Source organism: Argiope bruennichi, chromosome X2 (genome assembly GCF_947563725.1).
Source record: "Argiope bruennichi chromosome X2, qqArgBrue1.1, whole genome shotgun sequence".
Classification (NCBI taxonomy): domain Eukaryota; kingdom Metazoa; phylum Arthropoda; class Arachnida; order Araneae; family Araneidae; genus Argiope; species Argiope bruennichi.
Genome location: NC_079163.1, coordinates 75,538,865 through 76,062,211, shown reverse-complemented (window position 1 = coordinate 76,062,211; position 523,347 = coordinate 75,538,865). Strand labels below are relative to the sequence as shown.

The following is a 523,347-nucleotide window of genomic DNA, read 5'->3' as shown; positions in this document are numbered from 1 at the left end:
AAAAAAAAGATAGAGAATGAAACTTTGAATAAAAATCATATTTACTGAGATTATTTCGGAAACCAGGTGTAGTTTGGCATTTTTGTATTCGTACCATTTCCTCTCATATAGAGAAATATATATATTTACGAAGAATGTTTTGTAACTTATTTTACGATGATAACTCAATTTTTTTCTTACATGAAGCGCCTTTTAATAAAATATCAATTGTTAAAAAAGTATTTATTCATTTAAATATTTGATTATTAATTTTTTTAACTGCATTTCTTTCTTAAATATTTCTTAAAGCCGGAATAAGCAAAATTAGTTTCGGTTCATCTTTTATCTCAAAATTCAACAATAAAAGTATCTAGTCGTATACAACATTATTGAGGAAACAAAATAATTTTTTTAAAAAGTAAATTATTTTGTTTACTCAATAAGACAAGCGAGACATATTATTTTTGAAATAATATATATTGCATGTAGTTTTTAAAGCAAATTATAAATAACAAATTTTAAGGGTGAATTCAAGCACAAAGAAACATATTTTTTATAATATAGCATGGGGTCGCAAACGCATAATGTAGCCCTTACAACGAGTTCTTATTAGTTAATTAAATAAAAAAAAAAACGATACTGCATGCAAAATATACAACATAGGTTTGGTGGAATACCAAATCACCGCAGCAAAACAACACAGTTACATAAATAAATTCATAAAATGTCGTATACAACATGACAGAAATAATGGTAAATAGCCAGCAGTACTACCAATAGTACTTCGGTGACCTGGTGGTAAGGTCTCGGCTTCGGAACCGGAGGGTTTCAGGTTCGTGACCCGATTCCACCTAAGAACCGTCGTGTAAGGGGGTCAGTTGCACGTTAAATCCGTCATGACCAAACGTCCTCCCGCTGGTGTGAAGAGGAGGGTGCCAGCTCAGGTGTCGTCCTCGTCATCTGACCGCGGTTCAAAATTACGAGGTCCGTCCCAAAATAGCCTTAGTGTTGCTTCAAACGGGACGTTAATATAACCAAACCAAACTACCAATAGACCTTTCGAATATTAAAACTAAATATCCAAATCATTTACCAAACGAAGCTATAGATGCTCCGTATGTTGTTATTCATATACAAGGGACTTTTTAAAACTTCAATGGGTCCTAAAAAATTCAACAATGTCGAAACATTTACATTCCTAAATCTCCATTTTAACATGCTGGTTAGTCAGTACTTTGCCTGAGTTTCCAGCATCCTTTGTTTCTTTCGAACTATGTTTTGATCTATGATCAACTTGTTACTACAGACTTGCATCTCTGTACCCTTTCAACGAGAGCGCTCCTTAGAGCCGACTGAGTTTCATTTATTCTCTGAATTGAAGGATTGATTAGGAAATCAAAGTTACCAGACTCATGATGAGCGTCAAGGAAACGTTGAGAATCATCTCACATCACTGAGGCAACGCTCTTCGAAGAGGGTATCACAAGTCTGATATGATGAAAATGCCAAGAAATTTCACTGCGATTATTTCGAAAAGTAAACATGTTTGTGCATAACTTTTGGTAATAAACTCATTTTATTTTTTACCATTGTTTTTTTAATGTTCCATTTGAACTAGGGGTTAAAACGGCCCTCGTATGTCGGTTGTTGTGTTATTGCTATTTTATATTTTAATATGCTACTTTAACTATTCCCCTTTGCATTTGCAGTTCTATGTTCTATTGTAAATGACTCTTTCTGCTTGTCTGATCTACATTTATAGCTTTTCGAAGTCTTTTTGCATCATGCAGTATAAGCATTACAAATATTTTTTTGTTATTAAAATAATTGTGATTTTAAATGGTTCCTCAGTCACTTTTGCTTTCTTGATAACAATTACAATTTAAACCTACATTTTATGAACTGTAAAAAATGAATAAACAGTGGATTTCAAAAATCTGACGCATACTTACTTGTGAACTATACCAATAATTTCGATACTGTCTATAATCATTTAGGCAGGGAATATATTTGAGAGCAAAATGTATATTGATATATATTGCTCTCGAAATAAAAAAAAATGCTGTTGCTCTCGAAACAATAATTTTATGACAGAACTTCTGTCAAAATTTTGTCTTTCTGTGCGGTTACGCTATTTACCCATAGACACAGTTCCTTGCACCCAGGGGTTCAGATGCCATTTTTACAGAAGAAATACTTTGTTGCAGTAAATTCGAAATGTCAACCAGTCCACAGAATTGGAAACAGTGTTTCGGCGGAATGCTCACAAAATAACGATTTTGAATTCCACCGGGAAATGATTGGGACAGGTTTACATTCTTTCTGGAGCTTTTACTAATTACAAATGATAGCTCCTGAATAGACAAAATCACTTCAAATTACTATAGATGATATTATTCTGGGCACGAATCAACACTTTTGGACACATATTCCCAGTAGTGCCCATCACATTCCACAATGAAGGATATCCTCCAGAGAGCAATCTTACCATCCAAAATTTTCGTTTTTGCTTACCTCTATAATGTATTTATATTTTGATCATCTTCATGTAATTTCCCCTACGAATGGCTTTATTTAGAAGTGGAAAATATCTTTTTGTATTTTCAATTTAAACTATAATAAATATACTCTATTTTAATTTTTTTTTCACTTAGCTTAGTAATTTTTGTATATGAGTGAAAAATATTAAAATATTTTATGTGTTTTGAAATGTAGATGACAATATCATAATATTAAGACAAACAGTTGATAATGTAACAATATATAAACATATCGGCCAATATATATATATATATATATATATATATATATTGATTTTATACAAAGGAAACCCGACCCCAAAATTAAATCAAATAATGGTGTTATAAATTAAATTGGTTTTTTGCCTATCAAATTTTATGATTAAGATACATATTTTAAATTTAAATAGGAATTTTAAAATGATTTGAATTTCTGTTTTAATTGCAAAGGTAAAGAAGATATTGACTTAGAACGTAAGCATGTTCCTACTTTTGTTCGTTGCTTTATTATTATGCAAGTACTTTGAGTTTCTGATAAACTCAAATGATGCCTTACAGGCTTAATTCGAAGCGTAGTCCTCTTATTTCCATGTTAGTTTTTTTTTATAACAATGAAAATATAAATAAAAAAGGCGAATGACTAAGTTTGATTAACGTAACGTTGAATCACAGCATTCAACATGAGGATTGTTCCAATGGACAAGTGAGGAAAATATCAAAGCCATAGCTTGAACGCATTTAAACCGCTTTTGAATAAGAGCCTCGCCGTTTGACCCTTAAGAAATTTTGCCAATTTTTTCTTAAGCTCATTTCATATTAAGTTCAAATCTAATTTTTGGACGCAGTGTATAACTTATTGAACAATTATTGAGATTTATTAGCTTGATTAACTGAAAAATTAACCGTAATTGTTTGAGATTTATTAGCTTGAAATGCCTTTATATGGAAGGTACTATAAAAATGATGACAGCGATAGTACAAGTAATTAAAGAAATACAGTGAAACAAATACTGAGTGCAAGTAACTCTTTCATTCAATAGTCATCAATGTAATTTCTTCAAGTTAATAGAAACATGTTATTCCCTGAAATAAGGTAAATATCTCTTATAAGAATTAGAGACAATGTTTCGCAATTGATCTCAGGAATAGAACATGTTTCTTTCAATAGCGTGTATTTATAGTACTGCCAAATCGTAATCTATTTCAGTTTTCTCCATTCATTCATTCTTGCAATTTCTAAAGAAGACATGTAATTTTCTGGACATGAGAGTATAACTTTAGACAAATGTTACAGATTTTATTAGGAAGTTTGTCATGTACTGGTACTTTTTAAGACGTACTTTTTCATAATCAGCATTTTTAGAACTTTGTTAACTGAGTAACTTTTTATAATTTAACTTTTATAATTAAGTTTTTATAATTTTTTCTTTAATATTGAATTTTTAATCCACTTTATTGTCTAGTTAAACTGTTAATGATTGCACCATAGTTAAAATATACTAGATTTAACTTAGGGACCAAGGTGAATGCGTATGTGAAATGTGCACATATATGTTTACCGTGATATTTATTTGCTCATAGCACTATCAATTGTTTAAAGAATATGCAGTATTTTAATATGAGCAAAAATATAGACTTATTGTTTTGCTTCCCTCTTAAATACAGAAGCGAGAAAAATTTCTTCTTTACAATGATAAAATTTATTTCAATGTCGAGATTTTGAATTCAAGTGATTCATACTTTTATTTAATTCATACACAGGTAACCTATTATACATGTTTGTGCCAAATAGTATCTCAAAAATATTTCTCATTTGCCACGACAAAACCTGCATTTTAATATTTCGAGATTTTAAATCTACACAAGAAATTGCCAACTCGGTTTCTCTTACTCATCTGCCCTCCAAATTGTATCTTTTATGTGTTCATGTTCATATTACATGAAATAATTTTTCATTTATAAGGGTAAGGGTAAGGGTAAACGTGATTTAAAAATTATTGACTCACGCTTATTTATTTGCATTCTGAATAGCCAGTAATTGCAATTTTATAAGCATAAGTGAGATAGGTCTCTCCGAAACTTTCTCGTATAACATCTAATAAATGTACTCATTAACAGCCTGCCATTGACAAAAGATAGTTAAGAAAAAGCATATTAGCTTGTGATCTTTGACGATTTTTTTCGCTGGTAATCACTGGAATACTATTATTACACAAGCCTCAGAATACCGAAAGTGTATTTTCAATTTCTTTCGACCAAGTGAAGTCAAAATTTAACACAGAACTACAATTTTATTTACAAAATCACATTCCAAATTTCTTATTTTTAATTCTTTGCATTTTTGAGTTAACGGCATTTATTTTATATGCTCGAGAAAATACAAATCTATAAACAGTCAAACCCCTTTGACGGTTTCAAATTTATTAGGTACATGCTCTTTAGATAAAGAGCAGATACCTAACCTCTTAGCAGGTAGTTAGCAGATAGCTACCTCTTCGTTTTGTAGCTATCATATTAACTTATATTCAGACAGCATGAAAGGATTTAGTTAAAAATTTTACAGAAATCTGCTATTTGGTGTAAACATCATATACCAAATTTCATCTTCGGTAAATTTTATTATTTACAAATTATGTTTCAATGATGCGGTTGGAATATTATGTAGGATCTTCCGCTTGGGCCCTTTAGACTCTCCACTTTTTCTTTTAATGCCTGCTCTCCCCCTTTTTTTGTTCCAGGGGAGGCCTGAAACGAGGAGATTCGTCAAAAACTTGACTTCAAATTTTTTGACAATTACCGCACTTTCTCTTTGCATACTTCGTGTACGAGAAAGTAAAAAGGTAAGATAAGATTTTTAACAAAAGTGAATGTTAAGTTCCAGATATTCCTGTTTTCTAATCCGATTCTTTTTCACAAATTTCATTCAGTATTTTTTTTTAACTGTAACCGACCTTTTTGAAATTTCAAAATGTAATGAAGCTTAAGAATGGGTTTGCAGAATAAAATTCACATTTTCCCGAAACTTGAATTTTCCTCATGAGTTTCCTTCACTAGAAATACAGGAGTACTTTATATGTCAAAGGGAGCTCATTGCAAACCTGTAGATCGCCTAAGAAAGACTTTTAAAGTCTGTTTCTCTCACGGAAAAAATAAAGGAGCGGAATCTTTGATAAATGCGAAGAGTCGGGTTACGTGACTTGAATTTTTTTCCTTTTTTTCAATGCTCAGAAAAGAAAGATAAACCAACAGGAAGGATTCGAGAAATAACTGCAACAGTTCTAAGAAGAAATGCGAAAATATGAACTCCTTGGAATACTGCCGAGTTAAAAAGAGGGAAGATCCTTCTCAATAGTAAAATAAATGATGCTTAACTAGATGCTAACAACCTGTCAGCATATATTTAGCGTACAAGTGACTTGAAGAATTTTCTGCATTTATCAACAACGGAAGTAAATTAATAACTTTGTAAGACTTTTATGTGGATCTTTTTTTCCATGAAATTATTTATAAGCTTCTGAGAATTCATTGTAGAACAAGCAACATTTATTTATTTTTTGGTAACATTGAATGGAAGTCATTGAGTATGTCATCTTTTTGCGCTGAATGTTTATCAACAACTCTTAATGAATAATAACTCTACTTAATAATCTGACGTTCTTCCCCAATCAGATGGGACTCATTTGAAACGATTTATTTTATTTTTGAATAATTTCAGTAGTACCTAAATAAGAAATATACTAGATATTCATCTGGATTAAGTTTCATTCAAGGAAAAAAAGGAACAATTTTTAGTGATCGGTTTAATTTTTTAATAGTTTCAGTTACATATAAATAATAAATATCTGAAATAGTAGTTTAATAAAATAAAAAAAATCGCACATGCATTATCTGTAGGATAGCGCAGTTTAGTAACCAAAGCTCTCTATTTACAACAGCATACATATAGATGCACTAAAAGTTACGAGAGATTTAAAAGACATAAAGGGAGGATTTCATATTTCCTTCTTTCTGTATAACAACGTTTGACTCCAAGTCAGCTAATGGCGTATTTCTCAGAACAAAATCTTGTCGCAATTTTGACGCAGGCGTAATAACAGCCTGTAACAACTCTCCGAGTAAAAAAGGAACTATTGGTGAAAGTGGAAGAAAATAAGAAGTGAATTCCAAATTAAAATATTCATAGGATTTATTGTACACTTTGAAAAAAATATTTAATCAGATGAAATGCAAATAAAAATTCAAAAGAATTACTCTGAAGAATTGAAGAATTGAATTACAAGAACAGAAATAATTTTTGTGTATCTGTTATCGTTAAAGTTCGATAACCGTTTATTTGAACTAATGTGCGGACAATTTAAGTTATTTGTATAGTATAAAATTACTTATAAAAATAAGAATTTTTTGACTTTACATTATTGTGAGAACAAACGTATACCTAATTTTCCAAGTGCACGAATGCTTGTTTCTTTTTTGTCCTTATTTAGAGCAAGTCTTTTCTATGCATCTCAAGGTCTAATTTTTGTAATTTTAACTGCCCATCGTTGAACTACAACAGTATCACGTGAAAATCATGCGCCTAAAATAAATACTTACTCTTCTATATTTCTGTACCCCCTTTTTCAACGTATTTATATGTTCTTTACGATTTCCCATTCCCCATGGCTCATCATAGCATCGGTCCTGAGAGGACGCTTTGCAGATTATTTGAAAGGATTTTTCAAAGAACTTCGCTAAAAGATGAATATTTTGGATAATAATGAAGAAAAAAGCGATGATGTAAATATAACCTTTTCCTGTTTATTTATAGAAAGTACATTTCAAAAACCGCCAGGATTGTGCTTCTGCTTTGTGGTAAGGACACCTCAAAGAGTTTTTTTTTATTCCTTTCTCGGTTAAAACTTCATTATGACTGATGAACTATGTATATTCTTTACTAAATGCTGACTTCATTCTTTATTTGCTTTATTGGAATTTCGCTTACAGCTTAATTGTCCTTTAAAAGTTAATTACTTTTTCTACCCATATCATGTTTTCCAAAATCCTTGAAAATACGTTATTTCTCCAACAAAGAAGGTAAAGTATCCAATGAAATTCTGAAAATGTCGTTATTCGTCATTCTCCTCTGTTAGTGTGCCAAAGTGTGTCTGAAACAAATAGGACGAAACAAATTTAAAATCGCTTTGAATATCTATAAAAAAAGAAATCAATAGAGGAGATCGAATAAAGTTGATTAGCAGGGTGAGATAAAAAATGACTTACTTTAAGTTCATATTACTCTACTGCTCTTAACTTCATTTACTAACAATAATGCAAGCACTTAGGATTGCTAGACGCAGTAAAGTTATTGCTATCATTGCGAGGTTTGTTAGATGATGCTCGTGTATTTTGGCTGACGTGTTGTAATTTTCAACGCTTTAGAAGATATGCTAGTTCCAAAGGAAACAAATAAGGCACAACAAAAATACTTAAAGCAGCAAAGGTTGGAGACACAAGGCAGAAAAAAAAAAACTTTTATTAAAAAAATTGAAATTTGTTACCTGATACTTCTTAAGAAAGTACAGTACAGTTCCTGGATGTTGTGAGATCTATTTTGTCCCTTCATCAAGAATCTAGCATTGGAAAAGCTATACATGGTGGCGCAAGAAATACTCAAGCTTAGGAGGAAATTTTGTGTTTAGTTTTTGATTATAAAAAATCCACTTGTTTTAAATTATTTTAATTTACTATGGGTTTGATTTAAGCATCAATAGCTCCTTCATGGCGCACTGTTCTAGAAAATGTATTGAACAGTGTTAATTATTATATTGTTTTATATTTTCTAAGAATAAAAATGTATTCAATTTTCATCAGAATTGTCATCGTACTCCGAGGTCAGATCATCTTACAGTGCCGGGGCAATATGGCATTTTTGCATTATTTTATTGAAAATTGCAAAGTAATATTGATTACAATAAAATTAAAATTTATCCAACTAAGTAAAATATAAGAAAAGGCCAAGGTCATTCAAAAGAAAAAAAATACACGGAAAGAAAACAAACTTACCTTAAAGCTAGAATTTATTAAAAATAGTTAACATCGTCAGCTTGACCTGGTTGATTCTAGGTAATTACTTGACATGTTTGATATAATTTTAATCTATTTTCAAGCAATTCTTTGTTCAATTCATTTTGTAATGTAAATTTCGAAATTTAAGATATTTAGGTTGAAATTTTGAAATTTTTTTTTAATAATTTTTTTTTATATTTTGAAATATTTGAATATTTTAAAATCATTAGTATCCCTATACAAATTTTATTTGGTTCTAATCTTGTTATTACGTGTAGAATATTTTTTGTTTGTGAAATTAAAGGTTTTAAAGAAATTAATATGAATAATACAAATAAAGAGAATTCTGATGATTTAAATAAAGGGTAGTTTGGAAATTCCATTTATTTAATCTTTTTTGGTTCTTATTGTTCCATGGATGTTAGCTCACTCTTAAAACATTCTAATTATAAATGCCAAAAATTAATTTGGATGAAATTTGGAAATTTATGAATATCTCCAGCTTCTTAAATAATGATGGCTTAACTTAGTATGAAAGTTCTTACGAAAAAGTTAAAAATTGGATTGAATTCACTAAAGATATTGCAATAGCAGCATCAGGCTTTTTCATCAGAAACTTAAAATGATAGAGAAGATACTGTTCGTTACTTTTATGAAAAACTAAATTTAAGCAGACAAGAATTTTCAATACCAATAATATTAAAAGGATTAACCAATAATTTACCTATTAATTTCAAACTATTTCTTTATTTAAAACTTCCGAATAATCTCATAGAAGGGTTAATAGCAGCAACAAAACTGATAAAAATACAAAAACCTAAAAACAAAAATATACAACATTTACGCCCTATCAGAAACAACATATTCAGTTATTTATTGGCACTGGTATCCTGGTAATTTCAGACCAAATTAATTTATATAGGTTAATCATCCAGACAAAATTTCAAGCTTTATCCTTAAACGTACATACGATTACCTAAGCATGCATGCGATTATCGACTAATTCTACCTTACGATTCGTACATTTAATCGCTCTCACCTCATCTTCTTCCGATGTGGGCTCACCAAAAAAAAAGTCAATTTGACAATTGTTGAAAGTATCCGGATACTGTAAAATAAATCACTACCATGTAGTCTAAATACTAAGTCAATAATTTTAATCTACCTCATCATTTTATAGTAATATATCACCTAAAAACGGCAAATGCCCAAGACATAATTGTTATATTTTACTCACTTCCTGACCTAAATGTTGGAATTTTTTATATTTTTGTAATACCGATGGCACTGTTTTAATATTTTCAGAAATAATTATCATTTATTCCTAAATTTAATTAAATTTTAATTCTATATCTGTGACCCTACCTCCTAGTGAGTTTGAGAAGCAATCAATATCAAAATGAAAAAAAAAATGATTTAAAAAAATATGTCTTTTAGTATAGTTATAAAAGAATATTTTAAAACTTTTCTTGTTTAATTTTAAATTGAAGGAAATATTTATCCCGTTTTTCAGAATTTAAGTTTTGGTCAGTCTTGAACATACTAGTTTCACGAAAGCTGGTAATCTTCGATATATCTATATCTTTTCGCATACGTCAGATATATATAACTAATCATTATTTTTAGAAAACAGTTTAAATGCTTTTAGAATCACAGCCCCCCATCACTTCAATGCATATGAAAAATTTATATAAAAATAGATACATTTTTACAGCTGAGTTTACCATCCTTTCTTAAATAATGAGATTATAATCTTACATAAGAAGCATCCACTACTTCAGTAATCATGCGCTAATTAAAACTACATATAAGTTCCGAAATCTAAGACGCAAAGATAAAACAAATGAACCATTTCCTCTTTTTCAGGAAACAAGAAACTTATCTGAAAAGTACAGAATATGACTTCCTACAATGGCAGCGAAAATAAAGTACTAATATTATTAATAATGATAGATAATGAAAACAAATAAACAAGCAGTAAACGCTACAAGTCTTTTATCGCATTTTGTATGTATGTCAGGGATGAAGAAAATCCAAAATTTTCATTCAAACTCCGTTTCAGCATGAATTACTGTAATTATACGTGTATGAAAATTACTTTAATATAAACAATTGACATGTTGCAGTAAGTAACATGCATTAATTTTTGTTTGAAGTGAAAATGCTTTTTCCGTTTTAAATGTGTTGTCATTCGCAATTGCGTACAACTCCATTGCGTATATTTTCGAGAGTAAACAGGAGGTGACGTCGCGGAAAATAATGATATGTTTACTATGTGATTATGACGTCATATAAATAAACCATATGCAATGTGGATGACACTTCCGTTAACTTTTTTCATGTATTTATATTTGTGCATTTTTTATCCTCCACATTACAAACGAAATATTCTTTTTCGTAGTTTTTCGTAACACATTGTTTACAAATTACATCGGATCCTATAATGCAAATTAACTGACAATAACAGTGAAATTTTTCACACTGACATACTACTGCATTTGAGTATTTTATTTTTTATAAATTTATGCAATGTATATTTAAGAACTCACAAAACATGAATTATTTTTTACTATTTGCTTGCTGCATAATTAATGGGAGAATGAAACCGACAATTTATATTCAATATATTATTTTTAGGATGGCAATTTAATATACAGCTGTGTATACAGAGCAAAATATTACCAAAATAAATAAATTTTTCGATCAAAAGCAGTATTCAATAAAATAAAACTCAATAAAAAATTACGAACTAATAATACATAGTAATCTTCTTCTGTGAACTTTTCTTTTTAGGTACAACGAAAAGCGTTCTCCTTCAAAATAATGTGAATATTTAAAATAATTAGCCATTAATTTTATGAAGTCATATTCTAATATTATGCATAGTACGGTGAATGGTGTTAGAGCTTTCAATATGTTACATCATCGCTTTGATATTAATTTATCATTTGTTACGTCTTACTTTATATTATTTCTAATATCATCTTTGCTATAAGAAGCTCAGAATTTAAACACTTAATGGAAATGATTAACGGAAAAATATGAAATATCTTGATTATTTATATTTTTGTTGATAGTATAATAGATGTTTAGAAAAACCTCTATTCTATCAGTTGGATGTGTTAAACTTTTGAGAACACATTTAAAAAAATATTTATCGAAAAAAATCGCAAATTTCCGATAAAATTAAAAACTTAAGGTTGCCTGATATTTGGAAAGAGATATTTTATCGATTTAGAGAAATGAAAATAATTCTAAAGTTAAGAATCAAATTATTTCATCGTTCAACAAGATTCATTTTAGCGTGAACTTTATTTGAAGCATATATACAAACATACTTTTCCCTCTTTATTTAAAAAATACTTAAGTATCTAATTTGGCAAAATTTAGCATTAAAGAAAATTCTTTTTTTATTTGCACATTTAGGACATTTCTTTAAAATAGATATTTTTTAAATTTAACTTAATCTGAAGCTTTTATAAACTCATTAGAATTGTATCTTACCATTTAAACGATACATACGAGCGCCAACGAATGCGTTGTGACCGTTTAAATATCTTTAGATAGAAAATGCATTTTAAAGTGAGGTGGAAATTCAACACCTTCCTTCTAATGATGGTAACTTTTCTTCCTCCGAACTGAGATACATTACGAGCTTCAGCCTGCCCATTACCTCCAGTTTTAGAAAAGGCAACATTTCTGTTGAAATTTATGAATCTCGAAGAGCCCCCGCTTGTGAGAAGTCTGAGCTGAGTGAAAACAAATCCATTTGGTATCTACGAAAAGTAGATGCTATCAAATGCTAAAATAGAGGGTAATGGCGTTCTCTTTGGAATGGGATTGTTTACTACAAAACGGCTTAGAAAGCAATACTCTGGAGATTTCTGGCGTAGTATCTTAGAACTGCAGTGTTTTCTTTTCATAATACACAAGAACTTGAGAAGTTATGCATTAAATACCACAAATTGGACGAGTATATATATATATCCAATCAAAAGTGAGAAATATTTTGAAAAGGAAACAAAACGAAATAGTTTCGGAATCGCAACTAAAAAATATTCCTTATTCAAACTAAAACCAAAAAATGAACAGGAAAAACATCATAGTAATCATAGTATTTAGTATATATATATATATATATATATATATATATATATATATATATATATATATATATATATATATATATATATATATATATATATATATATATATATATATATATATATATATATATATATATATATATATATATATATGTATGTGCGTGTGTGTGTGTGTGTGTGTGTGTGATGATATTTTATACTCTAAATTTAACCAAATTAATTTCCAAAATTAATTAAATCTCATTCCACGGATGAAGCTGTGTAAAAATTACTGCGCAATCAGTCTATGCATCAAATGAAAGTGATCTCTTCGATGCCCTTTCAAGGTGTCAAAGGTCAAAACGTGTATTGAATTGGCGCGTGGCCGGAAATCCCATGTTATATAAGGCCAGTGATCATTTGTTTCTCCCTTCCTTACTTCTGCTTTTGTGCCGCGCTACGCCTTCTTGTAAATAATCATGCCTGCCACCCGGAAGAGAATAAAACGAAATTAAAAATACGTCTCGTCTATGTCTTCAAACCTGCATTCTGCTTCAACCAAAATAATGTTACATATTATTTACTCAACAAAATTACTAAATTAGAAATAAAGTATGAAATTATTAAATAAAATAACAATATTGTTATGATTTCAACCAAATTAAGCTAAATCGAACCAAATTAAAAATCGGATATTTTTTATCAAATTCTTCAAAAACTTACATCCTAGCTTGCATCATATCATAGCTAGCGCATAAAAACATCTGCATTACATCATAGCTAGCATCCCTTTTTATTGAAAGATCTTTTAAAAATTAGTTTGATTTGAATGTTCTTAAAAGGGTTAAAAGGAATACACACACAAAAAAATCCTTTTAGTATAAATTAATACCACCTTCAGATCATAAACGGAATGAAACAAAACCCATTATTATTTACAATTTGTTTAGATTGTCGCAATTAAATTGCTAATTATTACATCAGTTCTATATTATTTATATAATAAATATTGATGTGCATTTAATATACTATCCACAGAAATGCAGAAAACAGTTATGTTTTGCACATTACTTAGCTATTCTGCAAATTTCCTTGCTAATTTGTGCATTTTTTTTGTGTAACAATAACGTGTTTATGCGCTTAAAATAATAGATGAACAATACAATAATATTAAATACATCTAATTCAAAAATGTGCGCTATTTTATTAGTCAAATTTACGTTTTAATAGACAATGAATTTTGGAAAAAGAAGCAGCTAACTGATGTACTTGGAACGATTTGTCATATGTATATGTGCAAGTTATCTTAGTAAAGATTTGAAAATTCTTCTTTTGCAGATGGTTTCACATTTTAATAAAATAAATCTCGTAATATGCAGATTAATCATGTTTCGATTACAGGATTAATTAAGAAACATGGAGTAAAACAATAAATAATAACTTTTCTGCATTAAAAATATTCCAATTCCATTTTTTTAAAAAGGATGAGTCTTAAAAGACGCCATGATAGAAATCCCTACTTTCATGAAAGTGTTAGTAGTTAGGTGAAGAACTAACTTCCTTTAGAACGAAAATTAAAGGGAGTTCGATTTTGTAGCGAAAATTCTGTTGGTTAAAAGTTAGTGTCGAGATTTTCGCTTTGAGGATTTAGAGGAAACGTATCAAAGCAATTATAAAATGCTGATTTTTCTAAAAGTCCATTTTTTTTTACTTCTTCTTTTTTCCTTTCTTTTCTTTTCTTCATTGTAGTATGTCAACAGAAGTAGCAAATAGCAGCTAAATTTTCATTTTCGACTTCAAGCGCAATTCATTATTTGCTCTTAAAGATTAATGTTCTTAATATTTATTTTCTTTAAAGGTAAAATAAAACTATGCCTACAACTATTGAATAAAATACCTATTAATAGATAAAGGTTTTCTCTGGTGTCCTGAAAAAAATTACTTTGGTATTAATATTCATTGATTCACTCTGATTTCTTTGAAGAATTACTGTGATAAATTCTAAATTGAGAAAGATTTTCGAAATAGCAGCAATAGGTTGTAATTTTCATATAATATTCTGTTTAAATTAAACAGAAGACAAAGTTGTCATTTTTAAACATTAAACAAATTTCCTTATATATATATATATATATATATATATATATATATATATATATATATATATATATATATATATATATATATATATATATATATATATATATATATATATATATATATATATATTAATCTAAAGGGACGTCAGTTTATAAAACTTACTTTACGATATAACCGATAACTATGGAGATAACTCCAATTCCCATAGCAATCTTGAATTAAAGCAAAATAAGCTAAATTTGGCTTTAGTTTTGAAGCCAATCTATTAATCTGAAGTATTTTCGTAAATATTATTTTCTTTAGATTGTCCCTCAAAATCCCTCAATCCCTGAGAGATGAAGAAGTCAAGAAAAACTAGTTGGATAATATTATTTTGATATATGAGTATTGGGCTTAACTCCTCAAATAAAGTTTCATCCAAAATAAAGTATCCGTCAATCATTCTCAAGTTTCTCCAGAAGCAATTTTTTCTAAAATAAGTTTTCCAGAATAACTAAATAGATTTTCAAAAATATGCGTATATCTATCTAAAGTCTTAGCAACAATTTTTAAAAGAATTTTTTTTGAGGTGTTGAAATGGGAAAATTTTAACACGTTTTTGACCTTATTTCCACGTTATTGACCTTTCTTATTTCATGGTTATTCTGTAGGTATAAAGTTTTATCCATGAATATATAATTACTGCTGAAAACCTTATATTAATATCGCATTATTAATTCAAGATGTTCATCATTATTAAAGAGACCATAAATTATAATTAGACTTACAATAGCAAGGTGTCATCAACACATCGGTTACTGTAAATAATAAAGAGTTACACAATTACATTTTTTACTTGGATCTCAGAGCAAAAAAATGTCAGTAAGTAAAATGTTTTTCTTACAACATATATAAGAACAAAAAATTTCATTTTTCTGTCTGTAAAATTTTCTGAGATCTTAAGAGATAAATTTAATGCTTTAGACCTTTTTTCGCGGCCGAAGAGAGACACATTTTCGTAATTTTAAAACTTCGTTTCATTCCATCCTGGGAGGCACAATTTATGTACAAGCAAGAAGCGACGAGGTACGTCAATCTATCAATCTACCGCAGAACACAAGAGCAAAAAGAGAAAAGAGTGAACGAAATACTTATTGCCATGATTATATATTGTGAGATTCTGATAGGGATTTCTTTACACGTGTCGATTTAGATAAGAGAATTATAGGGATACTTTAAAAGAATTTGTTTAGATCGACAAATTTTTATCCCTTCACTGGGAGCCTGAGAACCGCAGAGTTAAGCATTTTTACAGAGCTTCTGTAGTATTAATTAAACAAAAAAGATGGAATTGGATCAGGAAATAAGAGAACATATTAGAATGAAGTTAATACGGGCTAAATTACGATAAAAATTAGGAAATTAATTAGGATTTAATTTAGATTTAGAGATATCATTACACACACACACACACACGCACGCACGCACAAACATATCACAAAAGACTATTATTAAACGGGCGGAATCGTAGATTTGCATGAATATTTATTTATTAATTTTCATTAAATCAAATGGTCAAATAATATATTAATTGAAGTGCGGAAAAACATTCTTCAAAATGAACAATTATATAAAGAACACAATGAACTATACAATGAACACCTATTAAAAAAACACCTATTTAAAGCTGTATTCGTCGAACAGTACTTGCATACACAAACTTCAGTTCACCTCTTGTGACATCAGAACAGACTTCTTGCATTTGTATGCAAAGATCTACTACGTGTACAGGAGACTTGTCATACACAGAAGAATGTATGGAATTCCATAAATAAACGATGACGGCCATCAAATCAGCCGACAGAGGAATTTCAACAGGCCCTTGTTAACAAATACAGTATCCAGCCATCATCTTACAACAGACGCATGGTTAGTACCATCTAGGTGCATCTGTAGATGCACTGTCAAAGGCAAAACAATTGAGAAGATAATACTACTCAAAACTACTGATTATATCAATCATCATTTACCGTATTGTTTTACAAAATAGGCTAACCAAAGTGTTTCAAAAATGCCACACAACACATTTATAGATAATTATTACTTCTTTTATGACAAATGGATTTTTTAGTTTGAAAGATGATCGTCTTGGCGATTGATGTTTCAATGTGGAATAAAGAGGTGTTCGTCTGTCAAAATTACATTTCTGCTAAAAGAAAGACTTAATTCCACCTGAAATGAAGCCCATTTGTAAACTCTAGACGCTGATAATGATATGATTGTAGCTATCCATGAATATTAAATTGATGCCCCGTAGTTATCTTGAAGTATATCCGGTGCTATCAATTTTGAAATAAGGAGTTCTGAAGTGTCTGTTCGTGCCTTAGCGCGAGGATAATTTGTAAAATAAATAAGCCAAAATATCAGTTTCTGTATCACTTGGATAAAGCCTTATTCGCAAAGATGGAAGTAAGAATCTTATAATTTGCAATCGCTAAACAGTTTCTGGAAAGATGCTAAAAATTTAGAAAAAGACGTTTGTTTTTTCTGTGACTTGGTCAAAACATTATTATTGCATATAATATAAATCATCAATATATCAAAATAATTCTCGTTACTGATATATGTCATTTTTTTAAAAGCTTAATAACGCTTACACAACTGCATACAAAGAATTTTTTTTTATTTTTCGGTATTCCATTGCTTTTCTGAGATATTTTAAAAGTCCAGTTTCTCAAATTTCTATATACTGAATATTTGAATCAAAATTAGAATAGCGTAATTGTGAGCATCTAAATTTGTGGTAAACTCCTCTAAATTTAAAAATAAATATATATCTACGTATTTCGTAGATAGAAGCATGAAACTGTATGTTCATAGATTCATAGATGAATGTAAGGAAAAAAAAAAGCTCAGATGAATGTGAGAAAAACAAAAAACAGATGAATGTAAGAAAATTAGAATGTCATAATTGTGTCCATCTAAATTTGTGGTAAACTCCTCTAAATTTAAAAATAAATATATATCTGCGTATTTTGTGGATAGAAGCATGAAACTGTATGTTCATAGATGAATGTAAGGAAAAAAAAGCTCAGATGAATCTGAGAAAAACAAAAAACAGATGAATGTAAGAAAATTAGAATGTCATAATTGTGTCCATCTAAATTTGTGGTAAACTCCTCTAAATTTAAAAATAAATATATATCTGCGTATTTTGTAGATAGAAGCATGAAACTGTATGTTCATAGATTGAATGTAAGGGGAAAAAAACTCAGATGAATCTGAGAAAAACAAACAAACAAACAAATAACAAAAAAAAAAAAAAAAACACCGATGAATGTAAGAAAAACAATATAAAACAAAAAACATTTTACTAAGACACTTTTCCGCTGAGGGAGAAGCATCAAAATGTAATTTTTTAAAAACTTGTTGTAATCACTTTTCACAGAAGCCAAAATGATTTTATACGATTGTCCATATCATACAGGAAACTGTAATTGGGAATATATATAATTGCAGATTTTAAGGAAATAAATTCTTGTTCCAATTTTTTGTAGGGGACAAGCGTCTATGGTTTTTTTCCTACTACATCCAGCGATTTGAGCATTTATAGTCTGTCAACATGTTATTTTTATATCGCATCATCACTTTATGGAATTACAACGTTGCATAATTATATGTATTTCAAAAACTTCGTTGTCATTTTTTGTAAATATTGAAATCTAAATCAAGGTTTTAAAATAGAATTAGAGGACTATTACAAAATGCTTTATAAAAAATTATAAAGAAATTCGCAAGTAGAATGAATTATATTTAACGGAAAGCATTTTTCTTTCAATTTATGGTGAATAAAAAGCGTTTTTAATTGGATAATGTGCTATGGTGAAAAACAATGGTGAAAATGGTTCTATGGTGAAAAACAATTTTATTAAGTACTCTTTGAACAAAAATAGCATTTTTTTTATATCTTATTAGTATTGAGAAGATATTTGAAACACGAATAAAGTGCAAAATAGTCCTATTTAGAGAATGGATCTATTTTGAAATTGAAAATATGTGTGTACTAAAATAAATCTGACGAAGAATAAAAAAAAATACAGAAAATATAGAAGAAGGATGAAAATACAGAAGATAAAATATAGTAACATAGAAGAAAATATAGAAAATATTTATATAGAAGTTTTCATTTCTTAATATATGTGATTAATAAATATCAGAACAGATTTATAAAAATATTGCCGATATTTTCACAAATATTTTGAAGCACAATTATGAATAGAATGTTTTCCAAAATACTATTTATCTTCTAGTTAATATGTACTTAAAAGAATTCATAGAATTAAAAAAACAACAATTTTGAATTTTAATTTAATAATTCAAATTTTAAATTATGTAATAAAAATTTGATTAAATTTGGAATTCTATGAAATGAAAGCAAAATGGTTTAGTAAGCGAAGCATAGATTTTTCGATACAATTGATTCAGCATGATTAAAAATATTACACTTTATATTTTATTGATTTTGCTAATTATTTTAACCTAATGTGAACTCAAATCAACTATAAAATTTATTTTCAGCTGAATTTATATTGATTCTGCTTATTGTTGATTAAAAAAAAATACCGGCACTGACGTTCCATTTCTAACAAATAATGATGATAGGTAAATGAGGAGAAATAATGAAAAGATTTGTAATAATATCAATGATTTTTTTCGAGTTAAAATTGCGATAGTACTGTTTCTCCATTTAGTTTATGAAAATTACCAATTAGGAAACTTTTAAATTTGTGTTCTCCAATGTTGACTTCTTAAGATCAACCGAATTAAAAATACGAATGATTGAATTATTCCACACTAATCCTAATACAAAGAGTCTTATTCTTAAAAGAAATGCATACGAAGTTTGCGATTCCAATGTTTACATCTTGAATCAAAGATTTAAAGCCAAAATTTTGATATTTCCAATAAAGGAATTAGATTTAGAAATTAGACATAGATAATTTAATTCTCCATGGTGAAAAACAATTTTATTAAGTACCCTTTGAACAAAAATAGCATTTTTTAAATGTTATTAATACTAAGAAGATATTTGAAACACGAATAACGCTTAAAATAATTTTCTTGAGAGAATGGCACCAATTTTGAAATTGAAAATATGCGTGTACCAAAATAAACCTGATAAAAAATACTGAAAATATAGAAGAAGGATAGAAAATATAGAAGAAAAAATATAGAAATATAGAAAATATTTATATAGAAGTTTTTAATTCTTAATATAGACATTTAATAAATATCAGAAAAGGATTATAAAAATATTGTCGATGCTTTCACAAATATTTTGAATATCAATTATTTCTTTATCAAGTTAAATTTGAGATAATACTGTTTCTCCATTTAGTTTATGAAAATTACTAATTAGGAAGTTTTTAAATTTGTGTTCTCCATTCTTGACTTCTTAAGATCAATCAAATTAAAAACATGAACAATTAAATTAGTCTACACAAATCCCAATATAAAGATTCTTATTCTTAAAAAATTGCATACGAAGTTTGAGATTCCAGTGTTTACATCATGAATCAATGATTTAAAGCCAAAATTTTGGTATTTCCAATAAAGGGATTATTTAAGAGATATTAAAGTAGAAGTCTCAAACTATTTTCTTCCCGTTTTCCAAATAAAGTAGGAAAAACGAACATAATTCAATTTTGTTACTTTCCATTTCATTCCAGGTACGCAGAAGGACACCAAAGGAAGAAGCAGTTGTCGCAGAAACTCGTGATTGAGTACCGTATTTTAAAAGTTTTACGCCTATTTTTTTTTTTTTTTTCATCAGAAAAATATAGATCCTGAAAAAAAATTCCTGGACGCTCCTCTAATCGGTCTGCACAATGTTCTTTAAAAAGTTTCTCTTCTTCTAGGAAAAAAAAATCCATTCAGGGAGACTTGTCACAACTGTGCCGAAAATGCCAAAACTATTTCCCACTCTTGTGGCTGGAAAAGCTTACTGCACATGCGTAAAGGATGGTGACAAGCATCTGTGATAGCATCTTCCTAGCGGAGCACGAGGAGTCGGAAAGTTGCAGCATCGAGAAGCGGTCACGAGTTATCTTGCTTCTTTGTCGATACATTGGCTTCTAAACGGAGGTAAGATTTTTATGCTGCCAATTCATTGGATGATGCAAAATCTATGTGAATTGATTTTCTTGCTGTAAAAAATTAATTCTATATGCATTATACAAAAATGCAACATGAATAATTTTTTCAAACTTATTGTAAATGTGTGGTAAATTGAGTTTGATTCAAAAATAGATTCATTTTACTATTAATACTGCATCTATGTCAATTTAATTATACTAGATGAATGAAAAAGATTTTTTTTTGAAAATGAGAATAGTATGTTCCTGCAAGATGATTGAAATTCAATATTTCTGAGAAGTTTATGTTTTCAAGTGTTGGAAAAATTTATTTTAATGTTTTAAATTGGAAAATAAGAATCAGAGTTTTTCATCTGTATGATTTCCATGTTGAATGGGAGATAGAATTGTATTTCCGAAGACTTCCTGATATTATTTGCTTAGTTATTTATATTTTTGCTAACTGTTCATCACTAATTATTAATTTAAAAATTTAAAATATTGATATTCAAACTGAGGAAATGTTATATTGCACATCCATACTGATATATTGCGTAATTGATATTAGCATTTTTATGATGGTATGTTTAAAGTGAAAAATGGCAATATTTTTCTTTAGGCCAACTTATAATGAATCTAAAAGATGAATTTTTCGTTATATATTATTGCAGACTTTATTGTAGTTTAAATTGTAATTATTGCTTATTTTAATTTTTTACTTTAATTATTTGAAACGGTTAGTGTTGGTTGTTACTTCATTTTTATGCGGTTGTGTTTTGCGGTGTTAATTTATTTATTTGATGTAAGACCAGATAAAATAATTTTTGTACTTCTGCTGTACATTTAGCTATTTTTATTTAGTAAACCAAACATTTGTTAAATGATTACTTAGCATATATATTTAATTTTACTAATTATTTGAAAAACTGAAAAATGCAGACACCTTATATATGCCATTAAAATACAAATATTTCATTTTATGATGTGGAATCTGCGATTTTTTATAGCGCAATTTTAGGTTAAATCTTGAAATGCAATTTCAAGTTATTTGTAAAATTATTTAAGAAATCACTCAGAAATAGTAAATTCATTTTACACCTTGCAAAAGTTTCCTCCTTTTATTTGGAATTAGAAATATAATGGAAAACTTTTAATTATTTTTGAACGAATTTCATAATGCTTTCTTGATATACATATAGTACAACGTTGATATACATATCGTATATTGTATGTGACTTGTCAAAATTATTCTATGAAAAATACGTTGAAAATACGTGAAATTATTCAATGGAAAATACGTTGTAATTCGAAAGGGAGATTTCTAGTAAGAATTACCAAACAATTTTCTAAGAAATGTTTTTCAATAACTAGTTTGTACGTATTATAAATTGTATCAAATATTGCCTATTTTAAAGGTTTTGAATTAGATATCTAAATCAATGAAGTACTTATCAGTTTGGATCTAAAATATTCATTACTTATAGAAACTATAGATTTTACATATTTTTTTAGCATTTGATAAATAATTTTAAGATTTTTTCTTTATATTCTGCTAATTACCAGCTTAAGTATGACTGCATTTATGCAAATTACTTAAAGACCAAAAGATTTAATGACATTTATCGAATACAAACTGGTCTTTTATCATACAAAATCATTTTGTTATGAGTTTTTCTGTTGGTCAATCTCGCTTCATTTCCAAGTTTGAATTATGATTTGAAGTAGGAAAATGAATTGAGAATTTGACTTTCTATTAGTAAAACTATTTCAAAAGTTCAACGTCCAAATATAAATTGTATACCATCGGAATAAATGTTAACTAATGATCCTGAATTTCATTCGATTTGCTTTACGTTGAAAAGGAGAATTATCATTTTCACTTATAATACGAAACTGTATTAAAAATTGAAATAGATTCATATTCAATAAATTAAAAAATGGTTAAAAACTCACTTGGGATAATAGGTAAATTAAATAAAGGAATAACCTTATATTAAATTGTTTTGACTTGGATATGTGCTATTTTCATTAGTGTAATCTTTACCGATTTATTTCTTTATTCTTTGTCAAATCTTTGTTTATTTTCCGCCGAATTTGAAGTTACTTTAATCTTTCAAAAAAATTTGATATCTGAATTAACGAAGAATTTATCAGATTGGCTCTGAATACCCATTATTTATAGAAACTGTAATATTAACAGTAATCTATTGCCAACTATTCGACAAATGTATGTAATGCTTAATATTTTTTACTTAGTTTTTCTGCATTTTATTTTTTACTAAACCTTTGCATACTGATATTTTCAAATAACTTCTTTCACCTTATTCTTATGAATATTCAGTAATGTCAGCACAAATAAAATTATTGTTTACTCAATGATAAAGGATTAATCATTAATTTAATAATAATGATAACTTATTAATAATGTTTAGCAAATGCAGATTGATACGTTTAAATAATTAAAAACGAAATAGATAAACTCGAATAAAAATATGTAATCAATTTTTATTTGTTAACATATTAAAAGAACGAATCTCCAGAAAAATACTTTTCACTTTGTCATAGTTATAGATTTTACGCTAGCTGAATTGATGCCTTTTTGCCTTTCTCCCAAATAGTAAAATTGATTTCTAAAATGAGTGTCTCCCTGTTATAAAATTTTTAGGGGGAGTGAGGCTTTAGAATGCAGAAGTTTAAAATTGTTTTTCAAACTGAGATACATATTTTTTTTTCAGCATCGACTTTTAAATAATAAGCATGTAAGTATTTTTAAAGGAAGATAAATATTTAAAACGGTTCTGTAAGCGAAACATGAAATTTAGAAGATTTATTCACTTGTTGAGATATAATTATTATTATTGAAACGTTACTCATTTTTTATTCAAAATTATTATTTTAAAATAAAGTACAAAATAATTAAAGCTTTATAATTTGTATTTTATGATTTAAAGAAATACTTGAAATTTAAGCTTATTAAAATAATATTCAAATTTTACATCTTTGAGCGTATAATTTTGAGAAATACTTTTAGCGGGATAGAAATTTTATGAAGTCTGACGAAAACCATATAATTATGATTTATATACTTTAAGGATATTGATCTCATTAAATTTATGATAATGATGGGATGAGTAGGTCATGTAATTCTCAAGTTAACTTGGTGAACTATTAAAAGAATCTTTTTTGCAAACCTTTTGGGTAAGAGTCCTAAAGAAAGGCATAAAATTCGACAGATTGACTATGATGGCAGGAATTTCAATATTATTAAATTAATTAATGGAGGAATTGTCGCTGATAACAGGTGAAGATGGTCAAGAATAATCTCATCAAGAAGACCAGCATCCACTCTAAGTAGTCGACCGGTTACTGATGACTGTGAAATGAAATTTAAACATAATTTAAAAAATAACGAGTTTAATATTTGATACATTAACAAATTTTGTTTCTGAACTGGTCAGACAACGAAACGGAGCATAAAACTAAGAATATTTGAAAGTAGCCGACTTTGGCCAGTTCGCCAATTTTAATGCGCATTAAAATTTTAATAATTAAATATTTTATGTAAATCCTATTTTAATAGCTTCTTCATCAAAATATTTTAAAGCTTCAAATTTTGATAGTCATATAATTCATTCATAATATTACAATGAGTCATAACGTAATATATATCTTTCTAATTTTCTGTTAGCTCCTGTAGAATTTATGCTTTAAATTAAAGTAGAAATGGTTAAATTGCAATTAATATAAGAACATCTTTTTACTGAAACGAAGTATATTTTTAATATGAGTACTGAAAATAGAGTCGCTGAGTTTTTCAACCTTATGGGCACTAAAGAATATCTTTCTTAATTTTTGTAATATCTCAAGAAGTTTTCGACAAAATGTTCTCAGATTCATCATGAACAGATCAATTAATTAACAATGTTTAGTTTTAAATACATGAAACTCTAAGAAAACAAACAGAATCGTTTGAAATAATCGGTCGGAAACATGTTAAGCCTTCAAAACCAAGTCCTTATCCGTTGAAAATAGAGTTGTAAACAATCAGAACACAATGCACATGCGTGAATTTTCAACACCAACTATGGTAACGCAAATGCGTGAATTTTCTACGCCAGTTGGGGTTGCGCAGATTAGAAATTTTTAATTTCCTTTATTCTATTTTATTTTAATTCAAAAGTACTTCAGAATAAATCTGAAAGATCTATTAATTAACAATGTTTAATTTTAAATGCATGAAACTTTAAGAAAATAAACAGAATCGTTTGAAATAATCGGTCGTAAATATGTTAATCCTATCCTCGTTAGCGTGGGGAAAAAAAACTGAAGCCTTACTCATTTGGCGGTGGAGAAATGAAAAGAATTTTTGACTGGAAAGTTAGTTTTTAATTAATAATTAAAATTCTAATTAAAAATTCAAAAAAAGGGACCCCAGGTGCACATTTCCGACCTCCAAGGTATGCATGTGCCAAATTTAGTATCTGTAGGTCGAACGATCTGGCCTGTAGAGCGCCAACACACACACACACACACACACACACACACACACACACACACACACACACACACACACACACACACACACACACACACACACACACACACGCACGCACACACACACACACGCACACACACACACACACACACACACACACACACACACACACACACACACACACACACACACACACACACACACACACACACACACACACATTGAGCTTTATATAAGTATAGATATAGAAGTAGTGAATGGGTTAAGCATAATTCATTGGAGTCTTTTTATGCAACTTATTTAAAAACTACCTTTTGTATATTACCCCTCCAATACTGAAACCTCACACTATAAAAGTGCGATATCTTGGTTAGAGATCTTCAAAATTTCCAATTGAAAATTTATGGAGGTAGTTTTATAATAAGCAGGCGGTTTTTGAAAAGAGTAGTGTAGCATTCATGGTGTTTCCATAAGAGTATAAGGTAAAAAGAAAATGACGAGTGTCACAAAAATGCAGCAGACTGTCGTTAAGAGTCCATCAGAGTTTACTTTGGTTTTATGAGTGAGGTTTCAACATTGCCGGTTTTGTGGTCTATTTTGTCTACTAGGACACATTTCGGATGAAATCGTGAACTTTATTATTGGAGGAAAATGTGCTTTTATACACTTTAACGAGTCTGCCTATGTGAAAATAGTTATTTTTAGATGGGCATTTTACAATTTCTGTTATTGTTGTAAATAAAAAGGAAATTTCATCTTTAATCGTAATGTTACTAGCGACTTTAGAAATAATTTTGTTAGAACTAATATTTTCATTGAAAAAAATTTAAATGTCATTAATTAATTTTTTAGCTAATTTACACCATGAAAACTTTATATATATAAAAGTTTTAATAATAAATATGTGAAACTTTGCAACAATTCAATTCAATATCTCATTTCTATTAACATATAAAGACTAAATTTCATATACTATGGGATGCAATTTAGGAAATACTTACAAAAATGCGTATCTTTCTATGTAATCCAATTACATAATTTTTGTCGTGCATTAAGTCGATGAGAATGGAGATACCCTGAAACTTAATTCATTTGAAAGTTTAATTTTTTTGACACGCTGAAGTACATATGCATGTTTAGTGTTTTTATATAATTATTTAAAAAAAAACATCTTTTGATTTAGTTTAGACTTATAAACGTCCCGTTTTAAATCTTTATGAGAGGCAGACCTCAGAATTTAGAATGCGGCCAAAGGACATGAAAAACATCTGAGCTGTTTCAAACAGCAGCAGGAGGGTGTGTGTGTGTGTTAATCCTTGATAGATTTGGTTTTCATCAGGCCGTATAGACGGAGGATATTCTGTTCAATTGAGTCTCAAAACCACGACATATAAATCAGGAAAATGATGCTCTTCCGTTAGGCTAAAAGTCACCATCGGACAAAAATTTCGGAGATATAAATTAAATTATTTTTTTTTCTCGCTCACTGAATCATTGTTGATATTAAATGAATCAGAAAGGAAAATCTAATAATGCAAAATTATCTTTTTCCTGCAGAAATTTCTTCTCTAATGAAGTTCAGATACATGTTAACTATCATAGTGCTATCAATAAAAAGAATTAAAATAGAATTTACATTCGAAATTGCGTAAAAAAAGTACAAGCTCCCAAATTAACGCTCCTTTTATGAAAATTTCTAAAATAAATTTTGAAATGTATACAATGTAATGATTTTGTATAGCACATGAAAAAATGCATTCAATTTCAATAACACTAAAGAGTGAAAAACACCTCAAGAAATCGTTAGGTTGAATGCTGATGAAGATAGTTTTATTGCCATAATTCATATATAGAAGGATATGTAAATTTTTATAAAGCCAACATGCAGGCTTTGACAAATGTAACTTATTTTGTTTGAGTTTAGTGACTCAAAATAAGTTTTTGAAAAGTGTTTTCTTCAAAAGTAAACAATATTAAACTTTTGTTGGTCTGCATTTTCGGCTAATAACGCACCGAGTATAACGAATAAAGAGCAGAATAAAATTTGGTTCATGTGAGATATAACAGATTAAAATTTCTGTCATAAATAACGCACCGAGTATAACAAATAAAGAGCAGTATAAAATTTGGTTCATGTGAAATATAACCGATTAATATTGCTGGCATAAATAACGCACCGAGTATAACAAATAAAGAGCAGTATAAAATTTGGTTCATGTGAGATATAACAGATTAATATTGCTGGCATAAATAACGCACCGAGTATAACGATTAAAGAGCAGTATAAAATTTGGTTCAAGTGAGATATAACAGATTAATATTCCTGGCATAAATCGTGTCACAGTATGACACATCAAGCCTGAAATATTTTGCGTTTTTTGCCTCATTGCCCTGCCTCTTCTAAATTTTCAGGCGAATTTTTTATTGTAGTAAAATAATTTAAGTATAAAAAACTGTAAGCAAAAGAGTTTTCATATAAATTTTCAGACCAGAACATTTAGGTGCAAATTGTGTAAAAATTGTTTGCTTGTTAGAAGTAAAACAATAATATTATTTCAAATTATAAATACATTTATTAAAAACAGATTTTAAAAGTACGCTTTTATTAGCTGCTACAATATAATTTTTTTTTATTTTCATAATTTTCTACTTATTAGTCTAAGTGATCATTATAAAAATAATAGAAATTTGAAATCATTTTTTTCAGAAGTTCACCAACAGGTAACATCGTATATGGAATCAAGATTTAATGAAATTTATCGATTAATTGATATTTAGGCTTAATATATGAAAATTCTAATGTAGTGTATTTTAATAGGCAACATACAAGCGCACAAATTTTTAAAACTCTTACGCACCAATAAATGGGTGAAAATTAAGGACAAAATTCTCTCTTTACAGGCACGAAACAATTCAAATTTAGTAAGTTTAAGAAAAAATAATTTCTTATTTCTATCTTTCTTACATTCAAGCTTAGCTTGGATTTTTTCATTGTTTTTCTTTACCATTCCTTTTGTTTTACAAATGTTATTTTTATTTGCACCATGAGTAATATAATATACATTGATAAAATTTTAATTTTAACGTCACAAAAGTATCCACCTTTGATTAATATTAAAAGACACCAGTGAAAAGCAAATAGAAGTTCTTATACTTCTTTATCGCCTACTGTTTTTCTTTATTTGTAGAAAGTATTCGTCTGAAACCGCTACCACTGTAATATGCATTCTTTTCGCTCGCAGAAATGGAAAGTTATTAAAAATGTAAGCATATGAATTAATTTCCGTTTTTATAGCAAGGTGTTCAAAACAGCAAAAGAAGATTTGAACCGAGGCTGAGCGCGTGTTATTGCTCTTTAAGAGCAATATTTTGTTTCTCTTGCATTTCATTTAACTCTTTTTGTCGAGTGGATGCTCTGAGGAACTTATTCTAATCTGAATTCTGTGGTTTAATAGGATCACCAACTGTGACGCTAATTTCGGTATTCCTTCCATATTTTCTTTTTTTAATCTGGCATAAGTGCAACGATAAAATATTTTACAACCTAAAGATAGATTATAAAATAAAGGACGCTTCTTTCCTAGAATAAACTGAGTTTCGCTGTCGGGAAAATTATTAATTCAAGATACGATCCTACAGAAAATACAACATTTGTGTTAGATGCATCACGAATGAAGTTTTTTGTTCCCCTATGATTTTTTTAATAACACCGCATTTATTTAACTGTGAATATGACTTACCTAAAAATTTCATTCTTTCTTTCTTATTCTTGAGATGATTTAAATAATTATGTTATACTATGATAAGTGTGAAATTGAAAGAAGAAAACAGTAATCAGTTTAACGAAAGACAGTTAAACTATATAAATTTTTACAGTTAGGCAAAAGTTATTCGGACATTTTTTTATGTTCAACAATAACAAACTGGTTTACAAGGAATAAAATTTTGTTATTCTTAATTAATTAGAAATAATTTTCGCAATTTTTATTATTAACTCACATCTATTATGCATCAAATGCTTATTTGCGGTTAATATACTTCGAGAAGGAATAAAAAGTAAACACTGATATTTCATTTACAAAATGTTTTATTTCAAACATCTTACCGACTTATAATATAAAGTAAATTTTCTAATTTAGAATATATTCAAGTAGAATTTAACAATTTATAAGCATTGAATTAAAATAAATTACAGCAAAAAATAATTCAATTGAAACAGAAGTGCGATCAATGTCAAAAAATTAAACAGAGAAAATCAACAACAAAATAAATTGGAAACAAAGTAGCAATTAATATTTCCTCTGCTTTTCGTTGGGTTCTATCTCAGCTTTTTTTCTTCTGTGCATATACTTTTTTTTCGATTAAGATTTTTTTTTTATCATTCTTCCATGCCACCTTTTTTCGACTTTTCCTTTTTCTAATGGTTCTCAGCTTGTTCATTACCAAAATATATCCACCCCCCCCCCCTCGAGAAAAATATTAAATGGAGTTAAGGTCAAAGGACAATGGAGAATGATTCCAAGTCTTAGGCCCTCGATATAGTAAGCATTCATCCACAATTTTTTTTATGTTTGTTTGGGATTGGTATCATGCTGGAAGTACCAACTTTGTGATTATCCCAATTTTTCAGTGCTAGGGGCAACATTTTCTTTCAGGGTAGTAAGTTAAATAACCCATTTTATTCATCGTATACTCGACAAATACTAGAAGATTTTTGGTATCAGCTGTTGCCATATGCTTCCATGATCTTCATAGCAGAACCACTCCTATGTTTAACTTCCTATTTCTGACTAAAATAGTTTTTCGATTCCATATTTTATTCCTGCTCTTTTGGTGAGATAAATTACATTTTTCATTTTGAAATAAAATATTATTTCAAAAATTTAAATCCTTATTTTAATATTATCATGTAAGTTACAGACGCTCGTTCTTGTTTGCGTAAGATACGAATGGTTTCCTACTTAGAATCCTACCACATAATCTTTGTTCGTTAAGAGTCCTTCCGCTTTGATAATTCCACTTTGCATTTTTCCTGATGCTTACGAGATGTTTTACGACAGTTTTACAGTATTTACAATTGAATTTTACTCTGATCTCTTGTACTATATTTCTCACTTCTGTACCAGTAAATCATTTTGATCTTCAGTTACTCTGAAATTTCTGTATCTGTTTGTACTTGGTGTATTGCAAAAGGGTTTTCATGGCCTTACAATTGCTTCTTTGAACAGTTTCTTTTATTTTAATGACTTTCGATTTTCTTTCGAATTACTTTTCTCATTTGTACCAATGTTTGTTTCCTGATAGCAAATTTTTTCACCCCCCTCCCAGAATTCCAGAAATTAACCCAAGAGCAAAGTGTTCATTCAGAATTCAACATATTTTAAGATTATGTAGGGAAAATGGATGATATATGAAAAAAAATTACTGACCAGTATTTATTTTTTTAACGGGTAAAACTTTGAATGCATTTTTCAATTAGTGAATTATTTCTTCTTGAAGTTACAACTCTAGTATTTGCAAAATGCCATAATCTTTATTAATGATTATATTAACGATTCCTTAATCATTAATAAAACGTTTACTTTATGTTACATGTCAGTAAAACATTTGAAATAAAATACTTCACATATGAAAAGTTGTCGTTTACATTTTTTTGTTTGTCATAGTAATTTTTAATTTTGTAAGAATATACTTAAGTTACTGGAAATAAACAAATATATTATTGTATGTTTTTTTTTAAATTATAAAGAACTTGACTTCGTAGCAATCTTATTTACTTTGTATGTTTAAATTTGTTATTTTTCTTTCAATTAAAAAATACTGACTGGATATTCCCAAATAATTTTCTTCCAAGATTAATTCATATGTAACTATTTCATTTGTATACTGGTGAGGAAACAATGTTGCGCATTTCTGGTTTGCGGCTGGGGAACGCCGAGCCAGTGATAAGACCGCGGGACTGCAGATCACATATTCGAGCCTGATTCTGGTGAAGTTTGCCGTGTATGTCGACTCTCATTCGGATCTAGGGCCAGTAGGCTTAATAAAATCGCTGCGTATTTTTGCTGCCATCAAAATTTTTAATTTCCGCAAACGTGTTAATAAAACTGAATTAATCATAAAAATTGTCTTATGAATCTTATTCAAGAACGTACACAAATTTTCTTATTATATTGTTGAACTTAAAAACAATGCGACTTTAAAAGCTATTTCTATTTTAATAAAGTAAAATAAGGTCTGAACGTCTTTTCGAATCTGCTTATTTTAAATTAGACTTATATAACTTATATTTAAGCAAAGTATTTGGAATAGTTTTAATGGTTTTGAATTTTTAGCTTTTTTTCTGACACAAAATTGCTATAAATATCAAAACGAACATTAGTTATAAATTCCTTGCATTTATGGAATGCAAAATATCTTTTAAAATAATTTATTATGGCCTGAATTTTTAGTCACGTATCCGATTTGCTTTCTTACTTCATTATTCATGCATATAAAGCTTTAACCATATCATAATAAACTTCTTACCATAAATTACATTATTTTCACATATTCGAAAGGTTTTATAAAAAATTATTTTATCAACAAAAGAAAATTAAGTCAAAACCCATTTGTAACTTATAATAAAAAGTCATTGTAAATAATTACCAAAATAGTAGCTTTGTATTAAATAGCAGTTATTCTCAAAATACGATAACAACTTATCGATTTTATCGAATTTCAGCGTTCTTGTTTTTTTCTTTTCTTCTCACCATTAAATTAAAATAGTTCTTTTATATTTTGAATTCATTTTATGAGTTTAAACATTAACTATGTTCATATGCTATAATATACCTAAGAATTGCTAATGTGTTAAGGTTAATATCTAGCTGTGGAATATTTTTAATTTGTAAAAATATATTGAGTTTTAGTTAGATTTAAAAGATACATTTTTTAAATAATGTTTTGCCTTACACAGGAAGAAACATCATTTAGGAAATAAAAAAATTACAAGAACTGAAAAATAAAGAATTTGCTATTTACTCAGCAATGCATATTTATGTTAAAAATTCCATTTCCTTAAATCTAAACTAATATTTGATTTTGATTTTCAACAAAAAGAAGTCAATTTAAAGAAACAGATATAATTTATTGAAGTATGAAAGAGAAAAAAAAGATTACACGGTATCAAATAATTTAACTCAGAGTGCTGAAATGTAGAAATAACAAAGAAATGAGAGTAAAGCACAGATAAAAAGTTAGTAAATTAGGTGCAATAGGTTAGGTTCAATTTCAAAACTTCAGAAACCATGCAAAGGATAATCCAAAAAATTTAATGGAGTGACTGATGTTTAGATAATGATGGTCAATTATTTTATCACTTGCAGAAAGCGGATTGATTTTAAGTTCGGCCGAATGTTTCGCAGTCGTATTGTTGTCGTGCTGGTCTTGCCATCGAGTTCGGAGAATGCAGTTGAATCTCCGTTCTAAATAATCAATATATACCCTATATGATAGCAAGATTTACAATGAATTAATTTATCATTTAACAAACGTGAGTGCCGCAAACAAATTTTTTTGGGCGGAATGATAATTTTGGTGCCGTCCTTTTCATTTCGAATTTAAGGGAACTGATCTCAAAATCCTTCGTGTTATCGCACAATGGAATGGTATTTTTATAAATCCCATTAAAAGCTTCTAAAACCTCTTTTGGGGCTTTTAATAATCGTGATGTATTAAAATAATTAACGATATAATAAAAGACGTAAACACACACGAGGAGCACCGGATAATTTTTATTGTAGTTTGAATTCTTTCAGGATTAAAAAATTAGGTTAAGCAGTTTACTCCTTAAATATTCTGTACAACATCATTTTGGATGAACATTCATCAAGCAACTTTAAAAAGCATTGCAGAAATAGAGCATTATCAGAAAGCGTCAGATATCAAGATAATAACAATGTTAGCAAATTTTTTATCAATTTATAACTGTACTAAGTTGTACTATAAACTTATTAAACAAATTTTTCTTAAAGTATATTTGAACAAATTGATAGAACGCTCTAATACGATCATTCACTTCAAAAGACTCCGCATTGATAAAGTAACACGACCCTGTTCACAAAAACAACTTATTAATGAAAAGTGTTCATTAATTAAAGTCTGCGATTAATTTAATCTCAGGAAACTCCAGAAATTACATATGAGCCGTAGCTTTTTTTTTCTTCAAAAATGTGATTTATACAGACAGCTGCGCTACATAGAGGTTGATAGACGCTACATATCAAAATTAAATAGAATTCATATCTGTTGTTAGAAAAACTTGTAATTAATTATACAAATTTTTAAGTCAATAGAATTTGAAAAATAATGCATATGAATGAAAAAAAAATTAATATGTATTAAAATTTTTTTTTAACTGAAGCGGATAGTAAAAACTGCATTGCATATCAAAGTTTATGAACATTTCTTTAAATACAGATTGAAATTTTATAAAGTAATGTATTCAAATTATTTAATTAATTTTTAAATTTTAATCAGTGAACTTTATTACTTAATTATTTCAAGTATTAAATATTTTTTTAAAAAAATTGTTTCCTGTAAATGATTATGTCGCCAAAATCCCTTAGTATAATAAAATTTATATTTTTCTAGTAATCAAAGATTTAATTTGGCAGCTCAATTTTGATTTCAGATTTTCAAAAAAGTTTTAGAATTGGCAGATTTCAACAGATCAAACCACGAGAATTTGATTTAACATTAAAAAATTTTTGGAATGGAGAAATTGGTGAAGAAATATTCTAATTTTTACAATAATTAACTTCAATGATTTTTGAAAGCAGGAATGGAAAAATGAATATTATTTTAATCCTTTACACTCGAAAAATTAATAAAATGAATTGTTATACACATGTGAATTAGTATATTAATATTAATAAATAGGGAACTGAAAAATATGGTTATTCATTTTTTCAATTCCTGGACAATATTCTGAGGTTTTTTACTATTAAGCATTTTTTATAATAATCGTTACCTAAGAAGATGCATCACGCAGTATGGTCAGTTTGACTTGATATACAAATGGATAAATTACATTTGGTTTTTCTCCCTCATTCAGCTTTCAAAAGAGTATTAATAAATAGATAAAGATTTGTTCAGCTGGTTAGATTTGCCTAGCTATTCTTGATATGAATAATACATTGGATTCGACATCAAGGATCATTAATCTGAAATTTGGTGACAAATCTTGAGTCTTCAGGATTTCTGTTCACATTTCAGAATAAAATGACTTTCAATTTTGAGTTGTTTAAAATATAAGTGGAAGAACACGAGTATAAATTAAAACCTGAAATACATCAAAGCTCATTTTTAGGATACTAAATAATAATATAATTATCGAAGTGATCCAGATAATTGAAAAAAAAAATGTGCACCCTTCTTCAAATTCCTGTATATACTAAAATAAGTTTCAGTAAAATAATTTTGAAACATTTTTGATTTAATCTATTGTACAGAAACTATTATCTATATAATTGTTTTTTAAATGCACTAAAATTTATTTTTTAACAGGAATATTCGACATCTTGTGCTTTGCATAGTTAATAAAATAAATTTGTTGAAAAGAGATTACGAAACGTGCTAACGAAAATTTTGTACAATATATCCAATTGTAGCAGAATAAAAACTTGGAAACTACTGCTTCAAGAAGAATTGTTTTCTCAAAAAACATCTCAAAGCAAATTACAAACCTGAGAAACTAATGACTTATGTAAATAAGTTAATTGTTTAAATCGCTTGTAAGAAAACAAAATAACCTGAATGTTAAAGTACATTGGAACTTTTGCAGTAGAAATTTCTGCCAAATATAACTATTTAATAAAATGGCGGAAGCGAAATTTGTAATTTCAGAGTTACAAGAGAACAGGAACATAAAAATTAAAATGAATTAGTAGTGTAGAGTACAGTAATTATTTAAATTTCAAATGTACGCTTGCATAATTTGTATTAACAAAATTAGAAAGTACTTAAGGTTAAGATTTAATTTAAACACCCTTGCTATACTATGGCCTGTCTTCTGAAATTTTTAAATTCTCCATCATTAAAAAAAAATTTCGAAGTAAAAGACTTCAAAGGAAATTTTTGTTTTATTAATTCTAAATGACACACGGAATCATTTGAAGCACATTTTTTCGATTATCAGAGCAATTACAGAACAGTATTCAGTACAAACAGCACTGAAACAGTATTTTAGAAATCTTAATTTATTTTAGTACTGCTTAATGTGTATCATTTCAAATTTCTGTTATTATAAATTCAAATTCCTTTAGTGTAACATATTTACTTTGTAAACTATATTTGAAAGAAACAAATCGTCTAATTAAGGAACCGAAACTTTAGGAAGATACCTTTTAAATTAAAAAAAGGCATCATCCGCCGCCTATAACAATTTGTCTCTTTTTGAATAATATAATTAAGAATATTACTAAATTATTAATTGTATCCCACCAATTACATAATAAGTAAGTAAAAACATCTAATAAGTAAGTAAAAACGAACGAAGAACATATTAGTCTCTAACTGAGTCCTACAATGGTTAACCTCAACCTATTTGCCCATTTTAATATCTGATACGAAATACAACGTATAACTGAATTAATATTTGCCCTAATTTAGGTGCCAAGACAAACTGCATATCTTTTACGTGACATTCCTCTTACTAGAATAAACTCTGCTTGAGCTTAAGCCTACTCCTACCCTGATTATTTTGCTCCAAAAGGAAATGTCGCATTGGCAAACGTTTACACACTATCATCAGGGACTTGTTCTGTTAGTGAAGTGATATCTTCTTTCGTGTAGGCAGCTGTAGCGTGGATTTGTCTCTCTTATGCCTATAACTTTTTCTGTTCTCTGGTTTTTTACATGTAAAACTTTTATTCACTTCTTCAGTTCCCTAAGTAGGATTCAATCAAGATCAGGTTTAAATTCTTTCACAAGTTTTTATAAGCCTAATGGATGTGGGAAAGAGAAATATTTGACATATTTTTCGAAGGTTTGGTCTATCAGATGACTATAACTACAGGCATTGATAAAATTTATTTTATGAATTGACGCATTTATTCATGTATTAATAAAAATTACAAAAGTTCATGTATTAATAAAAATTACAAAAGTTCTTGCTCAAGTATTTATAAATAACTCAATAAGGTACTTAAGCATTCATAAATTAGATTCATACAGTTAGAAATTAGCAGTTATTTCTATATTGATAAATTTTGAGTTATAAACAGCTGAAGTACTAGAGAGTTCATTAATGAAAATTGATTTCCAAGTTAAATTATAAACCAGTGAAATATTTACTCTGAATTTTTGCATTAAATATCGCAACAAATATGATGTCTCTTTTTCTTTGTGATTTTAATAATGATTCATAATCTTTCAAAAAATAATAAATCAAAATACATATATTTTGATTGAAAGATATAAAACAATTAGGAAAAGAATAAAATTTAACCATTATTTGTTCTGTAACACCAATTCTATTTAATATAAAATCTAGAGAAGAGAATTTTACTATATTTTAGAAGAATAATATCTCGGATTTTATCTTCAGATCTTACAACACGTCTCATAAAAGCAATGTAGAAATATTTTAAAGTTCATAATAAAATATGCGTCTTGTCCACACTTACTTTGTTAGGGAAATCACCTTCTGCTTTATCTACAAAAAAGCACGAATCGCTATTCTTCAAATAACGATTTACTACTGGCTGATATGGATGCGCTACTTAAAACCGTGAACCACTTTATCACATATCAAGCATTGAGAAAAAGATACAAAACTTTATATAATGGGTGAACATAAAATAAAAATCAAAAGAGCCTGAAGTTTGATCGATGAGATCTGTTGCAGGCGGAAAAAAAAGAAAATCAATGGATGCTGTTATAAAGAAATTACATTATCTATACATTTTGGCTTTTGTTTCAGAAATTCTGTAAAATGGAATTACTGTTGGAAGAGTTCCACTCAAAGAAGCATAAACTAAATATGTTTCTTTATGTGTATTTGTTAATGCATATGATAGGCGTTAGAGTTCAATAAAATATTTCCATTTACTTGGGGGATATTCGTTTCGATATTTGTTTGGAGTATTTCACTTCTCGATATTCATCGGCATCTTGTTTTTTCAAAAATCTGATAAATGTATTCTTTTTCTATATCGGATTGCAACTGCTGATTTCTTTATTGAACAAGAGATCAATATGGAAGCATTCATTAATTGAACTTTATTTTTTACTCAGAAATAGGTTTTGTGTATTCTTATAATTGTACACATTATTTAATAAATATACTTGAGTAACTTCTTTAATACAATTTTGAATTGAGCCACTTTCAATGAGTATATATGGAAAAGATATATTCAAATAAATTTTTAAATAATCTTGCCCAATAGTATTTGTTATATATTAAAATTTTTAGCGCTTTTTACCATAACTATGTTTTGCTTTAAGGATTTTAATTACGATATTTAAATCACTAAAGAATGTTTCTCTAATTAATTTTGTATAATTTCCTTCAAAAATTAATTTAAAATGCCTATGGGATTTTATATACAACTTTAATTTTAACGCTATATAAAGCGATATTGTATTCAACAGTTTTCAATAATTGTTTCAATTGATGTAAGAAAAGTAGGAAAAAGGTTTAAAAGTTTAAACTTGAAATACAATTATGATAATTAACTAAATAAATAATTTGATTATCTAATTAAAATTTCTATATTAAAGCAGTTTTCTATTTCAAGTCAAGAATGTAAAAAGTAAATTTTAAATATATCATTAAATTTTTCAAAAGTTATTGTTATAAAGTATGAAAAGGAAAGATATAAAATTGCTTCTTAGTGTACAGTAAAATTAATGTTTACTTAAGTGTTTCAGCTTTTAATTTTAAATGCTTCTTTTTTTATGAATTTGCATTTCTAATAATTTATAATCGCATGATAATAATCTTATAACACTCAGATAATGGAATTGTATATTTCTTAATCAAATTTCTTCTATATCAGTACCAAATTCGAGCAAAATTAAAGAAAAATACACTAATCCAAAGCAGAGCTAAAAACTGTATAAATTAATTGATAACTAATGTTAAAACAAATTTTAATCCAAAATAATCTGAAAAAAATTAATTCACTTCAAGAAATGAGAGAATTATTTCATGCTTCAAAACTTTAATGTTTTAAAGTCTCTAAGGAATGATACATTAATCCGAAATATGTGCTCTGTAGTTTTTAAACAAATCTGAAAGCTAAGCAATAAAATAAATTTGGAATTTGTTTGAAAAAAGTACCTAATAATCTCCCCCAAAATTACCAGAAAACCACAAAATGCATAAAAATGCAGTAAGAAACGTTCCTATAAAATGCATTAGTTTTCACTCAAACATTTACATACACAAATTACATGAATCGGTAATACGAACCAGTCTTTTGATACATCTACAGTTCACTTTCCAGAAGACGAATAATATTTTATCAGTCATGAAAAAAGAATTTATTCGCCTTCTGGTTTAAGGAATAACAGCTTATGTTACGTTTAATCGTTAATCACATTAATCCTGTCTTCAACCAGTTGTTCCTCGTTACTTAGTCGCAAAAGTCTTCCCGTTATTTTTATCTTTTTTTTTAAAAAAGTAATTTAACAGAGGTCAGTTCAAATGACAACTTGAATTTGACTCAAATTTCCCGATTTCTTTATCAAACGTTCGTTAGTGGTTTACTGGAATTTGTTATCTTTCAAATGCCTTCTAAAATAATTTATTGCCAAGTATTGATCACTCGATTAAATGTGATCCAGTTCATTAATACTTTTGAATTAACGTATTTTGTGACAAATTTGAATTAGATATCTAGGTAATTTTATGGAAATTTCAATGTATTTGATAAAAACTATTTAATTGAGTAACTATGAGCAGAAGGAATTTTGCGGTTTTTTATTGCTTATTCCGCCTTGTATTGAATTCCAATTCAAACCAAGTTCAAAACATCGAGGCGAAAGAGATGCAGTAGCTTCTGAGGGTAAAGACCCAGGGTCACCCGAGGGCCGAAGTCGAACTTTTAGTTCATATGAAGATGACAGACACACTCGCAAGCACAACTTCTTTTTACAAGGGGGCTCATTCACACACCTCACAGATAGAACACACGATAAGGAACAACCATGCCTGAACTAAGACTCGAAACCTTGACGCCCATATCACGGGGAAGTAAAAAGTACAAGTGATAATGTGTATTATACGTCAGCGAAGTTTTCCCTGAAATCAGCACCATTTTTTTATACATTAATTTTTAAGGAATGAAAGATGTGATTGTATCTTCATTAAATTTATTCACCTTATATTTGTGAAAAAAATTGATATTCTATTTTGATATTTTCAATTCTGATTTGTTGTTGTTATGCATGAATCTTTCGTATTATGTAGGAATGGGGCATTTTATTATATTTTTTTAAATATATATGTTTTGCTCTCTGGAAATTTAGTCTTTAATTTCAAAAGATAACTTAACACTGCTCAAACTTAAATCCCACATACTAGTTAAAATGTAAGTTGATTAAAAAAATTCTAACCGATTTCCGATCGATCTTATTTTTGTCATTCCCCAAAAAACATAAAAAGAAAAAAAATTATTGGATCGGAAAAGGAAATTTTGTGGCAAAAAAATTTATTCTGATGACTCTGTTCTCTCTTGGGACATTATTTCACAAATTTATTCAGCCCGAATTGAACTTTCCTTTTACTATAGCTTAGTATCTCTTCTTTTATTCATCACACCTTTTGAATTCCGTCTCTGTTTACTTCTTTTGTACATTTTTCTTTACCTTCGGGTTGAATTTGCCATCATTTGTGCATTCGTCAAAAAAAAAAAAGTTTTCTTCGATACAAATGTAAGAATAAAAGCTTCCAGGTATTAAAAAACATTTCTAAAGAGGAAAAACATTCTTAAGTATATTGAATTATCAGTTGTTGAACGGAATATGCGATTACTGATTCTTCAGATCCACGTTGGACAATTTTTACTGCATTTTAATAAATTTAAATTTGATCCTAACATTGCTTTCGAACAAAGGTTTTTTCAGGAAAATAGAACAAATTGTAAAAGAGTTCTGACGTCGGATTTTATGAGTTCATATGTATAAATGTGGATTTTTTTAAAATTACTCAAGAGTTGGAAACTAAAAATTCGCTAATATGATAAACTTCAAAGAGTTTATGTACATAGTAAAGAAAGCATTTTCGCTAAAGGAATGAATGTATCAAATTAACCTAAAAATTCTTTAAATCTTAGAATTGAGAAAATGTTATTTGAGAATGAGTTCATTTTATTTGAGCAGATATTTATTGAAAACGAATTTATTTTTGAATCTGTGTTTAATTTTAAGGATATTTGCATTGTTTAAATATATTGTAATCCATTTTAATTAAAATTGTACACTTGATAAAAAAATGAATTGAATTCGATATTCAAAGTACTTCAGAATGAAGCCTAATTGTGTTTTATGTAATATAACTGGATTTTATAATAATACACAACACATATGTTAATTAATTTTTCAAAAGTGTGGGGCAGTTGCATCTTAAATTTTGATATGGGAAGGTATTTCTAATCAAATTTTTATTAGATTCTCTGCGTCATTTCTAATGTTCATGACATAATTCTTGGAAATACGAGCGATTGAATATAGAATATTTTAACGCAAATCGTAATTTTGAAAGTTTTTAAAGTTTTGATAAGTTTGAAAATGTTTGATACAAAATAAAAATTGGTAAGAATCAACAATTACTTTCTAGTGACAAAATAATATACTTTTCTTCAATTCTGTACTTTTGAATGCTAATTGCTACAATTCCTGGTTATTTTGTGAAATACATTGACGAGTGGATATTTTTTGCATTGTAATATGATTCTGTTGTATTCTAAGTTATAATACAACAACAGTATAATGATTAAAAATTAAAGCGCATTCATTTTGTGCATTTATTACACAAGATATAAATTTCGCATATTTTGGCTGGACTAAATTCCTGTTTATGTATAGGGTGATTATAATTAAAGTGCCCTTTTCAAAATGCTGTAAAAGAAGTAAAAAAAAAACACTGATCAGAATGACTTCAAATTTTAACTGATTATAATTAAAGAAGAGTGGAAACGGGATGGCATATGAAAAAAAGTTCCAAAGTGTATCAATAAATGGAACTTAAGTTGCACACTATGCAAAATAAAAGACATCCATACGCACGACGCATAGCATTTGTTCTAAAAACACGGATACACGGCGTTTTCCTCATATTTCATCTAAGAAGCTTGTCATGAGTCTCTCACTGAAGGATCGTGCTCTGCTTGTGAAGCATTTTCAAAAAAACAGCGACTGTACGCTAGAAGCTTTAAAGAAACTGATTAAAGGGTATGAAAAAAGACCATGGTCCGATGACTGACAAGGGTCTGAAGAAAATGTTTAAGAAGTTCGAAGAGACATGCTCTGTTGAAATGAAATTTGGCAAAGGGAGGAAATCAATTGCTTCGATGTCAGTAATAGATGTGGCCACACAATTACAGGAAGGGACGAGCAGTTGAGTGCAAACCTGCAGTACACGGATAATTGTAATTTTGACAAGCCTGTGAGCACTGTCCATAAAATTTTACACAATATCCTGCATTGATATCCATAGAAAATTACCCTTGTTCAGGAGTTGCTTCCTGCTTACCTGCCAGTAAGACACTCTTTTGCTCTAAAATTTTGTGCTCGCATGGAAGTAGACAATGAATGGTCATAGAACAATTTTTATACCATTTCTATCCTCAAGGCTTTGTCAGTACACAAAATTTCAGGATATGAACAACGAAAAATCCATTTGCTCATGCACCAGTACCGTTTCATTCTGCAAAGATAACAGTTTGGAGCGGGTTGATGGCATCGTTTATTGTAAGGCCATTTTTTCCCTCGAGGAGATTGGTCCTGTGGGTTCTGTCATCTGTGCAGTCAACGTTAAACACTATGAGATTATTTTGCGCAAAGAGGTCATTCCATCACATCAACAGGGTGATAAGTTCGGATAGAATCATTTTCATGAAAGATTGCACCACTCTGACACTGAAAAGCCAGTGATGCAATTGCTCAAGAGGTATTTCGGAAATGATAGAATTATCATTCTTCATTTTTCAACAGTCTGGCCTTCGAGATGACCTGGCTCAATTCTTGTGATTTCTGGCTGTGGGTTTATCTTAGAAAAAATGTGTTCAGTGACCTGATTGCAAATTTTGTTAATTGATGGCACGTATTATACAACATATTCACAAAATGACTCCTGAGACACTCCGGTCTGTATTTATCGGTTTCAGCTAATGGCGGAAAATGGTGGACAGCATACTTACATGTCTTACTTACATACTCAGGTCTAGAGATAATTCTTTGCTGCATGGCTCTTTTCTTTTTCAATTCATATTCAAAGTTCATTGCAATTTTTTTATGTGGTTTTTGGCCTAAGGACAATTACAAACCGTATCATTATGTGATTTTTATGATGTTCTTGGCTTAATTACAGTTATAAACCGATTTTTGGTCTTTCCACTAAGAATGCTACAACTGTTGAATGACTCGGAACTTTTTTTACGTCAAAAAATAGAAACAATCATGCATATTCAACAGAATAGTTGGTTTAATTTGCAACTCATACCAAAACCCTCGTATTTCTATTCAAAATATCACTAGTAGCCGAATCCACTTTCGTTATGCCACTTTCAACGCTATCTATGGATACAATTTGGAACTTTTTTCTAGTGCTATACTGTTTCCCTCTTCTTCAAATATATTTAGTTCAAATTTGAAGTTATTCGACCAGTGTTTCTCTTTTTTAGAGCATTTTAAAAGTGAGATAGAATTATAATCATCCTGTATATACAAGGCTAAGAAGAGCAGTTTATTGTTAAAGAGACATCAACAAAAATGCAGTTAAAATAAAACGCCATTGTCACAACCATCTTTATAGAAATAGAAATGATTTTCCCGTTCTTTTCCAAATAGGATTAGAAAACGTAAAACAAAAATATACGTTGTCAGTTGATAGTTAAAGTAAGAAGTTATATGTAAAAATTTTTAGAGATTTTTTTTTTTATAGTTTTTAACATGCATAAATAGAGATAAAAAACTGAATATTTCGACAGTAACAGATAAAATTGTTCTCTCGCTGTTTTGTTTGAAATACTTTAAATAAGTGGTATCTATATTTATAACCAGAAAATAAAGTTAGAATAGGTTGATGAAAAATTTATGTTTTTCTAGAAAATATTCAGAAACATAACATTTTATGAAACATAAACTCGATTTTGTAGAAGGTTTTCAATATTAACATTTTGATTCATTTTATATTTCCTAAAAGCAATTCCTCAATTCCCGACGCTTCCCGTTTGTAGAATTTTAAATTCGATTCATATTTATGAAATATATCACATTTGTTGAAGACTACTAACATATTTATGCATGAATAGTAAATATTTTTCTATAAGGAGGATAAAACTGCGAGATATATTACATTCTAAGAGTTTGCTTCTTCTCTTTAGAAAAAAATGTGAGGCTAAAAATCACAATTTTATTCGAATCAAAAAGCGACAACTTGGAAGATTAAATTCTTCCTTACACTTTGTGCGCTCTCTGACTGTCACATATTCTTTTAACAACAAGAAGGAAAATGATTAGTAACCAATGTCTAGACATCGACTTATACATCGTAGTTTGAAAGACAGTACCTTTAGGCTACTAAAAGGAAAACTGAAAAACACAAGCAAACTATGTCAAAATTTTTAAAAGGTTTAAAAATTTTGTGAATTCATATGAAGAAAAGTGTATGAATTCACATAAAGATGTGATAAATTAGATAAATTAAAGTCTGAATAAGATGGCAATAGAATTAAAGATACAATCATAAAAAAGAACTGTATTTTCACTCGAATGAAGAAAAGCATTCCGTAGATACTTTATAATGTTAGAAGTATGTGGATATTTTCAGATTAACGCATTTTTTGAATTACTTCAAAAAGACTTACGAAATGCCCTTGAACTTCCGTCTTATGAAAAATATGGTTGAACTCATAATTTTCAATGAAGATTTTGTCACGAGGACCATTAGAAAACCGATTAGAAATTGATAAAGAATGAAAAGAGCTTTGGGTGCTCATCATTTTTTGAAATAATTTTAATTAATTTACTAATTGTTAATAAATTAATAGCTTATAATTTATTTTACATTTATCTATTATATTTTTGAAGTGAAGTTATTTGTAAAGGAACTTTAATCGAATAATTTACTGTGAATAGCATCGTGCATCTGTAAGAAATTGTGGATTCATTTCTTGACGAGAAAATGATCCAATGAAAAAAAATTAATAATTTCAATAAAGGAAATGACTTTTAATATTAAATTAAATGTGTTAATTACTCTTCTTATCTAGCTCGATGGCATGTTACTTCAATGCTTGTTATTGATATAATTTTTTCTGTAATGTGATGGTGACCTCCACTTTTGAGGTCCCATTTATTTCGTTGCGAAATGGACAGATAAGAAATATGAAGTCAATCTGTATCATATGTTATATCTGAGATAATTCAGATATGCCTTGTAAAATTATATATTATTAGCTTTCTGCATAAAAATCAATATTGTTTGAAAAAATATTAGAGATACTATATCAAAAAAAAAAAAAAAAAAAAAAAAATTAGTGCATGGCAGCTCAAAGCTCTAGTCATATATATTCGAAAAAGTTAATTATTTTTAAATTAAAAGGTCCAGTTAATGCCTTTTACTTATTAAAAGCGCAAATCTACATCATCATGTATGCATAAAATTTCTGAGAAAACATTCGAAGTATTTAGTTATATTATTATGGTGTTAAGCATGAAGGAGTCATAAATGTGAAACTATTCAGTTTAAAACTATCCAAATTTTAAGGCTTTCTTCTTAAAAAAATTTTCCATGTCATCAGATCTCTTATTAGTTAATGGAAGATTTACCTTCATAAATAAGAAAATAATAAAAGAAAGTTCTGAAATTAAAATGAGAAAGAAATTTTTATATCTTTGATAAAGTTTGTTTTCAATGTCATTTCGGATCTTATTGAGACGAAAGTGAGTATTTATACAAGAAAAATAATTATAGGAGAACCGTTTACTTCCACATCTTGGGAATGCTGAAAAATCGTAAGACCATAAATGATATAAGATGAATTCACTAATGGTTCCCTCTTGCTCATCAGTACCTGTCATGAGCAGATTTGAGAAGCAATTCAATATTATTTCCGTTGCCCTGAAATGCCGCTCCATGCGGTATATAAGGGAGACATTTCCATTTAATATTTAAAAAAAATTATGCTTAATTCCATGAAACAAACAGAACGACATTAAATAAATAAATAAATAAAATAGAATTACAATTTTTAGATATAGTGAATGGAGTTAATTAGACAGTCAAAAATATCATGAAATATTCATATCATTTTCTCTCAAATTCTCTACCAGACGGAATCACTGGAAAATTTAATAAAGTTAATCGATTAATTGATGAATGAGTTCGAAAAATATTAAAAAACTGTGTTGTAACCGAGAACCTAAAACTGCACAAAATTTCACAACCATGACAGCACCAGTAAATTAAAATTGATTGAAAACGTAAAATAAAATAAGATAAACAAAGTGTGTAAAATACAAATTACTGTGAAAATTCATTAAGACGGAATATGTCTTTTCTGATTGAAAAAGTGCGCAACAAGCGTATTTCGTCTTTTGCAGTTGTTTTAGTTTTTATATTATATTGAAATAAACTTTCTCCTTTTAAACAATCCTGTTCGTAACTGTTGTGCATTTGAATTGCATTATCTATTTTCATCTTTTATAAATTTTAATGCTAAGGAATTTAATCAACCGCTTCAGATCCTTCAAGCTTTTATTTATGAGGCTATAAATTATAAGCTGTTCAGATAATTTAATTATTATCAATAAAACTAATTATATTCAGAGGATGGCATAGTCTCAGTCTTTTTGAGTTGAAGTATAATACCAAAATTTAAAATAATGCAACTATGTTGTTAACGTTACTCTTCAAAAATTTGGACATTAATTTCCCCATCAACTTTTATTTGATATGATTCGTAATCCTCCTTACTTTGAGATGAATTTTTATGGATTCATTTCAGTATTTTCAAGTCTCAAGAGACAAAAGAGATATACCGTTGCTTTCATTTATTTAAACATTTATTTTTTAAAATTATTTTTATTACTGTAAATTTCTTTTAATAGCTGTTGAAAGTAGTTTTTATTGTATTTTTACTGTGCGAATTTATTTAGTTTTCCAGTTAATAAATAATACTTCAATTTGTTTAAAAGCAAATAAATAAATTGCAGTTTGGATCAAATCATTTCACGCTTTGCTTGGGAAAATAAGCACAACAAATGCATTTTTAATGACAGTATTAATAATATTCATTCTTTAACCTTGAATATCCTAAATAAAACGAAGTATACCAACGATTTATGTAGAAAAAAGCTACTATAATAATACATACATATAATCTCTTGATGATGATGATGTCGTGTTCGCGTTACAACGGAAAAAGGGGTGCAGTAGCACAACCACCGTTATATCGGTGGTTGTGGCAGTAGCTTCTGAGGGTAAAGACCCCTGAGCACCCGAAGGCAGAAGTCTGATTTCTTGCCCATACGAAGATGACACTTACACGCTATCTTGAATCTAAGAGTTCCCATATAAAAATATGGGGGCTCTTTCACACACCTGGTCGATAGAACACAGGGTAAAGAACAACCACACCCGAACCCGGGACGCCCAGATCACGGGGAAGACGTGCTATAATTATTGGATACAAAAAAAAAATCCCTTATAATATATATGTTATTAATAATTTCTTGAAAAATGGAGATATGCTTTTCGAACATCCTGCGTAGTTTTAGACGAATTAAAATTTCGAGTGTTCTGTATCTCACAGACAAATGCAAAGTATGCATCGAACATGCAAAATGCAAACAATTTTCTTAGATTATCATTGAAATTGTGTTTCTAAAGGTTTCTATTTTTTATTACATATTAATAATAATGGTAGTTTTTGTTTTTAATATCTATTAAAAAATAAAGCGAAAAAAATCTGAATATATTTGATTTTCGAAAGCAATTAAAAAATATAAGGCTCTTAGTGATCTGTCTATATTTTGAAAAATGCCTTTTGGAAGAACGATAGGATTTAACTTTTCTATTTCGTCATTATCTTTTAGTGTAATAAGATAATATTATTTAAGCTTTATTTCTACGGATGGAATTATTCTTCCTATGGAATATATTTTTTCTTTTATATATTGTGCTGTTAAATTTTAATCACACACAATTTTCTCACAATTCACAAATTCTGTTCATTTCTAGATGTAATGAAATTTCCAAATTTTCACTTTTTTGCTTAATTGGAAAATTTCTATAGGATTAATTACTTTTCCGATGCTTCTTATTACTTTTTCTGTGAAATATTTAAGAAAAGGAAACAAAATCTGTTAATCTGGAATTTATTAAAATTTTGAAAACATTCCAAGCCTCAAAGTACAATACAACTTCCTTCTCCAACATGATTTAAATTCTCTAAACACACTCTAAACTAGAGAATTACAGAACTGATACAACATGAATTAAACAACGTTTGTTTCAGTAAACTCTAGCTAAATACGGCAAATCAGATGATAAATATAAATCCGAACTTCCTTAAATTATTATTGTAATGCAGTTCCTGATGTAATAAATAAGTCGCATTTATTGATTTGCGCTTAAATTTGAAATTGAAACCATTGATGAATAAGACTCGTTACTGAAATCTGTTCATAAAGTCCAGAGAGCATTTATGCTCCCAGAAACAGTTACCGATTTTCCAATTTATCGAAATGGAGAAACAAGGCAAATGGAGCGTGACTCAGTGAATAATTCGTTCAATTAGAGAAGTCGTTATACATTCTCTTGATGTGAAATAATCATAAATTTAAGACTAATACGTAAAAATGGTGTTTAAAAGTATACATTCATATTATTTTAAACAGAACCCTTTTTACTCACTCATGTAAGAAGTATTTAAAAAGAAAGTATTATAATCAGAAAATTCGGCCTCTAGATTGTGATGAATTTCTTCTTTTATTACCTTTTGTGAATTATGTCCAGTGGCCGTAAATCCTTTGTGAATTATATTCAGCGCCGGATTTCTGATTAGGCGGACTAACGTGCAGACGAAGCCCGCTAGGGTGAGAGGGGACCGACAGATACGTTGTTTCCCTAATTCTCAAAGAAAAAAAAAGTTTGTAAAAAATACGAACTCTATAAATTATAAATTGTTAAGATAATATTAACATTTTATCCAGATCCGGAATTGATCAGATTCCTTTATGTTTCATTACGTTCCGTTAGTTATTACTGAATATGCATAAGCATGAAGCCTCTACAGTAACATTGAGCAAAAATGTGGATACTGGGCAGCCTTCTTTCATGATAGATAAATAAAAACGAATTCCTTTTTACAAAGTTAACAAAATAAAAAGACTAATCTAAAATGAATCTTTAGCCTGTTAAAAATGTGTTGAAATGTGAAATTAAATTTGACCACTTTATTAAAATACGGGCCTCAACATGTAAACTGCTTAGACCTCTAAATACCTAAATCTGCCGCCTATAATGTCTTTTGGTCGCTGAAAAGGATAGCTTAAAAACATAGCGAGGCAGGCAAATGGTATTTGTAACGTGGTTTTATCTCTGGAACCGTGAAATTCATGAAATTCGCGAATTGATTGAGTGTTTATCAGAACTTTTATTACTGAGTATTTGGTAGGGGCAAGTCAAAAGAGCAATACGCTGATGAGTAAATTTTAAGATACGATCTTAACAACAACCCATTTTTCCTAATATTGTCTGATGTTTTGTTAAAATGGCTTCACGTTCAAAACTGATTTTACTTAAGCCTTTTTCGCGATTTATGTTGTGAGTTATGTCTGGAGAATATACCTTATGAATCTTTATTCTTTAAATCTATTTATGCTGTGAGAATCTTTTTTTTTCTTTTCTTTCTTTGATTCATACATTTGAAGTTAGAGATTAACTAATAACGGATTATTTTTCTAAAACGTTACAGGAAATTCCTGTGTCCTCTCGCTTGCGTCATGGACATTAGCTTTAGTTCGAATGAACTTACGATAGACAGAAACGATTTTATTTAAATTGTATATAACGCTTTTTGACCAAGAAAAACAAATTTGATTGAAGCCAGTTGATGCGAACACTACTTTCACACTGCATAATTTTGTTTGCATAGTTTGCGTTATGTTATTGTTGTTTACCGTTTCAAAGACAACAGGTATTCTAAAGAAGCATTTATTTATGAATGTTCATTAATACATCGAAAATTTTAGTTTGAATATAATTCTATATAAAAGAATTGTATTTTATTTTGAAGGCGTGTTTATCCTTACTCAAGATTGTTTAGGCACCTTTAGAATCTAGATTTGGATGGACCTAACTTATAATATGAGCTTTATGGTAGGAAGGTTCAAATTTTGACACTTTGGTTTCTGTTTAAAATTCGTTCTGAGCGTGAATATAAAGAGTGTGTTAAATATGTAGAGAATTAGATGATGTTAGGAAGGAGTACCAGCTGTGGTATTGTAACTATCGCTTGGATGCGATTCTAAAATATGAAATTCAACTTCAGTTGCCACATTAAACTCTGAGAATATTGATTTTTTTAAATAAATAATTATAATATTTAAGAAACAATTAGAAACTATCGTGAATATGATCGTGTTGTATTTAATAAAAATTGATATGTGCAGTTTTAAACAGCAGTAACATTTATCGTTAAAAGATAAATTATTGTCATTTCATTTTTCTGGAATTTTTTTTTTCACTTTTTTGAGATTGATAGAAACATGTGGATACGGTTGTTTGTTGCTTTCTATATATTGTTAATTTTAATTGTCATTGACTACAATTGATATTTCACTTGACGCCTCGGTTGTTGCAAATATTATCATCACTACAATCTAGATCAATATGTTTTTAATAGTTGCTTCAAATATTTAGAAATATTGGATGGTTAAAATTGGCTGATGACTGTGTTTTCGAAGAAAATATCATCCATAATGATTAATTAATTTAGAACTTCCCGATGTGAAGAAAGTGTTTTGGGACGTGATCAGATGACGAGAAAGATATTAGGCCAATAACCTTTTTTCAAATGCCCTCTCACACTACAGTTTGATCTTGACAACTTTAACATGTTCCTCACATGCATAATTACGGACTTACGTTTCTCTGTTACTACAGCCGTAGCTCAACAATTAGGCTGCAGTGATTTTCAGTTGTAAACAAATAATGAAATAATTCAAGAAAGAAAACATTTTGGTTTAATTAAAGATTATTTTTAAAAGTACCCTTTTACTAATGTTCTAAACCGCATTTTTTTATTTTAGTTATTTTCTCCTTTTTATATTAATGACAGATTTCTGATATTCATTACAGCGGACGCCACTAGTTTAGAAAAGGAATTTAATTTAAATTTAGATTAATAAATAATTAATTTCGCTAAATATTAAAAAAGTGTACTATCACTTTTGCCATCATTATAGTAAATGCCATTGTTAGGAACAAGAAAATAGATCAAATTGGATAAAATGGTAATTCAGGTTCGATAAGTTCAATAAAAAAAACGCATTTTTATTAATATAAGAAATCATAGAATTAAAAAAATCCTTTATCTTCTATTCATCAATTTTTAATTATGTAGCAGAAATTATAAATAATAAAGAATTTTGCGATCACTTTTTTCTAAAATTTTGAACTAGATAATGTTACTGGTAAAAAAAAAAATCAAATATTCATAAATTTAATCAGTTACTTGATAATTACATTCTGAAAAGATTAAAATAATGTATTGTCATTAAGAATATGTGAATGTACAAAATTTCAGCACATCGGAAAAATTTATTACAAAATTCCGTCTTTACAAACATGAAGTGTATTATAATAGAAGTGTTATATATGAATAATTTTAACTTGTCCTACTTTCTATACAAAGTAGACGGTTTCGTTAAAATATTATTTTTCATGATAATTTACATTTATCCCTATTATTCTTCACATTCTTTGCCTTTTGCTTCAGCTTCTATAAAATATTGGAGTAATATTAATCATTTTCATCGCAAGTTCGCTTCCAAAATAAACCATAAGTTTTTTTTACTCCCAAGATTAATAAAACTATCCATATTCCAGAATGTGAAAAATTCTAGATTTGAAAAGTCTGCACTTATTAAAAACTGTCCGCCTGAAAAACAACATTGAAGTTTTATTTCCTCCTTTCCTTAGATTTTTTTTTTATTTTAGTTCCAAAAAAATCGAATGTTTTTATTTCATTGCTGTTTGAAACTTGGGTGCAAAACCCGCTGGGATAATATTAATATAAAAACTTCAGGGAATCAAAATATTAAATTTAATTTCGTGGGTCTTTTATTAAAACTTCGATAATCAAATTATGTCTTTAGAGGTTAGTTGACATATGCAATATTTCGATATCATTTTTTTGCTCTTTTAATAAATTAATGAATATTTTTTCAAAGAAAAATAATTTTATGAATATAAAAGGTGTAGCTATTTTAAATTAAAATTTTCATTATTTTTTTGTTGATGGATCACCATGTTTTTTTTTTCTGAAACAGAGAATGAATTGTAAGAGAATCCATTGCATTCATGCTATGAATATTAAATATTTATTCATGTTTGATAGGGTACAAAGAGAACAAGTTCTTTTTATAATCATTCATATAAATAATATAAGATACGCAAAAAAAATTTGCTGATACAATAATATTATTTATTCGTTAATTATTTTGTAGTAAGAATAACGAAACTAGTTCATTTTCTGATACGAATAAAATAATAGAATCCTTTTGTAGCAAACCAGTATTGCTAGTTATAATTTGAAATGTTCTATTAAAAACCATTGTCAAAGACATTTAATTAGTTGGAAAAAGAAAAATGAATACATTTTTAATGAATTTAAGCTTGATTCATAATATTCTTAAACTATTTACAAATTGGGTAAAATCTCAGTAATGAAGAATTAGGTAGATCATAGCTAACACATTTACATACATACTACATACCAAATACATTTTTCATGAAATTAAACTTGATTCATAATGTTCTTAAACTATTTACAAATTGGGTAAAATCTCAGTAATGAAGAATTAGGTAGATCATAGCTAACACATTTACATACATACTACATACCAAATACATTTTTCATGAAATTAAACTTGATTCATAATATTCTTAAACTATTTACAAATTGGGTAAAATCTCAGTAATGAAGAATTAGGTAGATCATAGCTAATACATTTACATGCATACTACATACCAAATACATTTTTCATGAAATTAAACTTGATTCATAATGTTCTTAAACTATTTACAAATTGGGTAAAATCTCAGTAATGAAGAATTAGGTAGATCATAGCTAATACATTTACATGCATACTACATACCAAATACATTTTTCATGAAATTAAACTTGATTCATAATGTTCTTAAACTATTTACAAATTGGGTAAAATCTCAGTAATGAAGAATTAGGTAGATCATAGCTAATACATTTACATGCATACTACATACCAAATACATTTTTCATGAAATTAAACTTGATTCATAATATTCTTAAACTATTTACAAATTGGGTAAAATCTCAGTAATGAAGAATTAGGTAGATCATAGCTAATACATTTACATACATACTACATACCAAATACATTTTTCATGAAATTAAACTTGATTCATAATGTTCTTAAACTATTTACAAATTGGGTAAAATCTCAGTAATGAAGAATTAGGTAGATCATAGCTAACACATTTACATACATACTACATACCAAATACATTTTTCATGAAATTAAACTTGATTCATAATATTCTTAAACTATTTACAAATTGGGTAAAATCTCAGTAATGAAGAATTAGGTAGATCATAGCTAATACATTTACATGCATACTACATACCAAATACATTTTTCATGAAATTAAACTTGATTCATAATGTTCTTAAACTATTTACAAATTGGGTAAAATCTCAGTAATGAAGAATTAGGTAGATCATAGCTAATACATTTACATGCATACTACATACCAAATACATTTTTCATGAAATTAAACTTGATTCATAATGTTCTTAAACTATTTACAAATTGGGTAAAATCTCAGTAATGAAGAATTAGGTAGATCATAGCTAATACATTTACATGCATACTACATACCAAATACATTTTTCATGAAATTAAACTTGATTCATAATATTCTTAAACTATTTACAAATTGGGTAAAATCTCAGTAATGAAGAATTAGGTAGATCATAGCTAATACATTTACATGCATACTACATACCAAATACATTTTTCATGAAATTAAACTTGATTCATAATATTCTTAAACTATTTACAAATTGGGTAAAATCTCAGTAATGAAGAATTAGGTAGATCATAGCTAATACATTTACATGCATACTACATACCAAATACATTTTTCATGAAATTAAACTTGATTCATAATATTCTTAAACTATTTACAAATTGGGTAAAATCTCAGTAATGAAGAATTAGGTAGATCATAGCTAACACATTTACATACATACTACATACCAAATACATTTTTCATGAAATTAAACTTGATTCATAATGTTCTTAAACTATTTACAAATTGGGTAAAATCTCAGTAATGAAGAATTAGGTAGATCATAGCTAATACATTTACATGCATACTACATACCAAATACATTTTTCATGAAATTAAACTTGATTCATAATGTTCTTAAACTATTTACAAATTGGGTAAAATCTCAGTAATGAAGAATTAGGTAGATCATAGCTAATACATTTACATGCATACTACATACCAAATACATTTTTCATGAAATTAAACTTGATTCATAATATTCTTAAACTATTTACAAATTGGGTAAAATCTCAGTAATGAAGAATTAGGTAGATCATAGCTAATACATTTACATGCATACTACATACCAAATACATTTTTCATGAAATTAAACTTGATTCATAATGTTCTTAAACTATTTACAAATTGGGTAAAATCTCAGTAATGAAGAATTAGGTAGATCATAGCTAACACATTTACATACATACTACATACCAAATACATTTTTCATGAAATTAAACTTGATTCATAATGTTCTTAAACTATTTACAAATTGGGTAAAATCTCAGTAATGAAGAATTAGGTAGATCATAGCTAATACATTTACATGCATACTACATACCAAATACATTTTTCATGAAATTAAACTTGATTCATAATGTTCTTAAACTATTTACAAATTGGGTAAAATCTCAGTAATGGAAAATTAGGTAGATCATAGCTAAACCAGTTTATTTTATTTTATTTATTTACTTTTTTTTGCTTTTGATTTTTACAGTTTTTTATATAAAGTATACAAAGAGCAAGTATTCTAATCGTCAATCGTTTTTTTTATTTAATTTGTTAAATGGAAAATTTCCTATTTGTTTATCTACGAGTAAGTAATTACAAGAACCTAGAAACAAATCAAACAGGATAGATGAATTCGGTATGTAGTCTTGATAATGTTAAATTATAAAATTCAAAGATACTCGATTTTTTAGAATATTACAAACACAAAACTTGTGGTTTCAAGATAGCATTTGAGAAAAACCAAGTAGAAAAGCTGCTAATGGATTAAAGTTTAAGTAATAAATTTCAAAAATTGCCAATTTTTTCTAAGCAAAAATTTTAATTGCACAATTCTATTAAAAATCCTACAAACAAAAAGAATAATAGTAATGAATCAAGATATTGAAATTAAAATTCATATAATTATCCTTTGTCTCAGAAAGAAAAAATAGTGCCACCTACCAAAAAAATTATTAAGTTTTTGTGATTTATTCTCTAATTAGATGAATAAAGTGTCTTCATTTTACAGAGTGTGAACAAAATTTTTCATTTTTATGCTCTCTTATTCAACTCGATTTATTTAATGTTTATAAAGAAGGCATTTTTCAATTGAATTTTCACACATTTCAAAACGTGCTAAAGTTTTAAAATTTGTACTCTAGATATCAATAAACTTTTTCAATATTTTCAGAACTTTTTGTATTATAATAATATAATTTAATTCAGTTAATATAAACATTTTTATTTATTCATTTCATTCGATAAATTTTGTTTCTATGCAGATAATAACATTTGAAAGAGAATTTAGGAAAAAAAAATGATTTCTTTATTTCGTAATATATACAGTATTGAATTATATATTAAACACTAACAAGAAGAAAATAATTAAAATAAAAATAATTAATTTTTAGTACAGCTTTTAAAAACTCTTTTATCAATAACCAAAACAGTTTTTTAAAAACTCTTTTTATTAATACTTTAAGTAAATGAGACATAAATAAAAACAAAACATGACATTTTTTAGAATTAAAAAATTTTGACCGTTATATTTCATATATAAACAACCAAAGCTGTTTGAAAATTAGCAATATTTTTAAGCTTCAATAATTTATTAGGAAAAAAAATCATTTCTAGTTAAGAATTGAAAGTTATTTAAGCCGCAAAATTTTTTGTCAAGCATTTAAAAGTTATTTTAAATTATGTGTTAAATATTTATACAAAAAAGAAAATGTGCTCAAAGAAAGCAAACGTGTCTAAAAATTTATTGATTTTTGAAACACATTCGAATTTAATTAATTATTTTCACTTGTGTCATAATTCATCTTTGCAGCACTTTCTGCTTTTTTAAGATGAATTTTGAATAGTTTCATAATCAGTCAATAAATTAATTTACTCACTGCGTTTAAGGAGAAACAAAAGATAATTACTTAAAACATATGTTGTAACTATACTAATAAGTTCCTGAAATAAATAATTTTATTTAAATTATCTCTGCTGCTGTTAAAAGATAAAAAAAATGAACTTAAAAGTTAAAATTTGGCATTGTTTAGTAAAATTCAAAGTATCATAATAGTATAAAATGGAAATGATTTTTGATATTTTGCATACATCCAAATTGGCCAATAATCTGTAGTTATTTCTTCATGAGATAAATACATGTGAATAGTATTTTCACTGTTTACGAAAAATAAATTGACGTATCTTCTGTTAACGTGTGATCAAATTTAAAAGTATCAGAAAAAAAAGTCTAGGAAATAACCTGACAAAGGATTTGATTTTTTAGATATGATTTACCCCTTAACAAATTGGAATAATGTGCTTTCTTTTGAAAATGAATTTGGAGATGTTTGCTCTTTTCATTTCTCTTCGTTTTCTTTTTATTGAAACACTGACCAGCCTTAAATCATGTATCCTAAACTTAAATATATATAGCTTAAAGCAGAAAATGCAGTCCTTAAACGCAGAAAATGCAGTCCTTAAACGCAGAAAATGCAGTCGTTTTCCTCTACATTTTATTCTCCATGTTTAGCTTCTAAAATTTCCCGCGTCATAAGGATCCCGACTGCGGAACAGGAAAATCGCAAGCTAAAGGCCTGATCCCGCCAAAGATCCGGCGTGATCCTTAAATATGGATCAGACATCCTGTCACTGCAGCGACGTGGAAATTTGGTGAGATTCATGGGTGGACTGATCATGATGTATATTTGCGATGTTCCCTTTTAATAAATTAAAGATGGGAATCTAATCTGACTAATCTGAATTAAATTATGTCTAGATTGTCGGAATCGCATTTAACTTAGGAAACAGACGATACTTTGTAAAAATATTTTCTGATCAGAATTCAAAAGATCAATGCACGATTCACATAGTAAATAATTTGAATTATTGGTTGGTTAATAAAAAAGGCTGCATTTCACCCAAATATTAAGAACAACATTTAACTTTCCGTAAGAGGCGCAGCTGGAAATTGTTATTTATTAAAAAAAATACTAACACCGAATTAAATGAAAGTAAATATCTGTGCATTTATCACAAGTAAAATGCAAGCGTTCGGAAATATTGATGGAACTACTTTCCCGAACCTTGTGACAAGGCGGAGCGTTAAGTGATAGCAAACCTGAATTACTTTAAAGCTGATAAATTATCCGTTTGTATGAATACTTAGAAGGAGGGGTCAAAATTAATCACCCTAACTGCAGCTGTGCTATTGTTAATGACTCTTTTTTAACGACTCATATCCTAAATGAGTGCTGCATTAAGTAATGCAAACCGTATTGAGCAAACAATTCCTTCCGGAGGCAGAATATTTTGAGTCAAAAGAACAAATATTTTCCCCATAATTTCTTTCTTGTTGATTTTGCATTTATCACACGTTTCCGGATAAAAAATTTAATTGCTTTGAGAAAGCTAATATAAAAGTTTTCCATTAAAAATCAAGCTCTTTAGTCTAATTATGCTTCTTAAAGTTAGGGTGATAATATTTAAGTTCATCATTAGTTTCACTATTTGAATTAAGGCTATCATTATGCAGTGTTACTCCTATTTAAAATAATAATTTTTTTAAAAATATTCTTTATTATACATCTTAAGCTAAATTAACTATAAATGAGATGCATGTTTGACATCTTGTAACACAAATGAAAGCTATTATAATTTTATTATTCATGCATAAAATCAGACTTAACATTCTTCGAAAGAAATACAGAGAAAAAAATTGTGTTTATCTAATGTTAGTTGATGGGCTAAATTTTCAAAATACGATATATTATAAATTTGAGATCAGCAAAGGAGTTGAAAAAATGAAAAACTCAACTAGTATGAAGATAGATGAAAAATTTTATCTCTTTTAAATTTAAGATCAAAATATAAATACTAAGGATCTTCATTTAAAAACAAATTAAGCACATTTTTAAACACTTTTTTATTAGTGTTCCAAAAAGTATTATTATTTTATTTCTATTCTAAATTATATTTCATCATTACAAATATTTTACAATCTTGAAATAATTTTTTTCTAAAATTCGTTAGCAGATGACACCACAAGTAAAGAATCAAATTTTAATCTATTTAATCCAACGATTTATAGTTGAGTTCTGAAAATATTAACTCGGTATATTGCCATTCAGAATATGCTACTTAGCAGCGTTATAAAACGTACATTGAAAATTGAATGAAACAGTGAGTGTTTGCAAAATCTAAAATAGTGATATGATCTTTGAAATTGTCCCAGATATACTTTTCGAAATTTTAGGAATTTGACTGATATGAACCTGCTAGCCAAGAATTATGTAATCTAAGTGAAGTACATCATAAACCACAATGCGAAAATTCTTATAAAAAATAATAATATCTGTGCAGCAATTTTATTTCTTCATTATTACCTGATGGTAGAATGTGATGTATGCTCTGGTGCACGACGAATCTTCAATTTATGAGTCTCATGCTGGAGTGGTGGAGATATTTACATGTTAGTGTGGCACTAAAGTTTCATACTTATCATCTGGTTTGGTCACCTTATTGGCAATCAATATACTCTCAGTACTCTATGAAGGATAAAATCATTCTGGAGGACTTTATAGAAAAATCAGCGGACTTTAATAAACAACAACAAAAAAAAAAAGATCATTTTTTTCATCAGAAAACTGGAAATCTTCATAGAAAATCGGGTTTAGGCCAAATTTGAATTTTTAAATTGGTGCTAATAAAAAGTTAAACTTACTATCTTCTCTTGAAATCAAATAGAAATTTTTGCCTTACCTTAACTTGATAATTCACTGATTTAGCAGATGAATGTACATACTGCGGAAAAAAAAAAGATATTTTTTAAATTAAATAATAAGCCTGGATAATATTCAATATTTTTACGTTTCTTTTCTTTTTTTTTGTGTTCCTTTTTTTAGCTACAAAAAAAACACATAAAGAGGTTTTATGTTTTTATTTTTTATTTTCTTATATTCGTAAAAGTTTTAACGCTATTAATTACTTAATGCAAACGGAAGGCTAAAATATATTCTCTTAATAAACAGTGATTTAATTAGTATCCCTTTGTGACTGACTCATTTGCGAACTTCTAAAAACCCTTTTGGAGGCATATAACTATATTTATTTCCACAGATAGTAAAAAATGTACTGAAAAACACATTTTTCAGGAATCTTCTTTATAATAATTCATAAACTTTTCTTGACCTTATAATTCTGTAGTTTATACCAGGAAAAACTATTATGTTTTAATAAAAATGTCTTTCTTTAACTTAAAAATATTGTAAAATTTGTGTATCAGTTTCTAATTGTCGCCCTTCTTTTCAACCGTATGTCAATTTAAAGACAGTATTTTTAAGTTTTTTGAAAAAAATCACCACGCTGTAAGATGTCTGAAACACACTACTTATTTACAGCTGCGTAAAATATTTCGTTAAAACGACATTTCTTGAAAAAAAGACGTTATAAATGGTTAATTGTCCAATAAGGAATCACTGTTTTATTCATTTTTTTTGTTTATATAGGTATATTTACTTATTAAGAATAGGTCAACCATTTTCTATAAATAGTGTAGATATTTTAGGCAGGGAAATCTATATTTTAGTTAAATGAAACATTGTTAAATATTTGATATTTTAGCAAAATAAAATATAACATATGTTCCGCTTTTAAAAAAATGCGAAACAATTATGTTATATGAAAATAAATATTATCAGATATATTCGAAATTAAACAATTCAATCTTTTATGAAGGTCTCTTTTGTGAGTTAATAGATTATAGTAATTACCATATGAAAATTTTCTATTATGAAAATACCGCATCATGCAGGAGTTATATTTTCCAAACTGAAAACTGAAGGTATTAATTAAGAAATCTCAGATCATATGATCATTGAAACCACCATAATTAGTTTTTAATTCTTACCTAAATATTCCAGACGTATTGAAAAATTTATTTCATTTTATTTTATCCTGAAAAACAAAGCAAAAGCAAAATTAAAAATATGTGATAAAAATCAAAGTGCAGCAAAAAATCTTTAAGCTTAAAATAATTACAGCAGCAGCGTCGGATTACTGAGCAATATCGAAAGCATAAGTGAAATAGCGAAATTGAATGGCTATATTTTGTATAACAAGTTATTGATAAAATCTTCTCCCCGTCATTTAGGAAAATATTGCTATAAGCCTAAATGGGCAATTGCTTATCCCTGATCATAAATCACGCTTCAAATCATTACAGAAGTGCTTTTTTCCATCGCCGCCTCGACTAATTGGGCAATTTATAATTTATACACTTGATGGATAACAAATTGGCACCGCTTCTTCGTTAATTGAAAGGAAAGGAAAGGCTGCTAGTTTTACTTTAAAAATGAATCTTTTTTGCTTCTATTTTCAAATATTTGCTTTTATTTCTGTTCTAAACTCTTAATTTGTTCTTTTATAGCTTTTCTCCATTGCAAGGCTTTGCTTGCCTTTATTCATTTAACTGAAATGAAGTCAATGTATGTAACATCATAGTTATATGGGAGACTAACCGAGATTGCTATCTTATCTTAACAATGACTTTTTCCTTTCACAACGGATTCCAAACTTAAATTCTCCCATCCATTTTCATGCATCTCACACGAACATGAATGGAATTCTTAGAAGGATCTATGTAGTAAGACAATCTTTATATAGGTGGCTAGTTGTACTAAGCTATGTATTAGAAAAAAGATTTTTGGAGACAAATTATTTACTAAGATGATATTTTTGCTCAGTTAAGCATAGGCCTTTTCTTACCCCATATTCATGGTCTATAAAAATAATACTTTACAAGCTTCCTTCACAGACTCTTACATAAAATTCCTATATATTCGTACTCATAATTGGATACCTATATACATCATCAAAAATGTATAAATGATTGCCAGCTGAATAGCATGTCTGAACATATAAGTAACATTCCCTAAAAACAATTCATTTTGCTTATTATATTGCTATTAATTCTGCATTTTACGTACATGTCTGTTTTCTTTCCAACAATTAATTTTAATAAAAATGATAAAAGTCATATATCAGTTCTCTTTAAGTTTGGATCTACAGGTATTTAAGAAAGAAATGTACAGTATTATTAGTAGCATTTCCGACTAGGCATCTTCCTAGTGGTTCGCTGAGCTCAGGGAGCCACAGGCATGTCGATTAAAAAAATGTCATTAACGTAGTTGTCTATTAAATATATTTTTCAGTAAGCATGAGTGCTCTCTCCAAAATTCTCTAATAAAAATTTACCATCTAATAAATTAGATTATTAAATTATTTTATTTAGATTTAAGATTTACTCTCGTACTTTCTTTATTCATTTTTCTCCATGTATAAAGTTATGTATCAAGGACTTTTATTTTGAAACCAAAATTCACACGAATGCTCAATTTTTATTCCCACATGTGAAAGTTATTTGCTTTGTAATATATTAAAGAAAACTATTACTTGTGTAGTATTTAATATAATATTTAAGAAATATAGTTAAGAAAATTAAGCTGAAAGACATTCCCTTGTGGATTTCGAGCAATGTGCTTCGCTACCCGAACTCGGAATTCGTCGGGAGAGGAAAGATTCTCCATTTATGTTTACAATGGCGTTATGCATAATAAATTAGTAGAACCATATGGTCTACCTAATCGCTTGAACAGCGATGCTTGTGCCTTGCTGGAACTTCTCTCGCATGTTTCTCCAACTGAACTTTGATTCATTCACAATGAAACACTTCAGTAGGGAAGGTTAGAAATTACCTAGATGCTACGTGCCACCCACATTGAATCGGATAGGGTGGACCAGTTCCTTCGGCATTACTTTCAGCAAATTTGGCGTGCATGTATTTCTTCTTCTAGAAGCAAGCATATCAAAAACGTAATCTATTAAAATTTCACAAAGAAGATTTGGTGGCCAAATTGTCAGTTGCTGATGAAAATATGCGCGATGTGCCTGATATTTTTACTAAAGCACGCCAATCCATGCTTCGTCACTATGAATATTGTAATAGATTTGGTGATCGATAATACGAATATCTATTGCAGAACTATTGCAATGCTTGTCTCTTTGGATTTATCTGTTTTTCTAATATGTCGACCACATCTTTCTTAAGTTCCAGCATTCTCCTACATACACCTTATTTGCCATAAATTCAACTTATTTCGAGCCCCTTTACTTTCTTTTGCATTTATGTTAGATATTTTAGCGACAACATGTATAAGTTCATCCATTAAGTCGTTTAGTTTTTCATTTATGGTATCTTATCGATAAAGGACAGTTCAAAATTTTATATTTAAGAACAGAAATAAATGACTAATTCTTTTAACATCTTCAAATTTCTTTCGCAGAGAGTATTAGATGTTTATCAATTTAAATTTTGATATAAGAAGTGATGGGTTTTTTTCTCATTACATTCTATAAAAATATTTTTGGTGTTTTATGAGCGTCTGCTGTATAAGCAAATGATAAGAAAAGAAATGCGGCTCGGGTTTTATTGCCTTTAAATGTTGAATTATATGTGAGGGATTTCATAAAAGGAAATTTGGTCTATTTAATAAATAAAATAATCTGTTTTCTGCACTTATGAATAGAAATAAAATAGTTATAAAAAATTCGTCTTGAAATATTTATGAGAAATACATATATAAAATAGTTTATATCTTTAATACAGGAAGCCCAGAATTTCGAGATAAAGGTAGATTTGTAGCAAGTGTTATAAGGATTTATAGACTACGAGTTCCATTTACATCTTTAATAAGTCCACGGACACATTCCTAGGAAAAATGACTCCCTTTATCTTCAGGTTTTGTCACTAAATGAACTGAATCGCTTAACAAGTAAAGTCTCCAGAAAGTCATTTTCTTTCCCTTTCTTGTCACTTCGAAGAACTGCGTATTGTTTTTTTTCTTCAGAATGCTCTTAGGATAAAAAGTATAATAATAGGTACTAAATTCTCGTTTCATATCTTTCTTTTAGGATGCAAATTTATGACTTGCAAGAAGAATTTTTGATTTTCCATTTATGCTTCATTTTTATTTTTCTGACGACTTTAAAAAAAAAATCTATATTTTTGAACGTTTATATCCAAATTGCACGATGGATGAAAGGTTAACAAAAAAATCATTCAGGAATTTTATGCTTCACCTCTCCTAATTAACCCGTTAATCGATCATTGGTTTGCGATAAATTTTTCTGCTGATTTAGTTAATTAATACTGAAGATTCATAAAGCAAAGAAAAAATGTATTATTTCCTGTAATATTTATTTATATAGAACAGTAATAGTATGTATTTGTTGCTAGTTTTTATATTGAGAGTAGTTTTTGACATTCGTTCTTATGTTTCGTTATATTATCATTTTTATTTTAATAAAAATTCAGAAGAAAAAAAACTATATATTTCAGAAAGATATTGTGAGTACATTAGTCAGCATCTCTTTCTAGAAAGCATTCATAAATGTGTAACAATTCATTCCTCTTGCTTTCGATTTCCTTTTTCGTTTCATTATCGATTCTCATGAATTTCCCATACTAGGTAGTTGCTGCTGTATTTTCGTCCAATATTGATGCAATATTTTTATTAAATTACGCAATATAGTTGAAATATTGTATATCTTCGTGTTTCTTGAAATCTTCTTTAGCAACGCATAGAGGGACGTTTCATAGGAAAAAGTGGATAAAATTAAAATGTTTGAAAAAGTTTTAAGATGCTCATTTATACTAATAATATAGTATTTAATAGCATTTAAAAAGTTGTTATATCCTACTTTAACGGAATCTTTGCATTTGCATTCTAAAATTGTTGCAAGTCAGAAATGGATTCTTGAGAGTATTTGTATGACCACAGACTTTTCAAAACAATTATTTCAAAGTGTGTAATGGAGTTTAAAAACGCAATTTCACTTCATTTTTCTTTCATGGGTTTTACTCTTGGAAAAAACGGGAGCAACATTTAACATCTAAACATTTTTTTGCCCTTTTTTTTAGTAATATTTTGTTAAACTGTGAGGATATTGAAACTTGTAAGAAAATTTTTATATGTACTTTTAATTTTTAGAAATAATAAGGATTTAACTGCACTTTTAAAGTCTTCCTACTTACCATTTTTGTATCGACAGAAATATTAAATCATTGAAAATGCGGATCAGAGGATATCTTTATCGGGATCCCGGAAATTTACTTTTTTTTTTTTTTTTTTTGCTCTTTTATTTATAGTGGTTGAAAGTAATGAACAGATATTTGTACTATTTGATTTGCTTAAATTATTTTTATATTCTAATTCGGCGGAAATATTTGAACAAGAAAATTGCACAGAGTTATTACCTCATTAGGAACTGTCAAATGGCATAACAAATGAAATCCCTGCTAAAGAGCAGAGAAAAGCAATTGCAAACCAAGGACAAGAGTGAAATGCATAAAGCTGTTTGGAGTTATTTGACTTGGAGTTAGAGTGTATGCATTAAAATGTAATACAGCTAAATGAATGTAGATACCATGCCGATTATAAAAACTCCATATGGCAAAATCCAGTACCATTATTACCAACATTTTGTAGAACTATTAGAATTCGTTTTACGCATCAAACTGTTGATGTTACTACAGGGGTGTTTGTGCTCCGGGGAAACCCCGGAATTCCGGGGATTTTGAACTTCGATCCCCGGAATTTCCGGGGATCGTCGTTCAAAAGGAAGTAGGAATAATAATGAATTATTTATTTTGATCTGGGTAATTTTGTTTGCTTTGAAAGCAGAAAACGCAAGGTCAGTGTGTGTGGTGAAAACTTTTCCTTTCTTTCTCCAAAGGCAGTGATAATGCGTGAAAAGGGGGAAAAAACTTCTTTTTTGTTCTTTCCTTATTGCGAGTTATGACTCATTCCCCCGGTTCTCGGACATTCTCTTCTGGATTCTTTTCGGCAAGTAGGCGCGGCAGAAAAAAAAGGGGGAGACTTCGTTCGACCAGATGTGCGATAACGTGACTCTGGGTTCAAAGGTCTTATCTCTACTGGCGTGGCGCCAATAAGTAGAGAAGGGGGATTTTTCGCCGTATTAGCTATTTGTCATTGATCGCTTCGCAACTTTTTTTTCTCCGCTGTGTAAAATTTTCGTTTCATTTATTAATGCACGTGTAAATTTTTCGTTTCGCTTATTGAAATATTTTTTTATTTATGTACGCAAGAGAATTTCATTTAGAAATTTCAGCATATGAAACAGAAATTACCCCTTAAAAATTCATATCTAATTAGTTTTACAGCATTAGATCCAGAGCTAAGAGGTAAAACCAGTACAATATTAGCTTTTGAAAAATTATCATCTTTTATGTCCCATATTTTTAGTGATAATGAAAAGTCAAAAGTAGAAGCTGAAATAAGGTTATACCAGAGTGATATTGATATCACCAAAGAAATGCTCTACACATCTGATGAAAGTGGAAATCAAGTCAAGTGTACAATTGATAAATATTGGTCTAAAGTTTTTAATTTAAAAGATGATTTCACAAATGATTATAAGTATCCTACATTGGCTAAATTGGTCAAAGCCTGCCTTAGCTGCTTCCATGGCCCATTAGTGGAAAGTGCATTCAACTTAATGGATACACTTGTCACTGACTATAGAACCTCTCTTAAGATTGATTCCCTAGATGCAGTGCAGACTATTAAATATGATTTAATGGCTTCTAAAGAAACCTCATGTGAAAAATATGGCTCAAAAAATCCAATGACTGATCCAATTCACAAAGATCTCTTATTGAATATGAACAGAAGTTGGAAAACATATCAAGAGGACTTAAAAACATGTATTTCAGATGAGTCACCTATAAAAGTCTCTGAAAAACCTTTTACATTAGCAGAAAAGCAAACTGCTTCTACCTCTGCATGTGCAGTTCTCGAGGAAATTTCTTCAACTGTAAATGAGGAAAATAAAAGTCAACCTTCCTGCAATTATGAAGTTCACCACAAAAGAAAGACAAGCCCACAAACATCAGAAAATAAAAAAAAGCAGCAGAAATTAGATAATTTTTTTTAAAAGAATTAATTCAGGTAATTTAAAATATTTGCATAAAATGTAGTAGTTTATATGTTTGAAAATTTATGGTTATTAATTTTGCAAAAAAAGTAATTCATTGAACTTTTATAATTAGGTCATTCAATACTTCATAATTGTAATTTTTCATTTCTCCCCCCCCTCCTTCTCGAAACTCCAAAATGCCGGTAGTAAGTCCGTAAAAGTTTCAGGGGATTTTTTGGGGTCCCACAAACACCCCTGTTACTAGCTAAGAAATAATGTGTATAAAGAATCGAGAGATACACCTGAAAAATAATGATAATAATGATTGAAATTTCCGAACAGAACATGGATTTTTATTAATTCTGATTGTCGCTAATGTGTGCAATGTTGCAGAAATAATATGTCAGAAATCAGATGTTACATCTTCAGCATCACTTTAAAATTTTTTACTTCCTTCAAACTGAAAGAGGTATAAATCTTAAAACCTTACCCTCTTGTCTCTGGTTTGTTATAATCGCATTTATAAATTCGATTTTTTGGAGAATACCTGTATTTAACATATTTATTATCAATATATAATTGGCAAATACGAATGCACAAGTGCAGAAGGTGAAGGAAGATTAATTACTAAAAAGAAAATACATGGTAAATTAAGAATCAATGGGATATTTAGTGGACATACTAGACTTGTCTTTGGAAATATCAATGGTGGCCATTACTTGAGCAAGTTTTTCAAGGATCCAAAAGTGGCATCCAACATTACGAATCCAAATGGCATACAGGAATATAATTTATCACCAATAACAGATGATAAGTTTAAATCCATCTAGGAAATCATATCCTGAAATTATGGAATAGATGTAATAAAATTTTAATTTAAATTTATTGACATAATAGAATAATATGAAAATGGAGACTTAGTACCTAACGCCATCAGTCATATATAAAATATTAGCACATGGGGGATATTTCACATGATCTTTACTTTTTGCATAACTAGCAAATAGATTTAGCAGAAGTCAAATATAAGCATTTTCATCTGCATAAAAACAAACTATGAACGAAAAGTTTAGAGATAGTTTTGCAATATGAATATAATAAATAGGTGGTGATTGAAATTTAGTGATTTAAATAAGCCAAATAATTACACGGAGTGAAGACTCTTCAAAAAAACTCAGTGGAGAAGAAAGTAAAAGCACCAAGAAAAAGTATTGAGAAATAAACTCATAAGGAAAGTTGATAACCTGATAAAGCTATAAAAAAAAGTGGTTTTCTATACCCTAATTTTGATTTACACCATTGATTATTTAAATTTAATGTGTACACTTATTATTTACAATTTTTAATAGTCATAAACAACTATAATCGAGTTAAAATTTGTATATGTAAACACTTACACAAGTTCTAAACAAAAAAGATCACCAGAAAATAGTTTTGTTCATTTTTTTTCATGCAAATACTCACAGTGAGACAAATGGAAATAAGGTACAGTTTTTCCACATTAACCAATGTCGGATTTTCTCGGTTTTGTTCTGTTCATTGTCGGAATATGTTTTCATATTCTAAACATAAAAATATATCTCGAATGTGTTCGTTGGGATTCGTTTGCCGACCACCCATCGTATCACTCGCTAAAGATGACGTAATGAATATATTAAAAGAAATATTTTCTTAAACTTCTTGGAGCAGTAACTGAATGCCCACATATTCAAAATAACGTTCCCATGATGAAGGAAGGTAACTTTCTGCCAGTATTTACAATGATTGCGTATATCCTCTTGCAAGATGCTGATGTTATTCTTGAATACTTTCTTTTGTAAAACGCGTTACTATTTAGAAAATGAATGGAAACTGTTATCTGTTGTTAGGTTTTAGATGGATCTTAAGTGAAGTAGAATGGAAAGAATCATAACATTTCTTAAAATTATCTTGTTAGCACTGTATCAAAAGAAATCTGTTTTTTGGTTTGAGTTTGTACTCCATTTGAATACTAATATGCATGTTATAACATATATGGGTTTTGAATTCATTTTTGCTTCTTTCAGTAAACATATTCTCACACTAAACGTACTGTGGAACAGAAAGGCATTCAAAAGGAAGGATTTTAGTTACAGGATTTTTTCTAACTATTGAATATCTTTTATATTGAATATCTTGAAACAGTTAATTTAGAGGATTGCATAACAGTGAGAGTTCGTAGAGTCATAACTGCATAGGCGTCATTGAATCATATTAACAATGAATTCTAGATCCGAATAGTTTTTAAATAAGAGAAAGGTTAAGTTTGATGAATTTGGCTGAGTTGCTTAACAATGAGAAATCATAATGAGTCGAATTTATGAGTCGAATCATAATTTAATGAGTCGAAGAGCATGAAGCTAATTAAGGAACTTTCATTCTGTTCATGAAAATGAAATTGAAAGTGATGTGTTAACGTTATGAGACAAAATGTTAGTAAGACAAAATATTTCGAAATCCTTTCTCTTGTTTAAACTAGTTTTATCTAGCTCTTCTCTAGTTTGGTTAACAATAAATAATATAATTTTAAAATATTCCTAATTTTCAACAATAACAACAAGAACAAAAACAACAACATGTGCATTTAAAAAACTTCTTTTTCATTTAAACAGCTTTGTTTAAGTTTCATAGTTTTACATGAAAATACAAAAGACTCTCTGTGGCTATCCGTCTCTCATGTTTATAGATTTTCTTTCTTTACACTTTCGAGCAGAATAAATCTTGCACTTTTTAATCTTTCCTTTGATGCCTTTTGTACTGTTCCAAATATGATTTGTATTAATTCAACACATATGAAAAAATACAGTGCAAATTAACTTAAAGCTTGTTTCTCATTTAATAAAGAGTTGATGTTTCAATTGTCCAAATAATACCTCCACGAAACACTTATGACATAACAGCTTTTGAAAAATATCTGATACAATTGGAGATTTTCTTTTTAATGTAGCATGATTAAATAGTAGTTTAAATCTTTACTAAAATTGTGGAAAAATTGATTTATACAACTTAGCACCCAAATCTGTAGTAAAATGAACTAACAAAGCAATTGGAAGTAATAGATTCGACGCCATGTGCTAGATATCTAAATATACTACGTCAGCGCATTTTTAACATCTAACAAACTTTAAATGATGGACTATATTAAAACTTCAGTATAATTTAATTCCATGAAATATTTTAGTTGGATACGTTCTGATACAATTTCTTAAACATTTTATCGAGACTTCTTAAATCAGTTGATACAATATAAATACATTCATTGCTTATATATAAGAAAACCAATAAATATTAAGAAAAACTACATTTGATTGTAATACGTGTCAAATCAATAAGTTATTTATTAATTACGATCAGCATCTGTTTAAGTTATAAACTTTGTACTTGATAGCCTATATAAACGCATTCTCACTTTGTATATATCCGCCAATATCTAAATAACTCTCTCTCATTACACTTGACCCTACATTGCTGTCGAGTTTCATCACCTAAGACAATACCGGGAGCAATGAGCAGGATATCTGAAGCGCAATTAATGTGTAGTTATGTGTTCAAAATGCGTTACCAGGCAGTTGAGATACTCATTTCATATCATAACATTGCTACCCAAAGCTCTTAGATTCCGTTCTTAGCCATCTATTGATCTCTTGGGTTTCACGACATGCTATTATCGTTTTTTGGTGGTTCTTATTATGTCTTAGATTCGGTTACGATGTTATTTGCAGTTAGGTGGTGCAGTGACCGAGCAAAAGCGCAAAAATCTTTTATCTTATCTTTCGAAGTACACAATTTATTCATTAGGGAACGAATGGTAAGAAATTTCAAGAATAATATTTGTTGTTCAATTAACTAATGTGAATTCTTGAGGAATTAATAAAACAGAAATTAGAAAATTCCAATTACTTTCATAAAGACGTTTTCCATAATTTTATTTATTATTAATTTACTCATGAAACTTAAAGATTAATTTATTGTCTATTCCGTTTCAATATTAATCTCTTAAACAGAATTTGTCAAAATGGCCAGGCGTTTCTTTAGGGTGAGTTAACATTTATTAAAAATTTCTTCCTATTATGTCTAAGTAATGGAGTTTAACCGCTTTAGAATTACATTACTTAAAATTAGATGTTCTACCTTAGTTGCTCAGAAACCATAAAATTAGAGAAAAAGGGTATTTGTCTTGTTATTACTTCCAACTAAAAAAATACTTAACCTTCCCTCATTTAATCTATTTTCTTTACATTATTATTTTGTCGCTCATTTTATTTATTAAATCATAGATAAATTTAACTAAAATAAAAAAAATGTTTAAAATTAGAAAGCAGATGCCATGATAATATAATATAACAGTGGATGCCATGCTCAAATCACGAAACGGTGGTATTTACAAATATGAGGGAGATCCATTACTAAATGATTAACAAAGGAAGCCAGGATTATTTTCAATTGGATTAGACTTCACAAAACTTTTTTTTGAATCAGCATATGTTGTCACTGAAAACAATTAAAACTATTTTAATATTTATTTATCTTTTCTAAATGCGATTGAGGAATTAATTACATAATACAAACTAAATCGAACACTGCATGAAAAATGTTGCTGATTTCGCAACAAAAGGAGCTAAGAATCTCACTTGGGGGGGGGGTTAATCACGCATATTCAAAAACTTGAACGCGACTAAAATTTTAAATCTAACAACTCCTGAGGTAAAATATAAGAAAACGAATAAATAATAGTAGATGATAAAGTAAGACATCGTAATGAGAATTAATTGACTATAGATAAAGTTATAAGAATGTGTATGGTGAGTAAACAAACTTGCATTTAAAAGAATATCAGAAATAAAAAAAAATTAAGAGTTGAAACTTTGAAAGGAAGCCAAAATATAAAAGTTAAGATTTGCAGTAAGTATGAAACAAACATAAGTAACAAAATTGAGTATTGCAATCAGACGGGAAGCAGATATTATATTTTTAATAGAGTTTTACGCAGGTCATAAACTTAAAATATTTTTTTAAAATTTTGCTACCCGACGTGTGCGTATTAAACGAAACTGTGAAATAATAAAGAATGAAGAAAATTGCGTATGTTTTTTAGCGCAAAAGTTATCCTTTTATTTAATATCCTAAGTTTATGATTAATACCAAATCTCTTCTATAAATACAATGTAAAAAACAAGCTATAACGTAGCACCGATTTTTTTTTCATTTTCGCGATAATATGTATTCAGGCATATGTGAAGCATTATTTATTAAACAAGAAAAACTAAAAAAACTGAAGATCAATAATTTGAAAAAGCAAATTTTTATTAACGAAAAATAATAAACATATTTATTGCTTACGTCTACATTTGTATTCGTTAAATTGATATGAGAATTTTATGTTATGGAAATATATATAAATTTTTCTAGAAAACGATTAACCACTCTGTAAAGAGCTCCCAAGGCTAATAAGCGACGAGTTTCATCTCCATTAACTTACATTTTAGCGGTTCAATTTTAATGAAAAGCCATCCAAACCAAATTTCCAAGAACAATAAAATACTTGATTAAATTTAAAAGAACGACAGGCATTATAAAACTATATTTCAATAGAAGGCATTTATGGCTTCAAATATCATTGTTTCTCTATATGAATTCTACAACCTGATTCATAACAGGAATTGCAGAAATATACTTATAGTTCTGAGTGTATAACTATCAATAACATTTTTTACAGGGATAATTGTCTTTTCCTTTCTTTTATGCCAATCTTTAAGAATTGTGATACTTGATATATAAATTTGTTTCCTAAAATTTTCCTATCCTTTTATGAACTTTAAAAGTATTATTTTAACATTGTTGCATTTCAATGATTTGCACCCCGATAAAACTTGATTTATAAATTTCTTTTTGAAGAGGCAGTTACTTTTAAGTCATCGCATCAACCATATTATAATCAAACTTTAACCGGTATTTTGCTATAAAATTTCATTGTCGGAATAAACCTTCCGGAGATAGTATCGCTTATTCTTCATTTTTATTTTGTTATTGTGGATATGGATCCAGGGAGTTAACATATTTATTACTTATTCTTCAAATATATTAAATGTCTGCTGATTTAAAAGATATATTATAAATGAGCGGTTTGATATACGTTTTTAGATACGAGTGCTTTTTTCTTATGGGAATGATAAACAGTGATCGATAACTGAGAGAATGGGTTTTCTGTATGAAAAAAAGCATGTAATTCATCCCAAATAACCTTTTAGCTTTGATATAAAACTTCAGTTGGATTTTTGAATGAAAGCAGATGTTAATAAGAGCAGATTTTTTTTCATACACTTAAACTATAGTAACCAGTTATAGTTTCGGTCATTTTGTAGCCGGGATTTAAGTTTTTAGACTCACTTTAAATGAGCATTTTTTTAATTGAATGAAGTAAAGTATTTCCGTTTCATTCATAATATTTTTAAGTTAACAAATTGAGAATTATGGTTATAAGAAGATACATACCATTACACTAACTTACAACTCTAGTAAGAATATTTTATAGAGAGCTTATATCTAATATCTTTCTCTCGAATACTTTTCGCTGATCAAATAAGTTGCATTAAGGATTTTATATATACACCTTAAAAATAGACAATAATAAAAAGGGCAGGGAATCAGGATGACTTCTGAAGCGTAAAACGTGGATGGAATCTTGGTATAAGAGTATATATCTGATGCTTCTGTTTAAAAAATAATAATATATTATGCTTCATACCATTGTACATTTAAGAAAAACTTCCAAACTTTTAAAAATGCTTTGTTTTATACCATAGCATATTTAAGTAAAACTTTTCAACTCTTTAAAGTTGCTCAACTCTTATGTATTTTCCCTTTCTAAACTAACTCTTCTTGTAGAATAAAAGCCAATGTGATTTTTTTTGTCCTGATTACAGTATAAAATTGCATTGCTGAATTGTATAATCCCTAAATTTTTCTCCATATATAAATATAATCACTAATTTAGCACGTGATAATTAAATCAATCAATAATTTAAAAGAATTTATTTTAGAATTTTCAGTATTCAGGAGAAAAGTTGTAAAGAACTGTATACCTCTTTTCGCTGAGAGAAAACTTCAAAACTGTACCAATTTCTACCTCTGCGCGCAAGAAATAGTGTAGCGCTTCCGTTCCGCTTCCCAACTTGTGAAGGAAAAATGCTACCAAACAAAATAATACGAATTCCTGCCGCTGCGCAAGAGCAGTAACAAAGCGCATTCATTCCCCTCCGTCGTTTGGGAAAGAAAGAAGGTGATATCCCAATTACAGCAACTCTTTATTTTTCAGAGATGGTAAAAACGAACTTCAAATATTTTGGTAGTATCGAAGTTTTTTTCGCGAGTCTGAAATTTGAAAATAATTTTAAAAAATGAAAGATAATTATTCAGAAATAAAAATTAATGAAAAGTATTGCACAATTAAATTTTTTTTCTTAAATATATACGAACGTAACATTCCTACATCTGTATTTACTTAAAGTTGAGAGAATCCTAATAAACGAGAGTGAAGAATGTAACAAAAATAAAGCATTTATGTAAAGTTTTATTTGTAATTAAAATTAATTAAAGATCAGTTACCTTTTGGTTAAAACTTACCTACATCAAATGATCTTGCGACAATTTCTCACTGTCTGATAATTAAGTTTTTAACAATTAATTAGAATGGGCAACATTTAAGTTAAGTTTACTTGATGGGCAACATTAAGTAAAACATTTCTGAGCAATGTACGAATTCCTGCTTCGTACGAGCAATGTACGAATTTACAGCATGGTTACAACACACGAATCACCTCTGGTTCTAATATTTATTTCGGGTGGATTTGAATTTAATGGGATATTTGAAATGAATGAAGTGATGGTCGTATATAAAATACTGACTTCAATGTAAAATTTTTACTCAGCAACACCATTAAAAAGTTTCATCTAAGTGCAAATCACAACAATAATGAAACCTCCTGACAAGAAGCAATGATATTTGTTGCCGAATTAATAGTTGCGTATCTTGCCCATCTCTTCTTTATTTCCGAATGAGCTCAAATGAAAGTTGTGAGAAAGACAATGCTATGTAGCATGACTGGTGACATAATAATTTTAGAACAATAATGAAACCTCCTGACAAGAAGCAATGATATTTGTTGCCGAATTAATAGTTGCGTATCTTGCCCATCTCTTCTTTATTTCTGAATGAGCTCAAATGAAAGTTGTGAGAAAGACAATGCTATGCAGCATGACTGGTGACATAATAATTTTAGAACAATAATGAAACCTTATGACAAGAAGCAATGATATTTGTTGCCGAATTAATAGTTGCGTATCTTGCCCATCTCTTCTTTATTTCCGAATGAGCTCAAATGAAAGTTGTGAGAAAGACAATGCTATGCAGCATGACTGGTGACATAATAATTTTAGAACAATAATGAAACCTCCTGACAAGAAGCAATGATATTTGTTGCCGAATTAATAGTTGCGTATCTTGCCCATCTCTTCTTTATTTCTGAATGAGCTCAAATGAAAGTTGTGAGAAAGACAATGCTATGCAGCATGACTGGTGACATAATAATTTTAGAACAATAATGAAACCTCCTGACAAGAAGCAATGATATTTGTTGCCGAATTAATAGTTGCGTATCTTGCCCATCTCTTCTTTATTTCTGAATGAGCTCAAATGAAAGTTGTGAGAAAGACAATGCTATGCAGCATGACTGGTGACATAATAATTTTAGAACAATAATGAAACCTCCTGACAAGAAGCAATGATATTTGTTGCCGAATTAATAGTTGCGTATCTTGCCCATCTCTTCTTTATTTCTGAATGAGCTCAAATGAAAGTTGTGAGAAAGACAATGCTATGCAGCATGACTGGTGACATAATAATTTTAGAACAATAATGAAACCTCCTGACAAGAAGCAATGATATTTGTTGCCGAATTAATAGTTGCGTATCTTGCCCATCTCTTCTTTATTTCTGAATGAGCTCTAATGAAAGTTGTGAGTAAGACAATGCTATGCAGCATGACTGGTGGCATAATGATTTTAGATCAATAATGAAACCTCCTGAGAAGAAGCAATGATATTTGTTGCCGAATTAATGTTGCGTATCTTGCCCATCTCTTCTTTATTTCTGAATGAGCTCAAATGAAAGTTGTGAGAAAGACAATGCTATGTATCATGACTGGTGACATAATAATTTTAAAACAATAATGAAACCTCCTAAGAAGAAGCAATGATATTTGTTGCCGAATTAATGTTGCGTATCTTGCCCATCTCTTCTTTATTTCTGAATGAGCTCAAATGAAAGTTGTGAGAAAGACAATGCTATGTAGCCTGAATGGGTGATATAATAATTTTAGAGCCATTATGATCGGTATATATAGATCAGTATATTTTAGAACCAGCGAAGGTGTTATTTCCTTCGACATTCTTATAAACGTACATGTTATGGTATTATATACATATACGGAAAGAAGACAAAACAGCTTTTATTTATTTGAGAAGTTGGGGCTTTTAACTTGCAGAATATGAAGAATGAAATTTCAAAATATTCTTCTTATTTCTTTTTTTTAGGATAAGGAAAAAATGTTTTTTTCCCTTCTTTTCAGATCAGTGAAAGATAATACCTCAGATCTTATTTGATCGACAGAGCATGTACCTATTCTTTTTGCCATTATTTTCAAAAAGCTTCGTTACCTAAGGAGTGATACAATTGGATAGAAGAATAATACTATATTGGGGTGATTAGAGATAAGAAGATTAGTTCCTCTGAGGGAATAAGATCCTAACGTTGTAGATATCTATCTACAGAATATCTATATCAACTTTATGTTATAAAATATCAGTTGATATAATATCTTCACCAGCCTTAAGGAAAAGCATAATTTTATCATAGAGGAAAGCTTATTTGTTTTATTATACATAATGCCTTTTCCTTAAGTATATCACGGATACTCTTCAAGCAAAATGCTTACACGCTGGTACAACTACTTTAATAGTAAATAATTAGAATATCACACACCTCTTAGAACTAATTCTCTCATCATCTGATTATTCCTTCCTTTTCCTATCCTATTCGAATACTTTTTGTGTGGTGGTTAATTTGATTCACAATAAGATAAAACAAGAACAATGGAACAACAAAAACAGTTACTCAGAGAAATATTGAAATGAACATATACTTATAAACAATGATGGTTAATCCATTTGGGCCGGAGAGCTGCATCACCCCATGAAATTATTTTTGGAAGTTAAATTTTCGCGGATATTTCTTTTATCGGATTTGCTTACTTTTCCATTCTGATACTTCAATGTTAGTATACTTACTTTTTCAATTTGAGAGTTCGATTATCAAAGAAAAATAATAATAATAAATTTTAAAAAAAAACGCAAAAATCGGATTTAAAGAATTAACAAGCAAGAAAGACACAAGATGGGGTTATTCATCGTGCAACTTATATATGACCACTATTCACGCAACTGATTGATTATCTAAACATCTAAATGCTGCACCACACCTCTTTTTCCAGAGTTCATGTGGCTCCAATCTGATTTGGTATTGCTGTAGAAGGACTTTATTAAAATGAAAAATATTACATTGCATTCAATTGCACAGAATCATATAAATGAAAAAAAAAAACAGGAGTTTATAGATAAAATTAACAACAATGAAGAAAGGGATAATGTCTTAAGTAAAGAAAATTGCATGAAACTATTGAAAATTGAATAAAAAAAATGAATGATTTGAAGATTAAAAGAAATTCTTTCTGTCTTTGAAATTAGGGCCAATGGAGTTGCAGAAAGACCAATCTTGTCTTGAAGAGCGATCACCTGATTCTTTTTTCCCCTCTCTTTTCTTTCTGCAAATTCTTTTCTTTCTTTTTTTCATTCTTCATTTCAATTTCCATTTCGTTTTTTTTCTTTTTTCTATTTCATTCTGTTTATGATTTCCAATTTCGGTTCTTGTTGCTTACATACTTGCTCTATTGAATATTCATTTGATTTTTTAGAAGTTATTCTTCTTAAAATGAGGTATATAGGTTAATTTTCTAAAATGTTATTCAAGTGAAAATACTTATGAGTGATCTGCAGTTATTAATCACTACGTGTGAGAGATGGATGCTGCAGATCACTTATTGCATATCCTATTTATACTCATTTTTGGACTATTATTAGCATCTGATGATCAAGCAGACTGGGTGAAGATATTTGAAATGCAAAAATTAATAGGTATATTAGAAATTAAAACTTTTATGCTATTTATGGATAAAGCCGCTTTCTTTTAAAAATTTCAATTACTGGATAAATATTTTTTGAAGCACTGTTAACTTCTAAGCTGACGAGCTGCCACTGTTTATGTATCATAATTATTTGCCAAAATCACGGCTTTGAAATACTATATGAGTTTTGCTACTGGTTAAGCGTAAATTGGGAAACAATGTTTGATGCGTCACATATATCTGAAAATGGATACGATGCTACCATTTTTTACCGCCCTATTATATAATTTTCATCAGTTTGGGAACAAGTGCCTCAACAGGCAAAACTATTTGGGAAGTGCACTCTAAATATTACGAAGAAATATTACCTTAGATAACCGTGATCTCAAGCAACTCAGTCGAAAATGGCTTAAGATCTCTGATATGCCACTTAAACTTTTAACATTCTGGTACATGATATTTAAATGGAGAAAATGAGTTGTGTCAATTTACAAAGCCATTTAATATAGACTGCTCTCTAGCACAGGAACTCTGAGAGGACCGTTAGTATATAATGATGATTACAAGAGATAAATTGCCTCAGTAGCCAAACAGCGCAGAAATTAAGTGATTCGTAGACGAATAGTATGACAGCTATAGTCTAAGTGGTTGTCAAGTGCTAGTGACTTATTAGCATATTCATCTTACGTATCATCAGTGTTACACTACATTGAAAGCCCAGGCTCGAAGCATAACAGGGATAGTCTCAATTCTTTGACTGGAGGCAATGTGTTAGAAAACAACGCAACAGTTAATTTCTTAAATTAATTTTTGAATTCTTCATTCAATAATTCCATTATTTTGTTTCATTTTTTCAAAAAGAATTAGCTAACTATTTCCTAAAATATTTCAACTACGATTTCACTTAAAATTATGAAAGTATTGTCATTGTTTCTGAACATCCACACTTTAACCAATTTTTTGATTCTGCAAGGATTAAGATAATGAAAATACTCTTAAATGCTAATAGATTCTTCGACAGCTATAGTCAAAATGTAGCAAGAAATACAAAATGCGACTTCTGTGACAAATAATAAGAAATAAATTATTCCTAAGGCAGGATTACCTAAGTTCTCTGAATTTTAAGAAGCCATGATCTCAAAGCAAGGTCATGAAAATGGTGGTTTCAATCAGTCTCTTCCACGTAAGAAAGTAAAAATAATTCATTGAATTAATTGATTTAAAACAGTCACTAAATATATACATAGACTTATTTAATTAAATTTCTTTTCGCTTATCAATAATTAATACTTCATTTTTCCAATTTTCTTTCCACACTTTTTGCTCGAAATTCCTCAGTTTAAAAAGCACTGACCTCAAGTAGAGTCGTTAAAACAAAGGAAGTTTTTAACATATTCTTCCAAGTGCTAAAGGAAAAATAATTCAACGTGCATTATAGTTTTAAGCATTTCTCTCTATATTGCAAATAAATTAACTTTCTCTTTAAGTATGTGTGACTAGTTCAGGATGATTTTTTTTTGAAAAACGTTTAAATATAGTTACACTTTTTAATATTTGCATAAAAAGATTGAAAAAACATCTATGAAAACAAATGATACCAGTTAAGTGGTAAATTTAAAAAAAAATTGAAAAAACTTTTTCATTGGCTGAAAAGAGGTATAAAGCAAAAATATTCTAGCTCAGAGGTTTATCAAATGACTTGCTTAAAATTTTGTATATAACTTAAAAATATATTATCTAGTTCCTGAACTAAAAAATAAGCTATATTTCTAACAATTATTTAAATAATGGGGTTCGATAGATAAATAATACGAAATTTTAAATTTTTTTCGCATTGTGAACCACTAAAACAACTATAAAATATTTCTAAACAAATAGGTTACTTATTCTCTAGTTCAGAAACTGCAGAACATATTAAGAAATTATTATATCAAATTTGAATAAAAAATATATATTAGATTTTAATTTATGAAGTTTTTCGTAAGAAAATTCTCTCAAAAGATTAGAATTTGAAAAAGTAGCATCGAAAGATGTAAAATAGCATTAAAACGTATGTTAATGCAAATATATAAATCAGCATAACTTCCCAAAAAATGGACTGAGAAACAAAATTCTAGCGGTTTTATAAAGAAGCTTGTTCAAACATTCAGAATGTTGAATAAAAAAAATTCACAGTTTCGCAAAAAATCGACTTTTCAACGTAGTTACCTACTTTAATACTCCTTAATTTAACTTGGCTTGTGAAATGTCTGAAAAATTGATTGGAATTTTGCAATCAATTTTTCACTCACTCCCTGATGCTCTAGAGTTTTGTCTAGGACAATACATTATTTTAATATTTTCATACATTAATTATTAGTTAATCGAAAAACTTTAATAAATTTTTAATCTTTACACGTGGCAACACTTGGTAATGAATTTGAGAAAAAAATAATTTCTAGATTCCTTTCTTAAAAAAAATGCTGAATTATAAATAAGGACTAAAAAACTGAAAATAATTAAAATGAAAGTTATTTTTAGTATCCTCTTCAAAGTGTATTTCAAAAATTATTTTTGTCAAATTAATTGTTTATTATTGATTGATTTTTTCAATTACTATATGATTTGCTTTTCGATTTACGAAAAAATTTGAAGTTCTCTTATAATTTTTCGTTCATATATGAACCCGCGGTATCTGATAAAGGAGCTACATTTTAAATCAATGATTTTCAGCCCTTCTTCTTCAAATAATCTTCACGAATTTTTTGTTTGAAAGAATTCAGCTGTACATCAAAAATCTTCCAGCTGCCATTTTGCCTAAATTACCTCTTTACAGAAGTTGAATCGATAGCTGAAGAGAACAATGAAAAGGAACCGGGGAAAGAACATTGCGTCTCAACTTCACTCGGTACAAATCGACTTCCCATCTTAAACCAAGGCTATTAATGTCACTATCAATGCTACTTCCGACGACAGCAGAAAACAATTTACTGTTAGACTAGTGTCAACAAAGTTGTAACTGACATCAAGAATATTATGGGCCACTCGGAATGTTGGCACTTTTTTTTTCAATGCCGGAAGCTCTGTGAAAAGTGATAAAAGCAAGAATTGGGTTTGTCAATTTGATTTTATCAAGTGGGAAAGTAAGGCTTAGTTAATCCAATAAACGAAAGGTTTTCTGTGTTAGCAGTTACGGCTCATTCTTACGTTTCTTCTCTAATTCGGATTATTTATTGCTTTACAAATATTGAATTGGGTTTTTTCATTATTTCTTCAAGGGGCAAAATCTATATATACATTTTTTTTTGTTTCAAAAAAACTTCACGCTGTTTGAATAAAGTAAATCGATGAATTATTTATTATTTCTTTGGCTCGTTAAATGCTTATATGCGGCGAACCGGATTTTTTTCTTTCTTTTTGAATGATTATTTTTAACTAAGAACTGAATTATCAAAATTTTTGTGGATTTTTTTGGCCCATGGGTCCTTATTTATTGTTGCTATATCTGAAAGAGCTTGTTTTGTAGTCTAAACATTTTTCTCATTAGATTTTGTTTATTAAATGAATCAAAAAAAGACTATTGGAGGATTTTTATTGTTAATCTCTCAGTTTTAGCTTTGAAAATTTTTTTTAAATGAACATCGTATTAGAATTTTTAGTTTGCTGTTTTGGAGGGAAAAAAATTATATTTGATTTTTAGTTTGCGAAATAATAACAAAGAAACGTCGTGCCCTTTGTTCATTCGTTTTCTACATTAATATTTTTAAATTAAAAAGAGCTGTGCGTTGAATTGGTTTTTGGGAAAACAAATCCCATTTCGTTTATTTATTTATTACTAATCACCTTTGGCAACCATTATGCTGTAACTTGGCTTAATGTCTTAAACTAATACCTAAAGATACATAATTACTATTTTAAGAGCCATATACCGTTCTGTTTACATTGCTATGCATTTTTCTAATTATATATCACTGTCTATCGGTATCATATCCAATTATATACCAGGAAACAACAGAAGGGGTAAAAAATCGGCTCACTATAAAAATTGTAAGCTGTTATTTGATTATAAAGTTAAATCTTTATTGTAAGTACAACAAAATTTTAAAAAAATTATTAAAAGCGTGTCTTATACAGAAATCTATTCAACATAGGGAAAAAAAAGAAGAAGGAAAAAAGGTCTTCTTACTTTGAATATCAACAATGGAAAAAAAATCAATATGAAATATTAGGGGGAACAATGAAAACGATTTGAGTTTCGCTTCAACAATGTAATATAATGTTGTAAAAGGCACATAAATATTTTTTTAAAAATTAATTAAAAACTGAAAAAAATTATACGGCAAAAAATTGATATCATTATAAAGATAACGTTTTCGAATTTTAAGATGTAAAAATTGTTTTTGTGCTTCAACATTTTCAAAAATTAGCATGAAAAAGTCCAAATTTAGCTTAAGTTTTCATTGATTAAAATTTGAAATAATTGCTCCTAGGTATTTTTTAATAAATAAATTTCAGAATTAAAAATAACAAATAAAGAATAAAATAGAAAGTAAAGACAGAAGACTGCCAATTTCCCATTCTTCAAAGATAACGAGTTCAAAAGAAAGCAGACTATTTATAAAATTTATTTCTACACGGAAACTATAATGCATAAATAAGACTTAGATCCTCACATCTCGGCAAGTTAAGCGACTAAAATGTTTAGTTACGGTCATGTAAACAGAGGTGCGAATCTCTTGGATGATTTCCTTCAAAATATTCATTAATGGTTTGATATTTTTTAATATTTTATTAAGGAATTCTAAAGGATTGTTTTCACTCTTGAATTTCGAAAAAGGCAAATATGTAATATTACCACTCATGTATAAATATTTTTTTTCTTTTACCTTGTTTATTTATATAGTGCAAGAGATGGGCTGCGGTAACCTGGTGGTAAGGTCTCGGTTTTTCGCAGGGTTGCAGGTTCAAGACCCGATTCCACCGAAGAATAGTCGTGTAAGCGGATATGGTGCACGTTAAATCAGCCGGCACCAAACTTCCTCCATCTGGTGTTATGCGGAAGTTTGGTGAAGGAGTTTCCAGCTCAGGTGCCGTCCTCATCATCTGACCGCGATTCAAAATTAAGGCGTCCATCCCAAAATAGCCTTAGTGTTGCTTTGAAAAACGGGACTAGTGCAAACTAAACTAGTGCAAGAGTTTTCAAACCCAAGAATCATTTTTGCTTGTAAATATTATATTTAAATTTACCTCACTATTTTAAGTTTAATGGCTACAAACTTTATTAGGTTTTTCAACTGACAAGTATAGTAAAAAATATGTTACTGTAAACCAAAGAGATTTTATCAATACTTCTTTAATCGACTTTTATTTTTCGGCCTAGTTTTCATCGTCTAGTCGTTTCCTTCAAATTAATATTTAACCTCATCATTTTATGATAATTAATAATACCTTATAACGCTATTTTGGGAAAACTCGTTTACAGGCCTGATACAAAGTTAATATTTGCATTTGATGAACTAACATGTATTTTAATTAGTGTATAGACAGAAAATTATGATCCAATGAAAATGATCCATCATAAAGATAACGCAAGTTTCAATTAATGTAAATTCCCCGCAGCATTTATGTTAATTTTATTTTATCACAATAACAAATGAGACAAATCTAATTTAAAACATTTTCAATTTAAAATCTCGCCTGTCGTATCTTTTCTCAGTTATTTGTGAAAAAATATTTTTTCTTTAGACCCAGATACCGCTGTTGAGGTGGAAGAAAAATTTGAAATCCTTTTTAGTTAACAGTTAAATAACTGAAATATATAAATATTGCTCAGATTTTTTAAAAACCCTTATAATGCTTTATAATGTTTATTTACTTCTTTTCTTTTCGCCACAGAATATCTCCCAACTTGGAATCTCTAGGATTCCCTGTCGGTTGAATGAATATGCGTGAACAGATTTATTAAAAAGAAAAAAAAAATTTAAGTTTACATACGGCACACAAAAAAATAGCTATATATGATACAAGAATGATAAAAGGTCTGTTCGGTAGGGAGTTGAGGTATTTTGATGAAGCTAATATTTCTTGGAGAAGGGCTTGATTGAGGAACGAGATAAAAATTTATTCAGGATTTGGGTCTGGGGAAATCAATTCTTCGCTGTCTTGCAGGAACCACACAAAATTTCTAATTTTGATTTTGGTTATCTTTGTTGCATTTGTTCATAAATTATTTACAAGTAGTTATTTGACAATGCCAACTAATGGTTACTAAAATTCCCTTTTACTTAAATTAGCTAATTATAATCTTCTCATTTTTTTAAAGTTAACCTTTAACATGGGCTAACTTTATTTGAAGTAAACTTTACTTTAAACTGGGCTAACTTTATTTTAAACTGAAGACTAAATTTTAACCACCATTTATAAAAAATTGATTCCAATAAAGAATACTTTTGAAACGAAAAGAATTACTATTTAATGTAATGTTAAAACAATGTCGTTTGCCAAATTTAATGAAGTAACTGAAGTGCTATGTCTATGTTTCTTGAGGCAAAAGAATTTATTACTTTAGTCTTATATTCGGTGACATATATAATATTTTCAAGTAAAGTTATAGCAGCTTCATCCACCCAATATTATGGAATAATTTAAAGGCGATTTCTACTTTCTGGAACAAGAGAGTTATGCATCTTTATTCTTTATATAATAATGCAAGAGGAAAAACCACCTATGCATTGATATAATTGATTATTTTCTTTGTTATTTGTAATTTTTGATTTAGAAATTTACAGTTCTGTTGAAAAAAAAATGAAGATTTTTATTCAAGCTTTACAAAAAAAAAAAAAAAAAAAAAAAAAAAACTATGCCCGACTTCCAAATGGTTCTTTCACAACAAATGTACTTTATAAAGAATGAGGTCTATCCTTCTCAACATCAAGTCTACAAATCCAATGTATGTTTGTCTAAATAGAAGACCATCTTTGTAAAAAAAGAAGGGTTGAATGCGACAGAATTTATCTTAAGTATTGGGCTGTTTTGAAACTGATGTTAAAAAGATCTGAATGTCCTACAATTCAGAAATGCTGTTCATTCAAAGATGCGATTCTATTCAATTTCATAAAAGGCTATTTTTTTGTTAACTTGAAACAGGATATTTGAAATATATTTGGAGATAGTACATTTATATCATTGGTTTTCTTGCAATTATAGAATATTATTTATCGCTAACGATGCAAAATTATCAAAACAATTAATCATACATAATTCAAAATTTTCTGATAATTACAATGAGGCTATAAATATGAAATAAAATTTAACATCATTACAAATTAAAAAATTTTTTTCCTTCTCTTCTTAATAAAATTTGTTATTTTTACAAAACAGTACGATTCAATTTTTTTAAATGCAGATTATATATAACCTTCTTTGATTCAAATTATTATTTGTTCATAATAAATTGACTAAAAATTTGCAAATATTTTATATTTAATTTTTTTATTGATTATTATAGATTTATTATTTTCTTATTTAATAAAAAAAATCATTCGTTATTCACTGCAATTTAAAATTTAAATCTTGTTGCTATCAAACATTATCCCTCCCAAATTAAAAGCGATTATACTTAGAATCCCATATTACTTCGAGGATGTCTAATAACATCACAGACCCAGAAAGGGTTAAGTAATTAATTGCAAATAATTTGTATTTGAATATTTAAAAGAAATATGTTAAATGTATGAAATATTCATAAACTTTTGTATTGAGTGAAGTACAATAATTTACATTTTGAATATTCTTAAAGAGAGAAGATAACTATATTTAGCAATTGTTGAGTATTTGAAATATTATTTATTCTTTAATGCATGTGTTATCGAAGCTTTTCCATTTGCAATCTCATTTCAAATAAAAGTTTCACAAGTCTATTTTCTTTTGAAAATTTCTTCACGGCCCCATTAATGTTAAATAAATAGAAAATCTTAATTATTACAGCAAATACATTTTAAAACACTTTTTTGGAAATTCTTTGTGATATACCTGAAATAAATATGATCATCTTATATAATTTTTAATTTATATACTGGAAAAAAAACTGAAAATAAAAATGTGTTCTAAGATTAAGAGTTTGTTCCATTATCGTTCTCTGAGATCCCCTAATATATTCGTTTCAAAGTTTCAAACGCTCTTTCTTTAATATCAAAAAGCAATGATAAGCGAATACTATATCAAACCTCATAAGATTTTTTTTTTTCAAATTTTAAGAGAAAAAAAATAATGATATCACCGTTAACAAAATAATAAAGCGAGTTTCGAAGTTTGAGTATCTGCATTAAAATATATTGTTGTTTCAAATGGCACTTGCCATGAAGAAGCTCGCTGACTAAATCAGCGATTTTAAGCCGAGAGTGCCTCTCTTGTTTCTTTAACAGCACCAATTAGGGCCAAGAGTACAACTTAGCTACTCATGCATCACATTAGCTTGCACATCCCCTTTTCTAAGGGGGGCACATTCACACATAGAACAGGTAAAGAACAACCACGCCCTAACCGGGGCTCGAACTCAGGACGCTCAGTTCACGGGGAAGACACGCTACCCCTATGTCAGGACACCAGCGCATTAAAATATAAACTATAAAACCAAATAAGAACATCTTATGTAATTTAATAAGAGTTAAGAGTCCAAATAACTGAAATTCATTTTTTGAAATATAAGGAAATTTCAGGTCTGAGATGAAAGCTCAAACAATGTACATTTCATTCATTTGAATTCGATAGAAAAACGAAATATCATTTTAATGCAGCGTTTCAAGTAAAACTCTATAACCTATTTCATTTGCACATAAAACAAAAGAATTTTGTATTTTCAGTTGTAATTCAGGAAGTAGAAAGGTATTAGTTCTCGGGATATATTGACTTTCATTATGAACTCGGACGCAGATATTAAAGAGTCATTCATCATTTGAGTGACAGAGACAGCTAAATTTAATCGTGAGTTAAAGATGTTTCAGAATGTTAAGTTCTGGTGAGTATATATCTATAAATCTTATCATAAGTGAAAGGACGTTCATCAATGTCCATATTTGACGGATATAACTTCAATATCCATCAAGTTCAACATCAATGAAAAGTTGTAAAATGAAGCATTTCACCAATATACTTATCGCTAACTTTGCTGAAACATTCAACCCTTCTATAACGCTGAAATTCCTATCAACCCATAATAAACGAAACCAAAATTTATAGCTAAATCAAGTACTACACGCGTATTTCAGTACCTGGCCAACGGATATCACAAAATACATTCCCAACCAAACTTTATTTGATGCTATAATTTTTCTCTGTTTTACTCAAATCAGACTAAGCGATATCAAAATTTTAAGCTCAAACAAAATAGTGTGAAAAAAGAGATGATTTCACATCAATAACTGCTAAATTTGTTAAGGCGTTATTTTAAGACAGTGTTTATAAAATGCTCTCTTATAGCAGAGCTGTTTTTTTTGCGCTCTGTTATCAGAAGGTATTGTAGCAGATTTAGCGTGCTGAGTTAAGTTTTTGATTCATTTCATTGAATGAAATGTGGAGGGAAAAAATTCATTTAATAGTTTAATTAATATCGTGTTATTTCAAACCTGACGTATTACTCACATTTTGTTCCAAAAAAAAGTTTACAGTTTAGTTTAGTTATATTAACGTCCCGTTTGAAGCAACACTGGGGCTATTTTGGGACGGACCTCGTAATTTTGAACCGCGGTCAGATGACGAGGACGACACCTGAGCTGGCACCCCCCTCTCCACACCACACCAGCGGGAGGACGTTTGGTTAGGACGGATTTAACATGCAGCAGACCCCCTTACACGACGGTTCTTCGGTAGAATCGGGTCTCGAACCTGAAACCCTCCGGTTTCGAAGCCGATACCTTACCACCAGGCCACCGCGGCCCTCAAAAAAATTTACATCTAAAAATTTCGAACCCTTAATAAACAATCTGGTAACAAAATAAAATTGAAAATGACGTAATATTAAGAGTGGAGTAAATGTAAATATAGTATAAAATTTTACATTTGCTCTATCATTTAACTTCTATGTTTGATAAAATCTTTCTTTGCTTATAGTCTATACATTTGATATTCATGCATTAAAAACAGTTTCAAAAAGCTAAAGGACGAAGTTGAATTTTAGAATGTATTTTGACAGGTTAGATATTTTAAATTTCACTTCGGTTTGAAGTATTTCGAAAGTACTTGAGGAACACTCTGAAACACCCGAAGATCAAATTTATAAAGTCAACATCTGCTGCAGTAATGTAAGATACATTAGAAATCCTCCGGGTTCGGAATACAGCTGTGACCATTTTGGTCAGTTGTCGTTTGACGCAATAGAAGTCCTATTTTAAAAGCAAATATTATTTGAAAGTTGCGTTGCATTGCACATTTAAACTTACTGTTTCCATTCTTATAAGATATATTTTCGAGAAAAAAGAACTTAAATAAAAGCAGAATATTTGAATTAGAAATATATTTCAGAAAATAAATCTGTTTTGCAAATATTAAAGATATTCTTTTTGAAAACCAGATTTCAGTTCAAGGAAATACTGAATTATTCTGCTATTAAAAATCGAGATTATTTAGCCAATGAGTTTTAAGAAACATAAAATTTTTAAATAATTGAAAATGGGGAATAAACAAAAGACATTATATTACATAAGTGTTGTCGAATTTGTTTTCTTCCCTTTCCTTTAAAAAGCTAAATTTTTCAGAATTTTGGAATGTTATAGAATTTATAATAAGTCTTCCAGGAAAAATATCTGCTCATATTAACTAAATATTGTTATAACGTCATTGAATCAAAATCATCCCCCTCCAAAAAAAAAAAAAAAAAAAAAAACAATTGTTATGATTAGCCAGCTTGTTAGCTCAGATAAATGACTTTTTAGACTGTTAAACGATTAATATGGAATGCATTTTTTAAAAATTTAAGCTTGTTATTTGATACGATTGATAAGTATTAATTTAATTGAATCAATCAGATACAATTACTGTGGGTGCAAATTAAAAATTGTGTATTCTACATAGAATAAAATAAAAGCGGAAGTGAAAATCCTTTTCTGGAGTTATTAATGCCTATATAAAACAATTTTTTTTATCTTAATTTTAACTTTGGTAAAAACATGCGATTGATTGTTTCGATGCAATAGTTTTAATTTCATTATAATTTTAGAACATTATTACAGATTGCGTGTTAAATTAAACTTAAAAAGTATTAAAAATACAGAAAAAATAAAATTATACAGAAATAAAATTGATATCATTAATTAGATAATATTTTAAAATAAGACAAAAAACATTTTTGTGGGATAATAGTTTTGGAAGGTATAATCATCTACTTCCATAGGTATGTCATAGCGTTTAACTATCTATCGACGGTTAAGCCTATTTTAGCAAACGATAAAACTTTCTATTTAAAGCCTGTTTCTTGCTTTCTTTTTCATCTTCTTTCCACTGATTGAATGGAATTTTTGATGACATGGAGAGCCCTTTCCAGAGAATTTCTAATATATATATATATTATCTCAGGGATTAAAGGATATTGAAATGATATAATAATGAGACTGAATTGTGGAAAATCATATTAGATGGCATTAATTTCTAAAAATGATACGATAAAGATATCAAATTTTGTTACATGAAATTTTTTTGTCAAATATTTATTAGATATTCGAGGTTTCGTACATTAAAATAATGAAATGACCTTTTAATTTTTAAAAACATCATTTAGAAAGCTTTAACTTCAGTTTAACTTATTCTTGAAAAATATAATAAAATAAAACAATTTAAATGGTAACATAAGTGTTGTTAATAAAATTCAGTGCATATAAATATTTCCAAATACTCAGCGTTCTGTTTATAACTGAAAAAACTAATTAATATAATTTAAATCTAATGGTAACTAAGCGACATGCTAAATCATTTTATACTGAAGTCCCAAAAACGAAACCGCATTTTGAATAATTGATAAATAAACAACCGATTACACATATTTATGTTTCATCGTAAATATTATTTTATAAAAATATGGAATTTTTTTAGTCATTGAAAGTGGAGTTGTTTTTTGTTATTGCTCAAGTGTCGATTATAAAATTGACCAATGGATTAGCAAACGACTTTGATCATAGCATGTATCATTTGGGCTATTGTTTTTCAACAAATGATCTCAAATAATTGATTACTAGTGATCTTGAGCTATAAATTTTATCTTCTATTCATTTTAGTGAGATTTGATGTTTAAAGGGATATTTCTTAGATATGATATATAGGGTTCAGTATTCCTTTGGAAAGAGTAGTTTAATACTATTTCTTTATGAAAATGGAAACTAAGTGTATCAGTTGCTTAGAATTAAACATTTGATATAGCTGTCAAGATTTTGCATTTGTGTTCTTAATTTGAGAGAAGAAATTTTGAGGCCAGCTAGTAGTCAAAAAGTTAAACATTTTTATGTCACCCTGCATTAGTCATGGAAACAAATACTGTTAATTTTAAAAATGACAATTCAGTTTCCTTTCCATAATTTGGTATTGGAACGAAAGACGTAAACTTTTTCATTGAATCTCAGCTAAAATTAAGAAAAACGATTGCCTGAACAATGTTCAAACTACAAACAGCATTAAAACAAATTCATGCAATTCATCTTTAAAAAATATCTTTATAAAGATACATGTTTTTAACTCTTTCATTTATTCTACACTTTTTTATACGAACGCGTTTCTAATAATGCTCTTCTTTACATTACGAAAAGCTTTTGTTGTCAAAAGAGCAGCGAAAAATAAAAACGGAAATGCATTAACCATAAGTAAACGCAACAGCAATTCAAACAGACTTTTCTAGCATCAAAATTCCGTGATTAATACGAAAAGAAATAAATAAAAAAAAATCCTAGAAACTGAACAGCGACTGTTCGCACGAATAAAACAAAGTTAATGTAGAGGAAAGAAATAGAAATGGAATGTGTTTATGGAGCAGTAGGTGCTTATATTTATGGTAAAAAAGACTTGATCAAACGCTTGAATTATTTGCACAATATTTCACTCCTTAAGATATCATTCAACTAACAGGGGGAAAAAATTTGTCAAAACAAAAAAGTAGCTGACTGCCTTGCAATGTTAAATAGCCCTACGCTGTGTGTGACTAAGTGAAATGTTTAACCCCATAAATAAAGTGAATACTTAATCTTCAATAACTTTGTATGGATATTAAATGCTTCATCATTTTTGCACATTAAAGAGAAAAATGAGAAGGTTCATTTCGCTTTTTCTCGTGTTTGATCTATTGCAAGTAGGATTCAATTTTCTTGATCAATGGGCTCAACGGATAAATTTACATACAGACTACGTATAAATGTAAATGAGAAAACATGAGCTATATTTCATGCTTGTCTTTGTCTAAACAACAATATATTTACATTAGTCGTAGTGCTATAAGTTATTTTATTTTAATGTTTATCAACGCTGAACAAAGGTTAAGCTACAATAAACGTTAAAAACATAAAGTGCAAAATTATTTTAGGGTGTCCCATAAGTTTTTTTTTTCCTATTTCTAACATGAAATGATTGCATAATATTTACTGTTCAAGATATTATTTATTTTGTTATAAAAGAACCCTTTTTCTCTATTACCTTCTTCCATCTCTCAGGAAGTCTCATTATGTCTTCTTTCCAAAATTGTCGTGTTTTGGACAAGAAATAATCCTCGAGGTGCGCTATTATTTCGCTGATGGATTTAAAGCGCTTATCGCGAAGATAATTTTTTAAGGACAGAAAGAAATAATAATCAGATGGAGCGAAATCTGGAGAGTATGCAGGATGCGGTAAAACATCCCAATCAAACTGTAAGAGCTTTTCTCTTGCGACTAATGCAATATGTGGTCTCTCGTTTTCATGATGAAATACAACGTCTCGTCGGTTCATTAATTCTGGCCATTTTTTTTTCTGTGGCAGCTCTCAGTTGATGACAGTATATCGTAAAATTTATTGTTTCACCTTGAGGAAGGAACTCGTAGAAAATGACGCCTTTCCAATCCCACTAAATGAACAAAATATTTTTTTTTTTTTTTTTTTTTTTTTTTTACATTTTCATATCAAATCCAAAGTTTCGTGCCTCTTTAAAAAGCGCGATGTGAAAGAAACTTTTGTTACACCCTAATATAATAACATCATTGAAAATTTGAAAATTATTTTTTTAGAAAATATTGAAATCCTTAACCTTTTTTTTTATTATTTTTAAATTACTTTTGGAATATTTTATGCTACCATGTGTGTGCCAACTGCATCAATTTATCAATATTCTCAGTTTTAAAAGCCAAGCATTGAGGGATTTTTAAAACTTGCCTCTGTTAAATCGTTTTGACCAAAATTTAGAATAAAATAAACTTTCATTCAGTTTATAATCAATATTTTTTTCTTCTTTTCAATATGCGTTGATTACTACAAACATAGTTTTTCTTAATAGGTGTTCCTGTGACAGAAGTCATCAACTTATTCAAAAGAAAGTGAATTCTGAACATTGAATTAAAAGAAAATAGGCAAGTTCTTTTCTGACTACACTTCTTTTATTTTTAAAAATCTTCATAATTCGACTTTTTTATTCTCCTGTATTAATAAAGCAAATGTTGCGAATTTACTATTTCTATATTTGATTGTTTATGCTTTCATATTAAGTATATAAAGAATTTTACAAAGGTAAGTTGTTTTTTAAAAATTCCTCAGTATAGGATGCAGCCATATTATAACCTGGTCATTAGGTGAGTAACTACAGTTAAATATATCTCTTTTTGAAATGAAAGTTTCTTTAGTGATGAAGAATGTCTTTCGAAGTACAAAAGTTTCAGGTATCTTAAATATTTCTTTTTGTCTTATTTTTTATTCTTTTATTAAAGTATTTCTGTGCACTTACTAAGAGTTAGAGAGAGCCTATATTAAATCTTCTAAAAAATTAATAAATATTTTTTTTAAGTGCTGAATTGTACCTTTTAGCATTGATCAAAATCGATTGTTTTTCAATATTCATTTTTCTCGAGGACTAAATAGATATATTTTGCTATATGTTTCATCATATAAATTGAGGTTTGTGTTATATTTTGGGAATAAATTTTTTACTTTTAAGCAATAAATTCAGTATTTCAATAAGGCAAAGCTTTTTGAATGACTTTTTCTGCCTTTTCATCTCAAGTTTAATTGAAATTTTTCAATTACCTTGTAAATTGGCACAGTATGGTCACATTTGGCTCTTGCAAAGAAATCAAATTCATCGTGTCATGTGTGATCTTGTTGCAGCGTGTTAATAAGCATTGCACATAGCAGTAAAAACAGTCACTAATAGTTAATAACTGCTTTTCACTCAGTTATTTGCCCATTCCCATTAAAACCATTTATCCCTTTCTTATGATAAACGTCCCTCGGGGGGATAGGCACCTCGTAATTGAGAATGAGAAGCTTCCGGCATGATGGTTGGTTCTCCCCATTCTTGAGGATCCACGAAAAGGTGGGGGTCTAGCTCCTTTTATCGATGATGGGACTTATTTCCTTAGGGAAAGGTTGTACCGTGGCCAGTGATGGCCCTTAGGACTACACTATAGTTTCCGCCAGTGTTTCTGTTGCGGCGGTCTGGTCATTCAGATTTTTCCGTGTGCCTTCTGGCGGGTCGGAGTAGTCAATTTGTGATTTCTTATGATAAACATGAAAAGCACAAGTATATAAATATTTTTTTCTTATAGGGATAAATATAGATTCAAACTTAAACATTTGTATGCGATATCTCAATGCATCAGTAAGATTTATTTTCCTTAAAAAAATCTCGAGAATGAAATTGATATGTATATTTTCAGATAATAATCAGATAATTTTAGAAAATTTGTTATTCGCTTAAAAATGTAATACTATCAAGTCATGGTCACATGACAATTTAACTTCACATGTCGCCTCACGTCACGTCGTTTTCCTTTGTCTTTCCTTTTTAGCTTTAATTTTTCACATTCTTTCTCTTCTTACAATATGTTCATTGGATTTGTTTCAATGATATGTAAGAGATTTGAAAGCGGACACTACATTTTTTTTTTATCAAAAAAGTTTTACTTTAAAAATAGGAAACCTAAAGCAAGCAAATATCACGCCAGTAATTTAACAGAAATATAAATTTGGTAGATTATATAAGAATTTTTTACATACTATTATTGAATTTGACATATTTATGTTAATAGAGATGAAATTTTGTTATAAACTTCTCGCTAATTTTCTAATGAGATTAAGTTCTGAAATGTTTTTAACTTCTCTGCTCAATTGGCTCAATTTTAAAATTTTCAGAACTTAATCGTCAGTTAATTCAGTAGTATAGTTAAACCTTGATACAATATGTGGAACACCACTTGTAATTGAATTTCAGAAGACATTCATATAAGTATTTCATAGTATTTATAATAATAAATTAGAAATTTAAGACTGAGCAGTAGAAAAATTTTAAAATAAAAATAATGTCTTTTCTTTAATAGACTAATAAAAATGTCTTTTTAATAAGTTTAATTAGTTTAATTAACTTATACCTTTTTGATTGGTATTCAGAATTGCTGTTGTGCTATAAAAATGTTCAAAGACTTATACCTTCATAGAGGGAGCACATTCTTTAATATTTGATCAAATATTGTGATAATGGTTTCTTTATTCACTGATGATGTAAGCAAATGATATCTTTAGTTTTTCCACATTGATTTCCAAAGTTGTTAAATGTGAACATCAGTACTTTATGTTTCTCATAAATTTCTTTAAAATGCTTTTTTCATGGTAATTTTATTTATCATTCATATCTTCCTATTCAATGCAGAAGAACAAATACGTCAATAGATTTTTAGATAAAAGAAAGAATTGCTTCGTTTTCAAATTCAGGTTTTTCTAGTGTTTTCTGAATGGCTTTCAAATGAATGGTATTTAATGTATTTCGTTAAATATCTTTCCATAGAATAAAATAAAAGCTTGATATTTTTTCTTTAGTAATTAAAACTATTTTTGACTCTAATTATCAAAATGATAAATGATTTTTTAAAATAAAAGGAAAATTTTATCATTTAGATACATAGAGATTTTTCTTTGTAAAAGTTTTAGTATAGTTTTAATAGTTTTAGCATTTAATAGTTTCTGTTTTGTGGGATTGTGAGTAGCACGTTAGTCTATCTGCAAAACAGTGTATACTATTAAAAAAAATCCTTCTTTATAATAAATGTTGACTGTAATTAATGCTGAAACAAGTTTGAAAATATTATAAAAAGTTTTTTCTCAATTTTTTTACGAATATAAATAAAATTTTAGTTAAATGCTCCTAAATTTAATGTTCAATGGATATATAAATAAATATCTAAAACGTTTCTTTTTATATGAATCACAAAAGAAATATCATTCACTTAAATTACTTTACTGAGACCGATCCTTGTGGTTTCGAATCATGGAAAGGAAAAAAAAATCAATACCTTATTATTTATGCTTTCATATATCCATAACTAACCCAAAGCGCAGCAATTCTAAGATATCAGTGAATTTTCCGTAGATTCGAAATTCGAATTTTATGGTTTAAAACGGGAACAAACAATTTACATTTTTATTTGCAATCTATATGGCCTTCAAGATCCGGAGTCTGAAAGTGAATTTAGTGTCCTTAAATAAATCTTTTTCCACTTCTGTGTGACATGGAACGATTTACCTCTGCTAATACGGTACAAATTTACGAGATTCTTTTAAAAATAAATCCTTATCCCAAAACAATAATCAATTACCAAGTTTTGATATCACAGGATTGTAGGTACAAAACTCGATTCCACAGAAAACCCACCTTCGAAAAGGCTTGGTGCTCGTTAAAGCTGCCGTTATGGGTTAAACGTCTTCATATTTGAGTGGAAGAATTAAAATTGAAGTATCGGCTTATGACTCATCGTTGTCATCTTACGCGGTTTCAAACTGTGTTTCAAAATAATCCGTGTATTACTTCAAACTGGATAGTAAATATAACGAAACTAAATTAGTTTAAACCAGTTTAAAATGGTATTTTGGATGTCTGGTGATTGAGTCTAGGATTTGGTTTTGTCGGATTTCAATTAAGAATTGCCGTGAAATTAGACTTGGTTCACGTTAGATCAAACATCTTCACAATGGTATGGTGCGGAAGAATTGGAAGTGAGGTATTGGTTAAAATGTCTTCTCATCATCTGATATAATTCTAAAATACGGGATCCGTTTAAAAAACAGCCGTCTTTTTGTTATGAAACAAGATCTTAATCAATAATCAGTCAATCAATTTTAAATAACCATTAATAATTCGATTATTAATTAAAACTCTTTGAAATGATTAACTGATAAAAAAGGGTTTTTCAAATAATTTATCACAAATTGAACAACAGAAAAGCGATCTCTCTTCAATTTTGAAAAATCCTTTGATGCCGTCCTGTTGGCATCGCAGCAGGAATATTGAACTGGTGTTTTCATGTCAAAATTCTTTGCCGTGGTTTTGTTACTCTTTCGTATTTTTTATATGTATGTTTAGAAGATTTGTGGCCGATTCTCTGAAAGCCATAAATTTAGTCCAGCCATGACAATAGTAGAATGAAGTTGATTTATAATTTTTCCCTGAGCGCCATTTTTATCCGAGGAAAGATTACGACTTTTTCTTCCTCTAACCGGCATGCTACAGATATCAACTCTTTGAGCTTTTACGGAAGCTATAACTCTAGACGGAAGCAAGATTTTAGCCAAGAGATATTCTAAAATCTGCCGTCCCATGTTGTTTCTGTTATTAATCACAGCTGAAATTTAATTTTTCATAGTTGCAGATTACAGGAATGTATGGTCTTTTTTGGGGGAACATAAAAAGAATAAACGATTAATGTTATGTCAAAATAAACTCAAGTGAATTATGCTTTGGAAAAACTTTCAAATAAAGGAATTTATACTTTAAAAACTTATGTAGAAAGATTGGATTAAAATTTTGAAATGGACAATTTTCTAGGAGAAACACTATTGTTCTTACGAATGCCAAAATAGAAATACAAGTTGTTTTTTTTTAATTGCGTCTCATCAATAAATTTTATGGATGTGCTTAGTCTATAGAATAATTTTGCAAATTCTACTTAATTTTACTCTTTAAACATGAAACAAAATTTCGACAAAATCTAAAAGTATATTTTTGCACAGCTTTTCCATTTGTAATCCATCCATTCCTTTTCCATTTTCCATACCTTATTGTAATAATAGAAACAAAAAATATTAAATCTAAAGGAAACATTTTGGGATTCAATTAAACTTATTAAAAAGTATTCAGAAATAATTAATAATTTAGCAATAAAATTTAATTTTACTACTGTATTAAATAAATGAATAATATAGAATTAAAGAAATTAATTTTTTTTTCATAATCTTTTGCTAATTGCATTTTGAAATTAATTTTAAGGTACCTCGCTTTAATTATTTTTGCTTAAGAAATTTACACGAATTTCTTTGAAAAGATTATTAACCTTCATTGAAATTTGAACATAAACGAATTTACAACGATGTTCTTAAAGCTATTTCTGAATATAATTTGCAATTTTCTGCATGCACAGTTTTTCAATCATAGATGGCAAAATGATATATCACTTTAGATTTTTAACAGCTGCGAATACCTTTTTAAAAATCTTTGAATTTCAAGTTTATGCAATTAAAAATTTTAAAAAATCTATAAAGGAGTTTTAAACCTATTTTGTGTCATATTTTATTGTACCCTACTTTCATACATTCTCTTCATACTGCATACATTTCAGAATTAAGTATGATTATTTCACTACCCAACGTAAAGGTAAAAATAATTTTGGTGACTTACTTATTTAATATTTTAAATGAAGACAAAAAATTCAAAGAAGTAAACTTTTGAATGCGATATAAAAAATAAATATAAAATATTTACTGTTTAAACTCACTCAAATGACTGACAAAATAAGTAACGTGTTCTAAGACTACCCAATTAAATCATGTGGAAATATAGCAATAACTTGCAGCGTTTTCAGTTACGTTGCTTATGAAATTTGCTGTAAATGTATCTCAGATTAATTAGAAAAATTATTTCTCTAATTAGAAAAATTATTTCATTTTTTGAGTATTAATTACAGATTCTCACTGCACTATTAGCATAATATATTGTATTATTCCATGCCGTTATCCGATATTCCGAATACCGGGCGATATTGTGAAGATATTTATACATTTTGTACTAACAGAGCAAGAAAATAATTCTGATGAATGGTCAGTGGAAATTTAGTTCAATTTTTAATTCCACGTTCAGCAGATAGAGATTTTAAAAATACCGATCTTCCAGTCTATTTATGAATTATTAAGACAAAGCATGTTATTTCATGGGAAAAAAAGAGTGCAAATGTTACTTGATAATAGTTGCGGTATATGCACTCGATTTGCATTTTTAATTCATTTATAATTATAGATTTTTATAAAAACCAGTTTTTAATCTATTTGTCGATTTGAATAAAATATATTTAATTTTACTACAAGAAACAAAGTAAATATCATTTCTCATGTTTCGTGAAAGCTTTGCAAAATCTGAAGTCCCAAATTCAATGAACGGTCAAAGAAAACTCAATTTCGCTTTTATTTCCATAGATATTATTAAGAAGACAAATCTTAAACTCCATTTGCCGATTTTAACTGTAAAAATATTTTATTTCATCGAAATGTCAGTCTGAAAGCAGACACATTACAACGCACAAATCTTTTTAAAAATACCAAGCTTGCACTTGATTTGATGATAATAAAATCAGAATTACTTTATTTCGTAGAATGAATCACAAATGCCAATCCGCAACCCAAAAAATTATTTTATGCTTCGTCGAAGATTTGCAGATTCTCACCGATGTAGCAAATTCGAAGATAATTCCGACCAATCTCAGTACGAGGAAACAATACTTCCTTCTAGAGCAAAAATTGACCTGCAATCTAGTTCCACGATGGGAAAGTGTGGTCTCTTCAATCAATATATCAGAGAACGCTTTCTTAGGAATGATTAAATCTCTCCGGAAGCAATTTTGTTTGGGACATTCTCTTGGTGCGACACTCGGAAAAAATATTCTTTCAGAAAGCTGGAACTTTGTTATCGACGATTCAAATTACTAGTTGGGTTTGCTTTCTGGGTAATGTTTCTTTAACGCTACAGAAGTAATTATAGCGCTGACAGCAAATGATCACAGTTCGTGGTTTGTACTTGTTAGAATTTTTTTTGTTGTGTAGTAGTTTCTTTTGATAGCTGTTTTAAAGGAAATTGTCTGTTCTCTTAAGAACGACGTAAAAACTATGGTGGTAGTTTTTTTTATATATAAAATAGAAGAACAGTTATTTATATAGTAAAATTTCTAAGATAAATTACTGCTAGCGTGCGTTTCTAAGAGCTTTATTTATCTATCTTGCAGTTGAAATAAAACTTACCCAATCCTAGATGACAAGAATTCAAAAGCTCATCCTTAAAATTACTAAAATATTCGATTTCTATGTAAGCTACGTTATACCAAATTTTTGTTGTTGTACCATTTTTATAAATACATAGGAAGTATAAATATTATCACTTTCCCTCAAAAAATTAATGTCAGAACAAAATGCTATTAATTTACTGAAAAAATATTTCATTTTTCAACATAGAATACAGTTTCTGGTTGCAAGGAAAACTATTTTCAGTAGCTTTTTAGACTATTTTTCTTTTTTACTATTTGAAACATTTTTGTAATAAGCATTGCGTCAGTAATGCCTTGAGTTATGAGCATCACTACAGCTATTTATATTATCATAAAGCTTTTTTTTTATTTCTGTGCGTTTATATCATATTACAAAAACGAATGGTTAAAGATCGATGTTTTTGTTTTCAACACACATATAAATATTTTAATTAATTTTACTTACAAAACATGTGTTGATAAAGTCACCTCCATTAAAAATGTCATCACTTTAAATTGAAAAGATTATTTTGAAGGTCTCAACCATTTTTCTGTTTGTTTTTATCTTTTATGGCTTGAAACCTGACCATGAAACAACAGCAGCAACCACAATGGAACTGTTTGTTTCAAAAATGTTTCATGGGTCGAAGAATAGAGAATTCTCTAAAATTGGATCAATTGAATGCACTGCCAAATAACTATCCAGTCAATAAATTAAAAAAAAATATTAATGTTTGTAAGATTTAATTATGAATGTCCTTTATAAAAAAATCAGACAGATATAAATTAGTAAATTTCTTTTTTCTTTTAGGAAATTATAGTAAAGATTTCCTTGAAAACTATTTCGCGTAAAGTGGCAGCGGACATACAAATAATTTCAATATATATTCAACCTAAAACCTCCCACTAGACGATCATTGTAGCATCGAACGTTTTTGTCCATTTAGTGTAAAGTATCATCGATGGCTTCGTACTGTGAATAAAAAATTCCGAATTCTTATTCCTATACCTACTACCCTTCAATTTTCCTTTACAGATGATAAATAGATTCAGGATTCCACCTGTATATACTTCTAACCTCTATTTCGTGATTTTTTTTCCTCAGAAAATTGGGAATATTTTACACATCATGTTCTCTCCACATGAACATATGACAATTATCTGTCTCCAAAGATAATTTTGACTCTTCTGTGAGGAAGCCACTCTGTGTTACATTAAATGTTATCATTAACGATTCAGTTTTTTTCCGCTTTTCAGTACTTTACGGTTTAAGGGAATGCAAACAAAAGATGCATAAAAAGTGGTACTGATGACGGCTGCTTCGTACAGCTTATATTAACTAACCTTGTAATCTAACCTCAAGAAATTCTTTTTCCAGAAAAATGACATTTTTTATTCTGCGTGGAAAGGATATAATAGCCTGGGTCGTGAAATATTGATGACCTTGATCTTGTATTCAACGAAAATCTCCGGTAGTTCAGAACCGGTTCCAAATTTGACAAATTACATTTTAAGGCACACCAAAGACACTTACCATTTGTATTTATGACCCTATTAGCACAAAACACAAAACAATATTATTATAATATCACTCGATATTGTCCAGCATTTCCACCATGGAACAGCATTTGTATTTATGACCCTATTAGTACAAAACACAAAACAATATTATTATAATATCACTCGATATTGTCCAGCATTTCCACCATCGAACAGCATCGTGAAGATATCATAAATATCTTCCGTTTCTAGAGGATGCACCACTTTCCATTTGGCCGGTATTCTCTCTGGTGCAGCTTGGCAGTGATACAGTGCTAAAAATTATTCTGTAAAAAATATTCCAAAACATTTAAAGCTACAGAAGGCAAACAACAAAGCATGTTATTCACAGTTTACTGGGTTTTTCTTAAAATTCTATAAGTTACTTATTTTGACGTCATTGATATTGTTTGAAAACAATCATTCTCCCTTTTTTTAAAAATAACTGAAGAACTCCACACGAATTCAGTGAATTTTAAATAGATTTCACAAATTAAATGAGAATTATGTTTCGAAAACAGGCCGATCTTTTAATTATGTTAGTAATACACTTCGAAAGCATTCGTGAAAATATTACCTTTTCAAAACTTATCTATAGCTAATATTGTCTGTATAATTAATACCGTTTTCTTAATATTTGAATTAAGTAACTATTAAATTGAGCAACAAAATTTTATTCGTATTCAAATGAGATTAATTAGTTTTAGCTGCAGTGAAACACGATGCGCGAAAAGATCGAGACTTGTAAGATTCAATCAGGTGTTTATTATGTAAATGAATACTGCTTTCATCTTTGTACTGTAAAGGTGAAAATAAGTGGCAATTCCAAAAAAAACTCCTGTCTTACTTTCAAAAGATTCTGTTTTCTTCCTTTCCCATTCCTTCCTTTTCTTTAAACAATAAAACGCATTGTCGCGATGCTTCCTATTTAGTGCATTACTTTGGAAAGCAGAAGAGTCTACATTGTTTCGCTTCAATGCTTGTTTTAGTCACATGACTATGCAAGTGTGAATTCATTGGACTATTGTTAAAGATGCGTTCTAGCAACTCTTTCATTATCGTTGCAGATTTCGAAGAAAACTCTGGAAAATTCGCTGAATCTAAAGAGACAAAAAGAAAAAAAATGTAAGAACACTATAATCATGGATACATATATATACACACACTTCACTAATAGGGAAGAAGTTTATTAGCTCAATCGCAATGGTTGTGGTTGCATTAGATCCGGTTGCTGGCGGTTTTGCTTCAAGTAAAATAAAATTCTGGCTCAGTTTCCATGAAAGTATTCATGGAAAACAAACCAATTCTACATACTGAAGATTAGACAGACTTCTACTTCAAGCGCTTCGCTTCCTAGGTGCTCCGAATCATTTAGATAAATTGAAAATCCCACACTGATTATGAATCATGGATGAGTTATGATTCATGAGATTAGCTATTTATTTCAAAACAGGCAGAATTTGATACACGCACAGTTTCTTCCATTTTAAAAAAAATGTATGAGTCGTTTCTTTCTATATTTGTAAGAAAAGTTAAAAATGAAACTACTTGATGACATATCTATAAATGATTTGTTCAAAAGAAAAGAGACAATTTAAAAAAAATTATAATTTTGATTTGATTGAACGTAATGTGTAATTTATTTTAAATTTAAACTACTACTTTCCGAACCAAAAGTGGCAACCAGTCTCTTATAGTAATTTTTTAAAGTTGCCTTACTATTTTGGCAAACGGCGACAGATATAAAAAAGCATATACTGGTGGTATATTCTATTTTTTGCTCTGATGTTACTCATCTACCAGGCATGACATCTGCCTTTTGGCTGATATTGCGAAATTTTTGTCGTAATGTAATGTCTTCCCTTCTTTTATATCTTTATTTCTTTCCACCTTTCAAAATTCTCTTCATTCATGTTATGTAATTTCGCGTCCTAATTTTATTGCAAGCTTCTTTGATAATGTAATTGAAATGTATTTTTCAGTTAAATTATGAAAGAAGTCATGTATTTTTCATATATCATATTTTAGTGAAATTGTAGTACGTTTCATATCTTGCTTAGGAATTTTTCATGCGTTAAATTAGAATCATTTGTATGTCTCATTTTGTGTGACTAAGTAGAATATCTCACTTTAATTTCTGCATCAATAAAGGGTATTTGAATCTTAATGAGAAATTATGGTTTCTTATTATACTATTTTTAAGAGTTCGCTGATTTATTAAAGGAATGCGGTGGATTCATAGATTAGAAGAAACCAATAGTTCAGCTCAATTTAATCTTTTTAATCACATTTATTTCGAATATTAATCTTTTTTTCTTTTCTTTTTTTTTGAGCGAAAATTTTTTGATCAAAATTCTCGGTTCTGGAATTAAAAATGAAAGCTAGAACCAATTACACAATTTTCTAAGATTATAACTCAATGTTGATACTTCAAGTTCTTGGTGATTATCTAAATTTCTTGATTTCTCTCTGTTCATTTTCAAGAAATCCAAAACATGATAATGATAAATTCGTAATATTGTTATGAAGTATGCCAATGTTCATATATTATTTGAGATCTAAAAGAAAACTTTGCGATTTATAACAATATGTTATTTTGTGTTCCATAGAAAACCTATATAACTAACATTGAATCAAACTGTTTTAGAAATCTGTTTAATTTTGATCTATATGTTACCATTTATTGCTAAAAACCTTTTCCTAATTTTAATTTAATTAATGCTTCCATTTATTGCTAAAACATTTCGTAAACTTTTAAGTATCTTGTCAGTAAATATTTAGCCGTTAAAAGCGTCATATTTCATTTTAAACTTGCTCAATTTCAATGCAATTTACTAGAAATTTTTATTTTTTTTATGAAACTATGGTATAACTTTTTTATTAAACTAAAAGTCAAAGCACATTACTAATGCATAAGTGATATTACAAAAAATGGTATAAAAGTATTTTAAATATATTCAATATTTACATTAATATATTTGAAAAATCGATTTTCTTCATCCTAAGCCAAGCAAATTATTAAATGCTCTTTTTCTGATACTTTCCCTTTTTGAAAGAGTTTTCACTTAATTAAGATAAGCTTAAAAATATTTTTTTTTAAATCTGCTTCTTTTTAAATGCATTCGCTTGTTTTTTCTCTTTTGATAAGAAGCTCTTTGCGAGTAATTAATGTATTTTTTTTTACGCTGTTTACAAAACGACACATTAAATTAACAAACTCAAATGTAAAGTGAATATTAAAACATTTCACATAAATATTCATGTTAATTTTTCATACGAAAAGCAAACAGAAAAAATTAATCTCTGAAAAATATTCTTTTTTTTTATCTTAAATTAATTCCGAATAAGAGCTGTGTTCATAGAACTAATGGCACTTTAATACTTAAAAAATGCTGTTAAAATGTCCGAAAATGTGTTTTTCAATTTCATAAATTTTTAAGGAGAAAGCTGTAAACTGAAAAAATTTTATGGAAAAAACCGTTTTATAATACCGACAAAAAAAAAAATCTAAATTTGAGAAAGAATTATTTTTATTTTTTTCTCAAGTAATCTTTAAATTAAGTTGGTTGGTTGATTTTGGTTTAACGGCGCAAGAGCTAAAGATGACCATACTGTGCCCATCATATAATTTAAACAGAAACTGTATTTTAAATCGGGCTAAAGCATATAATCAGAACAAATTAATTCCTCTCATTGTATTTGAATATATAAGACATGCCAGTTGTTCTCAACATATGTCAGCTTAGAAAGATTAGTTTATATGAAAAAAGCCCTTTCCAAACATTAATTTAGTGGAAAATATGTTTCAACCCATAAATAAAAATTTGTCTCCCTCCCTCCTTTTTCATTTTATTCATAACTAAGTTTGGCTTTATGTTGCAATTCTTATAGGGCAGAGTTGCAAAATAAAGCCCCTCCCTATAGAATACTCATGAAGTAACAAGTGCAAATTTTGAAAAATTCTTAAAACATTTTTACTGAGGAGAAATTTCGGATAAAATGAATTTCCTCTTTTATCTTTCCTTGTCAATGGCCATTTCTACTTATTTAGCAGAGGAAATTTCTGTTCATATATTAGATTCCTTCTGCTTGTTAAAAATATAAAGTCCAAATATTATTTAAATAAATATAAAATTTCCACATCAGTATTCTTAATCATCATTGAATAATATTGTAACTGTGAATAAATTTACATTAATTGAAACACTTTTATTAACATTTTTTAAATTTTCATCATGTCATTAAACATAAAATATTTTCTTTGTCGTTTAAATTACAGATGACGAAACTGCAAATTTTTCGATGTACGGAGAAAAAAGCCTTCTCCTCGAATCCCTCTAACACATTGATGGTTGTTAACAGCTGGATGGAGACCAAAGCCATCAAAATAGTTCGATTCCTCTTGTGACTGTATAGCGTTAACAAATAAAACTTTGGGCTCCGTTAAGTGAAAATACGTGATTGTAACGTCGCTTCGCTTTTTCTTTTTGGGCGCTATAAAAAGATAATACTTTAACACTTTTGTAGCGACTTACCCGGTTTATTTCTTTTCAGAATGTGTTTTCCAGCAATGATGAAATAAATTTCAAGCAAATCGAGACACTTTTTTTGAGTTCTTTCTCAGTGAATGAATAATTCGAAATTCTACATTATCTATCAGCGTCAGCAGAAAATTGTTTATATTTCCGCGTATAACTCAAGAACACTTAATACAATTCTTTTCAAACTTAAAAATACGTTTTGCATAATGTTTGGAAGTGAATCTATTGATTTTGGAGGTTACGAACCGTGCTTTCTTTTCTTTATTGCCTTACAAGCGAATATTTTTCCAAGAAAAGGAGAACAGTTAAAGTTGTTTATATTTTAAACTGATACGTACAGTACATTGTTTTCGAGTTTCGGGTTTTTGGTAATAAAATAAGATGAAATGGCGACGGATTTGTTTTTAAAAGGCTTTAATTATTAAATGCTGAAGAAATATCAAATAAATTTTATTCTTTTAATTTTTTTTTTATTTTTATATTAAATGATACAGAAAAAGAATTCTTCAAAGCATAATGATTTAACTGTGTGGAGATGGCTCTAAGTATATTCGGTTTTGTGTGTCTAACCAAGTCGACGAGTTAAGGGTTCATCATAAAATGGTAATGTAATATCTTCTGTATGTCAAAGCGTACGAAGCTGTGAATAGTACCTGAGGTAGAAGTTTGATTTAGCTTCTCTATATGGGAGTAGGTTGCCCTCCTGGAGAAATTTCAGGAGAAACTGGACCACATTTACTGCCCGTTAAAAGAAAACTGTCGCTATTTCGAAAGTAGCTAAAGATCGATCTATTAAAATTTGAAAAAATCCTGATTAAGGGCATTATTTTGAGAATAGAATCCATAATTTTATTTTATATAATTCCAATCTCTATATATTGTCTTTTGTTTTCTTTTCTATAGTATTCTTTCACAGCGTATTAAAATTTTTAAAAAATAAATTGGTTCAGTTTTATGTCCGTGAAATCCAGAATTTCTTAAATTACGAGAATATGGTTTTATCAGAAAAATAACAAACTATTGTTGATTAAAACGGCATATGTTTATTTTCACAAACACTATTAAATAATGGAAAATATTTGTTTAAATTTGAGGGAAAAAAACTTACTCAACCCAATATGTTTTAATTGACTTTTTTTTAAATCGAAATCGTCATATTATTTTCAATGAATACGAGAGTTACTTTTCGACTTTTATAGTTATAGGATCTAACATTAAAGACATAATGATTTAGACTTAAGTTATTATGCAATTGATTTAGAACTGACCCCATGTAAGTGTAGCCCAAAATTAGAATACCTTAAATTTAAATTTTTGAAATGACTTTCAGAATCTTTATATAAAAAGAAGTTGGAATGAATTGTTTTATAGTTTTAGATAGATTTTCAATAAAAATGATAATTGAACTATAATTTGAGAGTATCGAAATGTTTTAAAGCGATAAATATTTAAAACTCAAAACTTCCTTATTATTTAAATAACCCTCAAACTGAATAACAACTTCATAAGCGATTTAATTTATGCGTAGAACTAAAGTATGTATGCAAGATCGGTGTTTAATTTTGTTTAAAACTCATAATCAAGTACCATTTGCTTAAGTGTCTAGTAGCACTTCTAGATGGTTCTAAACTTATTCAATTCTTTTTCTTCTATAATCACTAAACATACATTTCACTTTTGATGCCATTTATCTGTTCTAACTTTGCAGTTTTTGTACTATTTATCTGTTTTAGCTTTTAAATCTTAAAATCTTTCGAATTTCCGGAGAAACAGATAATAATATGCTGTTAACAATTTATGAAATTCAAGCATTATATTAAATAACCTTGGTAAAAAATATCTCTTAAATATTTCATATAAACTTTTGATATGCCCTGATTAAGTTAGTGGGCTGTACTTGGAAGAAAAGGTTTTTGGATAAACAAGATATTTAAATACAGTTTATTATGTCATTTCAATTTATGTTTTGGCGACAAATAGTCAAGAACTATTTTTCTTCTACACCAAATTTACGAATACACTACTTGTATTTCTTTTATTATAAAAAGTATATCTGTCTAAAAAAAAAAAAAAAAAAAAAAAAGGGCGCGAGGCTTAAAAAAGCTTGTTTACATTGAACAGAACAATCGCAATATGCAAATATATAATATAACATTTTTAAAAAATGTGTAATAAATTGAAATAAAAGATTATTCATCTTTTTTCGAAGCATTCTACAGAATACCTGAATTTCATATTTTCTTGGTAACGTATACAATTTCAAAATCCTTATGTTATAGTAATCAAAAATATATACAATTATTGTGGCAATAAAGCTTGTTCTACGTTGTTAATCTATAGATACTATTCTACGCTATAAGAAGCAAAATGTTATTTAATCGAGAAGCAAAAATTCCTCTTTATATTTTTAATCAAAAAGTCAGGGTAAAGCTTAATCTAATTTGTGCAATGTATATAATAAATGTTTTAACTCATTATCATTCTTATGACGAATTTAAAATAGCTAAATGTCTAAAAGGGTTAGTGGTATGAGGAAAATGTGAAAGAAAAACGGATTCAAAGACATTCCTTACGGTCATCTATGGATCGTTTAATTGCTTTTCTCATGTGACGGACGAGCTCATATAAATTCCTCTCACAGAAGTTGCTCTCAAGAGACATCATTCATTGATGGGATAAAGTTTCATACCAGGAAAAACTCAACATTAATATGCTTTAACGATGCTTTTATTCACGAATTGCTGAAAGAAAAAAGTAATGAATGGTTTAAGGTTAGCAAACTGGTGCTTTTGAATTTTGATGCTATTAGAAGTTCGTATATGGTTCTATTTAAATGCACATAAATTTTTCTTATAACGGTTTTAATACGTTACGCGTTGTATGATTTGTATCATTGGAATCATGCTACATGAGATTTTTTTTTCTCATGCAAAGTTTGTTTGCAGAAAGTGTGAAGATTTTCCATTTGATGTCGCCCAAACAGTCTCCCCCACTTCAAATTCATTGATAGTCAAGAAAATCTATTGTTAATTATTAGAAAATAAGAAATGAAAATAATTATTCTACAAATGTAATTGGCATATTTTATGTACGGATAATTTACCAAACTATTTTTGCTTTCTCTAATATGAAGTATACGGACTTATTGTAATCGTCAGAAAATTCTACATTGACATCTTAATGAAACTGCAAGTTTTAGAACGTCCGTGTCTGGAATTATGTCTGATTATTCTGTGAAAATGATAAATCAAAAACACTATAAGTTAATCAGATGAAATTTGGTATGTAAATGTTTACATCAAAGTTGTAGATTTTTGTCAAATTTTGGGAAAATTCTTTGACAGGAAGTGTCTCTGTCCATTTGGCTCGCCACTTGGATATTATCTGGATAATTAAATATACGCACCTTGGTGGATAATTGAATTATTTCCTTCTAAACAGCAATCTAAGCATCAGAGTTATTTTTAATACAAATGCTATACAGAATTCTCTTAAATAAAGAATAGCTTAGTAATATTTCCAGTGTAACAGGATTTAATTCTGCATTAATTACATTAAATTCACGTAACTTCTGTATTTTCATTTCAAATTAAAAATGATACTCAAAACATTGAGTTTTGGATAAAAAATTTATGATTTTGATCAGGCTAATTCAATAATCAGTACGAAACATCACTAAAGCAGTCGTTATTTCCTAAATTATTTAATAAGGACAATAAGCGAATGGAAATCAAAACTGCATCCATATCCTTATTTATAGGATTCTGAACATGAAAGGGTTATTTTCTCTGACTGTCGCTAAAGCTTCTCATTTTAATTGCGATTTACTTCCGTGACTCAAACCTTAGAACCTGGATGGAAAGACCTTTTCAACAATCGTGTTTGAATAACCGCGTGGATTTCGTCTTGAATGGATGTACTGCATTATTCTCAAGACGAATAGCAAGACATAAATATGTTAACTTCATTAATTGTAGTAAAGGGTCGTCCTCACGTGCTGAGTTAGCAGAAGTCACGAACAAGGAATTTTAGCTTAGTCAGACTCAGTGAAATGTGGGAAGTCTTTTATGATATTGTTCGAGTTTTATGAATGCTGTTTAGGCAAAAATAAAGAAGTGGGGGGAAGAAAATAGTAATAGTAACCATCGTAGTAATTTATTCGTATCTAATACATCATTCCATAGCTACATCATTTGAATAGTATTTGCTACACTATTCAAATGATGTAGCTATGGAGAATAAATTACTACGATGGTTGCACAAATTTCAAAAAATGAATCGAATTCATTCTAAAGCTTCTTGCTTCGTTTCATTTCCCCTAGTGACTGATAAACATAAATGTAACACTCTTTGTTAAAATATGCCACCTCATCTTACTTTTAGATGATTTCACAGTATTGTTGTTATTTATGGCACTTTACAAGCCCGCTGACAGATCTGTCAGCGATTTAAACCGAGCGAGCGTCTCTTGTTTTTGCAGTAGCGCCAATTAGGGCCACGAGTACGACTTAGCTACTTCGCTTGCACAACCCCTTTTTATAGGGGTGTACATTCACACACCTTATAGATAGATTATAGAAAAGGAACAACTATGCACGAACCTCGACTCGAACCCGTGATGCCCAGATCATGGGGAAGACGCGCTACCCCTATGCCAGAACTCGTGTATTTCGCCCTCTAATAACGATATATAAAAAATGGAATTGGTTGCATTCTAGATACTTTCGCAAATTTTGTCACCATGGAAACATAAGTAGTTGTAAATAAGTTCGCTACCTGGAGCAACATTCACTGCTATTTTTTCATGAATGGAATTTTCTCTTGTGTTCCGTATGAATCTCCTTCCATGAATTAATATTCGAAACAGATAGAAGAAGAAATTTGCTGTAAAAAGTTGAGCCTATTGTCCCGATAATAATATCAAAATTTGAAAAAGTCCGCCTTTGTCTTAATATACATATTACAATGAAATTATTAAAAAGTAATCATATATTCAAGTAAAAACGTAGTACGTTAGTTTCACAAAATAAAAAAATAGGATTAATCAAATAGTTTTCATAAAAATAATTAGAAATGAAATAATTATAAATCGAAATGTGTAATATATATCTTTGTCGCATAAGAGCTATTAAAGTGTACCATATAATATTGAAATTCTTGATATATATTTTTTTTTAACTTGAAAGCATTTTTTTTCTGAATGTAAGGGATGGGAATTGAAAACATATCGCAATGCGTACAAACAGAATCTACTTTAATGTTTCTTTAAATAATAGGTGTTTTATATACTATTTCCATTACTTGCAGTTTCTAATTTCACCCCGTCAAAAGAAAAGTACTTCCCTATTTCATAAAGCATGAAATATAATCTGACAAAATTTAATATATTTAATCTTTGATTTACTAGGCTTTCCAAATGATCGATTTTGATTTCGCACAATTGAAATGGAATTCCGTTTAACATGATCAGATACATACAAGCATTATACTGCTTATTCATTTGGATTAAGAATATGGTCTCTAATTTTTTTTAAAAAATATTATTGATGGTTTTTAAAAATTTCAAAACGCATGTTCGTTTACATTACAATTGATATAGTATTTTCAGAAAACCAAAATTCCTTGTAAATCGAAGTCTGGGTGTAATATTCTTTTAAAATTAATTAATTTCTGTAACAACTGACAATATTTTTACGAAAAAGAAATGCTGTGATATTTTGGAATAGGAAAATCAAGTGATAAATCAAACAAGCAGAATTAAACTCTTGCTCTCTATCAATTTAATGTTCAATTCCGGAACATCTAGCTTACTTAGTCTTTAGAAAGAGCTTTAAAGAGCAATCTTGTTCTAGTCATGAATCAAATAACTATGAAACACAAATGATTTATTAATGCACCACTTAGCTTCTAAATATCTGGACTGTACAACTTACGTTCAACATTTCCAAGTCATATAATAAATTAAGACGCATAATATTTTATTTAATTAGCACAAATTAATCACAATCTAGAGAAGATGATCTCAAACAAACAACCTTTAAAACCGAATATATTCTAAAACCTTTTAACTATGTTCTCTCGCTCACTTTTAAAACACTTAAGAAACTTAAAAGCAGAACCTATCACTACTACAATTAGAGGACACACCTCAGACGAAACAAGTTCGTTAATCAACGTTAAGTTATAGACTAGCCGTCACTTAATTACTATTTACAAGAGAACTAATCTTGCTTGACAAATGAATAGCGTGAATTGAGTTGAAATCCATTTTGGGTACCTGGAGTTATTAAGTTGTAGTCTTTTGGGGTGGACGTGCCAAATTGATGATGTTACCATCTGCATGATTTAGTGCAAAAGTAGTCATTAGCAGCAGATATCAGCAGACGACTGGCAGATGGCATAATGACATCATGCTAGTGACGTCACATGGAAGCTTAATGAGCAAATATCGCACGGCTGATTCCGTAAAATATTTTGTAGGGACCATTTTTCTTTTGTCCGGTACTTTTTTAGGGAAAAAAAATTATCATTCTTTCGGGACGATAAAATTATTTTTTTTAAATTAGCTTTTTTATTTATTGATGTTTATCTTTATATTAGCCTTTTATAAATAAAAACCTCATGAGATCAGCTATACCAACTATTTCAATTTTTTTAATCAGAAATTTAGTCTATATACATTTTAGACCTTTAAAATTTATGAGTAATTTTTCTTTGCTGTTGCTTAATGAGAAAAATTGTTCTTCAAAGAACATTTAGTTTCAATCTTAGTAAAAAATAATTACTGCTGAATTTCGAAATTATTTAAATAATTTAATATATGGAAAAAAATTGATGTCTCTTATTACTATAATAAATATTTCAATTCATAAATATAGCAATTGACAATTCTAAAATTGCCGACTTGTAATTTTATTTTTATCTTTTACGGACTTAGTTTGCTTTTTAGAAATATTTTTTGAGCCGTCTAGCTGTGAATTAATCTAAAATAGGCAGAAAAGTAACCACATTTTCGACACTAGTAGGCGGAATTTGCTGCCGTGCTCTACATATAAGAATGCCTTGTTACCCATTTGTCGCAAATTTCTGCATCAATTTTTGTAGTGCCAATTGAAGAGACCAATTGGATCTCTTCTTATCTATTTAATATAATAGAATTCTTTTACAGCTCAAAGAAGTTCGGCTCGGTCTTGTAGAACAATTTTAACGGTAACGCTTTTTCTTGTGACGTAGGCATGATGTAAAGAGAAGCAACTAAAACTCTTGCAGAATTCCCCTTCTTTTTGTCCAAAGAATAATGCCAAGAGGCATGCGCTGTAACGTCAGTGATATTTCACCTTTTTGGTATATGCAAATAAATACCATTTGTGTTATAGCACCATCTATAGATGAATTTTCGTATAAAAATTTGTTTATTTAATAAATGTCAGGTGCATCATTTGAATTATCTGTAGAGTAAATTTTGTCTTATTTGGACCAGCAGAATGCTTGCCAGACCCTCTGAAGCATATTTCTTGCTTACCCTGCATTTTGAATGCCTTTTTTTCCCGACGGATTGAGACAAAATTTGACTTAGAACGACAGTTATAGTCATAAGATCACATATCAAATTTTATCTCTTTAAATCATTGCGTTTTCATGCAGAAGAAAGTACACGCAACAAATTATCAACACTTTGAAAGATTTTGTCCAAAATTCGACAAGAACCTACATTTTCGATTTAAACCTATGTAGTAAATTTTATTGCTTGCGCTATTTACGTTATGTTGTGTAGAGTTCGCTTGTACATGGGCAGCATGATAGACGAGCTTTCTCCTGATGGATTTCGTTCAAAATTGGATAGAAATTTACTATTTTGAAATAAAGTCCATATACTAAATTTCATTTTTCTAACTCAAGGCGTTTTTGAATTATCGGATTCACAGACAGGCCGACATAATACCAAAAATCTGCTTTTGTGACTCGTAGAGGTCAAAAACATAGAAATTCGTCAAAATCTCGAATGCGAATTTTTTTAACGAATATAATGCTTTTTTTTTTTTGTATATTGCATATACGAGAAAGTAGAAGAATCTGAAATTTTTCTTTTAAGTATTATTTTTTAATATATGCTTTTTGATACGAATTTTAATCCTACATTGTGCAACATTATTTATTATCCCACTTTATAAAATTAGTTTTGAATAATTTAACAAAAAATATGTTTATTAAATTCACAGCATGTATAAGGAAAAATTTTAATAAATAATAAGTAATAAAAAATTGCAGGTTTTGAATCCATTTATTTTATTTAAAAATGGAAATTAAAGAATAAATTCTAAATTACTTTCCGTATATTATTTTCATTTGTTTATGTGCATCCATAGAATTGAGGTTAAAAAAATAAAACGGAAAATCGCTCAATAGAAAGTCATTTAAAATAAATAATAATAAATAAACGTACACGTAGGAATGAATGTATTTCAAAAAATCTTTTTCAAGCATGAGAGCTTACACAGATCCACAAGTAATCTTTCAACAGATCCAGCACAGTAATCCTAATATTTTAAAGTTAATTTTGGACAAACCTGTTGAAAAGTCTAAAACCGACCTTTATTAGTCCCTCCTAGAGGTTGCGTGCAATTTAAGTAATACCGTAAATGACAATACTATTGCGGTATTATATTAGCCCGGTACATATATATGGTAAAAATAATTCATAAAAAAGAATCTGGCTTTTCTGTCCGCAGAAATTCTAATTAAAATTAATAAATTTACAAATTACAGCAAAACCTCAATTATACTGGCCTGTATAAATCGAATCTCTTATAACTGAACCTAACTATGCGCGTGTGTATGTGTTTTTAATTTTTGGTGAAATCAATTAATTTTTTAAGAAAATGCTTTCGAAATTGGCATTACAGCGGATAATCAGGATGCGAAAGCTTGTAAACGATCGTTCTGGGGAAGTGATCTTTCATATCTCAAAAAGTTATTTGGCGAGAAAAATACAAACCCAATTTCATTTTTAAAGCATTTCAAAGATGATATAAGAAAATTGCATATATTTTCATGAACAGTGGTACTAGAAATTTATCAAGAAGTGTTATGTGAGAGAACAGGATAAAAATATTCTTTTAAAAACATTCTTAATTGCTAGCGAAATGCGAAGGAAACGACTAAGATTAACTACATTCATGAATCCATTAATAAAAGAGTCATAAAATTTTAATATGTGGTAATAAGTTCGAAATCAAATTTTATTGATTTCAGATAAATAATTTTCGAAAGCATTGTCTAAATTAAGCAAGCTATGATTTAAAATTTATTATAGAATTTTTGATTATCCGAGGTGATAATGACCCCCATTATCTCGAATATTCGAGGTTCTACCATGCTGGTTTTGCAGAACGACCTATGGTTTCACTAGAAGAGAAGGTAAACAAATTTCTTTAAATTTTTTTCCTTCCACTTCAATATAGCTTTTTAATGTCATATATATTTTTTTCTTCTTTGGCCAGCAGTCGTAAATTTTGGTTGAGTCATTTGATCGATGTTTTTCCCCATGAGTCAATAGTTATTCTGCTGAATTAGAAATTTTTAATTAAATTCTATTTCTAAATGAATAAAACACGAGATGCGTTCAAACTTTCTAATCAATTCATTCTTTTCTTATTATGCTTGCAAAATTTTAAGAAAATTTAAACTGTACAAGTATGCGTAATTGAGTATTTTGGCTGTACTATTCTCAAAAATCAGGTTCGAGCAGAAGCGGAAGAACATGAATGTCTTTTTCAAAGCTTTGGTCTGGAACCTACGGCAAAATACTTTTGTAATTAGGCAAAAGATTTGATATGATCTAACTACCTTTCATCAGTATATATTTAACAAGATAAACTATCTTAATAGATTTTACGTTATACTCAATTTTATTTTCATACCTATTAATGGAAAAAAGGAATTTTTGATAAAGAATGAGATGTACGAGCTTACGTTGACCCTTGATAAAATTGTTATAAAAGGATATTGTTCCAGATTTGGATTCGAAAATCCCCCCATCCCTTTTTAAGTCTAAATAGATTTAAAAAATAGCAACGTAAATACAAATTTTGATTTTTGGAGTAATTGTACATTTTCTCCTCGTAAATAAACATTGCCATTATTTGTACAATAGCTACAAAATTACATTGAAATAAATCCGACCAACTATTTTTAAATTATCCAGTTCATCAAGAAAGGAGAAACGCAATATGACTTTACAAAACTTTTAAACTTGTTTCCACTTTTAAGATGCTAAAAGTACATCTTCTCTTTCTCACTCATTTGTTAAGACACTGTTACTAATGTCCCTTGAAAAATCGCTCAACTGTGACAAACCACGGAATACACATTAATGAAGGGACATTCCCTTCTCCTTTGTATGTGTGGGTCGCTGATTGCTTACAAGTGTCAACTCCTGAAAAGGTCTCAAAAGACATTTGAATTGGTCGTAAAGTATCTCGCAAAGAGACAGCAGGCAATGAATGCAAATTGGGTACGAACTCTATAAATATGCATACCGCATTAAATGAATTTGCTTCTAATCTTCTGAAGCTGAAATGTAACAGACTTATAAATTCGAGTCAAAACATTTTAGTGAAGTATATTTTTATAGCTGATTTTTTTAAATAGTCCCAAATTATTAAATATGGAAATAGTAATGTTTTTGATTGTTCATCGTTGTCTCTTTCCCGGTTTTTTTCTTTATTTAATGGTGAATTTGAATTTAACAGCTTGGAAAAACTATTTAATCTACATTAAGGAATTAGTATAAATTCGAATAGAACCAATTGTTTAAATAATATCTAAAAGAATTTCTTCTTTGCACCATGACGTGAAAGCAACCCAAGATGTCTTTTTTTTATTGAAGCGAAGTAATTTTAGAAGCTGTTTTATGACTATAACTGCATTTATTTTTGATAGAATACAAATTCTTTTTATTTACAAATAAGCACAAGCAAAATTGCAAAAAATACAATTTCTAACGCTATGTAAATGAAGCATTTCTTACGCTTTTATTAATAACTAAAAATAAATATATTTCGGAATTTTTACAACAATTAAACTTAGAGGTAAACTTGTCAATTTAAAAAACCAATTAGAATTTTAACAGAAAAATGAAAAAAAATTAGTACCAATCTTTAGATTAGTGTTGCAAGTTTTAGGTGGTTATACAGGTGGTTATCAAAATAATGGAAACAACTATGAATAAAAATGACATTTTTGAATGCGTTTCGTCAGGATTAAAATATAATAATAGCCACCAGTATTTTTATAAATTGCAATGTATATATTCTGGTAGTATGTGTTAGCTCAATTAAAGTTCTGTAATTCTTGGATTTTTTTTAAAGCTTAAAAGTGGGACCTCTCAGATTTTCAAAAAAGCCAAATTGTAGGAGCCCGTCTAGCTGGAGCAAGTGTGACCGAAACATCCCAAATTTAGGAGTTTCTAGAGGTACGGTGTCTAAAGTCATGACAACATACACACAGCGCGGCAAAACAAGCTCCAAGTGGACGGAAAGAGAAGTTCAGTGAAAGAGACCGTAGGATATTGAAGCGGGCAGTAATGTCTAAAAAGCGAACATCTGCAGCAAAAGTTACCGCAGAGCTCAATACCCATCTGGATTCTCCAGTGTCAGAGAATCCACCTTCATAAACAGAACATTTATGGCAAAGCAGTAATTCCCAAGCCACTTGTCACAGATGGAAAACGTTAATAGCGTTAACAAACGTTAATGGCAAACGTTGTCTACAATGGTGTTACAAATCCATAAGTGAAAGAAAGTACTATGGTTTGACAAATCGTGCTCACACTTTTCTTTACAACAGGACGGGTGCACATTTGGAGGACACCTGTACAAGCGTATGTTCGTGATTGTCTCCTTCCAACTGCAAAAGCATGGAGGTGGATCTGTCATGATATGGGCAGCTATGACGCGGTTTTCTGCTGAACCAATCGTAACCCTGAAAGGAAGGATCACTGGGGAGAAGTATAGAGAAATTTTAGCTGACCAGATCTATCCTATGATGCAAACTTTGTTTCCTGCAAGAGATGGAATTTTCCAGGATGACAATGCGGAAATGTCCATGCAGCGAGATTTGTCCAATCATGGTTTGATGAACTCGAGGGTGAGGTTAAAAATCTGCCTTGGCCCGCACAGTCACCCGACCTTAATATAATTGAACCATTATGGTCTATTTTAGATCGTTCATTACGGAATCGATATCCTCCACCGGCATCTCTCCCAGAACTTTCACAATATCTTCAGGAAGAATGGTACAGTATTCATCTAAACAATAGACAACACTTCAACACTTGTATGAATCGATTCTAAGGCGAATCCAAACTATAATACATGCCAAAGGCAGTCTGACACCATACTAATAAAGGATTATTTATAAATCTAAAATGTTTCCATTATTTTGATAACCACCTGTACAATGCTCCGATCTTCAAGGTTCCCATTCTTTTGTTTTTGTTTCTCTCGTTCCAGTATTCAATTAATATTTCCATGGTTTACTTCTTTAGTAATGACAAAGGATTTTTTTATACACTCTTATATTTACGCCAATAAACAATGTTTACTAAATCCATATTCATAGAAAATAGTTCAGGTACTCCTCCCTTAGTCAATAATTAAAATGGAAAAAAACGTTATTTCCTTTCTAATATAAATTTCTTTATTGTGAAATAAAAATAATACAACATTCAAATTTTAATCCAAAATACTGTTGCATTAGCATTTGAGTTTTTAAAAAGACTTAGAATCGACCGTTGAAGTATTTGACTTTATAAATGGGAAAGAAAGAAATACTTGCGTGGTAAACAAAATACGAGTGTACGAAGTTTCTCGTCTTAGCCATGCAACTGGCCTCATTGAAAAATAAGAAGTCATGGAATCCAAGTTTCACAAATATTTGACCGAAACTTCTGAAAAGTAAAAGACAAATATTCTTATTTTTATGACATTATGACAAAAAAAAAAAATAATAATACAATTAAACTGTCGGCGTCATGGCATCGGGGTAGCGCGTCTTCACCGTGATCTGGGGGTCCTCGGTTCGGGTATGGTTGCTCTTCAGCTGTTCTAGCTGTGAGATGCGTGAATATGCCCCCTTGTAAAAGGGGGCTGTGCAAGCGAATGTGATGCGTGAGTAGCTAAGACGTGCGCTTGGCCCTAGTTGGCGCTACTAAAACAAGAGACGCTCTCTTTGCTTAAAATCACTGACCTTGTCAGCGAGCTTCTCCATGGTAAATGCCATTATAAAAAACAGTAATTAAACTGTCAAGTGAAAATCTAAAACTGGTTTGAGATTGCCTGTCAGTAACCTTCAAAGAAAAAATATCAAAATACGAGGTTTTTATTTCATTCAGTTAGAAATAATGAACTACATATTTCTGCGCCGTAAATCACTTAGATACCAAATAATGATTCGAATCTTCAATATCCAAGCATAACCTAGTCTTATCGATCTTGCTCCCTGTAAAAATGATTGTTTGGTCTGACCTATATAACAGTATTGTGCAACTTTCATAAAAATTTACCCCTCTTTTTTATGTGCAGAAATATTTAACAAATGATGATATTCAGGAAACTGATTGTGTCAATAATAAATCGTAAAATTTAAAGTTTTAAATCTGAAGTGAAATAATTTTTACTAATTTTAAATTTTTAAAAGGCAAATTTCTTTTTCCAGTTTTCTCTAGAAAAAGAAAAGCCGAGAAAGTTGTAATCTTTGAATCTTATAAAACTATTCAAACTAATTTAGTATTTAAAATGTAAAGCACTAAATTATTCTCATGTTCGGAAGCACATTTTAGTGGTAGTAACTACAGATAATTATGAAAAGAAATAAGTAAAATTCAAAATTACTATTATTTACATGAAAATTATTCTTAAAATTATCAATGAGAATAACGTTTCACCCAAAGTGGAAAAGTTGGTATCAAAGAAAAGATACTATCAAGCAGAAAATATGCATCTTAAAATTAAGCTTGTTGCCTTTCAGCATAGAATATTCAAAATCTTTCAAAATTAAGATATTTTTGATGCATTTAAACTTAAACGTAGCCTAAGTAAGAACGTTTTCCTAAGAATTAGCTTTTTGGTGGAAATTTCGAATTCTAGAATGATCTCATGATTATTTTATATAGCACCGAAAATTATGTACGTGTAAACACTAATTTATAAAATGCTTATTATTTAACCTTTATAGATTTTTGAGGTCATAACTAAAATCCAATCAGATATTTGTATTTCTACGTAATGCAATAATACTCCATATTAATTGCATTGAATTTAAAGGAATATTCATAGAAGGTAGTTTCATCAAACTTTATATATGCAAGTTTAATTGACTTCTTATTATCGGTGACATATAGAGTTTATTATTATTTACAATTCATTTTCAGCAATAAGAGTGTTTTTAAACATTTATTTAACATGATATGTTTCATATTTGTAAAAATGGAATTTTGTTATCAATTCTTTCCTCAGTTCTTGGTGTACTGGAAATTCGAAATTTCGTACATTTGCGTAATATTTTCAGAGTTCAATTATTAGTCTACCGACTTATACAATTCAATTTTAGTTTCATACCCGAAGTCATATCTGGTTGTAATTATTTTTAAAATATTATTTCAGGATACCACAATATTTATATTGAATTATAAATTAAGAACAAAATAAAAATAATCTGTTTAAAAAAAACTGCTAACAGTACATTTATAAAAAATAATTCTAAAAATATTTTAAAAGTAATTTAGTATTTAAATCTGTCATACATAAAAACAATGCTAATTTATTTCGTTTGAGAAATGAAACAAAACGATTCTAATAAAGAGACATTCCGAGAACATTAACCTACAGATAGTAAACTGATATTACTTTATATACAGTTCAATCTATTTTTTATTTTTTCTTCTTAAGAATATTTTCAATATTCATATTGAATTATAAATTAAAAACAATATAAAAGTAATTTAAGTTTCAAAAAAATATTAACGGTGTATTTATAAAAAAAACTCTAAAAATATTTTAAATAAACTTATTATTTAAATGCGTCATATATAAAAACAATGCTAATTTTTTTCATTTGAGAAATGAAACAAAACGGTTCCAATAACGGGACATTCCGAGAACATTAATCTACGGATAAACTGACATTACTTTATATATAGTTCAAACTAACTTTTATTTTTTCTTCTTAATAGTCTTTATTAACGAAGAGTTCGGTTAATTTTTTCCTCTAAATGGAGAAGATAAAGAAAATCGTATCCCGGAATGAAATAGAACTATTCCACTAACGACCACTTCGCAGATATCAACCTAAATATAGTGAACTGATATTTCTCTATATATAATTTAACAAAGCCCGATTTTAGGGCTTTTTTTTTGTCACTTCTTTAGACTCTAGAAGAGAAAACATGAAGGAAAACTCCCTTGAAATATCTCCTTAAGAAGGAATAACTGATCGTTCTTGATATCAAGAAGCGGACGATTGCAAGATAAATTTGAAAAATGATTCCTAAAGCAACTTCTTACGTCGCTGGTGACAGTAAATGGATGATTTTCAATAAAAAAAAGAGGGGAATTTCTGGAGGTTACAAAAAAAGCATTGTATAAAAATGAATTATGTTTCGACTTATTTAAAAAAATGTGATATGATTCATGAGTCTGTGTAAAAGCGCAGGAAGTGTTCGGTGTCGAGTGAAATGTAACGTGCTTCACAGTTCAAAATGCCATTATTAAAAATTCACAGAATTTCGATTAGTTAAATAGTTTGTTCCACATTTGATTTATATAAAACGCATCGGTCAGCTTCTATGTATAGAATAAAGTATGAATTCTTGAAAAACAGCAACATTTTTATTCTTTCATAAGATTTGATTGATGTTTTGGGTTTGAAAAATTATAATAAATTTTCTGCAATCGATTAATAATTTGTAGGGATATAAATTTCTTAAAATTTTTCATCAGAGTTGATTAATGAATTTTAGAAAACTTCACGTAGGTATTTATTTACATAATCGACAGTTTAACAAAATTATGAAAACCAAGGATATTTTCAAATTCTCAATCTGAAGTTTATTATTCTGCAACATTTAGTGTTTTTGGAAAGATTGAGAAATATTTTAATTGTAACCCAAACTACATTTAAAATTACTTAAAATTTCTGCATTTTTTTCATTGCAGTTTTACATTTTCTATATGATATCAAGAAAATTCCCAAAATATTCTGGATGAAGTCGACTGGAAACAAGAAATGCATTATAGTTCTGGGATTTTGTACAAGCATCTAATATCTCTGTGACATTTTCATGGTCAAACGAGTATCTTATGCAACTAACTCATGATAACTTTAAGATTTTAAGATGGGTTTATAGTTTCTTTTAATTCTAATTCTTATATATTATTTGTAACTCCTAATATCTGAATAATAAATAGTAGAATTTTCAAACTGCAAAATATGCAAAAATTTCAGTATATTATGAAATAATATGCTGAAACAAATATATTTTGTAATACATGCTGATACATTTTTTCAACTATATAACATAATAATTGAAAAAATTTCAAGGATTATTGTTGGAATTGTATGGTAAATAAATAGTTGCGTCAAACTCCTTAAAATTAAAACGCTTTCAAATGAAAAATGAATGAAAATTATTTCGGAAAGTATCACAATTCACAAAAATATTATTATTTTTGTTACTGAATCTGAAGAATACAGCAGTGTGAAATCAACATCACAGATCAAAGAATCTCCAAAAAAAGACCAAGGATGATGCGATCTTAGTATCATGAAGCTAACAAATCAGTTGATTTTAAATTAAAATATAACAAATTATTTTATTCCGACAAAAAATAGTTGAAACAAAATAGCTGCATTTAATAATATTTTGAATTCGATTTTTTTTATTTTAGAAATTAATTATCGTATTCATTCACGAATAAAGTTACTTTGTAAAACTGTTTATTCTGATCATCTTTCAGAATCTACAAGGTTTCTAATTCATCAGTGCATGTCATGTCTATGTATAACGTCAAAAGGAAAAATTCAGAGAAAATAATTACATTAGCATTCTTAACTCCAACATTAACAAAATAAATATTCCTCTTTTGACTTTATTCCTGGTTTCATCAGATTTTATCTTATGAGGAAGCTCTATCATAAATCATAGAATAAAGAATAAAGCGTTAATATGTTTTATTCATTTTGTTTCATGAGTGCACATATACGAATCTTATCCCTTTTTTCATTAAATAAGTGAATCACTTCAAGTGAAAAAATTTATTGCTACTCATTAATAACTTTGATAGAACTAAAAAAATAAAAGGTTTTTTTTTTTTTTTTTTTTTTGCGAATAATAAGTTGAATACAATTTGAAGAAAAGTTCATTTTGTCTAAACTGAATAATATTTATAACTGAAGCGACAAGCATTTAAATGAGTTAGGAAAGTTCCGAATTTAGATATTTGGGATTAAAAAGCCCTTCGACATTCTCAGTTTTAAATCAAGTACCCCTATTGCCTTCTCTCTACTTTTAAGTCTGTGGTTTTCATTTAAAGTTTTTTAAATGCTATACAGGAATCAAATGCTATACAGAAGGAAATTAGTAACTCAGAATTTTAATGTGCTAATTTTAATTAAGATATCTTAATGTATCTTTGAAGCATTTTTCTGTTAGACTATATTATTATTTTCGTAACAAATTTGTCTCATGTATTCTTTATACTAATATTTCATAGTTCTTAATCATAACTAAATGTGCTTTATGTGTAACTACTGTAATAAATCCATAAAATTTCGTTGCTTCTAACGACTTGTAATAAATCCACAAAATTTGTCTGCATCTCTGTGCTTGCATTAGTCTTTACATAAATTTTAAAAGATGTCAGACGCAATAACTATACATTATTTATTATAATTACCTAAACGGCAATGGTATATATCGATTGAAATCAGAACCTTAGAGCTCTAGAGTATTCGTTTTAATTTAAAAAGGTTAAACTAACATTTTTAATCGGAATATGTTTTATTATAACATATCTGAACTATGCGCTCTTTCTTGCTAATATTTCATAGTTATTTGTGAAAAATGAATATACCCTATGCACGACAACTAGCATTACAAGAATAAAAGGGAGTTATGTAGTTCCCTTACATACATTTATGTAGTTCCCTTACATAAATTTGACAGCAATTTCAATGGCCTCAGCAAGTGCAATCCTTTCTTAAGTCCTGAGGGATATAGAATGTCGCATATTCTTCTAGCAAAAAATCAAGTACTGCATTCCTTTCCATTCATCTTAAAGACTAAGAAATGAAATTAAAGTAATGAAATAGAGAGAGGGTCACTTAATTCCTAGGGGAGTTACTTCATCAAATGATAGAACCTTTTTTCGAAGAATACAAAAATTTAGTAGGGGTAGAACTAATCTCATTTATCATTTTCAAACAGTTTATGGAGGAAAAAAAACACACCCACTCGATTTAAAAGTCTAATAAAGCCCTATGATCGAATCAATTTTAAAAACTCGGAAATTTTACTCTCGTTGAATGTTTGCCTGTAGCTGCCTATATTTTTTCATGTATTCGGTCAAAAAAATAGAGAAATAATAGGAATCTGAATTATTCAAGTGTCAAAGCAAAAATCGATTGTATGTTGTATGTTTTAAGCTAAGAGACAACTATCAAGCGAAGGGAGTCATATTTCATTTTTGGCAAAATATTTTCGCGTTCGAGTTCTTCTGAGACAAGAAATATTGATTCATCTCCGAAGAACTGAGTGCTTTAAAACTGCATTATCGGACCTTTGTATGAGTAAGAATTTAATAAAGGGTTTTCGACTCAGTCTGGTATAAACCATTGGCTGAACAAATTTGTTTTAAGATAAAGTAGGAAAGAAATATATGGAGTTACAATGTGTACAAAAGTCTCAGCCCTCTATAAGTTTCTCAGAAACTTTTTTAGTTTTTATTTACTCTTTTTATTCTTCCACTTATTTGACCTCTTATGGAAAGCTCTAAGTACTTTATCTGGATGCATCTTAGTGGAATCATGCGCGAATACTTTTATTTGCTTTTATCTCTAGATTTACAGACGGTCCGATAAGGATTTCTTAACTAAATAAAAGTGTATATGATAATGGTATATTTAGTTAATGCATGTAAAATAAAGATGCATTACAAAGCATATTTTTCCCAAATAATAACTTCTATGAATCTTATTGAAAAGTCCACGCTTTAAGATTCTAATCTCTGAAATGATTTTTGAGACAAATTTGGGAAAGCCATAAAAATATCCAAAACTCGTCAAGTAATACTACGAAATCTAATTATTACTTAATACAAGAATTTATACTCTTGCTTATTTTTTCTCCTGGTTTTAAAAACGATACAATAGAAATTTGAATCTTGCTGCAGCTTGAGTAAGAACACTATATATCTCGCTTCTTTATTTCTCATGTATTTCCTTAATACATGAGAAATAAAAAAGTGTTACAAAGTATATTTTCCATAGAAAGTTTTTACTAAATATCGAAAGTTCTATGAATCGTTCTTGAAAAGACTCGCCATATGTTTCTGATCTCTGAATTGATGCTTTAAGGAAAATAAAGGAAATACATAGAAATAATTCAATAGTATCCGTAAAATATTTAGTTGATACTACAGAAATCTATTTATTCATTAATTCAAGTGTTCATCTGCATTATCATCACTTTCGTCAAGAGAATTTGAACAATTGCCTTAAGACGAGTTAGGAAAAACATATTTAGAATTACAGCGTATGTAGGAGTCAGAATTCTGCAACTTTCTCAGAAAAGTTTTAGTTTATTTTTATGTACTCTTTTTCAGTTATTTGACTTTTTATGGATATAACTAAACACTTTATCTTAGATACATCTTAGTAAAATGATACGTTAATAATTTTGTTTTTATTTTTATATCTAGATTTTTAAAAAATGATCCGTTAAGAATTTGAAGTTTGGTTCGCTTAAGTGAAAGGAAAAGAGGTCTCTCTATGGCACATTTGCTAAATAGAACTAAAAAATTATACACTGTAAAGTATGCTTTTATACGCAATATATAAGTCTATCCAAAGACATCTATAAATTACATTTAAAATATCACACTTTAAGTATCTGGCATTTGAATTTAAGCTTTAAGATAAATAGGACAAATTATTAGAAGTAGAAATGAAATACTTTGGAAATTATTCCAAAGCCTCTAGCTGTTACAAAAAAACTTACTTGCCATTTAATACAAGACTTCATCTGCATATCATTTCTCTGCATAAGCAAATTTGCAATCAATGCCTTTCTTAATAACAAGTTCAAGAAAAATCGAAGAACTTCATAAAAAGATTTAAAAGACTTCAGAGAATATTAGAGAAGTTATTTTTTTACTTAAAACGAGTGAAATATAGGTAGTTTTTAATACAGTGTGCTTTTAGAAAATTGATGCAGTTGAATATTAAAATTCGTGTTAATTACATTAAAAAAAACACTATACGTTTCTGATTTCTGATGAAATGATACTTTAAGACAAATAGAAGAGTGAAAGAAAAGTTTAAAAGCCTTTAGAAGAGTCCCCAGATTATATTACAGAATCAATCAAACAAATTTATATCAATCAATCAAATATCATTTTTTTAATATTTTCTTTTAAACAAAGAATATCATGTCAACAACTTGTTGAAAAGAACTGTTTCGTGTTAGAAAGTTTAATTTTGAAATTTTACTTTCGGTTTTCAAAAGTCAGAATGAAATTATAATGGTTTTTTTTCAAAAAAATCTTCTTTGCATACATTTGGATAATAGAAGGCTTGTTAATTCAAAATTTTACGCTTTATTATTATTTTGCGTGATCGAAAACTAATATTTATTACCCCTTCTTCACTATTTTTAACGAAAAATCCTATGACGGATTTAAAGAAAAATTAGTAATGCTGAAATCGCAGTATCACATTGAAATCATAGTGAAAATTTTATATACAGTATTTTTTATCAACTAGATAGACTTTTAAGAAAAATCTTGTCCAAATTATGTTTTTATAGGCGAAGAAAGGTTTTAATATGTGTTCATGTTTGATTATTACACTATAAAAATATAAGAAATCACACATGCTAAAACATGAAATACAAATGAGGACTTGATTATTTTAAACTCATTTTTGATATTAATGGACAGATTGAAGGTCTTTTGATTACAATAGTATTTTCTTGGCTATCTCTCTTAAAACCCAGTTTCATCTCGAATGTCTTGAACATTCAAAATTTGACAAGTTACTTACAACCTCAATCCATAACTAAATAATCTAATTCTAGCCCAGAATTGCAAACCAGTGTAGAGATTTCTACTGGAATATGAAATCAATTATCAGTCTAAACTACCCATAATGAAATGTGATCTATGTCGTGTAATGAAACTCTCAATGCAATGCATTACATTTAAATTCGTGTAATTTGAAATTAAATTCGTGGTTTAGAATATTTTGAATGAAGTGAAAATCCATCCGCATCTATTATCGTAAATATCAACTACTGAATATAGGTGGTTCTACAAATATACGAATAATACGAAATATAATATATGAAACAACTTAAAACATTGAAAGAACGAAATACAGTTATATGCAAGTATCAATAATGCGGAATCCAGAAAGCAATTGCAATTGCAATTGCTTAGATTTCGTTAAAGTGGAATAAAATTAAAAATTATCCGACGAAACAAATAATTTCGTTTTCATAAGGGAAAAATAAGGGATTTGTTAAGATTTACTAAAATTGTAAAGAATTGCCCTCGTAGCAAAATATTATCGAATTGAATATTCAATTTATTTTACGAATCCATCCTTTTTTTTTATTTAAACTTTCTTGCTGACTTCACAAAATCTTCCATTTATTCGATGAGCCAGACGAAAAAGCGAGATTTAGTGCTTTCTTTTAAATGAGTTATCTGAATCTGATCAGCTAGTTGAGCAGTTCCTTTGAAAAGTAGAGGAAACATCCTGTTTATTGAGAATCAACAAATTATTTGTAATAATTCAATTAAGTACTTTATTTCCTCTTAATTGTTATTTCTATAGCCCCAAAAGGTATTGTGAGTGTTTAAATCTGCTCTAGTTAAAATATTATAGCCTTGAAGTACTGAAAGGATTTCTAACAGTTCTTACAGAATTATAGCTATATCTTGATTTGGGAATAAATAAACAGATAATATTGTAATTTGTTATTTCTTCATTTATATTTTGATTGACATTTTGTTAGATTTTAGGGAAAAGAGCGAGGGATTCACTGAAAAAGAGGAGAGTATCCGAGTTTTTAATTTTTTTATTCAATGAACTAAATGTAGTCAAGGATTGAGCAATATTAACTTGATTTCCAGCTTTTATACCTCGTGAGTAACGATGAATTGTGGAACGGGAGCTGGCTACAGGGAATGTAGTTGGAATATTTTTGCTTTGGCATTGCCAAAATTGATTTGCAAAATTTTCTTCCTTGATTTTAAGTTGATTAATTCCTTGTTACGTTGAATTCCTTGATTTTAAGAAATAGCTGAGATAACACTTTAAAAATAACCTGGTTTAATAAGAAAATTTGCCTTTACATTGTTTTGTTCTCTTGTTATGAAGCAACTTCTTGTTTTAAACAGAAACAGGTCACTGGCTTTATGTATAAAGCTTCGTGTACATCAAAAAACTGATTTTGACGCATGTATGCAGATTTCTTGTTTTGTGCGACATTTACTGGTGTGATGTGTCAAACCACAAGATATAAATAAATTAATTTAAAATCTTTCGTTTCATGATCAAACGCTTTGCAGTTGTTTCATTTTTTTAATATAATAGAATTTCGTTATTGTGAGCAGTTTTCAGTTGATAGGTATTTTTTTTATGTTTAAGTTGATAAAATATCTTGCTTGGCATTTCTAGCATCCAATAGGATATATTGGGATATTTCCTTCTCATCTTGAATCTCTTTTTTTTTTCTTCCAAGCTCTGGATGACTTTTTAAATCCATTTGTAAATCCCCATTAGGAAGATCATTTGGTCTGTTGTATAAGATTATATTCGTATGCTATTTATTTGATTTTGTTTTGTATGTTCAAGCTGAGTTTTCCTTGCTATTGATTTTTCCAATAGTTGCTGAATGTCGTTTTCTTTATTGCTATTACACAATTTAACTAATTTCGTGTATTGAATTTTCTTTACTGCTTTGATTTTTAATTTTTTTTTTTTTTTTTTTTTTTTACTTTGAGCTCGCTCTTAAGAATATCTCCTGTCGGTTTTTAAAATTCTTCTTTTAGAAATCGTTGTAGAATGGTCCGATGTCCGGTTTTTTATGTTTTATTTTAACCATAATTGCATCTACATATGTTTATTCGCTCACAGTAAGTGATTCCTTTTAAAATGCTCATTCTGTTAGTGAGGTCATGGTTTATGTTTTAGTTTGGAAAAAATATATAGGAGGGATTTGATCATGGTGTTAAAATTATCTTCTCTAAGGTCCAGAATATTAATCCTAATTTTAATGGCTCTATTATGAAATCTATATGCTATGAAACCATTTCGTCTCATAGAAAAAAAACCCTACCGGGGCAGTCTTTCCTCGCCCTTTCCACCTGCTGTATTCATCATGAATCATAAAGATAATTATATAATAATTAGAGCGAAAATGTCTTGAGTTCAGTATAGATAGTTCATCATCTGAGTTCTGTATCTGCAGATAGGGGCAATGTAGAAAAAACTAAATTGAAATTATTGAATAATTGGCAATAAAGAAAAAAAATTACGATGAGTTGTGAATTTACTCAAATAGTATTGCCAGTGTTTGTGTAACAGAAGTCTTCATTAATTTCAACTAAAAACCCCGAGTGGCACCTCGAAATGTGGATGAGATGCTTCCGGCCTGGTGGTTGGATCTCACCACCCTGGAGGGTACACTAATAGGTGGGGGATCTGACTCCTCCCATCGATGACGGGACGTACTTCCTTCGGGGAGGGTTATACCGTGGCTGGTGACGGCCCTTAGGACTCAACCACAGTTCCCGCCAATGTTGTTGTTGCGGCGGTCCGGTCATTCAGTTTTTATGGTTTATGGTTTTATGGTTTAAATCCGTAAATTTTGGCCTTTTTTATTCTCTACCTAACTAATCCGAGGTCATTTTGATATAGTTACATAATTGAATGTTATGACATTCATGCAAGGCCTAAAAGAAAGCCCTGTAAGATATTGGCCTCGTATTTCTTATTATTTACTCATCAATATCATTCGAAATGCTGCCTTATCAAGTTAGCAGGTTATTATACTGCAATAACAAATATGAACTGCAATTTTTTGGTATTCCACAAAGTCAAGCTCGATATTTTTTATACATGCATTATATCTAAGCTAGAGCCAATCTTTATAATACTAAGTACTCGTTCGTAGCAGTGTGCAAAGTCCGAGCTTTGTTCCTACTTCCAAAGCTCAGCAGTACGACAAACGGAGAAGTTTTGATTTCCAACACGCTGAAAAGCGTGTCAACACATGCCTAAACAGCATTGATTCAATTTATGAATTTTTTATGGAAATGTATGTAGATATCTTTAATTATTGTAACCTTTTATTTAGTTTTAAAAAATGGAATTTTTCGTAAGCACATAATTTTATGAACAAAAAAAACAAACAAACAAAACCGCTGTAATTTAAACAACACTGCCAGTTTAATGTGAGGGGAAAGGGTGCTAACTTCCATAAACGTAAATAAAATTAAATTCGATATTTTGAATAATAATTGTAAAAATAAACGTAAATTCTATATTATGAGTGAAGTGTGATAAGAATCTTTACAGAATATTAAGAGCAGAGAATGCTTAGAAAATAGGTAAAATTTCATAGAAATGTTATTTGTTTGAACTGCAGTGAAAATGCTTCACAGCAGAAATGCTGAAGTGAAATGAAAAGAAGGAGATTTAAATGGCGATGACTGATTATTTCTTAAATAAATCCGTTGCAGCTATTTCATAATTGTTACCCGCTCCACGCCTTTGAAAAATGGAAATCAACCTATTTGGAAAATATTTTTTAAGACTATATTCAATCTAAAACAATATGTCAACTAACAAACACATTAATCTTAGTATAAGCCCTAATTATAGTAAATGCTTTTACAATTGTGAACTTATATAACATTCAGAAAGTATTAGTGTATTATTTATAATACACTAATACTTGCTGAATGTTAAGATAAGTTTAAGGATAAAAGAAGTTTTAATTTCTGTCCGATTTACTATCAAATATTTACAGAATGGTTTTTTTTTTGTATCTATATTTACTCAGACTTATAATCTCCTTCATAAAATTTTGGAACACTTGACACGTTCTCGGAGAAGTCTGTAAACATAGCCCGGAAAATTATGGGACATAGTTTTCAGTTTCCATGGTGTTACTAAGTAACAATTACGTTGCAGTAATTTTAGACGACAATGTATACTCGTGCGCTTGATAACTTTTGTAACAGCAGGGACGCTAACTGAGAATTAATATCTATTTCATGCTAAAAGAAGTTTAAATTTCTGGCTACTTCAGTTTCAAATATTTTTTATGTTTTAGTTACAGTGCAGTTACAGTCCACACTTATGACCGTCTTCATTAAATTTTGGAAATCTTTACTTGTTCTCGAAGAAGTGTTTCAACATAATCCGGAAATTTATCAGTCGTGTTGCTACAGCCTTCTTTAACTCGATGACATAACGGCCTGGAAGATATAATTTTCAGCCTACATGCTGTTTCATTGAGAGAGTAACCTCAATTACTCGGAACCCAACCGAAACAAATGTAAATCGCACTCCAGATAATCTATAGCAGCACTAATTAAGCCGAGAAGAGCCCAGTGACATGCAATTAGTCCCGACTAAAAGAGTACTTTCAGAATCTGGAATTGTCATTCTGGAAACTTCCTTACGGGGTAAACTGAAATGGAGACGGTAGAGAAAGTAAGTGGATATTTCTCAAAATCATAAAGGGTGACATCAATTCCGTCTGTGAATAATTCGTTGGAAGACGAAAAGAAATATAACTTTATGCATATTCCACGCACAAATAAAAGAAGAAAGATGTGCTCATCATCATGAATTGTGATGCTTCTGAAAGATTATATCAGAATAAATTGTTAATTGCAAAAAAGTGTTTTTGTTAATTAAAGCAAGCAGGCTTTCGACTTGTATTTTCCATCAAATGAAATATTTTGTTGTAGGACTGAAGATGTCAAGTTAATAAAGCTACTGGATCCGTTTCCTCAAAACTTTTGCATAATTCTAATAATAATTTCACATTTTAATTACATAATTAACACGGTTTGAATTTCATTGAATAGAATAGAATCATTTTTTATATATAAAACTTTACTAAATGAAATATATTTTATGGCATATATATTCATTGGCGTAGATGAAATATACTTTATAATGATTAATCTCTATATTAACTAATAAATAGTTGTTAATTTAAGAAAGAGTCATGTCTTACAAAAGATTTTATATCAAAATCATGTATGTATAATAAAATATGTATGCAATTTTTTATATTCATTCATTCATTTTGTATTATAATTTATTTATTACCCTTTTTTTATTTGTATGTCTCGCATAAATTTGAAAAAGTATGCACAGATTAAATATATTTCTGTGTGTTAAATTAACACAAAGATTTCAAATTATGTTTAGTTTTTACTTCCTTGTCAGAACTTAATTTTAACCATTGAAAGGATGCTTAAATAAAGAATAAACCGAAAATCTTAACGCTATTTACTACTTTATATTGATTAAAATGTTATAACAATCTTAAAAATATAAAATCAATTTTTTAAATCTTCTAGATTTAGAATTACTTTATTGCGAAAAATTCTACATGATTCTCATAAAATCGTTCTATCGCAGAAAAGTACTTTTATATTAATTTATGACCAAAAATTTATCTAGATCTTAAATTCGCTTATTCCGAAATTTTTAAGCTGCAATTATTATTTAAGATAATGAAACGTATTTTCAAGAACCAATCGGATATAAAAACGAAATAATTTATTTAATAATTAAATATGTGAAAGAAGATTTTATTACTTTTCTTATTAACTTTACAGCTCACAAAGTTTTTCATTGATCCATTCTGAAAATTTGTACTCTCCTATTGAAAGTATCTTGTACTAAAAAACACATAATATGGTTTCTTGATCAAACTAGTGTTCCATCAATTAACAGTATTCGAGACGAAATCGACAATTTTAGGGAAAGTTTACAGATGTTTTGAATCCTTCAGTATAACACTTTTAGGGTACAATACAAGAATTAGTATTTACGTTATTAAATTAAATATTTGTAATAGTTTAGACTGTACATATGACGGCATCAAATATTAAAGATATGTAAATTAATGTCGAAAATAGTTTATAATACCTTATATTTTTATCATGCTTATCATAAAATCGTTCTGAAATATCCTTCGAAGCATAAGTTTTACAGAGTTAAAGGTTTATTTTTTTAAGATTCTGTTGTTAAAAATAACTGACCATGCAAAAAAAGTATTTATACTTACAGTATTTTTATTTATCAAAGCGTTTATTTTGCTTTGCTGAAAATTATCTTTTATAGACAAAGAATAATATATTGTTTTATAAGTCATCCGTTTTTAAATTCGAATGTGTTCGACTTTCTTCAGAAGTTTTTGTTTTTTCCAGGTATAGAATCCATATGCATTACACCAAATATTAATGTTTATTCAATTTAATAACTTTTAAACATTCATTAGATTTTAACAATATTCTACATTTTATCAATAAGCGTTAGCTAAACTTCTTAATTGGCATATGCATTTTGGTTTTTATACAATAGCTTTATATTAAAAGGTTTTGTATTTTAAATCTTGCAAACGAAATCTCATTTAATTAATTAATTATATTTAATTAAGAATGCTTTTTTAAAACTATTTGACGAAAACTTAGAATTTTTATCCTAACATTTAAGAACATAATATTTTATGAATATTAATATAATAATGTTGTAATAAAAATAAAATATACACTAGTCTTATCAATCAATATTTATAATTACTTTTTTCATTCTTTCTTTAATAAAGGAAGTATCTAATAACTTATGGAATGAGATCATTAAAATGTTCAAAACTAATCAAATGTCTGAGTTCTTTCATTGTTAGATTTCACTTGGAAATCCCTGCGCTCATTTTTAGATTTTTCAAAAGCACTATTATTGACTAGAAACACTTTTTTATTTCCAAACATGAGTTCAGAAATTTCTTTCGAAGTCTTATTAACGTCAAGGCATTTTCACAAACGATAAGCGAAAAGAAATATTAAAGTATCAAAACATTTATATCTTTGAACGAATTACAATGTTTGAAGTCTCTAAATATAAAAATAAAATTTGAAGCATATGAGGAAATATTGCGCCAACTGTGTCTATTATAAAATCGCAAGACAGATCGCTTACTTTCATCTCTTTATAATATACTTGGCACCGTACCTTATTAATCAGATTATTTTTGCTTCTTACGCCATTTACAAAAAAAGTATTTTTTTTTTTCAAAAAAGAAACATGTTTTTTCTTATGGGCTATCTAAAAAAATAAACATTTTTTTTTTTTTTTTGCTTTTAACTTTTACCATTTCTCTTAATATATAAATAATGTGGTTTAACAATGTAAATCCTAGATCAACGTTTCTGTTTACTACTATAAAAACAGAAATTTTTGTCGTTACACACTTTTATTTAACTTCATGTATTTCGTATTTTTAAAGATGAAATTTTGGAATCGTATTTTATTCAATTTCACATGTGCTAGAGTTTTGAAATTTTGTACACTTATGTATTTCAGTACAAGTTTCAATATTTTTAAAGATTTATTATATACTAATAGATTAATTCAATTTAATTTTGATTCCGTGTAACTTGCATCACCAGGTTCTGAATTAGAGAAAGATTGTTCCAAGATTCAGTAATATTAATAATAACACATTAGTCCTAGATTTTTTTTAAGTACAAGCCATTCATAGTAATTATCCTTTTCCATGCTGTGAAAGTATCATTAATAATTCAATAACTATATTACTACTAAAAGAAATGAATAAAATACAGAAAATATCTTGGATTTGGTAATCATTTGTCGATGCGTTGACTAAATATAAACGATAAAAACATAAAATATTTCCTACCTCAAAAGAACTAGCTCATTCCAGTCTATACAAAAAAAAGCCTTTAATCGTATTTTTCAAAAAACAAATATTTCTTAGAGAAAAACTCACAAAATAGATTGCTATTAGATAAAACAAGAACATATAGAAAAATACTTTTCTCGTCTTGCAGCTCAAACAGAAGAATATTTTTCAACCATTAAAGAATAAATATGTATCCTGTTTTCTCGTATCGGTTCTTCATCTGGTCCTCACTGACATAAAGAATCCATTAACACTTTTTTATAGTGAAAACTTGATCCTATTTGGCCAACAAATACTGAAAATTGGATTACTCTCTGTAGAATTACTACTAAGATAAAGAATGTTAAGATTTAAAAGAACACACTGACCATGAACGTTACAGAATAAAGCAAAATGTATTGAAGGAACATAATGTCCAATTAAGGTAAAACATCAGTAAAATAAAATTTAAAAAAACGGGCAGTTATCGAACAGAACCAAATGAAATTAAGTTTATCTCAGAAGCATGGAAACCGTCTACACATTGTTTTTTATCAACATACTAATTTTTAAAGGAAGAGATATGATTCAAAATTTTGGATTCTATTCTTGCATTTCCCCAATGGCTACTTATGATAGTATTTAACCTCCGCTTTATATTACTCTTGGATAAAATTGTTTAGTTTTTTTCTTGATTCTATAATTATAAACTCTTTATTTTATAGAGTTTATGATAGTATAAACTGTAGTATAATAGTTATAAACTCTTTATTCTGTAGTATAATAGTTTATAAGAGTTATAAACTTTTTATTCTGTAGTATAATAGTTTATAATAGTTATAAACTCTTTATTTTATAGAGTCCTTGTAAAGAGTCCTTATTTGGACAATTTCTTTGACTATGTCCGTCATCTTTCTGAAGAAAAACGACTCTTTTTTTAAAAGTGGGAAATTATCGGAATTTCAATATGCGCTCACTATACAGGGCTGGGAAACTTGAACTGATTATACTAGACACTAACATAAATAATAAAACTTTAGTCATATTTATTTCGATTTAAATTATCCCGTTATTTGTCTATACTCAGATTGCTAAGATACAACTTTTTTATAATTCCCCTCTAAAATATAGGAAGTATACTGCTGAATGTCAGGAAATCTTAAAATATCACTTATAATGCCATAAATAATATTTCCGTAAATAATAGTCTTGACTTAAAATTATCGCCAAGAAAAATATTAAAGTTACTCGACTGTGAATAAAAATATACAAATCCGCGTTTATGATGACTTCGAAGAATTTTCTTTGTTAACTTTCAGATGGACGACAGATGTATTATTCTGTTTCATTTCTGCAACTGTTTTTTTTTTTTGTTCAAGTATGTATCATTATTTTTCTCTTTTTTCGTTATATGTGACAGAGCATATAAATCCTGCATAAGTACCGTTTTTCAAGTAAAATTGGCATTCTTTTTCTGAAATGTTGTATATGTTTGTAAGCTCATATTCTCTAAACTTTCAATCTTACAGTGAACTTTCAAGGTTTTGAAGAATAAGAATATAAAAGGATTGCAATAAAGAGGGATGTATCAATCAATCGAAATGAAAATAAATCAATCGAAATCAAATATTCTGCTAGTGGAATTCATTGATTTCTTTGATGAAAAAGCGAATCCAAATATAATTTTGCATCTCGTAAAACATTATGTTCAATTTTTAAATTAATGAGTGATAAAATGAGTAGAGAAACAAATTCGGTTTCTAAAGACTGAACTTTTTTTTGAAATCTAAATGTCAATAAATTTTATTCTTCGCTTACTGAGCAGTCCATGTTTTTTTACGCTATGGTAATTCTATTTTAACTCATTACCTTTAAGAAAAAAACAATGCTAAGGAGCGTGAAATAACTAAAACATTTTCGAAGTTTTCTAAGAAAACGCTTAAAGTAAGAAGTAAAATTTAGTTCAAAGAAACGCGTTGATTAGGAATTTCTTTCTGTCTTATGGTCAATAAGTTTCTTTTTACGGACCATGGCTGGATAGAGACAGAATTAAAAACTTTTTATTCTTTACATGAATTCACAAGAAAATTTAATTCAAGCTTTTCACCCAAGGTCTTATTTTAATTAGAAAAAGAACTTCTTTAATCCTGATTTATAAAATAACTTCATTAAAGAAAAATGCCTTAAAGAATGAAACGAATCAAAGCGTGATGTATGTTCTCGCTAAGTTTAATTTTGAATCTCTCAAGGGAAGGCACAGAATTATTTTAACAAGTTAGAGAGATTTTTTTAGATTCATTTTTATTTAACATCTTTTGTTTCATGTTTGTAAAGATGGAATACTGTAAAAAAATGTATTATTAATTTCTTTTTGAACTAGGCACTTGAAACTGTCTGTACTCTTATATTTTCGATGAAAATACACTTATATACATACTGCCAGACCTTAATTATCAGTTAATCGATTAATTGAATTTAATTTTGGCTTCATAACAAGTGACAGCATCTGGTTGTGAATTTTGTAAAAAAATTGAATTGCAAGATTCCGTACTATTTATAATGATGAATTATAAATGAATAATTAAAATGTAAATGATAAAAAAATCCATATTTTCTTGAGTATTAATAAAAGTGTGATCTTAATAAATATAAAGAATTTATTACTGTATTAAAAATGAAGTTTTTTTTTAATCAAAACATTGGTAGTTAAAACACACACGCGCAAGAAAACGTGCGGCTCAGATAGAAAATCTTTAATTAAATTGAAATCGTAATAATACTTATATTTCAATTTTTATTTACTGAATATTTAGAATTTTTTGCTTCTTATTATTCACCTTGGCCTTAAAACCTTTTCCGACTGTTTTCTATGCCTCACACTTTTTGAGATTTTTGAGATTTTTACCTTGAGCTCCAGAATTTTTATTGAAAAATATTTTTTTTTCTTTTTCATATACCGATGAAAGTATTTTTTAAATGTTTATTTTCTAGCTTTTAGTCTTCACATATTACGACTTTCATTGTGGTTTAAAAAAGATGTAAAACATCTAGACCTTAACCGAGAATCGAACATTGTCACCTTAACACTGTATCATGGTAGGGAAAACGTCAATTCAAATCAGCCATCTTTTTCTTTTTCCTTTTTTTTTTTTTTTTTTTTTAGTGTGTGTAATTAGAAATCAAATTAATATTATATTTAAACTTTCAATGAATATTCAAGGATATCTTTTTCGTTATTTAATTACGTTTTACTTTTTTTGTAATATTACATGACTTTTGATTAAAAAATATAATTTCCTACTTTTTATGACACCAAAATATCATTGTTTAAAACCTTTTTATTTTTATTGGTTTCTACTTTTTTTTGTTGACATAAAAGGTTTTTAACATTATTTAAAACCTTTTTTATTTTTATTGGTTTCTACTTTTTTTTTTTTTTTTTTTTTTTTTTTGTCTATAATATATTTCGTGACTTATGGTTGCAAATATTATGATACCTCAAAATTAATATTTCTCAAACTCATTTGTAGATGGCGCCAGCTCTGGAGAATCAATTTTTTCAGATAAATTGATATATTTAATGTAAATTATTGTCAAATATGTCGATCTATTTTCCTCTAAAATCATTAAAATATTCTATTATTATCATAAACCAAAAACTTAACAAAATTTCAGAACCTTTATACTTGAGGAAGTGATTGATTACAAAATATCACATTTACAATAGTAAAGCATGCGGAGTTAAATAAAAATATTCAAATAATGCGCTCAATATCTAATTATTTTCTTTAAAACGAGATGGTATTTGATTAATTGAATGGCTGCCGGTGCTTTAAACTATTCATAAGATTGAATGGTAATGAAACTAAAAGGTGAATCTACTAAACTGGAAACAAAAGCAGTAAACGTAGAATGTGTTAACATTAATTGTTTGGATGAAACAGTGTAAAGATAATAGCTATTGAAAGATGACAAAATTGTTTCTCAGCACAGAATCATCAAAGTTGTTCTCTCAAGGTTTGGAAGGCGTAAGCTGCAAAATCAAATTACCTTTATGAAACCATAGTCAAGTATTCAAGACAAGTAAATGGAACTTCTGCTTAACGAAAGTTCAATTTCGTAGTTTGTGTCAAAGATAATTTTGATTGTGGAATTATGGCTCACAAAATGTTCTGTCTTTAACAATTTAATAAATTTGTGCTTAATTTCTTGTTCAATGCAATTAAAGTTCGTTCGTATATATAAATAATATTTTAAAATATAATTTAATCCTAATTAATTTGCAAAGTTATATCTTAATTTAGCCCATATTAAATTCATTCTAAAATGATTTCTTATTTCCTGATCCCATTCCACTTTTTCTATTTAATTATTGCAACAAAAACTCTGTCAAAAGGCTTACGTCATCGGCTCCCAAGCTCCGAGTAAAGGGATAAAAAAAATGTCAAGCCTACCATATTCTTTTAAAAGATCCCTATAATTCCCTTACCTGTGTCGACACGTGTAGAGAAATCCCTTTTAAAATCTGACAGTATATAAGCACTAGGAAAAATATTTCCTCTCTCTTTTTTACGCTCTTCTGCTCTGGTATCGCTAGTGAATGGATGCTATCACTAGCGATATGGATCAGCACTTATTGTACATAAATCACGTTTCCCGGGATGGAATAAAACGAAGTTAAAATTAAATTCAAAGTGTTTTCTCTGTCTTCGGCCACGATTCTGCTTAAAAAAATAATGTTTATATATATATATATATATATATATATATATATATATATATATGTGTGTGTGTGTGTGTGTGTGTGTGTGTGTGTGTGTGTGTGTGTGTGTGTGTGTGTGTGTGTGTGTGTGTGTGTGTGTGTATTATGGAGTCCATTCACGTGATGTCATAGTTACAAAGCAAATGCAGTTGCGCGTCTCATCTAGTATTTAACTGCTTATTATCTTATCCTGTGCTGTGACATCAAATCCTTTTATCTCTTGTGGTAAGTATGTGGTGTTCCCGAATTAAATTTGCACGACGAATTTGGCGTGTCACGTGAGCAGGAGTTGATTCTTTGCTTTATTATTGACTATCAAATCACGGACAATCACAAATTTCAAAGGCTGTTGAATAAATTCCACTGAATCCCACAACGCATTTAATTCAGCCAATCTTTAAAAGAAAAAAAAATCACTTCGTTCTGCATGTGCGTATGTGAATGCATAACTGAAGATGTTTTTATATACTCATGCAGGAGTTTATGCATTACTCATGCATTACCAAAAAGGTTTGTAAGAGGAAATATCATCAAAAAAGAAGCAGAAGAAAATTGAATAGTAGAGAGAACTTTACTGTTCAATTCATCTCAATTCATTCATAATCAAAACTATTCTCGAGATGCTAATAAATCAATCAAATGTGATTTATCTGTACTAGTTGTAAAAATTTCAAAGTTTTAAAAAGAGATTTCTTTTAACACTTATTTCCTGATAAAGTTATTGTTACTTGCTATTGATAAAAATTTCAGACACTTTCCTACCTTTTATTAATACAAATATTCTCGGTGAATCTTTCTATTTTTTTATATGTTAAGAGGTATATAACAGTTAAAATATACAAATTGTGTTGAAAGAGGTGTGTGGCAATGTTCATAATTAAAGTTCCTTATTCAGAGCTGCCTACAGATATAAAAATGGATGAGATGGAAGAAACTTTAAATGAAGAAAAAAAATTAGTTTTCAATATGGCCATAAAATGTACATAGCCTTGAAATCCAGCGAGATATATTCATTTTTTTCAACCTGCCGTAGAGTCTGTTATAAAATCTACAAACATTTATGGAAAAATTGGTTTCACTGTACTAGCCGTTTACAAAGGTCATGAGTTTTAAAATCCGCTCTTTTCTAATTAATTTTTTTGTTTCAAAATGCGGATTGTACTCTATAATAATTCCATATTGTGAGGAGGCTTTGAGTATACTCGACAACTGATAAATCCCACCGAAAAATGATAATTATATTTAATGAATTAATTTCTTCTTCTTTTCATCCTGGAAGAAAAGAAAATTAGGTTTTGCAGATCTGGTAGAGACGATTGCTTAAAAATAGGAGAACAGAGCTTTAAACTTTCAGATCAGTAAACATCAATGTCCGCAACAAGTTCTCCAAGACTGTTTTAATACATCAAGTTGGAAAAAATTTGCATGCGAAATACTGTTCTTTTCGGTAATTCTTCCTTTGGTGGTCAGATCTGAAATTATCTTCTGCACACTGAATTCTTTTCCCATTCTTTTATTAAGTTATTCACAAGATTTCAGTTTTCTGACAAATAATTACGGCTGTTGCAGCTCAAAACAGAGGAACTTTAATAAAGGATCTCATGAATTTCACTGAATTGGAACTATTTTCCTTTTACGCTTAAAAAATATATATAAAAAAATTTCACATCATTATTTAGGCAAATATATGAAAGCGGGCTTTGTTATCTAGAAAAAAATACGTAATTTCAAAAGATGGGAAAGGAGAAAATCGAAAGTAGGGTTTTATTTTTAGACATATAGTTTTTTTAAGCATTATATCCTATTTCAATTATACTCTTTGTATTTTTATTTCATTTTTACATGATAAAAATAGTTCTATATACTAAATTCGTGGTTTTTAAAATTCTTTTTGGATGGAAGTGATCGCGCCAACCATTAAATCCTCTGTTATTTAATGGTTAGCATATATCAATTATTATTCATTAACACAGGCAATCATATTCTGCAATTAGTAGTATGTTTTAGCACTAATATTTCCATAAAAATCACAAAGGCAAGTTGAAATTTCTTATGATGTGTTCCAAGAAAAAAAGACTGGAACTTGTTCCTGCTGTTTCTATCAACTGAGGGTAAAGTAATAAGGACTTTACTAACTGCTACCAGATTAAATGTAATCAAGGTGATAAGGGAAAGCAGTTAACCTAGATACATAATAATATGGTCATTTATTTAGATGAATTGATTCTATTATTAAGTTGGATAGAGACGTGTCTAATTATTTATTAGGAGATCGGCATTTTTCCTGGAACTAGATTTTCTTTGCTGATCATACCATAAACATGATGGTGAGCGATGGTTTCTTCTCTATCTCTAAATTGCGTTTCCTGTACTGTGAAGCATTTTCACGAAAGCGACAGAATTTTTTTAATGAAATTTAATTTCGCTATTCATTTGTTATGATTTATGAATTTATTCTTTAAAAGACAGAAAGAAAATTTTATTCCAAACAATATAAAGTTGATATGGTTGTGAAAACAGAAATGATTATTATTCTGATAGTACCAGGAAAATGGAATACGAACAGCTCATCATGTAAATAAAGGAAAACTGAATAAAAAATAATTGGTTCAAATATAAAATTCTGGTGAAGTTAGATTCACATTTCTAACAGAAAAAACAACGGAATAGTAATAGAAATGGTTAAAAAAAAGATTCGAACTGAATTTTTCTATACTGTTTAATATGTTCAGCTTTGTACATTTCTCTGCTGTGTTATTTACAATTCTTCATCTTCATTTGAAGCAAAATGTTTAAATCGATTGATATTAAATTTTTTAACATAAAACTAAGATCATTATTTGTTGCCGTTGCATTAATATTAGATATAATTGTAATCAACAATGTTTGGATGCAAAATCCGGAACAATTTCAGTTCAAGCTGCCAACTCACAACTTCTTTAAGTGCAATTCTTGCAAATAATATTACATTCATGAAACTCATTGATTATTTGAAATCATTATTTGATATACGTTTAATCATATCATTTCTTGTGGCATGAAAGATTAATGTCTTCATTAAAAATAAATGCAACATAGCAATTACAGATACCAGAACATATCTCTTATCCATATGTCTCCCTTTTTAAATGGTAAAAAAATTCTATTAACTATACATTGAATAGATACTGCAATCGTGCTTACGTGTCATAAAAAGATAAAACGAAAGAAAAAAATGTAATAAAGCGAGTCTGCGGAAAAGCAAGAATAAACATTTCTAATTAATAACAGCGAAAGAAAGTCGTCATTAATTTTATGTCGTATGAGACCAAACAAGCTGTTAATTTATAAATAATGAGTTTGCAAGAGAGGTACGCAAAAATGTAAGACTGGTTTATCTGCTCTTTCGCTTCGCTTATTATTAATTGAAAGAACATTTTCGAATTCTGAGAAATCTAAAAAATAATAATTTCCATTTACGAATGTACTAATATCCTCATTTTTTCTTGATATACACATATGTATTGAAGAACTGAAACATGACATCATTAAATTCATCATACCGTCATCTTGCATTTTCTTTTACTTTTGAAAATGCGCATTTTTCTTTTCTAAAGTGCATTGGTAGCTTCGGTTAGCGATAATATTCTTTTCAGAAGAATTTTATTGAGTCCGTGTTTAATTTAGATAATGCTGTGCATCGTTTTCAAAACAAACTTTTTTTAATAATTTTATTTCAAACTTTTTGAAATGCATAACTCATAATTTCAAAATCATGCAGGCCACGTATTTATGAGAAAATCCTAATGATGTCATTTTATAGCTTCATTTCTTTTTTAGCTCTTTGTTTCTGTATTTCAAATGACTACAAAAGAAGAATGTATTTAAAATTTTATTTGTTTTTAATTTTGGATTTTTGGTTTAAAGCCTTCTTTTCGGCAATATACTTATAATATTCGTTTTCAGGTGTTAACCATTTTTACTCCGTTTCATATCTTAAAGTTATTCAATATGATTACCACAAAGGCATCATTTGAGGGATCTATGAAATCTATCCAACATATCTTTTAAATAAATGCTTGTAGAAATAAGTAAATACTATATATTTAACTAATTTGATGACATAATTACCTATGTCTAATGTTTCCAAATCAAGCTAACAAATATTTGTTAAAGTCAGACATGTCAGTGTTTCTGGAGGGGGTCTTCAAACTGAAATTCTCACTCAATTTTTATAAAGCATGCAACTGGGTAACGTGCATGTAATTGCAGGTACTAATTATTATCCGAAATATACAATAACTGGCATCTAAATATTATAATTGTTAGTTACACAATAGTAATTAAAACTGTGAAATTATGGCATTTAGATTTAGTTATAAAATTTCCGAAATACATATCCTTTTAGACTAATATGTACACATATATATAAACTTTATGCACATGTTAGGATATACATATAATTTTTACATAAGACTTGTATCCATCGAATAAGTCTTTTATTCAATGGATGTAAATGACATATCAACCAAAGAGACATTTTTACCGCGATAGTAGTTTTTTCAGTGATCTCAACGGAATTTGTTGTTTTAACAATCATCCGTGCAAGAACATTATTGGTTAACCCATTTGTTGTTGATATCTAACACGTATATATGGGTATGCACTATCGTTCAAGCGTCCAGATGCGGTTTTGATGAAATTTCATAAGCGTGGATTCCGAAAAAAATACTGCGATCTCCCATTTTGTGTTGAATGCGGGTGAGTCGTTGAAATGCATACAAACAAATAGATCGATAGACTTGAAATTGGATTCTCATGTTTCAACTCATTAAATCAAAAATATTGTAAATTTCCTTTAATAAGTCCCTCATGAGGATAAATACCTCTAATCTAACTCTATCATAGAATGGGAAGCATATTAAATATATGCAATAAACAGACCAAGTGACATGATATTTGCTTCAATTAGTCAGACTAAGAGATTAATAGAGTTAAATCTTTTTTATCGAATCCTTTACGATGATCACTATTAGTAATTCATATTTGGATGTTTGTTCAGAAAGGCTAAAGTAATTTTAATAAATAATATGTATATTTTTAATTCCCCAATTAAAAATACTGTAATGAAGAGTAAGTTTTAACTCATCTCTGTCTACGTTGAATGTAAATGAGTCATTGATAGGCATTTAACAAATACACCAATTGAAAGACGTAATGCAGCCTATTTATTATATAATCAAATGAAAGAAAATTATTATGCTTCTAATTTGTGAAATGAATTTGATCAATATTCCATCAACAAAATAATATTGCTAAACATTCTTTATATGAAATTGTTTCATTTTCCGTCTTGCCACAATATTATGATCAGGAAACTGCAGATTAATATGAAATATTCTGCTAATTTCTTATAAAAATACTCTAAATAGGCAGTTCTGTCGAAACGTAAATTAGATCACAAAAACATGTAAAAAATACTATAAACCGTCAAATCAAAATATTAAAATGTACATTAACAAAAGGAATGCTATTTATAAAAAAAGATAAATACTAACTAACACAAAAGAGTATTTTAGTGTTGATTCCTAAAAATTCTAAAATTCATTAGCAAGAGGTGTGAAAAATCCTAACACCGGCAGTTAATTTTCGAATATAAACTAATTGAAACCCCCACAACAAACAGGCAAAACATCGATGTAACTCTACTGTCACTTGGATCTTTCCTCGTAATTTACGAACTCGTCGCCATGCAACACATTTCTGATGAATAAGAAAGTTTCACATTTGTTTCGGTGGCATCGCATATAATTTTAACCGCAAACTAATCAAGCAACAGTTACTAAAACAATGATGTTCAAACTTCAATAAACTTCAAGCAAACTTCGAACTTCAAAGGTCTGGAGACAATTGACTTGGTCCACTTTTCTTGTTAACCAATTCAGAAAATTTAATTCTCTGTCCCTTAGTTTTAAAGCTTTAATTAACGTTATTGTTTCTGAAAGTAATGAACTTATATTTGGAGTGGATTTCTAAAGTGGTAATTGTTTATTCTAGAGTACTCTCCTGTGAATATGATTAGGCAAAGAACTTTAAAATTGTACGCTTTGAATGTTTGATGTAATAATACTCCTTTATTTTCCCTTAATTACAGTGTCTAATATATTCTAAAGCCTATTCAATGAAGCTGTAATATTTAGCATCTAACAGAGTAATTTAATTTCCAAACGACAGTAATTTTATTCTATAACAATGTAGCTAATATCTAATTTATAGGTTGCTGAATACTTTGGCTAATTAGGAAATAGAATAGAGTACAAAGGTTTAAATTGAATATCCAACCCCTTATTTGATTCTCATTTATCTACTCATTCTATCTAATTGCAATATATTTTTATCAGGCTAAAGTGCACTTTAATGTAGATTTTTGAAATAAAGCTTAGAAAGATTCCAATAGGAATTTTCATTGAAAGCGATGCAGTAAATCATTTATTTTTATGAAGAACTTTAGCAATTTCATCATTAAATAAGTTACAAAAATTAGAAAAAAATCCAGGAAGTCTGTTTTTTTTAATAAACAATGATAGTAAATGAATTTAACTACCTCCAGGTACCCTTAATTGCTTTATTATATAAAAGTTATACAACAAAGACGAAACCATTTGTATTTGAGAAAAAAATTGAATGTGAATTAGATGTAATTAACATGCTGTCTTCTGTGTATTAAGTTTCTTTAAAAACCTGTTTAGTGAATTCCTACTAAAATGTCTAGCTTTTCACATTGCAATTGATAATGAGCTCTTGTTATTATTTATTAGCAATCTAAGGTAACAAAGCTACGCATTTATTTGCAATCTAAGATAACAAAGTTACCTTAGATTGCTAATAAATGCAGTTTTTTGTTTACAATATTGTTATTTAATGATAATGCATCAAAACTAAAACTTCATGAAAATCATTTTTTAATTTCACATATCAAGTTCCAAAAAATTGATGAGAAATACTTCAATGCTGTATTAGAATTTAAGTATATGAAATACTTATATTACGAGCAAATAATACAGTATTTGATTAAAAAAATGATTCTTTGTGCTACTTTATTTCATTGTAGATACTTCATCTAAATGCTGTTTTAAATATCTGTTACAGATTAAAATTCTAATGACAAAACGCCAAAATATTTCAGGGACTAAATTTTAATTTATTGTTTTAAAATGCAACTAAAATAGTACCGAGTGTTAACACAAATGTTTCGCTTCAATCATTGTTAAGTAAAGATTCCAATCAAATATCATTGCAAGCGTAACCCTATTATGCCATTTATGAGTGTTCTTGAGAACTATGTTGGGAGCTTATTGATACATCTAAGAATATACTCAAATATTGATTTAAAACTAAAAGTCGTTAAAAACACAAAGTTTTTAATCAGTTGACACTAGTAACGTTGAGAGAATTTAAACATCATAAATTCATTTTTTTTCTTTCATAGGTACAAAAGACCTAAAAACTTAAGGAGAAAATGACTACACCGATGATTTTTGAGCCAGAAAACTCATCGTATTCCTTCGATGCGATTGACAGTTATGAGGAAATAGTAAGTGTCAATGCATCAACCTCAATCAATACCAGAGAGTTCGGAGCGTGGCATCTCATTTTACCATACAGCATCATTTTTATACTTGCTGTCACTGGAAATGTCCTGGTCATACTCACTCTTTTAGTAAATAAAAGAATGAGAACTGTGACTAATGTATTCCTGTTCAACCTGGCCATAAGTGATTTTTTACTTGGAGTGTTCTGCATGCCGTTTACATTAACCGGAGTTCTGTACAGAGAGTTCTTGTTCGGAAGCGCTTTGTGCAAATTAATTCCCTACTTTCAAGGTTAGTAAAATAATGAGTTACTATACCATACATTCTGTGATACATTTTATATTTTTTTAAATATTTTTAATGTGCCATTTCATTATTTAAGTGTAAATCTATAAATTAAATTGTCAGTAAATGGATTTAATTAGTTATCTGAATGTGACATTTCGAAGCTGCTAAAATAGAGTTCGAATTTTGAATCGCGATAAAGACATTAACTTTGAATATAAATTTTTGATTCCTGAAATGAAAAATTAAAAAAACATTGATACTGAAAGTTACAGAAAATTTTCAGCAAATTTATGCTTTCTAATTGTTAAATTTAATATAGTTTTTTGATACAAATTAAAATACGCTCTAAACTCTATTGGTAATTTTTCTTCTGGCCTAAATTTCATCAACTGAACTTTTTAAGTTTTATAGATTTATTAACTGTTTATCAGTCATATTTATTTATTGCTTTTTACAGAAATTGATAAAATAGTTTCAAATTTCTAAAAGTAATCAAATTTATAAACAAAGTTTTTAGAAAATTATACTAAAATTAGCTGCGATGAAATTATTTTCAATTAAAACGCTCATATATATATATATATATATATATATATATATATATATATATATATATATATATATATATATATATATATATATATATATATATATATATAATTTATTTTAATATTATCGAATTTTATATTTTGTAAAAAATTACTTCTAACTCATTTTTGAAAAAAAAAAAAAAAGATGGAGATTTAAATTATTTCTATCATATATTACAATTTGTTGTTAGTTACATTAAATAAGATATAGTTTAATCTCAAGATTAGTCAGATATATAATCTCAAAGATCTAATTCTTCGAAATGATTATATCGCATTTTTTCTAACTCATCACTGACTAAAAAATTGCATTTATAACCAAACTAGTCAGTCCATTATCAAATTTTTTCTTACTTTACTCTTCTGAGTTATATACGATTGAATAGTTATCAACAACTAAGATGTTATATAGCTTTCGATGTCAAAAGTCATTATTTTTGCTTTTTTGGATTTGGGGGTAATTTCCTCCCTTTTTTTGCACTTTGTCTCTATCCATTAGTCTGAACGTTTATTTTCCACTTTTTGGCATCGAAACTTTTTTTTCCTCTTACACTTGCGTTAATGACCCTTTTATTTATGACCTTTACCCTGTAATTCCTTATATTTTATGGTGACTTTTTCTTTGCAGCGGTTAGTGTCAGCGTCAGTGCTTGGACTTTAGTCTCAATGTCAGTAGAGCGATACTTCGCAATATGCCACCCGTTAAAATCAAGGAAATGGCAGACATTGTCGCATGCATACAAAATGATTGCCTTGGTTTGGATTGGCTCGTTATTGTTTATGCTACCTATTCTTATTCTAAGCACACTTCAAGAAATAAAAGGAACAAGTAAGTCAGTAGCATTTTTTTTCTACTTAACACAGCATGATTATATATTTGTAAATAGAAAATCAGATTCTATAAATAAAATATAAATAAAGCAGAAAATTTATTTAAAAATAAATATGTAATATCTATGAAAAAACAGCACATGGTTCAAATATCCATAAGTGAGTGATTGTGACAATTATTGTGTTTACATTGTGAGATCTCAAATAATTTTAAGCCTTGTTTGAAATCAGTACAATTTTAAATTTTTCACACAAAATATATGAATTAAAATTAAAAAATAAAAACTTATTTTTGAAAAATATAGGACGTATTTCCGTCAAAATTCGGCCAAGAGAAAGACGTAAAAAATGTGTACTTATTCCTTTCCTGACACATATTACTTATCCTTATTTTTTTAGCAAACTTCAGACGGAATTGTACATATAAATTCAATTTCGACTATGCTGAATATGTGTTTCGGAAAAGAAAGTCCACACTAGTAAGTTTAAAGATGGACATTTCTGTCAACAAGACTTGGGAATCTAAATATAAGAAATCTTGCACTTTAAATTACAATTTTTGTAAATAGCAATATAGAAAAGAGTCCTGAAAGTCAAATAAGTTCCCCAAATCTCCTGTCTGCAATATTTTTTTTTTGTTTAAATGTTTTCTAATTTAGAATTTAATGCTCACTTACCCTTCATCTTGTTGTTTACTTTGAGTGAGTAACACGAGTGATGCAACTAAGGTTGATAATTTAAAACTTGCTCTGTACTTTCAGAGTTTAATCTTCTTTCATTTCTATCTTTACCTGGACAACAGGAACTAGCGTAATATTTGATAAATGTCAGAAAAGTTCTGTTTACGTACTTAATTAATTAATATTTTAATTCTATATGTTCCTAAATAAATTTATATTTTAATTCTGTATGTGAAAAAATTTATTTCTACTTTAATTTTGTATCTGTTCTTAATTTATTTATAATTTAAATCTGCTTGTGTCCAACATTTATTTGAAATATATTTTTCAGCACTATTTTGAGTCTCTAACATAAGGACTTAATCTTTTCAGGCACTCGACCATTTTTCGAGCTGCACAATTCTCAGCTCCAAACCTGGTAAATAAATGTGAAAAATGAAATTATCATAAATGAATAGAAATTAAAAATAAAATAATCAATATCTAAATTTTAATTAAATATTTAAGTTTAGAAAATATTTTTAATCATTTCTACTCTGAATTATCGAGATGTCACACACGCACAAGGAGACAATATGAAAGCTTTCAAGACCCCAATGTTGTTATATGCGATCCAAGAGAGTCTCGATTCAGAAGTCTAATTTCAGGATATCTAATTAGACAAAAATTGTTTTTACATTAATAGAAATTCAAAAGTTGTCTTTTTAATAACATCAATTTAACAGTCGATACCATTTACTTTAACTTTGAATTTTTTTTAAAAATATTTTTTGCATTATTTTCAAATTAATTGTTCATTGTTGCAATAAAATTCAAACTATTTTCATTGATTCGTCAAATATTTAATTTTACAATTTATTCCACTGTTGAGCTAAAGGAGAAAAATTCTGTCTATTAGCTGCGCAATTTAGACGAAGAATAAGAACAGTTTTACTGCTGCTAGAATCCAAAGTTACTTGAGAGCAGTGGAAATATATCATTCAGATCTATGAATAAATTCCTTTAATTAAAATTAGAAGAATAATCGATTATAATTCCTGAATTATATTTACAGATTTTTAATAAAGTAATTAAAAGAAGGAAACATAATTACGATATATAGTTTATCTTTCTTCTTCTATTATCATCTTGTTTCTTTTGAATCATTAATCGTAGTACTTCATGAAACACAAGCCAAGATAAATTATTTGTAAAAACTATTCATACTTCCCCTTTCCTCGTCTTCAAAAGCAAGCAATCATCCCCTATCAAAAATGTATTTGTTTCTTCAAATAAATGCTTAATTGTTTCAATCATCTCAAACGCTGATATTAAAACTTCCGAAGGAATTTCAAAATTCAATTCAAAAGTAATTCGGTTTACAGACTAACAGTATTTTCAGGAAAAAAAAATGGTTGAAACATTTATTAACCACTTCTTAATAAGTTGCATCATCGCAGAAAAATTTAAAAACCTAATTATGATACATACTTTGTTTTTAATTTTATATTATCTAATTGTATCAGATGAATTTTACGATTACCTTCTCCAATGGAAGCACAGCCCAAGATAAATTATTTTGCAAAAACTACTCATGTCCGTTCTAATTTTTCTTGAAAATTAGAACGGAATATGAGTAGGGGGGAGGGAAGCAACCAATCATCAGTTCTTAAAAATCAGTTTGTTTCTGTAAGGAAATAAAAGTATAACGGCTTCATTCATCATAGTCTTTGATATTAAAACTGCCAAAGGAATTTTACAAATTTTTGTTCAAACGCAATCCTTTATGAGAAGAACATTTCATTAACAATCTTATTTTTTAATAAATTTTGAGATGAGACGTTCTTTTTAATCCAGAAGGTTTTTTATTTGCTTTTAGTACAGCTTAATTCTGGGGGATATTATCAATTTACTTGTTAGACAGATAAAAAAAAAACAGTATTTATCTCTAAAAACATCTATGAAATTAATTAGCTGGTTCCAGCAACCCGAGATATTATTTAATAAGCTAATTATTTCCTTATTAAGCTTATGATACTTTTAAGAGACTATTTATGGAACAAATTTTTTTACCTATAGTTATTAAGTAAAATTTATTTTTCGTCTATTTGATTCTTTGCTACCAATAGCTGACACTCATTCGATATTTAATTGACTAGCGCAAGTTAGTAAAATATTTAATGGAGCAGCTCATTGATAATGTAGACATTAAATATATAGTCTTGCAGTAATTTAGTAATCGAATAAGATGGAACATTAATTACAAAGAACGTGTAATTTGCACTTGCAATTTATATTGGAAAAAAAAAACATTAAAAAATTTTTTTACTGATTTTTTGTTTTTAAAATATATTAGATTAAATCGCAAATGATTTCGGATTTTTAAGTTTAAATCATAATCATATAACCTGAATTAGGAAGCATTTTATTCAACAATACATGTATCATGCTGTTAATGATCTGCCATTTACATTTTAAATCTTCCATTCTTCCAAAGTGTTTCAGTTTTTTGCTGAAAAATTGCTCATAACTTTGTCTTTCCTAAAACTAAAACATTTTCCTATTAAAAAAATTTGTCAGAATTATAAATTGAATGGATTAAGTTGAAGGATGACCATATATGATTTTAATTTTTTTTAGGTAAACAAAAGTGCAGAGAAAGCTGGCCAAGTTTAACAGCGGAAAAAAGCTTCACTATCTTCTTGGATATTTTTCTCCTTATCCTTCCTCTCGTACTTATGAGCGTCACTTATTCTCTTATTATAAGAACTCTGTGGCAAGCTATGGTAATATCAACAGAAGAATCTGAAAACTCAAGTAAGGGCTTCTATCTTTGGAAAAATATCTTTTAATCAAAGTTGATAATGATCTGGATATTCAGTTCCATTTTTAAAACTAATATTACAAGATGACTCTAAAGTTTTGAAAATCAATGTATTTTTAAATTTCATTAAGCCTCGAATATGCAATCAATCAACTCATATTAATATATTACTTTAAATTATCATTCAATCCATTAAAATTTTTTTGCATGGCAAGAAAAAAATTGATTCTATTCGTAAATATACTTTTTTAAAAATTCAGAATTCAAATAATGTATTAGTTAAAAATAATGTGCTTCCTTCAAAGCTAAAAAATAAATCGAGATTAGCCAAATGATCTTTGAAAAAATCATGTATAAATGATATCTATTGCAATATTATCTATCCTATCATAACTTTATTCAGATTAGATCTTATTATTTTAGGAATAAATTATCCTCTTAATCTGTAAATCCACTTAATCTGTAAATCGAGATTAGCCAAATGATCTTTGAAAAAATCATGCTTAAATGATATTTATTTCAATATTTTTTAACCTATCATAACTTTATTCAGATTAGATCTTATTATTTTAGGAATAGATTATCCTCTTAATCTGTAAATACTCTTAATCTGTAAATCGAGATTAGCCAAATGATCTTTGAAAAAATCATGCTTAAATGATATTTATTTCAATATTTTTTAACCTTTATTCAGATTAGATCTTATTATTTTAGGAATAGATTATCCTCTTAATCTGTAAAAAGAAGCTCTTTTTCTTTAAAAGACACCTACTATAGTCCCACTGACGGTAAAATATTAATGTATCATGACAAAAACTGTCCAAGTGCTCTTAAAATCTTTCAGATTCCTAGACAATCAAGAACTGACTATTTAATCATTTAGTGCAGCGCTATTCCAAATAAATTAAATATAGCTTCTTTAATAAAAAGAATTTTTTTATGTCACTGTACATTTCATGACTTAAGATTGAAGATCAACTAAAGTAAGAATATATTTTTAAATGTATCTAACTAGATACGCTATTTGTAACTTTGAAATATTTATCTTTTGTATTATCGTTTCAAAATATATAACAGAGACCAAAATTTTAAGTTTGGTCTTGTGATTAAAAGAATGTCATGATATTTGAAGAACATTTTTATAAACCTGTTTTGCTATACAGGAGAGACACAAAAATGAATTACGCTTCATAAATTGCTGACAGACTGATTTTTAATTTGTCAAACTTGGATAATGTTTGGATAAATATAGTTAAACTGAAATTGATGACATAGGGAAATTATATGATGAAACATTCATTGCTATATTTTAAAGTTAAATCATTTTTTGGAATGATTAATAATTTCTTCTGAACATTTCAATCAACTTTATTTCAAGAGTCAGTATTTCTTGTATCATTTTCGACGAGCTGTATCTTTTATAGCTTCATTTATATGTAAGAATGTTTCTCTACAGACTATCTTCGACATAATAAGTCTCGTCTTTATTGCTTCGATTATAGTTATAATCTTTCTCAAAGGATATTTTTTTTTTCTTTGAAAGTGTTCTTAATAAGAATCTATTCTAATAATTCTCCTCACAATTACTCTATAGAAAATCACCAGGACATCCATGGTACTCTTGAGGGATCTGGAGGTATATTTAGTGAATTAGATTTTTATTTCGATACATTAATTTTTCAGAAAGGAATTCTGAACTTCCCGTGTGTGGCATTTTGAATAAATTGTTATCTATTTAAGATGAAAGATTAAGTTTTAGATCTGAGAGAATGATTTATCCATTTCATTGCATTTTCAACAGCAGCAATGGGAGTTCATCGAATCTTTTTAAATGCAGTTTGTGTTACTTTACTCAAATTACTGATTTTTTATTGATATCTCAAAAACAACAGAAAGAACTTCGTTTAGTGAAAATTTCTCTAACTTCAGGTAAGCACTTGTAAATGAGTCGTGTAGGTTGTTTCCTGATTTTCATGGACTTATCACTCAGAAAATTTTCTCCTGTCTTAGCAAAATAATAATAATAATAATAAACATAATTTTTATTCTATAATTAATAATTTACATGCTGATTCACGTAAAAGACTTCAGTCAGAGGATAGAACCCATAGATTTCATGCTCCTCAGAAAGGCCACGCCGTATCTTTACCCACCAGTTCGCTAATCGACTAATGCGAGTAATGAATCTTAAGTATCATTTTACTTTTCCGTGTGAAATAAAGTCTGATTATTGCACACTTCCTTTAAATTTCCCGAAACGTTTGTAATCGAGTCACTGTCGTTTTGCAAAATCTCATAATAGGTATTAATGTACAGGGTAATTCAAAATGAGTATAGCGATTACAAACGGCTATAACTATTTAATGAAAAAGAATTTATCGATAAGATTAACACAGAATGTAGACGGAACTTCAAAACTTCTTTACGCAAAGCGCAGGTATAGTGAAGCAGAAGCTTGCGCATGAGCGAGTTGAAACTTCGCAACAAGAAACCTGCTCATTGCGAGAGTCTCATTAGTGAAAATGGCGAGTCCGAATTTGACACCCTGCGATTTTTATCTAAGGGGTTATGTGAAAGACAGGGTGTATGTGATTCCCATGCCCGAAACAATTGAAGAACTCAAAACACGCATTTGTAATGCGCTTGCGTCGGTGACTGCAGACATGCTTTAGAATGTATGACGTGAAATGAACTACCACCTAGATATTGACTGTGTGACCAAGAGAAGTCACATAGAACATCTATGACGTATGTATACAAAATTTTGAAGTTCCGTCTACATTCTGGGTTAATCTCATCGATAAATTCTTTTTTATTAAATAGTTATAGCCGTTTGTAATCACTATATTCATTTTGAATTGCCCTGTATTTTAAAAAAAAGCTAATATAACTGACAATCAATAGTTAGTATTTTAAAACCACGTTTGCCTCACATGTAAAGAAATTCTGTAAGTTTCACACATACACACAAACACGCGCACACACACACATTATACCAATTAAATCATTCATTTTATCAATAAATTTTTAATTGATTAACAATAATAAAAGAATATATTAGCCCTAATTTCCAATTTATAATGATTTCTCATTGAATTAATCTATGAATCTATAAATTCCAACAAATGAATTCTCATTGACTTTCCTATAACAACACTTCGAAAGTCCTTATTTCAAGCACGATCTTACCTCGAATCGATAATTAATAATCGATGATTTCCTTGACGTGTCTTTGCGGTTTTTGTTTTGTTATAGTTCAGAAGATGAAATCTATATAACTGATATCAAATTCAGTGCACGAAAAAGAAGCCTAGAATTTCTAATGATAACAGATATTCGAGAAACGTTTGATCAGTTTCTCAATAATTTAGGCAATGTTTTATTAAGTTTCCAATATTTATGCAATCAGTATGTAGGTAACTCAATGAATTCCTTTTAACGCTCTATGGAGTTTACTATTTATCAGAATACTAAAATGAACCCTTTTTATTTCTTTATTGACCTTTTGGACTGAAAAATAGCTTTTATTTATCGTTTCGATTATTTAGTTAAGGATTCTGTGGAGTTTTCAATCAATGCATTTAAAATAATCAATAAATATTTGTAGTTTCTCGAATAAGAAAAAAAATACAGTAATTTTTTCAAAAAAATTAGAAAAATTTTCTCGATTTTTATTTTTTTGATTTCAAGAAAACTATCTCTGTCCATTTATCGGTATTTAAGCATAATTACTTAAAAACACAATAAGATGGAAAACAATTGCAGGAGGTCTTTATACCAAAATTGTAAAATTCTATAAAATTTTATGCAAAATCCAACAAAGAACGTAAAATGTCTATATATCTATCTGTTTGTCGAAGTGAATGCGAACACCTTTAACTCAGAAATGTAGCGAAGTAGATCGATGGAATTTGTCATGCAGTTTAATTACGAGAATCGTAAATATGCATCAAATTTCGAAACAAATTGATCTTCAAGTTCTTTGTCGATACGTTTATTCGTGTGTACATCAATGAGAACTCTTAAAAACAGAATAAGCTAGGCACATGAAGTTTAGATTAGGAAAGAAAGATTTTTCAATGCAGCAAAATTATAGATCATTATCAAATTTCGTACTAGATCGTCATCGGGACGGCGCACTGTTCCAAAATACATACTCAGTTCTCTTCACTCCACCCTCTAAACACGAAACGTAACATACTATAGAGGTGTACAAAAAAGTCGAGGGAAGAATATTCCTCCTAGTATAATATATTTTTCTTGAATAATGAGTTTATGGTACAAAAATACTTCGAAGATGAAAAATATATGCCTGTTAAATACAAATAGGAAAGGGTGCATTCGTGTTCTTCATTACCAATTAGCTGCAATTCTTTTAAAATATTTTATTTGTCTGATTTCAGGGATTTAATTTATTTTTCAAAGCAGAATGCAATCTTATCCCTAGAACTCATCTTTCATTTAAAACCTAATTAAACCCTATATATTTTTCAACTTAGCTGGAGAATCTGCCTATAACACAAATATAACACTTTGTGTTGTGTGTGTGTATATATATTTACTTGACGTTTTTTAACTTCTGGGGAAAATCTCAGTTTAAAGATTAATATCTATTGTAAAATAACTTTTATAGCTTATTTTATCTTTTTATTTTTCAATTTTGTAATTTTGCTCACACTCCAAGTAAAGGAAAGTTCTGAATTTAGCTCGTAAATAATACAGTGAAAGAGTGTGATCAAGATGCTCCATGAAATATTTGAAATAACTAGAGTAAAATCCTTTCTGATCTTTGTTTCATTAAATAAAATAAAAAATAGCATTGCCTTTTACTATTTCCTTCGCCTGTAAAGATTACAGCTCTAACAGACAAAACAGAATGATAGTCTTTTTAAAAATATCCATCCACTTTAAAGAACCTATAAAATAGTTTATTTCAATCTCATTTTCAACTTTTAAAAATTAAAAAAGAATAGGCATTTACTTTGGATTTAGGAATGAATAAATATTTAATAATGCTAATCTACTAAGTCTATTACATTCTTCAAGTCCCTAATTCGTATAGAATTCTTCGAAATGTCCCTAAAAATCAACAATCAAATCATATCTCTGCCTATATTCAATTCATCATATTCGATTCCTTAAAAGAGAAAAAAATTATGTGGCCATTATTTTAATCCTGTTTTAATACCATGAAGACAAAACAATCATTTTTTAATTCAATTAACATTCTATCAATTGTAAAGAATAAGTAAATTTTCAAAATTTTGAGATTTATTGCAAAAGATAATAAATAATCTCTATACTACTAATAATAAAACTGATAGTATTGAATGTACATCATATTTTTTATATAAATTTAAAAGTTTATTTGCAGTAACTCGCTAAATAAATGTCATTATACTGATTTTATACAATGCCTTTAATCGTGCGTAGTGCCAATCATAATGTAAATGTATGTACCAGATCAATTATTGGAGAAAAAATCCTTCATTCAGAAGGATTTTTTTAATTTAATGTTCATATTAAAACTATTTAATGTTTTAAATTTAGTTCATTTTTAAGATCCGTTCAATTATTTCTGATAATATTTCAAAACAACAAGATTTTCTCCATTTAGAATAATGATAAGGAAAATAATATTTTATTTGTATTACTTACCCTGAATGGAATTTCTCCTCTTTACATATGAAATAATGAAGAAAGGGAATAACATTCAGCTAAATGTCAGCAATTTTTTTTATTTATTTTTCTTATAAAACTATTTATTTTTTAAAATTTAGTTCATGTTTAAGATACTTCCAACTATGTCTAATAATATTTTTAAACAACAATTTTATTTAGATATCTTAATATTATCAGAAATAATTGGAAGTATCTTAAACATGAATTAAATTTAAAAAATTATTTCTTCGATTTGAATTGTGATAAGGAAAGTAATATTTTATTTGTATTATTTATCTTGAATTGAATTTCTCTTCTTCACATATGAAATAATAAAGAAAGGAAAGAACTTTCAGTTAAATAATATCTTTCATTATTCTTATGGAAATTAGGCAGAAATTTTCATCTAGGAGAATTCTGAAAGCAAATTGTCGATCAATTATTATAAATCGAAATGACTTGCTATCTGAAAGTCAAAAAGTGTGAGAAAGGTTTTATGAACAAAGAAAGAGGATTTCCTTCGTTTGGAAAGATAAACTAAAGAAAAAGGTTAAAAACTGCAGCTCTGTTGAGGCTTGTCATATTATTCGTGCAGCTAGGTCGATGTCAGATAATTAAAAGTTACGGTAATTGAATTTTCAGAGCCGTGGATAAAAACCTAAGCTCGTGTGATTGATAAGTTTAAACAAAATTGTTTTTATCATTGAATTGTGAGAAAAAATGTATTTTAAATGTTCGTATAAATCTAATTTATCGCATGTGACAGTGAATAAAACCAAATTTAAGTAAAGCTTTAGTTAATGTCCTTCGCATTTTTCAGGAAGTGTCTCATCATATATTTATAATTATATTATATTCTAGAAATTATTAAATAAAACGGTGAGAATAGGCTTTCTTTTTACGAACTATAAACTGCGCGAATGGAGCAGTTCATAACTTATAATTAATATTTTCAAGAGTGTTGAATGTTTTTTAAAACTGAGTTTTTGAAGATTTTCGAATGTAAAGGTCGAGAGAAAATTTCTCAAATGATTGTTAAATAATAAGGTAAACCTTTTGAAAATGATCAATTATTAATTTAAATAACATGGATTAAACTAGACATTTAAACCATGAATATAAAATTACGCATCAGAAATTCAACTGAAATTAAACAGAAGCAATATTCAGACGAACCAGATGGTCGGCAAAACCGATTGAAGTGCAATAAAAAGGCTAAATTATAATTTTGGATATGTTTATTATTTATTATTATCATAAACAACCCATTAAATATAATTTTAAAAGACTGTTGCAAAAGTGCATTCGTATAAGAGACTATTAATGCAGAAATAATTAATCTACATAAATATTGAAAAAAATTTGGTTTTGAGGCCCTTAAGTAAGCTTAAAGGATCTTATTATCTTACTAAAACGTTTGGAATTAGTAATAACTAAGTTTTAAATAGTATAACTGCAATTATATATATGAAAAACTTTATATCAAAGAATGCTGTAATTTGTCTGTACTATAATTCTGAAGCATTATTCAAAATTTAAATATAGTTCAAGGCATGAATAAATTGCTGGAAATGTCGAAAATTCAGGCTCATCTGGTTAAAAAATTATTGATCAAACATCTTAAACAAGATTAATAAATTAATTATTTACATACCACATTTGCACCCACACTCATTGTGTTGTAATTGCTTTTTTCACACATGTATAGTAAGTATTTAACTCAACAGCTGCAAAAGACATTCAGTCTAGAATTCTTTTTAAATTTTTATTCTCACAGAGAGAAAGAGATTTATCCTTTTTGATAAACATTAACAAAATGTAAATACAATATTAACTTTCGAAACTATCCTAATCATATTTCTAAACACAGCTTTTCCCTTGGCAGTCAGAAAACAACCAAATCAAAAGCATATCTCCGAAACAAATAACCGGGACAAAGTCCTATTTTACTTCTTTCTTTCAAAGATAAACTCGGAAAATAGTTGGAACATCATACATGTACTGCTTTTCCAACTTTTATTCACTCTCTTGGGATTTCTTTCATCTATCAGGTAAGTTTTTTTTTCTTGTCAACACACAAACTCGTTTAGTTCAACACGAAAGAATTTCTTATAAGAAGAAATCTTTAGCATTCGCCAAGGAACAATGCAACACCCTTTCTAGAAACTAAAAATTGAACCAAAGTTTTCTAATCCCTTATTAAAATCCTCAAAGCGAAAGCAATTTTTTTAATACTGGTTAAGTTTCATATTCTTTCAATTTAATCATATGGTTTTGCATGTAATGGCGTTTATTTCAACAAAATTTGAGAGCACAAAGGAAATATTAATCCCAAAGCATATTTTGTAAAATAAATCTTTCTTTTTTTTATGTTGAAAGATTATATATTTCCATTAAGCAATTCTTTGATAAAAGACAAAGATTTCTGAACATTCTAGTAACCAGGGGATCTAAATGAGGAAAAGTAGATTGGACAAAATCCGGAAAATAAATAAATAAATATTAATTCAGAAAAAGGCAATAGTTAATTATGAAAAATCAGTAAAAAGGAAAATTAAAGAAGCATATGTGCTATACTTTAACATACTTTAGTTTTTTTTTTAGTTTCTCCTTTAGTTTGATTCATTCTCATCTGCCACTTTGAATGACCACATTCTATGCATGGTAATTCCAAAACTAACAGATCCTAATATTTTTTAATCTTATCAATTTTTATTAAAAAATAATTAACTGATAAGATAAATATTGATAATCCAGGTAATTAAAGTGCAACTCGGAATATATTTTAAATCCAGAACAATTCTGGATTGAGCTTGATAAAATAATTTGTCAGGAATTGCAAGGACCAAAACCTTTCCATGAAAATACGCATAATTAGTTTCTCATGAAATATTTAAGTATACAAAGATGTGGTTATCATTTGACCACCAGTCAAATTCATTGGTGATGTATCATTATAAAGAAAACTAATCAATTCCGCGACAGTGAAACGTAGAGATAGTTGTTTTTACATCGAGTCTATGTCAATGCCTGTTACTCTCTGGGTAGATTGTGTCGATCTGATCAAATAAATAAATACATCGAATGCAACAACAAACGTGGTAAGTATCAACTAGGCAATGATGTAAATTTATTCTCTGCGACATAAAATAAATGCAAAATCAGCATTTATAACATTATGTGCTTCTTTTATAGGCAATAAATATCAAATTATTTATAATGGGGCTTTTTTTCTCACTTGATCCAGCATATCTGGCTTTCATGAGTCAAAACTTTGTGATAAAGGTAAAATCAAGTATCATCTGTTAATCAATTACATTCGAGCTCCTAGGTAAAATATGAAGTAAAATTAGCTCCTGTAAATGTTGAAGAGAGGTCATCTGCTTGAGGGCTTTCTTAGGAAACTGCTCCATTCAATATTTCGCTTGGAGGAAGAACACAGAAGCCTAAAATCTTTCTTTTGCTTTATGCTCTACTGCCATGCTGTGCTTTAATTTACTAGTGGGCATCTTTCAGTTACTCACAGATTATGTGTCTGTGATTATTTCAAACCATACACATTCTAAAAATGAATTATCAGGTAACTACTTAAATTAAAACATAAAGAAGTCTTTCCACTTCGGAGTAGAGCGAGCATCTGTACTTCCTACTCTTTTCAGATTCTACTTTCTGTAACTTTAACTATCCAACGTTAAGCTGAAATGTCACGTGAAAAACTCGTATCTTAAATAAATGCTTGCTCAGTTATATTTAGCTAAAATTCTCTTCTCAAATCTATGTAAACTCTAATTACTTTCCCAAGACTTCTTTTTTGCTTTTTGCATCATTAGAAGGATCATGTTGGTCGAATCACTGGACATGGTTCGAACAGACAGCTTTTAAAAACTGATAAAAATTAACCTTTTGCTTAATAATGAAAAATAATGAATATGCGTTAAAAGCAACTCCTCTTTTATTCATTTACCAAAAGAACATAAAAGATTCAGAGTTGAGAGATTAAAATATGCTCGTAGTGCGTCATTACCTATCAGATATTCTTTTGTTCATACATAGTAATTGTTTGAAAAAATCTCAGCAAAATCCACCTTGTTCTCTTCAAACTACGATATCGTACTTATAATTAAACGCCGTCGTTAGAACTTAACGACAATATTTTTGGCTAAACGGCAATATTTTGTAAAAATCTCAGCAGAATCCACCTTGTTCTCTTCAAACTACTATATCGTACTTTAATCATGATTAAACGCCGTTGTAAGAGCTAAACGGCAATATTTTGGGCTAAACTGCAATATTATATATAAGTCTCAGAAGAATCCATCTTGTTCTCTTCAAACTACGACATCTATCTTTAATCATGATTAAACGCCGTTTTTAGAGCTAAACGGCAATATATTAGCTCATGTGTAGAAAGGCTGAAAAATGCTATTCGGTCGATGGCAAGTATTTGTCCCGACAGGACAACAACATGCTGGCTGTATTGTATTTTTTTTCCTTACTGAGCCATGCGTTTGTAGAATTTGGCGGGGGTTTTTTGCGTGAGAAAATTGATTACTTATCATAGATTAATTCCGACATGTTTTTTCTCTTTGTTCTTTTTGATGCAAGGTTGTGTTTTTTTAAATTTTATTTGCCATTTTTTTTCTACAGTTTTCCAAATTTAGGTATGCTGACCTTTTTTTATTTTACTATGTTTCTTTGAGTAAATATCCATCATTTTAATACGATACTCAGTGAAAAAGGAAATTCAGAGATGCCCAAACGGCAATTTATAGCCAAGCATGGAATGCCTGAATCTATCTTATGGAATTGTGGCAAACATAAATCAGTCCCTTTCTGCGCAAGCGCTGCCTACTGGCCATCTTATAAATGGCCGAGTGTAAACCCGGCATTAATCTCCTCCTATCTGATACAAAATCTTATAATTTGATATATGTGCGACTCATCTTCCAAATCAATTAATTCCATTAAACAGAAAGTTGAGAAAAGTGATAAGATAATACATTTTTTTAAAAAAATATTTCTTTTAAATTATTAATTCAAATAAACATTCTAGAACGCATAATTGCAGATTTACCTTTTATTTAATGGATTACAAAATATATAATTTAGTATATCTTTGGAATTATCATTATTATTATTAAAATTTTATCGTGGCTGAAGGAGTTATTCGATTTCTCAAGTAAAAAAAGTGATAACTTCAAATTCAATATTTCATAAGATTCATAATTTACCGCACCCAAATAGTTATTCTTAATTCTCATTCACCTTAATCTAACGTTTTAACCTTTCATTTTTTAAAATGATTGTAACTAAAACTAAAATAATTGTTCAATAATTCACAAGTTTACATCTGCAGCAGTTAGATTGTAAGTGACTAATTCTTTCTTACTCATTGTGATGAGATATCATTAAAAATTTTACCCATCTTCAAGATCTTCAATTCTTACAAATACTGCGCCACAGATTGAAATGAAATACATGCTGCTGCGTGCGTTCGTGGATTTATATAATAGTATGGAGTTAAATAAATTGAGTTTTGGAATAAAAAATATTTTTTGATTGGCAATAATTTTTTCATTAAGTGATCTTTATTCTTATAGATAGAGATATGTACTATGGATATAAAAAATTAGTAATACATCAAGTGTTTTAATACTAAAATGTAAAAAAGTGCTATTCTATTTGGCTTGTAAATGGCTCATATTGCAGTCAATAAAACCATTCATATGATTGTCATACCCAGAGTAATAAATATTCTAAATCTTTTTACTGCACTACATGGCTTTTTCTAATTATAAAACAAGCAATTTCACAAAATAATTTATAAAGCATTTTAAAATCAAGACCTAGAGCTATCAAATGCTTTTTTAATTAACACTCCGTAGTTTTTGTTTCGTTTTAATCAAATACAATTAACGTCCACTTTTAAATTAATGGAGCAACTGAAAAATCCAAATAATGCAAAAAATACTAAAAAAAAATGATGTTATAAACTTCATTCCTTAGAACTCGGTAAAACTTGGAGGAATCATTATAAAGTGATGAAATCTTTTTTTTAGGCGTAGCTCTCAACTCGGGAAAAAAGTTCTTTATTTATTAACGATAGGAAACGTTACTCGCAGCACTAAGTAAGAAGAAGAGTGGTGTTGACACAGCTTTTTTACAGAGATCCTTATGGCCTCTTTAGAATGAAAGAGCCAATAATAAAAAGAGCAAAACCTTTAAGTTAAAAAGGAATAGAAAGTGCGAAAAAAAAAAACTAAAAAACAAAGACAGCATTTCTGAGTGAAAAAAAAAAAAAACGTTTTGCGAGAAACTTAATGAAAGAATTTTAGTGATGTTGAAAATAAGCTATTATTACTACTCAAAATCAAGAAGACTTTTTTAATCAAGAATTTAAAAAGTTTCTTATATTTCATCACCTTATTTTATGAATAAAACATGATGATTAATATTTAACATGGTAACTTCATCTCAATAAAAATAGTTAGCAGCTAAGATTTAGTGAAAAACTCATTTCCTTGTGAAATACAAATATTGTATACCATTATCTGCTATAATATTTATAAGATGAATGCAGGAAAGTTAAACGAAAACTTGGATATTAGCAAAGTAAATTTTAAAAAAAATGAGAGAAACATAAGAAAGTGAAATTAAGAATTTTCTTGTGTCTAGACGGAAGTTATTTTTCCACCTTCATTTTTAAAGAAAGTTTGATCTTTTTTTTCGAAATTTGCAATACAAAAGGGATAAGTAGAGTGGAAGTTTTTTTTCCTCGCCACACTTTATATGCCACTTTTATCTTTCCGAATTCGGAGAAAATCTTATTAGCAGTAATTATGAACAGAGCTGAGTCGATGTATCACCAATTCTGGATTTCGTACCAATTTCATCTTCTTTCATAAGTTTTCAGAACTAATCGCATTGATAAGTTTTGAATCGTATCGATACGATAGAAGTAATTTCATACTCGAATTTCCGGGTGCTAGACAATGTATGTATAATTCAGGCACACCAATTTTACCATTTTTTTTTTCCAAAACGAAATCCAAATGAATTTCAGTTTCCTGCCATTGTACGTAATTTAATTATGAATTTATCAACATCAAAGAAAATAAAGGAAATTCATGCTCTAAAGATTAGATTTTCAAATCTTAATTTAGATTCAATTTTAAGGCAAATGTTTTGTTTGAATAGTTTAGTATTAATTTATGATTAGAAATTTAAAAAAAAGACTTTTTTTCAAAAAAAAATATTTGTTCCACATTGCTGTATTAGATGGCCAGTGAAACTCAATTGTTATTTTAGTTAATATATAAAATTTCATTTTCCATAAACTTTTTATAGAAACGCAAAATTATTGCTAATCTACTGAAAATATCAGAATGATGATGAATATAAAGAATATTCATCATCATTCATAAGTATTTAAGTATTTATTATTAGTTTATGTGCCGGCGTCTTGGCATAGGGGTAGCACGTCTTTCAAGTGATCTGGGTTCGAGCCCCGGTTCGGACTTGTTTGTTCGTCATCTGTTCTATGTGTGAATGTGCCCCTCCTGTAAAAAAAAAAAAGGTTGTGTAAGCGAATGTGATGCGTGAGTAGCTAAGACGTGCTGTTGGCGCTACAAACAATAAGAAACGCTCCCTTGGTTTAAAATCGTTGACTTCGTCAGCGAGCACTTGTCCATGGCAAGTGCCATTAGAAACAACGACAATTATTTTATGTTATACTTCTACAACTGTAATTTATTATTTTTTTATTTCCACGTTTCTAAATAAAATAAATTCTTAACACTTTGAAATTAGTTTACTTCATTTGTCAATTCAAAGGGAATTCCTTAAGCACGTTTGTCAAGGTTTTATTTTAACAAAGAAAAAAATTCTAAGTCTCCAGAATTTCAAACCTCTTATCAGATATTAATAGTTTTATAATTCTTATTCTGCTTGGTAAACAACTAATAATTTTTCTCTTTATCTTAAAGACAGCAGTTTTTTAATAAATATAATTTTAAATTGAAATAACTTTTTTTTTCTAGATGCTCATTATAAGAGCATTATTCGGCGATAAATTGATTTGATTTGTTGTATTAACGTCCATTTTCGAAGTAATCAGCAAACTATTTTTGGAAAAGATCTCATATTATTGAACCATGGCCATGCAATACGATAACAACTGAGCTGGCACAATATGGCGCCCTCTTTCTAATTTCTCCACTAAATTTAAAAACATTTGATTCACCACTCCAGAATCCACAACATTTCATGCTCCTGATAAATTCTCTTATAATAGGATCTCCAAATCATGATCCTCCAACCCCCGAAATCGAGACATAGTCAACCAGATCTTTGATGTTCCACTTGAATATTTATATGACAAAACGACTTTATTTTCATCCATGCTCTTTGTTACATGATTTTCATCTACGGAATGATGTGAGACAGTAATTAAATACGGAATTAAATATCAGAATAATCCAATAAAGCATTCTGATCACTTCAAGAAACATTGGGTAGTATATTTCCTTTCTAAAAAGTTTCTACAATTGACAGTAATTTAAACTCAAAATAAAACCAATGATTTTTTTAGACACTAACATGTTCGAACTTGAAAGGAAGAAACAATCTTATTTCAGTTCAGTTCCTCATCTTGAATTTTACTGAAATTTTCAGATGAAAACATTTTTGATGTTGTTTAAAACGACAAGCGATAGTGAAACTTACATTCACTCATTTGCAGTCATGTTAGAATGCCATACTAGCAAAAAAAGTATAAATTCTTGTCAGCTAAGTTAGCATTTAATGCATTACAAATGGAAAGTATATCTTTAAGTAAGTATCAAATGATTCTGTACTATAAATGGAAGGACCTAGATTTTATTTATGTCATCATAAGCTAAAGATGTGGTTGAATATTTGGAAGCTGGTGTTCTTTTACATACAGAGTGGCCATAAAATAACCTTCCCTGTTTGGTGGCATCTGAGGCTGAAACGAATGAACGAAATGAAACCACATTTCATATATAGACTGTGGAAGGCATGAGAAGAATAAATCCGCAGAAAAAAAATTAGTACTAAAAGTTACCGATAAAAGAAATATTGGCGTTGCTGTCACGTGTGAACGAGGAAATTTGCATTGTATATGGGATGGATTATGTAATATTCTAAGCGCCTGACTATGGCAGGGACATACGGGGCAGTTGCCCCGGCCCCCACATCAGAGGGAGTCCCCCAAATCGAATAGAAAGTTTATTTTGCGTTTCCTTCCTTAATGAACTCTTTTTAAACAAAATATCTGTAAAATCCGTCAGTTTTATCTTAGCTTCTTTTCTAATCTATCGTATGAACACAAAAAAATCTATATTTTATAGATTATTCTATATTTTATAGATTTATTATGAAAATGTATATTTCGTAAATATAGAGGGGGGCCCCAAAGAAGTTTTTTCTATTTCAATGTAAATGACAATCCATCATAGTCAATAATGTATATATTAAACAGCAAACTGGTTAAATTTAATATTTTGCCATCAAAATTTTCTGTTTGCCACCTCACTTCAATGATAAGAATATTTTACTGATTGATTTTAAAATAGTTTTCAATCGGAAGATATGGCATTAAAACTTATCACTATATTTTAGCAAAGCATTTGAAGAACTTTCTTCTCTATTGCATTTCGTTTCATTTCTTTAAGTAGTGATCTTGCATTGTATTTTAAAAGTTAAAATGCTTTTTTAGATCAAATTACTAAATGGATCTTTAAAAAGGTTTAATATAAAATCATTTGATTCAGACCAAACATGTGACATTTCTATATCCAATAATTGAAAGTTAGTTAACATGATTTTTGTTTCAAGTGAGCTACTTCTTTTCCAGGACATAAAGTTCGCTACTGTTGGAATACATCACCTAACCTTAACCGGCACAATGCTTCTTCTACTGCTTCAACCTTTACCTCTACCATAACATCTGCCACCTCCGGAACGATGTCTATGTCTGGAGCACCTGCTATTCGCAAAAACAACAGCGAGCGTGGAATTATTCAGAAAAAACGCATTATCCAGATGTTGTTTGTTGTTGTTCTGGAATTTTTTATATGCTGGAGTCCATTGTACGCCATCAACACAATATCTCTGTTCGATCCAAATATTGTATATACAAATATTGGATATAGCGGCATATCCTTCTTTCAGCTGTTAGCATATACTTCATCCTGCTGTAATCCAGTTACGTACTGTTTCATGAACAGCCGATTTAGAGAAAGCTTTTTCAAACTTTTCCCTTGTGGTTGCCGAAAAAGGAGATAGATTCTTATTGATTTATTAATAAATGAAGAGTGAATTTCCAAATCGTTTAGACTTCAATTAAGTATCAAACAGCAAGTGCTTTCTTTTAAGAAACCAAATATGCTTAAAGGTGCGCTTGCATATTCTGTTACTAAAAATGATTTTTAAAAAGGACATGTTCATAGTTTTCTTTATTCTTTTATTTCATTAAAATATTCAAGAAGATATTTGAAAGTCTTTTTTTTTTTTTTTTTTTTTTTTTTTAACTTTTGAAAACAATTAATGCAAAAATAGACATTTTTCCTCTTTTCTTGAAAAGTGAAATCTTTTTTTTCTTCCTCACGCATACTCGGAAAGGAAAATATTTCATTCAATAAACAAGAAAAGCAATTAAAGTCATAATTTTGTTTTAAGACATCAGTTTAGAAAATGTCTCAAGCTTGTTCTTTTTAAAATCTTATTATTTTTTTTGAAGCCAATTTCTATTCCTTCATAGCAAATTTTAGCAAATGAATATTATTTAGAAATACAATTATGCATAATGTCCTATTTATACGAGTAAAGAGCAGGGACATGGTGAAGAGGAAATATAGGATCAAGAGGTAAGAGTCGGCTTTTTGGAATGCTTTTAATTCACGTTCATTGATAATTAGTAGTTTTTTCCTGGTCCTTAGATTTTCTATTGAAATAATGTTGAAACATTATCTATAATTCGAAAATAATTTGATGACTACCCTATAAAAATTGAAAGTTGCATTTATTTTTATTTATTTATTTATTTTTTTTTTTTTGGCTATTTAAACACATTCTCGCCTTGTGTCTTCAATGGACGTTTGAGAAAATTTTTTTTTATCATTTTCTTGGATGATCGTAAACAACTTTGTAAATAGAAGGAAATTACTAGTATATTTTGACATTAAAATAAAATATTGTAAATTGGTGAGGAGTGTCGTCATGCAATTAGCTAGAACAAAAATTGGAAATCAATTTTTGAGAAATTTCAAAATATAATTTACACTTCTGCTTAATTTAGTTTTTATATTAAATTAGTTTTCATATTCATATTAGAATCTAAGCAGAGAACTTTGTTGCTCTTTTTCGAATAAAACATTTTAAATAACTATATCAATAATTAGGATTCGTCTTAATAATCGTAGTAACGGGCATGTAAATCTGAAAAATCATTTTTTAATTTTATTGTATTTGGGAAAAAGTTCTAAAATTTTCATACTCCATGGAACTATTTTGCATAACCATACTCCCGTAAAAGTTTTATTATCTGTATCTATATTGAATGCATTGAAATTAAATGCATGTATGAATGTATACTCTTAATGATGTAGAAATTAAAATACTATAATTAGAAAAATGTAATTTAGATTTTACAAATTTCCACCTATTCTAAAGGTTTTGCCGTATCTGGCAAAGATAAATATTTATTTAACTAAATATGTAAAATGAATTGTGAAATGTCAGTCAAATTTTTTTCAGGGGAATTAGAGTATTTAATAATATAATGTATGCTTCTAAATTCAAGTGAAAAGGGCTTTAATTTTGTAGATATTTCAAAAATAGCATTTAAATTAAGAAATTTTCTACCTTTATCTTTTAAAACCTTTCTTTTCATTCCGGTATAATCTTTATCTTCAGCAATTTGTGAAGATAATTTAATGTACTGAAGCTGCTTTTAATCATATTCGAACAAACATGAGCGCTGAACACTTGCTTTATCATTTATTTATTTATTTATTTATTTTTTTTTTTTGAAAGGCGTAACAATAGATTTGGCATTCTCGATATTGTTAAGTTATGGTCTCAGTTGAAGCCTTGTGGACTAAAAATGTAGATCAAAAATTTTTTTATTAAGAAAAACTCTAATTATCATCTATTTATAATCATTTATTCATAAAAAATTTATTCATTCTATATTTTATTATCAACTTCATTCATGAAACTCGTTTTATTTTTACATTATTTATTTTTCTGAGTACTATTCAAGCCTTTCGTCTGCCCATTCTTTCATTTCTCTCCAAGATCTGATATGGCATACAGTACAGCAAAAAACTCATGCAATCAATACTATTTTAAGATTTTCAAAAATAAATAATCGAAAATTACATTATATTTCACAGAAGAGGCACATTTATATATTAAATACCATCAAAAATATTTTTAGTTGGCAAAGTTCGTAATAGTGTTGGCATTTTTAATATCTTAGCCCGCCTCTCTGAAATGTGACACTTGCATGTCCCTGGCAAGAAATACTATTTTTTTTTTCTATTATCAACTGATTGACCATGACTTTCCATCACAAAGGAACACGGAAATGATGACTATTTCTGAAGAAGAGTGCATAATGAATCAACAAAAGTTGTATTTAATAATGTTGAAGTAAAATAATATGCATTTCTGGTAGGATTTTTAGGGAGAGCCAATACATATAATGTGAAATGGATGTAAAAACCCATAACTATCTCCAATATATAGAATAGTCGTACATAAATATCAGAAGTTACGACAACTTGCATACATCAAGATTGTTGTTGAGTACAGAAAGATGAATTGACATTTACTAGAGGACATTATAAAAACTGAACGGAATTTGAATGTCAGAATGTTAAAAAATATGTATATATCTATTCTGTAGTTGAGAAAACTGTTTTTTCTCTTCCCCGTGGTAGAAGGAGTTGATGCATTTTTCTTTGTACTTTGCCTTTTTGTAACTCCCTAAAATAATCAACATCATTCAATAAGAATTGCATTATTGACTTTTCGTCTGTTGAAAACTATTCTGAAATCTAAAAAAAAATCCAATTATCGATTTAAGTAAAAATATTAAAGAATCCTATTTATTTAATATCACTGTTTAGTGAAAGGAAAGGAACTTTCAGCATAATACAGGGTGTTTATTTAGTCCCGGACCCATTTTGATGTTTAATAACTCATAAAATAATAAAGAAAGATTAAAATTAATAACATAAATGGTTAAATAGACTCAAAAAGTTTCATGACCCTTGTCAATGAACTTCCACGTGTGCCCCCTTCGTCGCACGGAGAATATCAAGTCGATAGTCAATTTCCCGCCAGGTAGCATCTTCTATCCTCCTTAGCATATCTGTTGCAAAGGCCATCCTCCTAGGCCTATCGTTCGGTTCCAAAACTTGAACAATTTGAACTTTGTATGCACGCAGTCTTAATTTTTTCTTAATAACCTTGCACACCGTCGAATTTGGCATATCCAATTCTGTTGCCGCTGATCTCACAGATATTCTAGGATTGTGTAAAAATGTCTCTTTGACACGCTCAACATCAAAATCACTTGTGTAAGGACGTCCGGAACGTTTCTTATCTGCGATACTTCAAATTTCTAGAAAATTCTTTTTCCACCGCAAGATGCTGTTTTTGGATGGAGGATCTTTTTGGTATATTCCTCTGAAATTTCTCTGTGCTTGCACTATCGATTTCGTTTCTATGAACCACCATAAAATCTGTGCTTTCTCTTGTGGTGTATGCATTCTCCTTAATATCCGCTCGAATAAAACATCACATACAAAAGTACTACATAGAACAAACACATCAAAAGTAAACATAACATTGCAATAGTTGCCAAAAACAAAAGAGAAAAATGCAATTAATAAACAGACGATATTTAGAAAAGTACAGATATTTAGACTGGAAAATGAAATTATCTGAAGTTAACCACACGTGCAGACGACATTTACCAAAGTAAAAATATTCAAACCTGAAAAGGAAAATATACGAGTTATTCCATCAATAAATGCCATAAGTTTGTTTATATCTTCATTATTTTATGAGTTATTAAGCATCAAAATAGGTCCGTAACTTTATAAACACCCTGTATAATAATAATAAAAAATAAGTGCGAGTAGTTTACAGTATATCACAATTTCAATAGATAATTTGTAAATTATTTAAGATTTTTTAAAAATTTAGTAAAAAAAATGAAAATTTACTACAATTTTAATTAAAAAAATAGAAGTATATCCATATTATAAAATAAAAAATAACAGAAAACTTACTTATTCCAAATAACTAAATGGAATAAAATATGTAATCGGCATTTTTGCAGTTTAAGTCAGCAATGAATGGCCCATAGCATAATGAAAGTTCATCCACCACTTTTCATAGAGCAAGCAAACAATAAAACATATCAAGTATTCTTTGATCAAAATAAATGTTTTAGCTTTATTAAAAAAAAGCCAAGCACTTGTGCGTATTTCGATGTTCTAGTCATGTGAAAGAAACGTTGCTCGATGTATTAATATCACTAGAGAAAAACTGTTTTATAAATTCTACATATAAATGTAAATGCTGTAAGAATATGAATTGAACTGTGTATTTCATGAGTTAGAATGTATAGTCGTGAAATATGTGCTTTTTTTTTTTTTTTTTTTTTTTTTTTGCTATAGTCGTTTGTTTATTTACGTAAAAAAAGTATTCACTGCGTTTTTTTTTCTCTTGTTAAAATTTTAGAATAGCAAAATAATTTTTTGTAACATTTTTTGTGCACATTTTTGTCCATTTCATAGATATAGAGAACTGTATATTTTGTAAGATAGATGTAACTGTATATTTTGTACGATAGATAAGAATTGTTTTAATGATTTCTCATAATTTTGAGCTTTATAATATATATGTTGCCGGTTTTTCAATGTTTTTAGTCTAATGCTGTTCTTGAAAATAGCTTTGCTCTGCTTTTGAAGCTGAAAAGTATCCACCAATAAGATTTTTGCATACTTTTCATTGATGTCACTATATATATGTATGTATGTACCTAAATGTCTGCAAAATAAAAGAATTGTTGTTTCATGATTCATGCGGCTTTGTGAATTTTTTTAAAAATTATACACAGAATATTTTTCAATTTTAAAACAAAGATGGAACTTAACAGGTTTACAGTTTCAGTACACCCATTTAAGGAATAGCCTTCAATTTTTAAATTTATCTTCATGCACATTACACATATATAGCATTATTAATTTCAGGGCATTCCAGAAGCCTGGAGCAACTTCAAAAAGTCGTAAAACTGCAAAGTCGTAAAAGAAAGATGATGAATGGTGTCATTTTCCGAGAACTGATGAAAATGAAACTTTTTTCCTTGTGAAATCAGAATTTTTTGGAAACATAGTGTACAGTTTAAAACACCAGATAATTCAACAATTAGTGAAGCGATGTGATACGCAGTATATGACAAGGAGGACAACAACAGCTTGCAAATTTTTATTGTGTCTTCTTCCATTCAGAAACACAAGGAACCCCATTATTTAAGTGTAGTAAACAACATTTCTGTTTCTTATATTTGGTGATACTATCAGATACAATGCTTAATGCGGAGAAAAAGGATGGTTCATCGTATGGAAGTTAACCTTGAATGAAGGACGACCCACTGAATATTTGTAAGAAGTACCTCCTTCGAGTGTTTTATTTTCTGTATTGCATCTCTCTGGGAACTGCAAAATCTTCTAGTAATTTAAATTGCAAGCTATGCTATCAATAAATACTGATTCTGTGATAAAAACTTAGCATTATTCCAATCCTTTTTGTGAAAACGGCGTCTTTCGAACCTCATTCCTTTTGGTATTGTTGATTTGTAAAGTTGTTTCGATTTTTTCAATCGTTCTATACTTTTAAAGTGCAGATTTGCTAAGAAAGTAAAAGCTGTAGAATCATTTCATGTGCACATTATATATAAAATGCGCCACTGCTAATTCTTTAAGATTTATAAGCATACTTTGCAGAAAAATAGAGGTTGTATCGGTTCATCAAAACGTAATTTGCAATTTCCTTACATACCCAACTACATTTACCACGAAATTTTGACGTTAAATGGATTTGCTCCATTGAGCTTACATTCTGAAGCTACAATATTGCTTGTTAAAAATAAACGTCTATCGATTATTATTACACAAAAAATTTTTGCGAAGAATGGACGCGTTTCAGTCACCTCTCATCACACATTTAATTTTCACAGCATATAGCCTTCTCAGCATGAAAACAGTGAATTGTTTAACTATCACACATAAGCACTTAAACAGCATTTATAATCGAAAATAAATATTTGCTTGTAATAGAAAAGAGTTGAAAGCCAACATGATTGGGTAAACGTAGAGTAAATTAATCAATCTATGCTGTTAAAATGGTGACACAGAAGATGGAACACAAAATGACTCATCACTTAAATCAAAGTAATATTAACTTTCAAGTTAAAGATAAATATTAAGCTTTAAGATTTATGGAGTTATAAGGAAAAATTTTCTCTTTGTCTGAGTATTTATTTAATGAATAATATTGTCTTTATAAAATTCAAAAGATTGTAAAATATGTGTTAAATGGCTTTTAAATAAAATAGCCAGTACAGTAAACCAGATGTTATAGAAAGACATAAACAGCACTCTAAATTAATCGAACTATTTGCTGATCCAATTATCACATTCCAAGTTTTTATATTTTTTCCCAATGTTTTTTTTCCAGCACATATACAGAAGCATAAACATTAAATTGAATTGTAATTTTCAATAATTTTTATTTGCCTTTGAAAATCGGCATACACACAGACCAACAAAACACAGCAGCAAACACTAACTGTCTCTACATTTAAGCCCATTTCAGCATACATTAATCTTTAAAGTTTAAATACTGATCACTGATATAACAGCTATTTTGTAGCAAAAATATAATAGGAAGAAAGATAAAGACACACATCATGCATTTATAAACGCTGATATATAGGTTTATAATATAAAAATTCACTCATAACATTTCAATTTATCAAGCCCATATTGTAACAACTTACATACCATTATTGTATATTAGACTATTAATATATTATTATTTTCTGCACATAAATATTAAACGAAATAAACTCCATATAACTATTCAATTTCAATCAATTGTAAAATATTAATCAAGTTTTATTTAATGTCTATCAACCGATTGATTAAAAAATAAATAACAGGTAATAATAAATTTCTTTAAACAAAATTGAAAAAAATTAATATAAAATTAGGTGTTTTTTTAAAGTTAGTTCAGAAAGTTTTTTTTTTTTTTTTTTTAAAGTACAGAGTGTCCCAAAAAGTGAGAGAAGTGTTTATTTCTTTGACTATTGCAATTAGATAGATGCTTTGATTTACAGAATTTCATCAACTAAGGTACCCAAATGTGTGAAAATATTTAAGTTTCTGCAGAGTAGGATATAAAAAGCTAGAAAAATCAACTTTTTATATGACTCCCATAGTGAAAAAAATTATTGAGATCTTACATTCATCTACAAGGACATAAAGTGTCATATTTCTTTTTGTAAAATTTAAGGAGATATTAAAAAGGCAAATTTATTGATTTTGCCTTGTTTTTCATACTTCTGACCAGTGTTTTATTAAGACCTTTGTTGTAATTTTCGCCCTAGTGTTGCTTTAAAATGGGACGTTAATATAATATATTATTGTAATTTTCAGGCATAACACATCACGCAATATTATTAAAAGGAAAGAATCAGAAGTCATGTATTAACTTTCGTTAAGCTTCGAAAAATGGTCAGATAATATAATAATTGAAATACTTAAAATCTTGTGCAAAATGAACATCTGTTCAAAGTTACATTCTTTTAATAATACATACTCATATGCAATGGAGTTTTTGAAATCATCTGCAATGATTTCAAAACGCACATGATCAAAACGCACATGATAAGACGCACATGATCAAAACCAAATCATCACGTAGTTCAAACATAAAGCCAATAAAAATTTATTTGCAATATATCGATCACCATTCAGTGTACTTTTGTACAAAATGGAACCAACCAAAGAATTTCTAAAAATGCCATACCACACATTTACATAAAATTGCCACTGATGATGAATCTGCTGTATTAGTCCAAGGACTCTACAAAGACTGCACGGAATGCGTACAGTTATACGTTGAAATATTCAATATACTCTAGATTTTGGAATGTTGAGTTCATGACCGGCTTTTCGCATATGAGAATTGACTAAGAAAAAAAGCCAAAATTTACATTTCTGCACCACAGATATAATGCCTCATCCTCACAGTTTCTCTTCGCCAAACTTAGGATCTTGTAATTTGTAATCCCTAAATCTTTGTTTAAAAAAACTTTCTAGAAGCGTTCCGGGAATTCAGAAAAAGACGTTTGTTTTCTTCTACACCTAGACCAGCATTAAGATTGTATACAGTATATCCGAACATTCCCTGCTAATAAAATATGTCATTCTTTTAGAAAACTTACAAGTGCGAGCAAAAAAAAAAAAAAAAAAAAATTCTTTCTTCGTTATTTCAGCACTTTTTTATCTTTAACGTTCAATTTCTCAAGTTTCTCTTGCCTTCTTTATAATGTTGATATCGCAACAGTCGACCAATCAAAGTGAGCAACATTATGCGTGATTAACAAATTTCTTTACACTCATGACGATTGGATGACGTACTACTAGACAAATATTTACATACAACAGTTTTCTGTACTGAATGAATTTGCATTTTTGAAATAAAAGTTTTCATTTAAATTTATCTCTTTAAAAATAAGCTTATCTCCTCAAATTTTATAGATAGAAATGAGAAATTTTGTGAGATCATAAATAGTATAAGAGAAACATTTTGGCGACACTTTTGCTGTTTCTGTCATACATATTCGTTAATTTCTCACAGCTTGACACGTTGTTATGGATATAAGGATGTTTCATTTGTTCGAAAAGTTCTTTGCATTTCTTATCTTGGTTTCAGCGATTGACTTGTGCTTAGTTTTAGGTTCAGTTAAACCAATACGCTGAAGCAAATGAAAACTTGACAAAAAGATAGAATCTTGAAATAAAACAGAAATTTAAAAAATAGTGATCGAATAATTCAAAAGAAATGCTAATTTTAATGTTTTTAAATTTAAAAAAATTAATAACAATTGAAAAAATATTATGCCAAAATGAAACTGATTTCTTTGAAAAAAAAAAATTTTTTTTCTGACTTTTCAGATGGTATTAAAATATTTTTTGTAAGATTACTTGCTCCGAATGTATGCAAAGTAAAGGAAATATTTCAATTAATTTCTAATTAATTGAAAATTTAATTAACCTTTGCACTTTGAAAAGTTGGCAGCATTCTTTCTCTTGTATTAACGAATAACTGTGCGAAATTTGGTTGAAATCGACTCATTTGTTTAGGAGGATATATGAAACTTACAAACACACATGCATATTTACATACATATAAACATACATACATGTATACTTACAAACGTATACACATACATGCATATATGAATATATACATTACCACAATGATTTTTTTTATATTAAAATATGAGCTCAAGTGAAAATTGTCCTTTAGTGCAACTTCTTGCCCGCTTGATACTTGATTGATTTTTATATATAAAAAAGCCTTAACGTTAAATAAATCATCTGATACTTACTTGGACACTGGCAGTTATATTAGAAGAGAAATTAAACCTATAAGTGAGAAAAAAACTATTTTTAAATACAGTGCACAAATAAAATAAGTGTATAAACCCTTAGCACTGGGCTCCATCATGCTTCTCACAATGAATTACCATTAGCAGTGGACTAGGAAAAAAATAAAACTTATATTAATATGACTTGCAACATATAATTTACACACAGATAATGGATGGAAAAAAACCTTAGACATCAAAATTGTAACCAAAACTTTTATTTTAACATCATTGTTTTAAGGAACCAAAAATATCTTCAGCTTAATAACCTAAAATTAAAAAAAAAAAACAATTTATTTAAAGGAAATGATTGTCTGTGATATCCTCAAATTGATTGTTTCGGATAATTTTACAATTTATAAAGCACCATGCTAATCAGTAAGCAGAAGCCCAAGGAATCTGCGCTATCACTTTAATCAAGGTGGCACTGAAATAAGAAAATATTGACCTTGACAGAGCAAAGAAGGAAATGGCACGAAAACCAAATATTAGTACGTTATTTCATTTTTTAAGGTAAATCATTTTCATTTACAAAAAAAAAAAAAAAAAAAAAAAAAGAGCGACAAAAACAGAACGATTTTAAGGACGTATTTTTCCCTTGGTATCCCATTAGAAATCATACAAAGCTGAAATGAAAGACGAAAATTATTATTTTGTGTTTAGAAATCCAATTTTTCATGAATATAACACAAAATATAAACTTATAAATAGATGTTTCAAGAAGATGGGGTAAAAGTAGATATCACAAATAAGCAATCAAATTTATATGATATTGTGAGACTCTTCTCCGAAACTAAGTTAGTTTAACTAAGGAATGTGAATTTTGAGAGTGTTAATATTTATTCTGATCCATACCTATAACTAAAGAGAATGATGCTCTTATAAAGAAGCTAAATATGAATCTGTTGATGTTCTGAACGATTAATAAATTTCTGTATCAATAAATATTGAGTTAAAATATATAACTGACATATTGTGCATTCCGTTACAGACGGTCAAAAGAAAAATCACTTTTCCTGCTGCCTTGTCATAAGAATCATGCAGCGAACCGTACTGCCTTTCTGGACGTCAACAGAAACTCATTTCTCTAACACTGCTCATCAAGCGCCATCTATATGACATTTCTCAAACTAATACTCTTTCGTTCAATAAAATGAATCTGCTTCTATTTCTTCAAAAATAAAAAAGTTACAAAAAACACAGAATTATATTCGAAGCTAAAAATTAACAAAAGTACAGCAGATTTTCAACATCACTAAATAATTTAGAAAAATGATTAAATTTCAATATCGTATTTTAATTGACGAATCGTTCTAAATCCTTTCATTAACAAAAATTAATTTAAAGTATTTTAAAAGAAATTAAATATAATTTTCATAGATAATGACAGGGAGCAAAAAAAGGAGGTGATATGTGTTGAAAAATTATTAGGAAATTATAAAAATTTTGGTTTTCAGATTTTAACAGCCAATTGTTAAAATCAGGGAATCTCTTACGCGCACACGTATACAAAAATGCGCTTAAAATTTTTGTTACCAACATAAGTTGTCATAAGAAAACGGTTGAATAACACAGAATATGCATATAAAACAGAAATAAATGAAAAATAGTTACAGGGATGCAAATAGAATTTGTTCGCAGCTTTTTCCACATATATATTTATATTTTCTTACTGTATATTTATAATATCGAAAAGAGTAGGCGAAAGTTTCAAACCATTATTTTTTTTTAACTATTATCAGCCACTATTTTTTTTATTTAAAAAAATACTCGAATCAAATATAAAACCAAACATTTAGGTGCTTTTGAAACATCACCAAGTCAGATGTTTTAAAATCCCCCTTTAATTTTTCTTCCTATTTACCATATAGAGATATAAAATTTAAAAACCCATAACATTTCGTTTTTGACAAAAATACATCACTAAGATGTGTCTTATCTACTCCCTTATAGTGCACTTTTGATATGGCTATAAAAATATGACACTGTTATGAGTCGCTTTGGCACAAAACTAAATTTTTCCACTGTCATAGCACGATATTTAAGGACCGGTTCTTTTTACTCAGATACATCACTACGCTAAATCTTAGCTACTCCCTTTTGATAAGGCTATAAAAATATGACACTGTTATCAGTCAGTTTGTTACAAAACTAAATTTTTCCATGCCATTGTACGATATTTAAAGACCGGAGTAAATTGTTACACCAGGTAATTTGTTATATTTGAATTTTAAATTAATCGCCAAAAAGAAAATTATTTTTTTTTCAAATTTATTTTTTCTTTCCGTCTCTTGATTGTGAAAGACGGCTATTAAATATGGGATGAAGTTAAGACTCATTCGTGTGGCTGTCTTGCAAATCACTGGAATGCCTACAATCAGTAGCAGTGAAACAGAGATTGAGGTTGTATACCTGAGAGTAATTTTTATTTTAAACTTTAATTCGTAATTTGAGACGAAATCCCCGGAAATGTGTAACTTTTTACGACAAGAAAACATAGATTTCAGGTAAATGATATTATATTTAAAATAAGATATACTCAGACAATGCTCCATCTCGAAAATCAAGTATTTCTGCACCTATATATATGTTGTTGCACATGCCTCATCAGTAAAAAGGCAAAAGATAACATGAAAAAAAAAAAAAGATCAAAACTCAATATAAAATAACTAATTAAATACCATTTTTGAAAAAAATTCAATCACACTGCAAGAATTACCAAATCGTTAAATTTTGATTACTCTAAATCTGTAAGGAAAGATAAATCTTTAAAAGGTTAACTTCGGTATTAGGTTACCAAATACTTATAATTACTTATAATACGGTATATCAAGTTATCAATAGACAAATTTGTATAATTTTACTCAATTCTTAAATTATTGATTCCAAAACCTATTCGTACAAATATTTAAGACTGAGCAGGTGGGAATTTCATTCGTTTAACCCTTTTTTCCTTAAATTCTTTTATCATTATTATTATTTCAGTTTTATTCCTTCTGAAAATTCAGATTGGGATTCGAAAATATTTGTATATAATAATGTATACTGTAAGTAATTTATTCTTAAGATTTTCCGTCAAATTTTTACTAGTATCAGTAAAATAATATATTTAAGGAAATGAGAATGATTTTTTGAAAAAGAAATTTATATAGATTGTAAAACAAAATTAATTTGATTTTTAATGTATTAAATTAATTACTAATCAATTTATAAATAAAGACTCTTACATTTTGAGAATAAAAAATTAAAACATCTAGATCATTGTTCCATCGAAAAATTAGGCGAAAACTTAAAATCCTTTTCATCACTCGATGTTGGCACGTTACTAATTCAAAATACTAAAGATAATAATAATGAATTGATAATTATTTTTCACTATCAAAACCGCATTGCGTGGTCATTCGTTAAAAAATTTTGTGGTTTTAGAAATTATTAAGAAATAACAGCTTTAAACATTGGTGGTGAAATAGTTTACCATAGACATGTAGAATTGATGAATTTGGTGATATGTTTCAAGGGATTTTAGAAAAGGTTAGTAAAAATAATTAACAAAATCATATCAGGTTCACAACATTTTTTTTTTTAAATTCTCTTTTGAATATATTCTATTAATTGATTGGAAATCAGAACTAAGTTTATGCTCTTTGGTGTTCCTGTCTTATTAAAAATCATTATCGAAAAATAATGTATTTTTAATGATATGTAAATAAGTAAATTTTTAATTATGTTAGCCGAAAATTATAAAATCACCCATTTCGTATTTAGTTTTTTCAGATGAGAATACAGAAATGGAAGATGCATTCAAGATTCTTTAATGCTAGTAATGCTTTATTGTATTAACATCCCGTTTAGAAACTTTCCGAGGCTATTAATTTTGAGTCTTGATCAGATGATCAAGGCGACACCCGAGCCGGTACCCACATGTCCAGTCTTCCACTCCACACTAGTGAAAGAAACGTTTGACTCACAACAGTTCTAATTGAATGCTCACAACAGTTGTAATTGAATGAATGTTGATTTGAATGCTTTCTTAAAAATTAGTCGAATTACTTTACCTATAAATTTCAGTACAATAATTAATCATTTATAAACACATCATACAATAATTAATCATTTCATCACACATATAAAAATGTGAAGTAACCGAAAATATGGAATTGGTTGAAAAAGTAAAAAATATATATATATTTTTTTAATAAAGGGAAACCAGTGATAGAAAATTTTTGATATATAAACTATTCAATGTTTAAAGAAACATAGCTATAATTACTGTATTTGATATCATTAATTAATCAAATAAATTTGTGTTTTCCCCACTGTCAAGGACAATTATGCAGTTCATAACAAAGAAACCAGAAAAGCAATTTCATCTAAATTTTAAAAAAAGACGAAAGAGTCAACATTGTGAAATATTTGTAGATAATTTTTATACAATATTTACATTAAATATTTTTAATTGTTTGACTTTGTTACATCAAAATAACAGGCAAATAATACATTTTCAAACAATGACACATGAAATTATTTGTAAATGCAGAGTATAGGCTGTTAGAAATTAAAAGAAAATTTTTCGGACAAACAAGAATGAAATTTTATTCATTCGCATTGAGACTCTTCAATTTGAATACACAACAATGACAATTTCGATTCCCTCCGAACAAAACCAAAACTAAACGTTTTTTCGCCATTGTTTTCAAAATGAATGTAAAAATTAAGCATTGTTCTTGTTTCTTTTTAATTGTCTGTATAGTAAGTACTCCATTCAGTTATAAAAGTTACTGTAATTTTAATTAATGTTTCAATTATTAAAATACATTTATATATGAATATATATTAATTTTCATTTGCTAAACAACGAGATTTTTTTTTTTTTTTTTTTTTTGCTTAGATGAAAATTACGATCACATGACAAACGGAACCATGGTTCGTTTACCTATTCTTTGTTTTATGCTGTATTGTGATGTCAAATTCTTTCTCATTCTGCAAGAAATGGATTCAAAAACAGTGGCATTCTTAATAAGTCTCTCTTGAATATAATTCGATCTCAGTCCTCTCCTAAGAAGCTTCCTTGTTTCGTACCCTTGTGAGTACTGTAAGTAAAAGTAGAATCATATGAAGATACAAGCAATTGAATAAAGCTGTATTTTCAAGTACTGTTAAAAAAAAAAAGATGAAAATATAGAATATGCTTATAAATAGAAAGAGAAAGATGAAATCGAAATTTTTGTACATACATCTATCGGAAATTAATAGTAAAAATGGAAACAGCGCTTATCCCCCCCCCCTTTCCATATGTTTTAAGCACTATTCTTCAATTTGCTTTGGATTTTTATTTGAATTTTCACAATCTTTTTTATTTTTGTATTTTCACTGTTTTATTTTTATATCGTTAATGTATCACTATGTATGATGTATATATATATATATATATATATCTTCGTTGCCGAAGAAAGAGAAGACACTTTGAATCCATCCCGGGACGCATAATTTATGTACAAGAAAGAAGCGATGAGCTACGTCAGTCCACAGCGCGACACAGGAGCAAAAGTGCGAAAGAGACAGAAATATTTTTTTCCGGTGGTATGAACTATGGACTATATACTATGAAATTCTAATAGGGATTTCTTTACACATGTCGATTTAGGTAAGGGAATTATAAGTATCTTTTAAAAGAATTTGTTTAGCTTGACAGATTTTTATCCCTGCACTCAGAACGTGTGAAAGTGCTGATTAAAGTAGTTTTACAAAGCTCGTGTAGCATTAATTAAATAAAAAAGGTGGAATCGGATCAGGAAAAAGAGAATATTTTAAAATTAGTTAATATGGATTAAATTAAGATAAAAATTAGGAAATTAATTAAGATTTAATTTAGATTTAGATATATCATTTCATATATATATACACAAAAATTTTAAACTATATTTTATTTAGAAAGAGATTTGAGATCATGAAAAAAAAATACATAAAAAGCAAATCGAAAGTAGAAAAAGGTTAAAGATCTTCGTAACACAAAAATTAAACGTAAAATTCAGGCAGTTCAGCTATTTTAGAATGTTTTAATCCTGGAAAACTAAGAACTTCGAACGCTAGAATCCCAAACTAATATGTTCTCTCAACTTCCAACCCGGCAAGAACTTTATTTCTGGAAGTGGTGTAGGGTTGGCTATGCTTCGTGATAGGTCAACAGAGCATGAAAAAAGGACTGGGACGTAAGATGGTTATCAAGAGATCTTCTGAAGCCTAAGATTACGTGAGGTGGAAAGTGAGAAGTGGATTGAAAAGAGCCCCCTGATTACTCCTACAAGAGCCTCGAAGTTGGAAGATTTTTTTTTCAATCTCAAATAGCGATTTCTAGCCCACAAGATAGTTTGAAAACTTCGAAACAAGTCAAGTTTTGTAGCTGACTTAATCCAATCAAGTGATCTCTCGTGACTAACAATGATTTGGTAGGAAAGTTTGTATTTTTAAAAACGGAAAAGGAAGCAGTACCTGTCGTTTTCTTTCTTACTTTCTCCCCCCCCCCTTTTTTTTCTATTTGTAAAAAAAAGTAATTATAAGCTTAATCTTCTACCGTTCACTCTGTACTGGTCTGACACATTTCACGGTAATTTTATGTAGCAATGTAATTTTTATTTGCAACACTACTGTTTTATTTTGCCATATTTCATTTTCTTTCATTCATTTAGCAACGATTAGTTTAAGAAAGTTTCATTTTGCGTAATTTGATAAATGGTTAATAAAATTATTTCCTTATTCTAGTTTCGATTTGAAAAGGAAAAGTTTCCAATAAATAAAGTAATTCCTGTTTAATTTGAATATTAAGTTCTAAATTAAATTCTTGATTATTTTTCTTATATTCTTTAACTTTGATATATACACAGCTTTTGAATATCGTAAATACAGATAAATTGCAAATTAAGACATATATTTAGAAGCTTTTAAGAGAAGTCATGTTTTTAATTCAAAATGAGGTTTTCTGCTAGATCTCAACGACTGGCGATTTTATCTTCAATGCATTATTTATGCAAGTGATTTACAAAAAAAAAAAAAAAAAAAAAAAAAAAAAAAAACTTAGATAAATAAATTTTTTTAATGTCCTTAAAAAATTATAAAACTATAAAAGATTTCAATTTTAGCTAAATTCTCCTTATGAATTTTATTATATTCTTTCACAAATGACTTCACATTACAAATTTACATTTAAAAGTTGTATCATTTAAATTATAAGAGAATCTGTTCCAAAATGATTGAAGCGTTAAAGAAAATGTGAATTATTATTATTATTATTATTACTTCAGTAACAATTAATTAATAAAAATGAGTTTTCATCCCACAAATCTTCTGATTACCAACATTATTACAAACTTTTTTTTCAATTAATAATTACCGGCATCATTTATAATAACAAACATTTATTTACTTTTTCAGCAATATAACTTAGCTTTTCTTTCTGCAATTCCTTTGAAACAGAATTTCAGGTGAAGTAATTCCTAGTAACTTCAACAAGTTTAATTAATGGTCTAATAAATTCCTAATTTTAAACATTACACATTCAAAACTCTTTTATAATGAAATTTTTATTGCTTTCATGATATCACAAGAAGAAAACTAGGATTAATTTATAAGTATTTATAATATCGCTACTTAAAAGAAAACGTTAAGAGTAATTGGGGATTGAATTTCTTTTATTTGTGATGGCCATGATAAAATTTTCTGGCTTATTAAAGTGATAATAATTTGGAAAAATTACAGTAGAAATGTTACAGCAATGAGAATTATAATCCTGTTTTTCATAGTTCTTTATTTCAAAAAAAAATTATTTTTTTTTGAGGAATTTTTATAATTTAAATTAGCCGTTGGGAAATGGCAAAGTGTAAATAAAGTCTTATAATAAAGGAGGAGAACTCGTAGAAAAGTATAAAAAGAATAAATTAGTAATAGTGTGAATAATAGCTTTTCAACTTCTGCATTAACATAAAAATAAGTTTCTGGTTTTTTTTTTTTTTTTTTTTTTTCATATTTCATTCATTTTGTTTATGAGTATCTGCATTTTTCCAACACCAACGCAAAGTAGAAGCCATAATAACGTTGACAAAGTAATTATTTTCTAATTTAAAAACTTATAAGTATACATTAAATTTAGAATTATTCATGCAAATATTTTGCATTTAGAATTAGTTTTGCGCTTTAATTAAAATTCTGTTTAAAATTCAGCAACTAGCTAAATTTATTTAAAATATCGGTTCAAATATTAACAACAGCAGAAAAAAAATCAATAATATAAATTTTAATTTTGCTTGAATTCTATAAAAATGCATTTTATTCAAAATTCGCATGAAGAAAGTCGGCTTTTCAAATTTCAAAGTACAGACAATTAATTCGCCATTTTTTCGTTTTCAAATGCCATTGTTATTCTATTTGGCCATTTTTTTCCGTATGAATTGTCTTTTACGTTCTGTTATGTCATGTATAGTTTTGAGGGATTTATGAAGGTTTTCTTTTTTATGTTTTAACTTTGCTTTATGTTTGTATTTTTCCCCATTAGTGATTTTGATTTTGCATCTCTGTCTATCAGACATATGTATTTGCATTTGAATTCATCTCTTTTTAGGCGCTTTCTTTGTCATGAGCATTCAATAATCATCAAGAACATGAATCTTTCTAGGTGAAGGTGTATGCAGATGTGTTTTGTTTCACAAATGCTTATCAATGAGTTTTACTATAAGCAGAAACATTTTAAATGTCATAACGAATCTAGTTTGTTATCCTTAGAGATAAGACCATCTCGAGCAAGAATTCTGAGTCTTTCATCTTAAAGTTTTCAATTTTCGGTATCAGCTAATTATACTTCGTTACTGTACAATTGAGTGAAACCAGATGAAAGTACCCATAGTCCTACAGATATTCAGATTAATTTTCTTTAAATTGAAAGAAATGCAGAATTGCATTTTTTACGAGTTATTTATCAACAAAGAATAATAGAAAATTAAAACTTTTATCTCTAAAGAAATTAAAATTTGTTCAGTCTATGTTTCTGTTATTATTTTTCTTTACCCACTTTCATACATAAAATATTAAATACATATCGTAATATTACTTTGAGCTCCAAAATCAAAAATCTAAGGACTATTTTCGAATTGTTTGATTTGAAACAGTCGATAAAGATATTGGAAAGAAACCTCATAATTTTATACGAAACTAAAACGATACAGCAAAATCTTAAACTTTCATTCCTATCATCAAATATTCTGGATTAATTTTTTACAAGAAAATTCAAACATCTAAATTACTGTACGGCAAGGAAATATTGATGAACAGTGCTATTTGCAACAAAATTTAACTTTAAATTGAGCAGAAGAAACGGATTGTTTTTATTCAATGTGTTATTGCTTAACATCTTGTAATAAGAGACGCTTATTTTGATGTGATGATAATGATCTTTAGAAATAATCAGTTATCGGCTGGGGCAACATATGGTTAGAAGGACTTCTTCAGATTGCTTCTCCCGATCTTAATTATTATTTTTCTCTTCGCTATGGCTGATCATTCTCCTAATAATTAAAGGAGTTTTACAAATTTTAATCAAAAGTAAAATTTTTGGATGAATGTTTCTTCAAATGGGCTACTTCATGTTATTTTTAATTCTTACTTAATATTGTGAGTCAAAAAGAATCTGTCAACATATGTAGAATAACATGAAACACGTGCAATATTAGTTGTTACACCTGCGGCTCCATTAGCGTTTTTTGGTTCTATATGTATTATAGAAAAAAGAACATGTATTTTTTTCTTTAAACAATTTCTTCTTACTTTGAGTCCCTTAAGAGATTTTATGATCATCCATCCTAATAAATAACTTGTAATTAATTAATGTACTAAAAGTTTGAGATAGACGACATTTTTAGTCGTACTTTTTGTTGCATATATGCAGTGGTGGATATCCGGCTAGGTAGCTGTCTATTCCAGTAACCCGAGGATCCTAGGCAAGCCAAATAAATAGTAAAAAATAAAAATGCTACGAATTATAAAATATTAAGACTTATTATGCTTTTATATCTAATAATTAAAATCATTAAAATATACACTTAACATTATTAGATAACTAAAGGAAGGAAAATTAATTATTGATAATATATTGGAGTATTAATAATTCATTCAAATGGTTATGCTATATTTTGCTTGACAAGAAATGATTTTAATGATGATTTTGATGAATGATGATGATGATGATTTTCAATATTATATTTGTTTGAAATACAGCATTTATTAATAATTTTCACCAATTATTAAACATATTTATTTATTTGCAAGTAAGGAAATCGATAATTAATAATTATGGTTCATTTATCAAGAATTTTATTTCTTTAATTATTTTTATTTGTATTATATTAAACAATTAAATATTTGAAAATAAATATTTTCATATAAAATAAAAAATTAAATTAAAATAACTAATTAACATGCTCATTAAATTTATCGAATTGTAAAAATAAATCGACCAGTTTATTAAATCAAAGGCCACATATTGTACACTGCCTAGAACTGCAAAATGCCTGAACCTTCAATGTATATACGTGAAAACTGCTTAAATTTATCACTTTAGAACACGTAACACATAAATGGCCGTGAGAGAAGATATATGTTTCTAGAAATAACTTTAAGATATCTCCTTTAGTTTTTCTAATTGCTACTTTGAAAACAAAACGAATTAGAAATTGAAGGCGTTAAAATTAGAAAAGCGTGTCACTTTAGATAAGAGGAATGAAGAGAATGTAAACGTTCTCACATTTAGAATTATTGTAAGGTAAGTCATCTGAATTATATTAGGCATAAAGCATAATTTTTTGAGTCATTATAAAATTTGGGAGGATCTAAATTACTGAATAGAATGGTGGGTGAATGAAATTTTACATACTATGTAGATGATGGTATTCCAGGTAAAATCAAAAATTCTACACGATAATAAACGTTTTACTCTTCCTCCATTATATTATAAACAGATTTATATGCTGTAGAATTTCGTGAATGCTCTTTAAGGATAGTTTCTCATTTATTTTATGAACATTTTCATTCCTTAGATCTAAAATTGAGCCTTCACATAAGCACTGATGATCCTTATGTTTGTTTTTAAAGGTTTGGGCAGGCATTATCCATTAATTCTATCTAACAGGATACCGACAGACAAAGAGTGAATTGGACCATGGCTAAGCCCAAACAAAGCGGATGTTTTCGGAAGTTTTCAAAAAGGATCGGACTTGATTATGGGTATGGCATATTAGCTGTTAAGATTTTCCTTTGACTGTATTGCTGAGGCTCTCAGGAACGCATTGAAATTCATCTGACGATGTTTTCTTTCAAACGACAGAATTTGACGAAATTCGCCTGACAATAGAACAGCAGGTACTCCCATAATTTTGACATCATTATCGGCAATAGTTATATCAAAAATTTTAAGCACCTTTTGTTAAGTATCACATATATATCCCAGCGTTAAGCGTCTTCCTGCTGGGGTTGTGGGAACGTTTGGAGGGGGGATGACAACTCAGGTGCCTTCCTCGTCATCTGACTGCGGTTCAAAATTACGAGGTCCGTCTCAAAATAGTCCTAATGTTACTTTAAAACTGGGCGTTAATATAACTAAACTAAACCCAATGATAAGCTTTTAAATTTTTATAACAATTGTTTTATCAGACTGTTTGCTTATATTACATACAGAATTCTCAATTGCAGCTAAATTTAGATATAAATGTAACATTGACTCGCTAACACTGACTTTATATAAGACACAAAAAAAATATTTTCGAAGAAGGATGCAACATGCACTCACCGGTATGGCAACATGCATATAAATAAACATATTTTTGCTTGTGTTTATATCTATGTGAAAATATTTTTTTAGTTTGATTCAGATTAAACGATATACATTCATGATCCTACTATTTTAGAAGTGTCGATATCTAAGGGTTCTTTATTTTTAATATGTAATCAAATATTTACATTGATTTGATCAAATAATTATATTGAATTTTTAGCTTTCATGACGTGACAGTAATATTAATAGATAAAAAGGCTGCATTCTAGATACCACGAAGTTAAAAAGCGGTTAAAAGTCTGTAGTTCGAAAATGTAAAGTTAAAAGAAAGCTAAAATGAATGCACGTTTTACAAAAGTGACAGTCTTTTTGTTTTGTTTTTTTGAAGTCTGTGTGATAAAAAATATATAATAATGCAATGCAAATTGACAAATTTTTAAAGAGAAATAAAATCTTACTCAATAATCTTGAACAAATATATTTTAAATCTCCTTTTATTTTCAACCTCCAAGAAAAAAGAAAAATAACCACATAAATAGCAAATTACGTTTAATTAATAATACTTTAAATAATTAATGACAATGTTTAAAGAAAAATTACCGCGCTCCCATATTAAAAGGGCTTATACTAGAAATAAAAGCAGAAGAGAAAACGTCCAAAGAAAGTAGCTCTAACATAGGCAAAGAGCGCTAGTGATAGATGTGATTAAACAGCAAAATAGTTCCAGTATCTCAACAAAAAATTATTATAAATTACAGTTAAATTAATTTCGAAAACTGATTAAAGAATACAGAAATACTTATACAGAAATACTTATACAGAAATGGAATTGATTCAGTAAAAAGGTATGTTTTTAAAAAATTTTAAAATGGTGTAAAATAATTTTTGTAATAGGAAAAATTCCGAAATTATGGTGTAAAAATGATAATTTTTATTAACTGTTTCATCCTCTTTAGGGGAAATAACAACTTTTTAATAAATAATTAATGATTCATGTTATTAAAAAAAAACTTGTCACTTCCAGCAAAGAAAGTTTACTGATTACTGAAATCGAAGGCAGAATCCCATCAAGAAATTTTTTTTCAAGACATGAATAATGTTTATATGTTGAATTGTAAATTTCCTTAAATTCAATTGAAAAGGGGCTTCAATTTTGAAGATACTTTAAAGCAGCATTTAAATTACGAAATGTTTTGCTTTCAATTTTCAAAATTGTTCGCATCATTCCAACATCACCTTTATATTCAGAATTTTCTTACAAGATGGAAATCCTGAAGATGATTTTCAACCATATTCAAATGAACACAAAAAATAAATAAATAAATAACATTTGTAAGAATTAATGTTGTTCTTTTGTTTAAGTGACATTTGCGAAGTTATAGACAAGTGATCGCAATTAAGTTCAGTAAAATAAAGTTGTATACCAAAATTTGTTTTAAGGAAAACTCCATCAGATCTATTATTATTCATAAAAATAAGTTGTAGCTTGATAGAAATTTTCGCCTTTATTATCATTAAATGAATTTTTATGTGTGATCAATGGATCCTAAATCACCGTACCTAATTACCGTACCTGTGTAATATTTATGGAAATTTATTATATTAACCTGAAACAAAAGTTTTCAACATTTTTTTATTAACATTCTAAATTATATAGGGTGTTTACTTTAATCGTGCTCCATTACTTAATTCCTAAGGCAATAGGGAAGGTATACAGTTCCAACTTAAATTTTTTTAAAAGAATTATACTTTATATTGTTACAATCAATAAATGAACTTCAGAAAAAAATGACGAAATTTGAATTCTCATAATAATATTTGGATCATATGATTACAGCTACTTGTCATATTTAATAAAATATTCTTGGTATGTTAACATTTTAAGTAAAAAATGTTCCACTGAACTTTGACGAAAACAGAGTTATGAAGTTTTGAATTTAATTGTTTCAGATTCATGAAAAGCCACCTAAAGGAAATGTAATAAGTCATTGGTCTATTCCTTAAGGAAGTCGATGAAATTGTTTAAAACTGTATAATATATAATGACTCTGTCAGTTCTGTTTGAAAATGTATGATATTTTTTTTGTTTGTTTGTTGAAAATGTTTGTGTGTCAAGAATATTTTAATTGGTATAATTAATAGGATTAGGAGAATGCATAAAAATTCAGATTTTATAATTTTTGACTGCAACAATATAAAATGCAATTCCTTAAGTCATAAATAGCGTTTTTAAAATTAAAAGTACATTCAGTTTAGAAAGTAACTATTCAACCATGATTAGAGCGATCATCTTGAATGCTGAATGAGAGTATTAAAATGTGTTTCATAAATTAAAATAGTAATTACATTGAAGTATATTACAGTATATTTGGTTGCGATTTTTTTGTTGTAATGATTTTTCTATTATTCTTGAAATACTAGTTAGAAAATAAATGCTAATAGTGCAAACAGTATTATAAAATACTTTGGTTACTTTAAAACTATTATCCTTTGTTAGAGAATTGGTGAATGATAATAAGTAATCATCCGCTTTTTAGCTTTGCTTTTAACTAAGCATCAACAGCAATATTTCAATTTACATTTTATTGATCAAAAATTCCAATCAAAATAAAAAGAGTAAAAAGGTATAACATGAAATCAGAAAACTAAAGATTTGAGGGATGGAAGGAAACACATAAAGTTAATTATTTTCGGAATATGCAGTATGTTCAGTTAAGAATCATAACACATTCTTCAGCAATACAGTTTACTAAGAAAGCAAATTTAGCTTTAGAAGCAACGCAAAGACTGTTTGGGGACGGACAGCTAAATTTTGAATAATAGTTAGTCTATTAGAACGATAATTGAGACAATATTCCCTCTTCCGCGTGACACTAGAAGAAGGACATTTGACTCCGAATGATTTAATATACACCTAACTCATTAACACGGATAATTTTTCGATGGAATCAGGTTTCGAACTTGAAATCCTCTAGACTCAAAGCAGAGACCTTACTGATTGGAACTACGGGGTTAGTAAGAAAGCAAGTTAAAGCATAAAAAAGTGTTAAAGAATTGGAAAAAACTGTATATAGATTTTTCAAAACTTTTACTATATACTACTAATTCTATATTGATATTAAAATAATCTCAGTGCAATAACAATCATGAATGTAGCATAATGATCATAAAATAGTAATATTTTATATTGTTATAACGGTGTGATAAATTTAAAATGGTTTAATGGTTGAAATTCTAAAGGATTCAAATTCCTCCATAAAATTTGTATCTTCTATTAATAAAAGACATTAACCAAAATATATGCTATTTTAACATTACTAGATGGGTGTTTTCTAATATCAGCTAGCAGATAGCAGTAGAACTTCTTATATAGGGAATGATTTTTATGACAAACTACATGATAACCGATTGTAGCTTCTTAAATAAGAAACAAATCAAGAAAAGAATAAAATAAGAAAAGATAATTTTCACATAATGAAATCTGCATTTCTTTTTATTTATGTAAACAAATGCTTGTAAATTAGAATTTTGTTACACTTCTATTTTAAACTATTACAGTAGCATCTAAATTTTCACAGTGCTATTATCTGAACCAAGAATCATAATCTATGAATAACTGTCCCCCTGCACATTATATATATATATATATATATATATATATATATATATATATATATATATATAAATTTGAAGAATGATAATTTATAACCTTTTTGAAATAGCAATTGAAGCAAAACTGTGAAGTGATTTTCACACTTCAAATTGCCTCGCGTTCTACAACATAACAGCAAATCATATAAATCGTCATTTTGTTTTTCAGAATAAAACTGATTTAATAAATCATTAAAATAATTGAAAATTATACGAAATAATTAAAAGACATTAAATGTTCCGAAAACTATGCTTCACTATTTCCTTAAATATTAAATGAAAACTCCATAACAGAATGTAATTATGTACTACAAAATTAACTCAAATTACTTTTATATTTAAAGCGAGGAAGATTTTGTAGATAGTATTATAGTATACTTGTAGATTATTATACACTTGTCAGTGTTTTCTATTGACTCTTTTAAGCCTTATGGTGTATTTCCTTAATAGCTTATATTAAATAATTTAATGCATGGTGATTCAATTTTTGAACCACTTAATGAAGAACGTATATTTTTTAAACATGAAGGTTTATTCTGTGAACAGCATTATAAAAGTCTTATACATATTTCAGATATTTACCAAAAGAACTATCTTTCGCACGATATCTTGAAAGATCCACAAGATTTGCTGACTGCAGTACAAAATGAGTGCAAAATGTACTGAGTTCTCCAAGTGCTTTTAAGCTTAAGGAGAGCAAAAAATTGCCTTCAAGTAATTTATTCTAAAGAATAATTGCAAATCATATTTTAATACATTTGAAAAATAATCTTTTATTAAAATAAAACAAGTTGGAATTACCTATTACTCTTATAACTCATTGTTCTAATTGTTATTTCTTATTTATTTAAATCCAAATTATTAGATTTGCTTTAAAGAATTCAAAATTGTCATATTAATGGATGAAACTTTCATCAATTTGATATTATTAGAAAGATTTCATATTATTTATTAAAATTCTAGAAAGCATGGTGGAACTAAATTATGTACCACCCCTTAAAAAATGTAATAAAAGTGCTTGTCTAAATTTTAAATATAATTACATTAAAGAATATTTTTGAGTATAAAAATAATTTTTCCAATGAATATAATATAAATTTTTTAATCTGTTCGCAACAAGAGAATTATTTTTTGCATGAATTCTTATGCCTGAAAAAGTTAACATTTAATTGAAAAATGCAGCCAAATTCTAATATGTATGAAAGGGAAACTGAAAAACTTAATTTGAAGCTAAATATATTAACTTACATATTTAAAGCTCGAAAAATACTAAGCAAACGTATTTTTTTAGAAAATAAATTCAAAATCTACATTATCTACAATATTACCAAGAAATCAAACATGTTCAACAATAGAGTAGTAAAAAACAGGATATTCAGTTAAAGAGACTAAAACATGGAAAAATAATATACTGAAAACATTTTGAAAAGTTTTGCGCACATCTTTGCAATGAATATAAATCATAATTAAAGATCATTTATTTCATTTTTCAAAATATCATCTTAAAAGTTCAACGATTATAATTAAGTAAAAAAACTTTTCATCCTTTTTATATCTTAATGTTTCAGTATTTAAGATTCTATTATGAAAAGAGACCTTCTAATGTTAAAAGTTTAGAAATAAAATAATGAAATCATCAAACAGAATGAATATTTTACTATACAAAACACTATTGAAAAGGAGGTATATCACTATTGTGTAGGAGGTATATCGTCACTTTAAATAATAGCCTACAATAATTCAAAGCTCATGTTCATGCATAAGATAGTTAAGATAAATATGAAAAGAAAACTGTACATGTATATTATTTAACATAAATAGAAAATACAACAAGAGTATAAGAAGCACAGCTTCAATTTTTATGCACAAATACAACTCAAAGTAAAAGGAAAGAAGCTTTAAGGAAAAGACAAAACAGAAGGTATTAACTGAAGTAAATATTCATTTGTCTTATTTAATCCCATAACTGCACCCAAAATGACTTCAGTGACTAAGGATAAAATAAAAAAAGAATCTTAAAACTTGAAGTTGGTGGGCTCAAAACCATTTTGATCCAAGTAAACATTTAGTGAAAATTATAAATATTTCAGATACTTTTAAATATACAGTAAAAGTAATATAGACCACATTTTAAGTGTACCAGATCGATATTTAAAACAAAAATGTCACAGAAGAAATAAAGGGATCTCGGAAAAAAAATAAGTAATTAGTAGTTAATAAGTAATAAGAAAAAATAAGTAAGAGGAGAAAATAAGTAATTTTTATGATTTTTTTTTTTTTGTATAATTGTCTGTGTTTTTTTCTTTGGAGTTAAGAAATATGAAGTGTAAATTGTAAGAATTTTAAAAAAATAAAAAACATCACACATATACTTAAAGATGGAATCAATGAATGAAAATGAATTAATTTCTATGGTTAATTGTTTTAATTTATGTTAAAATTCTTTACTTCCATGTAGAATAATAAGAATTTTCAATAGTAAGCTGTGATCCATCCTGCTGTGAATGTTAAAATTTTGAATATATTCTCATGAACAAAAGGACTAAAAGTAATGGAAAAAAAAATTATCATTTGCTCATACTTCCAACATAAGCGAATTACATTTTGCATTTGTAGGATCACATACTTCTTTAGCAATGGCGTAGTGCAAATGATTTAACAAAATAGATAAAAGTCTTCAAGCTGAATATCTCAAATCTTTGAAGCCGGTGTTTTAAGTCAATAGTTATATTTGCTATATTTCGTATTGCTTCCCACAAAAATTTTTAATATCAATTTATTAAAAAACAATTAGGGTAAATGACCACAAACATATATAGCTTAATTAAAAAAATTTCTAATAAAAAAAAATCAGAGATATGTAACATAATTCTTTCTAATAGCAAATTCTTCCTAATAGCATCGACTATTGGGACTATACCGGACAGATTAATGGATATAAAACGCCCAAATTTGACTGAGATACTACACAGAGTGGTGATTTTTACTGCTGAATGATTTCACTGAAATTTTCACTAGGCTTTAATAAATTAAAAATAAGTTAAAAGTTTTATATTTTTGGTAACATCTAAAAGAATCAATATACGTAAACGAATTTTTCACCATTTAAAAATTACTTTTCCAATGACATTAATTTAATAAATAAACAATTTTCTCTAACAAAATTTTAAAAAATATTATGTGAAATAAATATCCTTTATAAGAATAAAGAATATTATATATATATATATATATATATATATATATATATATATATATATATATATATATATATATATATATATAACTAAATCATTTTTTCTCACTAATAATTTGCTATTTCGCTTGTTAGAAACTAACATACTATTAATTTTTGCAAGTATTGACTGAAAAGGCAAAATTTCATTGAAATTTTGCTGGTTTTGAGTGGGGTAGAAACTATAGTGAAGCATGCATTTTGAGCACTTAAACAATATGATTCATATTTGATGAATTTTCTGCTGTTTCTTACTCTTCTTAATCTATAGAAATGTTTCATCACAGTTTGAGATAGATTTTTTTTACAATGTTATTGTTATGAATTACTTTTCTTTTCTTTTCTGTTGTTCTTCTTATTATATCCATAAGTAAAATCCATCTAATTTATGAACTGAATGAAAAAAAAATTAAAATTAAAATGTCTATCCATTTATTCTTCGAAGGGATCCTCTTTAAAGTGAAGAACTTGCTTTAGAATTTTATTTAATTAATTTTTCATTTTGTTCACTTTTTGTTGTAATGAAAAATTTTCAAAGTTGATCGAGTTACAACTCTATATGCTCAACAGCAATGAAGAAATGAAAATTTTTGCATAGTATAACAGCAGTTTAATAATTATAAAATTATATAACCAATGAAAAATAAGAGTTCAGATGCACTATATAAATGGAATAAAATATATTTTGATCAATATAAGTATAAACGTATTGTTATATATGTAAAACTAGTGTATTGCTGTTTATTATATAAAATTATTCATTGAAATGTTTCAAGATATAAAAACATACACATGTGACCTGTTATAAAATATAATAACATAGACATGCACTGTACAAATATTTTAATATAAACTGAAATATTTAGTCACACCACAATAAAAACCATCTGTAAAATTAAATTTATATAAATGTGTAAAATTGATGTAAATGTGTAAAATTGAAATAACATCATGCATTGGTTTTCAAAAAAAAATCATTTGACAGGAAAGGCAAAATGATTAAAAATATGTGAATTATAAAAATTACCTTTTCCATAGCAAAAAAAAAATTTCCTGTGTCGGATTAAATTAATTCTTTCATTCATGAGCATTCTTCGATCTTATTTCAGTTGTTTTCCTCTTGAAGACACAGCTATAATAATGGGGAAAAATTGAGGTCAAAATAGAGATTAATCTCCAAGTTAAAGGAAACTAAAAAAAAAAAAAAAATACTAAAATTAATATATTACATGTTGCCTATTTTTTCACTTTAAAATTGTTAAAAACTGTTTATAATCCGTTGCATCAAACAAAAAAATAGTTATTTTCCTACTTCACATCATCTCCACATTCAGTTATAAATTGAAAATATCTAATAATGTGTATACATATCCGTTATCTCAGAATTATTAATGCATAAAATATATCGGCTTCATAGCACAGAAATACAGCACAATAGAGTCTATGAAATACTTTTTTGTTATATTCTTGGTTAAATCAAAGAACAATGCAAACAATTTTATTATTGCATGCAGTACGAAATTTACACATTGTTTAAAATGCTTAGTAATTTACTCGATGAAAAATAAAAACTTCAAGAAAGCACAGAAGTCTTTCTTCTGAAATAAAAAAATATCTGTTGCAGTTATAATAAATTAATCAAAGTATATAATTAATTTTTTATGTCTATAATCTTAAACATGAATAGCAATTTCTCATAATGCTTTAAAATTAGAATTTTTAATTAGTTCCTGAATGCATTTTTATTGTATTGAATGTTGTTAAATACAAATATTTTCTTCCAAGTTAATACTTCCAATTATTTGTAGGTAAGTTTGATAACAACATATGTGAATCCTTTTGAGATATTAAAAGTTAACGCAATTAATCAATTCAATATTCCTTTAAATTAATTCTGTTAACACTTTCATTGTTTTCAGTAACAAACTGTAGTAAATCAATTAAGTATACAACCTTTAAAAGGCTACAGATCCTATGAACAATGTAGAATGCGCCTGAATAAGCCACAGCGATGGAATTGCTATCAGATATTGGCTACGTATTAGTTATAATATTCACTTTTATAAGAAATGAAAAAATGTTTTTTTAAATGTCTAATAAAGATTTATAAGCCTTTATGACAATAAAAAAAATTGCTTTAGAACACAAATGGTTCAAATATGCAATTCAGATTAGAATATGAGGTAATTCAGATAATAATTTTTCTAATGAAGTCGAACATAATTAAGAAACAAAATAAATTTTAAAAAAATCTTTGGTTTTTTTAATAGTAGTTAAAATTACTTGCACATGAAGACGCATAAGTTTAATACTTGACAAAAGACAAATATATTTCGCTTTTTTTAATAAATAAAATCGAAACAAAGGAATACAGTATTTTCCAATATTAATAATTATAATGTGAAATACAAAAACATTTCTGAAACTTAAGTTTATTTTATTCCAACCAATTAGTGCAGTCGAATTATAGCTTGTTATATCATTCAATCTTCTTTGGTATGATTAACAAGATAGATTACTCAAGGATTTAAAAAAATCATCAAAGCAGCCCTACATTAGCCGCATACATACAAAACTTTTTAGAAGTGTTATATTTTGAGAGTCCTATAATTTTTTATTCTCAAGCTAGTTATAAAACATTTGTATGTTTGCTAAGCGCTTTAATATCATAAAATCAAAAGAAAAACCGAATTCAGAAGACTGATAAATATTCATTTCTGCTTTTATACAACGGATTTTACAGTAATTAATGGTTTTAAAATGTTAACATATTTTTCTTCTTAAATTTACGAAAATCTTGTAATTAAATTTTGCTATTCACGAAAAATTTGAATAACCATTTCAAATAAATTCATCGAAAATACTTTTGTAATTAACATAAATGTAATTTGATATGATAGATTTAGAATCACAAACATTGCAGAAGAGCAATTATAAATTAAATATATTAAAACATTGAAATCTAATACTAAATGTTATTAAATGATATTTAAAAATAAGCTTCATTTGCCGAAATCGAATAATGAAATAAGAAACAGAAGTGTGAGACAGTTTTTGAGCACATTCTGACTATTACTGAAAAATTTTGTGAAGTAGTAACTTGTACAAATGGTGGTTTTGGAGCAACTTCAATGAATACACATATGTATGTAAAACAAGAATTTATTCATATTCTTTCAAAAATAACTATGTTAAAAGACTTATTTTACAAATCTAAATATAAAATTTCATCTAAATTTAACAAGATATTAACATATATTGAAAACTGTGTTAAAACGGCAAAAAACTATATTACAAAGTGTTAACTCGCATTTTTCCCATTTTAAGCAACGTACAAAAGCAAAGTAAAATCTTCTGATGATAAATAAATACAAACAATATAGCTTCATTTAAAATTATTTTACATGATTTGTTGATGAGAAATGAAAGACTGGGAAGCAATTCCTGTCTATAACATATTTCAATCTAGAAATAGACATGAATTTTACAAGTTATACTGCTTTGAATGTTAACATATACAGTGATATATTTTACAAAAGGAATGACTTTTCTACATGCCTTCAAAGAAAACACATTGTCAATGGAACATTGTAAATTACATGCTGTTTTTCATGTGAACATGATTCTTTGGTACACAGCTCTGAATCCCACAAAATCAGGATTCATTTAAAACCAGGTCAGCTACCAACGAAAAATGGTCGGATGGATATCTATATGATGGCACTCTACCTTCACCAATATCTTCAGCAGTAGGAAGATGCAAAACACTTTCTACATCAAAAGAATTAGGAGTGTAAAATATATAATCAAGAGTTTGACAATATTCACCATCTTCTCTAATTTTCCAAGTAGTATAAGGAGGTTCAGATATTTTATTACTCAAATATCTGTATGCACTATCCAAAGGATAAGTATCATCTTTAGTTAATGCATGATAGACAGGTTCACATGGATTGGCATTGAAATCCCCAGTTACAATGACAGGCCTGTTGCCACTATAAGACTTTATGAAATCCATTAGATCTTTGCCTTGCTCTCGGCGCATTGTAGCCAAAAGATGACCTTGACGAGCCTTTAAATGTGTAGTAGCAACCCAAAAAATATTGTTATCATTTCTTCGTCTAAAAAAATAAAAATATTCGTTAGTATGAACTGGTAATTTTTTATTCTATTATTAGTGGTACATAAAATTTAAAATATATTAATATAAAAATGTTATTTCATCATGCTATACTTTAAAACTTTGATTTCACAAATATATAGGTATATTGTAGCATGATATTTGTTTGTTTAAAGAAAATTACATTTAATACCATATTCTAGACTTATATACAGAAATAGACATATTGGTTCATAGAACTCATTTTCAGCCTCATTATAATTTGTTGATTTCAAATGAAAAAGAAGTAAATATACTTTAAAAGCTATTAAAATAATTATTTTTATAGTATGGATAACATTTTTAGATATATGAAATTTTCAACAAGAAATTCATTAGAGAGAGAAAGAAATATAAGAAACAGTTTTCGAGACATCACAAACGGTATTAGTATTTCTCTAAAATTAAGAATTCTCTTATGTTAAAATCTATATTAAACTTTTATTGATATGTGAAACCATCCAGTTGATACGGCTAATTTTTTATACATTCTATCAAAGTGGTTAGCAAATTATTGTTAATCAGACAAAAAAAAAAAAAAAAAAATCGGAGATCCAAAATTTGATTTAAAATTCTTATAAAACAAGTTGCATTTTAAACAGCAACAAATGCACAGAAAATAATCTCAGTAATAAAAAGAAATTTTCAAAATATGCAATTACTAATATATACATATCTTAATATATTCAAAAAGTCGAAGAATTTAAAATTAGAATTTTTGTTTATGAATATTTTCCTAAAATAATGCCATTGAAATATTTTATGCATCAAATTTTAGTTCATGAAGAACATATATTCTGTACTTAAATAATACTGTCCTAATTTTGTACTAAAACAGAATATCAAAATACCATCTCTGTCCTAAACAATTCTAATTACAGTTTCTATAATCAAAATATTTTTTAAAAAATATAAATATAAAATCTTGGCATAATTGCTTTGATATTCTAAGTATTTTGTGAGTCAATGCAAAAAGATATCAAGTGACAGTAACTAATGTGGAAAAACTTGTTTCACAAATAAAATTATGGAGTAACTTTACCAGAAACTGCGTTAAATAAAATAAAAATGAAAAAGAAATCATATTGTGAAATAAACTTTATATGAATATCACCAATCTGCAATACAATAAGTACTGAAAAACAAAGATATTTTTAGAGCATACATCTAAATAAAACATCACATCTTCTTGATAAAATCGGAAGCACTCAAATGATTATTTATTAAAAATAAATGTTTGGAAAATCTAAGTTTGCGTTTTGCAAAAAACCTAATAAATATAAGGGCACATAGATGGAAAAAAAGAGGGGAACCCTAGTGTAGATAATTTCACATTTACTGAAATGCACTTAGCTTCCTTATGCAAATTAATACGATATAAGATTGGATTTAGCATAATGAGGTCATTACTGTCAAATAATGGATGATTTTACTTATTGGTAAATTATAATATATGCATTACTTTTAATATTAATACAATGTATGCAATAGTAATTACGTCAGTATCAAACTACTCTTATATTTACATGCATTGACATTTGCATAGAAAGGGAAGTTAAGACAAACAGTGTCGCATATATTTATACATAATGTTATCTCCCGTTTTTCTTTTAATACAAAAGTTATCTCCAGTATTGAATTTAAAATATAAATATAGTTTATTGTTATTTAAATACATAAGTATAAGATTGTCGAACTATGTAAGGCTAAGAACTTACAATAAATATAAGAAAACTATAATAAGAACTTATAATAAACATTTTCATTTAATTTCAAAATAGTTTATTTAACTTGTAGCTTTTATTGTAGTATATTCAATTATTAAGCTAATTCATTGCCAATGTTGGTCCGTATTTCGAAATTTACGTTATACCTATTATGATGATAGTAAAAATTCCATACGCTAGCGTGGAAATGAATGTTAGCTGATCACACCACATGATGCTCAAGCGCATCACTGGCAGCAAATATACACATTCAATCTCTGAATAATAAAATGTAATAAGCAAATCTAATTAAAACTGAAGATGTAAATATATGCTAATAATTAAGTTATATCCCATTCAATGCAATATATTTGACAAATAAAAATATTCATAAAGCAAATAAATAAAATAATTCTGAATCATGAAGCAGCAGGAAATATATATCAAATTGAAAGTTTTACAGCTAAAAGTAAATGAACAAGATTATTATATGCATTTAAAACTGTTGTTATAGCAATATTTGTTATAATTAACAACGAATATAATAAATAGAATATTGAATAATAAAATTATCAATAACTTATGTAAATTTGCTAATAAAGCTGAGAAAATGTATACCTCAGTTTGCAAAGAATAGCAACTTGATTCGATTGATAACCCCACACTTCTAGAGATCTTGTCTTTGTATCTAAAAGGTCGAATTTTGCTTCATTGATGAATATAGCGCATCCATCCGGTCCATTATTTTCAGCAATGTAGAAGCAAGGCGAATCTGGTTTGGGGAAAAACACTCCTCGGAAGCCTAATGGTCCAAGGGTACTTTTGAAAAACTGGTAATGATCGACTTCTTGAAAGCAAAGAATATCTGGACGAGTAGAAACCATTTCTTCAAGCAAACGCCATCTCCGAGTACCCCATGATAAAGCATCCAGTGGACAAGCAACAAATTTGTCGCTGTTAATGGCAAGAGCTGAAAAAAGATTTTTTTACGTTAAATAAAGGAATGCTGAAGATAATTCTAAAATTGCAAGTCCAACGTTCTTAATATACATTACTGTCTTGCATATATCACTACTGTCCATTTTTTTTATAACTTACAATAAATTAAAATAGTTAATTAAGCTATTTTTATAAACACTTTTTTTAAATGTAAAATGTATTATACACAATATTTGTATATGGTGCATAAAAAACATTTATTCATGCATTAAAAATAAGATATTAATACAGAGAACCGTACCATTATTTACGTCATAGTAAATAAATTTAAACCTATAAGTAATAATATGAAAAGTAGTTCGTCCTGTCGCGAAACTTGACATACTTTATGACAGAAGTCTAATTTTTCGATGATAAACAAGTGTAAGCTAACTGTGAATTCAATACTGAATCATGAGTTAAGTTAATGACGACTTACAAGTGAATATTCAGATTTTAAGGAAAAGGCCATCAACAAGTAGAACAGACGGTGATTTATAAAAAATGCCTTGTGTATGAGATAATTTTTAAATGAAGTCTCAATTTTTATGAAAAGGAAGAAAGGCAATGCGAAATTTCTCTCTGAGAGTTAATAGTAAAAATATACAGCAGCATATCAGAATATCTTTTTAAAGGTGTTCATATACAAAAAGGTAGTAAAATTTATTTTTAAATCTTTTACATGCGAAATGTAGTAATGCAAAATTTAAACAAAAAAATTACTGTCTCACCTTACAAATTTATTTAACCTCTTCATCTGATGACATATTCTAGTGGAAACATTGTTTTGGACATTTACTGTTATTTCAATCCGAATAAAAACGTAAATGGCATTTAAGATACTTTTTGAAATCACTTGAGATGTTTCTTTAATTAATAGCTATTTCAAAAAAATTACCAAATTTAAATATCAAAAATTCTGTAATGCGAAACGTCAGTCATACATATCATTATAGGGAAGGGATTAATAATATTAACTTTCAAAGAAATAAGCGATGTATATTTGATATAATACGCAAACGAATGCCGATTTATAGCGGAAAAAAAATTTTAAGCAACCATAATCATTTGATTTCTCTACTGAACATAAAATCATGAGCATAAAGTTCAAGATATATGCAATAGGCTCCTAATAAAATACTCAGGAGAAAAATTTTAGGGAAAGAACTTTGTTTTAAGATGAAAAACAATGTAAAAGTAAGTCAAGCATTTATAACTGCGGTGCTATTGACACTTAAGGTAAGTTCAAAATAATTACGAAAGTTATCTTAATGCAACGAAAGAAATAATTAAGTTCTTATACTCAATGAAACGGAAAATATTCATTAGTATATTCAAACAAAAAATATAATCTGCTTTATTACAGCAAGAATATACTTGTTCCATTTCTTCAAATTAATAGAATTGACTCAACTTTCATGTTGCCTAAAACTTGATTATTATTATCACTGAAAAACCTTAAATGATTATTAAATTGATGACCAAGAATATACACATTTATATAATTCTTAACAAAGATGATTCCAATAACTGCTGCCTTTCATATTTCTTTCCTCATCTATGACCATGTTGCAGATGTTTAGGATATTTATACTCTAATAACCACTAAATAACTAATCTGAATACAAAATTGTATAAATAATTGACATTTTGTACCTTACACAACTGTAATGTCAGTTCTCTCCATCATACAAGACTCTACTCTAAGGAGTTGAATAAATTAAAACTAACAAACAACAACATAAATTAAGTTCAACAATTAGCTTAGCTTAGTTATATTAATGTCCGGTTTTAAAGCAACACTATGGCTATTTTTGAATGGACCTCGTAATTTTGAACCATGGTCAAATGACGAGGACGACACCTGAGCTTTCACCCCCTCTCTAACTTCCACACCACACCAGCGAGAGGACATTTGGCCTAGACGGATTTAACGTGCACCAGACCTACTTACACGACGGTTCTTCGGTGGAATCGGGTCTCGAACCTCAAACCCTCCGGTTCCGAAGCCGAGACCTTACCACCAGACCACCGCGGCCCTTTCGACAATAAGACGTATCTGTATATAATTTGAGAACATGATTTCCAACTGAATCCTGAAATAATAAAAGCAAAATGTGAGAGATCTTTGTTCCATTTTTAAAAATGTTTTTTATAATATTTGAACTCAAAAATGTTTAGGCTTTTGATATTTTTAAACTCTACAAAAAACTAAAATAATATATTCACGTTCACATTTTTTCAAATGAATGACATGCGTTTTGCTTCGGATTCGAGACCCAGATAAGTCGATATTTCGGATAGATTGGTATACTAATTAGTGAAGACTGATTTTTAAGGCCTGTTATATTAACAAACGAAACTACAAAAACATGGTAGTTAACGAATACAAAAGTCGTTAATATTCTTCTTTAACATGTGTGTACGATATTATACATATGGATAGTGATTTCATTGAAAGTAGTTCCTTCCTAAAGTAATTCCTTTAAATTTATTGGAGCCAAATTCTTTGGTAATATATGTGTTAAAGCGTTTTAAAAAATTATGTTTTCTCTATTTAGTCAAAAATACTTACACTACTGATTAGCATGGACTTTTTCTACGCCGCTCAGGATCTAAAAGCCGTATTTTAATTGCCTTTAAACTGCTGCGCAAGCAATATATGTCATTCAAGCAAGCAATTCTTTTATTTTAGTTTCACTTTATTTTCGAAACAGAGTAAATCCCATGTAAGCTGTTAAAGAATATCAACTTCCTCTTTCGTTCTCTTGCTGTTTGAGATTTTCATCGGTGAAATTAGGCCTACACATTTCTTTCAAATGACCATGCCTTGGATTCACTAAATATTATTTGGTCTTAAATCTAGAAAGAAACTATGTTTCAAATTGAAAATAAATTTATGTGGGGTTTTAATAACGAATGCACTTTCTTCACGAGTGTACATCACAACATCGTTTTCTTTTGTTACTTCTATATTGAAATGAAAGAAAGAGTAGTTTTCTATAAAGAAATGAAAGAAAGCAGTTTTCTAGGCGAGTTAGTTAGCAAAAATTAAAACTGAAAAAATCTCACAAATAGAAATACGTTAAAATATTTAAAGCAATGCTCCTAACTTATTTACACTTTTTCTACTTTCATGATTTCATTTTTTAAAGAAAAAACTGATCGTATAACAAAAGTATAACATATTCAACAAAATCCGAGCTACAAATGAAATTTCCCAAAGCGTTATAAGAATTAAAAAATACAATGTTAACAGGGCTTTTATTTTCCGTTTCTCGTAATAGGAAAAAGAGAAAAAATTTATTATCTTCAAAAGGGATGCTGAGAAATTTCCATGTTTTAGACTTTGAATCCAAAAGATACATGCCTCAAATGTCTGTGTATGAACACAATAACTCAAAAAGGCAACGTACTAGATGAATGAAATTAGGTATCTAGTCTTTATACTAAACTTGTAGATTTCTTACAAATTGTTGACAAAATAAATTTGGGGGAAGCCTGTTTTTTCTTCTGTGGTTGCATGAGAACACAAATACTCAGAAACAAAATGAGCTAATGTAATTTTTCACATAGCTATATATTCAGCATAGAAAATACATGTCAAATGTTGGATCGAATTCATTAAAGGGTAAACAGTCTATCAATCTGCATACTTGCACATATGTGAAGACGATAAATTGAAAGAACAACGATTCAGATAAATAAAATTTGGTGGGCGGTTTTTTTCGCCACAATTTTGGATATATATCAAGTTTTACGACAAATAAGTATAAAAGAAGTCGTCGGAAATGCATGCTCAGTTTTCTTCATTACTAGCCGCCTTTGGCGACCAGCCGGTTCGCCAATCTTAATGTTCGTTAAAATTTTAATAATTAAATATTTTATGCAATTCCTACTTTAATTGCTTTTTCATCAAAATATTTTATAACTTCAAATTTTGATTGTCATATGATTCATTCATAATATTATAAAGGCCTTCAGTCATAACGTAATATGTATCTCTCTCATTTTCTGTTAGCACCCGTAGAATTTATGCTTTAAATTAAAGTGGAAAGAATTTATCTTCAATTAATATAATAATATTTTTTACTGAAACAAAGCATTTTCTTATAATCTGATTACTGAAAATAGAGTCACTCAGCGTTTAAACTTTATGGGCACTAAAGAATATCTTTTTAAATTTATGTAATATCTCAAGAGTTGGTCAACAAAATTTTCTTAGATTCATTATGAGCAGATCGATTAATTAACAATGCTTAAATTTAAATGCATCAAACACTAAGAAAATAAAACGAATCGTTTAAAATAAACGGTTGAAAACAGGTTTTAAAAAAACTACTTAAAAAACGATGTACTTAAAACTATAAGCATATACAAAAAATATATAAATAACATAAATACAATTTACTTACAAAAGCATGCAACTAACCCAAAAATAATTTAAATCATCCAACGTTGTCATGGCAACAATCAGAACAGAATGCGCATGCGTGAATTTTCTTCGCCGGTTACGTAACACAAATACGTGATTTTTTCTACGCCAGTTGGGGTAACGCTATGCGGATTAGAAATTTTTAATTTCCTTTATTCTGTTTTATTTTAATTCAAAAGTACTTCAGAATGAATCTGAAAGATTGATTCATTAACAATGTTTAATTTTAAATGCATCAAACATTAAGAAAATAAACAGAACCGATTGAAATAATCCGCCGAAAAATTTTAACCCTAGCCTCATTACTGTTGGGAGAAAAAATAACTGAAGCCTTTCTCGTTTGGCGCTGGAGATAATGGAAGATTTTTTTGGCGGAAAAGTTGGCGGTGGGGAAAATGGAAGATTTTTTTGGCGGGAAAGTTAGTTTTTAACTAATAATTAAAATTCTAATTAAAATTTCAAAAAAAGGGACCCCAGGTGCACATTCCCGACCTCTAAGGTATACATGTACCAAATTTGATAGCTGTATGTCAAATGACCTGGCCTGTAGAGCGCCAACACACACACACACACACACACACACACACACACACATTGAGCTTTATTATAAGTATAGATATAGATATAGATATACCATATTTTATAATTACGAGAAAGACGAGAGGGAGACATTGTGTTTGCGTACGTGCGTGCGTGTATGTTCTCTCCTCCCTCTTTTTCAGTTTAGTTCGATTCGACTCAAAATTTATTTGTTATAGAAAACGAAGAAGACACATAAATTAAAGAAATTTTACTGCATTTTACTGCTTTGATGTATTTTTGATAATTGTTATTACAAAGTTAAATTTTTCAGGTACTGATAAAATTAAAGGATATATTTTTTTTTAAATGGATCAAAACGGAACATTCTATAGTGCATAACAAAATAAAAGAATTTCATTAATTTGTGGGTTTGGAATTAAAAACTACTGGCGGCAGAGGCTGCATAATGTTGATCGTAATGGGGGGGGGGTGTAAAGGAAACACGAACATAGAGATCAATTCATATTTGAAGAAATTGATCAACATTCTAAAGCTTTATGCTTTTACAAGTTAATTACCTTATGTCAAGAGAGAACACTCCACTAGTTTTTCAATGCTTTACATTAAACCGATTACTGCTATAACTAATTACTCTAAGAACTTTAGTGAACAAACGAAGTGAAAAGCTAATTATTCATCTTTTGATGAGAAGCTAAACATTTCCTAAGATTTCTAATGGAATCGCTAGGAATGACGTTACAAGTTGAATATATCTGCGAGTATAATCAATCTAACATTGGATTACACTTTGCTTTATACTGTGCAGTGTATCATGCCCTTTTTCCTCCTGTGAAAAAAAAAAAAACTGATTCTGAAATTTGACGTATATCACGTGAAAATCAGTTAGCTTCATCAGAGTGTGGGAAGATACAATCAATTTTATTAATCACTAGCTAGTACTCGGAGCGTTGCTGCCGCAGAAGAAATAATTTTGGAAATTTGAAATAGCTATCTTGTTTAATTAAGAATGATATTTATTTTCTTGTCGACAATGAATACATTCATTGAAATTGAATGATATACAAAGGAAAAGTATAAATAATAATAATTTTTTTTTTTTACTTTAGATATAATAATTGTACTATGGCTATAACCTTCGAGCAAGTGCAAGCATTAAGTTGGGAAAGTTTTATCGCAATCGGATGAACGGTACGGCAGCGCATTAAATAATAACAAACAAACATTCATCTTTATATACTAGATTATAAGTTCAGGAAATAAAGGTCAAACTCTCTTTTTTTTTAGAATTTTTTTTTTTTTTTTTACTAGTTTGAAAGAGTTAATCTTGAACAAATATTCGTACAAGACGGGAATCATATTAACAACCTTTATCCGAGTTTTATTTTCCTTCTGAAACATAAAAAATACTGCTTAAGCCAAACGAAACTCACAACTAAAATAAAAAACAGCATCTTTTATTTAAGTTTTCTGGACGGTTTCCCATCAAAATCAAAAAGATGTTTACGATTAAATATATTTTAAGAGTTAATAACTGAAAGAATACTCTTTCGCACAGTTTCTGAAAAAAATTATCATAAAAATTTAAGCAGAACCACTTTATTAAAACGATGAAATTTATCTCTCAGCATGTGCATTTTACAAAAGAAATAAAAGGGATTTCAACAACACGCTGAAAAACGTGAATGAAAACGAAGCGTATCATTTCAACGACACGCTTCGTGATGTGAAAATTATTACTCTCATCAATATATTCAATAAAGTGACAAACAAATGCATGTATTTTGCATTTTGAAAATATTTTGATTTTAAAAATTCCTCTCTCCATGTGATTCACGTGCGATTTGAAACCCATCCAACTGCGACACAATAATAAGTCATGCACCGAACAATAGTTCCGTCTGAAAAGAATTAGGAAAGGCTCAGAAATAAAATAACATTTGAAAAGGTTTTTTTTTTTTTTAATAAAAAAAACAATTTGGATAATTATCATTTAAAGAGCAGCTTATATTAAAACACTAACAAAGATATTTACTCAATTAAAACTTTTCAAATAGAAGCTAAGCTTTCATTTAAGAAAAAGAAGTGTATAGGTAAGTTGTTAGAAGCCATAAGGGAGAAACAAATTAAATTCACAAAATGCATACTCCAAGATTATTTGTTCTTTATGGAACCTGAATAAGGCAAAAATATTAATCTAGTGCATAAAAGTAATAAAAAATTAAACACTAAGCGCAGCGACACTTACGCTCCAGTAATAATAATAATAAAAAGAATATGACTGTTTGATCTAGAGCAATCATATCTAGCTTCTATATATTTTGAGGTTGGGAACGATTTTTTTAAAAATTTTAATTCATTAAAAATTATATGAAAATTTTGAGTTTTCCCTCGATAACTTCCATAAATATTACAACACAAAAATGGTTTTTAATCGCCTTAAAATTTACAAATTATCTTTTCAATGACACTCATTTTCCTACTGTTTAATTTTCTATTTTTAAATAATTAAAAAATATTTTAATCAATTGTTACAATGATATATTCCACTGTTAAAATAAAGCTCAAATCGTTTTCATTATTGCTCTTATTATTTCATGCTGGTATTTTTCCTTTATTATGATCAAGATATGAAGATTTGATTTATTTTTCGATGTTGAGTAAGTTTCATTATAGAGCATTCTTTTAATTACATTTTTTCAAATTTTTTGTACTTTCAATTAAGATTTAATTTCAGAATCGAGCAATGATGAACATTTTTCAAAGTCCTCCCATTTTTCAACACTGCTGATTTTTCTACGATATAATTGAATGTATACAAATACAGACAGAAAATTAGGGAAATGCATAGCATAACGAATAGAAAGTGTAAAATAATATGAGTTATATGCTTTTCAGAATTTGTAGTTTAAAAATATTTTGTCAAGTAAGCTATTAAGATCAAGTAACTCAAAATTTTTAACAATAATTAATGTCAGCGAATCAAATGGTCACCAAAGGCGGCTAGTGACATGACATGTGAAATTAGGTAACAAACATGAAACATGTGAAATTAGGTAAAAGTGTTTTAAAAGATAATACTAAGCTTGTTAGATAAAAAGACATATAAAATGTTTGAGAAAATTGTCAACAAAAATAAAAATATTTCCATATACATACATCAAACATTCGTCCTTACCTTGTGACAAAATGTTCCACTGCATAACTCTTATCTTCATCTCGTCGATTTTGTAATCATTTTTCGATGAATATTTTACTTTTTGAAAATTCCGGGATATCTTCGGTGGAAGACCAGACAATTCTTCTTCGCATCTTATTCGTAGATCATCCCAGGTAAAAGAAGTAGGCAGAATTAAATCATTGTCAGCAGTGTCATCGTTAAGTATCTTTGGAGCAGAAGTAAAACTGCCCATCCTAAAAAACAAGACATGGTTAAAAACTTCATTATTAATAAAGAAAAAGATCAAATTTACATAAACAAATGCGTCTATTTCTCGATATTGACAAGGTAATAAAAATCTAGCCATTATCAATTATATATATCAACATTACAAACGCCTTACATATATCAAGATACCAAAAAGTATTATCTAAAGGAAGCGAAATATAATTACGTCATAAGTTATCAATGATGCGATATTTAATAATCAGTCACTTACTTAGTCAGTTGATTTTCAACCATAGAAATGTGACCACACCGGTAGAAACGAGATTGTGTGTGAAACTATAATTGTTTTAAAATTTTATTTTATTTGGATACATTTTACTAAAATAAATATAAGAAATGTGACAAGCAACAGCTGTTGTCATCAAACCATGCGTCATGAATTTAGGAGCAAATAAAATTTCAGATCTATTTTAATGAATGAAAAGATGCATCACTAACTTTTGCAATCGTCAATAATGGCTCATACAATCAAGTTCGAAATGACTAATTTTCAGAAAACAAATTATTTCACAAGATGATTCGTCGCAAGCAAAGTAAATGATGAGTTTCGTTTGGTGGGCTATTACTCAATCAAATAAGGATGCAAAACAACAATTACATGCCAAAGAAGAAAATAAAGAATGTCGTATTCCCGAAAAAATGAAACAATAGACATGATCATTATTGTACCTTTTTTTTTTATCTCTTTATTTTGAACTACAATAAAAGATTGTGTTCAATTTAAAAAGATTCACTTTCGATTATTTCGGAACGGATCTCAAATTTATTCAACGGCAGGTGATATCTCCAAATTTTCATGCACATTGAGATCCGAAGAAATTTAACGCAGATTTTCAGCTGAATCGGGTTTAGGACTTTTGGATCTTCGGTTTTCAACCAAATGGATTACGATTTTTGAGCTAATAATTGTAAGAAAGTCTTGAAACAACAACAAAAAAATTTCCTGTTCCTTTTTCCTAAACATGAGAGATAATCTAGTTTTCTTTACATAGTAATTTTCCATGTAGGCATATTACTTTTCTAAAAATGAACAACACTTTCTTACATTTCGCTTTTGATATTACTGTCGAATTAAATACGCTTTACTCTCTAAGGCTTAATTCCAGCTAAAGTTTTTATTTGTCAGTAGGAAATAATTTAGATAGACTTCTTATTTAAAATTATCTAGATTAATCAATCAAAATCAGTCATTCATATCCCGAAGCAAGTGAGGGTAAACAATGACATCTTATTAATGATTAAAATCAGATTACTTCGAAGGCCCACCTGAGTCATGAAGAGCTAATTACAAAAAATTTCAATTATAGACTGAAAACTTTTATAATTAATTTGACTTGAACCATTGGTTATTGGTATCAGGTAACAGAAAAGTAATTAGGATGATTTAAAAAAAAACAGTTGAAAGTTTTTTTTTATCGGAAATTATTTTACGAATTAAAATTTATATATTAGTGAGATACAACGCACTTTATAATCCCACGAATTTATCAGCTAAATCGAATGACAGGTTAATGACTTTTGAATTTAAATTACTCATTTAGGAGCTAAATATTAAAATTTTATCATTAAAATTAAAATATGTCATGCAAATTTCACTTTAATTCAACTAATTTAGAATAATAATAATTAAACCTTACATATTTTACTTTTCCCAAAAATAAAATTAAAAAAAAAAACTGATTCAGTTATCCAACTTATGATTTTCAATCATGTTTTTTATACACAGTAAACATATAAAATATTTAGCCAAGAATTACACTTAATAAAGTTCACATAACCTAGATTATTCTTTTGAATATAAATCTTCATTGTATAATCAAGATTCGAAAATTGCAACGTCTGAGAAATATAGATTATGTATAAATTTTTAGAAACCACCAAATGCTCATCCTGTATCCACTCAGAAAATTGTCCATGAGATCGCGTGCATAGTAGCAAGATCGACAGTTTGAAAAATAAGCGTAGCCACAAAAAGAAGAAGAAAAAAATAAAAAAATCAGCCAGCATACATACAAAGGAAAGATGCCTTTGAAAAAAAGGCAAGTGGCAACCTGTTTTTCTTGAAGTTGTATGGAATATTTAGAACTGAAAGAGAAAGGATAATGAAAGGGATAAAAAAGACCTTTAGTAAATAGCTTTATTTATTGGGTTATTGGTTGTGTCGAGTTCAATGTCGATGACCGTTTATTTTGACATGTTAATGCCGCCACACCCAATTTTCCCACGATAAAATCCTCAGATGCCCTTGAATTACTGAAAAGTCCTAAATGTGGTTCGTTTATAGCGATAAAGATAATTTCAACGATAGCTGCAATTAATTCATTGTTATAACAAGATCACGTGCTCCCCTATGGATAAAACAATAGAAAAATGCTATTTTTTCTTATCTTTCTCTTAACTTGGTGTTATCCTTATGAGAAATAAAGAACTTTTAAATCTGATTTAATCTGCCATGACCAAAGAAAGGATATTCTGTAATCCAGACACGTAAATAATGTATTTACCAAAATTGTTTTGTTCCTTTTAAAAATTACAAATTTAATTGAGCCTGTTTCTGACAGAATACTGTATAAAAAAAATATCTCCAGTCGATTGATGGTTTAAAATTATGAAAGCGAAGCAATTATAAAATGAGTTTACACACTTAATGTTAGAAAACCATTTGCTTTGCAATTCTTGAAAATTAAGGAACTAGCATCTACGATTCGATAATTAAGCAAACTCATATCTAAATAATTGATTACTCTACTTTAAAACGCAACATATAATATAAACAAAAACTGTTAAAAGCTTTGTTGCTTTATTCCAAATTTTTTTCAGCGTAACCATGTAGATATCATAAAATGCATGTGAAGATTTGCAGCAGAAATTCACAATTGTTTACGAGATCAAGCAAAATATTTAATATTCCATTGGCTATTCCGTTCCCCTTCCATTTTTGAAAAAAACTTTCACTTTCTATATTTTGAAAAATATCTTCAGCTAGTAAATAGTCAAAACCCTGATTCTCTATTAAAGAGATTCGAGATCAAATTATAATCAAAATAATTTCCCACCGAATAGTTAAAGAAACGAAAGTACTCGATTGCAAGATCATTACACTAAATGAGATCATGTCTTCCATTTTTCATGCAACCTGTAAATTTACACGCTTTAAATTTTCCACTGCACGCAGAAGTTTTATTTGTATTCAGACGTTCAATTACGCATGCACGATATGACGAGTAGCAAACGCGTACATGCCAGATAATTATTTCACATAAATCGGTTTTGAAACAATTCAACATAAGATATTAAAAATTCAACTCTAATCTTTTCAAAACAAATAAGTATGGTTGATACATCTATTTATCCTAAAATGGCATTTTTTTTAACGCACACCGAGTAGTCATATTTTAAAGAGATAGCAGTGACACTGATTTCATTTTTATAACAACAAATTTTTGTTACTGCAATGATCGATATCGATTTCTTTTTCAAGAATTCTTTGCAGCAAATACCAATTTAATCTCAGAAAATTCCTCCATTTGTTGCTTTATTGCACTAAATTTTGGAATTAAAAATCGTTCTGAAAACATGACAATTGCTTCATGCTTGTTGCTTATTAGTATGTTTTTCAGATTTATAATAGAAAACAAAAATAAATGTGAAAATTACAAAATAAAAAAAGCATACCAAAAAAATGTACCAAAATAAAACAGTAGTCACGCTCTTTTAGCACCATGCCACAGAATTAGTTTATTTTGTAATTTTTTTAAATATTCATTTTTACTATGTATACCCAATTTACCCTAAAAATGAATCTACCAGTGCACAAATAAATTTTAGAAATTTACATTAATTTAGTAATTTTAAATATAATCCATAAATTGAAGCCAACTATTTTATTGAATACTATTCGAGGATCAAAATGAAACAAGCATTTCAAAATTATGATAGAAACTTAACAGAAATATTCAGAAATATTACTATATGTATCCAATTACAGCGGAACAAACAATGATCTCGCTGTTTCAAATTGAAAATTCTAGAACATTCTTCGACTACCTTCAACGCACTAATGTATGAAATCGGAAGAAATATACTCCACCCACAATAACAGTTTTAATAAAGATCATGAATAAATTTCGCTGAGTCATCTAGTTCTAGTTTTCTAAGAGCACTAGATTACCTTCACCGTAAAAATAACGACAAAAGGTCGTTTGTTATTCAGATGAATCAGAGAAACGGTCAATCATATAGTATTCAAGGCCAGATGTCTCAATCAAGAAAAGAATTACCAGTTAGATATCAGGGAACCCCAAAATTTTGATATCAATATAAAAACATTACTTTATCTTTGTAATTTTAACAAAGAGGAGAAAGTACAATTTTTTTAAAAGCGTCATTTTTACTTATTTTAAAAATTAATTTTGGGAAAAATAAACTCGTGTTACAATTTTAGTTTTGAGCATATGCATATATTCCCATTGTTGGGAGTTTAATTTTTTTTTAAATTTAAATCAGTTAAACCAATAACTGAAATCTTCCTCGACTAACAGAGGAATTAAGATAAAAGGGACCAACAAGGATTTATATTCATTCAATTAAGTGGTTTTCTCTGTCGTTATAAAAAGAAAGACATTTATAGATATTTCCCTCGCAATGAGAACACAAGCTGCATCGTTTAAGAAGCTGAATGCTCTTACATATTTTTCTTTAATTTATAAACCAGCGATATCTCGGTTTCGTGTAGGTTAAAATTCAAATGCTACCTTGTAAGTCATAATAATTAGAAATAGAACAAGATTTTAAATAAAATTAAAAAAAACATCCCATATTGTACTCAATTCTTTACAAGTCCATTTGTACTTATTTTTCTATTGCGAATAAGAAAATAATGTACGCAATTTTTAAATGAGGTTTTTTTTTATTATTTATTTAAAGATTTTAGTATCTCCCCACTTATTGTTTGTAATAGAAGAAGAAAAAGCAATGTTTGATTTTGAGAACAACTTTTTTTTAAACATTATTCATGAGATATTTTAAAAGTCAGAATGAAATAACTCTTAAAATATGTACAATGAATTGATAGAAGAAAGCCTCCACTTTAGAAATTTTTTCTTGAAAAACACTTCAACAATGACTCATGTTACTATAATAAAAATAAGAATGAAAAAATTATTTTGTTCTTATAAACTTACAAGCATTTAAAGGAGATAAACGTTTAAAAACTACATTTTATTTTTCAAATACATTCGGGTTATTACCCTCTTTACCTACAAACCTATGTTATATCATCAGGACTGTAGAACACAGAAAAATAGCGCATCTTTGCGGTTGGTTTTGTGCCGGTTACTCCGAAAATGAGACAATCGACCCGCCCAGGAAGTTTTTCCAATCAGATTACAAACCCACGAATGATATAAACTCTACTTCAACGTTTTATCAAATGACAATTTAAATCATCATTTAACTGCAGGCGAATCCTATATAAGCCTATCACAGTAACTACAGTTGAGGTGTACCTCAAGAATCTGAATGAAAATTAACTATCATGAGACGAGAAAAAGTTTTAATCACACTTTGAGAAAACTATTTCAACGTGAATGTCCAGAACCTTATCTTTGCCGGAGGATATGAGTACCTTGGCAAAGTAGTGTGTCAAACACACTCACCCCGCAGACTTCCGGGGTGAATTGAAGTCATCGTCTATCACTTTTCTTCCTACACTAACTGGGAGACAATTCAAACCTGAAACGTAAAAAAGGCCGCAGAGGAAACTGAACCATCCAAGGACTAATTTCGAGCTTATGAGTAAAAATCGAAATGACTCAACTTCAATAAGAAACTAGAATTTTAGTATTTTATAAGTTATTCGATTGACCAAAAATTGAATGAATGAACATAGATTTCTTAAATAATGTACAAGACTGTAGCAAAAAATCATGATCAAGGCCAGTATTTTATATCGTATTAAGTTAATTATTTATATTTTTTCTATAGTTCATAGTAAATTTCCTCAAAATCTATGATAACTGATTTTCAGGAGCGAAAGTTGCCACTCTGATGATTTATAAAAATGAGAGGAAAAATTTTCCTTAAAATGATTTCAAAGACAATGAATTAGAACTTGAAATTAGCAATTATAAAATAAATGTGAAAACTTAGACCTTTTATTTTAACTGTTATTTTTAAATTTGATTAGCTTTGGAATATAATGTCATATTAAAGAGTTAATTTATATACATCGAAAAAAATTGAATTTGTTCTGCTTTTTTTACAAATGATTTGTTACTTTTAATCTCGTATTCAAACGGATACCAAAAACAAAATATTTTTCTACCCATATTTAAAAAAAGTAAAAATGCACATAACAATTGAATATTTGGTGTTGACCTATCTGTACCAATACAATGTGTGCTGAAGAGGAAAGTAATCGCAATTTTTGACCCGAGTATCCTTTGTTCGAAATAATGACTGCAACAAGATAATATGGAAATCAATATTCCTATGCCTCAACGATTAAACATTTTCTTGAGTTCGCATACAATTCATAAAAACATATGAATTGTTAATATTTTTATGTATTTTTTACAATAAATTTTATATTTGTACCAAATGTGAAACATTATAAAGATCTCTGAATATACAATGAAAAAGCGCGAAATGGGGTTTTTTTAACGAACAATGCGAGTTCTCTAAAGCAATGCCATCTTTAGGATAGAATATTTGAGTGAAAAATCTCTAAACTAATATTCTCATACATCAGGCTGAAAATTCATACAGATTACACTTTTTTTTTTTTTTTTTTTTTACGTTTCTAGGTAACTAGGCATAAATACAGCACTTATAAGATATATCAAAAGCCTTTGAAAAAAATATTTGAATGAAAAAAAAAAAGACAGAAAGCAAGAAACAATCAAGTTTGCGACGTTTATTCTAGATCTGACTTCGCATAGAAAGTTAAGCAGAGAAAATATTTTGTGTACCGAGAAAATAATGGTTTAAAATTTCGAGTTGAAAAATCTGCAATACAATTCGATAAACAGCAGGAAATATGATGCTTCTAGCACGTGTCGTAGTAATTTAAATTTAAAATGGCATATTAAACCAATTGCACTGCTTTCTAAGTCAGCATAGCGATGAAAGGAATGAAGATGAAAAACCTGTGAAAAGATAGTCCTGCATAAAAGGCATGTTTGATGTCCTGGCGAATATTTATTGCAAGTTTTGGAGACATTAAGAAAAAAAGAAAAAAGCAGCTATCGTACTTGAATACAAAGAGATAAAATCATCAGCTGACTAATCACATTTATTTTTGGATAAACTATCTTAATTTTAAAAAGTTCAATGTCGTTTCTAAATCGTGCTTTCAAATCTTCGTTCAGACTAATTTCTGCGATCACGATCATCTTCAAAAGGTCAGGCCGTCTTTGAAGTTTTAAAAAGGGATATTGCAACATTCTATTTAAAATGCAAGCAAAAAATAATTCAATATAATTTGTATGTCAAATGTAACTTAAGATGATCGTGTGCTGTATTTCTGTGTCCAAGTAAGTGAATGTTTCACTGCTCACAGGCCAAGGTTGGCAAAATTGCGCCATCTAATGTACACTTGAATATCCCCTATGTCAAATAAAGAAAACGATAGCCAATTTCTTTCACCTGTATCATTTCCGTTGCTTAAAGAGAGGAGAAGATAATTTTCCCATGCATTTTCTACAATACGAATTAAAATAAAAACATGTACGTTGATTTAGCAAAGTTCATTAAGTGCACAAAAACACTCCCCAAAATCCACCAATAGCTAATCAAACTTAGTGAGACGGTTCAAACAAAACCTTACAAGTACAATAAAGTACGAATCATACTTTATTACCTTAAACGCAAACGGCAGATATTAGCTGAGGGAATAGAAATGAAATTAACTGTACAAACTTTAAAAAGTAATAAAATTTGTAAAAGTGGATAAAACATTAAATTTATTGCCATTTACTATTAATGTAGCACATTAAGTCTAAATAAAACTAACACATGTTTAAAGTAAACGTACAATTTAAACTCAATGTAGAGGAATATATAAATACCATATTTCTTTCGATACGCATGTATGTGTACACATTTCATTGCTCCCTCTAAAATATTCTACTTGGTTAATTTTATTGAGTTTATCCTTTACGGTATATATAATTCATTTCTCTGGCGAAAATCAACGTATATATTTTTAGAACACAACCTTAAAATTTCATCAGTCTTACTCTCAAACCAAATGAAAGGCAAGTCGAAAAAGAAAAACTAAATTACACAGGGTAAAACAGTGATAAGTTAACGCATTGAAAAGTACACTTACACGTAAGACACTTGCATTATATTAAGGGCAATATAATCTTCACTTTCTTTACAGAAGAGAGACATATCCAGTAGACTAATAGCAGAACTTGAAGAAATAAAGGAAACTTACGCAGCTGGCCTCATTTTTTTTTGACGGAGTTTGAGCGAGAGCCAAAACGTGGTTTGGATGTTCTGTAGCGCGACTTAAGAAGAGTGATAGACGAAAAATTCGAAGAAAGGAAATTACTATCACGCAACGAAATGGTATAGATTGATTTTATATACCACAATTGTATCGGAATCTTTTACGTCGGGGAAAGTTGGTAATACACTGTTGCCCGCAATGGTTGCATTATCATGTGGTCAAAGCACGGAAATGTAAGTAATGTTTTTTCCCAATTATCACGCAGTTCTTTGTTTAAGTTTCTGTTCAATGATCTCTACGAAATAAGATGATTGCATTTTACTAAGACGCAAAGAATTACGAAAATCATCTTTTTCTTCTCAACTAAAAACAATTATAAACCTGTGAATATCAAACTCACTAATAATTTTTTAGAAATTAAATATTACCGTTCAAAATTTTCATATTGCTATGAGTTCTAACAGAGCTCGGAAGAAAAAAAAAAACTTATAAATTGTCATTACAGATATCTTTGATTCGTAATTGATATTTTTTTTGTGTGTGCAATAAATAATTTTTAAAAACAGAAAGAGCGTTATTACTAAATAAGTATTTAATTTCGAAATTTAAAGAATAGATAATTAAGAAAAAGTAAAATTTAAGCAATCCATTTTTATTGTTAAACTCGGATTCCAGAAGAAGAAAAATGCACAGAAATATTTGCTTCATTATCTAAAAATTATTGATATCTGTAACTATGACATTTTTATCGACTGCTCGTTTTATTTCTATGAATGACTATAGTCGTCGTTATTTTTTATTTCCGTTACATATTTAATTTTTACGAAATTTATAACTCATCCAAAACCTAAAATTATACTATTATTGAAATCTGTTTCAATAATTAGTATTTCTTTTCTGTGTTAAAAAACGCTATCCTTCTCCAATTATAGCATGCTAACATGATGACCGATCTATTCACTTGACGATGCGTCATACTACTTACGATGACGAGCTATTTTTAACCGTGACAAACCTTACGCTTGAACTTGGGATTCCACACATTTTTCCAGTTTTCAAATCTAGCACGAACTTCACGATATTTATGCTACAATAAATTTAAACTACCTCGTCCTCAATACACTTTTAAAATAACAAAACCAAAACTAATAAATAAACTACAACAAAAACAAATAATTTTTAAAATATTTTACAAATAGTGGAATTTATTACAATGTTGTCTTGAAAAATTGAAATTCGTGTTACTTTTGCGAATTATAATTGCAAAAATATTAAATCAGAAATTATCAACATCTTTCGGAAGAAAGCTATAGATTACTAGCTATGCATCTTAAATGTACAACGATTAGACGCCTACCGTTTTAAACCATTTCGTTCTTCTCGGAAATGAAATCAAATTTAAGACATTTTGTAACTTCATTATAGATTTTTTTTAAATTAATTCAACGCAGAGCGATTTTTTTAAAAATAATTCAACAAAATTAATTAGTTATATAAATATAGAATTCAGAAAAAATAATAAAAATTTTAATTTATTAATAGAATATTAGTAAAAATTAGTAAAATATTAGCTATTTAAATTTATTTCAATAAATCTTTTTTTCCAAGTAAAAAAGCAAATAAATTTATTAATAATTTATTAAATTACTCAAAATTAATTATAAAAAAAAGAAAAATGGTACCGACGGAAATATAAATAATTTCGTAAACTAAGATTAAAATTACACCAATGCCAATAATTTCCAACTTACGTCCTTAGAAAGTATGAAAACATAAAAAAAATAATAATAATTAAAAAAAATTAAGATAATCTATTTTTACTTATTTTCTGAATGGTATGAGGAGCTTTAAAAATGTTTTGGAATTATTCCGATTTTAAAAAATTTCATTGGAAAAGAGAAAGAATTAAAAATTCAATGGTAAGAATGAGAGATTATAAGCGATGTGGAAACTGGATTGCATTTGTGAAAATGGCGAAAAGCATTGATCTACGAAAATAATACCCATTAATTTGTAATATTTTAATTTATTAATCTGAAATAATCATTATATCAATTTTCTCTTACAATCCAAAATATTTCTTGGCTATCGAAATTTTCCCATTTCAGTTAGAATATATATAAAGTGATAAACACAAAAAATAACGATATAAATAAAATAACGATAAAATACAAATTCGAAAACAATTTTTAATACATTCCTTTTTTTTTAATGTTTTCCAAGGTATCTAATACAGTTTACTATTTTAAGCGTTTTTTCTTTAAAAGGTTAAAAAATAATTTGCAAACGAAAATCTTCCCATCTGCAATGACTTTCAGTATGTAATTACACAAGAATTTAAAGGAAATTTCAATTCCGTCACCTTGTAGAACAAAGCTGGATACACCCGCTTGTCTAAATGCTTACGCCAAAACGGCATATTATGACTCACTAATGTGACACAACACTTTGTCATCATTACGGTACTCAAGATAGGACTTTCCGTTACGTAAATAAGCAACATTGTTTATAGGCGTGATACTCATTGTCGTAAGCTTTGTCACTCTCTATATTGACATATGAGCTCAGCCTTAAATTTCATTCATTAACAATTGCTTTCACCTGAAAAAGGAATAAATACTAGAAAGGAATGATTTTTTTTTATTTGTGAATTTTCGTCAAAGAAATGCATATTAAAACGTTCAGAACTTTTATAAAAACAAATACACACACAAAACTGATAACAGGTTATTTATGAAAAAGTGTTATTTAATTTTTATTTACTGTCAATAAATTCTTACTTTCCTGGACTTTTTAAAAAATACTTTTACTCCTTTCCAGACATTATTTTGATTTATAAAATGCCTGGGAAGTAAGAATTTATGTTGTATGTCTTCATAATTTAATTGTTATTCATATTTTATATATTTTACTATAAATTTACTTTTTTAGAAAATTAAAAACCGTATATTTCTATCTTAAAAATTCGTAAAGAAAATACTTTCCTATTAAGTATAGAGTTTATTTTTTCAGAATAAGGAAATTCGAATTTATGTTATTAACAAATAAACTAAAAATTTATTCAAGTAGTGTCTATTTTTTAGTTGGCAGGGACAAGATACGATGGGTAATCATCAGAATTATTAAGAGGCTATAAAATGAAAAACAATCCAAGAACAAATTCTGCCTGATCATAGGTACATTCTTCAGGCGATCGTCAGAATTTTCGTTAGATGAACATCTAACTTTTAAAACTATTTTAAGAAACTAAAATTACAAATATCATGATTATATTTTAATTGCTGTTATGGTCATTCATATATTAACTGAAAATAAATCGTTTTGCACCACTACCAACGAAAATTTGTAGAAATCGAAAGCAAATGATATATTAATAGACTAAATAATGTCAATTGCAATTCAGAATAATTTGGAATTACATACCATTGTACATTTTGAATATAATCATAACTAACACATTCGGGAGTTTATATTATTCTCATGACATTAAAAGAAATTTAAATTACAAATTCAGCTCAAAACGTTATTTATTTTTAAAGATGTGTGGCTACAATTTGTGCAGTACGATGCCACCATTGTTAGTATAATGTACATAAATGAAAAATAAAATCTACAATTTAATTTCTGTTTTTGTTTAGTTTTGAAATGTGTCCAATAACTGAACTTGTATCAAACAGTTCTTGTTTAAGTGATACATAAAATAAGATGTCAGATGTAAGACTTTGCAGAACAAGACGTTTAAAATGAAAATATGCTGCTTAAACTCAAGACGTGTAAAATGCAGACACTTTCAATTCTTTATCATCATATCTAAAAAATCAGATTAGTTCAAACAGTGAACTCAAAACTATATATACAGCTGTATTTGGTTTTGGTCTTTTATTTTAAGAAGCAATCCCTGTAAAAATAACTTCAAAGAAGACAACTTCAAATCCAAGGTTGAAATAAATGATGCTATGAGACCCTACAGCTGTTTGGCGGTGTTTTTAGAATGAAGGAAATGTCATTAACCTATACTATACATAACAGTGATGGAAAAGAATTTTTAAAAACACTTTGAAAAACCCCAATATTGAACAAAAATATTTCATAAAAATTTTCTAGACTAGGTGGTTGATATAGATATTAAAATAAAAGAAATAGGCCTTAATTTAAATCACACCTGGAAGCAATATTAAATGAAAACCACAACATTAAATTATATTAGTTGTTATTTGAAACTTTTTGAGGTACAATCGAGTTTGACATTGGACTTTTAACCCTCATGCGATCATGAGCCTTGACAAATTTCGCATGTCTCATTTTAAGAAAAACCTCCATCAGCTGCTATTGAATTTACTTAGTTTGAATTATCTGTAATCAACTAATATATACAAAGGTACTGAAAAGAAATTAGAATTTCCTATTAATTGTTCAAAGCACTTAAACAATTTTCTATAATAAATATAATATAAGAATAGTGGTGAAAACAAATGGGCAAAATAATAATAACAATAAAACAAAAGAGCACAACTGGTTGACACAATGAAGCAGAATAAATCCAAAAAGCGGAATTGCAAGAATAAACGAATGATGCTTGATTCTAAAAATAGATAAATGATACTCAAATATTTCTAAAGGAATGGGAGTCAAAGAGAAACGGACACTATAAAAACAAAATACAGTATGCATATACAGCATGAACGGATGAAAAAAATGTAACAGCCAAAAGAAAGTAAACACTAATTTTTCATATATGAAACATTTTGGAACAAATATAATATTGATTTGAAACGTTAAATAAAATTGAGTGAATTAAGTAATTGTTAATAAAGTGATCAATTCCTTGTCAATATTAAGATACGCATAATTATAAAAAGAAATAATTTATGTAATCAAAAAATATGTCCACTTTTACGTACCAGAAAATGTAAACATTTTAAAGTTTTTTTTTTTTTTTTTTCATTTTGCAGACATACTACTTATCTCTTATAGAATAGAGAAATAAATTAATTTCTAAATAAATTTATTTTATTTCTGCGATAAATTCTGGAATTTTCAGGAAAAATTGTAAAAAAAAATCTACCGTGGGGAAACAAATATCAACAGAAATGAAAGAAATACTAAATAAATTTAACAGGAAAAGAAAACCATTATGTGAAATAAGAGAAATTGTTCAAGTATGCCATTGCACGATCAAGAAAACCATTCACAAATATCCAAACAAATTGTAGATTTTCAGAGAACAGAAAAACCAAGACAACATAATGTTGCAGAAATGAGAATTATAGAACGAGAGGTCAAAGCCAACGCTGTAAAAACGTCGCAAAACATCTTACAAACATCAGGAAAGACAAATAAGGTATCTGAGGATATTGCGGCCACTTGGAGTCTCAAAGTTAATTTAAATTTTTATTAAAGAAGGAATATACTATCTTGAGAAGAAAGCTAAGAAAATACCGCACTAGTGCGGCAAGCGGAATTAGTTCAATAACCTTTCTGAGGATGAAGAAATCTATATTTGCTGGTCTTTCTGAGTAGTCGTCCTTATTTCAATTCGCAAATTTACTGCTCTTTATTCGGACAATTATCGAATTAAAGAAATTTTATATACTATTGAATCTAATAGAATTTTTAATGTCCTTTGATAGTAAGTGATGAATTTTCTAGGAATATTCATGGTTTTTACATGAATCAAAAGAGATTTCATAAACCAAACTAGAAAAAAATACCATCATTAGTAGTTACAATACCAGCATTCCTTCAAAATGCAAGAAATATTTAATTTAATTACTTATTCTGCCTTACATTGAAGTGTTTTTAAGGATGGTTTGAAAATTGTTGACCGTTTAAATTTTTGGCAGCATTTAAGAGAATTAACGATTTTTTGAAAATTTTTATTTGCGTTTGATTTATTTCAAATAAAAATAAATAAGTTCTCTCTCTAAAAATAACAAAAGTGTTTTTTAATCTTCTTTTTTTTCTCGTTTAAATGAAATAAAACTTAGCAAAAATGAATTTATTGAGAAAAATAGGAAAGTAACCGAATAACCATAAAAAAAAGATGTTATCCTAAATTTTAGATTTGAAAAACTAAAATCAAAATTTCAAACAAAAATCCTATTAAAAATTAAAGAAGATAAATAGCACTAATAACAATGCGCTTTTATTTATTTCTTCTCAATATTGTCTCAACCATCACGATTTTAATTGAGTATAAAATGGGCGCATTACCCTCGAGTGCCTTAAAACTAGAATTCTCAATGTATATTGATTGCATGGTAGGAATTAAGAGTAAAAAACTACTCACGGTGAATGCAAACCAGAAAAAGTGTCTGTAATTTGACAGAAAATACTTTAACAAGGATTTTAAATTTTTATAAAAACATTTTATTACATGAAAAAAAAATATTTAAATTTTTTAGCACAAGGAAGCAAGCAAAAGTATGGAGTTTAAAGAATGAAGAATTTAGCGATAAACGTGGTTGTGTCTCTGCTCTAGTTTGGGAGCGCATAGCAGTAGTAGGAGTCAGAAGTTTGGTATTTATCGAATCTATGATGAACAAATCGGGTTCTTATTTTGAAAGAAAATGTTGCCTTCAGTATTAAGAAATTAAGATTGTCATGTTTTTGGATTTTCCATAATGGTAATGGGCTACTATATCAGGCACCTAAGACTTTGGGCCAGCCTTCACAATCCTCAGATCTTAAATGCATTTAATATTTATGGAAATATTTTGATAAGGCAGTACACCAAATAACTACTTAGTTTTTTTGGGTTTTTTTTTCAGCTCTTCTTTAGTCTATGATCGAAGAATGGCAAAAAGTCTCGTCTGAATTAACAAAAAAATATCGATATAATCTATACGAATAGAAGATTAATGGCAATGATAAAATCCAAATGAAGGCACATGAAATGCTAAATCATAATTTCTCCATTATTTTTATCAATTTAATCTGTTTATTTTTATTATTATTATTATTATTTTGCACATGGAATAGCTGTACTAACTTATTGACGCATGAATTGATGATTCTGTTTAGAACCGTTTCTAATGGTATTTTGTCTCAATCAAATGTTTATAGTTTGTCAAATTCTAATTGAATAAAATCGTCTGTACACTTATTTTATATTATCAGTAAATCATATATTTGAAATAAAAACTTTTGATAAGAGAAAAATGGGTGTCTACTTTTTTTTTTTTTTTTTCATTACATATGCCACACATAAAAAAGTAAATTCAAAACATTTCTAACGAGTTCAAACACATATAATAAGTGATCATGCCCAAAATAATTCCTCAATGTACCTATTAAATAACCGAACATTTCAATGAAAATGTAAATGAGTTTTATAGCTAAAAGCATCATTTGAACATTACAGGATCAATCAATATTCGACTTGTTTAATTCGACAAAACGATAGAAGTTTATGACTAGTAAATGTTATTCCAACAAAACTATTCCGAATGGCAGACCAAAATTTCTTAAATTTAATATCTTAAACAAAACATCTTATCTCCTTATCTCTGAAACATCTTAATTTGGAAGGAATGGAACTCCTATAAATTTGACTGGTGATGAGAAAATAAAATTCGATTATTAATAGAACTTCTAGGTTATTATAAGAATCTAAAATTAAATGTTTGACAATATTAAAGCCATCTTAATTTTAAACAGTTTTTCGGAAATCACAAAACATCTATTAAATGAAAAAAAAAAAAAATCTATAATCCTCTGATTTTTATCTTAATATTTCAGATGTTACTAATGCCTTTTTATTTTCTTACATGGATTTGTTATCGTAATAAGTATTTCCATTAGAAAAAGGGGACACCAAAATTACTCTGGGACAAAAAGGAATTGAGAATGAAATATAATAATAGGAATGCATGAGTAAAAGAAACTCATTTTGATCACCAGCCTCGCGTTGCCCACGCATAATTCTAATAATATAATAGCTCGGGCTCATCAGAAGTTCAACACTGACTGCCATTATCTTTTCATTTTAAAAGTTGTCAGAAGATAATGAGTTTGGATACAATTAGGGAATAAAGTCGGAAGGTATGGCCTTTACATTTAAACACAAGAAAACGTTTCTAAATTAAATTAGCCATAATCAAAGCAATAAAAATTTAATGGGCTACAATCAGATTGAACTAATGATCAAGTGAAAAAAAAACATCACGTGCAAGACTCTTTAGAGATGGATTATCATGGAACAAAACATTTGAAGAGACTTGATAAGATTAGCAAAAATATGACCATGTCAACAGAACGGCTGGATCGCTTTAGATGAACTGACCAATATCAGACTACTTAATCTTCTCATTCACAGAAATGTATCACCATCATGCTCTAAAAATAACGACTTAATGCTTAATTAAGAAACTAAACAAACAGGACGAGCCAAGCCCTTTCATCTACGATTTATACTTTTAATTGCCGTATTTCCTTTTTAAAAAAGTGGCACGGTTTCCGAGGCATAAACTCGGATGTCTGTTTGAAGTCGAAAAAGACTTGAATAACAGGAAAGAGCAACGAAGTCGAGTTACAAATCTCATCTATATGGGCTATTTATGCACAGGTTTCTGAGAAATTACCATAATTTTTGAATCTAAAATCCCATATTAGATTTAAAGCAATTAATTTTTTATCTGAGATGCGTAAAAAAAAAAAAAGACACGATTCTTCAATTTATTGCCAGTGCTCTTCTAACGATAAATGTTGATACGTTCGCTAGATTTATTGCTGTTATGTTTATTATTAGTTCTACAATAAGGATACGCTATAAACAATGCATTTAAAATCCAAAAAAGTAATAAATCATGATTTAATTCATTTATATTTCTTAAATATAGATAATAATCACTTTACCTTAATTTAATACTCTTTCGGGTCGGTTTTATTATTTCCTCAAATTTCCCAAACTCCTTGTACTATTAAATAACTGGCCTTTTTTAAAAATTTTATTTGGCAAGAATATCTTTTAAGGATTTGGGTCTCTTTTTCACAAAATAAAAATGTCCATTTTCACATAAGTAAAAGGTTAAAAAAATTTCAACATCTTAGTGTCTTTTTTTTTTTTTTTAATTATCATTAATATTATCAGGGGATCCGTTCGGGCTCGAATGTTAAAGCTTGCTCATTCTAACCATGCAATTTTCATTCCACCATATTATACCCTATAAAATAAGGAAAAAACTTGAACTTGACCTATCTCATTTCTTATTCCAATTTTTCTGTAAAGATCATTAAAAAAAATCCCGAATTCTCAACAATGAAAGTTAAGACAAATTACTCCTATGTTTAGGGATTTCTAAACCATTTGCATATCAGTATTTTTTAGATATTTAATACATCTGATTATAATCAAAGCATAGTTTTTATAATGTACGAGTACGAGAAAAACTTTAATATACTTTAACTGTACTCCATGGGGAACAAAATCAAATAAGAAATTTCATTAAAGATCAAATGTAAAAAGATAGGTTACCACTATATAAAACTCTCAAATTAGTTTTTAAAATATCTAAATACAACATTGTACACCTTTTCTGTGTGTTTAAAATAATTATATACACTGGAAAACACGAGAGAAGAATTCTACGAATACAAAACTATTTTACAACTAAAACACTTCCATGGAATAGATAAGTTTCTGAAAAATCTGAAAAACGCTGTTGAGCTAACGCATTTTGTATACTTTCTACTCATTTGTTAAGAAACTTTCGACCAAGGCCAAAAGAAATATTTATTTCTAAAATATTATTTTATTTTAGTATTTCACTAAGCGAAACCAACGAAAAATTTCACTTTATCAACAACACTAGTTAAAGTAAAAAATTTTAACTATAAGTACGCATTCAAAATTTTTTTACACTAATACGTATTATAGGAATATTTTTATTTCTCAGCAAAAAAAATGAACTTTCATCTCATTAAATTACAAGCACGGACTTTAAAAAAATATTAAATAAATAAACATTTAAAAGTCTAAGTTTCAATCGACAAAATCCCAACTACATTTCGCTGCAAACAATAGAAAAAGAAAAGCTTTCACTAAAAAATATTAATGAGGTGGTTTTTTCCCCCCCCTTTAATGAGAACTTAGACAATCAGATGCTGCAATCGCATAAAATCCCTTGAAAGCATGAAATGTTGCATTAATATGCATAACTTTTGTCACCGGATTTTTGTGTCCCCTTGCGCACAAAGAGTTTTAAAAAAAATGAAAAAAGCAATTATTGATCTAAATATGATTCTCTGCATTTTTTTAACATTTTATTTATTTTATTAATAAATTTATTTAAGAAAAGATGATATTATATAATGACCAAATTTGGTTCATTTTTTTTTTTTTGCAATATTTTAGATCCTACAGAGTAAGAGCAGTAAAATCATAATCACATTTTTAAATTTATTTTATATTCGCAGGATGAGTACGAATAGTTAAAATTAGCACAGCAAGCAAAAGGTAAACTTTTAAAAAAAATTATTATGATATCTTCGTTAATTACATGCAATTTTAATCCATCGTCGAAATTTTCCGACATCTATTTACGGCACATTTGTAATACCTATAATTCTCGCTCATTTTATTAGATCTTCCAGATTTTTCGCAGTGAAGAATAATTATGAAAATTATTTATAAAGTCATTTCTTCGTGTGCTTCTAGAGTTCCGAGTTTAAATATATTTCTTGGAATGGTGGGGGAGGGGGTACGAGACTGAAAAATTGTTCCACTTCGGAGGCAAATTATTTGAAAACTTTGCAAATAGGATCATCTCTTTATTATTTTTTTTCTTATTATTATTAACGTTTCGTAATTTTCTTCAGATTAAAATGCGCTGCTTTAGCGCAAAAAAATAGTCACACAGAATAACTGATTTTAATGCAAAAGCTAAAGTTTAGAATTACTGTTTTCATTTTACTGACATTTTTAAAAATTACTGCCTTGTGCTGGTTTACTATAACTAAAAAAAAAAAAAAATCAAATAATCTTTCTATATGTACCTAAACAAAAATAATATTGTGGGCAGTTAATGCACATATTTCAAGACAATATATATTACATTATTGGTTAATATCAGCGAAATATGTGACAATTTTTTTTATCGTCCTGAAGCTTATAAAAATTTGATAAACTGAGTTCCGAAAAATTTCAAAGTTCTTAGATCTTTCAATAAAGATAACGTAGGAAAAGATGAAACATGAGCAAACATGGATTTACGCTCTCTGTGATTCTATCGAAATGTGTAATCACACTTCAAAGTGTTAACATTTTACACTAATGTATTTTATTATTTTCATCCTGTTCAGAGACAGCATGCCAAACTGGCAAAGCTAACTGCGGTCCAGCAAAATGAATCAAAACGAATTCACGTGAATTTACACATCTACATGCCCCTTTTCATGAACGTCACTGAAAGGTTAAACACCGGTAAACAATGAAAAGAAAATCGAATAAAAAATATACATACCTGACAAGATACTGCAACAGTGCTTTTCGGGAAGTCATCTCTAAATTAGAGACAGAAAGATCTGCAGATGGTGATTCCTCCATTTCTTTTAGGAGCGATAAAAATATTTAGTACGGAAAAAAAATTAATAAAAAAAAGCGGCAATGACACCGAAGTGTCAGACAACTAAAATCGAAAACTGCTTTTTCCTTCCCAGCAAGTTTTTTTTTTCTTTCCCTTCTCTCTTTTTCTCCGTTTGGCAGAACGTACAAAGATATCTTTTGAGTAGGGCAAAACCGTACCGATTTATAAATAGTCTTATCCCTATATCAAAAAAAAAGTAACTTGTGTTTTGAAATCTGTGTTTTGAAAAACAAACCGACGAAGACACTTTTTCGCCAGTGAGTTTTCACTGTTCGCTACACATTAACTAGTGAAAAGTATTTAACTTTCCCATGCTTAGCTGTTTTATTTGGTGAAGTGGAAGAGGAGTTGACCAATCGGATAGCTTCATTTGGTTTCGGTGATGGATTTCTCTGCCAATGAGGTTTCAAGGTTTTCAAAACAAGGCGCGGTTGATTTATAAAAAGTGCAGAAATGGAACTGAAGAAAAACAAAGCGATTTCCTTCCATTAACCACAAAGGAATATTCTCCACTCCCCCGCCTCTTTTTAAATATTTTTTTTTCACATTGATATACAAAATTAAATACACTTTTTTTTTTTGAGATACAAACAACGATAGCAACAACAACAGCGAAAAAAAGAAACTACTTGTTAAATTATCAGTCGTTCATCCTATCACCCAGTTCAGCAATTAAAAAAAAATCTATGTTTACAATGTAGGCACATTTTTCACATTATTCTAACAAGAAAAATAATTCCTTTCGCACAGACTTGGGAGGGGAAAAAAAACCATTATACATATCGTCTTAACACTTCACTGAAAAAAATAAATCAACACGTGAGCATTTAATCTCGTTTTTTTAGGGAAGGTTAAAATGAAGTCAAGGATAGGCTAAAGTGGAGTTATAACTTATTTTTAGGAGCTATTTCAGAGAAGACCGCCTAATTACTTTTATTAGAACTTCAAATGAGCGCGTGTTGTTTGTTTATGTTTCAGCTGGAACAATCATACGTAGGAAATACACAAAATATAGCGTTTCCGGTTTGTTTTTGTGAGGGGAAGGAATTTAATATTGTTTTAAATCAATTAATTAAAATTCCCGTTTGAACCTACACCGGAGGTATTTTTTTTTTTTTAAAGATTCTTGTTATTTTAAAGTGTGGACAGGTGAAATGAGTGACGCCCGAGTCGGTATTCCAATCTCCGAACTCTACACACCACCAATGTGAGGATATTTGGCTCCAGAGAATATCATTTAACCTGCACCAAGTCCCGGTGAAGTTGGGTATTAAACTCCCAATCCTCCAATCGCAAAACCGAGTTATAACAACAAGATCAATGCATTCCCACTTTCATATTTAAAAAATCAATATATGTATATTTAACATTACTTGATATTACGTGTCAAAAGTATTGTAAAACTTCCGAAATTTATAGAGAAATGAAGTAAATAGCGAAGACATAATAGCATTACATCCGTAAATAGCGTTGATTAGTTAATTTTTGTGACATTGTTATTAGCCCAATTTTAATTAATCAGCCTGATAAAATGGAATATCTTCATACAAAATCACATATTGAGTATCTTCATATACTGATTCCTTCAAATAAAGAAATGACATTTTTTCCTTAAAAATTATAAAAGAAACTTGAGTAATTTGATTATATTACACTGGAGTTATTCTGCTACAAATATTACATCTAGAAAAAGAAAATCATGCAACAAAAAACTTTTTTTAAGTTATTTTGTATGCTTTGTCATCACTATTTCTCATGTTTTATGAAAACACATAACTTTAATCAAAGATCTATCTTCGAAAAAGATGAGAGCTAATAAAAGAGATATAGAAAAAATGTATAGAAATAAAGCAAAACTCGTGACGATGCAATCATTAGATACGAAGAAATCAACAAAGTGGATTTTTAAACATCAAGAATAGATAGGTCAGGACATAATAAAACCTGGATTTTTTTTAAAATTTTGAGAGTTTTTAAAACATTTTTTTTAAATGCAGGATTTTATTCGACGAATTAATTCTTCCAATTATTCTGAATCATAATTTTTGCAAGAAAACTATAAAATATTGAAGATTATCTACAAAAAAAATCATTTATGGGCGATATTATAAAAAAATAATGAAAATATACTGAACAGATTATAAAAACAATATATGCAAGCATAAATTTGAGCTTGCGAAAATTTATCTTCGTATCACCTGAAAAAATATTTTCAACCTAACTTAATCAATTCTCATCTGAACTGAAACCTATTCAGTGTTTCTCAATCCAATCTTGCGCAAAATATTCAGCTGAGGGCCCTGAAAGAATGAACAGGAAGAAGAAGATAAAAGAAACAGGAACTGTTAAAAACCGTCTAAGACTTTCAAAAGGCACAGAACTGAGAGCTCTACAAAGTATTTCGTAGACCATAGAGAGATATCAATCAGTAATTACTTTCCTAAAAATATCTTGTAATTCTTTTGTTGCACCAGCCTCTCTGAAAATGAACGCGCCGGTGCAATAAACTTAAGCCGATAAATGATAAAGTCATTATTGGTAGGAATGAAAAATAGACTCGGACAGTTTGCCACAACTGATTCTGATTTAATTCGCCTTCCACCCCTAAAAATCTTGCAATAGTAAAAACTACGGATAAAGATGTATGTATCCATCAATAAGACTGATGAATTGATTCATTAAAGTAACTTATAACCGCTTTATAAGAAGAAAGGTCAAAGCCTTGAATGAAATCAATTCATATGACGTTATTTTCAAATGACAAATATAACTGGAAATATAAATTAACTTGAAACTATTTTACTAGTACCATCCCCTTTGTGGGAGGGCATCACCATTACGCACATGGGAGACTGCCAGATAAAAAAGCAAGCTCTCGTTTTCCTAGTGGGCATAACAGTGTTGTAGGGTCAAATTAACTCAGATAAAAGGATGTGTCTCCAATGGGAGGAGTTGGGCCGTGGAGGTGAATATGGATGTTCCAGTTGTGACTCTTAGGTTTCTAACCTCAGTTCCTCGTCTCCAGCTATCGCCATCATTCAATTACCCCAGATGCTTTGGCAGGGCAGGAGTAACAGGCATTATTATTCACTGCTGCGACGTCTCGTATTTTTCCTGCGCAATAGATATCAGCATTAAATGATGCGGCGAAACTTAACATCCATCAAGTCAGCATAATATCGACTCCATTAATTTTACACCATTTGAATAATGGTTTCGTTGCATGTGCGCCATTAATATTTATAAGACTTCAGTTTTCAGGATGAAGTGCTATGGAAATTTATGAATGAAATTATGATTTTCTCCAATAGAGCTTTTTCTTTTCAGGAATAACGCAATAGTAGAAATCGCATCATCTTTCAAATAGATTTGACGAGTCCGTAAAGTATGTCAAGCGCCTTGTTAACATCGAAATCCTTTACAGCATAACTTTTATAGTATAAGATCAGAGTCGGATGTTAAAAATTAAAATCTATTTTTACATTGTTAGAATAGCAACTTTGTACCGTATACATCAATTATTATCAACCGCACACTACTCCATTAGTAGCAATTATACTATTCCATTAATATATTTATTTCTAGTTAGAGATAATCATGCATTCGCTTTGTACGTTATTATAAATTTAAGATATTGCTTATGAGAATGATACTTCGCAATTTAAATCCTTGTTAGATGCAATTTAAGTCCTATATTTAAGAATGTTTTTCTGAAAACACATTTTTAAAAATATTTTTAACAAATGCTGTTGATACTACCAGCCTTAATTTTCTATTAATTAAAAATTCAGGTATGACTGAACTGAAAGATTTTTTTTTTATTTCTTAAGCGTAAATGCAATACTTTTTATGTTTTAGTGATATTAATTTATGTAAATTTACTATTTATTAACTGCATTAATTTAAGTAAATTTGAACGCTCTAAATTTAATTTAACGCTTAACATGAAGTGATTTTAAGAAAACAGAATATAATGAAGCATTTTAAGCTAAATTGGATATTTTCGAAACAAAATAAGTTCACATTTTGTAGATTACATTTCTTTCGGGTCAAATGAAAAACAAAAAGGGGGAGGGAATGTTAGGAATTGAATGACAACTCAAGATGATTGAAAAGAACACGAATTGGAGATCGAAGAAATTTAGATAACAAGATATGGGGTAAAGCGAGACAAAGGCCTTGTTCGTCCTCTTTTAGCATCCGATTAACACGGAAAGTTGCACTGCCTTTCTCCATTCAGGCGCCAATGTGGATTTATTCTTGTTAGGTCGACAAACTAACCAGGAAACATTTTCAAGGTATGCGTATGCATTCAGTCCACTAATAGGATTGGCAATTAAACGCCTTCCAAAATGAAATAAGCATTGCATTTTAAAGTGAAAAATGAAATGCAATCGCAACAAAGATTTCGGTAAAGGTGCACATTTTTTACTGCCTAAACGAACTCCTACGATAGCTGTCGTTGCGCAATGAGTTACAGTTCATTGGTACTATTTCTATAATTAGTTTTAAACTATTTTAACTCTAACCTGATTTAAACTAATCACAGAAGCGAATAAATCATAGGTAAATTGCTCCACATCTATATTACGTAAACATAGCACAGTTGAATAGGTTTATGGTAAATACTTCAGTAACGATCATTTACTATTACAAAGAAGCCATAAGAAATGAAAAGAAAAATGAAATGGATCCAGTGGCGGATTTAAGAATTGTATTCTTAAGTAGTGCGCATTAAGAGACCCCTATTTTAATAAGCTGTTACATTTATTTTCAAATTACAGTTCTTTAACTTAATCAAAATTTAATAATTTCTTTTAGGCTAATTTTTAATGCACATGTTTTATATTCATTTATTAAGATTCACGATTGCTCGCTCATGATTGCTCACGATTGCAAAACACATAAAATTTATAATTCTGTAAAAAAAAAAAAAAAGTGAATGCAATGAAACAAACAGCAACCTGACAAATTGTACTAGTCAAAGTGCGAATGTTTTCTTAGTATTTTATAATTCATAGAATTCACATTTTTTTTTAACAAATTTATTTGCAACCAGGCTAATGATATTTTTAATGGGCCTCTCTGAGTCCACCCAATCAGTCCTGTGGTCCTAAGCTGCAGACCTGTATGCCTGGAGGGAATAGACTTGAATGGATCTCAAGACTGCGTTTAATATTATAGAATTAGATATTAAAATCAATTAAAGAATGCACAGAAGAGATATATTAAAAATATTCTATAATCAAACAAATTCTACAAATACTTGCTTTTTAAGCAAACCTTTTAAAATGAAAAAAAAAATCGCAAAGGTTCATAAACTATTATTCGATTTTATGTAGCATATTTTATACACCCTACACTTTAAATCAATAACGATGATGAAGCAGACATTTGATTAGTGATATAAACAAGGAAAACATCGTATATTTGATAAGTGATATAAATTATACATAAAAAAAAACTTCCTTGTCGAAATATGAAATATTATATATTATTAAAACGGAAGATATTAAAATTAATATATTAAATAACACAATTCTTAAAATGAGGAGAAAATGCTGTTGGTTAAATTGTGAAATGTATTTTTCATATAAATAAAGTCACCTAATTTATTCGCCATCTGTTATGTTTAAACAAACAATTTAATCTGTTTAGTTAGGCTGACATCCATTTATACCCTACATAGATCTATTTTGGGATGGATCTTGTAATTTTTAATAGTGCTCAGATGACAAAGTGACACCCGAGCCAGTTATTTCCTTTCCCAACTTCTGAACCATGTTTGCTGATGGATTTAATGTGCATCATCCCTGCTAACACGTAATATCTTCGATGGAATCTAGTCTCAATATTAAAACTTCAGCTTTTAAAGCCGACTTGGTACAACATAAGAAACAATACATGCATAACCATATATTACGTCAGCAATAGAGCAACTTGTCTAATATTACGTCAGCAACTCGCCATTTATCCGTATTGCCAGATATATTAATTTTTTTTTTCTTTAAAAGGTGACATTTCTGTGCTAAAAATAAATAAGACAAAATTCAGGAATTCATAAAACAGTCAAATATTAATCCTTCAAATTTATCAATAAATATTTTCATTTCACTACGTTATGCTCTTTTTAAAAAACAGAATGATTTTGTTTTAACATGGAATTTTGATAACTACGACGAAGTTGGTCAGGACGATGTTTATCCATGAAAAGTTAATTGATACTTAAACATTATCATGAGGAGATAAGATATTTTGCTAAAATTCCAGATTTAGCTTAAGATGAAGTCTTTGGCCCTCTGGACTAGGACAGTGAAGGTCAAGACAAGATAACCAAACACGCAAGATAGAAACGATAATTGAATAAGTGGACAAAGTGAGGACATGGTGACTCTACAACGGATGAGATGATTTATTAAGAGAAATTTAACTTCCATTGCATAACATGTAAATGGGCGAATTCGTATTCACATTCAATTTGTCTTCACGATTCTTGTTTGTCATCGAATTTTCAAGAATAATTCAGTCAAATTCGTCCATAATAAATTCGACTTAGAAGTCCTTCAGCCACTTACTATTAAAATATTTACCTCAAAAATTCTTTATGAGAAAATAATATTAGATACTATGTTTCATCATCGCATTAGCTTTTGCTAGCATTTGTATTTTAGTACATTTTTTTTCTTAAGGTTAGTTTAAAAATGCAGTGTGTGGTTCATTTTAAATAATTGAGTTAATGTAAATTACTGTTAGTCGTTGCCAAGATTTTAAATTGACGCAATTTCCAAAAAAAAAAAAAAAAAAAAAAAAATCGAAAATAATTTGATGAAAAAAATAGTTAAGATGTATATGCAAATGTCGTGTTTTCGATTATATTAATGAATCCGCAGCAAAAAACGTTTTGGAATATTTTTTTTATTTAGTTGGTATTTTGTGAGAAATTAATCGCAATAAGATATTTTAAATATGAATAAGGAAGAAATGCGTTAAAAAGTTTGTTCATATTTAATGCAATGAAAGCAATGAAAACAACTTCTGCAATCAACATCAATAAAAATCAAAAAGCACGTGTAAAACCATGCTTTAAGACAAACTTTCTTATAGTAAAAGAATTCGCCATGAAAAGAACTTTCGATTTGAATGAAAGAAAGATGTAACACCTCTCTCCTCCTATTCTTTCTTTCTTCAATGGAAACCAAAGACTGAAATTTCTCAATTCTAACTCTTCCTCGTACCAGCGGACAGATATCGTTCATTTTACAAAACATTGACACGTATCTATACATTTTTTCTTTTCTGTTTAAAACAATAATTCTTCTAGATTAATTAATCAGATGTTTCCAAGTTAATCACGAGCAGAAACACGTTTCATTTCAAGCATACATAAGTTTAATACACGAGTCTTCGGGAAAAACATTTGAGCGAAATAATACTGTAACGATTCTATATTTCTGTCACGATTGTGGCAATCGTGGCAGAGTCTTTAGAGATCAACTGATAAACGGTTTTGAGTTATTAACAAAAATATCATTTTTTTAAAAAATAACTTGTTTTTTTTAATTAAAAAATGTAATATGTTGATAACTTTATGAACTGAATTATTAAAAATCAGTTTTCAAAAGACACAAATGTCAATGATACAAATACGATATTCCGTTTATATAGAGAAATTAAAGAAGTAATTTACAATACGAGTATTGGTAGAAAGAATGCGTGGCAACATAAACCAGGTTTGTAATAAAAGATTGTTTCTTTTGATACTAATTAAAGTATTAAAGGAATTGAAAACTGAGAAAGAGGATTATTCCCATTTCTATAAAATAAATGATTCTTTGAACCAATTTATAGAACTACTTATTGCAAAAAGCTCTTTTTAAATCAAAACAAATATTGCTTTCAAATCATCAACCTTTACTAGTTTATGAAATAAACGGGGAACGTATTTTAAATAGCAAAAAGTTATACGGATTGAAATACTTAAACAACAACAGACAAAGAAAAGGAAAACTTGAAATCTTTGAAAGAAATTATACAAACTTCTTCCAACTAGGAACATGAATTAAATTTATCTTTTAATATCATGTTTAGTTTTGAATCGTAACATAATTTAATGTTGTAATTATAATAGTGGAATCCATTATAGTTATAATCCAGATTAGTTATTCATGTTTCACACTTTTCCTCGTACATGAAGAACTGAAAGCATTATTATCGATAAAAAATTTGCCCTTCAGATTTTGATGAATCGCCATTTTTTTTTTTTTTTTTTTTTTAAGCCTTGAGCAAAAAAGTGAACATGGTATTTAAAAAATACAAAGAGCTAAACAGAACGAATTTCTCACATAATTTCATCACCAGAATTGTAGACACGTATTATATTTTCAATCAAATCCGTCAAAGGGTGAGCTCGATCCTCGCATATGTGAACGCGATAATTAAGAAACGCAGCAAGTTAGGTAAATGAAATTTAGCATGTGGTCTTGAATTCAAAGTTGGAAGCTGTCAGATTGTAGACTCAATCGGGCAAATAGAAGAGATTTCAAATGCACGTGATTCTCTTCATTGTACTATGAAGCCCGATAATAAACACCCCATATTGTGTAGGCGGATGAGAAAGTTAAAGGTAGAACTTCATATTCTCTCAAAATTGTTTTCAGGTTTTCACACACTGAGCTAAGATATCAAATACTTCATCATGAAATACTCTAATTCATAAGTTAATGATGCGATAATGTATCCATAAATTAAAAATACATTAACTGCAGCTATTACTGTTATTTATATCTTTATTTCAATGTAATAAACAGAAGATTAGAAGAGCCTTTACAGATGCTTAAAGATGGTTGAAAGATATGAGAAATTAAGCATTTCAGTTAAAGAATATTACATTTAATAATGTAAGAGATTATTAATCATTCTGGTACTTTCTCAATTCAATAATAATAATTGTGTAGCTGCAATTAATACGCCATTTTAAATCAAAAACTGAAACTTTGTTGGAGATATAAATTAGAGATATAAATTCCGGTTTTATTTTTAAGTAGTAAGGCTTCGATTCATTTTTTTAAAGAAGGAATAACTTCAAGTCTCATTCATAAAATTGTTTAAACAGAGAAAGATTTTTCAATTTTGCAATCTGAAGATCATCAGTTCAAAACATTATCTGTTATATACGTGCGTCTAATGTCAAACTATATCATGACTAACTGCTGGATCATAGGCCATCTGCGGCATCAAACGATAGTTATATAATAAATATGAGCTCAAATGACACACAAAAAATAAATGGCACAAGTTTAAAATCTTATAAGTCACCTTGTAGAGGGGAAGACGCAATCACAACGCAGCACAGCGCAAATAGCGAGTTCATTAGATGACGCGCGCAATTATGTTTATCATGTAACAAACGTCTAATTACTGAGATTTCTCTCGGTAGCCCTCCCATAGCTTAAAAATGTCGATTAATGACAAACAAAAAATACCTCAAATTTCATTTCTGTGGGCCAAGTACGCAGCGCGCTTAGTGATATGGAAATAACCGCGAATTTACGAATGCGTATGATGTTCACGAATTGCAATGCTTACCAACGAAGCAATAATGAGCTTTAGTGAAAGTATATAAAAAAAATGACATTGATTATAATTAAAAAAAAGATTAACAGAGCAAAGTAATGTTTATGATGACAACGTCAGACCCCATATCAGAGCTCTCTCAGAACCCCTCTGAGCCTAACCGAGGCTCGTATTCTCTAATGTCCTTCCCAAAACCCCAAGTCTGACGCAATAAGGAAGGCTTCCTTTGGTTAGCATACCTCAATAGACATACGTCAGGATGAAATGCGTTTTATCTGTGAGTAAGAAGCTCAAATTCTTATAAGGAAATGTTTTGAGTCACTAACCATTTAAGGTATTTCCTTCATTATTTCAACACGTTTTAATGAAGAATAATTTAAGATATTACAACTCATTTTAAATTATTTGGAGGGGTAGTCCTAAATAGAGGTGGAAGTACTAACGGAGGAGGGAAAATGTCTACTCTGATAAACTGGTTAAAAATCCAGCGGGGGTGGTCTGCCCGAAACTTTCTCACAAGCTCTCCAATTAAGGCTCTATTCTTCTGCTCCCCGCATAAAATTATGGACCTTGAATAAGGTCGCAAATACTTTACATGATATTAGAGAGCAATAATAATGAAATATAGATTTTTGGTGTGAAATTATAAAGTAATATTATCTAACATTATAAAGTAAGTTATCTAACATTTTTACCGAATCTATCGCACGAATGTGTATTTTGGACATTTTTTTTTCCGACCGAAAGAAACCAAAATTTAACATTGAACTACAGCAATAGTCACAAGACAGCATACCGCATTTCATTGATTTAAGTCCTTCCGTTTAAGAGTGATTACGTTTACAGCATGCAAAAGTACAGGCCGACAATGGGTCAACAATTTGACAAATTTGGTTCAAGATTTGATAAAAATTAACATTTTAAATGCTAAACTAGTGAACCAAATTTTATCTACTAAGTTCTTTGCATTTTAGAGCTATCAAGTTCGATTGCAATTGAATAATCATATAAACACACTTCCTGTGAATGGATTTCGTTCAAAATTTGATAAAAATCTACAAATTGAGTCATTAAGTCCATTTACCAAACTTAATCCATCTAGTACAAAGCGTTTTTGAATTATTATGTTGACAGACTGACATAATGTCAAAAGTATGTTTCTTGAACTCAGGAAGATCTGAAGCGTGCAGATTCCTCAAACTCTCAAGTTCGAATTTTTTTGACGATTATAATATTTCTTCTATACTTTGCATGCGAGAAATTAAGATACAGCAAACTAACCTAGCATATGGCGAATGTTGCAGCAACAGAAATATTTTCGTTAATATCTATAAAAAATAAATTTCATTAAAACTTCATTCAACAATTTTTAAGAATAAAATCTACTCAAAGAGGCAACCGAAAGACAACTGCACAATTTCTATGTATATAAAAGTAAGATAAAAAAAAAATATGAAAACGTGGTAAAGATTTCAGATTTGCAGCCATGTCCTTCACTTAAGCGTTATTCTCTTAAAGAATTTGCAATATTTTCAGAAAACCTAATATATCCTTACACTTATACAGATAAAATGAAGATGTGATAACAACATCATTCTGGCCATGACGAGCCCAGTATGACATGTCTGCATACTGCGAATGTTGTAACCAAAAGCGAAGTTGTCGCTTTCGAGATTTGAGAAGGCCATTATTGGAAGACATTGACATTGTAACAGCTTGTGTTCCCAAGAAATAGAATATGAAATTGTCTCAGTTCACGTGCGACAATGAAGAAATACTTAGTCTGTAGTAGTTTCAATTACTTGAGAATTCTATCTTAAACCCTATCCCTTCTATATCGTCAAGCGTCTAAGTTGCCTAATAGAGTTGATTGATGTTCTGCGAAACGCCAATTTCAGTTTGGAATGCATCGCACTTCTTGTCAATGGAAAAAGAACTTAATGTCCAAGACAATGTGAAATTAGATGTTAGACATAGTTATTTTGTTAAATGTGTGTCATATCAGTTAATTGATACATGACAAATCAAGTGCATTGAAAAACAATATGGTCAGTTTATTATTTTTCCTTTGGTATATTTTTTTTAAATCTTTCGCAAAAGAAATTTTTTAGCAACATATAACCGCATAAATACGTCCTTTCGTGTCTTTGTTTTCCTATCTAATGTCATGCTGATTCTATGCATGTCACCAATTTCTCAGACAAGGAATTACTATAAAAAATAAAGCTCTTTTGCATTGCCCTAAGCCAATAGAAAATCTTTTTCATATTTAAAATTTTCTTCAAATCGTTCATCATCAAGTTAAGTAAACACGAAACACTAAACGATTATTTTATTTCCAAAAATAATTTATCACACGATCAAAAAATAAAAGAAATATTAAACGTTCATTTATTTTAACTAGATTTAATCACGGAAATTGAACTTCGATAAATCAAATAAATGATATTTTTATCAGGCATAAACTAACAAATTATTTGCTGATGATGCATCCTTAAAAAGCAATCAGGAAAAATAAGTTAAAAAATATTTTATCTAAGATAATGAAAGTGACATATGGTAGGGGTCAACGCGTCTCGAACACTATTAAAATAAGGCCACAGCTATCCTCGGAACGCTAAGTGACCTTTAAAAGAAAAATAAACTTAGCAAGAAAGAATTAGGTGACCATGGCGACCAATAGAATTGCGGGAGAATCTTGCTTTTGTTTGAAACATCGAACAGGGAAAACCAATTGCAATCAAAATTCAACCATTTTCCCTTCTTGGATTTCATCTTTGAGCTTGTTTAAGTGTGAGTATGTAGTAGATATGATATGTTTATAGAATCGTAAATGCTGACCACAAAGAAGAGATCGAAAGTTTTTCCAAGAAGTGCAATCGGACCTTACACTATAATTATAGAAATGAAATTCTTGCTACAAGGTAACCAATGCACATTAATTAAGACTTCGCGATTTTCGAGTGCTGTTGACATATTTACAAAATATAGTTTCAGATAGAACCTAAGTACTTAGAATCATTGTTTATACTTTTCGGATGCGGTAATAATGGTTCATCAAATGCAACGAATCAATACTTATCATTAAATATAAATCATTTTTCTTTTGCGACAGAAAAATGATATTACTTTGCCAAGGTGATATTTTTATTGCAAAGATAGCAATAATTCAACGTTTACATTCCAGCATTTTGACTTACAATAAGAAACGCAATAGAAAATTTTTGGATCAGAAGTGTTTATTATCTTTTATTGTTTTCATTGAGTTCTATTAAATGCAATAATAAAGAAATGATTGACTTTCATCAGATAAATTCTTCAATGATTAAGTTAAGAAAGAATACAACTTATATTTATTATGACTTTGCTGCTTTTGGATATCTGCCACAGAAATATCGAGAAAACAATTAATACATTAAATGTTTTTATAGCAAAAATTTCTTACAAGGATAAGCATTACTTTATTTAGAAACCCTTTGCTGCTAATTTTGATATTCTGTTTTACATTAGGAATAATATAAGCGTACAAGATATATTGTTAGCCTGTGAAAATTATTTAGAGCAATATTTAATACAGCCATTCTAATTTTTAATCATCGCTGAAGGAAAACTGCAACAGAAAAAATTGTAATCACATCATTAAAGAACAAATAAAAGAAAGACGAATATAAAAAGTACAATATGAGAAAAAAAATACTTAAATTCGTTTTTGATACGTCACATCAAATAAGATATTAAAAATTTAAATAAATTTAAATTCTGCATTATTCGGATTTCAGTATGAAGGAGCAAAATTTCATGCACTTAAAGATTAATTTTTTTCCGGAAATATCATTCTCTTCATTAATAATTATTTTAAAAATTCAGTAACAAATATTTTATGAATAACGCTGAACCCGTAGTGTAAAAAATGATGAATAGTAAAATATATCCCTTAAACACATTTTTTTTTCACATTTTTTATGATGTAAATAATTTAATTTGAAATATATAAATCTGTAAATAAATCTTTACTATTCTTTTATTTATTTTTGCCGTCAATTTCAGGTCAGTGATATTTCCGTCTTTACAATAATAATTCCACCAATAGTCATACCTAAAACGATAGCCATTTATCTCAAAGCAAGAAGTAAAGAAAAATCATCAAAAACCAAACACCAGGGTCAATGCCGTTATGCTTAGAAGTCAAAGTATGAAAGCTTATCGAGTCGAATGGATAAGTGTAAAAAAGGAAGCACTTTTTTACACTTTTTAGACTCATGAAGCATTTTTGTTAATGTTAATTAGGTTCGCAAAATAAAAACTAATCATATCTGAAATTACGAATTTATAGCTTTACTATGAGCTTATTACTATAGACACAAGTACTGAATTATTTTAAATCGAATTTTTAAAAATTTAACATTAGAAAAGAATTGTTCAAAATCAGTTCATTTGCGATAATAATAGCTTAAAGCAATAACGGATAAGGATTATAGTTGAATTTTAGCAAGATATTTTCTCTCATTCCGCCTTATAAACTACCTTCACGATCATCAATATACCAGATAATATTATATACCTTTTAATTGAATCAGTTTAGTTCCATTGCAAAAACAGCTTTTTTGAAGTAATTCGAGGGGTACTTTGGAATGAACCAAGTAATTGTGGTCTGATGGCGAAGATAATATCTGAGTTGGCTTCTCCCTCTGCAAAATTTCGCGACAGGTGAACGGTGGACCTACGACATCAGATTTACTGTGCCTATCAAGTCGATGTTTGGCGGAATTGGGTTGCGAACCTACGCTCATCCAATCTCGCAGTCGTGACATTACCATTATGCTACTCGGCTCCCTTGACTAACGTATGGACTCTCAAAAATATAATGCTGTTAGATAACTCAGAAATAGTTTTATAGATGAAGACTAATATGCAAGAAATAGTTTAATTTAGCTGTATTAACGTCCCGATTTAAAGCAACACTAGGGCTATTTTGGGGCGGACCTCGTCATTTTGAACCGCGGTCAGATGACGAGGACGACACCCGAATGGCACCCCCCTCTCCAAACTTCCATAGGACACCAGCGGGAGGATGTTTGGCCGTGACGGATTTAACATGCACCAGACCCACTTACACGACGGTTCTTCGGGGGAATCGGGTCTCGAACCTGAAACCCTCCGGTTCTGAAGCGGAGACCTAACCACCAAGCTAGCGCGGCCTACACAAGTAACAGGAACATCTGCACTGTGCTTATTGCTTTAATTTTAATCATTAAGAAAATGAGAATATATTACTAATTATGAGATGGCAAGAATTTAAAAGAATTTCTTTTTATAATTGATATTATATGTTTAAAAAAAACCCTTTCAAAAATACATTCGCTCATTCATGTGACTTTACGAAGAGAAGATAGCTGTAGATACTTCGTAAATAATCACCTTTTAGGTTATACCACCAAGAGAAGACAGAGTTCTGTTTCGAACACTAGGTCGTAGTATTCACATAAATAATGGCATAATTTTTTTTTAAATCGTTTTTCGCAACTCGACGTTTTGAGTTTATAACCTTATAGTGTATTTTTCTTATTTTAGAGACAAATTGTTTTAATTCTCTAACTTTACACTCTAAAATATTTGGAAAAATAAATAGTGAAAAAACAAAACGAGAAAATTAAAAGGTCATGGTGATTTAATTTACAAAGATTCTTCTTATAGAAAAAAAAAAAGTTTTTCAGCCCACAGAATGATGATTTAAGAACATCCAACGAAACAACACAGAAGGCCTTTGGTAATTTTAGTTGTCTAATGAAATTAAAAAATTCAAGGTTTGAAACCTTTTCAATCAGACATCAAATTATAACCTAGTTATAAAGAAACTGTCAAAATGTAATTATTAACATTTTCAATATCGAAATTTTTCTCAATACAGACATTAATTTTCTCTCTCTCTTTTTAGATTTATTTACTACAAACGTAAATTCTTTCTATTTCCGACAGCTAAAAATTAGAAAGGTATGTTAAAATTCTTTGAGTGGTTGCCACTACATTCAAATTAGCAATTTCGTAATTCCATTGCATTAAAATATAAGAAGCAAATAGTTGGTATTATGCCTTTTTTCCCCATACTTTAAACTTTCTTTTAGGTTTAGAAAGGATAACCTCAAAAAGAACATTCCAGATCTGATGCAATGTCTTATAAAAGCAAAGTTCTTTTTCTAATATCTTTAAATACAAATTCTAACTGCGTTAAACTATTCAAAGTAGCAGAATTTCGAAACAGCACAATAGAATACAAAAATTCAGTTGTATTATTTTCAAGCATTTTTTATTCTAATTCGCAAACTGTTCGAAAGAGCAATATTTTATTTGCTACTTACAATAAATACTTTATTTGCTACAACAATAATAATGGGACTATGATACTGATCTAATTATGATAGTATATTTCATTTACAGAAAACAAATATTCAAAAATTGTATTGCGAAGCGAGAAAACTCAATATTTATACTCCTTTACAAATAAGAGAAATTGCATTCTGTAACAAAAAATTGGCAAGGACGGCAAAATTAGAAAAGAAAAAAAAATCATATTATTATTCATATTAAAATTCAATTATTCATAATGTATATACAGCAAATTTAAATATTAGTAATGCGAAACAAAATTGTATTATATGAGTAATTCTATAAAAGAATTCTAACCTTGTCCTTGCATAATATTATTATAAACAGAAAAACAACATTAGAAAAACCTCGAGAAGAATCTGTAAATTCTCACAATCATTATAAAGCGCTTTCCTAATCCTTCGTTGTGTACGACAGAAATGCAATGCAAGCTTCCACCTGACGAAATATCTGAACGTCCCTCGCAGTAGAAATCTGAACTACGCTGTACCAAATATGCGTGGGCTTGCATTTCTAAAGGGCAAACAACGAAGTAGAAAGAGAGGTATTAAAGAAAAGTATGAAGAGACCAATATCCCCTGTGATTAGGTTCTCCATTTCAATAAATAAAACATTAATTTCATAAAAAGTTAAATTTACCTAGGGACAACATTGCCTCAGTCTTAACTTATTCTACCTCAAGTAACCTCTAGAAAAATAAAAATTGAGGTGAAAAGGTTACACATGATTCATTTCATTGAACATAAAAGGATTTGCTCATTCCTATAGTCATAATGCACACTGAATAAGTTACTCCCAGTAAAAATGTAAAACGCCTTTTACAAAATATCCCTGAATAACTACGTAAACTTTAAAAACACACACACATAGTTGAAGCTGCTTCCAAAATATTTGGAAAAATATTCATTTCAAAAAACACATAATGACGCACTTTAATATTAAAGCAAAAATCTTAATGCATTCAACATCAAAGAAAAATGAAATTCAGGGAAATAAGTTTATAAGTTCTCCATTACACTATATTCACCAAGGTAAAGACCTTTGGCAAAAAAAAAAAAAAAAAGTGACTTTGCATAAATCTTATTTATTGTAAGGTGAATTAAAAAATTCTATCATTTTTTTATGTTCAGGAGTGCATATTATTTGGTACATGAACTATTCATGTAAGCGATAGTATTATAAAACAATGAAATGACAAACATTTAGAAATCACTTAATGATTTTGTTTTAGAGTCGGTCTGTTAATTTTCTGACTTTTATCAAAATTGAACAAAGAATACTTTGAAGAAAATTTTAATTTTTGGATGAGGTCAGTCCAGAAAATTGAAAAGAAGATTCCGAAACTTAAGCAATGTCGTACCAAAGTAACTATTATTATTTAATATTTCTAAAGACAAATACTAATACAACAATCTTCTTAAAATACAAACTGCATTTTACATTTCCACCTCCAACATACAGTTCATTCGGTTAAACTGGCAATACAAATCTGTTACGGATATTTGAAATAATAAAATGTAATTAATCGCATTCACTTAAACAATTTCAAAATTCATGTAACCATTAAGCCCATTTAAATCGTAGCCGATTTGAGGGATAGTTTAATTGTTTGCAGTTTAATATATCGGTTTATTCTAAATGTTGAAAAAACAGCCCCCTTGGATATACAATTTTTTTCCAAAAGATATGGGGTTTGCCTTGCACAAAAATTTTATAGCTCATTATTTCAATTAAAACTTGGTATCTCCAACATCAAAAAGTAATGGATTAAGATATACATTTCCCACCATACAGCGAAGGTAAAATAATCCTTGTCGAGATTTTCTTTTATTATTATAATAATCATCAGTTCAGTTATTCAAATTTTTTAAGAAATTCGTCAGCGTGGGCACAAACATTTTTTTCTCTAAAAAATTATATTTAATAAAAAAAATTACATGTAAATAACACGATATTTATATACATAATTACACTTTTTAAAAACTTAAATCAGTCCGAAAACTTTAAGTTGAGTCTCACCTTATGAGGCGTGAATCAAATTAGGATGACTTTAAAGCACTATGTTTCATAAAAACTGCAGGGCACATTTTTAAAATTAAAAACGAATTTCAGTCTGTTCTACATACGGTATAGTGGATGATTTTGTGCTCTATAAACATATCCAATTCTCAATGGCAAATCTAGATACATACTATTGGTTTATAAATAAAAGATATTTGAAGCACATTTCAAATTTTTACTCTAATTTTGTTTAATAACCTCATTTTTACTATTCTTAAATAGAAGAAATAAAGAACTGTTAATTACAGGTGAATATTTAGAAGCAATGAGCACTTAATTGTAAATGGATACTCAGAATCAAAGAAAATATATTAAAACAGATACCTTCTGCTATAAGATACAGCATAGCATAGCGAGCATATATGAGTAGATTATTTATGAATTATACATAACTTAGCAAGAAGATTCGTTTCAACTGACGCTTAGAACTTGTAATCGCCATCTGTCAGACATATCAGAATTACATTAGCCATTTAGATGTCAAAGTTTTAAGTTGTCGAACAATGAACTAAATAACTATCCCTCTAAATTGCTTTCCCATGTAACAGTCTTGTTTATCTTTGCAGTTTCTTATTGTAATGCCTTATATTGCCAAAATGAAATCTTTATGAACATATATACCACATTTATATACAATCTTGGGATGTTCTATGTCGCGTGGCGATGATGAAGAGTTACTAAGTGCAGCAATTTAAACATTTTAGAATACTGATAAATACGAAAGTATTTAATATCATTAGATGAAGTGAGGACAGATTTGATCACACGTTCATTATACAGTTATCAAGATAGGAGCTACTCATTCTAGAAAGCTATGTTGAACTGCTGTTTTCAATGTCGAGAAAAAAGAGGTTAGACTAATGCCATTAGATATAAGCTTATCCACATTTTAAACTGTTGACAAGAATAGTATATGAAGTGCTGAGCAGTTTTATGATTTAACGTCACGAAATAAAATGCTTAAACCAGAAATTGTAGAAATGAATAAAGTTTCGTTTCAATTGTTCCAATTAAAACTATTTTACTGATTAAAATAGAATGTAAACTGTATCTTTTCATAACACTAAAAATAAATTGATCAGTTAAAATAAAATAAACACATGAGAGTTGTAGAGTTAATATAGGTACATTCCACTTTACAACTAGATGCTGTAAATTTAAGGATAGACTTCGTAATATTTAACAATGCTCAATGATGCGACCTGTTCTTCAAACTGTTACGCCACACCAACCTAAGGATGTTTGACCTATGCTTAGGCGTAGTTTAAGAGCTTCCGACGCTCTAGCGCCACGTCATCGCAGTTCTAGGTGATGTGTGTTAACACATCTTCAGATAAGACTTGAGACGTTTTGTTCTCCAAAGCATGAAATCTCCAATCATTAAGATGCAAAATAAACCAAAATTATACCTCGCACACATCTAAGTCACCAAAAAAAAAAAAATCCTTCGAGTTAATATGTCAAGTTTATGATTATTTAATTGGCACTAACATAACAAATTATAATTAAAGCGGATGAAATTTCGAATCACATGTCGGGAATCCAACTTGCTTGCTAAACGTAAAACAGAAAACCCGCCTCAAAATAAAAGACATTTTCAAATAAATTGCAAGCAATTTATATCTAATTAAAAAAGAATATGTAATTTTTTGTCTTGTTTATTCTTTCATAATTTGACCTAACCGTCATTACGCTGCAAATCATTCATTTAGAATTTTTAAATCCCTGCTATTAAGGGTCCTCTTCGTTTTTTTTTTAAAAAATAAAATAGCATTTTAGATTCAAAAATTTGAAAAGTCGCTCATTGGAACGGTATTGAACTCTTAATTGATCCAGATTTCTTTTACTTTAAATGCTATTTCATAATGAGAAAGAGATAAATGTCAGAAATCTTTTGGAATATGAAACAAGACGCCAATTCTCCACTTTTCAATAAAATAATTAAAATTCTGTGTTAAGGTCAAAAAAAATAATTCACTATTATTTTACTAGAAACAGTTAAAAATAATTTTTTTAAAACACTCTAAGCGGCCCAATAATTTTTTTTTTTTTTTTTGCCTTGATATTTTGATCTCAAGCTGCTACTCCATACTTAATTATCAGAAAATGTACAAATATGTAAGATTTTCTTCAAATTTTAAAGACTTGATCAAGCAGGAAATAAAGGGGTTAAAAAAACGGCCTACTCTCTTTAAAAGTCCCTTCGCCGAACAGAACATACTATATGAAAACAGCTCAGAGATTTAATATTGTAGCACTTTTTATACATACAGATTCATTAATTATGATCAACAAATTTTATTCTAACCCGCCATTTTCAAATGAAATGTAATCTGTGAGTAAATTAATTTCATTATATTTTATCAATATAAAAAGATTCATTTTATACTTTTCTTTGAATAATTTTTTCAATGAATTGAATTTGAATAATTCTTTCCATGCATAAGACAAGAATGCAAAAAATTTATCTCTAGACTAAAACTGCTCCCTCAATTGATTATCCAGTTGACATGGTTATAAAACCCAAGAAGTTAACAAATCCTGAAAAATCAATTCTAATTAGTACATTCAAGATATGAATAATTTTGACGCGGCAATGAAATATTGAACGAGAAAATGAAATATTCCTGAATTATCACACGAGATTTAAAGCAGTTAATTCCCTAAAATAACAATTGAGTTTTAAGGGTCGATAGTTATTTTATAACTAGATATGTATTAATTCAAAATTAATTAATAAACACTACAAGGGTGAAAAAATAGATAGTGTTAACTAACATTTTATAATGTCTTATGTAAATTGTCTATTTTCACATTACATTCATTCATCAATATATCAGTTTTAAACAAGATGAATTGTCAGTAAAAAAAATATAGTTTGAAGTTTTGTTTATTGCAAAAGTATAAACTAAAACTAATCCAGAGTTTACAATAAGAATCTGACGAAGAGATAAATAAATCTGACATGATATGCAATTGATGCAAAATTTATTTTCGAAAATAGGAGGTCCATATCCAGTACAGTCAATCTTTAAATATTGAAATATCGTATTTATAAAAAACCATTCGGTTTATTACTCTAAAAATATATTTTCTAGAATTTTTACGACTGAGTTACACAAACATTTAACAGTATTTTATTGTACCTTCGTCTAAACAAAAGAACACAAATAAAAAAAAATACAAAATAGCCTTTTAATATAAAAACTGATTCTTAATAAATCATTTTACAAAAATTCAGGAGTCGTTACATATAGAATTAATTGGTTTTGTTTCAGTTATTTGATAGCAAAAAACTAATAAGTCTTTGAGCAAAAGTAGGCTGAATTCGAACTTAAAACGTTTGGAGTTATAAATGCATTTAAAGAAATCCCTCCACTAGTAAAGATATTTGTTTTAACTATAGTGCATTTTTTAAATAACTTACATGAGATATACTGGCATTAGAAAAGAAATTACTTCTTGTAACGTTCTCCAATTCACAAGAACATTAATAAAGCCAGAAAAGATATCGGTGAAGAAAAATGCAAAGTATTTGTTTACTGTCATATGTTCCATCTAAGAATCTATTGACGTCAAAGAAAACGTTTACAACACACGAAAGCTGCTCCTTTTTTACACAACTCTTTTGAAAATATCTGAAACTACTAATACCAACGATAGATGGCGCCACAATTCACATAACAATTCCGAACCTTCTTCGAGGAAGGGAAAGATGATGAAATCATTTATAATTACTTGGCGAGGGAATATAACGGTAATTCCATTAATATTTAAATTTTAGCAAACGAATTTTAAATATAAATGAATAAATATAAATGTATATACATTAAAAACCAATTATTTTTAAACTAGATTGTTACTGCACTTTAATAGTTTTTCAATAGTTAACACATTATTTACATTGCTACTGGTTCTTTTTACAATCCTTACAAAGAGCGAAAACAAAAAAGATCTAATGAAGATAATCTTACCATTTTAAAAATTGCTTCAGTTTACTCGGCAATTTCATATGCATATTGGGCTTTGGCAGACTACGTACAATAAAATTCCGGCCTACAATTTTTGACACCATTCTTACGTCATATCAACTTGATTCACAACTCTTTACGCCTCGGTGAGAAGTTATGGTGAAAGTTGTTCCTGCATAATAAAAAGGACATCACATCACAGAATACCATGACAACGGCACAATCGAATTCCCGCGTTATCTGTTGTTAGGGTGAAAAGAAGAAACAGGTTAACGAACTGGTTTTGCATTCGAAATTTTCTGGAAATCGTTCGGTTGAATTTTCGAACTCGCCCCCTGCTCGGAAACTGGTGGGATCGTCCCATTACGATGAGTTTTAGAATGATAGGGGGGAGGGGGTAACTTGACATTCGCTGTGGAATTACTCAGAGGTAAACGAACACTTGGAAGAAAAGCTCACAAAGAAAAATTCACATATTGAATTTAATGTGCAATTTAATTAATCGAGGACCAAAAGTAAAAGAATTAACAAAATAAAAATAAATCAATTTTTCTGCAAAATCTTGGGACAATTTATTTTATATCGTATGAGCTCACTAAATTTCTTTTTAGAAGTAATTTATATTTAAAATAAACAATTAAATATGAGGATGAAAAAGGAGAAAATTTGATCAATTGCATTACACAGAACTTCACTGAATTCATAGCATAATTTGTTTATCGCATGATTGAAAAATAAGTAAAGCGTATCTTTTCATTAAAAAAAATATATAAAAAGTTTCATAAACATTTTTCATTACTTTTTTTTTAACATTATCAACACAAAGATTAATAACGTGTTTACTTGATACAGGAGAAAAATTTTACTGAAGTTTGATCGCTGTAAGTCAAAAGTGACATCTGCTTAAGGAAATATTTCGTATAAAAGATTTCATATTAATTTGGAAGAAAATAAATAAACAATAGAGCATTTATATTAAACATTGTTGAACATTTAGTGAAATCAATAAAAACAATATTCGAAAAGAAAAACCCTCAAACAACAACAACAAATCCAACTTCCTGGTCATTCACTCTAAATGCCCTCGAAATATCCCTCCCAACTACCTTGGCATAAAAAAGGAATAATCACCCTACCCCCAAACATCAAAGATATAAACGCTGCTAAAAAATAATTTTGCTCTTATAAATATAGTTTATCACTTCCCCTCCCACTTTCATTTGTTGACCTTCTATCTGATAAGAAGTTGCCAACAAAAACTAAAAGTGAAATCAAAGAACCTCCTGCGGGTACGGATCTTAGCAAAGGGTAGACCGACAAGTAGCTATTTTACGGAAATAAATGGTGCAGTGTATACATAAACATGAACTTTGACTATCTGAGTATTTCAAGAGAGAAGGAAATTCTAATCGCCTTCTGAATTTTTAACCTCTAAAACTGTTTATTAAATGTTGCTTTTGACTTCCGCTATCCATCTTTTTAATGATTAAAAATGCAATATTTTTGCTTGGTTAGCTTTGACAGACGGAAAAGGTAAAGTGAAATATCCACAATCTGTAAAAGGATGCAATTGTTTCACTAACAGATTTTAAAAAGATTTGCAGTTAAAATTGCTCATTTGTAAAAGGTCAAAAGCCTGTAACTTTGAAGAATTAGCCTTGTCCTACTAATTCAAGAATAACGTAGGTCAGATTTCATTTCTCTACTGAGTTAAAATTATTTCTGTTTTCAAACAGCAAGCGTGTGATCGTAAACAAAACTTACTATCTGCGGTGAGATGCCACGAATAACAAGATAAATGATGTTCCACACACCAAAGAACACGTCACAACATGAGGTTTTTTCCCGATGAAATTAAAATCGCGATTTAAAATATATTAATATTTATAAAATTGTAGCCATAAAGTATCTAAAATTCAGTCGTAAATATATAGTCTGAAGGTGTTTAAAATTAATAGCATATAAAACAAATCTAGTTTTTTTTAAAACATCATTTTCTAGAATTAAAAATACTAAGGAAAACCAAAACATACCCCAAAACCTTTCCTCCAAACATTTTGCGTTTTTTTGTTTGTTTGTTTTTTTCGTTTTAAGCAAATATTTTCTTTTTAGGTTGCACAAGGTTAGTTTGAATTAAATTTCAAAATTCTGAGATGTAATTAATTCAGTTTAATTAATATCCTTTTATGAACTAACAAAAGGGCTATTTTGGGATTGACCTCGTAAATCTAAACCACGAGCAGATGACAAAGAGCAGGCACCTCCTCTCCAAACTTCCGCACCACACTAACGGACTGGACGAGTACCAAGCCCACTTACGCGGCGGCTCTTCGAAAGAATAAGGTTTTGGACCTGGAAACCTCTGATCTTGAAGTCGAGAACCAGCCACAAAGATACTCTAATCCATGACTAGATAACCTTGATCGATACTTAAACTGGCACCTCATTTTCCAACAAATTTGACTCACTTGACAAATGGCAGAATTTTCAACGTATACCAGGTTTAAATACATGGTGGATCGTCGACAGTATCGGATCTCAAACCCGCTGTTTTCGATATATATATTTCACACTTACTGTCGAATGTGAGAGAAAAATAATTCAAAGCATGTAGGTTGCATGATTTTTTTTTATATACAAATTATGGAAGCATATTTTAAAAAAAGGACAGCATTTTGTTCAAAGAAATTATACGGCACTCAACTAATCATATTTAAAGTTTTAAGAAACAATAAGAAAACTCCAAAAACAATAGGATTATTCAATTTTATTATAAGATTAGATTATTTTATCAAAAATTACAAGCTTTAAGAAGTATAGAAAGAAAATCTTAGAAAAGAATTGATTATCAAAAATATACGTGGGTGAAATTCAAAAATACTCCCCCTCTATTTGCATCATTATCTGATGCGTAAACTCAATTCCTGTTTTGGCATCAAACAACTAGGAGAGTTTTTCCCCTCTTTTTCCCCCTTTTATTTTAAAGCGATTGGCTTATCGGTACGTAAATAAAGCTAAGCATGATTAAAAATTAGTAATGCGACTGTAAACTTCAAATTTTATTTACTTTATTTTATGCTAAACTGTAACAAAAGTCAATGAACTGAAGTCTGCAGTATTTATTATGTTAGGTTTATACTGACATATTGTATTCTACCCTGGATGAGTTGGAATGATTGCTAATATTTTCTTTCAGAATTTTTTAATTTTGTATTGGGATTTTTGCATTTGAACTCTAAAGAGTGCAACTTGAAAGTAAACTTTCTCTTATACGAAATTTAAAGAAAGTATTGCAATCGTTAAAAAATCGGGACAAGAAATTTTTACAAATCTCCACGTTTTAGACTTCCCTCAGTTCGATAAATACATTTTTGGCATTAAGTCCTCTGTCTGTGAACACAACTCAACGCTTTGAGCTAGGTGGATGAAATTTGGTACATGGACTAACGAAGTCCGTTTGTCCGATTTCAAGTGAACTTAATATCCCCAAAACACAAAGAGCTAGGCAGATAGAATTTGCAACTCGGGTTTAAGATCCAAAATATAGATTCTAATCAAATTTTGAACCAAATCTGTCGATGGATTGACCGTCTGTCGGTCTATACGTTCACATGCATGTAAATGTAATAACTCATAAATACAAAGACTCAAATCAATGAAATTCAGTAAGCTGTCTTGTGACTACTACTGTAGTTTTTCGCCAGTTTTGGTTTCTTTCGGTTGGGAAAAAAAAAGCGTATAAAATGCACTTTTACTCGGTTAATTGAACAAAATTGCTAGATTCACGACAAAGATCTATATTTCGTGATTATTGTCCGCTAGTGTCGCGGCTTCACCCAAGGTTCAGAATTTTATATGGGGGAAAGAGAATGATACCTTAATTAGGGACAATGCGAGACATTTTTGGGGTGACCACCTCTCACCAGTTTCTATTAGCGAATGAGCATATGTTTTGATCAGTTTTTAATGATTGGATTTGATTTGAGTGTTTGTGAAGATTTTTTAGTTTATAGAATTCCAGACTTTTATTGTTTACTTTTAATGTTGTTATATATTTACCTCTAAAGTGTGCTACAAATTATATATATTTTTTATTGTTTAAATACTCTGCCAATGTGCAAGAGAATTTCTAAAACAATTTTCGTTAGTTTATCTGAACAATCAAATCCGAGATATTATTAGCAGGATAACAGTCCGTCTAGACGGGGACATCTTCTAGTTCGAAAATATTCGTCGAGAAAAATTGAGAAATAAAAGAGTCAGAAGAACAAACAGCTTCCAAAAATACTTCTTGACAGAAAGATATAAAAATAGAATTTGTTGTTACGACAGTATTTTTAAAAGTGGTTTACGAACGAAAAGAAGATGACTGGCATTTAGAGAAAAATATGTTTATTGCAGTGCAGATTTCAGCATATAGAATTAGTGAAATTGAAAAAAAAAAAAAAAAAAATTAATTCCTCTGTTTGAAAAAAGCCGTTTTGTTTTCTAATGCACTTTGTGATCCAAAAGTTATGGAAAACCTTTCCAACTGCCTCCCATACGAGTGAGTATCAGACAAAAAGAAAACCTTTAAAAAAACTAAGAAGAAAATTAGTACCACAGGTTTCTGAAAAGCAGAAAAATACTACATTCTGTCTCAAAAGTTTATAGATTATAGTAAAACATATGTTTTAGTAAAATGGAAAGACATACAAACACTAATCATATGTATGTTTGTTCAAACCATATGCGATTTGTATTCATTGAAATATTTAGAAAAAATAATAATTTATATTTCAATTAAATGGCAAAATGGAAATATGTGTTCCCAAATGTTAATAGAATATGTGGCATTTCAGCAAAAGGTGCTCAATACAATATTCTTGATAGTTTAAAGTCTTTCCGTTCTTCAGTATGATATTGCTTACACGTTTTTGTAAGGTTTGTAATATTTATTTCTAGTTCCAAGTTGTACCAAGCACTTTCAATGGCTATCTTCAAAGCATTCACTGAATAAAATGCCCTCAATTCTCCCATACTACCCGAAGGTTACTCAAGAACAGTAACATTTTTCGAATTTAAATAATGTTTCATAGCATTAAAGGTATGTATAGGAAAAAATACCATGCTGATATTCCCCATATATTTACTGCAAATGGCATAAGATAATGGTATAAGATCTTGGCATGGATTTGTTCTGTAGGCATAACTTCTGTAAATAATTGATTATATTGGGATCGTGGAAAACTAATGCAATGAAACTTGAATATAATGTAGTCAAATAAGCAAAAATTAAAATTATACTGAATATTAAATAAATTATTGCAGCTAATATTTTATTTAGAAAAATTCGTAAAGGAAGCATTTATTTAAGAAATAAGTATTCCTATAATAAGTTTCAAGTAAAGACATTCTTTTCAGATTACAAAGGCAGCATACTGTAACCCATCGTTCCAAATTAAATGCATAGATTTTACAGCTGCTTTTCATTGGCGAAGAAACTAACTTAAATGCAACATTGTTAGACTCGCAAAATTTAGAAAATAATTAAAATCTGTAATGAATATAATCTGTAAATGAATAACTCGGGAAGCGAAAGGAAATCTTTTCCTTTTTTGATAAATATTAAATGGAGTCATCAGAAAATTCTTCAAAATGGCGAACTTGACTGTTTAACGTTAAACAACGTTTTCAATCGTTCTTATTCGAGGCTTTCAAAATTCTGCAAAACTTTACTCCATCTTCAAAAATTATACGTTGCTATAAAAGAAGAATTTTTTCTGCGTTTGGTGGAGGAAAGATTTTGAAAATCACGTCCGGGTCAACAATGTGGATGCTGTCTATAATATTTAATTCAATGATGGCGTAAAAAAAAATAACATCTTTATTTAAATGAAACATTAAGAAGTTTTTGATAGTTAATGGAATAATACATATAAATCTCGGAAGATAAAAAAAATACAATTGCAGTTACTCGTGCATCGAATGTTTAATCCGGTTGCACGAGCACGCAGCTTAAACTGCGACGTCGTCCTGATGAAAGCAGGACCACCACAAATCTAAAACTAGCAGAAGTGCATCGTCCAGAATGGTAGGTAGAAAAATAAAGCATTTTAAAGCACTGCTTTTATTAACAAACTATAAGGCACACAATATTTTTTTTATCAAAAATATGGAAGTTAAAATCAAATCATAAAAGAGCTGATAAAAATAAAATAAATCGGAATGTTAATAATTTATATTTTTATCTCGATTAATTGTTTAAAATCTGTAGAGCAAATGCCTAAAGTGAATATTGCATGTTAGGGGCAGAATGATCAGATTTGGCTTTGCCACAATACCAATTCAAGCAGTCCTTCTTGCATATCACATTTACTGTGGCTACATTTGTTTAAGGTATACCATTTAAAGTTCCTAGTATTTTGATTATTTTTGTCTTGACCTCCAGAATTTTTATAACAGCATTCCATTTGCAAATACTCTAATTAATGCATTTTTAATAAAATTTGCAACTAATTTTTTAATCAGTAATATTTTTCATGGTTCTTTCTAATAATTACGAGAAAATCTTGTAGTCAATCTTTCATCAAATTCGCAGCCAAGGGGTATCTCTTATATCGAATCGAAATTGCTGAAAACATTAAAATATTGTGCTGTCATCGGAAGCCTACATCTGTATAAAATTTCAGAACGATATCCTATTAGGAAATGAACTAAAAAACAATTATAAAGTTTCATCTTTACAAACATGAAAGACATTCAGTTAACCGAAGCATCCTATGAATACTTAGTAGCTCAAATGTACTTTGGCGATCACAACTGATATTCCGATCAAAGGGCTATTCAAAATCATGTATAAAATACATAACGGAATCGGAAAAGTGTTCTGCAAAAATTTGCGTGTGTGTATCCAACCATTATATGAATGTGCTCATAAGGCTGAAAATTGATAGCTAAGGCTTTTTGGAGTGTTCGTAATTTTCTACAAGAGTTTCTTTTATATTATTCAAAAATAACTAAAACGCCAGCCATTAACTGTACATTCGATTTAGGGGGTGGAAGGATTTTGAGAAAAATAAAAACTGATTTAATGCTGCATTTATTTTTTATTCATTTCATAAGGCAGCAATTTGATGGGAGAAAAAATGAACTCATTGTATTGCATTTGTTTTCTATTTTTCATTTTTTTTTTTTTTTTTTTGCACAGAATAATTTCAAGCGACAACAAAACATGATTATAACTTTTCCCATATGTGTCACCGTTATGTCAGAGCTTGGCACATTTAATAACAGCGCAAAAAAAGAAGAAAAAAAAAATGAAAATTTTTTCTACCAAAATAATTTTAACACTAAGATTTTTTTTGTGTGTGTGTGAATTCGACTATTTCTCATCTCACATACGATTACAGATTTTTGAAAACTATTATAAGACAGATTTTCAGTTATTCAGTCGATAAATTGAGAAACGGCATTAGCATACATTGTAGAAAAAAAATTTACATTTAAAACAACGGAGCTCAATTATTTATTGCACACGATTTTTCATAATTGTAAAATACCTTCATGAAACTTTTCAAAAAGTTAAACTGAGTTTTAAAAATAAAAATGATATCAAAGTATTCAACGTGTAGTTGCTATGTACCTGAGATCCAACCATTAATATCCAAATCCGTGAGTTAGAAGAAGCATTTCTTCTTTTAGCTTTTCTGCAGCGTTTTAACCCCATCCATTTGTTCAAATTGAATACGCAATAACTTAAAAGGCAGAAGACACAAATACATTCAGAGCTTCTTAATATAGCATCTTTATCTGTCTGTATATTCTTTGTGCCAAACCAGCAGTTTGAATGTCAAGGTTATACTCTGATATTTTTGAAGGTATCTTTTGACATTTTAATAGACTTGTTGTCTGGAAAAGTTAGAAAAAAAAAAAACTCAATTCTATTGTGATCTTGCAGCTTTATATTTTCTGTAAGTATACATGATGTTAAAAAAAAACTTTAGAGGACACTGTGCAAGAATTGTATTTCGAAAAGTTTCAAATAATAAAAATGTAAAATACAATAAAAAACTTGCACTTTAATATAGGAAAATTAAAATGCCATCTATAAGTTTTTCTGAAAATATGGACTTAGCAAAAAGCTTTTATATGAGTAAATAATATTTTCTTCTATTTCACATAGCTCTTGCTTCGTCCAAAAGACTGTGAGAAAATAACGAAAGGTTAGGAAAATTATAGCCTTGTTTATTTATTTATTACTTAATTCATGCAAGGTACGGTAGTTTTCTCAAATAGTAATATCGACTATGAAAATATACATCCCAGTATATGAGCAAATTAGAAATCTTTAGCTTACTGGAGTTGATATCCATTTTTTATAAATATAATTTCACCATTCAGTTTTCAGAAGTTGTTTCTAATTAGTACTCATGCAATTGCTTAGATGGAAGTGAAGCTAGCTGCTTCAACTGTACCTTGCAATTTTCATTCAAATCTCATTTTTATGCCTGAAAATTATGGAATAGTTTGAAACAACAATTTTGTTATTAAATAAATGCAGTTATAGTAGAGAGAATGTTTAAAAATATTTATTAGAAAATCAATGGGGACTGAAAAAGACTGAAGTAAATCAGATTAATTCCAGGTTTTGTGATAATCTTAAATAAAAGAATTAAAGCCATGAATAAAAGTCATGCTCAGGAGTCTGAAGACTGAAAACCACAAGCAACGCCGTTATCCGTTCAAAGAACAAGAATTACTGGAGAAAGCAATGGCGAAACTAGAACGTAAAAGAGATAAGCTGAAGAACCTTGACCCAAACATCCTTATTCCGTCCGCTGTTGCATAACTTAACTACAAGTTACAAAACTCTATTACATCAAACTCTTTCGTCAAGGATTTTCGCAGCAAAACTTTTTAGTAGATATTTTTAAAAATTCCTTTGGACTTCGCTATTTGATCCTGCGACTTAAACGAATGCTAATATATTCGGCTTAACCTTATTTATTAATAGAAAGCAAAATACTTGAATTTTATCAATCTTTATTAAGCGATTAAAAAGAAAAGCTTTGGACAGCTGAGTATTTACTTTTTTTAATTGTGACTTTTCCCACTCCATGAAGTGATATTTCTTTAATTCTCAAATAATTTGTTTAATATAGTTGATTTGCGAAAGTCTTCGAAGCTCAGAAAGTCAAATAATTAGGATTCTTGAATGCAAATATTAAGAAAAACTGATTAAGACATCTCAAAATGTTTCATAAATTGTTTGAGACATCTCAAAATATTTCATAAACTGCTTGAATTATAAAACATGCAATATTCCCATGAAATGTAGAAACATTTCAAAGAAAGTTTCAGACATCAAAGCCAAAGTTCTTTTTGTATTAGTGTTGAAATATTTTTTCGAATGAAGAAAAATTAATTCATAACTTTTAGAAGATGTTTGAGATGCTTTCAAGCCGCGACTAATTCAGAATTATTACATAAGAAAACGAAGTGTACCTGAAAGTATCAAAAGTAATCTGAAGTGCCAAAAAATAGAACGCTAAGATTCCGGTTTTTGTTTTTCTACTAACGAAATAGGAAGATCCACCACCCCCAAAAAAGGTGCTTTCTACAACTTTTTATGAGGTTTGGGAAAGCTAGGTTTGTGCGACTCAAAAATAGTTATTTTATCTTAGATCATAAAAAATCACTATCATATAAAAGACTAATCAGATGCATATATGCATAATTGATCTATGCTCGATATAATTATGAATGCATTTCTTTTGTTCCATTTTTAATAATTTGGTACAAATTACAAACAATTGAAGAATAAAATTAAATATTGCACGTAAGCACTGTGTTAGAGTCAATCAAAAAATAACATTTTTAGTAAATAGACATAGTAAAAAAATAGCATATTTTTTATGGATATTTTTTCAAACAGAATGGCGAATATCTGAACTGATTTGATTGTTTTATTGTCCAAACTGAGCGTGGGTAACTGATTGCGGGAAACTGAGTAACGGATTTGTTCAGGGATAATTGAATTTACCATATAAAAATTCGCATTTACATTCAGAAGTAAATTTGTCAATATAAAATTAAGTCCTTCCTAAGTTGCTATTAAAAAAAATATTGCTAAAACAAAATGCAAGAATGATTTTATGGAAAATATGTATATATGAATTCTCGTTAAAAGAATTATTTAAAAAAATTAGGCTTTAAAGCACACTTTTTTTTATTTCGGTTTTCTAATAATAACAAGAAAAAAACTAAATTTCTTTATATTTTATCAGCAAAAATGATATCTTTATACTCACGTCAAGGAACAGTTCATTATTTTGGATTGGTGCATGTGTTTGCGATTAGCTAAACTGACTCCAATATGATTTTTTTGAACAAACAAACAAAAAAAATGACTGCATTTTTTTTTTTTGTAAGCATTCTTTAAAGAAATATTACATAATTTTGCAGAAAGCTTTTCATTAACCCTAACGGCAGTGTCACAGATTTAATAACTGATAACATATGAAATACACTCAGGACTTTAAAACTAGTAAATATATATATACAGGACGCGTAATTTTAATTAAGATCACAAAAATAACACACACAGAAATTAATTTTTTTAAAAGTCGAATTCAAATTTTTCAATGAACATGTTTCTTGTCGTTTAAAGGAAGAAGAAGGGGAAAATCCTTTCGACAAGCTGGAAGGTAGGTTCTATTTGTACTGAAATGAAAGAAAAACAAAATTTTGCCCACCACCCTTCGTTATTACGGCCTATAATTTGAGTTGGAGTGATGAGGATGAAAATGGGTGTTAGGAATCCAAATAATATGAGTTTCCAAACAGTTGTCGCACTAAGACATTAGAAAATTTAAAATACATTGAACCTATAATCCGCAACTTCGTTATGTTATAATGTTTCATCTGCCTTTATATTATTTTCTAAAAATTGGATATAAATCATAGCAACAATAACATGAACACAAAAATGTATTTAACACGGACACAACGCTTGTATAACTTTAACAAAATATTAAAAAGTACTGTAATAAAATATATTTAAAAATATTTTAATAATTAGAGCATTATAAAATTGCAGAAAAAATACAAAAATAGAATACAATTACAGAAAAAATTTAACGGTAATAAAATTATTACAGAAAAGTTCATTTCTTTTGAGTTTTACAGTGCTAAATAAAAGATTTGCAAATAATATGCTCCGAAATTATTGCGAAAAATATTATAATTTCGGTTTGTTTTTAATTAACATTTTAATAAGAATTACGAAAAACTCTTTGTCTTCATTAACTACCTCAAAAATAATTACGTGCCAAATATGATAGATGTAAGCTCAGCAACTTTTCCTGTAGAGCGTTTTGAATTATTTTAGCAGCATGCAGATCGCATAATGACGCATCATGCTATCTAGAGAACAGTATTCAGCTTATAAACATTATGATGTTAAAATAGTCGTAATTGTGCTTGAAAATCACTTTTCAGCTCCTAATTTCTAAGCCTCTGCAGCTATCGAAAAACGTTCAGAACAACAGTTATTAACAGATAGTATTCCTACAAGGAATCTACCCTAAGATATTCCACTTAGACGACGAACTGTTTGTACGACACAATTTCCACTTTGTGACAACGTGGCGCAGAGATATCTGTTGACATTTTCCATGTTGCAGCGATAACAGTTTGTTGAACTTTGCGAATCCCAAAGAATGAGATCTAGTCAATATTTGCGGAATAAAATGTGATCACGTGGGTATTGTTTACTTTCTGTTTTTAGGGGAAGGGAGAAATAATTATGTTTGTCTTTGATGTTTCACAGCTCAAAAACCATTTCTGGTCCTTTTCTCGGTATTAATTGAAAAACATTTTCTTCGAAAGGGCTACGCAAACATCAAACGCAAAGAATAATTTTGCGAATAACATTTTCCAATCATCGCTACGAGCAAATATGTAAGCTTCCGCGAATAATATTTCATCATTGTTCTTTTTACTGACAGCATATACCCTACATGTGTTGACAATTCAGTAAAACTATCTGAGGCATTTCTACACGCATAAAATGGCCCGGGTTTCGGAGAAATGTTGATATTAAAAATTAGTGCATTTCAAACTTGTATTTCAACAATATTCGTTCAGTTGTTATAATAAAACAGGATAAATGATGTCAGTGCTGGCATGCTTATCTCTTTAAAAAAAACAACTTAATACATATTTAAAAAATATATTTCATAATTAGATTAAATTTTAAAAAGATTTTTCCTACCTTTCATCACTTATGGAGAAGAAATTCAGAATGAAAAAAAGCAGAAAAAAAAAATCAGAAAAGCATTGTTTCAAGAACTTGTTATCCAAACAATAATAATTTAATCTTAAAAATAGGGCCGTTTTTAGCAGGTTAAATGTAAAATCGCATTAACTGACATACATACTAGATAATACAGATTTTAATCAGCGGTTTATTCGATTAATCAATATTATTATTTTATCAAACCTTTATCTCTTTTTTCAAAACAAACAGTTCTATGAAATGAATGGGAACATCAAAAGCTTCCTTATCCATATTTTCTTCAAAGGATATATAATTTATACATATATGCAATCCCAATTTCTTCAATGGATACTGATTATGTAATAAATATATTATAAAACTTTCTTGCCATGTTTTATTCTTGTCATTTTACAGGGACAAAGATTGAGTGACATATGTTTTATGACAGGTAGTTATACATTTACTGTGAACAGCACAGAAAAACTAAGCAACTTCCAGCAGCCAAACGAAAATTGTGTTTCATTTCGAAAGCTTTCTTATCTATATTTTCTTCAACGGATATATAATTAATATAGATAAGTAATCCAATTTTTTTTCAATGGTTTAGTTTTAGTTTAATTTAGTTATATTAACGTCCCGTTGTAAAGCAACACTAGGGCTATTTTGGGACGGACCTGGTAATTTTGAACCGCGGTCAGATGACGAGGACGACACCTGAGCTTGCACCCCCTCTCCACGCCACACCACACCAGCGGGAGGACGTTTGGCATGACGGATTTAACGTGCAACAGACCCTCTTACACGACGGTTCTTCGGTGAAATCGGGTCTCGAACCTGAAACCTTACCGCTCACAAGCCGAGACCTTACCACCAGGCCATGGGCGTCCCATTTTTTTCAATGGATACTGATTATTATAAAACTTTCTGGGCCATATTTTATTTTTGTCATTTTACAGGGACAAAAATTGAGTGACATGTTTTATGACAGGTAGTTAAACAATTATTACGAATAGCATAGAAAAACTAAGCAACTTCTAGCAGACATAAATAATACAAAACTTGTGTGAAGATTGAGAAATAATTTTACTTCTAACTGAATGTGTTCCTATCATTTAAAAAGAAGTTCCAGTTTTTGTAATAAGTATCTCAATTGAATTCCAAAGTTTTAACACATTTCTAGTTTTCGATTTCATAAATATTCACAAATTAATCGGAATGGAATCTTGCAACTGATTCTAGTATTCATGATATTTTACGAATGAAATATGAACATGTTCTTCATGTTATGAAATATTTTCTACAGTATTCATTTTATTTGACTATAGCAGAAAAATATGACTTACAGAAAGGAAAACTAAAGGAACAGAATCAAGTAAGTAACAGTAAACACAATACACATTGGAATGTGTTTTAAGCCGAGGAAATGAATTTATGAGGGAAAATGACTTTATACACCCTCCATTATCTTGAAAATTGTTAACAAACGACAGGATATTATGAAATTAATTAATGGAAAATCTAACACACGAAATAATGAATAGAAATGTGGAAGAATTCTAAAATGAAAAACAGCGAGGATATTTTGAATATAGCATAAACTGGAAAAATAATTCCAAACCGTATTAAACTTTAACCAAAATGTTAAATGACATGAATACAGTATAAGCAAGTATATAGGGTTAGAATTTAATTATCTCTGCTTACAGCCCTGAAAAAATAAATTTAATTAAAACAGCCTTTCAAAACAAATTTTTATTAGTGCACTAAACAACAGATTCTTTTATTTTTGTTGCAAATATTTTCTACTTTTTAATTGTGAAGTCTACTGCTTTTAAACTCAACACGAAGTGGTACAACTGTTACGAAATCCAAATTTAATTTAATTAAAGATTAAATGATAATTAAGCGCCGTAATGTATCAAAACAATCTATTCTCGTCTAGGATAAACAAATGTTTAACATTTTCAACCTCTAGAAATATATATAAACCAGAAACAGGAACATTTGGTAAAATTGGCCATTTTCTTCCTTAAAAAAATTAACCTTATATATATTAAGTAAGTACGGCCGGCGTCCTGGCATAGGAGTAGCGCGTCTTCCCCGTGACCTGAGCGTCCTGGGTTCGAGTCCCGGTTCGGGCATGGTTGTTCTTCCTGTTCTATCTGTGAGAGGTGTGAATGTGCCCCCCTGTAAAGAGGGGTTGTGCAAGCGAATGTGATGCGTGAGTAGCTAAGACGTACTCTTGGCCCTAGTTGGCGCTACTAAAACAAGAGACGCTCCCTTGGCTTAAAATCACTGACTTCGTCAGCGAGATTGCACTTGGCAAGTGCCATTATAAACAACAACAACAACAAGTAAGTACATTTGAGAATTTATTACAATTATTTATATTTCTCCTACAATATTTACTGTGACAATTATAATACTTATTCTTACAATTTGATAATAATGCGCATCATAATATTTTAATAATCAAATGGCAATGATTGAGTTAATTTTATACAAGAAAATGTTCGCCTACCTTCCCTATCGTTCATTTAACGGGGAAAAAAAAAAAAAAAAGCACCTTTCTCCCCTTAAGTTCTGAAATGCTTACGAAATAGAATTCTTACGTGCTATGGACAGACAATGCAGTGCTCAAAAGCATATCTCAGTTTATCAGTGCTCAAAAAAGATATACAATAGTACTAGCCGCTTGACGCTTATTTGAATGCAATAAAACAAAAATCAAACGATTTTCTAACAATATTGCAAGAAGAAATAAAGCAAATTCAAACAAATTAAAATTTAATAATATTTTTGATAATAATACATAGGTATATTGGATTTTAAGAGCTTTTTTTCAATATCGTATATGTTCACAAAAACCTGTGTACCTAATAACTAAGCAGAAAAGCATAATTCCTAGCAGTTGCTTGAAATTTCAATAATTCTAGTGAGGAGAATAAGACAGCTGTGATACTAAAGAGTTTCACCTGCCGTCATGAAACATTTCATCATCTATCAAGGATTTCGTTAATCCCGACAGGCAAATCAAGAAAAACAACTCACAGAATGACTGCTATACACGTGATTTTCACGAACTCTGAATTACAAATGTGCCTTGTTTCAACCTTGGCGTTACGTCAAGGTTCAGACAATCACGTGAAATACCACGCTTGAACAAACCAATAAGAATCGTTCCGTCAAGCTAAAATCTGCGAAAATAAATTTTACTATGTCTTGAAATGCATATCATATATGTAAGGAAATAGGCGTGGAAGAAATCACTAATACTTGCATTATTTAAAATATTTCTTTAAATATTTAGTATTTCATGTTAAAATTATTATTTTTTTACTCATATTAACTCAACGTCCTTTTAATTCTTATATCTCTAATCAATTGTATTTAATATTACAATTACGCAACAAAATGGGAAACGATGATGGGTTAGTTTCTATTCAATTCAAGATTTTCAAATGGCACGTATTATCTAGAGATCGAAAAGTTGTGCTTTTATGTGAAGCAGCTTTAGTATCCGTAATTCCATAGTTGAAGCTATAAGAACGTTTCTAATAAGTCCCATTAGCAAATTCTTCTTCGATCATTGAAGAACTTTGGCGTATATTAATTTTGATTTCTGGGCGTAAGGGCATAATCTTTTATTATTATTATTACTACTTGCTAAAATTCTCAATTAATACATTTAAAAAATACTAAAGAATTTTATAGTGAAAGGAATTAAATGAATTATAAATGACCATCTTGAATAAATAATTTTACAAAAATAATTATCTTATAATTGATAAGGCACGATAACGAAGTCAAATAAAAGGATGATCATACAGTTTATTTTTATTGTGTCCAACCAGGTTTCTGGGAGTAATTTAACAGTTCTATAAAAATACTTATACAACAGTACAAGCATTTATATTCTTGTATTTATAACAATCAAAGTCAAAAACATCACCCGACAAGAAACATATACCAAAAATGGTTTATTTGATAGCCCTTACTATTCATCATGGATTTTTTTTAAACTTCATTTTTCCGTAAGCATTTTTTTTTAATCAAAACTTGATAAAAAACATATTCAAGAATGGTATCTACTTCATTACATTTGAGAATTCACTCTTGCGTCTTTCATGAGGCATCAAAACATATCATTTATATATGTGTGTAAGAAATTCGAATTATTAGCGCTTTTGTAAAATTAAATTTTTTCTAAATACCTAAATTAAAATTTAGAAAAAGACTTCAATTTGTGATTTCTCGGGCATTGGTGTTTTACCCAGTCTTTCAAGGTCTAATAGCTGTAATTTTAACAGTTTTAAACGGTTGCACAAAAAATCTTCAGTTTTAGTTCCAGTTTCACTAACAAAACGGAGATTTTTCGTCAGAGCTTTTAAAGATTGAAATCTTTTTTTTTCCGGTCTTTTTTATGCAGTGAAATCTGCACTTCGGGTTTCTCTCAAATGGCCATGGCTCAGATAAACTAAAAATAATACCTGAAGTGTACATTTATCTTTAATCCTATAAGCGACTATGTTTCGAAAAATCGTTTCCCCTCCCTTAAAATTACAGCACAACATAATTATCCTATGTTTCATATTACATAAATATACAGTGTAATCGGTAAAGACCTTTAAATTCAAAGCAGCGTCTCGTATATCCAGGGTAATAAAGTGTACCTACAGTGAAATGACTATGCTGAATTTATTGAGACAAGTTAGGCGCTCCTAGCGTCAAAATAAGGAAGTTGCAAAAAATAACTCAAAAAATAAAAGAGATTGGCCAAAACGTCCAGTCAAAAAAGCGTACACTACCTTATGATAAAAACACAGGAAAAAGTTTCATGGAATTATCTGTAAAATTGGCAGATATATTTACGATTAAAATTAAGAACTTCTTTCGACTTGAAAAAAGGGCTCGCCCAAAAATTGAAAAATGCATTCTCCGAGTGCGAATTCTATTAATTATAATTTAAGGACTATAATTTCAATTTATTTTGAATCATTAAAACTATTATTATACAAATGAAATTATTTATGCTATATTAGGATATTAATTATTCATTTAAATGGATACGTTACATTCTACTTGGCAGGTCTTGTAAAAAAATAATGTTGTACTAATTCGAAGTTTATTGTTTCGTTATAATTTATCATACTAATTAAAAAAATTATTTGTAAACTAAGAAATCATTAAATAATTGCGGTTAATCTTTCAAATTTTTTATTATTATTATTTTAGCTCTTTTTTTGCAAAGTACAGATATTAAAACGATAAATACATAGAAACATATTTTCACAAAATTACTGAAAGAGCAGATTATATAAAGTTAAAAACATGTTGAGATGTGAAACTAAATTGACCAGTTATTAAAAGAGAAACCTCATAATATACAATTCCGAAGCAGCAAATGCACGAATATAGACTGTATTTGCAATTCAGTGTTCAGTATCGTCTTTCGATGCAAAATAAAATAAAAAACACCATCACGAATTTCAAATTTGAATTCTATATTATTTTCATGCTTTCACATTTTCCCGGCTATAAATTATATTAAATTAGTTGCGAGCACATTTAATTATTACATTAGTATATACTATAAACTGAATACTTGATCGAAAATAATAATTCTATTCATACTAAAACTGTTAGTGGTAACATTTGATATAGTAAAGTTCTCACTTTGCTTTTCTTATATCAATTAACCCAATTTTTTAATTATAAGTTACCAATTACTTATTCTGAGTATTTCCATTTAATATATTATCATTTACTAACAAAAATATACAAAGTTATGTTATGCTTTATGGAACAACAGCTATATTTTACAATGCTGTGCCAACACGAGTAGGCTTTGCCTCAATATGTATCATCACTAACGACACGTGGCAAAACAGTGTTTTTGTCCATTTAGCTAATTTTAGGTCATTTCGTCTTTTTTATTCACGGAACTTTGAAATTTTACTGTTCATTATTCCTCTTTCTAAAGTCTTTCTTGGATACTGATAACACCAAAAAACAGAAAGAAGGTTTACAAACACTGCATCAGATATCACGTTGGCAATAATGATATCATATTTGCTGACCAAAGTACGTTAACCTTCAAAAGCTGAGTTCGCATTGCTTAATTTTATCTCTTCTATATAAAGTAACAAAATTTGCTTTAAAATTAGAATGAACCGACTTCCAAAACCACGCTTCATTTCAGAGAAAAATTTCGCGCCATTCAAAGGGCCAACATATTTAAGACTTCGAATGGATATTTTGACAGTGAATTCGAAATATGAGACATATGGTTTCTGAAAAACAAGTTGTAGAACATATGGTTTTAATTACAACAAATGAAGGAGCAGATGTGTAATATCGCAATAGACAGCATTGTCAGCTTAATTTGCAAATCCATCTTCGAAACCAGTTAATTATTTGATTAATTAACATATTAAGTGTCGGAAAATAGAGGATAATATCAATTGCTATAACCCTTAATAAAGAAATTGAAACTGTTCTTGATGAATGGTATTTTGAACTCGTTGCAACTCAGGATTTATTTCAAGATGTTCTTATCCTTCTGCTTGATGAGAAAATGAGTTAAAGTCAAATTATTTTTTTTCTTTGGAATAGAGTTTTAAAAAATTCTCTGACTGAATAACGTATTGAGTAAAATATTGTGAGCCTCAATCATTTTCTTTTTATTAAGAGAATGGCTATTTTTCTTTGATTTAGTGTTACACCTTCAATTACCAGAATTTATAATCGTAAATACCATGCGTTAAACATGCCCCTCGTCATTTTTAAATGATATGTTATTTTCTAAAATGAATTATATACAAAAGATATTTTTAATACTTCGAAAATCTAAGTGAAATATCCTTATCGAAAGAAGAAAAAGCAGTCAACTTAAATTTCCACATATTATTTAAGTTTCTTTAGTATATTTCAAGGCAGATAGAGACAGAAATCGAAATACATTTCAGTTTCATTTTGTCCTTTGCTTTACACCAATTTCAAGAATTGCAAGAATCAATAACAAGTATTTCAGAAAAAAATTCATTTAATAAATCGATAAGAAGATAATTCAAGAAGGGTAAATAGATAATAAATGCAATGCTATGATAATTTTTATAAGACAAAAAATGTTAATTTTTTTTATAAATATTTTCCTTGTGAAGCCATTTTTAAGGGAAACAAATCACTCATAATATAAGACGTTTTTGCTTTGATAATAATATTAAAAAAACTTAACGACGAATGAAACTGACACATATTTATTTCACGATAATAAAAAAAAAGAATTTCATTTTAAAATAATACTCAAAATTTTTTTCCCTAATATCGAATTTGTTTAAATCATTGGAATTAATAATAAAGTCATCAAGATCCAAAAAATATTCAAAACAAGCGAATTTATACTGCTTTTGCTATTAACTCAAGATTTCGTAAATATTTAAATAACGATATGCATAGAAATTAATGAGATCTAAAATGCCTTCAACAGGTGTTCGGAACATAGCAGCTAAAGAACTTATTCACGTATTTGAGTATTTGCCTATTATTCAATATTTTCGTCAAAATTAACCATTAAAATAGATACAATTTATTCCCTTCACAATAATAAATAAAACAGCGAACAAAAGTAGTGTTAGAATCATTAACTAATAACTGCTTTACGTGATATGCTTTTTAGATATTTAAAAAGTCATTAGAATATCACAAATAACTAAAGGAACAAAGATGCCGAAACCGTCTTTAAAAACGAAAAGCCACCAAGAGAAAAGGGATTGCACAACAATAGTATCGTCATAACTAATTATCCAGGTTTTGGTTAATTTTTACGAAATATTTGCATTAGTACAATGGATTTTCTGAATATTTCCTTCTGTTTAGACAGAATGCACACAAACTAAGTTACCAATAATGGAAAGTAGATGTTTATTACATTCGCAAAATTTAAATAGTTTTAAATTCATAAATAAGTATTATTGATAGGTTTTTTTCTTTTCAATAAATTTAGAATTAACGTTATTGATTAATTGCCATAATATCAGTTTGTTAATTTTTAGACATAAATATTAATTATTAATAATTTTCTTCTTACCTTTCGGGCACATTTCTTTTAGTGATTTATTTTTTAGATTTAGTGAAATGCGCAATTGTAACAACTACAATAAAGACGTTTTGCAGACGTGTTCTTTTTAAGTTATTTTACTTCTTTCACAATTTTTCTCTTTATTTCTTTCAAAATAAAGCTTGTTTGATCCAATGCTATTGTTGATCTAATGGATAAAACAAATATGACTCAATAAATATACTCAGAAGACAAAAAGCTGAATTCAAATTTAAAGTGCATTTCACGCTCAGATGCATCATAAATTATGCTGAACTGATGAATAATCATTTCAGACAGTTTTTAGACAAGAGGCTTAATGCCTAAATGTTTAATATCTAAAGAGAATCACCGCTGTTATGAACAATGTAATTTAAATACATAAATTATGCAAAATAAAAACATCCCGTTTTCTTATTGTCTTTGTTTTTCAAACAAAAAATTTGAAACTGGTATTGCATTGTGGTCATTTAATGCTATGCCCGTCTTTTGATTGTATAATAATTCCAATGATTTGCAAAATAATCGGTATTTGGTACCAATAACATAGAAATTAAGCATTAGAGCTATAAAAGAGAAGTAAATTCCTTGGAATATCTGTAACTGATAGATATTTTTTCTTAAAATTTACAAATCTAAAAGCATTTCATATGGAAATAACCATAAGTGCAAATCAGCAAACTTTAACACCTCATGAATATGTATCAACCAATTAGCAAATTCTATCGACTGTGACGAATAAACAAGGAATTCTAAATAAAATTATTTTTAAAACGTGGCAAAAAAATTGTTGCATCATAGACGAAAATTAAATGCAATATTTTAAATGCAAGAACAAGAAAAGATTCCAATGAAATATTTTGGAAAAATTAAAAACCGTGACCTACGATTTTTAAAGCAGAAACCAAGTAGAGGTACGATCGATCAAAAAAAAAAAAAAAAAAACTTCGGTCAAATTTAAAATACATACTTGACTACGAAAATAGTTTTGATTTTTTCCCCTCTAAGCTTCAAAATTGATTCAGAAAAAAATCATATCCACTCTTTAGTACTGGATATCCTGGAATATAGTGTTCAGAATACTTACTACTTATAGAGCTGAAAAATTCGAGATGTGGAGGAATTCGCATAATCGAATTCGTGATTCAATTTCGTGACTTGAAGGCAGCTTAAATTAATACTACTAAGCAATGGAAACTTTGTACAGGACACTTGGAATTCACATAATTCTCTTAATTCTTTAGCAACGCACATATCATTTTCAGAAGTTTACATAACATTAGAATGAAAAAAAGAAAATACATCTAAAGTTTAAAAATTGCCCTCACTTTTAAATTTACTAGGGATGTATGTAACAGGATATTTGTTCAAAGCTATGGAAACTTAAGTTTAAGTAAACTGGATGTTGAAATGATGAATTATAAAGAATAGTTCTAAACAAGTATAAAATATTTATAAAGCTGTTATACATGCCTACTCCCAAAATATCAACTGGTGCGATGTGATAACATTCGGTTGCTCTTGAATTTGTACGAAAGTAAGACAGAAAGATTAAACAAAAATAATCACTCTAAAGTAAAATTATTGGTGTTTTCACTAACTTGAAAATTCAATCATTCTTTAAACCAAGTAGAGAATGCATCAAAAGGGAAAGAATTATGTAAATTTATGGCTAGAAGTAAGTAAGTGCTAAGGAATAATTTTTAAAAATATAAGCTATGCAGTGAAAAAAAAGGGAAGAAACCTTATATGCTGTGATAGATTTTAACATCAAAGAATTAAAGAACAAAAAAAATCATTCTCATCATTTGCTTAATGAAATCTCATGAAAAAGTTATTATTTTTCATTTTTATAATTGGAAAATTTTTAATAAGTTTATTTGAAGTGAAGATTGAATATGAATGTCACTGCTTGATGAAAAACTCACGATATGGAAGGCAAAACTTTTTTAAAATTTTGAGAGAAAAAATTGTCAACATGTCAATTGTCAATGAAATTTATCCAAAAAAATTAGATCTTCATTAATATAAACACTTAAAGTACTATATATTGGAGATCACATAAGAGCTAAGAGGATATTGATTCAGCCATTTCTTACATTTTTTTGCTTTGTTTTTGTGTAAGAATATAATTAAAAGGGAAAATAACTTATCTAGGGAAAAGGTTAATCAACTGATCTAAAGAAAATAGCTCCGCATTATTAAATACCATCCATCTCCCCAAATACTAAATCAAAATATAAGATCATACTGAGAGCAGCAGCACAAAAATTTTAATTAAATTAAGATTTTTTAATGAAGGTTGTTTATTGAAAACTGTAGCTGAACGTCAAATAAAATTACTTTCAATAAATTTAAAAAATAAAATAACGTTGAACGCGCTTTTAAACAATTTTTAATTGCACCTTATTCTTCAGAGAAAAAAAAATCATTCGGACTTCAATTTCAAAAAATGTAAAAACCGGTCTGAAAGATTACAAGGTTATATTCCCAAAATAAAGCGAGTTCGCATGGAAGTCATGAGTAAAGTACAAATTTCTTTGGTAAGAATAAACATATTTTTTTTAGCTAAAGTAAAGATATAAAAGTAAGAATATTATCATATATATACTACCTATTTTACCTACTAAATATTTGATTTTAGGAACTTTTATTTTAAAACTAAACAAATAACAAGGATCAAAAATAATTTTGAACATAAAACAGTAACTTACGGCTGTAGCTTCAAAGCTCTCACACATGTTTTTGAGGCATGAAAAGCAACTGAGAGTTCCAAAGTATGGATTTTGGGCAGTATTAACAATAACCGCCTTTGAACACGAATCAAACAAGAACACATGTTGATGAATGTTTCAAATACCGGTGTTTAATTCCTCCGCATCAGACGCCTGGCTTGTTGCATACACTAGTCAGAAATGATCGAAGTCCAGCAGTTCATATTTTACTTTAAACGCTGATGATTTCATTATAATGGAAAGAAAGGGAATCCTAGAATAAATGTTTTACGCGCGCCAGTTAAAATAAAAAAGTTACGACCACATAACATGAGAAAACGGTGGGTGATAAGACAAAGAGGGCACGGACTCGATCGCTCCAATGTTTGTTTCTATTTTTAGTAGAAGTGACTTTCATCTTTTACAACTGCATACAACTACAACGTTCTCATTCAATTGCTCACGTCATAATCCAGCAAGCTGCAAGTGACTGTCTTGATGATGTAATTCTTTCTGATGCAAGGCTGTTCCAGCTGGCTTTACGCGAAGGGGGAAAAAAAGGACGGCATTTCTCGTTCAGTGTTGTAATCGCCTTTCAGTTTTGCAAATTATTGTTTCTTGAATCGGGTGAAAACGTGTTTTGGGAATATTAATATGAAAGGAGAGGATTATTTTGCTTCAATATACAAGTTATTAAAATAAAAGTTCAAAGCAGTGGTCGGCAAGCTACTACTCGTTTAATGATTCTGTCCAGCTCACCGCAAATTTTAAATTAATGGTTAATAATTTAAAATAGCAAAATAATTTATAATAATAATATATTCTAAAAATATTTTAAATTAAAAAAAAACAAATTATGAGAAATTGTTGAAAAAGAAATCTCAGTTTCATTCATGTTAAAAAAAATTAATAATCATTTTAGAATTATTAATGAGCTTTTTAACAAAATCATATAGATACGCTATCGCCCCCCCCCCCAGCTCCTAAAAAGTTTGAACAATCTGATTTCAAATTCCTGTGTCTAGCATGTGTACATATATGAATAGTCCAGATTCCTGTGCTATGTATTCCTGTGTATACATGCTAGTCACAGATTCCTGTGCTATGTATTCCTGTGTGCACATACTAATCACAGATTCCTGTGCTATGTATTCCTGTGTACACATGCTAATCACAGATTCCTGTGCTATGTATTCCTGTGTACACATGGAGTCTCATATCTCCTCCTGTGTACACATGGAATTCCTATGCTTCTTTGCTTCTCAAGGCCTAAGAATGCGCTAGTTAAATCAAACAATGTTCGCTTTATGTATAGAGTTTTATCCACAAAAAGTTTGCTATAGATATTTAAAACAAAATTCTATTCAAATATATCAATTATATTAAAAATAAAAGGATTAGAATACGTATACATATAAGGCTCTATGGATGCGTTTCCAGAATCTTATTCAAAGAACACTCTGCATAATATGCATATTGCAGACTAATCACGAAAGAAATTTTTTCTAATTATTGGCAGTTCATTATCATAAAACGATAAACAAATCATGATTATGGAGAAAAATTTAGATAAAATACAAAAAAAATATTAAATTTAGTTCAAAAATATCTAATTTTTTTATTAAAGTTCTCAAAAACATAGAAATTCAGATGCATTTTTCAGTCATTAATTTATAATTAATTATTATAAATACAAGGAATCGCGAAATCTTACCCTCAAGTTCATTACCAAGTGACACCATGCGTATGGAATTAACATCGAATAAAATTAATCATTTACCTAAAAAACTAGATCTAAAAATATTAAAATAGTGTATTGTCATCCAGAGTACATGAATATACAAAATTTCAAAACTCTAGTGTATTAGGAAGAAAATGAAAAATTAATTACTAAATTTTATCTTAAACAAGTTACATAAAAAAAGGATACAAAAAATAGCTTTTGGAGATTTTTAAAAAATTATAATCATTTTTTAATTTATATGATTTGAGGTGGCATGGCATATTGAAAACATATCAAATAGTGATCAATTATTGTTCTTTGAGAGCAGAATGATGCGTCCGTGCGAAAATGCAAACGGCTTTTATTATTGTTCTTTTGAAACGAGTGACTAATACTTAGAAGAGTTCTTGTATTAAAGAAAAGAATGTCCAATTTTTCACTTTTAATAATTAATTTATACTAAATTCAAACTATCTAGCCTTTAATTGTCGGTTAATTTAAATTTAGTTCTTAAAAATTACTGAATTGCAATTGAAACCACTGTAGTTTAAATTATACATTAAATAATCTGTGAAAATTAATCCAGATTATAAAAAAATTTAAAATAATAAATAAAACGGGGAAAATTTGCTTTTTAAACTATTAAATGAAAAAGAAACTCATCAATAACTCTGTCATTCCGAAATTATAAAAGCTATAATTTTGATGCAAATAATACTAATAATCTAATAAATTGAGTTACAATTTTCTGTTTAATAAAATTTAATCTTTAATTCTAGATTCGTTCATTTAACAATACGAAACTTAATCACAGAAAATATATTAAAATCAAGTTTAAATAAATATCAATGTCTGTTTCACTTATTCTCAAAATACTTTAATATCAATTCTAAAGATAAAGAAAGATTTTTCTTCTGATGTAGTTTATATTAATGTATTTTAAACTTCATTTCGTTGCGAAAATGATATTTCTTCTGTTCAACTTTCTAATGTGAAATATTATGTCAAAGCAAATATCATTGACAAAATTTTCTAATTCTGTCGTGGTTATTTAAAGTATTCTAAAAGACATTTAGAGCAAAAAGTTGGAAATTTTCATGAGGCCTTAAAAGATTGGGAGATGTAACTTATTTAGCTTTTGTACTTAAAACCGGTTTGACATTATATGCTATTGTTGCAAACATAAAAGCATGAATCCACATGCATGCATGAACTTCACAGATACTTCATTTTCATAATACAATTCAGCGACTTTATTAATTTTATTTAAAGTATTTATCTATTGTATTTAAAATGAAATAAATTGAAATTTATCTATATTTAGGTAAAATCTTATCAATTTAAAACCACACCACAATTATGTGTTCGCAATTTATAGGTTAAACGAATGTTGAGAATAAAAGAAGAAATATGGAAAGCTGCCTTTAAATATATGTCAACTATATCCTAAAAGCTCCATCAATGGTCTGATGGGCTAAGGTGAAGTAAAGTGGAGGAACTTCAATAGGGAAAGATGGTCGAGAATTCAGTTCGCAGAATGTGGCCCCAACTAGCATTCATAAAAAACTGGCAGAGCGATTTATGGCTCAGCCACTAATTTAATTTAGTTAAATTGTATTAACGTTCCGTTTTTAAAGCAACACTAGGGCTATTTTGGGATGGACCTCGTAATTTTGAACCGCGGTCAGATGACGAGGCGGGCATCTGATGCCTTAGCCACTAATTGCTTCGTACGATCAGACTCTTACCATAATATCTTCCAAGAGAACACCAATATAGGTTAGGACTTCTATGAAAACAACGTTCTCCAAACCAGAAGAGACAAATCATAGGTATGCGGGTCACTTTGATCAAAACAAGTCACATCATGAATCCTTTGCTCGGGGACTTAGCTATTTTGCTAAGAGGAGACAAATACCTCATAATATAAACTGGAAGTAATGAGGGCAAAATGCTTTAGAAACCACAACCCACTAATTTATTATTAAAGGTTAGTAAAAATATTGATAAAACTTCACAGATGATTTAATCTTATTACTGAATATTTCAGCTAATACATTTTATAGCATCCGAGATTAAATTGTAGCTAATTTAAATCCAAACACATAGACTGCATAAATACAACACCTACCCGTATCACGTAGTTCTCAGATAAAGTAACAGCAGATAATATTAGTTACAGATACACAAAAACAACTTTTTTTTTTAAATGCATTGTCAATGACTTGTTGATAATATTCATTTTGTTCTAAATCTAGGTACATGTAACCTAAAAAATTGCCAACAGACAATTATTTTGCATCATGATCACTGTTCTTTTTTCTTTCCTGATTTTCTTATAAAAAAAAGATAGAAAAATCATATCTTTTTTGAAATCAATCATTCACTCAGCAACAATAAATTATTCTTCATCTTAAGCTAACCTAAAGGATTGTCAATTAAAGAAAGCTGAATAAAGAAGGAAGCAGCAATTATAGAATGGAATGACCAAATCTTACCGCTTATTAAATAACCAAGTAAAATTTTTGGTTAGGTCTTGCATTTGTTCACAGAAACTAAGATTTAAATCCAATAACATTTACAACCAAATATTTCATTTTTTAAAAATCTAATGTAACCTTTATAAGTGAAAAATGCTGTCTACAGGCATATAGTTTCAAACCAATTTTTTTTTTTCATAAAAAATACACATTCCAGAAATAATCGATCAACAATGGTAAAAACAACATTGATTATATGAGTAGAATTTTTAAGATTTTTTTTGGTAAATGTTCACCACGATGTGACATTAAAATGGGTGGGATTTCTTTTGAATAATGAATTATAATAATAATAATTTTGAATAATAATAAACTTCCAGAATAATGAATTGCTTAAAAAAAGAAGAAAAAATTACTGAAATCTGTTGCTAAATATTTTTGAATGTCTTTAAAGGATATATCGATCATATGCATACAATCCTTCCTTACGTAAAAAAATCGAAAATGTACGAAAAGCCTTCAGTTATATTTTGAACAAAATTTAGATTTGTTGTGTTTTACAACAACACTCCCCCCCCCCGGGGGGAACCTCGAAATGAGGATGAGATGCTTCCGGCATGGTGGTTGGATCTCGCCACCCTGGAGGATACACGAAAGGGTGGGGATCTGACTCCTCCCATCGATGACGGGGCGTTCTTCCTTAAGGAAGAGTTCTACCTTGACCGGTGATAGTCCTTAGGTCTCAACCAGTGTTGCTGTTGCGCCGGTCAGATCACCCAAGTTTTTCCTTGTGCCTTCAGACGGATCGGAGTAGTCAACCCATGATTTACAACAATACTTTTTTATTTAGGTGCTGCAATATATACTCTATATAATTAACCCTCCCCGTATAATTGACCTTCTGACTTTCAATATTCTATAGTGACAAAATAGAATAGTTTTCGATGACTTAAAGATAATATTCGGTAGAATTATATTTTAGAAATTATTTGCAATTCATTTAATACATTTTTTTAAAATTTCTTTAGCAGTATTAATCTGATTTGATTAAATATTGAGATAATCGTAAAATAATAATGGATGGTATTATGATCACCGCTTTTTTGGGATATTTTTATCACTATAATAATAGTGATGTTTGTTATTTGAAATATCTACTGTTATAAATTGATGATGCATAAGTGATTGAAAAAGTCAAGAACAATATCATGGATTCTCGCTAAATTGAGAGAAGGCCCAGAAAAGTTTTTAAGTTATAATCATATTTTCCATACATAAGCACATATATGTATATTTTAATTTCTGGAATGGTGGAAGTTGAAATAACACAAATTATTTCTACAAATTGTTCTTTTAAATAATAAATATGTATATCCAAATCGAGTTTAAGTTTTAAATAAAGTGTGACAAAAATGATGTTACTTATCGAAAAAAAAAATTAAACTAGAATATTTTTATAATCTAAAATTTCGCGATTTCTGAGAAATCACATTATCTCGTTCCGATTTCGATGAAGAAAGCAAATAGTGGTAAAGTTTATACAGATATAGTTTATCATCTACATTAAATACCACGTGTACATGCGCGACTCTGAAAGGACAGAACAGACTTATTAGGCTTTTTCCTTTCTTTTATTTAGGACAAGTGGAAACATTACTCCATCTGATTCAGTAAATTAGGTCAATGACGCTGACTACAAGACTACAGTATAAAAATAAAAAGCTAGATTACTTTAGATTAAGAAAAAAACTCAAAATAAAAATTGAGATTTTTTTTCAATAACAAATAAAATAATGAAATGTTCTAAAAGGAATTTAAATGACTTGCGATATTAAATTTCGTACCATTTACATTATTAAATTTTTCCCACTACTTTAAAGTTCGTAAAATATTCCACGTTCCATACCATGATAGACTGCACAAGGCAAATTCGAAAAACAATAGATTTATTAGTTTTCAAATAGTTAGTTTTATATATAAAACAAATAAATGCAATTCCTTTATGTTAAAATAAATAATATCTTCTTTAATTATTTACTAATTTAACATTTTTAGCAAACTGTTCAAGGTTTATGTAAAGAAATCATTAAGGTATTATTTTTACTAATAAAACTAATTTCGTCTGATATTCCAGATAAATTTCTTTCTTTTTGTATTTTCTAAAAGATGCTTGCAATTTACGATTTCTTAGCTAATCGTGTAAATTATAGAACTCTCATTCTAAAGAATATTATATCTGTCGTAAATACCTATAAAAATATTCGTATTGAGGATTTTACAATTTTATAATTTTTTGAATACCTACCATAACTTTATTTTTATATTCAAGTTTATAATAATGTGTTCACAATAAAATTAACGCTATTTTGCGAATGTAATTCAGCTTATTATGAAATGGCGCATGTTTTTCTGGATATTTATAGGATTTCGACACATATAAGAATATCTGAGATATTAAAAGGTGTTCTAGTAATAAAATACTTCTTTTAATCAATTACAGATTTTACTATCGAAAATGAGAATTCTGTAACTCAATACAAGAGTCAGACACATTATTATATGTGAAGGAAGGAGTTGAAAGACCAATTTCTCGGCTGCCCACAATTTCATTCATCAGGATATTTCAGCAGCTATATTATATATATCATATTTTAGCAGAAGTGTGGCCGAATAGAGGAAACTTTTGAAAATTTTAAAACTAATTTATTTCACTACGGGAGGCATAATTTACGAACAAAGAATAAGTGCTAAGAAATCGTCAGTCTACATTGCGACACAATAGCAAAAGAGACCAAAATTTTTCCCTTCACTGGTTTTACTATGAGATTTTGATAGGGATTTAGGATAGTGAATCTTGGGAATTTTTAAAAGAATGTTGTAGGCATTAATAATTTTTATGCCTTCACTTGGAGAGTGAGAAAATGCTGAAGTGGGTTATTTTATAGACCACGTGTAGAATTAATTAAATAAAAAAGATAATTAATTAGGATATAAATTATATATATAAGCATTATTTTATGTGAAGCAGAATGTAGTTTCGAAGACAGTGAAGAGACTTTCAATTTCGTGACGTCGTTTTATTTCATCTTGGAGAAGCAGGCATTATTTACAAGCAGGAGCGACGAGCAACACACACAGCACAGAAAGAAATGAGGAAAAAGCTCTTGAAGATTTTATCCCTGGTCTTATATAACCTGAGATTTTGATAGGGAAAATATTTCTTTACAGTGCTAATATATTATTAAGATTTCGATAGGGATTTTTGCTACACGCATCGACAAGGCAGGGGAAACACAGGGAAGTTTTAAAAAGAATGTGCTTATAGGACATTTTTCTAGCCCTTCACGCTGTGTGTTGGAAAGTTAGACTTTTAGCCGATTCAGCAATTTTACAAAGCTTCTCTTGAATTAATTAAGTAGAGATAGTGGAATTGGATCAAGAAATAAGAGAATATTTTAGAATGAAGTTACTATGGGCTAAATTAAGATAAAACCTTGGAAATTAATTAAATTGAAATTAGAGTTTAAAATAGCATTACATATATAATGTTTGAATATCAGTCTTTGATTATTTGAAAATACCTACTGAAAATTACAAACAGCAATTTGATTTTTTACATAAAAAAAGATCATTTCATAGGTAAACACTGATATTGAAGGTATATCTATCAAAAATATCAGACATGTGTATCAGGTACAACAAATTTAGCCCCCAAAAATATATAATCAGTCTACATGTTTATCTACTACAGAGCAGATAATTCCGAATAAATAAAGATTTCTTTTATCAAAGTTTGTAGATATAGACAAGAAAATAATTAAATAAAAAAATATGTTATCACAACAATAAAACAATGTACAGCAAATGTTACTGATTATGCAATAAAATTAACGGTAAGAGATTTCAAGCAAATGCGAATACAACAGAAAATAAGAATTAAATAAATTAAAAACTCAATAAATTTAATATGTTTCGTTTCCTAATAATATCAAAAATTGAATATAATAAGGCTGAATGATTTGATGAAAATGCATTTCAAATCATAGTAAAAATATACCTAATAATAAAAACAATAGGGGAAAGTGACAGAATTTTGCAATTTTGTGATGGATTTTCAAGTTATTTTTCAATGCTAATTATTTTCAAAAGAGGATGAGGTCAAGTTGACCTTATCAGATTATAAATTTGGCTGCATTGCTAATTTATTGAGTGCAGTGATGCCACCATGTATATGCCTAATATGCAAACCTTTATATCACTATTAAGATATTAACACATATTTTATTTTAAATAGCGGTCTTGGGAAGGAAAAAACTAAATTTCTATAGACGAACCTGGTTAATATAAAATGATTCATATTCTTACTAACGATTATCAGAATTCATAATTCTTCTATTCTTCCAATATTATGTTATTTTACTTTACAAATGGTGAAAAAAATAGCTATTAAATTAAAACTAATCATTACAATCAGATTGAAACAAATAGAGATATATTAATCGAAAAAAAATGCACATTACCAGATTCAAAATATTTAAAAAAATCTGAAAGGAAATAAAAGAATTAACTTTCCATGGTCCCGTACAGTGAAAATATAAAGAATCATATATTCATAATAATGAACATATAATTGAAAAATGAATAATTCATTATTCATAAAAATAAACAATAAATAATTCAGTATAATATAAAATAATAAAAATTTCAAATCACCGCTCACTGGTCTTAAATACAACCTCGCACAAAATAAATGTAAATAAAACGTGAAGTTTACGATCCCTCAATTGATTTTTATTTATGCTTAACTTAATTCATATACACAAAAAATCAATCCTATCTGAGATGCTAGACGCAAAGACCTCAAAATAGGAGTTGAGTTTTCATAACAGTAGGGATATTTTTAACTCTACCCAGCGTTACAGACGGCGAGGGACAATTATATGTGCTGACTTTTCAATGCAATTTTTCTTATTTCTCAAAATGAATAACTTTTTATGCTTTTTAATAAAGGCTGATCGTAGATATTACAAACTACAAGAGTTTGAGAATATCAAACTTAGAGATGGAAATAACAGGATTAAATCATCCTCAAGAGCTCCCAGTTTTGTTCTGGAAAAAGTGTGCTTTATGGCCCAAAACTTTATATAAGAGAACTATATTATATATATACAGCATTAAGAGTATCTAATTAAAATAAATTTTAAACTTAAAACCAACATATTCAATAATTACATCAATATACAGTAACATATACGCAATTAATATGAAAATGACTCGTATTTTATTCTTATTTTTTGCCCACCAAATGTTGATTCTACGTAATTAATTATGAAAGTTATTGACAGTGTTATCAGTCCAGTTTATGAAAAAAAAAAAAAAAACACATCCGAAGATGAGTAATAATACCGCAGATTTATAACTTTTTATCAATGTTTTTTAAAAATTTAGTTGCATTGGTTTTTTTTTTCTCTATTCAAGAGTAATTGCTTTGTAAAACACCAAAATCAATATGAATATCAAAATTTAATGTTATTTTGTAATGAAGTGTCAATTTTTATAACAACTACTTAATATTGCGTTTATTATGGAATAGATTTTCCCGCTTTTCCCGGATGATTAATGATTTTAAAAAAATATCGAAATAAATAAGTCATGGCTATACATTACAAACTTCAAATAGCGTTTTATTATTATTATTATTATTTTTACTTCTAAAAAATTTTGCCATTTAGCAGTACAAAATTTCCAATGTGTAAATTTTTCAGAACATTATGTCTTGCAGTTCTTTTAAAATGCTTTAACGCGATGTTGAAATCATTCTCAAAATTTGCAATCTGATAAAAGGAAAAGAATTTTAATAACTTTAGATCAAGATCGCAAAGACTGTTCAAAAGAATTTCAAAGGAATGGCATTTACAAGGACACAATTTTAAAATTTAATCTGATGATAAAATGTGCTAGGATATATTACAACGCAATACTTATAAATTGCGTTAACAGCACTTTCATCGCATTTTAATATGGGATAAATAATATGGAAATTATTAATAATAAAATAATATTATAATACAATAAGATAATTAATAATGAGTGGAAATTATTAATATTATCTATAATTTTTTTAACAACTTGAAAAATTTGAAAAACAGAAATACTGAAGAGGGTGGTTTTCTTCTGAAGCAAAACTAAGTTTTCCAAACTCCCGTAACAATTAAGTTAACTCCCGTAACTTAACTCCCGTTAAGTTAACTCTCGTAACAATTAAGTCCCGTAAAATTAATACGTTTTTCATTTTAAATTCACTCATATTACCACAAATTTTGATTCAACGAAATTATAAAAATAGCCGAGACTCTTTGATAGCATCAAGAAATTGTAGCATTTAAATATATTTAGATTGCTAGAAACCATTATTCCTGAGGACACGATGACATTATAATCTGAATAATGGTTCTACAATTCATACAGATTTTAATAATTTTAAAAAGTTTTAGGAAAAATGTAGAGAAATAATGATTTCCTAATTTTAATGAGTTGTACAATTGACTGATAATATAACGCAATATCCCAGCACACTCTCCAAATTCATTGATTCAGCGAAATCACAAAAAAATAGCCGACGCGTGTATAGTATCAAGAAATTGTAGCATTTAAATACATTTAGGTTGCTAGAAACCATTGTTTCTGAGCACACGATGACATTATAATCTGTATATCTGACTGATAATATAACGCAATATCCCAACACACTCTCCAAATTCACTGATTCAGCGAAATCACAAAAATAGTCGAAATTCTAAAATCTAAATTCTTTTTAATATTTTTAGGAACAATTTAGACAAATAATGATTTCCTAATTTTTAAGATAAAACTTCGCCTGATATGAGTTGGTATAACTGTCTGATAATATAACTCAATATCCCAGCACACTCTCCAAATAAATAGAAATTCTACTGAGAAAACCAGACATACAAAGGGTATTTGAAATATTTGATGCTCTATCATTGTCAAAAAAATTTCAATGAAATTGAAGTTATGTTTCTATATGAATAGTTGAAAAATTTACGACATATGCAATCCTCTTAACTTGCTTTTCTGAAAATAAATCACAAGCTATTTTCTGAGGCTGCAGTGAAAAATGTTCAACTTCTCTCAGCTAACGCGTGTATTAAATGAAGACGATTTATCAAAAGTTACATAAAGTTGCAGATTTATATAATATCAGATAACAGACGTTCTTTCAAAAATAATAGCGAATAATCTTAAAAACATTTATTTCGTTATATTTGAATCTCGTACCATGATAATATACAGGTGGTTATAATTAAAGTTCAACTTTGAAATGATTATAAAACTACTGGACCAAATGTTATCAAACTTGGAAATAGTTTAAAGGAGGTCATGGAAATTTCTTTTCTGCCAAAAAAAAAAAAAAGTTCAAAAACTCATCACTAGAGGGAAATGGTGCTGTATGCAAAATTGCTAAGAAAAATACGACATGAAGACACCGGTTTCAAATCTGTTTAATCGTTTCTGAAACGTGTTACAAAGCATGTTCAATACGTTTTATCTCAAAAGCACTGTTTATGGTGATAATCTAAGCAATTTGGCGAACTGGAAGATGCGATACACTGACATGTGCATAACATTCCTCCTGATATGCTAAAAGCTACTGTTGGAAATGCAGTAATGCGATTTAACTTGCTTTCAGAAAATGGCGAGTCCACATTGAACATGCTTTGTAACACGTTTCAGAAGCGATTAAACACATTTTAAACCGATGTCTTCATGTCCTATTTTGCTTAACAATATTGCATACAGCGTCATTTATCCCTTGGTGGCGAGTTTTTTTTTTTTTTTTTCTTTCTTTTGGCGGAAAAGAAATTTTCATGGCCTTCCTTAAACTATTACTAAGTTTGATAACATTTGATCCAGTAGTTCCTTTTATGATCATTTCAAAGTGGAACTCTAATTATAACCACCCTGTATTTCCAATCGTTAAAAACTTACCAGTAAGTAATTTGTAAGTATTGTGAAGAATGAATCAGGAAAATTTTGACACTTGAGATCATTAAAAATGCAAAGTATTCATAAATGTTAACCAAAAGATTATATTAAATTCAAAATGTTAATATTCGGAACCCTCTGACAATTTATTCACCGTTTATGACAGAATATTTACTTTCGTCATCAAGTATATTTAGTGATATAAAAATAAAAATTCACGTATTTTATTCGGAAAATTAAACTTGGATAACCGGTTCAATTCATAACCAATAAAAAAGTATTATTTCAGTCTATATATCTTATTTTAAAAGCATCTTTAGTGCGCTGATATATTTCTAACCCATAAAAATCTGTAACTGAAGTAGTATTACAGAGAAGTTGCGTCATTTGAGATCATTAAAAGAATAATGTAACCATAAATATTTACCAAAAGAATTATTCTGAATTCTAAATTTGTATACAAAACCTCTTAACAAATTATTTATGGTTGAAGAGTGGATATTTACTTGCGTCATCACGCCTATTAAATTGATGTTAAAATAAAAGGCTATTTCGTTCTGATATTAAATTTGAAAGAACCGGTTCAGTTCATAACTAATAAAATAATTTTTGCGTTCATATATCTTATTTTAAAAATATCTTTAAATGAATTAGTTTTCCAAATTAGAAATTCTAAACAATTAAACTCAAGTATGTAAAATGAAAAATTTAGTTTAGTTATATTAACGTCCCATTTTAAAGCAACAGTAGGGCAATTTTGGAACGGACCTCGTAATTTTGACTGCAATCAGATGACGAGGATGACACCTGAGCTGGCACCCCCCTCCACACACCAGCGGGAGCACGTTTGGCCCGGACGTGCACCAGACCCGCATACACGACGGTTCTTCGGTGGAATCGGGTTCCAAACCTGAAAATCTCCGGTTCCAAAGCCAAGACCTTGCCACCAGGCCCTGGTAAAATGAAGAAATACAAAAAGCTGTTTAAATAAAGTTACAGACCAACACATCATTTGAAATGAGGCAGTTTGGCATTCTGTCCTTTAAATAACCCCCTTTTATAAGAACAATTGAATATTTTTTAAATTGAAAAGATGAATGACATTAAACTGGTTGTTCTTTTTAAAACCGTATCGCTTAATTTTTATATATCTTTTATTGTTACATTTTCCTGAAAGCTGCTCGCATATTTTTTTAAAAAATTGTAATGGAAATATGGTTTAGAACAGTTTTACTTTTTATAGTAATTATTTGCTCAGACTTATCTGTTATTAGAAATTTTCTTAAATTACAGTAAGCCGTTACTAAATAAACAAAGGATAGGAAGATATACTTTTGCTCTTTCAAATGAGAAACATCACTGCTGTTTTATTCAAGAATGCTGTAACCGCCGTGGAATTACAATAAATATGGTTGATAATAAACGAAAGATAAATTAAAATTTGCAATCTATTGAAAAAAGAATTCAAAATACGTCTCCAACAAAGAAGTACAATTCTGCATATATTTTTAAAACAAGATCTTTACTTTTAAAAGAAAATTCACCAGCCTCAAAGAATGTTGCTAAATCATTAAATTTCTCGGTTTCAAATGTAAATATGAATTTGAATTCTTATAAAAACAGTAGCACATTGACCAGAGTAGTAATACTCCGTCTAGATGAACCAAATAGTCTTATATCTAAATACACTATTGATGTCTCGGGGGGGGGGGAGAGAGAAATATAGAGCAGGTATTATCCAATACTATTTAACTCACATTTCAGTTAAATCACCATACGTTTCATTTATGATTTAGTTTAGTTTATATTAATCCGTTTTAAAGCAACACCAAGGCTATTTTGAGACCTCACGACATTTAAGCTGGCACCCCTCTCTCCAAGCTCCCATACCACAACAGCGGGAGAGCGTTTCACCTTGACTGATTTAACATGAACCAGACCCGCTTACACTACGGTTCTTCGGCAGAATCGGGTCTCAAACTTGACTCCCTCCGGTTCCGAAGCCGAGACCTTACCACCAGGGCCCCACGGCCCCCGTTTCACTTATGTATTTCACTTAGTTTGATTGTTGAAAAAAGCTATCAACAATCATACACCTACAGCTATTAATGGACTATGAAAAGAACAGAGGTATGGGAAAAATTACTTCGTTTAATATTATAAAAAAAATATTATTTTCATGGAAATCAAAATATTAAATAATGGTTAAAAACAAGAGCAATAAAGCAAAATGGGCAATCACAAAACTTAAAGCTGAAGTATTTTATGCATAAACCTGATTTATACGAAATCAAAATGGTTCAGCTTTTGTGTAAGCATTTAAGTTTTTCTCTGGTCCAATTAAAAAATTACATAATATTAAAAAGCCTCAAATATCTCAGTTTCAGGACGCATTATAGGCTTAATTTCAAATAAAGTGGAATTAATAACATAAGCAATAAGCACTTTTACTAGTTTTTACAAAAAAGATCATTTACAGATCGAAGTTAAAGGATACAATGGCATTTACAAAGTTACCAAATAGCTAAGTGGTATAGGTATCAATATCCTTGCCATCTTTGAGTCAAAAAATAAAAGCCAAGTTAATATATAATATGTATTTTAGAAATGTGATAGCCTGGTGACAGAGTCTTGGTTTTAATACAACAAATGAAGAACTGGTTCGAATGAATATCTGTGCTTGTGAGACTGATTACTGTTAATAATCGTGTCATCAAGACACGAATATTATTACATTGATGTGGTATGAAATATCGTCATCTGATCATGACTAAAAATTAGACCTCATCACATTATCTATTAGGGCATCAGAATTTATTCCGAGATTGAATATTTTTGTATTCCGTTAATAAGCTTTTTAGTAAGAAATTTTTAAAAAATTTAATTTGCTTTAAACTATGTATTTTAAAAGTGAATGTGTGTCATTATCATCTGTGATAATAATACATTTCTATAATGTCATTGAGCGAACTGCAAAAGTCTATGAAATGAATTTTCCCCTCACTTACCTTTAATATAATAAAAATATCTATTTTCCAATAGGAAACGAGGATTTTGTGTTAGAATTTTAACTTTAAATCAAAGATTTGAGGGGGAAAAAAACACGCCTTTTCAAACCTGATATGCGAGCACTATTTTACACGAAAAAAATCGGACACCTTAATAACCTTCAAGTAACCTTAAAGCAAGACGTAGATCTAATATTGAATATATAGCCATCAATCTCATCCAAATTGCAAAACATATATATTCTGTATCCACCCCCTCCCCCCATAATATTTTTTCAATCTTGCTCTCTACTGACACACTATGCTTCACCCCTACCTAAAAAATAAAGGCAAAATTAAAAATTAATCTTTAAAATGAGTTTTCCTTTCTACATTTTGAAAATGCAAGAACAATACTTTGTCCTGCCTTTTTTTTGGTTAAATATTCGTCAAAAAATTTACGAACTAACAGAATTTAATACAAATCAATAGAAATCTGAAATTCTCATATCCATCAAATAGTTCGGAAGTAGTCGGAACAGGACTTAAAAGAATAGAGTTTTTTCCCCCTCTCCTAAAAGCTGTTCGTAACTTTTAAAAATTAATAGCTTTATAAATTTTATTAGATTTATTGAGACTCAATTTTTTTGATAAAACGGGAGAATTTCTGTAAACGATTTTTTACCAAGCGTTTTGGGGCTTCTGTTTTTGTCATACCTATAAGCAGTATTAGGGGTTCTAACCCTTTGAAACTGCGGAAATTTTCAAAATCACTATTTATATGCGGCATTTGCAAATTAGTTTAGGTGTTTTTCAAACAAAGCAGACTGTTAAAGCATACTACTTAATAATAAAAATCTGCAAAAGTAAAAGATAAACACACTAAACCGCAAAAAACGCGGGTTGCAATAGAAAATAGACAGACTGCCAACCCGCGGAAATCGCGGGATAAGCAGTTGGAGGGGTACATAACCACAGCTAAAATTACAAAATAAATATTATTAAAAAGGTTTGAAATTTTTAAACTAAAAATGGCATTTATAGCTTAATAAAATTAATAATTAACGATAATTAAAATTATTTATTATTAAAATAAATAATTTTAAACTAACGATATAAACAGGAGAAAAAAAAGGTCTGCATTATTTATATAGTAATAGAACATAACCTAAACATTTGTTGAAAAATTAGATTTTTAAATATATAATGCCAAAGTAAAATATCTGATAAATACAAAAAAGAAAGGCATGACTGAGGTATCTTGCGTCTGCTGCTTTCAAAACAAAATTTTTGTCATGAGTAAAATTAAAATTTTGGCGAACCTTCCTCCTAGACCGAAATGTCATTTAAAGGTCGTCTTGTAGTGTGCAGATAAGGGACATCGGTATAAAAACGAAACTGCTTCGGCATCTACAGCTGAGTAAATCAAAGTAGTTACACTATTCTAGTTAAAACGCTTAACTGTTGCAGCCAAGCTAAAAGCATTAAGTAGATGAAATAAAATTTATGATTCTATTTTTGTACCGCCAAGGCATCCGTGTGGTAATAATTTCTGGAGGCAGAAAAATGCAACATATAAAGTCAGAAATTTCGATTTTTCTCATTTAATCCTTTATCAATGCATAAAGTTGTCTTAGGAAATAATTTTTTTATAAAACTTATAAAATTTTCTAATAAAATTTTGCTCGCTATTTTTTTAAAGAAAATTTTTCCAATTTTAAAGAAATATACACTAACAATTAAAGTTTTTTTTTTTTCGGGACTAGAAAAGTTCGCCTTCAGAGCTCCAAAAATCACAATATCAATCTTACAATCGGTTTTATTAGATTTTTCAAAAATTGCACAACATTTTTTATATCGATTTACATATTTAAAATAAATAGAAAAGCCAAAGAATAAGTCACCCAGCCCGAACCCTTTTTCGAAAAACTTTATTTCATATGAAAGCTCAAGACCCCTATTACGTCATCAGTGGTCGTCTGTCTTCCACCACCCTTTAAAGAGAAATCTCAACAACGCTACTTCTCCACGCAGTTTCTATGGGTGGAAAACCGCGACAGCGTTCTTCAGTTATATCGCTGTACCGATATAACCTATTTTTAATTCGATCATGAATGGCCACCTTCCCACCACTCTCCATTTTTGAGAGAATTTTCAAAAATATTACTTCACTGTACTAAACTTCTAAGGGTAAAAACTTGACAGTCTCCCAATCTCAACTATTGCACCGATTTCGCCAATGTTTATATCATACGAAATCTCGTGACAGTTAGATACGTTATCAAGGATGGCCTGCTACCTTCCTCTCACCATTTTCGAGAAATATTGAAAATAAAATTTATATCTCCTGCTTCAATAACTGGACCTAATTTTCCAATTTTATGCAATATTTAATTTCAACATATGGCAAGCATAACACCATCAGAATATTTTCTTACCTTGTAAATATAATTTAAAGCGGTACTTATTCTAACAAGATGCAGTTCATTGAAGTGCTTCGAATTGAATTAATTCGATAAAATTAATACTATCAATATAACTAAACTATTATCATTATGGCAGATGAACAGCTCATCGCTAAAGGCTGCTAGTAATATGTAAATGCAAAATTTATAACACCTCGATATAGATGCACAGTCATCGACATAACAAAAACATCCAAAATCATAAGTCTAACAATTATAGTTTCCTAATAAACCTAATAATTATTGTTTCGTTAATCTGTATGATATTTAAGTGTTTTTCTATTTACAATAATAAATGGAATCCTAAACCGTTGATTAATTACGTTTAATGGCACAAGAACCAGTCTATGTTAGGCCGTGAAAAAAAATGAAAGTGAAAAAGTTAACAACCTGTTATAATCTCAGGAACCATTAAGATCACAGGATAGTAATGAGGATGAAATGATTTTAATGATGGTGAAACTAAACTCTGCTTTAAAATTGATAAAAAAATATAGCAGCGGTGTTTCCATAAAAAATTGATTTTATTTTCGTTTCAATTTAAAAGAAAAGGATCAAAGAAATAAAAAAATAGACATTTTCAAAAAGATACAATGAAATCAAAAGATTAGTAAGGTATTCATTTCAATCACCTAAGTGCATTTCTTCAGAGGTCTGAAAATATGAATAATTCATCACTTTTGGCCCTATCATTATTTAAATTATACATATATTTTTTAAATCGACTTTGACGTGAAATTTGATTTTCGGTTTTTGAATTTTCACTGACATAAATATAGCTATGTAACTGTTCCACAAATGACAAATATAGCTAATTAAAACTAATGATATAAATATAGCCGATAAATATGCCTTTCGAAACATGGTAGAAATATTACATGCAGATTCAAAATACTTACTGTTATCCCATTCTTGCACAATTACCGATACAACAAATTATCAAGGGAACTAACCGTTAGAGCACCAAAAGAATTACGAGAACAGCGAAGAATTCCATTGCAGAAAATTTTTAAAGAAAGAATTCAGACGATTTGGTAAAGTAAGAATGCAGACGATTTGGTAAAGTAAGAATGCAGACGATTTGGTAAAGTAAGAATGCAGACGATTTGGTAAAGTAAGAATGCAGACGATTTGGTAAAGTAAGAATTCAGACGATTTTTTAAAGCGCATACTGACAATTAAAAATTCCAAAGTATAAATATTTTCTGTTCGTATTCACATTAAAAATAAAATTGCAGTGTGTTATTAGTTGTAAAAAAAAACTTTTAATTATAATATAAAGCAAAATTAAAATCTTTAATCTATACTATTTTTTACTATTTTTAATTTAACATTTTTCATAAAATAGTTGTAGTTCATGTACAACTCAACCATTATAAAGAGTAGTAAACAAAACAGCATTAGGGTTGCTAGAAGAGTGTGGGTTGCCATGTGGGCGATAAACTCGGGGGCACACTAATCTTCACTTCATCCCTAAAAGCAAATTTAACTTCTGAAATCTTCTTAGGGATTAAAATAACGTAGTAACGATCTTTTATTGGCAATGATCGAGGAGGAAATAAAATGTAAACAGTTTTGAAAAATTCAAATTTCATGCAATTCATTCTGATTATAATAAATTTGTTAGTTTTAGCGAATGTAATCGATATATGTTTTCCAGATTCCATTTGTCATTAATTTTTTTTAGCTCCGTACCAATTATCTAGGCATCCAATTAAGTGAATAAATAATCTGGATAATCCTATCTGATATGATCCTATTTTATTTCGATTTCCCTCCCATACCGCAGGTAAAAAATTAAATCGAAAGACCTCTGAAAGAAAGCAAGCATCCCTATCCTTGAAATTTCTGATTCCGGGTTACCGAAACTGAACCAAAAAAGATCTGTGTCCTTAAAACTAGTCGGCCTCCAGAGGTAAACAACGGTCATGGCAAAACAAATCTTCAAATTGTGAGAACAGTAGTTAAAAGAACATGAAGGGGCAGGGGAAATATAGTCAGAAATTAAATTCATCTGACTGCTGATATTTCATTGCCACGTATCTTGTCCTCGATCAGAACATGTTCATTCAAGGATGAATCTCTTTCTTTCAATAAGCTTGTACATGTAATTCCACATATGAACTTCTTTCAGGACAAAAAGAAATTTTGAGGAAAAATTAATTGTTTTTCAAGGATATTTTCTCGTGTGAAAAATGAACACTTTAATAAGATTGATTTTGTTAAAAACATTGCATTTAAAACTTTAAATATTTCGATGTATTGGTTGTATCAAAAAATATACACGTTAATGAGAAATTTTATACTAGCTAATGAATAAATAAAAATTCTGATATTAACTATGAAACAATTAAACTCATTTAATATCCTTAATTTCAATATAATCTAATTATTAGATCTGAATAATAAAAATTATGGGTTTTTATCATTTTACACATTCAAGAGTAGTTTTAATTCAATCGCATAAAAGATTTCAAAGTACTTTCTCCCTAGCAACATCAACCTTCTTTCATTCATAGAAACTAAGCTTTGATTTGGATATCTTCAATTATACATTAATCAAAAAAATTAAGGTTTGAAAAAAAATACTAAAAATACACATTTAGAAAATAAACAGGTAAATACAAAGTTTATAATAAATTTCGTTCTTACCTTTGTTAAAAAATTAAAAAAAAAATTGTCAAAAATCAACAATTAGCACTAAATTATACATACAGTCAATTCTTTTGTAAACACTTTTGATACATTTCCATTCTAGAAAAAATATATACTACTTTTAGATTCTGTTTGCTTGACTATGGGAGAAACGTCCAACTAGAACATTGTGAAGAAGAAATATTTTGTTAAATCTTTTCTTGGGAACTGACTTCACATTCAAAAAACAGAATGAGTAAATCATTTTTTACATAAATAGATATAAAATATTATATCAGATGAAACAATTTTAGAAAATGTCATCTAATCAAATCACTTGAATCTAATCAAATCACAAATATAGATAGAAGATTATATCAACTGAAACAATTTTGGAAAATGTCATCTCATCGAATCACTTGAGTTAACATGTAACTATAATACAGCAAATATTATTGATAGGCTTGGATCCACCTAAAAGAAAAGATATACGGACAAAATTGCTCTTCTCAGTAAAAGACAACGCTTGGACGATATTTCGAGATTCTACTCTTCGTGAAAAAAACAAAGGTCAAAAGACTTTACGTCAATGACAAATTAGAAGCGCTCCAACGCAGCATCTGAATATTAAAACAACAACATACTAACTCTGTATTCATTATTTAGATGCATTAAATTTAAGCTTAACAAGGCCTATCAGGAATTAATCAAACCATTTGGAATTGAACCCCAATAACGAAGATTTGGGATTTCATCCTTTAGTAATCCATATGACAGTGTCAAACTTGCACCAAGCTCACTTAAATAGTAGATACTCGAATCCACGATCTTACTCCTCTATTGGCAGACTCTGATTTCATCGATGAACATTTCGCAAAAGTACAACATTCTATTTCCTTCGTTTCATATTCATCAGAGAATTATGCATCTCGAGCCTCCCGCCTTTGGACACATTCACCACTCTCGAACATTTCCACAGTGATCTCATAGTCACCATTCCAAATGGCGCAAAATGATGAAAATGAAAGAAAACTCAAACTTTCACTCCACACCACTCAAATTTTGATGGATTTTCCCATTGGCAATCGGATTTGCGCAGCAGTAGAGTATTCGTAAATGACCTGGGTCCGCGATGCTCTTGTGATAAGGTCTCGGCTTCGGATTCAAAACCAAACTCTACCGAACCGTCATGTAAGTGATGGCCCTGGTGCACGTTTAATCATTCGGGGCCAAACGTCTACAGAAGTTTGGAGAGGAAGTGCCAGCTCAATTGTCGTCATTATCATCTGACCACGGCTCAAAATTACAAGTTCCATACCAAAATAGCCCTTGTGTTGCTTCTAAACGGGACGTTAAAATAAGTTCGTGAAAACCGTTTTAGCATGAGTCAAGCCCCCATATACGAGGTTTCTTTGAAGAACTCGAACTCGTGATTCAGCCAGCTCCGTTATATAAATATTTAATGGAAAACAGCCAAAGCATAAACCTTACTTACTATATATATTCAGTGAGTATGCCATAAGTTATTTTTCAAAATAATGGGACCTCAAATTTTTCCAAAATTCAAAATCCAAAAAGATCAAGCAAAGTTTGAAATACAAATCTAATAAGTCAAATTCGGTTTTTATGTTTTTCAATTAATTCTTCAAACGCTAAGAATGCTTTCGGATAAATATACTGCATGATAAAAAAAAAATCCCTTAAGAATCTATTTACTGCCAAATTAAATTCTAGTAATCGTATCGCAAAATCCGTGGTTTGTCACTTTGGTGGTAATTAGCCATGGCAGTGTAAGGGAATCATGACATAGTCATCACAAATAAGAGGTGCCCACTACTGAATGGCTCGACGATTGTCCAGGATACCGACCGTCTTGTGAATTGCTTAGCTTTAAGAAGCATCCCTTATTGCGAACAAATAATTAAGCAAAAACATTACATTAAAATTTTCACATGCAATGACTTCTCAAACTCATGCAGCGAATTAAAGAATTTTTAACATTGAAATCTATTATTAATTCTATCGGTAGTTTATTTAAATTACTAAATTCAGTTTGACAAGCTTTGATTGTCCAGATTTTCTTTAGGATCTAATATGAAATAAAGCAACAATAAATATCTCAAACAGGATATGTCATATAACTAGGAGACCAAATAAATTCATAGACCAGGAAAGTTAGTAAATATGCAAAAGGAAAAAGCAATGTAATAATACGAAAAAACGTACGAATGTGTGATTCGTAATTTAAGTATTTAAGCGTCTATCGATTTAAACAAAAATTAATAAGATCTGTCAATCCTAAATGGTACAAGGTTTCAGAAAGACGTCCGCAAGACAAAAATAAAGCAATTTCGCTTGCTTTATTTATTCTTCTCCTGGATACTTATATGTTTATGACTATATTTATTTGCACTAGAGAAAACACACATCGTAACTTTGTATTCAAGCCTTGAGGATTTTATTTTTCCTTTCTTAAGAACATATAAAGCTGCATTTATTTCAGAAGCTATTATAATAAGAATCGTTTTATAAATAGCTGTTTGAAACTTTATGCCTCTGTTTTTATCCACAAACAAGCGAGGTTAAGTTACCTGTTTAAATAAGATACCGGATATACCAGGAAATAAGATACCTGGGTCAACAATATGACCAATCACAAATGATAATTGATTATATATATAATCTAAAAGTTACTGCCACTGATAATAAAAACAAGATATAGATGTAAATTTGTTATTTTGAATTACATAAAAAGAAGGTATATAATTTATAAACATTTTCAAAACTATTTTTTGAAAAATGATATGTAATAAAATGGGTAATAGATTTTATACATATACAATAAAATTCCAATTATCCAATTTAAATGGCGATCGAATTGTTTCGGATAGTTAAATAAAGCTAAGAAATTAAGTAAAATAGAAGAGAAAAAAAAAACGCTTTTATTCATGAAATTAAATTTTAAAACAATAATACTGTAAAAATTACATAAAAAAGAAATTATAAACTAGTTTCTGATGGTTCATTACATAAATATTTGTGCATTAACGTTATATAAGTACAATTCTATACGTATATCCCTATTTTAGTTGCTAAAACTTAGCTCCTCTTATTGGCATTTATTGGGAAACGATACGCTTTTTCGTTCTGTTGGGAAAGCTACTACATTTTCTCCCAATTTCGAAACTTTTAGTATTTTTTTCCTCCCAAAATTGATTCGTATGATTGGAATTTTATTGTAGTTATTTAAATTTTTAAATATATCTCACAACTAGGATTGTGAGTCCTTTGTCATTCGTTAGCAATAAACTAGAATAAAACGAGCTTAATTATAATAGTTCTCATTTTAATTAAATAAAAAAATTTGACGAAAATTACTAACCTGATATGTATAAATCCAAAAATATCTCTAAAATGTTGCTTTTTCGCGAAATTTTTCACTAACATCAGAGGGAAATGGCTGAAACAAGTCATTACAAAATATCAAAATATGTATTTATGATTCAATTATTATTTTTTTTTGTCGAAGTCTGCACAATGGAGGGAAATAATTGGTTAAACAAAAGCACGAACACGATCGTAACAACATCCAGACATTTTCTAAATCCCTGCTAAAGGAAGTTCTACCAATTTCCTCGTCACTCTAAGGGTAGTTAATGACAAGAGATTACTGAAGTATTTAGAAATGCTTTTCAGCAAGCTAATAATAATTCGATCAGCTACATCGCGATAGCTTAATTATGTTGTTGACATAATATAAAGAGTGATAATTCATCAATCAGAACTGTAGTGTTCCCTGGAATTATTTTCCAAAACTTTTCTTATCGTCTTTTCTATGATAATTAATTAACTTTTCTATTATGAAAGTTAGATGATCTATAAAAATAAATAATCGGAAGAAATGATTCAAAAAGATTGATACACAAGAGATGGAGCTGCAGACCTGACAGCACATAAAAGCATCGAAAATTATCTAATGCGCGGTGCATAGTGATACGCTTGAGTAAACTTACCCTCCTCGAAATTTAAGTTAAAAGATCTTCAATCATTGTGACATAAGATTAGCCCTTAACTGGGGAGGTGAAATTTTAGGACTTTACTGGGGAGGTGCGGTCTACGAGACCGCATTTCATTTACACTCAAATTAAATTTTCTAACGAATATATTAGTATGAAAAACTGCTAATATATTTTGCAGATATTTTTCTTGATATATAGATATGTTTTAGAAATTTTTCAAAATATATTATCATTGAAAAAAAATAAATGCGTTGGAACATACATTTTCTTCTCAAATTACATGTTACAATAAATAATATTCTTGAAAAAACATATTACTTTTTAAATCATATTTATTTTTACAGTATATGAAGGTGTATAGAAGGCAATATAATGTAAAATTCAACAATTATATGAAAAATAAAAAAATTGACAATGGGTAAAATTGGCCCTTTTTTATCGGCTTGTATGACTTTCATAGCACGGTTTTCTAGGGCATTTTAAACATACAGGTTAAGAATTAGAATAAAAATCAACCTATAAATTCTGTATATATATCTCTTGGTATATTAATATATTTTATAAATTTTTCAAAATACATTATCACTAGAAAATTTATTATGTTTGAACATACATATCAGAATCAGCTGTATGCGAACTTTCATCGAAAAACTCTTCTATACAATTATCCTTATCACTAGAATCACTTTCTGCTTCATTTAAAAGTGTCAGGAGCACTGCTTCATAATAGTATCAGTAAATTGGATGTTATTTCGTGGCCCAGGTTTTAGCGTCATCTGCTAAGTCTTGTTTATCACTGGAACACTAACAGGGAAGTGCGGTCTTAGAGACCGCACTAAAAGACATAACTGAATTATTTTAAAAAGCATCCGCTGCAATCGGTTGAAAAAGTGCATGTGTATTGAAGGTCACAAAACCGGAAGCTACAGAGTCAATCCATTCAACTGAGCTAAAAATAGAATAGGGGTGACCGAAAATCCATCGCTAGCGGTCTCACAGACCGCACGTCCCCAGTTAAGGGTTAGATCATAACATGCAAAAATTAAAAACACATAAATAAGTTATACATGCAAGTTAATTTTTTAAAAAATGGTGATGATAGTATAAAGAAATTAAACTCTAAAAAAATTATAAAATTGATAGCGGTTGAAGTGAAGATTAGTGTGCAGATCTGATGTTGCAGAAAGAAAGGACTGAATCCGCATCATATTAAAAGGTCTGTACTGTTCCTGTTATCCACACAGTCCTTATGTACAAAGTGCTAGCCAAGCTACTAGATTCCCGCTCCCATTGCTAGCGAAGCCATAGGAGTTTTTTTTTTTTTTTTTTTTTTTTTTTAAGTTAAAAAATTCTGCCAGATTCAAACAGATGCGAAAGGCATCGCATGCTGTAACTTTTGCTCTGCACCCAAAAGACTGTCTGATAAAAACAATACTTATCAATAAAAAAAAAATCATAATTATATTGTGGAAAGTGGTAACCGTAACTGTTCCGCAGAAGTGTTTGTTTACTTTGTCTGCCATCTTTATTGGCGGCTTGACATCCTTGGCGCAGCAAGGGGCACACTAAACTTCACTTTTACTTTGATAACTGTACTTGTTCGCTTTCGTTCATTCCAAGTCTAATCTGCAAGATGATTTAGAAATTTTTTTGAATAGTTCGTAGTTTCTATGATTGACGACTAATAACGTAGATTTTGTTTGATATATTAGGTATAAGTTGATACTGATACCGATTGCATCTGATATTTCTACTTGATACTTTTATACCTGATACAGCCAGAAAACGCTTCTTCGCCCGTCGAAATGAAACCGGGTCCTCGCAACTGACATTACGGTTAATTTGACACCCGATTTTGGTGTATCAGGAGCAGACTGATACTCGAATGTACACACCACTTTTACCTGATAATTTTATATTTGATACCTTCCGTAGCCAACCGTTTTGCTGTCAATAGATATTAAAACACTATCTGCTAAAAAAATATTAGCATCGAAGATTCTTACTTTTGCCCAAATTGCTCATTACTTGTAACATCGGTTGTTAGTTTAAATTTATATTTTATTTATTTTCAAAACATTCTAAAATAAAAAGAAGGACTTTTATAAAACTTAAAGAATGATAGCAAGATTTAAATTTTATTTTTTAGTATTCCGTCCTGCATTTATTAAGAAAATATTTATATTTTTGGTATTAAAAATATAAGCATTTTTTTAAGGATATTTTTTAAATCGTTATATTCTGAAAGTTATATACATGTTCAACATTTAATTTAATTGATTTGATTTCAGTTAATTTATTAATGATATTTCTGTTGTTTGAGTTACTTAGTTGTTTTGAATTAAAAAAATTTTTAAAGCAAAATACATTTATTTGTTTATTGAACATCTTATCGGTCTTGCATATTTAATAAATGCAAGTATTAAAATATACTTAATGCAAGAAAAGATAAACAAAATTGATAAACAAATGCGTTAGAAATACTTTTATTCAATGTGTTGGTGAGAAATAATATATATGGGTAGTTAGAAAACATAACAAGCATATAGTGTTGCCGAGCTAGAACGGCGTACTGGAGTTAAGTGATAGCGCATCTATCCGATATCTTTTTTCTTGTTGATAGAAGTATCATTTTGACATTCTATACCATGTTGATATAAGTACCACTCTGATGCTGTGTATCAAGTTGATATATTAGTTTTGACCCAGTTCTAGCGGAAAGATATAGCTGATACAAATAAGAATATCATTCCAAATTGGGATTTCACTTTTTCGAAAGAGGCGAAAATAATGTGATGTTAATTTTGGTTTTGACAGTGATTGACGGGCTGTTGAGAAGAGGAAAGGAAAGACTTTGTTGATATAGTATAGGAGAAACGAGAATTCTTCATTGATATGTACACCATTACATGGGGACAGGGACAATTACGGCTCATTACAATGCTCATAGCATTGTCGAGGCAGGACGGCAAACTAGAATATAACGACTTAAATCGTTTTATGAAATTGATGTAACGTCACCAATTGAAAACAAATGAGGTAGAGGAGATTTCCATTTAGCATTAAACAAATCTAAAAACAGATACTAAGTACCTGATACTCTTAACCTGTCAGTTTTATGTATCTGATACTTTTGTATACTTAAAGTATATGGTTAATAATCATTCAATCCTATAATAATGCCAAATAGAATGAATTCTTCATCTGCGAACTTTTTTTTTCTATATTAAACATGATCTATATTGAATCACTGTTTATATGTAATTCTTGCGAATAAATCAAAATAAATTAGGAGAATGTCTATCAGTTTTGTGTATCTAAAACTTTTGAGTACCTAATACAATTATCACATTTTTGTGATTCCAGTGATATTGTATAATAACACCAAATAGGATGAATTCTTAAATCTAAAAACTTTTCTTTTTCCTTTCTGTATAAAACGTGTTCTATTTTAAATCGCTGTTTATATGTAATTCTGCGAATAAATCAAAACCTAAAAAAATTAGTTCAATGATTTTTTAAGAAGTTAATTAAATACAACGATTTAATAAGTCATTGCATTTTGTTACTCATATAAACATTTCGCCTGAATCAGAATAATTCATATTATATATATTTATACTCGACCTGCATCCACTTGTCATTAGTGGCTTAGTATGGTTAAATGGAAGACATTGCATGGTATAATTTTTTGTCCCTTTATTATTGTTGACTTCAAAAAATAATACAAATGCTTTTATGTTTTGTCTCCTTGGCACACAGAAACTTCCGCTTTTTATACTTTCGTTGAGCCCCCCAATTAAGCCTCTAGTTTGCATATACATAGAAAAAGGTATTTTTTTTTTCGTAAAATGCATTAAAATTTATAAGACGAAAATTCAAAGATTTTTTTTCCATTGTTAGAATGGTAAAACAGTTGGTTTAGGATTTATTCACTGCTTTTAAGTGAGAAAAAGTATAGTCTAAAGAAATATAATAGAAGGAAATCTTTTGATAAAAGATGTAGATTAAATAAATAAAAACATAGAAAGATAAATTAAAAAAATAATTATAGTAAATAAGTCAAATAAAAATAATATATAATAATAACTAATGAATGTTGAAAAAGTGGAAAAAGAATTCGACAGTATCAATTTTGTACAGTATTTATTTCTAACATTTAATCATGAATATTAATGATAAGCGTTCAGCTCTTCCTAATAAAATGTAACATTTTTTATAAAATAAATGTGAATTCTTAAGTAGCTAAAACTGAAAGGGGGGGGGGGGTAGAAAGAAAAAAGAAAAAGAGGGGAAAAAACCATCAATGGCATTTGATTTTTTAACATCTGAAATAAGAAATATACCGTTTCTCCCAAAGATGGCGCCACGAATCAAACAGTGTAAATTGAGTAATGTCTGAATCCGAAACACATAATAAAAAAAAGTATTAATAGATATCAGATTCTTATAAATCAGCTGGAAGATATTATACTGAAGGGGGGAGGAAAAAAGGAGGAATAAAAACCATTAATAGCATTTGATTTTTAAACATCTGAAATAAGAAATATAACCGTTTCTCCCAAAGATGGCGCCACGATTCAAACAGTGCAAATTGAGTAATGTCTGAATCCGAAACACATAATAAAAAAAAAGTGTTAGTAGTTACCAGATTCTTATAAATCAGCTGGAAGATATTATAGATTTAAATACTATCACTTCTATAATTTTAAATATGACTAATTTTATTCATTCAATCTTGATGAGATAGTAGATAATACCATTCACTTTTTAACTGGCTTAACTCCCAGCAATTCTTTTAAAATCTTAATTTTTTTATAAGGGAATAATTTTTGAAATGGTTGCTACAGGAAAAACTGAGGGGAGGGATCATTGATTACTAACACTGTAAGCTGATTATGGATAATCGCATACCACAGTAAGAAAAAGAAAAGAAAGGGAGAATAAAAAGACGTGCGTCGGCCGGGAGTCGAACCCGGGTCAACTGCTTGGAAGGCAGCTATGCTAACCGTTATACCACCGACGCTTCGAATATCGATCCAATATTACAGGTAAAATAAAGTTTTTTATTACCTGTTTCCGTGGAAAATTATGTATGCGATAATAGAAATTCTCAAGAGCAAACAGTTGTGTATATGAGTGCATTTTCGATTGAAAGAAAAAATTAAGAAGAATGTCAGTTCCAAAAGGAGAGTAATTATTCATGTCATCCATCATCTTGTATTTTAATGCCATACCTTTTTTCTTCCTGTAATGGGTTGATATTATAAGTATGTATCATGTGAGTACACATTAACTGCATTAGGTTATAGGAGCAAATATAGGATTGGTGAGATACAGGACTGGATTATCAAATAGGCAACTAACTGTTCAGGGGCTCTGGGCCCTCCCCCCTCTCTCGATATTTCCAAAATAATTTAAATTTGCACTTTCTTTGAATTTACAAAGGCCACATATTCGAACTTATTCAAATTACTTTTTATTTCCCAAAATATTTTTTAGAAATTTTGAATGACATTCTAAAGGCATTTCTAATTACCTTTATTTAAGTAATTTTAAGCTGCATTTTTTAAAGGTGCGTTCCTTAAAAACGCAAAAAAAAAAAAAAAAAAAAAAAAAAAAAAAAAGACGCATTTATAATTTTAAAAACAATGCATCGCTTATGATTTTTTAAAAAAATGCCCGATCCTACAATTAGATAATATTTAGATTCGCTAAAAATAGTCTTTTTATTATTATTATTATTATTATTCTGCATAAAATTACTCTTAAACTTTACTTTTATATAAGACAACCAACTCTCTTTAAATTATTCGCACTTTAATATTCACTATTTCACTTACTCAAACTTTGGAACTTACAAGTACTTATTAGAAATTAAATTAAAATCAATAACGCATTATCTGGTTTGAAAGCAGGCGAAGGAGAAAAACGGGTCCCCGATACTTGAACTGTCTAAGAACTCCTTGAGTGCTTAATCCAAACCTGATGAGACATCTTTTTCTGAAGTTTCCTTTGTCTACTAACAAATTATTTGTTCATAATGAACAACACGTGCAGTCACTCCAGGAAGTATGCATGGCAGTACAATAGCGATCTTTTTTTTTTCTTTCTTTTTCTTTTTTGAGAGGGAGTAATAAATAATTATTTATTTCAATAACATACACACACACATTTTATTCAAAAATAACAAAACATTGCAAAAATAAAATTTCATTTGATTAAAGTTAACGAGTTTAATTTTAAACAGCTTGTCTTGAACATGTAAGTAGAGACGAAAAGAGAAAAAACGGGAAATTTATAAACACTAACAATGTTTTAAGTAGTTTCTGGCCTTACTGTTTTTTCCATTCGTCACAGAATTAAATGTTGAGTGATAGAACATGGCATTTTCTGCCACCCCTCAAGAACTATATTGAGATTAGTTTTAATTTCGATTCTGCATTGCCAAATTTTAGCAGATAATCCTATAAATAGTCAATGATCTCTAGTGGCTTGGAAGGATTTGTTTAAGGTCAATCGCCAGTTCGTCAGAACTACGAAAGCTATACGTAATTCTTAGTCTACGTTAAAGAGTTATATACTTTATTTTGCACTGGCTGTCTTTGGCAACCAGCTGATTCACCAAGATTATCTGTGCCATTTCCAATTAAATCTCTTGTACTTGACTTAAAGTTCATGATTCCCACAAGAAAATATTTTTAAATATCCGATTGTAATAATTACAATTCGATGTTTACGATTGTAATGATTAATTACAATTAACAAATTGTAATTACTATACTTTACAATTCACTGAAAAACAATAAATTGTAAAGCCAAGTTATTTTAATAGCCTTATATTTGTTCTGTTCATTGTATATATGAACAATCCTAATAGAGTAAGTTCTCTCACGTAATAATTCTTTTAAAATCATAATTGTTCGAATAATCTAATTTTTAGTTTTCGATGAAATTTCCTTTTTACATGTGAATTTCACAGATGTTAAACAGAATTTTTCTTCCTTAGCATTCAACAATGGAAAAGAATCATGAAATTAAATATTTGACAGAACAATGAAAACGGTTTAAACTTCATTTCAACAATAACGCTAGGGTTTGACGGTTTTTCAAACCCGGTTTTTTAAAGTAAATTTGTTACGTTTGAAAACCGGTTTCCCGGAAAGCCTCTTCTTCAATAAAAACAAACAAATATTTTGAATTTTATCGGTTGGGACCGATTCGTCTAGCAGCTAAAGGCTTAGGGCGACGAGATGCCAATTTATTAACAAGTGAAGGTATATTTGAATTTCTGTTAAATGAACTAAAAAATTTAATCACTGAAATAAGTTTCAAATTATTATATGCTTTAGAAGAACGAATTCAAAAAAGAAGACAAGTAGAATTAGCAACTTTTTTACTGTATTTGCAAAATCCACAAAACATTTCTAGTTCAGGGAAGAAATCTAATGCTTTATTTAGCTTCAAAAACCGAAATCATCAAGTTATCCGGAAAGATATTGTCTAGTATATTTCCGAATTCTTACGTGGAAGCCGATTCTGATGATGAGCAAACCGAAGAAACTACTCATCAGTGTAATGCGTTTTTAAAGGAAGCCATGGAAAAATCAATTCATAAGTTTCTTCAAGACCCTAAAGGAAAACTTACAAATCCTGAGACACTGAAAGCTGAATTTTCATTATTTGAGGCAACGAATAAAAGAACCCAAAACTTAGATTTGTTATTTGATGCCATGAAAACTATAAAATCAAGCTCAGTAGCTAGTGAACGAGTATTTTCAATTTCAGACAATATTGTCTCCAAAATAAGCACAAGACGTAGCCACCGTTCAGTGGATATTTTATGTTTTTTAAAATCCAATTTTCTTAGGAGAAATTAAAATTAGTGAAAATAATAGAAATATTATTTGAAATTTTTGTTTGAGTTTTCGTTGTTTTGTGCAAGTAATATATATATATATGAATCCTTCATTTTTTTTTTTTATATTTTGACATTGATAATGATTTTGTTTTTGTTATTTTATATAAAATAAATATTTTTCCCTACTCTTTTTTTTTCTTTTCCTTTTACAAATCTGAAATAATATTACTAGATGTTGCAGCTCCTAGTCTTATGAACAAGTTCACCCGCTAGTAAATCACAATTCAGAATTACTAGCTAACATTTATGAGTGTGTACCATTTTTAAATAAATCCACTATTTTATAATTTTGTGGAAAAAGAGAATTCAATAAATGTTTAGTTTTATCCCTTCAAGATGGCGCATCTGTTAGCTGTGTGCAATCCGCCTCGAATGAATTAAATAGAAAATCGTAAGTATTCACCATTTCCATATATGAGAGAATCGTTTTCATATAAGCTAAAATAATGGCAAAAACAAAAAAAAGACACAGCAGGGACATTAGTATAAAAATATATTTGTTCTTTCAGAAAACAGGAAATGAATGACATTTCTCACAAAGTACAATTTTTACTGCTCTGTAATATTACAATTAAGCAAAACAGAATAACAAATTATAAGTAGTTTTATAAAAACAAAAATCATTTAAGGCAATTAAATTAATTCTACATTCATATATTCAGATTCCAAAATAAGTGCAAAAAAATGTATAATAATTCCAGATGTGTATTATATTATAATATATATCCACATTGATCTTTTAAACACAAAATAATAAGTATATGAAAAATTCTTAAGTTCACGTTATTTAATGACAATATCCTCTTTTTGATAAGAGCACAACTGAGATTTCTGTCACAAATATTATGAAATAAATTTAAAAAATTGTATGAACTATATATAATATAAGACTACAGAAAATTTCCTATCTATCGGGCGGATTAAGATAAAACAAACCACAATAACAAATTATAAAGTTTTATAAAAACAAAAATTATTTAAGACCACTGAATCAGCACTATATTCATCTATTCAAATTCAAATTAAGTGTAAAAAAATGCATAATAATTCTAGATGTGTATTACATTACAATATAACCCAAATCTGATTGTTGAAACAAAAAATAAACATACGAAAAGTTCGCATTATTTGATGACTCTTTGCTCTTTTTGATTACAGCATAACTGTTATAAAACTAATTTTAAAACTATAAGAGCTATTAAGAAATTGCACAAATTATTCCAACTTTCGGGCGGATTAAGACACTTCTTAAAAAGAAAACAATAAAAAATATTTCCAACACTTTTGTATATATATAACATAATAACATATATAATATAATAACTTTGGCATATATAATACAATAACTTAAACTGAGCATTGGTAAGACTTGCCAATTTAAAATAATTAAATTAATTCACTAATTACAATGTGGACTCTGAATACGAAAGCTTTTAATTCAGATACTTCAACTAAACAATAAAAAAATTTTAATAATTGATTTTCATTAAAATTTTAAGTTTAAATTCATTTTTAAAAAATTCATATCTTTCTTGCACTTATTCATATTCTGTTTAAATAGCTATGGTTAGAATAAATACGCCGTGCAGAATCGAATTAATATATCTCAGCTGTAAGAAATACTATACGTTAATTATTTTTGTTATGTAGAAACAAGTCCTTCGATATATCATGCTGTTTTAATGGTACAACTAGTTAACAAAAAACAATATAAGAATAGTTGGAAACAAAAATTAAATTGAAAACATGGAAAAACATGTAACTGGAAATATATAAAACTGATTTTAGAAAAATAATGTAAGAATAGTGGAATCGAGAATAGGAAAAACAACCCATCATTCTAAATCAAGCGAATAATGGGTCTCTTTTACTACCACTATATTCCGACTTTTGCAATAAATCACGCCATAATTTAGTGTATTTTAATGAGTTGAGCTTGAAGAAGCATAAATGTGAATATAATAAAGATCAAGACACAGCGAAAAAATGCAATTCATATTTATTTATTTTTTTACCATTTTTTTAGATATATAAATAAACCCATATTGTTATGAATTTTTGAAGTCCACCGAGGCTTTATTTTTTGTTGCATCTACAAGAAAAAAAAAAGAAAAAGAAAGCTAATTTTTACATTGGTGATTATTTTCACAGATGATAATAAGCAACAGTAATCGCTTCAGAAAAATAAAATGTCTCTTGATGGCAAATAAATTATATCTATAGGCTTCGATTTTTAGGGGATTCTCTAACACAATAAAAATAAGCACAAAAACAAGAGAATATGAATATAAATCATATCATGCTTTCTTCAAGTAACTGATTTAAGAAAAATTGTCACGGCTTAAGCAGTTTGATGAGTAGATATCTAAATAAAGTCCTTCAACTCATCAGTGGACAATACTTCTCATAATATCGTTTTTTCAACGATGGACAAGATTTTCCTATGTTAAAAAAATTCATGGAATGTGGCAATAAATATTCTTAGCTTTTGAAACCTGCATATTCATTTTTCATTGCAATTGAAACGAATTTTATTACAACACATAAGGAAAACTTTTCCAAGTAACTTTCACTGAAAATGGTACCATGTTTTTCAGACTTTTTTCATCCAGCACATTTCTCAATTTAATAGAAGTTCGCCTTTTATGTTCTTCCATATTTTGAGGAAGATGCACACATAAAAATTTATCTATTTAATGTGGAATTTGGTTTAAGTCCTCCTATTCATCCATGGTCTGCACTTTATATAAAATCGTTTCCTGAAAGATGAGTACACAAGAGTGTCACCTGTAAATAATAATAATAGTAATGCTGAAATGTGGTAATAAGAATACTTTGCTTTTGAAAACTGTATATTCATTGTCCTTTGTTATCCTACGAATTTTAAAATATGTATGCATAGAAAAGTTTCATCTTGAGACTTTTCTTTTGGGATATACCACTAATTAGTGGAAACTAAGTTTTCAGCAAGTTTCTTTTCAGAAAAAAATACCTAGAAGGAATATAATTGGTGGTAAACAAGATTAAAATGGAAATCTTTTATATTAAACTGTGCAAACGAGCGAGACGTCACAGCATGAATTATTACATTTTGATTTCATCTAAATAAATTATAAGTATCTGTATACGATTAATATCTGCAAACATCAGTTGTAAATATTCCCAAAACCGAAAGTAAATTTCAGTTATTAAAAGTTTATTTTAATGTATTATAGCAACTAATAAAGCATAGGTGGTATCGGACTTTCTACAACTTATTTTTGATATTCTCAGAACTTATTTGTTTTTTATTGCAATATATAATATTTACAAACAAAAATGCAATATTATAAGGATTCGAGGCATTTTGAAGTTTTATTTGATTTAAGCTCTTTCATAATACTATCACAATAAGAACTCATCAAGAATTCACGTAAGGATGTCACACATGTACTAGCAATTCATTGCGATCATTAACCAATTATGCAGATCATAAGATTATTTTGCATACATATATATCGTTACATATTAACAATCACTCAGGAAAAATTTACAATAGTACTGACTTCTATTAACAATAGAAATGCATGTATATAGAAATATGATTTTAAAATAATATTAAACTTTATAACATATATTTATTGAATAAATTGGATAACTATACATATACTTATTTTAGAAAAAATTTTCCCTTTTCTGTGAATAAAAATATTTTCAAAAATGTAAAAAAAAAAAAAAAAAATTACACATTTTTTTTTGTTCTATCAATCAGTTATATCAAGATACTAACTCTAGATGATCCAGTTACAAGAACTTTGCAATACATATAACATACTTATTGGTAAGGAATGAATGCTATCAGAAAAACTGGCCTTGAAAAATTGTCAAATAATAAAATGTTTTGACAACAAAAAACAATTATCTGGAATATCGGACGCCTGCACAATAATTAATAAAATCGAATGGATTATACAAGTAAAAGACCTACATGTGTCATATAACAAATTTAAATCTTTCTGGCTTGTCGGACCATGAACAAATATGAAAGTTCCTTTACAAATCAAACAATGCAATATAGTATCTATTACAAGGAAATAATCAGGTTGGACATTTCATTTTTCGGACGTCTTCTAGTCTAAATCATATATTAAAGCAATTTTACAAGTTATCCATTATTATTTTCATATTTTCAGAACGATATTGATATAAAAAGTAAATGGGGCCTGCTCCTATGTTTTAAACCAGTATAATCAAGTAAAAGATGTTTCGGATTCAGATAAATTGGAGAACAGAAGCTTAGAACATTCAAGATACCGCAGAAAATAAATCAATTTTAGCATATGATTATTCAGATATCTGGGGAATGTATTTGGCTGATAGAACGTGGCAATTTAACTTAAAAAAATAATAGCCAAGGGATAAACAATACAGAAAAATATGTACACTTTTTTCACCTTTTCACACACTATACAATAAGTAAAACAATAATTGTTAGAACATTGCTTATAGCACTATATTATAAAAATGTTCAGGAATGCTAAAGCATTATGAATCAATGTATATTGATACAAAAAATCCCTGCATATACAAAGAGTAATTAATATAATCACCTGAATAAATGAATTCATCTAAATGGAGAAAATGTGTGGGTAAATTATAAAATAATTTAAAAATGGGTAAATTGTAAAATAATTTATTATACACAAATATAAATATAGAATAATTGGAAGAAAGTGAACTATAATGGATGGATAAGGATGCAAATCTAAATCCAAAGAAGAAAAATATAATAATAATCTTATTTCGGATTATCAGCTAAACTAATGAATAAGACTGGTTATGAAAAATTAACCGAAATAGCCAAGCCTGACAAATTCTGAATCTGTAAATTTGAAAGGCGTTGCAGAACAAAAAAGATGAAATACTTGTTAACAGAACTTGATGTTATTACAATAAATGTTAGAAGTTCACACCGTAACACACCACATTTGAAACAGAGGAAACAAATATATCCTCAGTTGTCAGTAATTAATCAGCACTCAAATAATTTTAGATTAAATTTTATTTCAGACTTTTATGTATTAATAGAGAAAAATGTCTCTCGTTGATCTGAAAGTTTCATCGTAAATAATCATTCGACCATTATATATTAAGAAACTGAGCAAAGTACAAAAATTAATAACTTCAGGTTATTTAAATAGTATGGCACAAAATAATATTTTATATGAAACTTAAGTAGAATATTTAAGTTTGAACGATCTTAATTCAAGTCCTTTAGGAATTTGGAAAAGGGCCAATAAGAGATTTGGCACTTGAAACTATCTAAATTATAAACCTAAAACAAAATTTCATCAGGACTATAATAAATATACTACTTTGAATCCTTAATCCAAGAAATAGAGCTCATTTTGTACTTTCTTAACTCTTGCCCAATCTTCTAAAATCAAAGTAATAATTGTCTCATAAGCAGTAGCAAAATTTTTTCAGCACTGTATCTGATATGCAGTCAGATTGTTTACCATATTCATTGATTCGACTGATATCATCAATAACTTCACACTCCCCACTTTCTACCAATTCACAAAGAACTGTTGCTTCAAAAATAGCTTTGCTTGGCGACGCAGACACAATAATCAGATAATTTACAAAGTCTAGTAATTTCTGATTAGTTGTTTCACTACCATTTCGGTTCGATAACAGCCCAGTGGCAGTTACTCTGGCATCCAGAATCTGTTTGAGAGTTAAAACGGCACATTTGTCTTCATGGAGACTTAACCACTTGTTAATAGTCTGTATCACAGTTTCTGCAGCTATTCTTACAGCAGATTCATCTTTAGATATCGGCTTGGATACTTGGCAGGTACACCAGTGGGGCGTGATTCCTGCATCCGAACACGTTCTGGTGATTGGTACCTCTCGAAATAAACTAATTCCTGGTTTCAATTTTGAATCCCACTGAGTATCACCCGACATCAAGCTCGCTAAGTGACATATAGTTGAATGTACATCGAAAGGAGTTGTTAATCTTTTAGTATTAGTGATTAAATTCTTTTGGATAATCTGATGCTCATTAAGAAACCATCTGGGCAATATTATGTGCATAAAAGGCATTCGTTCTTCATATTGCCCAATACGTGTTTTTCGTATTTTGCCATATCTTATGCCATGATCGCTAAAAAATACTAACATTGTATTGTTCAAAATGTTGCTTTCATGTAAATATTTCAATAGCTGATAAGTTGGTTCATCAGCATAACCTGCAAAATTGAAGACGTCATGCGTCAACCTAGCGAGGAATAGGAAAGCAAAAAAGGGTCTGTTTTGACCCATTGTATCTGTAAAGCTTTTTAAATAATCATAAACAACTTCCATTTCCATTTTACTTCCAAAGCATTGTCCTTTGCTATTTGCCCTTAAATCGGAATTTTCAACGGCCAAAGCAAAAGGTCTGTAATAGTAATCAGTAGGCGGAGACTTAAAACCATTTCTAAAGTAATTGAAAGTTGCAATTTCCGGAGCATCTTCAGCTAGCAGAGTTCTGTAACCTAATTTAGAAAATATTTTCCACGAAAATTCCACATCATCAAAAAACATACTTCGATTGTGAGTTTCATCATAGTAGTGTTGATAATAGTGTCCAGTCAACAAAGGCACTAGATTTGGAAAAGTGTTATCGCCAACTTTGGTGTATCCTTCCATCGTTATTGGGGATAAGAACCTTGACAAATATTCCTGACTTTTTGGAAAGTGGCGTATGAAATTCAGGCGTGATATGGAATCTATTCCTAAAAATATAACATTCAATGGTTTTTGTACTTTAATTTTAATATTTCTATCAACACATCTTTTTTCAACATCAGTATTCAGAGGTGTAAGAGGTAGGAACTCAACAAAGTCGTCGAATTCATTACCAATTTTGCAAGTCGTTTTCATGAAATTGATTTCCATAGGCTGATCAAATACGAGAACTTTTGGGGCTTTTAAAGAAATACTATTATCTACTTCTTCGTTACTTCCCGTCGCATTCCGTAGTATTTCTTGATAAGTACAAGAAACGTTTTGTGGGTCCACTTCATAGTAATATTGGAGTAAAGCATCTTCAACAGATATCACACCATTAGGCAATATTCTCAGGAAAGAAGGTCTACCAGAGCATTTATAAGGGGTAATTACTTTCTCAAATAAGCTTTTGACCGAATCATCCCAAGGATTCCAGGCAGGTATTTGGCAGCCAGGTGTATCGATCAAGAAATTAGTCACTGCGTCATCAGCTAAGAACTGGTACGATACCTTGTCATCTAAGTTAAATCGATAGTAGATTATAAAGATGCCACAGAAGACAAAACACATAAAAAACAATGGATAGCGGTGGATGAAGTGCCTTTTTAATCTCATACTGGGCCCTGAAAATAAAGAAAAATTTTACGTCATTGCGCAGTTAAAAATAGCAAGTGTGAATAAATAATAAATATAAAATATCCATAATTAAATTATTTTTTAATATATTTGATACAAAAGAAAAGAAGTAACTGTTTAAATATTTTAAATTATCATCACATCTTTAAACGCTTTAATGGTCTACCTAGGTTTATAATGATGGTATGTTTCCTTTGTTAGTAATGAAAGATTCTTTTTCAAATCATACAAGCATGAACTATCACTTCAATAATTTATTGATCATTCTAGAACTATGTAATTAATTCCAATACTCGAATCGAAAATCTTCTGCACTTTGTTCTAAAATATAAATGCAAGATAATATTTATATACTTCTCAACAAATGACTGTCCTGTATTGTTTGTCATCACATTAGAAAAGAAAAAGGAGGATTCATTCTATAAAAAATATTAACTCCTTTCACAGTTTTAAAATGCCTCTCCGGATGCCAAATCATACACTGATCTTTAATGTGAAGATAGACTATTTTAGATAAAAGCTAGGTACATAAACAAACGCTGTTAAGTCCCTATATATTTAATCAGTTGCAGTAAAATGCATTTCTCATTTAAGATTAAATATGGGGAAGAAAATGGCATTATTTAAAATTATCATTCGGTAGTGACTTTTTGATTAAAAAAAAAATCTACATGGAACTGTAATGAGAGCGAACATCCTCAGAAATTTCAATCTTGTTCAGACGCTGACTACAAATATTTTAATATCGATTTCCTAGGCTGAAAAATAGACATAATTTTTGACAACCTTCCTTGCTCAGACACTACGAAATAAATGAATGTTTGGATTTATACTTGACCCTGAATGAAACCCAGACGCTGTCTACCAGAAGATAAACATATGAACCGTCCGAAAGTAGCAGCGTTTATTATAAATCAAGTCGTTTTGTCGCTATCTTTTTTATGATGACATATCTATTTACTTTCTCTTTTATAGTGCAACTATGGTATCAATGAATTGCTGCAATTTATTCTGTAAACATTGGTCGATACCAAAACAGCATAATCGTATTATAAAATTCTAAGTGAAAAGTGAAGTGTTTATGTGTGAAAAAAAAAAAAAAAAAAAAAGAATATTTTCTTCACTATTAGAAGTCTCTGAATGGAAGGAAAATCACACCAAAAGAAAAAGAAAATCGAATATTGAAACACAGTAACATGCCGAAAATTCACGTCATTCTGATAGATTCATGGGAAAAAGAAAATTTTCACCGGAACAAGAATCACAAAATTACGTTTAAGACCATTTAAAAAAAAATCTTTTTATAATTCAGACTTTTTTTACGAAATTTTAAAATACAGAATTTGATTTCTCCTGAAAACTATTATAAAAAATTAAAGATAAAACAATGTATTTCCAATTAACACTTCTCAGGTTTTAGGATAATATGCTGAAAATATTCTAAGGATTTCATTAGTATTTGAAATTGGATTCTTTTAAAGTGAAGCTGAAATAATAGCAAATTCGAAATAGATTCCGAATGGTATAATGTGTTAAAAAAATTTAATTGGTTTCAAAAATTAATTAAAAATATTTGCTAGAAATTTAATCGGTTTTGCATTCACTAGAAAAAGGGGAGAAGTTTAAACTTGTTTCTCTAAAATTACAACGGAAACAATAATGGCAATCTGTACTAGCTCTTTGTAAGGTTTTATGATTTTCTTGTTAAATTATTGGACACTTCTCCAATAATTTGACTATTATAACTAATAAAATAATTTATTGCTGATATACGTTCTACACATTTAATTCGAAATCTTTCTACAGTTATTCAAGCATTTGTTCACTCGAAGCTAAAACATAAATATCCATAAATAGCGTTATTAACATTGTTGGATATATAATAATGCAACCAAACACAAAATTTTTTACTCTTCTTCTTGATTTTTTACTGTTATACTCCCAAATGAAGGCGGGTGGGGATAATAGTAAGCCAGTATTGCATTCCATTCCAGCCATCATACTTTCATCATTTTTTGAACTAACTCGTAGCCTCCACAAAAAATAAAAACAAATCTTTTACTTAGACAGAAAATCATAAAAACGCTGCACTACCACAAACGAAATGATGCTTTGAAAAATCGATCAAAATTGGATATCTTCTTCAAAATTGATTTGAAAAATAATCCTAATAAATTCAATGGTTTTACTGAATATTAATTTTTTTTATAAGCGGGAAAGTCTAGTCATTATTTTTAAAAATTATTTGGATATTTAATTTTACATGTTAAAGTGAAATAGCTTTTTAAACTTGGTAAATCTACGACAAAATTTATTCACTATCGAAACCAGTCTATATAGAAGAGCGATTATCGTGTATACAAAGACTGACAGATTAAAGGTTCAAGGTGGATTGAGATTGAAGACAACCTATTTCCAAATATGACAAACTTTTTTTAACATTAGAGGAATTGAGCATATTATTTGGATACCTGAAGATGAAAAAATCAACCAACAATATACTACTAGTTTCCTTGCTACGCTACCTAAAAAGACAAAGACAAAACAACCAAATAAGAGCGAAAAGAAATCATGACTTCTTTACCTGCACAATATTCCTTTACTGTTTAATGTCTTTAGATCAAGCCCGTGTTTCCTTCAATCCTAAACATCTGATCTCATCTTGGATTATTTATTTTATTCCTTATGGTCAAGTCAGTACTAAAAGCAACTAGAATTCCGTGAAAGCAAAAGCGCGTGAGGTGAGGAAAGACTGGCTATTCAGGAAATCGTCTGAAGCACTGCTTCGTACAGCGGAAAATACGTATACAGCGAGGAAGGAATCGAGGTGCCATTGAAGGTGATATAAAAACCAGAAAATATTAAAAATAAAAAGTTTTAAACCAACAGATGGGTTATTTTAGGCTATATTCAGTAGGGGGGCTTTTAAAATAATTTTTTTTTAACGCTGCTTGATTTCTAAGACGCAAACCCACTTCTATTTTAACGTATGAATTGCACGGAGCTTTAATTTTTTCCAGCCTTCTCAAAAATCTAATTAGTACATTTAATTAATTCAGCACAGTTAATTAAATGTTTATTTTCACGAAAACATGCAGTAAGCTTTTCTATTAAATGTTCTCCTTCGAGGACAACTCAGTTCTATCTCCACCACCGCCACCAAATTTCTGTTACGCAACAGCGAGAAAACGTCTGACCCCCTATGGATTTTTTTTTACACGTGGCGTTTACATTTTTTTTATGGCGTACACGTGGCGAATATTCCGGAATATTCGAAGCCGCGACTTCCCAGTATTCTGACACCGCGGCCTTCAACAATAAAATTAAACATATAAATAAGGGCAAGAAAAGGCATAATAAACAAATAAAGAAATAGATAATTGCAGATGGATGCTGGATTAAAAGAAAATTATGATTCATTCTCTCGCTACTCTGTAATTTTTATATGCAGAGAAAAAGTTAACGAATAGAGGAACGTCTTGTGAGAACACAAGACGGTAAGTATTAAAAAGAAATTCAAGAGAATAGATGACATGTAAGAATGCAAAATCTTTTTAATAGTTATCAAAGTTTAAAACAAACAAAAAACAATAACAACAATGAATATGAATTCACGAAAGCATTTAATTGGGAAAACATATTTAAGAATTCCCGCATCTTATATATATATATATATATATATATATATATATATATATATATATATATATAAAAAAAAGACCACAGCTTAAAAGAGAATCAAAAAATAATGAAACAGAGACAAATGTGAGTGTGTGTGTGTGGGGGGGGGGAAGCGAAAATGATATATTTTTTCAAGTTACTGGGGATGAAAAAAAAAAAAAAAGAATTTATTCCAAAAACGAATGCATTAATTATAAAAATTTATTTATTATAAAGGAAACGAAAAATCCTTCCATAAAAAGAATCAATTATTTTCGATCTTATTTTTGTTGAAAGGGGAAAAAATTCTACTGCTGAAATTAAAAATCTGATGATTTTGTCATTCATTTTAATTCTTTTTTCATGGACTTTCAATTATGAATTAAAAAATTCTATCACAGCATCACTTAGATATACAATACATTTTAAAATCATTTAATTATTAAAACTTTATATACATTTTTTTAACTTCTTAGATATTTGAAGTTCCTTTGGATTTCACATTTTAAATGTGCAAACATATCAATTTCATCTGACGTTTTATTTTCCCTCCTCATTAAATATTTGAAAGATGAGTAGTAGATAATTAAACAAGAAATTTTCTTCCAAGCGGTTTGTTTTTTTAGGACGAAAAAAAGAGAAGACATAGTTGACTTTTTATTTTATTATAACTTTTATTATTTTTGATCCAGTGGTTTCGCTTTTCTCAAAAGTACATTGCCCTTGCTTGGTATGTTTTAAAGCATTTGATATAAAATGGAACAGCGTCGCATATTTAAAAACGTTAACGTGAATCAATATAACGAAAAGCAGTTTTTATAGCATAAGTTTATTATTTCACAAAACAGTAGTTTTTATCTTAATTATTTTCCACATTTTAATCTTGAGATCAATTGCTTCTGAAACACAGTATCAGGTGTTATCTCTGGTCCGGAATCAAGATTTAATTATTAATTAATAATTAAATTCCGAAAATATTAATAAAGCTCATTCTATCATCCAGAAATCCCATCAAAAAGTGAGTGAAGAAGAGATTACGAAGTCAATCTTTACAAGCATGAAACAACTGAAGTTAAATTAAAGTGTTTAAAAATAGGATTGTGACACAGACGTTAAAATAATTGAATAAAACAAGGACCACTGATCTGAAAAATGTGATCAAATCTCATAAAAATATAATATGCAAGACAAGAAAATGAACAATGGATTCAATAAGTAAAACCAAAAATATATATTAGAAGATATGCACTTAACGGATTTCGCTGGATTCCTGGATGTTGCATCTGCTGATCAATTAAAATATAATCTTAAAGAGGAACAAAATTGTATCTTTGCTATTAAGTTTTTTGTTTCAAGAATTTAAATAATGATTTTAATGGGCTCAGGAAATACCGAGAAAATGCTGACGGTAAAATATTAGTGTGGGTAAAAAAGAATGAGAACAAAGAGAATATTAAGAGATGGTTAAAAGGTTCCAATTTTATTAATGTTATAAAAGAACATTCAAAAATCCTGTCATTCGAAAATAAAAATTTAAAAAAAAATCGTTTTCATAATAGGATAGAAGAAATTTTACATCATCAGCTCTTGAATTATTTGGAAGAATTTTTGCTTTAGGGCATGATTTATGAGTGACGTTTAAAAATGTATTTTCTTTATATATAAACATATAAGAAGGACTAAAATTTACTTAATGGACGACCTCAAGAGCGAAGATGTTGCTAAGCTCAATTCAAAACATTTACAGCTGCATTATCTAATTTAACATTTATGACGGGTTTCTGGGAAGTGTGCAATTTTTTAATGACAATGAAATTGCAATCTTCTCAATGAAAACAATTAAAATTAGGTAAATAAATAATGATAAACCAGAGTGAAATATAAAAATTGTAACGCAATTCCGATCTTATTACCTGACAGGGATCTCGACCTATAAGGGATACATTGCTATGAATTTTTTCACACAATTTCTAAAATTCGGAATGTGACTATGTTCGGATGAATTTTTTGAAAAACATTCGAAAATTGTTATATTTTTGAATATTTGTATAAAACAGATTGAAAAAACATCCATGAAACCAAAATATACCAGTTAAATGCCAAAGGTATTTTAAAAATTGTACAAAAGAGTTTTTTTTTTTCTGGGGGGGGGGGGCTAAAATGAGGTATGAAGCAAAAAATCTTCTAGTTTAGAGGTTTATCAAATGATTTACTTAAAATTTTGCAGATAGTTTAAGGAATATATTATCTAGTTCCTGGCCTAAAGAAACACGGAATTTTCCATTTTTTTCCCATTGTGAAGCACTAAAATAACTATAAAATATTCAAAACGAATAGATTACATATTCTCTAGCTCAGGAACAGCAGAAAATACTCAGAAATTATTGTGTCAAATTTGAACAAAAAATATGCATTAGATTTTAATTTATGAAGTTTTTTGTAAGAAAATTCTATCATATTCTGTATTTGAGAAAATAGCATCCAAAGATTAAATTAGTATTAAAACATTTGCAAAGGCAAATATAAAAATCAGCATAACTTCCCACAAAATAGACTTAGAAACAAAATTCTAGCGGTTTGATAAAGAAACATGTTCAAACATTAAGAATATTAAATTTAAAAAACAAATTCATAGCTTTGCAAAAAATAGACTTTTTAACGTAGTCACATACTTTAATGCATATAATTTTTCAATATTCGCGTATATAATTTTCAATAGAATCTGCAGCATTGATGGTAAAAGTAAAGCAGATGTTTAGTATTCAAAATCACTAACACTACTACTAGGTGAAAGTTTTATTTTTGAGGGTAACTAGAAAAAAAATCATACACTTGCAAAATGGGGGTAAGTGGAAAAGATGTGGGGGGGACGCTTTTCCATTTTCGCCTTTTGCAAATATCGGAAGTTCAATGGGTACAACACCCTTCGATTTCGCGTGAGGTAAAAGAATCAATTCATAGGTAAGTTCAGTTAATGCATTACGATCCCGACGTCAAAGGATAAAGATAAAAATCAGCAAGACGAGGTCATTTCGTGAGGATGATGCAACTACATTGCTGAATCGACGGGAGATACGTTTTGGGCCCAATCCAAATACGCTGTACAGACTTCTTACTGCACCTGCAGTCATTTAGCCGAAAGTCGCCAAAAATCTTTTTTTCACTTACTTGTTAAGCCACTATAAATTTAAGATCGCATTTTTTTTTTTGTATATATTTCAGATTTAGGGCGCTTGCTCATTTATTCTGTGATATTTGTAAGAGGTTTATTTATTCAGTAAATAATGTTTCGTGCGATGTCTTCTATATACCAATGAATCGTTAAATATTTATGTGTGGAGTCGAAATGTCATTCTCACTTTTGAGAATAGGTGATAAATATCTGTTGGTCTTAAATGCTAACTTGATAAATGTGCAAAATGAGATTGACCTTATGCGATCACATATCTGAATCAAGTGCATATGAAAGAAAGATTTTAACAAAAATAAATTATGAATTATTGTTGATCAGTTAGTACCCTTCTACAGGAATTTCATTATACAGCAGCAATAATTTCTAACAATAATAAAAATTCGTTTTGAAAACTTCGATTTTCTAAACACATCTTGCTAATTTCTTTGTTAACTGTCACAGTTTCAGTATGCAGATTAAATATAAAAAGCAATTTAAGAGAATTTGTAAGTTTAATAATAAACGGAGTACAAGCCATGTTGTTAATTCCCAATTAAAATTTTTCAGTGGTTTTTATGAATCCAATAAATAAAATTTTAAAACTTATTTATAATTTTAACATTTAATGACAGTCAAAATAACAAATAAAAAATGTAGAATTATATTATTGTCATGTCAAATGATATTTTCTGCTTATTGTGCAAATTTAATTAAGAATAATGGCTCATAATAATGCACTTTTTAATCCTACGGGCGATGACAAATCGTAAGATCTTTTCTAAAATAAAGATATTTCAACACTTTTTACGACATTCAAAAACGAGGCCATGAAAGAAAAAAAGAAAAGACAGCACAAAATAAGATGAACGCTTCAAAATATTAAGCGAGAATTATTTTATGCGTTGGAAGATTCTTTTATACGCTGGAAGATTTCATTTATTCCGTGTTTAAATGGATTTTGTTCTTTTAAGACAAGATGAACCCTACACTATACAAGGATGAATAATAAAAAAATAATTATGGGTAATTTTGAAAAGGGGGAGTTTTACGAGAAAATTTATGACTTTCTAGAGAAATTACTAACCCATTCTAAAGCAAAGAATTATTGGCATAACAATAGAAAGGAGCAGAAAAAAAAATCAATCTTTTTAATATTTGTAGAATTTAATCTCATCTTACAGATTGATAGGAAATTTAAATAGGATTGCTTTGTTACATAAAATATTAATTTGAAGTAAAAAAAAGTTATTTTGAGCGTCGAAATTTTTACAAATGAAGAACTTTCAAAAAAACAACATTGTAAGTTACTGAAAAGAGGTTTTATGACCAATTATACTATATATTTGAAATTTTCTTTAAAATAATAATTTTAAAATCCGGCACTATTTACAGGAAGCATAATTCATAAAACAGAAACAAGTATTACTGATTTTTAAAACAAATCATTAGTAAACGCTTCCCAATCTTCCTAACTAGCGTCCTAATTTCAACCGTAGAAAAATGACGAGAACAGCACTAAAATTAATACCACAGTCTGTAAACTTTCACGACGCATCAACGCCCCAGGTCATTTAAAGTTCCAGAATTAGAAAACGTATTTCCACTGAAAATCATTATTTTAATCGGCACTTATAGATGCTAAATCCAAATTCTATCAAAATATTCTTACCTTGATGAGAGATCGAAGCTTAGAGAGTATAATGCAAATCACATATCCTATTACCCATCTGACTGAGATTCAAAATGACGAGGGTGTACCTTCCACTGCAGTCGGTTATGTATTAAATGGAGTTTTTTTTTTTACATAATAGAAATGAACAACTCAATTAATTGGAAACTTCAGTGGTGCAACTCAATGGAATTTTGTAGAAACGATCATAAAACTGCTTCTTAATGATTGTGCAATCATTTCTAAGAAATGTTACATAAAATTGTATGTGGAGGTAAAGCGATTTAACTGAAAGTGACATACTTCCTAAATATATCTTAGAAAGAATTCTTACTTTAATAAAGACTTAAACAATATATGTGATTTATTAAAGATTTAAATAATATATGTCTCATGTTAATAAAATAACTATATTAATAATGTGGTGAAATTTGAAAAAAACAATACATATTATTTAGTATAATCATTTTTCTCTTTCAAAATTATGAATTTGAAGAAGTAAATAAATATACTTTATATATGCTGCGATTTTTTTTTAATCATGTGCGCTGTTTCTTTATAAATGTTTGTGTAAGATTTTTTTTTGAAAAGTCTTAACTAGAGTACATTTTTTTTTTCCTTTCTTTCTTTCCCACGTCTTTTCCTACTAGAAACAAAAATACTATAAAAATCAGCAAAGGCAATTATCAGCAAAAATAACATAAATAGTTCATACTTTGGACATTTCTTGATCGAAAGAAGTTGAAGGATTAAGTTGTAGGCGCTAGATAAATCTATTTTTAGACACTAATCTATCATATTAGATGCAATATTGGATACTTTTGAGTATAAAAACAAATTTCTTTTAATCCGTAGAAACTTAAGAAAGTCGCATTTTTTCTTTCCTTCTCAATTTTAAATAAAAGTTTTTCTTCTTTTCTTTCTTTTCTCTTCTCTTCTTTTCTTTTTTCCATACAAATAAATTTTTGTATGGAATTAATTATTTCCATACAAATAAATTTTTGAATAATAGCTTCCTAAGCACCAAATCAGAGCATGGATATGTTCAGGACTTCTAAGAGTTAAATGAAACGACTTTTAATTTCTATAGCAAAACTTAAATTTAAAGCGATAATTTGATGTTATTTAAAAAAAACATTTCTGTATACTTTTAGAATCATTTATTAGCAAAATATCATTTTGAAGTAAGTTCTGTAAGCTATTTCCGGCTGAAAGCCATGGGTGATTAAGATACGGATTCCGACAGTTTTTTTTGTTGTTTTTTTTACAGAATTTACGTCATCTGTGTTGAAAAACTTAATTAAATTTATCAATTAACTGGTAATTATGATAAATATTTAAATTATGAACAGTGAGTGAAATAATAAAATAAACGAGGTGAAAAAAGCAAACAAATTTACAATCTTCTAACACATAAGAAGGTAAGGGAAAAATGGATTACAAAATTCTATCTGTAAAAAAAAAAAAAATAAAAAGTGGTGCAAATTAAAAGTATATAAAACCGCAATCGTTCTCAAATAAAAACTAATGCTAACTGGATTCGTAGACACATTTAACCCTTTAAAGGGTCATTTTTTTCTAGTCATATTATGTTAAAATATTTTGAGGCTTGAAATTAGAATAAGAAAAGGGGTCCATTTAGCTTATTAGATAAATTTAATTTGATTAATTAATAATTAAGTAACAAATCAAGACACATCATTTTGTGTAAGATAAAGAACTGAAGCATCTAAGTTTCTGTCTTTCTAAAAAAATTTGTCAGAACTTATACCAACCTACATAATTTCATACAAAAATTGATAAATTTGGTGGGAAGCATACTTCCCACGGCCCTAGAAAGGGTTAAGTTAATAAACTTATTAATAAAATTAAATGTAGGTTAAGTTAATAAACTTATTAATAAAATTAAATGTAATCAGCAAACTATTACCTCTTAGTGGATATTCCGTAAAGCGAGAGTAATAATGTATAACTAAGCAGAAAATCTTTTTCCCACATGAATTTATTTAATATACAAAGGAAACGAAAGACGACGATCGTAAGATGTTTTTCAAATAAAAATGAAATTTGCCGTGGGAGAATAAGATGAATCAGCTGACCACGACTTTGAACCATCAACTTTTCATGGAAGATATTATTTCCCGAGAGTGGGAGAAAAATGGCTAAAATTCAAGCTTCGGAATTTCAGTTGAAAGTTTGCATTTGATCACAGATTTATTCTTCAAAGAATGGTTGAATTAAAATAGTTGGCATGTATTAATTTTATTTAGAATTGATTTATACTGAAATAATAAACAGCAGTAAGTACTACAGAGATATCAGCAAATATGTCATGTTGTTTAGACTCTTCGACTTATTTTTATTTCAAATCGTATGTTTTTAATGTGGACCATATCACTCGACACCTTAAATTTTTTGCAAAAAAATCGACAAATTTTATAATATTAATTTATAAAAAGAATTTTATATATAATCTGTAAAATTAGGTAAATTTGCTTAATATAATGAACTTGGTACACACTGAATGGGACAAACAAGGCTGAAAATGTCTAGCATTTGCTATCATTCAAAAAGATAGTAAAATCAGTACCTAACAGAGGCGGCGGGGAGGCAAGACAAAGCCGACAGGGGGGCAAGCACAATATCTCTCATTTGGCTTCAAAATAACTCATAATAATTAATTTTACAATTAATTAAAGAAAATCAAGTATTATTTAACTTCTTTTTTATTCAGATGCTGATCCTTTCTTTCATTGTTAAATGTTAAAACTTTACAAAGGAATTTGTAAAAAAATGTTCTCAGTTTCTTTTAATGACCATCAAAAAATTGTCAATATTCGAGTCTATTTCTTTATAAGACTGTTGAGATTTAATTTCTCTGAGATCTAAAATTAGAAAAAATATGTTATATTCCTTTCTAGATTGTAGTATATAGATAGAAACACAGATTACGCCAGGATGACGCGTCATGCTAAATGAACAAATGCATGCTCTTATTTTATATCAGAAGCTATATAAAATATGGTATGGTATGGTATTTTGAGATTTAGTGGAGCAAGAGTCAAATATGGCTATACTGCACCAAACAAATGGTAAAAATATGTCAAGTACAATCCAGTCATACAATTTAAAATTCCTGTGATGAAATGAAAGACAAAAAATGAATAGTAACAGTATTCTTAAAAATGCAAATTACATCCCAGAAAGGGAATTTTTCCAAAAATGTTAAAAGATAAAAATATCAATGAAATTTAAAAAGTGAAAATGCAACTCTCATAATATAAAAACAGGTACTATAAATTACAAAAACAAGTGAAAAGAAATCATTGTAACCTTTTTATTCGATGTTTTTTCAAGTATTTGTTATGAATAGGTGTAATTGAAGGGTCATTGTAAAATTTTTTAGGATCAACCCATTGAATCATACATTTTTGGGGACTTGGTCTAAAAACAGTTTTATCAACTGTGAAGAAATCAGTAGAGGGTTCTGGAGCAGGAGGGGTTTCATCAATTGTTTAGTGAGGGTTGTATTCAATAGCCTTATCCGATTCTATTTCGGCGTCAGTGTTTTGGTTGGGCTTATCTGTGGACCTGGTTTCAAGCTCAGAGTTGGTTTCATCCATTTTATCAGCTGATTTGGAATTTATGGTCTGCGAAGAGCTAAAATTAGAGACTGGCATAGATTGGGAGACTTGTCGAGGTTAAGTCTTCCAGAATTTAGAATTCGATATATTTCCAGAATTTTGATCTTTTTTATATTTTTTCTTATATGTAACAGTTTTAAATTTATGCAGGTCCTATGGTATTTCACTAGATGGGACATTAGTAGTTTCACGTTCATAACCAGTTGGCTGAGGAACATCAGTTTCACCAAATGCTGGATCAAATGTAAGTTTCGAAAAATTCGTTTTTTTACAAACTGGAGACATTTTACTTTCCGTTTTTTTTTTTTTTTTTTTTTTTTTAGTTCTCTCTTTATATTTTGATTTTTCTTAAGATCCTTTGCAGTTCGTGAAGGAAGGTTTTGAATATTAACGGGAATACAGGGATTAGTATATGGATGTGATTTATTAGTTGTTAAAGATTGTAACATTGTAAGCGGAGAACAAACAACTCGAGTTAATTTTTCATCTGTATGGGTACAACCAGAAATAGTATTTTTGACAACTTGTGAGTATGGTAACGAAGTTGATGTATTAGAAGGTTGAGGATACACAAGTTTCCTTGCCTCAGAATATGATAAATTTTTAGTTACTTTGCACCCGTAATCACTTAGAGAAATGTGGGCCCTTGAGGAGAGTTATATAAAATAAATGTTCAAAGAAAAAGTTTTATAAAAGAAATTTTTTCAGAAATCTAAAATAATAAATAAAAAACATTCGATGTTTTCCCCAAAAATCGATTTTTCAACGTAGTTGACCTATTTAAAATATTTGCAGCAACGAGCAGGAATTCAGATACATGTCGAATCCGAGGATTTTAGTGCACAACAAAAATACAACAAATTACATTTAATACAAAAAAAATTACTATAGTTCTGACACGATCAATATAGAATGCGGAAAAGATACAATGATGTCGTTTCTTAAGAATACTGGGGAAAATATTTTGTAAATATATGTACAAACTTACTGTTTTATGCAAGATATGAAAAATATTCCCATGAAAAATGGACTGCTTAAACATTAGATCCCCATGTATTTATTTTTCAATATATATTTAGGCTTAAAAAACCAGTGAATTTTATTAAGAAACAATTAGATCTTGAATATGAATTCTCCTATCTTCATTTTTAGGCATGCTTCTTATGGTTAAGTACTTTTTTAATTCAAAGCTATTGCAAGCTAATATTTTCCTCCAAAAAAGTGAGTTTTATCCCCTCAATTGCATTCATTGGTTTTTCTTAACCCCTTCGTATACAATGACGAGTCTGCTTCGCTATGGAATTACTAAATTTTTAACTTTAAATCTGCAATTAAGGAAAAGTATTAAGTAACTTAAAATGCAAAAATCACTTGAAACCGCATCATTACCTCAAATGCCCTTATATTGTTCTAGGGATTAAAATAATAATTATCTAAAATAAGATCTGCTATCTAATTAGGTAATTAAGTAAATTCCTATGTCAAGGGATTAATGTTAAATATGAATATTCGATGAATAACAATTTTAATCATCCTTTTATCAAGACATATTTATATAAAATCTATTAAAAATTTAGAAACATCTGAAATCATATAGTTTTTGCTGCGAATAGTAATTGAAAGAAAAAAAAAAGATACGTTCCCCGATTACATAGTCATAATATTGAATGCAGAGTTTGAATAATTGAAGTATTCAACAAATTTAGTGCGTACTTGGTTAAGCACTTTTAGTGCAGCTAAAAAGCTACGATACAACATATATTATATATATATATATATATATAATTTGTCGTCAGTTGTAGTTCATAATACTTCTTTAGTGTAATAATTGTAGCTTGATAAATTAGATTGCGAAAGGAAACAGATATTTTACTGCAAATAAACTTAATTTGCAATTGTACAATTTACTTACTTCAGTAATTTATAATGAAGCCAGATAATTTCGCTACAGTAAAGTAACTTTTTTTTTAGCATGCATATGCACAACGTGTCAAAAAAAAAAAGTGTTTGATTAAATTTAATTTAACCATTAACTAGATTTTAGTCAGGCAATTCTCATAGTGAAATGAATAAAATAAATTTACCGATTCGTTACCGAAGAAATAACAATTAGATGAATAAGACGGCGATTAACTTTAGAAATTGAATTTGAATGATGAATTCTGGAAAACAACTCTATCGTCCTATTTATGATATTTATTTATGCCCTATTATAATATAAAAGCTTCAATTTCTCTAATAATTCCACTGGCAGGTAATCGAAGTGTTCGATGAAAATAATTTTTTCCCATAATCTATGATAAAATCTTAGCCGAAGGGAAAAAGATTAGCCGAGAAAAACGTGACGTCTTATTCACTTGCCAGCTTATTGATTATTCTTCTAAATATAATATAAAGTATATGCTGAATGAACATTATAACATTTAAATCAGATGACTAAGAATTTGGACTTAACGTCGGCGACATCCATCGCATTGAAGTCTGGGTCGACCAATCAAAATTTTTTGGCAAAATGCGACATATTTTATGTTTTATTCACATGTCACCTTGTCGATTATATTGCCAAAAGTAATGAAAATTAAAAGCTTGATGAACGACATTTGAATCAAATGTCTGAAAATCTGCAGGTATAGTCTTTGACATTCATCACATTCAGTTCACATAAAATTCACGGGTTTTTTTTGGGGGGGGGAGGGGTTGTAATTATTAGTGATAGTGTTATCTGGATGTTGGATTCATAAGTTCAATATGAGAATTACGCAGGGGTGTTTGTGGGACCCCAAAAAATCCCCTGAAACTTTTACGGACTTACAACCGACATTTTGGCATTTCGAGAAGGGGGGGGGGGGAGAAATGAAAAATTACAATTATGAAGTATTGAATGACCTAATTATAAAAGTTCAATGAAATACTTTTTTGCAAAATTAATAACCATTAATTTTGCAAAATTAAGACCTTTGAACCCAGGTCACGTGATCGCACATCTGGTCGAACGAAGTCTCTCCCTTTTTTTTTCTGCCGCGCCTACTTGCCGAAAAGAATCCAGAAGAGAATGTCCGAGAACCGGGGGAATGAGTCATAACTCGCAATAAGGAAAGAACAAAAAAGAAGTTTTTTCCCCCTTTTCACGCATTTATCACTGCCTTTGGAGAAAGAAAGGAAGAGTTTTGACCACACACACTGACCTTGCGTTTTCTGCTTTCAAAGCAAACAAAATTACCCAGATCAAAATAAATAATTCATTATTATTCCTACTTCCTTTTGAACGACGATCCCCGGAATTTCCGGGTATCGAAGTTCAAAATCCCCGGAATTCCGGGGTTTCCCCGGAGCACAAACACCCCTGGAATTACGATAAATTCTGGTGATTTATATTACGGGCAGGAAATTTTGATAATTATATTTTTTTCTGAGACCCATGATTTAAGCGTTGAGTGAATACGAACAAGTAATCTCTTTCCAATAAATAATAATAATAAAAACAATGGTGCGTGACACGAGACGATCACAAAATTGCAATTTTTTTTATTGAATAGTGCTTTAGAAACGATTTCATAACATAAAAACAATCATCGCTGTTCTACCGATATAAACAATGATAGACGGAATAATCTTTTTTCTTTTATCTTTGCAAATTACATTGGAGCATCGCAAACTTCTACATTTAAGTATTTGATTCAAGCCTACTTTTATATACTTCAATAAACTTTACTTTCAATTCTTTATTATTTTCGTATAAGAAAACTTAATAAAAGAAAGAGTGGCACTGGTGATGTTTTTGGAGAGTGATGGCTTTGTCTAGAATATTTATATTTTAAATTGGATTTTGGGTCGAAAAGAAGGGCGATTTTTAATGTTATTGTTTCGGACCCTGCAATAAATCCTCGGCAAGATTCGAATCGGTTTATTAGGGCCGTTGTGAGATGTAGCTCAGGTTTGACTTCAATTAATACCTTCGTTCTTACTAAAGGCAAAAAAAAAAAAAAAAAAAAAATACACTGTAAATCGTCAGCTTACAAAATAAAAACTAAAAAATATTTTTAAATAAGCTTTTTTAGAGTAGAATAAAATAAAAAACAAATTAAAACTCTGAAAAAATAAATTTATAAAAGCGTAAGAAGTTGTAAGATATTCTCTAAATAAATTTAAATTTTAATCAGGTGTATAATATATTTTTTAATTTTCAATGAATATTTAGAAATTTTTCTTTTTACGATATTTATTGTGGCTTAATATCCTCACAATATTGTTTTCAATGCATATCATTGTTTTACAGTACGATTTAAATTTCCATATTTTCACTTTAAAAAAATCGATCTCTACTTTATTTTAAAGAAGTAAAAGCACATTTAAGAAAGTTATTTTAATTATTTTTCACGTTCTAATATTTTATTTATAATTACAATTATTACAGAATTTTATTATTTTTAAAATATTCTCTACCAGATGAAACAGCTCATGTGGAATAAAAATTTAATTAACTTCGATTAACAAATAATTAAATTCTGGAAATTTAAAACTGTGTATCGTTTCGGGAACATACAACTACACTAGCTTCGCAGGAAACGAGAAAAAAATAATCGATTAAATTATTCAGTTTTTACCAAGTTCCAGAGTTTGATAGATAACACTTAGCTGAAAAAGCGTCCAGATTGTCCAAAAAGTAACAAGATGTATGCGATGATGGATTGTCTTAATGAATTATAAAGTCGCATTTCAGATTTGCGTGTTGTAATTCATTTGTAGATTAATTTACGGGTTAGTAATCTATGCTTTACTTAGTTGTTTCTGATGATTTCTTCGAGGGTTCCAAGTTTGAAAACCGATTCCACTAAAGAACCGTCGTATAAGCGGCACTGAGGCAATTGACACCTGTAGAAGAAAAACAATCCACTGCTAATGTGAGCTGAAATCTTGGGGGGGGGGGTTGCTCGTTCAGGCCTCGTCCTCGTCATTTGGCCCTGCCCAAATTATCAACTCCATACCAAAATAGTTCCATGTTGCTTCGAAACGGGATTTAACTGCAATTAAACTAAACAATGTTTTCTTCATACATTGAGTTTTTAACAAATTTTTACAAAGATTCATGAATAAATTCTATCGCTATATGCGTTTTCCTTTTCCAGTTTTCTTTAAAAAAAAAAGTTTAAATAGAAAGCATATCAGGAATTTTAGCATTTCTGTGGAAGTTTTAGATTAAAATTCTTTTAGTTTTATCATATATTGTATGAAAAATTAGATTCCATACCTTTTTCAACAGCACCTATACTAATTCAAATAACGTAATATATAAATCTTCATGTCATTTAGAGTATTTTTCTCTTGGAAGAATATGTCGACATTTAACAGATTATAAATTAACTTTAAAGTAAAAATTAGAGTTGCCAAACAATGAATATCTTCTGTAATGAAAGCTAATATTTATTCTAAAAAGTCACCTATGGTTGTGATAGCCTAATGGTGAAATCTCAACTTCGAAATAGAAAGTTGCAAGTTCGAAACACAATATCACCTAAATTCCGCACTATATATGGGATTTTTCATGCTAAATCTTATGTTTAAAGGTCGTACTTTTCGCTGGTGTGATGCTGAAGTTTAGAGAAGAGGGTACCGATTAAAGTCGTCCTCATGATCTGACTACGGTTCAAAATGAAAAGCTTATATAAATAAACGTAACTAAAAAATCAGTAGAAAAATTTTCATTAAAACTTGCTTCTACCATAGTTGCAGAATTAAATAAACCCACGAATAGGAATTAGTCTAGTCTAATTCAAGTCTAGTTTCTAATTCTGATTGTAAAGAATCCTATTTCATCTACAATTATGCTTTCTTAAAGTTAGTGTACAATATAATAACTAGATTACTTTACCTTTATTTATAGTGACTTAAAGTCTATCACCAAAATCATCAAGGTCGTAACATGTTCGTGTTTAAATAATGACTTAGCGAGAATCGATTTCATTGTTATATTTAACCAGAGAAGAACATGTTTGAAGAATTACTTTTGGTATTTTTCGCTCACCTGCCTGAATGTAATGAAAGAAACACAAGGGAACTTTCTTCATTATATTACATTTCTGATTGCAGACACGCTATTTCTTGGACCAGAGTATAATTTGTCTGCTCATACAATAGGATAGGGGAGGGCAGAATTGATTTACTGCTGTATCTAATCCACTAAACTTTAACATTGCTGGTGAGTCAGTTGAAAAATTAAACTTTCCCTCATAACTAGAATTGCGATTAATTTGGTTTAGTAAAAAACAAAGCAAGCTTCGTACATTTAAAATGCACTTCTGTAAATTTTGAATCTTCCTATTGTTTTTTGACATATTTTTCATTGTTTAACAATCGTGCAAGTACACTAAAATACATCATTTTGTATCGTGGAGATGAGACCAAAAAGTGAAATAAGCACTTATTTTTTAAAAAAAATATATTTTAAAAATTATTTGTTTAATTTTACATGTTAAAGTGAAATAGCTTTTTTAACTTGGTAAATCTACGACAAAATTTATTCACTATCGAAACCTGTCTATATAGAAGAGTGATTATGTATACAAATACTGACAGATTAAAAGGTTCAAGGTGGATTGAGATTGAAGACAACCTATATCCTGGCTTTTCAAATATGACAAACCTTTTTTGACATTAGAGGAATTGAGCATATTATTTGGATACCTGAAGACGAAAAAGTCAACCAACAATATAGTACTAGTTTCCTTGCTACGCTAACTAAAAAGACAAAGAGAAAAAACCAAATAAGAGCGAAAAGAAATCATGACTTCTTTACCAGCACAATATTCCTTTACTGTTTAATGTCTTTAGATCAAGCCCGTGTTTCCTTCAATCCTAAACATCTGATCTCATCTTGGGTGATTTATTTTATTTCTTATGATCAAGTGAGTGCTAAAAGCAACTAGATTTTCGTGAAAGCAAAAGCGTTTGAGGTGATGAAAGACTGGCTATTCAGGAAATCGCCTGAAGCACTGCTTCGAACAGCGGAAAATACGTATACAGCGAGGAAGGAATCGAGGTGCCATTGAAGGTGATGTCAAAACTGGAAAATATTAAAAATAAAAAGTTTTAAAGCAACAGATGGGTTACATTCTAGGTTTATTCCTTGTACATATGTGAGATAAATACAATTATTCGAGGCTTTTAAAATAAATTCTTTTTAACGCTGCTTGATTTCTAAAACGCAAACCCACATTCTATTTTAACGTATGAGTTGCCCGGAGCTTTAATTTTTTCCAGCCTTCTCAAAAATCTAATTAGTACATTTAATTAATTCAGCACAGGTAATTAAATGTTCATTCTCACGAAAAAATGCAGTCGGCTTTTCTATTGCATGTTCTCCTTCGAGGACAAAACCTCAGCTCTATCTCCACAACCGCCACCAAATTTCTGTTACGCAACAGCGGGAAAACGTCTGACCCCTTATGGATTTTTTTTACACGTGGCGTTTACAATTTTTTTTATGGCGTACACGTGGCGAATATTCCAGAATATTCCAAGCCGCGACTTCCCAATTATTAAGCGGATATCCTGACACCGCGGCCTTCAACAATAAAATTAAACATATAAATAAGGGCAAGAAAAGACATAATAAACAAATAAAGAAATAGATAATTGCAGATGGATGCTGGATTAAAATAAAATTATGATTCATTCTCTCTGTAATTTTTATATGTAAACAAAAAGTTAATGAATAGAGGAACGTCTTGTGAGAATACAAGACGGTTAAGTATTAAACAGAAATTCAAGACAATACATCTAGATAGATGGACAATCTTTCCATTGTTTTTGACATGTTTTCCATTGTTTACTCTTTTATTAAACTTGATTTGACCCCGTAGGAGTCCCAAGCTAGCGATTTCTTAATCGGCTCTTATGAACTACTTTTCAGGACAACTCAGTACTTTCACGTTAACCACAATATAAAACATGTCTCAAGGTTAAAAGCAAAATGCACTGTTATCGTTTACCAATAATAATTAAGTAATAATTTCCTCGTGTTTATTAAAGAAGGGAATTTGTTGCCTATTTTTCACACACACACTGATGTAGAGTTTTACATTTTTGCTCAGTTTTCTGTGGCTTTCAAAACTTGATAATTATCGTATAATCGTCTCACTTATTTAAATTTTGATTCCATTCAAGTTTACTTGAAAAAATTAATCACCTGTAGGCGAAACGAAAAAAATAAAAAAGGATTTCAAGAATTTTGAATAATAATTCAAAAACTAAAACGTCGAAAATAAGTAAATTAAAGAAAATTTCCACACATTAGGAGACATCTACATTATAAAAGAGTATTTTTAAAAGTTGCTTTTATTTATTAAATTGATTTCATAGAATCTGATCGATATATTTATTTCGAATATTATTTATTTTTAATTATTTGTTAATACGTGGAATTTTCGTTTCAGTTATAAAAAGTATTTGGTTTGAATTGAATACATTCACATAAAATTCCTAATGTCATCGCCAAGAGCTGAAGAATTAGTTCGAACTGAAAAATTGCAATTTTTAATACATGGCATGCAAATACCTTATTTAATTTTTCCGCTTTAAATGTTTATCAATCATATTTGGGACATAAAATCAATAACTTAATATATTGTCTTATTAATGGATATAAGAATCTCCAGTCTGAACCTCCATTCAAAAGAAATTTGGACGCTAAATCTGAAGCGGGACAGTGGGGAATTCATAATAATATTCTAGTGTTGGGTAACAAGGAAATCGAGTTTTAATTATTCATAGTAATAACCAGGTTAAGCCATTATAGCGTTGCGTATAAACAATTATTAACCCTTCAAGCGCGAGTGATTTTTAATATGATGAAGAATCGATAATGAGTGATAGCTCCGATAATAGCTTTATCTAATAGTGAGATTTGTCCCCTCAAGTTCAGATACTAACCTCATTCAGTTCCTAGGCTGTGTAGTAATTCTAATTATAAAACCAGCCTTAATTTGTCAAGCAACGGCCTATTTCGACTACATGGTGACCAAGAAGTCAACTTTTACTACTTTAGGGCTTGAATCGAACCGAGAAAGACGGTGAAATATTTCGATTCAAATAAAAAATGACGCAAAATGAGCCAGAACAATAAGAAGGTTTTGTTATTCTTTGTTTGTTTGTTTTGTTTAAATTGAAGTTGGAGGAGGAGATTTTTTTTTTTTTACTAACGCTGTCCCTCTCTTCCAAATACATTTCAAAAGAAATTTCGATGCACTTTGGTCAAACATGTTCGGGCCAGTCGTCTGGAGTCAGTTCTTCAATCTTCCAGCCTTCTTTTGAACTGATACACTAAATTTTCGAACTTCAAACATTCGGTCTTCACAATATTCTGTCATACATTATTATTTTTAATACAAAGTAAATATACTTAAATCATTTCAATTCTTTTTATAAGAAAATTTGAACTATTTAATCATTCTAAATCAGTGTATAATACATTAAGGAAGTTATGCAATTTCAGTTCTTACTGAATAAGTTATCTTTCATTTTACTTTAGATTACCGATCATTTAAAAACTGCGCCAGATGCTAATGATCACAGATTTCTCAAATTCTGACAACAGAAACCAAACTATTCTTCTGTTCACCCTGTTTCAACACAAGAACACAAGGAAAAATCATCGGTGCAAATTTTATGATTATAGAATCTGTAAACGCGATAAGCTTTCAAAACGTGTTCGCTTACAATGATTTGTCTGACGTGTGCATCAAACTGAATGTGCATTTACCGAATTGTTTTACTGACATGTGTATTACTGAATATTTAGTATTTCAACTTACAGTTAAGTAATTTAAAATCTAAGAATCACTTGAAAATGCTTCAATATCTCAAATGCCCGTTATATAAAGATTGAAATAACAATAAATGTTCCAAATAGGATGTCATCTAATTAGGTTAAATAAATTCATAGGTCAAGGGGTTAAGGCGGAAAAAAAAAATCAGAAATTTGAACTAAGAGTTCGTTGTCAAAAGGAGGGGGGGGGGGTTAAAACTTAATTAATGGTAAACCAGTTATTTTTTTACACATGGCAAATGAGCAATCCATAGAATAACTTAAGGTTATGTTTTAAGAAAGTAAAATCTTATTACAGTATTGGGGGGGGGGATAAATACAAAAATTTCATATTCTCCAAAACATTTAAAAACAAGTTCAAATAATCATTATTATAGGGATATCAGTATAGAGGAAGGTATTGTACCTTAGGACAATCTCTAAAATTATATACATATATATTTCATTAGGTAAAGTTCAAAATTGTACAGTTCTAACTCTATTACAGACAATCATTTCAAAAATAAAATGTAAAAAGTTTTAAATTCATTTTATGTTATTTAAAAAGGGCTTAATAGTTTATTTTCCCCACAATCTTGCAAGTATACTAAAATACATCATTTTGTATCATGGAGATAAGGTCAAAAAGTGAAATAAGCACTTATTTAATATATATATATATATTTCGCATCCTTTTTACTTACCAAATACAGTAATTATCATTATCGGCAGTTTTGGTATTTTTCACAACCCAAAGAATATATTAGCTTTTTGATTTCCTAAACAAATTTTTTAAAAATCGTAAAAAAAAAAAAATGTCTACATATAATAATTTTTATTCAGTGATGTGTTTTAAAAACAAATTCAATATTTCATGCAAACCCTGTTGTATCTTGAAGAGTAGCATATTATTTGTCCCAAACTATATCAGGGTGCCTCCATGAAAAATTAATGCAGAACACTGAGGTTAACTGCGCAGTAGAATTAATCTTATCTTTACATAAAACAAATTTCAGAGTTATAAATGCTTAAATGTAAATTAACCTTTACATGAAACACAAACAGCAGTAAAAAATATAAAAATTAAGATGACAAAAATTGTACTTGCCATAAAGCAGTTTTAATTTTTCGTAACAGAAATTACAAAACACGCGATAATAATACCAAGTTTTCTGACACTCACTCGTCCGTGGTTCGACAAACAACTGCAGTAGGGTAAGATTGAGAGTTCTGGGATAGAATGACCTCTGATCCCGGCTGAAATGGATGATAGGGAAGCCACTTCCCTGGAACCCACCCCTCCCTCCCCAGCCCCTTCGAAGACAGATAAGGCTTATCTTTCTTTTCGGACTTTGAAGATTTTGATTTTCTGATTTTTGGAACTTTTTCAGAATAAAATGTCTACTAATTATTTTTTGTTACTTCTCGAATTTAAATTCTGCTTTTCAGGAGTACGTTTGGATTTTATTCATTTAATGAAAATCTTAGATTAATTATCATGTAAGCTGTTTTATTGATTATATAAGGCATTCTTTTCCTTGATTTTTATTTATTTTAATAATCTGATAAAATTTGAATTCAATAGAACCGAATAGAAATATTATTCAATAGAATAGAAATTTTAAACAATAAAATTTCATCATTTTTTTCATAATTTGTTTTAAAGAAAATGTTTATATATATGAAATGGGTAAAATAATATATATTCCTCTAATTTATTAGCTTTGATTAATTTTTTTTAATCTGATTCAAATTCAGTCTTCATACTGAATATAAATTTTCCAATGACGAAGATGAGGATGGAATATTCCTTCAATAAAATATAGAAGTGATCTTTTAAAAAATTCTTTTAATGGTTAAGCATTTTTTAGATATTGAAATTCAACCCAAAATATCAATTTTCTAAAGATATAGAAACAACAAAGAATGAAACTAATTTAAAATTGATATCTTTAGATGAAAAAATTGTTCGAAGCTGGAAAAATAGACTTTACGTTGACGTTTCAAAATTTAATTTTTTTTAAAGCTTAAAATTGTCTTAATTATTTTATCAAATAAATCTTAAAAATGATACCTCTCGCATTTTAATTTCTTAAATGAAGATTAATGTACTATCCTATATATAAGTCTGCCTTCAATAATAATATCAATCATCGAAGTATATTGTATGTATATGTAATGCTTATATTAATCAAGACTCACAGAGACTGTCTCTCGAAATGTTTTGATAAAAGGAGTTGTATTTTATCTCGCGCACATAGCTCTCTGCGTTGAAAGATGGCGTTGAATATTTTATCGTAAAAATTTAGTGAATCTTCGACAGTACATCCTATTTAACCTTGATCATTGCAATCAACCAATAATTCTTCATTAATCCGTTGAAGGATATTTTTGAATCTAAAATTTTCCGTCTATTGACTGATTTCTGTTTACTGTTCGATATCGCTGCTTATTTTATCTTTTAGAGCTGAATCATATGGCAAAGATGCCATCGTAGCTAATATATATGTTTAATTCAATATATAAGGGGAAAAGTGTAGTTTAGTGCGACCCTTGCTGCGTCAATGAAGATGGCATTCAAAATAAACACTACTGCGAAACCGTTACGGTTACCACTTTCTGCATTAAAATTATGATCTTTACTGATAAGTATTGTAATTTTTATTTTAATCTGCGATTCATTTAATCTGTATCTGAAATTTTATTAAAAAAATTTTTAACCTTTGGGATCACTATCGCTGATTATCTTAACAATTTTGAAATAAAGAAGTTTTTCAAACCAGCTGTGCCGGTCTGTTGTGCAAAGAGCAAAATTTAGAGTACGTGATGCCTTTCGGCATCTAAAGAAAGCACCGAGCAAAATTTTTTAATAAAAAAAAAAAGCATCCTACGGCTTTGCAAGTAGCGGGAGCGGGAACCTAGTAGCTTATAGGGGACTGCTCATAATAGATGCAACTTAAACTTCAAAATTGCTGATCATATTCCTGTTCTAATTCATAATTTACGAAATTATGGCTTGCATTTGCTGATGCATGCAATAGGAAAAGTTAAGGAGCGAAAAATCTGCTGCATCCACTAAAACAGTGAAAAATATATTTCATTTTCATTTGGATCTTTACGTTTTATAGACTCTTTTCAATTTTTAAATACTCCATTAGAAAAATTAGTACAAAATTTAAAACTTGATCAACTTCGTCTCTGCAATAGTTTTCTCAAAGCAAATTCTGAGCTGATTACTAGAAAAGGTTGCTATCCATATGATTATTTTAATACTTTTTCAAAATTTACTGAAACTTGCCTACCACCCAAATCAGCATTTTATAACAGCCTTTCAAGCGAAGATGTTTCGGACGAAGATTATGAATATGTTCAAAAGATCTGGGATGTTTCCAACATGCATACACTTGGAGATTTTCACGACATGTATAAGTTATGTTCTTCTCCTCGCAGATATATCTGAAAACTTCCGAAAAATTTGTTTGGACTATTAGAAGATCGACCCATGTCATCTTTACACTGCACTGAGGTTGGCATGCTTCAGAATGTCGGGTGTGAAATTGGAACTGCTTACCGACATTGACATGCATCTAGTTATTGAAAAGGGAATTAGTGGTGAAGTTGCAATGATTAGCCATCGCTTCGCCTCTGCCAATAACTCATATCTGCCGAATTATGATGCAAGCAGGCCAAATTCGTTCATGTATTGGGATGCCAATAACATGTACAGATGGGCAATGTCTCAAAATCTTCCTACTCATGATTTTTCCTGGGCTCATGAAGACGTGGACTTTATGAATATCTCCGAAAATTCCGATGTTGGCTATATCTTCGAAGTTGACTTGGAGCATCCTCATGAACTGAATTTGTCGTGTAAAGTCTTGTTTCGTTATATATCGCTGAAATGAGACATGGGGAATATTTTCAATCCACTGGCTGGCAAGGAACAGCGAGTCAGATGACGTTGACTTGCAACTTCTCAGATGGCATTGGGAGTCTATCGATATCATTAGACAGGGACTCCCATACAAAAGAAGAGAAGCTGACTCCGTTTTTGGTTGGGAAGATTCGGCCTTGGTTGTCAGTTCTAAATTTTCTGTTGTGAACGTTCAGTGCATTTCCAAAATCACTCACCACGATATACTTGTCTCCACCAAGATGATAGTGGTGGGAGGGATTGAGTCAAGAGTGAAACTGCTTTTAGTTGAAAGTATAGACACTTTCTTAGCAGGAGGAGTCGATGCAGATACATTAGAAGCACGTTTCATTTTGAAGAGAAGTTACTGTAGAGCGTTTCAAGAAAACACCTCAGAATGGTATCAAAGCAGATAGAATTGACTAAAGAAAGTAGGAAATTTATAAAGAACTATAAAAGATTGATAAAAACGTTTTAAAATATCATTGGCCTAACTTAATCATTTTCGACTTTCACTGGCTGAAAGCAATCGTGAATTATTTCATTATCAGAAAATTACGATCATGATGGAAAGCGATGTCGAATATTCTAGAAGTTCTTATGACGAAATTAATGATTTTTTTTGATAAATTCAACGGAATCTATGATTAGAATTATCTATATTAAGCAATGAGTTTCGTCAAATAAATACTAAATTAATCAATAACAGCCAAAAATGTACGACAAAACTTTTCTGATAAATTCTATGGAATTTATGATTAAAATTATCTCACAGTGAGTAAAGCCGACTAATCTCTGATTACACATTGAAAAATAAATTCTGATGAGGACATAAATGAGCATTTTCAAATCCAATATAGTATGATTTTTATCAATATATTTGAAACAAATGTTAACTTTGTAAGTCCTCATGGCTGCGTGGTTATAATCACAGATTTCTAACATTTAGTCATGAAGACTTTTAGATTCGAATCCAAGAGAATCTATCTGGTTAACAAAGTGTATATCAATAAAATTTTTAAATGAATCATAAACTATGGAGTTATAATTTGGTGTGGATTTAAATTTTTAAAAAATATATAAATCCTTGTGAGTTAAAGAAAGAAGAAAAAAATAAAGCCTGGAGGGAGAAAAAATGTACAATAACAAATAAGTTCCAATCAATGGAAATTAATTAGCGACAAAGTAAGATAATATTGAGTGGAGGGGAGGTGTAATTTAAATTTAATTTGTCTCCGACATAAATTCTCGAGTCCCTAGAAACATCGAATAAATTTTTCAGTCCGAAAAGAAAGATAAGTTTTGTCAATTATTTGTCTCCAAAGGGGTTGGGAGAGGAGGGATAGAAGGAAGAGGCCAGCCGGGGTCAACTGAGGTCATTCTGCCCCAGAACTCTCAAACTTACACTACTAACTGCAACATGCCATGATCTCTAACACACTAATGACAGAGGCAGTTTGTCTCAGTACTTTCCCTTATTATTTCAATACTTAGCATCTTTTCAAAACTTAAATATCATTTATTTATAAAATGCAGTTGGAATTTCGTTGCATAACCATTATTCACACACTTCTGAAAATGAAAAACTTTTGATGATTTCTAAGGTGATGTAACTAAGGTGATGACTTATCAAACACAAGAAACGCACACACACACACAAAAAAAGTACAAAACACAAATCTATAATATAAACCGATACAATTAAAATGATAATTCCAGCTCATTTAATCAGGCTGTTCAACAGAACGGTTAAGTCTAATATTTGTCTTTTTCAGGAATTAAAAATCTCAAGCGTTTAAGCCCACGAAACACTAAAAAAGACAAACTTTTAACCATTTCCAGTTGACAAGGTTAATCGTAATACATTGATATGATATTTCTGTAAAGGAGGGAAAAGGAACGAAGTCTTTTCTTTACTTTTAGCTTAAAAACAAATGTTTTCAAGAATTATCGACTAGCAAATTTTGGCAAGCCTTTCTGTCTGCTGCCCTACTTCAGATCTCACGTGGTTTAAGAAAGGGGAATCTAGTTACAAGGAGAGAGATAAATAGTATATAAATAGTTCAAGTAGTAAGTGCACTGATATGCGTGTGTGTCTTATATGCTGTTAATTTTTTAACTCTTGTGTAAGACATCCCAATTAAGTAATGTGTGAACTTAACGTCTTATAAATAATCTATAGTTGTGTTCAGATAGTTAGAAACATTTGGATGTCTAAAGTACTTGCATCCAATTGCATTACCATTTTTCGGTACTAATTACTAATGCACACAGAAAATATTGTAACCGCCAAAAAGATAGACCTCGATATCGTGATAAATCAGCGTTTCAGATCTTTCTGCATTCTTAAAAACTTGTTATCAAGGCTATTTGAGAACACGATAAAACAAAAACGGAACGATCTAGATGAATGAAATTTAGAATGTGGTCTTTAAATCAAAATTATAAGTCTGTAAAAAAAAATCACAAAATCTGTCAACGGGAAGCCTGTCCGTCTGCGTGCATGTGAACACAAAGACAAAAACGCAACTAGCTAAATGTATGATATTCAGCACAGTTTTATTGCTAGAATATATAGATTTTTACTAAAAAATACTTTACCAAATTCTTATAAGGGTTGAATATTTGTCGGTCTTATATATTTGCTTAGATTCTTTTTGTAGTCACCTACTTTAATTCTTTGTGTTTATTTTCAGTAGAAAGATTTTTTTTTTTTTCTTTTTAAGGTTGGGAAATCATTACAACTTAAATAACAGATAATATTCATTCTTCAAAAGGACAATTTGTATGTTCTTATTAATTTCCCACATATTTTTTATATTCTAATTCTTATATTCAAAGGATTTTTACGATTGAATAGGTCGTTTGCAATTAAACTGAGAAAAACTGAAAAAAACTTTTTTTTTCTCCCGTCTAGCAGCCAAAGACCACCTCGCAGGAGATGGGATAGTCAGACTGGGTCCTGGTTTAAGATATTATATATTATATAAAATCTTATTTTATTTTTTAATTTTTTTTTATTTAAATTCTCCGTCAAGGTCAAATTGCTATTATAGTCCCCCCCCCCAACATAAAAAGCGAACGTCGGAAAGTTTTGAGATATCATTTACAATGACAAAGATTCTTGTAGAAGGGTAAAAAAAAAAATTGGCTTAAAATTATTTCGAAGAAAAATGTCAATGCTACTGGACTCCTACGTAAACTTACCCGTATTTAAATAGCAATTTGTCCTCAAAAATTAGTAGATAAATTTTAAATCTGAATGAATTAATCATGAAAACAAGCCACTTCATTATGCTTCCCTACTATGTCTAAAATTTAAAAAAATTTCAGTTGCATAGTTCAGCACCTTAATTTTTTTATAAAGTAGAATATTAAAATAGAATAGTATAAAAGTTAATTTTCATTCTGAAATAAGTATACAAGTATAGATTTGTACGAAAAATTAGATTTATAACAATTTGTAAATTTTGATGTATAAGTATACTTACCACTAACTTTCAAATGATGAAATAAAATGTAGTTAACCTTTCTCGTTGTAAAGCCTACTTTAAATACACTTTTCAACTAACATCAAAAAGTTTATGAATAAATCGTAACCGAAGTCAATCGTAGATTTCTGGTTTCATAAGCGATTCCAATTTGTTAACCCTTTGACTACGGATTTCAACTACATATGGAACTCTCATGTCTCGTTAGTAATCAAGGGGATAATTCGACAGAAACTTGAAGTAGTTTATTAATAACACAGGAATTATTTCCCTTAAGAACTTGACATTCGGGTTTATTTAACAGCAAGCAACCAAAACATCACTTTATTAATATACACGTTTTAGAACTTTTTAACTTGTTTATTGTGTACAACATGTATTATGGAAATAAATGTTTTAAAAAATAACGTACACACGAAAGTCGATAATACCTTTTTTTCCGTTTATGTCCGACAAAATCCTGATATGTAATGAATGTCAGATTATTCTAAGAAGGAAACATGCCCACGAAAATTATTATCATAGTTTAATATAATCACACAACGCACCGATGATTTTCCTTTTAAAACATTGCTTCAACAAACACATTTTTCTATATGGAATGATTAAATTAAAAACATTTCCATATACATGCATATTTAAACTAACTTTATTTTATTAGAATCAAGCTTTTCGCAAACGTGAAAGTGATCATTTGTTTTAACACAATATTATGATCAATAAATAATCAAAACAATACGACAAATGTGATTTATCTTATTAACTCCAATTTTTTAAAATTATAACCAGATTTCAGATTTTGGTTCAAAAAATTAGAATTTATGCCATTAAAAGTTTAAGTAACGAAAATAATCAATGTTTTGAAAGTTATTTTTTTAAAAAGAATTTTTGAAGGATGACAAAAGAGAAGACTAAATGGAAGTATAAATATCATCCAGCAACAATATCAGGATATAGTAGACGTAAAAATTCATCTTCAGACGAAAATTTCTCAGGTGTAACTGAACGAATCGAATGAAACAATAATTCCAGAAAAAGGCGTCACCTCTTCAACGCAGTGAATAACAATTCTAATAAAATATCTCGAAGTTCATTTTGCAGTGTCTGTGACTCTTTTTTTTTAAAGTTCATCTCAGATAGTGACAATAGCCACACAGGCGATCTCCATAGTGGCAACTACATGCACATATTACATATAATCGTAATTTATATTTTATTATATTCTGTATTTGAAGTGTTGAATTTTTGTGCTGAGATATAATTGCTGCAACCAAAGAACATCCGACATAATATGCATCTCTAATCGTATCAAGTTCAAAACATTTTGAGCATCGGATTGACATTATCGAAATAAGCGTATCAACTCAAATAACATACGATTCAAATATTTTCTTAGTTTTCTTTGTGCAATCGAGATCCCCCCCCATTAGCAATAAATGGTTATAAACGAATAGTCTAAGCACAATTTATTTTGGGAAAAATTTCAGTTTTATAATCAAATTCGTGACAGCAAAGACGAATTTTCGGGAAAACAATATCACGTGGTCGTATTGCAGAAAAACTATAAGAGATTTAGAAATCCGAACCTTTTAAACGCAGTGTTTGTGGGCGAGATTTTATTCCTATATTTAATTTGACTAAGGTCAACAAGAATTCTAAAAATAAAAAATATTCCAAGAAAAAAATTAGAAAACATTCCACAGAGTGATATTAACACTATATCATATGCAAGTAAAAAACTGACTTTATTTAAAAAAAATAGTATTAAAGAAAGATTTAAAATTTATGACGGTGGTTACTTCTCATCTTTCCGTCTTTTTTCTCCAGATGATATGAAAGTAGCGAATCAAAATTGATTAAAATAAATTTAATGCCAGTATTAAAAGGTCCATTTATTTAAAAAATGTACTGCGAAATGTGAATCAAGTTTGAAATCTGTCATTCATTGTACTTCTGAACTAAAAACAATGCAGTAAATAATGCTCAAATAGAGTCAATTAGAGTAATTGGGTGCGAATTTTGCAGAAGTTTTATATTTAAAATGCTTTTTCTTTCATTTAAAGAAAAGTAAATCGATAATCTATGCAAGTGTATAATCATGTTTTGGCAGGTTTGTTAAACGATGCTTTTTTCTTCAAATTAATTTATTAATAAAGCGATCTTAGTTAAAGCAATGTTTTATAATTACGCAGGTTAGTTCAAAATTACCCTAGAAAATATAAAGAATCGGGAACATGATTATATTTTGGCTTCTGATCAAAGTAACGAATTGATTTGAATATATTTGTAATGATAAAAAAACTGAACTTATTCCTTTAGAATTTATTTTGCCCTCAGTTTCCAAATACCCCCAATACTGTTTTACCCCCTGTTTTTTTTAAAAAATAAAAATAAATTAAAAACTCATAACTATTTAATATCTTCAATTTGAGGTAATTTGTAATAATTTTTTTCCCCGAGAAAGGAACCTTTATAAAAACAGAAATGACTGATCATTATGAAACACAAGATGAAAATATACAAAATTTTGAAACTTTAAACTTACTTATATGATCTAGAAATAAAAAATAGAACTGTCATTTCAAATAGAACGTACAATCTCCAATTCAACTCATTTTTCTCCGACATTTACATTACCTAAAATATTCTATTCAGCGGCAGGGTCTGATAGTATAAATGCTTTTCTAACTTTCATTGATTGTGAACTACTATTAATCATCAAAAATAATGTTTGATTTAGTTAGATTGCAGCTAGTCAAACCTGTCACATTCAGCTCTCCACCATCAACTCCATTATTTCCACAGACGAATGAATAATTGTCATTCATTCAGGTACCTTCAACATAATCGATCAAAATATACATATTTTTTGAAAAATCAACCATGGATGATTTCAGATGTTACTTATTAAAAGAGGTTGCATTTTTATTTTCATTTGCAGAACAGTGTAATAAATTAGATTTTCATATAAAATATCTGTTCCGATCAAATCCACCTCTTAAAAAGCAGAATGTTTTTTTATAGGACACGTCATATTTTCAAAAAAAAAAGTGATCCTATTCTACCAATTTAAAACCATTTCAATGAATATAAAAATAATTTTGGAAGAGTAAAATTATTATTCGATTGGATACGTCAAAAACTAAAGACAATTCCAGGCATCACATCAAAAAGATCAGTCTCTATTCCTTTCGCACTATATTAATATTTTTTTACGTCGAGGTTCCTAGCAATCAATTTATAATTGCGTCCATGAAAGATCAACAATATGTTTTATTAATGGAATCTTAAAACAAATGCGTTAAGATTCGTACTTAGGGAGAATCAGAACTGACATTTAGTACCTTAAATGAAGTTGGATAGTGAAATGGGCATCGAGTTTTCGCAGTGAGTTTAGACAATACAACGTATCTGCAAGGCCACATTTAGTTGTATTAAAGTAATACGAAATAAACTCTTTAAAGACAATAATAATAGATATAAACAATCGAAATTTTGAATAATCACGGAATATTTTGCCACAATAAATCTGAAAATTAGACATCCCATAAAAATATCAATTCACTAACCATTATCACATACGCTATGCACATTCAAGTTGAAGTCCCCTTCCGCCATCACAGCTCGGAATTTTGAAGAGGGAACGCCCCAGGTGCGAACCTCGTCATTTGATCATGATTCAAAAACATGAGGACCAATCAAAATAGCTTTCTTATATCTCCCAAACGGGATATTAATATAACTAAATCAAAGCGATAGAAAACTCATGTCCATAAGTTTCATTCGTTCTAATATGCAAAAATTATATTCGGAGCAATATGGGAGCTCTTGATATATATGAGATTATTTCGCAAGATCCTTTACAAAAGACTCGATGAAAGTAATCAGAAGATAAGAAAGAAAAACTTGAGAAAAATCAATCATCATGCTTAATAAAATTATTCACTAACAATAATAACATCAATAAATATATTAACAATGTCACAATTATAAATAATTATATTCGCTAGATATACGTACTTATTTCTGCATTTTCCGCTTTTATGCGAACATAATTGAATTAATATTTGCTTTTATTCCTAGACGCATAATTTAATTTTATATGATACATCTTAACTATTCCCACGAAATCTAATCGAATACTGCCCTCACACGCCTGATATCTCAAAAATCCCCGGCATTTTTACATCCTTTTTGTTTACGTAGGAAGTCGGAAAGGAAGGAATTTCAAGGTCATATCATATACTTCCTTTTTCAACTAAGCTATAATTGAATATCCAGTTTCTGATGAAAAGCAATCTATGGCTCTGTTTTAATAGAATCGACGTCGTAACAATTCCAAAATAATCATGAATGACGTAAAATCGGTTCAATGAATAAAAAAGCGAATTTTCTTACGTTATGGAGTATTTTTTAATGAAGACATTTTAATGTAGAAAGGTAGGAAAGGCAAAATTAACAATAAAAATAAAGTAAAACTTATTTAGTTCGTCGTTCAAGGGATCACTTCAAAATGCTATACAGAGGAGAGCAATGTACTATAGAATCTCGGCGATTAACTATTCAATGCGTACAGCCTAATGATATAAGTTAGTCTTTTATTATGATTCCTAGACTCATTTTATAAATCATTATGTTTTTAATACCATATAAAGATGAATAAATTTTCAAATATTTTGATATTTTAATATGGAAATTTAATTAATTTTGAGTTTTTAAATGATAATAAAATGCAATTCTCATTGTTGAATACATTGCAATATTTTGGAAAATTTTATTATAATTAACGTAAATCAAAAATTACTAATCTATTAAATAACTGTCCTGGATTTTCTTTTTCTCTCTTTCAAGGGAAGTTTAGAAGGAAATATTCAAATTTTAAGATTGTTACATAGTTTGATTTTGAATTCTAATTGAATCACCATGCGAAATTGTCACCGTCTCTATATATTTAAAAATACCACTGATTCTTAAAGCATTTTGAATAGATATTGCAATGATTTCTGAATTGTCTTCACAATTCTAATTGGTTTCATCTTCGTTTAGACTGTCGTTAATCAGATATTCAACCGCAGACATTTTAGATCTTCTGTCTTCAGATTTGAGAATACATGTCACGTAATAACTATACATAATCACACAGCACGGTATGTCGATGTTTTTGTTGTTGTATTTTTTTCATGTTACTATACCGAGGAGAATTTGGGAATTGGTGAGAAATATGAGAGGAGAAAATGAATAAAATGTATTGCTATGGTCAGTTCGTAAAAAGCTGAATGTTAACTTAAAGGTCTATTAATTTTATTACAATTTCTGTAATTTTGCTATTTGTTCTTTAGTTTCGGGGCTTAGTTTTGCAGTGTGCATTATCATAAAAAAAAAAGAAAATATATGCAAACGATATTTTTTAATACCTAAATAAACTTTTTTTATGCGTATACGTCCTTCAAGATGATGCTGAAGATTATGGTGATGAATAGGAACTAAAAATGACATGTAGAAGCAATTTCACGAATTTTTATCTATTTTGCTGGGAATGTGTAATCCGAATAGAACGATTCTGATAAAATAAATCTTTTTACTCTAGAAAAGTGGAGTTCTTAACAACTAATACCATAATAAACACGTAGGAAGAAAATTTAAAAATTATTGAACAGTCCATTTTCGTCTCTTTTCTTTTTTTTTTTTAATGATATCTAAATTGTATGCGGAAGCAAAAAATATTTAATAATTTTATTAAATTTTTTCTTTGTCATATTTCTCACCAATTCGCAACTTTTTCTGCGATATAGCGACATTTTTTTAATTTTTACTATCCTAATTATTTTGTGCTTTTTCTCAAATATTTCCAGTCGTTTCTGTTCTGTGTAACTGATACATGAAAATACCTTTTAATCCGTTCTATTGTACGGAATTAAATACTGTAACCGTTTTCATTTGGAAGTTCAGAATAGGCGACAATCAAATATCTTCGATAGAATAAAGATGTTTTGAGTAACATCGAAATGGATATGGATGAAACGGGGCCTCGGCAAAATGACGCACTAACAAGAACGATGTTACTAACAAAAGTCTTACTTAAGAAATTTCTCTGTGACATGTCAGCTGGTGGGGTGTGGAAGTTTGGAGATGTGGATGCCAATTCATGTGTCGTCCTCGTCATCTGACCGAGGTTCAAAATTACGAGGTCTATCCCAAAACTGACCTAGTGTTGCTTAAAAACGGGGCGCCAATGCAACTAAACTAAACTAAATTAATCTCTGTGACATATAATAAAATACGTATCGTAAAGTCTTACCGAATTCTTAATTATGATACGAAAGACAGAAGACACGGTAAATTTTAAAATAAAACATTTATAAATAAACAATATTTTTAAAATAAAATTTTTAAAGTAAAAAAAAAAATTTTAAATAAAACATTTATAAATAAACAATATTTTTGAAATAAAATTTTTAAAGTAAACAAAAAATTTTAAAATAAATAAACAAAAATTTTTAAAATAAATAAACAAAAAATTTTAAAATAAATAAACAATATTTTTTAAATAAAACAAGCTATCTGAATTTGCTGAAATAAGCAAAGTTAAAGAATAAATGTCAAAAGTCCAGCAAAAAAATAATGAAAAATATTGCAAAAATAAAATATCGCCTTTTTTATGTTAACGCCCAAGACTTGCTGCGTCTAGACTCTATTTGTGTGTAATAATTTCATTCTGACAGCATTAATAAAATTTTCTTTCGACTTAAATTTAAACTTAACAACTCTTTTAACTTCCGAGAGCAGAAAGGTTTCCTATCCATCTCGGGATGTAATAGTGGTTAACTTTAAAACTGTATATTATTATTTTCTTAACAGGGTAGAAATATACGGACAGGTTAACTTGATCATAAGATTGCCGGTCACACTCGAAAGCGTTGAAGACAATAGAATACTGCTCAATAAAATTACCCCGTCGTAGAATTAATTTCCTGTAATTCAGGAATATCCGAACAAAGACGTCTACATTTACTCCGAAAATTCAAGATAGAGGGGAAAATATTCAAATTGTCATTTTATCTAAAAGATCGGTTAATCTCAATATGTCAAAAATTTAAGAATAATAAGATATTTTCATACAAGCATATGCACGTTCTTGCTGCAAATGGTGCTAAACAGCAGAATTATATATGTCATAGTAAAAATAATTGTCTGTAATTGGCACTAGCTCGGTAAATAACTTACCAATTACTTTAATTTTTTTAACTGGCAAATTATTGACATTTTATAGATGAAAACCTATGGATACATAAAATGATAGCTAGTGAGTAGTTACTAATAGGTTACAAAGCTAGCGCATCTTTTTATCAAATACAAGAATAAATTATAAAAATATATATATAATCCAATATTATTTACCTCTTTTAGATAAGAACTCGTCATACAAAGCTGACACAATTTAAGAAAATTATACGAAGGGAATTTGAAAAAAATTCCGAATAGTGAGTGATTATTGAGATTAACGCCAGAGACAGATCTCGTAATAGTAGTTTTAAGACTAATGTTAACACAGATCGGTCTTTATTCTCCACATTTAAGCATTAAACCAATAAGAAAACACTGCAGGCTTGTAAGATAAGTCGAATATATATCAACACCAGCTCAAGATACTGCATTAGAATCTTTTTAAGTTCTAGACACAATTCTGCGAACAAATAGACATTTAAAATATTATTTGAACTCGAAGAAATTATTATTTGAATTATTTGAAGAAATGTAAATTTATAGTGCGTTCTTTAAATTTAAAAGCATTAACAGGTAAACATAAACAATTTGGAGTGATTTGAGTAAATATAAATAAGAGTTTAAAAAACGAATTTTGCAGACAGCAGAGACATTATTAAAAAGGAATAGAATTCATTTTCAACATCAAAATACAAATGTCTGGCAAATCGCGACACAGATCGTTGCCAGACAAGAATAATCCTACGTCTAAACAATCGCAAAAGTAATTCTAAGGCTAAACAATCGTCTATGCCCTTCAAAAGTCTTTTTGTCAGTAAAAAGAAAAAGTTCAAAGAGGTAATAAAAATACAAAAAATAATGATAATCAATAACAAAATTTTCAAGCTTTACTGCTTTCAGAGACTTTTTCATGTTAAATAAATGGATAATCAAAATCAGGGATAAATCATATACAGAATTTTCAAATAACGTTGCTGTATGTTCTTTTTCCGGTTAATTAATCTGACTTCATGAGCCTGTAATCGATTTTTGCAATCCTTAATCAACAGAGAAGTAATAAATTTCTTATGAAATAAATTAATACTGAAAGACCTGCGGATGAGCTATAACAGCTGTGTGAATAATTATTTAATTTCTTTTTTTTTTTTTTTCTCAGTCGAAGATTGATGAATCCCATTCCTCGGAGAGAAATGGAATCCATTACTAAATCAAAGCAGAAACTTTTTTTGGCGATCTAGTGCAATTCTGGCAACCTGTTGTGTCATCATTACCGAATATTTATTACAAAAATAAAACGTATCTTGCGGTTAATTTCTGACATTGAAGAACTGTTCAGTTCTTTTTCATAATATGGGTAAAAATATGGGGGGGGGAACACTAAAAACCATGGGAAACCCATTCTTCATGTTAAAATAAAGAAGGTGTTTATAGGTTTTTCAAACTGAAAAGATTTCGCCATAGCTCTAGAAACGTGTCATTAACTTTTCTTCAAAATAAATCAAAGGCAATATTATAATTATTTTTTTTTTTACATATAATAAATAAGACAAGAATTTTTATTTAAAAAAATTAGACAACAAAATTTGGCTACATAATTTTTATACAATAAATTTCAAGATATAAAATATATAGGTACTATAATTTTGTTGCCAATAAATTTTTATTTGGTTTCGAGGAAATCATCACCTCAATTCTTTATTAAATATCATCGAAACAGCTCATCCTCAAAACATAAGCAACCAATGCAAAAAAAAAAAAAAAAAAAAAAAATGTATACCATTAATTCTTAACACGCATATAACCGTTAGGTATTTTATCTTCTAATTAAAAAGATCAGTAAAATTTAAAAAAAAAAAACCGAAGTGAAACAAAAAGAAATTATTAAAAAGATGTAAATTAACGAGTAAAGAATGGAATGGAAATTAAATTTTTATGAAAATAAAGTATTAATTTAGCAGTATATAGCGTATGAAAAGTGTGAAAAAATCTTTAACACTGGCAGTAATTCAAAGTGAATTTATTAACGAACTTCTGTTTGATAAAGCTGTAAATCTCAAATTTCAATGATTTGTCTACAAGTAATGATACAGTATATTATTTATAATAAGTGATTAATTTCATAAATAATTAAACATATAAATACATTTTAAATTATTTTTCAGTCCGGGAGCAGTTAAGTGATCTATAAAGTTGTAAAAATAAAAGAGAATAAATTCAATATTATTTAAAGATATGCTATCTAGTTTAGTTCTTACATCACAGCCTATTTAAACAATCGATATCATTTAGTCACTTGAGAATAAATGTTTTCTTCATTCTCCGACCAACTCGTCGTAGAGGTCATAATGTCTGAAAAGGGCAATGGCAAGGTCACGGTGATCATTTCTGTGGTTGGCTACGAAAAGTTGGATGGATTATTTGGGAAGGGGAAAAGTTAAGCAAATTTGGAAAGGAGAAAAAGTAAGGAAATTATTTATGGTCAGATGGCTATTTATTCGTTACTATATAGGAATAAATTTTGAAGGCATACAAATTTGATGAGAGGTTTTTCACCTAAGAATAAATTAAGTCGGTAGGTAAAAGAAATTTCCCATGCACAAGATAAAAAACAAATAACAAATCCTTCGAATTAAATGGAATCAGAATTTCGGATCCTATAACAAGCTTAATACATTGAATTTAGTAAACTTGATAAAAATGCTTCAGTATAGTTCGTTGTAATCATTAATAAATGGAAACTATGCCCATAAAAGTCGACACAATCCCAGTTGAATGTAAAATTAAAATCAAATAGGATCGAAAATTTCTAGATCTAGGTTTTTAGAGACTGGGGTTCAGATGTAAATCTCACCTCTTTTGTGGCAGTCAAACAGAGCACTAAATATCTAGACTGACGGCTGTTGTCCGTTATTAAATCCAATTTAAAAATTCGACTACAAATGCGGAAATCATGTAGCGTGAAAAATTTCTCGAAAATGTTTTTATTATCTAAATAGATTTCTCAAAAAATGGGTTAAGCACGGCATGGAAATTCAATGATCTAGATAACTTGATGAAGCTTCAATGCTATATGCATAACAAGCTATCCTCGTTGACGAGAAACGCAAGAATAATCGGTGCCCTTTGACAAAATAAAATAATAATTAGATTTATACTCTTCAGTCGAGCTCATGTGTGAAGTATTATGAAGGAGTGTGTGGGGGAGGGGGGGGGTTCTTATATCTGAATAACAGTATTGAGAGAAAAAAAAAGATCGAATAACTTTTACGGTGCGCAGTCTAACTGATCCACTGCAAGCTTGGATTTCTATGGCTTCTATACGCATGGATTGAAATGCGCGTTTATCTTTCTGCATATTACATCATCATCTAAAATACGGTGCATATATCTTTCAACGTAAAAAAACTTTCATTAATTAGAAAAAGAAAATTATATAAAAATCTCCTTTTAATACAGTTCTAGATATATTTTGAAAATCAATTAACTCCCTTAACTATAGGACCTAGCACCACTCGTACATCGAATTCTGACATTTTTAGATCAAGTATATATAGAATTTATAATTCATATGTGTATAGATGTTATAAGTCGATACAAATTAACAAGTAAATCATACATATCTCATTTTATGGAATTTTAATTGAATCAATAAAAAAAAATTCAAAAACAAAGAATTACCGAAGTAGAAGCAAACAAGATAATAAAATAAACAGATTAAATCATAAATGAATAGTTACAGAAATAAAATAAAATACTCCTAATCAGCTACATTACTTTTTTTTATCAAATTCCCACAATCATTAAAATTAGATAAAGTATTTTGAGGACTTATACCAATTAACTGACAAATTTAATTAATTAGATTAGAATAGACTAAGCAAATATTTTTACTTAATATGCGTCAAAAATATAATTTCCAGCTAAAATACAATCATAGTTGCACTTACTTGTTATATTATTTGCAGTACTAGTTCTATTACTTGCAGAGCATTGAAATATTCTGAAGTTTTATAATTGTAAACGAAATTGTTTTTCAATAAGGTGCAATTATACAATCGGAAACCATCTCTAAAAGGCACATTTTGAGATACAGATGGTTAAGAAAAAAATCACAGAAAAAGTTATGCGCTGTGATTTTTTAAATGAATAATTGCAATATAAGAAGCCATTTGTCCGACAGATTAGAGTTTAATTAATATTGTATGATAAATAGCAAACTTTAAGAACACTTTAAAATATTGAACTGAAATCCATAAAATAATATTTGGCTCCACATTGGATAACTGTGTCCAGTCATTCAATGAAAACCATATTAATGCTGATGAGCACGTTTTCATTTTCACTTTCGTTTTCATTTTCATTAGTCGCGCCTTATCTGACAGATACCTGAAAATTTCTTTTTCCAATAACTAAATAGCGCTATGTCTGAGAGAAAAATTTTTTTTGCTCTCTTCCTAGTTTGTTTTGGAGGGAATTTTAGTACCATTCCCGCGTTTCAACTGTGATATTCGAAAAGCCAACTGTTATAGATTATTTGTGAGATACAACGCGACCACTTTCGGAACTACTTTCACATTTTTTTTTTTTTTCCGCATTTTGTATTTTGTGTTTTTGAAATTAATATTAATACTTTTTATTTCTGTTTCAAAGTTCTCAATTTTACAGTGTTAAACTATATTGTATCTCCCAGATACAGCAGCATTATTAGCAGCCTGCCAATATCCACTGACATGCGCTTGAAAGAAATTGTGCCGAAGAAAAAATTATTTGAAAAAAAAAAAAGTTAATAACAGCAATGACAATGATAATTCTTCTCGTAAAAGGTGCAAGCTTTGCCAAAAACAGAAAAAAATACGCTTAGCTAGATATTCATGCAAAAATTGCGATTCAAACTTGTGTTTGTAGCACTGTGTATTTATTTGCTCTCAGGAATGTGGAAGTGAATCGAGCAGGGAAAATGTAGATTAAGCAAGAAGAAAATGTTTTTATAATCGGCTAAGCTATATTTACTGATAAAACTAATTGTTATCGATCATGAAACTTTGACTATTCCTTTTTGCATACTTAACTCTCATGAGTATTATAATACATTAATTCTTTTGTAAACAATAAAATATGTATGTAATATCAAAGAATTTGATTTATTGCTATTTCTTTCTACTTAAACAAATAATATTGATAAAAACACAATTTTATTTTAACATTAACTAACAGGTGTATCTGTTAGTTAAAGCGCGACCACATTTGTTTGAAAAAGGCACGCGACTAACGGAGTGTTAAACAGAAAGAAACGATGTGCAGTTTTAAATCACTCAACAAATTGTGTGACAGATACAGTCATTGGAATTGAAATAGCAATTGAATGAGATCATTTTGTGGATCAGTAACTAAAAGATTGAAAAAAAAAATGTTTTATTTCCACAAAACATTTGCATGTTCAGTGCAGTACTTAACTATGCATGTTCAATCTATTTCGTGACAAAGATAATGCAATTTTACTTATGCTGCTTCCATTTGCAATCACGTCAATGCTTCAATCAATTAATACAGAAAATAATGCGAAGCAAACTTCATTGAATGCAGCAAATATAAATAGGATTTCAAAATTAAACTGAAATGTTTTTGCTTTACTTAGAAAGGGAGGAAATCTCGTAAGATAATTTTTTTTTATCTCCTTATTTTTTCTTTTCCTTTGTTTTGTCTTTAAGGAGGTATCTATTATTCGATTCATCTTTAAATATGAAAAAAAAAAAAAAAAAATCTCGAGCATTTTGGAAATAAAAGGAATTTGTCAATAAACTAATCAAAGGGAATTAAAATAAATTTCAAAAAGTCAAAATCGAACGAAAAAATATTTAGATTACACAATATAAACAATCGGTTCTCCAATCGTCACATAAAAATCAATTAAAAAAAAAGAAATATATGTAAATAAGAAGCGAAGCACATCAGGGCTAATCCTTAATTCGTTTAATTTTCTGAGTAATTATGTCAAAAAATAAGTGTTATTAATTTTATTTCATAATCTAATTAAATTAATCTTTTCTTTCTTTGTTACATCGCAGTCATTTATTTTATTTTGAGTAATCTGGGAAACATAAACAGAATTAATAAATTTTAAAGTTAGAAATAAGACTAATTTAGTAGACATATAAAAACAAACTTCACATTAATTTTTAAAGCTTTTGTGTTCAATAAAACTGAAAAAAATATATTCAGTGCTACTTATAAATAAATGTTGAGACTATTCGAAAAAATTTCGGGTTTAATTAATATTTAAATTAAAAATGAAACAAATTGTACTAGGATAATTTTCCATCTTCTATACATCAGATTAATTTATTCGAAGAGAAACAAACTGAAGAAGAATATCCAATTAAACTACAAGCTGCATATCCAAAGTCCAAATTCAAATCAGCTAACAAAACAGTAAATCGGTTTCTAATGGACGATTTTTTTAATTGGTAAAGTATACCGAATGTAAATAATGATTTCAACCACGAAAATTTACAAAATATAACAATGTTTACAACCGGATGCGCCAAAGCTGTTTTAAGAAGATAAAGGCAATTTGCTAGCGCAATCCGATTTCCTTGACAAGGAAAAGAATAACTAAAAAATTATGAATGAACCAATCGAGTTTTTAGGCGCTCTTTCCTTCACGCAAGGAAGATACCGATTCCAAAGCAGTGTCTTCTTTACCGTTTTCCACTTTAGTTAGTTTTTTCATTTCATATTAATATAACTACATTAAAATTAAAATGCATCTATCAATAAAATAGCAATATTTGTTTTTAATTCAATGAATAATCATTACAGCTGATATTTAATAAATCGATAATAAAAATTTGATGTTGTGTATCCGCTTTACAAAATAAAAATAGGAAGCATAAATTCTGAGAATACAAATTATTTTGTTAAAAACTTCTCAAATGTAAAACACTCAATTTTTATATCGTGTAATTAGATCCAAAAATAGAACGACTATCTTCAAAAGTAAATATCAGAATCTGAATAAAACTTTTTTAAAGGAGTGTTCTCTAACTTTTCGAAAATCATAACAACACACAAGCCACTCTTTTCCTGAATTTAATCCCGAAGGGGAAAAAAAAAAAAAACATTAATACACAACATTAATCTTGCTTAGATCATCTTACAACAAAAATCTAATTCAGTTTTGAATAAACTTCACAAGAATGAATTCGAAATTCATTGAAACAATATAAAACGACTAAGCCACAAGCATAATGAATATTGGGTACATAACAGAAATCCAAATCTGAATAAAGATATTTTTGAATGCATAAATTCGCAATAAACTCATTTGTCTGTCAAACTAAACGTTTAGGTTTGCAATGGAATAATTGGAATTCTATTCAGCTGCAAACACTAAACATTTATACCTGAAACTAAATGTTCATAATTTTTCGGTATATATATATATGTATAATTTTTCGGTATATATATATGTATAATATTCGGTATATATTTCTTATGCATTACAGCCAAATCTCGGCAAAATATTTATATATTAATTGACACTATTTAATAAGCATATTTTCCATAAAATATACATCCCGATTTTTCATTCAAACATAACTATTAACATGTCATAATATTAGCCATTATAATCAAATCATTTATATTAATAATCCAAATTGCAGGTCTAGTGAACTTATTAACATTGAAGTGAAATTGTAACACAAGAGCTACTAAAAGGACACACCAAAATAACAGTTCTGATTATTCCCATATTAATTTTTTTTTATTATTGTTTAGAATATACTACATTAAGAAAGAAATTATTTTATTATTATTTCTATAGAAATAATATTAGAAAGATTTTTTAACTCATCAGCTTTCTTAAAAACCTTGACTAAATACATTCCAAAGAGGATTATTTTAAATATTCAATGCACTCAATAAAAAACAAAAGCAATAACATTTCATAGACACACAGTTTTACCTACACTATTATATTAACGACTTAAATTACAAACTGCCCTAGCAATTATTCAGTTCAACAACTTCAAATACACAGTCATAAAACTATACTAATATCAATTTTTTTTTTTTTTTTTAATTCATTGGACCAACTTCAAACTCTCCAAATACATGCATTCCAGTCACCGCTAGTGAAAACGATGAACAATAGAACGTGGGGCGAACCAGCATTTGCAGCTGTGGCGAATTCTAAAGGAATGTAAGCAGAATGCAAATATATATGAAAGATTACCTTGTTTTGAATCATTCACTTGGATGCCATGAAGTCGTCGTTTCTTGGATAATAGGTCTTGATGCACTGAGATAAACGTCATAATCTAACAAAAACATGGAAAACCTTCGCGCGTTTAGTCATCTCTGTGTCCTTCTCCATTTACAACCTTAGTCTCCCGCTTCCCAAAATCCATTCAAAATTTCCTCCTGCTGCCGGGTTACGGCTGGGTTGCAAGGGGGGGAAAGTCAACCCTTGGCGTGACGTCAAGGAGCGCCAAATAACGCCAAGAATTAATATACAAAATGGAAATTCTGCTTACATTGATATTTTTACCTTTTCGGAAAAGCCACGCCTTTAGTGAGTATTATTAAGTCAGTGCGTGCATTTTTATTCTAATTAAGAATGAGTATTCATTGTCCAGGCCATTTAAAGGCGAATAATTAGGTTTCTTTTTTCAGATTTTGTAAATATTTATATGCACTCAGTGTGAAAAAAAAATGTATCACTACTGGCTTCTAATATGAAAAGTGTTTGAAAGAGTGTTTATTTTTCATATTTACATTTAGAAAATTAACATTTGCATAAAATACTCCGAAATATCTGAAAGTTCAGTTCCAAGAAGTATTGCTGATCGATTAGTTGTCGTTTATACATAAATAAATATGTATTCTTGGGCCATTTTTGTATTTTTAGTAAACTGTACGGGTCTTTTTATTTATTTATTTGTATTAAACCAACAATACTCGAAGAGAATGAATAAGTCGAATTAAAAAAAATTGCGCGTTTTTTTTTTTTTTTTCCCTTCTTTCTTTTTTTTATTTTTTTTTTATTTAAGATGAATTCAGATTCAATTACTGAATTCTAAGAAGAAATCAAATATATTCATTTTAAACTGAAATACTATTTGTCAAACTTTTTTTTAATTCAAAAGAATGCTTTTTTTTTGTTTGTCTTTTATTTCTTTATATTTTTTATTTACGATGAATTCAGATTCAATTACTGAATTCTAAGAAGAAATCAAATATATTCACTTTAAACTGAAATGCTATTTGTCAAATTTTTTTTTTAATTCAAAAAAATTACTTTTTTTTCTTTATATTTTTTATTTACGATGAATTCCGATTCAATTACTGAATCCTAAGAAGAAATCAAATATATTCACTTTAAACTGAAATACTATTTGTCAAACGTTTTTTTAATTCAAAAAATTGCTTTTTTTTCTTTCTTTTCTTTATATTTTTTATTTACGATGAATTCAAATTCAATTACTAAATTCTAAGAAGAAACCAAATATATTCTTTTTAAACTGAAATACTATTTGTCAAACTTTCTTTAAATTCAAAAGTCAACTCAAAGAGAAAAGAATGCATGTAGGAAATTTACGAAACATATAAAGCCCTTAGATAAATTTTGTTGCCATACAAAAAATAAATAATAGTAATATTTCGCCCCATGTGAACTGAAGTGTTTAGAGGTTAACTTGATATAGCTGAGCAAATCGATACTGCATTTCAATATTTCTAGGGACAATATTTGAGAGTATCAGCTTTAAAAGTGAATTTATAATTTGTAAAAGATGAATTTACCAATTTACACGCTGTAAATTAGTAAAGTAAAATTACCATAGTAAATTTAGCCAATTTACTATACCTTTATTTACACGCTGTGTTTGTTGGTTATGGTAATTAAAATTCTTAAGCCTGGAAAATTTTAAGCTTTGAAAAATCATACGCAGCACTAAGGACGAAGAATGTAGGCTTGAAAGAATGATTTGCTAATGATCTGAATTTAAACAGTGATAATAATTGATTGCATAGTAAAAAATTAAACAAATGAAGAACTAAATTTAATTTCCTAAAAGAAAGGTTCATTAAAATCACGGAGTAAACACTGGCTTTGAAACAAGCGTGTATGTTATTTCAATTTTGAAACGGAATTTAAATACTGTTTATCCTAGATAATTGCATTATTAGAAATCTTTGATCATGGATGCATTATTAGTTTTAACTTCAAAGATATTAGTTCGAATATAATTTATGTAAATTTATGGCAGTCTTAAATCTATTATAATGAATAATATTCCTTTAAATTGTAAAAATAAATCCTCTCATTATTGACATCTGTGAATTAATTGGATATAAAGAACAAGAACAGTATGAGTTTCCTTTCTTTTCTATTTGCTCAAAAACTACCGAAATTTCAAAAATAGCTTAATGATTGCTGATTTTTTATTTTTTTTTAAAGTTAAAATGAGTTTTAAATTAAAATGTGTTTTTTGAGAACGAGCAGGAAATTACGACATTTTAACAAACTGGTCACTTTTAGAAATTGCTTACAATAATGCTCTTCTGACGAATCAAAAATATTTTTCGATAAATTCACATATTTTCTACATGTTTTGCATATATTCTACAATTGAATATGAAGAATTAAAGTATAAAATGACATTCACACTCTTTATTAATTTTATAAAATTTTTAATATAAATTCAGGATTTAAGGAATCCTAAATCCTTGACAATGAAAAATTTGAATTAAAAGTCAGTAAGGGTTAAAGTAGTCAAAGGGGGCAGACAATTGAAAATATTTTTCGAATTTCTTTAATAAAATATTTTTAATAGAAAATATCATAAAATCATACTTAATTTCATACGTATGAAAATATCATACGTTTAATTCAGCAAAAAAGTTTTCATCTAAAATCTCCAAAAAAAATTTCATAAAAAGTAAAGTAGACAGAAAAACAATTAATGATTTAAATATCATATCCTTATTATATTTTTTAAAAACTATTTCTTAATTAAAATTTACCGCTGTTGCTTTCATGTAACTCAACTGCGATTGAACCTACTTTTAAATTTTTTAAAAATTATTTATCTAATTTCTGTTACTGTAAATACTTTGGTTGAAGGTTGGTTCGGAAAATACAAAAGGAATATTTTTCGATATATATGTATAAGAAAGAGAGAAAAATTGTTTTGTTTAGAAATCAATCGTGGTAGCACAATGTTCTTTTCAATTATGGCATTTTTTATGCGCTTGTTTTCATATTCTTCATGACTACGTGTGAGGTCGAGGTGGCCTGGTGGTAAGGTCTCGGCTCGTGAGCCGTAGGGTTTCAGGTTTGAGATCCGATTCCACCGAAACAGTCGTGTAAGGGGGTATGTTGCACGTTAAATCTGTCAAGGCCAAACGTCCTTCCGCTGGTGTGGCGTGGCGTGGTGAGGGGGGTGCCAGCTCAAGTGTCGTCCTCGTCATCTGACCGCGGCTCAAAATTACGAGGTCCGTCCCAAATTAGCTCTAGTGTTGCTTAAAGCAGTACGTTAATATAACTAACTGTGCGTGAGAGGGATGTAAATGAGAGGGAGAGAGAGAGAGAGAGAGGAATATTAATACTCTCTCACCATGATAACTTTATATTTGTTATAATAAGATACATCAATGTACACATTTTTAACAAAAGGTACTCAATCAATTTAAGTATGCTGGAAAATAATTTAAATCACACTCTAAAACTGAAAGCTTACGTGGTATTTATCCTTCTAAACAAAGTACAGCGAAATTTTTTTTATTCAACGTGAGAATTAAACTTTAATTTCATATAAATAAGCTATCAAATGCTTGGATAAGAATATGTATTGTGACACCTTGCCATCAATGAATAATATGGTTATAAAATTATAGTTCAATAATAAAGAATATTCAATATTTCTATTCTAAAACCAATATCGAATTTTTATCATAGTTTTGATTACTGCAGTAGTTCTCAAACAGAATCGCGTTGGGGAATAAAGAGTATAATTTTAATACAGCTTCTTAGGTTGCGTCATTTTTACCGAATACTTATCGTAGCTTACAACCTTGGTCGAGAAAGATACTTTCCAAATAAGAATAATGATTATGGTAATGATGAAATATTCTTCTCAAATGAAAAGATCGATTATTTTGCATGGATTCAAGATCTATTTAATACCACTGCTTCATATGCATTTGTAACCGTAGAAGATAATCATGTTAAATTATCTTGTGACAATAATCATTAAAGCAAAAATTAGCATCGTTGAATCAACTTGTTTATGTCGATTAAATTAAATCTTGGTACTCAATTGTATTCACCCCTAAATGCTGCAGTTTAGAGAATTTATTAGAATAGATAAGAATTTATTAATATAGAGAATTAGAGAATTTGAGCTACTAGATAGAATGATTTCTTTGCGCGAAATCGGTTTTAGAAAAGTCTGAGTCCGATTTCACTGTTTGAGAAAACGTGAAGTATTCGGTGATATCATTCATTTCACCAAATGTATTTATTAAAATTTGTTCAAAATTTTTTATATAATCTAAAATGAATTTTGTCAAAACTATATAGAAATTATTATTATTACTTTGAAGAAAATACTGAGTTTTACACGCTGGACTTGGAATAAACTCAGGAATCGTCAATGGCGCCGAGAATTAAAAAAAAAATTATTATTGGTCTTTAGTCTATAGTGTAAAAGAAGTGATAAAAACTCAGAGAAAGGCCTTTACAATGTCCGGTCTTTTGATTTGCTACTTAAAATTTCTAAGAAAGGAAGGTTTTATGGTTGTTGGATACTACAAGACCACAATTACCAGTGAGCGAATGTAATTGATTTTTCTTTTCGTGTTCAAGGGCGTGGTTTCTGAATGAAAACAGGAGACATTTACTTTTGTTTTCATTCTGAAATAGGCGAAGGATCCCCCCCCCCCAAAAAAAAGGAAAGGAAAACGGTGTTACGTTTTAAATTAAGCTTTTAAAACTATCTAAAATTACTTTTAAAAGAGTATTCCTTAAAATTTAAAGTGATGTATTTATAGGATATTTCAATACATTAAAATGCCCAGTCCATAATATGAAGGTCATCATTTTTCCGAAAGATGTCATGCAGTGTATCTAAAGTACTCCGCCATTTCGGGGTTCAGCAGGACAATCTCGAATTTTCACTGTTTCACCCGAAATGAAAATTGTCCCAAATTTGAATCAAATGTCCAAATTGCTCCCTTTTGTACTTATCAATAATTAGCTTATATATGATAAAAATTTACTAAATTTAATTTTTTAAATATGCTTCAGAATAATTATGATTCCTAGCTTTTGTTAAGTATAAAAACAATAGAAAATGTGCTGTTAAGACTACTTTTTTTCAAATAATTAATAATTTCACTGTTTCTCAGTTTTTAGTTTATTTTTTATTTATTTACATAATTTTTTCCTTAAAATAGTCGTAAGGAACTCGTTAAGCCATTTCAAATATGCTTTCAAAATTATAACCAAATTTAAGAAAAATCTATTAGCCGATTCTTAGATACAAAAATTAATTTTTAAAAAAATCTCGAAGAAAATCGTTTGTGTTTCTTTAAATATTGAAATGAATTCAATATTCAATATATGAATTCAGAATTGATGAATTTCAATATTGAATATTCATCAATTCTGAAACATTTTACTTAAAAATATAAAAGGAACCTTTCTTTTTACTATTAAACTAGCTGATATAGCATCGAATTTTTGAGCAGAAGATCACAAGAAAAGAAAGGAAAAGAAAAGTTATATTTCAGTTTTCAAATAAGAAAGCATTTGAAAAAAGAAATTTGTATCAAAACTTTGTAATCAGTATTTTATTTTATCTAATCATCAAATAAAGCGCAATTCTTAAAAACAGAACCATATATTTATGCACAGCTTTGTATTTTAAAGATGTTTGAAATGAATTCCCGAAAGTTTCTAAATAAAATTCATATAATATCATTAATAATTTATTTAATTTGTCTCTTCTATTCTTTATTTCTTTCCAGGGTCAAATTTTAGCTCGTATGACTTTGTTATATATTGCTAGAAAATGACGAATAATATAAGCAAAATTCTTTTATGAATATTCATTAAAGTTGCAGTTTTTCAAAAATATTTTCCAATTGAAGGGCGCGTTTTATTCAAATCTAAAAACAATTTTAAGTAGAAAGAAATAGCAATAAATCAAATTCTTTGATATTACATACATATATTTTTTTTTTTTTTTACAAAAGAATTAATGTATTATAATACTCATGAGAGTTAAGTGTGCAAAGGGGAATAATCAGTTTCATGATCGATAACAATTAGTTTTATCAGTAAATATAGCTTAGTCGATAAAAAAATTTTTTTTTTCTTCTTCTTACTTAATCTACATTTTCCCTGTTCGATTAACTTCCACATTCCTGAGAGCAAATAAATACGCAATGCTATAAACACAAGTTTGAATCGCAATTTTTGCATGAATATCTAGTTAAGCGTCTTTTCTTCTGTTTTTGACAAAGCTTGCACCTTTTACGAGAAGAATTATCATTGTCATTGCTGTTATTAACTTCTTTTTTTTTTTCAGATAATTTTTTCTCCGGCACAATTTCTTTTAAGCGCACGGCAGTGGATATTGGCAGGCTGCTAATAATGCTGCTGTATCTTGGAGATACAATATAATTTAACACTGTAAAATTGAGAATTTTGAAACAGAAATAAAAAGTATTAATATTAATTTCTAAAACATAAAATACAAAATGCGAAAAAAAATGTGAAAGTAAGAAATACTTCCAAAAGTGGTCGCGTTGTATCTCACAGATAATGTATAACAGTTGCATTTTCGAATATCACAGTTGAACAGCGGGAATGGCACTAAAATTCCCTCTGAAACAAACTAGGAAGACATCAAAAAGGAATTTTCTCTCAGACATAGTGCCATCTAGTTATTGGAAAAAGAAGTAATCAGGTATCTGTCAGATAAGGCGCGACTAACGGAATGTTAAGTTGTCTTTATCTTGAATCTTTAATTCTCAGATTGATTTAGTCATCGTTCAAAATATCACTTTCGATTAAGAATAAAATAACATATGCTGATTTTAATTCTAGAAAGACAAAACAATGTCGCGCTTATTATTTTAAAATCTGATATGCAGGAAAAAAGAAACCTAATTGCAATATTATGACTGAAATGTATTTTACTGAATGATGGTTTTCGTCTTTTGAGGAAACAGAAAAAGTGAGAAAGAAAATTAAAAGCAAATGAGCGTATTTGCTTTCATGAATTAAAAAAAATAAAAAAATTTATATTTATATTTGTAAGGGTAATAAAAGTTTAAAAAATGTACCTTGATATTTTGTAGTTTAATGTAATCGAATGTCAGAATTTTAAAGAATGATCATTATGCATGGTGTTCTGTCTAATTGCGGCATAATAACTAATTTCTAAACTATTATAATTAAGTATGTACTTCTAGGTGAAAAAATATTTTAAAGTAAATAATTATGTTTTATGTTATTCGATTAAGAAAATGTTATGCTGAGAAAATATACAAAATCTAAATTTTTAATTTTTGAGCAGTCCCTTTATCCTGTTTGTCATATTTAATAAAATGTTCTTGACACACTAACATTTTAAACAAAAAAAAAATAAAAAATAGTTCTACTCTTAAATGATTAAAACAGATAGAGCTCTGAAACTTTGTATGTCATTATTTAAACGATTCTAATGGCTGCATTTCACAGTCTCAAAAATGTTCTTAAGGGGTCGTATTGAAATTAAAATTATGCATTAACATGAAATAAGATTTAGATTTCTTTCGATTACTTGATTTACAGAAGCATTTGCTGCTTTGATGAGAACTTAATATTTCATCATTTACTTAGAAGAGGTTAACATCTCCTATTTTTTAACAAAAGGCATAATTCTAGCCTATCCCCAAAATGTTGGGGGTGGGGGTATTATGATAACAGTTCAGAATTCAGTGCTCTTAAAATGAAGTCTAAATGTACATAAGAATATTAATAGTGAGATTTCGAATTTGAAGAAAGGTCTGCTGTGCCTAGTAGTATTTGCCTTTATCGAGAAAATACAATTGAATTCTAATCAAGTATATTCCATTCAAAATATTGAAAATCAAACATATAAATATTTTGTACAAAAGGAAACCAATAGAAACTTTTTTACTGAAAACATCTTCATCAAATAAAATTTGAGGACAAAAAATTGTCACTTTTTATCTCTAAATATTTATAGTGACATATGACTAATTAGGCACCAAGTAAGTTCTCTGAGAATGTTTGTTAGGCATTCTCGAGTGGAAGAGTGCTTTGATTAAACCATTCGTCTTCAATGATACTTTAACATCTGCTAAGACTACAGGTATCTTATGTGGAATATTATTTGTTTACATGGAGAAATCTGTTTTGTATCGGGATTTGTCAAGAATCTAACTTCAGAATGACTGAACTCCATTTCAAAATTCTTTTAAGCCAAGTATCTTTCTGAACAATATATTAATCGACAAGGAACCCCAAGTCTCCGAAATCGGGGGAATAGAGTGGCGAAAGTTGATGATTATTTCTAGAAATTATCTATAATTCGGTCAGCTTAAATCATAAAACTGAAATTTATTTTATTGTATGAGATAGGATGTCAAGAATTTTTTTTCTTCTAAATATGACCAATGAGAATGAAACGGGATAAAAATTTAGAATTCGTAATTTTTTAGCAGTCTATTGACTGAAACAATATAAATTATATTTCTTTACTTATTTAAAACATTTTTCCAATTGGAAGTATATGCCTATTTCTAACAGTTTAGAAATTAGATATTTTCCCGCAATTAGAATGAATATTCTATATATTATGCAAAATATATTTTAATCCCAGTACCTCAATAAATAATTTACTAGAAAGATCATATCTAGCAGACAGTAATATATAGTACACAATAATGTAGTTTTCAGATCTGAAAACTTCTGCAGTAACTTAATACGATAGCAATAGTATAAAATAAAACCAGTCCTATTCCATCTAGACGCAGACACATTTTTATTTATCATCAAGTTTTATGTGAAAGGGAAGTACACATAAAAGCATAAAATGTCTGCTATTTTCTGCTTTTCCTTACCTAATTTTGAAATAATGCCTACATCTAAAACAGTTTTGATCTCAAAATTAAATGACAAAGTACAGATTATAGTATAGTATAAGAGAAATACTATAGTAGCAATATAGTATTTCTCTTATACTATATATAGCATATACTTATATAGCATTAAGAGAATTACAGTCAAGACGCAATACAAAATAAAGATACGTTTAAAATGGAGTGAAAAATAAAAGTATAAAGGTGGAATTTTTAAGTTGTTAATTGTAACTAAAAACTGATTTAAATTTCTGCCATAATAATCGTTTGAAAACTTTGCGAACATATTCACCGACTATCATTTTAATGGCAACATTTTTATTTGCGAAAATTAAGAATAAAAGAGATTTACCTTATTAAACCAATGTAAAAGAATTTAATATAAATGTTTGTTATATTTATTCACTATATTTTTGTCGACTCAACGTTTTATTCATGAAAGAATGGTTCTTGTAAAATTTTGGTGTAAAAGTGAAGAATTGTAATTTTCATAAAAATTTACTTCAACATGTGAAACGTTGAAATGTTTAAATAGAAATATCATTTGAATATAGTAATTTTAACCCCCCCCCCCGCCCCATAAATGTTGTAAAAGACTGGTTTTAAAAAGTATTCTTTAAAATATTTAAATATTTGAATTAATTATTTTAATTTCTTTTCCAACAATTCAACTAGAAAAATATTTAAACTTCGATAAAAGTAGTTTAAATCAAATTGCAGTCAAAAATAACATTAATTCATTGTGGCTTTTCCGTCCAATCCTTGGATTTTGATTATGTATTTAATTGCTTTTTTTTTTTGCCGTGAAACGATTCCAGTTCATAACAAATAACTCTTTTGTTTTGAAAATATTAATCATCAGCTATACATGTTCCTCAATTTAACACTAAAATAACATGTTCTAACAAATATTGAACATTCAGTATATCATGTAGCTAAGTATTATAAATTTTTTAGAAAATTATTCGAAATTTTCTCTTTAATTTTTTTATAACTAATTTTAAGAAGAATTTCTGCAAAGAAATTTTCTAATTTATTATTAAACTTTTACTTTTTATGCTTTTTCTTGCATTCACACATTTAAGTTTATACGTTTTTTTATGAAAAAGTTAGGTATTTTCCATTTTATAACGCTTTTCATTCGATATATACTTCCTTTTTATTATTATTAAAATGCCGTGTTTCGCATTGTCTTTTTTAGTAGCCATAATTTTCTCTGAATGAACAAAGTTTTTGCATTTTTTTAAAGTTTCACATTACGAAGAATGGCCTTTTTTCAATTCATTTCCTTTAACAGTTGGAGAAAATTTTATTCTATCTGAATCAATTCTACGAATAATTTAACTGTTTATCTTGCGCGCTTCTTTCTTAAACACTTTTAAATCAAAATCTAGAAATGATGATAAAAAGATGATTAGATATCTAGTTTATTTTCTTTTTAAAAGTTTTATTTCCGCATCTCCCAATCATTAAAATTCCATTATCCTTTGTTAAAATACTCGATACAAAATGGAAGAATGGACGCAAATAATACCGATAATTAAACTTCCGAACGGAAAAGGAAGAAGCGTTATAAGCAAAACGATAACGACTGTGGCAAATGAAACTTTCATTTTCTATAGCATAACATGTTAACTGGAATTAGGAAAACGCATTGAGAAGATATAAGAAGTAAAAACATCTTACGAATGATCCACCCAGTTGGAATTGTTGGGGTCCGTGCAGTTGGTTGGGATGTCACAAGCTGCCGCATTGGAAACTTCCGATAAAACTTGATCAGTTAGGCGAAGTTGTAAAGAATAAAAGGCCCAGCAACAGAATAGATTCAAAGAGAGCAGACGGATGCCCAAACGCAGGGATATTTTGTGAAACGCGCAAATATGATTGGCAGCACATCTGTTTCAAAGAACATAATTCGTCATAGTTTGTAAAAGCTTAGGTTGCAGGCAAAAAGTCCCTGTCATTAACAAATTCCCACAGGGGTCCGAGGTTGTCATGACAACGGGGTGATATTCTGCCGTCTTCAAATATCATAATACATGCTTGCATGGTTTAAGCTAACGCTACAACACATTAATCGAATTCTAACCCAGCTGCTATATACTGATTGTCTATTATGAACTGTTGCATTCCCTATTATTAAGGCGTCACATTCGAGCATAATGTATACGCTGTCTCTAAAGGCAAACCATTCTAATTTTTTTTTCTATGACTTATGACCTCTAAGCACAACTACCATTTCTAAAACTAATAAAAAATGTTTGAACTCAGTTGGGTGCCATATATATGACGGTTCTTAGTTTCGAAACGAGCTCATGCTGCTAAGAATTCCGTACTATTAAGCATTTATTGATTCTCTGCCGTGTGATTATAAACAATGGATTATTTATCCTACAAGGTATGTACTGATGGAACTAAAATAGTGAATATGCAGCTGTTGAATGAACGAATAACTTTTTGTTTTACCCAAATCAATAGTGCGTTAATATTTGCTGAATACAAAGTTTTCTAGTACGAGTACTAATCTTTGGAAGCAATACATTTGCATTAAATAAATGACATAAAATAAAACTACGCTTTTTTAATATTTTTGAAATATTAATTGGCACGATTAAATCTAGCTCATGAATTGCTGTTGGAGGAATACTAATTATTTTTTTTAAAAAGTGCGGATTCAGTTAGGCAATTTTAATTATAATACACAAAATTTAAAAAAACACAGACAGAAACAAAAAGGAAGGCGGAAAACAGAAAAAAGAGGCCGGTTAAAAATATATTGAGCTTTAATTGACTGGAATTATTTCCTTTAGAATGGAATTTTGCAGAGAAAGCATTTTTGGTTTCAGCACGTAGAGAGTCAACATGGAAAAAAAGTAGTCTGCAACTCAGAAGCTCAAATTAAAGTGATGTCTGAGTTTGAGTAATTCAAAAATAATTATTTTTAAAATGCAGATAAATTAAAATTATTGCATACATGCATATGCAGTAATTTTTTTCTAGCCGTTATTCAATATTCAAACTAAATTCATTCCGATATCCCCCCCCACCTTTCTTATATAATCGCTTGAGTCGTACTTCAGCCCGAGCATTTCAAAAATGTTAAATTAACTAATTCAATTCTCCATTGTATTTTATTTAATAGAATTCCCTTTATTTTTGTTGCCCTCTTGATATGATCAGACTTTTGTTCTTTTTGGTATATCTTCCATGGAGGGTGGATAATGTAATTTATCGCACTATGTAAATAAAACAGCTTTTTTTAAAAATCGAAGAAATTTCATTCATTTTATTTACTAAATTAATTTTGCACGAGAGAATGCGTATTTAAATATTCCTTTAATGTCACAAAATATTAAATCAATAAATTATTAATTGTGAGTTTTTAATTAATTTTTTTTTCTTGAATTGTATGCATCCAATTATTGAACCAAATTATTTTTTTTTAATTTTACTACTTCTTTTACCTTAATTAAATAAGTTTTTCTCTTTATTTAATTTAATTATTTAATTAGATTTCAACCATCTCTTTTTTTTTCCTAATGAGCTCGTACAAAAATTTTCTACAAAATTTTCTATTTGTATTATATCTGATATTTTTGTTTGATTGAACAATATAAGAAAAAAACACAACACTTTCCTTGGGAGCATAAATGAGATTTGAATCAATCCAGATAAAAGAATCCATACTTTCGATCATATTTTGATTTCTTTAGCTCGTTTATAAACCGATAATGAATTTTACTTTTGAAAAAAAATCAATCCATCATAAATCATGATCAGTAAAGGAAACAACTGTGATTAGCTACTGCTCGCTTTCGAGAACATAAATTGCCATTACAACAACAAATAAATAAATTTATTATTATAATTATTTTCTACTTCTCTATACACAGATTAATATTAATATGCCAATAAACAGTCAATACTATCTGCATTGCCTTCAGTCATTTTATTTAAATGAAAAAGAAAGAATGAAATATTACAAAGATGTGTTCAGAGGTAAAATGTATTTCCTTACTAATAGTTTTTCTTCGTGGGACTTAACACATGGATAAATACAGTAACAAAAGCAAAGTTTCAAAATAGCGATAAAAAAGTTCTGCAAATGTACACTAAAAGTAAACTGAAGCTTACATACACTATTAGTTTTGGGACATAGTATTCTGAAAGAAATCTAAATATATGATTTCTAACAGAATTTTCCCAAGAACATTTGACATTTCAATATCCGTTTAAACAGAAATACCCATTTCATATTTTTTACTCTAACCTTGTAAATATTAGTTTAAAAAGTCTGTTATTGCGTACTAGTTTACAAACATTTTGACTTACTAGCTCTGCTCTCTCTATGAGTCAAAAAGAAATACCATCAAAAAGGATGCAAATATAAAGAAATTCGATATTCAAATGTATATTGGAAGAATATAGAAATGATTAAAAATTTGTTCTTTTGAAATGAATGCTGAAACTTAAGCTCTCCAAAAGTATTACTAAGGATATTGCATTCAGAGAATATAGATATAAAGAATGATAATCTCAAAAATTTTTGCCGAGTTATTAATTTCCTCTAATTATATCTTATTGATGAAATTAAGATCATTATAAATATTTCAAAACAAGCAAACACCTTCATGAAAAAGCAATTGCAGGTTTTGATAAAATGGAATAAATAAAATCTTCTGATTGACTTTACAAACAGTATTTTTAAATTAAACATCTGTATTTATGAATTATTTAAAATAGAAATTTTTTATAAAAAATAGATCTTTTGACGAAATTGTCAAATTTTGATTGGGTTTAATAAAAGAATGACCATTTTGATTTAAAATCACAAGGTTAAATTTTTAGTGACATTATTTGACACGAACTCAAAAATTCTAGTACAAGTGCTTCTGAAATTGCTTTCATCTTTATTAATTATCTCAAGACATGTGATTATATATATCGTTAGACAAAATTTTGATGTGTTCAAAATATTTGATAGTAGAAGCATGTTAAGAACAATATTGGTGATATTAACAATAAAATCATAGAAAGTGAAAAATACATTTTGTAATTTCTGATTTAAAAGTTTAAAAAAAAAATATTAAATGAGCTGGGAGTTTGACTTAATAGTATTTGTTAAAAATACTACTGCAGATTGATCAAATACTGCTGCAAAGTTTTTTTTAATGATTTTTCACAAACTAAGAACAATATTATAGCAAGTAATGTAGTGCTATATAACAACTTTTTTTATCTTTTACATTTATATATAGAACGGGAAAGTTTTTCGTTTTTTTTAACTTTATGAATGTTTTTTTAAACTTTTTTTTCGAAATAAATACATTTACGAATATTCGCCGTTATTTATCCAAAATTAAATCTAAATAAAGTTACCTGAATTATAAGTTTAATTTTTGAGTAGAGGCGCCTTTTCCTATTTGCTCAGGACACTGTTTTTTAATGTTGTGCATGCTACAGAAGTACACTTCCTTCGCTTGATGAAACACAAAAGTAAATCAATTGGTATCCCTTTGGTGATTACGCTAGGAGTAACCGCCTTTCTTAAAAGTAAAAATAAAGGCTTGATTTAAAATCTTGTTTTCATTTAGATGGTAGAATACAAAGGTAAACCTAGATAGATTCTGGAAGCACTTAAAATCGTGCATAGTGATATGAGGTATGGAAAAACCGTGATAGAATATTCGGCATAGTAGAAAACAATCCCATAATTCATATGCTTGTTTTGAAACGTCAAAAGCCATACTTCTAGATAAACAGTATATCTGCTTCAGGATACCATACTCATTTTTCATGCACATAATTGTTTTGTTTTTGGTAAATGCTTTCGGTTTTTTGAGAATTAACAAAAGAGAGAGTTAAATACTAGATATAAAGTATAAGAATAGGCATCGTTCTCTTTCTCACTTGCTCTGAAGTTTGAGAATGTTTTTAGTACCTTAAGATTTCTAATCCTGAAGATTTGAGCAAAACTTTAGCTAAGGAATTGTACATAACAAAATAAAATAAAATAATTTTCTCTCATTATTTCTGCATTTGCAGTTAATTCCAAAACATCTGTTCAACAATAAAAGTTAGTTTTTTTAAAGCTTTTTCATATGTGTAGTCTACTATTTATTTAATTATTTTCTTTGATGTATTGCTTGAAATCAGGGTTATTTAAAACAGTTTTTGAAATGAAAAATTCAGTATTCGATCTGTGCATGTTAACATATGTTTCAATATAAACTTTTATTATTATTATTTGGTTTTGACAAATGTGACTAACTTACCGATAAAAGGAAGAAAGAAAAAGCTATGTAATCTTCGAATTCAGCTAGATAAAAAAATCCTTTTATTTTTTAGATAGTTCGGAAAAGCACTTTGAATTCAGTTACATAGTTCAAAAGAGTTTCTTTAAAAAAATGGTGAAATTTTTAAATCGGACGGGAAGGGAATCGGATTCGGATATGAATTATTATAAATTACTAGCTTAAATCATATAGAACTCTATTACTAGACCATACTACGACTTTGATTTTAGTTTTCTTAGATGACCGATGATGAATCTAGCTTATGCATGCAATTGCTATTATTCAACCTCGCAAAATTTCTGATTCTGTGTTTCATATACTAATTTCCTTTGTTTTCTTTGGATTTACTAATCCAAAACTGTTTGTCTGTCATGAATTGCATTTAAAGCCAGTAAAACATTCAATGCTGATGTGCATAAAAAAGTTTTTTGTAAGTAATGAAAACAGAAATCTAAGTAATTTTTTTCGTCTGGCGTATTTAATTATATTTAGCAACATTTACAGCAACAGATGAATTGCAACGTGATTTCATTTTCCAAACACTAGCAAACCAAATATAACTCCTGGTGATTGCTGTTTAAAAAAAAGGTGAGGTAAGATGCTGTTTTGATATTTGCCTTGTGTGGCATTTTAGGTATGTACAGTGTACATTTATGGTATGGTATGCATTTTAAGTATGTGCAATGTACATTTTAGGTATGTAATTATGGACAGTTTGGAATTTATAAATGAACTCATGAAGCATGTCTTGAGCCACCGTGGCATGTTTATTACTTACTCATTGTACAAGCTGTCTTCAGAGGTGCCTTGAAAAAGTGACTGGAGGTCCAAACAGAATGCAGAAATCCCTGATTCCGATTTAGTGATGGTCCAGTAGCGAGAGAACAAGTCTTCATAAAAGACTCTTACAGAATGTTTTCTGACAATAAATATTTTTTTGAATATTCCTAGCCAACTCCAGATATTATATTTTAGAGAGGAATATAGAATGATATCAGATGCTTTTTCGTTTAGATGCCCTATATCAGAATTGCATGTCTTATACTGCATTATCAACCTGCTTATCATTTAGAGATACGAACACACTAACGTAGTCACCAAACCAAAATCTATAATTTCTACTACCACAACTAGTAGAATCGAATTGTCATGAAAAGTATTAAAATAGGCAAAACATACATAAAAGCAATTTCATTGGTTTAAGATATTGAGTTGGTTGACTAAAAGCAAGTTTGCACACATCTAAGATCTATAAGTTCTAAGTTTGCGTACATAAGTGTTACTTGAGAAGGAGTGGATGTGTGGAAATTGAAACTCCGGTTTTTCGTGATTAAATAAAAAATTATTAGCCTGAGTGGAAATATCTAAATAAAAAGTTGTACATATTAAAAAGGTCTACATCAAGGTCTTGATAGCATAATTAGATCAGGAGTAAATTTAACAAAAGAGCAATTTTCAAAAGATTTTTTTATTTTTAAAAAAAATGTAAGCAAAGTTTTTGAAGTATCATTTAAACACGTATTACGAGGAAGGAAATAAATAGTAAAATATCCAGATTGATATCTACATTGCTTTAAAAAAAATCCCCCCCCCCCGCCGCTCAAGAAAACAACAACAAACAAACAGAGTCACCGAGAAATGCGCATAAATAGTTTTCTCTCCGTCAGAAATCACCAATCGAAAAAACAAAAACAAATCCTACTTTAAAAAGACTATCTACTGTTTCAACTGTACTTATAATGATAGATTTAAAAAAAAAGTGATGAAAAATTGATTTGAAATTAATGTCATCGCAATTATCAAACCGTTTCCCGATGACATGTTCTCGAACATCATTTTCTAACGTTTTTTAAAAGCAAATTGCAGCAAAATAAGTCTTTTATTTATATTTTTTTCAAACTTGAACCACTTTGTTTAGAAAATCGACCATTATGACATTATTTGAATTCAATAACGCCATTTTAATATGATTTTTCATCGATCCACGAATTCTGAAGCATTGAAAAGAGGTTATTGGCCTTTTTTTGACGGTTCTATTTTTTAATTTTTTTTTTCTTCCGACAAAGTCAGATTTTTCAATTGTGTAGATATCGATTTCGAATTCTTACCTGTTATTATCTTCTATGTTCCATGTATTAAATAGTTCCAAAAATTTCTCTCAATTTTTAAAAAATGGTAAATATTTTTCCGAATTTGCAATTTTTAAAAATTTACTTCTTATATAATTAAGTTACTGCAACCTTTTACAGTTCATATATAGGTCTTTTTTAATACCTGAAACTTCGTAATATAAACTTTTTCACTTAGATTAATAGCTTTTTATTTAGAGGCGCAAAATTGGTGTTTTATCTTTCACACCCCTCCCACCCTTCTTCAGTAACATACTCGGGTGCAAAATTGAAGACCTGTTTTGAATTGCCAGATCACCAGCATAAACCTATAAAATTGCTGTTAAATATTTTTTCTATCCATAATGTATAATTGTAATTTCTCATCTCTAGCCCTTGAACTTTATTGAGCTTACTGACAACAAGTGCAACAATCAGGGGTAGTCGTTTCGAAAAATGATATCTGTTGAATTGTTTCCCACGCGGGAGGCACCCCGTAATTGAGTATGAGAAGCTTCCGGCATGATTGCTTCCGGTAGTTGGTTCTCACCATCCCTATGGGTATACTAAAAGGTGGGGGTCTGGCTCCTCTCATCAATGACGGGACTTACTTCCTTAGGGGAAAATTGTACCGTGGCCGGTGATGGCCCTTAGGACTCAACCACAGTTCTCACTAGTTACTGTTGCGGTTTTTCCATGCGCCTTCAGTGGGTCGGAATAGTCAGTTTGTGATCTGTTGAATTGTAAAATGAATTACATGCATAATTTCATGCCTTGAATCAATGATAAATGCTGTATAGTAAATAAATAAATCTAACAACGCCAGTTTCAACGAATCAATGTAATTCCTTCCTGGAGTTGTAAATTTTTCTGTCCACCATATTATTTATTTTATTCAAGTAGGTTCCTAATCCCTTTCCTCTTTGTTGATTCAAGCACTCTGTTAATCGCGATCATTTCATATTAATCAATTTTTTTTTTTTTCAAAAAAGTACGATCGAATTTAAATATCTGCCAAAGGACATCAACGGACAAAAAATGTCGAGAATTTTTCTCTGCTGCTTGAAACTTGTACAAAGATAGGAGTAGATGAAGATTGTAATCAAAGATGAATTACAATATCCTTAACTTTACATTTATATGTTGGAAAATTTATTACTCAATTACTAATAAATCTATAGTCAAAAGAGAAACAAAATGTAAAATATATTTTCTAATAACAAAGGAAAATGTCTCTCTCTCTCTGTGTATCTGCACAACTTCTGGCGCTCTTTAAGCTAGATTGTTTGCATAAATATTTACAAAAAATTAGACGATAGTGCTCTAAGAAAGATGACGTAATTATAATCGATTGCACATTGTTAATCATCGAAGATTAATTCTGTTTTCGTCCTTGCACTTCGTATCTGACACGATTCTTCATATTGTTTCAACCCTTCCTTCGCACTTCAGAAAATTTTAAAAGGCCTATGCCTTTTTGAGTATTTTTATATTCAAAAACGAAAAGGCAAGCCTTTTGTAATGAATTATATTAAATTACAAGGTGTTATTTAATATAATTCTTTCATTCGAGAACATTAAATAAATGGTGTTTGGTTTGCGTTACTATTAATTAAACTCAATGCATTGTCTAGACGTGAATAGACACATTTATAAAACATTCCAATTACTGCGTTACTATTAATTAAACTCAAAGCATTGTCTAGACGTGAATAGACACATTTATAAAACATTCCAATTACTGTTATATACCCAGTTTTCTTTAGCTTTCGATTAACATTCAGACGATAGCTTTCAATACAACATGTTACATTTTTATAAATATTTTTATTGCTTCCTCTCTTCGAATTCAACTTTCTAAAAATATTATTAGATACGTTTTCAAAAGCATCGTTTTATTTGTATCTAAAATAGACAAAAATACTTTCTTTTCTATATTTTAATTAAATGCCGGAGGTCAAAGCAAAAATCATAAAAGCGTTTCTCGCTGTTATAAATATTCTAAGAAAATTGGAAATTTAATCATATTTGTAAAATATTTTAATTATTAATGAATATTTAAGAGATTTTATTTTGATATTCTTTGTATCTTAATTTCCATAAAGTGACGATTCCACCACTTCATGCTTCTACGCTATATGTTTTGTTCTCCAGATTTTCGATTAAAAAATATTTTATACCCTTAAGTGCTGTAATAAAAACGTGTCTAGATTTCATAAAAAGTTTGAGGTATCTGCCTCAAACTTGCTGTCATGTGGCGTCTTTTGTATTCAATTGAAAGTAAATAAAATTAAACGGTTAATTCATAATTAAGTTTTGAAAAGAACATTGTTCTAAAAATACATTCTTATACAATATTAAAATATTGTATCGTTATCATTCGTATAGAATTCCAAACCTATAGCACATCAAGAAGTGAAAGGAAAAACGGTTACAAAATTTTATCTTTACGGACATGAAACGTTTCAATTCAAATAAAACCGTATAAAAATAGTAAGTTGCTTTGCTGTTAGTTATTTGTTCACATTTCTTTTCTCTTGAGAGCTTTCAGATAAAGCGTGATACTGTTTTGTTTGCATTTAGAGATCACTCCCTCCTTTATTGAGTAAATGGACAGAAAGAGGATAAGATGAAAGAAATGCAGCAAAACGGGTATAGTATTGAATCACTCTTGCCTTTAGTATGTTTGCTCTTCCAGGCAATCATGGGTGCGATTTAAAAAATGAGAGTATAACTTTCCGTCAGCCGCAGTTGTAAAAAAGATTTGGAATTGGTGTACGGTGAACTGTACGGCGTACGGTAAAATGCTGGGCAAATGGACGGGATTTTGGATACCTGAAAAAAAAAGTTGTATTGGATACTAATAATTCAATTATCGTTTTTTAGGGCTGCTTTTGAAATTTTCTGGATAACAAAATTTGGTGAATTATCACTCTAGAAAATTATATTTCACGACTGATTGTAATACATATCTATTATATATTGAAATTAATGGAGGATTGAAATGAGTAAGTGATTTGAACTTCATTTCATTAACTTGCCAGCTCTTTATGTGCATTTACAAGCATATGCACACCACTGCTACAAGACATTTTCTTACACAAGAGGTCATGAAATAGGCGCACCTGTTTCTCCGTGATTTATAAATCTAACACATGAGTTGGGAATAATTTTTAAAAATTTAACAGGTTATGCGAACGACATTTGAGACTATCCCTATTGCACCAAATTTCCACACCACCTGCTATAGGACGTTCAGATTGGGAGAATTAATTGGGATAGATTTAATTGGGAGGGGGGGGGGAGGAACCGCATATACGGCGAATATTGTCTCGAAAAGGCAACCAACGGACATTGATGATTGACCACCAGACCACCTTGGTCCAACTTTACTCAGGAATTCATTTGAAAGAAAGCACCTTTTTGTTTTCTTTGTAGAGAATCAACACTATTGTCATTTAGATGCTTTATTTTGCCGATTTAGTTTCCTTTTGACGAGCCTATTTTGAGCCTATTTGATAATTTAAAAAAATTAATCATCTCGTTTCTCATTTTTCTGTTAGCTTCTTGTGAATAACAATTTCGATATGCCGTCATAAAGAATTAGTACAAAAACAAATTAATCTTTTATTTAAAAGAATGTAGAATTATTGTTAAGTTTTAAAGCCCGAGAATTTATTTATTTCCATTTTTTTAATGTATTGAAAAGTTTATTTGTAATATTGGTAATATGAATTGAAAATACACCTTCCCATTTCGTGCTCTGGCAGAAATTTGGAGCAGTGTTTTAAAATGCCCACGCGAAAATATTAAAAAACTTTCGAATTCCAAAAATTTAAAAACTATTGCGATTTTGGACAGAATATGTATTTTTTTATTATAAATACTAATTTGGATTTTTTAATATCAGTAAACTTCAGAGAGGTGCACGTTATAAAATCGTTATCTTGAACAACATTTTAAATAACTATGGATTGATTAAAAATATTATTTCATAGCGCATTAAAAGAAAAGATATAAGATAAGAAGCTTAAGTATTTTTAATTATATTAATTAGCAAGTATTTGAAATTTTGAATTTGGTCGAATGTACTTTAAGATGTATTTAAAAAAAAAAAAGCAAAAATGTTCAGATTGAAAAATTAAGCAGTTGTGATCTTTCATTAATAGATGGCACCACAAATATTTAGCTCTCATTTGGATAAAAAAAAATGAGATAAAAGAATGAATGTGTATAGTGTTGCCCTCTATCAGACATTTATACAACTATCAGAACGGATTTTATTTTTATAATTCTCATTGACAGCGTATTAATTACGCAAAATTTATGTTTCAGATTTTATTTTCGACAGAGTACAAATTTTAAAAAATCCCTGTTTAAATTTAATTTTTTTCTTTTTGACTTTAAAAATTCCTCTGTCTAATTTTAAACTTAATTAATTTTTCTCCTGCTTATTTTTCAAAATATCTTTAGAGAATACAGAGATACCTTTTAAATGAATACCAGTGATAACATTTTATTAATAATTTGCAATACTTTTTGTTCTACGAAACGGCTATTAAAGATGATTTTTTAAATATTGCAGAAAGATACTCGTTTATTAAAAAGAAAGTATAGATAAATGATAGAAAAAAAAAGTGTGACTTATTTTATGACTTATTTTAGCAATGATATCTAAAGGAGTCTGGAACATCCTGTTTAGACCGAAAAATAATCTCAAGATTCCTTACTACTACCAATACTGCGATCCACAACTGACAGTGCGCTATCGACTAGGAGGGAGAAGGGGAGGACAAAGAGAAAAGGTGGCTCAAGCCTCAGTCTGAGGGGGCATTATGGAGACAACACGTTAATACGCTTATGATATTTTTTGAAGTCGAATGTGCGGAGGGGACGAAAAAAAAAATAATGTATCGGGTGTCATTAACACTTTTTAAGTAATTGATGGCCCCTGAGGGGGGGGCGAAATAACTTTCTATGACGTTTACCCTCGCTACGCCACTGTCATATTATCCGCAAATTACCGATTACTTGTCATATTACATCGATTAAGGTAATCAAGATCCAATGTTCCTCTGGCTTGAACTTAAAATATAGTGAAGTTGGATGGCTGAATTTTACAGATATTTGCTAGCCAAGTTTGAAATTTGGGATGTAAAATTGTTTCCATGTTTGCAGAGCTTGATTAAGCTTTGTAAGAGCCCATAGGCAATGAAGGACTCAGAGACCTTACCTTTCCCATCCAAACTTCAAAAATTATGTATATTTTTTATTGATTTTAATTTAATTTTTATGCATGCAGTTCTTAATGCCACATATTATTACAAACTGAAATAACAGCATAGTTTAATTGAGGATGCTTTTCAGAAAGTTAGTTTGTGTATCTAACATTTTCAAAATTAAATTCTGTTTTTAAAAATTCAATTTACATTTTTAAAATATAATTTTTTCTAATACATTTTAAATATTTAAATACAAATTTTCTTGGTACTGTTGATTTAATAATCAGTCAACCAAATGTAAAAACTGATGTACTTGCGATTTTGAAACGATTAAAAATAAAGTCTTAAGAATAATGTTCTGAATTTTTAACAATATATGATTTCAATTTGAATATTTTCAAGTATATGACCATAATAAATGAAATGAAATCACAAAATTTGATAACCTTGAAACCTTAGCAAAAATCTCTTGTCGGGCTCTTTAAAAGTTATGAGGCTCCTAATCGCGCTCCTACTTATCTATTTGATAATTCGAATCTAGATACAACAACCACTAATTTAAATTTTTATTATTGTCAATTACGAAGTGCACTTAACCTGGGTGTTATGGTCGATTTTATAGACTGCTTTACATGAAAGACAGTTTCTCAAACTTCCAACTATGCTGAAATACATAAATGGAACGAGACAAAGGAATACTAATTTTAAACCGAAGAAAATTTTAATACAAACATGATATAAAATAGTGAATATAGTTGACTGAAATGGATAGCGTGTCAGTGAGAAATAAATAAACTATTTTAGATGTCAATAGGATGCTTTTTATTGCTCCAAATGAGACGAAATTTAAGTTGCAGATAAATCAAATGATACCAAATACATTTATTAAATAAATAATTTTAATTCAAAAATCCATTGGAAAATGGAGCTATAGAATGATATTTGTAGAACAATGGGCTACATTCAACATAAATATTCAATATATTTGCTCAGTGTGCTACTATTACAACGTGTGTTCAAACCGGTTCTGTCACCGGATAATGTTTCTTTCAATATGCTACGAGATTTTGTAATACTAGAACTGTAACAATGTAGATAACAACATACGGTATATTATTCCTGCACAATGGTCCCTTACTCACAATGTTTGTTTAGTGAAAAGAGTATTACTACAATATTTTGCTATGGCATATTGGATCAACTATTATTTCACAATAGTTTGGCCTCCTTTCTCTCCTAATATTACCCCATGTGACTTCTGTTTATAGGGTTTTATTGAAGAACACATCTATTGTACTAGACCTAAATATTTGTATCTTTATAAAACAGAATTCTTTTAATATTTTGGGTATTCTAGTAGACTAAGCACACTCGACAAAAGAAAATAATCGCTTTTGGCGATAAGATCGTCTTAGTCTTTCAATAAGAAAAGGAGCATATTGAGCTGTAAGAATTTATGTACTGTCACATCGTGTAATGCAGTGTACAAATACATCGAAGATTTATTTGTGAGCTACAGTGCCACTTTTTGGCAAATTTTTGTACTGAAACTTTTATTCAGCAAATGACTAGCACATCATTTGAATGATCTGTGATTTAAATATTATCTCATTCGGATAGAAAAATTTGAATGGTATTTTGTAGAAGTGAAATGGATAACTTATTTTTAGGTTCATAATCAAAATATTCCTACATATTAATAGAAAAGAAATAAAAGCAAACTCATAATTACGGTGTTTTTACAACTCCAAAGTAATGCATTCAACCACGTATGGCTAGAATCCACAGTCTAATCCTTTTTATTCTGAATTAATTCAACAGCAATTTTTTAATTGCATTTTTGTGTTGCTAGAAAAGTTTTTGGGCAGAACATTCGGCAGGGAAGAGGAAACTGCTTCTTGATTCATTAATTTATTTAATAATTAAAATAATTTAAATTTTGCTTTAGCTACTAGCTGCTATCGGAACTAAACTATTTGTTCTCTTACGAATACTGCCAGGAAAAAAATTATATTAAGAAATTATAAATTTTAATAAAAGCAAGGCTTTTATGTACTGTCAGAATATAGAGGTTTAAGAAGTATTTCCATGAATATCTCCTCTGTGTACTTGAATTCGAGTTTAGATAAAAATGAGAAAATATCAATGAATTGAAACTATATCTATGAATTGAAACGAGCTATTTGTTTTCAGAAAAGACGCTTCTAAATACATGCTTGTAGCATCAAGAAAGTATAATTAATATTAAATATATATTTATGATAATTATACATTTGTTATGAAAAAAAGCCATATTAGATGATTTAAAAATAGTTTTTAATATATATATATATATATATATATATATATATATATATATATATATGCAGGTTTAAAAAAAAAGTCAAATTATGGAATAAATATCTCTATTGGGGGGAAAAGCCTTTGCATTTTGTTTTGTTTTAGGATGCTTACAACGAAATTTTTCCAGAAAGTACGGAAGATTTTTCCAGTTTAGAATCCTTTTAATTTTAAAATCAGAATAAGCAAAGAAAAAAGAAAGTGGTTAAAAATATTCGCTGTTAAAGGCGTAATGATTCGTATATAAATGTTGGGTTTCTTAATGACTCTTCACTCTTTTTGCTTACCTGTTGAGTAATAAAATAATGAAAATAAATTGTTCTTGATTTTGGGAAACCTTATATTCTTTTACGCCACGTCCCTTTGTTTGAATTTTTAGCAATTTCTTATAGTGAATTATAAATCTTGCATGGTTTCGAGGAAAGGAAAAGCTAATCAAAAGAGAAAGCGAAAGTAATTGCTTGATAATATACTGAGTTTCTATAGCCTAAAAGAATCAAAGGGAAACCATAAAAATAGCAAAATAATCATTCATTAATTTTTATCAATTTTCTCTTAAGGAGGGGGGGGGGGAGGGCCCAGTTTTAAGTTGCAAATTTTGACAAATTGAAAGAACAAAACATTTAATTTCGGGTTTTTTAAAGAGGGTTTCAGTGTCTCGCCTATTAAAAAAAAAAATCGATATCTCTTTGAGTAATCTTTTTTTTTTAAAAAAAGCAAACAAAATAACTAAACTTTTATTACTACAATCTAAATACTATTTAATAATTAGATCATACACCTTTTAATATATAAAGCAATATATTCTTTTAGAATGATAAAATTACATAATATAAAGCTTGCAAATGGAAATTAATTGGAAATGCTGTCAGAATAATGTTCCCTAATTTAAACGGCGTTTGATTTTATTTCAATAAATTCTAGTATTAGATTCTTGTAAATTAAAATTCTCTGAAAATATCCCCCCCCCCAAAAAAAAAATCGGTGAGATCTACCCCTCCTCTGTCCCGAGCTGCGAAGTTCCTAGGTTTACTTGGGCTTTATAAAGCACTTATTTGTAGGGACAGCTATTTTCATTTGTGGTAGGTTATGTCTTCGTATCATTAAGACTTACTCATATTCGCCTTTGGATCGGTTTTGATACTAATCACTGCAGACAAGATAAACTTCGAAATAGGAAAGATAGTGCAGAGAAAGGATGCCAAGCATCAGGAGGAAAAATTAAATCTATTGTTTATGTTTGATTATAATGTGTTTTTGAATTAAACATGTGTTTCTATAAAAATTGATGGGCTCATTTATCTACTTACTGCAATCTGTATAAACTTGTTTATTTGTTCCGTGATTTGAGATTGATATCCTTGAATTAATTCATTAGCTTTGTTTATGTGGCTTAGTTCAGTGGAAACGGGGTGACTGGCTGTAATTAAAAAAAAATTAATTCATTAAGAGTTTTTACAGACTTATTAAAAGTTTGTGAAAAAGAGAATCAAATAAATCTTACTATCTGAAATCAATCGCTTGCTTATTAATCATTGTAAAGTATTTAAATGCATTTTAAAAACATGTTGAAATAAAACTTTCATAAACAATAAAGCATTTTTTTTTTGTGTGTGGAAATATGGCGTTATGTCCATACTTTGCATTAATAAGTGAACCCGTAGCAAAAATAAAAGATATCAATAAAACGAGGAAATAAATACAGATGCATTTCTATGAATGCAAGCTATCGGATTTTGCATTCATATAAAGGAATTTCGTGCTTTTCCAAAGGATTGAAGATGCTCCTTTAAAAAACGGAAACCGGTTTGAATGTCATAATTGAACAGTAATAATATTGTCTCTCATTATTTTGAATTTTAATCAGTAGCTTCGAAAATATTCTATTTGCATGATTATCTTATTATTATACTAGTAAATGTATATGAAAATAATTGCTCTTACTACCACTATGTATATATTCGCTTCATTTTACATGAAAATAATAAAATGATTAAAGATTAGCGAAACTTTGTTAAATTTTAATTGTGTAAGAAATCAGCTTACAGCAATTTCCCTATCTCTGAAAAAGTGTAAAGATTTTGCAAGGTCAAAAAATTAAATGCAAATATGTCAAGTGTTATAAACTGATGAAATAATTAAGATTTTGAAGTATTCTTTCAGTCATAGATACTTTCTATGACTTTTTCATCTCTATTCTTTTACTTTCTTCTTTTATTTATTTATTTTATTAATTTTGTAAATTAAAGTTACAGAATGATATAAAAAATACAACTTCCGTGAGGTTTGTAATTGTAAATAATTTATTTTTATTAAAAGCAAAACTTGGTCTTGATTGGATGTTTAAGATGATAACATCATTGTGAATGAAGAAATACTTTATGAAAAAATATTTTTAAAGATTTATTCTATGAAATTATTATGAAACTTATGGACTCATTTTTTTATTTTTATATCATTGTTTATTTCATTCTATTTCCTTTATAGAAGCTAACACATGCTAGCAGTAATAACAATTAACTACAACAAAACTACAAAAGTAATATTTCTTTGAAAAAAAAGTTTCACAATAAGTATTGCAAATATTTTTGCTATAAATTTTGAATTTTACTGTAGTTTGGACAGAACTACTTTTTTTACTTTCGTTCTTTTTGTTTTATAATTTATTGTCCTTTGTGTATTTAAAATGTTACAAATCAGTTATTAAGTGTTGTAATGAAGTATTTCTCGTACATAAGAGAAATACAAGCGACGTCTTGTGTAGACATCAGAATTAAAAATCATATATTTTTTTAAAAATTGTGGACACTTTTGAAAATTTTTATGTTTTCTAACTTTGTATGTTCATAGAAAATTTAACTGTCACAAAATGCAAACTCTTACACATCATTTTAAAGAGAATTTTACGCTGATTTCAATACAAAAAGCAAAATTCAAATAATTGCAAAACAAAAAAGTTGAGTGGCAATAATTTTCGAGATACATTGGATGCTGATGACTGTAGTAAGTTATCAGTACTTAATAGAGAAGCCTTTATTTTTTTTTATTACAGCTTCACTCTGATGTTTCATTGAGCTGACGAGAGTTTTAAGTTCTTTCTTCGTTATTGAATGATGCCAGGAAACAATTATAGCCTCAATTAATTCTCTTTTATTTGATGCACGCTTCATATATACAAGAGTTTTCAAATGGTGCCTTAAGTTCTCAATAGTTTTGAGGTCAGGACTTTTTCTTGTCCGCAATAATAATTAAATGCTGTTTATATAAAACCACTCTTTCGATATTTTTGCTGTGGGGCAAGGAACTGAATCCTGCAGAAAAATAAATGAGGCGTTGTTGGGAAAGAGATCACTGATGGAAGGTGTAAGTTTTAGCTTTTGAATAGTATCGATGTAATTTCTTGCATTTAATGTCCCATCTAGGGATTGCAATACCGGTATACCGGGATACCGAATACCGGTATTTTGAGCCATTTGTACAATTTTGTAATACCGGTATTCACAAGTTTGAATCCCGGTTTTTCGGCATTTACTAGAAATTTTAAAAATTGTCTCCACTATATGTTCAGTTATCTCAAACATAGCAATATAGTATACGTTTTTGTTTTTATGTCTCCCTAACAGGCGAAATTAATTAGCTAATTAATTGCTTAAATCTAAATTAGCGAAACATGAATTATCCCTGAAAGAAAATATTGTATCCATAACGACTGATGGAGCAACAATTATGAAAAACAGTTGGAAAGTTGATTGGTGCAAATCAGCAGTTGTGCTATGCACATGGAACTCAATTAGGAGTAATAGATGTATTATACCAAAAATATAAAGAACAGAAGAATCAAAATACTGTAGATATAGAAACTTCGGAACCCAACTTTGAAAAGAGTAAGAGTGAGAGTGATATTGACAATGAAGATAATGACAATGTAATTGTTGAAGAAGATATTGCTAACGAGGATGAAATATTAACCCATCAAGAATTGCTTCCTATAATTTATAAAGTTCGAAAAATAGTTAAAATATTTAAACGTTCCCCTATAAAAAATGCCATATTACAAAAATAAACTGAAAATAAAACAGAATATATGTTAATATTAGATTTTAAAACACTTTAGAACCGTTTACTCCTAGTGATGGAACGATTTTTGAAACTGGGAAATCCTGTCCAAAAAGCAATAATTGACTTAAACCTGTAAATTAATTTTTCAGATAGTGAATTTGACTTAATATCCAGAACTATATCAGCTCTACTTCCAATAAAACTGACTATTGAGAGATTATGTCGGAGAAATTCTAATTTATTAACAGCTAATGCAACAGCAAATTTCATGTTGCAGCCACTGAAAGAACAGCGTACATTAGTATCTGAAGAATTATATATTACATTGAAAAATCGCACAAAAGAAAGGCATACCGAAATAGAAAATGTCTTATGGTATTTACATAATTCTAAAAATTTTAAAAATGAAAATGAAAAGAAGAAAAGAAAAGAACCAATTCAAATCTGATTAAGTTAGAGTAAAGTTTCTTAAAATTTTTTTTTACAAACCTATCCACATTCAGAATTCGGTTCAATTATCGAAGATTATGATGTCACTACTGTCAATAGTGAAAAGGAATTGTCTCTTGAACAAAAATTAGAATTAGCGATAAATAAAAAAATTTCAACGAACCAAAATACAATACAGAAATCAGCTGTATCCAAAACCATCCGACGAGAAATCTATTTATTTGAAGATGAGGGATTTAGAGGTAAATACTTGGGAAAAGTATATCGCGCATTGCTAACAGTACCACCAACTAGCGTAGATTCGACAGCTGGTAATTTTTACACAAAATTACTTTTCAGGTTTAATGACAGTACAATTGATGCATTATGTTTTTTTTTTAGATCATATTTCAAAAATTTGTAATAGTACCATGAACTGAATAGTGATATTTACACTTTTTTTGTGATTTAAATAAATAAGTTGTTCCTTTACTTTTTTGTGATTCTTTATATGCTGTTATAATTTATAAGTTACAAATTATTTTTTGTGATATTTACACTCTCTAACAAAACTGGCAAATAAAAAAAAAGAAACACCTGTGTTTTCTTTTTTTTTTTTTTCCAAAATTTCTAATACCGGTATTAAAACCGGTATCCCGGTATTAAGATTTAAAAAATACCGAATACCGGTATTGAAATTTTGATCCGGTATTGCAATCCCTAGTCCCATCGATAACATGAAAGAGATCAATACCGTCTGCTGGCATGCATGATCAAATCATAAAACTAATTGAGTTCTTCATAGTTGCCTGAATGCAGTCAAGATGTAGCTCTTCGCCTATTCTATGCCGTACATATTTTCGCCATCACTACCGAATAACAATATGTTTTCTCACTCCGTATAACTTGTGAACACTGATCATCCGTCCATTTAATGCATTCCTTTGCCCGCTGTGATTTTTTATAGGCAGTTATAAATTGATATAAGAATTTATTCGTCGAGTTCTACCTCTTAGTCCAACATCTAATAATATTCTCCTGATTTTTCTTGAACTGGCATAAATGCCAGCATCATTTAGTTGACTTCTGATGACATTCTTCTATCTTGAAGACATAGTTTTTTTATTCTTCTGCCGTCAACAGATGCAGTGCCCTTTTTTTCAGCCATTTCCTGCTTTTTTTTTAATTAAATTTGTCTCCTGATATCGTAAACAAAACTGTCGGGCTCCAGTTGTAGTCACTGAACCACTCACCTTGTCTTGCAATTTCAGCATATGAAAGACCACATTCATGTAAGACAATAATCTTAGTTCTCTTTCTAATCCCAATCTATTCATTTATTTGATGTCATTGCTTCTTGACTAAATATTAAAAATATTTACAAAAATTTCAAATATATATTAAAAAGTTTAACAAATATTTTAACTTGCAATTTGATTACATAAAAAACAGTCTTTCTTCTACAGAAAAAAGCGCAATAATGACTTTTTCCAACTTTAAACATGATGTCAGCTTCTGCTAGCAGTTATTAACATTTGAGTGGTTCCCAGAACAAGAACAGTGATTTGTCAGGAAAGTTAGAAATTACAATCCCCTTCATCACTGTCTTTATTATTCAGATTAAAGTAAGAATAACTTTTTTGTATTTCAAATATTTGAATTTTTCTTTTGTATTGAAATTAGCATTAAATTCTCTTTAAAATCATATGTAATTGCTCACATTTTGTGAAATGTAACATTTTCTATAAGCATGCAAAGTCAGAAAACATAACGATTTTCAAAAGTGTCCACAATTTTCGCCACCACTGTATGTTATTAAAGATGATTTCAGATGAGTAATTTAACAAATTTCATGATATTTAATGAACAATGATTATTGCGTTGAAATTTCGTAGAAAAAATAATTTATTAAAATTATATTAGTAATCTATGGTGAAATATGGCTTTGAGAGCACGATAATTGTGCAATGCTTAATATTTTTGCCAGTCGGTTTCTATGTTTTATTCTTAACTGATGCAAAATTAAATCAAACTGAAAATATTTAATCTACAAAAAAAAATTATAAAGTTATTTCAAGTGAATATATTATTTAATTTTATTTCATAAACTCCAGTTAAAATGTAGATTTTAGAGTAATCTTAAGAGGTTCAAATATTCGCTTACGTCTCTTAAAATGATACTTTTCTGAGCGACTAGACTTTTCTGCTTCATTAATCAGATTTTTGATAAAAAGTGCCACTTGATGGAGTGGAAGTCTGAAGAAACTTGTCGTCGATTCAAAATAAGGAAGGCCACCTCAAAATAGATCCTGCGTTGGTTCAAGATGGGTTGTTAATATAACTAAACTAATCTAAGCGTTTTAGAAAAGTGTGTAACAATTATAGTCAAGAGAGTTTTTCTTTTCAATCTTCGCAAAATCTCCGAAAAGCATCCTTGCAATTCAAAAAAATTACTTAAAGGGAAAAGAAAAGAGAGAGATGTTCTTACTGTTTTTTTTATTCAATTAAAAAAAATCAAAGTTTTTTAACGATTGCTTTGATGTGTATTTCGTTAATTACATGCAATATGTATAACTGTTAAGAGATTTTTTTTTCAGTCTGGTTTCGTGCAGCTTCGGGGATTCTATAGCCTCGCTTATCGGTGTCTTTCGATATAACTTGAAAATGGGTTTCGAGTGTATGAAGCCCGAAATTTTTGTACTTTGTTTACAAATTTAAAATCGATAAATCTTCTAATAACTTTTGCCATTTCCTATGATAAAGCATATTAAAATAAAAATAAAAATAACAATTATATCATTCTGTGTTCATCTAATAGAAAAAAGAACTTTCATACTTTACTGATTGAATAAAAATGCTGTAAGAGCGTATCTTTGTTAGTTTTTAATGATATTTTTAAAGTTAACATTTTATTGCATATATTTGTTAGTTTTTAATGATATTTTTAAGTTTACAGATTAAAGTCTAATAACTTGCGCCATTTCCTGTGATAAAGCCATATTAAAATAAAAATGACAATATCAATTATGCCATTCTGTGTTCATCTAATTGAAAAAAAGAACTTTTATATTGAACTTACTGATTGAATAGAGATGCTGTAAGAGCGTATGTTTGTTAATTTTTAATGATATTTTTAAAGTTTAAAGTTTATTGCGTATCTTTGTTTGTTTTTAATTGTATTTTTAAAGATTAAAGTCTAATAACTTATGCCATTTCCTGTGATAAATCTATATTAAAATAAAAATGACAATATTAATTATGCCATTCTGTGTTCATCTAATTGAAAAAAACAACTTTTATACTTTACTGATAGAACAAAAATGCTGTAAGAACATATCTTTGCAAGTTTTTAATGATATTTTTAAAGTTTAAAGTTTATTGCTTATCTTTGTTAGTTTTTAATGATATTTTTAAAGTTTAAAGATTATTGCGTATCATTGTTAGTTTTTAATGATATTTTTAAAGTTGAAAGATTAAAGTCTAATAACTTGTGCCATTTTCTGCGATAAAGCCATATTAAAATAAAATTGACAATAGTAATTATGCCATTCTGTATTCATGAAATAGAAAAAAGAACTTCTTCACTTTACTTTTTGAATAAAAATGTTTCACTCTTTCTCTTATTAATTTGTTAGTTTTTAACTATATTTTTTAAGTGTAAAGATTATTTTTGGATACTCTATATTATACTTGTAGATTGGTTCGTAATTAAGTAAAGGAAAGAGAAAAACAGATTCAGTTAAAAATATCTAAAAATGATCACTTAATTTCAATATAGAAATCGATTAAAAATTAACAAACCTTCTAGGATATAACTATTGCTCATATTTCTATTTAAAGAAAGCTTGCGTTTGGCTTCTTGTTTCACGGCTTAACCCCTTAACTGTTTTGCCCATAATACGTGCATGGATTTAGCGAATTTTGATAGTTGTAAGCGAAAAATAAACCATTCATAAGGATTATAATTCAATATTAAAATTACTTCGAATACATAGATAAGTCAAGTATTCAATGGATTTCTATTTGAATCAAAATAAGAAAATATTCCCAAAATAGAAGGTTAACCACGTTTTCGAGGCAAAAGTTCGAAAACAATCTAAAATTATACAAGAACAAAAATAGCCAATAAGTCTTGAGTCCTATAATAATCCTCATAAATAATTCTAAAGATTTAAATAGTACCAAACCAAATGTTAAAGGTCTTCTCTGGATCCGCTCGTGCACAACATGATTTGTCTGCTTAATAAGCTGAGAGCATAGCAGAGTGTTACTAAAACTGTTTTATGTCGGTCTACGTTTTAAGGATTCCTTTTATCGTTTTTGCGAGTCGTAATTAGAGGAGGAAAGCTTTATTTATGACTCACAGGAATAGATAACTTGATTTATCAAATTTATTGAGAAAGAGAAAAAAAATTTGTTTCGGATGCGGAAAATAAAGTCTATTTATTTTGCAGTGCATTTGGATAAAGTATTGATTGGAAATGAAAGTAAGGACATCCTTTTGTGACGGTATTTATATTTCGAACTTATCATTTCTATCGAAATTGAAAAAAAATAATTCATATAGTTTCAAATAATTTGAAAGAGGTGGAATTTTATTAAAATGCTTTGTGTAATCAGATAATGATTAATCTGGATCATATTAAATATTTCAAAATGGGGAAAAAGCTGAGTTTCATACAATATTTTAAAATATTCCTTATATGAGATTTAAACTTTGCCATTGAGGATATATAATTACATTTTCAATAAAATGCTCACTTTTGTATCTTTCATGCAAATCTCCTTTTATGAAAGAAAATGACATAGACAAAAATATTTAGGAATCTTATGACTTTCATCTACATAAGAAAGTTTACTTTTATGAAAATTCTTTGAAATAAACGTTTCAGGAAATAAAATTATTTCTATAAAAAGGTAAAAATAATATGACATATTCATTTTCTTCTTTTTTTTGTAATTCTTGGTTTATGAATACAAATAACAAAGGAAAAATTCTTTAAGAATTAAAAGAACTTTATCTGCAGATAAAATGGGGATTTTAACATTATAGGCTTGTAAAAGAAATCTGATAAAAAGGATTTGTTTTAGATATTTTGATTTCTTTTATTCAGCTGGTTTTTATTAATAAAATGATGAACAAATCTAAAATTTTTATGGGTGCTGTATGTGTACTGAAATACATGTGCATTACAGATCACAGCACAATTTTATTTTAGTAAGTCAGCGTAAATAATAATAATGTACAAATGCTTTGAAATGCGAAAAAGTAAAAGAAAAAAAATGAATCGAACGTGGAACGTTTTCTCAAATAATCTTAGAGAGATGTATGCTATTTTCAAGTATTATAGATCATGCAAAAAAAGCCAAAGTGGCCACAGTGTTGAAACTAAAATTTTATTATTTTATGGGTTAAAATATAAAAACTTAGTATTTATAATTTATAATTTTCAGATGTTTAATTCTAACATACGAATTTTCAAATAATAATAAATGCAGTTATTGTAAAAAGTGCGGTTTACAGTACAAATGAAAAACAATTTGTAAGAGGTAAATCATTTTTATTACAATATCACAAGTTTGACAAATCACTATTCAGATGATCACTTCAAATACCTTTCGTATTAAATACACTTTTACATGCTGTATACTTTTTATACCTATAGACAAAATACTTGAACCAATAATGCGTCAATATTTTTTTGAATAGAATACCATCATATTCTTGCATATGATAAAAAAAATCTAACATTTTTTTCATTCGTTGTCTCTTTCTAATATTATTTACAAGAAAATTCTAATTTATTTAAGTACACATCTCATTCTTAACAGACAAAATATTATTTAATACACTTTAAAAACTCTTTTGCTCAGTATATTAATCGTAAAAGCTATTCCAGCTCTTGGCAAAAAGCATGGCACAAAACTTGACTAGAAGAACAAAATGATTGCTATGAATTTAAAACAAAAGTTTCATACTTTATTTTTTTAGAAAGATAATTACTTTCCTATACTCAAATATGCAGCTTAAAATCGAAATCTTAAGCTAAATTATCAATGAAAATAATTTACAAATGATAACTAACAGTTTTATAAGAAGGGAAATACATTATCGTGGTTATCCCAAAATTAACTGTCGTACAATAAAACTGTAAATACCTACTATTTTAAAAATACGTTATCCCTAACAATTTGAAGTATTTTTTCATGCAAGGGATCGTCTTCATATTTAGATGTACACAAACTCAATTTTTTTTAAGAGCAACGCCCAATTTCGAATACATTACTAAATTCTCCAAAATATCTCGAATACATACAAGATTTTGTAATTTTTAGAAAATGGTTGGTGAGTTATAAACAAATGAAATTTTCAGTTCCTAATTTTAAATGAAAGTCCCGGCTGTCTCAATATATTTCAATATATAATGAATATTTGATAATAATTTTTATTTTACATTAAAATACTCACTAAAAAAGAAAAATCATGCCTGTTTTAAAATATAAAAGTAAATTTTTTGTTAATTTTTAAATTCACATGTTAAAAATTTTTTGAACAGAAACTCACAAAAATTTTGATGTACCAATCGAAGAAGCATTACCTAAAACATTATTCTTAAATTTATCCAATTCTGTCAAATTGTTTTCAAGGTATGTAACAATAACGAAAAGCTTAGAGAATAGCCTGACTTTCGTTTTCTTTGGATGCATCTGAATTTTTTAAAAGTTTTCTTTGGAAGAAATTAAAAAAAAAAAAAAAAATCAGTAAAATGTAGGGGAAATAAAGCATGTTTTTCAACGCTGTTTTAGATTAAGATGTACATTTTTTTCTTGCTTAAATAAATGTGAAGGTGAAAGAAAAATATGACATATTCTATTCCGCTGAGACTTCATTCAAAGTTTTGTTTGGGACAAATAGAAGTCCATCACAGTTGTTAAAATGATTTAAGAGGTTTTTACTTACGGAAAAAATACGGAATCAAAATTCTGTACAAAATACGAATTAATATGATGTTAAATGGATTAAAGAATAAAACATTATTGAATAAAATACAAAAGCAACTTTTTGTGCGTTGATAATGCTGTGTCATTCGATTTTAACGAAATAATTTTTAAAAAGTAAAAAAAATTAAAAACTGTTTCAGTAAATTCATTGTTCCTATTTCATACTCTTTCTGGTAAAAAGAGATTAAGTATAAAAATTTATTTAAAGTGTAGTTTGGTGGAAACTTATTTGGAGGAAACTATTTTTAGCTTCTTCAAATTTTTTTTAGATTTAAGTTTGTTATATAAATATTAATTGCTAAATTTATCCAGAATGTTTGATTATATTAAATGATATACCTCGAAAATACTATTTAGCTATTAATTTATTTATTTACTTGTAATCTATTCTTGCAAATAAATCCACGCATTTTAAGTCACTTTTCATCGCTCCTAACAATGAATTAAAAAAAAAAGTATTAATTTTTCTTCGAGCAAAGTTACCGTATTAATAAAAACCTATAATGAAGGAAAGTAAAAATAGAGTAAGTGACCCGTGTGCTGCGTTTTGATGTATTAAATCAATCCTTAAATTTTTTTATATTTGCTGTCATTTTGAATCGATTTATCTAAAATTTTATATCTGGAAAATTTTCAATACTTAAAAGACTGAAAACTGGGGGATAATTTGAAGAAAATATAAATTTACAAATGTCCCTTTATACGAATACAGTTTGCATATTTTTAAGGGGAACATACATCTATGCTGAATGACATATTTTCCTTGAATTTTGTTTTCATAGATTACGAGCAATAATAAGTGCCCAGATACTTTTTTCATGAACTATACGACTAGTAAAGGCAGTGAAGAAATCTTTGTGTAAGACAGAGTAATTTTGATCGGGTGCTTTGGCTTGTGCTAAGGTTTTCCAAAGCGGTCTGGTTTTTCATGAACAGTTACTCGTTGCAATTTCATGCTGAAATCAGTAATATAATTTCATGTATGTTCAAAGTGTTGTAAGTAGCGATTGATGGATATATTTTATTACTACCTTAGTTAAAAATCTAATCAATCACTGGCATTAATCACACAGTAACGGTTGGTAGATAAGGTGAGGTTGTTGTTTTGTGTGTGTGTGTGTGTGGGGGGGGGTATGTTGGGGTATTTATCCATCCTACTCCACTTTTTCAAAGCCGTGCTTTTTTGTTCGAGAATTAACAAATATAACTCAGATGTATAGAAAGAAGACTGGTCCAAGAGGACGAGATTCAGAATAGATGAAAATACTAATGTTCCAGCTAAGTTTTTCAGTTGCAGATAATGCTAGTTATCTTTTCACTGATTATTTGCACTGAAGCTCTATTTTCTATTCTTAGTTTTGAAAAACTAAAAATAGAAAATAAGTTGGTTTGTATATCATTAAAGAACAATAAGATATGATTTGTTTCAAGAATTTCCAAGCATAAATGTTGATCTTATAAGCCCAAAAGCGCTAGGATTCATATCTTGCTGAACTCTCTCATGCATTTCAAAGGAATACTTCATTGAAATCGAAGTGCATATGATTCCAAGAAGTATTTCTGAAGTTTCTGTCTTATGATGGAATTTAAATATTCAGAAACTTCTCCTATGTCTGAAGGCTTCTCCCTTGGATAAGTCTTCAGACATAGAAGTAGCAATCTTTTCAATTTTAAAATATATCTAACATCGGTCCATTAATTAATTCATTTCTGTTCATTAATTAATTCATTTCAATTTTAAGATATATCTGCACATATATCTAGAAGGTCTAGATATATGACTAATTGCAAATAGCAGTATTCGAATATAGGCAAAATTTAGGCGAATGTCGAAATGAAATATAGAATATATATCAATTCTTGATAGTGGAGAGGACAAAAATTTTGATCTTCTTGATAACAAATACTCGATAAAATAAAAAGTGTAGTCAAGAATATTTATTAGGAAAGGAATTTTGAGCTTTTATGGTGAGACATGTTTTTTGTCCATTGTATAACGTATAGAAGTGTTTGGTAGTTTCATGGTCGACATTTAATTAACGCCATCTTAAACAATTAGAAATTTTGTATTTAATTATGATACGGGTCTTCTTTAAGAAGGTATCAGTTATTTCTACCATATTTTAAAATAGTTTCGATAAGAATTCAAAACATATACTTTACAATTTTTTACTTGCGATTAATTAAACAGCAAGAAATGAATTCATACATTAACTAAATAATATATGTGAGCTAAAGTTTTTGTATAGAACAATTTCAAGTAATTCTGACTTCAAAAAATTATTTTTTTAAAGAGTATCTAATTTCTTCTTATAAAAGAACCAATTTTCTTTAGTAGACAAAAAAAAATTAAAATTAGGATCAAATTTCTATTTTCAGGCAAATAAATAAATAAAAAAATGTCGACTTTTTTTCTTTCCTTCATCTTTTGTATAAAAACTATGATCATTTTAGGAAACTCGAATTAAATTTCTAATTTGACACATGAATTCGCTTCGCCTTGGAAAAATTCGACCTTAATTTCATGCATTGATATTCCATTGATAACAATTATTGTAATAAACTATTCATATTTGTCCGCATTATTGATTGGTATATTGTCTGTACATTGCATAGAATAATTTAAATATAGAAAAAAAAATGCTAAGATAATAATGACAGATGTCGAAATATTTCTTGCCAGATACATAAAAATGAATCTGAAGCAATCAATTATAAATTTACAAACAAAAAGACAAATTCATAGGTAAATGTGCAAAGATATATATTAAATAAAAAAAATTCTGACAATGAAATTAAGGCTATATAAAATACAAACTCTTCAAAACACAATTACGCTTTTGGAGTAAAAACGATTTAAATTTAACATTACAGAAATTGATATCACTATGTAGAAAAAATATGAGATAAACGTGATTAAATGACAGTGCAAAAGACAATAAATGTCACCACAGTTTCGATCTCCCTAAGTTTCGTCTACGTTTACAACAGAATGGCATATTCTTTTAACAATATAACTTCTAAAAAAGTGCTGTTCGATCGTGGTTAGGTTCCACTTTATTGTGCCATCACAATGCAAAATTCTTACATATCAATAGCCATCACTCATTCTGTTAAGAATCACTCATTTACTACAATGAAACTACAATTATTTTAAGAAAGAAAACACCATGACAGATTTTATTATCTATTATGCAGAATATTATTTAAAACTATGTAAATAATCTCAAAATAGAAGTCTAGCGATTGTGATACATGAGTTCAAAATTTTTAAATGGCATGCATAGGTGAATAATGAAAACACAGCTTTGCATTATAAAATTAATCTATGATGGCTATGTGTGGAAAACATTTTAGGAAATGTATTTATACACGATATATTTACATACATATATATATATTTAGATTTATGTATGCATAGGCTGTTTCTAAGGCTATCCTCTATAGAAGTATATAGGAAAAATATTTACAACACTTAAGGCGCTCTTAAAATATTCTGATTCTTTGATGATCATTGGATATTCACACTTAATAAGTTATTGCGAATATAAACAAAGACTTTAGCTGCCTTTAATATTTAGATGGATACAAAAAATGTCATAAAGATTTTTTTCTATCATTTGACAGATGTTGCATAGTAAGATAAGCTTTATACATTCTAAATGTATATAAAACCAAGAGAAAAGGGAAAATTACATTCATTGTTTTCAAAAATGACAGACAAATGAACTGATAATCATATAACTAGAAACATACATACTTAAAGTCATGTTTAAACTATGAATACGTATACGACATGCGAAATTTTTTTTTATATATTTTCTTCTTGAAAATTTTATTGTTAAATTTTAAATGGTTAAGTATCGCGCTAATTATTTAAAGGAGAAATACTTAATAAACAGAAAAATGAGATAATATTTTACAAATGGCCTAGTTTATTCGGGGATCTGTTTAATGAATATTTCGTAACAAGAACAAATACTTTCTTTGAATTCGACATTAAATTTCTCCAATAATTAAAGTATAATTTAAAATCTACAGAATTAGGAATGGATGTCTTTAATATGAAAAGTATTCCGAAGAAGTTTACAAAGAATAATTTTATTTCCTCTAGAAGGAAATCAATTCCTCAACAAGGAATACCAACCCGAAAAATCCATCTACTTCGATGAAAATTAAATTTAGGAAACACAATCACACTCTAGAACATGATTGAGCGTTGATCAATTTTTATCAATCATTGAAATTTTGTGGCTGGGAAACATTTTAATACATACTTTGTTTTCAGACATATCATTTTATATGTTCACTGCAATATTTTAATAAGCAATCAACTTTGATGAAGTTATGTGCATATCATGTAAAAAAATATAGAGTATTTGCATCTGTAAAATATGAATTCATTGTAATTTTCCATTTCACTCATTCATTATTCGTTTTTTTTTAAAGTTTGAATCAGAATTTTGTACACAGTCAACAGATATTTAAGGCTTTCATAAATTATAAACATATATCAAGAAGAAAGAATTCATAAAAACAGGTTGCAAATGCTTTGTTAATTAAAAATTTAACTTACAAAAAAATATAATTAAAAATTTTAGATAATCTGTATTGGTTTATATAAAGATGACTGTATGCTTAATATAATAATAACAAAACATAATTAATGAAGGGAAATAAAAAATTCTAACTCTTCCCAGTTTTTATAACCTTTTGTAGAAGATATGGCATACTCTCTATATCATTATGCTAAAATTTTCATCTTTATACAATTCAAACATTCATTGTAACTTACAACATAGTTATACAGTACAATACAACACAAGTACAGCATTCAGGAAGACTTTCTTATGCGCTGTACAGTTTACTACAATTTAATTTTATACAAACATGAATTAAACATGTGGCATATTTAGTTCTTGTTCATTTATTTTTCATTGACTTAAGTCAAATCTATATGACTAGTTTTCAGATAAATATCACAGGATCTTGGCCTGTATTGACATGGAATGCTTTTAAAGTACACATAACTTTATAAATCAACAAGGACAATTTATCAAATTCTTTGCAACATTTAGTAAAACTAGAAGTCATATTTGATATTTGATTATTCATAATTAGGCGCAATGATATGGCTGATATTTGCGTAGATTATCAGAGTCATTGACTCCTAAACTGACGTCACAAATAATGTATAAATATTTTGATTTAAATCCTTGAAACACAACAAGCGACAGTTAAGATTTATGATAAATATATTCTTGCGTAAGCTTCATGTTGTACATTTATGTGTTTTATGGTGGCGATGCACAAGATATACTTTCATTAACAATATTAATATAATATCCTTCAATGGGTTAAACTTCGACTCATTAGTTCGCAATTTAACCACTTTGATTTCACTGAATTACAATAAAAAGTAACCACTTCAACATATGGCTATAACGGCAATATATGCTGTCCTATCATAATGAAAATATTCAAATGCTGTAATAAATATGCTGTAATCGTATTTGTGCATGCGAATGTACAAACACGACTGTCGTCTGTTATCAGCGGCGGATTTCCAAGTCGGCAGACTAAGCAATTGCTTAGGGCCTCTAGTCTGAGGGGGGCCAACAAGCAAGTTCGTAAAAAACATGAATTCTATTAAAGATAAGATATTTAAAAACTGATAAATAAGGCTAATATCAAATCTTTATCAGATGTAATAGGCTGATATTCTATATGTTTATTTAGTTATTGAGAATATTAATAAAACTGAATATCTCCTTCAATAACATTATTATTAATGTGGATGCCAGGCAATTTGAAATAATAATAGATGAATAAAAACAAATACATTCTCACAAAGTTAATAAAATAAAAAAAGATACTAACTTAAATTTATGTTAAAAAATGTGTTGAAATATGAAGCTAAATTGACAAGCTATGAAAAAAGGGATTCCATAATATTGCCTAAGGCCGCAAAATATCTAAATCCGCCACTGTGTGTTATAACAAGGATATACATAGGCTTACTTATTACTGGTAGGTTGCGAAGGAGTCTTGAACTTCTCAGGTTCTAAATAGAATCAATGGCACTTATGTTGCAGGCACTAGCTATAAAGGGCAAGGCAAGAAAATGAAGAGATAAATGAGCTTTGAAATTTGGTATGTGTCTCTTTCTTATCGAACGCTGTTGAATTTTAAAGTTGCGTTCAAAATTTTTTCAAGGCTTAAATACTTTAGGAACTTTGATTATATGCTTCGATAATGAATCGAATAATATTGCTTCTTAGAGTTAAGATAAAAAACACGCTGACGGTTTCTTTTTCAGAAGTTTATTTTGAACTTTGATGAACCCCTGAATGGATTATTTCGAAAAAAATATTATATTAAAATGTCTTAATGAACAAGGAACAAATTCTTCTCAGCAAATAAGACAAGAAACTGCCTTAAACATCGGACGTTAATCATTTTTCCAACATTAATGCTAATTTTACACTTAATGGCTTGCATCTTTTAAAAAAAAGTGCAAACTGAAGAATGGCGTGCTAATGCAACTAGTTCTATAAATCATGCAAGAAGATCGAAACGTCTTAAGACATCACGGCAAATGGTCATAAGTGACAAATTTTATCCGAAAATAATCTTGCATGCGATAAAAGAAAGCTATCTCGCCATTTGGATGATCAGAAAGCTTTCTTTTCTGTTTTTCACTGTCATTCCAGCAATCAGCACAGATAAATGAAGTGACAAATCAAACCAGTAGAAGAGATTACCAGGTAACCAAGCGAAAATGATTGATTAGTATACCAAAAAAAGCTCCCATAATGGTAACAAATGTAGCACTTACACGCAGAGTAGCTTAAAAGGAAAAAAAGCCATACGTTAGACATAAAACATTATTTAGAAGCAAAAGTACAGAACTTGTCGTTTCCATTCGGCTGCTTTGTAACTTGAGTAGCGTCGGAGACAGAACGAACATTTTAGGCACTCTAATAATAAGAAATGGCAATATTTGTTAGTTTAATTATCAGAGTAAGCACACTTTCTAAATTCAAAAATCCTCTGAATATTGGAAGAATTTTTTCATTGTTACTGTACAGGATGTTTCAAAACTCTTGGTGAAAACTTAAAAGGGTAATATAATACATCAAGAAGAACACAAATTATCATAAAATGCATGGTCTAAGTCAAGTGATTAAAATATTGGTGCGGTAATTCCTGCGTCCTGAAATGATGGAAGGCAAAAATGGCAGAGTCAATGAAAATTGATGGATTTAAAGAACATGCGATATGGAGCAAATTACATCTAAAAATTATATGGTCCAGTTATGACATATTCTTTAGACCATCGACATAGAGACTATAGTATACTGACAAAAAGATAAGGCGATTCCTGAAAGGCAGCTGCAGCTACAGAAATCCTGGAAGATCCTTAACAGAATCTACAGGATTATCATTGTAGATGAGACTTATCACATGATTACTAAGGAAAAATACTATGTATAAGAAATCAGTTGACCGCAGCAGCATTGGTTGAGGTCACCGTGACTTAGAAATATTCTCTAAGGCCTTATTGCTTAATTATAGAAAAGTATTGCATGGTTATTTGTGTTAATCTCGATCGATTCTACCATTCCTTAAAGTTAATATGAAGAGTTTTGAAACACCCTATATTTTCTAAGCATTAAATTCATTTGAGTTATTAACTGGCATATTTGTGTTATAGGTGTTTCTATTTAAGCTTTCCTCAATATTTAAACTAACCCGACGCACCCTATTATAGATAGAATAGCGTCTTAATTGTTCTAATGAAATAACAGCTTGATTCATCATTAATTCCACAATTATTTTAATTACCTACGCAGACGTACGATTATTGCGAAATCAGATAAATGAAATCAGTTCTTGGCCGAGCGGTATTACATTTATTGCTTTTAATGTTATGTCAAAATACAGAATAAGGCAATGTGCAGTTAGATATTCGAAGGCATGCGCAGTGAAATTCATTATTTGTTCGTGGCTCTATTGCAAATCTTCTTCGGATTTTAAAAATCCTGATCAGCTTCGCCATATTCATTTTACAGAGGTATGAGTGTTGCGTCGCTCCAATAAAAGGCTTTGTACTTTATTAAACATTGAAATATAATTAATTTTAGGCTTCGTTCCATCCATTTATAGGTTGACATTTAATGCAAAATTCATTTTAAGTCCTTTGTTATATTTTTTGATTACCTTAATTCAACTCTAAATATTTTCCTTGAGAAAAATATTTTGATTTTTAAAAAAATTAAATAACGATTCCAAATTAATGTAATCACAGATCTTATTTCAGTCATTTTGTTCGTATTCAAGCTAATGAAACAAGTTTAAGGCCACTTTATCTAAAATCTGCTTGCGGAATGCATTTCGAATTGTGCTTCATTATTTTTATTAAAATATCCATTTGTAGTTACATTTTATTAGTATTTGTACATTTACAGTCAATTTTATTTTGAAATCCCGTAAGAGGGCGTGACGTGAAGTTAATTGTTATGCTTTTACCGCCATCGCAACCTTGGTTTCAAAACATTTGGAGTTTTATATAATCCTGAATTGATTTTTCAAAGAAATTTGGTATATATATATATATATATATATATATATATATATATAATTACAAACTTTTGTTTACGATAAAACTAATAATTGAATGAAATATATGATATTATTCTAATGTGTAATCAGGTAATTGATTTTTATATTCTGAGAATTTCTCTTTCATTCTTTCGGAAAATTATGTCCTCATTATGTTAGAATGATAGCCAATTTTTCAGACTTCCTTTGAAATCAGAACAAAATAATTTGTATTTCAGATTTATTTTATTAATTTATTATTTAATATTTTTGAAAACGGTAGTTATGAAAGCATGATATAATAGATTATTACTAAATATAGCTTTGAGTATTCTGCAATTATTAGAAAATTCCTAGAACGTTATTTCTACAAAGTAAACTATTAATACAATTGAAGAAAGAACAATTCCAGAATGTTACATATTTCAAAATATTTTAGTTTGTTTTATATCCAATGAATTTTGAAACGAACTACAGAATAAAGCTATAAAGTTATTTTTTAAAAATGAGCAAACGTTTTGATTTAAATTTTATCAACAGAATTATTATTTTGGAAATGGAGAGTGTATGTTGCACTTAAGTGATAAAAAAACCTCTGATCTTTTAAATACATAAATATTAATTCTCTTGAACTATCACTTTTAAACCAAGCGAATCAAAATTTATAAGCGCGTTTAAACTTAAGGAAAGCAATTGTTATTGACTTTGTCTTATTTTTTAAGCGAAAAACAATTTATCACTATTTATTTGGATTTTTGGTATATATTGGTAATTATGTCAAATGCGAATATAAAAACTTTCACGAAACGAAGTAGGAATTCATAATAATTGCTTTGCTATAATACTGAAATTCTTCCTTAAGAAGATTATTATTTATAATGCTTGAACTAAATCAAGATATCGTCGTGTTCCTCATGGTCCTAAATATCTTATGGAAAAGAGTCTTTGATTTACAAAAGCAAAATTTCCTAATTCTGGCACTAGATATACATACAGATTGATTTCCATACATATTGAGTCTACTAATGTCATCTAGTACTCGGTACGTGCCATCTTCTACGTCATATCTTACAGTGCCTTCAAAGATTCCACCGCTGGGACTTGCACTAATAACAATCAAATAGTCCCCTGGGGCATTGATTTTATCTCCAAGTATCACATGTCTGTTGATTACATCATTCTGGTGTTTCACAAATCTGAGGACTAAATCGTTTGCTTGGCCGAAACGGGCGTCGATAATTTTTTCCATTTTTAAAGGAGCACATACATTCTCATAAGGTTTTAAAAGTTCATTAATTGTGTCAATGAGTGCAAGTGCGCAGTTGGTTACTACAGGTTCTGTCACTGGAACTGGCTTATGTATTTGGCAAGGACACCAATGAGGCAAGATATTTGCTTGTTCGCACGTTCTGTTTATTGGTATAGGGTCCATGAGACTCAGACCGTTAGGAGTGAGCAGAGACAATGTTTTATTAAGCTCTGGAGAAGGCTGCCGTGTTACATTCAACAAATGCACCAGAGTTGCATGGATATCAAAAGGTGTTGTCAAACGGTCTTGGTTCTGGCGAAGATTAGCAGCAAATTCGGGATGTTTGACTAGAAACCACGGAGGAAAGAATAAGTAAATAAATGGCATTCTTTCTTCAAACTTACCTATATAGGTCTGTCGAATAGGTCCAAACCGTATACCATGATCACTAAACAATATTAGTAAACTTTTGTTTAACGCACCACTGTCATGCAGATCTCTTAAGAGATGAAAAGTTGGTTCATCTGCATAGCCAGCCGCATTCAGACTATCATGCGTAAGTCTTGCAACAAACGTGAAAGCGAATAGTGGTCTATCGCCCATAGTTTTCACAAAATCTTTTAAATAATCGTACAAGATGTCCATTTCAAATTTCGATTGCAAACAGTTAGCTTTACTTTCTCGTCTGATTACAGATTTCTCAACTGCAAGGGCGAAGGGACGGAAATAATAATCTGCTGGGGGATTTTTAAATCCCCTTTTAAGATAATTAAATGTTGCTATATGTGGAGCGTCTTCAGCGAATAACGTTCGAAAGCCTCTTCTTGAATAATTTTTCCATATAAAGTCTACGTCATCAAAGAACATATCTCGCACAGATTCGTTCCAGTAATGTTCGATGAAATGTCCTGTAAGTAATGGCACTAAGTTAGGAAAGGTATTATCAGCTACTTTTGTGTAGCCATTAAGTTCGATATATGATAGATTCTCTTTTAAAAATCGATGCGTTTTTCGGAAATGTCTTAAAAAATTCAGTTTTGAAACAGAATCTATGCCTACTATAATGACATTAAGTGGGTCCTCTTGTAGGGAAGACTTAACAAGTTTCGTTTTTTCTTTCTCGACATCAGGTTTTAGAGGCACTAAGGGAATAAACTGAGTTAAATTTGGAAATTCTTGTATAGTACATTTCGCAATCATAAATTCATCTTTCAAGGGGACGCCAAACTCGAGTTTCTTGGGATTTCCAAAATAATATTTATTATCTGTTCGTTCCTTTTCGTCTCCAGGGTCTCTTATTATTGCCCGATAGGTACATGATACGTTGTCTGTTAGTATACCGTAATAAAAGTGCAAAAAATTCTCATCCAAGGTGACAACTCCATTTGGTTTAGCTGTCAAGAACTGAGGTCGCCCTGGACATTTGTATGGACTGTTGACTCGGCTGATGAAAGGCAAAACTGAAGGGTCGTAAGGATCCCAATCTGGTATTTGACATCCAGGAGTATTCAGAATGAAGCCATGATTGTCGACTAACCATTTGATCTGTACTGGTTTTGACGATTCGGAAATAATTTCATCTCCAGAATAGGACAGAAACAAAATAAGGCCCACGAGGGAGAATGTTGAAAGAATGACAAATATGCGACGCAGAGATGATCCCATAGATGTCAACTATCAGGCTTCTATTCCAGCGCCGAATGATCATAGGAATCTGTGATAGAAAAAGAACAAAATGTCAACATTTATCTAATCATTGATGGTTGATATGAAATCTTCATATTATTAGTGATTATTTTCACTCGAGAATTGATATAATTTTCCATTATAAGTTTAAATTTAGGATTAACTAAATAAATATGCTTTATGTAGTTTCAAACAATCCAGAAACAACACAGCAAAAATCTCTTCTTCATAATTTTCATAAAAGTAAGATTACTTGCCGCTGCAATTGTAAAATCATGCTACTTATGATTACTTTCTTAAGGTCTTGAACAATTTGGTGTTATACATTTAAAACTGCTCAAACATGCTTTTATGTAATTTCAAGCAATTGAAAATGATGTAGTAAAAATGCCTTATTCGTCATTTTAATAGATATATGATTTTATTTTCATTTCAAATTCGTCAAATAAAATTAATTTTGGAACCCATCACAGGAGAAATAAAAGTCTAAGACAACGTGCCATTACATATTAGATGACATAACATATAAAGTGACTTTAACGCTATATGAATTGACTCAATTGTTATCAATCATTCACTGGTGATGGAAAAAAATTGGACTCATATTACTTTACAACATAGTTATCAACTCATTTCCTATATTTTTTGTACAGGATATGAAATCCATAACAAAAACTGCTGATTTTTTTTTTTCACTTCCAGTAACTAAATACCCATGCTAAAAATTATTAAAAGTAATTCTCATCTTGAAGTAAAGATTAAATTTTGTCGAGATCTTTAAATTTTGAAACATCAGATTATTAATTTCAAAATTATGTCAAACGAAACGAAAACGAAAATTACGCCAAAAGTTAAGTTAAAAAACAACAACAACTGCAGTTTATATCTAGATTTATTACTATCCATGCTTTTGGAAACAAATCCAAATTTCTTTCAGAAAGAACTTGAACGAGACTGGTAAGTGATTTTCTAGTTAATTCATTATATATTTAGAATGTAACTTATGTGTAAATTAACAAAACAATGCAATCAATTATTCATTAAATTAAATAACCTAAATTACATGATTTGACCAATAATATTAAAATTTATGAATATATTTTTTTTCTCACCATCGATTCCTCTGTTCCGTTTAGAATCAAGGTGATCTGCGTACATTTTTCAGGATTTATACGATATTTTTTTAAAAGAAAATTTCATTAACTGATGTGGATTTCATAGAACACAATATGCATTTTAATATTATAAAGAAGCGTTTAAATCTATTTCTACTTATTTTATAATCATCTGTGCTCATTTATTAATCGAAAGCTGGTTTCTTCTTCTTTTTTTACTAGCAATAAATTTTGTAAATGAAAAGTCAGGCAGCACAAACTAAAATGTTACTGATGCTTCTCTAAACAACGCTATCATCTTCCAAGACGACTACACGTAAACATATGACGCATCCTGTAATAAAATTCAAGGCAACATTTCAGTTAATATCCCATTAGAGATATACTTCGAAAATACTATCGTCTAGTCTAGTCTGTTTATGATGGCTCATAAAATTAGACTTTCGTTGTTTATATTTTGAATCAAAGCAATGTGAATATTGAAAATGTGAAAAATAAGTACGGAACAGCATCGAAAATAATATTAAACTAATTATTCTTCATTACACAATCGATCTTAGCTTTGAATAATAAGTCATGATTTAAGCTTCAAATCAAAACTTGCGTAGAATATTTTCTTACTTATGCATTCGAATTCTCCATTTAAGTTTCTTATTTAATATGCAGATTTAAATAAATCAGTATTATAAAAATATGAGGAACTGATAATAGTAAAAAAGGTACTGCAATGAAAAGTTAAATAGAATTTTTAAAATTCATTACAAATGTTTGTCAAGCAGTTTTTGTTAAAATTACTTGTTACTAAAGCACAAATACAATCACTGAGAATATAATATTACGTTATTCTGTAATAAAGTAGTATTACAGAAGAACGTAGAATTAATTACAAAAGAATTAAACTCCCTAATCTTATAGCATATACTTAAGGGAAATCGTTAAAATTAAAAATTCACTACGCCAAATTTAAGTAAGATATTTTGGATGAGCAAAAATAATAATCAGTTAATTGCTAGCAGTTTAACAATTTCCCAGCATTATTTGATGCTATTATAAATAATGCAATAAACATGCATTAAAATAATGTAATAAAAATGCAGTTAACCATTATAAATAATAGTTTATTGTATTTGTTCATGAATAAAGTAATGGAAACACAAAAATATTTAAAAGTTTTTACAAAACATATCAATTTTATTAAATTGCTCAAAAAATGTTAATAAAATGGATATTTTTAAGCTTTTTAAAAAGAAAACTGCATTAATAAAATTTCAGAATTATTAACAACAATTCTTCATTTTTAATACTTTGTGATTTAAAAGATCTAACGGAACACTGAGAATGGGGAAATGTTCATCTTATATTGATGATGGCTTAGAAAGAAGTTTCTAGAATTGTTTAACTCGTGATCCTTTTTGAGAATATAATATTTTCGCGAATTCCACTTCCGTCAGAAAAATTCTAAAACGCCCACTAATACTAAATATGAATAAGAAAATAAAGGATTTGGTGAGAATAAATAAAGTTAAATAATATAACATTTTTAATAATTACATTTTTATCATAAGAGTTACTTACATACTGTTAAATAATTTTACCTGGAAGTCACATTGATGAACCTATAAGAAGGCTAAACTAAAAAAGTTTTAATGATCCTTCATTTAAGAAGTCCTAGTTTGAAAATTCAAACGATCCATTTCTCAGAAGTTAAATCAATAATCACAACAATTTTAAAAGCATTTCTGGTTAATTAATTAATTTCTTTACCATTAAAGAGCGATAATCCAAAATCGCGATATATTTTAGCAAGTATTTTTTTTCTTCTAAATTAATAAATTTATTGATATAGGGTGCTATGACGAGCAATCAAGCTAATTTTTAAAAAAAAAACTTTTCTTTTTTCCTTAATTATTATCTCTTCAAAAATTTTCGAAAATTAACAGTTGGAATTGTAACTATGGTAATATTTATAATTACAAACTTTCAACAATATTTCAGAAAGAAATTTGAAAAATAATTGTTTTTATAAGGTAAAAATTTTTTAATACAGAACATAATAATTCTAAAACCAGATTTTTTTAAAATATCCGGACAAAGTAAAATCAGTTAAATTGCCGTCCTTGCCATTTATATGCAGTTGAAAACCATCTTTTCAAAGTAACCGTCTTGTTTTTTATAAACGTGATGTTAATATAACTGAATCAAACATTTTTATTGAGTGGACGTTCCTCAGTGGTTAAACTTGTAGATAAGTCAGGGGAAAAAAATTCAGTTTCCATTATAAATAGCGAGCCTGCAATGACTGTCTTATTTTACAGGCAGTTCTAACCACCCAGATTTAAAAATGAAAATAAAGATGCCTTCGCACTAATTTAATATTATTTAGATTTATGTTACTGAATATCTAACTAATTGAACAGTTATTTAACAGTATAATTTAGTATACTGTTAATAACAGTTGTTAACAGTATAATTTAATAGTAATTCTACAAATATTTTGATTTATTAATTTTATATGGGTAATAAACTCAATAAAAAGGCCAATACCTACTCTAGATTGCTAAAGCATTGATGATTATGATGGAGGATCTGATATAAATAATTAAATAATTAACTTATTACATGTTAAATTTACAGCGAGTTTAAATGATTGAATTAATCAAAATAATTCAAAACTTTTACAAATTGATTATTGTCAATTATATTTTAATTTATCGAATTATTAGTTTTTATATGCAAGTTATATTTTTACATATTTTCTAAACTATACAACTATTTATTACCATATCTTATTTAATAATGAACGTGAATAAGATAATCCTATTCACGAATGTTCATCTTTTTCTCAATGAATGCTCATCTTTTTCATGAGAACAGTCGTAGATCTCAAGAAATTGAAATTCAGTGTGTAATTATTTTTACGAAATTTTTCTGGGTAAAAGAAATTATAAATGAACAAATAAATCTAAAAATTTAAACTTAGCAATTGCATTATTTCACATATTAGACATAGAAAACGCCATCTGGATATGAAAAGTTGAATGACATTACCAGTTGTAAGTTTGAAAAAATTCTGTATGGAAATTTAAAAAAAAAAGAATATTTTTAAAATTATGGTTAAATACGTACTCATAAAATTTGTCAAACTAAATAGTTAAAAATTTCTATTCGTTTATAATTTAAAATGAGGTATTAAAATGTAGAATCACTCTTAGTGTACAATACCTTACATTTGTTTATATCAACTTTCTCTAACGAAGAAGTGGACCGTCTATTGGAATTTATATTCAACATTTGCATGAACCTAATCGCATAATGCTTTTTTTACAACATGAAATATCCATTAAGCTAAGACAACACCAATGACAGTTAGTACGCTTTAGCTGTCACTATAATGAGACCTCCAGAGAAAAAAGTGTACAAATACATCAAAAATAAGAATAATAATTTTTTTTCCAACCGTTAGAGAGAAAAAAAACTTTTTTTACATTTTTTTTTTCAATATTTAGTAATGTATAAGCCTTTTCCCATTGAGAATTATTTTTCACATCATTAAGTTTGTAGGAAAAGATTAAGTAAATATTTTTTTTTTATTTAACTGAACTGCGTACATCGATTTTGTTTTCTGTGTGTAAAAATATATACATGTATATTCATTCTTTGATGGTTTTATTGACATGAAAGCCCAATAAAGAACGTCTCATCAGTATACATGAATTATGCAGTATAAAAAATAATTTTTATTTATGTCAGAGAAATTCAAAAATGCTTTTAAAGTTAATAACTATTCTGGAAGAACAGTTATCTCAACGATGCTAAAGCGCATTCTGTTTTTTAAAAAATATTTCTAATTTTCTCAGCTATTGGTGGTAAAACATGAATATTATAGTTAATTCTCATCTGTTTTCTGACTATTTTATTTTTAAATGAACTCCATTTATATACAAAGTAACACATGGTATTTAAGAAAACAATATAAATGGTGAATTAAAGGAATAGAATTTATTCATAGAGATAACTTTAAATCATAATTTTTATCAGATATCTATATTTGAATATAGAAAAATTATTCCATCAAGAATATTTAATAAATTTCAATTACATTTTCGTTAAATTCAGTATAATTTATTAATATAAAGTATTTATATCAGTATTATAGTTAAAAGTATTTATACTTATGATTTTTGTTTTTTACAAGCCTTATCGGCATGTTGTACAAATTCGTCAGAGTAATCAACAACAATATGTTTTTGAAGAATCAAACAAAAAATTTCTAACTGATTTTCAAAGAAAACTAAGCAGGAGTATTCAAAAAATTCGTCATGTTCTTATTCTTGCCTTATTGGAAACCATATATATATATATATATATATATATATATATATATATATATATATATATATATATATATATATATATATATATATATATATATATATATATATATATATATATATATATATATATATATATATATATATACGAAAGTGAAGTAACAATATTTCCTAAACTAAAATTCATTTATTGAAATTTATTAAGTGATTTTTCTGTTTATTTTTTTAAATATCTACTTTCATCATTTATTTAATTTTATTCTTTTATTTATGACTTTTCTCATTTATATAACTTTATTAAGTGATGCCTTTAGTAATTTTTTAGAATATTTATAAATAGAGTCAAAGTTTTTTTAATAATTATTTTAGTACTGTTAAAAAAATAGATTGTCTTATTCTCAGAAACGCACTGCAAGAAAATCTTGAATAATGCCTTTCATCCTCTTAATGGTGGTTTACAGCTGTTTGCTTCTAAGTATATTGAGAAATTTTCGACTTCACATAATTTTTTTGAAACTTGGATGTTGTTTTTTTCTCAATGGAAAACCACCCTGCCAAAGCTGTTACATGTGTACTCAAGGGGACAATTGCATAAACAAGTTTACACTAGAAAGTCAGTAACAAAAATCTTAACAAAATTACATCGCAAATAGTCCTTGAGTTCCAAGAAAAGCTATAACAAGAAAATCCTTGATAAAAATCTTTTGAATGCGAACTTATAAACTGCTCCCAAATTTAGAGAATCTCTTTATACCATCAAATTCTTTTTGTGCGAGTGTATGAAGAAGGAACTGCATATTTTTTATTCACTAAACCTATAAGAATAAGTCTTGTTTTCTTTAAGCTCTTATCATCCTTTTGCAGGGCAGTGTTCCAAGAATGTTAGCGAGATTATAGGATGAATCCTGGAAAAGGGTTTTTAAAAAATCAGAGTGACTGCAGAATTCAAAGGCCGAGAAATAAATTTTAAGAAAAGGTTTTTTATTCAGGCATTTTGAAAATTAATTTATGACTAGAATTATATCCCTGAAATAATTTATCTTACAGATATCAATAAATATAAGGGGAAATTGCTTATATTTTTCAACAACTCGTGATTAGAATTTTCTACTCGCTTATTTTGAAATTCATTAAGGTTTTAACATTTAATTCCGCCATGATATGAAATTCTTCCTATTTTTATAAAAGTCATGTTTTTCACATTAATTAATGCATTTTCTTCAATAAAACGTTATAAATACAAGTGCTTAAATAGTAGAAATTCTTCTGCTAATGCCTCACCATAGGTCTCATTAATTTTTTTACTTTTTAAACAATTTTCTTGATTATCTAAATCTACCTTAATCATGAAAAATATTTTATTCTTTAACATTTAGCATTCTTCATTATAAATTAAATTTGAATAAAAATGCTTATAATGAAGTCGCGGCTGGTGCCTCATAAGTGGTTCCATAAACTGACCCACATTAAAAATGATTTCCTCGATACTTAAATATATCGATTTAACAATCTTCTTCATCCCCAAAAAAGAACAGTAAAGAAAGTAAGAAAGAAACAATAAGAAAGAAACTAACTGTTGTTTTTGAAGATACGGATGTTTTTCTTTACTTCAAAGTGATACGTTCTCTGGGTTTCTTTTCTGTGACGAAACTCAAAGCATTTAAAATATTTTTGAATAACTTTAAATTAATAACATTAATTAATTTTTCCCCATAAACTCACATTTACTTTTATTCCATTTCTTTCACTAAAACGATAGAAAAATATTCGAACTCAAAAACGAACAAAAGAAGTAAGAAAAGAAACCGGAAAATTTAGAGAATGAAATCTTCGAAATCTTCCATTCAGTGGATTTAACAACTGTTAACTATAACACAATATTTAACAATAAATCCATTAAAATCAGACAAATGATGCGAAAATCTCTTTAATAAAGATAAAATAATAGATAGCGAAAAATTTCACATTATCTTCATTTTCAAATTCTAATATTTGTTATAAAGTATTGTTAAGAAAGAAACAATCTTAAACTGAAAGGTTTCAATGCAGGTTGCTGAAAAACTGTTTTTAAAACATTACTTTTATCATTTTCAAGTAATTAAAGAACAACAATCTCTATTATTTTCCAATTTTAGATTCCCCAACCACTTTTTGCGTTGAAATTGATGTTTGTGAATTTTTTTTTCTGCCTTCAAAGGGATCATGAGTACTCGAAATAGAAGAAATAACTCTCTAAACTTTATTTAAAGATCGGCGCTGATGACAAAAAAAATTGTTATCGCTTAAATTTGCATAGTTGTTAAACTCATTGATTGCGATTACTGACATTATTGAATGCACACTGTTCACAAATCTTTCCGCTCAAACGTGTTAACAGTGCAAATGTAAGAAATCTGTCACAGGTCGAATGAATCTTCAGAAAAACCATACAACTTCAACTAACTTTTGTTGAGTATTTCAGTAGTATAAGATTGGAGCGCCTATACGACTGGAGGAGAAAACATCAAATCTAGCACTCACATATAGCATTTCTGTCTACATTCAGCAAATAATGCTTAATCAACCCATAAATTTTGTCGAAATTCCTTTGAATATTTCCGTATACAAAACATATGTTATTCTAGACTTTAAAAAAAAAACGGATTTTCTTTTAAAATAAATCATATATTATATCATCAGCAGCAGCGAAAATATCTGGTGGCTGCAAATCACTATAAAAAAATTTCCCTGGATCATTAGCCTTTTTTGATTCTTATATCTTAGACTCCTTATATTTTATCAACACACGACTCCATTCAGGAGAGATTATATCAAACTCTTCTAATTATTTAAATTAACACATAAAATATCTCATAAAATGATGATGCGAGATATATAATCAATAAATTTAATAAATAACCAAAGGAATTAAACGGTATTTAATAAACGTCAAAAGGAATTCTTTTCTTTTTTTATAATAAAAAATATCAAGCATTGAAAAATGCATAAAAAAATTTTTTTCGCCCCATAGTTTTTTTTAACATCATAGTAACGAAACATTCATCAATCAGAATTTCTTTGATAGCCACTCAGAAATAACTTTGAAGATTCGTAAAAGTGCAAACTACTCAAAACGTGAAATGTTTTTAAGGAACAGAAAAACAGCAGAAAGCTAAGAAATTACACACCACTACATTTACGTTTACGAAAATGTTTGCAATAATAAAATATCCTTACCTTCTTCCTGAAGTTGAAAATAGTGAATTACCGAATGATCTTAGAACATAATCCTAAGTACAATTGACTGCACTTTGGCAAATGACATGGTTTACTAAGAGTAGGCTAAAATGTGTGAAATGTACTTGCTTTCTTTCTTTGTACTAATTGACTTGACACACACTGTAGGCGTTAATATGAAAAGTAAATGCTTTCCTTGTTTTTAAAGCTTTTCTTTTAAACTAAAGCATAAAAATCCACTTATCACTTCCCCCGAAACAAATCCAAATGAAGATAAAATTGCTAACATGATTAAAAAACATTCGGTTGCCTTAGAGAATAGAGATTATTGTTTCCATGATAAACCGTTGAAGTTTATATGAAAAGAAAATAATTATGTTTTCCCCTAAAGTTCAATCACGCACCAACAAGCCTCTAAAAATATGCCGTGCGTTATTTTGTCATATGAGCTACTCATAAATATGATTATATAGAAAACCTAATACGTGACTCGCATTTTAGACTTTCATTTACACATACTTAATGATTCAGCCATTAATTATCAATTATATTACATAAAGAATGAACAATAACAGAAAGTGTGCATTTTTATAATGCTAAATGAGGTAAATTAGAGCATGAGAATTTAGTTGTTGTTGGATTAACGAATATTCCAATACGTTATATTATCGAAAATTGATTAATCTTGGGTTACACAAAGTACCCATAACACGAAATAATACCTCCTTTCTTTGACATTCTTCCATTAAAGGCAAGGCTAGTGTTTACATTCTTTCTTATTCACTTTATTAAAATGAAGTCAAGACTTCATTCATTTTTGAGTTCTCTTATATGTGAATAGACAAGCCAACAGATAATTTATTGATTCAATTTGATTCAAATCTACAGTTTTAATGTGAAGATAAGATATAAAAGCGATTGTAAGCTAATAGAAAGGAGCATAATATTCGTTGAATTACATGCTGTTCTGGGAGCTTTAAAGTCTTCTGTAGATTTTTCATAATATTCTTCAGTTTAAGCAGATATTTATCTTTTTTTATAAAAATATTTGTTTATCCTGTTAACACTGATATTTATTTTTGCTATACGTATTTTTTTATACTAATAAACCTACGACTATTTTTTGCTACAAGCTTGAGAAGAAAGCAAAATATGAATGCAGTACGGTTACCAATCCTTATATCGTTCCAAAAGTAAACTTGGTCATATCAAACCACTTCATTTCAATGATGTTGGAAAGATGATTTTGTGATTCCCGCTTCCTCCAGATATGTATGCAGAACGTTTCAAAATTATATAGACAGGTAAGGTTTTGAAAGAACAGTTCAAAAAATGAGGAAATAATTGTAAAAAAATAATTAGCATATGGAATCATAACATAAATTTATTACAATACTGAAATTTCATGCTCGTATCGCATTATTTGTAAAAAAACGATAAAATTTAAAATAATATGTCTCCAAGATATATGGACGATGAAAAAATATGTCTTTATAACCATCGCATCAAAAAAGTTTTTATTTCGTATTCTGCAATCTGTACCTAAGACGAAACGATTTCAAAATATAAAATCACTGCTTTTTTGCAACCGAAATCATCTCAGCAATAAAATAAAGAGATTTTTCTAGAAGTTTCAATTAAAAAGAAATCTTTTCTTGAAATTTCGAGGGCTTACAATCAAACAAATTTCATAGATATCGCAGAATGTGTAGGACAGCACAATGCATTGATTCATATCTACAATAAAAGCGTGGTTTACGCAACATCAAGAAACTGGCCAGACATCAGCCAGATTTGGATATAACTGAAAACTTTTGGGAAGTACTTGTACGAGAGGCGTACGTCCATTGTCGTAAATTTTCAACTAATCAGGAATTAAAGCAACAAGTAAAGCAGAGTTGGTTCTAATTACAGCCTCACATTCTCCAAACACTATTTTGAAGCATGCTTCATAGGATTTTGAAGAAAATTCAAAAAATGAATCAAAAATCTGAATTTAAATAAAAAATATTCAAAAAATCATATATTTTTGGGACAGCCTATTTTATTTAATAAAAATTCTGTGGAACTTGTAATATATTTCTTTGCTGTAATATACTTAAGTTCCGATTCTATATGAGCATTAGTATTTTCGAAATTATTGCGTAATTTTGCAAAATTTTGGTTTAAAAAATCGCCATAATCGCCTTCATATTTCACCATTCTTCAATTTTGAGGCACACTGAATTTGCACATGACCTACTGTACCTGACTGTAGTTGATCCTTTCAATTTTCAGTCGACTTTTTCTTTCTAATCGTTATACTGTTGTGCAAAATTTCTCTACTTCGTTCATAATTTTGCACACAAATTTATATTTCTTTGTTGTTAATAATAACATTTGTTGTTATAATGTTAAATAAAATAAAAGCAAACTATTAGCCTATCACATAAATCTCGTTTAAGTTAATATAACATCTTATAATTAAATTAAACTTATTTGATTAAACTTTCTGTATAAACTACAGGAACATTAATCATCTATTCTTCACTATTCATTTTAATTTGTTAAATTACTAACTATTATTGATCACATAAATCTGTGTCATAAAGACGTATTAATGAAATATAAATTTTCAATCATCTTTCTTTAAAAATATACTCAGTTATTTCAATGAGAATCATAATAGATCAAACACATAATAAATTTTCAAACATACATAATTTTTCTGATTTATTTGATAATATTTTGCTTAAATTTAATAGATTGGAAAACCCCAAATATGAGATTTCGCTGAGATTGAAAAGTTACTTTTTTCATTTAAAATAAAATTTCCTGTTTATATTAGTTCAATCCTAGCTTTTATTTCCATATGAAATTAGTCATTGGCGCTAGGCCGTCACATTTTTTATCTAAAATTACTGTAGTTGGACTTGCGTGAAAGGCACGTAAATAAATAATTGAGTCTGTTCAGAAATTTTACCATGGAAACTGTCATAGCTGTAGTCACGCTAGCTTCAGATTAGGGTAATAAAAGTAAATTTAATGACTAAAACACTCATTAAGAGTAATTATGTTTTTAACTGCGTTTATTATTTCGCCTGTAATGGGTTATGAAAGAACACATGATAAAATAGAATTTGGTTCTGTGATTAACTATTTAAGTTGAAAACAAATGGCAGAGAATGATAACACATTATGCTTAGCACACACCTTGGAGTTGCTTAAATTCAATAACATCCATTTGATAAGGAGGTTTCGTTGAGTAATGCGATTACATCTTGTATTTCCAACGAAAAGATGTATTACTACGCCTTAAGAAAGGGGAAATATCTCTCTAAATAATTTAATTTTCTGAATTGCTTTTAGTAGAAAGCACTAAATTTTACTGCTTAATGTAAATAATTATTGCTGTCATTAAACTATCTTGAAAATAAAGCAATTTCATAGAAGGGAAATAACTTAAAAGAAAATAGAAAGGTTAAATCGTCTTGGTTAGAAAATTTTATTTACGAATAAAATCAGTGAGCTATAAATAAGAAGAATTTAATGCAAAAGAAATTTTAAGTAAAACTGGACTTTAAAGGGGAATAAAAAAAAGTATCTAAATTAGATGTAAAAACCTAAAGATTTTGCATAAGTTGAAAATATTTTATGGAAATTTCACAAAATGTGTTGCTTTCTGGGCCAAATTTTAACCACTCGCTGCTTGTAAAATAAGGTATTTTTTTTATTCTTATGTTTATTTTTGCTTCTTTTTTTTTACTCACTTACTCACTTTATTCATTTTTTTTTCCTTCTTCCCATTTTAAAATTATGTTTTGTATATGGTTTTCTACATTTATAAGAAGCATTTACAAATGATATTTAAAGCTGGATAAATCATTTTGTTGCTGCTCGTATTTCCAGCAATTTAAAAATTTAAATAACCTTTCAATCACCCCCTCCCTTTAAAAAATCCTTCTGGATTCGCGTATTTAAATCTATCATTTCAAAATTTATATATAGGTAAAAACTGTATTCATGAGAATTAGGAAATATATTTTAATGCTATTAAACTAATGTACACTAGAAATAAACACGTCCGTTGTATTTAAATAATTATGTATATTTATTATTGAACTAATTAAAAAACAGATGTAAGGAATGTCAAAGGAGCACAGAATAGATTGATAACAATTATTTGTGAAGGGACCCACAGAAGGAGTGCTTGCTGCATATTTAAGAAAAAAAAACGAGAAAATTTCCTTTGATGAAGCAATTCCGAAATGTTGCTAGAACCACGTTCCAAACGATAAGTTAGTAAAAGCTTACCTACCCTACATATATATTACATTAAATATCTCAAATAAAAAAATCCAGTAGCATTATGAAGTAATTAAAAATACAATAATTTTTGACACGTTTTGTACTTCGTAGAATCTCACCTAGGTTATAAAAATATAATCTCACTTGAAAATTTTTTTTCTCTATGTAAAAGTATTGTTTTTGAAACGAAAACAAAATGGAATCAGAAAAACAATAGGGTGAGGTTATAGTGGCCCCAAGAGAAATGTGTCACTTCATTTTTATTAAGGATTTGTACTAAATTCAAAACATAAAGCAAAATATCTATCATACACAGAAAATAAATATATATATGTATGAAATATATTTCTTTTAAAGATACTTTTGATGTAAAGCAACATAAAAATCAAACCTTCAGAGCGTTTTCATGAGAATAAGACAAATCCGTTTGTTAAAAATATTTGCTGGTAAAGGATATAAAAGAATTATGATTCGTGAAGTGAGTGACAAACAAAGTAATAGAAAACTTTATAAAGATGAAAATGTGTGTGTGTGTGTGTGTGTGTGTGTGTGTGTGTGTGTGTGTGTGTGTGTGTGTGTGTGTGTGTGTTTAAACAAGTAAATTATACATAAGCTATTTCAATACTCGAAAATCCGATACATGCTATAATATAACATTAATTTCTTTCTGCCTTAATTGCCTTTCCCTTTCAGTAAATCTCTTTCTTTTCTCAAAAGAAAAGATTCTCCACAATTTGTACATTTTAATTTAAAAGAAAGATAACTATCACGTTTCGTACAGAAAAGAAACCACTTTTTCTGAAATGTTTTAGCTGCATTGTGCTCTGCCAATAAAGTTCAATTCCAAAGGGAGTCCGATCTAATTAGTTGGATAGTCAAATACAAAAAAATACTTAAGGACAAGAAAAACAGAATTTCAATCACAATACCTTTTATCTTTTCTTTTCCTTCAGTGAAGCTGAAGCATTGCTGGAGATTAAAGAAAAGCCCATTTTAATTAAAGTATTCTTTTTAGGTGAAAGCTGATATTTAAAAACTTTACAAATCTTTTTTTCATACAAAAAATACTATATACATTTATAAAATACGCGTTAAAAGTATCTTTTTTTCCAACAATCTTATATATGGCTTAATGATAAACCTGCATTCTGTGATTTCCGCTGAATAAAAATATATAAAAAATTATATATATTTTTTTACAATTATTCCTTATCACCATCAGAATCTGTGTTAACGTATCTGATATCGCGTTAGGATCATTTGTGTCAAATTAAGAAGAGTCATATGTCACATGGCATATGACTTTTAAAAATTAGGACATAAAAATTAAGACAATATTTTTCCTAATTAATGCTTTTTAAGATAATTAATCTCCATTAAAAGTCGTCGAAAGTCAATAGATTCCCTAGTCTTTAAAAAACCTCCGTAACAGATCACCCTTATCAATTCTGTTATAAGCAATCTGGAGTGTTGTATTTCCTCTTGATGAGTTTATAATTGGATGGATGTTTATAAATTTAAAAAAAACACAAAAAGCAAATGAAAAAAGTAGCATCTATGCGAAAACAAATGCAAATGAAAAAAGTAGCATCTATGTGAAAACAGTAATGCAAAATATTTATGCTACAGCGAAATTAGTTAAGCAATTCAATACGACATGTTTAAAAGAATATTATTAAAAAAATCCCGTTCTATAATTCTATTCAACATCTATAAAATGTGCTCTTTAATGAAACAATTAGAAAACTATAGATAAGCCAGTTCAATGTTTTTCATATTAAGCAATAATATCCACATAGAATGTAACAATTATTGATGTAATGTTCTTAGTAAAATGGATTATTAGTAGATACTAAAATCGCCTGAAATACACCAAAATATTGTAAAAAATTCTTTTATACAAACCAACTTAACGCATTTCTTATTATATGATATGTTAAAGCAATACCATATGCTATAGAATACAATAATTATGCGTGTAATCCCCATACTTGTAATTAATAGATGTTAAAATCGTCAGAAGTCAATAGAATTACCGGGCCATAAAACGGTTCTGTAATAGATCATCCTTAACAAGCCAATTACAGACATCTTGACGTGTTACACTTTCATTTTATGGGTTTATGGCTAGATCGATCTTTTATACAAACCGATTTAACGCATTTCTTATTATAAGATATGGTATGTTAAAGCGACACCATGTGTTATAGAACACAATAATTATGCGTGTAATCCTCATATTTATAATTAATAGATGTTAATTAATAAATGTCGTCAGAAATTAATAGAATTATCGGGCCATAAAACGGTTCCGTAATAGATCATCCTTAACAAGCCAATTACAGACATCTCGATGTGTTACACTTTCAATTTATGGGTCTATGGCTAGATAGCTCTCACAAGAAAAAATAGTATCTTAACTTTTCAGATGAAAAAAGATACCTTCATTTTTGGCATCTTAATGCGTTTTTCGTCAGCTGTGATGATAATATTTCACTTTATTTCTTATAAGAACAGAAGAAAATCTGCGATTTATTTTAAATGCTGCATTTTATATTTTTGCTTGCAATTCTCGTATGAAATTAAAAAAAAAAAAAAAGGATAATCCTTTCTTCCATCCTTCATAATATTCAAAAAGTAGAAATGTGGAATTTGATAAATCTCCACATTCTAGACCTCTCTGAAACAGAAAAAGATTGTGTTTCTATGACAAAGATAATTCAAAAACCGAATGAGAAAGACGAATAAATTTGGTATGTAGTGTTTACACCAAAATAGTAAACTGCGAAATTTTGAATGAAATTCAGGAAAAGGAAGTACTGCCCCTACGCGCAATGAGATTCATAAATGAAATATGAAATATTATTTTATAGCTAGAATTGTAAATCTGTATCAAATTTTAGAAAATCCGTCAAAAGTTTAACTATCCTTCGGTCTGCTTATTCGAGTTCATATGAAAGATAATATTCAAAAACATAGCAAGCTACATCATGTATTCCTATCTTGTTAAATGAATACTTCGTCGGAACCAGTTAGGAATACGCGAAAGTAATATAAGCAGTTGCGGAAAACACAAAAAAAAATGAACTGTAAAATAATAATATATATAGAGAGAGAATTCCTGAGAAAAGGGAAAGTTATACTTAGCCGTAAACCAAACGGATAGTAGTGGCTGAAGAGTACCAAAGCCTTGTTGTTAAAGTAATAAAATATTTATTGCTTTTATGAGAACATAGTGAAGAATAAATACACTTCTCTTATTTATATATTAATAAAAAATATGTTAATAAGTTTGATGCACCTCCATGCATGAAACTGTATTTAATAAAGTTGAAGTCCACGGGGCGAGTTGAACGATAAACATTGAAATACTATCTTCCAGTTGAATATTTCAGTAGTTCCTAAACGTTTAAACATTGTGACCCACTTCATCCTTGACGCAATAATTTTTTTTAGAACAAAACAGAAAAAGTTCTAAAAACTTACGAAAAAAGTTCTATGAATCAAAAAGGAGCATTTATTATTAAATATATTAACAATTTACTCAATAACAACGAACCACAGCTAAATTAATGCGCACGCAAACTGAATTACACGTTCGGAGAAAAGGAGTTTCTGATTAGATGGGCGAGATCATCGCTGACATGAGTTGCTTGCTTGTATATTGCGCTTTGCTTGTCGTGTTACTACTATGGGACTATACGAAGATTTTAAGTCTAAAAATATTTTTGCTAATTATGGGAAGATATGTATGCATGCAAGATCTTTTCACAACCTATTAAAAATTGACTCGTAACTCATCAGTGAATCATGATCCAATTTGGTAATCACTGGGATAATTCGTTATCTCAATGAGTTACTTTAAAGTTTCACCATAAGTAAAAGTCAAATTATTTCAAAGCTGTCTTCATTTTTTCGTGGTAAGTTGAAACAAAATTATTGTAAAAAAATGAAATAAAGTGTGATTTCAAGAATTAACCCTTCAAATGCTCTTAGATTGATTCTTGTCGTTTGATTCTTAAGCTTAAGAAAACCTTTTTAATTATTAATACAATTTTTTATGTCAGAAAGGAAGGTTGGGAGGATGGCAACTTGGGGTGTGCAAATAAAAAATTGAAAAGACAAACTAAAAAGTACTTGGTAAAACAGGGATTAGTAACTGCTGAGCTAAAAAGATGAACTTTAATATACGGCATGGACATCAAAAGTGTGGATATGTGTAAATTTTCGGAACATGTCTGAATGTCTATCTAATTGTCAATTCCTGTAATGTGAACACAATAGCTCAAAAATGTAATTTGTTACATGCATGAAATTTGGTATCTGGTCATGCCATCAAAATGATCTGTATGAAATTTTCAGGGGAAAAGTTCTAAATACGTAAATGAAGCTAAGTAAAAAAAAAAAAAAAAAGTAAAAAAAAATTATTCCAGTCTTCATATTATTGATATGAGTAATTCAGATGTCAGATTTCAGGAAAGGAAAAGCCTTGGAATAAAGCAAGCTAGCAAAATCAATTTTTAAACATCGAAAGAAAATCTTTTCGAGATGGAAAACCATTAAATTGAAGCAGTTGTGCTCGACTCTGTTTAAGCCTGTTCATAAATCATTAGTTGCAAAACTCTTAAAACAACGAGTAGTGCAACAATTAAAATATTTCATGTAAGAGTGAAAATTCCCTTCGCACTTTGCAAACATTTTAGACTGAACAAAAGTTGTTAACTATTAAATAAAAGTTTCCGTTCTCATCAGATATTCATTAAGAATACGAAGGTTTTGAGTTAACTAACACTAACATTACAATAATAAAAATTCATAAATACGCTTTTATTAGTGTACTGAAAAGTAGAAAATAGTTTTTAATCAAAAATATAGACATCAAAACAAAATTTTAAAAGCATGTGCAGTTGAAAGAAAAAGTCTAAGCAATAATGAATTTTAATTACATCTAAAACATATTTCAATTTTCAATGACTATTTCAGCATTTTCTTTTTTATGTGATTTATATGGCATAATTTTCATATAGTATTTATCTTACGCCCCCCTAGGGCACAAAAAAAATTAATTTCTGCATTTGAATATCCAAGTATAATTATGCTACGCACATGTCAGTGTACCGCATCTTTCCGTTCCGCCAAAATGTTTAGATTATCACCATAAACAGTGCTTTTGAGATAACACACATTGAACATGCTTTGTAACACGTTTCAGAAACGATTAAACACATTTGAAACCGGTGTCTTCATGTCGTATTTTGCTTAACACTGTTGCATACTGCACCATTTTCCATGCAAGACCATGCTTTTCGCATTAAATATTATGAATGCGATAGCATTGATTGGCGTGTTTTGCAAAGGATGAATCAGTAAGAGGAATGCGCCAAGGGATATGCTAAAAGCTCTTCATGATAATGCAGTAATGCGATTTAACTTGCTTTCAGAAAATGATAAATACCACATTGATCATGTTTTGTAACACATTTCGAAAATGATTAAACACATTTTAAAACACTGTCTACATGTCCTATTTTGTTTAACAAAATTCATACAGCATAATTTTTCCTCCTGGTGGAGAGTTTTCGAACTTTTTTTGACAGAAAAACAATTCCCTTGACACCCTTTAAAATATTGCCAAGTTTGATAACATTTGGTCAAGTAGTTTTTCTTTTATGCCAATTTCAAAGTGGAACTTTAATTATAACCACCTTGTATTAATTAACTTATTATTATAAATGTTATGAAATCTTATCATTTTTTCTTACATTCAGTGTCAAATGATGTATAACATTTCAAATCAAAATTTAATTAAAATCAGTCTATTTAAAAGTTCCAAAAATATTTAAATTTGGTATTGTCAATAGGAACACACAAATGTATAAAGATTCAGAAATAATGCGCCAAGTAGTTAGCAAAAACTCCATTGCAAAAATTCCTTTTTACGTATATGGAAGAAGTCAAATTAAATAAAAACTTGTAATCAAACATGTTGAGTTTTATTAATATAGCATTTTATTACAAAGATAAATGATTTAGATAGTTTTGCAAGTTACTGATATTCTAAACTTCCTGCAAAATTTAATTAAAAATGCTGCAAGAAAGTATTCTCAAATTATTTCTCAAGTATTAAGCAATAAATTTTATTGTCATGATAGCATAATGTATCTGAATTCAATATTTTATAGGACCATCACAATAAAAGGTACCATAAAATTAATGAAAATACCTGTCACAAAATTATTTTCAAATATTATTTTAATTTCGAAAATAATTACTAAAAAGAGTTTTAAATAGATTTTATACTTTTTTCTCTAATTTAGCATAGTACCATCACAATAAAAAGTGCCATAAAATTAATGAAAATACGTGTTACAAAATTATTTTCAAATATTATTTTACTTTCGAAAACAATCACTAAAAAGAGTTTCAAATAGATTTCGTAAGTTTTTCGTTAATTTAACATGCGTCTTCTGGGTGATAATACACTATTTTAACATTTTCAGTTTTTATTTATCAATTTAACATCGATTAAATCAAACTTTGATTAATTCCAATCTGAAAGCAAGTTTAAGAGAAATAAAATAATCTCAAGATTAAAATGCGAAAAATAATGTAAATAAAAAGAATTCTGTTGTTTGTACACTCATAAAAATGCGTTTTTAAAAACTTCCTTTTTTTAAATCAAATTTTTTATATCCGCTTTTGCGCATTTGTTTTTGTACTAAAATTTAAGTGACTCTGTTTCCGTGAGTATTTTTTACTTCAACTGTGCACTTGTTAGTCTTTAAAAGTATTACAATTCAATGAATTAACATTTAAAATCTAACCAGGAAAATCGAATAAAAAAAAGTTTTCAACGCTACTTTATGTCAAGTGAAATGAAACTTCCTCGTTCTTTTCTCACGAACTGCATGTTGCTCCTCCCATGATCTTTAATTACGTAATATCATTAAATCATAACGCTTCCTTTTCTACCTAAAATCAGAGTGAGTAGCTCTGAAACACTTCAAGAGTAGATGCTGAAAACTCTTAAATGCCATATTTAAAATTGCAATCAAGTGCCTTTTGAGATTAAAAAGTGATGTTAAATTTTTCTTACGACTATTTTTCTTCTTTTTGCATAATTCTAAAAAAACGAAAAAACAACGTTATAATTTTAAAAAATCCTTGAAACTAGCATAACAAAATATAGAAATCAAAAACGTATTTTAGAATAAAAGATTTTATATCTGTAAAATTGTATAGATACTTTCATTATCGCTTATTACCTTTATTGAATTATAGAATATAATGATATTCTTTAAAATACCAGCAGAATAAAATAAATAAAATTCTAATAATTTAGAAATTTTACCTTTCGACTGAAAATTCTCCTTTATTAATAATTTAATAAAAGACTAAAAGCTTAAATTTCTTAAAACAACATAATATTGCTGAGAATACATAACCGCAACAATCTTATACTAAACAATTTTTCAAAGAAAATATCTATTGACTTGTTATATCATGTGATATAGACTAACAACATAAATTCCGTTAAACTCTCTTTAAAACCATATAAAATACTGTTTACTTCCTTGAGTGCAACGAATAGGTTTATTTTATTTGAGTGTATAACCGCAACTAAACTGCTGATATATATTTTTAAGAAATCGGAAGCTGAAAATGCTTCGTTTTCAAAGCGATGCTTGTGCTTGAAATTACGCCTTTGTGACAGATTTTTTTAAAAACGCTAATGGGCAAAAACGATAATTTTATTGTACTGCATGCGTGCTTCTTTTCTGCAAGAGAGAAATTAAAATCTTTAAGATATTTGATTGTATAAATATATAATTATATAATAATGCTAATAAGGGTTGGTTCGTATGCATTTATAAAAAATAAGAAATAATTTGACATCGGAACAAGATTTAGAAAGCTTATTGTTCGTAAATAAGCAATCCTATTCTTAGTACACGACAGAAACGCTAACTTTTTTTTTAGTGTATGTCATTTGAGTTTTTTTTATTTGCCCGTCTAAGAACGAAATGAACAACAAGGAAGAAGTCTTAAGAACAAGGGTTTGTGAATTTTGGCAAATAGTCATACAAAAAGTCAATAAAGTCATAAGTCAAAGTCAATAGTCATAAAAAAAGTCATACAAATACTATTTTACCATTATTATTTAAATTACTAATCATCTCAAACATTGTAAAAGTAGAAAATTTGCGTTCATTCTGAGAAGACAGATCCATGCAGCTATAACGATATCTAAGTATAACCAAAGATAATTTTTTTTGTAATCTTTCGCACGTAGGTCATAAAAAACTACTGTAAAAACAGATAATTTAAATCGCATTATATGCTGTGTAGTTATTGCAGTTTCATTTTTATTTAAAAAAAAAAAAAAACTTTTTTCTAAGTAATTTTGTAATAATCTGAAATTTTTTCAACCTTATTTTATTCAATTATAAAGAAAAATCTTAAATGATCAGAAAGCATTATAATTAGAAATATCAATACATGCTATATTACTACTATTAATTTTTCAATTATATATAGTTTTATATAAATTTTATAATCTGTCGGGAGAATTGCTAAAAATCACAGCAGTAATAAAATTTTATTTTAGCTGGAATTTTAGAAAATGCACACATATTGATTAGATATAATATCTTGTAACTTCATATAACTTAACTAAACATAATTTTGAAGTATAAGATAGGCCTCAAATTATAAAATAACAGTAACAAAAGATCTGCACGAATTTCCTAGTTAAATTATAATAATAACAGTGACAAGAATTTAAAGAATAATAGTTTTCAGAGAAGAAGTATTCACACACTCAGATAAAATAAATCAAATAAGAAAGTCGAAGTAATATCTTACTTAAGAGGAAATAAGTTTTATCTGATATTTCTTTTCATTTTAGTTCATTGAGATAACAATTTATTTCAAAAAAATATTAAAAAATGGGTCAATTATTTTAGTTTGTATCGATATCTATAATTTTTAACACTGATGCACTAGCTAATTAAAATTCTTATTAATTAGAAATTATTGTTATTAAAATCTCAAGCGTGCTTTATTTAAATGAGATATCGAAAATTTCGTCGTTTTTATTCTTTAGTTAGTCGTTTTTTATTTATTAACCACTTGATCTTATTATTTTTTCTCGTATCAGCAACCTAAGCTGATTGTAAAATGCTGAGTTTATAAGCAAAAAATAAGGCAATAAAAATGCATACAGTGATAAATTTCGCACAAAAACTATGATCGTATTCTTTAATAAACACGCAAAAAATGCATAAATATTTTCCTTAATGTTCATTAAGCATTTCTGTTCATTAGAAGCATTAATTTTTCATATTAAATACCCTTAAATACTTGTCCTCAAAAACACATTTTTCGTGAAATATTTCCTCGCTTTACTGCGACCGCCACACAAATTCCGTTGAAAATGAACTGGATATAAACAATTTTTTTGGATTCTTTTTGAACTCAAAGGTGTTGTTTTACGAAATGAAGAAAATAGTTTCTGAAGTAAATTAGAAAAATATGACATACCTTATAAAAATTAAGCATTTAAACATAACTTTTCATTCAAGTATTTTCCTCAATTTTTTTCCTACTTTGCGTAGAAGAAAAATGCAACGAATATAAGCATTTACTTGATTTCGTCGATTGCAGTGAAACTTTTCCTAGGTTTACTCATAAATTTTTTATTTTTGTGTTTCTCTTTCATTAAATTTTTTCACAGTTAATCTTTTTCAACAGACTTTTATCCATATTATTAAAATCAGTAGTAAACAAATCCCGAGATTCCAGACATTTTTAATAAGAATAAATAATGTACGGTTTTTTTTCATTCCTATGGACTGTTTGTTTTCATCTGGGGTTTCAAAATTTGCTGAAAGTGTTTGGAAAATATTTTTTCTTCCTTCATATTTCTTTCTATATGTTGTGTGTTTTTACATTTAAAAAGTTCGAGTACATATAGAATAGAAAAATAAGTTAAAACATATTTTCCTCTGAAGTAGAGGGATAATTTAGCTCCTTATCTAAGTAAAGAAAGATACATATTGTTTATCAACGGATTCTAAAACCCTCAGCGCATTTGCGCATGCGTTAGGATGGGTTTAATTCGGAAAAATAGGGGTGAGAGGAAAGAGGAATGTAGAAGTTTAGATTTAGCAATAAAGAAAATTCCGGAAATGAACACATCCTTCCGCGTATAACCCCTTAATGAGATAGAATCGTCGGAAAGTGGCCGTCACAGAATACTGAAACGAATACTACAAAATATTTCTATGCATCGAACTTTTTCAAGAATCTTGGGTTTTTAATAGAAAAACAATTTCTGTATATCGAATAAAATTTTCTTAAATCGAACTCAAATTTTTGGATGAAAGAATTGTGATATTTATTGTAATCACAACGCGACCATTGATTTTATTCATAAGAAAGAATATGTATTCTTTAATAAAAAAAAGCTATTTCACCAATTTTTTACTAAAGCAGAAATACTCGGCAGACAGGAAGTTGCAGACGAAAAAGAAGTAAACACTTGTCGGTGCATCAAAATTCAATTTTAGTTTCTTTTTTCATGCTTCCCTTTCTTAACTTGAAAGAGACTTTTAGTTTAAATGCAATTTTTATATTGAGTTTGGTACCTAAATGGAGATTTTAAAGTGCGAAAGAGAAATTCATCGTAATGAAACACGTGAAAGACATGATAAAAGAAGTATGAAATTTCAACGAGTTCGGTATAAAAACGCTGTTATATCTATACATTTTTTAAACAGTTTGCTTGAAGATTTTGTTCTTTTAAGTCTTCTTTAATCCTAAAAAATTAATTTACAAAACTGTCTCAGTAAGAAAATGATGAAAAATTTGAGACGTATATTGAAATTTCTATTTAACATTTTTTTTCCTAGACATCCCCAGATTCGATATATTGAAGTCCGACAATAAATAAAAGTAACTGTAATTGGATGAATTCGAAATATCTTTCATCTTTATTCATAAGAAATCGCATCGATTATTTTTAATTACAGTTATTCAAATAAGATTTCAAACGATTTCAGACTTCACCATTTCTAATGAAAGAATATTAAAAGAAATTTTTTTAAATTCGTCTAATCTGAATATCATTTCAAAAAGCAATCCGAAAAATCAGACGACTTTTTCTCCCTATCGTTGCGATATGAAATTACTGCAATCATCAAATGAAGCGAAAATCGACATTCTCTCTCTTCGAAGTATTGTTTGAGAAATTTGTCTTTTAATCAACGGTCTATTATTGAAATTTCAAAGCAGTATTTTTTTTTATTGCACTGATCGTTCCTTGCTTTCGTAATTTGATTTTCTTTTCAAATGAAAAATATTTCATTTCCTACAACGATTTTCTTTGATTGTATTCAAGAGTCACTTCACTCTTTTTCTCAATATTAAAATGCGTTACTGAATGGGTTCCTATTCAATTGAAGAAATTAGGCATTGATTTCATCTTAAATGAAATTTCACAATAAGCAATTTTTAATTAACTTCTTTCTTAAGTTAATAAAAATGAAAATAAATTACTTTAGTGAGGAGTTTTACGAATACATAAAATATATTAAATGTAGCTTTTGTTGATGATGGGAATATTAAATAAATGATGTCGATGAAAATATTAAATGTAGTTTGATGCAATCCATTTATGCTCACTTGATACGCTTAAAGTGTGTTTCTACATTTAAAATTTAAAATCCCCTACACGTCTTTTCTTTACTGTTAGTAGCGTTAAGAGCAATAATTTTGTTTATGAAAAAGTTTTCAAAATTTTTCTTCATATCATCTCTGATAATATTAACTCACTCATTTATCAATTTTAATCTAATTATTTTATGCTCGTTCATAGTATAGTTCAAACATTTTTCTAAAATTTATATTAGCTTGATTTTAATTATAATTTGTTTAGAATTATATTAATCTAAATTATATTGACATCTGTTGCATTGATTAATTTTGTTTAAATTATATTGTTCTTGATTTAGTTAATAAATATTCGCACTAATGTGTAAACAACTATGCTTAAAAGAACACATCACAGTATACTGTGGGGTTAAATCTTTCCTTCTATTTCTCACAATCTGTATTTTTAATAGCATTAGATTGTTATTACTGTTATTATACTTAAAAGAACACAGCATAGTATATTGCGGGAATAAATCATTCCTTCTATTTCTCACAATCTATACTTCTAATAACATTAGACTGTTATTTCTGTTATTATGCTTAAAAGAACACAGCATAGTATACTGCTGGATTAAATCTTTCCTTCTATTTCTCACAATATATACTTCTAATAACATTAGACTGTTGAATGGACATCCGACAATTATCTGTCTGTTTTACATCACAAAAGCCAAAAGCAGAACAATCAAGTCTTCTTTTCTCTTGAAAAAGTTTGTGCAAGATGTAAATGCAGCGTCATTGGGCAGGGGAAGATAATAGAAAATGTATGCAGTTTCATGTCATGATCGCATGAATTGATTCCATTTTAGATTTAAAAAAAAAAATTGATTTTCATCTACATTTAAAAAATAATTTCTTTAACTACAAGTAAAGTTGTTTAACCTCCCCCTCCCCCTCTCCACTATAATTCATCGCAGCATTGTTTACATTTCATTTCCAACAATACATTCCCTCTATCAGATAAGAATCATCCCCAATTCAGAAATGAACTGATCCTATAAACGACTATTCATTTGATATGTAGGCAATTTGCTATTTTGTAACCAATCATTAACAGAACCGATAGGGTGAAACAAATATTTTTAGTAATATCATTAACATCAACTCAAATGAAAATTATAATAGAAGTAAAAACTTCTGTACCGTAAAAATCGTATTAATTTTCCATAAAATGGAGCACAGTATTTCAGTTCCCTGATTATCACGCAGAGTTTCTTTCTTGAAATTTATTTATAAATCAAGAAAAATAAGGATGCGGAAGGACATCAAACTGCGGTGTTTTTTTTGTTAATTTCATTCTGTCTTGGCATAAGCTTACAAATGACATACATTAAAGAAGTATTCAGCATTTCGCAAAATCGGAGACCTTTTTCTCCTATCAAAGAAAGAGTTGGCCACTTTCCAAAAAAAAAAAAAAAAAAGTTTGGCATTTTTTTGTGCTTTTTTTTTTTTGGAGGGGGGGGGGGATATTTTCCGCAAGGATTTTCACCCTATACACTGGACAATATCTTCTGAAACTTGTGCTTCTTGAATAATGTGTGGTCTACTTTAAAAGCATTCTAAGTTTTGCGGATCGTCTTTTTTCGTCTATATATCACTTTTTTAAACACAAGATGCAGTGGGTTTCTTGAGTTTTTCTTTCTTAAGGAAAGTGCAACAAAAAAATGAAGCAGCTATTGGTAGCATGTCTTACAACTATTGAATAGTGTACATTCGATAACAGTTTGTAACACTAACATTTATTAATTTATTAATTGCTTAAAAATGTAGATGATATTTTAAGATAAACCAGTGTTTAAATTTTCTACTCACTGAAATGGGAGGACTAATAACAAATGATCGTGCAATACTAATAATAAATCTCGAAAATGTTTAAATTCAGAAGATTTTAAAGTAAAACAAAATTACTCTATCGCCTTCCTAAGAAGTAGGTATCATAAGTTAGAAAAAGCAATTGATTTATTTTGTTTATTTTTGTATATTTGTTAAAATAATAGCTGCATGAAATCAACAGAATTTATTTTCAAAAATTTCCACTAATTAAAAAAAATTATGGCAGAAATAATGATGATGAAAATAATGAAATTAATGAGATAATGATGGTGAAAATAATGATAAATAAAATTTCAAATTCAATAATAAAATTGAGAAATACAATAAAATAATATAATTGATAAATTGCATGGATACAAGTCCTAACTAACTCAAATTCTTGAAATTTTCATCATATACATAATTCAATGAAGTTTTCGTTGTAATAACAAAAATATCTTTCTATATATCGTAACTAATTTTTTCACTTAAAATTATAAATCATAAAGAAAATCATTCCCAAATTTCCATAAAATGGTGTAATATCAAAATTACAAAAAAAAAATCTCTGAAATCTAAGCAAGCCTTCTGAAATTATCTATTAGAATAATTATCTATTAAAATAATTTATGATAAATAATAATTTGTTTATTTTTATAAAAGTGTTCTGTGTAAAAGCATCCACTCCAAACTACTATAACATGTTACAAAGCTGAATGTAAAATTAGGAAGTTCTTGAAATTCAAATCATTTATAAAAACACCAGAAATAAAGCCAGCCTATTTCATGTGCTGCAATAAACTTTAAATCACGACTTTGATTTCATTTATGAAGAATTTTATGAAAAAGAAGTTCGTAGAATTTCATCAAATTTCATTCCTTTTATTAGAGAAGATTTCTGTTTTTAAGGATGGTTGTGCTCATGGAAAATTGAATTTAAAATTCGTGTGGAAGAAACTTGAGATGTTCCAGCAGATATGCATTAACAAGGGTCCAGCAGATAAGATAAATACTGACAATCATGATCAAAAATAGGAATATAGTTATTTCATACAAAATCTTTGTATAATTGATTTTCATTTATGTATAGAACTGCAGGATGAAAAATGAAAAATTTCTTCGGGATTACACCGCCTATGATTTAAGTCTACTGTATCCATCGAAATCTACAATGTGTTTGTGAAGAAAGTCTAATTTGTATTCATTTATGAGCTCACAAATTATTTTCTTGTTCATTAATACTATTTCTTGTTCTAAATAAAATTCAAAATGATTTTAAAATTTAACAACATGGATTTTATAAATCATTTAATATTCAGATTTATTATGAGCTTAATTTCCTACTTATTTCAAAATGTAAATCTATTTAAATTTCTTTGCTTTATTCTTTGTTTTTGAAAATACACAGCTTTGTTTTATTTTTTTTAAAGTAAACATTATTCTTTCTTACATCAGAGAAGCAAAACTAATTAAAAAGAATCCCAAAAAAGTATTTTTTGCTTTAGTTAATTACATTTAAAAAGTTAATTACATTTTCTAACGTATCGCGGAGTACTTCGAAATACATAATGTTACCGCCTATTTGTCTTCATATATTTTTGTCTTGAATTGCTAAGAATTTCTTAATCTTTTAGTAAAAATTACAATTTTTATTCATAAAAATCAAGATTCAGATTCAATAGAAAGTCTGTTTTCTGTAGTGAAAACGATTCCCGTGCATCGATTCCAATTGGGAAAAAGATAAGAACTTCCTCTCTTTTTTGACACCTGTCTGTCAATGATGGATGAAACAAATCAATCATGGAACACAGCTGCAGCTTTTCGCACTTTTTTCTCTTATTTTCATCGGTTCTAACCGGAAACGCGGGACAGAATGCAAAACCAGAAGCTGCTTTAATGCACCAGAGATTGATATCGAGAAAAGAACATCACGATAAAAAGATTCAAATATTTTCTTTCGTAAAATAAATTTCTTCACGGATTCATTCTTTCGTTTTGAAAAAGGTCGGATTTTGTATGGGTTTTCTCTCTATATATATACCTTTCAAACTGAATTTTTTTACAAAAAGGTTCACCCTTTTCAAAAAAAAAAAAAAAATAATAATAATAATAATAATAATAACTTAAAAAGTTTTGACATTTTTGTCCTGCCTTCTTTCGTCGTTTCCAAGACCTGATGATATAAGCACTATTATTCTATAGATTCCCGGTAATTTTATTTTTAATTAGTTTCCTTGCAATATTAATTTTAGACATTTAATTCTATACTTAAATTCTAAGCTAAATTTTTATATGATTTATAAAGGAAAAAGAGATTCTTCAGTACTAAATTTACAAGCAAACAGAAACTTTACAGAAAAGAAAAAGCAGAACAGCAGAATTAAAGGAATTTATAATTGTATGTATATTTTTCTTTCTATTATTATTTCTTTGAATGCCGCTTTTACTCTCTTTCTCTTATTTTATTAAGTAAACTTAGCTCTTAATACGTATTTGTGCATGTTGTGTTAAAGATTTTAAACTACTGGTCCGTCAAAAATGATATTTAAATCATTTTTGAAATGAATAAAAACAGGTAAAACATTGCAAAATTTCTACGAAAAGGAAATCAATAAAGAATAGAAACAATGAAGAAGATATTTTTAATCTTTTAAACAAATATTTAATTTTTTATTATAAAAATAAACTTCAAATCAATAAAGTGACTAAATCAATGTAAGTTTTCAAATAAATTTAGCATTTGTAACCACTATATGATTAATGGACAACATTAGATTCCTTGTAATTGAAAGTCTATTGCATTGGTTGAAACAGATGATATTAAGAAACTTGGGAGTTTTTTGTTTACTTTATATTTCAGTTTAATATAAGATAATTATTTAATTTGTGTTGGTAATCATCAGTCATAGACTAGTCATCTATCATCATCTAGTCTCTACTGTAATGGAACAACTAAATTTATTTCACGAAGTTTTCTTTCGTACATAACCATTTCATACATACTAGCAAATGCTTTTTTGAAAACCCAAGCTATCCATGTGTTTTATATTAATTTATGCTGTCAGACTAGTCGATACAATAGTTTGATAAACTGAACTTTGATCATTGAATCGTTTTAATAAGATTTAAAAATAAGTATATTACTGTAGTTTTAACTGTTAACTGTTAGTTTTAACAAAATAAACTACATTTATCAGTAAGCAAAAATTTCAAGTGAACACAATTTATAACATGTTAAAAAAAAGCGAAAATCAAGTTTTTCATAATATATATGGTTAATAAATAAACTTATATGGCTAACAATTTTTAACTTTTATTTAATTTAGATATATGTTTGAGTACTTGTGACTATGCATTTTTCTTTAAATATAAAACTGGACCTTGTAAAAACCTCGAAAATTTGGTTGAAAAGCATTTCAAATCTTGCAATTTCAATTGAACGTAAAACTTAAAAAGTTAAACAAAAAGTCAGAAAAGGTGCTAAAATTTTCTTCACTACCATGAAAACCTTTCAATCACATCTGCAATATTATGGTGAAATTTAATCAAAGAAAGCAATTCAAACCACATATTCATATAGATACAAGAATATTTTAACTGAAAGAAAAACAGTAATCAATACCAGATATTAGATAAATAATATTAGCCAAATATCACTAATCAATAATAATTTGTTAAAAGTAAATACCCTGCTGGTTAATTGAGGTGCCTATAAAATCAAACGTAGTTGACATTTAGTAGCGATACCAATGTCAAGTAAGTGGAAACTTTCCAAAAATCTTACATCAAGTTTGAAGAAATAAATCCATCTGGGAAATTCTACTAAGTAAATCGCTTTCTTAAATATTGCCCTGTTACATAAACTGTGGATTATATAAAGGAAATGATGTATCATGACCATTACTTTACTGAAGATATATAGAATAATGCCTGATGGATCTTTTAAAAAAGAACACTTTTATTCATTTTTAAATGGCAAAGAGACGATACAAATGTCACAGATCATCTAAATATATGCAGGAGGACATGCGTCTAATGATTTAGGACCCTGACCGAAGTAATAAAAAACAAGAAAGGGTTACTTGATGGAATTGAATGTCTTACCAAGAATAGTAGTAATGATGGAGTATTGACATTTTCTGCTGAAAAAAAAATACACCTGCATGCATTTCATCGTAATTGTCAAATAGACTGAAACCCATAACGACAAGTCTATTGACATTTTACGGAAAACAGCAACTTTGATGTATTTATGGGAAATCGAAAAGGTCAATTTAGCATCACATGACTAATACGAAATATATGTCCTTATACAACTATAATGAATCAACTCCCTAATCTCTGAAAAATGACATTTAGAAAATAATCATGTTCCATGAATGTAATTTATCGTACAGATCATTTCTCACAGTTTCATTAATTCACACATATTTCAGTTATTCAAAATAGTTTATTTTTCTTATAATATTATATTTAAATATTGCCTCAATGTCAGTCTTATACTACTATTCTTTACAAGAAATAAGAAATTTAAATAGAATTCATTGAACAACAAATTTTCACTGATTTCTTAGAATGACGATCGAAAAAACCAGCATTAACGATTCAATCTAAAATTGGTAAAATATAATCTATACCATGTTACTATTGGTTTTAAACCTGTTAAACCCTTTAATTCCACATTCCTACAATATGAAAATATTCAATAATTAGAATTATATCATAATACACTCTATGAAACAATGGTACGGCAATTAAAGCAATATCACCAATTTTGATAATTTGTTGCATATTCATAAAGAATATTAGAGCTTTGTATACTAATTGATTTGGCGAAACACGTGAATATTACCTTATTAGAATTTTTTAATTATAGTGCGAAGTTATTTAATTAAAAAAAATGAGCCAGATTTTCCCCTTCGTATAGTAGGTACGCAGCAATTGTCATAACTATAACATTTATGAATTTTCTCAGAATAGCACCATTGATAGGTGCTGAAAAGTACTGAAAATAATATTGAAAAGTACTGAAAATAATATTGAAATATTTTTCTACCTTTCGCTACCTGATATCAATTACTATCTGAAGCTTATCTTTTCGACAAAATTGTGTAAGCATAAATGAAGATAGAAAAAAGCGTGGCATTTGAATCATACCAAAAACACAAAAGTTGTGAAATATGTCTCTGATTGTTTACAGTTCATGTTATAAACTAATAGCTAAACTTTTATAACGATTCTTTTGAAATCTTGGCGTTAGAACATTAATCATTCAGAATAAGATACTTCTAGTATTCAATGAACACTAGAAACATGAAATATTTACATTATATTATATAATGTTATTTCTTTTTACATTCGTTTTTTTAAAATTATATTTATCAGTATAAATCACGTCATAGCATATAATATATATAAATCATGTAATAGTGCAAGGAATAGTTAACAGCCATGTTTATCGATTGACATATTGATTTTGTATTTATTAATTTTGAGATGAAATAAAGATTTGAAAATCAAAGCTCTCACTTAATATAAATTACTATTTTTGAAACTCTTTGGAATAAGAAGTATTTTCTCATTCCAATGATAACATTAAATTGATGAAATAAACCATTCATTTAGAAAATAAAAATAAATGCTATTTAAAGACAAAAACGACACAAGTTTTTCAAAAACATTTTTACACTTACAGCCTGGAAATGGAAATAGGAAACTGCGTTATCGATTAATTCCTTACATCAAGTCAACCCAAAACGATCGCTTATCAAAGAATTCTTTCAAGAGAAACATAACGGCACGCAAGTGCGTCTTTAAATAACGCACTGAGGACGGAAACGCGAGAAGGATAGGACAGCAAAACTCTTGATAACCTAAATTTCATTATAACAGCCGAGGAGCACTTGATAGTCGACAGAACAAATGAGTTATTGTTGGAAGTTGGAAATTTTCGACGAGACTGTGAGCTTTTCGCATTGCACAAAATACTCCCTTGGATTTGATGCGTATCATTTCTGCCTAATAATGACATTAGCAAAGTTGATTTCTCATGAGAGAGAGTTTCATTAATTTCGGGTAGCAAACGAAAGTGGAACCGAGCAGAAAAATAATTGTATATTCTAATTTCTCACAAGGCCTTTTTCTTTGATTCTCCCAAATTGAAAGCAAAAATAATATTTGATTTTATATATATATATATATATTTGAAATTACGATTTTATAAGAACATTAAATACAGGAAACAATTCTTTTATCATAAATATGGAAATCAAATTAAAATAAAAACCGCTTCAGCCACTGATAGGATTACAAGTATATTTGATCTTCAGTCACATATAGAATATTTTTTTTAATAAATTTTTAATTTTTAATGGATACTTAGATTTTTTTATGATAATCTTTGTGGTTAAATTTTCAACATTATTGTTTAAAGCCCACCACGGTTTCCGACTCTGATCTCCATATTTTTTTGATAAAATGCGATGTAGTTTTCATCTCTTTCATTTTTATTATTTTCTGCTTTTAAGTCTAATAATTTTCAAAACTCATTATTATAAATATGAAAATTTGCGTTAAATTCTTTTCTTAAATTCAGGATTTGACAAGACCTCTGTTAATGGATCAAATTTTAATTAAAATAAACCAATTAATTGTTACTAAAATATAAAAATAGAAAAGCATTGTATTGTTGTATGAACACGATAATATACAAAACCGTCAGTCTCTAATACTACAGAAAGGAAATGAAAAAATCAATTGCAAAATTCAATTCCTGCAAACATAAAAAAAGTTAATTTAGTTAAAAGCGTATACAAAAGAAAAAAATTAATTAAAAATTTTAAAAATAATTATTTGCATTGAATTTTCATTTATTATCATCAAAAAATGTTCTCAGGGTCAGAACGCAATTTTTCTTTCAAAAATGGAAATTTATTTCCACACAAAACGGTTTTGTGAATAGGATAGAAAGCTTATGAAACCTTGCCACACGAATATGCTCAATACTTTCGATTCCAAATGTCGTAACTTAAGTATTCAATTATTAAGGATTAAAGTTATCTCAAAATGATGATAGAGTTATTTTTAAAAATAATTTTTTCCAGGACTCTGATATACACGTGTCTGTTTAGCTTTTTTTTAATTAAAACTATCTGGAATGAAAGAAATGAAATCTATTAGATAAAAATGTAGAATAACGAATTCAGCCTTTTCTACCTCGGGCGAGATCTGCTGCTGATATGAAAGGGAAAATAAATATTTTAATTCCCACATTTACAAATTCATGCGGTTCATAAAAATCCTTACAAATAATTCCTAAAACCACTGAAGTAAAACTAATCCTGAGGCATTCCCAATTAATTCACAAAACATACTTGAATTCAAAAGCTGAAAGCTAATTTTTAGCCTTATTGTTTACAAAATAGATTATCTGAAAAAGTAGTAAAGCTGTAAAGTAAACATTAAAATCAAAATTTTAGCTTGTTAATTCAAAACGTTTTAAAAGATCTTTCCAGAGAACATCATAAATATTATAATTTTTTCGAGTTACAGAATGGATAATCAGTTTGAAAAGGTAGAATAGTTTTATCCACGATCGCTCCAAATTAGATTAATGTTTTCAATTTCATTAATTAATTTCAGTTGAAGTTGGGTTTCTCTTCTTGTAAACTTAGAGTAGGAACTCAAAAAAAACCAAGAAACGGTACCATTTTTTTTAGAATTTATACAATCTGTTTTTTCAAAATTCTTCAATGTGTAAAGAGGAGCATCAAGCCTCTGCTTGTATCATTGCGAATCTGCTTTCAACATACGAAGATGAGAATTTTATTTAAACTTTATAGAATTTCTTCCTCTTTTGTTTTTATTTCAAAGAAATTTTAGAACAGGTTTATACATATTTTACAATAATTATTCGTGAATTACTTGATGTAATTTTGAACACAATCATATTTAATATTCCATATTCAGCTGTACCAGCGTTTCAGTTTTTTTCCTGTTGCAAGAATTTAGCAATATGTTATACAAATTTGCAATTAGTTACTTTTATCTGAAATTCCTTTTTAGCAATGTAACAATATCTCCAACAAAGACCTTCGCTACATAAAAGAAGTAATTTTTTTTAGCTCAGTAATCTTTATCTTTCATACAATCATAATGACAGTTAGATACTTATGAAAGTTGTTAGTTTCTGTTGTAGTCTTATAGCGTTTACAATTCATAATTAATATGCATTGTAATGCATTCATAATTAATATGCATAAGCATTATTTAGCTCAGTAATCTTTACCTTTCATATAATCTAATGACAGTTAGATACTTATGAAAGTTGTTAGTTTCTGTTTTAGTCTTGTAATGGTTACAATTCATAATTAATATGAATTGCAATGCATTCATAATTAATATGCATAAGCATTATTTAGCTTAGTAATCTTTACCTTTCACATAATCATAATGACAGTTAGATACTTATGAAAGTTGTTATTTTCGGTTGTAGTATTATAATGTTTACAATTCAAAATTAATATGTATAGCGATTATGATACAATTAAAATAAGTCGATAAAATACTGGGTTTTTATTATGAACTATCCGTCTTCTTTCCATCTAATCTTCATTTTTGGAATATTTTTTCCTTCTTTTGATTCCTCAATATTCTGGACAGAAATATTTAATAATTATTCAGCATAATTGTGAATTTTGAGATACAATTTGAGTCATCATATTTTAATCGCAAATGCCGTAAAATGTTCATCAAACCAATAAACTGATATAAAGGCAAGCCTTCGCAAAATTTTTTGAATTAAAGTAGTTTGTTAAAAAGCGCAAAAAGTAATAAATAATTTAGTAGACAAACAGTGCGATTGTATTTTGGCATTCATTTTTTAAACTATGAATTAAGCTGCTTATGATAAATGCTATCCATTTTTATCTAAAAAATAAAGTATGAATTGCTAAGAAGACGACAAACATTTTTTTTTCTTCTATAAAATGGAAGTAAAATATTGCATGTCCTACAAAAATAGATTTTGTATCCTCTATTTCTTAATGTAATATATATCTGAAAGTTTTTCGTAATATTATCTCGTTTAATGAGATATTGTTGAAAAGCAAGTTTCTTTTGTATGCTAAAATGTAGTCGAATACAATGATCGTTTACTATTAAGAAGACAAAGGAGTATCATCGTCAAGTTTCGCATTTATTTTGAAACAAACAAGACTGATTGTTATGTTGACTAAAGTGATTAATAAAACGCCTTAAATAATGAAATACGAAAATTCGCAGCAGTTGAATTCAAGTCTGCCTTGCATTTAAAATTTAAATAGATTTAAAACACAAATTAGAGTTAAACTTTCCATAGTTTCTGTTATGTCATAAAAGAATTTATATGTTTATAATCCAACTCTTGATGATTCTCTTCCAACTCTTGATGATATTATTCTTGAAAAATCTTAATGCCATAAAAATACCAACTCTTATAGAGTATCCTTTTAAAAAATTAATCGTAGCATTTCATTTGTTAAAAGAATTATTTTATTGTGGTAAGAATTAGAAACGGAACATAAGAATTGTTTTCTTATTGATTTTTCGTTTAAAAAAAAGACGTTGAAAGCACAGAGAGAATACACTTCGTAAAAGTCGTATATTTGTTTTGGCAACTCTCCTTTTTCGCTGAAACTCGAAAAAAATAATAACTCATTCGTAATGAGAATGTCATTAAAAAGCATTCAGACTGAAACAAAACAGAAAGGCTTTTCTGAAACAATAATTTTTTTTCATAATAAATTGTATGTTGCTGTTCAAACAATCAAACAATATTTTTTTAATCCTTAAAAATAGAAATGTTGATAAAAGAATAAAAGTGTTTTATCATAATTAATCATTAATTGAATTCTTTATTGTATATATCTTGAGGGCTTAAATCAACATCATTGTTTCACAATGCAATCCTATTAACGCCAAAATTTTTGAATTTTAAATTTTTTATACAGTTTGCATGTCAGCTATTGTGTTAAGAATATTTTTCAACTCAACGTTTATCAATTAAATATTAAAAGAAGTTCAAGATAAACGAGAAAGCCATTTCTTTAGTTTTTCATGGACTTAATTCGCAGAACGTTACATTATAAAATAAATAGAGCTGTGAGTGTGACCTAACTGTAATTCGAACAGTAACTAACTATAAGAGTATGATGTCACGTCCATTTCTCTCTTGTCAAATGAGCAGTGAGTTCTAAAATAAGATTCGTACTTCGTATCTAGCTTGTGTCTCGGAGCATGAATTGAAGCTGCATTTTTCAAAGCTGTGATTTTGAGAATTTCGAAGACACTCACAGAAAATTTTCGCAAATGTAAGATGCCCTCTATCATGATTTATAGCGAATTTCCCTTACAAACTTAATAGCACCGGTATCTCCGAATTGCCTTATGGTGTTCGTGATCACAATCTTTTTTCCTTTTCTAAGGTGCACAATGAAATCTAAAATTCATTTGACGTTGTTTATAAGAACATGATTTACGAAACCAAAAATTAATTGCGTTTTCCCATTCATTATTTTATTAATTTCAACAATCTTATATATATGTTTTCATATTCTCTGGAGGATTTCCATCATAGTCATTATTGATATTGATATCATTTATTAGTATTTAAATTTCCTTCTCTGACCTAATTTTAAATATTCAATCAAACACGAATAAAAAAAATTCACCCTTTGTTTGAATGTGATCAGAAAACATTTTCAATTTGATGAAAACGATCCGAAGTTGGTCCATGGACTTTTTCATAATAAATGCTGAATAAACGAATTAAAAAAAAATTAGAAAATATGAATGAGTAAAATATAACTTTGGTAATAATGATGTAGGCGATAAAGCTTTCAAAAGCAAAGGATGTTCAGAAACTTCCTGTCAAAGCTAAAATTATCTTATATAATTCCCATTTAAATATCATATTTAATCCAAATACATGATTATTTCTGATTATATATTTCCACATCCATATATAAAAATCCATATTTCCATATGTAAAAATCCATGAATATAAATTTCTCACCCTTGTACAATATGATATTTATCTACCGTTTATACCAGTTTCAATACTATTCAAGTTAAATCCTGAACCCAGTTCGTGTCGGAAAAAGTAAATAATGATTAAAATTAGATTAAATAATAACTAATGTAAACGAATGGTGCATTTATTATTTCTCACTTTAAGCACTCCTGGGATTTTTAAGTCTTCGCAGAATTTCATAACAGTAAAAGATAATCTGCATCTTTCGAAGCATATTTTTTCTTAGTTCAGACTTATTGCATCAATAGAGAGTTAAATAAACTAAGATACTCTTACAGTAAGCAAAATCCTCTTTGTATTGATTATCATGTAATCCATTGGATGCAAAACTCAGTTTAGCCGAGCTAACTCCCTCGTTTTACCATTTCTTTAGGGAATCAAACATGCTAGCTGAATATTCTGATAGATTGTTATGTTTCATTTCGTTCGAAGTCTGGATTTTTACCATTCAGCTAGATTTATTTATTGAGATGTTTAGATAATGCGTCATCGAAGCAGTCGAACAGTTAATGGACAGGAAAGTAGATATTTAATTCCTTGGAGATTTAGAATGCTAATCGACAGGGGAAACGAAAAATTTTAAAACTACTATATAGAGAGTATAGGATATTATTTCAAGTAAAAAAAAGCAGAGTTTCTAAAATAAATTTAAAACATTTCCCTGTAAAGCTTTTCTTACAGTAATTCTTCATTTTTTTTCTATTAGTATGAATATCAACAAATGTAAAAACTGGCTTTCATAAAGATGATTTTTATCTTTTGACATTTGATTCTTCCAGTTTAGTTGAATGGGGAATTTCTACTAATAATAAAGTTGAATGAGTGTGTGTGTGTTGGCGCTCTACAAGTCAGACTGTTTGACGTACAGCTACCAAACTTGGCACATATGCACTTTGAAGGGTGGGAATGTGCACTTCGGAGCAATTGTTTGAAATTTTAATCAATTAAGAATTAAGCTAAATTTTGTCTTTTTTCCTGGATAGTTTTCGAAAATATTATTGCAAAGAAATGAATTTTAAGCGGTTTCAAAACTTTAAAACTGGTCTTTTTAATGATATCAATTTAATAATCGGGACAACTTTTCCCGAGTTTTGGTAGTTTTTTAAAAATATATTTTGCCTAATTTCAATAGTAGAATAAATTGTTGTCCTCAGATTCAAATTGTTTTCATTGTGTTTTCAAATACTTAATCGGGAGATTTTCTTTAACAGTTGAAATCTAAAGTTGATGGTTTCTGTTTAATATGGGTGTAGTTTACAAGGCAAATAAAAACATGATGCAATACAGCAGAATTTAGTAGACAGATGAACTGCACATTCACATTTTTAATAGCACTATATTGTCATGGGACTGGTCTCTATTAGAAAGGTTTGTGTACATAATCAAAGGAACACGTGTAAGGCAATTAAAAGAACATGATTTCAATGCTTACCAATTTGACGAAATCATGGCAAGAATATATATATAAACGACTTAGATGAAATTAAATATAACCAATATTTTCCGGCAAACCAGCTGGTCGCTTAAGGCAACTAGTGGTATTATAAAGAATTCTTTTCAAAGATAAATGCAAGGCATCATCTTTATAGTAAATCACTTAATAAAAACCAAATTGTCTTCTTAACAGCATATTTTAATTGAAAGTGTTTTAGTTCAGTAATTTCTATTTGCGTCTATTATACTAATATTTCTATGAAAATGCTTGTACTTGTATGGGTATAAATGGAAAAAAAAATAATGTCAGCATTTTATTCGAAAATGCTGATGTTATTTTTTTATTATATATTATATTAATACATTATTGTAGAAGTAGTAACATACATCTAAATATCATGAGTTCGTATGGATTTTAATGCAAAAGAAATTTTCACTAACGTTTAATGTATTTATGAGTTAGTAAATCAAAATTAACTTTTAATTTAGTTATATTAATATCTTGTTTTGAAAATTCATCTTGTTTTTAAACACATAGGCTCTTTTGAGACGAACCTCGTTAATACGAACCGTGGTTAGATGACGCGATGATACTTGAATCAGCAGTTACGTCAATAAACATCCGTACTATACCAGAGGCGGACATTTGATCCTAAGCAACTCACTGAACTTGCACAAGTCTCAGATACAATGTGAATCTTTGGTGGAATCGAGTTTCCAAACTAGAACCACTAAGAGTGGATTTCAAATGAAGAAATTCGTTTGATTAAATTCTAATCAAATCATTTAAAACTTTTTCCTTTGTATATCTTTTAAATAAGTTCTTATCTTATTTAGTTTAATCATGCTTTTTGAATATCTTGGCTGCTTCTCTGCTATGGAATCTTTGAAAAATATGTAAAAGATGTTTCAAGATGATGTTCCGTTGCAATTATGTATATGTTTCTGAGAGGGAACGTAAATTGTATCCCATATTTCAAACAAAGAAAATGCGAATATGAACCTGTATTATTTAAAACTTGATTATAATGTCTTTACATTCTTTGGTCCAATGCGTAATAGCTCTATTTTATTGGCTACCAAGTCTTTAATGCATTTGATTCTAACTTTGCTGGAAAACGAAAGCCTGATCTGTCTCTAGTCACTGATTTGCATCAATGAGCGTTTTAGGATATCTAAAAAAAATTGATAAAAATGTAAAGTTTTGTTCATCTCCAGAGGAAAAATAGAGAAATCGGAAGTACTTTATCTGAAAATCTTTATCTTGAAATCAGAAGTACTTCAGAAGTAGTCAAATCAGAAGTAGTTTGGAAAAACTGAAAGAAGCTTCATTAATAAATTAAAAAACAACTATAAGTCTTTGAGAAAAGTGGTATGTAATTTAGTAATAAAAATAATTAAATCTACTCTTATTTTCATTCTAATGTCAGAATTTCTATCCTTGAGGAAAGAAGAAAATTAAAGAAATTTTCAACCAAAGTTTTTTTTTTTTTTTTTAAATGTTTGAATGAATGACTTCCGCTTTGACTCAAATATTATTAATCAACTCTGGTCCATTATTAACTTTGGTTTTCGAAAGCAGCTTTCGAAAATGACATTTTCTGTTGGAGATTTCAGCTGATTAAATTTATGTGATCATCTATCAGCAGTTGCAAGAAATGCAGTTACAAAACAGTTACAAGAACTGTCTATACATTGTGACTTTTTCCATTGTATACTACATTTAGATTCTTTATATTTTCCATTTGAGTACCATTTTTCTTTCGCTGCTCTAACCTTATTTATATTAAATTGAAAGTTCTCAATGTAGACCGATATATATTGTAGCTCAAGTCTTTTTGATTTCCTCGATTCTCCTCTTTCGTGGATAAGTATCTCCACTACAGCTTTTTAAATTGACACGTATTACCAACTACGGCACAATAATAAATAAATAAAATCTGAAACTCACTAGAAATCGAAAAGTCGTGAAAAATACTTTGGCGAAATTTTTTTCCCCCAATATAATTGTCAATCTTCATCTCCAATATCGAAAGGCAGTGACGGCGAGAAGTAATAACGCAAGAATTCAGAGTCCAAAACAAAATTAGAAAAATGAAATATAACCGGATATTGAAGTCCAGAGCAAACAGCCTCGCCTAGAATTATGAGATTGGCAATTTTCCTCTGAGATGCTCTCTTACACGCGACGATGATGAGCAGGAAGTAGATTTTGGTGTGAAGTCACATACCATCATAAAGCTTCCATCTACGTCCAGTTGAAGAGCACAGGCAGATATTAGTGTTTCAAAACATTTCTTTTTTGAGTTGCTGTTAACAGTAACGTATACTTATCTGTGATATATTGTCCGGTGCTAGGAAAATGCTAAAAATATCTTACCACTTACGTTTTGATTTTTTTTTTTTTTGCTTTATTGATTATATTATATGCACTCAATAAAACAATACAAATAATAAATTGAGTATTATTGTGGGTATAATCCACTCTAAAGTATCAATTTCTCTTAGAATTAAAATATTCATTTTCAAGAGTAGCAAAAATTGTTTTAATTCTTTGGAATTTTAAATCCATAAAAAAAAAAAAATCCACCAGTGTAAGAAATATGTTTAGCAACGCAGTACATCGTATTCATAAATATAAAATATATTTATTTTATAAAAATACTTTGTAAAATTATAATCTACTAGCTTGTAGCCGGCACGTTGCTGCCGCAGAGGAAATAATTTTTTAAACATCGTTTGAAATTTGAAATAGCTATCTTGTTTAATTAGTAATGATAGAAATAATGATATTTATTTTCTTGTCAACAATGAATACATTCATTAAAATTGAATGATATATAAAGGAAAAGAATAAATAATATTTATTCTTTTTTTTTATTTTATAAATACTGTCTGTCTTTAGGATAGACTGTATTTTATTTTTTATTTTTTGTTTTGTTTTCCCGTCTTCCCCAAAAATAAATAAAATTCTGTTTTTTTTTTGTTTTTATCTAATTTTAAAAATCTAATATCTAATTTTATCTAATTTTTTTTATCTAATTTTAAAATTCTATTTTTTAAATACTGTCTATCTTTAGGATAGAATAAATTTCCAAAAATAAATAAATTTCTTGGCTGTCCGACTTGTGAGCATTCAACATACAATTGACCATGTGAAAAACATAGATTTTACATAGGTTCAAAGCAATAAGTTGGCAACGTTTTATAGCAATCGAATGAAAGGTACGACAGCGCATAAAATACGAGCAAACAAAAATTCATTTTTATATATTAGATTTATAATTTACGAAGTCAATTTAACTCTTTTTTTTTTACCAATAATTGCTGAACAACTTCAGTCAGTGATATTTCAGGTTGATAGATTGTAGAAAATTATGAGTGACTAATGCGTCTTAGAATTATGCAAAGAAATTTCGAAATTCATTTCAAATGCGATTTTTTATACAGAATATTAATTTTGTTCTAATATATTAAACATTTCTAAATTCATTAAGATCATATACGCTATTATTTAATTTCGCGTAATGCCACCTTGAGTAGTTCCTTATATTAAATGCATCAAAATAAACTTTATAAACATCGAATTCTGTGTATTACAATACTTTATAAGAGCCAGCGAAAATTTATTCATTCGATCCAAAATATGATACAAATCTGCATTTTTAACGTTAAGTTCAAATGCCAAATTTCATTTTTTCTAGTTTTTTTGCATTTTTAATTTATCACATTCACATCTGCATTTATAAAGCTTACAAAAATACTGATGAAATCTATAAATATCATACAAAATGTAATGATAAGATCATATTCCGAATTTTATCTACTTGGTATCACATACATATGATTGAAAAAATAGTCCTTGGTTGAAGGACTTCGCCCTAAAATTTGAATGAAAACTACAGTTTTTCCTATAAAGATCACATTTTTTTTTTCTTGACTTTTCTAGTTTTGATTTATCGTGTTCCCAAACAAACAAAGAGTTAGATGGAATTCCAAAAACCGATTTTCCGGATGCAAAGAGATCGGCATAAATCCAAAAACCGATTTTCCGGATTCAGGGAAGTTTGAAATGTGAAGATTCATCAAAATATCGAGGTCGAATTTCTGAAAGATACGGTGCTTTTTCTTTGTATATTTCTATACCAGAAATAAAAACTAAATGAATAATGTAACCAATCTAGACCAAATATTAAAATTGATATATTCATGATTAAATTATGAATTTAATATACAAAAGGCTTTCAAGAGAATATCTTGCCCTCTTCCGTATATTGGATCATACATACAACCCCTTTACAGTTATTGATTATTCCATTCTCTTAATCTAGCGTTACTTATGCCATCGTAGATCTTCATCTGACTCATCCTCTATTATTACAGATTCACGGACGGTTGCTCCCCCTTCGTAAATGAAAGTTACCTCTTCTACGAAGTGCCTTCATGAAAATCTGTTCTAAGCAATAATCTAGAATTCCCATACATCTATAAATGAGTTTGCTTGTGAATTATGCTGTTTTGCTTATGCCTTTAACTTTCAGTTCAAACCGTATATAAAAAGACTCGACGTTAGACTGATGAGGAAAATCAAGATTATAAAAAATGGCAAATTAATATGTAAATTGGTATTTACATTATAAATATAAAATGTTAGTGTACTTTGCGATTCGAGAAAGGATGGGAATTTTTAAATGTATCTTAATATTAGTTAAATTAATTTTAACAACAAGAGGAACAAAGTATTAACCAAATTTAAATATAATTCGTCAGTTCGGCATCAACTTAAATATTACAAGATTCTCATAATTAGAATAAAATGAATGATGCAACAGAAAATGTTCAATCCATATATTTGGCCTTGAAAACTATATGAATGAGATATTTCGTTTAACATCACTCGTAGAGATAGATTCTGTTTTGACTTCTTATTCATGATAGATGTATCTTTTACTGGACAATATATGAATGAAGTTGATTTCGTTTTATTTTATTATTTATTGAAAATACTCAGTGTCATCTTATATAACATTTATAATAAAAAATTTGCTTAATATTTTGCTACTATAAATGAAATTAGTTTATTGGTTAATTTTAATTCCTATAATTGTTAGTTCATCAGTAGTGAATCCAATTTTTGTGGCTTGAGCCTTTCAAACAAATAATATATGCCTTAGTGGTTTACATAACAATGATCAGATTGGCAATTGCTTTTATTCAATTATGTTTCAAAGATTAAAAGTCCTAACTATGTAAAATTTTCTTTTTCCCTATGAAATTGTTTTCCTCACACCAATAACCTAGTGATTAGTTTACATGCCTAATTATATTTTTTACATCATTTACTGTATTAGTTATATCATTTACATTTAATTCCTAGTTATATCATTTACATTTAATTCCTAGTTATATCATTTACATTTAATTCCTAGTTATATCATTTACATTTAATTCCTAGTTACATCATTTACATTTAATTCCTAGTTATATCATTTACAAATATTACAGACTAGGAAAGTATAAAAAAATATAAATTTGGTCTTGTATTTTTCCTTCTATGAATTATTGGAAAAATGGGTTGAAATTTCTTTCTTATGTTTTTTTGTTTTTTTGTCATGAGAAAAAGTGGATAAAAGAATGGAAACTAAATAAAAATCTTCCCCTTCACTTGTGAAGAGTGATAAATCTGGATTATCTGTATTGTTTATATTTTTTAAACTGTAAATGTTTAAAAAAAAAAAAAACTAATTATATAAAAAATAACATACTGAAAATATAGCAAAGAATTACTGCAAATAAATGAAAAGAAAACTTTCTTATGTAAAAAGTATTTTATATTTCTTCTTGTAACGCATAATATTATTAAGGTATAAAAGAGTGTATAACAATAAGCAAAGTATCATTTATACTCGAAATATAAACGACCTATTGCTGATTTATACTCTCTATTTGTTGTGCATCTACATTATACTTATTTCAACCCTTTCTCATCTTTTTAGTTCATTTATAAAGGCAAAAAGGTATCTATTTCTGTACTTGTACTATACAATTAACATAATACGTAAGAGGAAACGACCAACGGATATGAATTTCGATTTCTGCTCACGTAATCTGGAATGCAAATAGATTTTGCCTCTCAATCGTTTCAGCTTAGGTATGTTGCTTCCGATCAATATCGAATGCATCCGATTACTAGTCATCAAACACGTCTGACAATCTGTCATAACAATAAATCGTCAAGCGAAAGCACTCAAACAAAAACCACCGTTTGTCGAACTCGATGCGATTATTTTTCCTGGCAAATTCGCATTAACTAAGTCGTGTATTTAGGAAAAACGAGGCTTTTTCTTTAAACTTTCAGCGCAGACAGGTATTGCATATCTTCCCCGTAAACTGAATGCTATTTATAAATTTTGTGCCGGATCTTTCGCTCGTAAAAGATATATATTCCAATTATATAATATAGAAACCTGAAATTCAAAAACGTTTCCCAAATTTACAATTTAAATTCTACGAAAAAAAATGACTGTCTGGGTTTAAAAGGATTTATATGCGCATATATCGTTATATTTATTTCTAAAATTGGCATCTAAAGATAAAATAAAAGTACTTTATATCCTTTACTGTATCTATTTACATCAATGGTGTAATTACCTGTCATGTTTATACTGATGTGGGATACAGAAAAAACCTACTGTCTTGTTGTCCAATTAGAAGATATAAAATACATGAAGTTCCTTCAAATATCTCTTCTATAATTGTGGAATCAGTTGCTGGTTTGTAAACGGAACTGCAAATTATTGTTTTCTTTAAAAATTCAAAGATACATAAACTTTGCATCAGCTTTTAAATTTAGTTCTCTATTTCTAGTGTTTTAAATTAACGGGTAGGTTAAAAATCCCAGCACATAAAATTTAAATATTGTAAAACATTCTTCTCTGCTTTTATGATAGGAATAAAAAAAATTAGAGGTGAGAATAAAGGAGAGAAAAATAGTGATTAAAATTTAGTATGAAGTCAATTAAAAAAATAGCCAGTATTTGCAAATTAGATTACAGAATTAGAAACTCTAACATTCTACACATGAACAATTTTAAATCCTGGTGTAAGTTATTGCAAAAAAAAAAAAAAAAAGAATCTGTTAATTATCATAACAAGCGTCAGTAGAATGTTAATTTTATTAAGTATTTGCTGTAAATTAACGCTAAATTATACATTCAGTTTACATTTTTCATTTTAGTCTCACATTTTTTTGGAGGAAATAAATTCAAATAAAAAAAAAACAAAAAAAAAACTATGAAATGAGAATGTTTTCTCAAGAATTGCATGCCAAAATACGAATTCCCAACATTTTACTAATGAACTAAAGAAGGAAATTTTTTTTGTCGTGGAAAACAACCGGAACTAGATATTTTTTTTATTTTAAGAATTTGGTTAACAATAGAAATAATTTTGGAAGATGTTAATGAAATTTCCCATGATTTTGGTGAAGTATTTTTGAACTAAACTCTGATTAATATTTGCAGAACTAGGAATATATTTTATTATAAATTGGATATCTGTGTTATGTAAAAATGTTTAACTTCATTAGCACATTGCTCGAAAATAATTTGTAAGATAATAAATGATTGAAAAATATTAGTATCATTCAAATTTGAATAATAAATAGCAATATTTATATACAAAGAAGAGATTCTTTGTAGATATTTCGAATTTAAATAAGCGAATACATATAAAACGGTATTAATTTGTTACTATTAAATCTCAGCTTTTTTTATTGAAGACGTTTAAATATTTTATTTATTTTCTTAATATTGTCGCAATAAAGCATAAAAAAGAATACTTTAAGCAGAACCAAATGCACCTAGCATTGAGAAGGTTAGCTCCTGTCAAGTTCACTTTTTAAAAAAATATGTCCTTTGCCATTTCAGTTAATTTTTTCTGAATAATTTCAAAAAAATATTTTTTATAGTTATAAAAATATAACTTTATAGTTCATAATATCTTTTGAAAAACTTCCAGTATTTCATTTATGCAATCAATTAGATTGAATGTAATAGATATCACAACAATAACATTATTTCGTATAGTAAAAGAGACGATAAAATAAAATCGCTCTTTTCTAATTTTTTTTAGCTGTTTTACTTAATGTATCACGTATTACAAAAAATGTAGAAATAATGTTTCAGGCAGTAGTGAAATTAGAATTTTTAAAGCCCTCTACATAAAAAAAAAAAAAAAGAAAAAAAGCTACCATTCCAGAAGTGATATTTGTGACAAGTGAAGCAATAAGAATTAAACCCATGCGATATTTCATGCATTTATTTTATGTATTGAAGGACATGAAATATCAAGACAAGATAATTTCTTGAAAAGCAGATTTACTCAAGCGTATTTACTAGAAAAAGCGAATTTTGCTAAAAGATACGATTAATACTTCCCTATTTCTGAGCCATTATACTTAATTCTTTAACACATTGTTGCAAATATAGCATTTCCAACAGAAGAAAAAAAAGACATCTATAAAACGGACATTGCATTAAAGAAAACAACACGTGAAAGGTCCATAAGCGTAATCCATTGAAATAAATACATGAATTATCGCGGCAAAATTAGTATTTCAAAAGTGGAATTCGTTAGCATTATAAAAAAGACGAACTCATCGAATTTACTTTTTTTCTAATTTATTAGGTATTTATCCTAATTTTTCATTTATTTTTATAAAAATAGTATTAAAGCAATGTTTTAATTCGATGCAACCAAACAAAAAAGTCGTGGAGAATATGTTCAATTTTTTCGAAAAGAGCTGGACTGACAGAAAGACTATTCCTTGAAATGAACGACATATATGCATCACAACATGAGTGCCCCAAAAGCGACTTTCGCTAATTTCGTGTAAAAGACGAGCGCATCGAATTTTTCACTCTTAATTTGTAGACGCATGTGCAGAGGAATATCGTTGAGGAGTGAAACATGAAATTTAATGACTATTCCCTCTTCCAAAAGCCCAAATGAAGGATAACGGAAAGGGAGAACGTGGTTTCACGAACCCTGTCAATCGATAATTGCACACTCTTCCTGACTTTCTCATTTTCTCTCCAACTTTTTTCTTCTTTTGCTGTTTGCTTAAGAGTTCGCCTGGTTGATGTGATAAGAGTCGTTGCATTATGTCAAGGAAACGCCACCTTAATTTTAGTGTCTTCAACGAGATTTAGCTGCATATTGGATTCTTCTGCAAATATTCAAACTTTGTGGAAGGGAGTAAGGACGCTGAAAACTTTTAAATGGTTTCAAAAATAAAGATTGAGAAAAAGAAACCACACAAAAATAGTAACGACGAGGCTTTAAAAAGTTCGTTAAATACAAAATAAGATTTCAACGGCTCTACGGAAACAAATGGATGCTTTCCATGGATCCATTGTTTTTAAATATTTGCTGTGAAGTAAATTATACAATCGAGAAAAAAAATTGAGTTTTAGAAAGTGAAAAATTGCTAAAAATCACTGTATAGTACTTATTGCTAAAAATTAGTGTACACAATGTACTTTTATAATATTTATAATTATTATTTGTTAAAAGATTTTTTTGTCAATTTAAATTCTTATCTTGAATTCAAGTAGCAAATCAAACAAAACATGTCATCTTTACAAATATAACGTCCTTTTTTTTTTTTTTTTTTTTTGTCCTGTGGTATCTGCAAGGCTTCCCAAAATGAAACGAATGACGTACGTCGCATGGGGATTAACCGATTTCATTTGGGAAATTTTAAGCTGAAAGAAGTTTTTTCCTTCTATAAAGTATTTTAAAAATAAATACAATTTTAGAGAGAAAAAAATTAGGAAGAAATATAATCAAAATGCTCATGATTATTTTTTAATAAACTTGTCCAATTTACAATAATAATAATAATAATAAAATTAATAAAATCCCGTATGCCCTTTTAGAATTTGCGGTAAAGTCGTTCCAAATAGTATACCAAATTTGTTTGTTTATTATTAATTAGGCATCTAAAATGCACAAACCAATTTCAAATTCTCATACCACTTAATTGACTCTGAGCATCTGCTCTGTATTAAAGGAAAGTTCTTTTTTATTATTTATCTACAAAAACATTGAAAAAATCATACAACTTTTAAACTTGAAATTGTATAAGAAAATAAATTGCTTTCTATTTCTGATTTAGAAACAGAAATGACTCTTAAATCTTAACCTAATGCATAAAATATAGAAAACGGATCATCAATTTTTGCAACATTTAATTTGACAGAAATTTTATTTTCAGCAGTTATAATATTATAAAAAACAAATATGTCTTTTCTGAAATATTAATTTTGTTTTGATAAACCCCAGTCTCCATTCATAATAATAGACGTTCTGAAAAATTAGATTTCAGATTACGACTGTCAAAAGTAAACAAAATTTTCAAGGAGTTTGCAGTACTTGGCAAAAAGCCAAGTAAGCAGAAATTATGAATATACTAAAGTGATTAAATATCTTATAAAAAAATCTTCAGCTTTACACAGAATATTCATTTAAAAAAAACAGTCTTAAAAAATGTGTTTATTTCCTAAACTACATAAGAGAAAAAAAATGAATAACCAAATTTTTAAGAATGCAAATTTAATTTTTGTAATGATTTTGGTTTTGAAGGGTTTGGTTTTATGATTTTTTTACTCTAGATATGTATTACATTCATTCAAATAAGCTCATTCTAAGGAGACATTGTTTCATTTTTTGATATAATAAAGAGGGTGGGAAAACTTTTCTTCTAATTTTATGACAAAATCATCGCATTCAATTAAAAATTGAAATTGTATTGATTTATAACGCTGTGGAGTTGCTATGGTTCAACTCCCTAATGCCATAGATTCGTTTCGATTCTTGCTTTAAAGTACTCTGTACAGTGATTCCACTAATACGCATTTCACCAGTTTAGAAATGCAAGCAGCTTTTTGATTGATAGTAAATTTTGAACTTACCGAATAATGAATATGAAGTCAATTCTCAAAAGTCACGACGATCACAAAACAAAAATAACCGTGCATGTTCTCTAAAATTTAACTGGAACGCTGTCTTGTAGCACATCAAGTCATTGTTCTTTCTGTAAGATCTGCATTTGATTCCAAAATTAAATCAGTGCGATGCATTTGATGCGTATTCCGTGAGCAGGAATTCGCTCCACTGTTTGCGAAGTATGGCGGTTCGGAATGTCTTATTCAAAGGTTTCCTTTTTAAATGGCAAGTATAAAGACAAGCTGCATTAAATGAACAATTATTCAAAAAAGTTAACACCAAGGCTATTCCTTTTCACGAAATTCAGTCCTTTTTTCGTAATGTCCGCAGAGAATAAATAAATTTATTTTTTATAAGGAGTTTTAGAATTATATCCGTCTCGGTTTCGAAGGAGTAGAAATGTCACTTCCGTTTGCTACGTTTCCGTGCAGAGGAAGTAAACAGCTGTATCAGTTCAAAAGAGAAAACATTAGTCTCAAATTGCTTGCATTATCGTGCCACAACGGTTTTGTAATTTTTTTTTTCATAATTTTTTTTATTATTATTATTTTTATTTCTCTCTAATTCATTCTAAGAAAATATTTAGCTATTTAAATTTATATCATGAATAGATTAAAAAGTATATTCTGTGTCAAAATATATGAAATTCTTTTGGGTCATTCCTAAGTTTTTCATTTGATTTTGATCATTCTGATTTGTCTATCTAACATTTTTAAACAATTCATAAAAATTCCACCTCATACTTAAACGTTTTTAATTAAGAGTTAATAATAAATTTTGTGACAAAATTCCATTTATTACATTATGTTTAATTTTAAATTTAATGTAATATCGTTGAGTTGTTCGAAAAAGTCACCCCTTCTTTAGGAAATATACATTTGAAAAACTTTCTGATGGTTCAAATATAAAAACTTTGAAAATTCTAATAAATTACAAAATCATAAAAAATTAGTGAACAATTACAAGAAATAATTTTCTTTCCTTTCATACGGCAATTTAATCTATACTTATAATAAAGCTCAATGTGTGTGTGTGTGTGTGTGTGTGTGTGTGTGTGTGTGTGTGTGTGTGTTGGCGCTCTACAGGCCAGGTCATTTGACATACAGCTACCAAATTTGGTACATGTATACCTTAGAGGTCGGGAATGTGCACCTGGGGTCCCTTTTTTTGAAATTTTAATTAGAATTTTAATTATTAATTAAAAACTAACTTTCCCGCCAAAAAAATCTTCCATTTTCCCCACCGCCAACTTTTCCGCCAAAATAATCTTCCATTTTCTCCAACGCCAAATGATTTAGGCTTTAGTTCTTTTTTTCTCCCAACAGTAATGAGGCTAGGGTTAAGATTTTTCGGCGGATTATTTCAAACGATTCTGTTTATTTTCTTAATGTTTTATGCATTTAAAATTAAACATTGTTAATTAATCCATGTTTCAGATTCATTCTGAAGTACTTTTGAATTAAAATAACACAGAATAAAGGAAATTAAAAATGTATAATCTGCATAGCGTTACCCCAACTGGCGTAGAAAAATTCACGCATTTGCGTTACCGTAAAAGGCGAAGAAAATTCACGCATGCGCACTGTGTTCTGATTGTTGGCATGGCAACCATTAACAACGGACGATTTAAATTACTTTTAGGTTAGTTGTATGCTTTTGTAAGTAAATTGTATTTATGTTAGTTATATATTTTTTTGTATATGCTTATAGTTTTAAGTACATCGTTTTTTAAGTAGTTTTTTTAAACCTGTTTTCGACCGATTATTTTAAGCGATTCATTTTATTTTCTCAGTGTTTGATGCATTTAAAATGAAACATTGTTAATGAATCGATCCGTTCATGATGAATCTGAGAAAATTTTGTTGACAAATTCTTGAGATATTATATAAATTAAGAAAGATATTCTTTAGTGCCCATAAAGTTTAAACGCTCAGTGACTCTATTATCAGTAATCATATTAAAAAAAATGCTTTGTTTCAGTAAAAAATATTATTATATTAATTGCAGATTAATCTTTTACACTTTAATTTAAAGCATAAATTCTACCAGGGGTAACAGAAAATTAGAGAGATACATATCACGTTATGACTGAAGGCCTTTATAATATTATGAGTGAATTATATGACTATCAAAATTTGTTTTAAAATATTTTGCTGAAGAATCTATTAAAGTTGGAATTGCATAAAATATTAATTATTAAAATTTTAACGAACATTAAGATTGGCGAACCGGCTGGTCGCCAAAGGCGGCTAGTATTAAATAAAAACAGTTCAAACTCAAGTATCACATTTACAGTTGATTTAAAACTTTTTTCCTATCTTCACTCTAGCAAGCATAGTGGCTCATTTCTTAAACCACATATATCAAAATATTAATAAAATCTTTAATTAATACTTTTATTAATTTTCAAGCCACTTAATGAAGAATGTATGTTTTTAAATTTTAAAAATATGCTTTCTTCATTAAGTGATTTAAAAACTAAAAACTAAATCACAAAGCATAAAAGGCTGTGATATAAATGGTTCAGGAAATAAACCACCATGCTTGAAAGAGTGAAAAGGATATTGAAATGAGTATTGTTAGAATGGAATGAGAGAATTTTCTTTTCAAAGAATGTAATATATAAAATATCTCTTTTTTCAATATTTTCTTGCGAAAAGTAGGAATAGAAAAATTTAATAAGGCATTTATTCAAAAAATCTGGATAAATTAGTTATAGCAAATGTTACTAGAAAGATAATTATGACAGATTACCGTTAAGAGCTGAAAATTGGAGAGTTCAAATAATGTTATTTTGAGCTACAAATAAAAAATGAGCAGACTGAGCAGAAAAAATGAACAGTGTATTTCGAGAAACAAACTGTTTACTTTCGTTTTCTGACAAAATACAATTTAAAGGATGAATGATGAGGGAAAGCTGATCCATTAAACTGCAGGCAAAAATTCTCAACAGAAAAATCATCAATCCGTAGTTTGAGTCTCGGATTTTCAATCCATCTAGCATAAAGCATTCTTTAAAATAAGAAAACTATTTCAATTTTTCCATTGCTCAATTATTTCAGTTTGGAGTTTTGTATATTTATTTCAGTAAACTTTTCTTTTGCATATCTATAATGAAAACAGCATACAACTTTATAACTTATAAAAAGACATAGATATAGAGGGGGGAAATAAACCTAGTATGCAATATTTTATACAAAATTTATGTTGTAAAAAACTCTAGGGAAATTTAGAACGAATTAAATTTCTTTCATTCGTATTACATGAAATATGTTACCTTTTGATCGGAAAGAGTTGGGAAAAAACTGGGTCATTTCTGTTTGCCAAAGCTTTATTTTGTAGAGATATATCATTTTTCGGAAGAAAACTTCTGAAACGATCAGATTTCATGCTTATCATAAGATTGTTCACTAAAGCTCGTCGAAAAACATGTAGTTTCGAACATGCTTAAAAAGTGGATAAAGTTGATATCGAATTGTTCTTCGGTAGAAGGAATCATATCAAGGTTAATTTAATTCTAGATTTTAAGCGTAAGTGAAACAATTTAACTTTTTTTAATCTAAGTGTGTTGTAACCCAATTTACACATTTCCTCTGTTAGGGTTTTGTTACCGCTGAAGCTCATTATGAAATATTTTTTTAGTTCCTCTAAACATGAAAAAAAAAAAAAATTCTTACATTCTGTAGAAAATATGTATTCGAGTATATGCTATACACAAATAAATATATGGCATAATCCAACTGTATAATAAATTTCATTTTTACTGAATACAGAGCTGAAATGTTCTGTTTATTATGATCTTGGCCTTTCCAGATATTCCTTTTTTTTTTCGCGTGTCAAATTTTTAGCACGAAAACTGGTAGATTTTGCCTCCATTTTCAGGCCAAATTCTTAGCAAAGCACCTAAGGAAGAGTTTTTGAGCACACAGTTTTGTAATATTGAAAGAAATCAACCAAGAAAATCATAAAGGAAAGAGGTGCACTTACAGCTGCGGAGTAACTTTTGCTGAAGCTCGTGCTCGGTTTAACTTTTTGTTTGGCGCAGTTTGTTCTAAATTTGGCATTGTGCAAATAATAATAATAATAATAATTTTATTTAGCCAGCCAAATTTCTGTCAACATATGACTTCAGTACGAGTCTATCAGATAATTTTAAATCTCCAATTTAGTGTCCCGGTCAACAACTTAGATATAATGGATATCTGATTTTTTAAGTACTTGTTTGCACATCTTCTGCTGAATTTTCCTTATTTCGTTGTAATAAATGACATACAAAAATAAATGTGATAAAAAACAGATTCGAAAACTTTTGCTCAGATAAAAGAAGTATCGAATAATATTGAAATTATACAATAGACATGGAAAAAATTGATACAGATAGCACGATTGAGGCATCTCAAAACACGTATACGTAAGTCATTCAGTATTTTACGATTTATAAAACAGAAACGAAACAAAATTTAAAAAAAAATGGTTATTTGGAAGAAAGCACTAATTACAAAATTTAATTCATAGTTAAAATAGAATAAAAGCATAAATTATGGTAACATAAAAAAAAACCTAACAAGTGTTAATTGTTTATAAAAAGATTTATTTATCTATATTTTGCTTTAAAAAAGAATAGAAATGAAGAAAATTTTATATTTCATATTTCCATTTCATTGCTGCTTTTGCATCTGCCATTTCGGCATTAATTTGTCTTTTAATTTGGTTTCTTTTTTTTAATCTTTTAACTTAACTTTTGCTTTAGAATTATCATAGCTTTTTTTTCATTCTATAATATGTTTAGCTTCTAAATTCCTGAAGTAATTAGATTTGGAATGACATATGTAATTATATTCATATATAATATAGCTATAGTAGTATGTTTCATTTTATACATATAGTTTATAGTAAACCTTATACTAGCTATATTGATGAATTATCAATATGTCTTGAATTCCATGTGAAGACAATTCCCTTAAAATTTCAAATACCATGATGAATTTTCTTAGCCTTCAGTCGCTCAAAATAATGTGAAGCTTTTATCATAGTGTTACTTTATAATGTTGGTCTTAACGTCTTACCTCCTGTGGTTTTAATGCCATTATATCTTGAATGCAAACTGCCAAGGCATTTAAAACAAAGGCTTTCCATCTAACCTTATATCTTTTACTTTGAATAACGATAACGCAAGCATAATTTTTATCGAAGAATGTGAGCACAAAAAATGTTATGCGCTGAGTCCTTAATCATCTTAACTTTCTCATCATAAAAACGTTCTTTTTCTGTTTAATGAGCTACTATGATCTGACATATAATAGCATTTGTCATTGTCACAAATTAGGAAACACATCACCATCAAAACAATAAGGATGTTAGCTGCCTCAGCGAGGTTAATTTAAAGCCTCGGAGAAAAATAAAAGACTGGAACAAAAGCATTTTATTTGTCAAAGTGCTCTACAAAATCCACTTACACCGAAAAGTAAATAGAAAATTGGTGATAATGAGTCACGTGAAATGTGAATTCACAAATATGACTACACTATGATCTTAAAATATGGGCAATACTTTTCTGCAGTTTTCTGTTTATGAAAATCCATCCATCGTAGAGGGTGTGTGTTTATTTCTTTAATTAATGACACTTCAATGTGACGGAACTTAGAAAGCTATGAATCACTAAATTACAAGGGAATAACATAACACTTGTTTCTAGTATCTGAGGAATATAAGAAGTGTACATAGACATTCAATAATACAATATAGTATGTATTGATTGCAAAGTTAAATTAAGTCTTTATATTAGAATTCTTATTTATCCAGAGCAATTCCCTCTGTTGATAAAAAAAAAGGTATTATTTCACTATGATAGTACTGGATAATAACACAGAGCACTTTAAAATCATGGGATAGTAAAGCCTCGGTACGGAAATAATTAAACAAAATACGTCAAATAACATCTAGTTTTGACTGTACAATCGAAGGGATAAAACCTCAAATGCCATCTAGTTTCGGTTGTAGAATCGATGGGATAAGACAATAAGGTGATTATTAGAATTCTTATTTAAACTACTTTAATCCCATAGCTCGTGATACTGAAGTAGTGCGTGTTAAAACTGTGTCAGTATAAAGACTAGTCATTGAAATAGTAAAAATAAAATTGAAATGTCAAATGTCACCTAAATTTGGCTATTGAATCGAATGGTTAAAACAGTAAAATAATTGTTCAAATTTTTAAAAAGTTGATTATTAAAAGTAAAGACGAATTAAAAATAATGATGCAAGATGAAGATTTCTATATGCATTACATTTACATTAACAAGACCCTGGTTTATAATACATTATTTGGTTTAAAGTTTTAACGTGCATGGTTATCGTTCGTGCAAACATGATCAAATTGTTTTAAAGTTATTTGGACCACTTTCAGAGCATTTGTTTTATTCACGAGAAAATAATGATAAATCACGCGAATTGACATAATAGATCCTAGCTTTAAACTTTTTGCTAGGGTAACTACTGTTTATGTCATTGTTTTCAAATTGCTTGAAAGTGATTTTAGAAATTTGTAACTTTTTTTTTCCTTAGTCGTAAGTATCTTTTTTATGGGTAACAGAAAATAGATAATATTGATTATGGTATTTTGTTACTTCGCACGGAACTGATTTTTCAAACTTGGGGCCATTTTAAGCTCGAAAATTCACCCTTAATTCACATTTAGTCGAAACATTTTCAACGTAATAAGGCAAGTTTGGCCTAGTATTAATCTGATCAGTTACATTATCATTTCTTTTATCTAGATAATCTAGATAAAAGAAATGAAATCTAGATAAATAATTACATTAAAATAAAAGTTATCTAAACATAAAATTCACTACAACTTTTGGTTAATTGAATAAATGCTTTAAAAATATAACGTTCTGTGATTATTGATTTAAAAAATACTATTTTGCACAATTTTAATTAAATACAAAAATATCATATTATAATACTCGAAGTAAGGCAAACTTGAAGCAGAAGTTCCCGGTTAGACGATATTAACTCTTCGACAAGGCTAGCGTCCGCATTTTTATAAGCATTCTGAATACTGAATGTCTCTGATAATAATGATGTTAATATATGTGATTTTTGAATGTCTCTGATACTAATGATGTTAATATATGTGATTTTTGAATGTCTCTGATAATAATGATGTTAATATATGTGATTTTTTTCGCTTTATCAAATTAAGCCTAAAGGAACCTGGCCAGGCTCTAGTAATCGCAGATACCTATTGCCGGAACTGTGAACAATCAAAATAGACCCTACTACAAGTCTCATGATCTCATGAGTCGGACGATCCGTCATCTGAGATGGATAAGTTAATTAACTATCACACTATTTATATTCTGGCAAGGAGATCGAGATTCTACGTACTTAGCAGGCGATATCTCTTCCTCGTACCGCAGCGGAGGGGGGGGGGGATAAGTTGAAGCGTTCTCATATGTCATAACTAAAATGAGCTTTATACTAATATGAAATCGCTAAAAATGTTTTCAATGATAGATAATGTAATGATGAACAATGTAATTATTCTCGCACATTTATGACTTCAAACTAATGCTATTATACATAATTTTAGATTACTCGAATTGTTAATAATATAATAAAATATTTGATTAAGTCTTAAGTAAAACACAGAGTAATCGTAAAATTACTTTCTCTATTCGGAGGCATCTGAAGCCAAAAGTAATAAATGGAGTAAAAGCAAATTTCATACGATGTATGGAAGGCATGGAAAGAAGAAATCATACACATTGTCAAAACATTTCACTCAATGGAAATTTTATTAATGGGAATATTATTAACATCAAAGTTTATATTGTAACTCTAATTAACCTTTTTAAAACTCAAAAGTTTAAGTTATAATTTCATGATAATGCGAGTCTAACGTATTTTCTGACGAAAATTTATGTGCAAATATTTTTCCTGCAATAAACAGAGCAGCATTAGATAAATGATACGGCATCAATTTCGTCACTTATTCCTTTTTCCTGATGTGTATTAGAAAACAATTCCTTTTAACTGCCATTTATTAAAGTTAACTGTCATTTATTAAAGTTAACTGCCATTTATTGAAGTTATTATTTCAAACACACGCATTCTTTTTAAAACTACAACAAATTTTTCAGCTTACCTTCTGATCATTTTCTTTTATAAAGAGAATTTGTTTTTCTTCAAGACCGATTTCGAATGGTCAATAAATTCCTTTAAATTCAGTCCTCTTTCTTCTTTATCTGCTTTCTTTATAGATTTATCGTTGCTTCAAAAATGAATCAAATTTATTTAAAAAAGGCGAATTTATTTTATTTATATTAAATGAAAGCTGAGATTGCTGTTTACAAATTATTTCATTCAAATTAAATCGAAAATCTACCGAAGCTTACAAATTACTCCATCAAACTTGTGACTTATGTTTGCAACATGTGATGTAATACTTTATACGCAATTCACCTAACAGAATTATTTCGCTTTTTAAATAGAAAAAGGCATCATTTTATTAATATCAATTAGCAGTTTCTTTTCCAAACATAAAAATTCTTGATTAAAATTATTCATTTACTTTATGAAATATAAACATCACAGAGAAAAATCGAAATTCTTTTGAAAAATTGCATTGATAAATCATTTTCGCAATTGCTGAGTGTGAATATAAGCAATTTTATTTTGAAGCATTTTATTTTTTTATTTGAAATCTTGAAAATTCTATGATTACGAGAATTTTTGATGCATGACAGTTACTTAATCTGTTATTATATAGATCAAAGTTTTAGTCATTTGCTTGACTTCAACTATCTGAATTTTTACTATAATAATAAATAGAATATTTGTTTAATTACATGGATTCATCAAAAGTGTCAAGTTTCTCTAATGCATTTTTATAGAAAATGCGAATTATCTCGCAATCTAAATTGTCTTCAGATACAATTAGTATTTTCTCATTACTTTAAAATTAATACATAAAGTACCTGATTTTTTTAATTCACATATGGCTGTAAATTTACAAATGATTTGACAAATTCGTGGTTTTTTGCGAATTAGCGATCCTAAAAAGGCCCAATAAAACTTTTAAATTTCTAATTTCTTTTAATGGGCTAAAGCCTACTGCTTTGCCTTTTCTAACTGCTCTTTTACATTTTGTCTTTCTCCATTCGTTTTTTACCATATTATGGAAACAAGATATTTGAAAAAAAGAAAAGAATAGTCATAACAATAATATTGTATTTTATCCGAAATCTTGCCGCATATTTTAAGGCATGATTCAAATCGCTCTGATGATTGCTGAAAAGCAAGTATAATAATATTTTTCATCAATTATAAAATGTAAACGATCATCTCTCCATTACAGGAGGCAAAATAATGAGGAAGAATTAGATCAAAAATATTGTATTCAAATACGCAATGAAATTCTTAAAAGATTTTGGTGATACGTACATATAGATAGGAAATAGTTATCAAAATATTTCCATATTTTGACGCAAGTAATAATGTTTGCATGTTGCTAACAAATGATGCAAATATTTATCAAAATGCTATATGATAATAAAGAGTTTTGTTATCAAAAGAATCGCAATGCTTATTACACTATTGTGACTTTTTATCATGAATCAAAATGTTATATTTTAACAATATGTTTAATTACTTCAATTAAATTGTTATAAAATTTTAAAGTAGCTGTAATAGTATGCAAAATAAGATAGGTCAAATAGAATAGGATGGTATATTTTCTATGATACTCTTACATTCAATACACGAATATGCAATTCGCACTTTTTTAGAGTTGTTTGAATAATTCCCAAATCAACTGAAATGCAAGATCAATTGCGACTTTACAATCGTTATAATTTCATTCACTAATATGCATAATTTCAGAGTGCAATCACTCCTATTCTGAGATGAAGAAACAAGAGATCCTGTCACTCTTCGCTGTAGATAGAAGGCGCGCATTTTCTCAATACCCAACAATCGATGTGAAGCTATTTCACATTTTTGCAGAGAGAGAAGATGGTAAAAATTTGTTTTCAAACTTACTTTGTAGCTTCTTACTCTGGCTGGCATCCCCTACTAACTTCACGGAACTTCATCTCATCTCATCCTTTTTTTTTTCTCTCTCTCTCTTTCTCTTCACCCTTTCATCACGGTGGAGCAGAGACGTCTTCGAAGAGGAGTGTCGTGCGCTGCTGGGTTGAGAACAATGTAACGGCTGATCCGATCGAAAATAGCCATTGGTCGCTTGTGATCGAGTGAGTAAACGGCGCTCCTCTTTAAAAACGGCGATCCGGAGTTTCGATCCAACCAGCAATGGCGCTTTGCCTGAGAAGTACTATGCCTTGCAGCGGTTCCCTTTTTAGTATTTTTTATTTATTGTTTTTAGTTCGCGCATGGTAATGGGTTGGCTGGTGGAACGCTCCCAACGCCCTCTGTCGAGTACCTCGGATGTTAAGGAATGCCAAGTGGGAAGAGAATATTATGAAATCCTGACATCATCCGACTGTTTCATCCGAGGATGAGGACAATAGTACTTTTTCTCTTGGATGCGGATGCTGCTGAGATCACTCTCTTTCATGAAAAGGAAGGAGTCCTCTGGGATTGATTCTAGGGCGGTGGATAGGTTTTGCATTATTCCATCTAATAGGAAAGGGTTCAGTTGGGTTGAGCAGAGATTTTTTCGAAATCGTTTTCAAGAATGGTCTGAGTTTTTTTCCCATTTTGGGAGGAAGGGGGTGGGGAGATTAGGTCGGATGGTCGTAATATAGAGAATGTAAATCCGATTTGAATTTTGCGGTATGTGTATTATATTTTTCCTGGCTGCGTTTTTCTAGATTTTCCATTTATCTGTTTTGCTTTTGTAAAAGTAGGCTTTTAGGAATGCTTCATGATTCCGGAAATGGGAAACTGGAGACTTGAAAGTAGTACTGATTTCCCGGACTATTGTGCGGAATGATTCGATGAATGGATTTTTTTTTAAATCTAAAACTTTCTTTTACGAGTGAGGTAAATGCATTTGTGGTTCAAATATTTGTCCTTTAAATATCCGATTTAAAGTTTATAAACAACTTTCCTAAATATGTTTTTGCTTATTCAAATGAATGAATGAATTACTGCCCGACTTTGTATTATTTATTTATTATTATAAATATCGTATTATGTTTAAATTGTTAAATAAAATACAAAATAATAAATTTAATAAAATGTATTTTTAAAAGCACACATTTATCAAGGAATTAAATGGTATAATATTTTATTTTATAAGTTTTTATAATCTATAATTTAGAATTCATTATTATAAATATTATGGAATCTTGTAGCATTTTTTTTTTAATTCTTTGTCAAGTAGTGTCACTCGTATAAAAAGAAATTTAATAAAATTATTCGACTGACTAATAATTAAACTTCGTGGAATTTTAAAATAGATTATTTTCATCGAAAACACACAAAAGCGCAAAAAGTGGAGAGCTCGAACATACCAGAAAGGGAATGAAAATTCTGTTACAAATTTGAAAAATAAAAGTACCCAAAAATGGTATTTGATTGTCAGATCAAAGATTTTTAAAAATTAAACGAACAACACCAGGAAATTATCTGAAAATAAAGAATATCTACTTTTTATAAATTATTGTTACATTCTGACATATAAAATTTAAATATTGTTAACATGTAAAGCAGCTTCTTGGCTTCCTATTTTTTTATTTCGTAAACCATAATCCCCTTCCTTTTAATATTCGCCTTTTAGAAAATTTTCCCTTCAGGAAAAAGTTTACATTCACCTTTTCTCCCTCTATTGCTTTATTTTATTATGTAACTATAGTATGCAATGTCATGCAAAAGCATTTAACCGAAAACTCCTTATATTTACATCATAATTTGTGTATATATATATATATATATATATATATATAATAAAATCTTCATCCATTCAAGTTTATAAAGTTTGTTTTTATTGTTTTATTGTACAATTTCAGGTAAAATAAATAATTTACGAGGTGATACAGTTAGCATTGGAATTAATAAATAAAATTAAGAAAAAATGCATGCATTTAGATTTATATAGCTTATTCAGACAGAAAAAAACATTCATTATATTCGTTTCAAATTTGAATGAGGGAAATCTAAAAATATCTATACAATTGATTACTATTAAGAATTCCTGATTCGTATTAAGAATGTCTTATTCTGTTTTTCAATTCGTAACTTAATACATTTTCAGAGTCATTTTAAGACGCATCGGAATTTATTTCAAACACTTGACCTCTACAAAATTTTCTTTTATTGCAAAGGCAACGGTGCTGTCACAAACAATAACATCTAATAAATAAATCAAAAAGAGCTTAATTTAATATACGCCATACCCTAGAGACTTTGTAAAAGTTACATGCAAGCGTAGTCTTTTTTACCACTGTCTCAAGTGAGCTCTACTCTTAATTTATTTACCAAAGATGGTAGGTTTAGTTGGAATTCCCCTCTCGACTAAGTCTAATTAACTTAGAATATCGCATGTTCCACTTCGATCGATGAGCCATTAATAATTTATTACAAGACTATAGGTAGAGCTTGAATGTTACATGTCACGTTCCCGATTAAATAAAAGCTATTTAATGTACACTCGATGCACTAAGTCATTACGTTGATTTTCTGTCTTTTTTCCTGTGAACTTTACTCAATCAGTTGTCACGAAAATTGGAACTGCCCTTTTTTTACGTCTGAATCACAAAAAGGAATGAGCAAATGAGAAAGATTTTTGTTTCCAAAAAGTTAACCATAAATCATTAAAACAAGATAATTACTTTTTTTTACCTTGATAATATTTTCCTGGATTATTTCTTTCCGCTACCTGATCTAGAATCAATTAAAACGACATAATTCGATGCCACTGCTGTCTAGTTAATGATTGTTTATTAATTTATATAATCATCCATTGTTCACGCAGCATTACTCCCCAATAATAATGTTCAGTAAGAACAAGCAAACAAATCTTTTGAATTTGAAGGAATTAAAACAAAATGTTAAAATAAATTGTAAGTAATATATATATTTATATATATATCCATACTTTGGATTTTAAAATCATTGTCTTCCACAATCCTCAAATAAATTTAATTTTATCTATGTCATTTGTGAATGTTCTAGATTAAATTTATCCAAAGATTAAGGATAGAATTTGAATGAAAAACGTCACCCATTTAATGAAATTTATTTAATGTACACATACATTTTCCAAGTGACCACTTGGAAAAGCAGAGTTTCAACGTCGTGAGTGTGAGGGGGGAGGGGTGACTCGAGACGCAATTCCATAGATAATTCTTTATGTGTTTAGGGTTATTGCAAGGTAAAACCATCGCTATTCCTCCTAGTGTGGTGTAGAAGTTTAGACATATTCTAGCCCAGGTATCGTTCTTGACATATGGTAGTAAATTTCAATACCGAACGCTAAACTCTTAATCTCATAGCTTTGATCTTCAATCTTTTTTTCCGATCTTTATTCCATTAGTAGTTGCATTAATTGGGATCTTCTTTCTGACATTTAAGTCATAGACAAGGAATAAACCATTGTTAAATATTTTTATTATCCAAAAATCTATTATAAGTTAAAAAATTGCAAATTTTTTCCAAAAAAGTTTGATTTGTTACCTGTTTTAGAATCAATTAAGGTAATGAAAATTCCATATATCGGTATTATCTTTGTATTTTCAATTAAAATGTCTCATTTTGTTTAATATTTCATCGATCAGATTGAATTACTTTTTATTTAAAATAAATAATGATCCTTAAAAACAAATTGCAAAATTCAAGGCTAATCTTTTCTGAGTTGTTATAAACATCTCTCATTAGAGTATTTTAATCGTATTATACTTTAGAATTATTCAAATCAAAATTAATTAAAAAAGAAATTAAAAAATTACTGCTATGGATTTAAAAAAATTTTTCATTGAATTTTGGCTAAAGAATATTGCATAACTCTCAGAGGAAAAAAAGAAATCGTACAAATCTTACTTGTTGTTGTCAAAAAATTGCTTTTATCATGAATGAAACCGTATGTAACTATTCTGGATATCTTATATTTATCTTTTTGTTGAGCAATGTAAACTATTTCTCAACGATGAATTCTGTTAAATCACAAGGATTGAAGCAACGGGTCATTATATGTCGATCTTTTTACAGTTGCTTTATTTATTTATTTCATCAAAGAACTCAGAATTTTCTAAAGCGATTATGCAATTCTTCAATATACAGGGGGGGCTATAATTAAAGTTCCACTTTGAAATGGTCATAAAAGAAAAATTAGTGGACCAAATGTTACATGATTGTAACTAATGTGAATTTACTGTATTTATCATTGTCTTATGCAAAAACTTCCAATGTGTTTTAAGTGTACAAAAGTAAACCTATTAAAATTATCTACTCTTTCTATATAAATAATAATCTTCTTTCTGTTCCGTTTTTATGAAACAAAATATTTTGGGCTTATTTTAAATTCCACTCATATGTGTTTCGCATCACTTGCAGTATTTTTCAAACTTTTTGGTATTTCATAATTTATTTCAATTTAATTAATTTTAAAATGATAAATTAAATTTTGCAGAATGTGAAAAGATTTCCATTTCTCATCCATAGATGTCAGCATGATGCATTAATGAATAGAATTTGCTGCATTTATAGCATTAAAGAAATTCGCCATTTAACTGCGTCAATACATTCTGAATTGTAAAGAATGCGTCATTAACACGCAAAAGTTTCAAAAGGTGTTCAGCCTTCGTAACATACTGGGAATCTTCGTTTAGTGGATTTGAATGAACAAAAGATAAAATAAATAAATAAAAGAAGTAGAAGGGGGGGGAGACAAAATTAAAAATTATCAGGGATTTTTTGAAAATTGTTCAAGAATCCTTCTTGTGAAAAGAATTTCAACTTCTTCACAGGGTAAAATTATCAGTACGACGTCTCTAAGCAACTGCCTAGGGGTCCAGAAATTTCTATATTTTTTTGCGATAGTTTCTAAGTATATTAATTCTGTGTTTTCATTTAATTTACAAGGATTAGTTCAAATTAAAAACGAAAGTAAATATTAACCTTATTTTAATATTTCTAATAAATTAGTTTTTATTAGTTTTATATTATGATGTTTAAAAACTCTAAAAAATATGTTGATTTATAGTAAAAACAGCGGGTGTGGTCTCCTTGAAGCTTTCCAGCATACTCTCTAATAAGTGCTCTTATATATTTTTAATTACGTGCCATTGGTGAAAAATAAATCGCTGATTCATACATAAGTACCAGAAAACCAAATATGCATTTTGGATGAGATTTTTAGACTTATTAAAACTTAAATTCGATTCGATTTACGTATTCATAATTCTTTGAGTTGTAATTTACGAATACATAATCACCTTCAACTGAATGCCTACAAAGTGCAAATTGTGCAGGCTTTACACTTTAATATTATTAATAAAATTCTTTGAGTTATAATTTACGAATACGTAATCGGTTTTTGCGTAATATTTTTTATTCGAAAGTTATGAGGTACGGAAACCCCGACAATAATTAATGAACACCCTGTATATTCATTCATTCATGCAGTTTTTGAGTTGATTAATGACCACGAGTATTGTGCCACAATACTAATAATTTTGTCCAAAGGAAAACATCCTAAAAAAAGAAAAGGAAAAGGGAAAGTTATGATTCCCTCTCTGCGTGTTAACAAGGCTTCAATCAAAAGTATCTGACATTCATTTCCCCAAAGCATTATTGAGGCGGAATCGGCAACTTTGATATGATGACCTCTCTGTCTCTTACTGTGGTCTATTTTCAATCTTAGTATAATTTACTTTTACGAAGTAAATAATAGGACGTTATCATTCTTGTTTAGCTGAATTCTTCAGATATCATACAACTGGAGAAGGTTTTGTCGGCACAGAAATTGTAACTGTTCATCTTTTCTAAATTACACTCCGCAGATTATATAAGCTACTTAAGAAGGATAATACACTTTAATTTCAAACAAAAATTGGTTGACGGTAAAGTTAAAAGAAAGAAAAACACGTGATTATTAGCGATGTTTATACTCTAAATTTTTAAAAGAATATTTTACTTTTCACAGACTTTTGATTTTCATTTTCAAATTTAAAATCTTACGGAACACTTTTTTCTGAAAGTAATAAAGCCAATGACGATAATGCAGCTACTTTCCAATATTTCTCATTAATTCGTTTTTCACATGAATTCGTTTTCGTTTTTCTCAATTAATTCATCTATTGAATTTGATCTTTACTAAGCAAAAAAATAAATATAAAGAGAAAAAACTACTTTTATATAAAGCACTTGTTTATATCTATTTGAATCCTTCTAATTGTAAATGCAAAAAGTTTCCAAGAATAAAAATAAAAAAAAAAAATTACTTAACTTTATCAAAATTTCAAACGGTCAAAAAGTTTCAACCGTCGCAAACAAACAAACAAAAAAAAGTAAATAAACAAAATAATTCCTGAATTTTGACTCAATAACGGCATGTAGGAATTACAACCATTAGTAATTTTATTTCTCTACAATATGGTTTATGAAATCTCTTTCGATTCGTGTAAAAACTATAAAGGTTTCGAGGAAATTCTTTATGTATTGATGAAGGACATTAAATATCCTCAGATTCAAAAATATAGTACATTTCTTTCCATTCAAAAACTGCAAGAAAAAAAGGGTAAACCTGCTAAATAGTAATAAAAACGACAAAAGACAAACAAATGCAGATTTCTTCATTCACTGGAAAAGTCAGTGACTAATTTAACTCGACGAGCAAATATAGAATTTCATTAGCTCTCTTTTCAGCATAGTAAAGCTCTTTTCTGTTAAAATTTTAAACCAACGCTGGAATTATCAAGTAACCGTATTGTTCTCTACTTTAATTCTAATGAAATTGAAGAAGTAGAAGTTCGCCTAACAATTTCATTGATTCAATGCATGGAAATATATCTTCGAGTTTCGCTTTTTTAAGAATCCTAAAATTTTCCTCAAGATGTTTATAGTAAATTTAGTCTCAATCAGAACCCTCTCCCACACACGCATATGCATCCCCCAATCAAATGACCCTTCTTCTTCTATAATTCCTTTACATTTTTATTAATGTTATACATCTTTTAATAATGCGTTCCATGTTAATATAAATCAGATGCTAATTTCCTTTAAAAATAACTGTTTATCGTCCGAAGTCTTCATTTTACTTTCATGGTTTTCATACAAACGTCTGCTGAACTGGAAAAGAATTTTCCCAAGTCACTGATTTCTACTTTTTCTAAAATTTCGACCACTGAATACAAGCTGATTGTTTCTATGTTAATCTATGTTAAATTTTTTTCGAAATAATTGTTTATTTATCATCTGAATCCTTAGTTTAGAGAAATAAACCAAATATTAAGAGAATTCTGTACGATTCTGTTATCGTTTTAAAATTTAAAATGTGAAAAAGAATTAAAATCATCGCTATTCTAAAACAGCAAATCGAATAAGTCCTTATAGTTTCTAATTGTTATCCTTTGGGAAGGAAATCGAAAAGCGTTGTTTGCTTAGAATATAAATGCTAGGACAGAGGTAAAGAGAAATATTGTCTTCATTGTTTCATACCTGCACTTACAGCGAAATGTAACATTAGCATTTATCTTTGTATCATTATATTATTCTTCAATATTCCCTAATTTTCCAGTCTAGAGTTTTCTCTCTCTCTATCTTTGCTACAGCCTGATCTCTGAACTTCGCAACTATGAATATCTCCTTCCTCCCTCCCCCCCCCCAGACCTTTATCATCTGAATCCTTAGTTTAGAGAAATAAATAAAATATTAAGAGAAATTTGTACGCTTCTGATATCGTTTTAAAATAGAAGGGAAAAAAAAAATCATGGCTATTCTAAAAGAGCAAATTGAATAAGTCCTTATAGTTTCTAATTGTTATCCTTTGGGAAGGAAATCGAACAGCGTTGTTTGCTTAGAATATAAATGTTAGAATAGAGGTAGAGAGAAATGCTACCTTCATTGTCTCATACTGGCATTTACAGCGAAATGTAACATTAGCATTTATCTTTGTATTATTATATTAATCCTCAATTCCCTAACTTCCCAGTCTAGAGTATTCTCTCTCTCTCTCTTTGCTACAGCCTAAGCTCTGAGCATCGCAGCCATGAATCTCCCCCGTCCTCCCCTTCCTTCTCCCCCCCCCGACCTCCACCGCAGCAGGACCAAAGAAAAATTTCCCTTTCCTGACAACGGTTAAAGAACGGCCTCCTTACACAAGGGTGGGGCTCTGATACATTAGTCGACCGACCAAGGGCAGTAAACACCATCAGCGAAATGAAAGAGACACGTGGATAAAGTAATGTACTTGTTTTTATGTACAGACGCTCTAAACAATAAAATGGTGTTTAGTATGGTGAAATTTTAAAGAAAAGAAATCGATTTTTTTAAATGGTCATCTAAGGCTTTAAATTTTATCCTTTCCATATTAATTATTTCTTGATAACATTTCATGTACATATCATTAATTTATTAGATGTATTTGATCTTTTATATTTAGATATAGAGGCACTTATCGTACCATATATTATAATTTGTAATGAGGAGTATCTATAATATAATGAAATAGAAAGAATCATTTCTTGAGGGCAAATAGATGTCCACTATTTCCAACTAATTCAGTAACCATCTGAAAGTACAGAAGCAATTTATATTTCAACTCTCAAATCCGGAAGTTTCAATCAGATTTGAATAATTTACTTTTGATGTCCTTTTTAAGTTTGCATATGACATTTATTTTGGTAATTTCTTTTTGATTTCTTCCATTTTAACACGATTTTCTCTTTGAATATTAACATTTGAAAATCTGAAACGTTTCTGAAGTCTTACTTGCTAGAAGTCTATATAAATGTATTTATTCAATACAAAATTACGAATCATAAAAAATTTTAATTTTGGCATTTTTTACACAATTTATATTTCTTTGCTTTATTTTGTTTGCTTTGGAGAAGTGACTTGAATTTTGTCTGGATTTTGTCTGGATTATTTTTCTGTAAATGCCTAAATAAAAATATATTGACGCAAATAGCATTACTAATTCTATTAGTATATCCTGAGAGATCTACTAATGTTTAAAGAACAGTCAAGTTAAGTGTGTAGAGGGGTCATTACTACATCCATCTTTAATAATGCGTCCAAGCTGAGGGGGGGGGGGTTCAAATGGATTATTTGGAAAATTAACAATCTAATCTTTGAATTTAGTTTTTCTTCATTTTCATTGTTTCCTCTTTTTCTTCTGTTTTCAGCCGTTATAAATCAAGTGAGTAGGGACCGATGTTTTTATTGCGATGCCACCTCTCTACTAAGTATTATTGTTTAATGTTGCTATTTGTGTAGAATTTTTTTAACGAAGAATTTTTCCATGACATCTTCAAGACTTCGTCATTACTTACATATAGTGACATAGCAAGGGTGAATTTTGTCCATGGGTTTGTATTTCTTTTTCACATCTTATAGTCATATATGACATTAAAAAATGAAATAAGTGTATTATTACTTTGTCATCAACGCACCCTGTGAGAATGGCATCCTGAGTGTCTATGCACCTTGCCCCTCAGTTAGATTAGTCTATTTTTCCACCTGTTTTCCATAATATCCAAGAGTTATAAATTTTATAATGCACTGTTACTTTTCCAAAATTTCAAGAACTGGGGGTCAAGAAACTTTGAGTTCGCTTATCCTATTTGTAACATGGAGTATTGGTTGATTTTTCTTGTGAATGTGCATTTTCTGAAATGTGGTTTAATCTTTGTGGATTAAAATGTTGAAGCCCTTTTTGGTAGTTTATAAACAAATGGCTTATTTCAATGCCAAGTATAATTAAATGACATTATTTCTTTTCTTCAAATTCTGATTCTGAAACTGATATTTCAAAAGTTTGAGCATGTTTTGTTTTAAATTTATGATGTCTCTTATACAACATATCAAGGCTTTCGAATCACAATAGCATGCGTTCTTACTACATACTCCCAGATATTTCAGCAAAGAAGTGCTCTGAAGAATTTTAGCCTTCAGAAGTAACCTGGCGATTCGTCAATTACCCCCAATTTCTGTTCATTTCCACTCACATTCTTGAAAGAAACTTATTAAATGGCATTTGATAGCATCGTTATCTTACTACTTTTCGTTAATCATATAAACTGTGCCCAAATAAAAAGATTACACTTAGCATGTTAAGAAATTTTAATAACAATATTATAATTGCAGGTCATGTGGGACAGTACAACTATAAATAATCGCCATTGACTTTGCAATACTGATACCAGAGGGCAGGAAGGAAGTGGGTAGCTTCAGTGTTGAATCGCCTAAGATGCTAAAGGATCTACATGTTTGGATATTCATAGTGCACAAACTTTGCTACAACCAAGTATTTTTGTAGATTATGTGATGCGCAGTTCCAATGCCTATCGACAGTTTAACGGTAATTTCACTAGCGGTTATTCGACATTTCTGCCATATGAGCACCTTCACAGCCGAAATTGTGGCACTGTTGATCAGAACGTACTTTTAACAGGGTGCGGCAAGTCCATAATGTTTATGCTTCCCTTCCTCATAACTCTGATGCTACTGGAATATGGTACAGCTTATCAGAGACACTGCTCCTCATACACTTCTTCATTTTGCGATAAATTTTCGAAGCATGGTCCCCTTCTTCGCGAAGAAATTGATTAATTTTGTGCTGATTTGCAGGAATATATCCTGCAATAAACTGAAATTTTCAGTCAGAAATGCCAACATGCCATCTATCGGCTAACACATTAAATTTCTGGGAATTGATACTATGCCGGTACAGCTAAGGTCTGCTTTTCATTTGAACACACCTTATGATTAGACTAATAAGGTACATCTTTGAGCATAAGGAATTTGGTTTAAGGAACTGTTTGCTGCAGAATTCAGTTAACACAAAAAGGTTTATTATTAACTAAAAATCTAAACATTTAAGGAGTAATACCACTAATAACACCACTGCGAAGAAAATAGCATTGATAAATTTTCGATCAACTTTCATTTTTAAAAACTGATACGCTGTTTATAATTGTTTTAAAATAAATTTTCTTCGTTCAAGAATAGAAACAGCTCTATTTCAGAAAACGACTAAAGATGATTTTTTTTTTAATAAACAACCTGGAAATATTTATTTAATATATCATTTCATTATTAAGTAACATTCGACAGTAACTATTTGAACAAATAGGTTTCCTGCAACTCCTTAAGCTCATTGAGTTCCAGATGAGCATATATGAAGGATCCTCAAGGCGTATAAATTTTATAATAATTCGAAATATTTTTGTTTTCTGAAATCTGGCTTTGTAATCGCATTGTTTTATTAATTGAGATACAACATTTCTAATTGTTCTCTTCGTCTGATTTCAAAGTAATATATTAATTACATATCATTACTTAATTAATTATTAAAAAAATATTTTCCCTAAATTCATTGAATTTACAGTAAAATGAGTATTGATTTTAAGAAGTATTTTATTTTCATTTTCTGTCCTTGTTGATATTGAAACTAAATTAATGAATTATATCCATAAATTTAATGCAATAACTTGAATATCGACTCTATGGAGTATATTTAACAAAGCAATTTTTACCACATAGCTTCGGGTGGGTCGGTGTTGCTTTATACTTATAATAGTGTATCTGAGACATAGCTGAAATGTAAAGCTGTGAAATGACATAAATAATTATACTTAATATAAAAACTTCAAACAAAAATTGAGAAAATTGAATGTGCATTCAAAGTATATTTGTGCATAAAGCTACCGCAGATTTTCAAAGCTGAATAAAAGACATAAAATCTTAAAATTTAAAACAAGCTTTAAATTACTATTTTATGATTTGATGTAACGACGTAAGATAAAGTGATAAAGCTATAAAAGATGCAATTTCCATCTCATATAAATCTTGAAATCATAATTTTTTCAGAAGCATTAGACATAAAAAGTGTTGATACTTCAAAGTAATTACTTTACTTCTGCTTATAAAAGTTTTTTTTTTCTCATTAGAATATTCATCAAAATTCTGTAGACAAGCAGAATTTGTAATTGCACTTAAATTGTGAATGAAAAAATTGATTTTAAGAGTATTTTCTTTTTGGAAAAAGAAACATTTGAAAGTCGCTGCTATTTTGAAAAACACTTATTAACCCTCCAGCTGCATATCCCGCGATTCCCACGGGTTGGCCATCAGTCCATTTTCTATTAAATCCCGCGTTTTTCGCTGTTTAGAGTGCTTATTTCTACAATTACAGATTTTTATTACATCATATTATTATCATGTAACATATAGTATCAGTTCACTTTGTTTGAAAAATATTTGAAATTATTTGCAAACATCGCATCTAAATAGTGATTTTAAAAAATTACGCAGTCCGAAGTTTAAACATGTCTTATAATTATTTTGTAATTTCAGTTTCATTTTTTTTCTCAAATTCGTTTATCTTTCTTTTCTTGCGTTATTACTGTTACTTTTCTTCTCTTTCTTTTTATTTACAACGAAAATATTGCCAAATATAACAAAAGTCAACTCCATGTACCTTCATATTTTCAAATCAATACTAACACTCTTCTGATTCTAGAGCTTTATAAAGAGAACCAGAATAAAGCCCCGTTCGTTGTCATAGTTACCAATACTAGATGGCAAGTATAAAGAAGAAAAGGATGAATTAGCTTTTTGAATCCTATAAAGCCAGACGTAATAACGAATGTCCTTTTGGAGAAAGCATTCCATTCGATGGAGTTCCCAAAGATGGCAAAAATAAAATTTAATTTTATCCTTTCAGCCGTGCTTCCTTCTTATTTTTCTTATGTCTTTCTAAAAGCATTCTTTCACGCGATTCAGCAATAAGGTATTTCTTCTTCTCATACCAGCCATAAAATTTTTGTAAGGCAAAATATCTTCATCTAAAGAAAGATAAGACAATTTCTGTACATCTATCTAATGTGACATTTTTTATTGTCAGTTACACCTATACTATAAGATGTATATTTATATATTTTTGTCTTTACCTGCAGGGGAATGATGAACTCAATTTAATTATGTTCATTATTTCGAGCTAATCTGAAAATTGTATATATAAGATTTGGATCATTAACTGTCAGAACATCTAGTTGAAACATTTATGAAACTTCTAGATTTTTTAAATTTTTTCTTATAATATTTATTTTTGCGCATATTTAGTGATTATTGCAGCACCACAATTTGTCTGAATTCTTAGAATGTTCTGAATCTTTTATCGTAATCACCATAATAATTGCTTATAATTATAATCACCATAATAATTCATAAATTAAAAATAATGATATTCCTCACAAAAATGAAAAAGTTACTATAAATATAAAACATGCTTAATATCTGTCAGAATATCCCCCCTCAAAAAAAAGTAAGGAAAACACTCCCAGGATCAAAAAGAGTATACATGTCTCGTCAGGAAGAACAAACAGCTTATGGGTTTTATAATAGCTAATATGTAATATTCTTGTAGTGTGCGAAAGACAGTCAATGGAGCATTTGACCACGCTAAGCTCTAAACTACTCAACTATTCTTGGGGTAGACATTCTTTGAATCAGGACTAAACAAAGGAAACAAACTAAACAAAATCAAGACAAACAATATATATATATATATATATATAAGCAATACAATTTATGATTTTAGGGCATTAATTTGCCAGTTTAACTGAAAACTGTTATCTCATCTCTTTTAAAAAATAAATTTTTCATCTCTCACTCTTTTTTCAAGGTTTTAAGTGCTTTTGGAAATATTAATTATAATTGAAAGCACTTAATGGAAATAGAATTACTATCCATTTACTTAAGCTTTAGCGCCATTTAAATTATGATTCAAATGGAGAGAAAACTACTTTCCGATGCACGCTTTTGGATAAGTGCAGTTTCATGGGGTTTTTTTTCTCTCTCTCTCTCTCTCTTTTAATATTTTCTGCGAGTTTATTTAAAATAAACCTTTATGATTTTGTCAAATGCAAGTTGGGATTGAAAGATAACTAATAACTTTTATAATCATAAAACTTTTAAGCTTTTAAGATTTTTTAAAAAATGACTTATACTGAAGGTTTTTTAACGTTGTGACTTTAAAGTCTGTTTTAATTTACAGATTTATTCAAATAGAAAGAGCAGATTCAAAATATTTAATTTTACTGAACGTCAATAAATAGAGACACCAAGATACATAGCTAGACAGAAGAAATTTCATTTTATGTATTCAATGGAAGCACCATTTGTTTTGCAGCAAAATTCGAATTCATTTCTTGTCACACATTTTTATTCATTCTTGCCGTTAGAGAATTCCTTTCTTCCATCCGAGTCCCTTTTAAATCCCCCGTGAAATAACTAACATTTGATTAGTGAACTCATAGCTGTAACAATTCGATTTTGTAAATCTTAAAGTGTAGGAGGCATAGATGATATATGTACGCTATCTTTAATGTATCCTCACAGATAGCACAGTGCTTCCTAGTGTAACGTTCGAAAGCAATTCAAGTAGTCTCAATATTTTTATTTGAAGTACAAGAAAGATCAGAGGTTTTCCCTTTCATATACAATCAACTTTTACGAAATCTCTTATACCAACAATAAATCTGCTTATGACAAAACGGGTCTTTGTTGGAATTACAATGAAATGCATGCTGCACGGGTAGATTCGTTCTTTGAATACAGCAATAATCAAAACAATTTTATCTGAGGTGTCGCTACGCTTTCTTAACCGTTTAACATTTTTCAATAAAAATATGATACTTGATTCTGAAATGAGATTTTATTTTAATCTTTTGTGAATCAGAGAAAAAAAAACTCAAAAACTTAGCAATCAAGTATCCTTCTTAGCACTGAATCAAATCTATCCATAATAATATTAAATCTCCCGCTTTTTTAATTTCGAATGTAAAAAGGAAAAATAAATTTTTTAAAACTCCATACTAGAATCGAGGTAAAGTTCGAAATATCATATTATTTATTATCATTCATTGAGAATACCAATTAACTAGCAAAGGGAAAAAAGCATATAGCATCCTGAAGAAGCGAATAGATTATTTGGAATCCCTTAAAGTAAACAAAAACAGAAGAATCAAGAATCATTTTCGCTAAAACTAGAAGTACTTAAAGCGGAATTTATAAGCAAAAAAAAAAAAAAAAAAAGTATCGCGACGTAAAATAATGAGGATGCAATAATGAAATGTTAATCGAGTATTTTTACCGTTTCTTAAGACTGGAATAAATTTATTTTTTATTTCCAAACCACGTGGAATAACGGAAAATTTTAGAATCTAAATCGATACAACATTATGCATGTTCAAGAAAGACTTCTGCGTGTCACGTTTATGGACCCTTCCTGCCAACTATGTTCTATTCGTGTACTGTAATGTGTATATATATATACATATTAAATATATATTATCCATATTTCTTTTAAGATATAGTATATTTTACAAGTATTTATATTTATTACGAACTTTAGTGACATTGCAGTTAATTACAAGTTTTGCAGTAAAAATGAGGTGATAAGCAATCCGATACTTAAAACTATACCGAAAAATTCAGACAAAAATCAAAAGAACAAAATCGTAACAAAAGAAAATGAAATTGTTGTGTTTGTTTTACAGAATGTATTTATAAAATATCTTCTGTTACAAATTCATAAAATTTCTTTTTATAACATAAAATTTGCAAAAACTTAGATGTCAAGCAACTCAGTAAATAAAGAAAGTCTTGCTTAAAATGCTACATCAAATTGCTTCTTATTTTAACTACTACAGGCTTTCAGTTTTATGGACTTCAACTTTCATTTCAACTATAGGCAGGAAATCAAAATAAGGAATTTTCAACTTCAATAGCAGATTGATGATTATAAATAATCCTAAACAAAAACATGAAATATTCAGTTTACCATTTATTTTGTCTCTGGTTATTAATAAATAGATTTTAAAACGCTTATTTTTATGACGATAATTTGTCTTGCTGCTAATATTACGAAATATGCAGTTTTGTTAATTATTCGCTGTCTGGCACCATAAATGCAGACAAATTACTGTTTAATGTCTTTTCGTTTACTTAAAACTTCGTTATAAATAAATTCATTAAATAGGAATTCGCAAATTAAATCAATAAAAGAGAGAAAACAATGGCTGAAACTTATCTATCTGCTTTAACTCGTATGCAAAATTGTCTGCAATTCTTCTTTGTGCAGGTTTATTATAAAGAACATATTTAAAATAAAAATTTTCTTGCTTTTAAAAAGATTGAACTCTGTGGCATTTCCCTGAAATTATAGTCCTCTTCGTATTGTATTAAATATTGCTACCATTTTTTTTCTTGTGAAGATATTTTTAAATAACCTCTTAATGATCATCTACACCACTCAATGTAATGCCATCTTTATATTTGGTGATATTTTAAATTATGTCATGCTCCGTAGGATGTTCCGCTATCATAATATCTCCATATGTATGGAGAAATTATACAGTTCTTACAGTCTTCAACAGCTTCTAAGTTTCTAAAATGTTACAGTTGATTTTCTTGAAACTTCGATAAATGCAATATTTAGGGCACGATTCGCAAAGCAGAGGGGAAGAAGAAATACGAAATAAAGGGGAGAGGATAAATCGAGAAAACTCTCGTTTTATAGAAGTTATCTTTCATAATATAAAAAATTAATAAAGCGTATAGGTAGTTCTATATAAAGAGAATTTTTGTTATACAGGAAACATCTTTCATAATATGAAGAATTAATGAAATACACATGTTGCTGAAATCAAGGGTCTGTATTCTTTGAGTGAAAGCTTCAATGCCTAATTTAAAATTTAAGATAATTGATTTCGAAATCTTTATTAATTTTTTTTTATGTCGAATACTATATTGTTGCTTTTGTTTGGTTTTATGTTGAAAGTTAATTCTAACTTTGTTTAAATGAAATTCAAAGAATATTTGTTGGCAAATTCTGTCTTAAACAAATTTCAAAACTAATTGTGCTGTGTAAATTTTCTTCTTATGTAAAGCAGATATGTCTAAATCCTGGATGATTTTAATTCACATAAAATCATTTTTTGCTAAGACCCTTAGTTCATAGCGAATGTTGTCCAAAACGGGAAAGATAACCTTAAAATTCCTGTTTCGAAAAATCTCTTCAAGATAGATATATATAGTTCGTATTCAAAAAAAGAAAAAAATTAGCAAATTTTGAAAACATTTTGCTTCACCTTTACTGTTTATGCACTACAAAAAATAGCTAATTGAGAAAATTATAAAAAAAAGGTGGAACCAGATATACACATCAGGCATTTATTTAAAAAAAATAACTGAACTGGTGGATGGTTGTTGAAAAGTATTTGTTCTTTCGCATGTACTCTGTCTTGTTACAAAAATCATTTCAACAAATAATTTGAAAGCGAAATTATATCAAGAGTTATCTGATTTTATTTTTTAAATTAAATTTTAGTAACTAAAAGAGCATTTTTAGTTTTACATATCTACTATGAGTTTTCATGATATTTTTTTTGTATCTATTTTATTCAAATACATGCAGCTTTTGAAAAATTCTCTACAGTGAATAAATATTTTCCACTTATGAATTAATATTGATATTGATATAGAATAAATTTATAGAATTAATATTGATATAATATTGAAAAAATATGATTTCTTATCGATTCCCATTCCAATTCACAACATTTTGATCTTTGATGTTGGGCAGAAAAAGCGGTTGATTTAAGCCTTTATACGACCAGATCTGCCTTTTTCGAGTTCGATTCCAACGGAGATAATTCGCTTTCATGCATATATTTTCTTAAAATTCCAAGTATTAAATGTGTTTAAGATTTTAGAGATTCGATTAAAGGCAAAACATTTTTCAAACCTTAAAGCTATTCGATAAAAATGATTAGTCGTTTAGAGCGTTAAAGCATTAAATACTATCAATATATAAAATAAATTTATCGACTATTTTAAGATGATGCAACATGCAATTTTGCATTTGACGCATGAACTTGAAAATGATTCATCTACTATTTTATTAAGAATTCAGTTAAAACATTGAATTTTACCAAAATATAGAATTAATTTACGAATGTTTAAAGATGATTCAACATGCAATTTTGCAATTGACGCATGAACTTGAAAATTATTTCTCTACTATTTTATTCAGAATTTCACTCTTTCGTTATAATCATACTCTTAATATTTACAAAAAAATCTAAATAGTTAAAATTGGTGGGATATTAATTAGTATTCATTTTTAATTAACTTGTCTGAAAATGATAAAAAGAGAAGTCTCTTATTTCGAAAACCAAATCAGAATGAATCTACATTTATGATCACAAGACAAGTATTTGTCGCATAAACAGTATCTGGAAATTAACAGCAGTCTTTTGTAATAAACAAAAATTCATTATATTTTAAATCAAATAAAATTGTATATGGATGTTACGTTGACATTTTTCTTGGTAGTTTCCTTTCAAGACAATTGTATACTAAACACCTGAAGAAAAATCTTTCAAACCGCTCAATATCGTGTCTTAATAACATGCTAAGTCCTTAATTTAATATACTTTTACATCTATAAATACAATAATTCGTTATTATTATATACGACTATCACCTATGCATGTTTTTTAATTTCAGATTAGCTTAATTCTGTTTAATATTTACATACCATGTTAATATGTTAGTATAATTGTGTAATTCAGACCCCTAAGCATAAGACTAGCACAAATTACAAAAGAAACTACATTAAAAGAAACATTTTTCTTTTGAACAATCTTTAAAAAGCAATATATACTATTCCAACTTTTTAAAAAGAGATAACAAATGTATCTCTCCCTACGTACGTACATCTGGCACTACATACATCTGCCTGAAGTAAAGAAAATTTGGATAGTAACAATATATTCTAAAAAAATAGAGCTCGTTTTAAATCCTACAGGAACTATATTTTCAGTTTAAAACTATTAACTTCGTTTACGTACAGTATTACGTCAGGTACATTTAGTCTGTTTGGGATAATTACATTTTCCAATTGGGAAAAAATTTTCTATATGGATTTTTTTCTCTAATCAAATGACTTATTACTATTTATTAAATTCGTTTAGCTTTTATTAAACATGCCAGTAAGAAGCCACTTAAATCACCGCATTTGGTATTAATTGCATGATAGATGAATTTTTAGTGCATCGGTATATTCCATTTTTCTGATGTAGTAGAGACTCTAAAAGAACTTTTAACTGCTATATAAAGTTTTTAAAGAATAAATAAATTGCATATTGAACATGTATATTGAGAGCTGCACATATGATTTTTTAAGGTATATAAAGTCTTATAGCAATATAATTTTATATAGCTATTCAATTTCTTTTAATTGAATAGCTATATAAAATTACATCTCTTAAATTCCAAAAGAAACGTTTCCTTTCTGTAATAAGATCGATTCTTAATTGTGCACATAAATCAGTTGGAAAGTGCTCTAAAATGGGTGTTAAAAATAATAATAGTAAAATGCATTTCCAATGCTTTAAATTCAGATATTATCAACTTACATTAAATAACTATTCAGATGAGCTTACATTGTATAATTATTATTCATTCACGCAAATAATAATTATATAAATAAAGTTACTAATGCTTTATTTTAATAGAAACTCGTTTGATGATTAAAAATAAAACTTACAAACATTAACTTGATAAGTCTTTCTCTGAAGAGAATTCAAAGTAGAAGTTTCACAGAAAACAGTAAATTACCTTTCCGATGCCAATATTTTTTCAGGGATACTTTAGTGATAATACTAGAAACATCTAAAAAAGAAGTGGCGTTTTAATCTATATGCTTTTATCTGAAATGGGATAAAGTACATAAATTTTGGACTAACAGAACCATTATCAATTTGTTCTTCCATTAGATTCTTTAGTATTGAGAAATAAAAGTAATTTAATGCGTTGTCTTAATTATAAAATTCCATAGAAATATTTTAAGCCAAGGCTGTTTTTTTTTATCATTATTATCTTTAGTGACCTACTTAATTTTCTCACTTATACTGTACACGTGGAATCTCGAAATTTCTTTTCGAACAAAAATAAGGTCGCGCATTTTTTTTTATTTGATAATCGAAAATAGATTGCTAGTAAGGAAAAGTTTCAAAATCTCTAATTTATAACATAGTCCATTTTATCATTCAATTTCTTCATAGAGAAAGGAAGAGGATAGAGGGAAGGAGATAAGGATACAGAATAGGCCAATTTATTCTTTATTAATGGCTGCAATTTAGTGAAAAACCGAAAGTTTCCATTAGAGCAACCGTTACTTTAATGTTATCTGTGCTGTTTTAGCTGTCACATGTTTTTACTGCGAACATTTTTGTAGGTCTTTTTTTTTTTTTTTTTTTTTTTTGGAAAATCTAAATGTTTTTTATTTTTTCTTCATTTATTGTTCTTTTAGCTTTTTTTCTTCTAGGCTTGTGATATGTGGGCCAATAAGTACATTTTAAATTTATTTTCGTCTATAATTAATTAAACTTTCCATTCCCGGATCCCTATTTATAATCTCCCAAAACAAATGCCCCGTAGGTGATAAATATAGAATAATAGAAGGGTTACAAATATGGAATATTATTTCATATTTATCACTCTCGAACAAGCATCTGAAAAAGAACCTTGAAAAAGTAACTGCAAGAATAATCAAACAAAGACTCTCGCATGTATCACACATATTCAAAGTTAATTTGGCGCACCCAAAACAAAACTTCATTCATCATTTTTCAAGGCATCAAAGGAAAAGATATGTTAAAAAGAAGCTGTGTGAGGAATGGTTAACGCAACATATGCTAATTACATGTGCAGTTTTTGTAAGAACTAAGCAGTAATCTATAATCTTTGTATTCTATAGTTTACCATTTAGAACTAACAATTTTTCCATCATAAACTTTTTTCAGTTATATTATGATGCATTATTTTTCTACCTATAAAGACCTTTAATATATTTTTTTCTGCTTTCTACCCATTTCTGTTAATGATTTTTAAATACCTCATAGTTATTACTCATTCACTTATTTAAAAAATTTTCGATAAAAACTGTATTTTTAAATATTGTTGTTTTACCAAGTTACGAAGAAAATATATCGCGTGCAGTTAGTGAACAATTCAATGAATAATTTAGCAAATTAAAGTTTTCAAAAATCAGCATTTGTTTGTCTTAATTCATATCTATATATATCCCTTTTTTTAATCCCTTCCTCTCGTTTACCAAATATCTTTCCACGCCAAATGCTTCATCAAATCCAAGTAGTTATCTGAAAAAATACAATAAGAATTATCAATTATAAAATGTTTGTATAATATATTATTCATTAATAAGCACGCAATTTCCTTAGGAAAATATTTATTACACACAAATCCCAAATTTTTTAAAGACATATATATCTTCCTACCACCTCTTGATCAATTTGAGCAATTAAAGCGAGTGTATCTCTGCAGCATAACGTAGAATTTGATTTTGTAGCTTAAGCAAACATAACATTTCATAAAGCATTTGCGAATTATTTTTAATCGGGGGGAGGGGGGTATATTCAATATTAGCATTTGCACAACAGTCAGTTCTCTTTTATTCAAAGGTCTAGCAAAAGATATCTCTTGAGGATTCTAGGTAAGGGCAACTCGTTGATTCCAATAGGAAGCATAAAATTCTGCGCCAGATTTTTTCTCACAGCACATCTAGCAAGATGCTTTAAATCTCTCGGACCGCCTTCACTTTCTAGATCCCCTCTATCTCTGCAATCGTTGCACAGTTGCTTGAATCTTTGCTGGAAGTGCTCTTCCATGACAGGACTCAGAATATCATACAGTTCTCTATCTGAAAAGAAAGGATCTTCTATGGCACTCCACATCAATCTGAGACACCTGCGACTCTTATGATTCAGTTGGGCTGATCGAGTAAACAGATAAAATAAGATAAGGGCCAGCTGAAGTCTTCTTCGACGAGGGTTCTGTATAAGATGTTCCTCAACATTCCTTGATGCAACTCTCTCACCAGAATATCTAGGAAAGAAAATATACGAGTCACATAAAAGCTGCCATTAATAAATTTCAGCTGAAACTCTTTAAGCCCACTCGTCGGAAAAGGAAGTCAATTCAAGTAATAATCGCAAAGGTATGGTAAGCGCAAATGCGCGTTTCATTGTCATTACATCACAATTTCTTGTATTCTTAAATTGGGATTTAATGACATTTAAGAATACAAGAAGAAGAATGTAAGGATACAAGAGATTGTGATGTAATGACATTATTTTGTCCTCCTGCAATATACATATATAAAGCAATTGAAATTAACTTGGTACAAATCATTTCTTAAATACCACGTGAACATGAATTGACTCCATTTCTCCCTTCACAGTTATTTCAAAAGCAGTTAACAGACATTTATTGCTAGATTTCTGGAAACTTTCGGCAGTAGAGTGCGTCTTTCGTTTACAACGTTCGATTACGTGTGATAAATTACTGTTCAGTAAACTCGTAATTTTATAGCTCGAGGTTGAAAGTTATTATACAAAAATTGGTTGAAGATTAAGTTTTCAATGAAACAAAGAATAAAAAAAATTATATAAAAAAGTGATTATTATCTTTGTTTCATGAAATTCTTTTGAACACATCACTAACATTTTAACATCAACACTAGTCTTGAAATGAAAAATTAATCTACTCATATTATCTTCTACTTCGTAATCTACTCATCTTATCGTATATTCTTAAATTCAATGCGAATTATTTACGAATGTAAAAACTTACTGTAAGAATGACATTACAGCTTAGAGTTCTGGGTGAATCGAACAAAGCTGAGAAATTCGAGCCTTGAAAGACGTTCGGTTCACCAAGAATGGATTTAAAGGGAAAAAAATTATTTTTCAACAAAAATAAATGATTCATTTAAACAGGTAAAATATGAAAAATTATTTAACAGATATTTTCTGTTTTGGAACAGAATGCAGTTTCTTTTTCTTTCAATAAATATGTTAATATCCTCTACAAGACTTCATAGGCTTTTTTTTAGTTCTGAATACGAGAGAGAGTAAAAATTATCTCGGATTAGTGGATGTTATTTTCGAGTTTCTCTGTATCATGAACCGAATTTTTTGTTTTGAATCTTTCAAAAGTTTTTTTTTGTGATTTATTTATTACAAATAATAAATTCTAAAAGCAGGGAATAAATATAACAGATTTTTTAATTATTTATATTTGCGTTAATCAAAAGAAAAAAATTGAAAAACAGTAATCAGTTGAATTCCTAATAGTATTTTAAATAAAGGAAAAAGGAAGTAACAGGTTAAATCACATTTTTTTGGTACAGCCTTCTCCATAATTAACTGCCATGTGTTTGGACAAAGGTACGAAAGAGATGTCGTGTTTTTATTCTAGTGCAGGTCAAGAGTCGTGAAATTTTTTTAATGGAAAAGATGTAACTCAAATGATAGAAAGGATATAGCATTAGATTTATGTATTATATATTTAAAAGAGAGTTTTTTCGGACTTGCACGTTGTTTTGATTTTTTTCCCAAAAGTTGGAAGAACTGCCTTGAATTTATATCATATACTTGAACTCATTCAGTGAAGATTCGGTCTCAAGGACATTTAAAGAACTGATGAAGAAGAAAAGAAAAAGCTTTGAGATTACCCCTTTTCACAGAAAACATGATATTTTACAACTTCCACCGATGTTTTTGTTTTCATTGTGCAATACACTAAATACATCTAAATACTTATAAATTAATTGCATAGTTTAAATCGCACTGAAATAGGCATCCTAAGCTACAGTGAAGTCGGGACTCTGAGCAGGAAAATCCAATTACTCAGCACCAATGGAATGAATTGTATCATGGAATTCGACCTAGACCAAAACGCTCCACATTAGTAACAAAATTAAAAGTTTTTTTTTTTTTTCTCGCCAGAATGGCGTTCAGTTACTGCAGATATTTTCAAAAATTAGTAGATAGTAATCTCATAGAATAGTAGCAATAATTGCAGCAAAAAATGATTCCAAACTATATTGGCAATTTAAGCATCTACAGGATAAGCAAAGTAAAAAGGAATTCGGGTGCTTTTTTATTTGTACAATGTATATCAAGTCATATAATATTACAATCACAATGTTTGTGTTAATAATATGAAAAATGTAATAAATTTAGGATCTTAATTTGCTTCAATTAAAATTATTTAAATTTATAAATATTCAGGGGTATCCAATATATTTTTATACCTTTATATAATTCAACATATTTATTCGAAGATTCATATTTTAAAAAAATATGAATTTTGGGGAGATTCTTCATCATAGAGCTTTTCCTGGAGTGTAATTAAAAATCAGTTTCCTGCAATTTCCGAGAGTTTTCTGAATTTTAGCGGTATTTTGATAGAAATTTTTCATCATTTATATCTTAATACGAAATTGTGAGAGAAGAAATATATTCTACTTCACACATGCACAGGTAAAAATCATTCACTACAAATATTCGTGTTTCCTCATATATTCAAAATATTTTCGTCAAATTATAATATAAGGCTATGTTGGCATACTATTATACATTTTGCAATTTTCATATTATTTGTTTGAAAACTCCTACTCTTATAAACAAGAAACAGCAAGCAAAATCATTGATGTAAGCATTATCAACTTTCTGTGAAACGGGATGAGACAAATTATTTACTTCATTAATTTCTGGCTTGTTTCCTAGAAATCCTCATAACCGAATCTTCATTGAAAAATATTAGTTCTAGTATATTCTTTACCTGATGTAAGAACAAGGGTAGTTGATCTACGGTTTGAAGAAATTCGAAAAATGTGTAAATCCTAAAGTATCCAGATACTTAGGATCATACAGTATATGCCCTAGTTCGTAGACATTATTCCCAGTCAAAGACAATAGATTCACGCGATCCCAGGAATCGACAGCTCATGACTGCTGATTAGGCATATAATTCTCTCAGTAAAATTAATCTATTAGAATAGTCTCCTGATAGAGCAGCTCTATCGATCTGTAACCTGGCCCGGGCATCAAAATAATTGTGGTAAGCAAGTTGAACATCAAAACAGTGACAACCACAAATAAAAAGTGCAATTACCGATTGGCTGTCTCGTTCCAGGACAGTACTACATTTGACGAATATCAACTTGGCAAGAAGCTATTTCCAATTAAGAAAATCATTAGGAGAGATGAAAAAATTAAACATATGAGAGTTAAACGAAGAAGTTTAAATTCTTTCTGGTTGCTTAATCAAATATATTTAAGAATCAGACATGGAAAAGTTTTCTTTTGATAAGTTTGCAGAACTTTCACGAGTCTTCCTATAGGAATCTCTTTTCGATTGTTCTGCTATGAAGAAAGATGCCTTGAATTGAATTGAACTAATTTGAAGTTTTTATTCCTGAAAATTTAAACGCTTAGGTAAAATACAAACTATTTATAGGGGAATTACTACCTTAATTGTTGTTGTTCTTTTTCTCTTTCCGATAATTATAAAACTGGTATCCATTTATATGGAAGGAGATGTTTCAGGGTTTTTTTTTTAATTAATTTATTAAAGAAACTGAGAAAAAAAGAATTGATTATAAAAAGATAACAGATTTCTACGTCCTGTGTAAAAGAAATAAAACTAATTTGCACTTGATATTCGAAATGCAAGTCAAATCGATCTGGCGATTGCTTCAATCAGAAAGTTACTATACTGAGCTCTTTATGCTCAAAACAGGAAACTCACCCACATGCAGTGCTACTGATAATAAAAAAAATGAACACTAATTATACAGGAATATTCCAATCGATGTCTACATTGATTTTTTTAAAATAAAAAATGTAAGTCCTTCTTCAATAAATAAAGCTTATGTAAAATTATGATGCCAAATATATCATATCAATTTTGATAAATAAAATAATAAACAAATAATGTAAGCTTTTTTTATATTTATTTTTAATTTTTAATTATTATTATTATTATAGCTATTCTAGTAACCTTCTAAACCAAGCTTATTTTATAATAGTTTTAAATATTGCTTTGAATAAAAAGGCCTTGCAATTTTGAAACTAAAAAACTTGTATAAGTAAAGGACTCAATCAAATGCAAGTATTTTTACATCAATAGATATAGTACAAACAAATTCTTGGGATTTCAGCATAAATTGTTTTAGCGGACTTAACTGAAAATAATTATTTATAGTAATGAAAAAAGTTTGAAAGGATAAAGATAAATTGAAGTTCAGTCTATTAATTAAAATGCATTTTTTTCGAGTAAAAGTAGATAAATAAATCAAGTACAAAAAGAAATCTGATCAGTTGTTTAAATAACAACAAAACAAACATTTACTAAATATATTTTTTTTTTTAATTGAAAGAGTTCATTAAGTTGTAACTGTATCAATTATAATTATCAAAAAATTATAACCTTACATTCATCTGCTTATTTCTGTATAAATTTAACATTAAAATAATCATATATAGTGTCATAACAAAAGAGAGGGAAAAAAAGTAATTCTGAAAAATTTTACTATCAAAATACTGAGTAAAAATAAAAATAAAAAAAAGATTAAATTTACTACGAGATTTTTTTATTGAAATGTAATAAATAAATATTTAAGACTTGGAACACATATTTTTAAGAATATTGGAATATCATTTAAAACTCCAAGCTGTCTTACCATCTAAACATCAGCAAGAAATTTCAGAAATTAAAACTATTTTACGAAATAAAACAAGTCTTCTTTTTATAATCTCGATCCCATTTATGATGTTAGAGTATTACGAAACTATGAACAAAATTGGTGACTCCGAATGACCCGAAAACAAACGAAGAAGGAAATCATTAACTAAAAAGAGTCATTGTATTGATTTACGAGTTTTTAAATTAAAAATTATTTTGCCTCTGTCATTACCAACTAGGCATCCAAAATATTTCATAATCTCATGTAGGAACAAAATTTGTGGCACCAAATGTGGACACAAATAGGAAAACAAAGCTTATAGTTTGCTAATCATAGATAAACAATACAAAGCTAATTACAGATAAACAAAAAGAAGTTTAAGTAATTGTATTTAGTTGTGAAATTTTGATGAGACTTTCGAAATTAAAACGATTCTCTGAACCAGTTTGGCCAACTGATACTGAAGAATACGACTGGTCAGTGTTTCGCAACACCTCGAAACTAGTGTCAAAATCATCATTTCTCAAACCAATGAGTCCTCGAATGAGGACTATCTACACTTAAAAAGCCTACACTTAAATCTACACTTATCCTTTATCTACACTTAAAAGGTCCAATTTTAAAAGCATGTGAGGAATTAAAAACCTTTTTAAACTAAACTAAGAGGTACCTGTAGACACGCATTAATAGAGGTGTACTTGGACAAGTTTAATACTCAAATATAATATTGTATTTATACAGACTTTTTAATTTAACACATTACGACAAAAATTTGTACGTTAAGAGATTATTTTAAAATTTTAATAGTTTAATTCATTACAGGGAAATATATATTACTCCTAACCACAATCATTCAATAACTTAAAAGTGGTTTTATGACTTTTAAATACATTTTAAGCTTTATTGTTATTCATTAAGAAAATAAAAAATAAAATATGCCAATAAAAACTACTAAAGCCGTTTGATCATTTGTTCTAGTTTTATTCAGCGGAAAGTATGCTCATGATTTATAACACTAACACTGTCCTTCGAAGATTATATGAATAGATTCGAGTAAATTAAAAGTAGTTTAAAATTAAAAAGATAGTTAATAATTTGAATCTGAATCAAACTCCAAACAAAGCATAAAATGTCAACGTGTAAATTCCAATTCTCCATCATTGTCTCTGACAATGATGGAGAATTGAACACAAAACAAAGATAAAAGGACTAAAAGACTTAAAATTCCTGATTAAATAAATAGCTGTCAATGAAGAGAATAATAACAAACTGCGAAAGATAATTATTGAGATTTTACCGGCATCTTTTCATATTCATAGCATAAAAAAAAGTGTTACTCTTCGCAATAAAGGATTGACAAAAAAAAATGCTGTATTTAAAAAAGAATTAATTTTATAAAGATAAATACTCTCATTTTCAGTTAAAGAAGATATATTTAAGCATATCTATTAAATATAAAAATGAAATTTGAGATATTTGTTTCATTTCTGAAATTATTTTTATGATTAAGAAAAGAAAAGATAAAAAGTATTCTTACGTCAGTCGAAGGAATCTTCCACACAGTGAATAAAAGGTACTTTCAGTAGCAGAGAACTGGAATCCATACTTCAACAACACTTCAACACTTCTGACATTTTCAACAAGTACACAAGTACTTAAGATATTGAAGCAGGACCTTAATTCTCCAGAATTATTCCAAATGCCCCACAAATCAAACTTCATTCGACGGCAATGAAACAAAACAGTTTCAAGCACTCTAGGTCTGCCGGAAATGTAATATATCAATTTGGTTTTCTCCTCCAGCTCTACAAATTCTCTGCGCAAAAACCCAACAACGCGATAGGTAGGAAAATCTACACAAAACTTGCAAAGGAGCTCTATCAAAAGGCAACATGACAAATCTGGCTTATATCTAGCATTGCCTTGTCCTAATCTAATCCGCTGCAAAAATCTCTTGTAATCTCTTCGTCTTTCCTCTGGTGAAGCATAATCAAAGTCGTAATCCAAAATCATAAACAGAGTTTTCAGATTGTAAGATTGGTCTTGCTCTTGCATTTTGTCAACTGATGCTGCAACCAAATCAAAATCTAGAAGAAAGCTTTTTCTTACGTATCACTAGTTTCGTGGACGAAACAGAACTAACTGTTCGCAAAGCAAGCTCCCTACAAAGGGCCCCTTCACCCAAATATGCTATTTGCCACAGGACCTGATAAAGAACAAGTTTCTTTCGACAAGAGGACCTTCGAAAAGTGTTTTGTAAGACAGTGCTTTTCGATTGCTTTTGGGTCAAAATGAACTTGTTTCCTCATCGAAGTATTCCTTCCTATTTTTCATTTTCTATAATTACAAGTCTGAGATTTCAAACAATAGAATAATATTGTTTGAAATTAAGAAAAGAATAATAGATTTTATTCTTGGGGAGAATTTAGATCTAATGTTGAGAAAATTTATTTGTCTCAAAAAAGTAATTATTTAAAATGTACCGAACAGATTATTTTTTTTTTATTTCAAAATACTGTTATGAGAAAAGCCAAGCCGAATTCAGCTCATACTGTCTTGGAATGTTACAAACTAATTGTTTCTTACAAACAGAATTGTTCCTTAAGAATGTAACTTCAATTTTGTAATATCAAATAAATATTATTTGCTTAAAAGAAATACAATAGTGTTAAATTCAATTATTAATACCAATTTTTTTTACATTCAATCATTTTTATTATAAATATTTGAAATTATTTCATTATTTTTTCATGAAAGAAAAATACATTTGTAAGAAACACAAATGCAATAAAAATGACTTTACTATCTATCATGAAATAAATGATTTTATATCTGCATATATGATCAATGTGATTTTCAATATTAAAGCATTGGTTTTTTCCCCATCATTTTCTGAAATTCTCTCTAATATTTTAAGCATTTAAGTATATATATTCTGGAGAACTGAAAACACAAAATAAGCATCTAGTTTCTGTTAAATGATTAAAAAGGTGCGTTATATATATATATATATAAATCTAAAATAATTTCTTAATTTTTTTCTTAATTTAGCCCATATTAACTTCATACTAAAATGTTCTCTTATTTCCTGATCCAATTCCACCTTTTTTTTTTATTTAATTAATGCTACACCGAGCTCTGTAAAAATGCTTAAATTAACTGTTCTTTTTCTAATGAATCTGCAGTTAGATTTGTATTATATAAAGTAATAACTATTTGAATTAAGCATAAATTTTAAAACTAAATGTATGATATATTCAATATGGAATATCATAAGTTCAGTTTTCAGTTCCCCAGAATATATAGAATAAGAATTTTAAAATGTGAGCAAGTGTGAAAGCAAGTTGGTCATCACATGTCGTTTATGTTAAAAGCTACAGACGTAAACACTGAAAGGAGAAACTAACGCAGATGAATTCGATACTGAAGGTCGATGTATAAAAATTCTAAATGTCCTCAATGCATTGAAACAGTGCCTTTTAACCTTTTAGTAGTGATTTTTAGCTTATTTAGTGTCTCCAGTTTAAATCACGCCTCATACATTTCCAATAGATTTAGTAATCTAAGAAATTATTATCAAAATACACTTTTCGGTCGTTTGTAGAGGCTTGTTTAGATTTTTTATTACAGTTCTCAAATTTTTTAAGGTTTGCCCCATTAATATAATTATTTATTTATATAGTAACTATTTATAGCTAACTTTTAGTTATTAATCACAAAATGTCAAATGTTAAGAACAAATTAACTTGTTTTCAGTGTAATAAATGGAGCAAAAAAAAAAACCGTACTTGAAAGATGCACGTCCTACAGAGACCTCAAATGTTTGAGTTTTGGATAATATCGTATAAGTACTGCAGTCTCTTAGTGAAGAATCTCATACTTAAACAAGTGGAAAATAATTTGTCTGTGAAATAAAATAATTACAAGAACTCCAATTCTAATTTCGAAAGGAGCATAGTCAGCAACATCAAAAGTTGAAAGTATTGTACCTCAATGCAATTTCTTTATTAAAAAAATTATAGAAACACTAAATTTAACTTTAAAATTCGTATATGAACTTCAAACATCAGTGATTTATAGTATTCATTATAATAATTAATTAATCAGTGTTAACATTAAAATAACTTTAATTAGTTAAAATAGCCACAATATCCCAAAGAATTTCACACAGTTCCTGAACAATTATTCAAATATTACCCATTATCTTTATCGAAAGGACTGTCATACTCTAGACAATTATTAGTAAAAGATTCATACAAATAAATAAAATATACAGAGATGGATTTAAATAAAAAAGAAATAAAAACTTTCCAGGTTTATTTAAGTAATTGGTTTCTTGTGTACATGCATTTATGATAAGCTGCCAAATCGCAATATAAATTTAAGGTGATCCCTAGAAAATGAAATTACACTTCGTATTCACAATTTACAATCTTTGAAGTACCTCAAATATAAAAATTATTTAAAACAGAAAATAAAACATATGCAGTAAAATGTCGTGAGGATGTAACGCATCCTTTAGATACCATAATTGTCAGTTAATCAAACGCTAGATTATATGCTTTAATATTGGTAAAAACTTATAATAGCAAAAAAAAATATTAAAAACACTTTACTAATTCTTACTTTATTAGAATTCCCTGCTAATTTAAGAATTTAAAAATGGAATATTTATATTTACAAGATTATTAAGAGCTAAAATGGCTCTTTCATATAAAACCCAGACGTGCTGGTACGGTTGACATCAACCACTCATTTTCTCCTCTCGCAATTCGTATATTTCTAGCAATTTTATCACACATTTGTCACTTCTACCAATTAGACATAATGGCAGTCATCGAACAATAAGATTTTTACAGCAGCAATGACATCGAGGTTTTACTTCATTGTCAGTGCAGTTCATTCAAATTACAACTTTAAACCCTTGTGAGTCATTTTCTCCTATCATCAACTCCATTAGAAAGCTTCTTGGTAGCTTGGACCTTGTTGATTTGGCCTGCTACTACACTCCAACAACTTTCATTCTCGCAGATAAATTATTAAAAAGTCTAATGATCGACTACATCACTGTATGCAGCATCGTTTTGCCTCCACTATTTTTCCAATTCATTTCTATAATAGGACTACTTTCGTGCCCTGAAATGTCTCAATCAAAAATTTCAACGAGACAATCATGTCTCTCGAATTTATTTACTGGGACTGCATGACATTTTAGACATATCAATGACGCATTCTCTCAACCGCATGACAATCATCAATCCTAAATAGCGCAACATCTCTACGATGGTGTTTGATATTCTGAATGCCATATAATATCCTGAACATATCGCAACTATATTATTGTGAAATTCCGTGCTAATAAAGAGGATACATTGGGATGACTCGATGAATTTTACAGACATCACATCATATCTTTTCGACGAACTATTTGGTGGGAAGTGAAAAGTTTGGAATTTGAGCAAAGGAGATTCGAAAAAATACATGAACAAAGTCTCTTTTTGAAACTATATGCCAGGACAAAGATGCAAATATTAGGCTAAGCCTATTCTTTGCATTCTCAGAAACATAAGGTAAAAGAGAACTTTAAACACATTCTTGTTAAGAATGAAATACACACAAAAGAAAATAACAGCAAGAGGAAAAAATACGTCGCCACGTTTTCGCACCTGCAGAAATGTTAGAAAATGTCTAGTAAATTGCAGAATATTGATAACTATAAAATTTTACAAAATCAATTTCAAAATGTCATAACAACTAAATGATATAATATATTGGAATAGAGAAAAAAACAGTTTGGCACCAAGACATGTGATTATCATAAATGTTGTCTTAAATATACCAGAAAATCAGAAATAATGAAAATAAGTATACTAATTACCATTTTTTTTCATGACTTCTAAATGAAATTTTACTATAGATATCAGCATAATCTTAACATGTATAACTCATTAGATTTATAAAATATCTTGCTGTTTCATGAAATAACAGATGAGATCAGTTAAAATGTGCCGTAAGTTAAAAATTCTACACAATAACAACGATAAAAAGTCTTTCTGCAAAGCAAAAACACAATTCTTTGCATTAGCAAGCAAAAGACAGTTTACCTTTCACATTATGCTCACTAAATAAATATTCAAACTTTTTTTTTCATTACTCCGTTTTTGCTGATATAACTTAAAGAATTCATATCAACCTGCCCTTTTAAATATTTTGTAACTGAACGTGATGAATTGATTAAGATTGGTGAATTTAACGTCATTGTTAAATTTTAATAAAAGATAAACTGTAAACTAACGTTGTTATTTTATACTTTAGCGGAGAGAAAGACACTTTTCTGTGTAATAGTTTGTTAAACCCTAAAATGCAAGAATATTTTAGTTTTAATTGCCTTCATCTGTTATTTCATGAATTAGCTAATTTTTTTTATAAAACAAAACAAATATTCTAAACTTTAAAAAATAATAAATACTCATATTATTTATATTTATTTATCCCTGTTTTCAGCATAGTGCTAATATCATTGATTTATAAAAGCTAACATTTCATTATATTGTATACAAGCGAATGATGAATGTTCAAACTAAAATGAAGATAAATTCTATAAAAATAAATTGGATTGTCGCTGTGACAGTCAATTGATGTGATGTAGCAAAGACAATCGAACCGAATCGTGCCATCAAGCATCTAAAGCCGCGTTCCTACGACCTGTGCTTCTGAAGACATGGCACACTTTCCTCTATTTCCCCTTTCTTGCGGTTTTCCGGGATTATTTGATGTCTGTGCAGTTTACCGACAATTTTCGGGAAACTCTGGAATAGGGGAAAGTGTGCCATGTCTGCAGACGTACAGGTCGTAGGAACGCGGTTTAACTGTTAGCTGTTTTACGGTCTTCTGGGGCATAACGATCCTCCTCTTCCTCACAAAATACGTAGTGGATTTTAGATTTAAACTGCGGAGGATTTTTTGATATGATGTTTGGGGAGTTATGAGGAGTTTGTATCATATCATGATGAACTAAATCTACTACATTTAAATTATCAGATATATGATAAAACTATAGAGAACTGTGCTATGATGAATTTGCAGATAATAGAACATTCAAAGATTTAATCGTTTAGTTGCAAAGGGAAGTTTTTGTATAAAAGTAGCATTTCTATCCTGATAATTCTTTATGTAACACAGCAATCTTCAACATCCATAATGGCATAAGTTGCCATATGACATTTGGGAGATTTCTACAAATATTGAGCCTACACGTGAATAAAAGCAGCTTATATAATCAACTAGATAAGCATTTCATCTAAAATTGGAGGCAACTATGACAACATTTTTTTAGTTCCCTTCGATTAAAAAAAATGTTGAGAATCTGCGCATAAATTACTGTAGTCAAACATCTGAAATTAGAAAACCTATTCATACAGCATATTTATTAGAAATGTATTTTGCTCCTCGTAAAATCTACCAATAAAAGTTGAAAATACTAACATCGACTGGAAACTCTTCTAACCTCAGGGCTTTGCAAAATATCGATTGGAAAATAACTACGTTGGTGGGTGGTTCAGTAATATGATTTTCCCCTTCAAAATACTTTAAGCAGAACTTTCTGTATGAAATTGGATCAGGAGAAATATTTTCAAATATTTTAAAGTGAAGTTGGTTGCTGAGATATTTTGGAAAGATCAATAACACTTATTTTCTGAAAAATCGAAGAGAAATGAATAAAGCTGAAATTATTAGACTATTAAAAGCGTCAAAACAAATGAAATAGTACTAATTTCACTCCGAAATTCATGTAAATTTTTTTACATTAAAAAATAAAACGTAATCTTTATATTGAACTAAATAAAACTGAACCGTATATTTTAATCCTTAATTCCTAAACATTTTACTTTTAGATTGTTTTGCTTTCAGTCATTATTCCTTTTTCTTGCTAATATTAAAAATTAATTAGTTTCACAAATAAATTATAATTACTAATTTTTTATTTCAACAGAAGGGAAAAATGGCTTATTTGGTGAAAAAATTAAAATAAAGAAATCAAATCATGTTTGAATAATACAGCTTTTGAATGAAGCATGTTCTAAACATGTAATTAAAGATATATATATTTAAAAAAAGGGGGGTTTGAAAACACACACACACACACACACACAAAAAAAAAAAAACATCAATGGTCTGGTGAAAAAATCCGAAGGGTCGTGCTTTCTAAGACACAATTGCAACAAGGATCTGCTAAGAACGCGGGTCAGGCTCATCTTAAGCCATTGATAATCATGTTGAATCGAGAAAATTTGAATTATTTTCAAAAATTTATCAAATTTGGGGGAGAAAAATCAGAAAATTTTAATTACAAATTCTTATCAAAATACAAGAACAAGACGCGTTGAGATAACATTTGCAGTACACAATAAACTCGGAACAAAATTTAAATATGTAAATATTGGATTATTACAGGCTATAGAAACTCAAATTCCCATCCTTGCTTTTATACACACACATCCAAAATGAGATAAACAAAATTAAAATGAATAACAATCCAAATTAAATAAACAATATAAAAAATAAATACAACTATTCTGCCCAAAGCAACTTGTTTATCCACTAAGATGGATCGATACTATTAAATTCATATTTACTGAAGAAACTAAATTTACAGAACTTTTTTTAAATCCGTTTGTCATAGGTATCTAAATAGAAAAATACGAATAGTCATAGAGAGTGTAGAAAGGAATGCGGTTAAATGCAACAATTTAAAAACGCATGCTGTCAAATGAATCATTTGCCAAAGCTGGGAACAATAATTGCAAATCCTGTTCTTGTTTTAAAAATTGAATTACCAGTTAATTTTTATGGTCCATTAAAAAAAAAACCTTCTTAATAATTTGCTTACTCGGAGCTGTCTAGTATGAGTATAGTAAAAAATATAATACCATTCGGATCTTCTTCTTCTTCTTTTTTTACAAATAAAAAAAGGTTCGCTTAAAATAATAAAATTCTGATAATTCTTTTTCATACAAAATGGGTTTAGTGGATTTAAAAAAATTTAACAAATGATTAATTTTTTGAAATTAAAAAATTACATCTTATAAACCTGGCAAGGATACAGTAATATTGTATCCTTCCCAGGATCCAGTATTCCTGTAATACTAACTCATACACAGAGAAACGGTTCAGAAAACTTCATTCCGCTCGTGGATCGTGATTTGTAATCATATTATGTTCTTTTTAACTATGAACCCATATATCTGGCTAAGCGACATCTTATGCATGCCTGATCCCATTTTAATACAACAATATATCTTACTTAATATAATGTAAATAGAGGAAATCGAATGTCCCTGCGATTTGAAAGTTAAATTCAACAAAATTGGGGAGCCTAAATTTTTCAAATTTATTTAATAACACTACATTACTAATTTTATTTTTAAATTATAATCTTTAAATTAAAAGAATAAATATATTTAAAAATTAAATAATTATGATTTAAACAAAGATTACATGTTTTAAATATTTCTATATGTACTTTTCTACTGATAGGCACATCAGCTTAAAGGAATGCATTCGCTGTCTTGCTGATAAAGCAGGTGTCGGCTAATTGTCGCGAACCTAAAACTCTCTTCGTATGTCATTTACAAGAGAAGACGTTTAAGTAATACAGTATCATCAATAACACAATGGATTTTTATTGGTATTCAGTTTGGAACACGTAACCTTTCTATTTACAGAGAACTATCACAGGCCAAGTTAGACTTCTTGCAAAGCTGCGATAAAGATTTCCATTATATACTTAGTGTTGAGACATATAAACATTATTGATTTATTTTCTGTTTTCACAATTACGCACACATTTGAAATTTCCACACGTGTTATCATAATTGCAGTACAGTATTTCATTCCTGCTGGCGCGATTACAGATAATAGAAAAATTGATTATAAAGAGTGTTTGAATACCAGTGGTGGTTCCAGTGCGGAAAGAATGAGTCCGGGTGGGAGGGGGCTGGCTTTCCTGTTGCGAATAATTCATCTTACCCAACAGGACAAAAAAAAAAAAAAAATCTTGAAATTTTCTTCGAGAAAAAATTTTTGCGACTTTTTTCCTTTTGATAATTTTTCTTTGTTTCTTTAGAGGCAATAAGAGATTTCATGTGCTTACATGAACAACTAAGGAAACTATTAAGCATAAAAGCCTTGATACCAATACCCAACATTTTTTAATGCAAAAGATATTGTTCCTTTTAGTCAATTGCACTGCAGCATACCACAAGATTTAAAAATCAGTCAGTAGAACATGCGTCTTGTTTTTGGAAGGAAGGGAAATGTATCTAAACTGAAAATATTATTATTGCAACAGTACATTTCTCGAGTTGCTGATGCATTTTGAGAAATGATAAATATTGCTTATATTCAACCAGTGTCAAAATGCACATGCGAAAAAGTTTTATTACATAAGCAATGCGTTTGATTTATGAATTTGCTGTAGCCGATAAAAAAAAACAGTTTATCCATCATGAATTGCTAATAAAAGTGCCGAGAAATGGCAACTACTGTGGTAGTTAAAATCAACACGAGATTTTAAAAGAAATGAAGGCAAATTTCTTACTGGTATTCAGTTGTGGAATCATTTTTCAAATATATCAGTCAGCAAATGATATGAAACAAATAATTTTGCTTCGATACTTTGATTAATCTATTCAGAAGAAAAGGGTTTTGAAACGCAAAACCTTTAAATAATCCGTCTCTATTTTATGAAAACTCGACTTTACTGCAGAGCTATTTGAATCTAGCAATAAGCAAACTAATTTTTAATATCTGTCCTAAAAATATCAAGCTCTTAAAACCTCGACTTTGTAAAAACATGTCATTTAAAAGAGATCTTTAATGGAGTCCATTAAAACTAGTGCAATATATCGTTGACTTACGATAATAGTACTTTTCTGTGACGCAATTGTATTGTTATTTAAATAAACTATGATCATATCAAATGATTCTAATTAAACCCAGACTTCAAATAAAATAACAACCGGGTTTTCAAATAAAATTACATAAGATGATCATTTTGCAGTTCAGCTTTTGATTTCGTTATTTAAAATCAAGCACTGTCTTTTAATTTTGTCACAAAGTTTCAAAATTATATCTTGATCTTACTCGCTCTTTGCTCTAATTCATAAAATTTAGATCATTTATGGAAAAAAAATGTAATTCCTTCTTGCCAGATTACGCAAATGGTTTATTCCAGAGATGTAGACTTACGAAGCGTAGAGTTTTCCAACTAGTTAAATTAATGCATGAAATTATTAATATACAATAACCAAAAAGAAAATAGAATAGTCATAAGATGGAAGAAAAATCGCTACTAATCAAAATTCACTTTATCTTTCGGCAAGAAATGTCGCTTGAAAGAATATAAGAAAAATTAAAATACTTAATAATACATATTTTTCCTACTTGCTCTATAAGGGAAAAAGAAATTAGCAATCCAATCGATAAAGACCAGGCATATATACTTTTCAGAACAAAATCACCAGGCTCATTAAAATGACACGATCGTGCCTGGAACACATTCGCTATCTATAACTACCCGCTTCCTTTTAGATAATATATTTCTTCAAGATAATTTTTGACTTTCAAAAGTTCGACATGAGAGATTTTCAATGACTCCTTCCCAATACCGAAATTCTGAGTTTTGATCTAATTAGAAACAGAAACCAAATTACCGAACTCAATAGAAAAAAAAAATGACAGTCAAAAAAGTTTTAATATGTATGCGTGCACTATCATTTCGTTATTGCTTTAAAACTAATTATTTGTTTTTGTTTATGAAAATTTAAAAGATAATTTGCTTTTCTTTTTAATTTTAAAAAATATACTTTTATTTCGAATGAATTTCGAAAGATGGCGCCATGTAGAACTATTATATTATTTCTTCTTCTGCTTCTTCTTCTTCTTTTTTTTTTTTTTTTTTTTTTTTTGAATTTCGAAATAAATAAATAAGCGTATTAAAAAACACTTTTTAAAAATAATTTTTATTTAAAATAATAAAACAACAAATAAATAAATTTTCCTTTTTGTTTAAAATAATAAAACAAAAACGAAAAATATTTTTTTAAATTATTTATATGGAAGTCAAAAGAAAAATCGCAAAATGCTTGAAGCGCAGATGGCAAAGATTTATATAAATTGAAATCACAGTCACGTTTATAATGTATTTTAATTTTGATATAATGCATCTATGAGATTTTTTTAATGATATTCATTGTGATTTTATAACCTTTCTTCTACCGCTTCCTGCACCTGACGTTTGTATCCATTCTGTTTGGTTTCCATGCTTTTAATATTTTTTTTCTTCTTTTTAGTGCATAGGTAAAAGTTTTATTTATATTTTTTTATGGTTAATGTTTTCTAATTTTAATCTTCGTTTCTTATAATACCCATCGTGACTTGAAAACAAAATGTTTGAAACATTCTAGTCTTATCCGTGAATCGAGAGTGAACACTTAAGTGCTGCTAAGCTGCATGTAAATCACTATACCAAGTCATCCGGCTACATTTAATATCATGTAAATTCTTGAAAGATTTTTTTTTTTTCTTTTGATAACATAGTGTCCTACATTCTTCATAACACTGCTTTATTTTAGATTTTGAAAAATATGTATTGTTACCTACTTTCTGCAAAATTAATAAAACATGTTTAAGACGAGGAAGTGAATGAAGAATCGACTACAAAATTCTATGCTTACAAACGTGAAAAATGCGAAATTAGGTAAAAGAGGTTGTTAAAAATATGTAAGCCTTTTGCTGAATTTGAACCCCATTAACGTAAAATAGAGTACAGCCCTGATGTCTGGTTTGTTGTTGTGGATCAATTTCAACTTATGGAAATATAAGCAGGTCAATTTACATGCTGCCTTTTTCATGAATCGGATCCGATCATCCTTCGTTGCAACTTAATGCATGAACCACATTATCAAATCTGCCCACTTTCTCTCGGTTCACATTCATAATATTCTAAGCGATCATTTCATTTCAAAGAAAATAACCTATTCATATTTTAGATTTGTAAGAATAAATCTTCGTGTTTTATCTATATATGTAATATTCTAGTTCGTATAGAAAAGTTCGAAGAAAAAAATTATGTTTCTTAGACTCTTATTATATTCTTAATACCTTACCTTGAATATTTTTTTAATCAAAATATGAATGTCGAAACAAAATCGAAAACTTCTACAAAAAATACTCTGAGAAGCTGAAATTTTAAACATACAATATAAATAATAATATATTTTAATTTTTAATTAATATATAAAAATTTATTTCTTATGATGTCCATTGTGGCTTAAAAATTGCTAATAACTCTTGAATCTGCTCGAACATGGTCACTCTGACGTGGCCGAGAACAGATACAAACACTATAAACCAGACGGCTTTGTATCTAAATTTTAAAAACTCACATAAAGTTTCATTTTTTCTATTAATATTCCAAATTTCTTTCTATTAATATTCGGTTTCGCGCATAATCTATACAATCTAATATTCCTATTCTGAGAAAAAAATATTTTAATTTTTTTATAATTTTATATTTTTAATATCTTATTTTGGTTAATTTTTTAAATTAAAAATAATTTGCCATTTGCTAAAAATTATAATTAAAATTGCCATTTGCTTTAAAAAAAAAAAACTCTGAAATGTATGCAATAATTAAGAAATAAAAAAATGTATATACTGGGATACAAAAACATTGTGGATACTACATTGTTTTTTATGCCTTTTATGTTTTAAAAAACGTTGGTAAAACCATTATATTATTTGAATCTTCTTTTTGGAAATATCAGAAGAAAGATTTTAAAACGAACAATATAGAAAATAGGCAAAAAAATAGCATAACTGAAATTTGTGTCCAAGAACAAATGAGAACATTTTATTTCGCTGTAAAGCTAAGGTTCCGAATTCGAAATGACTTTTCAAATGGAAAGTAAGTTTCCTTAGATTCCTTGTTGTGCATCATATAATCCAATATCTCAGATACAGTTTTACTGATTAAACATAGAGGGGCAAATGTAGTAAATTACCTTTCAAATACTTGCGGTGAAGACTCCACACATTTAACAAGAAGGACAAGAATACTCCTTCATTTCCTTCAAACTATTCTTTTCCTTATAAAGATCAAAAAGCTGCGACGTCCAACCCTTTTAAAAATTTTACTATGCACAAAATGAAATATAGTAAAGATGACAATGGAAAAGGTGAATAATTACACATGTCTTTTCTCCTGAACGTAATGATAACGGAAACAAGGAATACACTGAATATTATTAACTGCAATTTATCTTCGAATGTTGAAAATCCACTTTGTGTTATCCAACCATTCCCAACACATTAAAAAAAGATTGACTTGTGTCTGAAGCATCCGAACATGCTTTAAGTGTTGCACAGAGTTAACTTTTATTACCATTTGCTGCACTCAAAAATCAGAAAGTTAGGACTCTCCAACAGCAATGAAAATTATGGACATTTGCGCACCCGACTTACAAGTTACTTTTTTCACCTGATTTTTGATGAAAATTTTCAGAGCCAGGGGAAAAAAAAAAAGGACCAATGTATTTTTTTTTTAGAAAAGTGATTAAAGTTTTATTTATTTATTTATTTGTATTGGTAATTCATATAAAATTTGGTTAAAAAAACTTTTAAATAAAAAATTTTAGCAGAAAATGTGAATTTATGGAATTTTTATTCTGGAATAAATTTATTTAAAAATAAGAAATCATTTCTTGAATTCGAACGTGCCTACCATGATTATTTAAATGCGGGAAATTGTTTTCAACTTTTTTTCGGAACTATTGTACGCTTGAATGTCATTAAAAATAAAGAGGATTTTTTGCTAACTTTTTAACAGCAGTTTTTCTTGGATGTAGAAAATATGAATATTCTACCAATATTTTTTAATTAATCGTTGTTTTATTAAGACATATTTATTTTTAGACCATGAAAGGGAGCATTGGAATGACATATTTTCTATCTTGAAGTAATTGGAGAAGATTTTTAAAAAAAAACATTTAGATTTCATACTTATAATAATGAATATTGTATCTGAACAATTTTGATATGAACTCATTCAACAAATTCAGTGCGTTCCTGAATAAATCCCTTAATTATGGATAATTGGATATCATATCATATATATTTATTTTTTTGTTAAATTTAATCGACGATATTTCATTAGTGAGATAACTGTAGCTTAATGAATTAAATCGCAAAAAGCAGTTATTTTACATTTAAGTAAATCTAATTTCTGTTTACACATTATACTTACACCACAGCTTTATGATGAATTCATATCATTTAGTTACAACTATGAAGAGCAAGAAAGATAAACGTAAACAGGTGTCTAAATATTTTCATTATAATAATTAAGCTTTCTATAGGATTAAGTTGGCGTTTGAGGTGGAAAAGGAAAGTAAGCATTTTTATTGCCCTGTCATCTTGTACTTCTATAAAATTTGATCAAGTATATCTAATACCACAAAACATTGATTTTATAAATAAATTAGTTTAATTTGCTTTTTAAAATTTTAAAATACTGTTCAGAATCACATCATTTAATTTGTACAAAAATGTATGGTTTAGTATATATAGTCGCTCTCAGTTGAACCACAAGATGTTGCGCGATATCTACACGATGTCATTAAATATTCTGAATGCTGGACAAGGTCGTGAAATATCTTAAGGATGTATTGGGAATTTTGTGTTAATAGGGCAAACAGATCTATTTATTATTTTTGCTGTTGATGTTGTTAATCACAAAGTGAGAGATCAAAAGCAGCGGCGTAGAGAGACCCTATTAGCACAAAATGCCTAAGAGCACTGTAAGATATTCTCGCAATATTGCCCAGTATTCAGAATGTCGAAAAACATCGTGGAGATATCGAACAATATTTTGTGCTAATAGAGGAGTAAGTATCGCCCAGGGCAAGGTGTTATTTTTTTTTCACAGTTTCATGATATTTCTCTGTAAAAGAATGATATAGACACATTAATTTTTGTCTCAATGGCACCTACGGATCCCTATCCTTCTTGACTCTCAGTCGCTACGCCGTTGATTAACTATTAAATTACTAAATTTCATTTCAGTAGTTTATTATAAATAAGATTTTCATTTATACTTTATCTGAGATATATCTTCATTATCCACAGATAATATAGATTTTTGTTATACCGAAGTTGGTGTTTGATCTTAATTTACTCGCGAGACAAATTGCTGGTCTGCAGTATGACAAACATTCATCTCATCGGTGGTTGTCATACCTAATTACAATGCTTAGTTTGTCTACTAGATATAAAGAAACATGTTCTCACAAGGCAGAATTTAGTTTTCTTGAGACTAGCAAACACAAACCTTGTAACTGCAGAATTTTTTAAATTGCTATTAAGATGCTATGTTTTCAAATAGGTTCATATATTTTTAATAAAAAAAAGTCATTATTTATACGCAGCATTGTAATAATATAATGTGAGTTAGCACTATAATAGTAAGAATAAATACATTAGCACACGGAAATTGCAGGATGCAACAGAAAATAAAATAACTTCCAACCGACTTAAATTCCGGCATGCAGCTGGATAATTTTCATGCAATATATTCATACGAAATAAGTTTGTCATAGTGGTATAGCGAGGATAAATATCGTCCAGAGAATGGCATTATTATTATTATCTCTGTTGCCCCCTTAAGATATTTTTCTTTCTAAGAAGACATAGGCGCACTAGTTTTGTCTCGATGGCGCTACACCATCGCTCAAGAGAATGTCTCGATGCATTTATCACGTAATCGATCCACGAAAACCATCCGGATAACCTTTCACTGATTCTTTAGCTTATCATGACATTCATTATCCACTTAGCTGCTTGGACTGCATTTACTAAACTGTAACTGTCACATTATGGTAATAAGGTCCTTTACATGTTTGTAAACAAACCGTTACTGTCAAATTTTGTGTTTCGCACAAGCCTGTCAAATAAATGCAATTCAATCTCACTGATTAAATTTAGGCCGCAAGATAAAAGAATATTCGTCCGCTGTAAGTTTGCCCATGATTACCATAAAAAGCTGCCTGCATTTATTTAAATTATATTTGCGGGATAATTTTTTTAAAGCCTTCATTTTCTTTTAGATATTGATTCATTGTTAAAATATGTGAATTGATTTTTACATGAATACAGAACTTTTTATATATTTACTTATGATGATTCCTTTGAAATTTTTAATTATTTATATTTAATGATTTTTTATGTATGTGTCACAATTTTATGTCTTTTTTCTTATTCTTCAGAAATGTACTCAATATATTATATTTTTTTAGTTGTTTTCGATGGTATATTTTAATATGATTATTACCCGTTAAAAAAAATAAAAAGCACCGTCAAATCTTTGTTTAAACATATAATTCCCTTGAAAGTTGGTTATTAAATATTTTGTATATAAAGGTAATATATAAAGATATATTCTTTATATTATTTTATATATTTTACTTTTATACAATAATAATAATACAATATAGCATGAGTTTTAGGTTCTATGAAATGCGATCATACTTAATGCTAGCTTTAAATATCACTCTCACAAAGTTGGAAGTTCCATCCATTGTTAAAAATTTGCATTTACAATGGAAAAAATTAAATTAATAACTGTATATAATCAATATAATATACATTTATCATATTTATATAATATGTATTAAAATGTTCTGGTTTTTGAAGATCCTTTTATTGGAGATACTGTTATTTTGTTATGTCGTAGGCCTGCAAATTCTATATTTATTTATGCATTTCTATATTTAAGATTGTTTAGAAAAAGTATTAATTCATAAAATTCATATTTAGATTTTATTTTTAAAAATATTTTGATTATTTACTTGAATAAGATAGTATTTAAATGATCAGTTACCAACTTAATTTGATGACTGAGTACTAATCAGTATATGCGCTTTTTACATTAACTGCTAAATGCAATTCTTTTTTCATGAGCTTTGCTTTATAATTTTTATTCTCAAATTAATATTTAGATAATAAAAACTGTGATACCTGCATCTGTTTTCTTTTAACTCTCTAATGATATTACTGAAATTTTGTTTCAAAATTGTATACTTTAGAGAAATATACCTTCTTGTAAACTCTTGTATCCATAAACTTGTTTCCAGTATTAATAATGCTATTAGCAATTCATATCAGTTTTCTGTTTTCATGATATCAAATATTCAGATATACACTCTTTCCTAAAAGATTGTTTTTATTATTGCAGGTATAAGTGTAAAAATAAACATTTCTTTTAAAGAAAAAAAAATTAAAATCTTATAAAAATTATGAATATGTGATTTTCAATGTTTTGTTAAAAATGATGTTCATTGTCAATAAATTATCAATTTTTTTAGTTTTGATTTATCAACTTAATTTTTAAAACAAAGAAAATTTTTTTTAACCTGAATTGTTTTATTATTTAATTTTTAATTGAAAGTTTTCAATGAATCCAGTTCTAAGAAAATAAACCAAATGGGAAGCATTAATTAAAATAATGACCAAAGAAGTGTCACTTTATGGAATTATTTGTAAAATTGTGTTTTTGTTGCTACTTTTTGTAAAGTATAATTTTAGCCAAAATTGAATTACAAGATTTCTGCATATTTCTTTAACTAGTACAGGCAAGATATGAAATGAAATCTATTATTTACAAAACCAATATCTGTACGATCTCATCTTTTATTGTTCACACCAGTGATCACCTCTTAGTCATATACGTCTTCTCCTTTTTTCTCTTCATTCCTTAATTATCATCTTCTGCTTTTAAAGACCAGCCTTCAACGGACTACTCAAAATGTTAATTGTCAGCTTATTAATACCTAGCATCCACATTTAAGGACAATTAACATTTCACTGTCATGGTTAATTAGACCACATTCCATTGCTTCTTTTTGCTATTTCTAACAGGTCAGTATGTACTTCCAAGATTAAATATGTTTCAAGTGGCATGTATAACCCATTAAATAGATTTTGAAGTCTAAGTATTGTGCATTTTAAAGTTATAATATATATTCTATTCCTTTGTTTTGTTTTTAAATTGATGTAAGAAAAATAATAGTATTTGGCATTTTATTATACTTTTAAAATATTGGTAAATCACTTTAAAATACTTTTTTATTTACTGTATGCTTATAAAAAAGTATTTAAAAATGATTTTCTACTAATTTTTTTACTGTTTTTGTTAAATAATAATAAAAAAAATAGGATTGAAATTTCATTTCATAGTTATTTTATTCTTCATATTATTAATATAAGTATTACAAAATTTTACTGAAATTGAGGCATTAAAGTAATTTGAGTATTAATTGGTTGAATCAAATAATTTTCTGAAATAATTCTATTTTAAAGTGCTTTAAATCAAAATCATTTGCTGCTAACCTTTTATTAAATACAAAAAAGGAATGCTTGTTGATAATTTGTCTTGTGTAATGCCACTCAGTTATTTCATGAGATAATGGAAATTTCCCTTATGTCTTGAAAATTATAATTTTTTAAGAAAATGGGTGGAATACCTTTGTTTGTTTGTTTCAGTTTGTCTTGACCTACTTCTTTATTTCATACCTCTAAATTGTACATTTGCTATTTGTCTTTCATAGAAATCAGCATTGACTGAGAATCACTTATCTGCTGACACTTTGAAAAGATTTCTTTAAAAATGCCATTGTAGCTATTCAAGCTATGGAATTTATCTGCACATCTCAAGAAAAACTGTGCTGCTCAAAATTTATGTTCTCATCAGAAGGCTGAGATTCTCTGTAATAGTCATTTGTGTCTATATTGAGGTACATCTAAAAAAAATATTTCAAATCTTTCCTGCAATAATCTTTTATGTAAAATTAGATTGATTAAAAATAACATGTTCCTGTTGAGCTTATGTGAAACATGCAATAGTTATTATAGTTTATTTTTTCTGAAATAAATTGTAATTATTTATTTTTGTTAAAAGTAATGCAACATAATTGAGAGCTTAGTTTATTTTGTATCATCTTTTTTTTTTTTTTAATTTACTGACAAATACATTTTTGCATGAAATATAGGAAATATTTTTTAGCTCAGTCTTCATTGGCTGTGTTTACTATTTATTGATGATAAATATGAACCACTATACCAAATATTCTATCAGAGCAGCATTTATTATTATTTTTATTTTTTATGAAATAGCACTTTGTTATGTGTATAGTTACATTGTGTGTTTGCAATATCATATATTGTATGCACTTAGTATGTTTTCTATATGTGCAATTCTTTCTGCCATGCTTTCTACAAATTTTTCTTTTCTGCATTTTTATGATTAATTTCCTAATATTTCTACCACATACTGTATAAAAATACATTATTTTGCATTAGTGTTTTGAAGATAAGTGTTGTTTTAAATATGTTAAGCTGTGTTCAAATGTATGTTAAATAAATGTTTGTTGTAGGAGAAGTTAGTAAAATAATTTTTGTGAAGGCTTTGCATGAATCCCTCTTGACATGCTTTTCTTTTGATCCCCATATCAACTATCATCAGTGTTTTTATGCATTTTTAAGTTTTTTGATTATAATATCCATTATTTCCAAAGTAATCAACACTAAGGATATCATAAAGACATTGATAGAAAGATGAAGAATATAGATATGTGTCATTCTCATGAGCAAATTCTTCATTATTTTCTCAATTTTTCTAGTTATACCATAAACATACCACATTTTTATTAACAAACACAATTGCTAGGTATTATTTAGTTGTCCTGTGTGTGATAGTTAACTTTTTGACCAAATCATAAATGTATTGTTATATTAGAAGTATTTGTCAGTGCAGCAAAATTCTTCTTCGTCTGTATGAATTATGTTATATATAAAAAAAAAGATTTAAGAAACCCCTTGATTAAAAGGGAAGAACCATCAAGTCAGGTGATTCGAGAGGGGATTCAGTTGGTTTATGTAAGCCAATTCAGTTATCATGAAATTTTGCATTCAATCATCACTTTATAGCTGATAAGTGTTGAGGAGGAGCACCATCTTATTGCAGTCACACGTGTGGGAGTACTACCAATGGCAATTCACCTATTAGTTCTGGCACATTGCTTTGCAAAGCCATTTGAATATATTGGTCACTATTCAGCATACTGCTGTAAAAAAAACATGACCAACCAACGTGTGTCTGAAATTGCCACAAAACACGTTTGTAGAAAATTGCTAATGATGATGAATCTTATACAATCAAGTTCTGTTACAGGTTTGATGCCTCATTTATAAGCTACAGTATGGAATGGAAAATTTTAAAAACCAAACAGAATTTTATCTGGCAGAGTTGAGACAGTCCTATTTGTGAAATTTCCTATCTTTGGAAAGAACAAATCCTTACATTTTATCCAATTTATCAACTCAGTGTAGTCCTTGGTATCAGACTTTTTTTTGATAAAGTTCTTACAGAATTTGGATTTGGGGTGCCCTCCTGCAACTCAACTCTCTTATGTATTGTCTCTCATCAACGATAATTGTTAATAATATGTTGTTTTAGTAACAGAAGGGCATGTTTCACTCAATCGCCGAACTGATAATTCTTTTATTGTTGTCTAGCTAATGTCTCATTCTCTGAACAAAATATGTGTAAGGTATATTTCACTGACTGATAATTCTTAGTTTTGAATCGGGTTGGAATGTATGTTGTCACATTGTATATTTCAAATTTTAGAAAAATCTTACTATGCTTGTTTAGAGTTGATATGGCTATCACAGATCATTATTATTCAAATTGGAATTATCTGACTTCAAAAGTATAAATGTTTTTTCTTATTTAAAGAGAAAAATGTTAGCAGCCAATTTGTATATGTTTTCATTATTGTATTATTAAAGTTTTAAGATTCAAAATATGTTCTTTTTTAGTGTCATTGAAAATAAATGAAGTATCAAACACAGACGTAAATCAGAGTATAAAAATGATTAGTGCTATAAATTATGAATGTATTATAGAAATTATGCATTATTAAAATATATAATATAGGATAATTATACTATAATATAGGATCCTATATTAATACTATAATATAGGATTAAAATATATAATATAGGAAAATTATATAATATAGGATTTTTTTTTCAAATGCAATAAATAATTTTACATGTGTATTGATACATAAAAATTTGTTCATTTATTAGAAAAATATAAATTCTTGATTAATTTAAACAATTCTATTATTGTTCTTATCAGGGTATCAAAGAACTCCAAGCATCTTTATTCCAAATGTACTTTTTTTTGTTGTTGTGTAATGAAGGGAATTGCTACACTTTCGGAAAATCTGGAAAGTGATTGGTAAGTTACTTTAGCATTATTGTTCAATTCGTAATTACTGTCTTTTCAACATTTTAAAAATTGTTGATATTATTGCTACTTTCTCCCGCGTACCCGAAATATTTTCCCCCTTTCTTCTCTGCCAAAATGTGCTTTCATAATTATTTTTTAACTGGTGCAGTATATGAATTTTGTATAATATCAATATTTTTTAATCGATGATTAATTCTACTAAACATTTTCTAGCTAAGTTTCCTCATAATTGAATTGATTGCCAAATAAAATGTCATTCTTGTTAAGTTTTAAAACACATTAAGATTACTTTTTTATGGCCGGAAACATCAGTATTGTTTAATGTCTTTATACCTTAACTTAAATTCTAAATTAAATCTATGTACAGTTGCTGGAAAATGGTATCATAACAACCAATATTGCTGAAGAATTAATTATCAACATTAAAAACATCACTATTTATTCAAGAGGTTATCTTCATATTAGATTTCGCACCAATTGTGTTTTTAATGACTATCATCCAATCTTGAATACAAATTCAAAGTCTTCCGATTAAATTATACTTACTGAAAAATTTCTTTTTTGTTTGACTCTACTATCATAGAATTTTCAGTGAAAGCTTTAAATTATTTATTTTTTAATATTATTGATTCTGGCTCAGGTTATTTGACCAGATTTATTTTTACTTTAAATGTTTAATTGTTTTCATTTTCGTTTTCATTCAAATGCACAAATTTGCTGAATAATGATGATACCGTATTGATAATGAATGGGGTCAATCCACCTGTCGTAAAATTCACATGACATCTACATTTGTTGTTTTCTGCTCAGGCATCATGACTCGAGACCTAGGGAGCCTCAAAATTTATATCGCAGTTCTGAGCTGGACGCAATTATTTTGCATTGTTTGCACTAGTTCACACACTTTTTCCACCCTTTACACTAAAAAAAAAAAAAGTTGAAAGGAACTGAAGAAAGAAAGAAACCGAATGAAAACGAAATGAATAAAATGAAAGTAGGAGGAAATAAGTGTGGTGCCAGGTACCTTCCCACCAGTGAGAAGCGCAACTGGCGGAGGAAACGAGAGTAGCTGGAAGTTGACGCCTAGACGAGGCGATGTAAAGACGAACTATTACGACGTGTTATTTAAAAGACGAATTTTTATGTTACTTCTGAACCTGATTATCATAGTCTCATCCTGTAAATTTGTCATCTTCCGTTTGTTCGTCATCATTAACGTAACTATATTGTCAATCATTAAATTCTCAAGTATCAGCTAACTCGAATTTGTTATTTTTGGCCATCACCCCTGCATAAGCATGAATAGAAATACCCCCTCCCCAAAAAAACAGACAAATAAATAATTTCAAAAGCAGAGATATTCGGGAAATTTCTAAGCTATAAAAGAATTGGACAAAATCAATATATCAAAATTACTAGTTAATGTAATGTGATTAGCAAAATCATATGATTCGAATATTACTAGTAATCGAGGAAGATATCGCGTTACCAAGGCGATGAACCAAATGCTTTTATTCTTGACCAAAAAGGCTTCTGTGTTTTATTATTTATTTAGATTTACAAGAATGTTGTGTTCTGACATAAAAATATTTGATCTTTCGTTCAAATGTCAGAATAGTTTTCTAAGGACTTATTTATGTCAAATTTAAAAGTTAGTGAGGTCCAATTTGCAAACTTTCGTTAACTGACTCACAAATCAACAATTCCAAGCTATCATAAAATAAAGAATAAAAAAAAAAGAGTTCATTTACAAGAAATGTCAGTGTTTTACCTCTTTCTCCCTTGATGGAGAAAACGATGCGAAATTGACCCCCCCCCCCGACCTCATGCCGAAGGATTTACATTGTTTTGTAGAGATCTCTGCCTGTTTTGGTTTCTGCCTGATCACATTTCCATTACAGCTTTTTGTTCTTACAAGATTTTTTTTTTTTTTTTTTTTTTTTTGCTGAGTTCTTGAAGATAGTCAATTTCTAAGCATCTTTTGAAGTGGAGACAAACAAATGCCATTTTTAAAATTTAAACATGCAGTTTTTCGCAGCATCATAAATATTTTTTAATTTACATTTTTGAATAATGTAAAGAGAATTCATATGCTAGTGCTCTGTATATGATAAAAAATTTTTAAAGAAAATTTTACATATCAAAATATAATGAATAATAGTTAAAAAATGAAATGATAATTTTAATTTTGATGTTTGCCTTCTATTTATTTTCGTGTTAATTTAATAGCTTTAAAATGAAACATATGATTTCTTTTTTTAACTGTAATAAACAGTGAATATATAATTATTTGAATTCTCTCAGTATGAGGTATCTGAAAAAGCATAAGCAAGTAACCTTGAGTTCTATAATTCTTAGAATTTATTTCGTGGATTATTAGGATTATTTCCAACATAAAAAACACACTAAAAATACGTTTAGTGTAATAGCTTTCATCAAAATATACAGAGTGATTCAAAGTAAAGTATCCCTGTTTGTGACGTCCTGTTGAGAGAACCAGTCGATGTAACGCCTTCATATTTAGAGGATATACATCTCAGGCCATGGGATTTATTGGTGCTTGATTGATTCATACTTGAATACATTTTTTTATTTAATCATCATGTTAATGATTTATCTTAGATTTATTTTATTTTAGTTAGTCTGGGAAAATGTGTATATATTTGTTATGTCTCATTATTCAACCGCAAGAAGGCTTGCACAGCATATTATTTAAACAAATGCTTGGTCTTTATAAATACTGTAATAAATAAGTGAAAGTAATGAAACAGAGAGGAACCTGACCAATTATACCTGACAAAAGGCTAAGTTATCCTAATATATTATAATTCATAGTATATTTTTAACAAATTTATTAATTTGGCCAGTAAGCTAATAACATTTAACTTAAAAATAGGCTTTTTTTTATCGACATGTTTGTCTCCCCTACTCACTTCAACCCAATAACTAATCAACTGTCTAGTCGGAAATCCGTCGTTGGACTTTTTTTTTGTTTGTTTGTTTATATATGTCTTCCTAATATAAGTTCTCTGTAATTCATCTTTTACTTTAAAAACAATATAATTGTATCGTTTGTCAATAGTTATTTTTTTTTTTTTCATTTCTTTCTGCTTTCTTCCTCAGTTACTTAGGGAATGTCTTAATACAATTTCTTATTTTAATCCTTCAAAAGGATAATCGTGATTGTACTTTTTTTTTTTTTTTTTTCCCCTACACCTCTATTTTTTTTTTTTTTTTTTTTTTTGCCATTTTTTTACATATATAACTGAATGGTATCAGTTTTACATATATGATCGAAAATCAGTTTCTTCGCACTTATTCGAATTTTTTATTTGTTTTTTACTTTACCTGTTTTATTTAGAATTCTTAGATTCTCTTCATTAAATGTAACAAAATGTTCTATTAGAGAATTTTAAAAGTCACATTCTTATTTTGTATGACAAATTCTTGTATGCTTCTTAAAATTGTAAATTTTAAATCTATTAACAAGTGTCTGTGACAATGAGAATTATCCTATTTTCTTTTTAAACTTTTCGGTTGCTTCTAGAATAATAACTATTTTTCATGTTTTTCATCCTCACCAAAATATTCCATTTTGCCATTTATGTGATCTTTGCCATTATTTGACTCTAATTTCTTATCTACTAGCTCTTACTTTTCTCTTTGCAAATATTTTTAATTTTTAAAAAAATATTTCAATATTTTATTTAAATTTAATGAAATATCTGAAATACTGATTAGTTATAATCTTTGAGTTTTTTTTTTTTTCTTTCTTTCAAAAAATATTTTCTTTTGGTCTACCTACATCATCATTAACTTATTTTAACAAGGTTTCTTTCTCCTCTCTCTCTCCATAAACATGATCTCCTATTTTGTTTGTTTCCATTTTCGTTTTTGTGATATTTACATATTACCAGCTGTTTTAATTCTCTGTCTTTCTCTTCATAAACATTATCTCATATTTTGTTTGTTTCCATTTTCGTTTTTGTGATATTTATATATTACCAGCTCTTTTAATTCATTCATTCTAATTACATAAAAGCCATGATTTATCAATGAAGATCAAACAGTTCTTACAAAAGAAAAACTTTTATGGTGCAAATTTCTTGAGACATTTTTAAAATGGAAATTATAATTTAATACTAGAAACAGAAACTCAGAGATTGATATTATTTCAAAATTTTAAAAATAAGGAATTAGTAATATAAGTGAAACCTGTGTTAGGTTTTCTTTTAATAATTATTAAGTATTTCAAAATGTATTTTCATCACATTATACTCAGTTGATGGTAATGTAAGTATTAAAATTGATTTTTCATTTCTATTTTTTTCTATTTTGCTTTTGTAATGGAGATGTTACTGAGATATCAATCAAATAAAAAGAAGCATTTTAAATTTTTTTGTGAATCAAAAAAAAAATTTTAACAATTGAAAAATATTTTGAAATTTAATGATTGTAGTGAAATAAAAATTCTGTATTTTCTTTGATAAAGCTTTTAATGTAGCACTAAAATTCAGTATCTGAAAATAAGTTATTTTTTATAAAATCTGTACAATGTATTTTCCTTCTGGTGCTTAATGAATTTACATAATTGTAGGAAAGCAGTGTGATGAACTTTATTATCCATTACTGTGTACCAATAAAATGATATTATATAAAAATTACCTTATTCGTAATTCATTATAAAAGTGCTTCAAAATGAATTAGACAGTTAAATTAAATTTTATATACTCACTAACAAAAAAGAATTCTTTAATAGAAATTGTAGAGTGTACAGTTGTGGTTTGTTTAAAGAAATAAAACCAACCGAAAATCTGCCAAGCCTTCTTCATCATCCTTCTGTTTCAATTTAAAATTCCTTTGAACAAAGTTGCTTCTGAAACATGTTTATACTTCCATTAAACAATGAAATTTCTCACTGCAACAAAATCGGAAAGCATCAGAATATTTCATCCTTTAAGGAGATTCTTGCTTCTTGTCCAAGGTCTTGTCGTTCTGATAATAATAAAAATGTATACATAATACATACATACAAATAATACATAAGTATCTGCAGATTTTTTTAAAAAAATTGTTGTTTACAAAGAGTTCAGATTTATATACTAAGGAAACATATATATCAAACAGAAGTCGATCAATTGCAGAAAAGCACACTTAACAAAAAAACAACTTATAACGTCAAACATCAATAAAAATGAGATAGAAAATGAAAGTGATTTATGGATTGTGTTACAGCTGATTAAATAATAAAGCTTAACATTTTCCCTAAATCGTACAATCAAAGCAACATAAATACAGGGTGGTTATTTAAAAAAAAAAAGAAGAAAAAAACACTTCGCTGATATATGGACCTGTAGTGGCAGATCCGTTCAATCGATCGAAATGAGATTTCAGATGTGAAATCTCATCTCCATAGATTGAATGGTCTGGTTGCTGGAGGTCCGTATGTCGACAGATTTTTTTTATGTCCACCTTGCATAT

At 28.6% G+C, this 523,347-nt stretch overlaps 5 protein-coding genes and 1 non-coding gene across 13 annotated transcripts in view; 2 read left to right on the top strand and 4 right to left on the bottom strand.

The window, feature by feature from the left end:
• The first annotated feature begins 114,500 nt into the window (after positions 1 to 114,500).
• LOC129960578 (cholecystokinin receptor-like) lies at positions 114,501 to 168,012 on the top strand. Its single transcript, XM_056074071.1, has 5 exons — positions 114,501 to 114,575; positions 146,601 to 146,994; positions 148,210 to 148,410; positions 151,712 to 151,888; positions 167,434 to 168,012. The coding sequence occupies exons 2-5, from the start codon at positions 146,631 to 146,633 to the stop codon at positions 167,862 to 167,864; spliced, it is 1,173 nt and encodes a 390-aa protein (XP_055930046.1). The 5' UTR covers positions 114,501 to 114,575; positions 146,601 to 146,630; the 3' UTR covers positions 167,865 to 168,012.
• A 31,259-nt stretch (positions 168,013 to 199,271) lies between these two features.
• LOC129960118 (nocturnin-like) lies at positions 199,272 to 360,954 on the bottom strand. 8 transcript variants are annotated; one of them, XM_056073251.1, is made up of 5 exons: positions 276,386 to 276,856; positions 253,315 to 253,483; positions 211,010 to 211,245; positions 202,497 to 202,848; positions 199,272 to 200,134 (listed from the first exon to the last, which is right to left on the bottom strand). In XM_056073251.1, the coding sequence occupies exons 2-5, from the start codon at positions 253,413 to 253,415 to the stop codon at positions 199,669 to 199,671; spliced, it is 1,155 nt and encodes a 384-aa protein (XP_055929226.1). In that variant the 5' UTR covers positions 253,416 to 253,483; positions 276,386 to 276,856; the 3' UTR covers positions 199,272 to 199,668. The 8 variants fall into 8 exon arrangements, with proteins under 8 accessions (XP_055929226.1, XP_055929224.1, XP_055929227.1 ...); XM_056073249.1 differs by lacking the exons at positions 253,315 to 253,483; positions 276,386 to 276,856 and adding an exon at positions 252,768 to 252,879; XM_056073252.1 differs by lacking the exons at positions 253,315 to 253,483; positions 276,386 to 276,856 and adding an exon at positions 231,200 to 231,615.
• On the bottom strand, positions 305,655 to 305,726 carry Trnag-ucc (transfer RNA glycine (anticodon UCC)). Its single transcript has one exon. It is a non-coding gene; the product is annotated as a tRNA-Gly (tRNA).
• Positions 309,204 to 469,089, bottom strand: LOC129960117 (uncharacterized). The gene is made up of 3 exons (XM_056073248.1): positions 468,785 to 469,089; positions 407,465 to 408,774; positions 309,204 to 316,003 (listed from the first exon to the last, which is right to left on the bottom strand). Exons 2-3 carry the CDS (start codon positions 408,723 to 408,725, stop codon positions 314,061 to 314,063), a joined length of 3,204 nt encoding a protein of 1,067 aa, XP_055929223.1. The 5' UTR covers positions 408,726 to 408,774; positions 468,785 to 469,089; the 3' UTR covers positions 309,204 to 314,060.
• Positions 469,090 to 490,157: 21,068 nt separating this feature from the next.
• LOC129960709 (uncharacterized) lies at positions 490,158 to 497,651 on the bottom strand. Its single transcript, XM_056074274.1, has 2 exons — positions 497,029 to 497,651; positions 490,158 to 490,843 (listed from the first exon to the last, which is right to left on the bottom strand). The coding sequence occupies exons 1-2, from the start codon at positions 497,544 to 497,546 to the stop codon at positions 490,414 to 490,416; spliced, it is 948 nt and encodes a 315-aa protein (XP_055930249.1). The 5' UTR covers positions 497,547 to 497,651; the 3' UTR covers positions 490,158 to 490,413.
• Positions 497,652 to 512,422: 14,771 nt separating this feature from the next.
• LOC129960926 (uncharacterized) overlaps positions 512,423 to 523,347 on the top strand; it is a 14,888-nt gene continuing 3,963 nt past the window's right edge. The window contains exons 1-2 of the mRNA XM_056074670.1: positions 512,423 to 512,563; positions 517,753 to 517,854. The gene's annotated coding sequence lies outside the window, so the exon portion shown is untranslated. The remainder of the gene's footprint in view (positions 512,564 to 517,752; positions 517,855 to 523,347) is intronic.

Excerpts from the sequence above, each read along its gene's own strand:
- LOC129960709 (XM_056074274.1), bottom strand. The coding sequence starts at position 497,546 with ATGCAAGAGCAAGACCAATCTTACAATCTGAAAACTCTGTTTATGATT. Across the intron at positions 490,844-497,028 it reads GGAAGATTCCTTCGACTGAC|ATATTCTGGTGAGAGAGTTG; the intron begins GTAAGAATACTT and ends TTTCTTTCCTAG.
- LOC129960578 (XM_056074071.1), top strand. The coding sequence starts at position 146,631 with ATGACTACACCGATGATTTTTGAGCCAGAAAACTCATCGTATTCCTTC. Across the intron at positions 148,411-151,711 it reads TCAAGAAATAAAAGGAACAA|GTAAACAAAAGTGCAGAGAA; the intron begins GTAAGTCAGTAG and ends AATTTTTTTTAG. Across the intron at positions 151,889-167,433 it reads AGAAGAATCTGAAAACTCAA|GACATAAAGTTCGCTACTGT; the intron begins GTAAGGGCTTCT and ends CTTCTTTTCCAG.
- LOC129960117 (XM_056073248.1), bottom strand. The coding sequence starts at position 408,725 with ATGGGATCATCTCTGCGTCGCATATTTGTCATTCTTTCAACATTCTCC. Across the intron at positions 316,004-407,464 it reads TATTCGACAGACCTATATAG|GGCCCAGTATGAGATTAAAA; the intron begins GTAAGTTTGAAG and ends CTTTATTTTCAG.
- LOC129960118 (XM_056073250.1), bottom strand. The coding sequence starts at position 276,510 with ATGTGTTCTTGTTTGATTCGTGTTCAAAGGCGGTTATTGTTAATACTG. Across the intron at positions 202,849-211,009 it reads GTGGAACATTTTGTCACAAG|CTCTTGCCATTAACAGCGAC; the intron begins GTAAGGACGAAT and ends ATCTTTTTTCAG. Across the intron at positions 200,135-202,496 it reads GCTATTCTTTGCAAACTGAG|ACGAAGAAATGATAACAATA; the intron begins GTATACATTTTC and ends TTATTTTTTTAG.